General features: G+C 26.2%; 43 protein-coding genes across 92 annotated transcripts; 17 read left to right on the top strand and 26 right to left on the bottom strand.

Moving 5' to 3' along the window:
* The first annotated feature begins 20,273 nt into the window (after nucleotides 1-20,273).
* On the top strand, nucleotides 20,274-20,814 carry LOC122508687. Its single transcript, XM_043622175.1, has 2 exons — nucleotides 20,274-20,520; nucleotides 20,632-20,814. The coding sequence occupies exons 1-2, from the start codon at nucleotides 20,281-20,283 to the stop codon at nucleotides 20,758-20,760; spliced, it is 369 nt and encodes a 122-aa protein (XP_043478110.1). The 5' UTR covers nucleotides 20,274-20,280; the 3' UTR covers nucleotides 20,761-20,814.
* Nucleotides 20,815-33,529: 12,715 nt separating this feature from the next.
* Nucleotides 33,530-35,317, bottom strand: LOC122508598 (insulinoma-associated protein 1a-like). Its single transcript, XM_043622048.1, has one exon. The coding sequence runs from the start codon at nucleotides 35,144-35,146 to the stop codon at nucleotides 33,860-33,862; it is 1,287 nt and encodes a 428-aa protein (XP_043477983.1). The 5' UTR covers nucleotides 35,147-35,317; the 3' UTR covers nucleotides 33,530-33,859.
* Nucleotides 35,318-44,167: 8,850 nt separating this feature from the next.
* On the bottom strand, nucleotides 44,168-54,044 carry LOC122508579 (claspin). The gene is made up of 11 exons (XM_043622009.1): nucleotides 53,769-54,044; nucleotides 52,173-52,950; nucleotides 51,892-52,008; nucleotides 51,662-51,778; nucleotides 50,482-50,610; nucleotides 49,962-50,170; nucleotides 48,601-49,712; nucleotides 47,200-47,360; nucleotides 44,824-46,884; nucleotides 44,540-44,740; nucleotides 44,168-44,354 (listed from the first exon to the last, which is right to left on the bottom strand). Exons 1-11 carry the CDS (start codon nucleotides 53,900-53,902, stop codon nucleotides 44,259-44,261), a joined length of 5,115 nt encoding a protein of 1,704 aa, XP_043477944.1. The 5' UTR covers nucleotides 53,903-54,044; the 3' UTR covers nucleotides 44,168-44,258.
* A 124-nt stretch (nucleotides 54,045-54,168) lies between these two features.
* LOC122508580 (cyclin-dependent kinase 10) lies at nucleotides 54,169-66,388 on the top strand. The gene is made up of 6 exons (XM_043622010.1): nucleotides 54,169-54,356; nucleotides 54,825-54,979; nucleotides 56,953-57,553; nucleotides 64,314-64,610; nucleotides 65,816-65,949; nucleotides 66,234-66,388. The coding sequence occupies exons 1-6, from the start codon at nucleotides 54,347-54,349 to the stop codon at nucleotides 66,267-66,269; spliced, it is 1,233 nt and encodes a 410-aa protein (XP_043477945.1). The 5' UTR covers nucleotides 54,169-54,346; the 3' UTR covers nucleotides 66,270-66,388.
* A 225-nt stretch (nucleotides 66,389-66,613) lies between these two features.
* On the bottom strand, nucleotides 66,614-71,393 carry LOC122508581 (ejaculatory bulb-specific protein 3-like). Its single transcript, XM_043622011.1, has 2 exons — nucleotides 71,028-71,393; nucleotides 66,614-66,927 (listed from the first exon to the last, which is right to left on the bottom strand). The coding sequence occupies exons 1-2, from the start codon at nucleotides 71,206-71,208 to the stop codon at nucleotides 66,740-66,742; spliced, it is 369 nt and encodes a 122-aa protein (XP_043477946.1). The 5' UTR covers nucleotides 71,209-71,393; the 3' UTR covers nucleotides 66,614-66,739.
* A 7,527-nt stretch (nucleotides 71,394-78,920) lies between these two features.
* Nucleotides 78,921-86,822, bottom strand: LOC122508623 (beclin 1-associated autophagy-related key regulator). Of its 3 annotated transcripts, none has more exons than XM_043622083.1 (10): nucleotides 86,591-86,822; nucleotides 86,265-86,489; nucleotides 85,784-85,889; nucleotides 84,413-84,494; nucleotides 83,710-83,947; nucleotides 82,760-82,938; nucleotides 82,490-82,646; nucleotides 82,229-82,405; nucleotides 82,003-82,132; nucleotides 78,921-79,399 (listed from the first exon to the last, which is right to left on the bottom strand). In XM_043622083.1, exons 2-10 carry the CDS (start codon nucleotides 86,462-86,464, stop codon nucleotides 79,235-79,237), a joined length of 1,434 nt encoding a protein of 477 aa, XP_043478018.1. In that variant the 5' UTR covers nucleotides 86,465-86,489; nucleotides 86,591-86,822; the 3' UTR covers nucleotides 78,921-79,234. The 3 variants fall into 3 exon arrangements, with proteins under 3 accessions (XP_043478018.1, XP_043478016.1, XP_043478017.1); XM_043622081.1 differs by having other exon boundaries at nucleotides 78,923-79,399; nucleotides 82,760-82,947; nucleotides 86,591-86,820; XM_043622082.1 differs by having other exon boundaries at nucleotides 78,923-79,399; nucleotides 82,760-82,947; nucleotides 86,265-86,484; nucleotides 86,591-86,820.
* Nucleotides 86,823-88,631: 1,809 nt separating this feature from the next.
* On the bottom strand, nucleotides 88,632-91,594 carry LOC122508611 (jerky protein homolog-like). The gene is made up of 3 exons (XM_043622063.1): nucleotides 90,835-91,594; nucleotides 89,376-90,047; nucleotides 88,632-89,274 (listed from the first exon to the last, which is right to left on the bottom strand). Exons 1-3 carry the CDS (start codon nucleotides 91,433-91,435, stop codon nucleotides 88,847-88,849), a joined length of 1,701 nt encoding a protein of 566 aa, XP_043477998.1. The 5' UTR covers nucleotides 91,436-91,594; the 3' UTR covers nucleotides 88,632-88,846.
* A 389-nt stretch (nucleotides 91,595-91,983) lies between these two features.
* Nucleotides 91,984-95,295, bottom strand: LOC122508610 (jerky protein homolog-like). Of its 2 annotated transcripts, XM_043622062.1 has the most exons (4): nucleotides 94,414-95,295; nucleotides 92,595-93,263; nucleotides 92,399-92,509; nucleotides 92,124-92,313 (listed from the first exon to the last, which is right to left on the bottom strand). In XM_043622062.1, the coding sequence occupies exons 1-4, from the start codon at nucleotides 95,018-95,020 to the stop codon at nucleotides 92,273-92,275; spliced, it is 1,428 nt and encodes a 475-aa protein (XP_043477997.1). In that variant the 5' UTR covers nucleotides 95,021-95,295; the 3' UTR covers nucleotides 92,124-92,272. The 2 variants fall into 2 exon arrangements, with proteins under 2 accessions (XP_043477996.1, XP_043477997.1); XM_043622061.1 differs by having other exon boundaries at nucleotides 91,984-92,509.
* A 91-nt stretch (nucleotides 95,296-95,386) lies between these two features.
* Nucleotides 95,387-96,526, top strand: LOC122508612 (cytochrome c oxidase subunit 5A, mitochondrial). Its single transcript, XM_043622064.1, has 2 exons — nucleotides 95,387-95,723; nucleotides 96,073-96,526. The coding sequence occupies exons 1-2, from the start codon at nucleotides 95,531-95,533 to the stop codon at nucleotides 96,324-96,326; spliced, it is 447 nt and encodes a 148-aa protein (XP_043477999.1). The 5' UTR covers nucleotides 95,387-95,530; the 3' UTR covers nucleotides 96,327-96,526.
* Nucleotides 96,527-102,739: 6,213 nt separating this feature from the next.
* LOC122508583 (DNA-binding protein P3A2) lies at nucleotides 102,740-131,790 on the bottom strand. Of its 10 annotated transcripts, none has more exons than XM_043622021.1 (9): nucleotides 131,668-131,790; nucleotides 125,793-125,904; nucleotides 125,474-125,678; nucleotides 120,420-120,544; nucleotides 119,881-120,306; nucleotides 116,942-117,214; nucleotides 115,246-115,380; nucleotides 107,643-107,787; nucleotides 102,740-103,689 (listed from the first exon to the last, which is right to left on the bottom strand). In XM_043622021.1, the coding sequence occupies exons 3-9, from the start codon at nucleotides 125,664-125,666 to the stop codon at nucleotides 103,358-103,360; spliced, it is 1,629 nt and encodes a 542-aa protein (XP_043477956.1). In that variant the 5' UTR covers nucleotides 125,667-125,678; nucleotides 125,793-125,904; nucleotides 131,668-131,790; the 3' UTR covers nucleotides 102,740-103,357. The 10 variants fall into 10 exon arrangements, with proteins under 10 accessions (XP_043477956.1, XP_043477952.1, XP_043477955.1 ...); XM_043622017.1 differs by having other exon boundaries at nucleotides 125,474-125,673; XM_043622020.1 differs by lacking the exon at nucleotides 131,668-131,790 and adding an exon at nucleotides 130,927-131,661.
* Nucleotides 131,791-131,793: 3 nt separating this feature from the next.
* LOC122508586 (5-demethoxyubiquinone hydroxylase, mitochondrial) lies at nucleotides 131,794-138,566 on the top strand. 2 transcript variants are annotated; one of them, XM_043622033.1, is made up of 3 exons: nucleotides 131,794-131,930; nucleotides 135,072-135,262; nucleotides 137,810-138,566. In XM_043622033.1, the coding sequence occupies exons 2-3, from the start codon at nucleotides 135,091-135,093 to the stop codon at nucleotides 138,241-138,243; spliced, it is 606 nt and encodes a 201-aa protein (XP_043477968.1). In that variant the 5' UTR covers nucleotides 131,794-131,930; nucleotides 135,072-135,090; the 3' UTR covers nucleotides 138,244-138,566. The 2 variants fall into 2 exon arrangements, with proteins under 2 accessions (XP_043477968.1, XP_043477969.1); XM_043622034.1 differs by lacking the exon at nucleotides 131,794-131,930 and adding an exon at nucleotides 132,053-132,190.
* LOC122508584 (protein shifted) lies at nucleotides 134,235-154,679 on the bottom strand. Of its 7 annotated transcripts, none has more exons than XM_043622032.1 (6): nucleotides 154,276-154,679; nucleotides 142,669-142,911; nucleotides 141,557-141,754; nucleotides 139,945-140,097; nucleotides 134,887-134,982; nucleotides 134,235-134,747 (listed from the first exon to the last, which is right to left on the bottom strand). In XM_043622032.1, the coding sequence occupies exons 2-6, from the start codon at nucleotides 142,901-142,903 to the stop codon at nucleotides 134,521-134,523; spliced, it is 909 nt and encodes a 302-aa protein (XP_043477967.1). In that variant the 5' UTR covers nucleotides 142,904-142,911; nucleotides 154,276-154,679; the 3' UTR covers nucleotides 134,235-134,520. The 7 variants fall into 7 exon arrangements, with proteins under 7 accessions (XP_043477967.1, XP_043477965.1, XP_043477964.1 ...); XM_043622030.1 differs by lacking the exon at nucleotides 154,276-154,679 and adding an exon at nucleotides 145,468-145,586; XM_043622029.1 differs by lacking the exon at nucleotides 154,276-154,679 and adding an exon at nucleotides 145,591-146,193 and having other exon boundaries at nucleotides 134,236-134,747.
* A 412-nt stretch (nucleotides 154,680-155,091) lies between these two features.
* LOC122508689 (proteasome activator complex subunit 4A-like) lies at nucleotides 155,092-341,329 on the top strand. 6 transcript variants are annotated; one of them, XM_043622177.1, is made up of 20 exons: nucleotides 155,092-155,360; nucleotides 170,601-170,647; nucleotides 209,573-209,641; nucleotides 219,900-219,964; nucleotides 320,454-320,733; nucleotides 322,396-322,536; nucleotides 322,611-322,782; nucleotides 323,116-323,514; nucleotides 323,602-323,750; nucleotides 323,922-324,247; nucleotides 326,401-326,684; nucleotides 326,828-327,534; nucleotides 330,422-330,692; nucleotides 330,790-331,179; nucleotides 333,391-333,957; nucleotides 334,020-334,760; nucleotides 336,824-337,189; nucleotides 337,304-337,726; nucleotides 340,802-341,032; nucleotides 341,112-341,329. In XM_043622177.1, the coding sequence occupies exons 1-20, from the start codon at nucleotides 155,286-155,288 to the stop codon at nucleotides 341,244-341,246; spliced, it is 5,838 nt and encodes a 1,945-aa protein (XP_043478112.1). In that variant the 5' UTR covers nucleotides 155,092-155,285; the 3' UTR covers nucleotides 341,247-341,329. The 6 variants fall into 6 exon arrangements, with proteins under 6 accessions (XP_043478112.1, XP_043478117.1, XP_043478114.1 ...); XM_043622182.1 differs by lacking the exons at nucleotides 155,092-155,360; nucleotides 170,601-170,647 and adding an exon at nucleotides 209,385-209,399; XM_043622179.1 differs by lacking the exons at nucleotides 155,092-155,360; nucleotides 170,601-170,647; nucleotides 209,573-209,641; nucleotides 219,900-219,964 and adding an exon at nucleotides 319,575-319,687.
* LOC122508692 (neuroglian) lies at nucleotides 167,483-186,488 on the bottom strand. Of its 2 annotated transcripts, none has more exons than XM_043622190.1 (13): nucleotides 186,326-186,488; nucleotides 184,161-184,238; nucleotides 181,186-181,318; nucleotides 174,271-175,143; nucleotides 173,194-174,200; nucleotides 172,159-172,518; nucleotides 171,829-172,087; nucleotides 171,404-171,724; nucleotides 171,068-171,287; nucleotides 170,740-170,896; nucleotides 170,095-170,367; nucleotides 169,014-169,103; nucleotides 167,483-167,884 (listed from the first exon to the last, which is right to left on the bottom strand). In XM_043622190.1, exons 2-12 carry the CDS (start codon nucleotides 184,213-184,215, stop codon nucleotides 169,015-169,017), a joined length of 3,747 nt encoding a protein of 1,248 aa, XP_043478125.1. In that variant the 5' UTR covers nucleotides 184,216-184,238; nucleotides 186,326-186,488; the 3' UTR covers nucleotides 167,483-167,884; nucleotide 169,014. The 2 variants fall into 2 exon arrangements, with proteins under 2 accessions (XP_043478125.1, XP_043478124.1); XM_043622189.1 differs by having other exon boundaries at nucleotides 169,014-169,106; nucleotides 186,326-186,487.
* LOC122508696 (scm-like with four MBT domains protein 1) lies at nucleotides 187,852-194,981 on the bottom strand. The gene is made up of 7 exons (XM_043622196.1): nucleotides 194,757-194,981; nucleotides 192,475-192,552; nucleotides 191,048-191,460; nucleotides 190,803-190,892; nucleotides 189,243-190,608; nucleotides 188,427-189,079; nucleotides 187,852-188,247 (listed from the first exon to the last, which is right to left on the bottom strand). Exons 2-7 carry the CDS (start codon nucleotides 192,518-192,520, stop codon nucleotides 188,098-188,100), a joined length of 2,718 nt encoding a protein of 905 aa, XP_043478131.1. The 5' UTR covers nucleotides 192,521-192,552; nucleotides 194,757-194,981; the 3' UTR covers nucleotides 187,852-188,097.
* On the top strand, nucleotides 195,190-199,580 carry LOC122508708 (peptide chain release factor 1-like, mitochondrial). The gene is made up of 2 exons (XM_043622221.1): nucleotides 195,190-195,662; nucleotides 198,586-199,580. The coding sequence occupies exons 1-2, from the start codon at nucleotides 195,332-195,334 to the stop codon at nucleotides 199,482-199,484; spliced, it is 1,230 nt and encodes a 409-aa protein (XP_043478156.1). The 5' UTR covers nucleotides 195,190-195,331; the 3' UTR covers nucleotides 199,485-199,580.
* LOC122508693 lies at nucleotides 214,957-218,924 on the top strand. Its single transcript, XM_043622191.1, has 2 exons — nucleotides 214,957-215,063; nucleotides 215,227-218,924. The coding sequence occupies exon 2, from the start codon at nucleotides 215,284-215,286 to the stop codon at nucleotides 218,689-218,691; it is 3,408 nt and encodes a 1,135-aa protein (XP_043478126.1). The 5' UTR covers nucleotides 214,957-215,063; nucleotides 215,227-215,283; the 3' UTR covers nucleotides 218,692-218,924.
* Nucleotides 224,485-228,856, top strand: LOC122508694. Of its 2 annotated transcripts, XM_043622194.1 has the most exons (3): nucleotides 224,485-224,635; nucleotides 225,220-228,490; nucleotides 228,573-228,856. In XM_043622194.1, exons 2-3 carry the CDS (start codon nucleotides 225,277-225,279, stop codon nucleotides 228,611-228,613), a joined length of 3,255 nt encoding a protein of 1,084 aa, XP_043478129.1. In that variant the 5' UTR covers nucleotides 224,485-224,635; nucleotides 225,220-225,276; the 3' UTR covers nucleotides 228,614-228,856. The 2 variants fall into 2 exon arrangements, with proteins under 2 accessions (XP_043478129.1, XP_043478128.1); XM_043622193.1 differs by having other exon boundaries at nucleotides 225,220-228,856.
* LOC122508695 lies at nucleotides 229,334-233,276 on the top strand. Its single transcript, XM_043622195.1, has 2 exons — nucleotides 229,334-229,587; nucleotides 229,721-233,276. The coding sequence occupies exon 2, from the start codon at nucleotides 229,778-229,780 to the stop codon at nucleotides 233,135-233,137; it is 3,360 nt and encodes a 1,119-aa protein (XP_043478130.1). The 5' UTR covers nucleotides 229,334-229,587; nucleotides 229,721-229,777; the 3' UTR covers nucleotides 233,138-233,276.
* LOC122508691 (chaoptin) lies at nucleotides 233,932-258,247 on the bottom strand. Of its 5 annotated transcripts, none has more exons than XM_043622184.1 (17): nucleotides 258,044-258,247; nucleotides 256,044-256,332; nucleotides 253,123-253,293; nucleotides 250,752-251,227; nucleotides 249,872-250,091; nucleotides 248,543-248,868; nucleotides 248,027-248,251; nucleotides 247,452-247,673; nucleotides 246,950-247,118; nucleotides 246,257-246,789; nucleotides 245,156-245,350; nucleotides 244,836-244,859; nucleotides 244,420-244,704; nucleotides 235,625-235,750; nucleotides 235,405-235,518; nucleotides 235,071-235,306; nucleotides 233,932-234,952 (listed from the first exon to the last, which is right to left on the bottom strand). In XM_043622184.1, exons 1-17 carry the CDS (start codon nucleotides 258,044-258,046, stop codon nucleotides 234,664-234,666), a joined length of 3,903 nt encoding a protein of 1,300 aa, XP_043478119.1. In that variant the 5' UTR covers nucleotides 258,047-258,247; the 3' UTR covers nucleotides 233,932-234,663. The 5 variants fall into 5 exon arrangements, with proteins under 5 accessions (XP_043478119.1, XP_043478122.1, XP_043478121.1 ...); XM_043622187.1 differs by having other exon boundaries at nucleotides 257,820-258,141; XM_043622185.1 differs by having other exon boundaries at nucleotides 233,933-234,952; nucleotides 248,543-248,850; nucleotides 258,044-258,237.
* LOC122508701 lies at nucleotides 237,342-240,574 on the bottom strand. The gene is made up of 9 exons (XM_043622204.1): nucleotides 240,111-240,574; nucleotides 239,749-239,995; nucleotides 239,283-239,675; nucleotides 239,123-239,206; nucleotides 238,984-239,055; nucleotides 238,563-238,658; nucleotides 238,155-238,471; nucleotides 237,865-238,033; nucleotides 237,342-237,779 (listed from the first exon to the last, which is right to left on the bottom strand). Exons 2-9 carry the CDS (start codon nucleotides 239,990-239,992, stop codon nucleotides 237,610-237,612), a joined length of 1,545 nt encoding a protein of 514 aa, XP_043478139.1. The 5' UTR covers nucleotides 239,993-239,995; nucleotides 240,111-240,574; the 3' UTR covers nucleotides 237,342-237,609.
* On the bottom strand, nucleotides 240,925-244,406 carry LOC122508698. Of its 2 annotated transcripts, XM_043622201.1 has the most exons (3): nucleotides 243,954-244,406; nucleotides 243,237-243,326; nucleotides 240,925-243,087 (listed from the first exon to the last, which is right to left on the bottom strand). In XM_043622201.1, exons 2-3 carry the CDS (start codon nucleotides 243,313-243,315, stop codon nucleotides 240,989-240,991), a joined length of 2,178 nt encoding a protein of 725 aa, XP_043478136.1. In that variant the 5' UTR covers nucleotides 243,316-243,326; nucleotides 243,954-244,406; the 3' UTR covers nucleotides 240,925-240,988. The 2 variants fall into 2 exon arrangements, with proteins under 2 accessions (XP_043478136.1, XP_043478135.1); XM_043622200.1 differs by lacking the exon at nucleotides 243,954-244,406 and having other exon boundaries at nucleotides 243,237-243,539.
* Nucleotides 259,574-264,661, bottom strand: LOC122508704 (lysophospholipid acyltransferase 1-like). 3 transcript variants are annotated; one of them, XM_043622208.1, is made up of 11 exons: nucleotides 264,111-264,661; nucleotides 263,144-263,289; nucleotides 262,934-263,011; nucleotides 262,671-262,765; nucleotides 262,317-262,428; nucleotides 261,953-262,079; nucleotides 261,572-261,701; nucleotides 260,810-261,015; nucleotides 260,417-260,614; nucleotides 260,176-260,330; nucleotides 259,574-260,017 (listed from the first exon to the last, which is right to left on the bottom strand). In XM_043622208.1, exons 1-11 carry the CDS (start codon nucleotides 264,198-264,200, stop codon nucleotides 259,879-259,881), a joined length of 1,476 nt encoding a protein of 491 aa, XP_043478143.1. In that variant the 5' UTR covers nucleotides 264,201-264,661; the 3' UTR covers nucleotides 259,574-259,878. The 3 variants fall into 3 exon arrangements, with proteins under 3 accessions (XP_043478143.1, XP_043478144.1, XP_043478145.1); XM_043622209.1 differs by having other exon boundaries at nucleotides 262,976-263,011; XM_043622210.1 differs by lacking the exon at nucleotides 262,934-263,011.
* LOC122508706 lies at nucleotides 265,053-270,287 on the bottom strand. Of its 7 annotated transcripts, XM_043622215.1 has the most exons (17): nucleotides 270,148-270,286; nucleotides 269,351-269,989; nucleotides 269,185-269,208; nucleotides 268,720-268,746; nucleotides 268,267-268,284; nucleotides 267,980-268,018; nucleotides 267,768-267,788; nucleotides 267,511-267,536; nucleotides 267,365-267,400; nucleotides 266,975-267,173; nucleotides 266,760-266,867; nucleotides 266,440-266,604; nucleotides 266,225-266,332; nucleotides 265,972-265,997; nucleotides 265,829-265,864; nucleotides 265,269-265,467; nucleotides 265,053-265,162 (listed from the first exon to the last, which is right to left on the bottom strand). In XM_043622215.1, the coding sequence occupies exons 2-17, from the start codon at nucleotides 269,418-269,420 to the stop codon at nucleotides 265,071-265,073; spliced, it is 1,194 nt and encodes a 397-aa protein (XP_043478150.1). In that variant the 5' UTR covers nucleotides 269,421-269,989; nucleotides 270,148-270,286; the 3' UTR covers nucleotides 265,053-265,070. The 7 variants fall into 7 exon arrangements, with proteins under 7 accessions (XP_043478150.1, XP_043478155.1, XP_043478148.1 ...); XM_043622220.1 differs by having other exon boundaries at nucleotides 265,053-265,467; nucleotides 267,511-267,533; nucleotides 268,833-269,208; nucleotides 270,148-270,287; XM_043622213.1 differs by having other exon boundaries at nucleotides 265,053-265,467; nucleotides 270,148-270,287.
* On the bottom strand, nucleotides 271,557-287,448 carry LOC122508700 (lysophospholipid acyltransferase 1). 2 transcript variants are annotated; one of them, XM_043622202.1, is made up of 11 exons: nucleotides 287,293-287,448; nucleotides 275,024-275,169; nucleotides 274,602-274,679; nucleotides 274,282-274,373; nucleotides 273,716-273,827; nucleotides 273,185-273,320; nucleotides 272,930-273,071; nucleotides 272,631-272,836; nucleotides 272,232-272,429; nucleotides 271,939-272,090; nucleotides 271,557-271,866 (listed from the first exon to the last, which is right to left on the bottom strand). In XM_043622202.1, exons 1-11 carry the CDS (start codon nucleotides 287,440-287,442, stop codon nucleotides 271,713-271,715), a joined length of 1,566 nt encoding a protein of 521 aa, XP_043478137.1. In that variant the 5' UTR covers nucleotides 287,443-287,448; the 3' UTR covers nucleotides 271,557-271,712. The 2 variants fall into 2 exon arrangements, with proteins under 2 accessions (XP_043478137.1, XP_043478138.1); XM_043622203.1 differs by having other exon boundaries at nucleotides 275,028-275,169.
* LOC122508710 (hymenoptaecin-like) lies at nucleotides 275,805-277,274 on the top strand. The gene is made up of 4 exons (XM_043622224.1): nucleotides 275,805-275,945; nucleotides 276,127-276,330; nucleotides 276,409-276,556; nucleotides 276,691-277,274. The coding sequence occupies exons 2-4, from the start codon at nucleotides 276,148-276,150 to the stop codon at nucleotides 276,921-276,923; spliced, it is 564 nt and encodes a 187-aa protein (XP_043478159.1). The 5' UTR covers nucleotides 275,805-275,945; nucleotides 276,127-276,147; the 3' UTR covers nucleotides 276,924-277,274.
* On the top strand, nucleotides 278,980-280,775 carry LOC122508711 (hymenoptaecin-like). Its single transcript, XM_043622225.1, has 4 exons — nucleotides 278,980-279,112; nucleotides 279,434-279,595; nucleotides 279,727-279,874; nucleotides 280,054-280,775. The coding sequence occupies exons 2-4, from the start codon at nucleotides 279,455-279,457 to the stop codon at nucleotides 280,284-280,286; spliced, it is 522 nt and encodes a 173-aa protein (XP_043478160.1). The 5' UTR covers nucleotides 278,980-279,112; nucleotides 279,434-279,454; the 3' UTR covers nucleotides 280,287-280,775.
* On the bottom strand, nucleotides 289,963-298,862 carry LOC122508697 (protein phtf). 3 transcript variants are annotated; one of them, XM_043622198.1, is made up of 17 exons: nucleotides 298,587-298,860; nucleotides 298,189-298,420; nucleotides 297,667-297,806; nucleotides 297,343-297,554; nucleotides 296,131-296,311; nucleotides 295,888-296,024; nucleotides 295,527-295,632; nucleotides 295,159-295,371; nucleotides 294,868-294,932; nucleotides 294,415-294,587; nucleotides 294,160-294,290; nucleotides 293,758-294,067; nucleotides 293,310-293,538; nucleotides 293,126-293,221; nucleotides 292,854-292,997; nucleotides 292,211-292,306; nucleotides 289,964-292,071 (listed from the first exon to the last, which is right to left on the bottom strand). In XM_043622198.1, exons 2-17 carry the CDS (start codon nucleotides 298,212-298,214, stop codon nucleotides 291,922-291,924), a joined length of 2,409 nt encoding a protein of 802 aa, XP_043478133.1. In that variant the 5' UTR covers nucleotides 298,215-298,420; nucleotides 298,587-298,860; the 3' UTR covers nucleotides 289,964-291,921. The 3 variants fall into 3 exon arrangements, with proteins under 3 accessions (XP_043478134.1, XP_043478133.1, XP_043478132.1); XM_043622199.1 differs by having other exon boundaries at nucleotides 289,963-292,071; nucleotides 294,415-294,584; nucleotides 298,189-298,862; XM_043622197.1 differs by having other exon boundaries at nucleotides 298,189-298,860.
* Nucleotides 299,974-303,032, bottom strand: LOC122508702. Its single transcript, XM_043622206.1, has 2 exons — nucleotides 302,869-303,032; nucleotides 299,974-301,680 (listed from the first exon to the last, which is right to left on the bottom strand). Exon 2 carries the CDS (start codon nucleotides 301,648-301,650, stop codon nucleotides 300,139-300,141), a length of 1,512 nt encoding a protein of 503 aa, XP_043478141.1. The 5' UTR covers nucleotides 301,651-301,680; nucleotides 302,869-303,032; the 3' UTR covers nucleotides 299,974-300,138.
* Nucleotides 310,128-312,469, bottom strand: LOC122508705. Of its 2 annotated transcripts, none has more exons than XM_043622212.1 (2): nucleotides 312,309-312,469; nucleotides 310,128-311,778 (listed from the first exon to the last, which is right to left on the bottom strand). In XM_043622212.1, the coding sequence occupies exon 2, from the start codon at nucleotides 311,746-311,748 to the stop codon at nucleotides 310,411-310,413; it is 1,338 nt and encodes a 445-aa protein (XP_043478147.1). In that variant the 5' UTR covers nucleotides 311,749-311,778; nucleotides 312,309-312,469; the 3' UTR covers nucleotides 310,128-310,410. The 2 variants fall into 2 exon arrangements, with proteins under 2 accessions (XP_043478147.1, XP_043478146.1); XM_043622211.1 differs by lacking the exon at nucleotides 312,309-312,469 and adding an exon at nucleotides 312,012-312,288 and having other exon boundaries at nucleotides 310,129-311,778.
* On the bottom strand, nucleotides 314,683-317,404 carry LOC122508703. Its single transcript, XM_043622207.1, has 2 exons — nucleotides 317,168-317,404; nucleotides 314,683-317,033 (listed from the first exon to the last, which is right to left on the bottom strand). The coding sequence occupies exon 2, from the start codon at nucleotides 316,998-317,000 to the stop codon at nucleotides 315,498-315,500; it is 1,503 nt and encodes a 500-aa protein (XP_043478142.1). The 5' UTR covers nucleotides 317,001-317,033; nucleotides 317,168-317,404; the 3' UTR covers nucleotides 314,683-315,497.
* On the bottom strand, nucleotides 317,581-319,402 carry LOC122508709. 2 transcript variants are annotated; one of them, XM_043622222.1, is made up of 2 exons: nucleotides 319,302-319,402; nucleotides 317,581-319,201 (listed from the first exon to the last, which is right to left on the bottom strand). In XM_043622222.1, the coding sequence occupies exon 2, from the start codon at nucleotides 319,102-319,104 to the stop codon at nucleotides 318,061-318,063; it is 1,044 nt and encodes a 347-aa protein (XP_043478157.1). In that variant the 5' UTR covers nucleotides 319,105-319,201; nucleotides 319,302-319,402; the 3' UTR covers nucleotides 317,581-318,060. The 2 variants fall into 2 exon arrangements, with proteins under 2 accessions (XP_043478157.1, XP_043478158.1); XM_043622223.1 differs by having other exon boundaries at nucleotides 317,581-319,220; nucleotides 319,302-319,395.
* A 375-nt stretch (nucleotides 341,330-341,704) lies between the features above and the next one.
* Nucleotides 341,705-344,975, bottom strand: LOC122508688 (dnaJ homolog subfamily C member 17). The gene is made up of 6 exons (XM_043622176.1): nucleotides 344,767-344,975; nucleotides 344,477-344,605; nucleotides 344,016-344,168; nucleotides 343,734-343,919; nucleotides 342,199-342,276; nucleotides 341,705-342,092 (listed from the first exon to the last, which is right to left on the bottom strand). Exons 1-6 carry the CDS (start codon nucleotides 344,833-344,835, stop codon nucleotides 341,799-341,801), a joined length of 909 nt encoding a protein of 302 aa, XP_043478111.1. The 5' UTR covers nucleotides 344,836-344,975; the 3' UTR covers nucleotides 341,705-341,798.
* A 341-nt stretch (nucleotides 344,976-345,316) lies between these two features.
* Nucleotides 345,317-350,958, top strand: LOC122508606. Its single transcript, XM_043622056.1, has 6 exons — nucleotides 345,317-345,568; nucleotides 348,309-349,041; nucleotides 349,131-349,527; nucleotides 349,596-349,830; nucleotides 349,906-350,056; nucleotides 350,237-350,958. The coding sequence occupies exons 1-6, from the start codon at nucleotides 345,478-345,480 to the stop codon at nucleotides 350,451-350,453; spliced, it is 1,824 nt and encodes a 607-aa protein (XP_043477991.1). The 5' UTR covers nucleotides 345,317-345,477; the 3' UTR covers nucleotides 350,454-350,958.
* Nucleotides 350,959-352,112: 1,154 nt separating this feature from the next.
* On the bottom strand, nucleotides 352,113-354,813 carry LOC122508605 (3'-5' ssDNA/RNA exonuclease TatD). Of its 2 annotated transcripts, none has more exons than XM_043622055.1 (3): nucleotides 354,610-354,813; nucleotides 353,372-353,814; nucleotides 352,113-352,997 (listed from the first exon to the last, which is right to left on the bottom strand). In XM_043622055.1, the coding sequence occupies exons 2-3, from the start codon at nucleotides 353,795-353,797 to the stop codon at nucleotides 352,488-352,490; spliced, it is 936 nt and encodes a 311-aa protein (XP_043477990.1). In that variant the 5' UTR covers nucleotides 353,798-353,814; nucleotides 354,610-354,813; the 3' UTR covers nucleotides 352,113-352,487. The 2 variants fall into 2 exon arrangements, with proteins under 2 accessions (XP_043477990.1, XP_043477989.1); XM_043622054.1 differs by having other exon boundaries at nucleotides 354,605-354,811.
* Nucleotides 354,814-354,930: 117 nt separating this feature from the next.
* On the top strand, nucleotides 354,931-358,281 carry LOC122508603. Of its 2 annotated transcripts, none has more exons than XM_043622053.1 (4): nucleotides 354,931-355,089; nucleotides 356,591-356,990; nucleotides 357,178-357,454; nucleotides 357,529-358,281. In XM_043622053.1, exons 2-4 carry the CDS (start codon nucleotides 356,632-356,634, stop codon nucleotides 358,030-358,032), a joined length of 1,140 nt encoding a protein of 379 aa, XP_043477988.1. In that variant the 5' UTR covers nucleotides 354,931-355,089; nucleotides 356,591-356,631; the 3' UTR covers nucleotides 358,033-358,281. The 2 variants fall into 2 exon arrangements, with proteins under 2 accessions (XP_043477988.1, XP_043477987.1); XM_043622052.1 differs by lacking the exon at nucleotides 354,931-355,089 and adding an exon at nucleotides 356,219-356,533.
* Nucleotides 358,282-358,464: 183 nt separating this feature from the next.
* LOC122508591 (potassium/sodium hyperpolarization-activated cyclic nucleotide-gated channel 1-like) lies at nucleotides 358,465-361,814 on the bottom strand. Its single transcript, XM_043622040.1, has 9 exons — nucleotides 361,761-361,814; nucleotides 361,378-361,616; nucleotides 361,077-361,292; nucleotides 360,721-360,892; nucleotides 360,436-360,575; nucleotides 360,073-360,260; nucleotides 359,570-359,775; nucleotides 359,242-359,451; nucleotides 358,465-359,012 (listed from the first exon to the last, which is right to left on the bottom strand). Exons 1-9 carry the CDS (start codon nucleotides 361,812-361,814, stop codon nucleotides 358,713-358,715), a joined length of 1,725 nt encoding a protein of 574 aa, XP_043477975.1. The 3' UTR covers nucleotides 358,465-358,712.
* Nucleotides 361,815-363,877: 2,063 nt separating this feature from the next.
* LOC122508621 (dnaJ homolog subfamily C member 10-like) lies at nucleotides 363,878-372,044 on the top strand. Of its 3 annotated transcripts, none has more exons than XM_043622079.1 (13): nucleotides 363,878-364,030; nucleotides 364,168-364,301; nucleotides 365,123-365,276; nucleotides 365,581-365,797; nucleotides 365,880-366,091; nucleotides 366,376-366,600; nucleotides 366,707-366,916; nucleotides 367,150-367,276; nucleotides 367,479-367,697; nucleotides 367,851-368,126; nucleotides 368,343-368,619; nucleotides 370,525-370,723; nucleotides 370,952-372,044. In XM_043622079.1, coding segments are annotated over exons 2-13 (2,328 nt in total). In that variant the 5' UTR covers nucleotides 363,878-364,030; nucleotides 364,168-364,299; the 3' UTR covers nucleotides 371,162-372,044. The 3 variants fall into 3 exon arrangements, with proteins under 3 accessions (XP_043478014.1, XP_043478011.1, XP_043478010.1); XM_043622076.1 differs by having other exon boundaries at nucleotides 363,878-364,088; XM_043622075.1 differs by having other exon boundaries at nucleotides 363,878-364,301.
* Nucleotides 372,045-374,573: 2,529 nt separating this feature from the next.
* LOC122508625 (LHFPL tetraspan subfamily member 3 protein) lies at nucleotides 374,574-383,949 on the top strand. The gene is made up of 6 exons (XM_043622085.1): nucleotides 374,574-374,828; nucleotides 376,285-376,537; nucleotides 377,457-377,651; nucleotides 380,388-380,475; nucleotides 382,729-382,883; nucleotides 383,018-383,949. The coding sequence occupies exons 2-6, from the start codon at nucleotides 376,321-376,323 to the stop codon at nucleotides 383,248-383,250; spliced, it is 888 nt and encodes a 295-aa protein (XP_043478020.1). The 5' UTR covers nucleotides 374,574-374,828; nucleotides 376,285-376,320; the 3' UTR covers nucleotides 383,251-383,949.
* A 1,480-nt stretch (nucleotides 383,950-385,429) lies between these two features.
* On the bottom strand, nucleotides 385,430-412,018 carry LOC122508644 (paired box protein Pax-2-A). The gene is made up of 6 exons (XM_043622112.1): nucleotides 411,212-412,018; nucleotides 401,029-401,064; nucleotides 393,046-393,266; nucleotides 388,434-388,683; nucleotides 387,763-387,922; nucleotides 385,430-387,456 (listed from the first exon to the last, which is right to left on the bottom strand). The coding sequence occupies exons 2-6, from the start codon at nucleotides 401,039-401,041 to the stop codon at nucleotides 386,964-386,966; spliced, it is 1,137 nt and encodes a 378-aa protein (XP_043478047.1). The 5' UTR covers nucleotides 401,042-401,064; nucleotides 411,212-412,018; the 3' UTR covers nucleotides 385,430-386,963.
* Nucleotides 412,019-437,163: 25,145 nt separating this feature from the next.
* On the top strand, nucleotides 437,164-441,911 carry LOC122508593 (proline-rich protein 4). The gene is made up of 2 exons (XM_043622042.1): nucleotides 437,164-437,257; nucleotides 440,530-441,911. The coding sequence occupies exons 1-2, from the start codon at nucleotides 437,246-437,248 to the stop codon at nucleotides 441,589-441,591; spliced, it is 1,074 nt and encodes a 357-aa protein (XP_043477977.1). The 5' UTR covers nucleotides 437,164-437,245; the 3' UTR covers nucleotides 441,592-441,911.
* Nucleotides 441,912-451,343: 9,432 nt separating this feature from the next.
* Nucleotides 451,344-454,391, bottom strand: LOC122508716 (proteasome subunit alpha type-5). 2 transcript variants are annotated; one of them, XM_043622229.1, is made up of 4 exons: nucleotides 454,257-454,391; nucleotides 452,450-453,010; nucleotides 452,136-452,282; nucleotides 451,344-451,489 (listed from the first exon to the last, which is right to left on the bottom strand). In XM_043622229.1, the coding sequence occupies exons 2-4, from the start codon at nucleotides 453,008-453,010 to the stop codon at nucleotides 451,388-451,390; spliced, it is 810 nt and encodes a 269-aa protein (XP_043478164.1). In that variant the 5' UTR covers nucleotides 454,257-454,391; the 3' UTR covers nucleotides 451,344-451,387. The 2 variants fall into 2 exon arrangements, with proteins under 2 accessions (XP_043478164.1, XP_043478165.1); XM_043622230.1 differs by lacking the exon at nucleotides 451,344-451,489 and having other exon boundaries at nucleotides 451,903-452,282.
* A 513-nt stretch (nucleotides 454,392-454,904) lies between these two features.
* On the top strand, nucleotides 454,905-457,872 carry LOC122508715 (ataxin-10). The gene is made up of 7 exons (XM_043622228.1): nucleotides 454,905-455,189; nucleotides 455,829-456,281; nucleotides 456,407-456,897; nucleotides 456,980-457,185; nucleotides 457,344-457,407; nucleotides 457,513-457,690; nucleotides 457,851-457,872. Exons 1-7 carry the CDS (start codon nucleotides 455,074-455,076, stop codon nucleotides 457,855-457,857), a joined length of 1,515 nt encoding a protein of 504 aa, XP_043478163.1. The 5' UTR covers nucleotides 454,905-455,073; the 3' UTR covers nucleotides 457,858-457,872.
* Nucleotides 457,873-465,234: the final 7,362 nt, after the last annotated feature.

The following is a 465,234-nucleotide window of genomic DNA, read 5'->3' as shown; positions in this document are numbered from 1 at the left end:
TTAGCAGGTCCACCGAACGCTATCAGACAATCAAAATGAGGGAAAATGGACGTGAAAAATGATTTTCTCTCTTTCAATTAATTTTCTATCATTCGGTAATGACCTAGGTTGTAGCTGGGATGTTGCTGAAAAACATCCTGAAGAATAGAAGCCTTTATTTTAATTTTTAAGTAGTAGCACCTCCACCGGAATGCTATCAGACAATCAAAATTAAGGAAAATGGACGTAATAAATGATTTTCTCTCTTTCAATTAATTTTCTATCATTCGGTAATGACCAAGGGTGTAGCTGGGATGTTGCTGAACAACATCATGAAGAATAGAAACTTTTAATTTAACTTTTAAGTAGTAGCAGGTCCACCCGAACGCTATCAGACAATCAAAATGAGGAAAAATGGACGTGAAAAATGATTTTCTCTCTTTCAATTAATTTTCTATCATTCGGTAATGACCTAGGTTGTAGCTGGGATGTTGCTGAACAACATCCTGAAGAATAGAAGCCTTTATTTTAATTTTTAAGTAGTAGCACCTCCACCCGAATGCTATCAGACAATCAAAATTAAGGAAAATGGACGTAATAAATGATTTTCTCTCTTTCAATTAATTTTCTATCATTCGGTAATGACCTAGGTTGTAGCTGGGATGTTGCTGAACAACATCCTGAAGAATAGAAACTTTTAATTTAACTTTTAAGTAGTAGCACCTCCACCCGAATGCTATCAGACAATCAAAATTAAGGAAAATGGACGTAATAAATGATTTTCTCTCTTTCAATGAATTTTCTATCATTCGGTAATGACCTAGGTTGTAGCTGGGATGTTGCTGAACAACATCCTGAAGAATAGAAACTTTTAATTTAACTTTTAAGTAGTAGCACCTCCACCCGAATGCTATCAGACAATCAAAATTAAGGAAAATGGACGTAATAAATGATTTTCTCTCTTTCAATTAATTTTCTATCATTCGGTAATGACCTAGGTTGTAGCTGGGATGTTGCTGAACAACATCCTGAACAATAGAAGCTTTTATTTTAATTTTTCAGTAGTAGCACCTCCACCCGAACGCTATCAGACAATTAATATGAGGAAAAATGGACGTGAAAAATGATTTTCTCTCTTTAAATTAATTTTCTATCATTCGGTAATGACCTAGGTTGTAGCTGGGATGTTGCTGAACAACATCCTGAACAATAGAAGCCTTTATTTTAATTTTTAAGTAGTAGCACCTCCACCCGAATGCTATCAGACAATCAAAATTAAGGAAAATGGACGTAATAAATGATTTTCTCTCTTTCAATTAATTTTTTATCATTCGGTAATGACCTAGGTTGTAGCTGGGATGTTGCTGAACAACATCCTGAAGAATAGAAGCTTTTATTTTAATTTTTAAGTAGTAGCACCTCCACCCTAATGCTATCAGACAATCAAAATTAAGGAAAATGGACGTAATAAATGATTTTCTCTCTTTCAATTAATTTTCTATCATTCGGTAATGACCTAGGTTGTAGCTGGGATGTTGCTGAACAACATCCTGAAGAATAGAAACTTTTAATCTAACTTTTAAGTAGTAGCACCTCCACCCGAATGCTATCAGACAATCAAAATTAGGGAAAATGGACGTAATAAATGATTTTCTCTCTTTCAATTAATTTTCTATCATTCGGTAATGACCTAGGTTGTAGCTGGGATGTTGCTGAACAACATCCTGAAGAATAGAAACTTTTAATTTAACTTTTAAGTAGTAGCACCTCCACCCGAATGCTATCAGACAATCAAAATTAAGGAAAATGGACGTAATAAATGATTTTCTCTCTTTCAATTAATTTTCTATCATTCGGTAATGACCTAGGTTGTAGCTGGGATGTTGCTGAACAACATCCTGAAGAATAGAAACTTTTAATTTAACTTTTAAGTAGTAGCACCTCCACCCGAATGCTATCAGACAATCAAAATTAAGGAAAATGGACGTGAAAAATGATTTTCTCTCTTTCAATTAATTTTCTATCATTCGGTAATGACCTAGGTTGTAGCTGGGATGTTGCTAAACAATATCCTGAAGAATAGAAGCTTTTATTTTAATTTTTCAGTAGTAGCACCTCCACCCGAACGCTATCAGACAATTAATATGAGGAAAAATGGACGTGAAAAATGATTTTCTCTCTTTCAATTAATTTTCCATCATTCGGTAATGACCAAGGGTGTAGCTGGGATGTTGCTGAACAACATCTTGAAGAATAGAAACTTTTAATTTAACTTTTAAATAGTAGCAGGTCCACCCGAACGCTATCAGACAATCAAAATGAGGGAAAATGGACGTGAAAAATGATTTTCTCTCTTTCAATTAATTTTCTATCATTCGGTAATGACCTAGGTTGTAGCTGGGATGTTGCTGAACAACATCCTGAAGAATAGAAGCCTTTATTTTAATTTTTAAGTAGTAGCACCTCCACCCGAATGCTATCAGACAATCAAAATTAAGGAAAATGGACGTAATAAATGATTTTCTCTCTTTCAATTAATTTTCTATCATTCGGTAATGACCTAGGTTGTAGCTGGGATGTTGCTGAACAACATCCTGAAGAATAGAAACTTTTAATTTAACTTTTAAGTAGTAGCACCTCCACCCGAATGCTATCAGACAATCAAAATTAAGGAAAATGGACGTAATAAATGATTTTCTCTCTTTCAATGAATTTTCTATCATTCGGTAATGACCTAGGTTGTAGCTGGGATGTTGCTGAACAACATCCTGAAGAATAGAAACTTTTAATTTAACTTTTAAGTAGTAGCACCTCCACCCGAATGCTATCAGACAATCAAAATTAAGGAAAATGGACGTAATAAATGATTTTCTCTCTTTCAATTAATTTTCTATCATTCGGTAATGACCTAGGTTGTAGCTGGGATGTTGCTGAACAACATCCTGAACAATAGAAGCTTTTATTTTAATTTTTCAGTAGTAGCACCTCCACCCGAACGCTATCAGACAATCAACATTAGGGAAAAAGGACGTTAAAATTTATTTTCTCTTATTTATACATTTTTTGGACAGCCGGTGTTCACGTGAGTTGTATAGCAAAGAATAATAATAAGAAAAGCAGTTTATTTTCCTATGGTAACTTATATAGTAACAGAAAGAAATACTAAATGTAAATAAATAAAAAAAACCAACATTATAAAAAGAAAGTGAATAAAGCGGATCGCGCACATTTTGTTGAATTTGACTGGAAAAAGGTACAACTTTGAAATAAGTTAATTATATATAATGCACGTATATATAGGTTGGTTAAAAGGCAGGAGGCGAAGCTATCGTCGCTTGGTTAACGATATTAGATGTGTACAGTGCTTATTTGCCGGGTCGAGAGATCCAGCCTCTCTCTCTCTCTCTGTCAACGCTTTCATCTCCCTCTTTCACATAATCCATTGCATTTTCTCTTGGCAACACCTAATGCCAACTTCTCTCCACCTACTGTGGGTCGTCTCTTTCTCATATCCTAGTTCGTCATTCGAGGTGTACAACGTTAATTACAGTATTCATGGATATTGCCAGCAAAAGGGTTATGCCCCGTCGTAGTCTTCTGAATAGCGAAGCTAATACTCCCAACGTAATTCATTTACACCTGGCAAAGTGAGAATAATTCGTCGAAGAAACAGTACGACGAGTTGTGCGATTCATGAAACGCTATGTATGTATATATAAACACACTTTATAATTCTATTATGTCATCTATATATATACGTTCACCTGGACTTTATATTTTCTATATAAGAGTGTTTCACCTAAGTTTGTTAATTAATTTTTGCTGATATTTTTTTTTAATTTTCAGGAGATACTAATTTTTACCGACTTTCTTCTAGAGACTTTTGTGAGAAGGAAATTAGGTAAAATTAGATTTACAGTATATATTAACCTATAGGAAGTTAATATTGTGCCAATTATTGAGTCTTAACGATTTTAAGATACTACCGCAGTGTTTTTTTCCCAACACCGGTCGTAATTTTTCGAAGAAGAAGACTATACTTTTTCCAAAATAACCTATTCACAAAGAGCATTATAGTTTTCGATTTCAAAAAAAAAGTATCTTGATCGTGTAAAAAGGTTTACGAAGGAAACATGAGCATGTTGATGACGAACAACAGTAGGAAATTCATATTAAAAATCGTAGCCGGAGGCAATTACGCTTGGCACGTGTCTGATTTACTGTCTGGCTTTGTGGGGGGGGGGGGTTATAAGGAAAGTGAGAGTATATACCTCTACATAAAAGCCTGCTCCTATATAGGTTTAATACATGTGTATATAAATATACATATAAACACTCATACATATATTTAGTAACATGTACGTATTTGTTCGCAATGAAAGAATCACATGTTAGCACGTAAACTGACTATTTCATCAAATTAGAAGAGACGTTCGAAGGAGAAAATCCTTCTATAACGAATATGTTATTACTTGAGTTAAACATCACGCACATAAGAAGAAGAGATTAAAAGTTAAAAGAAGCATGCGGCCCATGTGTGGAGAGGGCGATAAAAAAAGCGCCAAGGGCTACATATTCGAAATCATGTCAAGTGAAGGCTTTTTAACTGCATCCATTATTCATTTCAATTAATCCAACAGTGAAGAATTGTTGTTTGGCAAACGAAATGAGTATATCCTATCCTATCCTATCCTATCCTATCCTATCCTATCCTATCCTATCCTATCCTATCCTATCCTATCCTATTTGATTTCTTTAAATTTAAATTGATTGAAAGAATTGAGTTTTGTTTATAATTATAGCGTGATAAGATATATTTAAGGCGCAAAATAATTATTTTATTATTACAAATGACTCTTGACGAATTTCCAATTTTGTTTAGAAATCGAACATATGTATACATATACACATATATATGAAGAGGTTTAGAATTTAAGAGGAGAATAGAGAGGCGGATTTTCAGACTCTCTTCTATTACTGTGGCACGCGACCCGTTGATTCACACCATTGTCACACGTCGTGAACGCAGTCGGATGCAAAAGCTTAGTCGCGTGTCGTAATTTACTTCGGTGTGTATATTTTGTTTTCTCCTTTTCATTTTTATTTCTCTCATCTCTCTTATTGTTATATTTATATTCTCTTCACTTCACATTCTGACAGCGATCATTATTTACACAGGAAGGAAACTTTTACAATAAACTATTATATATATACAAATTATTGAATAAGGAAAATTTGAAATAAAAATTGTTTTTTAAGTTTTTTTTCATATAAAAGATTTATTTATTAAAAAGATTTAAACTAAAATAAAATTTTGAGCTGAATAGTTAAAAAAAACTATTTATTTAGATAAAATTTTTAAAAATTTATTTTGTTTTAAGTTAATAATTATAATTTTTTGTTACTAGAACCTTTTAGTATCGTTATTTAATGTACTACAGTTAAATTAATGTCATATGTATTTAAGAAGAAGTAAATTATATAGTACAAAATCGACAAACTGTTTTAAAGGCCTGTGAAACATTTCGTTGAGTAATCAAATAATTCGTGGCACCCTTTTTAATTAACCCTTATGTTGTCAGAGGAGCAGTCAATCTGATCAAACACCGAAGCCCTATAAATAGGTTCTCTCTATAAAGCAGCTGCCGATTAGTTTAACAGTTTCGACAAATTACATATATATCCTTTTTAAATAAAAAAAAAGGCTAAAAAACCCAATCAAACACTTTTTTTAATCAAATTTTTCTTTTTTAATTACAATAAACTTTTAACATTTTGTTTTCCAATAAACCATATATCTAACGGCCAACCTATAACCTCAAATTGCAAAACAGACCTCAAATTTTACTAACTTTAAAAATATGAATAAAAAAAATTTGTAATTTTCTAGTTTTAAATACACTGGGACAAAATAGAGGAAAAATAGTAATAATAGAGAAAAAAATTTATTTATCACAATCAGGAATAAAAATTTATCATGTTACATTAGCAGGTGTTAGTTTGCGCCATGTTAAAAGCCATCAGTTTGATAGGCATGAAATACAAGATCCATGAGTCACTTACACTATATATATGTTTATGTATATGTACGCACATATCTTTTGTCATCATAAGCCAAGTGTATACGCATTATCGTGTACACATAAAAGTGCGGGTGCTTTCACATTATATATAGTCATACGCCTATAAATCTACACGTGCAGCAATGTCATGTATGTATACATATAAGTTTGATGGCTATATGGTACTATTTCCTTTGATATATATTTTTTTTAATTCCCCAACAGTGTCACTGTACACACTTTCTAGAGATAACAAACTTAAAAAAGCCGGCCTCATCATTTAATAAATATTCTATTTTTAGCGGAATAGGTTTGTAATTTTTTAAGGAAAAATAAAATACTTTAATAAATCCATAATTATATGTGTTAGACGGTATCTAGGGTAGTTGATTGTTGATTTTACACCATTGCGCAAAAAATAGATACACTGGAAGCTAGTGCGCATTGGTTACTTTCGTTTTACACTATTGCGCAGATGAATTCCAACAATAAACGCTACTGCGCATTTGGAAAGTGTCCTAAAATACTTCTGCGCATAATTTACTGACGTTCAATTCAACTGCGCAGTGAATAATTGTAATAGAAACTACTGCGCAGGTGAAAAGTGTTCGAAAACACTTCTGCGCATAAATTAACCACATCTATTACAACTGCGCAGCGAATATTTACAAAAGATACTACTGCGCAGCTGAAAAGTGACCCCAAGACACTACTGCGCATAAATTAACCACGTCTATTACAACTGCGCAGCGAATATTTACAACAGCAACCACTGCGCATGAATTAATTTCACCAAACGCAACAAATTATAATTAGAAACTGTTGCACTATCGTGCAACAATTTCATAATTATAATTTATTGCTTTCTAATAAAATTAATTAACTTTATCATTTATAACACATACATCCTCCCCATATGCACTGAAAATTTGACATAGACTTTTAAATATACATCATTGATACTGTATTCATCGCAAAATTTTATTATCGCAATGGTTTTTTTTTCTTCTACCGAAATTAAATTTTCTCTTCAAGTGCTTTGCGAATAATATCTCTCCGGGAGTAGAAAAAAAATTGTTATATGTAGGTATGGGAGATATATACATAAAAAGAGAGTACTCTCCTTTGTACATATATTGTAGAAGTATTGCAGTAGCCCCCAATGCACGTGTCGAAACGGCACGTGACCAATCGGGAATTTTCCGCCTCCGAAAATGTATTGTGTACTTGGTAATCCATCCATCCAGTCGACATTATGGATATGCGGTTCCCATGATATCAAAATACCGTAAAGTTCACAACACGAATAACACATTGAACTCTTGGGAACACGGGGTTGAGTATATTTTTGGGAGTGCGCACTTTACACAAACACACACAAATCCTCATTCGGATAATGAAACGCCAATTCTTTAAATTAAAACTGATGATTATTTCATTTGGGAGGATGATGAAATTTATGTTTCTTTTTGTTATTTGAATTATGGTCGATTTAAAATAGATTATAGTTTATGGGTGCGATCAGGATTTGGTTACTATGTGGAAATTAAGGATCTGGAAGAATGGGAATTATTTATAAGGTGGGAATTTGAATGGCGTGATTTATTGATGCGAAATATTGTATTCATCTTCCTTTTTTATGGTTGTCTATGCTAATTCTAATTTCCTTTCGTCTTAACATTTTTTCCGTAAGAGTTTCGGTTTTCTCTGAAGACATAATAAATCTATGGATAGGAGCTCGGAAATTTCGTGGATCGTGGTGCGTTTTGTTGATGCAATCTTCTATGATTTTCACCTAATTCCCCCATTAATTGTATCATGATTACCATTGGTTAGCGTTCTGAAGAATCTTGATAATTCCCTATGAATTCTCTCAACGATATTTCCTTGTGGATGTCTAATTGACGAAAATACATTTACTTCGGGAATGTCCACATTCCCGAAGTAAATTGCATCTAATTGATGAATATACCGGTTGTATCCCTTCTTCTCTTAATTTTTCAGTTCGCATCCCTGAAGTAAATTTCGTACCATGATCCGCAAAGATTTTTCCGAATTCTTCACGGAAAGGATCCGTCTTGATTAAGAGATTCCTCAATTACAAAGAAGACTGCAAGAACGTTAGTGTTCGTAAAGAAAAAACAAAAACACTTTTCAACTGCTGAGAAATAATTTTACACATGAATATGCTCCTGTAAGCAAGTGTCCCTAAGGATTGTGCACGATTTTCATGCGCAGATGCACTGCCCCGCCGTCGACATGTAAACCAATTTGCACGCCATGAAATCTGATGATGACGACGACGAGAACGATAAGAGGCGAAGATATATTTCCCATAGGATTTAGGGGTATGCATCCACCACCGATTATGTTCCCACAGGACTTTCAACGGAGATATATCTTCCCAACAATCGCTGACAAGAAGCAACAAATGTTGCTTACAAATTAATTGCTTCATCCCTCCAAAAATCTGTATCCAAAAAATTACATCCTCCAAAAACTATATTAACTTTCCCGATTAGTAAATTCTCGAAAAAAAAAATTAGTTTCAAATGCACATTTCGCAGAAACCCTCCTTAGTCACTAATTGACGTCACAAAGGAAAAAAAAACGTGGAAGGATTCCGTGAGATAGAGAATTATCGTGGCACAATCCAAGAAAACGATTAGCAGTTGGGTGCTATTACATATAAATAGAAAAGAAGGCGGTTTTTGTATACACATACAAGCAAGTGGTATACATTTTCTTGCAACTAAGTTCAACCTTTTTTTCTTTTCTTTTTTTAAATCTTGATTATTATTTGAAAATCGCGCGCCAAGGCAATTCTAGGATCCGATAAGAGATCCACACATATAGCGTATCAATTATGGTGATGGCGATTGTAACTTATCCGCGACTAATCGGTGGCCCACATAACACTTAGCCGCCACTTATGTTACACAATCGAAATCGTTATATTCGCGCCTCGCGAAACTCATATAACACTAGACCCCAAAAACTGATATTGTGTAACCCCCCCGCTAATTTGCGACTCTATATGGCGCTTAATGACTAATTATTATGCGATGTAATTGTTTGTCATTATATATACGAAGCCAAAGTACTATAAAGCTGTACATATGTCTAATCTACATGCGAGGGCGGACTAAATTATTCGCGCTTACACTTCTCCAGTTCCGTACGTACGCCTCGAGGCCCATACTTATACACATTATTATAGGACTGTTCGTTTCGTGTACCGTTGCAATATATAGTGTGATAAGATTTTTTCTTAAAATTTTCGAATTTATTTGATGACTCTGAGGGGAATTGGAATTTCAGTTTTAGGAATTGGATGGTATTGCTGTTTGGGGTACCTGATAATTGAAAAGGAAGTCAAGAATTAACGGATGGTTTTGGTGAAGATGATTTGGATTATCATAGTCGGGAGATGGTCAGCTTTTTATGTTTTTAATCTAATAAGGAAGATCGAAAGATAAATTAAGTCTGAATGACATAGTAGTCCAACAGGTGTTGGGAGAAATACTACTAAAACTAAGGAGCAGAAAGGACACTCCTAGGATTTAACTAACAGGGGATTAATTTTGTACAGTCTCTAAACTACCAGAGGCGAATATTGTAGAAAAGTCGAAGAAATAAAAACTGTTTCTGATCAGTAACGGTCACTAGTTATCATTAATGAAGAATTGAAAAATTCTGATAGTTTATTAAAGGATCATAAACGAATTTTCGTGGCTGTAGGGAATTGTGAATGTTACACGTTCCCATGTCACACATCGCTCACTTAAATCAAGTAGGCACTACATTATACGCTTACTTCACCCTCCTTATTCTACATCCCCCAACATTCCCAAGTGCTCCAGTCGCAGTGACTACATTTCATAAACTTATTCACTTAAAAATTCTTTGTTATCATTTCCACCTCCATGGAGTAAATTAAATAAAAATCTCATGCAAATTTAATTACTCCAAGAAATTTACAAATTACAAAATTGGAAGCATAACCTCAATTGTCAATTACCAAATATATTCTACCTTCAACTTCTCCATTTTTTTATCTTTCGATAAAATTTTATTTTATGTTTCGAATTAATTTATTAAACTCAAAAATTCTAATCGTTTTACTATGTAAAATTTTTCCCCTTTTGACATGAAAAATATGGGAATTTTTGTATATATGAATATAGTTTTCCAGTTGAAATGCGAACTCGTAACATTAAAAGAAAAACGGGAGAAAAATAGTTAACATTCAGAATTGCAAAAGGCGAATCAAGTTTTTAGAAAAAGGATTTACGGTACGCGAAGAATGTTACCTTAGAATGTGACAGTAGCACGCATATATGTGAGGTTTCAAGGAAAATAAGTGTGAAGATGTGTAAAAAATTGAAACTGGAACTTAGAATTTATCGATTGGTACATTGTTGAAAATGCCATTTATCACATTTCATTATAAAGGTCAATATTTCAAGAAAGTCTTTTTCCCATAATGTGATAAATAGGCAAATGAGTTGGTAAAAATTCAAAAATTATTTTTAAAGAACTTTTTTAAATTTTAAAATTTTTTAAAAATAATACAGAAAAAATGCAAATTTAATTACTCTAGGAAATTTACAAATTACAAAAATAGGATCATAACCCCAATTGTCAATTACCTCTTCATATTACTAAATAAAGTCTTGAATATATTTATGTCCTTTTTAGGGTATTTTTTATGAACGTCTTATCTTCTTTAATTACTAAAATAATAAATTTATTTGTTGTTGAAAATACTGAAATTTTGATAGTCACGAGTTGATCGTAACAGTATAATCCTTAGAAAATAATTTTCTTTTCTGCTTGAAAGAAATATTCGATAGGTCATTATTTTTGTATATCGATTTGTTTATGTATATGAATTTATTGCATAAGAGTTCGAGGTATCAATATACGTTTCGCTAATACTTATATATATGAACCTAATGCAAAAAATATGAGTTTCTGGAAAAGAGCATTACTCCAACAAGTTTTACTTCTTATCTTGTTTTTCACGATAAAATGGATATGTCACTATATCATTTACTAAATTCATATATGTAAAATAGCAGAGAAATTCCAAAATGGCATTTGATTATGCATTCTATTAAATTTTAAATCTTCTTGCTTTAACAACTATAATACAATACACCAAAAATAATATAATTATTTATAGTAATTTTGTCAATAACATTATTACAGTATTTTTAATTATTGACTGCTACTATTAAGGAAAAAATAAATTAAATTATTTTATGTGGCTATTAATTAACTGTGAGTATAAATTTTCCAAAGGAGGAGGGGTGACAAGGTATACTCACTGGGACTACTATTTACATTTCGTGGCAGTTTATTTACGTTCGGATAATGAACAATGGACTGTATTGAATGAGCAGGTCATAACCGGTGAAACTTAAAAGCCAGAGAATAATTGAGAAAATACGTTTTAAAAGTAGTTGGAATTTATAAATCGTCCTGTTAACAAGAAGACAAATTCTCTAGTTGATAACAGATAGAAGTCATACCAGTGGATTCGGGATCTTTGGTAAGTTTTTTATTATGTTTTAGTACTAAGCAGTTTCCCTAGTCGCCAGTTTCGTTAAAATTTAATAATTACCCCAGACCCCGTTGATATGCGTAATCTAAAAATTTTCATATTGAGACCGGAAGTGAACATTTTGTTCAACATTTTTTTTCTCTCGCCACATATTATTTTAACATCATGTTTCTCCCGATAAAGCACGTTAAAATTGAAAGCCCGTTGAAAAAAAATAATAAAATAAGACGAGAAAATTATGTTTTACGGTCTTATATGCAATAATATAACCTTAAGTTAAAACGCCACACAAGTATTGTTGATTAAAAGTGACCCTGATTTAACCCTAAGTGGCAGAGATCTGTGATTCTTAAATGGCCACTGAAAATTTCCCCTTTCTTGTGTATATACATAACCTATCATACATATACAGAACCTACCATACATATACATACCCTACCATACATATACATACCCTACCATACATATACATAAACCTACCATACATGTACATAATCTATCCTACATATATATAATCTACCGTACATATATAAACATAACCTAATACATATTATAAAAAAAGGCGACACAAAATTACACTTCCAAGTAGTTAAGTACGACAAAGTGTCGCTCGTGTTGGCCTTCCACGTTAAGTGAGATAAGTTTCTAAAAAAGCGAGTTTGCATGGATAGAAGTCCCCCGTCCCCTCTCCTCCCAACACCCCGAACGCTTTAGGTCTCCTTACACGTACACAATTTTTGCACACGATGGATAATTATTTGCCTCGAATATATATGGATGTAGTTTGTGAAACATGAATACATACACGTAAGTATATATTGAGTGAACCGCAGTTTCACATGCGTGATAAAATTATTAACGTAAATACCGGAGTGCATGTTACCTTCTTCGAGATTAAATTCGATTAGTGTACAATCTGGGTTGCATTTAACCGTAGTTATAATACTGTTATATAGTTGCGAAGCAGAAACCTTCCTCCTCCCTCCCAAGCCCTCGTTGCAAGTTCAGCTATCGTCGCACGTAGATTTTTAATTGCCTTTTTCCATGGACTAAAAGGCCCCCTAGACTTATTATCGCTCAACAATACACACTCCAATGTTTTCCAAGTAAATGGAAATTTCTTCTTCTGTTTAATTCCGTAAGAAGGAAAAGTATATATGGGGACACACGTAAGATATATTATGTGCTGGGGTTAGACTTAAATGGAAGTCTGACCCTAATGGGGACTGTATATTATAAATATAAGAGACTTTTTGCTCATTTCTACTTGGGCACGATGTAAAGTCTCAATCTTTATATATTCCAAATTCCTGCAATCTTTTCACTTCTTCTGGGTCGGGGACTATATCCGGAAACTTCATCTCTTGTCGGTTTGGTCCAAGAACCGTCAGCTTCTTCAAGATATTAATTTATTTTATTTTCATGATTGACGGGCTCAAGACCCTTTCGTACAATGTACTTAACAATTTTAATAAACTAATATCTGCTTGAGATGAAATTTTCAACTTACATTGGCCCATAAAACCTCTAGTTTAAAACTGATTCAAACATTTTAACGATTGTTTGACCCTTATGGCATTACTTTAACGTTTAATCAACCTTCGATTGTATATTTCCAACCCTAAAAGAAACCTTATGAACCTCAAAAGAACTTCTTAATTTTATGATTCTGAAATAGTCAACCTTACTAAACCTTCCTTTAACCCTAACATACATTACTTTCTTCCTCACCAACTTCGTCTGAACCTAAAACATCGATTTTCGAATCTCCTTTGTCACATAGCCTAAGACTCATATTGCAGTTAGTTTTTCGTCAACTACGACAAAGTTTGCACTCACTTTTTAAAAGTGTCGAATAAAATTTGATTTAAACAAAATTTATGTAATAAAAATATAAAAAAACAATTTTGTGCTTGTGTTGTGGGTGACAAGTAAGATAAAAACTATCAAGGAGTAGGTGGACTATAATGAACAAAAATCAAAAGGTTAATTAGCAAGGATTGTAATGTTTGGAGGTAAGTGATATTTATTTTGTGTAATAATATTAAATAACTTCAAATATCACGGGTATTAGGCGTAAAAACCCAATATCCATTGTTAACCCTACATTTAAAAAAATTATTTGAATCAAATGTTATATTACTGAGGCAATAATAAAACAATATTATACCTAGCATTTTCGCATAGTATTAAATATTTTGTATTTAGAACAAATATAATAAATTATTTCAACGTTGTCTCCCGATCATCGCACAATAAAAATTACCGCTGTATTAAATGACAATATTACCTGAATATTTCCAAGCATCGACACTACAATGTTACCATGCTTTATTGCTTCAAGTCGAATATAACATTTGCAAAAATATTGGCAATATTTTTATGCAATAATTATCTATTTTATTTATTATGTTTAGAATGGACAAGAAGATTGTTAAATGGACGATGTAAAGCTGACAAGGGCCGATTATATCAACATCATGAATAAAAAGATTCCAACAAAATATATATAAAATACAAAAAGAAAAAAGAGCAATAATATAAAAAAATTCTAATTAAGTGAGAAACTTAATAATAATGTTTGTTGTAACGTTTAAAGTTTATTTTCATTTAAAATGTAAAAACTATTGTAAAAGTAACAAATAAAAAATTCATAAATCTGAAAAACGTCATTTTCTTTTATTTAATCCTGCTTGGCAATAAAATAGGCCATAAATATGAAAACACTCCAGACGCTACCTTAAGGAATCTTAACCCTATACATGTACGTGCTTCATTAACAGGTATAAATCGCACTGTCGAACCTTCTATCAAACTTTTGAGGCTGCAAAATAAACCTTACAACACTATAATCAACCAGAAAATAGGAAAAACTGGACGAAAGTGATAAAATTTAGCCTGATTGTATAGCTTCGTTAGGAGCAAATATCTATTATAAGTCGGTTTCAAATGAATATTATAAGATTTTTAAGGGGTAAAGAATTGTAGATTCAAAGCATGTTGAAAGTAGGCTGAAAATTTTGTCTCGGGTGATCATATCTTAAAAAAAAATTTCTAACATAAATACGATGATCTTATTGTTCAAATCTCTAGTCCTATCAAAAATGGAATATGCCAACCTAGTATGGGACCTAATTTATAAAAAATATGCAGATGGTTTTTAAATTTATTTGGCATGCTGTTTGCGCACACGTCTTAATATGCTATAAAGGAAGATACAATCAGATATTTATGTTGATAAGTGTGCTAAAGATAATGTCCTTTTACGTAATTCTAAAAAGACTTATGCCACGGTATTTGCATCATCAAATAATAATTCTTCTTTTGAATCCTTATAAGGACTAATTTTATCCAATTAGCACCAATTGGCGTAGTAGCTTTTTAACTCGGTATCACCTGAAATAGACGATTTTAGACGATAACAATCACATGACTAGGCAGGGGTTTAATTTTTAAATATAATAATTAAAATTTAAAATTTCAGTTTTTAGAAAAATTTCCACTTTCATTTCTCAAACAAAATTATTTTATATAAATTAAAGGTAATTTTTTTGCGAATCAAGATATTTTTCTTGAGATAGTAAGAAAAGAATGAATTGCTTATTGTTAGACACGTAAATACCTCGTTGAGCTGGATCGATGAATACTTGTCGCAACTTGTGAAAAAGCGGGCTGTTTTGCGTGTTATGTATGTTTCGAGTGCCTTGAAATCCGAGGCAACTACTAATTTCGAGCCATAGGAATGCAACAAGTGACTGCAAACTAGAGAGCGAGAGAGAGGAAGAGAGAAGGCAGCGAGAAACATTTAAATGTAACTTCCTATTTGATGTTTTTTTTGGCTCTACAAAAAATATTTCTACTCCGAAATTAGCTTTTTTTAGTTTACCCTAAGAACTCTTAATTTAGTGGAATTATTGTTGAGTTTATTTTTAGCAAAAAAAAATTAATTCTACTTCAATATTTGTGACATTTTAGTTTACTTCCAGTTTTCTGGCAGTTTATTTATTGAATCTACCTTGTTTCGTGTCTTTAATTAATGTTTTTTGATTAATTCGGTTTAGTTATTAAAAATTTGGACAAATAATTAATTCAGAGGTTTTATGGATTGTTAATTACAAATCTAAAGTCAAATTTAAAAAAATTCATAAAGGCGGATTGAATATGTCGGACAAATTTTAGAAAACTAGTTTGATTTTTATGATAGTTGGTATCTAGGGGTTGTTTGGGTCCGATTTTCAATATTCAAAATGGCGGATTCAATATGGCGACTAATTTTAATAAACTAGTTGGATTCTTATAAAAGTTGGTATCTAGGGGTTGTTAGAGTCGCTGATTATGAATCCATAGTCCGATTTTCAAAATTCAAAATGGCGGATCCAATATGGCGGACAAATTTTTAAAAACTAGTTGAATTTTTATGAAAGTTAGTATCTAGGGGTTGTTAAGGTCGCTGATTACAAATATAATGTCAGATTTTCAAAATTCAAAATGGCGGCTCCAATATGGCGGGCAAATTTTTAAAAACTAGTTGAATTCGTATAAAACTCATCGGTATCCAGAGATTTTCGAAGTCGTTGATTACAAATCTGAAGTCAGATTTTTAAAATACAAAGTAAGTAGATGTTTCAATAAAAATATCAACTTTTGATGATAAATAAAACGCATGTGGATCCCTTATTTATGTAAACAATATATTCCTGAATGTCAGGTAAATATGATCTTTATGTATACATATACATATAGAGTGATAGAGTAATATAATAATCATTAAATTATAAATTTCTAAGTAAGAATTGAATATTCGAAATTCTCAAACGCATTTTGTGCACCTCATCATAATCGAAACAAATTAATAGATCAAGAGACTAATGACGAGCTATGAACGTTCGCGGCTCTAGGCGCATTCAAGGGTCAATCACGCGCAATGGTATTTCTCATCACATAGCAAAGGTAGATAACTGAGACATTTAATAACGATGTACACGAACTTTGTACCAATTAGCAACATGCTAATACAGAATGACCCTTTTTTAATTATTTTTTACTTCTTACTTTCAAAAATCATATAATTTTAATTAAAAATTTTAAATTCATAAAAGATAACTTGAAAATAAATTTTGAGACGAAATCTTTTCTTTAGGAAGAATTTTTCTCGTGTCCTCCATATTGGATCAACCATTTTAAATTTTGGGAAATTTGTAGGTAATAAAGAAAATTTGGCACTTTTTTGAAACAATAAATTATTTATTATTAATTATTTATAATTATTATTTTTATTATTATTATTATTATTATTATTATTATTATTATTATTATTATTATTATTATTATTATTATTATTATTATTATTATTATTAGAATTATTTATTATTAATAATTATTAATTAATAATTTATTAAAAGTTTTTGTCGATAAAATTTTTTGCTAGCTAATAATAGTAAAACATTAAAAAGGAAAATAAAATATTTAAAAAATTCAATAACAATTGATTTGAAAAGCAAATAAAAGTGACGTGAAGTTGCTACCAATGTTATTGTTTTTAAGGAGAATGTATTTCATTAGGTTAAAGGAGAAAGAATAATAACGAGAATATAAATAAAATTACACGTCAGTGGAAAAAAAAAAGAAAAAAAAATTCACTAAACGAAAAAACCATAATTTTTCACCTAATGATTATATATATTTTAAATCGATTTTACATTTATCGCGAGAGACGACGCGTGTTGTGCAACTTTTTCACGCATATGGAGATCTTTAATCATTCATCTTAACCTTCAGGTTTTCCTACACAACAACCTTAACCTTTAAATGCTAATCTTAATATCAATGTCATACAAATAATTCAATAATAATAAATATTTTTTTCCATTCAAAAATAATAAAAAAAAAAATAAATAAAACGAATTATATTTTCTATAATAATTTAAGATAAATGACTTCGAATCAATTGAATCAAATGTCGAGACGAATGAAAATATTTTTAATATTATGGACAATAATAATTTGAGGAGTTTGGATGAGAAAAAATTTATTTCAAGATCAATGATCATTGGATGTCATGATAGTGATTTAATAATTGGAAAAAAATCATCGTTACGCGAATTAAATAATTTATGCTTTGGAATGAGTGAGACAAATTTACTCGAAGATTTTCAATTGGATTTATTGCGAAAGGGGAATTTCAAAAATCGAAATCGGTAGGTAAATTAAGACAAACGAGAATTCGATGGGAATTTTTTTCACTCTAGGGTGTAAAAGGAGAGTTTTTGACACTAGAGAGCAAAATTTTGAATTTCACTAAAGCCTAGGGAGAAAAATCATAATTTTTAACCCCAGTGGAGAAAAGTAGATTTTTACCCTAGGGAGTAAAATTTATTCTTTCTGTCCTTAGAAAGTAAAATAATTATTTTTAACCTCGGGAGTAAAGTATATTTTTTTAACCCTAGTGAGTAAAGTACATTTTCATTCCTAATAAAATAATTTCTAAACCTAGAAAGTAAAATTTTTCTTTTCTACCCTAGAAAGTAAAGTTTATTCTTTCAAACCTTAGAAAATAAAAGAATCTTTCCCCTAGTGAGTAAAGTAACGTTTTTCCCACCCAAAAGTGAAAAAATTCTATTAATTCGAAAATTTCCCAAAAAAAATTTCTAAATTTTTTAAAATATTGAAAAAATTTACAGAAAACGAAAAAATCTGAAACTATCAACAAGTGATGAAATTTTAGGTGAAAAATCAAAATCTCTCAATAACATAAAATCATCAAATCTCTTGAGTCAATTAATAAATCGTTTAAAACAAGATTTTCAAGAACCAGAAAATTTTGTCCCTAGAATTTCAAATTTACCAAATTGGAAACCAATTTTTTTCACCAATCGCTTTAACGACACGGAACAACAATTATTAGTGAAAAATATTCAACGTTTCGGTCCCGATGAGCCGACAATTAATTCAATTGGTTTAAAATATAATCTATCGACAATTGAAAATGAAAAACAAGACAAAAAATCGCAATTTGAAAAAATTTTTAAAAATAAATTTTGGCTCGATTTTTTTAATAGTCGAAAACCAATTAAAACACAATCACTGGATAATATTTTACATTCGGAAAAATCAACGACAATTAATTGCAATTGCATTCAATGTACGCGAAATTCATTGAAATCATTTTCAGAAACAAAAATTCATTTGACAAATTCCTTTCATGAAATTCAACGTAATTCACGAAAAATTCGACGACAACGACGACAACGAAGAAATAAACAAATGCGAATTGATGAAAATTTTCTCAAAAAAAATGAAAACACGGAAAATTCTTCTCTTCAAAAATTAATTGAGGGGAAGATTAAAAATAATGACAATACATCGAGTTCAGATGAAGGGGGAAAAAATTGTGAAAGTGATAAAAATTGGAAATTTTATGAGAGAAAAAATCCTCAAGAATTGGAAAATAATGATGAAAAAAATCGGGGAAATCGTCAAAAATCGCAAAATTTTAAAATGATGGAAAATTGTAGAACTTTCAAAAATGAGAATTCAAAAAATGTCAATAATTTCAAGTGTGGTGAAAGTTCACCGAAGACTTTAAATAGTTCGAAAAAAAGCGAAAATTTATATTTAAAAAATAGGAAAAATTTTCGAAATTCTTTCAAATTTGAAAATAATGAAAAATTTGATATGACGAAAAGTCAAGAAACTTCTACATCTGAAAATTTAAACGCTAATTTGAAAAACTGCAAAAGTTTCAAAAATTTTCCAAAATCGACAAATTTTGAATCGGAAAAATCAAAAAAATTTCAAAAATCGGAAAATTTGAAAGAAAATTTGAGAAATTTGGAAAATTCTAAACATTTGGAAAATAGTGAAAAAGAGAAAACTGCCGGTAATTCAAAGAGTCGAAAAAATGCAAAGATTGAGGAAAATTCGAAATATTCAAAAAAATCGAAAATTCCGAAAAAAACAAAAATTCCGGAAACAATTGCAACAAGTGAATCGATAATATTTTGCGAGGACACATTATCGGAAAAATTGAAACGCAATTCATCGTTAGATGAAATTTTAACTGAAAATCAAATTTTCGATGACGGGGAAATTTTTTGCGAAACAGAATTACGAAAACTAGATAATTTCAAATATGAATCGCTTGTAAATTATATGAAAACAGATTCCGTCGAATCGGAAATTCTCAAAAGTATAAAAACCCGAATAGATGAGGATTTCGCCAAAAATCAACAAATTGAAGAAAATATTAAACTAACATCACCAATTTCTTCAAAATTACCCCAACGAATATTACGAAACGATGAGAAAAATGAAAATAGACAAAAAATTATCGACAATTGCCCGGAAAAGAATATTTTATCGAAAAATAATAAAATTACCAACTATTTGGAGAAAAATAATTTATCACCAGAAACATTTCGTGTGAAGAAAAGTCCAAAAAAATCTCTAATACCAAAAGCTGTGATAAAAATAAAGAAAGGAGAGGAAAATTTTTTAAATTTAGTTGGAGAAGATAATAATAATAATGATTCTGAATGGAGAAATTTTGAATTGAATGAAACGAAAAATTTGATTGAATCTGTTGATTCTGGAATTCATACGGATTTTTCTGTAAATGAACAGAGAACGGAAAAAAATTCCTTTCGATCGACTGACAATGAATCATTGCTAATGAAGAGGGGGAAAAATTACAATTTATTTGATTCGAGAATTGGTTTTCGGTATTTTGATGTGGAGGATGAAATTTTTTGGACTGACGATGAGGCAGTGACGCGAAAACTTGAGGAAGTTGTTGAGAAATTACGAGAGGAATTATATCAATTCGAGAGAAGGATAAGGGAACGAATTAATGATAATGGTAATTTGTCTGCGGAGGAGAATTCAGATTTTGGTTGCAGAACATTTACGAAGGTATTTTTGATTTATTATAAGAAGAAAAAGTTACTTTTATTACAGTAAGATTTTTTTCGTCTGCTTGACTTGTTAATCTAATTTTTTGACTTCTTACCACCCATTTTTTAGTCGGGACGTGAAAGCTCATTCACCAGTTGGTCAGACTCTTCAAAGAACTCTTTTCTGTCCAGTGGAAAGGATTTCGACATGAATATCTCCAGCCCTACTGCACTCTCAATTTTCACAGATTCAGATTAAGAAAAATCCATCCCATGTAAAAAGATATTTAACATAACGAAAGTTTTATTTTTAAGTCACATACTTTTATTTTATTTTTCGCAACAAAAATGAAATACGATAACGTTCTTGTAAAAAAAAGTACTAATTGATTATAATGTTATCTTTGAATTTTAATTCTTTTAATAAAGAATCGTTGACCAAATTGTTTCAAAAATTTTTGGGGCTCCATACTTTAGGAAATATTTTTAAAAAAAAGTAATTTCCTTTTATCTTTAGAACTATGGGAATTATAGTCAAAAGTGGGTAAAGGGTTAATTTATAATCTAAAAGTGATCACTTCTGGTTTATAAATTAAATTTTTTAAATGTTATAGGCTAGCCTTGTGGGTAGCCTATAACATTTAAGAAATTTTAAAATATTCAACCTGTTTGTCTTAGGGTATAAATTTCAAAATTTATATATTCCGGTGGCAAAAAGGGTGCAAAAAGTGGCAAAGGGTTCATTTATAATCTAAAAGTGATCACTTCTAGTTTATAAATTAAATTTTTTAAATGTTATAGGCTAGTCTCGAGGCTAGCCTATAACATTTAAAAAATTTCAACCCGTTTGTCATAGGGTACAAATTCCAGAATTTATATATAGATTTCAGTTGTGATTTATATTTAATTGTTGTAAATTTCTGCCTGGCTAACTTGTGATAATTGTTAAAATGTAGAAATACGTCAATTGTCGCCTAGGTGGGGTTAGGGTTTGTCAACAAGTTCGACCACATCATTAAGTTGACCATATTTCTCTGCGGTTTCCTTTGAAGAGTAAAAGAGACACAATTCTATTCGCCATCCAGAAAGCACTAGTGTCCATAACGTCTCTTCATATTCATTCTGTCCAGCTGAGCGGAAATTTGAAACTGTCTCAGAGAACAGAAGAAAAAATATCCCATGGAAATAAGAAATATATAAAGATAAAAATACAACTTTCAGATCTATTTATTTTATAAAAGAATCTTATCAAAAAAACTTCTTTTATTTCAAAAAGTCCATTTTCATTTCACATTATTGACATTTTCAAATTGAAATTCAATTTATTTTTCTTCACAAACAAATATCATTTTTTAATTTTCTATTTATTCTTTTGACGAAAAAATAAAACTGTTCTACATATTTCTTATTTCCTTGAATAATTTTTATTTATTAAATTTTTCTTCTTTTATTAATAGAAGGAAGATATGACAATTTTTAATGACGATTTTTCAACTTGCGAAAGAGAGCTAGGATTAGAGGACGCGGTTATATTTATTTCATTCTTTGTGAAAGCAACCCCCTTATATATAATATCAAAGAACCGCGAGGAACTGAGCACATGGTTGGTTAAAGACTTACTTAAGATACTTTTTTTTCCAACGGATGATCCTTGCCATGAATACGAATCCTAAAAGATCGAAATACATTTCTCTAATTCATCTTATCCAGAAAAATAATTATCTTTAGACGAGAGGAAAAAAAATCTTTGGATGAAAAATTTCATACAATGATATTAAAAATTGATTTTCATCCTCAAAGTATGAATTTAAAAAAATTTTTGTTTTTTTTTAATAATTTATTTATTTTACGAATTTTATAATAGAACGAGTAAATATGCAAACTTTTTATCTCGAGCTCTTTCTTCAGTGACTAACCGCTAATGTCTTCAGTTTCAAAGAGAGAATTTTCTTACTGGGATGTAGCGAAAAATGTCAATGAAGACTTCCAATAGTAAAAATAATGGCATTTTTCCATTATAAGCGAAGAATTTTTGTTTCGAATTGAGGAATTTTTCGATTATAAGGGAAGAATGTCATTATTGATGTGTAGGCCAATTTTATGGATTTTTTTCTAAACCAGATTACCAAGGACTATATTTTCTGAAAGTAGGCGTAATAAACAGCGATCTTATAAAAAAACAACTTTATTTTCTATTGTGCTTGAATTTTAATTTATAATTTTTTTTTTATATTGACGCTTGTCAGTAAACATAACCTTAAAATGTATTGTATTTTCTTCTATTGAGCCTCGAGGGCCTCGAGTCTGTAATTTTGAATCCTCCTAAAATATTGAAATTAGAGACGTTCCGCTATTAAATTAATTAAAGATTTCTCACCTTCTAACTAATTTAGTAGATTACCATTAGATTTACCATTTTTTTATTAGTACTATTGTGCAACTTGATTGTGGCATACGTGAATTAGGTAAATTCAGGTAAACCCCTAAATGCCCTAATTGTGAAAAGTGACACCGGACAAACGCGTCATTTTACTCAGTTAACTAACTTACAGGGTTGGGTAGTTGAAAAAAATTGAAATTTGACCAGTGGCGCATTTAATTAGTTACCATAATATCCACGGTACAACTGGCGCCACTAATTCTATGGATAAGTTCCGGTATAACCTACAAACTGTTATACATTTGCTCCTTTTTTTTTAGTAAAAATCATAGAGTGTAAAAATAGTATATATTTTGAAGCATAGTACAATTTTTTCCTTATTTAAAAAGATAAATTATTGAAAATAACAAATTAAATAACGTGTATAAAGAAATATAAATCGCTTGAACGTGAGAATTTCCGAAAGCTTTTACAGTTATTAAATATCATTCGAAGGTGTTAGTTGTGGCGATGAGGGATCAGAACGATATTGTGGTCACCATCTTTTGTACTGTCCAGCATATACAATCTTTGAATGCGACCATTGTTTGCCGAGTGATAAAAGCTTGAAAACTGTTTGCTCATCTCTCAAATACTTTTGCCAACAAACCGTTTATCCCCGAGCTTTCATCTCGCAATTCCTAATCGGTTACTATTTTTCCTTATATATATATAGAGAGAGAGAGAGTATACATATTTGAAGCACCGAAACTGTTGTCACATGTTGATCCTTTTCCCAATCTCTCAACACTCAAATACATTTTTCTGTTATAACGATTGAAGTGAATACTGTATACTTTCGTTATTTTCACACTTTACGAACGATTTTATATAGTTTTTAAGAGAATTATATTTTTATAATATTTAAATTTTTAATAAACTTTTTATTTATAAGTACCTTTTTTAGAAAACCGTTCACTATCTATTCTATATTATGTAAAAGTTAAAAAATTTTTTATTGTGCACTTGCCTTAATACTGAAAACCGTAGCATTTCTATTATAATCTTATTAGTTCGTGGCTAACATTATACACTTTGCCATGAACTAATAACATGATAGAAAGGATGTGAAAACCGGAAGGACAGCATATAAGCAGTTACCTGTACACAATAGAATATAAAATTGACTTCGACAATTCGTCGTAAATTTAAGAAATGGAAACAATTTTGATGAACCTCAGAGGGATTTATCGGAGGTTGGTATGTTTTACACTGGGGTATTTCACTTCCTGACAGTCGAGTGCATTAGGGAGAGGCAGCCATGAACCCTTCTTTATGTTGTATACATGTGTGTGTGTGTGTGTGTGTGTGTGTGTGCTCGTAGGGTTGGAAAAAAATGCCACAGCCACATACGATGTCATGTCAGAGGGGTCAGGACAGAGAAACAATTATATAATTTGTACCAGAACGTCTTGATCCACCCTGGATTCGTTTTGGTCTTTTTTTATATAAAGAGAAATCTCCGTAGCGTAGGAGAGACGAGCTGCGTCAAATTAACCTCATTTTTATCGTAATAAACACAGGGAGGGGAAGGGTAAGTGAATTTTTCAATAAAATTAACTAAATTGTCGAAAACTGTATTTAGATACTAAATTCTCTTTGATATTTCTGTCCTTCCGGTTTGCATATACATTTTTTAAAAACCGTGGCATTTCTACCATTATGTTACTAGTTCGTGGCAAATTTGTTTAGTACTTTAGCCACGAACTACAAAATTATAATAGAAATGACGCGGTTTTCAAAAAGGTGTCATGTGTGCGAACCGTAAGGACAGCATATATGCAGTTACCTGTAAACTCTTACCTAATCGATCGCAGCGCCATTTGATGGAACGTGAACAGTAAATGAGTTTCCGTTCTATGTTCGACAATCAATGGCATAACGGGTAATAAATAGGCCAAAACGCAAGCCTCAAGTCATTTAAGAAGAAGAAAGAACTTTACAAACTGAAAAATTAAACTGACAATAAAATTTAGAATTATTCAAAACAAAATTAGTATCTATTTTTTCTTCAAATCGCTGTGAAATATTAGGATTAACGTAGAAAAAATAGTCCTACCCTATTTAGTGATGCTTCCCCTTGCAAAAAAGCAATTTAAATTTTTTTCGAGGTTATGTTACATTTCGAAACTATGGAAACCATTTTAGTATTATTTTTTTCCCTCTTTGTTCTTTTTTCTGTTAAGTATACATATGTATGTACTCGTATATATATATAGTACACATAAAAAGTCCGAACGACTTCACTGCAACCAACAAAGGAACCAGGAATCCACTTAGTTCCATAAGGGTTTTACCATCCAAGGTCCCACAGGAGTATATCTCGAAGAACGGCACTATTTCCTGTCACGGAGGAGAGACGCGCCACAGCTATACTATTGCTTGAAAAAGAGGAAGAAGCAATTTCTCAATTTTCTCCCGACTTTGTCATCTTCGCTTTGCTATTCGGCGAGAAAATAGAATTTTCAACGGCAAGTGCCATCTTCGCCCCTCTCTATATGTACGACGCGATATCATAAAAGGGTGAGTGTGACTTCTTCACACATGAATCGCCTCACGCGCATCAAAATCTCGATAAATTTGTCCATTTTCCTCCCCCCCTTCGCCTCTCACTCCTAAAACCCTTACCCTTTTTTTTGTATGTACATGTTTATAGAACGCCTCGTTTCATTGATAAATTGTCAGTTATAACCTCATATCTTCAAACATATATATATATACAATATATATATATGTTTTTGAAGATTCAATTTTGATATATTTTATGAGAATATATATTTTTTATTTTATTTCCTGATAGGACGTTATTGATACTTTACCTAAAATCTATAGTAATTCACCTAGATCCGGATCCTGGTGGGAAGTGGCTTAACTAAAAAATTCATATTGCTTGCTCAATTAAGGGATTATGTAATATTTTTTTGAAATTTTACCCCCCCCCCTCCCTTTTTCTATTGACCGTAAAAATATTTAACCCCCCCCTCCCCACTTCCTCCTTAAAGTCTTACGTAGTTTATGAATAACCCCTAAGTAAATTATCTTAACTGATATTATTATTATATTATTATTATTATTTTAAATTATTGGCAACAAAAATATTGCAGAAAAAATTTATAAATCACACTGTAATTTATAGTTAAGTATATTGTACTTTTATAAATTGTTTGTTACTCGTAACCTAACCTAAAATTTAATTTTTATACTTTCTAACTCATGCGCAATGCGTTCGTGAACTATTTCCGCGAATCTATTCTTTATTGATACCTTTCTGTATATTTTCTTTGCTACTTTTTTAAAATTGTAATTATAATATAATAATAATTATTATATTTTGAAAATGAATGAGCTAATTAGAAAAAATATATTCAAAGTATCGAAAATGTTATAAAAATAGCAAAAACTTGCCTGAATGATCGCAGCTCCATCTGTAGCAATACAAACTTGAGTTTCCTCTCTATGTTCTTCAAGTAGTTTCAGCTTCAACGCACAGTGAAGAATTTGCGTAAAGCACGCCTAAAGGTAACGTTTTTTTAGAAATTAGAAAAAAGATATTAAAAAGTAATCTCTCTTATTTCAAGGTCCTAAATCTGCTTTTAAATGTATTCATTCGCATCTTAAATTGTATTGTGTCTTTTGAATGTATTGCGATGCCTCTACTTTCGTCGATTAAACGATTTAGTTGACGACGTGACATTCGTCCGTCCACTCGTGCCTTCAAACACGATTCTGATCGGAACGAAAAATTTGTATTATACTTTTTTGAATTATCTATATTACTATTAATTATCCAATGTTCTTTTGATTATATATAAAAAATATATTAACAAATAATTTTTTCTAAATTAATTTTAGTTTCTGATGAGAACGCTTGTTATCGTCGAAACGTTAAAAAAGAAGTTATTTCTCTTTTTATTTGGATCGGAAAGAATGATTTTTTCTCATATATTAAAAAGTGATTCAAATTTTGTTTTTAATATGCAAAGTACTTTGTTTTTACAATCACTTGAATTTATTCTTCCTATTGAAAAAAAAAAACAAAAGCCTATTAAAACTGTATTTAGTGATGGTCATTGGATTTGTACTTATTATGATGGAACAAGATTTTATTTTTTTTTTAATAAAAATATGCAATTTAGGTAGAATTTTTTTTTATTAGACAAAAATTCAATTTGTCACTAAATTAAAATGACAAAGTTCAGATATATAGTTGAAATTAATGTAAAAAAATGTCGTGAATACTTTTAGGGGAAAAAAATATATGTCAGGGATTTTAAAATGTTCGCTTGTGGAAAGAGGAAAAAAAGAGAAGAGGGTGAGATTTATCTTTTTATCCTTTTGGCACAAAGGTCCCGCGAAGATTACAGGGCAAACCAATCCCTTTTCTGTATGGGTTCTATATGAGAGGCATTATGTAAGAAGCTCAAAAGAGTACCTCTAATATTGAACTACATCATCCTTGGACAATAAGAATTCGAATCAGTTTTTATTCACTTGAATCATTTATTTATTAGCTCTAGCTAGACCAATAGTGTATAGAAATTTTTTTTTTTTTAATATTTCTTCTCAAGAGTAAAATCTTTTTTTTCAAATTTTTTTAACAAATTTTTTTTCTTATCAAAAAAATTTTTTTTTGACTATTCATTAAAATTTTTTTTATTTTCTTGTATCAAATCTGTCCTTTTTTTGAAATAATTTTAAAGTTTACTTTTCTTCTATATATAGATAATTTATATTAAAAAAATACGCTTCGAAATCTTCGCAGTCAGTATAACTTCTTTCGTATCTAAATTAAAAATAATTGAAAAAAGAACTAAAATTAAAAAAAGTATTAAAAGAGATAAAAATGACTATAATTGGAAAATGAGAACATTTTTTAAATTAAATATTTGATTTTTTAAAATAAATTATAAATATTTTTTATTAATTTTATAAATTAGAATATAAAAAATAATAATAAAAAGAGGGTAAATATCTATAAATAAACATAATGCGAGAGATTTAATGTAAAGACGTTTGTATTTCGATAAGGAAATTTACACATGTGAACAGCTTACATAGAATATTCGTAGTAGAATTTTTTTTTTCTGAACAATAAAATGTGCTCTACGATTTAGCGATTATTTATTAGAGATTTCTTCTTTTTATTTCTTTTTGATAATTACAGAAAAATTATTTCGTTTCTAAGACTACAAAACCATATCATACATTTTTACAATTCGGTAGTCACATTCATTATATTTACAAAAAAAAAGTTTTTTCGAAAAAAACAAAGATCAGAAGAGCGCAAAAAACGATACAAATTTCGTCGCAATATTAAAATTAAATAAACCATTATTTTTGTATTAATAATTTAATTTTTTTAATTTTATTTGATAGTATAATGAAGGTTGCAGACGTCTGATTTTTATATATGAAATTTCAAATAAAAATTTTTCAAGTTAAAATATTGGAGTTAATTTTTACAAAAAATTTTTTTTATTTTTACAAACAATCGGTTTATGGATAACTTCAAAAGATTTAAAAAAAAATTTTGGATAGATTTTACACTTTTTAATATTTAATTCCATATAAATAATAGTATATATAAAAAAATTAGTGCGCTTATATAATTAAATTTCGAAACAAAGGACAAAAAAATGTGCAACCATTTTATTATACCTAACAATTAACAATATAATTTACGGCGAGAAATATTCTAAATTTACAGTATAATATAATTTTTCGATGAAACGCAATTAATTATATAATATGTATATATTATATTTAATATAAAATCAAAAATGCTTTATATATATACAATATATTTTTTTTCCACTTAATGTATAAAATATAAAAAATAATAATTGCATATTTCCCGAAAAACTATAGACATTAAAAAAATTTGTTTTGTCAATTCAAAAAAGCTCTTTTATTATATATAGATATGAGTAGTATATGCGTACTTAGAACAAAAATTTGCGCAGTCGACATTTTTCTATTTCTCTTAAAACTAAATGTTCGCAAAATTATACAATTTTACATATTTTTGAAAATATTTTACTAAAGAACTATTTTTTTCAAAAAAAGTAATTTAATTTATCAAAAAAATATTTGAAGTTATAAAATAATATTGAAGTTATAAAAATTATTTGAAATGTAATGTCACTAAGATTTTAAATAATTTAAACTTGAAGACTTTGGAAATTTAATATTTCTAAGATTTTAAAAAAATTAAACTTACAAATTTTTTTTTTAATTTAATTTTTCTATTAAAAAATTTAAACTTGAGGGGATGCCGGAATAAATACGATTGTTTTATAGAAACTATGCAAAAATTGCACCTACTTTGACAGGCCATTAAAAATATATAGTTAAAAATTTCATTTTTCTAAAATTTTAAAAAATTAAAAATTTTTTTTTTAAATTATAATTTTTTAAAATTTTGATAAATTAAATTATAAATTTTTTAAAATTTGGATAAATTAAATAACTTTTTTCAAAAATTACAATATATTTGTTGCCTTAAACAATAAACGAATTCGAGTCGTGATTTAAATAACTAGATTCTTTGGACTAGACTTTTACTCTTTCAATTCTAGCGAGTAGAATGAAAAATAGAACGCAAACTAAAAACATAATTGGAACTGAAAATTGCACACACCTTATAATATTAACTATTATATCCATATAAGGAAAGATTTTTTTTCTTTTTAAAGTTTTCAGTTTGTTTTTGAAAAATGAATTCGAATTATTATTTTTCTTTTAACCTTTTTGCATCTTGCTTTTAGCCTTAAATTTTAAAAAATAAAAATTTATTTCATTCAAAGCATTTTTTGTTTTAAAAAATATTTAATTTATTTAAATTTAATTTATTCGAAAAATTGAGAATTTTTTTAAGTTTAAAATTAAAAAATTTTTTAAATTACAAAAAAATTGGGAAAAAAAATATAAATTAATTATATATAAAAGAAAAAAAATGTACAGATTGAAAAATTATTGATCATGTTTGAAAGACTTTTATCTATAGTTAAAAGCAAGATGCAATGGAGGGTCAACGCGACTAGATAATAAAAATCAATACAGTCTCGACTAAAATATTATTATTTGTAATCGGCGCTCAATTCTGTGTATATAGAAAATTCTTCAGTTATGGAAATAGACTAGAAATATAAATATAGGTACATCCATACGAATATATAATCGTCTACATATATTATCATCACGACTATATATATATATATATATATATACATACATATACGAAGCTTTTACTTTATAGTTTCACATAATATATATAGAATCGTCGCACTGATTCTCAAGTTAAGAATCGAATAATATCCCCCCTCGGGAAAAAATCAATGACTAGAAATTTTTTTTATATTAAAAATTTTTTAATTAGTTAATTAATTTAATTAATTTTTTTTGTTTTATAATTAATTAAATTTTATTAACAAATTAATACCACTTAATTATTCTTTGATGCACCAGCTGTATGAATCTGAATTATTTTTTGTATATATGTATATATATATACTTAAATATTCATATTGAAACATGTATATATTAAAACTAAACAATTATTCTAAAAACTACATTATTGTACCATATTACTTACACGAACAATTTTTATTACTACGAATCTTTTTTTGCTTTCTTATCGCGTTTTTAAAAAAAAATATTTTTTTGGAAATCTTTTCGAGAGCAATAAATATAAATATAATAATTCTTTTCGAATAAATTAATAAATAGAATAGTAAAATTTTTTTCTGATAATGTAACAATTTTATAATTATAGGAGAATATATATTTAAAATCCGGGTGGAATAATCGCCTTTACTTAAAAAATGTTCCCTCCCCATTTATTTCATTGGTTGATTTTCAAGGTCGCGACGCAAAGACCAATCGTAGTTGCGTGACCTTGAAAAGTGGCCAATGAAATTAATAAGAAAGCTGGTGTAGGCCGCTCTTAACTCTGCGATGGCAAAAAAAAAATAAAGACGGTTTTTGCATTCGGATTTAAAAATATTCTATTTTTTTTTTAATTTAAAAATTCTATGAATTTTTTTATTTCTCTTTTCTTCTATACTTTCTCTTATTTTTTCTTTTATTTTTCAAAAAAGACATTTTTGTAAATTAAAAGAAAAAATAAATTTTATTTTTATTTTTTCTATTTTATGTTTCTTTTTCATTATTCGTTTGTTCATTTATAAGTAAAAATTATTCAGTAACACATTTTTATGAATCACTTCACTTTTTTTTAATAATAAAAAGAAAAAATATATATTTATATATATGTATATGTATATATTGAAAAATATAGAACTTTTATTGAGATATCTGCTCTTTTTAGAATTATAAATATTATATATTACATGAACAATTATTATATTTAATGCTAAAAGTTTATGAAAATTGTTCGTGTTTTCCTTTTTTTTCTCGTCCCTATTATCTAAGCTATTTACATTGATTTCACAATTTCTAAAACTGTTCATTTTTCTTTTTTTATTATTATTATATATATATATATATATATATTATATTTAATCGAATACTATTTGGTAATAATATTTTCGATCTATATAGAAAAAAGCCAATTTTTATACATTAATTTACAAATTAAATAAGTTGGTACATTTATCAATTAACGATTAAATATCTTTGGCAAAAACGATCATATATAGATTCTAGCTGTAGGGAAATTTTATGCTTCTTTCAATTTTTTTTTTATTATTTAATAATAATTATTAAACAATAATTAATATTTGATGTTAGGATTAAATTAATTTTTAGAATTTTGATTTTCTTCACATTTTTTGTTTTTTTTTATTTATGTAAATATGGTAAATATGAAGAAAGGCAGAATTTTAAGGTTATGTTTGTCTTATTTTCGTTATTTTAACCTAAATTTTTCCTTAAAATAATTAAAAGAACAAAAGTTTCTGTCTTTAATTTAAAATCAGTTTTTATTAATAATTTTGGATATAACGAAGATTTGAAGATCAATCGTTTTTAAAGAGTTTTGATTCTTTTTGTGTATTTTTATTCTGAAAATTACAAATATAACCTAAAATTTGTTACCTTTCTTCAACAGAGCGCAAAATTTTTGAATTTATCTTATTTGCTTGAAGTAATAAAAAATTGAATTCATAAATGTTTTAAGCACTGGGAAAATTCAGATAAGAATAATATATGTTTAAAGCTATCGAAAATATTTTAATCTAAAGACGCTATCGACTAGAAGATACTTTTTTTAATACGACTAGATCGCTGACTAGATTTAATACCACAATCGAGCAATATTTTTAATTTTTTTTTGTTTATTATCATTATATTCTTAATATATTCAGCCAATTTGTTTATTAAATATTAGATTTCTTTAAAAAAAAACCAAAAAAATCTTTAGATTTCTTAAGATTTTTATAAAAAAATGAAATATTTTTTTCGTATAAAATTTTGTCTCTTAAAATTTTTGAAGAAAGTTACCATTTTTTAAAACTAATTTTTTCTTTTCCAAGGAAACAAAATTTAATTGAAAAAAGAGTAGAATTGATGTTATATGTTCAATATGTACAGTCAGTAACGGAATGCAACAAGTTGACTACCTATATATATATAATATATATATATATATATATATATATATATATATATATATATATATATATAACCATGAGTGTTATAATGAATTTTGGTAAAAAATTTTCATAAATTTTTTGTTTCCATTAATTAAAAAATTGTCAGAAAATCCTACATTTTTTAGATCAATTATTAATTTTTGAATTCATTTATACTTCACGAAGAACAAAAGAATTATTGATTAACAATTTTTTTGTTAATTTATTATTATTATTATTATTATTATTAAATAAAAAAATATTCCTTTAAATAATGTTTGTAAATCAAAAATTTGGTTTGCAAAAATTTTGCTAACCACACATTTTGTTAATCAAAAATTTTGATAAAGAGAAAAGTTATAGTTATTCGAAAATTTACTTTGCAAAAATTTTGATTAACAAAATGTGTGGTTAGCAAAATTTGGTTTGCAAAAATTTTGCTAACCACACATTTTGTTAATCAAAAATTTTGATAAAGAAAAAAGTTATATTTAATCGAAAATTTCTTTTGCAAAAATTTTGCTAACCAAACAAATTTTGCTTATATTTGGTTAATTTAAAAAATTTATTAAGAGAAAATGTAAAACTTGGCTTCCAAAAATTTTGTTAACCAAAAATTTGGTTAATACAAACTTTGGATAAACAAAATTTTAATTAAGAGAGAATTTAGTTATAATCAAAAATTTGGTTTGCAAACATTTTTCCTAACCAAACATTTCGTTCATCAAAACGTTATGGATAGCAAAAATGTAATAACGAGAAAATTTATAGTTAATTGAAAATTTGATTTTCAAAAATTTTGCTAATAAACATATTTTTGGTTAATTAAAAATTTACTTAATGGAAAATTTGTTTTGAAAAACTTTTGCTAACCAAACATTTGGTTCATTGAAAATGTGTTGAATCAAAAGTTTGGTAAATAAAAAATTTGGTAATTCTAAAATTTGGTTATTTAAAAATTTGTTTAATCAAAAATTTGTTTAATCAAGAATTTAGATAATCAAAAATTTAGTTGACCAAGATTTTGTTTAGCCAAGAATGAATGAGGTTAATGAAAAATTAGTTTCCAAAAGGCTCCTCTAAAATAAGAAAGAGATTGTAGAAAAGCAGACGAAATTTTGAAGGAAAAGAAACATTTCCCTTTATATAGGGAAAACAATTTGCTTAAACAATTTGGCTGATTAATGATAAAGAATAAAAAGATTTACATATATAATATATGAACAAAGATCACAAGTCTACTCACAATTGTTAGCAAATTTTCACAGAAGATCCATGCCAAATCTCCAATAGAGTCCAGGTCTTCTAGGCAGGGGTCTCGCTGGAAAACGATGATGATGATGATGTCAGGGCATTTCGATGTTAATTGGACTACTTCCAATTTGCACCGTACCGATGTTCTTCATTTCCAATCCATTCTCATTATTATTGTTATTTGTCATATTACTGTTGTTGTTGTTATTATTGTTACTCTGACCGTTACTATTTTGGACCAATTCAGGATGCTGGGTGGCTAAATGTTTTCTTAATGCCGCTTGTCTTGTGAATTTAGCATCGCATCTCGTGCATGTGACTTCAACACCCGATGAAACTGATGATGTTCCATCAGTAGCAGTAGCAGCAGTTGCAGAAGTAGAAGATGTGCCGTTTGATGCTCGTGGTTTATGCCAACGACGATGTGATGCCAAATTAGCAGGACATGAGAAACGTTTATCACACTCTGGACAACGGTATTCAACGTGTGCAATTCTCGAGCAACGATGCTGCGCCAATTGAAATGCATCGTCATGCAATTGTCTGCATAGTTTACACTGATATGGTCCGAGGCGATTTTCGATTTTTGCCAATTCAGCACGTGCCTCGTCGGTGACTTCGACGATGTTGAAAGCCGGATCGATGTCACCGGTGACGACAGCCTCGTCGGGACCTAGGATCACTGTTCCCGAGACGGGACTGCTTGTGTCTTCGTCGAATTTCAAACGACGGGCGTGTTTCTTCTTTCTTGGTAGTGAGACATGTTTGTCGGGATTGTTTGATGAACGGGGAGTTGTTGGGTCGTCTTCGTCGGTGTCGCGATGTCGTCTTCTGGGACACTGGGGAGGCGATGGTGTGCTTGGCGGTGTCATTGGTGAATGAATCGGAGTATTGGGAGTACTGGGGTGATGTTGGGGTGTTAGGAGCAATTGCTGTTGATATGTCTGAAGAGGTGTGAGAATTTTTTGATGATACTTTTGATCCATTAGGACCATGGGGGTTCTGATAGGTGTTGGCGATGACAGATCCTTCTTCTGATCGTAGGTATCGTCGACCACAAGTTCCTCATCGTCATCCACCAGAATTGGATACCTGCCCCTTTGATGTCTTTGCAGACGATCCTCCTCATCGTCCACCTCGATGCATTCCTCGATTTTCGGAATTGGTTTTAGAGAAAGATCCAAGGGACATGGTGTTGATGATCGAGAATTCTCCCAAGGGAGGACGTGTTGATCGGTGGCAATTCGGGTGTATTCCTCGGCACCAATGCTCATGTAGGACGTTGGTCCATAGGGATGATGTAGCTGATCACCATAGTAGCCGGCGAAATAATTGAGTCCCGGTGCTAGGAATGCCCTTGGCAATGTACTGTGCAACATCTTCTCTTCTTCTGGTAAAATATTTTTGCAAATATTTTTGTAAATCTTTTTGTAAATCGAGACAGGAAAATCTTAAGTAGCCATATCAGGTGTGACGGTAACTGATGATGATGATGTTCATCAAAAGCCGTTCTTTATGCGGCGGTGGCTAGACGCCGTTTGAATAAAGACCCCCGCAAGAAATATCGAGGCTCCTGTAGAGGAAATTTTAACTCCGCCTCCATTGGATCCCTAACTGTATTTCATTGGCCTGACTCCTTCCACGATGAAAGTGTGGCGCGTGTCTACAACCCACACAGTGCATACCCGGCCCCCTCGACGCGCACCCGGACAATTTTGCTGGTGGCCGTCAACTATTGTATACGCATCACGCATCCTATACCCGCTGCTTGAAGGGGTTTGCTTGCTGCAGCAGCCTTTCACCTTTTGCTACCACTATTTATACGAGAAAATTGAGCAGAATTTCTTCACTCCCTGGGATCCGTTTTTTTGCAAGCATTGAAATTTAAATTTCAAGTAGCAACAGTACATATTGGCGTTTGACACTTTTATGTTAGGCCCAACACTGCAAGTTTGCAAACGCCAGCAGCAAACTTTCCCTAAAAATTACTGCAAGCTTGCATGCTATAGTCATTAGGACATTTTGCTAATTGCAACAAAAAGTAACTACTGACAAACGTTATAATTATATAAAAATAATTTTATATTAATATTCATCACAGTTTTCTTGAAAGTATAATAAGTTGATACTAAAGTGGATTAAATTGATATTAAAAATTTAGATCAATTTTAGATTGTTGCCACAGGTCAGGGAAAATCAAGGGTTTTTTATTAAAAATATAATGGAAAAAATTAAACTTTTAGAATTCATAAGAAAATTCTATAGATTTTGGTATGACTTTTTTGGTTTGCCTTAAAAAATTTGAAATTAGTTCAAAATAATGGATTTATAGAAGAATTTTAGTTAAAAACCCTAAAAAAAATTGAATTTTGAAGAAGTTACAAACGATCTTCTCCGAAAGTCAATTATTATCAAAAATTTTAATAAAATTCTCGGCAAAATTTCAATTACCTATTTATAAATAATAAAATTCTTCTCCGAAACTCAAATATCTACAAAATTTTTTATAAATTTGTTATGGATTCAATTATATTTTAAAAAATTTTAATAAAATTCTTGTAAGTAGAAATTTTAATAAATTTTAATAAAATTCTTGTAAGTAGAAATTTTAATAAATTTTATAAATAATAAAATTCTTCTCCAAAATTCAATTATTTTCAAAAATTTTAATAAAGTTTTTGGCAAAATATCAATTATTCTCAAAAATTTTTCACAATTCAATTATAATTCTCAATATATATACATATTTTGGTAAATTTTTCCAAAAGAATTTAATTATTAAAAAAAATTTTAACGAAATTCCACTCAAACATTTAATTATTTTCATAAATAATAGAACTCACAGGAATTCAATTATTTACAAATTTTTTATAAACGTCGCAATAATTCAATTACTTTCATAAATAATTTATAACGTAGAGTGTTTTCAGGACCTTAATTTTATTTGATAAATAATTTATGAATTATTTATTAAATTTAAAATTATTTCTTTTGCAGGGATTTATTGATTTTCATAAATAATAAAATTGTTTTCAGGAATTTAATTATTTTCATAAATAAAAAATAAAACCTATCGTGCAGAAATTCAATTGTTTTCTATAAAATTTTAATCAAATTCCTCGAAAAATGTAAGTAATTATTTTTTTAAATTTTATTAATATTCGTCAAAAGAATTCAATTATTTAAATATTCATTGATAAAAAATTCTTTGTGAGAATTCAATTGTAAGGAACATTTTAATGTTTCTTAAAGACGAAAACAAATAATTTAATGAATAATTTATTATTCAATAAATTATTTAAATGATTAAATTATTAATTTGAATTATTAAATTATTATATAAATAATTTCATGAATCAACATTAAATTTTAAATTGAAATACTCAATAGTTTTCTCAGAAAAAATTCTTAAAATATCGACTTTTTTCGGCTGTCTATAACTGAATGTAACCCCTTAAATTTGAAATTTTTGAAAATCTTAATTCCTATGGAAAAATATGTTACTATTTTGAAAAATATATTTTTTGCCCTTTTAATGAAATATTTTAATTAAAAATTTCTTCTTATTATATTAATTAAAATATATTAATATTTTTTAATTATATTAATTAATTAAAAAATTTTTTAAAAATTCTTTAATTTTTATTAAAGATGATTTTAAAAAGTAAGTACCCTTTCGTGAAGCAAAGCAAAGAATGAAGAGAAAGGGGAAGAATCGAGGGTAAGATAGGATAATGCGACGTAGTGGACATTAAAGTACAGTGAAAGTCTTTTCTATTCTTATGAAAAATTAATAAAACGTTTTCCACAGGACATCGGGTCTATTCGTATATGTGTAATAGTGTTAAAAAAACGTTTATATATATACATATATACCACCTTAGGTGATTTATATATATAATTATAAGCACTTATACATACCATATGCAAGTAATCATACAGCGATGAAATTTACTTTCCATTCTCTGTTATACATGAATTTTTTATAAAAAAAAAACCTTTCGATTCTAATGGTTCTCTTCTTATATGTCATACAGCAAAGTTGAGAGACTCAAAAGTCAATATATGCATATCGTATCCCTTTTGTTCGAACATTCACATTATTTATCAAGTCACATCAAGTCTAAAAAAAATCACGTATATTCTACCTTGTAAATTTTTTTAAAAATTATTTTACTGAACTAAAATAAATTTTTTCTGGATTTAAAAAGTAGAACGCATTGTTTTATCGTTAATTTTAATTATAAAACTCGAGGCAAAAAAAATTGCGATAAACCTTGCAAAAAAAACAGGCATTAATATTTCTGCGGTTTTTCGAAATTATTTCATCGTATTGTGGGAGGATTAACATTTACAACGATAAACAATGCATTAGAAGGGGGGATTGGAATCGAATGTGTTCGGTATAAAGCCCTGCGGAGTGGTCACACCGTTATATGTATAATCTCTTGAGCTACTTAGCTAATTAACTGGCGAATACATTCAATAATTCATTGTAAATAATTCCGCTGTTAGGCATCATATAGTGTAATGTTGGTGGTCTACCCCCACCTCTTTCTCTCTCTCTCTCTAAACTATTAACGGTCGAGTTTACCTTTGTGGTTGTGAGCGTGCCTTTAGCCGATTCTCGTGGTTAATCTTTACCCCTCAAGGGAGCATCTGAGGCCGGACAATCACGCCGTAATTGGACGAGAGGCACTCATCAGGTCCTCAAGAACCTTTCTTCAAAGTCTTTTTCCCGATGAACAAAATTCTATACACAATTATTTTCAATCATTGTTATAATCCAGAGCAGAAAGAAAAAGTCGTCATCTTAATTTTTGCTGGAAAAAAACAAGAGATTTTTAGGAGTAAAATATAGAAATAAATAGAAGTAACTGCAAATTTAACTACAGATGGTAAAGGTCAAAGTAATATATTTTAAAAAATACTTTTTTTATTATTGTTAATTTTATTAATACTTTTTTAAAAATTATTTTCAGAATTGAGGAACTTGAATACTTTGGGAAAAGGACGAAACAGAGTCAACGGATTTATTAGAAGTGATTTATCAATCACGGAAGCTATTATAAAAGATCTTCATACTAGATAATGAATAATTTAAAAAAATTTATAACCTATATACATATGGGTGATATTTAAAAAACTGTCATTTTTTAATGAGACGTTTTTCCGCTAAAGTAGTGAACCAAATTTGACATTCATTACATGTTTCAGTACATTTTTGTTATTCAGGATTGCCACAAAAATTTAATTTTGATTTTCCCTGATTTCCGGACAAAATTTTAACTTTTTCCCTAACCCAAAAGAATATTCTGATTTACTCTAAAAATTATTGGATACTCAAAAAAATGTTCTATATTACAATATTTAGATGAATTTCGCTTTTAATATTCGCAAATTATGTAATTTAAAATTTTAAGTAAAATTCATTATTTAATCCATTTTTATTAGAAAATTTTTTGAGAATTCAATTATTAAAATACAAATAAAATAATTTATTAAATAATACATATATGAATATTTCTTAAAAATTGAATTTTTATGAAGAATTGTATCAAAATTTTTAAAAATAATTTAATTCTTTCGGCAAATTTAAAAAAATTTAAGAATAAATGCAATTCTCTATCATTTTATTTAAAATTGTATAAAAAATAATTGAAATTCTGCTATAGCTTTTGTTATTTATGAAAATAATTTAATTCTTGCAACGAATTTCATTAACATTTTTTAAAGATTTGAATCCCTGCGAAGAATTTTATTTATAAAAATAATTTAATTCCGAAGAAAAATATTATTATTTATGAAAATAATTAGTTTCTTGTGAAGAATTTTATTCAATTTTTTAAAAATAATAATTAAATTTCTCAGAATTTTTTTAAGCTTTTTCAAAAAAAGTAAATTCTATCGAGAAATTTCATTAAAAATTAAAAATAATTAAAATCTGACAAAGAAATTTATTAATTTTTTTTAAATGATTGAATTCCTGGGAAAATTTTTATTTTTGAAAAGAATAATTGAATTCTTGGAAAGAATTTTATTAAAATTTCTTAAATAATTGAATTGCTTCGAAGAATTTTCTTTTTTAACGAAAATAATTGAATTGTTTCCAAGATTTTTACAAACAATTTTGACAATAATTATATTCCAAGAAAGAATGTTATATTTTACGAAAATAATTGTATTTTATGATCAATTCTATTACAAATTTTTGAAATTTATGAAGCATTTTATCAATTTTTTTTTTAAATAATTGAATTCTCGAGAAAAATTTTATTATTTATAAAAATAATTGATTTCTTGCGAAGAATTTTATTCAAATTTTTTAAAATAATTTAATTCCCATAAAAAATGTATTATTTGTGAAAATAATTGAATTTTAATGAAGAAAATTTGAAAATTTTATTAACTACAATCTTGTAAAGAATTTTGTCAACATTTTTTTAAATAATAGAATTTTGAAAAGAATTTTATTAAAATTTTTCATAATATTTGAATTTTTTGGAACTATTTTTTTTAATTCTCTGAATATAAGTATGGATTTGAATTTTTTTGAGAAATTTCATTGAAAAATTAGAAATAATTGAATTGGTTCGAAGAAATTTGTAAAAAAAATTGATAACTAATTGAATTTCTATGAAATTTTTATTAAAATTTTGTTTAAATAATTGAATTCTTTTGGAAAATGTTATTAAAATAGTAGATAATAAAAATAATTAAAATAATTTCTAAAAAATAGTTTTATCATAGTTTTTCAAGAATTAAGTTATATTTATGAAGAAATTATTTTCAGAAATAGAAGAATGTGAAGGTTTTTTTATTAGAATTCGTGGTAATTTCATAATTCACGAGGCAAACAAAAAAGACTCTAAAATTCTGAATGTTCTTATAAATTCTAAAAATTTAATTTTTTTCAGAACTTTTAATAAACATCCCTAACTTTCATATGATTTCCTTGGCTAATTCTAATTTCCCTGAATTCTCTGATTTACCTGACCTGTGGCAACCCTGTAATATTGAGAAAAAGTGATGGGATGAAAAAAGATAGTATTTGGCGAAGAGAGAAACAGATACAAAATTTAGGATTTTTAGGTTTTTCCAAATCGGTTTCGTGCAGATGTAATTAATCCGGAAGGCGAAGGTACCATTAAGGTTTATTACGACTGTAGTACAAATTTTTCGATGTATTATACTTTTATTGAAGAAAAGCAACTATTATTTTAAGGAATTAAATAAGTAATTTTTGCTATTTGCAATTTTAGGATCTTAAACTTTTTCATTTGTTACTTTTAAGGTTTGAACGTTTTATGAGTTTATATAGTTCTTCTTTTAACTTGAATTTCAAAAAAGTACAATTCACAAAACATCTTTAGATTTAATTCCTAAAAAGTATGCTGTAAGTCTGAACAACTGGAAGGAAGAAACTTATTGTGACTAGTGCGGATTTCGTTCAGTCATCAATTTAGAAAAGTTTTTTTAGAGATTTTTTTTTTTGAAGATTTATTGGATGATTCAAAAGTGGAATATCGAGGAAACATCAATGCTCGACTAAGGTACATGTATTTCACTTGTAGATAATATGGATATTTGTGCGAGTGTTGAAGCAAGAGCTTCAACTTTTTTTTGCCTATATTCGCGGATATAGCTCGAGGCTGTACTTATGCTTTTGCCAGCATGGCACAGGATTCAAGCTGCCGGTATGGGGTGTACTGGTCGTACATATTTGATGCGATTTTAATGTGTCTCTGACTAGTGCGCCTGCACTTCAACCGCATAGTAGAGTTTCTCTGTTGGCAATGTCTCGGTATATGGAGAGAAAGGGACTTGGACGTAACAACTACCATGATGTTCTAATCGGCTTACCCAACAAACCACCACACCCCTTACGTCAACGCCAAAGCTTTTCATTCTTCCACCTCTCGCAGCCCACCCATCCTTCCGCATCACAGAGAGTGAGTGTCTTAAGGATTCCCCTTCTCGTTTATGTATATGGAGAAAAAGGCCATATTACACATTTAAGGATATCAAAAAAATTTTTCCATCTCTAACCCCCTCTTCGGAAAGAGCCAGTACTTTATTAATATGGATAATGGGTTTGTTTAATATTCAAACGAATAGTCTTACTGCCAAATAGAACCCGTATGTAAATATGCTACTTTTTTTACTTCTAAATTCTACGCTAATATTTGCAAAATTTTCATTTAGGTTAAAAATTGATACTTTTTTATTATTATTGTTAATTTTATTAATACTTTTTTAAAAATTATTTTCAGAATTGAGGAACTGTTGAGGAACTTGAATACTTTGGGAAAAGGCGAAACAGAGACAACGGATCTATGAGAATAAGTGATTTCTCCATCACGGAAGCTATTAAAAGATCTTCATACTAGATGATGAATAATAATTTCAATAATTGATAAAAATATTATTGTAAAAAATGAAGAAATCAATTACTCCGAGTCGAAGACTCGGAGTGATATTTTATCATAATTAAGGATGACCGAGTGATAAAATCATTATTTTATATTATAATATAAGAATATTGTTACTATAACTCCTTCAAAATTATTTTCAATTCAATTATTATTTTCTTAAATTTTTAAATAAAATTCTTTTTTAAATCCATTATTTTTGATAATTTTCGAAAAAGTTCTTTGACAATTTTCAAATCTATTTGTTTACAATTCAATTTTACGAAATTTCAATTTATCCAAAATTCTTCAATTAAATTCAAAGATTTTAATTTGAAACTTTTACAAAATTCAAGTCTTTATATAAATTGAAATTATTAGTAACTTCTCCAAAATTCAGTTATTATCTAAAACTTTTACTGAAATTAATTTTTAAATCAATTTCTATTAGAAAGTTCTACGAGAATTCAATTATTTGAATAAAAACCGATAATTTATTAAATAATTGAATATTTCTTAAAATTGAATACTCATAAAGAATTTTATCAACAGATTTTTAAAAAATTGGATTCTTTCGACGAATTTTAATAAAATTTTTAAGAATAATTACATTTTTCGAGGAATTCGATTAAAATTTTATTAAAAAGTAATTGAAATTCTGTCAAAATTGCTTTTAAATTTCAAAAATTATAATAAAATTGATCATAGAATACAATTATTTTTGTAAAATATAACATTCTTCTTTGTATATAATTATTGGCAAGAATTGCTTGTTTATAAAAATCTTTCAAAATCATTCAATTATTTTCATAAATAAGAAAAGCTTATCGCAGAATTTAAATTATTTTCTATACAATTTTAAATAAAATGATAGAAAATTGCATTTATTCTTAAAATTTTCTTTTAAATTCGCCGAAAGAATTCAATTATTTTTAAAAATTTTGACAAAATTCTTCATAAAAATTCAATTTTAAGAAATATTCAATTATTTAATAAATTATTTATTTTTGTATTTAAATAATTGAATTCTCGAAAAATTTGAAATTATAATTTGAGTATTAAAAGCATTATAGCGTGAATTTTTAGAAACAATTGAAGTTTGAAAAAAGTTTAAAATTAAAATCTTTGAATTTATAGTTAAAATATTTTTATGATATATAATAATGATTTTATGACACGAAAAAAGCGATCACTCCGAGTCGAAGACTCGGTCGGTTTCTTCGTGTTTTATAATAATATTTTCATAAGTTATTGAATTTCAGAATAGGTTTGTTCTATTCGATAATCTTAATTCCTATGTCAAATTTGGTTCATTATTTTAGCGCAAAAACGTATTATTAAAAAAAATGACAGTTATTTGAAAATCACCCATATGTATTATAGGTTATAAATTTTTTTAAATTATTCATCATCTAGTATGAAGATCTTTTAATCTTCCGTGATTGATAAATCACTATTCTAATAAATCCGTTCTGTTTGTTTCGTCCTTTTCCCAAAGTATTCAAGTTCCTCAACAGTTCCTCAATTCTGAAAATAATTTTGAAAAAAGTATTAATAAAATTAACAATAATAAAAAAAAGTATCGTTTAAGCCTAAATGAAAATTTTTGCAAATATTAGCATAGAATTTAGAAGTAAAAAAAATGTTTAATTTATGCAAATATACTTGTGTTTATAATTAAATGACCCACCTTTGTCATGACGCCGCACGTTTATATAGATCACAAAGCAGGAAGAACAATTGCCGTAGGCCAGGATGTGCATTATTGGATAGAATTACATTAAACATAAACCCCTGCCATACGTAGGCAAATGATTTCACTTTTTTTTTATAATAACTCGAGTATCGAGTATTTTCAACCAATAAGCAGTAATATAAACATTAGTTTGTTTATTTTAACATAATTATTATTGATATTATCAATATTTTAATTTAAAAAGAAAAGAATACAATAATATTTTTTGAAAATAATAATATAAACTAAAAATATATAAATCAAATTCGTTATTTATAAAACATATATACAATCTCTTTTATCAATTTAAAACCCGGGAATTAAATAACATTTTTACACTCGATGTTAACTGAATAATTTTTTACCAGTCGATTCTGAGTTAACTTTCATTTTCTTAAGCGATTTTGGTGTTGAATCCGATGTCGATGTCCGTTTTCGGGACTGTAAATTTTAGAAAATTATTATTATTCCCCAATTTGAAATTTTTTGGTTAGTTTTGAATTTTTTTATAAATATTTACTATTTTTTTATTTTAGAAATTTTTATTTTTAAAAATAGAACTTTTTTTCGTTTTTGTAAATTTTACTTTTTCAAGAAAGAAATATAATTTTTTTTATTTTATTTACCATTCTCGTCGACGTTGACGGTGAAGATTCATCTTCGTCTTGAATTTTTTCAGCGTCCTTAACCGAGGGACTTATGTGTTCAAAAACAAATCTCCGCCCGTTTAATGGAGCACGAATCACCTTATCTTTTTCATCGATAATGGATGCTATTCTGGCCAGAGTCGCATCACCGCGAGCGAGGAATGAGCCACGTATTGGAAGCTGAAAAATAAAACAGATCGTAAGTTGAAAATTTGTTTTTTTACAGACCAAAAAAAAAATTACCGATTGCAAATTTTTTTTACCTTCGTCGATGGTGATTTATTAAGTATCGATTTTTCCAAAAGACTGGGAATAATACTCGGTGCCAATGGTTTCTTTGCCTTCGTAACTGCGATACTTTCACTCTCACTGGTGAGACTATCATTCTTGACGATTGTATTAACAACTTTCAATCCATATTTAAAAATTTCGCTATCATTAAAATCATCATTTGTATTATCATCAAGTGAATCGATATTTTGTTTTTGAAGAAATTTCTCCTTTTCATAGCGATGCTTACGCAGCTCCAATTCACTTTGCTCATCGAGAATGTCATCAACTAATTCACCATCGTTTGCCTGCGCTCCAGCAGTTTCACCCCATGTTAAATTGTCAATATTCTTCCAGCGAAATTTACGCTCACGACCCGCTCCATCAGTGTGGAGGTCGCCGTCCTCGAAGAGCATATCCTGCAATAGTCGCACTTCACGCTGATCGTCGTCCTGCACTTGTCGGGCGTGTATTTTACCCAATTGATTGCGAACTTGATCCTCGTCAAATTCATCATCGTCGCCCGCTTCTTTTTCCAATTTGTCCAAGTCCTTCTCGTCCTCATCCTCCGAGCCCCATTCACTTTCGCTCAATTCCGCCTCGGCGTCGAAGAATTTCTTCGCCACGTGTTGTCCGATTTCGCCTTTTGGAATTAGGACTTCGTTCTCTTCGGAGTCGTAGTCGACGATCGCTTCTTCCTCGTTCTCTATGTCGGATTCTTCTTCTTCTTCGTCTTCGTCTTCGCCTTCGCCTTCTTCTTCATCATCAGACAAAACTAATTTGGTGATTTTCTTTTTTTTCGCTTCCTCCTTTTCGTCATCATCATCATCCGAAAAAACGATACGTAGGATTTTTTTTCTCTCCTGTATTTTAGCGTTTTTCTCCGCGCTTTCTAATTTCGGACTTTTCGACGTCTCATCGAGTGTTAGTTTCATGTCCTGGGAATTGTCATCAATTTCAGAGGCGAAACTTCCGGAGCAAAGTTCCAAGAGTTGGGATTCGGTGACTTTTGGATTTGTCAGTGGATTCATTAGTGGTTTGATTAAAGACGATGAAGGTTGATCGTTAGCAGTTGAGGCAAAATTACCAGAGCATAGATCCATAAGTTCGTCATCATTGATGGAATTTGTAAGTGGTGTGGCGAATAATTTCTTTGGGAAATTTTCCTTTTGGGTTGAAGGTGATTCGACATTGCTGAGTAGTTCTGGGGACAATTGCTTTTGGAAAATTGACAATTGAGTTGTTGGTGTGATTAAATTTGAATGCTTTTGTGTTGATTGTGTTTGACTTTCTGAATCGTCGTCTTTCATGGGATTTAATTCAATTGGACTTGAAAAGTCGTCGTTGTCGTCGTCGCCGCCGCTCAAATCGTCAAACATATCGACGTCTGTTTTTGTCCGTTGGAATTTAGAGGTGATTTTTGGGGGATTTTTTGTTTCTTCTGAATCGGATTGATCGGAATCGTCTTGAAACGCGGTGGTGATGCGTCGTAGTTTCTTCGGTTGACTGTCGTTCTCGTTTTCTTCGTCAGAATTTTTTAAATCTTCTGCTTCTTCCTCATCGTCTCCTTTTTCTCCTTCCTCTTCTTCTTCTTTTTCTTTTTCTTCTGCCTCTATTTCTTCTGCTTCTTCTTCCTCCTCTTCTTTTTCCTCTTCGTCTTCTTCTTCATTTTCTTCTTCTTCTTCTTCTTTTTCTTCCTCCTCATCATCATCAAACCGATTCTCCTCGTCACTGACCTCAGCCTCATCGTCAGCAAACTCGAATTTTGACTTTTTCGTCTCCTTCAAGATGACATCATTCTCCTCGGGTTCACTCTCCGCACTCTCCTCGTCGTCAATTTCCCCCTTCTCATTATCTTTATCCTCGGGTTCCATTTCTTCATCGTCAAATTCCCCCTCGAACAATTTTGACGCCTCTTCCTCCTTTTGACGCCATTCCTCGTTTCTCTTGTTGAATATCTGCTGCTGCAATTGCTCACGTAGTTGATATAATTTCGCTCCTGGTTTATTTAACTCCGACTCCTCGGTTGGCTTCGAATTTGTATACGGAAGAATCTAAAAAAATTCAAGTTACTATTTTCATACTTAAGAATAAAATAATTGTCTCGTAGTTAAGTGGTCAACGTGCAGGTCTAGAATAAGTAGGGTCGTGGGTTCGATTCCCGCGATGGGTGTCAAGATATTTTTTATTATTACTACTAGCAAATATAGTTTAAATAATAGTTTAATAATTATATAGTTTAATAAATATTTAAATAGTAGTAATGATAGTAAAAAAATAATAAAAATAGTAAATTTTTAGTAATTTTAGTAAATTTTTCAAAAAATGTTTGCGCTTAAAAAAATAGAAATAAGAGGATTCTACTGTACCTGTTCGGTAATTTTCAAACCCTCGGGTGTTACTTCCGTGTGAATGATTTTAACATCCGAACTTTCCTCAATTTTGTGAGTGTTTGAATGGCGCATAAATCTGTCGACTAAATTTTTAACACCCTTGTGATCTTTCTCCTCAGATAATTCAATTGTCGTTCCTGTAGAAATCGAAAAAATTAATTGATATATATTTATTTCTAATTTAATAATAATCTATAATAATAATCGTTGTATTCCGGTAATTAATGAAATTCTAATTAATGCTTTAAAGTTTAAAAAATACCAAAAATTAATTAATTATTATTTTTTATGTATTTTATTTTATAATTTTGAATTTGAAATAATAATTGAATTTTTAAAATGTTTATCCAAATTTTTGGAAATAATTAAATTTCTTGAGAAAAAAATTAAGTTTCTTTTCTCTTTCATTTAAAATTTTGAATTTGAAATAATAATTGAATTTTTATAAAGAAATTTATCTTTTTTCAAAATAATAAAAATTTTTTGATTTTTTTAAAAATTATTAAAACTTTTTAAATTAAATGCCTGTGAAGAATTTGATTAATTATGAAAATAATTCAATTCTTATAAATAATTTTATCAAAATTTTTTAAAGTAATTAAATTTCTGTGAAAAATTTTATTAAAATTATTAAAAATTAAATTAAATTCTTGAGAAATATTTGATAAATTATGTAAATCATTGAAATCTTGCCAAGAATTTTAATTAAAATTTTCGAAAATATTTAAATTTTTTCGATGAATTTAATTAAAATTGTTTTGAAAATATTTCAATTCTCGTAAAGAATGAAATCAAAATTTTTCAAACTAATCATTAAATATTTGCGAAGAACATTATAATTAACATTTTTTTTAAATAACTGAATTCTTTTGCAAAATGTTATTATAATTATAAAAATAATTGAATCTTGGTAAGAATTTTATCAAAATTTTTGAAAATAATTGGAATTTTGTCAAGAATTTTATTAAAAATGTTTGAAAATAATTGAATTCTGGAGAAGAATTTTAATAATTATAAAGATAATTGAAATTATGACGAGAATTTGTTTTTAATTTTTGAAACATAATAAATTGAATTTTTGCAAAGAATTTTATTACTTTTGAAAATAATTGAATTTTTTCGAGGAATTTAATTAAAATTGTATTGCAAATATTTCAAATTCTCTTAAAGAATTTAATTAAAATTTTTCAAAATAGGAATTGAATTTTTGCGAAGAATTTTATCAAATTTTTTAAAAACAATTGAATTCTTTTGAGAAATTTTTTTTTTTTATAAAAAAATGTTTACAATTATTTTCAAAAACCTTTTGAAAAAGAGAAAGAAAATTCATTTCAACTATAGTTTAGAATTTAAGAAAAAAAAATACTAAATTCCCACCTGGCGATCCTTGTAGTGTTGGTGTAACATTAAGAAATCGGGACAAAAGTTCTTCTTTAATCAAATTTTTTTTAATAATTCTATCCTCCTCGCTTGGCGGCGGTAAACCGAGAACGTGTCCTCTTAAAATTACATCATCAAGTTCTTCATCTTCCGTTTTTTCTTTCTCAGCAATCGAAGAAGGAGAATCTAACAAAATCGAATCATCAACTAAATTGTCCTCAAAACCAGAATTCGAATCATTTAACGAATCATTCAACAAATTCGAATCAATCACAGTTTTTGAATTAGTCTCACAATTTGAATCAATTATTGATTTTGAATTAGTCTCACAATTTGAATCAATCTCCGATTTTGAATTAGTCGAAGTCTTTGAATTAGTTGAACAATTTCCTTGAATTGGGAGATTTTCATCAATTAAAATTGAATTTGAAGGACATGAATTTTCACTTGTTTGGGAATTTTTATTTTCCGAAATTTCATCGTCTTTCATTGAATTTTGTGATTTTAATTCAATCGGAATTTGTTTTCTTGGGAATTCAAGATCTTTGATATTTAATTCGGTGTCAAAGTCATTAACAGAAAATTGTAATTCAAAATCATTTGTATCAATTTCCATTGATTCTGAATTATTATCATTTGTATTTTTTATTTTCTCCTCATCGCCATCAGGTTTTTTAGAATTTTCCCCATTTTCCGTTTCGTTAGCGAATAATTTTCGTGTCACGTGAGAAATATTTTCATTGACATTGGATTTTGGTGAATTTTCTTCATTTTCATCGGAAGGAATTTCATTTTCTTTTTCATTATCATTTTCCATTTCAATAGCATTTATGTTTTCGTTTTCTTTACTTTTTTCGTTAAAATCAAAATTTTTTGTTTCTTCTGTTTTGTTGGTAAGGTTTAAATTTTTGTTGTTTTCGATATTTTCTGTTTCATTGTTTTCGAGTTGATTTTCATTCATTATGATTGAAGGGGGGAAAAGGTCACAATCCATTGGAGTGTTTTCGTTGATTTTCTCTGAATTTTCCATAGTTTCTTCGGTTTCATCCTCTGAATCGGAGGATTTGTAAAATTCCTCGGCTTCTTTTTCTTTTTCCTCGACGGCTTTTCTGATGAAAAAAAAACGAAAATTAATTAAATATTGAAAATTTTTTAATTTTAAATTGAATTAAAATTAAATTTTAATTTTTTAAAGTAAAACGTTAAATTAATTAAAAGTTTTTGATTTACAAAATTTTAAATGAATGTAAATAAAGAAAAAATAGATTTATTAATACAAATAATAAATTAAAATAAAATGAATATAAATAATAAAAAAAAAGGTTTGCAAATTTTTTTTCTGCATATAATTAACTTACATAATAATGTCATCGAACATTTTTACTTTTGCCGCCGTTGTCAATGTTTTTGGTAGAGCTGCAGTGATTTTTTTTCGATTAAGAAATTCTTGAAGGGTTCGTTGTTTCGGTCGATGATAGGGAAGAGAAATTTCCGATTCTCTCACTAGTCTTTGTGATTCGCTGTAAATTTGTTGCATCGCCGCATCTTTCGAGGCTCTCACTGTTCCCTAAAAGAATTACAGAATTACGAAAAAAAATATTTTAAAATTAAAACAGCATGAAATTTTATTTTGGTAAAAAAATAAATAAAACGAAAAATTGGAAAATATTTTCAATATTTGAATATATATTTTTTTTAAATTGAAATATTCAATAAACAAAGGTACAAAGAAATAAAAAAAATTAAATTAAAAGAAATATTTTGAATTTAAGTTATTTGCATTATTCGTTTTCAAAATATTTTTCAATTACCTTTTGATTTATATTAATTATTAAAATTTACACACAAACATTATTGATTAATTTATAGAAAAAATACCTTTCTCTTTTTTTCCTGTACTTTTTCTGCTTTATTTTCATGGTTTTCAGTCGAATATTCTTTGTTACTTGAATTGCCATCGGAGTCAGAATTATCGGAATCGATTAAATCTTTCCTTGCTTTTGAAACCTGCAATTTTTAAACAAATTTGATTATAAAAATACAAAATATTGAATTAATTTGAAAAATTTTGATAAAATTATTTATGAAAATTGAATTATTTTCATTATTAATCGAATTTTTCGCTGGAATTTAATTTAAAGAGTTTTAATGATCTTTTTCGCCAAAATTTACTTATTTTGAAAAATTTCAATAAAATTTCTCTAAAGAATTCAATTATTTTGAAAAATTTGATAAAATTCTTCGCCGAAATTCAATTATTTTAAAAAATTTTAATTAAATTCTTTACGAGAATTGAAATATTTTCAATACAATTTTAATTAAAATCCTGGCAAAAATCCAATTATTTTCAAAAATTTTAATAAAATTCTTCGCAGGAATTGAATTATTATTTGTAATACAATTTCAATCAAATTTTTCAAAAGAATTCAATTATTTTTACAAAATTGGATAAAATTCTTCTCAAAAATTTAATTATGTATTTTGAAAAATTTTGATTAAATTCTTTACGAGAATTGAAATATTTTCAATACAATTCTAATTAAATTCCTCGAAAAAATTCAATTATTTTTGAAAATTTTAATTAAATTCTTTATAAGAACAAAATTTAATTCTTTTCCTAAAGAATAAAATTGTTAACAGAATTTCAATTATTCTGAAAAATTTTGGTAAAATTTCTTAGAAAAATTAATTTATTTTGAATACAATTTGAATAAAATTTTTACCAAGATTTAAATTACTTTTACAACTAATATCAATTATTTTTATAATCAGTAACATTTCGCAAAAAAATTCTTTAAAAAAATATAATTATTATTTCAAATTCAAAATTATAAAACAATTTGATTTAATTAATTTTTGGTATTTTTTAAACTTGAAAGCATTAAATTAGAATTTCATTATTTTAAAAAAGTAATAAACTTTTTTGATTTTTAAGTCCGTTGATACTAGGTAAATAAAATTGAACTAAAAAAATAATAAATAAATTTTAAATAATAATAATTATAAAAAAATGCTAATAATAAAGAATAAATTAAGTAGAAATACCATAAAAAAATACCTTTTTCGAATTTTTGCTCTTCTTACTAAATTTTTCATCATTCTCATCGTCTGACGATTTTTTTGACTCACTTTCAGAATCAGAATCCAATAAAGACTTTTTTTTCTCCTTTATCACCTAGAAAAATAAAATTAAATTGAATTTTCTTAAAAAACAAATTTTTTTAATAAAAAAAAATAATTAAAATAACTATTTGACATAAAATAAAAAAAAGAAACAAATAAAAATACCTTTTTCGAATTTCTTCTCTTCTCACCGAATTTTTCATCATTCTCATCATCTGACGATTTTCTTGACCCACTTTCAGAATCAGAATCCAATAAAGACTTTTTTTTCTCCTTTATCACCTGGAAAAATAAAAAAATTAGATTTTCGTCAATTTTTTAATTAAAAAAAACAATTACAATTACTATTTGTCATAATTATTTAAAAAAAAACAAATAAAAATTATTTTTTTTTGCGCCCGTGAATTTGAATGAATAAATAAAATTCGAAGAAAAAACAAACTTACGGATTTTTTTTTCGCAATACTCTTACTCGAATTACTATCAACATCATCATCGGAATCGGAATCAAAAATTTTTGTTAATCTAGATTTCGATTTTATTTCTGAATTTGAATTTATTGACAATTCAGAGACAGAATTTGTCTCATCATTAGTCGACTTTTTCGAAATGAAAATATCATTATCATCCTCTGAATCGCTATCAATGAGGGTAAATCTTTTTCCACTCGTTTGCGACGATTTTCTATTTGATTTAAAATTTTGAAAATTATCATCATCTTCATCGTCATCGTCGTTGTCGTTATTTTTATTCAATTCAAGATGATTTTTTTCGTTTTCTTCAATTTTCTCATCGTTATTTTCTGTTTCTTGGGAATCCTTTGGATTCTTTTCAGAATCTTGTGAATTTTCTTCATTTTCTCGAATTTTCGACATACTTTCTTTCTCGTGGGATAATTTTGGTGGAGACAGTGAATTTTCTTTGCTTTCTTGAATTTTTCCGTTGTTTTCATTATCGTTGGATAATTTTGTTGTATCCTGTGAATTTTTATGAATATTTTCATTATTTTTATTTTCGTCGTTCAATTTTTGAGATTTCAATGAATTTTCTGGTATTTTTTCGTTAGTTTCATTTTCAGAGACTAAATTTGTTTCATCGTTCGTCGGCTTTTTTGAATTTATTTCTAGGCTTTCGCTAAAATTATCACTTTTAGGTGAATCTAATTTTTCACTGTTTTTCTTGCTGTTATTTTCTTCTTTATTCTTTTTTTCATTGCTTTCCGAACTGTGGGACAAAAAAAGTAATTATAATTATTTATTTTTTAATTCAATTATTTTCTAAAATTTTAATAAATATTCTTTGAAAAAATTCAATTATATTTATAAATAGTAAATTTTTTTTACAAATATTCAATTATTTTTAATACAATTTTAATAAAATTTCCTGAAAGAATTCAATTTTTTTTTAATTTTCAATAATATTTTTAGAAAAAATTCAATTATTTTCTAAAATTTTAATATATTCTTCGAAACAATTCAATTATTTTCCATAAAATTTCACGAAAGAATTCAATTTTTTTTTCTTAATCAATTTTTCAGAAGAATTCAATTAAGTATTTTCTAAAATTTTAATAAAATTCAATAATTACATGTTTTATTTCAATTATTAACAAACACGATTATTCTATAAAAACTTGAAAGAAATTATTCATAAAATTCAATTATTTTCAAAATTTTTAATTAAAATTATTAAAAAAAAAACACAATTATTTTTAAAAAATTCAAAGAAATTCTTTAAAAAGAATTTAATATTAGAATTTTTTTAAAATTTACCAAATTTCTTCTCGAGAATTCAATTATTTTCCTAAATAATAATATTCTTCGCAGGAATTCAATTATTATCGAATATTTTGATAAAATATTTAAATAGAAAAATTATTAAAAAATTTGTCTTCAAGAAACACAAAAAAAATAATAAAATTTTATAAATGATATGAATACAAAAATAAATAAATTCGACAGAAAAACAATTAATTAAATGCATAAATATAAATAAAAGAAAAAAATAATAAATACAGAAACAAATAAATAAAATTTACTGACCTTTCTTCCGATGGCAGTGAAACATCATTATTAGTATCCGAGAAATTCAACGTAATTTCATCAGTTTCGTCCTCAGATAATAACAAATTCTCACTTGTAGTTTCACTTTCAATTGAAGCAGTAACTGACGTCATTATTTTTTCTTTAAATAATAAAATAATTCAGAACTGTACGTTATTTAAAACTATTATTTTTTTGTTAAAACACTCCTAGTGGAATATAAACACGTCGAACACGTCTTTTTGTGACATGTCAAACAAAAAGAGAGGTTATGTTTCATGTTCTCGCGCCAAAAACACAGAAATGTTCAGATTTCGTCCATAACGCGACGCTAGTGTCGCGATCGCAACGCCAACTGCAATCGGTAATTTAAACTAAAATTAAAAAACTGATCCTGCGCCGCATAGTTTCTCGGTTTCTTGAAACGTTTGCTGTTTGCAATTTGTTTTTCTATTTTATCAAAAACGATATTTATTTTATTTTAATACAACGGTTTTTATATCTGAATGTTACAACATCACGTTGAGTGCTATTTTAATTAAAAATCTCATTGGAAGTCTATTTTTTTGTTTAAAATAATGACGAAAGGTAAGTTTTCTTGCGGTGTCAACATAACCTCTTTTCGGGGTTATGTTTCCATAGTTTCCACGAATAAATAAACAATTTTTATTTGTAAAAAACTATTTTTATATTAAATAATAATATTATATTACCCTCTTTCTTTATCTACTTCTTTCTGATAATTTAAGAATTAGCAATACATTTTTAACAAGTTCTTTTCTAAATTCTTTTCTTGATTTTCTTGCTCCGAAATTATTTTTGATATGAAATTTCAATTTTTTCTTTCTAATATTTTCAATTTAAATGAAATAAATTTGAATTCATATATGTTTTTTATAATATTATTTATAAACATATTTTTATTGTATTTAAAAAATTTTATTTACTCTTAATTTTAATATTATATTTTTTGAGTAACGTTTAAAATAAATTCTGTTTTCGAAAATAGTAAAGGACTGGAGGATATTAAATGCTTTTTTATTAAAAATTTTCTAGAAGAAGTTGTGGTTAAAAAATCGCCGGATAATAATGATGTTGAAAATAAAGGAGCAAATGACGCTGGATCTGATCCATCAGCACCGATAACACGAAGAGGAGTTTTAACTTCGTTTCTTTCGGGAAAACCAATGGAAATTCCCGAACAAGATGTTGTAAGTTTTCTTTTCATAGTATTTCATTTTTTTTTACATTTTTTAATCATTTTAAAAATTTAAAGTTCTTTAAATATTTTTTCTCTTTATATAAATATAAATTTTTAAATAATTTCATAATAAAAATTTAAAAATCACTTAATAAGTACAAAATTAATTATAATTATTTATATTTTCAAAAATTTTAATATAATTCTTGTCAAGAATTCAATTATTTTTATAAATAGTAAATTTTTTTGCAAAAATTCTACAATTTTTAACAAAATTTTAATAAAATTTCATGAAAGAATCCAATTATTTTCTAAAATTTTAATAAATCCTTCTAAACAATTCAATTATTTTTTAAAATAGTAAAATATTTTTCATACAATTCGAATAAATTAAATTATTTTCTAAAATCTTAATAAATCCTTCGAAGCAATTCAATTATTTTTATAAATAGTCAAATTCTTCGCAAAAATTCAATTATTTTCAATAGAATTTCACAAAAGAATTGAATTTTTTTCTTAATTCGTTTGTAAAATTTTTCAAAAGAATTCAATTATTTTCTAAAATTTTAATAAATTCTTCAAAAAAATCCAATTACATTTATAAATAGTAAAAATTTTTGCAAAAGTTCAATTATTTTTAATACAATTCGAATAAATTCAATTATTTTCTAAAATCTTAAAAAATCCTTTGAAACAATTCAATTATTTTTATAAATAGTAAAATTCTTCGCCAAAATTCAATTATTTTTATTAATAAAATTCTTTGTTGGAATTCAATTATTTTCAAAATAATTTTAATTAAATTCCTCGGAAAAATACAAAGATTTTCAAATATTTCCATATTCTTCAATTATTTCCTAAAATTTTAATAAATTCTTCGAAACATTTCCAACTATTTTTATAAATATTAAAATTCTTATTTGCAGGAATTAAATTACTTTTAATCCAATTTTAATAAAATTGCACGAAAGAATTCAATTATTTTCAAAAAATAATAAAATTCTTCTGATGAATTCAATTATTTTGAATATACTTCATTTTAAAAAAACTCTTTACAGAAATTCAGTTATTTTCGAAACAATTATTTAGTAATTTTTTTGTTTTTGTTTTTAAAGTTACATATTTTTAATTATTTTTTTTAGTTTTTGAAATAATTTTTCATTTTTTTCGTTATTTTTAGATTTTTAAAAATTACTTTTAGTTATTCTTTAATTTATTTTTCCTTTCTTTTATTATTTTTAAAAATTTTTGGTTTTAAAGTTATTTTTCTCTTCTTTAGTTATTTTATTAATTTATAAAGTTATTTTTATTTTATTAGTTTTTTTTTAGATTTTTTAACGTTATTTTTACTGTTTTTACTATATTTTAATTTTTTGTTTCTTCATTTCTTGTAGAAAATAAAAGATTAAGGTTTTTTAAAGGTTTTCATAAGTTACTTTAGTTTTTTGGATTATTTTTAGTATTTATACATTATTTTTGGTTATTTTTTAAATAAAAATTTTTTTTGTTTCCTTTTTTTCAAAAAAATTAATTAAATTTTATTTCACATATTGATATATTTTGTTAAATTTAATTAATCAAATGCAGAATAAAAAGTTTAAACAGAAAATGGAAGTTTTTATTTTTATAAATTTATATATTTTATTTGTTAATTAAATCTAGTAAAGTTTAAATTTTTTTTTAACAAAAACTGAAAACTTGTATAAAAATACAATTTAAATTTTTTTTTGTTAAAATTTGTGTAAAACTAAAGTTTTTTTATTTAATTAAATTTAGCAAATGAAATTGAGATTAAAAATTGAAATTAATTTCTTCCTTTATTGTTTCCTTAAAAATGAAAAAAACTCTTTTGAAATAAAAATTTCTTGAACGATTTATAAAGTAAGAAATATAAAATAAAAGAAAACTTTGCAATAAAAAATATTTGTTCAACACGTATTTTATTACATTTTATTACATTTATTATTATTTATTTCATTACAGCTGGGAAAATGCAGATTCGTCTCGGAGTTTGAGAAATTAAATCGAATTGGCGAGGGGACATATGGAATTGTTTATCGTGCTCGCGACACAAAAAGCGATAAAGTTGTTGCATTGAAAAAAGTACGAATGGAACATGAAAAAGATGGATTACCAGTTAGTGGCCTACGTGAAATAAGTGTATTATTGTCCTGTCGTCACGAGAATATTGTACATTTAAAGGAAGTTGTCGTTGGCAAAAGTCTCGAGAGTATATTTCTTGCAATGGAATATTGCGAACAGGATCTTGCGAGTCTATTGGATAATATGCAAGCGCCATTTTCCGAGAGTCAAGTTAAATGCATTATGCTACAAGTATTAAAAGGATTGAGATATTTACATCATAATTTTATTGTTCATCGTGATCTTAAGGTGTCAAATTTATTAATGACCGATAAGGGTTGCGTGAAAATTGCCGATTTTGGATTGGCACGTTGGTTTGGACTGCCGCACAAGGCAATGACGCCGCGTGTTGTTACACTTTGGTATCGTGCACCTGAATTATTATTGCAGGCAAAAACTCAGACAACGTCCGTTGATATGTGGGCAGCTGGTTGTATTTTAGGTAATGAATACTCTTCTTTATTTTAATCTTCTTTACTAGCAAATTATTATTTTCTAAATTAAAAAATTTTACATTTTCAATTTTTGAATGATTACTGATTCCAAATTTTAAAAAATCACTTATTAAATATTCTTGATTATTATTCAAGAATTTTTCATTATTCTCAGAAATAATATAATTCTTTAGAGCAATTCAATTATTTTCAATACAATTTTAATCAAATTTCTCGAAAGAATACAATTATTTTTAAGAATATTAATTAAACTAGCCAAACTATCCGCGCGCAAGCGCGCGGGAATGTTGTATGGGGCTGCTTATTTTAAACAATTTAAAAAATTTTAAAGAAATAATTATTATAACCTAACAAAGACATTTAACTAACTAAAATTCAAATAATTTCACTCAATGGTCTCAATTTAAATAGAATTTACATTACTAGACTTAAACTATAACTAGAACAATTACAATTAGTATCTGGGTCATCTTTTGCATTGCTTATTTTATAAAGCCATTTTAAATTAAATACTTTTTAAAGAAATAATAATTATTACACACTGAAAAAAGTTTTACTTGAAATAGCGATAAGTTTCTCTAGAATAACGAAAGTATTAATTGAAGCACTGAAAAATTTCGCTACTAAAGTGAAATCTGTAGTTCATCCAGCTAAATATTTTTTGCCGTGCATAACGAAAAAAGAATTAAATTAACACCAGATTTTCTACATTCAAAAAAAACGAATTCAAATAGAAATTAATCATTTTACAACTTAACCAAATTCACCCCAGAAATCACTGAATTCGATAATTTAGAAGAAAGTCAGACAAAAGCAGGGTTCCTACAGAATCTGGAAATCATGGAAATGGTATGGAATTTTTAAAAGGCTTTTGGAAAACAGGGAAATCATGGAAAAAGCCTGGAATTTTTAAAAGTTTCTAAATTTTTTCAGTTTTCCATTTTTTCTCTTGAATAAAAATTCAAATAATAATAAAGCTAAATGGTATAAAAGAGAAGAAAAAATGTTGAATTTGAAGAAATTCGATTTTTCGGATTTTTGATAATTATTAATAATTTTTGATTTTTTACCAAAGAGTCAAGACAATTTGATAAGTAAAATATTTTCCAAAAGCACAAAAATAATGAAGCTAAATCCCATAAAAGAGAGGAAGAAATGTTGAATTTTAAGAAAATCAGATTTTTGAATTTTTGATAATTTTAGATTTTTTACCAAAGAGTCGAGACAATTAAATAAGTAAAGTATTTTCCAAAAGCACAAAAATAATGAAGCTAAATCCCATAAAAGAAAGGAAGAAATGTTGAATTTTAAGAAAATCGGATTTTTGAATTTTTTCGAATTTTTGATAATTATAGATTTTTTACCAAAGAGTCGAGACAATTTAATGAGTAAAGTATTTTCCAAAAGCACAAAAATAATGAAGCTAAATCCCATAAAAGAGAGGAAGAAATGTTGAATTTTAAGAAAATCGGATTTTTGAATTTTTTCGAATTTTTGATAATTTTAGATTTTTTACCAAAGAGTCGAGACAATTAAATAAGTAAAGTATTTTCCAAAAGCACAAAAATAATGAAGCTAAATCCCATAAAAGAGAGGAAAAAATGTTGAATTTTAAGAAAATCGGATTTTTGAATTTTTTCGAATTTTTGATAATTTTAGATTTTTTACCAAAAAGTCAAGACAATTTAATGAGTAAAGTATTTTCCAAAAGCTCAAAAATAATGAAGCTTAATCCCATAAAAGAGAGGAAAAAATGTTGAATTTTAAGAAAATCGGATTTTTGAATTTTTTCGAATTTTTGATAATTTTAGATTTTTTACCAAAGAGTCGAGACAATTAAATAAGTAAAGTATTTTCCAAAAGCACAAAAATAATGAAGCTAAATCCCATAAAAGAGAGGAAGAAATGTTGAATTTTAAGAAAATCGGATTTTTGAATTTTTTCGAATTTTTGATAATTTTAGATTTTTTACCAAAGAGTCGAGACAATTAAATAAGTAAAGTATTTTCCAAAAGCACAAAAATAATAAAGCTAAATCCCATAAAAGAGAGGAAGAAATGTTGAATTTTAAGAAAATCAGATTTTTGAATTTTTTCGAATTTTTGATAATTATAGATTTTTTACCAAAGAGTCGAGACAATTCAATGAGTAAAGTATTTTCCAAAAGCACAAAAATAATAAAGCTAAATCCCATAAAAGAGAGGAAGAAATGTTGAATTTTAAGAAAATCAGATTTTTGAATTTTTTCGAATTTTTGATAATTATAGATTTTTTACCAAAGAGTCAAGACAATTTAATGAGTAAAGTATCTTCCAAAAGCACAAAAATAATGAAGCTAAATCCCATAAAAGAGAGGAAGAAATGTTGAATTTTAAGAAAATCAGATTTTTGAATTTTTTCGATTTTTTGATAATTATAGATTTTTTACCAAAGAGTCGAGACAATTCAATGAGTAAAGTATTTTCCAAAAGCACAAAAATAATGAAGCTAAATCCCATAAAAGAGAGGAAGAAATGTTGAATTTTAAGAAAATCAGATTTTGGAATTTTTTCGAATTTTTGATAATTATAGATTTTTTACCAAAGAGTCGAGACAATTCAATAAGTAAAGTATTTTCCAAAAGCACAAAAATAATAAAGCTAAATCCCATAAAAGAGAGGAAGAAATGTTGAATTTTAAGAAAATCAGATTTTTGAATTTTTTCGAATTTTTTATAATTATAGATTTTTTACCAAAGAGTCGAGACAATTTAATAAGTAAAGTAATTTTCAAAAGCACAAAAATAATGAAGCTAAATCCCATAAAAGAGAGGAAGAAATGTTGAATTTTAAAAAAATCGGATTTTTGAATTTTTTCGAATTTTTGATAATTTTAGATTTTTTTACCAAAGAGTCGAGACAATTAAATAAGTAAAGTATTTTCCAAAAGCACAAAAATAATAAAGCTAAATCCCATAAAAGAGAGGAAGAAATGTTGAATTTTAAGAAAATCGGATTTTTGAATTTTTTCGAATTTTTGATAATTATAGATTTTTTACCAAAGAGTCGAGACAATTAAATAAGTAAAGTATTTTCCAAAAGCACAAAAATAATGAAGCTATATCCCATTAAAGAGCGGAAGAAATGTTGAATTTTAAGAAAATCGGATTTTTGAATTTTTTCGAATTTTTTGATAATTTTAGATTTTTTACCAAAGAGTCGAGACAATTTAATAAGTAAAGTATTTTCCAAAAGCACAAAAATAATTAAGCTAAATCCCATTAAAGAGCGGAAGAAATGTTGAATTTTAAGAAAATCGGATTTTTGAATTTTTTCGAATTTTTGATAATTTTAGATTTTTTACCAAAGAGTCGAGACAATTCAATAAGTAAAGTATTTTCCAAAAGCACAAAAATAATGAAGCTAAATCCCATAAAAGAGAGGAAGAAATATTGAATTTTAAGAAAATTGGATTTTTGAATTTTTTCGAATTTTTGATAATTATAGATTTTTTACCAAAGAGTCGAGACAATTCAATGAGTAAAGTATTTTCCAAAAGCACAAAAATAATGAAGCTAAATCCCATAAAAGAGAGGAAGAAATGTTGAATTTTAAGAAAATCGGATTTTTGAATTTTTTCGAATTTTTGATAATTATAGATTTTTTACCAAAGAGTCGAGACAATTAAATAAGTAAAGTATTTTCCAAAAGCACAAAAATAATGAAGCTTAATCCCATAAAAGAGAGGAAAATATGTTAAATTTTAAGAAAATCGGATTTTTGAATTTTTTCGAATTTTTGATAATTTTAGATTTTTTACCAAAGAGTCGAGACAAGTAAATAAGTAAAGTATTTTCCAAAAGCACAAAAATAATGAAGCTAAATTCCATTAAAGAGCGGAAGAAATGTTGAAATTTAAGAAAATCGGATTTTTGAATTTTTTCGAATTTTTGATAATTATAGATTTTTTACCAAAGAGTCGAGACAATTCAATGAGTAAATTATTTTCCAAAAGCACAAAAATAATGAAGCTAAATCCCATTAAAGAGCGGAAGAAATGTTGAATTTTAAGAAAATCAGATTTTTGAATTTTTTCGAATTTTTGATAATTATAGATTTTTTACCATAGAGTCGAGACAATTAAATAAGTAAAGTATTTTCCAAAAGCACAAAAATAATGAAGCTAAATCCCATAAAAGAGAGGAAGAAATGTTGAATTTTAAGAAAATCGGATTTTTGAATTTTTTCGAATTTTTGATAATTATAGATTTTTTACCAAAGAGTCGAGACAATTAAATAAGTAAAGTATTTTCCAAAAGCACAAAAATAATGAAGCTATATCCCATTAAAGAGCGGAAGAAATGTTGAATTTTAAGAAAATCGGATTTTTGAATTTTTTCGAATTTTTTGATAATTTTAGATTTTTTACCAAAGAGTCGAGACAATTTAATAAGTAAAGTATTTTCCAAAAGCACAAAAATAATTAAGCTAAATCCCATTAAAGAGCGGAAGAAATGTTGAATTTTAAGAAAATCGGATTTTTGAATTTTTTCGAATTTTTGATAATTTTAGATTTTTTACCAAAGAGTCGAGACAATTTAATAAGTAAAGTATTTTCCAAAAGCACAAAAATAATGAAGCTAAATCCCATTAAAGAGCGGAAGAAATGTTGAATTTTAAGAAAATCGGATTTTTGAATTTTTGATAATTTTAGATTTTTTACCAATGAGTCGAGACAATTTAATAAGTAAAGTATTTTCCACATTAAAAAGTTTGACATTAAAAAGAATATAAAAAATGCCAATACTTAACCCACAAAATTTAATTTTCAAAACAAACAAATGAATGCAGATAATTTGCTAACGGAAAGGAAACTTACGATTATTGTAATGTATTTGATTTTATTCAAGAATTATAAATAAATTCAATTATTTTAACATCAATTTTGACGAAATTCTTTTAAAAGAATCATTATTTCCAAAAGTTTGAATAAAATTCAATTGTATTCTAAAAATTTAAATAAAATTCTTTGAAATAATTCAATTATGTTTATGAAATGTAAAATCGTCTGCAAGAATTCAATTATTTTTGTAAATAAGAAAATTTTTCGCAAGAATTAAAATATTTCCATAAATAATAAAATTCTTCAAAGAAATTCAATTACTTTTAATACAATTTTAATAAAATTTCTCAAAAGATATTTTTAAAAATATTATTTAAATTCAATTATTTTCAAGAGTTTTAATAAAAATTCAATTATTTTCAACAATTCTGATAAAATTCTTCGAAACAATTCAATTATTTTTATGAATTGAAAAATTCTTGGCAAGAATTCAATTATTTTTTGTAAATTATAAAATTCTTCTTAGAAATTCAATTATTTTCAATTTCAATACAATTTTGATAAAATTTTTAGGAAAAAATTCAATTTTATTCAAGATAATTTAAATAAAATGTCTCTAATAGGTTCAATTATTTTTCAAAATTGTAATAAAATTTTTCTAAACAATTCAATCGTCCTTAAAAGTTTTTAATAAAATTCTTCAGAAAATTTTAATTATTTTCAAAAATTTTAATTAAAATTATTTTCCAAAATTACAATATTTTTACGAAATTTAATTAAATTCTTCAAAAAAAAATGTAACTATTTACAAATTCTCTAATACAATTGTTTAAAAGAATTTAATTTTCTTTCAATAATTTTAATATAAATTAATAGGAAAATTGTTAATTACAATTAATAATAAACACGATTATTTTAAAAACTTAAAAAAAAATTTTCATAAAATTCTTGTCAAAATTTCAATTATATTTTCAAAACTTTTGATAACATTCTTTGTAAGAATTCACTTATTTTGAATACAATTTTAAAAAAATGTTTACCAAGATGTTTCTAATTTATTCATTTTTTAAAATAATTAAATAATTATCGTTTAACACTCAGTAAATTTTAGAGTTCTTTTCCAAATTTTTAATAACTGCAGAGCATTTAAAATTTTTTTGAGATCAATTAATTAATTTATAAAATTTTGTAGGTATTATTTAATTTAAAGAAAAGTTTTTTAAAGCATAAATGGAATAAATTTGAGTAAATTATTCCCTTTTATTAAGAATTTTTGTTATACAGTTATATTTATATTTATTTTTTTATTTTATTTAACAGTGGAGTGTTTTTGTTTTTTATGTAAAATATTTACGATATTTACTTTATTGAGTAAAATCATTTTTGATTTTATGATCGATTTTGAGGAATGGAAAGGGAAACCAATCATTATATATTATTTTTTTAATATTTTTGGTGGGTCGAACTAAATCAACCCTTTCGAGAAAAAAGTTACGTTAAGAATATTTTTGTTCATACTTAATGGGTTTTGATCTTGAGAATATATACCCTGATAGTGTCATCTCACTATCGAGAGAATAGAAAATTCGACACCTAGCGGCAACTAAAGGAAATAATTCTTTCCCGGCGGGTTTTTTTTAAACCAAAAATTCTCTTGTAAAATTTTCCTTTTCCTAAATCCCAAATTTTTAAATTTTAAATATTTAAATAAAAAAAAATTTCCTTTCATTGATTCACTTTTCAGAAAATTTTTATTTATTTCATGAAAGAGGCATAAATACTAATAATGTTTTTTTATAATTTTTCACTAAATTTTCTTAAATTCTATTCTCTTTAATTCTATTCCATTTTTAAAGATTTATTTGAAAATTTTAACTTTTGTTTATTAAATTTAATTAATTTTAATTGATTTTTAAAATTTTTCAGGTGAATTATTGGGACATCGGCCATTATTGCCGGGACGTTCGGAAATTGCCCAATTGGAATTGATTGTCGATTTACTTGGTACGCCGAGTGAAGCTATTTGGCCGGAATTCAATTCATTGCCGGCATTGCAAAATTTCACGTTAAAACAACAGCCGTACAATAATTTAAAGCAACGTTTTCCATGGCTAAGTGCCGCTGGTCTTAGGCTTCTTAATTTTCTTTTTATGTACGATCCAAAAAAGCGTGCGACTGCCGAGGAATGCCTACAAAGTAGTTACTTCAAGGAGGCTCCGTTGCGTAAGTTTTTCCTTTAAATTCGCTAATAGTTGTAATAAAAAATTTACCAACTGAATTCAATTAATTAAAAATTTTTTTTATAAAATTCTTTGCAAACATTCAATTATTTTCATAACTAATAAATTTTCACAGGAATTCAATTATTTAAAATACAATTTTTCGAAAAAAATCAATTATTTATAAATAATTTTATTAAATTCTTCGCAAGAATTCAATTATTTTTATAAATAATAAAATTCTTTTCTGAAATTCAATTAATTAAAAAAAATTTTATAAAATTCGTTGCAAAAATTCAATTATTTTCATGAATAATAAAATTCATCGGAAAAATTCAATTATTTCCAATACAATTTGAATTTGAAAATTGTGAAAAACTCTTTAGAAGAATTTAATTATTTGCAATACAATTTTAATTAAATTCCTCGTGCGAACTTAAAATTTCCTCCAAATAATTAAATTTGTAATTTTACAAATTTTTTAAAAAATTTTTATATTTATTATTTTCATCAATAATAAATTTTTACACGAATTAAATTATTTGACGAGCTTAATTTAAATTTAATGTCATTTATTTTTAATACAATTTTTAATGAATTTTTCAAAAAATGGAATTATTCTTGAAAATTTTATTAAAATTCTTCGAGAGAATCCAATTATTTTTGAAAAATTTTGATAAATCTTTTTATAAGATTTGAATTTTAAGAAATATGTATTTAATTATTCAAGAAATTTTTGTGTAAATATAAAAATAAAAATTTTTGTATTTAAATAATTGAAATCTTGTAGAACTTTCTAATAAGAATTGATTTAAAATTGTATTTTAGTTTAGATTTTAGATAATAATTGAATATTAAAAGCATTATAATGCTAATTTTTAGAAATAGTTTAATTTGAATAATTTTATTTAATTGAATTTTGCAAGAATTACAGTTGTAATTTTTAAAAATAGTTAAATTTAAAAAATGCCATTGATATTATTTCAAATATTTTAATTCCCATGGAAAAATTAATAGGTATTTAAATATTTATTTCTTTTTTTATAATTTAACATTTTGAATCAACTTTTTTTCGAAAATTTGAAAAACTAAAAAAATCTTTTTAATTTTTTTGTCTATAAAAATTTTTATTTTTTATTTGGCTTATTTTTTTTACTTGTTGCAATTTAATAAATAAATTTCTGTTTTTTTTTTTGCTCTCCTTTTTAGCTTGTGATCCGAAATTTATGCCAACATTTCCACAACATAGAAATATGAAGAAAACCTCTGCACCAAAGGAAACACGTGAACCAGAAACTGCAGTCAGTGATCAGACTAACAATCTACCAGCAATTTCAGATCTCGTAAGTTGACGATAATTTTTTTAAATTTAAATTTAAACATTTATTTAACAAAATTATTCAAGTTTTTGAATAATTGAATTTAGAAATCAGTGAAAGGACTGGACACACAATAAAATTTTTGGGACAACACTGAATTAAATAAACGACTGTTTTGATTTTTTTTTTTTTTGTATTTTCAATCGACTATCGCAATTGTTTTTTGACAACATATAAAAATACATCATTTTTAAATACATAAGAAAAATAATAAATTTTGGTATTAATGTTCTTCTTTTTCTTTTCAGCTTGGATCACTGGTGAAGAAGAGACGAGTAGAATAATTTAATTGCAGTAAATTTAGAAGTAAGCATTTTTTTTTTAAATAATTAATTTAGCAATTGCTTAAATTTAAGAAAAAAAAATACTATATAACTTGTATATATTCTATATATATATTTATAAAAACAATAATATATAGTCTATATATATTTTATATAAAATTGTAATTTACCTAATTTTTTTATGAGTTTTCTTATAATTATAAGAAATGTATTATTTAAATAATCAAAATTATGATGAAAGAAAAATGAGAAACGACAATTTATTTTTTTTCTTGTTTTTTTTATTATAAATACAAAATAAAACTTTTTATAAAAGTAAATATTCTTTTGTTGGAAAAAAAATATCTGATACATAAGTATTATTATTTCATTTTTAAATCAGGTTTTTGTTTGTTTTTTAAATAAAAAACGAAATTTTTTTGTTGTGAAAAAAAGAGTATTTTTTTGTTGTTTGCAAAATTTCCAAAGTTTTAGGCTTGCGTGGACTTATGTTGTTCGTAATTCTTTCTGTATTGACCCTTGGGATCGTATTTTGCAAGAAGACTGTTCCAATCACTTGGTCTGTGCGTTTTAAGATGTTTAATTACTTTTTCAGCGGTTGTTTTTTGTTTTTCGTTACATTTCAGGCAACTTGTGATCAAAGCGTCCGGTAGTGTTCCTGAAAAAAAGAGGATGGAAGAATAATAATTAGTTTCTTAAAAATTATTCTATTTTTACTAATTTAATATTAAGTGCTTTGAATAAAAAAAATTATAATATTTGATTATAATAATAACAATAATAATAATAACAACTTGTATTTTTGAAAAATTCTTAAAATTCAACTTCTGAAATTAGTTAAATTTTTTAAAATAAATTTAATTAATTATTAAAAATAATGTAAGAAGTTTAGTTAAAAATGCACAAAAAGAATTAAATTTTGGAGAAGTTGCAAATAATCGCAGAAATTTAATTATTTTCAAAAGAAATAAAATTCTTCGCTGAAATTCAATTATTTGTAAAAATTTTAATAAAATTATTGGCACAATTTCAATTATTTTTAAAATTCTTTATAAGAATTTACTTATTTTGAATACAATTTACGAGAATTGAAATATTTTCAATACAATTTTAATTAAATTCCTCGAACAAATTCAATTATTTTCAAAAGTAATAAAATTCTTAGCAGAAATTCAATTATTTTTAAAAATTTTAATATAATTCTTGGCAAAATTTCAATTGTTTTCAAAAATTCTCCTTGTTTGAATGATTTTTAAAATCTACTGTTTTAATAAAATTTTCCAAAAGAATTCAATTATTTGAAAATTATTTTGCTAAAATTCTACACAAACATTTAATTATTTTCGGAATTAATAAAAATTTCACAGGAATTCAATTAACAAATGTTTTTATAAAAATTTTTTCGCAATAATTCAATTCTTTTAATAAATAATAAAATTCTTTCTAGGAATTCAATTATTTTCATAAATAATAGAACTCATCACAGAATATCAATTATTTTCCTTACAATTTTAATCGAATTCCTCGAAAAATGTGATTATTCTTAAAACTTTTTATGAAAATTCTTCGAAAGAATTCAATTATTTAAAATTTTGTGAAAAAAATTCTTTAGGAGAATTCAATTTTAAGAAACATTCAATTATTCAATAAATTATAATTTTTGTATTTAAATAATTAAATTTTCATAGAATTTTCTATTAAAAATCCATTTCAGTTAAAATTTAAGATAATAATTGAATATTAGAAGAATCACAGCGTGAATTTTTAGAAATAATTGAATTTTAAAAAGGTTTCAAAAATCAAAATTTTTGAAAATTTGAATTTTTCATACTTTTAATTAACAATTATGCAGAATTATTTTTTTTTGAAAAAGTGGAATTCATAAATTATAAAAATTTCACAGATATTTAATTATTTACAAATTCTTTTATAAATTTTATCGCAAAAAATTAATTCTTTTTATAAATAAGAAAATTTTTACAAGGATTCAATTATTTTCATAAAAAATAAAACTCTTTTTCGGAATTCAATTATTTTCATAAATATTAAAGCTCATCGCAGAATTTCAATTATTTTTAATTCAATTTTAATGGAATTCCACGAAAAATGTTATTATTCTTAAAAATTTTATTAACATTCATCGAAAGAAATCAATTATTTTAAAAAATTTTGATAAATCTTTTTGAATTTTTAGAAATATTCAATTATTCAAGAAATTTTTTTTTATTGTATTTAAATAATTGAACTCTCGTAGAATTTTCTATGAAAAATTGATTTAAACATGAATTTCAGTTCAAATTTTAAATAATAATTTGAATATTAAAAGCATTATAACACGATTTTTATAAATAATTGAATTTCGAAAAGTTTTCATAATTAAAATCTTTAAAAACACGAGTTTTTCATACTTTTAACTATAATAATTCTGAAGAATTAATTTTTTTGAAAAAGTTTTAATCGTTTTAATCGAATTTTTATAAAATTATTTCAAGTTTTTATTCTCTATTTATTTAATTGGAGAATATATTGGATTAAAATATATTTAATTGGGGAAATTTTCCGAATAATCAAAATTTCGTAAAATTGAATAGTAAACAAATGAATTTAAAAAAATCTCAAAGAACTTTTTCAAAAATTATTAAAAAATAATTCATTTAATGAAGAATTTTATTTGAAAATTCTAGAAAATAATAATTGAATTAAAATGATGAAAATAATTGAATATGAAATTCAATCGTTTTAGTTTTTTTTTTTTTTTTTGGAATGTGTTCTTGTCTTGTAAACAATATAAAAAGACAGATAATTTTACTTAAATATAATAATATAAAATTTTAAAATTCATATTAATGCCTTTTGAGGTTGTTAATTTTCCAGGAAGTGCAATAAAATGAAATGATATTCGTGGCTTCTTGTTTACAACTTGTGGCCATTGTGTTTGACTTTCAAAAAGAGGAACAATATCACGGACTTTGTATACACATTTCTTTTGCACTTTGTTTTAACAGAGGTATGTAAAATTTTTTTTATATTTACACAATATTTATATTCATGCGCGAGGGGTGTTGAAAAATAATGAAAACGGTTAAATATGTTAACATTATTTTTTATTTTATTATTTATTATTAATAAAATAAAGACATTTACATTTAATATATTAAAATTATTAATATTGTTAAATATTTTTTTTTTTCATTAAGGACATTTGAACCATTCTGACGTTACGGTTTTAAAACACATGCTTTTCACACCCTATGACGTCATAACGGTTCAAATGTCTTTAAATTATTTACATAAAAATTAAATGTTTCAATTTTTTTTATAAAATAATTAAATCAAATATAAAAATAATATAACAAAAATATTATAAAAAAAATAATAATATCAATAGTAATAATTTAATTATTAATTTTATTTAATAAGTAATATTAATAATTTATAGACTTTTTTATTTAAATATTAATAATTTATAGTCTTTTTTATCTTTTTATTGATTAATTTAAATTATATTGAAAGTAGGTCGTATAACGAGTATTACATATGTATAAAAAGTAGAAAAAAAAAGGAAAATTTTTTTTTTTTTTTTTTTTTTTTTTAATTAAAATGCACAGTGTCTCTCGAATACTTTCCTAACGCGATTATTTAAATATATATAGACATTGATAATGATATATACACGTAATGCCGTCGTGTCGTTGTCGATGTGTTACAAACGAATTACAACTTGGAAATAAGATTACTCATAGTAAGAGTATGTGTATTCGACACCCAAACGAGAAAGTTCAAAGAAGTTTATTACGCAATCGTGAAAGTGTATTGAACCCCGTGTCCCAAGGAACCAAGCCAGAAAACATCTCTCGTAATCATGGGAACAAAAAAAAAAATTTTTCTTTTAAGAAAGAACTGTACAAGGCCCTTTTTATTTATACAGTTAAGTCCCATTTATTTATTTATTCTCAATGACCGAAAAAGATTTTTATTAACTAATAGTCATTGTTATTTACAGTAAAAAAATTTTATAAAAAATTTTATATTATTTTTTATAATTTTTTTATAAAAAATTCTTTTTCACTTTATTTTTTATTTAAATTTATTTATTTCAAAATGATGCGGTTTTTCATTTTTTTCTTATAAATTCCCTTCGAAATTTTTAGAAAAATGAAAAAAAATGTTTTTTTTTTAAATTTAATCATTATTAATGATTAAATATTATTATTTTTATTATCGCTTTTATTATTTTTGTTATTATTATTAAATAAAAAAATTTTATCCGTTTTCTTTGGAAGATGTGTAAAAAAATGATTATTATTTATGTTATTTTTATCTTCAGTTTTTTTGAATTTCTTTTAATTATTATTATTGTTTTAAATAACAAATTTTTTTTTTTCGGAGCGAAAATCACGCGCGGAAAATTTATTCTTTTATTAATACTACAATTATTATTAATGTTATAAATTATTTATTATTCTTTTATTATTTTACCAAAAAATGTTCTTCTTTCTTCAAAGGAAAAATTTTCTTCAGTTAAAAAATCGCGTGTGGAAAATAAAAAAAAAATTAAATTGTGAAAAAGAATATTTAATATAAAAAAATAGAGAAAAAAAATTGTCAATAAATGAAGTAAAATGAAATAAATTACAAAACAAATAAAAAATTTTTTTTTTAATTTAAAAAAAAAGTTTTTTTTTAAAAAAACTTTTTTAAAAAAATTTTCTTTTTAATTAACATAATTGTAAATAATTGTAAAAAAAAATTGCTTACTTTTGAGTTCACGACCCTCCGGTGTACAAGTTCCAGTTTCTAATATACATTTAATGTAACTCGAGAGAATTCGATTATTTTGAAGAATTCTGTCGACATCCACATTGTCATATTTTGAGCTGTATTTTGTATCGGCAAATACCATCGATACCACCAATAATAACACAATTACTGACTTCATAATTGTCAGGAATGAAAAATCCCTTTTTTTAAAAAAACCAAAAACAAAAAATCGATTTTTTTTTTAATTCTTTTTTTTTAAAGGAAAACCAAATTTTCTTCTTGACTCTATATTTATGAGAGGTTTTATTATTTTGTAATGTTGAGCACACAGCCGAACTTGAGAAACTAACGAGTCAGCAAACTGTAGGCTTTCTTTTATATATATGCCATAGTGGAGCAGGAACTTTAAAAAAAAGAAGAAGAAGAAGAAGAAAAATATTGGTGGGGTTTTTTTTTATTTACAAAGAAGTATAATACGCCGAACTTTGTCTCGCATATATAATTAAGTTTTTTTTCACTAAATATGTATACAAAAATATTTTTCTTCTTTTTCTTTTTTTTTTGTTCAAAGAATCAATTTTTTTTCTTGGTAAAACTCCCAAGGATTTGTTAATATTTGACGTGGAAAAAAAGACGCTTTTTACGCGCTTTCTTCGCGTGCGCGCATTGAAATCATTCTTGTGAAGAAATATATATATATATATATGTTTATGCACTAATGTAGGAATAAAAAATTGTGATTCTTATTATTTTGTCGCGCGAAAATTCTTGTGTAACATTATTATTATTAAACGCAATTTTGAAAATTGATTGTTTTAATATTTTTTTTTTATTAAATTATATTTTTATAAAATAAAGTTTAGAAAAAAAAATAAAAAAATTTTTCTTTTTATTAAATAAATAAATAAATTAGTAAATTACTAAATAAGAAAATAGATAAATAAATAATAAACATCAAATAATAAAATAAAATTTAAAAAAATAATTACGAGTTGAAAATAAATAGTAATTTGTTTATAATAATTTATTTATTTTTATTTGTTTTATTTACATATATTTAAACAAGCTTGTAAATTTAAAAAAAAAATTTAATGTCTTTTCGTACCAAATATATACTAAATAATTAATAATAAAGTAAAAAAATTAACAAAAGAAATTATTTTTGAATTCGATTATTTATAATCTAATATTAATAATTAAATAACTAAATAATTAATAATATAATAATTATTATACTTCATTATGATTAAAAAATTTATTTATAATAATTAAAAAATTAGTAATAATCTATTTGTTTATAATAAATAAACAATTACTAGCAAATTATTTACATTTATTTATTTGCATATTGAAACGAATTAATAAAAAATTAAAAAATTCTCCTTCATACCAATAGAATACTAAATTAATATATTAAATAATTAATAATTAATAATAATAAAAAAAAAATTAAAAAAACAAATAAAATAAACGCATTGAAATCACAAATTGTATCTGAAAAACTAATGAAAAATAAAGAAGAAAAAAAAATTATAAGTCTTACGAAACTTTGAAACCTATTATGTTTATGTCTTTGCGTTTACATATACTTATAGGCCGGTGAGTTATAGTAGCGCATATTTTAAACATAAAAGGACTTGCTTTAAGAATTTTAATGTATATGTATTCTGATCTTCTTTTTTTTTACACAAGTGACCAGTGCGTGTATATTAAAAGTTGAAACGAAAAATATTCTTTGTAGGTATTTGCTTTGGAAAAAAAATTTTTTTTTTTTATTTAAAATTTTTAAAAAATACTTGTTTTTGATATTCATGAAATTGAAAAGAGAGCATGGAATAAAAAAAAAAAGGTTTTTTTAACTCTTTTCAAAAAGAAAAATACTAAAAAAAACTTTCAGCTTTTAATAAAAATGAAATTGAAATTATTCGTCTTTTAAAAATAAATTTAAAAATTTTTTCATAATTTTTTACTAATATTAATTTATTTTTAATAATTTGTCTCGTTTTTACTATAAAATTTTGTTTTTAATTTTTCCCACAAAAAAATAATTAGTTATTATTACTATTATTATTAAGTTCGTGCTTTTTTAATAGTAGGTACAATTATTAGTTATTTTTTAATAATAAATTTTATTTTGCCAAAAATTAGTTAAATATTCTCTTTTTTAGTTTTTAGTAATATTAGTAATTTTTTAATTAGTATTTTTTTTAATGATTAGTATTTTTTTATTAATAATTAGTAATTTTTTTCAAATAAAAATTAGTGATTTTTTAAAAATAAAAATTAGTGATTTTTTAAAAATAAAAATTAGTTAATAAGAATTGAAACATAAATTAAAACTATGAAAAAATGGGGGATGATTGACAATTGTTTCGTGAATAATTTCGGGAAAATTAAAAAATTAGTTTTTTTTTACTAAATAGTAATTTTTAATCAATTGGTTGCTTTTCATTGGAAAATATTTTTCCTACTAATAATTGATTACTTTTTTAATTAATAAAATTAGTCATTTTTTTGCTAATATTATTTTCATTTTTACTAATCATTAGTTAACATTTTTAGATTTTTACTAATAATTCGTTTTTTCTTATAAGTAATTACTTTTGTTTTATTAGTAATAATTGCTAATTTTTTTGCAAATATTAGTTTATTTTCTACCTAATTAGTAATTTTGTTACTAACAAACTCATTCATTTCTCTAAATTATTAGTTATTTTATTTTTACTAAATAATTAGTTATATTTTACTAAATATTAAAACAAAATGTGAACCAAAACATTTTGCAAACAATTATTTATATTTTTAACTAATTCAGATTTAAGGAAATAAATATTAACATAAAGCGCATTAATAAATTAAGTATATTCATTAAATTTATTATCATTATTATTATTATTATTTTTTTTTTTATTGTAGGAAAGGAATTTATCATTTAGTATTTATTTTTGTTTCTTGACTTTTTTAAAATAAAAAAGTATTTTGTGCCTTCTTGTCGTGAAAAAAAATTATGTACCTACGTAAAAATAATGTAATTATTATAATTATAATAATTTTTTTTTGTAATTATTATAATATTATTATTGTAATTATGTTCAATTTGATTATTTTTAAATATTAATAATAATATTATTAAACTTTTTTATTTACGAAAAAGAATAAGTCAAAAATGATAATTAATGGGGAAAAGGATTTGCCTCTGTAAATAAAACTTTTAACAATATTTTTTTAATCTTTTACTGTTTAAACTAAGCGGCTTAAATTTTTTTTTTATTTATTTATTTATTCTGCTCACGCACTCGGAGAAAAATAAAACCATTTCTATATATTATGTAGTTATAAATGATTCAGGCATGAAAGTGTTCTATTATTTTTTTAGTCTGGCAGCAATTATTTTAAGTACTTTTGTACGAAAGGGTTTATTTGAAACCCGTTTATGTTCAAATAAATAAATAAATAAATAAATTTTCTTTTTTTTTAAAATAATAACGTACTGAATGAAATAATTTATTATTTATCTTATTCTCTAGTGAGATAAATAAAAATTAATATATAATAAAATAAAATTGTCCTATTGTTTTTTTATTCTGTCAGCAATTATTATTATTTTTTTTTTTTTTGAAAATAATAAAATAAAATATTAAAGAAATGAAACGAAAATAATAAAATAAAATATTAAAGAAATGAAACGAAAATAATAAAATAAAATATTAATGAAATTACTCAATGAAAATTATAATTAATTTTTAATTAGTAATTTAATTTTCAAAATATTACAACAACAAAAATCCCTTTTTTCTTCCCTGAGATGTAATTTATTCTACCCCCTCCCTTTTTTCAAGTATTCACGTTAGAATAAATTTAAGTTTATGTATAAAATTCAAAATTGGATTTTCCAATGAATCATGTAGATTATCATAACTATATGTATGAACGTATATATAAAACAAATTTGTTTCATTATAATATATATAGGTGGAATATTATGTATTCCGAAACAGAAAACCTATAAGACGTGCACGTAAATGGAGAAAGTGATTTGGGGACAAGAAGAAGCGATTACGGTTCTCCCGGTTTATGAATTTTTTTTTATTTTTTTAATTCAAGTCCTTATGGGACTTGTTCTGTGTATTTTATTGCTTTCGTAACTTTTGGTCGAAGGATAAGGAACCTATATCTATATAGAAAAATCCCCATTTTAAAAGGTGATTACTTATCGTTAGGATAAGGACCTAAAAATCACCTTTTAAAAGTATTATCTTTATTCTTTAAAATAAATCTTTTACTATATAAAACTTTTTTATATACTTGAATATTTTTTTAAATTTTTGTAAATTTACAAAATTTTTTTTTACATTTTTGTAAAAAAATTTTACAAAATTTTTTTCTTACATTTTTGTAAAATTAACTTTTATTTTAACTTTTTGATTTCTTTCTTTTTTTTACATTTTTTATTTTTTCCTTTTTAATAACATTTTTTATTTATTTCTTCTTGTTTTCTTTTTGTTCTTTTTTATTTTAAATTGATTGAATAAATAATTTTAATTGAAAATTTTGAAAGCAATTGAATTTTATAGAAGAATTTTATTAAAAATTGTTTTTAAAAGAATTGAATTTCTGCAAAGAATTTTACTTTTTATAAAAAATAATAATTGAATTATTGCGAAGAATTTTACTATATTCATAAAAATAATTGAAATATTTTGAAAAATTTAGTAAAATTTTCGAAAATAATTGAATTGTTTTGAAGAATGTTATAGAAATATTTGAAAATAATTAAATTCTTTCGAGAAATTTAATTAAAGTTGTATCGAAAATAATTGAATTTTTGAAAAGAATTTTATTGAAATTAAGTATCTACATGTATTCAAAATAATTGAATTCATCAGAAGAATTTTATTAGTTTTTGAAAATAATTGAATTCTTTAGATTTTTTTGACAAATATATTTAAAAATTGCATTGAAACTTTGAAAGTAATTTAATTTTCATATAGAATTTTTTTTAAAATTTTGAGAATAATTGAATTATTTTTAGACAATTTTAAATTCTTGTTTATGGAAATTTTTGAAAATAATTAAATTCTTTCGTGTAATTTTATTTAAATTGCATTAAAAATAATTTAATTCTTGCAAAAAATTTTAGTATTTATAAAAATAGTTGAAGTTATTTCGAAGAATTCATTAAAATTTTAGAAAATAATTGAATTTTATGAAAATATTTTTAAAAATTTGAATTCCTCCGAGAAATTCAATTAAAATTGTTTTGAAAATAATTGAATTCCTGCAAAGAATTTCGCTATTTATAAAAATAATTGAATTGTTTCGAACGATTTATTAAAATTGTAGAAAATAATAATTGAATTCTTTTGAAAAATTTTATAACGAATTAAAAAAAAATTTGAATTTTTTTCGTGGAATTTTATTGAAAATAATTTAATTTTTGCAAAGATTTTACTGTTTAAAAAAATAATTGAATTCTTCAGAAGGATTTATTCAAATTTTATAAAATAATTGAATTCTTTCGTGAAAATTTTATTAATTATTATTAATAATTGAATTCTTGCTAAGAAATTAAGAATTATATTAAAATTTTTATAAATATAAACAATAATAATTAATTTTGTACTTAATAAGTGAATTTTTAAAATTTTTTAAATTTTGAAAAATGTACAAAAAGTTATTAGAAATTTAAAATACAAATTTTTTTTACTAATTTTCAATTTAATGTAAAAATAATAATTTAACACAATAATAATTTAATAAACACATTTTTATTTTCGAGATATGTATATATTTTTATTACAACACGTAATAACTTAATTTTTCTTATTAAAAAAAAAACACACATTGTAATTTTTTTTTCGTAGTTATCACATTGAAACTTTGTTCCGATAAAACATAGCCACCCTTTATCATTACATTCATTTAAAAATTTTTCATTTTTGCTCTCACTCATTTTTCACATACTATGTTTTAAGTAACGAAGAAGAGGGAGATTTTTTACTTAAAAAAAAAAAGAAAAAAAAACATCGATTTACTTATAAACTATTTACAAGATTTTTTTTTTGTTTTCATTTTCTTTTTTGAGCACAAAAACATAATTCTTTTTTTATACAAACTTTGTGCCTTTTTAAAAAATCGTACTCGTTAATTATATTTAAAATCATGGAAAACTATATACAATATCTGACTTGGTAATCATTATTATTTTTTTTTCCTTACGTAAATTGAATTTTAATATTTATCACATTCTTTTTCTTTCAAATCGGTTTAAAAATTAGCTAACTATACAAAAGTTCTATTGAACTTGGTTTTAATTTTCCTTTTTTTTGTTTTTAAACTAATATCAAAATCACTAGAGTTACTATTTGTTTTTTTATAACTACTTTTTTTAGGGAATAAAATCATTGCTGAAATTTTTTCAAAAATTCCTCTCATTTGCGATATTTCCCGATTTTGGAATTTTCTTTTTTAAATTGAATTTTTAGACGTTTTTTAAATATTTTTTAATTACTTTTTTTTTTGTAATTTTTCTACAAAATTTTTATTTCTTGATTTCTGAAAATTCTTCTACATTTTTATTAATTTTTCGAAGAATATAGAAAAATTCTTCTGCGAGTTATTTATTATTTTTCGTCATTTTTTGTCGATTTTCTATAATTTTTTTCGTTAAAATTTCAAAAATGATATTATTTTAATCGGACATGAAGTTTCATTAATAAAAAAAAACAAGACGTCAATATTTTACATTATACAAAGCGCATGAAGACGAAAAAAGATCGCGTGAAATTTTTAATTAAAATCCTATTTAAATATTTAATTTTTGAAAAAAAGTTAAATAATTTTTGTATTTTTTGGTTTTCCAATTTTTTCTTCCAAAAAATCTGTACACAATATCACTGTTTCTCTCTCTCTCTCTCTCTCTCTCTCTCTCTCTCTCTCTCTCTCTCTGTTTGTTTCTTATAAGTTTATTTATAAGTCAGTCCATTCATTTAGAAAAAAACGAAAATTTCCAAACTTCCGGTACTTTCTAGCGTAAAACTTTCACTCGTTTTTTTTTGTGTTTTATTATTAACATACTATTATTATTGTGGTCATTGTTTTCTTAAAGCATCGATATTTGAAAAAAAGAATTAAAAAAACACTTATTAGTAACAGTATAAAATTTTTCCCTTCGTTTTCAAAATGCCAGCGAAAGGGAAAATTTATTATATTTCGCACAAGTTAATAAAAAATGTTAAAATAATTTTTTTCCGAATTTTTATATTTATTTTTTAAAAATTGAGGAAAAGAGCTTTAAAAACTGAATTGAAAAAAAATTAAAATCGAAAAAAATGTAAATCATTGTAATTCAGTTTTTTTGTATAAATAAATTAGAAAATTCTATTTATTTTAATTGTGTGAAATATGACATTGTCTAATTTTTTATATTAAAACAAAAATTCTGCCCAGAGATAAAATTTTTAAATTCCTATGATTTATCGAGTATATCTATAATTTCTAAATTTCACGAGAAAAAAGACGGAAGGAGAGTAGAAAATCTAAATTCTTTTACGAATTTTCGACGATTATTTAAATTATATTTTTAAACCAATAATTAGACATAAGAAAATTAGAATTCGAATATTTTCTTACTTTTTTTAAATATAAATTTCTTGGTCCGTAAAAAAGCTTTTTTTTTAATGTTTCGCTAACAAAAAATTTTAAATATTTTTATCTTCACTTTCATTTTATGAAACGAATTAGAAAAATAGAATTTATCCAAATTTTTTAAATTTATATTTTAAAGCAACAGTAATTTTAGTTTTACTAAAACTTTTCTCAAAAAACAAAAATAAAATTTGTTTTCTAAAATTTTGTTTTAGTATCTACTGAAAACTTTTAACTAAAAATATTTTGGAATTTGTAACATGTCTTTAATTATGCGTATTTATAGTAAACAAATATACGAATATTTAAATAATTAAAAAAAAAAATAAAACAAAAAACGTAAAATATTCTTTACGTTAAACTGATAGTCATTGTCAAATAAGAAGAGAAATTTTTTTTTTTCTAAATATTATGCAGCAAAAAGAGTCTGGTATTATTTAGTATAGTTAAAAAAATGATTCCATTCATTTTATAAAAAAAAAAAAAATGAAAAAAATGAATGGGTGAGAAAAGGATACAATATTATTTATAGATTTATGAAAATTGGAGTGATCAGTCTATTTATTGGTGGTCCATCCTCTCCAGATGGAGGCGATGCTGGCAGCGGCACTCGTCACAAGTCCGCCCGCAACACTTTGATTTACTTGCATACTTGACGATTGTTGGCTGGCCATTGAACCCGGAATAGGTACCACCATCTCGGGACATGCGACATTTGGTACCTTAAAGTGTTTTTCAAATATATTATGAAAAAATAATAATATAAAAATTTTTTTTTTAAATATTTCAATTATTTCGAAGAATTTTAATATAAAATTTTCAAGAATAATATGTGACTGTCCGCGACAAAAGGGACCTTAGCTCCATGTAAATACATGGGAGCTAAGGTCCCTTTTGTCGCGGACAGTCACATATTTCATTTTTCGAAGAATTTATTTAAAATTGAATAAAAAATAATTGAAATTAAATTAATGTCAAATTAAAAAAAAATAATTGAATTCCTGAAAAGAATTTTGTTATTTATAAAAATAATTGAATTCTTACGAAGAATTTTATAAAAATCTTCTTAAATAATTGATTTTTTTCGAAAAATTTTACAAAAATTATATTTTAAATAATTGAATTCCTGTGAAAATTTATTATTTATAAAAATAATAAATAGAAATAAAAAAAAATATAAAATTTGTAAAAAGATATATTCTATTATTTGGAGAAAATTTTAAGTTTGTACAAAGAATTTTTTGAAAATAATTGAATTGTTACGAAGAATTTCAATAAAACTTTTGAAAATATAATTAAATTCTTTCAAGAATTTTATTAAAAATGTCTTGAAAATAATTATTAAATTCTAATAACCAAATTATATCCAAATTTTTTTAAATAATTGAATTCTTTCGACGAATTTAAATAAAATTTTTCAAGAATAATTCCATTTTTCGAGGAATTCGATTAAAATTGCATTAAAAATAGTTGAAATTCTGCGATAAGTATTGATATTTATGATAATAATTGAATTTCTAAAAAGAATTTTATTATTTCTGTAAATAATTAAATATTAAAAGATATTGAAAATAAAAAATTTAAATAATTTTAAAAAAAAATTCAATTCCATTTTTGAAACAAAATTAATTCTCAAGAATTTTTAGTTAAAAGTATAAATAATTCAAATTTTCAAAGATTTTAATTTGAAAACTTCTCGGAATTCAATTATTTCTAAAATTTCACGCTATAATGCTATTAATTTTCAATTATTGTCTAAAATTTTAACTGAAATTCAATTTTTAAATCAATTTTTAATAGAAAATTCCGGGAAAGAATTCCGGGAAAGAATTATTTCCTTTCGTTGGCGCTAGGTGTCGAATTTTCTATTCTCCCGATAGTGAGATGACTCTATAAGGTTATATATTCTCAAGATCAAACTCCTCAAGTATGAACAAAATTATTCTTAACGTAACTTTTTTCTCGAAAGGGTTGATTTAGTTCGACCCACCAAAAATATTCAAAAAATAATATATAATGATTGGTTTCCCTTTCCATTCATTTCCTCAAAATCGATCATAAAAATTTGGAAAAGAACTCTAAAATTTACTGTTATTATTAAAACGATAATTGTTTTGTATATTATTTTAAAAAAATGAATAAATTAGAAAATGAAAACTTGAAATAATTTATAAACAAATTCAATTAAGCTTTTTAAAAAAAAATAAATTCTACAGAATTCTTAGTTAAAAGTATGAAAAATTCAGGTTTTTAAAGTTTTTAATATAAAAAATCTTGAAATTCAATTATTTTTAAAACTTCGTGTTATTATGCTTTTAATATTCAATTATTCTCTAAAATTAGAATTAAAATTCACGTTGAAATCAATTTTTAATCAAAAATTCTATGAGAATTCAATTATTTAAATACAAAAATAAATAATTGAATATTTCTTAAAATTCAAATCTAATAAAAAGATTTATCAAAATTATTATTTTTCAAAAATCTAAGTTCTTTAAAATTTCTAATTAAATTTATTCAAAATTGAAGGAAATAGTAATTTTATTGAATTTCAAATTGAAACCTTTTGAAGTTCATCTATTTATAAAAATTGTAAACGCAACTCTTTTGAAATCCAATTAATTTTGAAATATTTAATAAATATTCATTAAATAATTTTTAAGTAATAATTTTATGATAGTTCTTCAAGAATTAAGTTATTTAAAAAGAAATTATTTTCAGAAATAGAAAAAATTGAAGATTGGTGGTAATTTCATATTTTACGAGACAAACAAAAAAAAACACCAAAATTCAAAATTTTCTTATGAATTTTAAAAAATTTAATATTTTCTAGTACTTTTAATAAAAATTACAACTTCAATTCTTACAGAATTCAATTATTTTTTAGAATTTTTGAATAAAATTATTTAATCGAAATAATCGAAAAAAAATAATTGAATTCTTTCAAAGAATTTTAATAAATATTTCGCTTCAAATATTCAATTATTATTTTCTAAAATTTTCACTGAAATTTAGAATAATTTTTGTAAAATTCAATTATTTTCTAAATTTTTTTGTTACAATTCCTCAAAAATACAGTTATGAATTTATAAATAATTTTTAAAAGAAAAAAATAATGAAATTCCTTAAAATAAAAAATTTATTTCAATAAAATTTGACAAAATTTCCAGAAAATAATTTTAAAATTATTTTCTAGAATTCGATTATCTTCAAAAAATTTTAATTCCAATTTTTAGAAAACCTGATTTTTTTGCTGAATTTCCTCACTTCTCTTATTTTTTTGCCTATGCTAATTAATTTTTATCAATAAAAAATCTTTACTTACAGCCTCCCATTCCCAATTAAAAGCGTCTTCCTCTTCGTCCGAGGCAGAGTCGTCACTTTTCTCCAAATCTGGTATTAATTGATTATTCAATTGCGCCATTTCGATTGAATCAATTTCCACGGGGCCAATTCTATAAAAAAAACAATTCGTAGAAATAAATTTCCCAAGAAAATAAAAATTTCAAGATAGAAATTTCAAATATAAAAAAATAGGAAAAAATACAAACCTGCCGAGATCAGTGATTTCAGTATTGAGCAAGTGCATGAGATTTTGCAGTGTTTGCATTGGATGTAAAACTGTCGTATCTGTATTTTGTGTAAAGCACAAATGTAAAACGTTACTATTTAGTCGAGCTACTTTTCTCGCAAATTTTTGATCCGACATTTCACTTCCGCAAAATTCACTGAAATTTGAAACAGAAAAGGAAAAAAATTAACTTAAATTAATAAACATTTAACGTCAGTCGAATGGAATTTTCTTATCTAACCTGTATGCGAGTTTAAAAGGTAATTTCACATTAATATAGTACGCAATAATATTAACTAATTGCGTGGCATAAGTGAGGGCTGCACTTATATTATAAGCTGGATTATGCATTGAATTTTCTTTATTATTTCCAGGCACTGCGTCCTTATTTTCTGCAACTAAAAAAAATAAATCATCTTTTATTAATAAATAATTATTTTTATTTAAAATTTTATTTTAAAGAAAATATTAATACGCAAGTATTAAAAGTTTTCATTTTTTTCTAACTTACCCCAAAGGGAATACGCGCTATAATCACCAGATCCAGGTAGAGTTGGTGCCACAATGCGATGATGTATTTCTAAACTATTTTCAGTATCGTTAATCCATCGTCCTCGCACATACGATGTTCCTGAAGCATCGGCCAAAGCTGTCGTTACACAATCGGTGCACGAACTTTCCTCTTCACTACTGCACAAACTATCAAATATTATCTTTAAAACAACTATAAAATTATATTTATTTTATCATTTCATATTTTAGGCCAAAAAATTCTAATTTTTTGGTTTTTGGCCTAAACTATGGGACGATAATATAATAATGAGATCCAAAAACTTAACTATTAACAAATTTACTTTTATTTCTATTATGGAAAACTTGTTATTTCAACATTTTTTTCTAATAAATTTTATTATTTTAAAATATTCGCCATTTCCTAAGTCCTAATAATTGAATTCCTTTGAAGAATTTTAATAAAATTTTTTTAAAGAATTGCATTTTTCAAGGAATTTATTAAAAATTTTTTGAAAAATAAATAAAATCTTGCGATAAATTTTATTATTTGTAAAAATAATTAAATTCTTGAGAAGAACTTTATAAAAATCTTTTTAAATAATTGATTTTTTCGCAAAATTTTATAAATATTATGTTTTAAATAATTGAATTCCTGTGAAAATTTTATTATTTATGAAAATACTTGAACGTTTGCAAAGAATTTTGTAAAATTTGTTTTAAAACCATTGAATTCCTTTGAAAAATTTAAAAACAAAATTTTAAGAATAATTGCATTTTTCGAGGAATTCATTTAAAATTGTATAAAAAATAATTGAATTCCTGCGATGAGTTTTTTTAATTGTGAAAATAATTGAATTCTTGCAACGAATTTTATAAATTTTTTTTGAAATAATTGAATTCCCGAGAAGAATATATTATTATTTGGAAAAATAATGATAAACAAATTACCTTCTGCTGGGTTCAACTTGTGTTAATGGAAAAATATATTGTATTAATTGTTTGGCAGCGATTCGAATAACTTTCTTTAATTGTTGCCTTTTTCGTTCAACAGTTTCCTTTTGTTTTTCCTGTTTGCCTTTTAATTGAACTACGTAGCGATTTATTTTCTCGACTCTCTCCTCGTGCCTCGGCAGTCGCAATGCCAACTGTGAATTGACTTCATTCAAAACATGTAGACGTTGATTGTCTGAAATAGATTTTTATAAATTATATTTCCAGACTATTTTATAATTTATTCAGTTACGTAATTTACTTTTTTACTCTATAAATAAGTATATTAATAAAAACAGATAAAAATATTTAATTTAGATAACAAACTTTAAAACTTATTAACTTAAACAAGTATTAGTTAAACAATAAATAAATTAAAACTAAAACTAACATTTTTATTCATTTTTACTTGTGTAAAAGGTCAGAAAAAATTATTCAATACTTTCAAATGAAAAAAAGTCTGCGTGGCAAACTTTTGATTTGGAGAAACTTCCAGTGAAAGAAATGTTCATAGTAGTTCAATAAAGTTTTTCCGAAAACTTTCAAATTGATTCAATTATCAATTTAAAATTTCTTTTTTAAATATTTAAAAAAGTTTCTTTTTGGGTAAAATTCTTGTTTTTATTTTATTATAATATTTTTAGAAAAGAAAACAACATACCCCTGTTAATGCTCTGTTTCGTTTCATTCACCAATAACTGTAGAAGTTTTATTCGTTCCTTACTGGTATTTAAATCACATTGCTAAAAGAAAAATTAAAATATTCTATTAATACAATTTTGTATATTTATTCATTTATTACGAACTAAAATTTATTACTAATAAGTATTCGCTAAAATTTAAATATTTTCAAAATCTACTATTTTAATAAACTTTCTCAAAAGAATTCAATTGTTTTTCCTAAATACTAAAATTCTTCTCAGGATTTCAATTATTTTTAAAAAATGTAATAAAAGTTCGTTGCAAGAATTCAATTATTTTCCTCAATGACAAAATTTATTCTTCTCAGGATTTCAATTATTTTTGATACAATTTTAAGTAAATTCTTCGAAAAATGTAATTAATTAAAATTTTTTTATTAAAATTCTTCGAAAGAAATAAATGAGGAATTATCGATTATTTTTAATTTTTATCTGATATTCATTTTTAAAACAATTTCTTTTAGAAAATTCTACGAGAATTCAATTATTTAAATACAAAAATGAAAAAATGATTGAATAAATGAATTTTTTTCAAAATTGAATTATCATAAAGAATTTTATCAAACAAATTTTTAAATAATCGAATAATAATCGCCGAATTTTATTAAAATTTTCAAGAAGAATTACATTTTTCGAGGAATTCGATTAAAATTGTATTAAAAATAATTGAAATTCTATGATGAGTTTTATTATTCATGAAAATAATTGAATCTTTGTAAAAGTTTTATTTAATCAAAAAGTCAAAAATTTGTAAATAGTTGAATTTTTGTGAAATGTTTATTATTTATAAAAATAATTGAATTTTGGAGAAGAATTTTATTATTTTTAACGATAATTGAAATTTTGACTAGAATATTTTTAAAGTTTTGAACAAAATTGAATTTTTGCAAAAATTTGTAACTTCTCTAAAATACACTTTTTTTTTAGTGTTTCTAACTAAAATTCTTCTATAAATCCATGATTTTTAATAATTAATTAAATAGATATGAAAAAAATAAAATAAAAAAAATTGAAGATGATTTTGGAAAAGAAAAAATTTTATAATTTATATAATTATAATAAATTGAATTGTCAGTCTTTCTAATTATTCATATATATTACTTAAAAAAATTAAAATCGCAAATAAAATTCAATTATCTATATGTTTTTAATTTTTAAATAAAATTATTAGCAAAATTTATCAAATTTAAATTTTCCTCAATAATAATTTTTTGTCTAATTTAATATTTCTTTGTTCAAGTAATTAATTATTTGAATCAAATAAATTTTTTTCATTATCGTTAATTTACTAAAAATTAAATGCAAATTAAATGCGACTTTTACTAACTCACCAATTTATCTTTTTGTTTGTGTCTTTCTAAAGCTTTCACACATTTTTCCTCTAATTGGGCTCGTGCCGCTTTTAATCGCAAATGTCGTATCTGTTTATCCGCAAATCTGCAAAAAGAATTATTTATTCCACTTGACTAAATACAAAAGAATTTTCTCTTGAACAATAGAAAAAAAATTATAATTTCAATTAAGTATCAGATCTACATTTGGGACGATAATTAGATTTTCAGAATCATATAAAGGATTTTTAATTTTCCCGCAATTATTAGTAGAAATAATAATTATTATACAGTAAAAAGTATATAGTAAAAATTACATTAAAAAAAATTTACAATTTTAATTCCTAACAATAATACACACAGAGTTGTAAAAAAGACAAAAATTGTATGAAATTAGAATAAAACAATAACAAACGTAAATTTTCTTCTAAATTCTAATGCGCGTTAGACTAAAAATAAATAAATAAATAAATAAACTCACCGTTCCGAGTAAACAGAAGTAGAATGAACAAAATCCCCATTTTGTATGCATTGTCTACAATAGAAAATTCGTCGACTGTTATGGCATAATGAGCACTTTAATAAATTAACACTAAGACGATCGGAAACATCTTCGAGTTCGGAGGATAATTGAAAATCTGCAGGTGCTGTACAAGAACCATCAGAACTGCTGTTCGCCATAACCCAAAATCTTTGTTCGTCTGCTCTGTGTTGTTGTCATTTTAGATTTTTATAAATAAAATCTTCCTTTATTACTCTATTATGGAAAATAATTTCTAAATAGAAACTATAATATAAAATACGTACCCTGTGAAATTTATTGGTCCAACTTTTTTTCTATACCTTCATTGTCCTTTGTTTCTACATTATTTTCTATTATTTATTTATTTTTTATATTAAAAAAAAAACTTGGTGCGACAATGTCGTCATGTTAAAAATTTTACACACACACGCATACACTCATACACGCGCGCACACAAATATATATAGGACTTTCTCAACAAACCTCCATGTCAGTGCCAAATCCAAAATAAACTTGAATTTCCGCAGAAGCGCATTTGCGCAGTTGTGATCAATTCGAATTACGTATTTTCAACGTAATATGGGGAAAATTACGCGAATTACGTTATTGCATTTGTGTAGAGCGCATGCGTCGCGGGAAAATCAAATTTTGAAAAATTTTTCCATTAGGTGCCGTAAAAATTTTTAAAGAATTTAATAATTTAAAAAATTTTTGATATAATTTGTTTATTAGAGTTTAATAATTATTTCCAATACATTTTAAAGTAACTTTCTTGAAAGAATTAAAGGTGAAAGAATTTCTTGAAAGAATTTAATTATATTTTCAAAAATTTTAATGTAATTCTTTGTAACAATTCAATTATTATCAAAATTTTTGTTCAAATTCTTCGTAACAATCCAATTATTTCCAAAAAAATGTTAATAAAATCAAAAAACATTTTCGAAATTCAATTATTTACAATATCTAATATTTTAATAAAATTTTCCAGAAAAATTCAATTATTTTTGAAAAAAATTTAATTAAAATTCTTCACGAAAATTCAATTATTTACAAATTTTTTATAAATTTTTTTTCGCAAGAATTCAATTATTTTTATAAATGATAAAACTCTTCTTAGAAATTCAATTAATTTTAAAACAATTTATAAAATTCTTTGCAAAAATTCAATTATTTTCAAATCAATTTTAATTGAATTCCTAGGAAGAATTCAAATATTTTTAAATATTTCCATAAAATTCAATTATTTTCTAAAGTTTTAATAAATTCTTCAAAATAATTCAACTATTTTTATAAATACTAAAATTCTATGCTGGAATTAAATTATTTTTAATTCAATATAAATAAAATTACACGAAAGAATTTAATTAATTTAAAAAAATTTCCATAAAATTCAATTTTAACAAGAATTTAAAATTGTATAAAAATAATTCAATTATTCTCAAAATGTAAAAAAAAAAAATTCTATATGAAAATTAAATTACTTTCAATGTAATTTTTAAATATATTCGTTCAAAAAATTGAAAGAATTCAATTATTTACAAAAAATAATAAAATTCTTCTGATGAATACAATTATTTTGAATATGCTCAATTTTAATAAAATTCTTTACACAAATTCAATTATTTTCGAAACAATTTTAATTGAATTTCTCGAAAAAATTTAATTATTTTCAAATATTTCTATAAAATTATTCAAAAAAGTTTAATTATTTCATAAAATTTTAATAAATTCTTCGGAACTATTCAATTGTTTTTAAAAATAGTAAAATTCTTCGAAATAATTCAATTATTTTCATTCTTTTCAAAATAATTTTAATTGAATTCCTAGAAAGAATTTAATTATTTTCAAATATTTAGATTATAAATAGTAAAATTCTCCGCAAGAATTAAATTATTTTTATAAATATTAAAATTCTTCTCAGGAATTCAATTATTTTTAATACAATTTTAATAAAATTCTTCTTCATAAAATTCAATTGCTTTCAAAATTTTCAATTAAAATTTTTAAAAAAAATTCCATTATTTTAAAAAAATTCAAAGAAATTCTTCAAAAGAATTAGAATTTTTTTAAATTTTAATAAAATTCTTGGCGAGAATTCAATTATTTTCATAAAATAAAAAAATTCTTTGAAGGAATTCAATTATTCTCTTCAAATTTTTTGATAAAATTATTAAAAAAAAGTTAAGAAACAAAAAAGTCCGAGTTGACGTAGAATGTCCCATATTTTTTTTTTATATAAAATATCACTTTCTCTAATTTTTGATCATTTTAAATGCCGAATGTCGAAAATTTTACATTGTTCCTAGGAAAAAAATAAAGAAATTCTGATTAATTATAAATACTTTTATGTATACCTACTATACACATTTAAAGGCAACCATGACTATACTTTTAATACTGAACAAAAAATTAAAATAGTAGACAAACACTTGTTCAACTTGTGTTGATCTCAAAAAAATCGTTTTGTAAATCAGTCTTGTGAATTCTTATCTACCTTCACTATATATGTACAAAATTTACAATTTTTAAAAATACAGAAATCAATTTTTCTTCTCAGACGCTTCTTTTGCTAGTAATTCCCATTTGTGCAAAAGTTGACAATCTGTCTCTGAATACTCTTTCCTTTTCTTACACCATTCGTGTAAAAGTCTAATAGTAACTTCAACACTTTTTGAAATATTATTCGTTCTATTCTCACATTCTTCCTTTATTTCCACAGTTTTATTCAATTCATTTAATTTTAATTCGAAATTCTCCTTTTTCTTCTTAGTTTCTTTTGTCGATTTTCGTTTTTTATTAGATATTAAGATTTCATTCTGTTCATTAGAATTCGTTTCATGAACTATTTCATTTGCTTGATTAGTGACGAATTCAATAATTTCGTCATCAATCAAAGATTCCCATCCAAGATCGTATTGATCTACGTTTAGCCAAGTTTTAATCGTCACTGGATAGACCCTCTCGAAACCTAGAAAATATTTTAAAATTTTAGATATTTTAAAAAAAATTTCTTTTTCCATTTTTTTTTAAATTTAAAAAAAAAATTTTTTTTTATAAAAAAGGACTTACCGCTAATTTTCTGCAACATATGATAGAAGACTTTAATTTCCAATGTCTCATCATCGTTATCGATAACCTCGTCTAATTGCGATGTACCATAGAGTTTATTCCAAGCACTTTTTAAATGTAACGTCGTTACCGCTTCAAATGCATTCGAAAGCATAAAACAACAATCCTCCATTGTGTGCTGCTCGATAAATTCATCGACAGTCATATTATCATCATTACTTGCATTCAATAAACATGTGATAAATGCTTTTCGATATGTTCTCTTTGTTTTCTCAATAATTCCCTGTCCCATTGGTTGTACAAGGAATGTAATTTTAGACGGTATATACATTACTTGAAAATTTTCATTAACTGAATTAAGTACATCCATTGATGGATGACACTTTGCAGTGTCAATTAATAGCAAAACTTTGCCATAATTTTTTGTCTTCTCCTGCATTTCCTCTACGGAGGGTATAAAAATATTTGTATACCAATCGAGAAATATTTCCGATGTCATGCTTGACGATGATTCATTCTGATACATGACCGGTAATTGTTGAATATTCTCCGTTGTACTTAAAATTGAACGTGAACTCCATGATTTTCCAATTATTAATAGTGGAAGTGCATGAGAACCGTCTGCATTTGCACAGAATAAAACTGATACTTTTTCTTTATTCTCCTTCCAACCTGTGGAAAACAAAAAAGTTTTTGATAAAATTCATTCAAAATTAATTATTTTCATAAATAATAAAATTTCCACAGGAATTCAATTAATTTAAAATAGCATTTTCACAAAAATTTCGAAAAAATCAATTATTTAGCAAAATTTGTATATACAATTCTTCACAATAATTTTATTACTTTCAAAAACTTTTAAAATTTTTATGAAGAATTCAATTATTTTTGCAAAAGTAACAAAAATTTTCACCGAAATTCAATTCTTTTTAAACATTTTAATAAAATTTTTCACAATAATTCAATTATTTTCATAAATAATAAAATTCTTCTCAGGAATTCAATTATTTTTGAAAATTTTAATAAAATTCTTTGCAACTATTTAATTATTTTCATAAAAAAAATTCATCGTAGAATTTCAATTATTTTTAATACAATTTTAAAAAAATTGCTAAAAAATGTAATTTTTCTTAAAAATTTAATTTCAGTTCCTGGAAAAAATGAATTATTTAAAAAAAATGTTTTTTAAAAAGTCTTTGGAAGAATTCAATTATTTACAAAAATATTAAAAATTTTTACAGGAATTCAATTATTTTCAAATATTTTAATAAAATTGTTCGAAAGAAATCAATTATTTTAAATACAATTTTAATTCCTTTTTTTAAAATAATTAAATTATTCTTTTACATTTTAATAAAATTCTTCACAAGAATTCAATAATTTTTTTTAAATTTTAATAAAATTCTTTACAACTATTCAATTATTTTCAAAAATAATAAAATTCATTTTCTCGCAATACCTGCAGAATTTTCGTCTTTATCATTTGTTGCTTTCGGCAAATTTTTCCATAAAATTCCACACTCATCAGCATTAAATACCAAATTCATATTATCATAATTTTGATCATGAATTAATTGTTGAAATTTTAGGCAAAATTCCCTTGCAGCATCGCCATCAATTGATAATTTGTCCTCTTGTATTATTTTAACGCCGTAACGTCTTTTAAATGCAGTTAACCAGCCGGTGGTTGCTTTAAATTTTTCTGAACCATTTAATCTATTATTGAAAATTAATGCTTTTTCACAAATCGTTGGACCACTCACTGGTTGTCCCATTAAACGTTTTTCATTATACCACATTACAATTGCTTTTTCTAAATTTTCATTGTGAACTTTTTTTATTACCTTCCTTTTATTTAATGCCATTTCATTGAGATTATTAACTTGATTCACATCTTTGAGATTGCCTTTTTTTCTTTTTAAATTACTAATTGCCGCACGTGAAATTCTATATTGTTTTGATAATGATGTTGCTGTTTGACCTGCATTGAGAGCTTCAATGATTTTCAATTTATCACTTAATGAAAGAAAGCGGTGGGATTTTTTATGTTTATTGAACATTTTTTCATTCTTGCACTTTTCAATATTTTAGGATTTGAAATTCGTAGTTAATTCTCTTTTGTTTTTGTATAACTTTCAAAAAGGTATTAACGTCACTTTTCAGTCCTGGATTTTTAATCGTAAAATGTCTGAAATGTGACATTCTAACCAGGGTTGGAAAGGTGAATATTTACGTAATTTACGGTTAAGGCTTTAAAGTACTCAACCCTGGATTTGTACGACAAGGGTGGGAAGTTTATATTATTTGTCCTGATTTCTTTCATATTTTATCAGTCGATAAAATATATAAAATAATAATATATAATTTTTGACAATAAGGTTAAATATAAAAAATTACTCCACTCATATATCGGTCATGGCCGAATATACAGAGAGCGCACTGTCAATTTTCAGTGCCGATGTTCTGACTTCCTGAAAAACAGAAAGAAATTATTAAATGAACTTTAAGTTTTCAAAAAATTTCGATTCACACTTTTCTGCAATCTGAAAAAAACCTAAAAATAGAATTAAAGTAAATGCCAAAGTCATTTAAAAAATAAAATAACAGAGTAAATCTATAATTTATATTTTAATCAGTCTTGAAGTTTCTTACATGTATTATGATCTTCTTTGAAGATAATTACTAATTTTCTATTTATTCCGACGCCTTTCGGGCAATTGTCTCCCACTTATATAAAAGATGATGATCTGATTCAGTATATTCTTTTCTTCTCTTGCACCAATTGTGTAAATTTTGAATGGCTATTTCGACACTATCCACAACACTTGAAATATTTTTAGATTCGAGATTATCATCATCATCATCAGCTTCAGATTCCTGAGAGATTTCTTCAGTTTCTACTTTCTGGGAGTTAGTGAATTGATCACTGCTTTCTTCCTTAAAATTTATTATTTGGTCGAAGTCCTCAGCATTTGATTGGTTGATTGTTTCCTCAGCGACATCATTGGCTTCATGTGACTTACTACTAGTGACAAATTCAATAATTTCCTCATCGGTGAGTAATTCCCAGCCTGGATCGTAAAAATCAGCATTTAACCATATTCTGACACTGGCCGGATGAACATTCTCGTAACCTATTGATTTTAAGGATTATTAGTAACTAGTAGTTTTAAGGATCATTAAGTAGTCTAAAGCCGAATTTTAAAAATAAAAATATACCTTTAATTCTGTGTACCATTTGACAGAAAGTTTTATAATCCAAAATCTTCTCATCAGGATCCAAGTTTTCTTCATCTAATGGCGATACACCACAAAGTTTATTCCAAGCATTCTTTAAATTTAACGTCGTTACCGATTCAAATGCATTCGAAAGCATGAAACAAAAATCCTCCATTGTGTATTGTTTCATAAATTCATCGACAGTTGTATTCTCGTCTGCATTCAATAAATTTGTTATTAATGTCCTACGATACATTCTTTTTGTCTTATCGATCACACCTTGACCCATTGGCTGTACTAAATGTGCAATATTAGCCTTAAGGTATTCAACTTGAAACCTTTCATTCACTGAGTTGAGAATTTCCTTTGACGGATGACATTTAGCGGGATCAATAACTAGCAAAACTTTGCCATAAGTTTTTGTTTTCTCCTGCATCTCTTGTACAGAGGGAATAAAAATGTTTGTATACCAATCGAGAAAAATATCTTCCGTCATGTAGGCTGATGATTGATTTTGATACATTACTGGTAATTGTTGTATATTGTCTGAAGTTGTTGACGTTGAACGTGAACTCCAAGATTTTCCAATTATTAACAATGGTAGGGCGTAGGTACTGTCGGCATTTCCGCAAAATAAACATGTTATTCTGTCCGTAGTTTGATTCTGACCTATGTGAACATGAATATAAAATATATTTATTTTAATTCTTAAAAGTTTTGCATTTTAGATGCTTTAATGGAGCATTTACGCCGTTGGTAAAAAATTGTCCAGAACGGAAAATATACACTGTAAAAAAATCTGCTGTAAATTTACTATGTCCGACGTTGGAAAGTTTGGTCACTATGTCCGACGTGGTATTTTTACACGCCGACTGTAATCTACATAACCTGCAAATATTTTTTGAAATAATATTTTCAGTCGTAGCTTTTTGTATTTATGAAATATAGCCCAAAACTTTTTGTTATATTATTATTTACTTATAAATTAGCATATACTTTCTATAAATGTACATTATATACACTTTTTTAGAGTTATTTATAAAAACTTGAAAATTTTTCGAAAATCTTAAAGGAATAAGAAAATTACATTCGCCATGTAATTGTACAGATCGTGCGACGTAATATTACGTCAAAGTGTAGAAATACACGCAATGTAAAAATACCACGTCGGACATAGTGATCAAATTTTCCTACGTCGGACGTAGTAAATTTACACAAAACTATTAAATTACATAGTCGTATAATGTAAAATTATTAAAAATAGTAAAACTACTTTTGGAACGAAATAAATTTACTACGTACAACCTATAATTTTGATGTGTGAAATTACAAGTTTCGTGTTATTTTACACCAGATTTTTTTACAGTGTACATTGGAGTAAGAGAGATAGATAAGACTGTCTCTCTTACTCCAATATAGATTTTCCATTCTGGACAATTTTTGCCAAACGTGTAGCTCCATTAATTTAAAGAGCAGTCTGAACATAGTGTTTTATGGCAAAAACATTAAACCTTGCACAGAGTAATAAGAGAGTGGACGAAACTTAAGATTTAGAGCTTTTCGATATTCGATTTTTTTTAATTCGAGGAATTCGAAAGATCAATTTTAGGTTATGTTACATTGTTTACTTCTCTAATATTTACTTAATATATATAAAATGATTAAAATTAAAAATAGTTTAAAATATGAAAAATAAATAATACATAATTTTATGAAAAACATTCTTAAAAATTAAAGCTTAAAATATTTAATAAAAATTTAAATTTTATATTAAAGAGACCCCTTTTTTTAGAAGTATATTTTTATCAATTTTGCATACCTTGAAAATTTTGCTTATCATTCACATCAATTTCCGGTAGGCTTTTCCAAAAAATTCCACTCTCATCAGCATTAAATACCAAGCTTAAATTATAATTCTCCTCACTAATTAAATTTTGAAATTGAAAACAATATTCAATGGCAGAATCAACGTTTGCCGTTAATTTTTCACCTTGCAATGTAAATTGTATGGCATTTCGTTTTTTAAATCTATCGAGCCAACCAAAACTTGCTTTAAATTCTTTTGAACCATTTAATTTATCATTAAATATCAATGCCTTTTCACATAAGGCAGGACCACTCACTGGTTGACCATTTAAACATTTTTCATTATACCACATTAATAGGGATTTTTCTAAAAGACTATCGTGCACTTTTCTAAATGTCTTTCGTTTTTTCAACACTTGTTCATCTAATGTACTGCTGTATTTGATTTTTTCATTTTTTTTCTTCACTAATTTTGACACTGCCGTTATTGAAATATTATAACGTTTTGCCACTGATGTCATTTTTTCACCATTATTAACTGCCTCGATAATATTTAATTTCTCACGCAATGAACGATAGACGTGGACCTTTCTATCAAGTTTTGGTTGTTTAACGGACATTTTTACACTTTTCAGGAACTAATTTATTATGAAATGTATTAGTAGTACACAAGTGTTGTTTATCATCGGCACTGAAAACGCGGTGCGCTCTGTATATTCGGCCCCATGACCGATATACGAGTGGAGCAAATTATTTATATTTAACCTTATTGTCAAAAATTATATATTAATTTAATGTTTTACACGTTTCATAAATGGAATGTTGACAAACGTTATTTGATCACAATAACAAACAAGATTATTAGGTTAGGTTAGTTAGGTTAGACAGTCTGAAGTTAGGCCCGAGTGAAATCACCATTAGGGTTGAATCACACGTAGCAAAGCGCAATATGTACTAAAAATCTCCCAGCCCTGCCTTCAACAAAATATTGTGTAACAAACTTTAGTCGACACCTTGAGAAAATCTCTTTTTTTCCCGTTTACGCAATAAGTAGTCTGCAAGGGCTATTTTCGTTTTTCGTACAAAAGTTTTATTGAAATAAAATAAATTGTTATAATCTTAATAGAAAAATGTTACGAATTGTGGCTGGAAGAATTGTTGCTGCTTCGAGGCAGGCAATTCAACCTCGTGTAATGACTGTCAGATCATCATCTCATGGCAAACAGCAAACCGACGAGGAAGTCGATGCAGAATTTATTCAGTATTTCGATCGTAAAGATATTGATCACTGGGAACTTCGAAGTGCCATGAATCGCCTTGCTGGTAAAAATATTTTTTCTCTTATATCCCCTTATTTTACATCCATCAATTTAAAAAAAAATTTTCCCCTTCCCATGTGGAAAATTATATTCGCACCTCCCACTTTTCTTGTGACTCCGAAAAAAAATTTTTTTAAATTCTCATCTTCTAAAAGTTTAGAAATTACCTAATTTTACTAAATTCTTTCACTAAAAACTGAAATTTGAAAGAAAAGATAGAAATTATTGTTGTAAATTGTTTCTAGGAAAAATAAGTATTTTTCTAGTAACTTAATTTACTTATTTAAAATTATTAAAAGCATGATAAAACATTCTATATTTACATTTTTTTAATTTGGAAAATTGAATTTCAGGTTTGGACATGGTTCCCGATCCAGCGATTATTATTGCTGGCTTGAAGGCATGCAGACGATTAAATGATTTTGCTGTTGCTGTGAGATTTTTGGAAATGGTGAAAATGAAGTGTGGCGATAAACTTGATAAAATTTATCCCTACGTTCTTCAAGAAATTCGACCCACTTTAGATGAATTGGGCATTAATACACCCGAAGAATTGGGTTACGATAAACCAGAATTAGCTCTTGAGAATGTTTACGAAATTCATTAAGGAAAATATAAATGAAAATTAGGACTATGTTAAGTTTCACCTAGTCTAAGTCCACTAGATACTAATATATCTTCAAGTCCTGATTTTACATCAAAAAAACTGAAAAATCTAGCTCATTAATTGAAATTACTCTTCTTTCTTTTTTGAAATCGCTGTTAACCTGCGTGTTTCGATAATAAAAATTTATTTACGAGAGAAAAGTTTGTTGTTTTTATTCTCTTTTGTTTTGTGTTTGTTAAAAATGAGAATTTTGTTTATTTTGTACTTATTTTTTTTTTATTATTTTTTTTTATTTAATATTCTCCTTTTTTCTATTTTTCTTTATTTCTAATTTTTATACTTTTCTGTTTTAGGAACAAAACGATGTAGGATCTAATTTTAAAATTAAGACTAAAATTTAATTATAAAGGATAAACTTGGAACAGAAACGAATTAATAAAGATATCTAATACCAAAAAATGAAAAAAATTGTCTTACCTTACTCGGAATATTTGTATAATAAAACTTCGAACCTCTTATAGAAACAATATTTAATAATAAATTAATAATAAAAATTTTCATAAACTTCTTCCCTTCTTCTCAAGAATTCAATTATTTATAAAAAAATTAAACAAAGTTCTTCGTAAGAATTCAATTATTTTTATAAATAATAGAATTCCTCTCAGTGATTCAATTTATTTTTATAAATTATAAAATTGTTTTTAGAAATTCAATTATTTTCATAATAAAACATTTTTTTTTACCGTGATTCAATTATTTTCATCGCATTCCTCGAAAAAAGTAATTGAAAATTATATTAAAATTCATCGAAAAAATGCAATTATTTAAAAATTTGTTGATAAAATTCTTTTTTGAGGATGAAATTTTGATAAACATTCATTTTTTCAATAAATTATAACATTTTCTTCAAATAATTGAATTCATTTAAAAAATTTGATTAAAATAGTAGATTTTCAAAATATTTGAATTTCAGCGAAGAATTTCATTATTTGTAAAATGTAATTGAATTCTTTCAAGAAATTTTTGAAAATAATTACATTTTTCGAGGAATTTGATTAAAATTGTTTTAAAAATAATTGAAATCATATGAAAAATTGAATTATTTTTTTAAATAATTGAATTCATGTGAAAAATTTTATTACTTGTAAAAATAATTGAAAAAACAAAGGATTTTATTAAAATTTTTGTAAATAATTGAATGTTTTTTTTTTAAATTTTATGGAAATTTAAATTGTTATAAAACATGAAGAGATCAATCATTCCGAGTCAAAGACTCGGAGTGATTGATCTCTTCATGTTTTATAATATAATAATAATATTCTTATAAGTTGTTAAATTTGGATATTTTTGAAAATCTTAATTCCTATGGAATAATAATTTTTTTTTTAAGAAAGAACAAAAATACAAAATTAAAAAATGCCATAGTTATTATTATATATATGTATTATATTTAATATTTTTGTTTCCGTTGGTTTCTTAAATTAATTCTAAAATCCATTATGCTATTGAACTCGGTATTTTTTTTTTTTTATTTTTACACCGAAAATAATGCAAAGCTCAAAAATGTGACACACCGACGACGTATTTACAATAAACATTACATGGCATCCGATGATGAGGTCATGTACATTTTTACAACATTCGAAATTCACTCTTATCCCTCTTTTATTTTAAATACATGTTCTTTAAAAAAAAAAATTTAAACAATTCCTTTAGTCATTAATCTGAATTTTATTATTTTCTTTATTCTTCATATTTACAACACAAATTGGAACACATTTGTGATTTCACTCTTAAAATCAATTTTACTTCTTTGAAATGTGTCAATAAAATTAATCTGTTAATCGAGTGAAGATAAATATTCCTTTTAATTTATCACAAAAATTTAAAAAAAAAACGTAATTAATGTAATTAAAAATAAATTAATTGCATTAATAACAATAAATAATTATTAATTATAATAATTGTGGTACAAAAAGTAAGCAAATTGAGAATTTTTTTTACACATCAGGATGAGTGTGAATTTCGAGTATTGTACTTTTGGTGAAAATCTTTGGGAGTTTTTTTTCTTGTTTGTTCTCCGAGACTAAAAACGGAGGACAGTTGACAAGGGAATTTCAGATCTCCTTTCAATGAGATCCTACTTTTTTTTTTTCTTTATATGTAATTTAATTAATAAATATATACTAGGGGCTTGTGTCTTATAGATGATTGTGGTTTTTTTTCACTGACCATTAGATTTTTTATAAAATAATACAACAACATGATCCCTAAGCGTATGATATCGTCTCTAGTGAATAAATGTTATAATAATTAAATTTAATTAACTACGTTACACCGTCGACGCACAAAATTCAATATTTCTCATAAAAATTGTCTTCAATTTGTATTTCGCTTTTCATAAACGAAAAAAAAAAAATTAAGTCCCTCGCCGAATAAACATTCTCGTTTTTCGAACTTCATTCTTCTTCCTCTTTTTTTTTTTATTCTCTTGAAAAATCAATTTTTCCACAAACAGTTTTTTTTATCTATTGCTTTTTTTTCTATTATTTAAATTTCAAAAACAAAAATTTTGATATGTTAATTTGATAAAATTTTTTCTAACTGAATTTTCAAAGAATTTTTAGTAATTTTTTTCTTTTAAAAATTTTTTTTTTTGACTATTTTTGGCTTTAATTATCAAAAATGATGACAAATTATCGATTATTAATTATTATTACAATTTAGTCACAAAGTAACTTGAGACAAAATTTTTTTTTTATTTTTCTGAATAATTTTGTATTTAAATAAATAGTTTAGAGAAATTACAATAAATAATTTATATTTGTATATAGAAAATTGTTTTATTTATTTTTTTTTTAATATTGCGCTAAAGAAGGATAGAACGACGTTCAAAAACGATATCATTATTTTAATTATTATTATAAATGACAAGTAATAATAATACCATGTAAAAAATCGACTTAATATTAAAATGCACATTTCTTTGTTTTTCTCCTTTTTTCCTTTTTTTAAAAGAGAGAAAATGAAAAAATTGTTTATCAATTTTTCCGAAGATTTTTTCTTTCTGTAAATTTTTTTTCTATTAATAAAATCGGTTGATTAATTAATTATTTATGTTAATTATTTAATCACTTTTATAGTATTTTTTTCAAAACATATTTTTCTTAAAAGTGCCATTTTTTTCGAAAAAAGTTTTTTAAAATTTATTTTTTCAAAAAAATATTCAAAATAAAAAATTGCACTTTTCTCTTTTTGAAAAAAAGAAATTTCCCAAAGACAGAAAGAAAAAATCTTGATAAAATTGACAAAGATTGAAAAATAAAAAAAAACAACAACAATTAAAAATGAATTATTTCGAAATGATTTTTCTGTGCATTAGAAATTCGAATTTTATTCGAAAATCTTATTTTCTATTTGTACCCGTCAGAAATTCTTAGCCTCTCTATTATCTGCGTTTTATAATGCGAAAGTGGTGTTACTTCTTTTTTTTTAATCAGTTTAGTCCAAAAAAAAGGTATTTAAAAATTTAAAAAAAACATTTGTCCATTTTTTAAAATTGTTTCTAAACGTAATTTTTTGAAAAATGGTTAAAAATTTTATCAATTTTTCAAAAACAGAAAACATTTTTTTTTTTAAATATTATTTAAGAAACACAATTAAGAGAAAAATATGAAATTTTTTTTTTGGACTCAACTAATTCACATTCATTACCACACATCATCTAGAGAATAAAAAACCGTTGATTTTACTGACAGAAAAAAAAACAAAAATTGTAAAAAAAGCAAATATTATTTAGAAGAAAATAAAAATTCAGAGAAAATGAATTGACTAATTTTTCTACACAACAAATTTACAAACACATTAAAATATTATTCTCATAAATAAAAACAATAACAAAAAAAAGAAACTGATAACCGCATTAGAAAATTTTATTTCCTTTCTTATACAGAAAAAGGAACTTTGAATCCGGAACTTGAAAAGGTACGAAACAAATATTTTATATAAAAAAAATTATTAATATTGCACTTTGGCACATTGACCAATTAAATTAAATATTTGAATAATTTAAAAAGAAACGGAAAGAACAAACAAAAACTACAAATAAGTACCAAATTTTTTAAGTAACGAATTCAAAAAATTTGTCAAAAAGAATTTTTATAGAATAAAAATTGCTTCGTTAAATTTTATATATTAAATAAAGCGAAGCACCTTAAGGTATTAATTAAATTATTCTACCTAATATTTCAGAAAATTAATTAATATTTAACAAATTAATTTAATTATTAATAATTTCAGAAGAAGAAAAAAACTTGAATATGAAAATTCGAGTTTTCGGTTTTTATCTCATACACACGCATCGATTTTTTTCCATTTTTTTTCACAAAGCACACTTATTTATATTTTTTTTTACGTACAAGAAAAAAAAAAGAAAAAACCTAAAACAGCTAAAAAAAAAATTTGAAATAGCAACAGAATTTTTCGCTTTTATTCCTATATTTTTTAGACGAAAAAAACTTGCGATGAAATTTAAATATTTAGCTGTTCAAGGTATCAATTTTTTTCGTTACTTTTTATTTTTCTTTCTTGAAATCCAACGACGATGAATTATTCGGAAATAGCCCGTAAATATTTTTTTTTTTTGTAAAATTTTTTTTTCTGTTCTTTCTTTTGCTTTGTTTTCTTTCTTTCTTTTTTTTTGTTTCATTATTTTAAAAACGCATGATTCTCTTAAAATTAGAATTATACACAGTGAAAAATTACTGTCACGAACTACTGGAAAAAAATTTTTTTTTTCCTTTTCTTTCTGTTTGGTACTTAAAGACATTAACATACAGTGCGTACCCAAAAAACGCAATCGCAACGCTATTTTTGTTCGACAAAAAAAATAAGAAATAAAAGAAAAAAATACAAAAAAAAACTTTTTTTCAAAAAAGAAAATTAAGAAAACAATGTTCTACTTTTAATAGCAAAAAAATTAAAAATACAGGAAATATGAAAATGTTAAATAGTTTTCCCCTTCTTGCAAAATTAATTCCCCTTTTTCAATTTTTGATCAAAACTGAGCAAAAATGTTTTTATACTTTTTTTTGGGAAATAAAAAATAAATTAATGAAAATAGAATACATTTGGAGAAATTTAATAACGCAATTTTTAGCGTTTTACATCTTTTTATCTTTGGATATTTCTCTTTTAAAAAAATGCCTTTAGAAAGACAGTGTTTCAACAAAAAAAATCGCTTACAATACAAAATATTAAAAAAAAATTTTAATTAATTCTATTATGGCACAATTATAAATCAAAATTAGTCAACATAAACAATTTACAAAAGAAGACAACTGTCTACAATTTTCTTAAAATTATACATAAAGAAAAATGAAAATTAAATCAGAAAATTCAAATAAGTGTCAAAAATAGTATCTGTAGTTGAAATTCACAATATTAAATTTTAAATTTATATTAAATTTGTCAATTTACATTCTTTCGATTTTAATTCACAATATTTGGGAATTTTCACATTCAATTTGAATTTTACAATTAATTTTTAAATGAAAACATTTTTTTGTTAACTTTAAACAATTGTTTACATTTAAAAATTAATTTTAAAAAGAAAATAAATTTGTCACTTGAAAAGTAATTTTAAAATTAAAAGAAAAATTTCATTTTAAAATTAATTTCAAAATAGAAAATCATTTTTCATTTTCAAATTAATTTTAAAATTAAAAGAAAAATTTCATTTGAAAATTAATTTTCAAATTAAAAAAATTTTTTTTATTTCAAGATTAATTTTAAGGCTAAAAGAATTTCTTCATTTGAAAATTAATTTTAAAATTAAAGAAATGAATTTTTTTATTTGAAAATTAATTTTAAAATTAAAGAAAACAAAATATTTCAACAAAATTGATTTTAAATTTCACAAATAGAATAAAATTAAATTCAAATTATTTAGAATTATTTTTTATTATAAATAAAAGTTAAGTTAAATTAAATTCGTTTCGAGAAAAGTGTAATATTCAAAAATATTGTGTTTGACAAATTTAAAATAATTATTTAGCACAATAAAAAAGAAAATAGAAAAAGTTTGATATGTGACGCTCTCTGAAGAAAGACTCCTAAGAAGCAAACGAATTATAGGTTATGTTTGTTTCAAATTTATATCTTCAATAAAAATTCCTTTTTAATTCCTTTTTTTCAAATTTGAAACTAGTTTTTATTAAATATTTTGTATATTATGAAGACTTTGACTTTACTTTGTAATAGTAATTTATTTATTTTTATTTTTGTTAAAAAATTTATAAACATAACCTAAAATTTTTTTGATTCGAAGATTGTCTTGGGAGCGCATAACATATGTTAAAATTAAAAAATTTTTATTTCCTTGACATGAAATAATTTATCTCTTTTTTTAAAAAAAATTGTTCTTACTCACAAAAATAAAAAAAAAATTATTTCGAAGAATTTTTATAAATATTTTCGGAAAAAAATTGTTAATATTATTGGTTTCGAATTTTTTTTAAGAATAAAAATATTCCAATCGCATATCGTAATTTTTACACAAGAGAGAAAAGGATAGAAGTATATTTTGTCCTTGTCTAGAAAAAGTACGAACGTTATTTCTATCCTTTTTTCTCTCTCGCATTTAGAAAAAAGCAAATGATATCTATTCTTTTCTCTCCCATATAAAAATTAAAATACGTTTTTCAGAATTTTTATTCTCCTTACAATTAGATCTAGGTTCAAAATTAAAAAATTACAATTTATTATTAAATAATGTCAAGGAATATAAAAACTTTTCTCTTCTTTATTTTGAGGTTATGTCAGTAGAATATATCGAAAATGCGAATTCGTGAATAAAATAAAAAAAAATATTCCAAGAGTGAGGGGGAGAGGGGACGTTAAAAGAAATAAAAAAAAATATTTAACGTTTTAAAAAACGTTGCAAATGCGTTAAAGGGGTTATAAGAGGAGAATTTCTCTTTCTTCATTGTTTCCCTCTCTTTTTTTTTGCGAATTTTTTTTTTTTTCTTTGTTTACTCTGGACTGGAGACAATTTGCTGATGTTGACTGTCCTCGTCTTTGACGATTTCGCTCTGCATTGCCTTGGTAAGGACATTGGCGTCCTTAAGGGAAATTACCTGAAGAACTTGATGTTCTCCGTTGGCATTTATCATTGTCATTGGATGACCTTGTATCGTGACAGCCTCAATACTCGTCTCATTATTTCCGGGTTCAATTTTTGGTACTTGAACCATTGGCGTGACAACTTGCATTGTACCGTCACTTTGAATATTCGCCACCATTGTTTGGTACATACTGGCTGAAACTGGTACAGTGATGACGCCAGAAACCGACACTGGATAGCCTGAAACACCGATAAGGAGTGTCCTCGCTTCTGCCTAATTTTTTTCAAAAATTATTTTTTTCGCCCCTATGACCGTCTTTTTTTCTTTTGTCGGGTCGTTGGGTTGAATTTTGTTTACACGAAAAAAATTAGGTACTTATTTTCTTTTTTAAAACAAAGTTTCTTTTTCTAAGAGCAAATAATACGACACACGTGCTATATAATAAAAAGCGTACAAAAAAAGAATCATTTTATTAGAAAATTTAGAAAACTGTTTTCAATTTTCTTATTTTTCCCACATTTTTTCAGTGTTTTGAAAATATTGTAAAAATTGGAAAAAGATTCTTTGGAATATTGTTAGAAATACAAATAATTTGGAAATTGACCAACTTTGGCCGCAATCGTTAAGGCGTGAAAGTACGTGAAACTTAAAGAGGGCCTTGAGTTCGATTCTTCGCGTAGTTCAATAATTTTTTTATTTTTACACTCTTTTTAAAAAACAATTATTTCAAAATTCGAGTAAAGAAATAAAATAAAAAATAGTATTTAAAAAAAAAGAATAAACTTTTACATTTATTTCTTTCTTTTCTCTACTATTTTTCTGTTCATTTTATTAACTTTTACGAAACTTGATCTTTAATTTCTTTTTTCAAACTGTTCTTTTCATTAAAACTTTTTAAAATTTACATTTGAAATTACTTTCATAGGTAAATTTTTAAAAGTTAATAAAATAAAAAAAAAAATTTTGTAAATAAAATTAATAACAAAAAACATAAAGTAAAAGATTTCCAAAAAAAATATTTTTGTAAGAATATTCCAAATTTTTTTTATCCTTACACGAAATTTTCCAAAAATAACAAAATTGTCAACAATTTAAAATTTTAATAAAATGATTCAGTTTCAAGTGAAAAAATTTCTCTAAATTTCGCATTTTTCAATGTCAAGAAATATGCAAATAGAAAATATTTTGCAGATTTTTTTTTAGAAAAAAATTTAGTATTTAAATTTTGACTATTTTAAAAAAAGTCTTAATTTTAACAACAATAGAGTTAAATATAAAAAAAAAAATGGTAAAATATATCAAATTTTTGTAAATGAGAGTATCGTAAACATTAACATAAAAAGTGGAAATTATAAATAAAAAGTAAAAAAAATTTGATATTTAAATTTTTCATTATTTAAATATTTAAGAACACAAATATTAATACCTATTTAAAAATTTTAAAATAAAAAAAAAATTTAAAGAATAAAATAAAAGTGTGAAAATAAATAAACTTTCGAAAAAAAATTCTTTAAAACTTTATAAGAAACACTTGAAAAATATTTCTTATAAAATTAATTAACGAAATGCCAAGAAAAATCATTAAAGTTACTTCAATTGAAATTGAAACAAAACTGGAAACTTTTTTTGAATTGTTAAAACAATTTTTAAAATAAAAATTACAAAAAAATTGAAAAAGTAAAATTTTCAAATAAAAGTTGAAAAAGTAAAAATGGAAAATTTACAAAAAATTGAAAAAGTAAAATTTTTTTTATTTTTAAATTTAATTTAATTGGAAATAAAATGATAAAATTTCCAAAAAATTGAAAAAGTGAAAGAAAACAAAATTTACAAAAATTTGAAACAGCAAAAGAGTAAAATCTGCAAAAAATTGAAAGAGAAATTTTTTCACCAGAGAAGTCAACAACAATTAGAAAAATTATATTCAAATCTACTAAAAAGATATGAATTACCAAAAAAAAAAACTACAATTACGAGGCGCACTAAAAAATGAAATTCGAAAAACTTTCGAAACTTTCTCACTTCTAACAATAAAAGAAAGTAAAATTTTCTTTTTCTAGAAAAAGAAAATTATAACAAAAAGAGAAAAGTCAGAAAAAAACGAGCTAAATAAAATCATGAATTTCATTAAATTCGAATTTATTAAATTAAATTTCATAAAACGCGTCAATTATATATTTTAACTATACACATAAATATAGTTAATAATTTTATACAAAAAAATCATTCAAAATATTTTGCGCAATTTAAATAATATTGAAAAAGAAAGAGAAAAAACCTAATATTGTGAAATTTTTACATTCAAGATTCTATTCGAATTAAACAAATAAATTGATAATTATTTAAGAAAAAACAAAATAATTACAATTTAATTAATTTAAAAAAAAAATTACAAGTTTTGGCGAAAATCTGTTTTTTTCCCTTTCTTGCGAAATAATAATGATCAAAAAAATAAATCTATGTACAAGTTTGTTTTTTATTTTTTTCTGTGTTCATGTGTGTTTTGTGTTTTTCTTTTCTCCTCAAGATTAATATTATAATCTTCTGGATATTGGCAATAATAATAATAATTATTAATTACTATTATATCCATAATCATAATAATAAAAACATTTTCGTTGTTTACTTATTTATAATGACTCCCCTGGTGAAAAAAATTTCTCTCAATTATTCTTCTGTAAAAAAAAAGAAAACAAAAAAGAAGAGGTTTTCAAAATTTTCAAAATATTAAAAATTTTTCTCTCGTATATTTCTGGACAATGAAAAAAATTTGCCTAGAGAAAATTCTACAAAGCAATTTTTGCTCTCATGCTTTGTTTGATTTTTTCTTTTTTTACTTTTTATTTAGAAGAAAAAAAATTTGTCGAAACCCTGTGAAATACTTTTAGAGAAATCGTTTCACCAGGGTTAGCTTTAAGAATCCACTTGTAATTATATATACATTTATTTATTTTCTAAATTTATTTCTCTTCATCTAATTTTTATTTTCTTATGTAAATTTATTTTTCTTTAACATTTATTAAAGTTTAAAAAAAAATCGACAGAGTTCTTTCTTTTCTTTATTATTCAAGAGAAAGAGTTTGGAATTTTTATTTATTTAAAAATATTTAATTACGCAATTCACGAAAAAACGAAATTCTTTTTTCAACAATTTGCAATTTTCTCTAAAAGTAAAACAACTTATTTTATTTAAGTAAATTTTGCAATTATTTTCTTTGTATTTATCACAATTTTGTAGTTACTTTTCTTTCAATTTCTACGAAAATATTTTATTTTAAAATTGTCAAGTTTTTAATACTTTTAAAATTTTCCCTTTTTGTCATTTTTTTTCTTCTAAAATTATTTTCTTTCTTTACGGTTTTTTTTTCCGAATTTTCGGTTCGTAAAATTTTAATAAAATTGAAAAGAAAATTAAAAAGAATACTTTTAATAAAGTTTTGAGTTTCATTAAATTAACTTAAATATTTAACTTTAATTAAACAAAAATTAATAACAAATTTTCAAAAAAGAACAGTTTTTTAAATATATTTTTTCAAAACATGAATTAATAAAATAAATGAAATTAATGAATTTAAAATTATTTAAATTAAAGAAAAAATTTCGTTTGTTTTTCTGAATTTGAGCAAAAATAAAAATTTCCAATTATTTACTCAACGTGTCAATTATTTCGTCACATTCTCAAAAAAAGACAAAATTCACATGGAACGATATAAAATTACATAATTGAGCGAAAAGAAAAATATTTACAAAATCGTCTCTTTCTTTATTCATTTGACAAACTTTGTCAATAAAATTAAATTACGATTCGATTAATAATTTTTTTGAATTAAAATAAATTCATCTTCTTCGATGAAGAAAAATATAAAAATGGATTCTTAAAGCTTTCTTTTCTTCATTTAAAAAAAAAAAAATACTTAGACACATTCATTCTCTTCACTACTTTTTTCCTCTTTTTCGAAAAACAAAAAAGAAAAAAAAATCAAGACAACATGCAAGAAAAAAAATAATAATAATAGCGTAAGGAATAGAATATTTCTAAGTTTTGCAAAAAAAAAAGGAGAGAAACAGAGAAAGAAAAAAAAATTTAAAAAAAAAGAAAAAGAAGAAGAAATAGGAGGAAAAAAAATCAGGAATCACTCCTCCATGGCTTCGTGGGTGGCGACGGTGCAGAGCCTATAGTAAACAGTTTTACCATGTCCATCTTCGCCGGTGAGAATAATTTGGCCGTCCTGTCCAAGAGTCGCCTCCGTCACACTGTTCAAATCAACGGAAACTGTGCCCTCAGCTCCGCCCGTAACTTCCGCCAATGTTTGAACCTCCCCTTGACTCGTGTGTATCTAAACATATCGATTAGACGCAATCAGTTCATTCCCAAAAAAAAGAAACAAAAATTAAAACACAGTTATTAAAAATAATTATATTTTATAGGGGAGACTGAGGCTGAAAGTCAAATTTTACAAAAATGTTCCTTTTTAGGCACTAAATCCCGTTTAGATGCAAATATATATATATATATATATATATATATATAAATATTTTAAATAATTGTATTGTAAATAATTATATTGTAAATAATTATATATTATAAATAATTATATTATAAATAATTTTAACTATAAATAATTATGTAATGAATAATAAATACAAAAAAAAATAAGTTAATTACCAAATAACCAATTTTTTAACTTACAGAAATTACCTTCCAAGGGTTGGAAATGGGGATAAATTTAAATTTTAAATATAATAATAAAATTTACATGAATAAATTATTAATGTTAATATTTTAATTACTATAAACACACTAAATAAATAATTAAAATAAATTTCTACTTGTGAATTAAAAAAAATCAATCAAAGAAAAATTTTAGGGAAAAATTCAATTAGAATCGAATAAATGAAACATAAAATACAAATTTAATTAATAAATCGAAATAATCTTTTTCTATATTAATAATCGATAATTTGTTTCCAAATTTTGTAATAACTTTTCTTTTTAAATATTTTTCATTTTGATATTAATGCATTGAAAATCATTGAATTCTTGCAAAGAATCTTATGAAAAAATTTGAGAATAATTGAATTCCTTCGAAGAATTTTTTTATTTATGAAAATAATTGAATTCGATGAAATTAAAGATTTAATTTTGAAATTATTGAATTTTTAGAAAAATTTTTTTAAAATTTTAGTTGAAAACAATAATTGAATTTCTGCAAAAAATTTTACTATTTATAAAAATAATTAAATTGTTTTCAAGGATTTATTAAAATTTTAGAAAATAATTGAATTTATTTTGAAACTTTTGCAGCGAATTAAGTAAAAAAATAGAATTCTTTCGTGAAATTTTATTGAAAATAATTGAATTGTTTTGAAGGATTTATAAAAATTTTAGAAAATAATTGAACTCTTTCGAGAAATTTTATTAAATTTTTGTTGAAAACAATAATTGAATTTATTTGGAAACTTTTATAGCGAATTAAGTAAAAAAATTGAATTCTTTCGTGAAATTTTATTGAAAATAATTAATTTTTGCAAAGATTTTAACCATATAAAGAAATAATTTTATTTTTGTTTGATTAATTAAAATTTGAATCGAATTAAATTCTAAATTACTATTGAAATTTGAAAAAATTGCATTTTGAATAAATTAAAAAAATTAAATTGAATTCAAAGTCAAGTTAAATTTAATTTTCGTTCACTTAATTAGAAAAATTAAAATGAATTTAAATTTCGATCGATTACAATTTTAATCAAGAATTACTTTAAGTAAATTAAACTAAATTTATAATAGAAATTTCATCTGAATTTTAAATCAAGATGAACAATTTCGATAAATTGATACCTAGATCAATTGAATTGATTACAACTGTTTTTTATTCCATCGAAAAATTAATCGAATCATGAAAAAAGGTGAAAAAGGTAGAAACAAAAATAATGGGCGAAAAAATTTTAAATAGTTACAAAAATTTATGCAAATAAAAATTAAAACAAAAAAAAAACAGAAGAAAAATTAGGACTAATAAGAATTCTATCTGAGAAGAGGTAAAAATTAATTTTAAAATTCCTTAAAAAAAATTAGTTTAACTAGAAATTAAATAACAAATACAAGGGGAAAATTAATAAAAAATTGATAAAAAAATTTTTAAATTGACGACGCCGAGAAAAAAATGTGAAAATTAAGTCAAAAAGTATTATTATTATTTTACGTCCGTTTGTATGAATAAAATAAATAATAATAAATCTTTTATACTGTAAATTTAGTAAAATAATAAAAATAAATCTTTTATAATATAAATATTTTATAATAAAGTATAAAATAATAAAAATAAAAAATGTAGTAATAAGAATTAAAAAAAAACACTATTCTACAATAAATGTAACAAAAATCATTAATATTTCACTAAAAACTAGCAAAAACTGACGCGCGCGAGCGCGCGTGCATTTTTTTTTCAACGTTTTATTTTAAATAATTAAAACTTTATTTTTTCAGCGAATTTGAACCATTATGATGTCACAATTTTTTAGCAAATGCTGTGAACAAATTGTGACGTCATTATGGTTCAAATGCCATTAAAGAAATTATTTCATCTTCTATTAATTAATATATTTTTGCATTTTCTTTTTTTATATAAATAAATTAAAATTTTTATTTATTAATTGAAAATATCTGTTCGCAGTTTATATTTTTTTTTTGTTTAATATTTTAATAATTTTATGTTTTAATATATATATAAATATATTTTTTCTATTAAAATAGCAATTCTTTAAAATGATTATTATTATTTTTAAGGGTATTTTAATTATTATTATGACGTTATAATGTTTTAAATAAATTTAAAAAATGGAAATGCTGGAAAGAATGAAAAATACATTTTTTTTAGAAATATAAAATTATTCAATTAACATCTTCTATCTTTATATCTTCTCTCTATATTAATATCTTCTTCTTCTATCTTCTTTGATTTAGTTGTAATTTACTTTTTTGTTTCCTATCTTCTTTAATAATTTTATGTTTCAATATTTTTAATTTTAGAGGCATTTCACGTCAGAAATATCACGATTTGCAAAGGGTATGCCGATTTTCGCAAAACTTCGTGGGATTATAGTTCTATATAAGAGACTTCTTTCCCCTAAATTTTTTCAAAAAAAATTCAAAATTGTTGAAGATACGCCATTTTGAATTTTAATATTAATTTTATAAAATTTTGAATATCTCGGAATATTGTTTATGGATTTTTATGAAATTTACACATTTTTCAGGTAAAAGTATGTACTTTAAAATGCAAATAAAGTTAATAAAAAAAAAATTAATTTTTAAATAAAAAATTAAAAAAAATTTTTTAAAACAATTTTTTGTTTATTTACTCCTCTCTGAGAAAAATGTTATTAACATATTTGGATTCCTTATGAATTCACCTTTAATTTCATAAAAAAAAATTGATGGAGACTCAACTGGTTCCGGAGATATTGAATTTTTTGTAAAAAAAAGCGTCGCCGCGCCATAGCACCATACTGCACAAGTCGCGTAGTACGTTACCGCAGTCGTGCATTGCTGCTGTAACTATGACTATTTTTTTACAAAAAATTCAATATCTCTGGAACCAGTTGAGTCTCCATCAATTTTTTTTTATGAAATTAAAGGTGAATTCATAAGGAATCCAAATATGTTAATAACATTTTTCTCAGAGAGGAGTAAATAAACAAAAAATTGTTTTAAAAAATTTTTTTTAATTTTTTATTTAAAAATTAATTTTTTTTTTATTAACTTTATTTGCATTTTAAAGTACATACTTTTACCTGAAAAATGTGTAAATTTCATAAAAATCCATAAACAATATTCCGAGATATTCAAAATTTTATAAAATTAATATTAAAATTCAAAATGGCGTATCTTCAACAATTTTGAATTTTTTTTGAAAAAATTTGGGGGAAAGAAGTCTCTTATATAGAACTATAATCCCACAAACTTTTGCGAAAATCGGCATACCCTTTGCAAATCGTGATATTTCTGACGTGAAATGCCTCTTTAATTAAAATTAATATATTGAATTTCATTTAAATTCTTGCAAAAAATTTGAGAATCATTGAATTTCTTCAAAAAATGTCATTATTTATGAAAATAATTCAATTTTCGCTAAAAATCATTAAATCAATTTTGGAAACCCTAATTAAATTTTTCTGAAGAATTATTTTTTATTTTTTGTTTAATAATTGTGTTTCTTTAATAATTTTAATTGGATATTTTTAAAGTAATTTAAATTTATGAACAATTTTTTTCAAGTTTTTAAAACTAATTTTTAAATTTGTAAATTTAGTTGAAACATCTATTGTTTACATTTATCCCTTGTTTACAATTACCCCAAATGGCCCTAATTGTAAATTGATTGTTTTGTTGATTTTTGAATTTTATTTCGGAATAATTCAATTTTTTATTATGTATTTTTCATGATTTGAAGACTTTATATAGTCTTTAAAAGACTTGATAGTATTTAAATAGTTGAAATGAAAGGCGGTGCCTAAAGTATTTTTTTTAAGTTCATTATTTTTTTTTCTTTTTAGAAAATCTATTTTCTATAATATTGTGTTAAAAAAAACGTTAACATTTTATATTTTATTTGAACAGAAGATAACGATAAGTTTAATTCTTGCAAAAGAAAGCACTTATAAGTTAATTCTACACACAAACACACACAGAAATACGTTTATTTTTTACGTAAGTGCCAATAAATTAATTTCAATTTTTTATTTAAAATGAAATAATTTAATTTTGAATTAATTGTATTTTTGATATTTGAATAATTAATTATTATTTTGAACAATTACATTTTTCAATGATTTCAAAATAATTAAATTTTTATTAAAAACAGAATAATTTATTTTTGAATTAATTAAAATTGTTTGATTTATTATTGAATAATTAATAATTGACTTTTGAATTATTTAAAATTCAAATATTGTAAAAAATTAATAAAATATTTAAAAAAAACAATTTATTTTTAACATAATAAAAAAGTAATTTATTAAAATACTAAATTCAAATAGATTTTGAATTGCAATTATTTTTAAAAATGAATAAATTTTTTGTGTAAAATCATTTTTTTTAAAATTAATTAAAATTTGAAACAATTGAATTTTTTTTTTCATTTTTGAAAAATTAATTATTTCGAACAATTTTTTAAACATAAAAGAACCAGGAGCTATTATCACTCATAATAGCAATCAAAAAAAGCACACACTAAAGGGATCGCTCTTCCCAAAAAATTTAGACTCTAGATCCTGCACTGTATAAGTTAATAATTGAAGATTAATTAAATTTTTGAAAAATTAAATATTAAAAAATTAATTATTTTGAATAATTAATATTATTGAACAGTAATTTACGAAAACGACCAATGTAATAAAATTTAGAACGATATTTTTTATTGATTCAGGAAAATTGAATTTTTTAATTAAAATTAATAATCGTTGAAAATTGAAAATAATACAACTTTTATTGACAATTCGATATTTCAGTTTTTTTAGATTTTAAAAATGCATAAAATTTTCAATAATAATAATAAATCAAAATACAATAAATATTATCAATTATAATTATAAATAAAAAAAAATAATAATAATAATAATAAGATATACGAATAAAATTTGTTTTTAAGTTATTTTGAGATTTTTATTTAACAAAATAAAATGAAATAATATAAATGATTTAATTAAGAAGAAAATTTTAATTAATAATTAGAATTTACCAATCTACAGTTTTTTTTCCACTGAAAACGGTAACCTCTCGCCTGATACCAGATATTTTTCCACGATTTTTCAAACACAATAATTCTTGTCACAATTTAACGTTTTTTAAAAACACCCGCACTACCGCATAACATAACATCGGAAATGTCAAAACATCACGAAAAATATAAACAAACAAAAAAATCATGATAATAATTCGCAAATGATAACTAACAACTAACTTCATACTGCGAACGGACAGAATGAAAAACCACAGACTTTAATAAAGTTAATTCTACAACAATAACAAATTCTATTACATTAGGTATACAAAAATTAAAAAAAAAAACATGCAATTTCGCAATCTAGTGTTAATTAATAATCATTCTCATTATAATTATGCAACTTATTAATTAAATATTAAATTATAAAAGCAAGTGTACGAAGTGAAGTTGTATAATATACATAAATACACACGTAATATTTCTATAATAATTTAAAATAAACTTAATTTAAGCTACTTATAAAACGAAAAAAAAAATATTCAACACCGACATCGAACAGATTCTATCTCCGATAGAAAGAAAAATAGCGACAAAAAATAAAACGTTGAATATTCCAAATTCATCATCAACGTTACAACATTCAATAAATTGTTGTAAATATTATTTTTTGTTATTATTATTATTATCATCATCAATAATAATAAATTATAATAATTTCCTTTTAATTTAAATAATAAATTATTTTATTATTATTAAATTATGAAATTATATTAACAATTTGTCATTTATTATTATTATTATTATTATTATTATTATTATTACTAATTACTGTGTTGAAAAAATATTAAAGCAAACAAAAAATAAATAAATAAACGGAGAATAAATATATTCGACATCCGTGATTTTTCTTTTTTTTTTTTTTTTTGAGCGTATAAATGAAAATAATAAAACAATACTCGACTGAACTTAAAAATCTATATTTGCTGAATACTGTACAGAAAAAGGCAAATTAAATCTAATATAAATGAAACACAAATTATCGGAGGTTATAACCCAATGATGAATTTGGTCGCCACACATCTTTCAAGTTCGTCCTGCAAAAAATATTCAAAAGTGGATGATTCCACAAAAATAGTTTTTTTTTCTTTCAAAACAACGGAAAAATTTTCAAAAAAAAATGACTTTCTCTTTCATTTTTAAATATATAAATTAATACCTAGAATTTAAAACTTTTAAAAATATCAAAATTTATTTATCTTTACTTTGAAGTAAAAGTTATATGTATCTTAAAGTAAATATTAAACTTTATTTTTATTTTAAAGTGAATATTTAAATTTTATTTTTCTTCTCAAGTAAATATTAAATATTTTTATTTCTAAGTAAATAGTAGAATATTCATTTTTATTTTTAAGTAAATATTAAACATTTTTTTTAGTTTAAAAATAGTATATTAATATTTTGTTTTATTAAATATTAAATATCAATTCAAAAATAAAAAGGAAAATATGAATAATGATATTTGTCATTTAACTTAAAATTTAAATAATTAGATGGTTCTTATTTAATTAATTTTTTTTCACGTCTTAGTTGTACGTCGAGAAAAAGAAAAATAATTCTCTCTTCGGAATAAAATTCTTCATCTGCGATTTAAAATCATTAAAAATTTTCCCGATACTTATTTCCTTTTTAAAACAATTTTCGATACGATATTTCTTCTCGTTTAGAAAAAAAACATGCAATCACGACAAATAACTGCTAATAAAAATACAAAAATAAATTTTAAATACATAAACATAACAAATATTAATAAATACAATTTCTTTATCTATGTGCATTATTTGTAAAAACAAAAAAAGGAAATAAAACGAAAAATTCTAATTCATAAAAATGTAAAAAAGCAAAAAGTCTAAAAAATCAAATTTACTTTCAAATCGCATAAACTTTCAAGTACTAAAAACTTTAGAAAAAAAAAATATATTTAAAAAAATGATAATATTCACTTTTGAATGGTGCAGAAAGAAAAATTTCTTTTTTCAAGCACAAGCAAATATTTGACAAATTAAAACTCACCGTTGCAACTCCTTGAACCTGAGCGGTAGTTCCATCAGGTAATGTGATGATTGGATTACTCGGATCGACTTGAATGAGGGATACCGTTCCATCTGGATTTGTTATCGTTTGAAGCACTGTCGTTGGATATTGCAACTATATTTAAAAAAAAATAAACGATTAGTGAAAAAATCGTACAAAAAATAAATCTATTTATATTAATATATTTTGCAATATTAAATTATGAAATTTATGAAAAATTATGAAAGCCCGCGTGATAAAATATTATAATGATGAAAAAATGTATAAAATGTGAGAAAAAAAAAATTGCTAACAAATTCAACATAAGGGAAACCATAAACACCAAACGCAATAACGAAAATAAAACAAGCGCGATTTAAGCGAAATGATCCGACAAATATCCAATAATTTTTTTCTTTAATAATTTTAATAATTGAATATGAAAAAAAAAAATATACAATGTTTCTCATTTAATTTCATTAAATATTCAATTATTAAAATTAGAATTAATTTCATGGTAAAAAAACTGAGTTTTGTTTAAAAAAACTCCGTTTTTTTACCATGAAATTAATTCTAATTTTAATAATTGAATATGAATATAAAAAAAACACAATGTTTTGTCAATTAAAAAAAACTCAGTTTTTTTACCATGAAATTAAATGAGAAACGATTTTTTCCCTTCCTAACAGAAAATTTGATAGTAAAGTTTTTTTTTGAAAATAAAACAAAAAACTTAACTTATATTTTATAAAACGATTTCTATTCAGAAGAATGTCTGATTAATCTAGTTTTTCAATAAAAATTTTTTAAATTAATTTTCAAATAAATAAATAGAAAATTTTAATGGCTTCCTCTAAAATTAATTTTGATTCAGCCGAAAATTGAATAAATTAATAAATAATCGAAATTTCCCTATTCACAGTTTTCCCTAAACTTCTATGTTTACTTTGAATAAATTAGAGTACTTAGAAAAGTTTTTCATTTGCTTGAACATTCTATGTACGGAAAAATGCAATTTTCTAGTTTACTTTGAACAAATTAGAGTATTTAAAGCAGTTTTTCTTTTGCCTGAATATTCCATGTATGGAATAATGTATTTTCCATTTTTACTTTGAACAAATTAGAGTGCTTAAAGCATTCCTTCTTCACTTGTCTGGGATATTCCGTCAATAAAATCGACGTGTAATTATGTTTACTTTGAACAAATTAGAGTACTTAAAGCAGTTTTTCATTTGCCTGAATATTCTCTGCATGGAATAAAGTTGTTTTTACTTTGAACAAATTAGAGTGCTTAAGGCATTCTTTTTCCCCAATCGCCCGAATATTCCATGTATGGAATAATATAATTCCTCAGTTTACTTTGAAAAAAATTAGAGTACTCAAAGCATTTTTTCCCCATGTAACTCAAATAATTTTCCCTTTCCCTTTCTGATTCTACCTTTCCCTAAAAAATAATATTTATATTATTTAAATAACGTATAATAATATTATTATTTTTAAGGAAAACGTGAAATGCAAAAATAAATATATTTAAAAAACATAAATAAAAAATTAAAAATAAAATCTTTTTAAAGAGACAAATATTGGATAAATGTCAGATCCAAATATGAGAGAGAGAAGAGAGCTCGCGGAAGAAAATTAAACAAAAATGAAAAAAAAAGTGTATTTTTTTGTGTTTCACGAATGCCACTCCCACCTGAGTGGCAGTGGCAAGAGATGTGGGTGACGCGGCAATGATTTGCGGTGGCGAGCAGTTTCCCTTAGATGAACCCGTGCTGCTGAGTCGAACAACTCCCACCGTCTGATGTTGCGATTGTCCGCCACCGTGCGACGATGTCTGCGCTACCGTTTGCTGCAACAACACATTTGATTTGTCATCATCCTCGCTAAACGCCGGCAATAGGTCCTCCCTTCCATGGAATTTATAGCAATTTATCACTATCTGTCTAAGAGCGTGTGTCCATGATATCTGAAAATTCAACAAAAAAAATCCATAAATTTTTAAAGAAAAGAGCAATTTTTTTTAAAATTGTAAGTTTGAAAAAAATCATTTTCAACCCTTTTGCAATAACAGACTTCGCACTCGATAATTAATTTTTAAAAAGTATCTTTCAAATTTAAAAAAAGTAGTAAAAATGTAGCTATCGAAAAATTAAACTTGACGATAAAAAAAACACGTTTTAGACACTTTGTAAAACTGACAAGAGATCCATTCCATATTTTTTATTTTCCTAATATTCATTGAAAATATTTACTACTTTCTTATCCTGATAATAAATTAAATTCCTGCAACGAATTTTACTATTCGTGAAAGAATTTAAATATTTATAAAAAATAATTGATTTCTTTCGACTAATTTTATGCCAATTCTTATTTAAATAATTGAATTCCTAAGAAATTTTTATTACTCATGAAAAAAATTGCATTCTTACGAAGATTTTTACAAAAAATTTAAAAATAATTAAATTTTACAATGAATTCTATTAAAAATTTTTTGAGAATAATTAAATATCTGTGTGGAATTTTATTACATTTGTTTGAAATTAATTGAATTCTTGAGAACGATTTTATAAGAATTTTTTAAAATAATCAAATTTCCAAGAAAAAAATTTATTACTTCTAAAAATAATTGAATTCTTGTGGAATATTGTTATTTATTAAAATAATTGAATTCTGCAAAATAATTGAATTATTTCAAAAAAATTTAATCAAAATTGTATAATTAAAATAAATCATTTTTTCGAGGAATTGAAATTATATTTTTAAGAATAATTACAATTTTTGAGCAATTTCTGTAAAATTGTATTAAAAATAATTGAAATCCTGCGATGAATTTTATTATTTATTAAAAAATAATTGAACAGCTACAATAAGAATTTTATTAAAATTTTCAAAAATAATTAAATTTCTAAGAAGAATTTTATTATTTATGAAAATAATTGAATTCTTGTGATGAATTATGAAAATTATTGAATTTTGCAAAGAATTTTATTAAAATACCTCAAAATAATTGAATTTTCGGGAATAATTTTGTTATTTATCTTTAATAATTGAATTCTTTCGAAGAATTTTATTAAAATCTAGAAGAAGAATTGAATTATTTCAAAACAATTTAATTAAAATTGTATTTAAAATAATTGACTTCTTTCGAACAATTTTATTCAATTATTTTCATAAACAATAAAACTCATCGACGAATTTCAATTATTTTAAATACAATTTTAATAACAATTTTTTGAAACAATTGAATTATTTTTTTAGATTTGAATAAAATTCTTCCCAAGAATTCAATTATTTTTGGAAATTTTCATAAAATTCTTTACAATTATTCAATTATTTTCATAAATAATAAAATTCATCGCAGGATTTTAATTATTTTTAATACAATTTTACAGAAATTGATTTAAAAAATGTAATTATTCATAAAAATTTAATTTCACTTCCTCAAAAAAAATAATTTATTTAAAAATGTGTTTTTTTTAAATTCTTTGGAAAAATTCAATTATTTACAGAAATATTAGAATTTTTCACAGGAATTCTATTATTCTCAAATATTTAAATTCTTGCTTAGAATGTTATGAAAATTTTTTTTTAAAAATGTTGAATTTCCATGGAAAATGTTGTTATTAGTGAAAGTAATTGAATTATTGTGAAGAATTGTTTAAAAATTGTGTTAAATAATTGATTTTTTCGAAATTGTATTAAAACGCCTCAAAATAATTAAATTTTCGGGAATAATTTTGTTATTTATCTTTAATAATTGAATTCTTTAGAAGAAATATTTATGTAAATAATTGAATTCTTGGGGAGAATTTTATTAAAATCTAAAAGAATAATTGAATTATTTCAAAAAAAAATTTAATTAAAATTGTAAGTATTTAAAATAATTGATTTCCTTCGAAAAATTTTATTACAATATCTGAAATAATTGAATTCCTAAGAAGAATTTTATTATTTATGAAAAAATTGAATGCGAAAAATTTTATTTAAAAAATGTTTAAAAAGAATTGAATTTCTGAGAATAATTTTGTTATTTTAGCAAAAATAATTGAATTCTTCATAAGAATTTTATAAATATTGTTTGAAATAATTGAATTCTTCTCGAAAACTTTATTTGTGAAAATAGTTGAATTTTTCGATTAAAATTGATTAAAAATATTATTAAAAATAATTGGAATTCTTCGATGAGTTTTATTGTTTATGAAAATAATTGAATTTGTGTTTAGAATTTTATCAAAAGATTTTTTTAAAAATTGAATTTCCATGAAAATAGTTATTGTTAGTGAAAGTAATTAAATTATTGTGAAGAATTGTATAACAATTTTTGTTAAATACTTGATTTTTCGAAATTTTTTTTGAAAATGCTATTTTAAATTAATTGAAAATCCCGTGGAAATTTTATTATTTAATAATTGAATTTTTGATAAATTTTATTAATTTTTTTTTAAATAATTGAATTTTTTTTACGAAATTTCATGAAAATACTAGATATTGAAAATAATTGGATTTCGAATATTTTTTGAAAATAATTGAATCGTTTTAAAGAATTTGTTTATAATTTTTGAGAATAGTTTTTTGATGTCTACTATTAGTGAATAAATTAATATTAAACAAGAGTAAGAAATTTTTTTTAACCTTTTGTTTCTCGTCCTCGGATCTTGCGTCCATTCGAACATTCGCCCAGGGCAATTCCTTTGGCCACCAGGGTGGTCGTGTACTCTCTCGGCCCCAGCCTGGTTTACCTCGTCCCGTGGAATATTTCAACATTAACGGAATGAACGCTCTTAATTGTGCTTGTGTCATTTTTTCAACTGGCGTTGGTATTCCGTCGATAATTAATGGCGGCAATTCATAAAGCGATGGATCGTCTTGAACTGGCGGCGGCGCTTGTTGTGCGAGGGCATTTTCCAATTCCTCCATTATTGCATTGCGTAAATTTTTCACAACATCCTCCAATGGTTTTGCGCCAAATACTTTATAACTGCTATTTGGCTTACCCGGCGTTGCCACCAATACAATTGCCTGTTGTCCAACTCTCGTTGCAAATTCATCTATTGTTTGCTGAATTGTGACAAAAACAAAAAAAATTATTAATATTTAAATTTAAGCAGGGTGACCGATTTTTTCAAAAAAAGTTATTTTGATAATTTAAAAAAAAAATTTAAGATACTCACTCTCAATTTCCTGAGAAGTCTGTTTTGTTGTCTTTTTCGAATACTGGGATTTGTCTCGAAACTGTGAGGTCTTTTTCGTTTTTTGGCGGAAACGATTGCGGCCGCCGCAGCAACTCCAATTGGTCCTGCATTAATCAAGTTTCATTTAAAATAAATCTTGTAAATTGCTCGTTAATGTGCAAGCGACACAAATTTTTTTGTTTTTTTCTTCAAAAGAAGTCACTTTACTGCCAATAGAAATAAAAAAATCGAAAGCAAAAATATATTTAGAAACTTCTACTATAAGAGTAAGAATTTTCATTAATAAAAAAGCACACAATTATAATTAATCCAAACAAAATTTATAATTATCAAATCTTTCTCCTTCGAGTATTTTTTTTTATATTAATAAAATTATTTTAAATTTCATTAATAAAAAGAATACAAATATAATTAATCCAAACAAAATTTACAATTTTCAAATCTTTTTCCTTCGAGTATTTTTTTTTTATTTTAATAAATAAAATTACTTTAATTTAAATTTATTTTAATTTTAAAAATTGTATCAAAATCGTTATTTTTACTGTTTCTTTCACTTAGAAAAATAATTCTTGTTATTTTTCAATTTTTTTTTTTTTTTTGCTTACAAAAATATTTCTCGTTATTTTTACTTTTCGTTTTATTTACAAAAAAAAATTTCTTGCAATTTTTACAATTCTTTCTATTCTTTAAAACTATTTGTTTGTAATTTTTGCTTGACTAAAAATTGGAAATTGTACTTTGGAAAAAATTTTAAAAAAATAAGTTTTTCTATTGGCAAAGTGCATAAAGTGACTAATTTTTTTTTATTGCAAACTTTTTTTCAACTGAAATAAAATGCTCAAGCAACAGTAAAGATGCAGTAAATGTAGCGTGCAGAGAATAAAAAAAAAAATATTTTTCTGTCTATTTAAACAGACATTAACGTTACGAAATAATTAATTAATTAAAACCAATTTAATTTAAAATTTGCAAATAAAATTAAAACTCCAAAGTAAAAATGAGAAAAATAAAAAATTTACATAAAATGCAATATAAATTATTTATAAAATTATTTTAGATAGAATAAAGTAATAATAATAATAATTATTATTATTATTATATATAATATTAATTAACTACATAATAAACAAAAATTATTTTACTATTTAAATATTTAGCGAATTTAACGTTTCAAATATAGATATTGTGAAATAATATTTACAGAAGATAATTAATATCTACAATATTAAATTTAATTAATTAATCAATAGAACATTCAATAAGCGAATAACTAAATTTTTCATAGTTAAAAAAAATGTGTACAATTAAAATATTTTTTATATTTTATATTTATCCATCGATTTGAAAACTAAAAAAAAGCAAATTTTTATTTTTAATTCTATTGATTTTATCTCATTAAATGTCAAACGTTGAGATACTTTCAACATTGAACTGTGAAAAATAATTTTTATTTTTATTTACGTAGAAAATTAATAAAAATAAATAAAAAAAAATTAGAATTACTAAATTATCTAAGTGAAAAATTAAAATTATTTAAATGAATTGTAGAATTATCTAAATAACCATAAATATTATCAAAAGGAAAATTAGAATTATCAAAAGGAAAATTAATTATCGAAATAAAAAATTAGAATATTATTATACATAAAAAAAATAATTTGTAAGATCCTTAGAATTTTTTTTAATAATTGTTAAAGCGATAATAATAAAAAAGAAGAATATATAGTAAATACATATAATATACAATAATAATAATAAATATATTTAAATTAAATCAAACATTATAATATATACATATAAATAAATAAATAAAAAGGGTGATTTCCTCTTTTTGATGAATAAATTACAATAGAAAAATGTAAGAATGAAAAAGTTCATAATTTAATTTAAAGTAAAATTAAATTAATCTTTTTTCATGAAAGCAATGTTTTGTTTTTTTGAATTTTTAGTAAGCCATCTAAATAAAGCAAGCATATGAAAATGATGATGAAGATATATATAAATGTACAAATAATTAAAATGTAAATAGAATAATATTATTGACGAGCTACACACGTTCTACAATATAAAAAAATTATTTTCTTTTTTAAAAAAAAGACTCACGTTTTTCGAGAATTAAAAATTATAATATATTTTCTTGTTGCAACAAAAAATAAAATCTTCACATGCTTTTTGAGAACAATTCATATAGAAAATTTAAATACTTTTCTAATTTTTGAGAGAACTTAAAAAAAAATTCATCTTTTTCCCCATAAAAATTGAAATTAAATTTTAATTCCGTACATCAATTTGTCCACAAATTTTGATTGAAAATTTGAAATGTGCAAAACATTTTTAACATTTAATCATCAGTTTAAAAATAATATTCAGCACCGGTAATAAATAATTTAAAAATTTATTTTTCTTCTTTTTGTTCTATTTAAATAAATATAAATATTCATTTTCAAAATAAAAAATAATTTTTTGTAGTGAATTTTAATTAAATAACTTTTCATTAAAAATAAATAAACAAGAATAAAACAAATTTGAAATATACAAAATTTCAATTCAACGAAAGTGGAAAATGATTTATTGAGAAATTTTTCAACGTAACTTTAAAATTGACATTTAAATATTTATATAATTTATATAGAAAATAGATACAATTTCTTTTATTCCATTTGGAAAAAAGTTACGTTTTTTCTTGTTTTTTTTATAGAAAAGCAATTAGTTCACTCTGATTAAATTAAAAAAAAAACACACGAAAGATTTGGGGCAGAAGAAAAAAAACGAGAAAAAGTTGCGTTAAATAGCAGTGAAATATTTATAAGAGATATTTCGTTTGTTCAATTCTATGTGAGACACATGAATATTCTGTAAAAATAATTTTCATTCGAATTATCCAGTTTTTTTAAGTCTATTAAACCAAAGTAAATAATTTAGTCACCGAATATATAAAATTCTGACCGACATTTTAATAGAATTAACGTCAGAATTTTATGTGTGGTTTCCGGCAGCTGAATTATATAATTTTGTTTCTTTTCCAAAAAATAAAAAAAAAAAAATAGAAAATTCCTAAAACTGCAAATTTAGTTCGTTTTACTGGAAATTCAAACGATTTTTTTTACAAAAAGAAATATTAATGAGTCTCAAAATTAGCTAAAACTAAAAATCATAAAAGTGCATTACGAAATTTAATTATAATAAATAAATTTGAGAGAAAAACACTATCACAAATTTTGCAAAATAAAAATAATGGTAACAATTTAAATTTTACCTTCCTCTTTTTTTTTCTCACAAAAAATATTTTTTTAACACCAAAAATCCCCCCCCCCCCCTCTCGACTCTTTAAAGAAAATATATTTTTTAAGTTCAGGGTGTCTACTATTTTCGTTCAACAAAATTCCCGGTTATTTCCCAGCTTTGTCCAAATTTTTCCCGGTTTTTTTTATCATCAAATTTAAATTTATTCGATTTCGAACATAAATAAATCTACAAATGACTTCAAAATTTTTTATTTATTAATTTTTTTAATTTTAATTAAAAATTTGGAAAATAATTGAATTAAACAAAGAATTTTTTAAAATTTTTTAAAATAATCTTATCTGTTCATGATTATAACTGAAAATTTGATTAATTCAATTTTATTAAAATGTATTGATACTAATTGAATTTCTGCAAAGAATTTTACTATATTTATAAAAGTAATTGAATCCTTCCACATCAATTCAATTATTTGAAAAAAATTAATAAAATTCGTTGTAAGAATTCAATTATTATCATAAATAATAAAATTTTTCCTAGGATTTAAATAATTTTTAATAAAATTTTAAATGAATTCCTCGAAAAATGTAATTATTTTCAAACATTTTTTGCAAGAATTCAATTACATTTCACAAATAATGAAATTCTTCGCTGAACTTCAAATATTTTTAAAATCTACTATTTTAATAAAATTTCTCAAAAGAATTCAATTATTTTTATAAATAATAAAATTCTTCACAGGATTTCAATTATTTAAAAGAAATGTAATAAATATCGTTGCAAGAATTCAATTGTTTTCCTAAATACTAAAATTTTTCACCTGATTTCAATTATTTTTAAAAAATGTAATAAGTAAAAGTTCGTTGCAAGACTTCAATATTATTTTCCTAAAGAATAAAATTCTTTTCAGGATTTCAATTATTTTTAATACAATTTTAAGTAAATTCTTCGAAAAATGTAATTAATTAAAAATTTTTTATTAAAAATCTTCGAAAACAATAAATTTGATTTATCAATTATTATTTTAAATAATCAAATTTTTTCGATGAATTTTAATAAAATTTTTAAAAATAATTATATTTTTCGAGGAATTCAATTAAAATTGTATTAAAAATAATTGAAATTCTACAATGAGTTTTACTATTTATGAAAATAATTGAATATATTGCGCAGAAATTTTTAAAAATAAAATTATAATTACTTTGAAAATTCGATTTGTTGAAAAGTTTTTAATGAAATTCTTTAACAAATTTAATTATTTTCAGTTGAATTTCACAAAATTTCTATGAATTCGATAATTTTTTAAAAAATTTATTTACATACTATATTTGAATCAGTGACTAATTTTTTACTATCAAATTAATTATTTTTAACTAATTCAAATTTGGAGAACAGTATAAATATCTATAAAAATTGAAATAAAAAGCGATTTTTTACACACAAATTAAAATAATAAAACTTTTTTTAATTTGGTGAAAAAATTCCCGGTTTGGCATTAAATTCATGGCTTATTCCCGGCTATTTCCTGGTTAGTAGACACCCTGAAATTCCTCTTCAAAAGGGGAATCTCTGAATACATTTTAAAGTTGATCCTTTTCTTTTCTGTGTAGCAAAAAATCTAAAATAACTTACATCCCTCAATGTGGACACTTTCTTTCGGTTTTTTTTTGTTTTTGTAATTTTTTTTTTAATCATCTTTCTTTATATGCAGAGAAAAGTAACATGATAAATGGATTAGAACGTAAGTAACTCAAAAAAATTGGTGAAAAAAGCAAAAAAATGGAAATCACCATTAGCGTGTTTGATTTGCCAACCTGCAGCGGCGAGTTGGGCCGTAACGTCATCATCCATTGCCGCTGATAATAAATCGCCCTCCTCATATGCCTCCGAGCCGCTTGTTGGTTCGTCATCGTCGTCATCGGTTATTCTCTCTTGTCTTTCGACGTCAGTGTTATGTACAGAAGTCATCTCTTCCATAGACATCGACGTCCTATTCTTAAAATTTTTTCTAATTCTCTTCTAATATATACTATATATATATGTTTATTTTTTTTTTAAAGTATATTTTCAAAATTTAAAAAAAAAATAATAAATAAATAAAATAACCACCGTGTCTTCTTCCTATTTATTTTCTCCCTTCTATCACTCTTCAATCACGAGCCAACTTACAGTGAAGCGAACTTCAATAGTCCCCCGCTTTCTTCACTTACATCACTTTCACCTGAAAAAGAGCAAAACAAAAAAAACAACTGAGGTCAATATTATAACAATCAAGGTATTGTTTTTTATTTAAGCACTTTTTATTATCTCTATTTCTAAGAGCAAAATATATATTTATTGCATATTTCGACCTAAATTGGAAACTTATTGTATTTTTTGACCTGAATTTTATCATAATCATCTATATTAATTTTTAATAATTTTTTGAAAGTTCTTCGAGAATTCAATTTTATTTAAAAGTTCAATTTTTTAAAAATAATTTTCATTAATTTTCATTTTTATTGAATTTACACTTGAAGATTATTCTATAAAATTCATTTTTGAGAGTTTTACTTTCAAAATTTTCAATTAAAATTCTTTAAAAATTAATTTTTGAAAAATTGTAATAAAATATTTGAAAAAATGATTTATTTTCAATTTTAGGTAAAGAAAAGTAATGGATATACAAAAATTAGTTTTAGGATTTAAAAATCCAAATATCTAAAGGAGTAATAGTTTTTTTTTAAAAAAAAGTTTAGGTCAAATTTCAAAATCAAAAAAAGGTCGAAAAACAGCTCACAAATAATTCAAGAACAAAAATTCAAAATTTAAGAGTCGAATACCGTAAGCAAAGAAAAAATAGACTAACATAGGTTGTAAAGGAAATTAAAATAAAACATTAGGTCAAAAATTACAATTAAAAAGTACAATGCAATAAATAAGAGGAATAAAATAAAGAATAAATAAAAATTTAGGTCCAATAGGCGAATTTAATATTTGAATTTAGGTCCAAAGTGGCTAAGTTATAAGGTCAAGTTGACTGACTTTAGGTCAAAAATAAAAAAAATTGACCTAAAAAAATTATCTTCCATTTTTTACCTTTAAAATTTTGACCTAACTTCGGAATTAAAATAGTATAATAGTAATAAAAAAAATAGTGAAAGAATACATCAAAATGAGTAAAAAATTCCGAATTTAGGTCAAAAGTTTAAAGGTAAAAAATCGAACATAATTTTCTTAGGTCAATTTTTTTCTAAATATAAATTTTGCTCCATAAATTGATAATTTATATTCAAAGTTCAATTTAAATTTATTTTTCTTTTTGTTAAATATTTTAAATTCTAATTTTTTATGTAGGTACATTTATAATTTAAAGGTTTCTTATTTTTGTACATTTAAAGTTCTGACACACGCGCACATTTTATACATATATATATATATATATATAATTTTAGTTGAGTCATAATGTTAAAACTCTACATCTGTCCCATACCTTCGATTTTTACCCCCCTCAGATTCAACCCTCCCTCCCTCCCCACCAACACCACAACCACAACTTTTCCACCTATCACGAAAAAAAAATCCCTCTCACCCCTCGTTGGTTTACGTTTCTCTCAGCTGACTCGAACAGATGCGACGCTTTTTCGGACAATGAACTTATCTAATACATTTAAACCCAATTATTATGACACGTTTCATATGAAAAATAATTGCCAGGGGAAAAAAAGGAAAATGGAAAAAAAAATATTTTAAAAATAAAAATTTGGGAGAAAATTTATGTTTCTGACAATTTCTGTATTGAGAATTTTATTATTTTTGTTATCAATTATAATTATTATTATTATTATTATTATTATTATTATTATTAGGTATTTAAATCTTTATTTTTAGGGTAGATAAATTTTTTAAAAATTATTTTTTCTATTTAAAAATACAAATATTAAATAAATAAACTATTGACATTTAACCATTAGGGAATTTTAAATTTCTGACATTAGATTTGAAATCAGCGTCTTTAGAATTTTTAAAAACTAACTTCAGATTCGTAATAAGCGACCCTAAAAACCCCTAGATAACAAATTTTCTAAAAAAGCCAACTTTTTCAAAATTTATCCGTTATATTGAATCCGCCATTTTGAATTTTGAAAAACTGACATCATATTCGTAATCAGCGACCCCGAAAACCCCCAGATAACAAGTTTCAAAAAAATCCAACAATTTTTTGAAAATTTATCAGACATGTTGAATCCGCCATTTTGAATTTTGAAAAACTGACATCAGATTCGTAATCAGCGACCCCAAAAAACCCCAGATAGCAAGTTTCAAAAAAATCCAAGAATTTTTTCAAATTTTATCCGTTACATTAAATCCGCCATTTTGAATTGGCGATTCAAACAGCTAAACTAGCGCCTCCGGTGGCCGAGTTTAAACTAATATATACACGACTCCCTGCATGGTGTTCAATGTAAATATCAACGTTTTTATAGTTTTTCAGTTTTATTTTCACTATTAAATCAAGTTTTTTTTTAATTGTTCTACTTGTTTAAATATTTATTAAATATATTATAATAATTTTGAAAGAGCATCGTTACTCGCGGACAGAAAGAAAAGAAAAAATGGGAACGAAACAAATGTTATTCGCTCTGAATTGAAAAAAAACAGAAAATCTTTATCAGCTTCCAAAAAATGTTGTAAGACGTAAACAGTAGGCTATTGCATTTAAAACAGGAAAAAAATTAACCGACAAAATGAAAGTTTGCAGTACAAATTTTAAATCTAAAGATTACATATCAACTAGAAAGAACATTTTTTGGTTATGTTTTTATATGTTTGACAAAAATTCTAATTTTATATTACTTCTAATTATATATTATTAATTTAATCTCTATAGACATTAAATTAATAATATAAAATTAGAATTTTAGATTATTAGAAATATAATATTATTAATATTAGAATTATTTAATTATTAGAATTAGAGCGGAACATAATAATTGTTTCGATCCCGTTTTTTCTTTTCTTCTGTTCATGAGTAACGATGCTCTTATCCATATTTATAATAATTTATTTAATAAATATTTAAATAAGGTTAACAATTTAGAAAAAAAATTGATTTAATATAATGAAAATAAAACTGAAAAACTTTAAAAATGTTGATATTTACCCAGTAAAAAAAAACTAATTCAAATGAATTGAAACGAATTAACATTTTTGGTAGGCTCCAATTCGTATTTGTCACAAAGCGGGATTCACGAAAGCTCTTTGTGAATTCTTTTTAATTCATTTCAATTAGTTTTCGTTTACTGGGTACATTGAACACCATGCAGGGAGTCGTGTATATATTAGTTTAAACTCGGCCACCAGATGCGCTAGTTTAGCTGTTTGAATCGCCAATTTTTAAAAACTGACCAAACTAACCGCAGATTAGTCTTAATCAGGACACGAAATAATAAAAAATATTATTCTTTTTTTATAAAGAAAAATGCTGCATTTTAGTACCATATATAGTAATAATTGAATTTATTAGAAATATTCGCCATTTAAAAAATAATTTCGTATTGTAATATAATTTAGAATTATAATGGAATTTTTTAGAATTATTATTCGTGTTTAAAAAATAACATTTGGTATTTTAATATAATTTAGAGCTACAAATTGAATTAACTAGATATATATTCTTCGCCTTGTAACATTATCTGTTTGGTTATCTGCTGATATTAATGCAGGACAAAATATTTGAATTGAGGTTAGGTTTTCAATCTTTTTTTTTTAACTCACTCGCTCGAAACTGTTAAACAAACGAAACTTGACATACATTATTATTCAATGAAACTATTTTTCTTTCGCATTCGACATGGAATTTTGTCCTTCATTTTCTCTCAATTCTTCATCACAATGATATAAAAATCGTAAAAAAATGTTTAGCCCCCATTCAAGTGATAATATTTTTCAAAAATTTTTACCGGTATACAAAAATGTAACTTTTAAAAAATTATTTTTCAAACTGAATTTTTAAAAAATTGGGTTTTTAATTATTTTTTAAACGAAATAAATATTTTCTTTAATTAAAAATAAATGTCAATTAAAAATAAATTTATCGGTTATTACCATAATATTAATTAACTTCGAATTCCCAAAAAAACCATTTTTTAAATATACAATTTTGAGGTTATGTGGGTCATACTTTATAGCACGAAAGAAATATTTTTCACTAAGGGTAATGTAAGAATTACTAGACACTATGATTAATTCTGAGAAACATTTCTCTTTTTAAAAAAGTGAGGTTATGTCATTTCGCGTGAAGAAAAAAGGAATTGTAAAAACCGTAAAAAGTAAAAACTTTCTCATTTCACTTTTTTTCACAATTTACTCTTTTTCATCTTCTCTTTCGTCACACACAATTGATAAACTTTTCTAACCTCAAAAATGTGAAAGTTAAAATTGAAATAAAGGAAAACAAAAGTTTTTTTTTCTATAAAGAGAGAAAAAAGAAAAAAAACTACTGTCAAAAAGCACGTGGACTCCCGACTGCAACTTGGCGAACTCTACCGGTAAAATCGAAAGGAAAGAAAAGGGAACTAACGAAGAGGGGTTAACGGGGAAGGGAGGGTGAGACAGACCAAGGGGAAAGAGAGAGAGAATTCCCTCTCTCTTTCAGCAGGGGGAGAGGAAATCGAAACCTTTTTACCTTCCTCCTCACATTCTCTCTCTCTCACTCTCTCTGCCACTTTACTATCTTTCTCTCTCACTCTCTATTTTTGTCTCTCTCTCTCTATCGCCCTCTCTCTCCCTCTCATGGAAACCAACGCTCAACAAACGAGAAATGTCGTCAATTTTGCTGAAAATAAATGGAAAAAAATGGAAAAATCGAGAATAAAAAAATATTATTTCCTGTCAAAATAAAGAGTACGAAGGGCGAAGTGTGTCTACTATTTTTTTTTTGTCAGCCTCTCCTTATTTCTTTAGTGCACACACTCTCACACACAAGAGCAAAATGGGCCCCGAAATATTGAAAACCCAATCTCGTGGAGGGTCGTCGTCGTTGTCGTCGACGATGATGATAATGTTAAAAATTAAATGAAAGAAAGACGCGTTTTGTTTTTCGTCTAGAAGGTGGGGGATTTGTGATAGGAAAAGTTGACAACAACGTGCTCTCAAGAGCGAAAATGCGCAGGGCAACTCGCAAAAGTCGTGAGATCCGCAAGGCTCATGACCGCGGGCGGCGTTGAGCAGGCCCAGTGAAAATCGCGAGTTGCGTACGCACCTTTGGTTGTGTTCTCTGTCTCGTCGTCGTCGTCGTCTTGTGTGCAGCTGACTTTGGCGCGAACACGGGCTTTTTTTTGCCCCCTTTATTTATATTATAAAATAATAAAAAGTAATTTTTTTTTCCCACATTACAAGAAAAACTGTATTGAAAATTTACTACCACGCCCTTGTTGTCACACCAGAGCACAAGTTTCACATATACACTAAGTTTCTTTTTTATACATATAGAGAAAATACAAGTGAAGTTTCTCACCAGGTGCGCGCTTTAAAGAATATATAATTTTTTGAGACAGAAAAAAACAGAAGTGATTGTTAAGAATTTAATTTGACGTTCTTGATGCAAATTAGAATAGAGACAAGGTTTCGTAATTGTCCGTGAATTTATAAACAACAACACGATGGTGACGAGGTGAACGAACAAGAGGACGCACGACTGCAAGCGGCCATGTCACCCCGCGCGCGATTCCCCGTATCGATCGGCGGTGCGGACCTCCATCATCATCATCATGGATGATCGCCACGAGTACCACCACAACGAAAGGCGCGAACCAAAAAGCAATATACAAGTAGGGTCGCCATTTTAATGGAGCCTGCGCGTATGAACGGCGGCGGAGCAGACGATACACAAGGGGGGATTTCATTCCAATTTCAATCGAATAAACATCGCGAGAAACATTAATTGCAATGGGGAATTGAAAAAATATTGTTTAATAAATTTTAAAGAACTGATAAAACTCACCAAATTTCAACATGTAGACACGTTCACGATGCCACTTGACGAACGCCACAGAGATGAAGAACAGTGTGGAAGAGAGTGGAATAACGTGATTCGTCGATAGTATGACATGGCGCTTGATTGTCACGTATTTTCATTGGCCGATGAAACACGTGATCGTGTTTAAAGTCATTTTCCATTGGTTCACATCAAGTTTGTAACCTAACTTCTATTTGAGCATTGCATCATGGGGAGTTTTGATTGTTGTCGACAGTTTTCATTTTAAGGTAAATATCTTTTTATTATCTCTTGAGTCTGTTTTGTAGGTTTATAACATTCTTTTCTTTTTGTTATAGAAAAAATTCTTTCCTTTTCTAAAACTAAATTTCTTCTCTTTAAAACAAATAATTTATTTCAAAAAATAAAATTTTACATCGACTATTTCTTGACAGTTTGTCTTGAAGGGGGGTTTATTGATTTATTTTCGTGGTTTAGGGTTGGTGCTTATACTATATTGATTGATTGATGCTTGTCTCTAACGCTACTGGTATTGTACATGAATTGTAAATTACTTTTTTTTTCCCTGTTCTATATTACATAATTGATTTTAATATTCTTGTGGGTCAATATTGACGTGTTTCGATTGTTTTTTTGATTTTGAGGTTATCTCTTGTTGACACTTGCGCAATTTTACAAAAAAGTATTTTTTTCCGGGTATTTAATTATTAAATGTCGAGTATTTTTGTTTTCTTCTGGAACAATTTTTAAAAAAATATTGTTTTCAATTTTTTTTAAATAGAAAAATATTGACGCAATCTGACGTAATTTCCAAATAAAGATTTAATTGACTATGTACTATTATTAGGTATTTATTTATTATTATTGTTTAATAAATAATATTAAATAAATAACAATTAAGTAAATAAAACAATAACATTCGTCAATCATTATAAAATATAAGTAACAGAATATAAAAATATACAATAAAAATATAAAAAATAATAAAATCAAAGATAAAATATAATTTAAATTTATAAATATGGGTAATTCCACGTGAAATGTTCCTATGACATTTTAAAATCTGTTAAACATTTTTTTCTCATTCTTTATAGAAAAAAATGAGAATTGAAATTAGGTATAAATAAATAATTATAGAATGAAAAAAATTAATTATTAAAATTAAATATTTCAAATTTTAGGTATAAATAATTAAAATAAATAAAATATTCAATATGAGTTTTACACTCGATTTTATAGAAACAAAATACAGAAAAGGAATAATCAATAAATAATAATAAACATAGAGAAAAATAATTTAAAAAAATTATCTATTTTTCTATGAATATCGAGTTTTTTTGAAATAAAGTCAAATAAACAATAAGGAGAGTTTTCAGAAAAGCAATGAAAAAATATTTTGTTTTTTTTGTTTATTACAAGAAAAATACTTGTATTCATTTTATACAATTATTAAAATAAAACTAACAATATAAAAGAATATCAAATAATAATAATTCTAGTAAAAAATGGTGTAAAGCAACTTTACATATCACATCTGGAGTAGGATTTTCTTTTACTTAAAAGTAAAAAGAAAATTACTAACACGTTCGCATTTTGTTCCGCGATACCGACCGATTGGACTACGAATTTTTTTTTTTATTTATTTATAACAATTTTTTATTTTTTAATTTCAATTTTTTTTACTTTTAATTAATTTAATCTTTTAATGATATTTTTAAAAAAACATCCATATAGTTTTGAAAAAATGGATTTCTTTTCATTTTTCAAAAGATTTTTTAAAATGAATTTTAGAAATTTATTATAAATTAATTTTGAAAGTTATAAAATTTAATAATTATAAAATTGTTTTTAAATAAACCTCTATAAAGCAAAAATAAAAAAAAAACAATTTGAAATTCGTAGTCGAGAAAAAATATATTTAAAAAAAATTTACCTAAATATCAACAACACGAGCCAAAATTCATGAAAGACCAAAAACTTAATAAGTAACAAGATACTTATACATAGACATCAATTTTCTAGATTTACATTAATTTCACTTTTTTTCGAGTCTCTTTTCGTTTCTAAATAATATAATAAAATTAAAAACATAATTCGTGATTTATCTTAATATTAATTTTTTTTTTGCATTTCAACTGTAAAATAAAAATTTCCAAGGTATTTTTTAGTCTCCTAAAAGGTTGAATTTTAAAAACGAAACATTTAAATTAAAATCATTTTTAACAATTAAAAATAACTCTTATTTCCTTAAATTCAAAAGTTAAGGTTATAAAAAAACATTTTTCTATTAAATCCCCCCCTTAACAGCCGTGGCAAAAATTTGTATCACGTGTTAAGGGGTTAAAATGAGGAAAAAAGCATTTATGAAAAAAATAATAAATAAATAAAAACGCACATAACAAATTATAATTAAAAATATAAAAATAAAACAATTACCTAAATATAAAAATAAAAGAACATAAATCAAATTCTATAAATATTGAAAATTTAAAAAAAAATCGCGAAAATTTAACATTTTCAGAAATATTAATATTTATTTGAATAAGAATTTTTTAATAATAAAAATTTTTTCTATAAATAATAATTTTAAATACAAAAATTAGACATAAAAATAATTTTGTTAACTTTTTGCGAAATCTTTGGGAATTCTTATTAAACAGCCAAAATTGAAAAAGTAATTTTTTTGATTCAAAAATACGGGATTGTCCCATTTTTCTTCTAAGTTGATTTCATTATCTCTGTTTCATTTTCTTTTTTTTTTTTCTAAAGACAAGATTCTGTAATAATTTTTACAGAAACTGCCCAGTCGGTCGAAACCATTGTCATAATTCAAATCGTTTTTTTTTGTCTGTTTTATTTTCAGGCCCAAGGTTTATTCTTGTTGCATAATTTACCAAACCAGCCTGGCTCACATAAGCAGGTGTTGTCAGGTTGGCACGTTCCGTTTCTGCATGCTCTCGTGCAAGCGGAACGTTGAGGTGAACGTCTTCCAATTTCACAATGATCACCTTTAAAACCCGCGGGACATCGACACAAATTGTTGCCTTTGCATTTTCCTCCATTTAAACATGGAATTACACATTTAGCTGTAAAAAAAATAAATATTTAAATATTTTTTTTAATTAAAGTATTTTTTTTAATTAAAATATTCTTTTTTAATTAAAATATTTCGATATATTTATTTATTTTTAGGTAATTTATATTTTTTTTCTTCGTTTTACTTACAAAATTCACAATGAAGACCATAATATCCTTTGGGACATTCACAATTGTCTTTCTGAACGCATTTCCCTCCGTTTAGACATTTATCGGAGCAAATTCCTGAAAGAAAGAATGTATTAATTAAATTAATTAATTAAGTTAATGTTAATTTTTAGTAATTGATAATTAATTTTGTTTCTCTTTTTCAGGTGACGAGTGAAAAAGAAAATGTTGCGATTAGGAGAAAAATTATTTGTTCGTTTAATGAGCAGTGAAGCGCAACAAACTGCATCGGCAACAAATATAAGAGCGAGTAATCTCGTTGATTCAATTGTTCGAGTTGATCATGCCGGTGAATTGGGAGCTGATCGAATTTACGCCGGACAAATGGCAATATTAGGTACAGATCGAAAGAAATGTTGTTCTTTGATTTGATGAAGTTGCTGCTGTAAAAATGTTGCTTGACTCTTGATCGTCGGTTCAAAAAAAAGAATGACGATAAAACATTTTATACAAAAAAATATTTAAAAAAGAAAACATTCATTAATTTACAAAACAATAGATAAAAAGCAAACAGTTATCTAATATTTAGAAAAAAATATAATTTACTGTCTATTCCTATTGTGGAAAAAAGCCTAAGCTCTATAATTAAATTGAGAAAGGACTTGATGAGAAAGTGGGACAGGACTAATATTGTTTATAAATTTAATTGTAATAGTTGGTCAGCCATGTATATTGGTGAATCGAAACGATCGAAACGTACCTTGAAAAAAAGAATAAGTGAACATAAAAACAAAAAACCTCGATTCTGTTGTGAACAAACATCAAAGCGAATATAATCATTCGTTTAATTTTGACGATGCAAAAATTTTAGATTATGAAACTTCTTATAAAAAACGATTAATTTCTGAAATGATTTATATTAAATGCAATAATTTTACTATTAACAAGAAGGAAGATGTACAGGCTTCGCACTCATTTACTAAAACCTACAATTTTTCACAATAATTCAAATACTTTCACTAATAATATTTTTCATGGAAATTCTATTTTTTAAAAAATTGATAAAATTCTAAGCAAGAATTTAATTATTTTCATAAATAATAAAACTCGTCGAAGAATTTCAATTTTTTTTAATAGTACTATTTTAAATTAATTTATCGAAAAATTCAAATATTTTCACAAATAACGTTTTTCACAAGAATTCAATTGTTTAAAACAATGTTTATAAAATTCTTATAAAGAATTCAATTATATTAAAAAATAACATTTTTCACAGAAATTCAATTCTTTTTTTTTAAACATTTTAATACAATTTTTAGCAATAATTCAATTATTTTTATAAATAATAAAATTCTTCTCAGGAATTCAATTATTTTTGAAGATTTTAATAAAATTCTTTACAACTATTCAATTATTTTCATAAATCATAAACTTCGTCGTAGGATTTCAATTATTTTTAGTACAATTTTACAGGAATTGCTCAAAAAAATGTTATTATTCTTAAAAATTTAATTTCAATTCCTCGAAAAAATCAATTATTTAAAAGAATGTTTTTATTTTAATTCTTTGGAAGAATACAATTATTTACAAAAATATTAGAAATTTTGACAGGAATTCAATTATTTTTAGATATTTTAATAAAATTGTTTCAAAAGAAATCTATTATTTAATTTTAATTAAATTTTTTTGAAATAATCCAATTATTCTTCTAGATTTTAATAAAATTCTTCCCAAGAATTCAATTATTTACATAAATAAATAAATAATTCTTCGAAAGAAATAAATTATTTTGATAAATAATAAAATTATTCCCGAGAATTAAATTATTTTGAGGCAACTAAATTCTTTACAAAATTCAATTATTTTCATAAATAACAATATTCATGACAAGAATTCAATTATTTTTAAAAGTAAGAAATTCTTCTTGGAAGTTCAATTATTTTAAGACAATTTTAATAAAATCGTTCGCAAGAATTCAATTACTGGTAAAAATTTTTAATAGAATTCATTGTAAAATTTAATTATTTTTAACAACTTTTCTCAATTCAATGATTTTCAATATCTACTATTTTTATAAAATTTACAAACAGAATTCAGTTATTTAAAAAAATTTTTGTAAAAATATCTTCGTAAAAATTCAATTCTTTTTATGAATAATAAAAATTTCTCAGGAATTCAATTATTTAAATTAGAATTTGCATAAAATTAGTCGAAAGAAATCGATTATTTTTAAAAGTAATACATTTTTTCTTGGAAATTCAATTATTTTAAAAAATTCTAATAAAATCGTTCGCAAGAATTCAATTATTTTCATAAATAATAAAATGTTTTTTAGGAATTCAATTATTAAAAAAAAAAAATTAATGAAATCGTTCGTAAGAATTGAATTATTGTCAAAAATTTTAATATAATTCTTTGTAAAATTTAATTTTATTAAAAAAATTTTCCCAATTCAATGATTTTCAAATATCTACTGTTTATATAAAATTTACAAACAGAATTCAATTATTTAAAAAAATTTTTGTAAAAATTCAATTCTTTTCATGAATAATAAAAATTTCTCGGGAATTCAATTACTTAAATAAGAATTTGTATAAAATTAGTCGAAAGAAATCGATTATTTAAAAACTTTTATTTAACATTCTTTGCAAGAATTAAATTATTTTATTACAAATATTTAAATTCTTTCATGAATTATAAAATTCGTTGCATGAATTCAATTTATTGGCAGGATAAGAAAGAAGTAAATATTTTTGATGAAAATTAGGAAACAGTCAGGAAAAAAAATATAGAATGGAATTTTTGTCAATTTTGTAAAGTGTCTAAAACGAGTTTTTTTTTGGTCGTCAAGTTTACTTATTCGTTAGCTACATTTTTACTACTTTTTTTAGTTTGAAAGTATATAGACAAAAAAAATTTACTCTATTCTTTTTGTGTCCAAAAGGAAGATCAAAAATGGGACCAACGATCCAACACATGTGGGATCAGGAAAAGCAGCACAGAGCAAAATTTGAGGAATTAATAGTGAAACATCGTGTTCGGCCAACGGCTCTACTACCAATTTGGAATGTCGCCGGTTTTGTCCTCGGCGCTGGGACAGCACTCATGGGAGAGAAGGCAGCAATGGCGTGCACTGTGGCAGTCGAGGACGTGATTGTCGAACATTACAATGAACAATTACGATCTCTAATGGAAAACAATAAGGAAACAATTGACAAAGAATTATTGGAAACAATACAAAAATTCCGTGACGAGGAACTTGAACATCATGACATTGGATTGGAAAATGGCGCCAAACAGGCACCATTCTATCAACTTCTCACCAATATTATTAAGACCGGTTGCAAAACTGCAATCGCCATTACCAAAGTTGTTTGAAAAATTTTATTTATTTTTACAAGAATGTTTATCGATTTTTATAACTCGGAAAAGAGTTTTTCTCCAAATGCAAATATCGACTTATTTCTTTAAACTATTTTACCGACTGTACATAAGATTGGAAAGAGAAAAGGGGAAAAGAGAGGGAAATGTTTCGATTGGAGAAAAAAATTTTTCGAGTGTAGTCGGAAATAAAAATCAGATAACTTAAGATCAACTATGGCTGTTAATTAATGAAATTAGGTAATTAGCTAAAAAATATAAAATAGCTATTGATGAATTTTTGAATACGAAGTTTGATAATAAATATCATTAAATGGTAATTTGTGAGTTTTTACTAAATAGCCTTTTTTTAACAGGGACATCTTCAGAATCGCAAGAATAAAATAAATAATAAAATTCCTTCAAAAAATTCAATTATTTTCAAAAATAAAAAAATAATGTTTCGGAAGAATTCAATTATTTTCACCTACAATTTTAATAACATTTCTTGAAATTTATTATACTATTTATTGATATTTATTGATATTAATGAATTCTTCCGTAGAATTTTAAAAAAATGTTTAAAAATAAAAATAATTTCATTTTCCCTGGAATTCAATTAAAATTGTACTTAAAATAATTGAATTCCAGCGAGAATTTCATTATTTTTAAAAATAATTTAATTCTTGAATTGAATATTATTAAAAGTTTTTTTAAATAATTGAACCCCTGTAAAAAATTCAATTATTCTTTAAAATAATTGAATGTTCTCAGAGCATAATTGAATTTTTGCAAAATTTTAAAAAATAAATGAATTTTTGAGAAGAATTTTCTCAAAATTGTATTTAAAATAATTCAATTCCTGTGAAAAATATGTGACGCGATCTGAAGAAAGGGACCTTAGAAGCAAATCATTTTAAGGTTGGGTTAGAGTTACTTTTTTCTTGTTTAAAAGTTTCTTTTTACTTATTTTGAATTAAAATCAGTGTTTATTAAATATTTTAGTTTTAATGAAGACTTAAACTTTAATGATTTATATTGACAGTTGATCCTTTTTTTGTATTTTCATTTAAAAAATTGCAAACATAACCTATAATTTTTTGCTTCTAAGGTCCCTTTCTTCAGATCGCGTCACATATACTATTTATTGATATTAATGAATTCTTTCGTAGAATTAAAAAAAAAATGTTTAAAAATAATTTAATTTTCCCTGGAATTCAATTAAAATTGTACTTAAAATAATTGAATTTCAGCGAAAATTTCATTATTTTTAAAAATAATTGAGTTCTGGAATTGGATTTTATTAAAAGTTTTTCAAATAATTGAATCCCTGTGAAAAATTCAATTATTTTTTTAAATAATTGAACCTCTGTAAAAAATTCAATTATTTTTTTAAATAATTGAACCCCTGTAAAAAATTCAATTATCTTTTTTAAATAATTGAATTTTTGCAAGATAAAAATAATTGAAATTTTTCGAAGAAATTAATTAAAATTGTATTGAAAATAAGTGAAATTCTGTTAACAATTTTATTATTTATATAAAAATAATTGAATTTTTTACGAAGATTTTTATTATTTATAAATTGACTAAAGAATTTTATTACAATATTATTGAAAATAATTGAATTCTTCATAAAATTCAATTACTTTCAAATTTGTTTATAAATATTTTACAAGAATTTTAATTTTTGAATTTTCTGAAATTTTAAGAACTTACCTCCTTCGCAGTAAGGTCCCTGAAATCCCGGGGGACAGGAACAAACTCCCGGTGCCGTGCAATTTCCCCCATTCATACAATTTGGGTAACAAAGAGCTTTTTTACAATGTGGCGGACCTAAATAACCATCTGGACAAGGTCCCGGATATTGTTCTGTAAAAAAATAATCTTCCTTATTAAAAAAACAACAGAAAGAAAAATTAATTTCTTTCGAGAATTCACGTCGTATATGTGACGCGCTCCGAGGAAAGGTACCTAAGAAGCAAATCATTTAAGGTTATGTTTGTATTATTTTTACATTAATTACAATGTTTCTGGTGTTTAATTTCAAACTAAAATCAGTTTTTATTAATTATTTTAGATGTAATAACGACTTAAACATAAATGATTTACATTTAGATTTGATATCCTCTTCGTATTTTCATTCTAGAAATTACTAACATAACCTAAAATAAATTGTTTGCTTCTTAGGTATCTATTCTTTCTTCAAAGCGCGTCACACCCTCTTTACTTGTGTTCATTTTGAATTTTTGGAAATAAATTAAAATTTTTTTGGAAATTATAATGAAACTATGAATTTTTTCTTTCGAAATCCAAAAAATGGCTAATTTTCAAATTAAAATCTTTGAAAATCTGAATTTTTCATACTTTTAACTAGAGTTGTGGAATTAATTTTTTTGAAAAAGTTTAACGGTTTTCTTTTGAAATTAAACGAGACTTTTATTTTCTAATTTATATTTAATTGAAGAATTTGAGAATAATTCTTATAATAGAAAATATTAATTTTATCACTTGGTCATATTTAATTATTATAAAATATGAAGAAAGCGTTCTTGTTGTCTTCATGTTTTATAATAAATATTCTTTTAATTTTATATAGCTTCCAAAAATATTGAATTAATATATTATTTTAAGTTATTAAATTTTAAAAGGTTTGAATGTTAAATTATTGAAAATTTAACGTCATTTTTTAATTTAAAATTTATTTAAAATTTATAAATAGAAGCGACTTTGAAAATATTTTACAAATTAAATATCTTTGAACAGTTGAATTCCAGTTGGCGTAGAAAGAATGAAAAATTCCAGGCAACAAAAGTCACCTAATTAAAATAACTTGAGTCGCGAAAAAGCTTCATTAGTGAAATCAACTCACACGAGGAATTCACATTTTTACTTTTTCGTTCGCGTTCCATGGGCAAACAATTGTTTGTAATCCGCTGACAAAGATGGTTAAAAGAGTATAAAAGGGTAATTTGGCAATTAAATTGATTAAACCATTTTTTGCGCCTCGCAGCAATAAATTTCTAGCTGTCCCGGTTAATTTATTTCTTTCGGCGTGTAATTAATTGAACTAAATAAAAGAGATGAAGAAAATAAAAAAAAATCTCTCAAGAGAGAGAGAAAGATAGAAGAAGAGAGAGGGGGGAAAAAAAGGAGAAAACAAGGGAGAAAAGTGACTTGAAACTGAAACCGATTCGTCTTGTCGTGGCCTCTCATCGTGAAAAGAGCAGGAAGGAAGCGGCGACTGAGACTCTATACTTTTAATTAAAATTCCGATTGTTTTAGATCGAAGCATGCAGCAAATTAGTGGCGATTACTGATGATACAGAACTGTATGTGTGAGTGGAGAAGATGTGGTGATCGTGGGCGCGACTGACGCACTCACCGCGCACGGTGCATTCTTTTCTCAGGCTGAGACAAAGGGGTGTACCGTTCAGGGCTTTCCTCTTGCGTGTCTCTATCATCAGACCAATTCCAAATTGTGCTATTCCCGATGCATTGCCGGAACAAGGTAACATTACGCTGAATTCTGAAATTTAGAAAAAAACAAATATTTTTAAATCTTAATTTTTAGAATTTTAATTTTAAAAACTTTAATTTCAACCAAATCTATAATAATGCGACTCTTTCGTAATTGAACCCCTTGATGTAAGAACAGTGACGCTCTATGAAGAAAGGGACCTAAGAAGCAAAAAAATTTGAGGTTATGTTTGTAATTTTTAAAATAAAAAAGAAAACAAGAAGTATCTTTTAATATAAACCACCAAAGTCTTTATTGAATATTAAATAATTAATAAAAACTGATTTTAGTTTTACACAATTAAACAGAAACTTTTAATTAATGTGAAGAAAGTACAAAAATAACCTTAAAATGATTTGCGTATTAGGTACCTTTCTTCAGTATCTAAGAATAAGAATCTTTCTTCCCTTTGATTCAAATGGCCAGCGGACTATTTTAGTGAACATTAAAATGATTTTCTTTTTCGGTACCTTTCTTCAGTATCTATCTTTCTTCTATTCAAATTTTATATAATTAAACAGAAACTTTTACTTATTGTGAAGATAGTACAAACATAACCTTAAAATGATTTGCTTCTTAGGTACCTTTCTTCAGTATCTTTCTGCTATTCAAATTTTATATAATTAAACAGAAACTTTTAATTATTATGAAGATAGTACAAACATAACCTTAAAATGATTTACTTTTTAAGTACCTTTCTTCAATATCTAAGAATAAGAATCTTTCTTCATTTTAATTCAAATGGCCAGCGAACTATAGTTTAGTGAACCTTAAAATGATTTTGATCGTTTGCCCCCTTATATATATATATATATATCTACTCCACCGACAGAACATAAACTAGAAACTCATATTATAAAAAAAGGCAATTAAACTTCTAATTTTTGTTTTGAAATTTGAATACGAAAATGTTTCATATTTACCTTTTGGTTTTTTTGGCACTCGGCCTGTTGTTTTTATCGTTATTGACGGTGTCTTTAGTATCATTTCATTGTCGGACGTTAATTTAAAAAAATTATAAAAATACTTCTTCATTCCCGATTTCCACGTAAAATTAACATAATTAACCTCATTCGGTATCACTGGCAATTTGCTCTCGAATTCCGGTTCCAGAAGATACGATAATACTATTCCTTCCGTTATTGCGTATATTTCCATTTCTAAACCTGCAAAAGAAGAATATTATATAAATAATTTTCATTTTATCCATATGATAAATTTCAATACAACAAAAATATATATCTTTTAATATAAATTCTTTTTATATTTCCTTTTTTTATACAAATGCGTATAATTATTATTAAATCAGATTATTCATTTATTCACTTCTATCCTAATCTTACATTACTATCTTTTAGATTGGACGTTTACTTCACTCTTAAATCGCATTTATTTAACTCTTACTATTTCTTCACTGTCATTTCTAATACAAAGAAGCTTAACTGACCCTAAAAGTAAATCAGATGAGTATTAAAGTCACATAATAGCACCTCAGAATTTCTAAAATGTGAGTACTTTACGCTTTTATATTTTCCACACTTTTACCCCATGTAACTCGAAAAATATTCTTTCTGGGGCAATTTGCCCCATACATAATTTGTTCAGAACATCTCAAAGAATATCTTTCTGAAGTTTCAGTCAATTTGGCCGAAAGCTAATTTCTGTACATTTTGTGCGTTGTCCTTATAATAAATTAATTATTATATTAATTATTTGAGATACTTCGCGAAGAAATAAGGGATCTGAAAAACGCATACTTGGAAGACAGGTTGCCTATTAAGAGGCGCCCTTTACTTTTTATAATATAAAAATTTATTTCTACAAATAACATTATTATGATTGATATTTAACATATTATTATCGTTAAAAGTTGTTTATAAAATACCTAGGTCCGATTTTTTGGAAATTTTACTTCCCCCCAAAAAGGTTAGTTACGTAGTTTATGAACGAACCCTTATAGTTAATATTAATATAATAGTACAATAATATTAATATTATTATTTATTATATACTTGAAATTATTATTTATTATTATTTCTACTCATTATTTTATTAATATATAGTAAAAGTCAAAATTATGCATATAATGAAATTTTTTTAATTGTAATGAGGAGAATAAAATTCGTTTAGCATAAGAAAAAAAAGGAGGAAACTACTATTATTACTAAACGGAGGACGTATTATAGTAGTTTACAAAGATATGTGCATTTATTAGAGGCACAAGGCGAGCCAATCTGCGATATTTATTAGTTCAGTGGCAGCTGTTTACTGCTTATGGGTTTGTGGCTTTGAATCATCAATACGAGTAAATTATGTTTTATTATTTTGATAAAAGGAAAACTATTTAAATTTACATAAATCTCACAGTAAGAGAAATATTTTATTTGAACCAAATATATATGATTTATTTGAGTCAAATAAAAGTATATATTTGACTCATAAGCCTACTATAAACTAATTTAGTTATTATTATTTGTCTTAAACACACAATTTTTTAAAAGGGTCAAATTGATACTAAAGTGGATCAAATTGATGCCAAAGATTCGGATCAATTTTTTATTTCATCCACATTTTTGGTATCAATTCGCTGAAATTTGATACTTTTAAGTTAACTTTTTACTTTTTTTAAGTAAAAATTTTATTCAACACAAATAAAATTATTTGAATTTTCCCAGAATTTTTCACGAAACTTGTCAACTCATCAGTAAGTCCAACAAAACCCTTATATATGAAAATCTAAAATAATGTTTATTTGATTATCTTAATATTGTATAAAAATTTTAGTTAAATAAAAATTACGTCGTCTTAATAAGTAAAGAGCATTTTTATCTTCAAGCGATCTTAATACATTTTGCATTCTTGAACCATAGAGAGTTCAAATTTTAGAATATCTGAAAATTTTCGATATCTTTATCATACCGATTCGATGTTAAATTTAAATTTTTCATTTTTGGTATTTCCGAGGACCTTAATTTTTGTCAAATACTGTTTATCAATTGTGGCCTTAAGGTCCAAACAAATAATTAGAAAAAGTTGTTTTTAAATAACAACTTTTTGTTGTTTGGCGATTGTTTCATTGAAATAAAATTTAGAGATCTACATATCTAGTTATAATCATTCTTTAATTCAGTTTGTTTACTTCAGAACTACATATTTATATAAAATATATGTAAATAGCAATTCAAATATTTACAATTCACACTCACTAAAATTTTCTTACTAAATCAAAAGAAAGAATTCAAGAGTCGATATACACTATATATCAAGATGAATTATTTTAATTTATTGAGATTTTAATTAGCGACCACCACCTAAGATGATCATTGTCGGATTATAACCAGGGGTCGGTTTAGCGCGACCGACCTGTAAAATCATATATTTAAATAATAATTTAATGGTAAAAAATTTTCCTGATTAAATAGAATAATAAATATGTTAAAAAAAAATTTTTCTGTAAGTAGAGCACTAAAAACATGTGCTCACTATTGAAATAGGTAATAATAACAGTTCGCCATACTCTAAAACTTTTTTTTATTAACGAGCAAAATAATTCATAGAGAAAAGAGGAAAAATTATTTCTTTTTTCTTAATTATTCTATTACTCAATCCTATTTAAAGAATAATGCAAAAATATTTGCAATTTAAAAAATTTCTTGTATACAATATTCAAACTATATAAATATACATCCTTGAACTGAGATATAATACTTGGCACAATTTACGTTAGGGAAGAACATAATTCCAATACACTCTTCTTCATGAAACCGCTGCAACATGTTCACTTTTTCACTAACCATTGCCACAGAGGAGGAAGAAAAACGATATATAAATGTATGTATACGCACTCTCTGCGAGCCGGCGCGGCGCGGCACATGCTGCTTGCTATCCATTCGGAGATTTGTTTGCAGACGATTATACATGCCACTATACACTATATATATATGTATATTGGAATTCCACGAGACCATCAGGCACAAGTACAGAATGAGAAAGAGAGAGAGAGAGAGAGGAGCAAAAATCTTCTATTGGGTATGGAACACACTCTCTTTGGTCTCTTGTATTTGCAAATAAAATTTCATCCATTGTAAACATTACTCATTCTTTAAGTCACTGTCAATATAACGTTAAAAGTGTTGTTTTTTCGTTTCAATAAACATTTAGTGTCTATTTTCAAGGAAATCCATTAAATTTGCCAATATAAGTTTTAATGGATTTTTTTTCAACATTTTCCGTTAAGTCTTGAGAATTTATTATAACTGCTTTGTTTTAGGAAAAACTTGATTATTTCTGTTATTGCGTTTGATGTATTTTAGTTATTTTTGCTAATAACGTTGTGCAACGTCCTTTTCTTCAAAAAACGTATAATAATAAAAGTGTTGTTGTGGTCAAAAATCATCAGTGCGCATTTGGCTGTCACGTTAATTACTACTGCGCATGCTTCAAAGTCGCAGAACGCTAGTGCGCAGGTGCTGATGGTATGTGATAATACTGCGCATGCGCTTGTGTCAAAAAAAGCACTAGTAGGCAGGTATGAGAAATATATATTAGAATATACCTCAAAATTACGATTTAACCACTTTTTAAAACTTGATAAGTAGAATTTGTTATTATTTGCATAAATATTGATGTTTTCGAATAATTTTACAATTAAAAAATTTCTTAAATGTAATAGAAAAGTGTTTTTTAGTTCTAAGCATTTTTAGAGTGAATCATGTGCTTTACTATTAGAACACGCGTGACCATAACATGCCATTAAAATTGTAGAGAAATGAGAATAAGTATGTTATTATTTTATTAAAATAATAAAAAATAATTCATTTCTCATTAAAATATTTTAGGGGAAGATTTACATTGAACCCCATGATTCAAGAACCAGACGCAGTCCATTTAATTCTAATAATCTATGTTTGGTTCTTGCATCAATAAAGAGTTCAATTAAGTGGATTGAGAAAGGTGAAAGAAATAATCTCCAAGTTAATAAAATCCAAAAAAGAAAAATGCAATGAGCGGAATGTAGGAGTAAAGTTATGCATATAATCGATCCCCATCGCAAAAAATACATCTCTAAAAATTATAATTCAAAATCCATAAAATTAATTAGATACTATTTTTATCCCCATAACCACGGAAGTAAATTCCAATTCTATTTTCGTATACTACATAAAAATATTTCATACTTTCTCTCTACAATGTTAATTTCAAATTATTTAAATTCATATTATCTGTTAATAGCCTCGCTCTTAATTTTAGCAATTGCAAACTGGAGAATCAGTGGCAATTATCCGCATTAACATATATTGTAATAATGAGGCATATAATTATATAATTACAGGATCTAAGACATTAGAATTATTGCTTCTTTAAATAAGCGCAAGTATTCATAAGAAATTAACCGCGCGCTTTATATATTATTATTAAGAAAAATTTGATAATGCACTAATAGTTATTGCAATCGAGATAATTCTTATCTTTATAACATATATATACATTCCCAATCCAAAGGAATATTCTCGAATAGACACATCATCTCATTAATAAAATCAGTGCATTGATTTTATATTTATGTTTGTTTTATTCATAAAAAATATTTAGAATGAAAGGAAAATAGAACTGGAAGAAAAGATGCACTGACAGTATTAATTAGTCTTCGATTTTAAATTTATCTTTTAATTTTACTGCAGATTTTATTTAAGAAAATCAATCTGTAACTTTCAACCCACTTTCGACACTATTAACTTAAAAGTATCAAATTGCAACAAGAATTGATACCAAATATGTGGATCAAATCAAAAATCGATCCGAATTTTTGCCATCAATTCTCATTAGATTGATCTACTTTAGTATCAATTTGATACTTTCAAGAAAACTGTAACTAAAACCATTTTTGACTAAATTTCAGCCTTTTGCTATGATTTTATGATTTTAAATATCTTAAAATTAACTTTGTAGTTGTAAGCTCATAGGCTTCAATCATTTTGTTTTTAAGATGCAAATTTTGTTTTTCTGCTTATATTTTATTTAGAAATGAATTCTTCCGGCATTTTTCATTACTGTATGTATTATTTCCGACAGGATTGCTATCATGCTGCACTAAAAATTGATATCAAGGGGTTAATTTTGGGTAAATTTTTAACTTACATTAGTGCCTTGAAATTTATTTACATTTAGTAGATTTCTTTAGTAGTACTTTCCATAATTTCGTACCAACTTTTTATTTTGATTGACGGTACAGCCAAATCATAATATGTTGATTGCACTTTGCATAATTTCTTAACAAGCATAACAATGGGATCTACTTTTTTAATTCACAATTATACCAAAGAAATTCTTTCTTGCACTTTGTAAAATTTTTGCCAAAAGAAACACTTTTGGTTCCACTTTGCAAATTTCTTTCCACTTTTTCAACTATTTGATTTCTGTTGCACTTTGTGAATGTGGTACCAAAATGAAATTGATTATTCCTCGCACACGATTTAATTTCACTGCACTTGATAAATGTTGTACCGAAGGATTTTAAGAACACTCGATTAATCTACTGCCCAGAGGATCTCAAAAGGACTCGCTATATTTACCGAAGAATATTAACAGCACTTTTTTAATTTTTACTTTTTTTTAATACACTTCGACTAATTCATAGATCTGTGAATTTGTAGTAAAAAATTTTTTTTTAATTTTAAGAAAGATTCGGTACTAATTGTATCCAAACTAATTATAATCCGAACACAATTTTTTCCTTCCACTATATTAACTTAAAAGTATCAAATTGCAACGAACTGATACCAAAAATGTGGATCAAATAAAAAATTGATCCAAATTTTTGACATCAATTTGATACTTTCAAGAAAACTGTGTCAAGAAAAAGTAACAAAAATATAAAATGTATTTGTTTAATTAATTAAACTGAATTTACAGTTCTGTATTATTTCGACGTTTAATGTTTAAAATCCATCTCTTTGCCTAATTTTTAAAGTACATCAAAAATCAACATACATTGTATGTATTATAATTAAAACTGAAAAGTTACAATTGACACAAAGATTAAGTTTTGTCAATTTGAATCGGGATTGTACAGATGATAAAAATTCATAGTGTTCAGAGGTCAATTAATTCTTATTCTACACAATCAAATTTTTCGACTCGACTTTTAGACAAATGATATTATAAATTCAAACTAAATTTGTGACTTTGAAAAAATTGTCTCCACCTTTTTTTATCGTGATTTTTGATGCGTCTTTAATTTGCTATTTTTGGAAAAATTCGAAAAATCGATGTAATTTTTGAAATTACATAAATTTTAAGAAAATTGATTTGTCGTTTAATTTTAAAAAAATTACAACGATTTTTCAAATTTTTACCATCATCATCCCCCTTCACTATTCATCTAACCAATCGCGACAAACTTGACAACCAATTTCCATAAAATTTAATTTGAAAAATCGATGTATTTTTAGAATGTGGTGATGGTGGTAAAAATTTGAAATTAAATTTTATGTCAAGTTTGTCGCGATTTGTTAGATGGATAGTGAAGGGTAAAAAGTGGTAAAAATTTGAAAAATTAATGTACTTTTTTAGAATTAAATTTTAAGAAAATTGTTTGTCAAATTTGTCGCGATTGGTTAGATGGATAGTGGAGGGGGTGACGGTGGTAAAAATTTGAAAAATCGAAGTAATTTTTCAAATTAAATTTTAAGAAAACTGGTTTGTCGCGATTGGTTGGATGAATAGTGGAGGTGGGATGACATTGGTAAAAATTTGAAAAATCGATGTAATTTTTTAAAAATAAATTTTATAAAAGATTGGTTTGTCAAGTTTGTCGCGATTGGTTACATGGATAGTGGAGGGGGGTAACGGTGGTAAAAATTTGAAAAATCGAAATGTTTAAAATTAAATTTTATGAAAATTGGTTTGTCGCGATTGGTTAGATGGATAGTGGAGGGGGGTGATGGTGGTAAAAGGGTGGGTGTGAAAAAGCACCTGGAGGGACAAACACACTCACCGGAGAACATTTTAATTTGTTGCCGATCGATCCAGAGTGAGATGTCACCGGAGGGCTTGTGATCGTTTCCCGTGCGACGGTGCCTCGCCCTGGTTGAATCGGCCGCGAGGAGCAAAAAGATCGCCGCCGAGGCCAGGGCCGTCGCAGCCCACCGCATATTACGAATATACACCCGGGCCGCCGGCAGGTGTCGGTTACCCTTTGCGTGGCCCTCGTTTCGATTCGCGCCGTGAAATTCGAGATTTAATGGCCGGTTAAGCAAGTAAAAAAAGGAGGGGGGATTTGGTGGGGGTGGTGATGGCTCTCTAGTTAACGAGGCGCGCGACGTACCGGCGGAACTTTTTGAAAAAAGAAAAAAAAAACCACAAGGGCTCGGTCGGTAAGGTAGGTAATGTGTCTGTATATATGATGTTCCCAGTTCGAGGTCGGTAGTTTTGCGCGAAAAATTCGACTAGCCGTAAATGTGAAGATTTTTTTTTTTTGATTTATTTTGGAAGCACGCGAATGCACGTGTGTATGTGTGTGTATGACGATATTACACACGATGGGTTGGCTTGACGTGCAACCCGCCTCGCTGGCTGTGGCGAACTAACTGACTGACTGACTGACTGACTCAATGAGAAAAGGCCCTCCGGCCTCTTGTTTTTTGCTCCGCTGTGTGTTCGCCGTTCTCCAGCGTTGCTCGCTCCGAGGAGGAGTGAGAGATCCCTATCTCCCGGTCCCAATACCGGGATAAGGGTGAGTACACAACGGTCCAGAGGGGGTAACCCCCACCAAAAAGCAAATCCCCCTACGGCCGATTGGAGGCATAACAGGGATGGGAATGCCCGGTGCGAATAAAATTTCGCTCCCTACTTGGGAAGCGCGTTCGTTTGCTTATATGTATTATGGACCGCGAAACGATCTCAACAAGGATTTACGAAGGGGTTACCTGTTTCTCGTCTCTTCGCTTTTACTTTTATACTTTTTTTTTGTATCTCTTCTCCTTTTTTCTTTTCCCTCTTGTTGTCTTCTATTCCGCGCGCGCGTTGTGTGTATGGAATTAGATTATGGGGGATAAACGAATTTGCAGAGATGGAGAAAACTAGATTCTGTGTGCGCGCCTATATTATCTGGAACTGAAATCTAGGATGTGTAAATGTCTCCACTGAGAAAAAGATTTATTTAGTTCGATGTGTATATAATGCCTCGAAGATTTAGTGGGTTTAAAGGGTTCCCCTTTTTTTCCCATTTCATCCCACAAACGCGAGGTTAATAAATTACGGTTAATCGTTTCACGTCGGACTTTCGCTATAGAATTTAATTTTGTCATTGGTTCCTCCTTAATTAAACCCAACTATAGTTTTTTTTGTTACGAATAATTCTAAAGAGACGGAAAAATTTTCCATTCTCTAAATGACCATAATTTTGTGGTTTTCATAAAGTTTTTTGTAAATTTTCTTCTACATAAAGTAAACAAACTTTTTTTTAATTTTCTACGTTGATCAGTTCTACGCACATTTAATACGTAATTTCGCTCCATCTGAAAACAAAAAAATTTATTAGTAAAAAATTTTTGAAAATTTAGTGTGTAATTATTAATTTTGCTTTGTAATTTAAAAAAAAGATTCTTTAAAGATAGAAAATAATTGGAATAAGAAAGAAAGTGCAACTTTGTTTAACTGATTGGTCGTTAGTTTTCTGACTCTTTTAAAAGTCATTATTATTTTTTTTTGTTTTTTTTTCCAAAATCCCATGTCGATCACTTTTTCTATGTGTAGATGTTTATGTATATGTATGTATGGCTACCACCGTAGATCATTGGACCCTTGAGCGTGACAGGCAGGTTTTACCTGCCCTAGTAGAAAAACGATTTATGTCAGTGGGTGTGTAAACTCTCAGATCCTCATCTCCTCCCTTTGTGCACGTCTAATTATAGAATTATATACACTCTCAACCTCTACGGTTCTATTACTCTTTATTATTTTCGTATTTATCACTCAAATCATCACGCGCGCATTACGGTTATGTTTAGCGTATCCTCCTTTATTTTTCATGTTCATTCGTAAATATTTTTTTTTACTACTTTATAAAATTTTAAGACAAAATTAAAACAAATTTTTAAAGTTAAATAAAGTTAAAATTTAACAATTTTGGTTTAACTTAATATAAATATAAAAAATATAAATCGATCGAAAAGTATGGCAAAAAAACTTGGAGTATTTCAGGAATATAATTAATGTAATATGACATAGTACAACCTTATTAGATGCAAGTGGAGAACAATGTGGGCAGAATCTTTAGGGACGAACTCTGTGCACTTGTTTAATGCGCAATGGTAAAATTACGGTCCCTCTACAATGCACAAAACAAATTGAAACTTGAATCGGTATAGACTACGTAGGAAATGAATCAATTTAAAAATACGGAATACGAATGGACAATCCAACATTATCACATGTGGTCTTTTCAAATGCACGTGGTTTTACTGTATATCTTGGGGTAATATCGGTATTATACGACTGCCGGCACGGATTCTTGGTGCTTTCAACAAGTTTATATATATATAATATATAAATGTGTGTGTTATAAGGAACCAGTTTTTTAACGTCAACCTTTTGGTCCCGGTCTTCCTTTGGTCTTTGCATTCGACCGCAAAGACTCAGAGGAGAGTATATAGAGAAATCTTCCCCTGGTGTAGTCTCTGCTCTGTCAGCAATACAAGAGCTGAACAGCAGCAACCAGTAAAATGTATACTGGATAAAATATGTATATATATATATATATATATAAACAGGTATACATATAACACACACGGGAGCAGGCAATGCCTTGTTTCTCACGGCACGAGTCTTCTCCTCAGCGTTATTAGGACATACCTTTTTTTAAGGCCTATACGACTTCTATTTTTGAAAGCAAATCATTATCGACACGGTGATTTCATTTCTCACACCCTCATACATAAACACCCGCCCTTATTTCTTACTTTCTTTTATATCATACAGGGAAGAATTGGTTTTTGAATATAAATATAAAGGGAGAAAAGATGTTTTCTTACATATCATTCCTTTGGTTAAATTAAATTATCATATTAATTAATATCATCATACATTAAAAAAAACACTGTTTTCATGTATTTGTACTGTTCACCCCGAGGTAAGGGGTAAAAAGAAAGAAAACAATAGGGGAGAATTACCTAAACAAGGCGGAGTCTCTATGTCTGATGTGAGAGTCAGAAGAAGAAAAAGAAGAAGTAGAAATTAACGGATCAAACTGATGAGAAATGAGGGAACAAAAGGTGATGAATTTAGTTTTTTTGATCTTTTAATTTTAAACCTCTTCGAAAATCAATTTTTAGTTTTTTTTTTAAATTTTTACTCAGTTTGTTGAACCACAAAATTGTACTATTATTTATTATTATTTTATTGCTTTTGTCAAGAAAAATATTTTTATTTCTTGCAATTCGTTGATAATAAATACGTTATGAACTTCACCGACGTAAAAAATTACAATTTTAACCCTTCCTGAATTCAATTATTTTCTATAATTTTCAACTGAACTTTATCCTTAAATCAATTATTAATTATTAATTAAAAATAAGGATAACCCAAAAATAATTACTTTTATATTATTAATTTTAGTGTTAAAATATTATTGATAATTAAAATTAAAAAAGCGGAAAATTAAGAATAAGTATTTTCTACTATTAGGAAAAAAAATATTAACTAACGTTTATTAACGTTTTACTTTTTGTTTAATTTCCAATATAACTGACTCTTTGTATATATATATGCAAGAATAGAACGTAATAGTGAGAAAATGCATATACCTTGTAGAATTCCAAGAATATTCATTTTGGAGAGTTTATTGATAATAGAATTATACATATACACGACTATATGTTAATTATATACGAATTTATCAAAGTCAAATATTCTAGAAACAATAATATAATTTCGCTAGAAAAATGTATTTATATACCAGGGAAAAAATTAGTTTTTCCTGTAATTTTTTTCTTGGAAAGAAACGAAAATTCTGTTTTGTTTAAATATTATAGATATTTAGACGGGATTTAAATTTTTTTGTCAATATTGATAATATTATCGTAATAATTAGAATATTCTGACTAAAATTGTGACGCAAATACTATTTGGAATACAATAGCAACATTGAGGTTATGTTCTTAAATTTACTGACAATTATTTTGCATTGTAAAAAAAAATTTCTTTTTTTCAGTTTCGTTATGGAATTTTATGAAAACGTATGAATTACGTCTTTAAAAATAGTAAAATTAAGTTCGCTCATGTAAACGTAATTAAATGTTCTAATTTCTTAACTTCAAGTAAAAAGTAAATCTGCTACTATACTTTCAAAATAGGTAAAATAATTGAGTCTATTTATTATACCGCTTTGTCTAGAAAGTGGTAAAATTACTTGAATATTGTTAAAATTGTAGAATAAGCAGCAATTAGTTTAATTAGTAAAATTAAGTTATTAATTATATTAATTAAATTAGTGAGCTGTTAAAATTATTTATAAAGTAAAAATACTTAACTATAAATCCGTCCATGAGAGCGATAATTAAACCCCTTTGCGTTTTACACTTTATACACTAAATAGCAGTAATATATGGCAACAGTGCGTCAATATTCAAATATTTCAACAATATTGTATCAAAATTGCCCAAACATTGAGAATATTGAAGTTATGTTGCCAACGTTGCCAATATTGCTGAAATTTTAGGCACCGCAGTTAGGTTATGTCAGAACTAATAAATTCAGTGTGAATAGTACAATAACTTTCTTCCCCTTCATGTTTAATTTTACCCACGAAGTGCAAGCGTCGAACTATGTTTAGAATAATTACTAATTTGATTGGTTATTATCTTAAATTTGGTTCAACTCTTGAATTTCGTTGCGGTGAAATTAGCACGTGAAAAACAAAATTGAACTGAATTTATCCATTTAACTAGAGAAACTAGAAAGAAAATACTTATCACCAGGGTTCGGAAGAAAATTTTTACAAATTTCTAGTATAACATCCGAAATGTGACACATAGCCGAACCTGCTATAGCAGAAGTTTTTCTCTGTCAGAGATGGGTAATTAACAAGAAAACCCTGATTTTTTATTAATTACTGAATAATGTTGTCAACCGTTTACAAATAAGATTTAAACAGCATTGCAAGACTTCTAGTGGTAAAAAACAATCAACAACATTGTGTTTCGTGTTAATAAACAACTATTTTCCATCCGTGAAATTGTAAATGTACCCTTATTACCACCCCCATGCGCTAAAAGTAATGCTACACGCGACCCAACTCTGGTCATCATCACTTGCCATCGAAAAGTGGTTGTTGACAGTGGTTCCTGCAAGTTTACATTTTTCTCTATCATTTATTAATTTAAACAAAAGTATTTCTTTCAAAAAGTTGTTACTAAATTCTGATAATATATATTCTTTTACATTCCATTAAATAAAGTACTTATCTGTGAAATTTAAGGAAGGAAAAATCAATCAAAATTTATTCAGTTGATTTGTCTAAAAAGTTGTCGTTACATTTCCGATGAAAACGCGCGCGGGCCGTACAGTCGAGGCAATAATTGGAAAACCAGCGGAAAAGGAATTCAATTTGATACAAGTAAGTTGATTATAGTACTATACTAAATAATTGTCATTAATCTCGTTGAAAATGTTTATACAATATGTTTTATCTTTGCCATGAAATAAAAGTGAAAAAAATGAACTGAAAATAGCAAAGCGGGGGGAGGGGGGATTTTTGTCTCGAAATTTCTATTATTAGTTTAATTATTTACAAAGGCAGTGTATAATTTACGCGACTTTTTTCCCCACCTTTGTCATTGAACATAACCTACAAAATTAGAAGTTTGCGATTTACCATTTTTGTGTGCGTGATTTAAAAATGATACATAACTTGTAAAATTAAAAACGGTCGCATTTCAATAAGAAAATATAATCTGTAAAATTAAAATTATTTTAATACGAACATAACCTATAAAAATAATATTTCAATTTATTTTATAGGTTATGTTTCGATTAAAATAATTGTGATAATTGTAATTCTTTAATTTATCGTCCAATTAAAGTATGTTTTAAATTTTATAGGTTATGTACTTATAAAATAAATAAAATAAATAAAATAAATAAAATAAATAAAATAAATAAAATAAATAAAATAAATAAAATAAATAAAATAAATAAAATAAATAAAATAAATAAAATAAATAAAATTAAATTAAATTAAATAAAATTAAATAAAATAAAATTAAATAAAATAAAATTAAATAAAATAAAATTAAATAAAATAAAATTAAATAAATAAAAAATAATTATAAAATAATATATTACAAAATTAGAAATACTTCAATAGGAACATAACCTATAAAATTAAAGACACTTCAATAGGAACATAACCTATAAAATTTAAAACACTTTAATAGAAACATAACCTATTAAATTTAATTTTATCCTATAAAACGACCAATAAATGATAGATGAAAATATGTTAAGTGATCAATAAATAAAATCAGTAATAAAAAAAGGGTGATTATCACTTTAGTATTTAACGATAAATCGCGACTGTAATTAGTACTTTTATATATTAAAAAGAATATATTAAAAGAAAACAATGTATTTTACATCGATTGGATTCTCTCTCGCCCTCTCTTCTGTTATATAGTAAATTGTCCCTTTTTTCTGTTTTTATTTATTATTATTTATCATTTTTTTTTTTTTTTTAATATAATTCGCGAACCAAAATGCTCATAAAGTAGAGACTTTCATGCATCCACGTATCAATTTTCTTGTCCTTCTCTCCTGATTTCTTTTTTATGGGAGTCTGCCCCTCCCCCTAACTGAGCGAGTGGATACGTTACTGCGGGAACCCCGCTGCTCGGGCAGACAACTTTGTCGACAGATTGAATATATTATCTGATCATCGTTTCGCATCGCTGCACAAAAAAGAGAGGAAGCGAAATTTCTTATCTTCCTTTCTTCTCAGTTCGCTTATAGAGTAACACCTGAATAAAAAACCTCTCTTCCCGATTAAAGAAACAAAAAAATAATTAAATACGTAAAAATCTAACACACAATTTATAAAAATTTTTAGAAATATAATAAAAATTTATTTAAAATATTTAAAAAAAGTCTTTTAAAAATTTATTTTTTTAAACAAAAATAATTCAATCTCGAATTTGAATTATTTTTGTTTATTTTTATTTACACGTTAGTTTTGAAATTATTCATTATAATTATAAAATTTTGTAAAGGCAAGAACTTAGAGATCGTCGAGGTTAAGCAACGTAATGCAGTACAATTCGGATGGGTGTCCCTTTGGATTTTTTTTCTTCTAATTTCAAAAGTTTTGTTAAAAAGTCATTTAGATAGAGACGTGATAATTAATAAATTTTAAATAATTATCTTTAGAGTAGAAATAAATTGAAAATTTCGGTAATAATTGTTTTATAAGTAAATTTTTGGGGTGAAAAGAATCTCGAGAATGAGAAAAAGAATTCTCTTCACATTGGAATGTGTAAATGTAGACAAATTCGAAAATTTCTTTTTTTCGTATTTTCGCGTGTCAGACGATACATGTTCTCATAATTTCCATATGTAACGCTTGCGGTTAGAACTCCTCTTCTGGCCACAAACATTTTTGCACGAATGGATATATATTTTTTTCGACTCTTTTTTTTTGACTGTATATATACAAAGTTATAAACAATTATTTTAAAATTCGAAAATAACTTTTTCAAAAATATACTCTATATAAAACAATTTCTTTCGCTTAAAAAATAACAAACGAGGTTTTTCTATTCTTTAAAATTTACCCGAAAATAAAATTTTTACATATTGCTTATTTAAGCCATTTTTCATGAATTCTATGTGTAAATATACAGAAATTAAGGAAGTCGCAAAAAACGGAGAAATATTTTTTTTTAATTCAATTTTAGAGAAAAAATAAATTTTTTTTTTTTTTGAAATTTTACGCTCAAAGGGAATTGAAAGTGACGAAATGGACCATTATTATACTGGGACATAGCAAACGGAGAGCCCCGCGACTTTTCCCACCCGGCAATTTAATCGGCGATTACTTAAGGCCCATTACTTTTAAGTGCACGATAGCCACTAAGTATAGTTGTCAGTGCGATCGTAAGGGTCGTAAACTTCAATAGGCGCCTATCACACAATAATTTTCAGTGCCAAAAATCTCTTTATACATGCGAAAACTTGTGTTTAAAAAAGTAGAAAAAAAACATTTTTTTTTTAATTCAAAACAAATTAATAATTGAAAAAAATTCTAGGGGGAATTTCATTTGTTTATTATTTCTATACATTATTTCTATATTTATTATTAAAATTTAAAAGGAGAGAATTAAAAATTATATCATAGACAAAGGTATAATTATTTATAATTATAATTAATAAAATTTTAAATTATAATATATTGTAAATGTTATTTAAAATGTTTTACATATAAAAAAGGTTTTGTTTTAAATTAATGATGAATAATTAGCATATTATAATAATTGTCGTATATATATAGAGAAAGATGTTTTTTTTTACCCCCCCCCCTCCTAAAAATAAAGTTTCTTTTATTTTATTATACCGCTAGTCGGTGGACATACTTATTTGAGGTGAAAAAAAGATTCTAGTATCTTTAGAGAGTTTAACAGGTCTCAATGAATAGTTGATAATAGCGTCCATTGTACCCCAAGTGTCAAGGGATGGGTCACCTAACAAATGGTTCATTGTTGTCCCTCTCGGCCTTCCTCCCCCCCCCTCCTCTCTCTCTACTTATGTCTTCTCCTGGTTTAATTCCCTATTTTTCGTTTATATAATTTTAAATCTTATTATTTAAATTCTTGAGATAAATATAAAGTTGATTATAACTATTAAATATATAAGTATAATATTGTACCTCTGAAAATTCCATGTAATATCCGTAGACTTTCCATGGAAATTCTGCAAGTTTTTTATTTTTTAAATATTTTATAACATTTCCAGGGTTGTCATAGGTCAGGGAAAAATCAGGAATTTTTATTAAAGTTGGAAAAAATTGAATTTAGAAGAAGTTACAAATTAATGCACAGAAATTCAATTTATTTTCAAAAATTTTAATAAAATTCTTGTCAAAATTTCAATTATTTTTCAAAAATTTTCCTCAATTCAATCATTTTTAATATCTATTATTTTATAATAAAATTTTTCAAAGATTTCAATTATTTAAAAAAAAGTGTTGATAAAATTAAAAGCAAACATTAAATTATTATCGTAAATAATAAAATTTTTCACCGAGATTCAATTATTTTCATGAATAATAAAACTCATTTATGAGGATTCAATTTTGAAAAACATTCATTTTTTCAATAAATTATTTATTTTTGTATTTAAGTAATTGAATTCTCGTATAAAATTTTCTAATAAAAATTGATTTCAAAATGAATTTCAGTTAAAATTTTATATAATAATTATGAATATTAAAAGCATTATAGCGGGAATTTTCAAAAAATAATTGAATTTTGAATATTTTTGAAAATAATTATATACATTTTTTGAAGAATTTACTTAAAATAAATTGTATTAAAAATAAGTGAAATCCTAGTAAAGAATTTTATTAATTATGAGAATAATTGAATTCTTGTAAAGAATTTTTTTTACATTTTTTAAAAATTTTTACATTTTATTATTTATGAAAATAGTTGAATTTTTTCAACGAATTTTTATTAATAAGAGTAGAGATGATGAATTTTTATTAAATTTTTATTTAAATAATTGAAATCCTGTAAAGAATTGTATTATTTATGAAAATAATTGAATTCTCTTAACGCATTTTATTACATTTTTTTTAAATAATTGAATTCATTTAAGAAATTTTATTAAAACAGTAGATTTAGAAAATATTTGAATTTCAGCAAAGAATTTCATTATCTGTGAAATATAATTAAATTCTTGCAAAAAATTTTTGAAAATAATTACATTTTTCGAGAAATTTATTTAAAATTGTATTAATAATAATTGCGAAATCCTGTGAAAAATTTTATTATTTATGGAAATAATTGAATTCATGTGAAAAATTTTATTACTTGTAAAAATAATTGAATTCTTGGGAAGGATTGTATTAAAATTTTTGTAAATAATTAAATTTTTTTTTTGAAAAATTTTATGGAAAGTTAAATTATTATAAAACATGAAGATATCAATCATTCCGAGTCGAACACTCGAAGTGATTGATATCTTCATGTTTTATACCTGATAATATTCTTTAAAGTTATGTTGAATTTCATAAAGATTTGAATTTGAAATTTTTTGAAAATCTTAATTCTTTATGGAAATTATTCCATAAAGAATAAGGATTTTTAAAAAATTTCAAATGATTAAATGACTAAATATTTATTTAAAAAAGAATTTATTGATGTTTTGGAATAATTTTACAAGTATAGGAATGAATTTTTGCGCATTTTTGACAACTTTTACTATATTTTTGGAGTAAATTTTGCTACGTTCGAAGTAAATTTTACTAATTTTTTTATATACAAAAATTTTATTTCGAACGTAGGAGAATTTACTCCGAAAATATAGTAAAAAGAAGTATCTTAAAATACAATGTAGTCACTTTTAAAATATTTAAATATCTGTAATTTTAGATCATCCCTCTTAAAGATTAATACATTTTAAGATGTTTTTGATAACTTTTTCGAAACTTAAAATTGACTACACAAGTATCTTAAAATATAAGATACCTTCTTTTTACAGTATAGTAAAAGTTATTCTGCATTTTTTCGCATTATTTTTTTTTATAAAATCATTTATTAATATTATTGATAATATTATCATTATTTCACTATATTATCATTACTATTACTAATATTATTCCTTTTATGTAACAACCCTGAAGTATATGGTAAAAATACAAATCTCATGAGCTATATAATGTACAATTGATCTGGACATGTATATATGTATATATATATGTGTGTATTCGAACGGGGAAGCAACTGCGAGGGCCTTCTGAGAGGGCAACCGGTGCCGGTTATTCCTGATCAAATGTTTTTGCTTGCCCGTTGCAAAGCTAATTGGATGCCGCTATATAAACGTGCGAGTCGCGCTGAGAATTGTTATAATACAATCTCGTGCGAGAGTTACGCAAAAACCCTCCTTTTATTATCTCGCAAATTACCAAATGCTGTTTTATATACAAGTCAAAAATTTATTTAATTTTTTTCCCCTAATTGATAATTTTCTTATATATGTATATATACAAAAAACAAAAAATTATTTCTTCTTTTCATTTTATTTTTTATTTTTTAATTAGTATAACAATACTTCAAATATTAAATTCTAAAATAAATTTTTTTTTCATTAATATTATTATTTCTTCTTTTCATTTTTTTTCTTTTACTTTTTAATCAGTAACCATACCTATACCTCAAATATTAAATTTTAAAATAAATTTTTTTTCCATTAATATTATTAATTTTTTTTTTTTTTATATAAATTTAAGAGAGCGACAATCGTGAGATACGAAAGATGCTCTGTAGACCGAAAAAGAAAGAAAAAAATCTTGTCCTGTAAAATTAGATTATCGTCAATTCGCAACTTGAGACATCCTCTGATGATAGTAAACGATGTCCTTAATAGCTTTCTCCTACACTTTCTTTTCAACATTCTGATTTAATTAAAAATTATTTTTTCAAATTTTCTTCTTTGATTTTCTACTTTATCGACGTGACATGATAAACTACTTTATCGATAAGAAATTTTACCCGCTTTCCAATCATTCTTTCTCCTCTTTATCGATCAGAGTTTATCAGTACACTTACTTATCGACAGTCATTTCCTTTCTTATCGACAGAACTATTTTCAATGTCGATAATAAATATTTCTTTATCGACAGTATAAACAATCGTTTTTAACTGATTTTGAAATCCATTTTAATTTGAAATGAACATAATAATAATAATAATAAAATTAATAAAAATAATAAAAATTAATAAAACTAATAAAATTTAAGTAAATTTTATAAATTTAAAGTGGAAAATTAAAGATTTAATTTGAGATCTTAGATCTTAAAATTCACCAATGAAAATTGAGGGAAAGGGAGAGAGATAGGTATTTAGTTAAATAAAAAACAATCATTTCATAAATTATACGCATCACGTATTTGTATATTTTTCTCTTTTTTATTGACGTGGTTGGATGGTACACGGGCGTATTTTGGAATGCGCGACGTATAAAAAAGACTCGTCGATAAACGACAGTATATAACTTAAAAATACAAAGGAGAAAAAAATATGTATATATATATATAGAATTTTTTTTGTTTCTTTAACTTATAAACCAACACATCGTAATTAAAGTATATACTATAAAGTACAAATAAAACGCAGTGTGTGAGATTCTTCTTTTTTTTAGACGTTAATCGACATGCAGCTTTTCTTTTCTTTTTATTATTATTATTATTATTAAAAAAAATACTTTCATAGGACGGAAGAAAAATCAAAAATACTCCAAAAAAAAAGAAAAATACTGTTTGGAAAAAAATAACCAAAAGTATAAAAAATAACAAAAAAAATAAAAAAAATTCTCAAATATAAAGAAAAAATAATCAAAAATATAAACTATAAATTAAAATATTTTATAATATAAATTCAAAAATGTAGAAGATAAAAAAATATGTTGAAAATAAAATAAAAATTAATAAGATCGAAATTAAATTAATACTTCTAATACTTTTTTTTTAATAAAAATTATATTAGTTTACTTCACGTTGTATTATAATTAAATTATGAATTTGTATTTCAATTATAAAATTAAAAAAAAAAAAAAAAAAAAAAAAAAAAATTATTTGACTTTTGCAATTTATGTAATAAATGTCTTATTCTGAAATATTTTCGAATCGAAAAAAATTTACATCACACAATCATACCACTTTTCTTTTTTTTTACTTAATTAAAAAATAAAAGGGAAAAAAAATACTAAAGCTGCTTCTCGATAACGTCTCATTTTTAAATATATAAAAAATGTACTTTCAGTTACTATTTATAATAAATCCCTTAATTGGATTCGCTATTAGCTGAAATCTACATCGTAGAAAAAAATTATCGTCTCCGAACGAAAAAGATTTAGGATTTCTTTTTTTTTTTAAAGTATAAGAGAATCTTTGAAAGAAATAAAATATCAATTCCTATTTTCTTTTTCGTTCAACGAGGCGCGTCGACGATTTCTTAAAAACTAATTCATTTTAAAAATTAAAAAAATAAAGAAACAGGATATTTTACAATGAGAAATGTTTTATGCACGCAGTGCAAAAAGTACGAAATAGTTTTTTTTTTTTTAAATCCAGAATTAAAAGCAAAATAGTTCGCAATTCCTATAGAAATTAAATTATTTCGCAAAAGAAAGTACGCAGTAATTCTCTACTAAAAGAAATTTTATGAAATCGCAACAAAAAAAAAAATAGTGCGCAGTAATTATCAAAAAAATATGAATTAATAAAAATTTTTTTTTTAAAAATGTTTTATAAAAGACATTTAAAAAAAAAATTTGTTAATGTTTTTTAAAAAGCTTTTTTAAAAACGATTTTTTAAAAAAGCTTTTTTTAAAAAATAGTTTTTAAAAAAAACTTTTTACAAAACATTAAAAAAAATTTTTTAAATATAGACATGTTTTCTCTATTAAAAAAAAATATAAATAATCCAAAGAATTGAAAAGAGTAAAGTAAAAGAAAAGAAATAACGCGCGTGTGTGTATGTGAGTGTGAAAGAGCGAAAAATGAAAGAATCACTCGTACAAAAATACTGGAAGTTTACGCGAGGGAAAGAGTTTTTTTTTTCTTTTTAGGCATTAGATACCAACTTCCGCTCTTGTAGGTACATTTTTTTTTCCTTTTTCTTTTATCATTACGGAAACTCGCTCGACAATTATTATTATTATTTAATAATATATTCACAAGCAAGAAAAAATTTTCTTATTTTAATGTCATTCATTTTTTTTTTTGAGATTCATTTTAATATCTATTCGTTGATAGGAAAACGTGTTCGATATGTCGAACGAGTTCCGTTCTCGATCTGCGGCGAAAATTCAATATTCTAATCTTCTTTTTTTTGAATCGTCATCATTCCTAAATTAATTAATTTATTATTAATTAATTTAATTTCTCGAATTAATTAATTAAAATTATTAATTAATTATCGTAACTCCCTACAGTGAACAATAATCATTACATATATCAATAGTAATAGCAATAATAATAATAATAATAATATTGATAATAATATTAATAATAATCAGCGTAAAATTTCCAAATTATACGGAAAAACTTTTTTGAAACGCGGAAATATTTCTTAAATTTTTCATTTTTTGATTTGTTTTGGAAATTTTTTTTCTCCTGTTTGTAAAAAAAATTTTCTCTCCTATTACTTATAATTTAACATTAATAATTATTAATTGTAATATAGTAAAATATTTAATTGTTTAAATTTTAAAATAAATAAAATAGTAATTAAAGTATTTAATGGAAAATATAATATTAAATTATTTAATAAATAAATGATTTTTAATTATTTTCTATTTTTAATTAATAATTTTTTTTTATTTAATAAATAATTTTATCAGTAAAAAATTTAATTTTCAAATTTTTCTTATTTCTAAAAAATTTGGTTTTAGAATCTATTTTATCTATAGAATTAAATATCTATAGATATAATAAAAAATATTCGTTATTTTTTTTTTAAAGTAAAACAATTTCCCATCTAGAAAAAATGTAAGAAATATTTTCGTGTCTCAGAAAAAAAAATTATTAATTTTCAAGGCAAATCGAGAGCCGCAGCCCAATCGCAAATCAAGTAACACCTTAAAATTAATAGTTGCCTAATGATTCGTGATTTGTTTTGTATTTTTTTTCATCTTTTTTAATATATATATATAATATATATCTTTATATATATTCAATGCTCAATATATTAAATAATTATATATATATCGTAATTACATCGCGTCAATGCGACGAGACGTTTTTCGTTAAAAATTGAAAAGTGAAAATCGTCTCGCGCACCGAAAAAACACTACATCGATCGTGCGATAATGCAAACAAAAGAAAAAAGACCGAAGAACGAGAAACAAAAAAATTAAGTAAAATAAGAAAAGAAAAAAGGACATTTTTAAAAATTTTTGTCTCTTTTTTTATTTTCTCGTAACGAGAACGAGAAAAAAAGTAAAAGAAAGAAAAGAAAGAGACAAAAATAAAAAAAAAAATTTTCTTTGTCTCTTTTTTTTTCTTTACATATTTTACTCTATTTTTTTTCTTGTAACGAGAACGAGTAAAATAAAGAAAAAAAAACAAAAGACAAAGAAAAAATTTTTTTTTCTTGTATTTTAATCCGAACAAAATAAAAAAAAGAACGAAAAATAATTTTCTTTTTCCCAAAAGCGCATTTCACGTACAAAAAGCAACGATTAGAGGCCTTGTGTTCTCACTTTTTTTTTTAACTACTAATAGTGCATTTACAATAATCTTTCTCAATATCATATCAATAGATAATATTCTCTTTATCTCGCGTCTCTAGTCTCGCTAATATACAAAGAAACATTTAAAAAAAAAAGATGCTGATGATTTTTTTTTTGTTTCTTTAATTATTATTATTATTATTTGTTCTTTAAAAGTTTCAGTCGTGAGGATCAGACAACGTCGCTACTCTTTTTTTTTCAAAATTCAACTTTTGAGGCTTTAAAAAATTTTCTTTTTTTTAAATTTCATAGTAATTTTTATTTAATTTTAGTTTTTCTTTTCTTTTTGACATTCTCATCAAAAATGAGGTCTTTTTTTTTTTTTTTTTTGAAAGCCTCGAAAGTGATTTTTTTGCATACATATTTAAAACGACACAAACATAACGAGGTTACCCTGTAAAGAAGCAGGCGCAATCGTTGTCTGATCGGGAGAGAAAGAGGAGAGATAGAGGAGAGAAAAAAATTTTTTTTTCTTATGAAAATTGATAGAAATTCTTTTTTTCTTTTTTTGGAAAAAAGATGCGCTCGAATTTTTATTTTTGGGATTACTCATTTTGCTTTTTTTATTATTTTGATCATCGCTCGAGTTTTCTTTTGTGTAATTTCTAACATTTTTTTTGTATTTCCTTTTTTCTTTTTGATAAGTTTGAGAATTTTCCGCGTTTATTTCGATTTTTTCTAGAGATTCTGGTTTTTCAGTTTAGATTTTTTGTTTTTGTTTCAATTTATTTAGATTATTTATTAATCTAAATATAAATTTTAATAGAATTTAGATTATTTGATTTTAGATTTGTTTCCAATATTTAATTATTTTATAATTTTTTCAATTTATTAATTATTAGTATTCGATATCAATACTTCATTTCTTTAATATTAACATTAACATTTACTTTATAATATTAAAATTTAATTTGTAAATTGTTAATATTAACATTCAATTTGTTAATATTAATATTCAATTTATATAATATTAATAATATTTAATATTATTGTTTATTATTATTATTTTTAAGTCTTGTTCAATATTTATTCTAATTATTAATTGATTAATAATTAATTAAGAATTAAATATTAAATAATTAATTAATTAATTAACACAAATCATTTCTTTTAGGTCTTTTTCAATATTTTCTTTAGATTCTTTTCTAAATTTTATATTTTCAATATAAATTATTTAATAATTTTAGAATTTTATTGTAATTTTAAATTATCTTTTTTTAACATATTTGAATTATTTTCAATATTCAAACTTTTTTCTCTAAATTTTGAAACTTTGAAAGTTTTTTTTTTCTTTTATTAATTATCTGAGTCAAAATTTTTAAATATACTGTCAATTTGATTCAATTCATTTTTTGAAACAATTTTTATATTTCCCTTTTTGTCGAAAGTACCCTAAATTTTTTTTTGAAATTCTCAAAGAATTTTGTTTTAATTTAAAAACTGTATTTTTTTCTTGAAATTTTTAATGAATTTTTCCAAGTCCTTATTTTTGTCTTTCGATTCTTTTAGAAATTTTATCTCGATTTATTTTTACGATTCTTAAACATTTTGTATTTTACGAAATTTTACAAAATTTTTAAAATCGTTTCTTCTTATTTTCGTCAAAAAAAATCTTTTAACATTTTTGAAAAATCTTAATATTTTTGAAATTTTTTAAACATTTTTTTTCATTCCAAAAATTCTTTTAACATTTCTTTTTTATTCCGAAAAATTTTTAAACATTTTTTTTTGAATTTTTCTTAAAAGATTTTTGAAATCTTTCTCATTCAATATGTATATTTAATTAAATTTTTTTCTTTAAGGAGTTATTTATGATAAAATTCTCAAAATTATTTGTTTCTTCTTTTCTCAAGAGTCAAATAATGTGTTCAATGAATTTGTCAAAAAGAAAAAAAGAATTTTCGAGCGCTTCTTTTTCTTTTCTTCTTCTTTTTTTTCTCATTTTACTTCATCACGAGATCCTTCTTTTTTCATTTAGTTTCATGGATTAATTAATAGCTAGCGCGCTAAATTGTGTGAAACATCTATTTAAAAAGAAAACAATTTGGATTTCTTAGAAGACTCGAGAGTTTTCGAAAAAAGAAAAAAAATTTAATAACGAAAAAAAGGACATTTTTTTAAATAAATAACTTTTTGAAAATAAATTTATTCTTAGATTCTTAGAATATTTTTCAATGGACAAATTTTTTGTTTAAGAAACAAATTTTTCTTTATGAATTTTAAAAATAGAAAAAAATTGAGATTCATTTGTTCCAAGTAATTGGAATTTTTAAATTGGATTTTTTCCATTTAATTCAATGAAAATATTTCTTTGATTTCTCGAGTCAACTAATGAAAAAAAAATCCAAAAAGTGATTTCTAATTGGCAGTATAGAGTGTGGACGTTGCGCCCAGCGCAAGACGCTTACATTTTTGTTGCTTCTCTTCTTTTTTTTCATTCTTAGCAGCTGCAGGCGAATTGTGCTGAATTCTCAATATAGTTTTTTTAAAAAAATGGGATAGAGAATTCGAAAATTTCTGGCAGAGATGAAGGTTAAACGTAAGTTGCTATTGTCCCAGTTGGAATTGATGGCGTTTCTTCTGGTCTGCCTTTCGGGCCGTATTGCCCAATGAAAGAACCGTCTTCGGTAAAGCGACCTAGAAAAAACGAAAAACAAATTATCAAAATGATAAAAACAAAATGAAAAAAATAGTAATAAATTAATTGATAATACAATTATTAATTAATAATACAATAAATAAGACGCTTTTCGAAGAAAAATAGTAGGGAAATTTTGAGGTTATGTTCGCAATTTTCGGAATGAAAATAAACAAAGGGGATCAACTCTCAACAAAAAACACCGACATTTAATTCTTCATTACATATTATGAAAAGTAGTACAACTTTTAAAATCTGGTGTTTTTGGGCTCAGAAGTATAAAAATTACTTTTTGTTTAATTTGTAATCATTTGTAAACATCCATCTATTCCTAAAATGTATTTTTTGTTATTGTTTACAAATTCTTGTTGCAGAAGAAAAACATCAGCTCCGTCCAATGAAGATTGGATGAACAATTTTGTTTTGGAGAACAAAAATGGTATTAATATTTAATGATGAATAATTTTACAAACTGCTGAACAAAAATGATATTAATATTTAATGATGAATAATTTTACAAACTGCTGAACAAAAATGGTATTAATATTTAATGATGAATAATTTTACAAACTGCTGAACAAAAATGGTATTAATATTTAATGATGAATAATTTTACAAACTGCTGAACAAAAGACATGGAAAGAAATGAAAGAAGGAAAAATTCTTTCTAAGCGAAACTCGCGAAGTAAAAGTCCTATGCTGTGTAATTAAGTTTTTGAAATTATAAAAAAATTGAGTCAAGTTTAATTTTTCGGTAGTTACCTTTTTACTACTTTCTTCAGTCTTAAAGCTACTTTTTGATACATTATTTTTAAAATTAAAGAAGAGGTAAAGAGTACGAAGCCTTTAATTCTCAAAAATTATTAAAAATAATTGATTTAGAAAGAAACTTTAGTTAAAAATTATTGAAAATTAAATCGATATCTTCAGGGACATTATTTGTGTATCTAATAATTTTTGGAGTGAATTATAATATTCTTTAAGATCAGGGAAAATAAAATCAAATTCTTGTAACAATTCTGGTTAACTTAGTATTTGTTGATCTATATTATTCTGAATTTGTATTCGTAGATTTTTATTATTCAAAATTAGTATTTGTGGATTTGTATTATTCCAAATTCCACCTACCTTAAACTAAAGTTGCGAATGCTTGCGAATTCGGTCCCTGCTTCCTTTGTCGACCATATTGACCAATAAATGAACCGTCTTCGTTCATACCTTCTATTTCCAATGGCAAACAGATAAAAGCAAACGAAAAAAATAACATCAAGTGCACAAAATAATAATAATTGCCTCTAAAGAGTAAATAAAAATTACGACAAAATTCATTTTTAAATTAATATAATTATTAACCCTAAAAGCGCACCCTGGGTTCTAATTTAAATAAAAACCAAATTTTTAATTAAAATTTTTTAAAAAATTAGTTTATTTTTAATAGATTTAAAGAATTTAGTCAAAAAAATTTAATTATTTTCAAAAAATCTGATAAAACTCTTCAAAAGAATTCAATTTATTTAACAATATTTTAATAAACTTTAATAATAAAATTATTATTTGTAAATTTTTAACAAAAATCGATTATTTAAAAAAAAAATTCAAAGAAATTTTTCAAAACAATTCAAATATTTTCAAAAGTTGTAAGGAAATGTTTGGGAATTCAATTACTTTTAAAAATGTTGATAAAATTCTTATTCAATTATTTGGTTCTTTAAGGCGGTGTCAAAGTCGATTGGATTTTTGCATTCAGCTTCAATGCAAAAATCGCATCGACTTTGACACCGCCTTAAGAAGTGTGCGCTTTAAGGGTTAATAATAAACGAGAATTTGCTAATAATAGTTAAAGTGCTCTACAAGTGCAATTTTTTTCTCTTTAGAAATAAAAAACAATTTTTTAAAAATGAAAAAGTTATGAAAAATTTTTAAAAAATGAAAAAGTTAAGAACAATTAAAAAAATTAATAAAACAACAGATAGATTTTAAAATAGACAAAAAGTGGATTTAAAATATAAAAAATACAAAACAGCAAAAAATAAAAATTTTTAAATAAGAAACTTTCGAAAAGAATACTCTAAATTATAAACTCACAAGAGAAAAAATAACTAATTGCAAGCGACAATTCTTAATTATGTAAGAATACAAAAATCTAATTTAGTGTCAAGTGTTTTTAATAATAAACTACAGAAAAATAGAAAAAAAATAAATCTCTAACCTGTATCGCCTTCGCCGTATTCGGCCATTGAATCCGTGTCGGATTCGGGATGTTTGCCATCTTGTGGAGCCGATGAGGCGAGGGAAGCTCGTCCCCGTTCGGATTTATTGTCCAGCGGTTGGGAATATTCATGGAAGCCACCCTCCTCGGGATAATCGCCGCGGCCAGCGGCCAATTCTCTCTCGTGAACGGCATATTTGCCGCCGCGATTTCTCTTAATCACGCAAACAATTATCAAAACGAATAGTAAAAATGCAATCGCCAGCATCATACCTTTAAGAAACAGAGGAAAAATAAAATAATTATATAATATTTTATGAATAAATAAATAAATATTTATTAATTTAGAAAAATCGCAGTTAAAATTTTTGAAAATTACGATTTTAATTCGAAAAAGAAGTTTTAATTTTTTAAATGTAATGTTCCTATTTAAAAAAAACTAGTTTCTGTAAATTTACTTTCTATGTGAATATTAATAATTAATTCCTTTTTTTGTGTTAAAATAGGTTCGAGGATTGAAAAAATCAACGAGGGAAGAAGGTGAAAACCCCATGTGAGTAACTATTAAATTATTCTATATAAAATTTTTTTAAAATTATTCTTAGAAAGATTTAGAAAGTAGGAAGGAAAAAGAAAATTATTTACCAATAAACCATCCGGCAGTAGCGACATTTTCCTTCGCCTGTATCATTGGTCCCTCATTGGTCGTCTCAATATCTTGTGAATCACTTTCTGTTATATAATTTCCATCTACAGCTACAATTGACATTGTGTATGTTTCTCCGCTCATTAGACCGACAACCTATTTTATTCATTAAACAAAAAAAACAATTATTCTCCCATTTCTTTCATTTTGAGATGAGTTTTAATTAAAAATTTTTAATTTAAAGAAAAGAAACAGTAAAATTTACTAGTAAAGGAATAAATCATAAAAAGCATAAAATTAAATTATTTATATTTTAATTTTTCTCACGTGTATTTCGTGGGAGAAATATTCAGGATCAGTTTGCATTGAAATTGTTTCATCCCGTATTTTATATTTGGCAAAGAAATGACTTCCAGGATGTCCATTATAATTTGGTTGCCAAATTAATTTAACCGTCGAATATCCATTATCCTGTGGAATCGTTTGCCAAGTGAAGTAAGGTACATCTGGTTTTTGTGATCTTTGTGTCGTCTGCTCAATGAAATAACTAAAACACCCAAAAATATTTTCATGAATTAAATATTTTAATGCCGCAAAATTCAAAATTTAAATAGGAAACTAATTTAAAATAAATAAAAAAAAATTAAGAGAAATAAAACTCACTTGTTCCCTTCTCCTGCATTGGTTGTTGCACGAATATGAATTCTGTATTTAGTTTCCGGTTTCAAACTAGCAAGTTTTGCACTCACTGCCAATGGATCCGTGACTTTTGGTCTTCTCTCCAATTCGGGTTCAAGTTTAGTTCCATTCACAACTTGATAGTAAATTCGATAACCGGTTAAAATGCCATTTGGTTCAGCTGGTTTTGTCCATTTCAAAAAGAATGCACTCGAACCCATTGGGAATGCCTCGAGACTTAAAACAGTTCCCGGAACGCCCTCGGGTGTATTAAAGGTCAATGTCTCCGAAGGTGGACCATTGAATCTTGTTTTGAAAATAGAAAAGCGTTTAAAGAACAGAAGATAAAGAAAACCCGCAGGAAGTACCTTAGTACAAAGGATTTTGAACTGAAAGTTCTTTCTACTTACATTCCATTGTAGACCAAAATTCGAACGAAATTTTTACTGTAGGGCACGAATTTCGTGACTAGTGTACGTGTCGTATTTGCACCGCGAACATTAATTTCCCTCATGCGATCCTCTCCGTCCTTATCAGTCCACGTTTGAATTTTGTACCCAATTAATTCACCGCGCACCGTTTCCGGTGGCACTGGACTCCATGAAAGTATCGCCTGTGTACTCGAATTCACTTGTTCCAATGTGAAATTTCCTGGCGCTTGCGTTGGAACTAGAAAAAAAATTAGAAAAATTAGCATCAATCTTATTTCATTTCTAGAAAAGCGAATAAGAAATACGAACCATCCTCTCCGGAGAAGCCAATAATTTCCTTCGGTTGCGTTCGACATTCGCCTTTCTCATTGATAGCGCCAACTTTGATTCGATAACGTTGATAGGTCTGTTGATGATCGACCTGTAGTCGATTAATTTTCCAATCATTAATATTTTCGATATTCCATTTCTCGCCGGGAATGTCACGTCGATAGTGCACTTGATACATAAATCGCGGTGCATTGTGCTCTATTTGTGGCATCACTGTCCAAGTGATAACGAGATTCGTCGATGTTGTTCCTTTACCAACAACATTGTCTGGATTTTTGTCCGGTATGTCGGGTTGTGTTGTGCAAATTTCAGTGCTATGCTGCGAAGGATCCGATTTACCTAAGGAAACAAAGGTGCTATTCTAAGAAAAGTGGATTTTTGTCTATGATAAATTGGGGAACAGGAAAAATTTAAGAGTCTTTAATACTATGTCTGCAAATGCTATCAAATTTTTCTAACAAATCTAATAAATCATTTATTTTTTTAATCCCCCTTATTATTGCAGTTTGAATATCATCATTGAAATGTCTTGCAATTTTCAAAACAATTTCGCTTTCTAAAGCTGATGGAATTAAGTCTTTGGCTTTGTTTATTACTTTAATCGCATATGCCGACCTAGACAACTGTCTGTTTGGTTTGTAAGAAACAGATTCTTTTTTACTAATTTTAAAGCGGATATCTTCATTCCAAAATCGATTAATAAATTTTTCTTTAAAGCGACCAAAGTGATCATCTTCTTCTTTAACTAAATTCCACCATTCTTTAGCTACTCCATCTAAACATGCTTGAATAACGCATTTAATTTCTGAATTTAAAATATCTTAAATGTCATATAATCTTGTAATTCTCTCAAAAATACCATTGGACGTTCTTGGATACTTCAGGAATACTTTGGTAATGGATACTCTCTAGTCAACGAATTTTTATTTGTGCATCACATCAGAGCACGATTTATGATCCCTTAGAACTGAGGGATGATGTTTATGAATAAATAAATAAGAAAAGATATCTTACCAACTTTATTCCAGGCAATAACGCGGAATGTGTAATTAGCCCAGGGACTCATTGGAACACTAATGGTGCGATCAGCCGCCGATAGGAAATCCACCGAACTCTTCCAAACATCAGGCGTAAATGTTGTATTATGCTGAACAATATATCCCAAAATTGGTGCACGATTATCACCCAATGGTTTCCATGATATTTCCGCACTGCGAGGCTGACAACGTACATACTCTAATTTCGGTGGATTTGGCGCATCTTGAACAATCAATGTTGCCTTTGCATGAACCTCATCGTATTCAGTTCGCGCAACACATGTGTACTCCCCTGTATCCAATTCCGATGTCTTCAAAATCGACAACGAGAGATCGGAACTTTGTACAAAACGTGGTTCACTCTCAAAATCTAATGGCTGTCCATTTCTCAACCAATCAATCTGCAGCGTTAAACTTGAATCAGTAACGGCATTACAGCGGAAAGTTGCCGTTGCACCGGCATTCACTTCATAGTCAATTGGCACGTCAGTGATACGCGTATGTTCCTTAACAGTCAATATTCCCGATGCTTGAACTTTATCGAATTTATTTTGCGCGTGACATGTATATTCACCAGCGTCGTTAAATGCTACATTATCAATTACTAAATCGCCGGTTGATTCGATCTTGTATTTTCCACCCGTGAGCTCCTGACCATTGCGAATCCATTTAATTTCCGGTTTCGGTGCGCCAAATACTTGACATGTCATTTTTGCCGTTTTACCATCGACAACAACCTCGTCGGTTGGTGGCATTCGAATTTCTGGCGCCAATGCGAGAACATTTACGTAAACATCTTTATAGACGTAACCAAGAGAATTTGTCGCGTTACAACCATAATTTCCCGTGTCTTTCTTTGTTAACCGTTCGATGACAATTTTGTTTGGATAAAGATGTCGACGCGGATTTGAATCAGCTTCAACGATTGGTTTTCCATTGTAGATCCAATTTATCTGCGGTTCTGGCACACCACTCGCTTCGCATCTGTAAAATTATGAATTATTTAGTTCCTTTTGGAAATAGAGGGAAAAATAAAATTGGGGTGAAATATTACCTGAACTCAACAGTCTCCTCTTCGGCAGCACTTTGGATTTCTGGCTCAACGGTGAAATACGGCACAGATTGCACTTCGAGTTTCATTGAGTGCGAAAGAACACTACCAACACCATTGGAAGCCTCACAAGTATAAGTACCCTCATCATCAAAAATCACAGTCTTTATCACTAACGTCTTTCCGTAATTTTTATGAGTCACACGTTCACTTAATCCAATTCGACGACCGTTTTTACTCCAAACAATTTCCGGCAATGGCGTACCACCGAAAATACAATAGAGCTCAAGTTTACCACCGCGAAATGCGACCTCATTCTTTCTACTCAAATATTGACTAACTGGCGCGTGTTTATTTTGCGTAGCCGACGCTGACGTACTTTTCACATGTAGAAGAACTTTATTACCGAGTTTATATTCGTTACGTACCTCGGAATAAATCGCGCACGTATAATAAGAATTTTCACTGGCATCGAATTTTGTGACATTACTGAACCAAAGATTTCCCTCGGGATCGATGGTCATTCGGGTATTATTAATTGTATTGACAGTGGCACCGGTCGCGTGTTGGATTAGCCAGAAGACACTTGGCTTCGGCCAACCATCTGGTGGCTGACAAGTCAACTGGAATGGCTTTCCTTCCTCGGCTTCTTTTGTTTGTCTACCCTGATCTTTGAATGCATTCAACTCGGTTTTACGAACGAACACCGAATTGGACGTTGCACGACCCCATTCATTCTCGGCGAAACACTGATACTGTCCCATATCTTCTTCGCGTGGCCTCGATATCACGAGGGTACCACGTCCCGTTTGCTGGGAAATTCGATCGTCGTAGGCCGGCCACTCGAACATCTTTCCGTTTTTGATCCATTTGTATCTGCGAACAGAATTTTAAGGGGAATGTTAGTGTGAATTGGCTTCTTTTCTTTTGGGGAATTTGAATAATTTCTGAAATTATTCACGAAGGGTTAGCATGGGAATCCTTATGAGTATCAGAAACTGAATATGGGGTTTCTGTAGAACTCAACTACTTAAACAGGTGGTCATACAGGAATGGTTTTTAATAAATACATGGCTCGACATCCAGTTAAAAAAATGCATGGTTTAACCCTAATGTTAGGGTTAGGTTAGGTTCGGTTCTTCTTCACGAATCTACTGTTTGAAGATATGGCGAATTTACATTACTTCACAAGAAGTGCAAATGAAAATAGTACAACTTTTGAAAATGATCTAGAAATCGATAGTGACTCAGATATTTTTTTGATATTGAATACGATAACAATAACTCAGAGCTAAGTGCTTCCGATACGCAAAGTGATAGTGAATACGAAAAAACTGTAACTTCTTCTCTTGACTCAATGTTTATTTCAAAAAACCAAAATTAATTTCACAGAATTGTTAGTTAAAATTTTAATTTTTAAAGATTTTAATTTGAAACCTTTTCAGAATTCAATTATTTCTAAAAATTTTATGCTAGTAATCAGGGTGTATAACAAGGATTGAGAAAATAATTCCCTAACTTTTTACTAATTTTATTTTTGCTTTCTTGGGACAAAAATATGATAACTGACATATTTAACAATAAATTAATATCTAATGATATAGAAGCAAACGATAATAAAAATCTTCTAAGTTCTGTTAGATTAAAAAAATTTTTTAATCACAAAAATTTTAATTTTTGTATAAATTTTTAGAAATTTCCCTGACTTTCAATGAAATTTTCTGACATTCCCTGACTTCCCCGACCGTTAAACAACCCTGTTAATAGTCTCCACCCTTTGGTAAAAAATCTAAAATTATCAAAAATTCGAAAAACCGAATTTCTTAAAATTTAACATTTTTTCTTCTCTTTTATGGCATTTAGCTTCATTATTTTTGTGCTCATCAAAAACAATTTACTTATTTAATTTCCTCCACCCTTTGGTAAAAAATCTAAAATTTTCAAAAATTATCAAAAATTCGAAAATGCGAAATTCACAAAATTCAACATTTTTTCTTCTCTTTTATGGCATCTAGCGTCATTATTTTTGTGCTTTTTGAAAACACTTTACTTATTTAATTTCCTCCACCCTTTGGTAAAAAATCTAAAATTTTCAAAAATTTTCAAAAATTCGAAAATACGAAATTTACAAAATTCAACATTTTTTCTTCTCTTTTATGGCATCTAGCGTCATTATTTTTGTGCTTTTTGAAAACACTTTACTTATTTAATTTCCTCCACCCTTTGGTGAAAAATCTAAAATTTTCAAAAATTATCAAAAATTCGAAAAAGCTTAATTATTTTTGGGCTCTTTAAAAACACTTTACTTATTTAATAGTCTTCACCCTTTGGTAAAAATTTAAAATTATAAAAAATTTCGAAAATCCGAATTTTTTAAAATTCAACATTTTTTCTTCTCTTTTATGGCATTTAGCTTTACTATTTTTGGGCTCTTAAAAAACACTTTACTTATTTAATAGTCTTCACCCTTTGGTGAAAAATTTGAAATTATTAAAAATTATCAAAAATTCGAAAAACCGAATTTCTTAAAATGTTTTAAGAATGTTTTGTATTAGAATTCGCGGTAGTTTCATATAGTTTATGAGGCAAACAAAAAAGACACAAAAAACTTCAGAATATTCTTATGAATTGTAAAAATCCTGTTGCATTAGTCGTAATGCTCATTAGGGTTTGTTAGTAACGTATCAGGCGAAATATCTCAGAAATAAAAATTATTTTCATTAAACACAAACAGAGCCTACAATTTTCTCACCGCATTAGGGTCTTTTTTCTTTAGAACGCGTCACAATTCTATTGGTATTTTAACAAATTTGTTGCTTGAGACAATTTTGACAATCAATGTCAAAATTGTTTCAAGCAATCATATATCAGGCAATTGAATAATCGTGAAAGTTTTGGATAATAAGGAACATAACGATTATGAAGAACGTAATAATGATTTTTTAAATTTGAAACTAAAATAATTTTAAAAGGAGAAGCTCATTTAAATTAATTGAAAAAAAATTGCCGAGTGAAATAACTTCATTAACATTCAAATGAATCGAGAATTTGAAATGAAAGCTTAAACTTCATTAAAGTGAGATGACTTCGGCTGAGGACTTAAAATTGAAAAATAACTTCCTGGGCTAAAGATAGATGTTACAATTGAAACATATTAAGTGAAGTATCTTAAGAATTAAGTCGATTCAATTGAAAGCAAATATTTTTTGTTTTTCCATAAACATTTATTATTTTAAGAAAATCATAAGAATCGATTAGATTATTTTAAGAAAATCATAAGAATTGATTAGTTTTTACTATTTTTAGGGAACTGATACATTATTTTATTATTATTAATACTAATTTAGAAAGGGAGTATAAATCTTTTTAAAAAAATTAATTTATCAAAAGAGGGTAAATAATGGGAGATTTGTGGTCAATAATCGACAAATTAGATAAAAAAAAAAAAAATGAAATAATTGAATGAATGAAAGAAAAATGAAATGGATATTAATTTTAATTAGAGTGAATGCATCTCGTGAGTGCAGAGTCTAAAAGGCGGAATTGGAAGGAAGAGGGGAAATGATAATGAATTCTTTTCGTTATCTTTTATTCAGTCTTTTTTAACTTTCGTGTTTCCCTTTTTTCCTTCTTTTTCATTTGTATAGTGCGGGTTGTAAAGACGTGATAATCACAAGAGAGACCACTCCCCATTCAATACGTTGACTGCTCACACTTTCTACACGTATATATATATTTATATTGTGCGTGTAAAATGTGTGTATTATACATATATTGTGTGTAAGTGGTAACTCAATACTGTCTAAGGTTTCTATGAGGTCATCCAAGTAATTAAGATCAGTTACTCTGACTTCCCCTTCCATCATACTAGAGCTTGACCCAAACTACACTCTCGACAAGTGAGTAAGACGACACTTTATGAATGGAACTTAAATTTTAACTGCTCGCGCTCATGGAATTTCCACTATTTGACAAATAATCATTTTTTCCCCGCAGTTATAAAACTTTTCTCAATACAAGAAGTAGTCACAAAAAAAAAGAACAAGAGGAGTGAAAAATTAATCAAAAATGATATATTTTCCCTTTTTTCTCTTAAAAGTCATATTTAAATATTTCCAAGTTGAAAATGAAGAATTTAATAAAAACCGAAAAAAGGAAATGAAATTCGAGTAAATGCGCTAAATTCTTTAAGAATTCGAATTTAAATGCTTTCGAAGTTAATTAAATTCATTCCTAGGCAAATTGGGGATTATGAAATTGAAGAGGAAAGGTGAATAAAATTATAATTAATAATAGAATAACCAGGTACTATTTTATTCGTAATTATAAAAGTAATTAAAAAGCATAGGGAATAAAGAGATAAATTCAATTTTGGAGATTGGAGAATAATTTATATAAATAAATGTAATAAAATGTAATAAAATGTAAATTTAATATAATTTAATACAATTGGAATTAAATGCGACATTAAAATAAATTGAAAGTAAGATAAATTGAAGCAGAATAAATTGGAATTAAGTGATATTAAAACAAAATAAATTAGAATTATAGGTAAATGCGTGAAGGAAAAAGGTGTTTATAAAAACATGAAAAAGACAAATTATTGGATTGATTGGAATAAGGAAGGGATTTGAATAAAAAATTCAAGTCTCTTTAAAATAATTATATCCAATTAGGTGTAAAAGTGACTGAATTAAATTCTTATCAGTTCTAAAAGATTTTTAAGGAATATCCAATATAAATATAAAATATTTTTAAATTTTCTTAAAATATCTCCTCCATCTTTAATGGATCTTAAGTTGTTGCAAAAAAATTATCAAAAATATCTTAAAATATTTCAAAATTTTCTAATAATATCTCCTTCATCTTTAATTATTTCAAAACTACCATAAAATTATTACTTACACGGAAAAAAAAGTACAACTGAAATGGAGAAATTTTTCGCCATAACAGCTAAACATTTCGTCAAAAACGAGCGAGCGATATTGGCATTATCGCTAGAATCGCGATATTGAATTTTACTTGAAAGACAACCTAACTCTAAAATGATATTTAATTTTTTTCAATTGTATGTTTCAAATTATAACCATATGAAAGTAAATTATTGAAATTAATACTGTTTTAAAACTAAAAAAACACAAAACTGATATTTATGCTGTCAAAAAAATTTCTTGGTAGGAGCCGTAGGAGCGGCAGGTTTCCATATACTTCCAATATGGCTGACGAATTGCACTCAACCAAAGCTCACTATCACTGAATTGGCTAAACTTTCGGCTAATGTAGTTAAGCTTAATTCCAAACGTGGGTTATGTTGTTCTTCATTTTAATTATATTCCCAATATTGCTCGTTCGCGTCATGAAATTTTTTTCCGTGTATAAATTATTTAATGAATAATTTTACTTAAAAATTTTTACTTAAAAATTTCAATAGAGTTTCGGTTAAAATTTTCATAAATAGATGAACTTCAAAGGTTTCAATTTGAAATTTTAGAAAATTTCAATTTTTAATGAATTTAAATAAAAAATTTTAAAAACAACTGATTACAGAAATTCAATTATTTTCAAAAGTGATAAATTTCTTCGCATAAATTCAATTATGTTACAAAAATTTTCAAAAATTCTCTCCTAAATTTTAATTATTTTATAAATAACTAAAAATTCTTCTCTAAAATTCAATTATTTTCAAAAATTTTAATAAAATTATTGGCAAAATAACAAATTTTTTTTTAAATTGTCGTCAAAATTTAAATTATCTTTAGACATAATAAAATTCTGCTCCAAAATTCAATTATTTTTTTAAATTACAAACTTCTTCTCCGAAATTCAATTATTTTTATAAATAATAAAATTCTTCTTCAAAATTCAATTATTTTCAAAAATTTTAATAAAATTCTTGGCAAAATATCAAAAAATTTTTTTAAATTCTCGTCAAAATTTCAATATCTTTACAAATAATAAAATTTTGCTCTGAAATTCAATTATTTTCAAAAATTTTAATTAAATTCTTGGCAAAATATCAAATTTTTTTCAAATTCTCGGCAAAATTTCAATTATCTTTACAAATAATTAAATTCTGCTCCGATATTCAATTATTTTTATAATTTACAAACTTCTTCTCCGAAATTTAATTATTTTTATAAATAATAAAATTCTTATCAAAATTCAATTATTTTCAAAAATTTTAATAAAATTCTTTGCAAAATTTTAAAAACTTTTTTTAAATTCTCGTCAAAATTTAAATTATTTTTATAAATAATAAAATTCTTCTCCGCGAAATTCAGTTACTTTGAAAAATTTTAATAAAATTCTAGGCAAAATATCAAAAATTTTATTAAATTCTCGTCAAAATTTAAATTATTGCTTTACAAATAATAAAATTCTGCTCCGAAATTCAATTATTTTTATAAATAATAAACTTCTTCTCCGAAATTCAATTATTTTTTCAAATAATACATTTTTTTATGGGAATTCAATTATATTTAAAAAACTTTGAATAAAATTCTTCAGAAGAAATTAATTATTTTTATAAATAATACATTGTTTCTCGAGAATTCAATTATTTTCACAAATAAAATTCTTCACAGGAATTCAATTCTTTAAAAAAATTTTTAATAAAGTTCGTGTTGCAAGAATTCAATTATTTTCGCAAAAAAAACAAAACTTATCGCAAAATTTCAATTTTTTTCAAAAATTTTGATAAAATTCTACATAAAAATTCGATTTTAAGAAATATTTAATTATTTAATTAATTATTTATTTTTTGTATTTAAAGAATTGAATTATCGAAAATTTTTCTAATAAAAATTGATTAAAAAATTAATTTTACTTAAAATTTTTAATTTTTAATATATTTAACTAAATTTTTTCTCCATCTTTCATTACTGTAAAAATTATTGATTAGTAAATTTGTCAAATTACCTTGGTGCAGGTTCACCCTCGGCCTCACACTCGATTAAAAATGGCTTTTCATTTTCGTTTTTGTTAACTTGAGCGACTTGGAAGAGTAATTCGCCCGTGGGTGGTTGTTTCGTTATAAGTGGAGGTGATTGTACTGAAAAATAAAGTGCATCACTGACAAGATTTTCAAGACTAGTTTCTAAAAAAAGAAAAGAAAATTCTAAGAAACATTGTGTTATATTTTTTTTTGTTTCGTCTTGTTCTGTTGTTCTGTATATACAATAAATTTCTAATATGCAACATTCGCTAAAGAAAAAAAAAAGAGAAAAAATTCGCAAACAATTTCTCGATAATTATTTATTTATAAAGCGGGCGGAGGGGGGGGATTAAACAAAAAGCAAAATTAGTGAGGAAAATAAGAAATAAGCGAAAATAAATAAAATAATTTATATTTAGTTATAAATATAATTATATATTAGATAATATCGAGGATAATATATAATATATTAATAATATAATTAGATAATATATAATAATTATATATTAGATCATAAATAAATTATTTATGAAAACAACAAGTACTGGATCACTGAAAATAAAAAAAAATTTGGCTTAAAAAATTCCATCGATTTTAAAGATAATTAAAAAGAACAATTATAAAAATAATTTTATAAATTTGTTTACAATAAGTTTTTTTTTTATTATTACAAAAAAAGAAGACGATTACTTAAACTTAAATTACAAGAATCGAAGAATTGTTTACGTATACAGCAGATTTTTGCGCTAAAAAAAGAAAAAGAGGTATTTTAGTGTAAACAAAAAGTTTCATTTGATAGATTGAGTTTACCACGATTTGAAAGGAGTTTGTTTTTAGAGTGTCTGGCTTAGTGTGTGAGGAGAATAAAATATGAGACACTGAAGATACTAAAAATTATGTATCTCTAATTCTCTATTAAAATAAAAAAAAAAAACACACACACACACATTCAATGTTAGTGTATTTACAAAAATATGTAAGGAAAAATATCTCGCTATACATTTATATATGTAACGATTTTTATGAAAACTATACACATATAGATATGGTCATTATGATTTAAAATCCAAGTTTGAATATAGTAGTAACTTAGTAAGAAGAAGTAATAATAAATGTCGACAATGAAAAATGGGGCGGGGACGAGAAAAATCTGAAGAGAACGAAATGGAGTGAACAGCATGATTCAATCCAAAGCAGGGAGCATTAAAAAAAAAGAAGAATGTGACGATCTGAAAAGTTTATTTCTTCTGCAGAATATTTTCGAAATTTTAATTTTTTTTCAACTTTCGAATTTTCTTTTTTTTACATTTTTATCGTTTTAATTCTTTTATATTTACTTTTTCAGTTTTTGATTTTTTTATATTTACTTTTTCAGTTTTTGATTTTTTTATATTTACTTTTATCGTTTTGATTCTTTTACATTTACTATTATCGTTTTGATTCTTTTATCATTTTCTTTTTACTTTTTAATTTCTTTTATATTTTTTATCGTTTTGAAAATTCCTTTATATTCACTGGTATATTGAGATGAATCGAATATTGAATCTTTCTTTATTGCTCGTCACAATAAAAGAATCGTACAGAAATGGAATTCATATGAATTGAAAATTTTCCAATACTTTTTCTTTTTTAAATTCGATCCCTAAAATTAGCAATTTGAATAGAAATCGGACCTAATTGACATTTACATCAACTCTCTTCTCATCTAAAATAACTCACCTAGATTCACTCCCACCTTCTATTATTATATTTTCCTCCTTTTATTTGAATACTCCTATGAGTTTTTCATTTTTCATTTATATTATTTATATTATTTATAAAAAATGAAAAACTCATAGGTTGGTTGGTGTTGTAACCAACACCAACCAACCTATGAGTTTTTCATTTTTTATTTTTCATAATCTTTCAATATCATTGTCAGTAAAATTTTTTTTTTTTTTTGTCAGAAATTTACTTTTTTCATAAGACTTCATTTCTTAACATTCTCATTTTAATTAATATTAATATTATTTTTTTAATGACGCATATCGATAAAAGGGTCCTAAAAAGAAAAATCTTATAGGTTATGTTTGTTAACTTTTTACCTTGAATAAAGGATTCTTTTTCAATTTTTAAAAACAGAAAATAATTTTTAACAAATATTTTTAATATAATAAAGGGTTGAACATAATTAGTTTGAATTAAAATTTAACCCACTTTATGCATTTTTACTTAAAACATTTAAACATAACCTATAAGATTTTGCTTCTTAGGTACCTTTCTTCGCGACGCGTCATATTATCATTAGGTATTATTATTAATAATTAATTTTATTATTATCATTATTGTAATTATCATTATTATTAAAATTAAGTTTTCATTAGAAAAAATTTGAAAAATATTCTGCAAGAAATCGATGAACGTAATGAAAGAGACACTAATTTTTGATGATTTGTGAATTGTAAACACGAAAATGCTCTTTGCATATGAAATTAACAATTTTTAGGGAATTCTTTTTTCACGTACGATACTTAGAGTAACTTTCACCTTCCACGCTATCCACGATTTCAACTATAAATTTAAAATTCTTCAATTATTAACAACAACAGTAACAAAAGTAACAATAAAAGAAGATCTAGGTCAATAATAACTCGAGAACGTTATATAATGCAATATAGTAAAATATAATATACTATATATAAAAATATATTAATATACTATATATTTAAAATACTTATTTCGTACTTAGGCCTTTTTTATAATAAATTAATTAAAAAATGGTTTCAATAAAAGGCAAATATTCATATAATATAACATAATATAATATATAAATTTGACCTAAACATTATATAATATTTCCAAATTATTAAAATAGTTTTCTATATTCTGTAAGTTGAAGTTAAAAAGAATGAAATAATAATTTTACTGCAATTAAATCAGCATTAAAATTATGATTAGTAATTAATTAATTAATACTTACTCAGAGCTCTGGCATGTAATGTGACCGCTAAGAGGACACACGCCGTTAACCACATGTTCTCTATTTTTTTTCAACTATCTGCAAACAAAAAGTTGATTAATTAATTTTTAAATCTCATTTACTAATATGAAATTAGACCTTTTGACTTTTTACATTCTCGCATATTATAAATAATGATTCTAAGATATTTTAATTATTAATAAATTTAATTGTAAAGTCTATAACAATTGAGTTAAAATATTTAAAGTTTCGCATCTATTTTGCATATATTAATTACGTTTACTCTTCTTTACGATCTATCACTCTTTTCATAAATAAATAAATTCCTCTACTATTTATATTTTATAAATAGTATATTTTAAATTTTAGTAAAATTTTAAAATAAATAAATATAAAATAATATTTAAAAATTTTAGTAGAAATTTTAGTATATTTATATTCTTCGCATCTGTTTTGCATATAATTACGTTTACTCTTCTTTACGATCTATCACTATTTTCATAAACAAATAAATTCTTCTACTACCGTCGTTTACATCAGATTTACCAAGTAAATTTATCCACTCAATTCTAATTGCATCGATATCATCATTTTCTGTTATATAGATTTTTCTTTCCATATTTATGAAAATAAGGTTCAACCTTCATATGAAACTCATTCTCAGAAATTACTAGTCCACACTTTTCACATCTTTTAAGCATTGTGAAATTTTATAGTTTTACCATCAATAGACATTTTGTGCTGCTATTTATAGTTAAAACGACAAATCATCAAACTTTTCTTATTTATCTTCAGAAATCTTAAGACTATAGTCAAAAAAAAAAAATTTTAATTAATTTTAAATATTTAAACATTTAATAAAAATATTAATTTTAAATATTTAAACATTTAATGAAAATAGTAATTTTAAATATTTAAACATTAAATATAAATATTAAATACAAATATTATATAAATAAATATTTAATGTTATAAAAAATAATAAAAATATAAACTAGAGTAAAAAATTTTCAGTACATTTCGATGAATTGCTTTGTAAATATTACCTGCAGTTAAAATTTTGATATTTCGGTAAAAGTTCTTAAAAATAAAAAGTAAAATCTTTTAAATAAAAACAATTTTCCAATTGTTGGTATTCCATAATAATTAGTAAATTCGTAAAAAATTATCGTTTATTAAGAAATGAAAAAAAAGTGAAACAGGTAAATTTTCATATTGTCGCAGTAATTTAAAAATATTCACTTCAAAGCAATCACTTTCGTAAATAAACAATTTAAAACAATGTAAAAATTCAAATGTCACTATTGTTAAATATTTAAATATTCAACAAACTAAAAATAATAATAAAACACTCTTGGGAACCATTTGGATGAATCACTCGGCAAATTCATTCATACAGAAAATCGATAGCGAACTCCTTTCACGTATATATATGTACACATAAAACAACCCCTCAAGTTTTCACATAAGGATTTCCTTGTTTTTCTCCCATTGATTTTTGGGCCCGAACTTTCCAAAATTCTGTCATGCGCCGTTCTTTATTCTATATTTTTTTTTTTTAAAAACGCGAAACCATTTCTTTCTAAAAAAGTGGAAGAAAAAAAAACTCCCACTATTTATAAGAATAAAATCCCGAAGGTGAGAAAAAACCCCGAATTACACAATCGAAATTTTTTACCACAAAGTCCTAACCTAAAAATAGAAAACCACTTTTTTATCCCTCTCGCGAAATGGATGATCTCATTTTTTTCAAAAATGACAACATAGCGTAAAAATAGTTTCTACCTGTATTATATTTCAATTCTTTTAATTCTTTAGTGTTTCTTTCTCCATCCCCTTTTTTTCAAAAAAGATAATTTAAACTCTAACCTCAAAAAATTGTAACATTTCGCCAATTTGGGAAAAAAAAATGAAATTACCGTTTTTTTGAGTGAAAAAAAAATTTTTTAATCATTAAGAAAGGAATGTTTTTTTTCTTAATTACGGAACAGACAGAAACGTGTCGCATTGGGTTAGGTAGCGGTCACACCCGAAGCAACATTCATCACTGACGCTATGTGTGTTTTTAAAATAAAGAAAGAAAATTTCCACTGAAAATTTTTAAGATTTCTATTTGATTGAAAAAATTCACCTCCACTATCACTCACTATTTAACGAAAACTCACCTATATATTGCGATTATTTTGGCTGGTCCTTGTCACAACACTTGACACTTTTCATCACCAAGGTGTCATTCGTATATATGTATATATATATACGTGTATATAAAACACTATACACGCCAACCACTGACTGACTGACTGCGACAGTGCGACTCCGAAACACAGCAACGACTGCTACCAACCAAACAATCAATGTTGCCATCCGACAAACTGACAATTTGTAAAAATCACTAAAACAGGTAATTTTTGTTTTGACAAATTTTGTTTTTTGTAAATATCTAAATAAGGAGACAATTTATAGGAGGGGGGAAGATTTTTCAATTGGCGATTTTTTGTATTTGTTATTTAAATTTGTAAAAATTGGAGAAATGTAAAAAAAAATGTTAGCTACTATAGATTTTAGGCGATGAGATTGTTTCATGTTGGTAGCATTGCTTAAAGTACGGTACTGTTTATATGAGTGAGTGAGAGGCAAAATAACTTTGGTGAATAATTTCGTAGTTACTTAACAAAGCAGTTATTGTAGGTTTACGACACTATTTCTTTGTAATTTTACAACGTTGAAAAGTAGTAAAAGTAGGAACTATTGAAGGCAATGATGCGACATCTAACGTATCCAGTGGGCATTCAGTGTCGAAGAGACATTAAAATCATAAAAATCTTAAAATTATTAAAATCAAGAAAATAGTATCTTAGGAAGGTTAACGGTAATTTAGCACCTACTAGCCCTACTGGCGTCTATGCTTGTCCAAAAATCAACGTACAGGGGCAGTACTTGTTTACAACCGATTTTCGTAACAATTTATCGAATGCCTTTAGTAATTTTTTGTGTTGAATTAAATTTTTTTTGGCTGAACGATGGAAAACAGTTTTTTTTTTTGCTAATTGGAAAGCCAAAAGCCAATTTTCAAGCAAATTTTCCTAAATTTTATCATTTTTTGTCCGCCATATTGGATCCGCCATTTTGGATTTTGAAAAACAGACATCGAATTCATAATCAGCGTCCCCAAACCCCCCTTGAGTAACAATTTCAAGAAAATTTGATTAAATTCTAATTTTTAAAAAATTTAACCGCCATTTTGTTTCCTGTGAATTATGGAAACAAATTTAAAGGGCAATAAGCATCTTTTATTTTAATTCCAAGTGACACACAGGAAAATGTTCCTTTTGGTAAAAACCAAAAAAATGTTAAAATAAAAAAAACAAGAAAGGGAAGAATAAAAATTTCAAATTTACTTTTATTTTTTTGTATTTATTTCGTGTATATATATATCATCTATATATATAATACAATTTCATGAATTTTTTCGAAACAATATTTTCTTAAATTCATGAATAAAAAAAAAATTTATAAGGAAAAATTCATTTTCCCTAAAAATGTTAGGACGTAATTGCCACGCACTCGATGACATCAATTTTTTTTTTCTACGATTAAAATTTTTAAAATAAAAATAAAAAATTGCCTATCTATATTTATACAGGATTTCGTTTTTCAATCTTGATCTACATTTGGAAAATTTGAAACGACATTCAATAAACTAAAATTTATTCGCGTTTCTATTAAAAAAAAAATCTATTTTACATTATATTCGATTCGAAAATTTACGAATCTGGAAGAGCAAGACTCTTAAAATTTTTCTCAGTTCATTTCTGTTTTTACATTAAATACTGTTTTTTGTCTCCAATTTATAACCGTTAAGTTTCCAGCAAGCCTTGCGAATGGATTTCGCTATCTGCAGGGTTGCAAGCACAGTTAATTGGAACATTGAAAGAAATTAATCGGCTTCGTTTACGTAACGAAGAAAAAATGTCACCTTCACTTGTTCGACGTGACGACAAAGTTTCATTGCTGCACTCGTTCGTAGATTCATGTGTTGTGTTAAGGATGGTAGATTCAAAAGCAGAAAAGCCAGTCCGTCAATTTCCTGGGGGGTGGAAAAAATTAGGTTAGAGCCTCAAAGTTTTATAGACGATAGGTTTACAAAAACCTAAAACAGTTAGTGGAAATCACTATCAATTGTTTTAGGAAACATATCAATTCAGAGTGAACTCCTTTTTGAAAATCAAGTTTAAATTTTGTAGAAATAAAAAAAACGTAACCCACCTCTTGCTTTACCCTGTAGGCAATATCCTTGCAATCGTTCGTTTTCCTCAAATATCGAAAGACATCGTCTACACTCCAAAACAATGGATTCGAATCCAATGTTCCATTCTTTGGCTTCTTGGTTGTCTTCTTCTGTCCCCTTGTGTAAGTAACGTCGATTTCAGATACATCATCAGACTCGACACTTGTGTCATCTCTCTCACGTTTAATACCACGTGTTCTCGTTGCTCCATTATGATTCGATAATTTTGTTTGTGATTTACCACCCGAACTACCTGGACTATCAAAATTACTGTCCTTACTCTTGCGATCGTTGAACGAACTCCGTGAATCCTCTGACCCATTACTCGATTGTGCCTCCAATTTAAAGTCATCAAACTTCTCCAATTGATTGCATTTCGAAAAGTCGTTTTCAATTGAAGATGGTACACGACCATCGCAAGATTCATCGAAACTATTGGAAATGTGCTTTGTTAGGTCCATCGATAAATAAGGCATGTCCTCGTCACGTTCGTCGTCGTCATTCTCCTTGTCCCGATTCGCCCAGCGACCACGTCTTCGTTTTCGACGACCTCCCCATGGTTTTGGCTTTTGGACCATTATACTCGTGTAGCCCTTTGGCTTTCCTCGTTTTCCATTGCCCACTGGAGCGGCTAAGGGAGAAAATTTCAAGATTAAAAGTCTGATTACTTTTTAAATTTCGAAACTCATTAGAGACATAAGACGTAATACTTAAGTCTCTAATGAGACATAAAACATAATATTTATGTTTCTAATGAGTTTGGAAGTTTAAAAAGTAGGATAGAGGAAACTTACTGAATTTCGTCTTCTGAGTTTTGTGACATCGATCCGGACATTCCTCCTGCAAAACCCGTACCGGACCAAAAAGATTAGGGCAGACCATCAATTTTTTGCAGATCATGCGACAAAAATCAGAGACCATATCGCCGGAAGTAACCACCGCGACACTCGCCCGATATGTATTATTTTTGTGCTTCGCCTTCAGGACCTCGAGATGATAACCATTTTTCGGTTTAGCATCGCATTGTAAAACTTTTAGTATTCTTGCACTTCGATAGCCAACCGATACAATCATTGAGAGGACTTCGCGCATCACCAATATTACCGGTCCGGGTCCCACGGCTTTTGGTAATGTCGCCAATTTCCCCTTCGATATCATAGGCCCCGTGAAGCATCGATAATTGAAATAAATCTTCGGACACCATAGCGAAGATCTTGGTTCATTTGGCGTTTCCACCTGAGCCTTCTTCAAATCCGTTGGTTGAATCTTACCACAAATTTCCACATAGTCCTTAGGAGGTTTTAATGGATAATGATTCGATTCACACCAACCGACCGGAAAGATATGCAATGAATTCATATGCACCACATGCTCTGGTCGACAATCCTCATAATTATCCAATTTTAACCATAATAAATTATCAATGATTTTCGTCACGTGCGCCGCACAAATGACATTCTCATTCTCTGGATCAACCGCCTCGAGACGCATTCCAATTTCAAAACCAATTTCCTGCGCGTTCTCTTTATGAGAAAAAAACGAATCCTCCGCAGCTATTGATTCGGTTGCCTTTAAATACTCCGACCAATTGAAGTCCAACGATTTTGAGATCCAACCTTGTGGATGTGTTAATTGTATTTCGTGTTTTTCGGCCCAACCCACGGGAAATATGTATGGATGATCGGCAGTACAGAGCCAAGTGTCCTTCTCGGCACTATCGTAAACAAATGAATCGTTTAGATCCTTTATTGGATCTTCCTCATCGTAAATATCAACTTTAACGAGAAAATAAATATCATCGAATACTTTAACAACAGATGCGGGACATATTTTTGTTCGATCGGCCGGCGATATTGTTTCTAATTTCATGTTACGTTGAAATTTATGTTTCTCGTGTTCTTTAATATTATCGAAATGACTTTCATTGTGATCGTAGTCCTTGGAACCGTTTTCCGTTAATTCCTTCCATTCCTCATAGGCGTGGGTATCAATTATCGATGTTGGGGGTTCTAGAAACCATTTTGATTTTGTACTCGAACTCGCTGAGAAACCATGACGATGTAAATGCTCCGATGTGCAGAATATCCAAAAATCTTTCATTGGCGATGATCCTGGGGTATCGTAACGAAGCAAAAGACGACCGCCAACGTTCTCGATTATCTGGAAATTGAAAATTTTTTCGTTCTTAAAGATTGGAGAACAATTGCAGAACCTTGCATGACTTTCTTTATTGTTTGCTTTCTCGAAGTGTAAGATAACCTCTAAAATCAACTTCTACTTACTCAAAATGTTTGTTAAAGAATAATTGAACCTCTTGATTTTTAAAATTTTAAATAAAAATAAACGAAACTTACAGTTGCAAGCCATAATTTGTACGGATGTCGAATATCGCTCACTTCAACTTTCATTCCCTGCTTTATTCTATCAACCATACTGAGTCCTTCCTGCGAAAAAATCAACAGTTTAAAATTAATTTTACCCTAAATTTATAATTTTTGTTTAACATTTTTTCAAAATTACTAAAATAAGATCCTAATAAAGTATTAATGAAAGAAAAAATTAAAATTTTAAATTCGAATTTAAAAATAGGAGAACTAACCCCCGAGAGCATTTCCTGGGGAACAGTTTTAGTATTCGATAAAAATTCATCAAGTTTCTCGCAACAATCGGGCGAACGTTTTTCAATTTCTTCCGGTGGTTGTAATTGTTTGCCATTTTTTTCACACCAACCAAGTTCATGGGCCGCTTCTTTCGTTAAATTAAACCAAAATTCGAGTGATCTATCGTCCCCGCCGAAATAACGTAATCTTAGCAGTGGTCCACACGCCATTACAATTGAACCAATCCAATAGGAAATATCCTCATTATTTGTCGATTTTCCATTTGGCACTTCAAGCGACATTCCAATTTCAATTCCACTTTGTAATGTTAATTCCACGTGGGGAAATAAAATTTGTGGCACTTCTGTACTTTCTGTCGCGTCCAAATAGTCCTGCCAAACAAATACGAGTTCTGCAACAAGATAAAGAAAAAAAAATTTAGACTAAAAATTTAAAATTAATTAAATTAATTAAATTAATTAAATTAATTAATTTAGACCATATTTAATCAAATTAGACAATTTGTATAACAAAAATATATTTTTTAGCTTGCAGAGGAACTTTCAGCTTTTACTATATAGTCTTCCAATAAATTTTTAGGCGCGAAATTCAAATTTCCCGCACGATTTTCTGCTTTACTGACAGTACACAAATTGGAAAATTAAAGGGTGTTGAAACTATTTGTAGAAGTTCCGAAAGTAATTTTAGATTGTAATTAAAAGTTCTGATCGTTCGGATAAGAAGAGAAAAAAATCTGATGCTATTTAAAAATCGAAATTTTTCTAGGTTAGGCTGAAAATTTTATGAAACCATCAAAAATGATTCGAGTAAATTTATCTTTAAAATGATTTTTTTTTTAAATTCGATTTTGTTTTCTAAGGGAAAATTTTAATGATAAATTCGGCTAAAATATAAGTTAAATACCATTTTTATTTAATGAATATACATTTCGATGAAAATTCGGCTCAAAATCCAAAATTTTTTCTTAATTCTTTACTAAATGATGAAAAAAAAAACGGTTTAATAGAGTAAAGTTGAAAGAAAATTAAACTATCATTAAATTCTTGGATATAAAAACAGCTTAAAAATTTAAATAAATAAGTAAAAATTTAAAAAAAAGGAGACGAAAATTTCTCAAAAACAAATTTTTTTTGTTAAAAATAAAAAGATACCTATTTAAATTTTATATACTACAATAACTGTAATTAAAATTCAATTCACATGTATATAAATAAAAAAGCATTAAAAATTTTTAACAGCACATAAAAATAAAAATTTTTTAATTTAAAAATTTTTCAATATTTTTGAATACAAAATTTTTAAATTAAAATTTTTTTTAAATTACAAAGAACAAAATACAAAAGTTAGAATATAAAAAAAAAACCATTTTTGAAAATTTTGAAAAAATGCAAATATATAAAATTACCTTCATCTGGATTTTTTTCCACTGCTTCACTTCCGCTTGATTCCATTTTTCTTTTTTTTTTTGTTCTCTATACACAATCTGAATAATATAAAAACATCAATATAATATACATATATATTCGTTTTTTTTTAAATAAAACTTTTACATTTATAGTCAACATATATATGTATATAAAAACTAATATTCAGGGTAATTTTCTTCAAAATTTAAAAATTTGAATTGAAAATTTCTTTAATTTCATGTTTTTTTCAATTACTTGTGATAAATTTTTAATTTTTATTAATCAATGAAATTATGAAAATTGAGAATAATATAAAAGGAAAAGTATAATAAGCAAAATACTCGCTATAACCACACAACTAACTCTACAACCCGTCACGAGAGCGTATATAGGGCTTTCAGGGCTGTATCTATTAAAATTAATTTATTTCAATATTTCTCACCTTTATCGAATGAAAAAAAAAATTTTATGAGAATTATGTAATATATTGGAAGTTATAATTATTTTTATTATAATAATAATTCGTAGAGAGTAACATTAAAGCAATTATTAATAATTATAATTTTTTTTTTAATATTTTTAAATCTTGAAAAAATATAAATACAAAAAATAATAATTATAGTAATTATTATTATTATTATATTAATAGTATTTATAATGTTTACAATATTTATAATAATTTATGATAATATTAATAATAACAATAATATATTGTACATTTGGTATACATATTAATAAAATTATGATTATTATAAAAAAACAAATTTTAATAGTTCTTTTGATAATTAACTATTATGTATATTTTTATATTATTTATTGATTATTATTATTATTATTATTATTATTATTATTATTATTATTATTGATATTGATATTATTATTGTTATTATTATTATTATTATTATTGTTAGAATTTTAATAATTATAATTAATATAAATAATAGGTTATTATTATAGTTCTTATTGTTTGCTTTTCTATTTGCTTTTTGTTAAAAAATTTTTCTTATTATTTTGTAACAAAAATTAATATTATTATTATTGTTTTTATTACATTTGTTGTGAAAGTTTTTATTTATTAGCACAAAAAACAGGTTTAAAAGTATTAAAAAATGCTTCCTTTGAAATTTTATCTGCCCGAATTATTTAAATATTAATCAATAATATTAACGCTATCTAGAAAATAAAATATTTTTTAGATAGAAATTATTTTTACTATAATTATTATTATTTATTTTATTATTATTTATTATTATAATATATAAAATCTATATTATAATAAGTAAAAATTTTATATAATTTGACGTCAAGAAAAAAATTTTTATATTTTCTACACTTTTAACCCCGGGTTCCAAAAAAAATACCTCGTCCCTGAACTCATTCGTTCTCTTTCTATCACACTGTGATCTCTATATAAAATTTGAAAATTAAATAAATAAAATAAAATTATTGCCTATAAAAAAATTGTTAATTTTTAATATTTGTTAAGAATATTTTTTCAAACAGTATATATTTTCAATTTCAATCGTTAAAATTATTGGCAAAGAGAAATTTTTCAATTTTTCTCCTTTAAGAATTGAAACAGGTAGAAAAGAAAAAAAATTATAAATCACTAACATTGTTGTCTTTCTCTATTTTCTATAGAGAAGCTTATTGAACACTTGACACAAACTAATTAAGAAATCATTAATGCAACTTTTACGGAAAATGCAACAAAGAAATGAATTTCCTGCAACATTTCGTAATCTTATACCTATAAACGTTTTAAAATGAAAAATAACCTAAAAATAATAAATATCAATTAAAAAAAAACTTTGCAATTTTAAAATAATTAAAATAATCTAAAAAGAAGTAAAGGAAACATTTTTTTCAATACTTCGAGAAAAATATTTGTTGATAAAAATTACAATATTGTGAAAATAATTTTAAAAAAACAATTTTTTTTATTTCCTGGTATAAAAAATTGGAAATATTTTTATCTTTGAAAATAAAATTTTTACGAAGAGAAAAAAATGAAATTTTTTTTACTGTTATGGAAAATTAAAAAAATACTTGTATTTTGATAAAAAAAATTAAAATTAATTTCGATAAGATTAAAATTCAAAAATAAAAAAAAGTTTAAAATAATTAATTATAAAAAAAATGCAATAATTGTTGTGAAAAGGGAAGGTCTTGTAACTTTTGAATATATATATGTTTATGTATAGATATATGTTATTCTGCGGTGTGTGATTTTATAAAAGTGTTTCTCTCTCGACAAAAAAGTGAAATGAATATACTTTACCTTTAAAAAAATAATAGAGAATTGAATGCAAAAGTTTTCTATTCTTTTAAACACTTATTAAAGAAATAATAATTTTTCACTTCGTCCATTAAATAATATTAATTTATTTATAAAATTAATTGTTTTTTTGCTTCACAGTAACACTTTACATTTGCTTTTTCTCTCGCGTCGAACAAAACGATCGCTTTGCACCCAAGAAAAGTTCACAGTGCTGCCAATTTTATAGAATTTGGTTCCTTTCAAATTTTACAACCATTCCATCAATTTCTTGATAGATAACAAAATATTTATTGCATTTTTGGAATTTATTTCCTTAAAAATTGCCCCGTTAATTAAAAAAACAATTTTATGTATTATGTATTTTGTTTCAACAATGAGACAACAATCTTAATTTTTTTTCACTGCACCAAAACAATTTTAAAATGTTGGCGACACTGTTTTTATTTAGCAGACGACACAATGGACGATGTTTGTATATATTTTTTTTTTTTTGAATAAAAAAACACGTGAGTTATTTTGTTGGAAAAAATTTTGAAAATAAAATTTTTTACAAAGCATGACAGTTGTTAATAATAATGAAGTTGATTTATGATGTTTGTCGTAAATATTGTGGGTTTAATTCAATTTCGAGACGATATTGTCATTTATCGAGAAATTTGGGTTTAAATGGCAATTCTAACCTTAAAAGTTGTGAAAAACAATATTTACGTTGTTTCGCCACGATTGTCGATGATAATTTATCGGAAAAGTTGGTGAAAAATTTTTTAAATCATGCGACAAATGTTTATGAGGGCAGAGAAAAGGATAAATCGGAAATTGGTGATATTCTCAAAAATCAGGATGTGAAACAACTTATGGATGAGAGAATTAATATTCTTGAGAATATTAATTCTTTGGAAGAATTAGGTAAGTGTTTTTTTACATTATTGTTTATTTATTTTTGTTAATAAAAATTCTAATAAAAAAATGACGAAAAGTTGGGTTTTCTTTCTGCTAGAAAAGTGTTTAGTACCCCCTCTATTTTGCCAATGTTTTCCTGGTCCGGCAACCAGTAATCGGCCATCTTGTTTATTAGAGACATGGGAATCGAAATTAAAAAATCGATTAATCGATCGATTATATTGAAATAACAAAATTCAATTATTTTTAGAAATTTAAAAAAAAATTTTTATAAATTCAATTATTTTTATAAATAACAATATTCATCGAAAAAATTCAATTATTTTCAAAAGTAATTAAATTCTTCGAAGAAATTCAATTATTTTTATAAATAGCAAAATTTTTCACTAAAAATTCAATTATTTTCAAAAAATTTAAATAAAATTATGTGCAAAATTTCAATTATTTTCAAAAGTTATTCGCAATTCAATGTATTTCAATATTAACTATTTTCATAAAATTTATCAAATAATTTAATTATTGAAAAAAATTTTTGATACTATTCTGCGAAATCATTCAACTATTTTCATAAATAATAAAATTTTATTTAGGAATTCAATTATTTTCATCGCAGAATTTCAAATATTTTTTATACAATTATAAATAAATTTCTCGAAAAATGCAATTATGCTTAAAAATTTTATTAAAACTTGACGCGAAAGAATTCAATTTTAAGAAACATTCAATTATTCAAAGAAATAATAAAATTCGTCGCAATAATTCAATTATTTTCATATAAATAACTTTTAATTCGTCGCAGGAAATTAATTATTTTCAAAATTTTTGAAGTAATTCTGCAAAAGAATTTAATTATTTTGATAAACAACGAAATTCTCTCGATGAAATCAATTATTTTAAAGGAATTTTAATGAAATTCTTTTCCAAAATTCAATTATTTTGATAAATATTAAAATTCTTCTCAAGAATTCAATTATTGTCAAAAATTTTAATAAAAAATTCTTGACAAAATTTCAATATTGTTTAAACAAAATTTAATAAAATACTTCGCATGAATTCAATTATATTCAAGAAAATTTCACGAAAGAATTCAATTATTTTCTAAAATTATAATAAATCCTTTAAAACAATTCAATTATTTTTACAGATTTTTATAAATAGTAAAATTTTTTGCAAAAATTCAATTGTTATCAATAAAAATTTGATAAAATTTCTCGAAAGAATTCAATTATTCTCAAAAAATTTCAAAAACTTTTAAATTCTTGTCAAAATTTAAATTATTTTTATAAATAATAAAATTCTTCTTCGAAATTCAATTATTTGCAAAAATTTTTTTTAAAATTCTTGGCAAAATATCAAAAATTTTTTAAAATTCTCGTCAAAATTTCAATTATTTTTACAAATAATAAAATTTTGCTGTGAAATTCAATTATTTTTATAAATTACAAACTTTTTCTCCGAAATTCAATTATTTTTATAAATAATAATATTCTTATCCGAAATTCAATTATTTTTAAAAATTTTGATAAAATTCCAGGCAGAATTTCAAAAACTTTTTTAAATTCTCGTCAAAATTTAAATTATTTTTATAAATAATAAAATTCTTCTCAAAAATTCAATTATTTTCAAAAATTTTAATAAAATTCTTGGCAAAATATCAACAATATTTTTAAATTCTCGTCGAAATTATAATTATTTTTACAAATAATAAAATTCTGCTCTGAAATTCAATTATTTTTATAAATTACAAACTTCTTCTCCGAAATTCAATTATTTTTATAATTAATAAAATTCTTCTCCGAAATTCAATTATTTTCACAAATTTTAAATAAAATTCTTGTCAAAATTTCAATTATATTTTTAATACAATTTTCATCAAATTTCTCGAAAAATGCAATTATTCTTGAAAATTTGATGAAAATTTGTCAAGAGAATTGAATTATTTAAAAATTTGTTGATAAAATTCTTTATGAAAATTCAATTTTAAGAAACAATCAATTGTTTAATAAAATATTTATTTTTATAGTTAAATAATTGAATTCTCCTAGAATTTTCTAGTAAATATTGATTTAAAAATGAATTTCAAATTAAAATTCTTTGAATATTGGAACTTTTTATACTTTTAATTAAGGATTCTATAGAATTCATTATTTTTTAATAACTTTAATAGAATTTTTTTTTAAATTTTATTTAAAGGTTTTAATTTCTAATATATTTAATTGAAGAATGTTACAATAATCGAATAAATTTCGTAAAATTAAATTTATTTCATTGTAAACAAAAAAATTTGAAAATTCACAAAGAATTTTTTCAAAAATTATTTTAAAAAATAGATTTAAAGAAGAATTTTAGTTGAAAATTCTAGAATGAAATAATCGTAATGATGAAAATAATTTTTTAAGAAGTTACAGTAACAAAGTAGCAAGTTTTAATTATTAAAAAACATGAAGAAAAGATCACTCCGAGTCTTCGACTCGGAGTGATCTTTTCTTCATGTTTTTTAACAATATTCTTATAAGTTGTTGAATTTGAATGGTTTGAAAAAATTTTAAATTCTATGGAAAATATTAATTAAATATTTATTTAAAAATGATGTTATTGATGTTTTGGAATAATTTTTGAAGAGTAAATCGACTATTTTATTTTATTAATTATTAATAATAATTTATTATTATTAATTAATTATTAATTTATTCATTAATTTATCGACCGAGTAATAACATCATTACTATATATAATTTTTAAAAAAAAATTCTTAAATGTATTAGAACATTCTTTAGGGTCAGGAAAAAAGTAAAAATTCTGTCTGGAAATTAGGGAAAAAGAAAGTTAAATTTTTGTGTCAACCAGTGGCAACCCTGATTGTTTTTTTTTTTGTTTTTTTGGCACTGCGGTAATTGGAGGAATTTAAAAATTCCTTTTTCTGTTACAGCAAAAGAAGACAAGGAAATGAAACAATTAGCCAATGAGGAATTCACGACATACAAAAAATCATTGACAATCATAAATGATCGCATCATTGAGTCACTATCAACTGTTCTTGCTCGTGATTTTTGTGATAGTGTAATTTTAGAAATAACCGCCGGCGTTGGTGGTCAGGAATCAATGCTCTTCGCCTACGATCTCCTCCAAATGTACCATCTTCACATAAACTATTTAAATTATACTTTTGACTATATCGAGCATGAAGTGACTCCAATTGGTGGTATTCGTCGTGCGAGCCTCACAATTAATGGTCCTGGTGTGTATGAGAAATTTCGTCACGAAGCTGGTATTCATCGGGTTCAACGAATTCCATTGACGGAAACATCGGGACGTATTCACACGAGTGTTGTGTCGGTGGTCATTTATCCACAACCAAATGAAATTGAGGTGAAAATTGAGAATAAAGATTTGCGAATTGATACATTTCGTTCGACGGGCGCCGGTGGGCAGAGTGTTAATAAAACCGATTCGGCGGTGAGAATTGTTCACATACCAACTGGCACAACAGTCGAATGTCAAAGTGAGAGGTCACAAATAAGAAATAAAAATATTGCGATGATTAAATTGAGGACAAAAATTTATGAGGCACGACTCGAGGAACAAATGGCCACTAGTCGTAATATTCGACGAAAACAAATGGGTTTTAAAAATCGTAATGAGAGAATTCGTACTTATAATTATTTACAGGATCGTGTGACTGATCATCGAATTTCGAATGGAACTTTGCATGGATTGAGTGATTTTATGAAAGGGGGTGTGGGGCTTGATGAATTGCAGGAAAAATTGCAGAGGGACTATGAGAGGAAGTTGTTAATGGACACAATTAATGACTGCGGAAAAAAATAATAAAAAAATAATAAAAAAATAATAAAAAAATAATAAATAATAATAAATAATAAAAAAAAAAAAAAAATTACTTTTTGAATATGAATTAGTAAAAATATTTACTAATTTAAATTAGTGACTGTTTTTTTGCTTTTGAATTAGTAAATTTTACTAATAAATTAGTAGAAATTATCATTTATTAGTAAAGTTTACTAATAAGTTAGTAGAAATTACCATTTATTAGTAAACTTTACTAATTCAAAAGCAAAAATTCAGTCACTTTGTCAAATTAGTAAACTTTTTTACTAATTCGAATTTAGCGAGCACTTCTTCATATATATTTCAGACTTGTGGAATTTTTTTAATTTCTAATTTCCAATTTTTATTTTTAAAGAAGAAAAGAAAAATATATTTAATAAACAATTTTTCCTATTACGAAAAAATTTTAGTTATGTTTCAAATTAGTCTAATTTATTGTACATATTATACCAAAGGAAACAAATAGTAAAAATAAAAAGGTTAAAAAATATTCTCCAGCCTCTATCATTTAAAAAATCGATATTCTTTTCTTTTTTTTGACAGTTTAAATTTTTCACATCCTTTCAAACTCAATTTTCTTCAACAGAAACTTTTTCGCCTTTCTATTAATTATTTTTTTTTTCGAAATTACTTTCAGTGAACAATGGAAACTCAACACGAGGTAATGTTACATTTGTTGCATTAACAGGCTTCGCACTTAATAATTAATTTTAAAAAAGTATTTTTTGAGACTGAAAAAAATAGTAAAAAAAAAGTGGTTAACGAAAAATTAAAATTTGATGACTAAAAAACTGGTTTTAGTCAATTCAGGAAAAATTACAAAAATTGAATAATGATTTTTGAAAGTAAAAAAATTAATTTTTTTCAAATTAATAAAAATGGTAAAATTTATAAAATTTATAAAATTTATTTCAATTAAACTTTGACAAAATTTCCAATTAATTTAAAAATGGAAATAAACATTTTTAATTTTTATGAGAATTTCCCTATATTCAACAAAATTTTATTAAAATTTTTCAAAAGATGAATTTTTTTTTATAACTTTTGAATTAAATTGTTTCTTACTGAAAAAGATTTTAAATAATTCTAATTTAAAAGCTTTTTGAAATTTATCTATTTCTAATTTCTAAAAATTAAAATTTATAACGCATTTTTAATATTTAATTTTAATCTCGATTTTAATCTAAAATTGTAACTGGAAATTCATTTTCAAATCAATTTTTATTAGAAAGTTCCACAAGAATTCATTAATTTAAAATACAAAAATAAATAATTAATAGAATAATTAATTATTTCTTCAAATTGAATAATAATTTTTTTTCACATTTTTAAAAAAAAAATTAAATTCCCAAACATTTCTTTAAAACTTTTGAAAATATTTGAATTGCTTTAAAGAATTGACATAAATTTTTTTTAAATAATCGATTTTGTTCAAAAAATTGTAATTTATAATTTTATTATTAAAGTTTATTAAAAATATTGTTAAAAAAATTGAATTATTTTCAAGAGTTTTATTAAATTTTTCGAAAATAATTAAATTTGTTTGACCAAATTCTTAAAGTCTATTAAAAATAACCTAATTTTTTTTTAAATGTTAATTGGAAATTTAATTTTTATTTAAATTTTGAAATTAATTAAATTTTTTTTTAAATTTCTCTGAAGTTTCTAAAAGAATGGTTTTTGTTAATAATTGAAAATAAAAAATTATATTTAAATTTTTAAGAAATAATTGAATTCCTTATAAGAGTTTTTTTTATTAATAAAGATAATAAAATATTCTTGTGAAGAATTTTATTAAAATTATTTTAAAATAATTAAATTTTTTTGACTAATTTCTTTAAACCTTTTGAAAATAATGTCTTTTTTTATAAAAAATAATAGATTAATTAATAGAATAATTGATTATTTCTTAAAATTGAATAAGAATTTTATCAACATTTAAAAAAAAATTAAATTCCCAAACATTTCCTTAAAACTTTTGAAAATATTTGAATTGTTTTGAAGAATTAAAAAAATTTTTTTTTTAAATAATCGATTTTGTTAAAAATTTGTATAGTTAATAATTTTATTATTAAAGTTTTGAAGGATTTTATCAGATTTTACGAAAATAATTAAATTTGACTAAATTCTTTAAATCTATTAAATTTTGTTGGAAATAATTGAATTCTTTTGAAGAATTTTATTAAAATTTAAAAAAAAAAGAATAAAGTAGCTTTTAGTGTCACAAATTTAAAAAAAAAGTATTCAAATATGTAGGTTTTAGTAGATGAGTGCGAAGCCTGAAATTAGATTCATTTTTGGAATTTGGTAAATTAATAAATTTCATTGCAAACAAATTTTTTTCTCAAGACAATTGATAATAACCTAAAGGAACAAATTCAAGAAGTTAAATGTTTACTGCAAGAAGTGGAGGTTAAGAATTTAAATTTTTCAAATCAAGAATCGTCCGGCGATTGGAACAATGCAACAAAGTGGAATGAAAAATCTTATTTTAACGAAAATGATGAATTGAGGGCAACATTGAGAAGTCGAAATCTTTACAGTGTTCCTAATGGGAAATTTAGAGCTTATTGGCAAGATAGAGTTACGGATTCAATAAGTATGAGGGAATTTTTTATCTTCTTTATTTTACAATCACTTTCGATATATTTTGCATTTAATTAGATATTTTTATTTGTCAAATAATACAATTTTTATGGTTGCTTTTTTAATATCCTTTTTTTTATAAGAATCGACACTCCAAGTATTTTTCTATATTCAAAATTTACAACCACACATACAAAGATTTACTTTATTTTTGAATAAAACTTTGGGTATACATTCTCGGATATATTATGCAGAAATAAAACAAATCGATTTTTTTAAAAGTTCGGAGTAACATTTCTCTATTTACGAATTGAAAAACAAAGGCTCTGAAAAAGAGCTTGAGAAATAACACAACACCATCGGTTTAATTTACAAATCGAAATTTTGGTTTGTGGAAAAATTTTCTCTTTATCTTTGCTGTAATTACTTCGAGTATAAAAGCCATAATAGCGAGGGAGTATCCAATTGTTCCTACATAAAACAGGGCAATAAAAATTTGTTCCTTCGAAATCATTTGCAATTCCGGCTTATTTGCTTGGCGTAAATTGAAATTAGTTCTGTAAAACTCTTTCGATAATCCAAATTCTAAAACGTATAAGATTCTTTTTATGAAATCATCAATATAGAGTGTAAAGCTATCTGGAATAAGTAGCCTGACACTATCAAAAATAGTTTCTTCCAATATTTTAACATCTGTTCTCCCATTTTTAGCTATATAATTATTAACATGATACGGAGCATTTCTTAAAATACAGGTAACATTCCGATAATCAATATAGTCCATTAAACAACGGTCTTCAATATTGTACTCCAAAATCCAATTTGTTTTTTCTGCTAATTTATATGCAATAGCAAACTTCTTATCTGCTCGAACATTTTCAATTGGTTGATGTAATGTAATAAATCGCAAGGAGTAATCCATTATTGGTGTTAGATTCGAATTAACAAGCTCTGCGAGAGTTGAAATTTCAGGAGACGGTCGAAAACCGATGTCGAGAATTATCGAGTAGAAATAACCAGTAAAGACAATGCATGTAATAATCAATGATCCAAAAACTGTTCTCTCTGCTAAATTCCGAGGTTCTTGATTCGTAGGCATTCCCATTATAATCTGACTGATGTTTAAAGTTTGCCACGTACTGTTGTTGAATTTCATCAAAAATACTACTAATCGTATAATAGAAATCATACAAACTGCGTTACAATGATCATGTACCAAAATTCCGTTGAAACATTAACGTCTTTTAAAAGTTTTGACGTTTTTGGAATCACTGCATTAACACTCATCAATTTGAGAATTACTAAATTAATCATACCCCTACTCGTATCATGATAATGTAATATCATATGGTAATCATCAGAACGATGCACTATTCCAGTTTCGAAAACGAAATCTCTTGCGAAAGACAAATTTGGTTTTCCGTATTCGAAGAGTATTTTACTCTGTAGCAATACGAATGGCAGCGTTTCAGTATCAAAGTACTTCTCATACATCAAAGTTTCTAAAAAATATACAGCTCTCATGTATTTCATCTCATATGAATCATTAATATATGAAATCTTCTCTGAAAACCACTGACAATCGGCGGTTGGTTCTTTTAAATACAAGTCGGGGAAATATAAAATATCTCTAGAAAAAAGTTGTAATTTCATGAAATTTTCTTCAAGTATTACAGTCTGGTCATTAATAGCTGTCAGAATACTAATGTCCAAATAATTATTTTCCCATACAGAAATGAATATTTTATCCATCTTTTCATCAAGTAAAGAAAGGGACGTTACTACTAAACATTTTGGATTTGATGGTCCTTTTAACAAATCAGAGTCATTAGTAAAAAATTCATTAAATTCTTTTATTGTTGTGTTTTCTGTCCACTGCAAAACGAACAATCCAGTAATTTTAGGTCGCAATAGTATCTGTAAACGTTTTTTTGTTAGATTTGAATTTATATCACTGTAGTTGACGGTCAACGATGGAAAATGTGAATTCACTGCTGACATAAGAGAATCCATTATTGGGTCCGGACGGTCCAATTTATCGTCAAGTAGGTACACTATCTGACGCAATCTGGAATGAGTTTTCAGATACTTTATCAATCCATCATAGTGATTACTCGCAGAAGACACTACCAGAATTTCTTTCCATAAAATTAAGCCGACAAAAAATATGTCTTTAAATTTCATTGTTGCACAACCACCGCTTTTGGTCGATGGAAATCGAATGACATTGACGAAAAGTTAAACTAAAATTATTAATTCTTTTATTTATTTAAGGAAAGAATTTGCCTTTGACCTACTACTGAAAGTAGGAAGTACTTCATTCTTTTGATGGAATATAAGAGTTCTTGATAAGTACTCCAGTAAACCATTTTAAGTGGAAAAGCTTAAAAAACTGTTTACGATTATCAATGTTTATGAAATTGTTACTATGGTTACAAAAACTAATATTTATTAAAAACTACTCCAAAAATTTTATAAATGCTCTTATTTGGTGTGGTACTTCTGAATACTTATAATTATAGGAGGAAATTGGAAAAGAAAAAGTTTAATGTTTATGAAATTGTAACCATGGTTATTAAAACTAATATTTATTAAAAACAAGGTACTCAAAGAAAATCCATAAACGTTCTTCTCTAATGTGGTACTTACGAATACCTTATTATTAAACTGAAAGAGGAAATTTGGAATAAGAAAGTTTATTATAATTAAAATAAAAAGTTATACTCTGCATTGTCACCCTTAGCCTACCAATTTTCAAAATTATAAAAGCCTCATAGGGGGATTCTGCTAAGAAGGGATCTTCAACCTTTTAACAAAATCTATGATCGAATAGCTTAGATTTACAAAGAATTGCTGTTAGATAACAAACACTTAAACTTTTATTGAGAGCCCTTCATTTTACCCTCGCAACTACGAATAATATAAATAATAAAGCCTGGGATGTAAAATTTTAAAAAGACAACACATTATTTAAGGACTAAATATGAAAATAAAACTGTAAAATGGCTTTTTTTTTACCAAATAAGCACAAAACTTTGGATGATCTCTATAATCAGCTTTCCCAAAAATTCTAAATCACAAAAAACTAAAATAATTTAAATTATGGAACTATAATTGTCACTCTGACTTAATTTTTTGAAAATTAAATTTTAACATTAAATATTCTTGCGTGAAACTAAAACTTGCACTTAATTAATTCTTCATAATTTAATGTCCATTTTTAACTGTAAAATTCAGTTTCCAAATTTAAGTAGATTAAGTAGGGTGCCAGTTTTAGCTTCATTTTTAAAATTAATGTTTTCAGATTCAAATTTTGATATCACACTAACGAAAACTGGGGAATCAAATTTTCTGTCAAGTTTTCGAGATTTTCTTGCAACTTATCAAGAATCGAATGGTACACCACCAACTGAATATTCATTTATATCATTAATTAAAGTTTTGGGTGAAGCGACTGGAAAATCTCTACTTGCTCTGGTTTACATTATTGTCAATACGGCCCCAGTTGTCGAGGTAATTAAAAAAAAAGAAATATTTGTCCTTTAATTTATAATTGGTATGTTTTTAGTTTTTTTTTATCAAATTTTACATAAAAGCCAAAAAGAGTTATTAAAATCATAAAAGATTTCTGATTAGTAATAAACATAAAACCACACTAATGATGACTTAAATATTAATTCAAAATTAAAAATTATTTTTCTCTTCTATTTAGAAAATTTTTTTCAATTTCTAGATTTTTCTCTACATTCTGAGATTCATATTGGATAAATTAATCAGCATTCGAGCGGCTGAAGATTATCGTCAAATAATAATTAAATCAATCATTCTTCTTGTACAATTTCTCAGTATTTACGTTTGTTTAGCATTTATTTTTGGTTTTATTTTAATTCCAATAGTACAAATTGTCTTTAATATAATGACAAAAGTTATGCTATTTGATCGATAATTTGAAAAAAAAAATTACAGAAATAAAATATAAAATTTTCGTTATTATATGTCAATCGTGAAAGGAATAAACTTGTAAATATTGAACGATATTAAATTCAAAATATATTTCTAATTTCTACAATTTTCTTTTATTTTCTATTTCTATCGATTTGCTCCAATTTCTTCGAACTCATTTGAATGTTATCCATAAATATTTTTCCTTTTAGAAAAGTTTTATGTAAATTAAATATTTAAAAAAGAAAATCACCAAAAAATGAAAAACAGTTTTTTATTTTTAAACTAATTATATACATAAATAGATATTTGTATCTTTGTTTCAACCTTGTACTTTTCATACTTTCTCTATTGAAGGAACATAGCAGAACAGAATCTTTTTCTTGCCTAACTGATTTTATATAATGATTATCTAAAAATTATTGTACTCCACTTTATCAGGAACAAAAAAGAATTTGTACACAGTTATAGAAGTATTTAACTGAAACTGTAATACCTGATTAGCTTTAAAACTGAACTCGAAATCTCTAAGAGAATTTATCATGACAAGTCGAAGTCATACTACATTTAATTTCATACAACACCATTGCATCGGGTTAATTTACAAATCGAAATTTTGGTTTGTGAAAAAATTTGTTCTTTATCTTTGCAGAAATTACTTCAAGTATAAAAGCCATGATGGCCAAGGAGTATCCAATTGTTCCTACATAAAACAGGGCAATAAAAATTTGTTCCTTCGAAATCATTTGCAATTCCGACTTATTTGTTTGGCGTAAATTGACATTAGTTCTGTAAAACTCCCTCGATAATCCAAATTCTAAAACGTTTAAGATTCTTTTTATAAAATCGTCAAGATTTGGTGTAAAAGATTCTATGACAAGTTCATCGATATTATACACAATCGTCTCATCCAGTATTTTGACATCAGTTCTACCGTTTTGAGCCATATAATTTCTAACATGATGTGGAGCATTATTTAAAATACAGGTAGCATTACGATAATCAATATAGTCAATCAAACAACGTTCTTCAATATTTTCCTGTACATTCCAATATCCCTTTTCTGCTAGTTGTCGTACAAGAATTAACGTCTTATATGTTTGATTCATATCAATTTCAGCATCTAATATATCATTTCTTATTTTGTAATCCATTATTGGTGTTAGATTCGAATTAACAAGCTCTGCGAGAGTTGAAATTTCAGGAGACGGTCGAAAACCGATGTCGAGAATTATCGAGTAGAAATAACCAGTAAAGACAATGCATGTAATAATCAATGATCCAAAAACTGTTCTCTCTGCTAAATTCCGAGGTTCTTGATTCGTAGGCATTCCCATTATAATTTGACTGATGTTTAAAGTTTGCCACGTACTCTTGTTGAATTTTAACAAGAATGCTACTAATCGTATAAGAGAAATCGTACAAATTGTTACAATGCTCATGTACCAAAATTCTGACGAAACTTTAACTTCATTTGAACTCACTGACATTTTTGGAATAACAGCCTTAATATGGCTATATTTTAGAACTAGTATGTTAATATGTCCCATATACTTAGAATTATAATAAGGCATGACAATTATCGGCATTTCAAGATCTATTTGACTACATCTGAGACCAAAATCAATTATGTGAGACAATATTTCTACTGCATTTACATTTAATACCATTTTACTATTGAGTAAAAAAAGCGGCAGTGTTTCAGATTCGAAGTACATCTCTTGTTTCAATATTTTTAGAAACCTAATAGCTTTCGTGTATTCTGCAACATATGAATCATCAGCAAGTGAAATATATTTTGGAAACCACTGACTTTCGGTTGCAACTTCTTGAAAGTTGAATTCTGGGATATATAAGTATTTTTCAAATGAAAGAAATAATTTGTTGAGCTTTTCTTCAGTGACTTCAGACCATTTATAAGTATTTGTCAAAATACTAAAATCCTGATAGCCATTCTTCACTACATTGTCTTTCACTAGAAATTCTAAGATTTTGTCGACGTTTTCATCAGGTACAGAAAAGTTTGTCACAAATAAGCATTTTGGTTTTGACGGTCCCTTTAAAAAATCATTGTCATCAGTGAAAAATTCCTCAAATTTATCGAATATTATATTATTTGTCAACTGGAAAACAAACAATGCAGTAATTTTGGGTCGTAATAGTAACTTTAAACGTTGTTTAGTTAGATTTGAATTTATATCACTGTAGTTGACGGTCAACGATGGAAAATGCGAATTCACTGCTAACATAAGAGAATCCATCAATGGGTCCGGATAGTCCAATTTATCGTCAAGAAGGTACACTATCTGACGCAATCTGGAATCTTCTTTGAGATACTTTATCAATCCATCATAGTAATTACTCGCAGAAGACACTACCAAAATTTCTTTCCATAAAATTAAGCCGACAAAAAATATGTCTTTAAATTTCATTCTTGCACAACTACCACTTTTGGTCGATGGAAATCGAATGACAATGACGAAAAATTAAACTAAAATTATTAATTCTTTTATTTATTTAAGGAAAGAGTTTGTCTTTGACCTACTACTGAAATGACTTCCTTCGTTTGATGGACGTTTATAAAGTACAAGGGTTCTTGATAAGTACTTCAATAAACCATTTTAAGTGGAAAAGCTTAAAAAACTGTTTACGATTTTCAATGTTTATGAAATTGTTGCTATGGTTACAAAAACTAATATTTATTAAAAACTACTCCAAAAATTCTATAAACGTTCATTATTTGATGTGGTACTTCTGAATACTTCACAGAGAAAAGCGAGTGTTGTTTTTGATGCGGGTAAATTTTGGTAGGGTAATTTTAGTGAGGATAAATTTTCTATAATAGAAAATTTACCTTATTTTCGGTGTTAAAATAACACTTCCGAGCTAAAGTTTGATGCAGACACTTTTAACACCGAATTCAGTGTTAAAATGACACTCACTTTTTTCTGTGTTATAATTATAGGAGGAAATTGGAAAAATAAAAGTTTAATGTTGATGAAATTGTTACCATGGTTATTAAATCGAATATTTATTAAAAACTACTTATAACCACTTAACTACTTCAAAATTATAAAAATCTCGTCGGGGTATTAATTAGTATGAATTGAATTGTATAAATAATAAATAATGAAATAGAAATTAATAATAATAAAAAAAGTAGTAAAAATCAAAAAATTAAAGGAGAATAGAATAAATAAATTTAATAATATAGATACATAAAAATTAAGTATTTCAAAAACACGAAAATTTAAAGCAATTAACTTTATCAGAGAAAATTATGGATTTTTGTTCTGCCTTTATATTATAAAATTATTATTCAGCTTTTGTATTTACGATTTCGAATACATTTATCTACGTCAGATATAGGTAGAGAATATTTTAAAATTTTTCACATGCATCACACAAAAATCAAGAAAAATTATTATGTACTAAAAAAAAGTTGCACACGTGTTTATTGATAAACATTTGAAGCGACTTCAATATTAACAAAAATTTAATTTCCCTTACATGAAAAAGTAATATTTTGTTTAAATTTTCAGATACCAAAATCGCAGTAGCAAGTTACGGTTCTTTCGAATCAGGCAGAAGGGAGCATTTTCAGCATCCAGGTAAGAAGTTATTTTTTTAATTTTATTAAATTATTGTAATATATGTGATGTAGTACATCTACGAAATCATAGTATTTTTATCATTGGTTTTTATCAAGTCATTTTAAGGAAGTTCGTATCTTAATTTTAAATTAAAAAGAGAAAAAGGTTTTTTATGAAAACCTTTATAAATATAATAAACTATTGAGGTGACGCCTTTTAGAAAAACATAAAGTTAGGTGACTATAGCATTCTGCAAGTATAGTTTATCTGAAAAGCAAAAATGTAATTGATTTATATTTATTATAAGATAGCATATGGCTCGCAATCGTAGTATTCAAACGAATATACCTGGCGCTTCTCGATATTGAGCTTAACTCTGTTATGTTTCACCGAATTAAGTTAAAAATTTACAGATGCACTTCTAAAAGAATAGATCATGCTTTAGCTAGTAAATCCTCAATACCAAAAACCCTAAATTAACTATATGACTAGAGTCAAATATCTCTCGATTATGACACTCGTCAAAACCGCGTCACGACTTCTTGGAAACCCGCAAAAACAAGTGTCGAACCATCTGATTGTCTCCAGTAGGCTACCTTATTATTCTTCTCATTTTGGCACTATATCTCTGTACCAAATACGATTTTCTTCAATCCTTGTGGATAACGCGAATTGTGATCTATGCTAATGACCTTTAATTTGTTCAATTTGATTTTTTCTGTTGTATAAATTAAAGAAGGTCTAAATAAGAATATAGATAGTAAATATAAAAAATAACTTTTCAGTCAAATTACATTCAATTCAACTGAAATCTGTGGAAGCAAAAAGGGAAGTTTTCAAAAATGGATGCCCTACATTTAAGTAATTCACTATCAACCGTACAGGTTATACCAATTTTCCAGTACTTGAGCATAATTAGCGATTTTCTATTCCTCGAGAATTATCTGCCAGAAGTAGATCAGTACAAACCTATTCCAGTGGTTAACGAACTTTATCGTTATTTCGAGGAGAATCGTGCTAATCAAAACAAGACGTTACTATTAATTCGAAATTTACTAAAAGGCAGTGATCTATACGGCGAGCAAGAAAATGAAACACCTGACGAAATATTCATTACTACATTGTTTGACTACATCATCAGTTCTCTAGTGTTTGCCAAATATGGGAATATTTACGGTTTTCTAGCTGAAAGTGTTCGTCAGGTAGATAATTTAAAGTTTGACTCAATTCTAGAGAGAATAGAAGAAAATCTTCAGAATGCAATATTCGAAAACGAATATGGCGATGGTTCGATGCTCACTCAATTATCGGGGTCCAGAATATTTAGGGAAATAATTTTACCACTATTTCCTCAACCTCTATTTAGTATGAATATACTGTCATTTGATTATTTTTACGCACTAGCTGGATCAACATATCTTCGACTTGGTAATTTAAATGAAACCTACTATTCAAATCTTAATTCAGAGAAAACAATTAATCGAATTTCGTTTGACGAATACGTGTCAATAGGATACGTAATAGAAGAACTTTACAACCAAGAAATTGATCTCGTAGCTTTAAAAGCATTTGCTCTTCCAGCATTGTTCTACTATGTTTCCATTAAAAGGGAAAATTATGACGACAAAATAACAAACGTGATATTCAATCCTCAACACTGGGAGAAGGCGTACAGTGTTTTTTTCGAATACCTCAAAAGTACTTCCAAGGAAATTGAAACTCAATTAGAGAATGATTACACCTACAAAATTCATCGAGCCTTTTCAAATTTTGTAAGTCGGGCAAAATATGCGAAATTAGTATTGGATTATCAGTGCAGACATTTAAATGATTTTCAACGAGAGTCAAAAATCGATATTTATATCGAGAATGCCGAATATTATAAATGCAGAGGTGGTGATTTTCTGCCAAACATAAACGATTGGTTCATGGAGCAAATTGATGCCTTTGGTGAACTATACAAAAAATACGATTACGGCATGATGCAGGAAATATTTAACGAATCATCAATAGATCTTAGGGACATTGCAGTAAATTTGATAGTAACTAATGACAAAGTGGAAAATGAGGATTTTAGCACATCGCAACATTTATCGTACGATTTACTTGAATTTCAGAACATGATTGCCAATACCATGGAGTATTATGCTATTGTGCGGGAAAATTACACCGTAAAGCTAGTTAAAGAATCCGATGATCAAGAATATTTCCAACAATTAATCGGTCCTTCCAAAAATAGTTTTATACACTCATCGGAACGTATTCTCCTGAAAGATACCTACCAAAGTCCGGAAACATTATGCCAAGTAATAACTGATTACAAAAAAAAACGTTTTCTATCCTACTTGACTTATTCTGACAATAGTCCTGAAAAAAGTAAATGGTGGAGAGAATTCGGTTTCTCCTTCGTGCCCCTCTATCCATGTGTATCGGACATCAACCATTATGGCGAATTATCAATAAAATTGTGCGAGCAGGAAAATATTGATTTTCTGAATAAACATCCCGAAATAATGTCAACAGATCTCATAAGCAATTCTACACAAATTATGCTATCTTCATTTGGTACAAGTATTGAATCTGTATTCTTGAAAAGTTACCTACACTCCAGTGTTGAGTCCCTAAAAAAATCAAGACCTAAAACAATAAAATTTCAAAAACCAACCGACGAATTTTATAAAAAACTATCATTGCAATTAGGAGAACCGAAATACGAGATTATGTGGTTTACCGACAATCAAATAAGATTTATAATGGAAATTTTGGATGACTCGAGTGGGAAAATTAAGAAAACATTTAAGTACGCCAAGAATGCTCTCTATAAATTATTCCTTTTAAAAGGCACATTCATTATCGATATTAACAGTCATGCATCTAATGATGAATTACATAAGTCCGTGTTTATCAGAAGTTTAAATGGTGTCACTGGTCATGGATACAAATTTACACTTGCTGACAATATCGACGATCAGACTCCATCAGCGTCGTTAATAACTGGTTACAAATTTAATGAGCTTGAAAATTATGATTTATCTCTTTTAGATACTTTATCAAAAACAATCCCCATTATTTTCAAAAATAAGCAGATTAAGTGTAACGCTGATAAAGTGATATGCAAAACCACCAACGCATCAACAAATGCTATTGAAATTTCATTTCAAGGTATTTGGAGTGACTACCGCAACGACGATGGCTGTGTGATTGTTAAGTATCTACAAGGAAAGATTAATTCTAGCATTTGCTTGAGACAAAAGAATTACCTTCAAAAGTTGATGAATGATGCTACAATATTTAAAGCTATATTAAAAAATACGGCAAATAAAGGCCCTGAACTTGAAGAGCAAGTACGTTCAATATTGAAATGGTATGTATTTCCAAACCAAAACGCATCGATATATTTTATCACAAATTGGATAAAAGATAAACAGTTTGAAAATTCAGATTGGAGTCAAGACAATGTTATTGACACAACGGGTGTGTTAAATCTTCTACTTTATAATAAAACTTTAGATAACAGATTTATGACGAAATCGGAAGCTGAATCTAAAATCAATGCCACTTACACTTATAGAGAACGATCCAAAATTGAGGAGGAAAAATCCATAGAAAATATACTGGAAAATTATCAACTTCAAAGAGAAGACTTCTTTGTAACATTTGATGATTATTACGCGATAAGAAATTTCATCACAACCGGATACGAGAGAATAATGAGCGATACCCAGGAGGCAAAATTAATGAAACTTGCTTTATACAGATTAGCACTAAGACAATCGATTGATTTTGATGACAAGAATGAAATGAAATTGTACATATTTGAATCAGTGCGTGAAGATATTTTTCGGAAGAAATTCATGAAGGATAATTCAGAGATTGCGGATTTGGGTAAAGATATTACGTTGCAAAAGTTTTTACTTACAATAGAAAGTGAAAAGAATGCACTGAGATTTACTAAAAGCCCATCAGTTGGATTTAGAAACATTTTGTATGAAATAAATTTTTCCAGTTTTTATTTGAGAGGAATAGTCGATGTTGAAGTTAGAAAGAACACCAGAGAGAAGAGAATTATTATTTTACCTGGTAATAAATTCCATCTTGAGAATATGTTTCCAGTGCAGACTGCAAGACTAGGTACATATTTTAAAGTTGTGTTAACTTCTAAATCCAAGGATATTAGTAAGTATGAGCAGTTTAAAAATGTAATGAAACAAATGGAAGAAATCGACCTATTAAAAATTTAGACTTTTTAATCCTCTTTATTTTTGAAATTTTAAGACTTAGGGTAAATAAAAAGATGTATCTATTATTTTATATATTTAACCCTCTTACATAAAATTAACAATTTCCTTAAATGAATGAAATAATGGAGATTACTTTGGGAGGTTTAAGAATATCGCTTTTTAAGAAAGGAAAAAAGTAATTTATACCATCAGGCTTTTTGTGATATTTGTGTATTTATGTAAAGTCTTCGTAAGAGATTTTTTCACAAAAAATAGTAAAATGAATTCGAGTTAAAAGAAATGATTGACAGATGGTAAGATGTATGTCTTTAATTAATCAAGAAGGTTTTATTTTTTATCTCTCGATACAGGGTCGAACTTTAATTTTTCTATTTTCCATAAAAGGTGGAGGTTTATGTTTTATCACCTAACATAATTGTGGATTTGAATAATTAAAGTTATTAAATAAGGGGTCGTTGGCTTATCGACTGTGATTTCCAGTCAGATGAGTTATAAGTTCTTTTATTGTTCAATTTACTTTTAAAAACTAAATAATTTAAAATAATACTTAAATAAAATTTGATATATTTAAATTGAGTGTATAAGATGTGTCTTTCTTCTTACCCTCCACTCTCCGTTGACTTTTGGAAATTCTCCTAATAGTATTCTATATTAACTATTCAATTATTTCAAATTCCATTGAATAAATCTTTTGAGTATATATTATGGGTAATATATTCTGTCTCGAAATAAAAATAATTCGTATTCTAAAATAAAAAACATCAATTTACAGAGTAGATAATGTTTTAGTTTAACCTTAAGTAAAACTATAGCTAATAACCTTACATAAATAATTAAAAAATACAAAAATGGAAAACAATATATCTTATAAGAGATAATTATGAGTTTTTTTTATTTGTTCTGTCTTTAAAAAAATTATTATTCAGCTTTTGCGTTTAGAATTTCGCTGCTTCAGATTGAAATGAAAGATATGTAATAATTTTTTACTTAATATCACGAAAAAAGCATGAAAAATTATTATTTAATAAAAAAAGTTGTACACGTGTGCATTGATAACCAATTGCAGCGAATGCAATAGTTAAAAAAATTTAATTATCGTCACACGAAAAAGTAATATTTCAATTTAATTTTCAAAAACTAAAATCGTAGTAGCAAGTTACGGTTTTCTTAAAACAAAGGCAAGCAGTAGCGGCATACAGGTAAGAAGCTATTTTTTAATTTAAATATCAATTATTCGAATATATGTGACGTACTATGCATACAAAATCATATACTTTGTTCAATTAGATTTTTTATGTTGCATCAATTAAAGAAAGACTAAATAAAAATATGGATAGTAATTATAAAAGAAAATTTTTTCAGACAAATTATATCCAATTCAACTGACAGCTGTGAAAGCAAAAAGGGAAGTTCCCAAAAATGGATGCCCTACATTTAAGTAATTCACTATCATCCGTACAGGTTATACCAATTTTCAATTACTTGAGCATAATTAGCGATTTTCTATTCCTCGAGAATTATCTACCAGAAGTAGATCAGTACAAACCAATTCCAGTCGTTAACGAACTCTATCGTTATTTCGAGGAGAATCGTGCTAATCAAAACAAGACATTACTATTAATTCGAAATATGCTAAATGGTACTGATTTATATGGTGAGCAAGAAAATGAAACACCTGACGAAACATTCATTACAATAATGTTTGACTACATCATCAGTTCACTTGTGTTTGCCAAATACGGGAATATTTACGGTTTTCTAGCTTACAGTGTTCGTCAGGTAGATAATTTAAAAATTGATTCTGTCCTAGAGAGAATAGAAGAAAATCTTAAGATTGAAATATACGAAAATGAATATGGCGACAGTTCGATGCTCACTCCGTTATCGGTTTCTCGAATATTTAGGGAAATAATTTTACCTCTATTGCCTCAACCGCTATTTAATATGAATGTACTGTCGTTTGATTATTTTTACGCACTAGCTGGATCAACATATCTTCGACTTGGTAAATTAAATGAAACCTACTATTCAAATTTTAATCAGTTTAATTCACAGAAAACAATTTATCGAATCTCTTTTAGCGACTACGTGTTAATAGGATTCATAATAGAAAGTTTTTACTCAGAAAATGTTGATCATGTTGCTTTAAAAGCATTTGCTCTTCCAGCATTGTTCTACTATGTTTCCATTGCAAGCGAACTTTATGACGAAGCAATAACAAACGTGATATTTAATCCTCAACATTGGAAGAAGGCGTACAGTGTTTTTTTCGATTATCTCAAAAGTACTTCCAACGAAATTAAAACTCAATTACAAAATGATTACACCTACAAGATTCATCGAGCCTTTTCGAATTTTTTAAGTCGGGCAAAATATGCGAAATTAGTTTTGGATTATCAATGCAGACATTCAAACGATTATCAACGAGAGTCAAAAATCGATATTTATATCGATAATGCCGATCATTATAAATGTAGAGGTGGTGATTTTCTGCCAAACATAAACGATTGGTTCATGGATCAAATTGATGCCTTTGGTGAACTATACAAAAAATACGATTACGGAATGATGCAGGAAATATTTAACGAATCATCAATAGATCTTAGGGACATTGCAGTAAATTTGATAGTAACTAATGACAAAGTGGAAAATGAGGATTTTAGCACATCGCAACATTTATCGTACGATTTACTTGAATTTCATAACATGATTGCCAATACTATCGAGTATTATGCTATTGTGCGGGAAAATTACACCGTAAAGCTAGTTAAAGAATCCGATGATCAGGAATATTTCCAACAATTAATCGGTCCTTCCAAAAATAGTTTTATACACTCATCGGAACGTATTCTCCTAAAAGATACCTACGAAAGTCCGGAAACATTATGCCAAGTAATAACAAATTACAAAAAACAACGTTTTCTATCCTACTTGAATTATTCTGACAATAGTCCTGAAAAAAGTAAATGGTGGAGAGAATTCGGTTTCTCCTTTGTGCCCCTCTATCCATGTGTTTCGGACATCAATCACTATGGCGAATTGTCAACAAAATTATGCGAAAAGGAAAATATCAAATTTCTGAATAAATATCCCGAAGTAATGTCAACAGATCTCATAAGCAATTCTACACAAATTATGCTATCTTCATTTGGTACAAGTATTAAATCTGTATTTTTAAAGGAATACCTACACAACAGTGTTATATCACAAAAAGCATTAAAATATAAACCAGGTTTAAAATTTCAAGAACCAACCGATGAATTTTATGAAAACTTATCATTGCAACTAGAAGAACCAAAGTACGAGATTTTGTGGTTTACCGAAGATAAAATAAGATTTATGATAGAAATTTTGAATTACTCGAGTGTGGAAATTAAGAAAACTTTTAAGTACGCCAAGAATGCTCTCTATAAATTATTACTAATAAAAGGCACGTTTATTATCAATTTAAATAATCGTGATTCTAATTATAAATTAAATGAATCCGTGTTTATCAAAAGCTGGAATGGTGTCACCGGTTATGGATACAAATTTACACTTGCAGATGATTTCGACAATCAGACTTCATTAGCGTCGTTAATAACTGGTTACGAATTCAATAAGACAACCATTTATGATTTAATTCTTCATAAATCGTTATTTATTAAAATTAACCTTAAATTCAAAAATAGGAGGATTAAATGTAGCGCTACTGAAATAATATGTAAAAACACTGAGCAATCATCAAATTCGATTCAAATTTCATTTAAAGATATCTTGAGTTACTACCACAATGACGATAAATGTATCACTGTTGAGTATTTGCAAAAATCGATAAATTCTAGTGTTTGCTTAAGACACAAAAATTACATTCAAAAGTTGCACGATGAAGATACAATATTAAAAGATGTATTAAAAAATACAAATAAAGATCCTTTACTTGAAGATGAAGTACGTTCAAGATTGCAATGGTACACATTTCCAAATAAAACGGCATCAGTATATTTTCTCACCAATTGGATAAAAGATAGACAGTTTGCAAATTCAGTATGGAGTCAAGACAATATTATTGATACATCGGGTGTTTTGTATGTTCTACTTTATAATATAACTTTGGATAACAGATTTATGACGAAATCGGTAGCGAAATCCAAAATCCATTCCCGTTACACTTATAGAGAACGATCCAAAATTGAAGAAGAAAAGTCAGTAGAAAGTTTACTTAGAGAATATGAAGTTCGAAGAGGTTACTACTCTGCTTCATTTGAAGATTACTATGCTATTAGAAATTTCATCACAACCGGATACGAGAGAATAATGAGCGATACCCATGAGGCAAAATTAATGAAACTTGCTTTATACAGATTAGCACTAAGACAATCAATTGATTTTGATGAAAAGTACGATTTGAAATTGTACATTTTTCAATCAGTAAGTGAAGATATTTTTCGGAAGAAATTCATGAAGGGCAATTCTGAGATCGCGGATTTGCGTAAAAATTTTACATTGCAAAAGTTTTTACTTACAGTAGAAAGTGAAGAAATTGCACTGAGATTTACTAAAAGCCCATCAGTTGGATTTAGAAACGTTTTGTATGAGATAAATTTTTCCAGTTTCTATTTGAGAGGAGTAGTCAATGTTGATGTTAAAATGAACTTCAGAGAGAAGAGAATTATTATTTTACCTGGTAATAAATTTCATCTTGAGAATATTTTGCCAGTACCGACTGTAAAAATAGGTACATATTTTAAAGTTGTGTTAACTTCTACATCCGAAGGTATTAGTAAGTATAAACAGTTTAAAAATGTTTTGAGAGAAATGTCAGAAATCGTCCCTTTGACATTGTGAATAATCGTTAAATTAAAATTAAAACTCTGAAGCGGGATTTTGTCACGCACAACATTTTATTATTTTATTCTGTAAATTGTAAATTTTCGGGAATTATTCAATAAAGCTGGAATCCTGTTTAGATTTCTAAAATTGTCAAATATTGAAATCTTGAGTTAATTATTAAATAATAATAAACGTAAATAAATTGTAATTTATGTAAAGTAAATTATTTAATTGTCTTCTTAAAACTAAATTAATCTAAATAAAATTTAAATTTGTTGATTGTGTATAAAGTGTGTTTTTTTCTCATTCCCCATTCTCCGCAGACTATTAGTAATTTCCCTAACAGTAATCTTTATTACTGCAGAATATAAGATAGCTGTAAGCATTTGTCCCAGAAGTTCATATACACTGAAGGATTGCCAAAGGAATCTAATAAGAATCAAATAATTATAAAATAATAGAATAAATAAATTATATAATTTTTACAAATAAGAAATAAGCAATTTAAAAAACAAAAAATAATAAATTGCTGCTGTTCCCGTCCAAGGAACTTAAATTACACAAATAGTATTATTATTGAAGAATTAAATTAGTGTATTAAGTAAATAGCTTTTCCCACTTCCTCCTGGCCCATCAATAAGAAACCATTTATCTTTATTTCCATTATTATGTACTGTATTAATGGCATTGTTAAATATATATTTTTGTGATGCGGTTAAGGTTTGAATTTTGTTTATAAATATGTCAATTTCTATTTTACTTTTATTAAACTTTTTTAATAAAAAGTTAAATAAATTGGCTAACAAATTTGAAATTGAGAATACATTTAAGTAATACAGGTTATACCAATTTTCAATTAAATATTAAAGGAGAATAGAATAAATAAATTATATAATATTCATACATAAAAATGATGTATATCAAAAACACGAAAATGTATAGCAACTAACCTTATCAGAGAAAATTATGAGTTATTTTATGTTTGTTCTGCCTTTATTATAAAATTATTATTCAGTTTTTGCATTTACAATATCGAAAATATTTATCTACTCTAGATACAGGTAAAGGATATGTAAAACTTTTTCACATACACCACACAAAAATCAAGAAAAATTATTATGTTCTGTAAAAGCTGCACACGTGTGTATTGATAAAGCAACTGCAATATTAAAAAAATTGAATTACCCTTACATGAAATAATAAAATTTTGTTTAAATTTTCAGATACCAAAATCGCAGTAGCAAGTTACGGTTCTTTCGAATCAAAAGCGAGAATTTTCAGCATCCAGGTAAGAAGTTATTTTTTAATTTAAATATCAATTATTTGCATATATGTGACGTACTACACCTACAAAATCAGAATAATGCTATCTTACGGAAACATTGTTTTATCGTAAACTTTCAATTTTGATTTTTTCGCATATTTTTTTTTTTCATCTGAAATGCAAAAATGTAATTGTTTGATTGCAGACACATTTGATACCGTATTGCAAAATTTCGGCGGGTTAATATTAAAAACAAAGAAATTAACAAATGAAATATTATATAAGCAATTTAGACAGTTTTCTTGAAAGTAGCAAATTGATATCAAAGTGTATCTAATTGATACTTATAAGTTATGTCGGGCTACGAATATTCTCGATCCACTTTAACCCATAACCCTTCTTTAGAGCCCTTTTATCCACCCTGGTATGTGCAATAAGAATTTTCAAGAATAGCACTCAATCTCTGTCGCGAATAGGTCTTTTCTTAATCACTGCGGATAACGCAAATCCTAATCTATGCTAGTGACCTTTAATTTGTTCAATTTGATTTTTGCTGTTGCATCAATTAAAGAAAGTCTAAATAGAAACATGGATAGTAAATATAAAAAATAATTTTTTCAGTCAATTTACATTCAATTCAACTGATATCTGTGAAAGCAAACAGGGAAGTTCCCAAAAATGGATGCCCTACATTTCAGTAATTCATTGTCAACCGTACAGGTTTTACCGATTTTCCATTACTTGGGCGTAATTAGCGATTTCTTATTCCTCGAGAATTATGTACCAGAACTAGATCTGTATACACCTATTCCAGTTATTAACGGACTATATCGTTATTTCGAAGAGAATCGTGCTAATCAAAACAAGACGTTACTATTAATTCGAAATTTACTAAAAGGCAGTGATCTTTATGGTGAGCAAGAAAATGAAACCCCTGACGAAATATTCATTACAACATTGTTTGACTACATCATCAGTTCTCTAGTGTTTGCCAAATACGGGAATATTTACGGTTTTCTAGCTGACAGTGTTCGTCAGGTAGATGGTTTAAAATTTGATTCAATTCTAGAGAGAATAGAAGAAAATCTTAAGAATGCAATATTCGAAAATGAATGTGGCGATAGTTGGATGCTCACCCCGTTATCGGTGTCCCGAATATTTAGGGATATAATTTTACCACTATTTCCTCAACCTCTATTTAATATGAATATACTGTCGTTTGATTATTTTTACGCACTAGCAGGATCAACATATCTTCGACTTGGTAATTTAAATGAAACCTATTATTCAAATTTTAAACAGTTTAGTTCAGAAAAAACAACTAACCGAATTTCGTTTGACGAGTACGTTTTAATAGGATACATAATAGAAGATTTTTATTTAGAAAATATTGATCATGTAGCATTAAAAGCTTTTGCTCTTCCAGCATTGTTCTACTATGTTTCCATTAGAAGCGAAATTTATGACGAAAAAATAACAAACGTGATATTTAATCCTCAACACTGAAAGAAGGCGTACAGTGTCTTTTTCGAATACCTTAAAAGTTCTTCCAAGGAAATTAAAACTCAATTAGAAAATGATAACACCTACAAGATTCATCGAGCCTTTTCGAATTTTGTAAGTCGGGCAAAATATGCGAAATTAGTATTGGATTATCAGTGTAGACATTTAAATGATTATCAACGAGAGTCAAAAATCGATATTTATATCGATAATGCCGATCATTATAAATGTAGAGGTGGTGATTTTCTGCCAAACATAAACGATTGGTTCCTGGAGCAAATTGATGCCTTTGGTGATCTGTACGAAAAATACGATTACGGAATGATGCAGGAAATATTTAACGAATCATCAATAGATCTTAGGGGCATTGCAATAAATTTGATAGTAACTAATGACAAAGTGGAAAATGAGGATTTTAGCACATCGCAACATTTATCGTACGATTTACTTGAATTTCATAACATGATTGCCAATAACATTGAGTATTACGCTATAGTGCGGCAAAATTACACCGTAAAGCTAGTTAAAGAATCCGATGATCAGGAATATTTCCAAAATTTAACCGGTCCCTCCAAAGATAATTTTATTCACTCATCAAAGCGTATTCTTCTGAAAGATACCAACGAAAGTGCAGAAACATTTTGCCAAGAATTAACATATTACAAAAAAGAACGTTTTCTATCCTACTTGAATTATTCTGACAATAGTCCTGAAAAAAGCAAATGGTGGAGAGAATTCGGTTTCTCCTTCGTGCCCCTCTATCCATGTGTATCGGACATCAACCATTATGGACAATTATTAACAAAATTATGCGAGCAGGAAAATATTAAATTTCTGGCTAAATATCCCGAAGTAGTCTCAACAGATCTCATAAGCAAATCTACACAAATTATGCTATCTTCATTGGGGACAAACATTGAATCTATATTCTTAAAAAATTATCTACACTCCAGTGTTTTGTCCCAAAAAGAATTAAAACCCAAAACAACAATAGAATTTCAAGAACCAACTGATGAATTTTATGAAAACTTATCATTGCAACTAGAAGAACCGAAATACGAGATTATGTGGTTTACCGAAAATCAAATAAGATTTATAATGGAAATTTTGGATGACTCGAGTGTGAAAATTAAGAAAACATTTAAGTACGCCAAGAATGCTCTGTATAGATTATTCCTTCTGAAAGGTACATTCATTATCAATATTAATGGTCATGGATCTAATGATAAATTACATGAGTCTGTATTCATCAAAAGTTGGAATGGTGTCACGGGTTATGGATACAAATTTATACTTGCTGACGATTTGGACCAACAGTCTCCATCAAGGTCGTTGATAAGTGCTTACGAATTTAAAAAACTTGGCAATTATGTTTTATCTCTTCCAAATATGCTATCAAAAAAAATTCCCATTACTTTCAAAAATAAGCAGATTAAGTGTAACGCTGATGAACTAATATGCAAAACCACAGACGCAACTACAATTGCTATTCAATTTTCATTTCAAGGTGTTTGGAGTAATCACAATGACGATAACTGTATAATTGTTGAGTATTTACAAAGAAAGATGAATTCTCGCGTGTGCTTAAGACACAAGAATTATATTCGAAAGTTGAAGGATGATGCTGCAATATTAAAAGATGTATTAAAACATACAAATAAAGATCCTATACTTGAAGATGAAGTGCGTTTAATATTGAAATGGTACGCATTTCCAAATAAAAAAGCAACGATATATTTTCTCACCAATTGGGCAAAAGATAAACAATTTGCAAATTCAGTTTGGAGTAGTGACAATATTCTTGACACAACGGGTGTGTTGAATATTCTATTTTATAATGTAACTTTGGATAACAGATTTATGACGAAATCGGAAGCGGAGTCCAAAATTAATTCCACTTACACTTATAGAGAACGATCCACAATTGAAGATGAAAAATCCATAGAAAATATGCTTGAAGATTATCAATTTCGAAAAGAAGACTACTTTGTAACATTTGAAGATTACTATGCTATTAGAAATTTCATCACAACCGGATACGAGAGAATAATGAGCGATACCCATGAGGCAAAATTAATGAAACTTGCTTTATACAGATTAGCACTAAGACAATCAATTGATTTTGATGAAAAGTACGATTTGAAATTGTACATTTTTCAATCAGTAAGTGAAGATATTTTTCGGAAGAAATTCATGAAGGGCAATTCTGAGATCGCGGATTTGCGTAAAAATTTTACATTGCAAAAGTTTTTACTTACAGTAGAAAGTGAAGAAGTTGCACTGAGATTTACTAAAAGCCCATCAGTTGGATTTAGAAACGTTTTGTATGAGATAAATTTTTCCAGTTTCTATTTGAGAGGAATAGTCGATGTTGAAGTTGAAAGGAACTTCAGAGAGAAGAGAATTATTATTTTACCTGGTAATAAATTTCATCTCGAGAATATTTTGCCACTACCGACTGTAAAAATAGGTACATATTTTAAAGTTGTATTAACTTCTATATCCAAGGGTAATAGTAAGTATGAACAGTTTAAAAATGTAATGAAACACATGTCAGAAATCGACCTATTAAAAATTTAGACTCTGTAAAAATCCTCAAAAAAAAATCCTCTATATTTTTGAAATTTTGAAACTTGGGGAATTAAAAATAAGTATTCTTTATTTCATACATTTATTATTTTAATAAAATATCCTTTAGTATTCTATATGCCATCTTATATTTAATGTATAATAATCGAAGTGCTTAATCTAAAGTAACTGAAAGCAGATTTTGAAAGTCCCTAAACACAAGAAGGATTGCTAAAGAAATTTTATAAAAATTAATTAAAGTGTAATAAGAATGAATAAATTATATAATATATATTAAGTGAGTCATAAATAATTAAAAAATACGACGCAAAAATTGAAAAAAATAAATCTTATCAAAGAAAATTATGAGTTTCCTTCAAAGTTATTCTGTCTTTAATAAAAAATTATTATTCAGCATCACGAAAAAGAAATGAAAAATTATTATTTAATAAAAATGTTAGACACGTGTGCATTGATAACCATTTGCAGCGAATGCAACATGTAACAAAAGTTTAATTTTCATCATATGAAAAAGTAATATTTCGATTTAATTTTTAAAAACTAAAATCGCAGTAACAAGTTACGGTTTTTTTAAAGTCAAAGGCGAGCATCTACAGCAACCAGGTAAGAAGTTTTTTTTTAATTTAAAAAGGAAATTATTTGAATATATGCGACATACTACACCTACAAAATCATAGTAATGCTTCCTTATGAAAATATTATTTTACTGGAAATTTGCAATTTCGAATTTATGGCATATATTTGTTTATTGAACTCAGAAATTTATTAAAACTTAATTTTTGCACTCACTATTAGTATTGTTTCATTCCTTTAACTTCTATTTTTTCCACTGCCACTAATTCATTACTCCTGCCATATCCTGATTCGAAATTTAAACCCTACTTTCATGGGGTTTATAAATAACTTTAAAAAATTTGGATTAAACTATCATTTTGAAAGAATCAACAAAGTCTCGGTAGATGATTGCTTTCCAGACCGTCTACTCAGTTGGGCAGCACCAAAAGACCGTAACCCTTATCTAGGAGCCCTTCTGATGGCTCCTAGATAAGGTTATTCCTGCAAATAACGTTAATCCTAATCTCTGCTATTGACTCTTACTTTGTTTAACTTGATTATTTTCTGTTGTATCGATTCAAGAAAGACTAAATACAAATATAGATAGTAAATATAAAAAATAATTTTTACAGTGCAAATATTTCCAATTCAACTGACATCTGTGGAAGCAAAAAGGGAAGTTCCCAAAAATGGATGCCCTACATTTGAGTAATTCTCTATCAACCGTTCAGGTTATACCAATTTTTCATTACTTGAGCATAGTTAGCGATTTTCTATTCCTCGAGAATTATCTACCAGAAGTAGATCAGTACAAACCTATTCCAGTGGTTAACGAACTTTATCGTTATTTCGAGGAGAATCGTGCTAATCAAAACAAGACGTTACTATTAATTCGAAATTTACTAAAAGGCAGTGATCTATATGGCGAGAAAGAAAATGAAACACCTGACGAAATATTCATTACAACATTGTTTGACTACATCATCAGTTCTCTAGTGTTTGACAAATACGGAAATATTTACGGTTTTCTAGCTGACAGTGTAAGTCAGGTAGATAATTTAAAAATTAATTCAGTTCTAGAGAGAATAGAAAACAATCTTAAGATTGCAATATTCGAAAGTGAATTTGGCGATATTTCGATGCTCACCCCATTATCAGTGTCCCGAATATTTAGGGAAATAATTTTACCACTATTTCCTCAACCTCGAATTAATATGAATGTACTGTCGTTTGATTATTTTTACGCACTAGCTGGATCAACATATCTTCGACTTGGTAATTTAAATGAAACCTATTATTTAAATTTTAAACAGTTTGATTCGCAGACAACAACTAATCGAATTTCGTTTGACGAATACGCGTCAATAGGATACATAATAGAAGAACTTTATAACCAAAAAGTTGATCTCGTAGCTTTAAAAACATTTGCTCTTCCAGCATTGTTCTACTATGTTTCCATAGAAAATAAAATTTATAACGAAAAAATAACAAACGTGATATTTAGTCCTCAACATTGGGAGAAGGCGTACAGTGTTTTTTTCCAATACCTCAAAAGTTCTTCCGAGGAAATTGAAAGTCAAGTAGAAAATGATTACACCTATAAAATACATCGATCATTTTCGAATTTTATTAGTCGGGCCAAATATGCGCAATTAATTTTGGATTATCGATGCAGACATTTAAATGATTATCAACGAGAGTCAAAAATCGATATTTATATCCACAATGCGGAATATTATAAATGTAGAGGTGATGATTTTCTGCCAAACATAAACGATTGGTTCATGGAGCAAATTGATGCCTTTGGTGATCTGTACGAAAAATACGATTACGGAATGATGCAGGAAATATTTAACGAATCATCAATAGATCTTAGGGGCATTGCAATAAATTTGATAGTAACTAATGACAAAGTGGAAAATGAGGATTTTAGCACATCGCAACATTTATCGTACGATTTACTTGAATTTCATAACATTACTGCGAATACCATCGAGTATTATGCTATTGTGCGGGAAAATTACACAGTGACGCTAGTTAAAGAATCCAATGATCCGGAATATTTCCAAAAATTAATAGGTCCCTCCAAAGATAGGTTTACACACTCATCGGAACGTATTATCCTAAAAAATACCAAAGACAGTGCAGAAAAATTTTGTCAAGAAATAACAAAATACAAAAAAGAGCGTTTTATATCCTACTTGAATTATTCTGACAATAGTCCTAAAAAAAGTAAATGGTGGAGAGAATTCGGTTTCTCCTTCGTGCCCCTCTATCCATGTGTATCGGACATCAACGATTATGGCGAATTGTCAACAAAATTATGCGAACAGGAAAATATTAAATTTCTGACTAAATATCCCGAAGTCATGTCAACAGATCTCATAAGCAATTCTACAAAAATTATGCTTTCTTCGTTTGGTACAAGTATTGAATCCATATTCTTAAAGAATTACCTAGCCTCCACTGTTAGATCGCAAAAAGAATTAAAACCCATAACAACAATAAAATTTGAAAAACCAACTGATGAATTTTATGAAAACTTATCATTGCAACTAGAAGAACCAAAGTACGAGATTATGTGGTTTTCCGAAGATAAAATAAGATTTATGATAGAAATTATCGATTACTTGACGTTGAGAATTCAAAAATCTTTTAAGTACGCCAAGAATGCTCTTTATAAATTATTACTGCTAAAAGGCACATTTGTTATCAATATTAATGATAATGCAACTACTGGTAAATTAAGTGAGCCTATATTTATCAGAAGTTGGAATGGTGTCACTGGTTATGGATACAAATTTGCCCTTGTTGACGATTACCACCAGCAGACATCATCAGCGTCATTAATAAGTGCTTACGGATTTAATGAAGTTCCCAATTCTATCATACTTCTTCCAAATTCATTATCAAGGAAAATTGAGATTAAATTTATAAATAAGCAGATTAAATGTAACGCTGATAAGCTAATATGTTCTAACCCGTCAACAAATGCGATTCAAATTACATTTCAAGGGATTTGGAGTTCACACAATGACGATAACTGTACTACTGATATAGATTTACAAGAAAAATTGAATTCTAGCATTTGCTTAAGACAGAAGAATTACATTCAAAAGTTGAACGATGATGAGACAGTATTAAAAGATGTATTAAATAATACAAATGAAGATCCGATGCTTGAAGCTGAAATACGGTCAATATTGAAATGGTACGCATTTCCAAATAAAACAGCATCAATATTTTTATTTAATTGGATAAAAGATAAACAGTTTGCAAAATCAGTTTGGAGTCAGATCTATATTCTTGACAAAACGGGTGTATTGAATCTCTTACTTTATAATAAAACCTTAGATAACAGATTTATGACGAAATTGGAAGCGGAATCCAAAATCAATGCCACTTACACTTTTAGAGAACGATCCAAAATTGAAGAGGGAGAAAGCTTAGAAAATATACTGAAAAATTATCAACTTCGAAAAGAAGACTACTTTGTAACATTTGATGATTATTATGCGATAAGAAATTTCATCACAATCGGATACGAGAGAATAATGAGCGATACCCATGAGGCAAAATTAATGAAACTTGCTTTATACAGATTAGCACTAAGGCAGTCGAATGATTTTGATGAGAAGAATGAAATGAAATTGTACATTTTTGAATCAGTACGTGAAGATGTTTTTCGAAAGAAATTCAGGAATTGGGGTAAAAATTTTACATCGCAAAAGTTTTTAATTACAATGGATAGTGAAGAGGTTGCACTGAGATTTGCTAAAATTCCATCAATTGGATTTATCAACGTTTTGTATGAAATAAATTTTCCCAGTTTTTATTTGAGAGGAATAGTTGATGTTGAAGTTAAAAGGAACTTTAGAGAGAAGAGAATTATTATTTTACCTGGTAATAAATTTCGTCTGAATATAATTTTTTCAGTGTCCACTGTAAAAATAGGTACATATTTTAAAGCTGTTTTAACTTCTAGATCCAAGGGTGTTAGTAAGTACGGACTATTTAAAAATGTAATGAGTCGAATGGAAGAAATCGGCCCAGTTGAAATTTAGACTTTTTAAATCTCTTTATTTTTCAAATTCTAAGACTTAGGGGATATAAATAGAAGTCTTCATTATTATAGCGTAACTAATTAATTATTTGATTATAATCTTGTTTTTTTCTGTTTCTTTAATATAAGTGCTTTGTGCGAAAGGGCGATTTTCTTTTTGTAAGCCCCCGTTGATTCTTAAATAAAATAAATAAAATTTAAATTTAGTGATTGTGTTTAAAATGCATTTTTTTCCTCACCCCCCCCCCCCATTCTCCGCGGACTATATTAGTAATTTCCTTAAAAGTAATCTCTATTACCACATGAAAAATTACCCGAAAAATTCCCAGAATTCTGTTATGATTCTGTTTCTCCATAACAAGACATATTAAATGAATAAAACATGTCAAACAAGACAAAAGTCCCTAACTTGAAGGATCACCAAAGAAATATATATTGAAAATCAAATAATTAAAAATTAATAGATGTTATACATTAGTAATTATATATTATATACAAATAAGAAATAAATAATTCAAAGAACAAAAATAGTTTAAAAATTAAGTTGTTTCTTTTATCATTAAGTTCATCATCTTTTATAATTAAGTTTCTTTATCAGAGACAATTGTCAGTTATCTTTATATTTGTTCTGTTTTTATTTAAAAAAATGTATTATTCAGCTTTTTCATTTACAATTTCAAATACATTTTATCTGCTTCATATAAATGTATTGAATATTTTAAAACTGTTTTCATACATCGCGAAAAAAGCAAATAAAATTATTGTGAAATTAAAAAATTGCACACGTGTACATTGATAACCAAGTAAAGCGACTGCAATATTAAAAAAATTTTATTTTTATCACATAAAACAATACTATTTGGTTTAGGTTTCAAGAACTAAAATTATACTAGCAAGTTGATTTTCTAAATCAAAAGCGAACATTAGCAGCATTTACGTAAGAAGTTTTTTTTTAACTTTCAAAAATTTTACTCTGTTCAAATTATTTTTTTCTCTTGTCTTATTTAAAGATCTATCTTTAAAGATCGCATAGAAATATAGAAGATAAATGTAAAAAATAATTTTTACAGTGGATATATTTCCAATTCAACTGATATCTCTGAAAATAAAAAGAAAATTTCCCAAAGATGGATGCCCTACATTTGAGTAATTCTCTATCAACCGTTCAGGTTATACCAATTTTCCAGTACTTGAGCATAATTAGCGATTTTCTATTCCTCGAGAATTATCTACCAGAAGTAGATCAGTACAAACCTATTCCTGTCGTTAATGAACTTTATCGTTATTTCGTGGAGAATCGTGCTTATCAAAACAAGACGTTACTATTAATTCGAAATTTACTAAAAGGCAGTGATCTATACGGCGAGCAAGAAAATGAAACACCTGACGAAATATTCATCACTACATTGTTTGACTACATCATCAGTTCTCTAGTGTTTGCCAAATACGGAAATATTTACGGTTTTTTGGCCGAAAGTATTAGTCGGGTAGATGATTTAAAGTTTGATTCAGTTATAAAAAAGTTAGACGACAGTCTTGAGAAAGCAAAATTCCAAAATGAATGTGGCGATAGTTCGACACTCACTCCATTATCGGTGTTCCGAATATTTAAGGATATAATATTACCACTATTTCCTCAACCTCTATTTAACATCAATTTACTGTCTCTTGATTATATTTACGCAATGGCTGCTTCAGCGTACCTTCGATTTGGTAGATTAAATGAAACCTACTATTCAAATTACAAACAATTAAATTCAAGGAAAAGAACTCATCGAATCATGTTTGACGAATACGTGTCAATAGGTTACATAATAGAAGAACTTTATTATCAAAATATTGATCCTGTAGCTTTAAAAACATTTGCTTTTCCAGCATTGTTACACTATATTACCACAAAAGAAAAAATTAATGCAAAAAATATAACAACGGTAATATTTAACCCTAAACATTTGAAGAAGGTGTACAGTGTTTTTTTCGAACATCTCAAAAGTGTTTCCAAAGAAATTGAAAGTCAGTTGGAAAATGATTACACCTATAAAATTCATCGAGCCTTTTCAAATTTTGTAAGTCGGGCAAAATATGCAAAATTAGTATTGGATTATCAGTGCAGACATTTAAATGATTATCAACGAAAAGCAAAAATTGATATTTATATCGACAATGCTGAACGGTATAAATGCAGAGCTGGTGATTATCTACCAAACATAAACGATTGGTTCATGGATCAAATTGATGCCTTTGGTGAACTGTACGAAAAATACGATTACGGAATAATGCAGAAAATATTTAACGAATCATCAATAGATCTTGATAACATTGCAATAAAATTGATAGTAACTAATGACGAAGTAGAAAATAAGAATTTTAACACATCGCAACATTTATCATACGATTTACTTGAATTTCATAACACTATTGCCAGTACCGTCGAGTATTATGCTTTAGTGCGGCAAAATTACACTGTAACACTCGTTAAAGAATCCAAAGATCCGGAATATTTCAAAAAACTAATCGGACCCTCAAAATATACTAATGAACGTATTGTCCTTAAAAATACCAAAGACAGTGCAGAACAATTTTGTCAAAAAATAACAAAATACAAAAAAGAACGTTTTGTATCCTACTTGACTTATTCTGACAATAGTCCTGAAAAAAGTAAATGGTGGAGAGAATTTGGTTTCTCCTTTGTACCCCTCTATCCATGTGTATCGGACATCAATCACTATGGCGAATTATCAATAAAATTGTGCGAACAGGAAAATATTAAATTTCTGACTAAATATCCCGAAGTAATGTCAACAAATCTTGTGAACCAAAATACAAAAGATATTCTATTCACACTTGGAACAAATATCGAATATGTATTCTTAAAGGAATCTCTACGCTCCACTGTTATATCCCTAAAAGCATCAAGATCCAAATCAACATCTGAATTCCAAAAACTAGCCAATGAATTTTATGAAAAATTATCATTGCACCTAGAAGAACCAAAATACGAAATTATGTGGTTTTCCGAAGATGGAGTACGATTTATGATAGAAATTATAAACTACTCGGATGTGAATGTGAAGAAAATGTTTAAGCACTCGAAGAATGTTTTGTATAAATTGTTACTTTTGAAAGGCTCATTTATTATCGATATTACTGATCATGAAGTTGATAAATTAAGTGAGTCCATATTCATCAAAAGTTGGAATGGTGTCACTGGTTATGGATACAAATTTTCATATGCTGGCGAAGATGCTCCATCAGCTTCCTTATTAATTGGTTACGAATTCAAAGACGTTGGCAATTCAATTTTACTTCTTCCAAATTCGCTATCAAATAAAATTCACATTGAATTTAAAAGCAAGATTAAATGTAACGCAGATGAACTAATTTGTAAAAATAATGCTACACCGACGATTGACACTTCGTTCATTGGCATCTGGACTCACGAAAACAATGAGGATAAATGTTCCTATATTAAAGGAAAGAGAGAATCTGACTTTTGCCTAAGACACAAGAGTTACATTCAAAAATTTAATGATGATGCTGCAATATTAAGTGATATATCAAAAAATGCTGCCCTTGATCCTTTAGTTAAAAATGAAATACGTGAAATATTAAAATGGTTCACATTTCCAAGTAAGAAAATAGCGATAGAATTTTTAACTAATTGGATGAAAGATATACTGTTCGTAAATTCAGTTTGGAGTCGTGACAATATTCTCGACACAACGGGTGTGTTGAATGTTCTATTTTATAATACATCTTTGGATAATATATTCATGTCGAAATCAGAAGCGGAATCGAAAATCAATTCCAGTTACACATATAGAGAACGATCCAAAATTGAAAAGAAAATGTCGGTAGAACATTTACTTAAAGAATATGAGGTTCGAAGAGGTGACTATTCTGCAACATTTGAAGATTACTATGCGTTAAGAAATTTCATCACAACCGGATATCAGAGAATAATGAGCGATACCCATGAGGCAAACCTAATGAAACTTGCTTTATACAGATTAGCACTAAGACAATCAGTTGATTTTGACGAGGAGAATGAAATGAAATTGTACATTTTTGAATCGGTAAGTGAAGATATTTTTCGGAAGAAATTCATGAAGGGTAATTCAGAAATCGCGAATTTAGGTAAAAATATTACATTGCAAAAGTTTTTACCAACAATATTAAGTGAAGAGGCTGCATTGAAATTTGCCGAAAGTCCAGCAAGTGGTTTTCGAAACGTTTTGTATGAAATAAAATTTTTCAGTTCTTATTTAAGAGTAATAGTCGATGTTGAAGTTAAAATGAACTTGAGAGAGAAGAGAATTATTATTTTACCTGGTAATAAATTTTATCTAGAGAAAATTCTTCCAGTGCCGACTGTAAAAATAGGTACGTATTTTAAAGTTCATTTAACTTCTGCATCGCAAAATGATAATAAGTTTGAATTGTGTAAAAATGTACTGAGGCAAATGGCAAAACTCGACCAAGCATAAATTTTCAATCTAACCTTAAAATTTTAAGACAAAATTATTTTACGCATGCGCAGTAGTGTTCTGACGCAATTACACATGCGCAGTAGTGTTGCGAATTAAATATTTTACCTTTAAGTAAATTTCCATGTAAAATTGAATGTTAAAGAATAATTGTCTGCAAATAAAAAGCAATTTTACAATTAAAACGTTTATTACATATTTTACAAATAGATATTTAATTTTTATCTAACTTTGAACTATTTTTTTTATCTTTGTTTTTTTTATTATTTTATAATAGTAATTGGAAAAAAGATGCGTTTTTAAAAATTTTTTGTTTCGATTTCTTAATTCTAACATATTTTAATTATAATTATAAGTACTCAGTAAAATTTTTTTTTAACAAAATGATATATTTTCTTTTGAATTATGTATATATATAAATACTCTGAGAAAAGACAGACTTTTTAAATAATTAGTTTTGCAATTATTATTATTTTCAATATTTTTTTTTTAATTATAGATGTAAATATTTCAATTCTTTGGAAATATGACGAGAAACAAAAAATTTGCATCTCGTCTATTTACATAAAAACATTAGATATAGATATACGTATAAAATCTACAACGTTATCGACAATCTAAGTTTAATTTTCTTCCGCATAACGTAAAAAAAATTAAATTTTTTCATAAATTAATAACTTGAAAAAAATAAAAAATGAATTTTTATAACTAAAGAAATTGTATTAAATAAATAAATTTTTCTATTCTGACCCTTTTTCTAAAGTTATTAAAATTTACGAGAACTAGAATATTATAAGTTCTTTTAAATTTATTTCATTATGTATTAGAATATTTTTTTTTACATTTAGCGTAAAAAAGGGGAAATGTAATTTACTGCTCTCTTTTAAAATTATTTATAAGTCACAATAAATTAAAATATTAAATTTTTTCTGAACTTATGTAAATCACTTTTTTTTAAATTAGTTTGCGATGTTAAAAAGAAATGATGAAGATGATGTTTTGAATTTGTACAAAAAAGCTTTTGTTTGCAAAGAAAAAGAATATTTTCTTATATTAATAACAACAAATAGAGTACATTTTATAAAGAAATTGATGATTTCGTTTTGGAAAAGTGAAATTAATATTTTTTTTTATTTAAATTTCACGATGCGTATTTAAAGAAGACAAATCTACATTACCGACCGAACATAGATTAGAAAAACAAGTGGAAAAAAATTTTTCACTTTCGATATTATTTTATAATTCCAATTAAAGTTTTTAAATATTAATTCTGCTAAATAGTGAATATATAAATTAACTGAAAGTTAAGTAAGTTAACTAAGTTTTTTAATTACTTTTCATTAAATTAAAATAAAATAAAAAATTTTTAATCACTTTTAAATTAAATTAGATAATTGAACAAAAATTAAAAGTTGTTTGAAAATTTTTTTCAAATAAACTATTAATTTCCTCCTCTTCGAAATAATTACATCTAGTGAATGATTATAAAAATATTAACCTGTAAATTAAAAAAAAAAGAATTTAATTTAGTAAGCAAAAATTAGAGGAATGATGGAAAGTAAAAGAAGTGAGAAATTTGGTAAATGAAATATTGGAGCTGAACTCCATCCACATTCGAGATCTTTTTTCAGAGCATCGGAAACTGTCATATTATTTTTGTTCATGCAAAATGTTTCACGTAAATCGTCGTCCCAACCATTGTCCCAACAATTAAATTCACTGTCCTCCTCACGTTCGTAATTTGTTAATTCATAATGTGAATTGCATCGATCTTCCTGATACTGTCTGTGCTTACGTTGCCACATTTCAATCCATCTGAAAAAAAATTTTTTTTTTTAAATTTCGACTTAAATTTAAATTTAGAAATTTAGAATTTAGAATTTTTTAACAAAATTCTTAATTTAAAATTTTTTTTTATTGTTGTCGATTTTACCCAATATCGCAGTCGCAATTCAAATGACTTCCAGCCATTCTGAGTCTCATTAGAAATCTTTTTCCTGGGACACTTGGTTTATGAGCTGACGAAGGATTCATTAATGTTCTCACATCATTATTATAAAGATCAATTGTTATATTTCTCACGGATATTGCATTTGTGAATAGATCCCGATGAATTGTACTGATACTTGTATTATGAAGACCAAAATGTAAATGTGGACTTTTCATTCCCTGCGGTTTAAAAAATGAATCATAAAAATTGATAAACAAATTGTCAGGGTTTACAGGAGAAAATTAAAATTAAAATTTAAAAAAAAAATTTTAATTACCATTAAAATGTCGTTGTGCAAATGTTTGAAATTTCGACCACTGAAGGTAAAATTGTAGAGTTTCACTGGAAACTTTCCCTTCATCTCTTTCTCGAGACTTGTCTCGTTATGCACCTGAAGAAAAGATAAAAAATAATAAAATGAATTTATATATTAATAAATAAATAAATTTAAAAAAATAAAATACATTAATAAATTAAAATAATTTTTCTATTCTTACATGAATAAACAAATTCTTGAGTCCATGATTGTATTCTAAAAGATTTGGAAAATTGAAATGTTTTATTTCCGTGTATGCAGTTAGCAGCAGACTTCGAAGTTTCGATGCCTTACAAAGAGCTCCTGCCTAGAAATTGAAAACAATTTTTTACAAATTAACTAAAATTGCTTTAAAATCAAGTATTCTGAAACAAAATTTAAAATAAAATCAATAAAATATTTTTAAAAATATTAAAAAGTTGTCTTTTAAATGATCCCTAGTAGAAATTTGTCGTAGTATTTGTAATGGCACTGGACAGTTTCGCTGGAAAATTTCGAGGCACTTTACAGTTAAACTGGCTAAAAACTATAAAGTGATGTCACGCTAATTTCTTCAAGTTATTGTCCAGTCAAATTTTACAGTTTTTGATCATCAGTCCTGTAGAAAAACTATACAAAATATTTCTTTTAAAAATTAAAATTTTTTTTTTATATTGACTTTAAGTATAAAACACATAAAAATTTTGAAATAAAACGATATATTTCGAAATCAAGAAAGTAAATAAATTAAAATTATACAACAAATTTTTTTTAATGTTGCTGTGTTTATTTTTTGGTATAATAAATGATATATAATAAATAAAATGTAATATTATTTTCAAATAACTATGTACGTAATTTATAAAAAATTATTGTAAATATTATTGATTCCTATCATATAATTTTTTTTAATAATATTTATTAAATTTAAATGAATTTATTAAAAAAAAAAATTTACTCATATATAAGAAGAATTTATTTTACCAAATATGTGTTTTAATATTTTATTACACACCTTTCACCTTTTCTTTGAATGAAGAACATCACACTGAAATATAAATTAATTAATCACACTATAAATTAATAGAAAACCTAAAGAATTAAATTAATTAAAACGAAAAATATCGAGGGGGGGCGGGGAGCGAACACGGGTCCGCTTGGACGATATAACGCACGCTTACGCATCACGGCCGTTCTAGTCGGTTGATGAAAAGGCATGTTCTTCACGGGTATAATCGTACAGTGGCTGACACTCTGACAGTGAACGACACTGGCTTCTAAAAACGATAATAAATATAGCAAAACGTTATTAAAATGTGTTAATTAATATTCTAATATATAATATTTGTGGAAGCTATTAAAGTATTAACAATGTTTTAGTTGTTTACATTTTCGATGGCTTTTTGGAAAAATAACCTCTAAAATGTGACAGTTTAGCAAAGAAATTTTAAACAAGCAATTTTTAATTAATAAATAGTTTTAAGCAGATACAATTTATAATTTTACACGTGTAATTTAAAATTGAAAAATATAATTTTTAAGTTCATTTATATTTATTTCAAATACAAATTTTTATTAAATACATTGTAATGAGAATTATTTCATCTGAAATAGTAAACATATAATAGATATCAAATAAAATTTATATAAATATATGGAATCTAAAATATAAAATAAATAAATTTCAATATCTTAACATTTTTATATTTAGCAGAGAGAAAAGAGAACAAAGTTCTTACAAAATTGTGTTTTCCTAACCTAAAAAATGATTAGTATGAAATTTAGTTATTTTTATCTATTTTGTGAAATTCGTTCAAATCAAATTATAAATGTATTTTGAATTTTCAGGAAATAAAAAATTTTATTCACCAAACTAAACATAAGTTTTTAGTATCAAAATGTATACATTTTTCACGAGTTCTATTCAAAATACATATATTTGGTAATGAAACAAAATGTTGAAAGAAATATTTTTTCTAATTATGATTTCAAGAAAGTTACACACTTGAGAATTTCTAAATAAAATACAATAATAATTTGAGTGCAAACAGTAAAAAAAAGGTTAAAGTAAAGATTGAAAATATAAAAATACATATTACACATTTAGAAATAATATTGCAATTGTATCCGAAATTTTCTAACCTTAATTAATATTAAAAATTATCATTTAACAACGAAAAAAGTATATTATTCTGCAATTTCCTGTTCTGCCTGATCAGGTTCCGCTACAGTTTTTTTTCGTTGTTGACGGAATCCATCCCAGTCTTTTGAATTCGATAAAACTAATCCTAGTTTTTGATAGAATACTTTTTCTGAAAACTCCACTGATTTAGTTTTGCAATGACTAGTCAGAACGTCTGAAACATATAATTTATTTAAATTTTATTAAACGTTTTCCACAATAAATATACATTCGATTAGAACAGTGATAAATTAAATTACCAAGTAAACATTTGCAAATAGGCGTCCCTCTAAAAATCTTTTTTCCTTCAGTTAGTTTACTTGCAGTAAAAGACATTGCAATATCTCTGCTCAGAATTTTTTTTAAAACATTCGTTATTGAACGAGAGAGAACGTTTTCTTTATCTAAATGAAAGTACAGGGATTGCTCCTGTAAAATAAATATTAATATAGATTTATCTTAAAATATGAAAGAATTATTAGAAATTAAGTAATTTTTAAATTTATAAATCCAAATGAGAAAAATTATAATTTTATGAATTTATACTCACGAAATGATTTTTAAACGTGTCATTGGTTATTAATAATTTCTCGACCTTTTGCAAGCTTTCTTCATCTTTTACAGGTAATTCAATTTTGAACTCATCACTTAGGCTTCTAGTCTCTAATTTTTGAGACCTCAAAAATGCTTCAAATAAATTTCTCATATTTGCAATCTCCAGTTTTAGTTCTTTTATTTCATGGGTTTGAGCTTGGAGTAAATTCAAAATTTTCTGATCAGAATTTTCTAATCGGTTATTGGTTTGTGCAAATGAGTTTAAAAGAATCAACTCGCTTGAATTATTAGTGTGTACCAAATTTCCTAAATCTGTAAATTAAAAATAATTTTTTATTGAAAACAATAGATTTTCTACAAAAATAAGTAGAATTTTATACTTTTTAATAAATTTGATAATCACCTAGTATTTCGGCATTTTGGAAAGGTTGAGGTGTCTCCATATTATAAGTTCTCGAAGTATCAGGCTGCTCAATAGGTTTTGAAAGATGGCTTTGCTCTGAAATATCAAAAATGGTAAATAAAATTTTTAACTTAAAATTAATTTTTCAATCACAAATTTTGTATAATATAAAAATATATTTTTTAACCTGAAACTTCGAACATTTGTTTAAATATTTAAATATATCATACGAAATAAAAATATAGATACGAAAGTTATCTTTTTTAATAATTTAAACTTGAATAATTAAAATTATTAAAGCATAATTAAAATTATAATTGAAAATGAATACATAAATTTTATTTAAATTGAATAAATAATAAATTGATTAATTAAATTTTAATTTATGAGTAAAAATAAATAATTTTAAATTGTTTTGCACCTGGAATATTTGCTGCTATTGAAGTTTTTGATAGAGAAATGTTTGAAGGACCTGCCAAATCCAATGAATTGTCTGTAGAAATATGAAAGCTATAATTCGAAAATTTATTTAAACTTGAATAAATTGAAATAATTTTTACCTTTAATCTCAGCTGTCATCTCAGTTGGCACTAAGTGTTTAGTTTTAGAGGACTCTAAAGAGGTTGGCAAATTTAATTGATCCACTGTAAAATATGAAAGATATAAATTGAATTCACAATTTAAAAATATTTTAGAAAACTGCATAAAAAATGGTTTTACCTTTGGTTGTAGATTTTGACTTTGCATGTGCAGAACTCTTGAACTTTCTTTTATCCGAATGTTTATAAATATTGGTCCTCTTCTTAATTTTCTTCGAATCCTTTTTTTTTTGTTCTGAAATACTTTCTGATGATGAGACAATTTCATCTGGAGATGATTCCAATTCTTCTGAATAAGAATCCGAATTATCATTTTTTTCAAATTCTTTATTGAAATCCGTCACTTTCAAAATCTCATTTATTTCTTTTTTAGTTAAATTTTTTTCTTTTGCCAATCGATACGAATCAGTTAATTGTTTTGCCTTTTCAATGTGATTTTCGGTAGTATCTGTTGTGAATCCATATTCTTTTTCTCTTAAATTAACTAAACGCTTTTCAGCAACTTCGTATGTGTCTAAAATAGAAATTAGTGTAAGAAATAAAATGTATGTACATGCTTTTAAAAATTTTTTAGACATATATTATACCTGCTTCTCCTTTTAAGGAAATTTCAAAAACGGGCCAATCTGCAAGTGGGTCTTTACAATTTTTCACTAATGAGTGAATTACTTTAGATTTTTTTGCTGTATATGGTCCATTCGGAAAATGTGTCACAAGACTACCAGATACTGGATCATATTCAATCCATTTGGCAGGAACTATATCACAATCCGCAATGCCTTCTTCTTCGCAGAGAAATTTTATTATTTTGAATTTTCGACTATTGGCCATAACCTAAAAAAATTAGATGAAATATGCACATAAGACGAAAGGGTTATGATATATAAGACATATATGCTTATATTTCAAATATTATGTCACTAGATAATTACTAAAAACTAATACTTACTAAAATGCGTTTCACTTTTGTCTATAATAATATATAATGTAAAATACGTTTAATTGTCAAAACAAGTTCAATCTCATCACATTATTTTTCACTGTTGCCAGATGATTTTTAAGAGAAAAAGTAAAACAGATACCACTTTCCTTTAAACTAACGGAAAATGCAAAACACGAAATGGAACTCCAATCAGAATACTCCGTAGAGAAGAATTCATGAAGATTTCGACACTCAGCTAAATTTCGATTGGTTTTCTATATTCCAAAAGCGATGAAAGCGCCATGAATTATGAGTGTTGGTAAAACTGAATATACATTTTTTTGCGCTAAATTTAAAATTTCTTTGCAATATACATTTTTGTACAATAGTATGAAAGTCACAATATTTTGTATAAATGATCTGGTTTTATAGTTTACAGTTACTAAATAAACATTCTTTTAAATAAAAATTTATGTTTAAAAAAATTCTTTTCAAAATTTTCAAAATAATTAATTAAATTATTAATTACATTAAAATGTCATATTTAAAAAAATTGTTATTTAAAGCGCAAAATTTCAAAGAAATTTTTTAATTTTCTTTAATTAATTAATTAATTAAAATAAAATGGCAATTTTTTCGGATTTAGATAAAATAAAATTCAACTGAAATTAATTACAATTAAAATTAATTATTTCTTCCAGTTGAAATTTATAAAAATTATTAATTTTAAAAATTTTATCAATTTTTTAATTATAATAATTATTTTAAAATTTATTCAAAAATGTTTGTCACATTTTATGGGAATATTTATTAAATAAGTAAGTAAATAAACATTTTAGAATAATTTTTTAAAAATATTTATTAATCAAATATTTTTTTTATTGTATTATGTTAAAGCGCATATTTCAATGTAACAATGGCATAACATAGTGTCTATAATTGTCATTTTCTTTATAATTTACACTTATCTTAACCAATTTACTGTCAATTAACTCTAAAGGAAATGTGTATTTATTACTCATTAATCCACTTTCAACTTCCCACATTTTCAGGTGTTTCGAATCAACCGGATATTCAAACAAGGATTTTTTCTTTTCGTACTCTAGCCCTGAAATTTTGTATTCATTATTTACTTTAAAAATTTTCTCAATATTTAATACAACATCATTAGTTAAAAGAACAATATTATTTGGTGACTTGGTGGAAATCTCATACTTTTGATAATTTATTTTTAGAATTTCGTCATTTTTGGTTTCTAAAATTTCGAAATTTTTTAAAGCAATGGGCTTTTTCGATATTTGTTGCATGTCCTCTTCGTGCAATCTTCTACATACCTGAGCTAAAGGTCGAACGGAAGTGCGTAATAAACGGCGTTTAATTTTTCCCAGTAAATTTTCAAACGGAAATGCAGTTACATGATTAAGAGAACAATTCATATTATGAACATCATCTGACAAATGTATTAAATTGTGGAAGTTAAGAATTTGAGACTTAGAACCGTAAAAAATTGGTAAACTTTCAAAAAATCGAATTAAAAATTCTTTAGCATAATTTGTAAAACGTGTACATAATTTTACGCAACATAAGATTCTACACGATACATGTAATAATAAAAAGTGTTTATACATAGCCGTACTTAAAATTTTTTTTAAAACAATAGGCCCACAATATAATAAAAAAAATCTGTACTCTGTGGCCTTCCATTTTGCATAAAATTTTGTAGATCTTGGCTTACGTTTAAATTCGGACGGCACTTGATACTTTAAAAGCTCCATCCTTCTTCCTAACTCATTCCGAAAATTTCCTGACAGTTTTGTTGCCTTATTAATGAGCCACCATTCCAACATTCTTTTCATTACACCTAGACAGCATAAATGCATAAAATCTAGTAGAAATGAAAAAATCATATCTACTGGTGGTGAAATGCGAGTGATTGGAGAGGTTTTGTGATGGTGTTCTTTTTGTTCCATTTTTCTGAACGAATCGTCAGTCCTTTCAGCACATTTTGTTTCAGGATAAACTGTTCTTTGAAGGTGAACTTTTTTTATTACTCCATCTTCTTCGATCATTTTAAATCTATCTCCCTTCACAGTACATCGTTCACAGCAATAATACCCTCCGTGACCTATGGTTGCCTTGATGTAGTTCCTGGCTGGTGTGTCGCAAATAAAGCATTTAATACAAATGTTTATTTTTCTTCCTTCAGAAATTTCAATACCTTCTTTTAGAAGTTGATTAATTTCGGTGATGAAATCATCTAAAAATTCATCCAAATTTGGCTTTGCATTTCCATGAAAAATTGCGACTGGAAACGGTTCATGAACTTCATCCTTAGAAAAAATCTGAACCAAAATAGGCCAAAACTGATTTACACCAGATTTATTAAGCGGCATTCCATCCATGTTTATTACCAACTCAATCGTGTCCTTAACCAAGTCCTCATTGATTCTTGCTTTTAGACCTTTCTCTATTCCAAGGTAGACAAAATCAGCATCGTTACCCAATGAATCCTTTATATTTTTTATATCGTAACTGGAACTGGAAGTTCTTAAAAAAGTTTTGGAGCTTTTAGGCAAATCTGGTAACAGGCGTCGTCTTAGTATAGATAATAATTTATCTAAATGACTTTGACTAATACTGCAATCAATTGCCCAATCTCTCAATGCGTCAACTTCAGAGGCAAAAGTAAATTCTTCACTAGAACTTTCATCTTCATTAGTGTCACTAATATCAAAAACAGATTCGTTCTCGCTGTCATTAAAATTTGAGCTGTTGTCATTTTCGCTTTTATTTGTAGAATCGCTATTTTCATTTTTGCTTTCAACATCAATACTTGGAATGTTCTGAGTCTCAGGAATATCTGATTGGATGTTTTGAGGTGCTGTTTTTAAGTTTTTAAAATCATTTCCTGACAGAGGATGAACAGATTCGTCAGAAGATCCTTCAGATGTAATATTTTCATCTTCCTCGCGAGCTCGTTGCAATTCGGCATTTTCTCTCCACACTGAAAAAAAGTAATTCAATATTGACAACAATAGATCTCACTTTACAAATAATTATATAATTAATTATTTAATAGAATAATATTACTTTATCATAAATAAAAACAATTTTTCAAATATTTTTAATTTACTACTAAAAAATAATACCAACATTTTTGACGTGCTCGCCTTTTTCTCTGTCTGGAATTAGCTTTTTGTCGCTTCCTTTTTTGCCTCTCGTCTTCATCCATTTTTTGTTCACCTGTCATTAAAATTCAATATTTTACTAATAAAATACATACAAAATTTACTATAAAAGAAAAAAACTCATTGTAATAGAAATTATACGTGAAATAATCCAATCTAACCTATGCACAAAAATTTGTAAAAAAAAATGGAAAATGACATGTAGGTTATATTTTTCACTATTATTGTATGCTACTTTTCAATTACTTTTTTTTTAATTTTTACATTGTTAAATAATTAATAAAAAAAATAATAAATTAAAACACATAATTTTGTATAGTACTTGTATAATTAGAGAATCAAATTTATAGGTTAGGTTGTTGAACTTCCAGTTATTTTTCATATAAACAAAATTTATAAACTTTTAACCTAAAATGCACGTTATATGTATGTACATAATGCTAAATAAAGAAACATCATTAGGTGAAATTTAATCATTATTCAGAAAAAATAATAATAAATATTTGAAATAAACTTTCTTAGTGTCATAAATTTGCAAATAATTGACCGTTCGTAAAACGGATTCATAGTTTCGAAAGCTTCATAGAATCTGTGAAATTATACTTTATTTAATTATAACAAGTATTATTCATTAAATTAATTTCATACAATAAAAATTAATAATAAAAGTGCTGGTACTTACTCAATAGAAAGTGTCAATACACAACTGTTTAGTTACTGAAACTGGCGGTAGCGCTAACGCCACGACAAACTTTGGAACATAATTTCTCGGAACGCCTCGACAGTGCCATGAAAATAACTGTACAGGACTTTTATACAGTAATAATCAAGTTCAACTTTATATTTTCTTTAACAGTGTTATGCAGTAGCTGTCTAGTAATTCGACAGTTAAGCTAGAATAAACTGCCATGACTAAAACTGTACAGTAACTTGAGTAAATCTAGTCATGCCACGACAAATTTCTACTAGGGATATTTATCAAAATTCATGGATTACTCATAGTAGCGCCATCTACACCTGAATTACCGACCGAACATAGAGTGGAAACTCGAAAATTATTTTTCAAAACCAATCAGTTCGAAACTTTTTAAAAATTTTTTTATTTTAAAATTTTAAATTTTAAACTTACATTAAATGTAAATATTTACCTCAAAAGTCGATAAAGTCAAACCTCGAATATCTAATTCTTCGAGACTATCGGCAACGCCCAGAAAACTTGTATTAGTTATAATTGTAATTGGATTGTAGGCTAAATTAAATGACTTTAATTCCGGAAGTGCATGAGTTATGAGAGGAACCACCGTTAAATCATTATAACTTAAATCTAAATATCTTAAACTCGTTAAATTTGCCGCCATTTCAGCTGGCACGGAAGCCAATTCATTGTAGGCCAAATGAAGTGTTTGTAGACGATGAAAGGGAAGATCGGGAACCTGAAAGAAAAATTAACACTTTTAATTAATGAAAAAATAAACAAGTATTTTAATAAATTAAAAGACAAGCGATTTCAAAATTTGGCGCGGGTAATTTTCATTTTAAGCAACAAAGACGCCATCTCCATTACCGAATGATCAAAGATTGAAAAATCCTGTGAAAAAATATAAATATAACATTTTTTTGCTTATAGATTTTGGTGAAAATAGGGGAACATAGTCAGGGTTGGACCCCCTTTGAATTTGAATTTAAAATTTAGTTTTATAAACAAACAAATAATTTTGATTCGATTTTCAAAAATGGTCCAACCCTGACTACGTTCCCCTAATATTTTAAATATTAAAAAATTTATTAAAAAAAAAGTATTAAATATATTTTAAATTTCTTAAATTTATAAATAAACTAAACATTTTCAAAGAATATTTTTTGTTTGTTATTATAAAAACTTACACTAAGTAGCGAAATATTGCTGAGTCCCAAAAATAGAAGTGAATCCTCCAAACCATGAAAAGTTCTTCCACGTTGTTCTAAAATTAATTGCTTATTGTGACTTAGATCTAAATAATCCATATTATGCAAATCTGAAAATATTCCGTCGTCCAATCTCACTAGACGATTGTAAGAAAGATCCAACCAAGTCAATCCCTGAAAATGTTTCAAATAAAAAAAATTTTATTACAAAAATGATTTCAAAAATAAAAACTCATTTTTTGTTGTCTACTTAATCATTTTTTAAATATTTTATATTAGTTTCGATTAAAATTTATTACTTTTGAGTATTCTCAACTGAGTATTTTCATTGAGAAAAATAAGTAAAATTTGAAAATGAAAAGAAATTGAGAATAAAAGAATGAAAATAAATAATAAAAATAAAATATTCAGAGGTCAAAAAAAATTTTCTGAAAGAAAATAAAAACGGAAATTATATTTCATATAAAGCACTTAGAATTCAAAAACCTAATGGGATTAGCGAGTTGCCTACATATGAAAATCTATAAGATGAATTAGTTAATTGCCTTAAAAAAGAATCGAATCCAATCATGGAATTCGCTCATTCTTAAGGCTTAGTCTAATTAAAATCTAATTTAATTATTCCACAGTTTGCTCACTATACCGACTAGCTTGAAAAAAATATGATATTATAAAGAACTTTAAAATTCTATTTTCAAGAAGTTGAAAAACAATTTTTTTTTGAAAAAAATTATCTTAAATTATCTTAAAAAGTGAATTATTTACTTATAAAAATGAATAAAAAATTACTTTATGATATTTTTTTTCTATGTTCACTCGAGTATTGCCGAATAATACAAAAAACAGCGAAAAATATTAAGAACAAAAAGTTTTATTCACTTGTAAAATTGCGAGGTGGAGAAAAATTTTTCTCCACCTCGCAATTTTTAGTCTTTGTAAAATTTTTTCTTGTTGACGAAACTTTCTCTTATTTTCGTGCCATAATTTACAAAAGTGAAGAATTGTGAAGAATTTTCCATTTTTTAATTTTTTTAATTTTTGAAATTTTTTTTTAATAGAAATTTTTTTTTGTGGACTCACCCTTAACCTAAAAATAGCGTCCGTACTGTGAACTCCCGATAATAAATTCCAGGAGAGATCCAATGACGAGAGACTGGCGGCAGCAGTCATCGACATAACCTTAATAGGCAATCTCATAAATTGATTGTGCGAGAGATCCAAACTCTCGATGTAAGCCTCATTAAAGAGATTATCGGGCAGTGTACGCAATCGATTATGAGAGAGATCGACAATTCTTAATTTTTTCAATTGTCTAAATGTTTCAGCTGGAATGTCCATTATATTATTCCATGCTAATAATAGTACTTGAATATTTTTTGTATTTCTAAAGCAATCGAAATCAATTTCAATTAATTCATTGTAACTCAAGTCGAGCCATTGTAGATGTGGCATATTTCCAAAAACTCCTTGCGTTACATTATTTAGTTCATTGTGCGATAGATAGAGGTGCGTTAGTGAAAATTCCACGGGCCTAAAGTACATTTTCACAATGTCCGTTATATTATTGAAACTCAAATCTAGAACTTTGATATTTGAATTTAATATACTGCCCACTGGAAAAAGAAATTAATTTTTTGAAATCTTGCCATCGAGTAGAAGGTATTTGTGAAAAAAGAATTGAAAAATTGCCACGATTTTGGATTTTATTTACAATTAAAATCGTGAGGTGAGGGAAAAAAAGAGCGAGCGCAGCGCCTCTAGCGGATTACTTACTGTTTACTGTCGTCGAATACATCGAGGCATTCATTGACAAACGGAAAATTTCATTATGACTGACATTCACTTTAAATGACGAAAGCGTTCCCACTTGATCGAAATAATTGAAATCGAATTCATTCAAGTCGTTGTAGGCCAAATCCAAAAATTCCAAATCCGGAAGATTCTGAAATAGAAAAGAATTCTAGTTATTATTCTTCATTATTTTTTTTCGACTTCGTAAATATTTACCAACAGTGGGATAAATCTACATTACCGACTGTTGGTATTACTTTACCGACTGTCTATTGAATCATTATCTGTCTATTGAAAAAAAAATTCGGACAGTAATAAAAAGAATGTGTTAAAAAATGTAAGAACGTTAAGAAGTGTTTAAAAATATTAAAAACTGACCGTCGGCTAAGTAATGAACATCTTTATCGACAACCAGTAAAAAATTAATTTCTTCGATAATAAAAATTTTTTCTGAAAGAATAAATTCGTAAAACAGATTATTTACCTGAAATGCCTCGTCAGCAATGCTTCTTATTTTATTTCCCCTCAAGTTAATGTACTTAAGTCGATTCATATTCATAAATGCTCGACGCTCTATTCTCTCGATAATATTATCTTGTAAATTGATAGTCGTCAGCATTATCAAATCGACAAATGTGTGTGTTGTCAATGCCTGTATCTGATTATATTCAAAATAGACTTCTTCCAAACTCGAGTGAATGTCACCCTGAAAAAGAAAAAAAAAATTGAAAATATTTTTTTATTAATATTGAAAAAAGGAAACAAACAGGAATTATTTGTTCAGCATGAAAAAAAAGAATAAGAGAAAAAATATTAAAAAATATAAATTAGCAGTGGAGTTAAAAAGGACAAAAGTCGTGAGGTGCGGACACCACCTCAAGATTTTATTTGTGAATAACTAGTTAAATATTTGAAGAAAATTTCTCAAATTTTGGAGAATTCTTTATTTCGATGGCAAAAATTTGAAGGATGTGAAAATGAGGGGAAATTTTTATTTTAATAGAATCTACGTGGGTGGAAAGGTTTTTTTAACCTCTAAATGTGTTCATGGTGTCTTACCTGGAATGTTCCCTTGCGAATACTGTCAATCTCATTGTCCTGCATTTCGATTCGTTTAATTCTTTTCAAAAAATGAAAGGACGTATCGGGCATCGATCGAATTCGATTATTACTAAAATCGAGATGTTGCAAATTTGTCAAAAATTTGAACGGTTTACTTGGCAATTCACTCATTGATGTCGAAAGTCCATGGGCTACTTTTAATGTCAACAGCGAATGTCCAACCTTTTAATATTAATTTGAATTTTTATTTTCCTTTTTTCAAATTTTTCAATAAAAACAATTATAAAATATTTTTAAAAAATGTTTTTTTTAATATAAATCTTTTAAAATTTTTCGTCTTTTCTTTCAATTTAAATTTTGGAGTAATTTTAGAACTAAATAAAAAAAAATCTTTTTAAATATTTATTTTTTAATTAAATTTTTTTAAAATTGAAAAAAAAAAATTTTTTCATTTAAATTTTTTTTTACAATTTTCAATTTTTAATTTGAAAAAAAAAATGTCAAAGTAAATACCTCGGAAAATGCATCTTCCTCAATAGACGAAATGGAATTTTCCGAAAAATCCAAATATTTAATTCCACGAATATGCATAAATGCATGACTCTTTATTGTATTCATATTACTTTGAATAATATGCAATTCTTTAACGTCCATTCCAAATTCAGAGAAATCATCTGGCGACAATGATGTCATTGGCATCATTGATATCGATAGAAAACGTAAATTTCTCATTTGTCGTAAATTTTGTAAAGCGACCATTGAATTTTTCTTTCCACTCAAATCCAAATTGTAAAGTGAATATTGAAAGCCATTGAAAACTTCTGAAACATTATTTGTAGCTACAGAAAATAATTTAATTTATTAAAATTGTCCAAAATAACGTCTCTAAAAATAAACCCTCAAAAAATTATAATATTAATTTTTCAGAGAGAAAAAAAATTTTTTTTTTCTTTCTTATTTATATTATTACGACAAAGAAAAGAAAAAATCTTGTTGTGTTAAAATTGTCTCAAAGCAACTGTATTCTATTTTTGTTATTTTGTATTTTGTGTTGCACTTTTTTTAATAAAAAAAAATTTTAAATTAGCATAACAAAAATTATGATAATTTATTAAAAATTAAAGTTTACTTTAAAAAAATTTGAATTCACATAGAAATTATAAAATAAAAAATTAGAGTAAAACAATAAAAATAAAAAAATTGAACGAAAAATTGTAATGTAAAATTAGAATGAAAAATTAAAATATGAATTAAAAAAAAAAAAAAAAAAATTCTAAAAAATGACAATAAATAATTTATAAATTTAAAAATAAAATTTTAAATGCAACGAAAAAAATAATAAAACAAAATTTGGAAATTTATAACAAAAATATAAAGTGTGAATGCAAATTACAAATTTTACTTACTTTATTAATATTATCTTTTTAAATAATATAATAATAATTAATATATATTATAAATTAATATCAATTTATAGCAATTAAAATTAATTATAAACTTCAAATGTAAAGAAAGGAAAAATTTTCAAAGTATTTTTTTTAATTTAAATATTTTTAATTCTAAAACAGTTATTAAAAATTTGTTTTTAAATTTTAACAAATTTTTATTAAACTCTTTCTTTGTTTCAAAATTAAAACATTAATTTTTGACAAAAAGTTAAAAAAAATATTATATTATTTATTATTATAATTATAATAATAATAATTATTATAATTATTATTACTATTGTTATTATTATTATTATTATTTATTATTATTACCATTGTTGTTGTTATTATTATTATGATTAGTTTATTAGTATAAATTATTATTATTTAAATTAAAGATAAAATAATTTCTCACCTGGGGCAAAAGAATCAATGTTATTCTCTCGAAAGATGAGCGTTCGTAGAAAGTCAAATTCTTGAAAGAGATGTGGAGGCAATTCGGTAATATTATTGCCGGACAAATCCAATAGTTCTAATGATGATTCGAGTCCAGAAAAAATATCTGAATTCACTTCTAATAAATCGCAGTCTGTGAAGTAAAGTTCGTGAATTCGTGAATCACGAAATGTACCTTCCTGGAAAATAATTTTTTATTATAATTTCTAAAATACAGTAGAACTCTTAAAAGTGAGACACTAAAAATATAACTAAACCTCTATGGTTCAATAACTAAACTTATAAGTCATTTAAGTGTTTTGAAATTTAAAGAAACTTGTCGTAATTTTTAGTAATAATTGAAATTTTAGAAATACAGTGTCACCTCTCTTAGTGAGACACTTCGAAAATATTAAGACTTAAGACTTAAGACTTAAGAATATTATTCTTAAGAATTGTAATTTCAGTTGTACAGTAAAACCTCTAAAAGTGAGACATTTTGAAAATTTTAGAACCATTAGAACTAAACCTTAAAACAATTTAACTAAAATATAGAATCCATGTATTTTAAAATTTTATAAAATATCTGCAATTTTTAATACATAATTGTAATTTCTTAAATACTGTAAAACCTCTAAAAGTGAGAAACACTTTTCGCGCAATAGAACCTCTCTATAAAAATTCGTAAGAAAAATACTAAAGAAGATAAAATATTTATAAAGAAATACAGAAATACCATAAAAAATGAGTTTTAGTAAAAAAAAATACAGTAAAACCTCTAAAAGTGAGACACTAGCATTTTTAACCTAAACTTAAATTAAATTATCATTTAATAGTTTGCAAATTCACATAAAAATTACCTCAACAACAGTAATTGGATTTCCATTTAAATATGTTTTATTGACTTTAAAGAAATGTTGAAAAGATCCCATTTCAAGACGTTGCATTTGATTGTAATCCATTCTCAATACATCGAGTGACAATTGTATACCACGTATTTCCAATTCCATTTGTGGTTGAACCATTTTTGTTATTCGATTGTAACTTAAATCGAGGACTTTCATTTTTTTTAATGACGACATTTGTGAATATGGAATATTTGTCAATTGATTGTCATTTAAATATAAATGCGTTAAATGTGCCATTCCATCGCGAAATACTGATGGATCAATGTCCTTTAAATTATTTTCTCTAATATCCAATACCTCTAAATATGCAAGACCAGCAAATGCGTCGGCTGGCAATTTGTTGATTGCATTACGACCAAGACGCAATGTTTGCAATGAATTTTCAAGGCCACGCCAATTGTCAGGTGCAATGTGCGAGATCTGATTCCCTAGAATGTGTATTATAATATAAAATATCATTTTTTTTACCTTGACACACTCTCTTTTGTTTTCAATTTGAGATTTTATAATTGTAGTGCAGATTTCTCCTCTTTATTTTATACTACAATTTATTATTAAAACTTAATGTATGATTAATGTAGTTTAACAGTATTTAGTACGAGAAATACAAAAAAAAAATTTCCTACACTACTACCTCGATATAGTGGAATTTGCCAATTTATGCTATGAATAAAATTATAATCTTTTAAAAATATCAAAAACTGAGTTTATTTAAAAGTATTTAATATAAAAAATAAAAAAAACTTTTCCCTACACTACAACCTCGATTTAGTAGAATTTCCCAATTTATGCTATTGATAAAATTAGAAATTTTTTAAAATATCAAAAAGTTAGTTTCTTTACTAAATATTTTATTTTTATTAGTACTACAATAAAATTTTACTATTTGAATAAAAAAATTAAATTCCTTACAGTGTAACCTCGTTGTAACAAAATTTTACCATTTTTATTACAAATAGAAAAAGTCCTCTAGAAGTAAATGAATTTGCCTTCTATTCTGAAGTATTCCAATTTATATTTTTTATACCAATCTTCTAATTTATAATGAACAATTAATATTTATACAGTAGAACCCCTATATAATGGAACTTGACCATTTTGTGAAAAACTAAAAGAAGTTACTTCAAAAATGTATAAAAATTGTTTTATTTTTTAAAAATATTTTATTCTTAATAGTGATACAATTATTGAACATTTTGCTATTCGAGTTAAAAAAGAAACACCTTAAAGTACCTTTACAGTACAACCCCGATATAATGAAATTTGGCTTTTTTAATCAAAACTACAGACAGTACGTTAGAAATGTTTATTTTTAATATTATTACAATTTCTACAAATTAGAATTAAAAATAAAAACCCTTACAGTACTCTATTTTTTTACTAATCTTACAATTTACTATTAAAATAATCTGCTTACAGTACAACCCTTGTATCATATAATTTGGTCATTTGGTCGAAAAATAAATGAAGTTACTTCAGAAATTTATAAAAAATATTTTATTCCTAAGATTGATACAATAATGGAAAAATTTCTGTTAGAATTAAAAAATCAATACCTTACAGTACTCTTACACTACAACCCCGACCTAATGGAATTTGTACCGTTTTAACGGAAGTTCACCATTTTAATTACAAATAATAAATGGTTCTTTAGAATAGCATGAATTTTCTCCCAATTATTCGATTGTTCATTTTTTATTTTTTACTAAATTTTCAGTGTTAGAATTAAAAACTAATTTCCAAACAGTAAAACACCCATAAAGTGGAAACTATTCATTTAGGAAAATATTAATTACTTTAATTCTTTCTTTATGTAAATATTTCATCATTTTTACTATAAAAGTATTTAAAATAATTCTATTAGAATTGAGAAAAATGCACTACAGTACAACCTCGATATAACGGAACTTGCCTATTTTAATAAAAAGAACATAGTTTCTTCATAAATTTAATTAAAGAAATTTAATATGATTTTAATCTACAATATTTATGCAGGTATTAAAAATTAATACTTAAAAATTACCTACCAACTCCGTTATAATGAAATTCGACCATTTTGAATACAAAAAAAGAAAATTTAGCAAAATATTCAATAATTATTTTTATTATTTGTCAGTATGAAAATGATTTTTATTGGAAATAATAAAAAATTTTCTACAGTAAAACCTTGATAAGATGTAATTTTTGGCCATTTAGATTGAAAATATAAAAATATCCTTAAGAGGTATAATAGATGTACAATAGAACCTCGAAAAAGTGGTATTTTTGTCTAAACTGATTTTCATTATGGAGAGAAAAGTGTATAATTTTTTTTTGACATTACCTGTCAAATCAAGCAGTCGAAGTTTCTGTAGATGTCTAAACGATTTGCTTGGTACTCTTGCGAGACGGTTGTAGGGTAATTCAAGCTCCCACAACGATCTTTCAAGCCCTAGGAACGCCTCGTCCGGTACATCTGATATGGGATTATACTTGATCTGCAGCTTGTAGAGACCTACAAGACATTCTTTCTTTATTGTAAATTTTGGATATACAATTACCCCCCCACGTGTTACCAGAAAATTCATGAACAAACGAGAATTAAAACAATATTTTTCTACACAAATTATTTTAAATTACAACTTAAGACAAAAATAGTTATGTAAAATTTAAAAATATTAATTTTTTCAAATTTTTACTATTATTATAAAAAAAAAATTATCAAAAATTTTGTTATTTTTTAATTTCTTTTCGTTATTGTTGTTGTTGCTATTTTTATTGTTACTGTCGTTATCATTGTTCTAATTCTCGTTAGTTTGGTTATTTTTGTTGTTACTGTCATTCTCATTGTTTTAATTGTTACTAGTTTAGTTATTTTTGTTATTGTTATTTCTGTTACTGTAATTCATATTGTTTTTATTGTTAATTTTTGTTATTTTTGTTATTGTTATTTTTGTTATTGATATTCATATTGCTTTTATTGTTAGTTTTGTTATTTTTGTTGTTACTGTCATTCATATTGTTTTTATTGTTGTTAGTTTTGTTATTTCTGTTATTATTATTTTTGTCGTTAAATGTTGGTTGGTTGGTGTTGGTTAGTGGCCTGTTGTCCCCTTAATAGTTGTTAGTTTAGTTAATTTTGTTATTATTTTTATTGTTACTGTCATTCTTATTGTTTTAATTGTTGTGAGTTTGGTTATTTTTTATGTTGTTATTTTTGTTGTTCTATCATTCATATTTTTGTATCGTTGCTGGTTTTGTTATTTTTGTTGTTACTGTATTTCACATTGTTTTGGTTGTTGTTAGTTTGGTTATTTTTGATTTTGTTATTTTTGTCGTTACTGTTTCCCATTGTTTTAATTGTTGTTAATTTGGTTATTTTTGTTGTTACTGACATTCTTATTGTTTTAATTGTTATTAGTTTGGCTATTTTTGATATTGTTATTTTTGTTGTTACTTTCATTCATATTGTTTTTATTGTTGTTATTGTTGTTATTCTGAGTTTTGTTGTTATTATTATTCTTATTTTTATTATTTGGAATCTCTATTGTTACTCTTTTTTAATGTTGTTATTATTTAAAATTGTTGTTGAATTTTTTAAAAATTAGAAATTGTTTATTGTCTGTTTTTTTGTTTTTTTATTGTCATTGACTGATCTTTATTATTATTATTGTTGCTATGTTTGTTACAATTTTTTTTACAATTGTTTTTGACTTTATTGTTTTAATTTTTTCTTTTTTTATTGTGATATTTGTTATTATCGTCATTATTATTCGTTATTATTATTATTATTATTATTATTATTATTATTTTTCTTGTTACTGTTTTTAATTGTTGTTATTATTTTCTATTGTCAGTGTTATTCATTGTTATTTCTGTAATTTTTATTAATATTGTTAATAGTTAATGTTTATTGTTGCTGTTACTCATTGTTATTGTTTTTAGTGTTTCAGTAATTGCTATTATTTTTATTTATTTTCTTTGGCTATTTTTTATTGTTACTTTTATTTAATTAATGCTCTTCTTGATTCTATTATATTGTTCGTTCTTTGTTAATGTTATAATTTAATTTGTTTATTGTTGTTTTTGTGTTTTTATGTTTATGAAATATTTTTTTAATTATTGCTAATAATTCAATTTTTTTATTTTATTATTGTTAATTTTTCTATTGTTTGTATTTATTTTTATCAACATTTTTTTGTTTTAATTGATTATTGTCCATATTTTTATTGTTTTATTGATTATTGTCAATATTTTTATTGTTTTCATTTTCTTGTTTCAATTTTTCCACGATTTTTGTTTATTATTTTTTTTATTTAATTATTTATAAGAAACAGTAAAAAAATATCTCTCTTATTTTTATTGATTATTTACTATTAATGTTATAATATTCTTATTATTTATTATTGCATTATCATTTTTTTCATAATTTGTTATGATTTGTTATAAACTATTTTTATGTTTTTGCTTTGTAAGACGTTTAAAATTGTTAAAAATTATGACGCACATCGTCAGTCGTTTCTTTTGAATTTAAATTATTTAATTATTATTAGCATAATTTCTCATTGCTCTGTTAATGATCAATTTTTTCTAATTAATTTATTTACCCTCCGGAGACTGTTCTCCACCTACACACATATATATATATATATGTGCATCAGTAATTTGTCGACTTCATCAAGTCAAGAGAGAATTGATGAATCTTATCCAATAATGAAGTAAATCTAAATATTCAAATTTAAAGAAATTAAACGAATAAGAAAACTGAAAAAAATTATTTTTCAACAAATTAATTAAATTAAAAAAAATTATTTTTCACCAAATTAATTAAATTAGATTAAGAATTATTTTTTTTTAAAATAAAATAATTAAATAAAGTGTAAAATATAAACTTTAAGAAAAAATTAATTAAATTAAAAATAAAAGTTGTTAATAAATTAATCAAATTGAACAAGAAATAAGATTTTTATTGTTGTAAAAAATTGTACGTTGATAACATAAAAGGGGTACAAAAGGGCTTGGTCCCGTTTATTAATAAATAATAAATAATAATAATAAAAAGTAGAAGTATAATTTTTTCAAAGTACAGTTAAACCCCACTTTAAGGAAAAAATGCAATTTTTAAAAATAGAATAAAGAATTTGCTTTTTCTTTTTTTAAAGAAATTATTAATTAGTTATATGTTTTAACAAATAGGAGAAAGTAAAAAAATTAATAATTAAAAGTAATGAATTAAGTTCATTAAGAAAAAAAAAGGTTTCTCACCGGTATTGAGAAGGAATTGCGGTTGAAGGGAACGAAGCCCGTTGTTCTCCAGCTGTAGCATGAAGACCTTTGAGGCATTAATGGGGTGAGGAATTCTTCGCATCGGCACATTATAACACGACACAATTCCTAAATCTGGAATTGCTTTTGAGCACGTGCACAATGGATTAAAAAAGCATGGTGGATATTGTACCGGAAGTTCGTGCATTCTCACCATTGACGCCCAAAACATTAACAATATCACCACGATCACCATCGTGTAGCCTAATTTCACAAGAACTAGCACGTTCTGCAATTTTTTTTAACAAATTAAACGAAAAAAAATTTCACACCTTATCACTTTTTTGTTTTACTCATTTTTAAATTATTTCCAAGAAAAAAGAATTTTTAAATTTCAAAATAAAATTCTCCAAAAATCATTGACACTATTTTGAAAATTTAATTTAGAAATATTTACTAAATAGAGTATGGGAAAACTTACTAGAAAAACGGTGACAAATTTTAATAGACTAAAGTATACGAAAAACTACCAAAGCAGTATGGGAAAATTTACTAAAAAAATATTTAATTTTACTACAAAAAGTGAAGAAAGTTTCCCCAAAGTAGTATGGCAAAATTTACTATAGAAAAAGAAAAAAAAGTTACCAAAAATTATGGGGAAATTTACTAAAATATTGCGTTAAATTTTGCTTGAAAAAAATAGAGAAAAAGTCACTAAACGATTGTGAAAGAATTTACTAAACAAATGTGTAAATTTTATCCGAAAACGTAAAAAAATGACTAGAAAAAGTATGGGAAAATTTACTAGAAAACTGAGTCATATTTCAGTAAAAAAAAACTAGAGAAAAATTTATTAGAAAACTGTAGAAATTTACAACAAAATTTCGAGAAAATTTTACCAAAAGAGTATGGGAAAATTTACTAGAAAGATTAAAATAAAATTTTCCAAAGGAGTACAAGAAAATTTACCAGGAAGATTAAAATAAAATTTACTAAAAGAGTATAGGAAAATTTACTAGAATGATTAAAATAAAATTTTCTAAAAGTGTATAGGAAAATTTATTAGAAAAATATTTCAAATTTTACTAAAGGGAGTAAAAAAAAAGTAGAAAAAAAAAAAAAAAAAATTGAAAAAAAAATTGATCAAAAAGGTATGAAAATATTTTTTAGAAAAATATATGAAAATTTACCAGAAACGCTTTTAATATAAATTTCAGTTAGTAATAAAATTTTAATTATTCAAAAAATGAAAAATTATTTTAAAACATTTTATGTTTTTTGAAAAATTACTTTATTCCAATTTTTTTTACACTAATCGAATTATTAATGCGCGCAATAATATCTGTGTCTTTTTTTCAACCCCTCCACCACTTTTGACCCAATTCAAATTCAATTAAATTAATTTGAAAAGCGTTTTAAGAGAAAAAATTATACGAAGAAATAAAAGATTCTTTTTTATGAAAATAATAAAAAAATAATTACTTTATTATTAATATTAAATAACAATAACTATTGTAGTTTATTACATTTAGAATTCAAAAAAAAATTTTGAAGAATTTTTGAAATTAATAAATTAAATAAAAATATAAAAACTTTGGAGAACAATAATAGATTATTATTGACTATTAAATTTGAATTTAACAATATTATTATTATTATAATTAAAAAAGAGTAAAACGTGGAAAAAAATTAGGAATAAATATTTTATAAAGAAATAGAAAAAAAAGTATTATAAAAATTATAAAATTTGTAGAAATTTTAATTATAAAAATGTACCAGTAATTTTTCGCAAAAAAAATTTTTGTATCACAATTATTATTCTCAGGTATAGTAATAATTATTATCCATTTTTTTGGAGGCACTTTTTCACAATATATATTAAATTCACAAGATCACAAATTTAAAAAAAGCCGTTTCACTTTTATCACCACGTTTTGTTGTGTTGTGATTTACTTTTTTTTTGTCACACTGAGAAATGAAAATAGAAAAAAAAAATTTACCATTTAATACGATCATCAGCAGAAGAGACGAAATGAGTGATTAAGAGACGAGTATGGCTAAGCGACTGAGCACAAGATTCATTCTAAAGGGCCAACGTGTATTCACAAATGGGAGGGACAAGTCCTATATAATAGGGCTTCCAGAGTGCGCAGACAGTTTGGGTGCTTCTCTTTACCCGATTATACAGGTGATATTCTATTAGGTTTCAAATATAGTTGTGAAAAAAAATTTATATTTGTGCCACTGGACGGCATGGGATGTTTACCGGTTTAAGAGACTATAACTACAAGTGGCAGTATGCGGTCATTTTTTTCTATTTGTTCGCAATAATTTTTAACCCTCCCCTCACCCCCGAAAGATGAATTGGAATAACAGTTTTAATATTTATTTGATTTATAAAATTTTGAATTTGAATTATTTTCTTTGGATTTTTTTTCGAATACTGTTCTTTTGTCTACTATCAGATACCAGGAAGCTTGAATTTTACAAAAAATACTAATTCAGATATTATTTTGCAGAATTCAATTAAAAAGAAATTTCTTTAAAAATGTTAAAATTATAGTTAAGTATGTAGGTTCTTCAGAAAAAAATACGAAGGAGGAAGACAAGCAGCGTCACGGTGAGAAGAAGAAGCTGCCAGTCTCAACGTGGAACCAGAAAGGAAGACGCAGAGTGGGACCAACCATCGAATAGCCAACATCATCTGTCACTGATTCTCCTGGTAAAGTATTAATTAAAAAAAGTTTTTAAATATGGTGTTTTTCCTAAAACCATTTTCTCTTCGTGATTCTATAATTATCAACTAAATTACCAACAATTACAACAATTATTTTGTAATCAACACTGATTACAAAAATATTTATTATAGGTGATTTTTACAAATTTAGTTTCTCTCCGTGATTCTATAATTATCAACTAAATTACCAAAAACCACTTAGTCACTTATAACGCAATATAAAAATATTTATTATTGGCTTTTTGTAAAAATTAACATTTTATATAAAAACATAAAGGTATATTTATCGTAAAAGAACTAACCTAACCTATAAAAATATATAATTTATAATACTGTTCTTATTATTATTATTTTAGAATCTGAAAAGGACTGGAAAATTCAGTCGAAACGTTATGTAAATAAATATAATGTGGAATAAAAGACCAAAACAAAATGAAACTAAACAAATTTTTTATATAAAATAACAATTTTGGTCAAAACACAAAAAAATAACATCGAACTAAATTTATATTTTCTTCGTGGTTCCATAATTATCAACTAAATTACCAAGAATCTCTTAGTTATTGAATAAAATGTAAAAATATATATTTTACGATGTTTTATTTTTTATTTTTTTTCTATTATTATTTACTATTTATTTATTTTACTTTTTTATAATTTATATAATATAAAATAAATAATTAATTTTTATTATAGAAACAAAAGACAGTAACGGTTTAGAACGGTCCCTTTTGTAATAATTAAAAAAAAGTTCGTTTGCTGCTAAGAGAAAGATAGACAAGTCTGTTTTCAAATTGTTTTTTATTTGCAATCAGAATTTAATTTTCCTTTTAATAATTTAATTAAATTTATAAATGTTTTTTTTATTTTTACTGTTTTCGTTATGACAAGTAATTCTCTTCTAAAAAGGATTTTTTATTTATATAAATAGTTAACTTATTATTGTTAAATAATAATTATAAATTTGCGGTAATTAACAATATTCTATTTAAAAATAACTTAGTAATTTAAAAGTAGTAAGTAGTAATTGCAATATATTTAAATTATCATTGAGGGTAACAATATTTTCCCAACGCTGAGTACAATATTTCATAATTATCATTCAACTTTATTTTTATCGTTTTCATTCTCGCTCTCCTTGACATTATTTAATCGAGGTTCCTTTCTGATCGGAAGTAAAATTGGTGGCAAAATTATACACGAAATTGTCAAAATCAGTTGCATTAAATACAATTCTCTGAAAATTAATTTCCAATTTAGCTAAAATTTGATAAAGGGGGAAAATTAAATTAATTACTTAAGCAAAAAAAATTAACTTTTAAAGTTCAAAATTTTGATTTTTAAATATTAAATTCTAAGAAATATTAATACATTTAATAACACATTTTGAAATACCTGAGAAAATATATCCCTACAGTATTCGCCTCCGAAAGAACATAGAAGGTTCCAGTAAATGCAATTGCAAATCTCGTCGTAAATGTCGTTAGGATATCATAAAAAAATTTAAAAACACCTGAACTTACTATAAATGGTCGTACATGTTTATGAACCTAAAAGAGAAATACATTTTTATGTAAAAAGTTGAAAGAAAAAATTCTATTTTAAATAATAAAGGAAAAAATTTTAAATTACTTACAGAACGTTCGGCATAAACGTATAAAGCCGCATGAAATGCTGAAATGTAATAACCAATTTGAAAACCATGCCAAACTGTTGATGTAAGATAGGTCCATTCCCTTTTATAATTTGGCATCCTATCGTAAATGACAAAACGTAGCCATCTTATTGTTGCTGAATTCCAGTATTTCGAATATTCATACATATTAATTGCCGTCTGTTATAAAATTAAAATTAGTTTGTTTGCACTTTTTTTTAACCCTCTGCCTTTATTAACTTATCTCTAGTACTTTGAAATTTAATTTCCATAGTCCAAATAAATTTTAGATCGTTTGAGTAGGCAGAGGATTTAATAATTATTTTTATTCTGTGTTTAAAAAAAAAATTCTCAATTATAAAAATTTTTTATTACTTCAAGTTTCCAGATATTAATGTTCGTCAAGAGATCCATTCGGGGTTTATTGTTTTCATCGAGACCATTTAAACCAAAACCTGCGTTATTACATATTGCTTCGGCAATAATCCACGCGTAATAATATTGAAAACGTTTAACGCTCACCAGCATATTCATATACCAAAGCTGATATGTATACGATGATGTTTCCATAAACTTGGTATCTACAAATTTTCGTTTTAAACATCGGTGAAATTTTTGATAATTAATAAAATAGAATAATAATTTTGAATTTTAATTTAGATGATAAACATCTTAATATTTTAAAATATTATATACATTAAAAGAAATGAAATATTTCAATGTCAAAGTTTTTGATAACTGATAAGTGACTAGTTGCGCCACGGCGAACACTTGAGACATCAAGTCTCGCAGTGGATACAGAAAGGAAGTTGCATATAGTGGATACGAACTTCCAGTCAACATCATCTTGTCAATCAATGAGTATCTTGGTGACAGATTAAATATAAAGATTTCTAATTATGTTCTGATAGTTTGTTATACAAGAAGTCACACAGAGGGAAGAAGAAAAATAAAAATTTCTAAATATGGTGTTTTTCCTAAAACTATCATTTTTTCGTGATTCTATAATTATCAACTAAATTACCAAATACCTCTTTTTCACCGATTAGAAAATAAAAATATATCAAAATTATTATTCTTCAATTTTAGAAAAGAATGTTTTTTTCCTTGACTAAATATTTTTTTTCCAATACAAACCTAATAAATTTTCTATTTTGTAAACATTAAGAATTGGATAGACTGCAATAACGGGAAGATAACCGTAAATTGCCTTTTTTAATGCTACAAAAGTTATTGTAGAATTTAATTTTTTAGCACTTATTTTTTTCTACAAAAACAGATACATATGTTGTTTATAAATTAGCATTCAATATATTTATCATCTTATCTAAGTGCAATATAAACAGTTGCAATATTCTAAACTTTATTTTTAAAATAATACTAAGTTTTGTAATAATATATTATTATTTGGAAAATATATATTATCACAATACAATGTATTATTATAATTATAAGTGAAAATTGAGCAACATTATTTATACTCTATTTCAAAAAAGATATTAAAATAATAGATATTACCTGTGCCTCTTGCATTTGACGATTAGAAATAAAATCTTGATATTCATCATAAAATGTCACAGGGCCTGCTAGAAGAGTTAAAAAAGAGAGCATAAAACTATAATAATCCAGCAGTCTTGGTTTTTCTCTAAAAGAAAAAATAATAGTTTTATTAAATAACATATGAGGGACATTTTAATGAAGTGGTAAAAAATTTATTCGAATTTTTTATGTAAGAATATATACTTTTATAAAGAATTATAATATACTTTGCTATTACTATTTATTAATTTATTTATTATTATTAATTAATTATTTTTGATTTATTTTTTTTAATAGTAAATTTTAAATTTCTAGAAATTCTTTTTTAATAAATCAATTTTACTTTACGAGTCGCTTTTTTTGCATAGGCGTTAAGTCTTCATGTCGGCGTGATAATCCATCATGTAAACTACAAGCTAAAGTTGACACTTTTGCGGTCATTATCATTAGGGGACCTATTAAAAAAGTATTTAAAATTTTAAGTGTTCACACTTTTATTTTTTATATTACTTTTTTATATTTAATTGTAATTTCTTAAAACACAAAAAAAAAAAAGAAATTAATAGATCCGATAAATAAATTATTATTTGTTTATAAATGTTTATAAATTGTTTTAAAAATACGTAAGTTTAAACTTTGAGTGTTTATACTGTTATGAACCTAAAAATTTTTTTTTTAATGAAAAGTATATATTTACCAGAAATGTCAAGTGTATTTGAACCATACTTAACACCAAATTGAATGTAAAGATGAATACAAGAAAGATAAACCATAGATGCAATAAAAACCTGTCTAGAAAAAATTAATTCCTCTTAGTAAAAAATGAAGACTTTCTTATGAAAAGAATTATTGTTACATTAATGTTTTTTTTAATGCAATAATGAAAACTAAATTAATTATCAATAAATAAAATGTTAATATAAATAATACACTAAAATAAAAAATAAATGAATATTTTACATGTGTACGAATTTTGGATTTTGAGTCAATATTACAGCATACATTAATGTTGAAAATCCTGCGAGATGTAAAGCATGTCTGCAAAAAATATTCAAATAAAGATGAATTTCTCAAAAGATATAATAATTAATGAAATAATGAATTTTATTTTAAGGAATGTCTTTGGGAAGAAAAATATATTTGTAACAGAATTTATTTAGAGGACCTTACCTGCCAAAACAAAAGTAACCGACAATTACTCCAACAACAATATTAAAAATATGACGTACTGCTGTTGAAGTTTTTTCAATGCTTAATGATGATCTCAAGAAGCCAGCTAGTACGAATGCTAATGAATAACTAATCATAAAATTTATCTGAAATTGAAAAAAGAATTTATGCATTCACATTAAAAGGTGGACTTTTTGAAAATATTTCTTAGACAGTAATTATATCAAAATTATAAAATGATAATTAAAGAAATTAAAATAATAAATAATATTGAAATAAAGATTAAAAAATGATAATAATGTGAATTAATAAAAATACTAAAAATAAAAATAATAAAAGAAATATTAAAATATTGTAAAAGTAGAAAACAATTAAAACAGAATAGAAAATGTTTTAATTTAAAATCTCAAGCATTTTAAACTATTAAATTTTTTAAAGATTGCATTATAGCGCCAGGTTTTTTTTAAATAAAATTTTTAAAATTTTAAAGTTTTAAAAAAAAATTTTTTTATTTAAAATTTTAAAAATTTTTTAAAAATGATTTGAGTTTAAATACTCTTGAAATTACTCAAGTATACTCTCTAATAATGACTTGCTGTCTTGACAATTAATGACAGGACAAGCACATCTTAAATTTTGCCGACAGATGACCAATGACCTAGGGTCTGGACAATTTTTTTTTTTAATGGCTTAACCATGACAAAAGAGATTTACTTTTTTTATAACTTAAGATTTCTTTGTATTTGACAAAAAATTTCCCCCTACCCTTGTAAAAAAAGTTTACAATCCAAATACAATTTATAAATATTTATTGCAGTACTCCCATTGGGAAGAATCTATTGTTTAAAACATAATAAAACTGTAAACGAGAGAGTGTAAATTAGAATGATAAGGGTTCTTTTTAAACACAGTAGAAATACTTTATTCTAACCACTGGAGCCATCAGGAGAATTTTTGCAACAATTACCTTATCTAGATTAATTCCAGTATAATTTGATAGTCCAATAAAAAGTTTCGATCCCTCAAAATCATTTTGATTTTTTATTTCCAACAACATATTTGCAAATACAATTTAATGTTTGTCACACAACTGACTAAACTGGTTTCATAGAAAAAAAAGGTAAATTCCCTTCTTTTTTTTTGTCTACATTTACGTTATCAATTGTTGCTTACTGCAGATAACAAAAGTGGGAATTGACATGTGCGAAAAAAATTTAAACATATTATTTTTAAAAACATTTTAAACATTTAGTAATAAAAAGGAAATAATAAAAAAGTCAAAAGAATTTTTTTTTTTTAAATGAAGAATTATTAAAACGGAGATAATCGAAAATTTTTAATTTTAAAAACATTAAGGAAACTGTCATGAATTAAAGGATATTTGGAGAAGAAGAGAATTTAAGTTTGAAATAACATTTTTTTAGTATCGTTTAATAATTATTTTATATTTTGCACACAAATTTATGGGAATTAATACATGTGTTTGCTGAAGTTGATGAGTCACATTACTTGAATGTTTTTCTGAAATTATAACATAGTTTATAATTTTTCAATAAATTTCACTTTAAACTTTACAATTTGTTTTACTTCAAACTTAAGCTAAATTAAAGATAAATTAATGTCACTTTCTTCTTAGCCGTTTACATATTCTTGAAATTTTTTTTTTGCTTACAATATTACCTTTTTGTAAAAAATTTTTTTTCTTTATAATTTATGTTTTCAGTGGACTTACATAATGATAAATATGTAAAATCAAAGCGTTTGTAAAAAATTTAAATAAATAATAACTGAAATAACAAATTCCAAAAATTATGTAAATAGCACTGCATTTATTCAAAGAAAATTTATAAAAAAAATGGAATTGGAATATTATGGTTTAAAATATTTTGCTGGATTTTATCCTATTTACCTGTATGTAATCATTTCACTATACTGTTTGTAGAATGTGATATAAGGCCTGTTCTACAGACCTACCACTTAAATCAATCTTCTTAGTTTCAAAATAATTCTTTATAAAATCTAAAGACATAAATTTTTATCATTAGACATTTCACACTTAGTAATAGAAATTGTTGCTTTATTGATTTAAGTAGAGCAAAGAAGTTTATATTTTTTAAGAACTCACGAAAGATAGCTTCTCTAACATTTGCAGGAAGTTTCTTTGGATATTCTAATTTACTTGAAAACAAGTGCAATTCATTTTTACCAATTAAATTTTCCAAAACATTTCTCATTAATATTCCTGCTTTCTTATAATCAAATTTCATCATTTCATCTAGCTTATGTTTATCTATCCAAACATTAGATTCAGGCCATAACTCAACCTGCATAAACAAATGGACATACAAATTCAAACTTATTTTTTATATATTAAAAAAAATTATGTTTACATATTGTTGTCGCCGTAAGAAATAACTAATATTATTTTTTATGAGTTGTTTACTCAACTGAGAGCCAACAAATTTTTTTTATTAGTTACTTAGAAGGAATATTTTTTATAATGGTGCGTACAGTTTAGGAGAGTATCAATTATAAGATTTTATGTAAAAGAATTTGTTTGTTAAAACTTTTTCATTAAAATAAAATTGAAAATATTAATATATTTTTTTTTTAGTTTTTTAATTTAAGGGGACAAATATTTAGAATATTTTACTTATTTATTAAATTATATTGAAAGTTTGTTACCTTCCCCTCTTTTTCTTCATATGGAAACTGTTCTCCCTTAAAAAGAAAGGATCACAAAATTTTTACTCATTACAAATTTTATTTTTTAAAAATAAGTCAGAAAATATTAGGAAACTTCAAGAATGATTTAATGTAAAATATACCTGTATTGGCTTGTCGTATTTTTTTTCTAACAGAAATATAAAATTAAAATTGTAAAAATCTTTGAATACATGTAAAAAATTTTGCAAATGTTTTCGAACTCATATATAAAAAATTTAAATAAATAGGTAATAACTAAAATATCAAATTCCAAAAATTATGTAAATTGCATTGAATTTATTTTAAAAATATTTATAAAAAAATGTAATTAGAATATTATTTTTTAAAATATTTTGCTGGATTTTATTCTATCACCTATTGATAAACGATTCAATCCTCTTCGTAGAAAGTCACTTAACGTTTTTCTTAAAGAACTATCTTTTAAATCAATATTCTTAGTTTTAAAATGATTCTTCACAAATTCTAAAGACATAAATTTTTATCATTAGACATTACACACTTAGTAATAGAAATTGTTACATTATTGATTTAATCAGAGCAAATGAAGTTTATATTTTTAAAGAACTCACGAAAGATAGCTTCTCTAACATTTGCAGGAAGTTTCTTTGGATATTGTAATCTACTTGAAAACAAGTGTAATTCATTTATACCAATTAAATTTTCTAAAATATTTTTTATTAATGTTCCTGGATGCTTAAAATGCAATTTCATCATTTCATCTCGCTTATGTTTATCTATCCAAACATTAGACATTTAATTTACAATGTACCTGTGTAGATATGTTCTTTTCATCAACTGACAGAAATAAAAAATTAAAATTTTAAATCTTTGAAAAAATGTAATTGGAATAAGATTGTTTAAAATATTTTTCTTGATTTTATTCTATTACCTGTATATAAGCATTTTATTCCTCTTCGTAGAAAGTAACTTAACGTTTGGCTTAAAGAACTATCTTTTAAATCAATATTCTTAGTTTTAAAATAATTCTTTATAAATTCTAAAGACATAAATTTTTATTATTAGGCTTTACACACTGAGTAATAGAAATTGTTACTATATTGTTTTAATTAGAGCAAATGGAGTTTAAAATTCAAAAGAACTCACGAAAGGTAGCATTTTTTACATGTATAGGAAGTTTCTTTGGATCTTCTAATTTACTTGAAAACAAGTGTAATTTATTTTCACCAATTAAATTTTCCAAAACATCTTTCATTATTATTCCTGGTTTCTTATAATTGAATTCCATAATTTCATCTCGCTTATGTTTATCTATCCAAACATTAGACTCAGGCCATAACTCAACCTATAATATAATAATTAATATTTCATTAAACTAACGAGATTATTTATATCGAAAATAAAAAGTTATCTTCTTTGCAAATAATGGCGAAAATTAATATATTTTTACCAATTTCTTAATTTTTAAAACATTTTTATTACAAATATTGTTAGAATATTTTATATATTTACTAAATTGTATTCGAAGTTTCTTACCTTCCCCTCTTTTTCTTTATATGGAAAATGTTTTCCCTTAAAAAAAATGGTTATAAAAATTTTTACTCATGTCAAATATTTTATTTTTTTAAAAATAAATCAGAAACTATTTCGAAACTTCAAGAATGATTTAATGTACAATGTACCTGTGTATGCTTGTTGTCTTCATCTACTGACAGAAATAGAAAATTAAAATTGTAAATCTTTGAAAAAATGTAAAAATTCTTGTAAATGCTTTTGGACTCGTATCATATAAAAAATTTGAATAATAACTAAAATAACAAATTTATTTTTATTTTATTATTTGCAGTATAGTGAATGTATAAGATAAATAATCTACAATATTTAAAATTCTTGTATCGATATACTTAAAAAAAATTTTTTTTTAATTTTTGTAACGTACCTGGTAAACCCAACTGTGAAACTGCAAACAGAATTTAATAAAAGAAAATCAAAGTGACTCGTATAAATAAATGACTTGTTAGCCTGTACATAATACTAATTTAAGAGTTTTATATTGAAGTTAGTAACAATTAAAATAAAAATTTTCTACTTTTTATCTAAATAGGTATAAATTAACACTTTCATAATGTAAGAAAGTAAAAAAAAACTTACCTATTTGTCGGCATGGAACTTCTTCAGTTAAAAATGATTCTACAATGAAGGTTACATTTAATGAATCTCTGAATAATAACAATGTTTTTTAATTCAGGGTGTCTAACAAGGATTGATAAAAAGATTCTCTAATTTTATAATTAAACTAATTTTATTTCTGCTTTCTTTGGGACCAAAATATGGTATAACTGACATATTTAATAATAAATTAATAGTAAATGATGGAAGCAAACGGTAATAAAAGTCTTTTAAGTTTTGTTAGATTAAAAAATTAGTAAGTGACATACCTAAAATCCTCAATTTTTCTATAAATAAATAGAAGTCATAATATGCAGAGGATAATTACAAATTATTAAATATATAAAATGCTTTTTTTTAATAAAAAAATTTAATTTGCAAATAAATTAAGGTATTTGTAACTATTATTATTAATACCCAAATAGCACAGTATTTTCCAAGAAGTTTACAAAGTAAAATTTTAAAGTTTTCTTTGTTGTCGTCAACGGTGGGTTAAAGTAATTAATCCCTTACAATTTTATCATATTGACGAAATGATTTTAATAAGTTGTATCAATAATTAAGAGTAAAAAAAATTAATCCACTTTTAAATTTCAGAAATTTTGCTTTGAAAGTATCCTGAATGTAACCTAAAAAATACTCTGCTTTGTGGGTAATGTTGAATAGATAATTAAATTATGTGTTTAAACTTAAACAATATATAATTTCTATATAGTATATACCTGGAGAAAATGAACTGCATAAAAGCTCTGCAAGAAGAGTTAATAGAATGCATTAAAGAAAATATTTCTAAATTAATAGAAAGAGTGATTTAATTTAAAGACATTTTATGTACCTATACCTGACACATTCATGGTCAATATCACCATCAACGATTAAAAGTTAATCAAAATCAAAATTAAACGGACTAATCGTGAGCGGTTAAACAGGCTTTAATAATTAATTAACTTTTAATCGTGCTTGGTGAAATTGGCCCTTATTGTGTTTTCAAATTCTGTAACAAAATTAAAATCATAGTTAATGTAAATGTATCTTTGTTCTAGTAGAAATTGTTATCAAATAAAGATCTTCAAAAATAGGCAAACGTAAACCTTCGGAATTTTTACAATTATTTGACTACAATTATTATTGTACATTGGCTCTAGAAAAAGATTACATTTATAAAAAAAAAATTTAATTTAACATACCTGGGCAGTCATTTTTAATTAAATCTGTAACATGTTAATGCCAATATTAAAATTTTTTAATAAAACAGATTGTTAGGGTTTGAAAAAATATCAAGTTTAGAACGAATATAAGTATTAATTAATATGACGTTAGACTTTCAAGAATTGAATAATTTACATGACATACCAAGCAAAATTGAATCATCTATGTTTTCTGTAATAATATTTAATGGACAAATATTTAATATTATAAACATTGAATTAATAGAAAAATTGTGTACATACAATTGTTTAACAATAGTAAATAATTTTACTAAAACAGTTAAAATTTTTGTGTATAGAATGACTGACAATCTTCAGCACAGTTATTTAAATATTCTATAGCATACTTTGAATATTCGGTAACTTTGTTCATTTACAATTATAAGGAGGGAAAACAATGAACCTTTGCTAATATAAGAAAACTATATCTGTTACTATTTACAGATATGTACGAGATTTATATTCACATTTCAATCCTAGAGTTTCACTTAGGTAGCTATTTACATCAGAGTTTAAAAAGTTTCTATAAGGAACAATGATAATAATCATTAGAATTTCCAGTAAAACTTTGTAATACAGGTTTTTAAGTTCAGAGGTCAATATTTTTCATATCAATTTTTTTCTGTACTGATTAATATCAATAAAACGAATCAATAAATTTTGAAGAAAAGTTAAAATGTCGAACAGTATTAAAATGACAATATCACTTTTGTATAATGTTTACGTGACATCACACATCACGCAATACGTGGCAATCAAATGAATCATGTTAGACATGGCAAATCTACAACAAATGCGTGAAATTAATGCAACTTAAGAATAAAGTTATTGGAAATAAAATTTATTAAATTTTGAAACAAGGAATACTTTAAAAAGAAATAAATTTAAAAAATATTCCCAATATTAAAATAAATGAAATAAGATAAAAATAAGTTTTCTTACCAAAATTATGATGTGTTGCAGTCTATGTCGCTGTTAGTGGTCGATTGAAAGAAATTTTTATCGCTCTTTGTATGCTTTCAAATGTTCCTTGAAACTATCTCCTAGTTCTGTAATAAAAAAACAGATAAATTATTTTATATTTTTTCTAAGGTTATACCTAATAATTGTATTTTCTTGGTAACTAAAGTTTTTAAAAGTTAAACAAAAAAATTTTTAATTTCTGTAATGTAATACTATAAATTTAATACAATAAAGAAAATAAATTAATGAATACTTCAAGAGTCTAAATTTCATTTCCTTTAAAAAAATTTTTATTTAAAAAAAGCCTGGCGCAATAAGGCAATACATAGAATGTATTTTAAATAATATTATAAATATAAAAAATAGTACTAATAATTATTTATAATATTATTGTTATACCAACAAACAATGTGTTTTCATTTAGGAGCTTTTGTGTAAAAATTATTGTTTGAAGTTGTAATATACTACATGCAGCAAAATAAAATTTATACTACACACATTGAAAAAACACAATAAATTTTTATAGAATTCTTTCATTTATTTTACTATATTACGCAACGTTTTCGGGTACAAAAAATTGTTCTTGAATAACAGACAAAAAACTAATTTCTGACCTGTCAGAAAGATTGATTATTTTACAAATATCAGAATATTTCGCCCTCGTCTGCATTGAAAATAACGAATCGAAAAAATGGTTTACAGTTTTTTTTTACAAAATTATATAAAATCATTAAAAATGGAAAATTTCTTTCTTTACTGATTATTAATTTAACTTTAAGCAAATGTTTATTAATTATAGAACAATATTTTTCAATTCTCATGACTATTTTTTAGTGCAAAATTCTTTATAGAGAAAAAATATCTAAATTAATACTGCATGATGTTGAATTGACCTTATTTTTTAAAGACATTTCTTTTAAAATTTATTTTTCTCGAAGAATAAAAGTTTCATTGTTTAAAAAAAATTATTTAAACTTTTTTATAAAAATTTTTAAAAATTTTATTAACATAAGTTTAAAAGTTGAAGGCGAATTAAAATTTTATTAAAATCAGTAAATAGTATAAAAATTTGATTTCTTCCGGAAGATTTATAGTTGGGGTTTTAAAAAAAAGAGAGTTGAGGTACAAAAGTTGTGCGATTTAACAGACAAAATACTATTTGCCATTTTTTTTTTTTTTTTTTTTTGAAAAAATCTCACTCGTATTTTTCTTTTTGCAAAATATTTTATCCGATGAATTGGAATTATAAATAATTAGAATTTATAAGATGAAATATTTTGCGAAATAAAAAGAAAATTAATCTACACGTATGTCCTTATTTTTCTCCCACAATAATCTGTACCATTTGACGGTATAACATTCATATCGTGATTTGCATTATGAAAAAATATTTCTTAAAAAATATCTTAACTTTCGTACTTTATAATAAATAAAAAATCCTCGCAATCGAGATTGGAAAATCTCTCGGTACACACATACAAACAATTAATCTCCTAATTTCTGATTATTATTATTTTTTTTTTTTTTTTTTTGCTTTATATCAATCATTCGATTTTGTGCGCGTGTCCATTTGTCGTTACGTGTCCATTACTCAATTCAGTCTTGGAAGTTTGTGATTTTTGCTTCGTAAGAGGCAGAATTACAGGCAGAAAGAGAATTCCTGTCAATCCCAAAATATTCGGGAATAGGTACAAATGCCTGAAAGAAAGTAAAATTATTAATAATAGTATTATTTTGGGAAATATTTTTTTCTTGTAAAATAATACGTACAGGTACATTGTGATACTTGGTTTTAATTCCAGAAGAACGAAAGTAAACGTCGTGTAGGTTAAAATGACTTTCGTTGTCAAGAATGTTATTATATCGTAAAATAATTTGGTCTTCTTCGAAATTAGGAAGTGAGGTCGAACATGGCGTCTAACCTGAATTAATATAAATTGTTTATTATTTGAAAAAAAAATATTACCATTTTTAAAGTTAAATTTATAAATAAAATTTATTTATCAACAGTTATAGTGAAAGAGCCTCTCATTTAAAAATGGGAAAATAATTTTCATTCTTACGATTCGTGAAGCGTATGTGAAAAATGCTCCATTGGCGAATGTGAGGTAGTAACCAGGATGAAATCCATGCCATAAGGCAGACAAGGCATATGTGTAAGCTGTTTTATTGCGAAGCATTCTTTCATAAACTAACGATCGTAGCCATCGATTTGTCCCCTTGTTCCAAGCTTCGATACTATCCCTAAGACTAAGAGCAGTCTGAAAATAGAAAATTAAAAATTGTTTCATTTTTCTTGTATTATTGTTATCAAAAATAATTATTTAAATTTAATACAATAAAGAAAATAAATTAATAAATACTTTAAGAGTCTTAATTTCATTCCCTTTCAAAAAAAAAAATTTATTTAAAAAAAGCCTGGCGCAATAAGGCAATATAAATCTATAAATTAATAATCAAACCTCAAATTTAAAGGCATCAACATTAGAAACTTTGTCCCAACGTGACTGTTGATTTTCATCAAATCCATTAAAGCCAAGACCCGAATTATTGCAAATTGCGTCAGCCATAATCCAGGCATGATAATACTTAAAGCGAACCAACATTGTGGCTATTGTCAGGTACCAAAATTTGTAGATAATCGAAGTTTTTTCCAAGAACTCATCATCTGGAAAATTTTTTATTTTTTTATTACAATTATGATCATAGATAGCATCCAATAGATAGCAAACGAATTAAGAAACAAAAAAGGGTAGTTTACCTTTGACTTTAACGATCGAATACGAGGGAATGAATGTGACAAATACAAGGGCAAAGAAAAGACTTGTGAGAACTTTTTTAACAACAATTGTAGCTGGCGATGGTTCAAGAACAATTTCATTCGATGTTTTCTCGCTGTAACCCTAAAAGAAGAAGAGAAAAAAGTAGCATATCAATATGATTAATTATAAATTTTTTTTTTATTTTTTAATAAAGTTTAAATTTATGAAATAAAGGAAAAAGTAAATTTATTTACGTTAAGTGATTTCACTTCCAAGATCCGTTGACCGTGAATAAAATCGATGTAGTCGTGATATAAAATTATGGGTCCTGCCATTATTGATTGAAAATGAAATATGTAGCTAAAGTACTCCAGCATTGTTGGCATTTTTCTGAAATGAAAAATTTTTATTGTTTTTTTTTTTTTTTTTTTTGTTTTGCTATAAACATTAACTAATTCCCGAACTTTTGAAACATTCCCAAAAGTATTAATTTTAATTAGAAGTCTCAATAAAGAATGTTAAAATAATAATTAACAAAAATTTTTTCTATATAGAAAAAGTAATTATTTTTCTACAGAATTATTTCACATAAAAATGTTTGTTAATTTAAATTAAAAAAAAAGTTAATTATCATTTTAAAGAAAGGTAGAACATAATTATTATGATCGAGCACGTATTAAGATTAAATTTTTTATTTTTCTTTCTCGATAAAAAAAATGAAGAATAATTTGAAAAAATTCCAATTGTCATTCATTTTTCTTTTTAATTAATTAAAATTAATTTACCGAACTGCTTGATGACGTTGTGAGGGTGTCAAATCCTCATCCATTTGGCACAATCCATCGTGAATACTATAAGCCAGACTCGTCACCTTTTGAGTGATTACCATAAGAGGACCTGTGAATATCGAGGTAGATTTAATTAAAATCTCAAATGACGCGATTAATCCTCTCAAATTAGAATCCATTATTATCTAGACTTCACTTTCATTTCATTTTTTTAAAAGTATTTTTTAAAATCACTGAATTTATTTTAATAATAATTTTTAATTTCCCTAATTATATTGTTAAATTTTCTTAATATTAATTTTAAATTTTCTAATTAGGAATTTTGATAATTTTCTAAAGAGTAATTTTGATAATTTTTTTTAAATTGTTAATATAGCAAAAAAAAAAAAAAATAGTAATTTAGTTTTCTTAATAATTGTAATAATTTTTTTAATATTAATTATACAGTTAAATTAGATGAATTTCAATTTAATTGAAAATTTTTTTAAAAAACAATTAAAACGATGCGAAATTTTTACTCTTTTATTTCGATAATTGGCAATTAATGAAAATTATCAAATTACCAGTGATGTCGAGTGTATAACTTCCGCCATTATAAAATTGTCGATGTAAATGAATACATGAAAGATAACTCAATGCAATGACGAGAACGAATCTGGAAAATTGCAAAAATTATTTTTCGCTATCGATCCAAAAAAAAAAAAAATGAAAACTTTTTTTTAAATTAATTTACTTTTGATTAAAAGGCATTTCAGGTAATTATTCCTTTTGAGGTAAAAATGTACCTTTCGATGTAAAAATGTACCTTTTGAGGTATAAATGTACCTCAAAAGGAATAATTATTGTTAAATGCCAAGAACGTAAATTAAAAAATTATTTCAACCTTTGCATCACTTTTGGATCCTGAGTTCTCATCACTATGTAACATATTGTCGGTAGTCCTGCCAAATGGATCGCGTGCCTGTAAAAGGAAAATTGTTTCTAAAATTAAAGATTATATTAAAAATTCTAAAATACATTTTTTAACTAACAAATAATCAGAATTAGACAAAAAATACACTGGAACTCCCGAAGGAGTCATAGGTAAAGTTCTATGTGACTCCTTCGGGAGTTCCAATATATAGATAAAAATTTCAAAAAACTGTAGATAAATATAATTTATCAAGGTAATAATAAATAATTTATCTAATTTGTCCTCTATTTAGAATATTGTTAAAAAATATTTTTAATATCAAGAAATATAAGATTTAAAAATTTATAAAATTATAACTATTGCAATGAATTTTAGAAACATAAGAAGCTTACTTGCCGAAATTGAAGTATCCAAGGGCAAGTCCAAAAATAAGAACGAATGCATGTCTTGTGGCTGGTGATGTTACATTTGGATTTAGTGATGACCTTAAAATTCCAGCCAATCCCAATGCAGTGAATTGTGTTATCAAAAAATTCACCTGCGAAAAGCCAAGTTGAAATAAAGGGCCAATTTCTCAAGGACATTCAATTTGCAAAATTTTTTGAAAATTAGAAAAGAATTTTAAATAAATTTTTAAAAGGATATCTGACCTGTAAGTACTCTAATTATTTTAAGAATAATTCTGGTGATATTTTAATCGAAACATATGTCTATTTTTCAAGTTTTTGAAAATTAGAAAAGTATAATAAATTTTATAAAGTTAAATTTAAAAGTATGTGACATGGACATTAAAAGAGATTCTAATTATTTTAAGAATATAGTTATAATGAAAATTTTTTTTATTTCAAAATTTTAAAAAATTCAAATTTGACGTGCATTTTTAAATTTCTATTTAATTTACGATGTGAGTGTAATTATAATCATAGATAATTTAATTGCTTTGATGATTTGAATGAATCATTCATGCGTGCATTCATGTTTAGAAATCAATGAAAAAATTGCAATAAGTCGTGAACCTCTGAGAAAAAAGAAATTATAATATGAAAAGAGATTAAAGTGAGCGAAACTTGTAATTGAAAATCATTGAATATGATAGTTATTATTTTCCTCCCGCCGGGTATGTCCCGCAAGTTTATTCATATAAAGTCTGTTAAAGAGAAGAAAAAAATTTATAAATACAGATATTATAGTTCTTCCCCGATTGAAAGTGACGTGTTCCAATGAGGGGAAATTCTCAACATTTACGGCGATATATAAAAGATGCTCAGCATCCCAACAATCATCATTCAGCTCTCAATCGTCTTACAGTATTAGGTAAGTGAATAAAAATTATTAAATTATTTCATTATTTCAAAAATTTAATTATTCTATTATTTTTTTATTTTCAAAATTTTTTACCAGAATATTATCGAATAATAATACAATAGTTACTATTTTCCTTACTTTCTGTTTGGATTATTCATAAATTTAATTATATTTGTATTCATTATTTTAGACTATTAAACAAAAAATCAAAATGAAAGGACCACTCGCCATTGCTATTGCAATTTGCTTCTTTGCATTTGCATATGGATTTAGAATTCCTCAAGGTTCGACAATAGGTGGATTTCCTCCAAGCGGTGGATTTCCACCAAGAGGTGGATCATTTCCTCCAACTTCAACTGGTCCCTACAATCCCCAAATGCCACAAGGGCCAGTGGTAAGAAAATTTAATTTTAAATTACAGAAAAAGGAATGAAAATCAAAATAGAAAACAAAATTAAAATAAATATTTCAGATGCGATTCAGACGGTACGCTGATCCTCAAGGATCAATCACTCTTGAGGGAATGAAACCACTTAGTGGACCCGATCAACGTCCATCTGTTAATTTAGACTACAATCATAGATTTTTAAATAACGATCGTACCCACGGTGATGCTTATGGTAAGAGTTACTTTAAAGTTCAAAACAAAATTCAAAAACTTTGTTTTTATAAATTTTAATTTAATTTCACTAATTACGATGTTTTCATGAAAGGTCTTTTAGTAAATGATTTATTTTTAATTATGAAAAAACAGGAGGAGCCACTTGGCATCAAGGTGGTCCAGTAGTACCCCACGGAGGAGTCAGATTCGATCATCATTTCGGACGTGATGGAAATGGATTTGTCGGAGGATTCGGACAAGTTCAACCTGGACATCATGGCGGAGTACAACCTTCATTTGGAGTTCAAGGAGGTTTCAGATTCAGACGAGACCTTGAAGCCGAAGACGAGGAATCTTTAGAAGACGTTGACAGTTTAGAAGAATAAAGAATCCGCATATAATCCAAAATCATCAAATATTTATCAATCATATCATAAGGCATCGGAAAAATAGATTTTTAAATACTTCTCAAGAAGTTGCATTTAATAATTTAATTTTTATAAAATATGTAAATAATTTAGGTTTAGAAACGAAATTATAATTTTTAAATAGAAAAAGAACTGCGTCAGCAAATAATTTGTAAGCAACGAGTATTAGTTACAGGAATAAGTAGTCAAATGATAACATCAGTAACTTCGATAACATCCTTAAAATGTTTCGTATTAGGAGACAAAATATTGTATATAATCTAAATTCAGTTTTTCAATAAAGTGCCATTTATAAGATGGTAAAAAGAATTTATTTTTGTCATTCAATATTATTTTAGCCATTAGAGAGCAAAAGGAATCTTTTGATCAATCTTTTGATCATGACTGCTCTAGCAGGTGCGCTCCAGTGATTCTAATCATATTCACACTTCATCGAATTATCTCAGAAGCCTTTAAGAATATTTTGGGGGAAAAAAAGGTTTATTGAGTTCACAATTTAATTCTAAAGAATGTCCCCAAATGTGTCTTTAATCTGATACTAAAATTTTTATTATCTCCTTCTCATTTAGGTTCTTCTCCTTAATATAATTCCAAGGATAATAATAGGATAGTCGGATGCTAATAAAATTTCTAAGATAATTTTTTGGTATTTCTGAAATTAGTACCCAACCTCAATGCTAACAGTTTCTTAAAACAACGGAGGTACTTGAACCAATTTTTAACCCATAAATAAACTCGCGAGTTACGTTGCATTCCCTCGTCCATTGGGAACTAATATCTTCAAATTCTAATGGAGCATTTTGTCAACAGAAATATTTACAACACCGATTAACAGATGTATTTCTGATGACGGTATGACATCTAAAATTTTCAGGATATGCCAAATTTCAAATGATGTGCTTGCAAATTTATTTTTCTTGTCACATGTTCTATAAACTTTACAGCGTCACTGCAAAAAGCGATGCTTCCGAAAGTTTTTCTCTTCTTTGTTTATTGTCTTTTACAACATCATATTTTTTAACATCAAAATAGAAATCTAGAGAATGATATTCTTGAGTTTTTGATCCACATTCGATTCAAAAATTTCTGTTATTTGTAGCAACTCTTAAGGCTGATGTCATCATACACACCTCGCTATAAAGTACCCTTTATATGTGCATTAATTTTTAAATTGAAATACTCAATAGTTTTCTTAGAAAAAATTCCTAAAATATCGATTTTTTAAGCGGCTACATCCAGTTATAACTGGATGTAGCCGCTTAAGTTAACCCCAAATATTTTTTTATTGATTGTATGTGAAACGACAAGTTTACAAATAAATCAAATTATTTTAAATCGAGTTGATTACCTATTAAAGAGTAAATTGTAGCTTGCATTGAAACCATTAAATTGTGCAATACATGGGATTGAAGAAAGTCGTAGTTGCGACAAAAATGGAGAGCTACCCTAGAATGCAAAAGTCTTACGACATCTCCACTGGTATGGCGATCAAATTTTTTAAAAGTTAACGTACTTATACAAAAATAATGTTTAATTATTATTATCAGACATTAGACATCAAAAATTGATGTCAGAATTATAAAATTAGAAAATGTTTCAACATTTTTTAATTTTTTAATTTTGCCATCAATTTTGGATTTGGTGATCCAAAATTCTCTTTCTCCAAAATATATTCATTAAATTAAATCATAAATTTAAATTATCACAAAATATCGTTTATTCACATCGATTATATAAGATTGTATAATAACGAGAATAAAGATTACATTTGAATTAATTACTTTTGCAAATACTATAAATAAATCGATGTATGTTTAGAAATCAATAAAAGAGGTGACACTTATCAGTTATGAACTTATAAAGAGAAAATTAATATAAAAAGGCAAAGCATACAATTGCCATTCATTAATTGACCGTTACTTTTTTTTCCTCATGCGGGAATATCCCGTAATATTATTCATAACATTTTTGTTAAGAAGAATAAAAAGAAAATTAAATAAAGATAAAACTGCGAGAAATTGTAGTTCTTCCCCGTTCTCAAGAATGACGTGCTCCAAAGGGGAATATTCTCAATATTTCTGACGATATATAAAAGATGCTGAGCATCTCGAAAATATTCATTCAGTTCTGAGTCTTCTAACAAGTCGGTAAGTAAATTTAAATTATTATTTAAACAAAAATTTAAACGATTTTCAATTTGGGAAAATTAAATATGAAAATAAATAATTGTAAAGTTAGACTGAAAATTAGTAGTAATTGGAATATTTATTACCGGTCAAAATTTAATTATGTCGCAAAATTTTTTGATAAATTTAACATTTATCGGAACCCCATTTGGCTCGGTTGGTAAACTACCGGATTTCTACATAGGCGATTAGGGTTCGAGTCTTGCCGTCTCAATTTTTCGTTTATTTAATTATTTATACTAAACTATCATCCTTATTCTATATAAAATAATTTTATTTCAGACTACTAAAAAAAAAAAAAAAATGAAAGGTCAACTCGCCGTAGCTATTGCAATTTGCATCTTTGCATTTGCCTCAGGATTAAAAAGGCCACGAGACTGGACCAAAGAAGAATTCCCTCCACGATCCACAGGTCCTTATGCTCCCGAAAGGCCAAAAGAATGGGTAAGAAAATTTAAAAAATTAAAAAGAGACTTATTTATTTTTTAAATATTTGTTTGGTTAGTCAACTTAGTAATTTTAAAAAATAGAATAATTTTTGTTCGAATTGTGCTAAATTACAAAAAATATTTTAGCTTCGATTGAGAAGACACGCGGATCCTCAAGGAGGAATCACTCTCTCAGGACAGAAACCCCTAAGTGGACCCGATCGTCGACCATCTCTTAATTTAGATTATAACCATCAGATTCTTAATAATGGACGAACCAACCTCAATGCTTATGGTAAGAAATATTTTTTATTTTCAAAATTAATTTTATTATCTTTCTCTTCTTCTATTGTATTTTTTTAATTCAATATTAATATATTAACAGTCAATTATTTTAATTCTAATTTTAATTATCTAAACTTTAAATTATCTTATTTGTTAATGGGACAAACTTTTTTTACCCAAAAAAAATAGGAGGAGCCAACTGGACACCAGGTAGTCGAATTGTCCCCCACGCTGGTGCGGAATTCGGTCATAATTTCGGTCGTAATGGAAATGGATTTATTGGAGGATTCGGACAGGTTCAACCTGGTCATCATGGTGGACTAAATCCATCCGTCGGTATTGGTGGGCGTTACAGATTCAGACGCGACATTGAAGCCGAGGACGAAGAAACTTTAGAATCTCTCGACGATTTGCAAGAGTAAGAAATTTAGCAATCTCTTTAAAAAAAATTAAATTCTATTTTTATATGTTAATATCAAAAAAAAGACTCGAAGACTACCTAGAAATGCATTTACTTTAATTTATCTATGAAATACTTAAACTTAAAAAATATAAAATAAAATACTTCAACTTAAAAACGAATATTACTAACAAAATGCTATTAGAAATATTTATGAAAAACGAGTATTATTATCAAGAATAAGTAATCTAATTTCAACCTAATTAATGATAAAGAATTTTTTAAAAAATTGTTTAATATTTTAAAGATAGCGAAAAGTTTGTAATTTTTTTTTTCTACAAAGTTAAATATCACTTATTTAATTATTAAAAGTTCAGAAAAGTTTACTATCACAAAATATTTGAAATTCTACATTAAAAAAATATTAATGGAAAATAAAAATTAATCGATAAACATTGTATGTAATTTAAATTGCTAAGTATTAAAATAAAGTGCTACCTCATCATGAGAATGTTGAAAAGAATTTATTTCCTTCAAATATCATTAACCTTAAGAAAAGAAAAAATTTTTTAGCATTTAAAAATTGAATTTGTAAATTTAATTTTAAGTAAATATTTTATTGTTTACTGATAATTTGGAAAAGGTATTTTTTTAAAGAAAAGGTAAATAAAAAACCGCTATTTATCATATTTATAGATTCTGCGTTTTCTTTCGAACTATTATTATTATTATTATTAGTGAAACGAAACGAACGTTGCTAATTTTGGAAAGTTGTGCAGTAAAACTGGATTGTACAAATAAAGTAAAATGCATATTACTCAAGAGGATATTTTTAACTTTTTTTATGAAAACTAAATGAAAATAATAATATTTTTGTATATAGAATATGAAAACAAAAAAAAAAATAAACAAAAGACTATAAAAAATGGAATTTTGTCGTCTCTGCCTTATTGCGCCAGGCTTTTTTTAAATAACTTTTTGCTGTCCAATTTTGACTCTTGAAGATAACTCAAATTCGCTCTCTCAGCAAAGCGAAAAAATAGTGATACGATAAATATAAATTTTTGTTTTTCTCCGCTTTACTTTGGACACTCGCGTTGACATTTAATGATCACAGTATCGTCTGCTCCCTAGTTCGAAAAGTCCGCCCTCTAGTGTCTGAAATTCGAAACACTTTCAAAAAGGCGCGAATTATAATTTTGTAACCTGAACCATGATTTTTAACACTTACAGAATTTTAAAGAATTCTAAATTTAGAAATATATTTTTAATTTTAAAAGAATTTAAAATTTAAAAATATATTTTTAATGCAAAACATTTTTAATTTTAAAAGAATTATAAATTTAAAAGTAAAATAATTTTTGTAAATAATTTTTGAAAATAATTTTTTTTAATTCTAAGTTTTGTCGTTTAACTTTTTTTTTTCTCCCCTTAGGGCTATTAAAGATTGACTTACGCTACTGTCAATAATGTATAATCGCGTGAGTCAGAAAAGGGAAGAAGAAATAATCTGATTCTATATTACCCGCGCGCCTCTCTCTCTCTCTCTCTCTCTCTCTCTCTCTATACAGTTTCCGTTCGGTTGGGGGAATCACTATACATAGAAAAACTAGTTCAGTTGTTCCTGTCGAATTTATTTTCAATCAAAAATGAGGGAGAAATTATTTTTCTTTACAAATGCAGGAAAATGATTTTTATTTCGATAAAATAAATAACAATAAAAATAAAATCTATTAATAATAATTTTTTTTGTTTATATACACGTGGTAGAGATTATTCAGAGGAAAAATGATGATTCAATATTTAAAAGAGACAAAGTAATACTGAATCGCTTTGTTTGTCAGTATAAGTTAATCCACATTTAATGCGTATTTGCAACAAGTTTTATAGGCAGATTGCATTATCTCAGGTCTTTGATAATTTTTTGTTTTTTTGTTATTAATATTAACATTTTAACAAATTTTATTCAATAGATATAGATCACTTTACAATATTTTTTTTAATTATTAAAATCGAAGCAAAAAAATTATATTCTATATTTAAAACCATTTTTATGATACATTGTTAAAAATTGTTATTTAAAAAAAGCCTGGCGCAATAAAGGCAAAGATAACAAAATTGTATTCTTGTTTATAATTTTTTTTCTACATTTACGTTTTTTATACAATATTATTGTTTATATTTTTATAATTATTAGTGATTATTTAGCATTACTTTTCTTTTTTTTTTATTTTCAGTATATAATGTATATCATCTAGTAATAATAATAATGTTATATTTTATATAAATTTATAATTTTGAAAAGAACGTTGAAATATTTATTTAAATATAAAATGGACATAATGTTAATTCGACTTTTTTTTTACATTAATCATAACAATACTTTATATACTAATATAATTATTATAATTAAATTAATATAACTTACAAAAGAATTAAATATAAAAAAAATAAATATTTAAAAAATATAAAAAATAATTTGAAAATTATAAAAAAAATTTATATATAAACATGAGTTTATAAGAAATAAAATAAAATAATTAAAAACTTTTTTCATGGTACTATTTAAAGATATATATTTTTTTAATATTAAGTTATTCTAAATTTTGATGAGTTTTATAAATTCTAATTTTTTAAAAATTAAATAAAAATATTTCATCATAATTTTAAAATGAAAAAAAATTGAAAATTTTATGTTTCGTTTTAATGCCCCGCATAAAATAAGATCAACAACTATAAACAGACGTGTGTATACAATATCCAGATACATTCACGTGTTACAATATTAATCAGAATTAAGAAAATGAGACACACCCATTATTTTTAGTATAATTGTAAGAAAAAAAAATTTTATAAATATAATTATTACTATCTTTTTTAATATAATAATTTTTTTCACTTTTAATTTTAAATATATTTTTGAAAGTAAAATGCAATGATACAAAACATTTCGCAAGAGAAATAAATATAAAAGTGACAATAATACGTGTGTATGTAGGTGCTTATGTCAATCATATCAATGAAAGTGTAATCTCACACATATGAAAATTGATGTGTCACTAAAGACCTGCTATATTGTAACAGATATGCATTCAAGAATAAGACTAAAAGTTTTTCTTTCATAAACATACAAATTTATTTTTTTTAGAAACAAAAACAATAATAATAATAAAAATAAGAAAAAATTGAAAATAATATTAATAAAAGTACTAATTTATAAAAATAAGAAAATAATTAAAATAATTAAAAGAGCAATAAATATGATAGTAATCTTTTTATATTTTTGTGTTTAAATATTTTTCTGTTTTTTTAATTTTAAAAATTGTTTTATTTCTTACTGTTATTTTATTTATTGTTATTTTTTACTTTATGTAAAATACAATCTTATTTCTTGAATTTTATTTCAGTTAATACAGTGACTTAATTTTCTTTATTTCAATTTGTTTCCACTTATACTTATGGCTATTATACTAGAAAAAAATCGAAAGGGTTGAGTTTTTCAGAAACTAAACATAATTTTTTTTAAATTTATAATAATTAATGAAAATGTTTTTTCTTCTTCTCCTTCTTCTTAAACTGTGAAACATATTAAAAACAACCAGAGTAATCTCATTTTAAAAACATTAGGTACATCAATTTTCAACTTTAAATATTTTCAAAAATATTTTAAAATTTTCAAAATTGTCTTCACTTTATTATTTTTTACAATTATAGCTACAAGGAAAAATAGTTTTAAGAAAATTGCTAATAACATAAAAAAATCGTCGATCCACATGGCATTAATGAAATTTTTAAATTAAGTAAACAATTAATATTGTTTTATTTTTTTCCCCAATCAAAATGTTGAATTAAAAAATTTTTATAGTTTTGAAATTGTTGAAAAATTAGAAAAATTCTGCCATAAATTTTCAAAAAAAAAATTTATTTTTTTATAATTTCTGTATATATTTTTTTTTTGGGAAAATATTTTTTAACGTAATAAAGAAATAGTATTCTACCTCTCGGTTGATGAAACTTTAAATATAGAAAACCATGAATATATTTCTAAATGAAAGTATTGCGTCGATTAACAAAAACGACGCACGTGTTACATTGATATAAGATTACATAATATATTATTAAACTAAAGTCTCTCAATAATTTTACATTGCGGTGGGTCACTTTGGAACATTAAAAAAACGTGATATTATTCTTTCCAAAATAAATGAATCAACTGCGTTTATAAATTTTTGTTATGTGCAGGAAAAAAAAATTTATTTTTATATTTCTTTACTTTTTTAATTTTTATAAATTTTTATTTATTTATAATTTTTAAATTTATTTTTTAATTCTAATTTATTATTGTAAAATTATATGCGTCAGTTTTTTTTTAATTCATTGTAAAAAATTAAAATTGCGACTTTTCGATGACACGCGTTATTTATTTTCGTATTTTTACATTATTTGTGTACAAACTTTTAATAAATTTTTAAATTATTCTTTTAAAAATGAAACTATTTCAAAATAGAGTAAAATTAAATATTGTCAATGTTTATACATTTTTTAAAAACTTTTACATTTTTTTTTATTTTTCTGCTTTATTTTATTCTTTTTATTTATTTTTATATATTTATTTTTTATTTTCCTCGTTTTATAATGTATAGTATTGAGATATATAGAAATATTAAATAAATTTTTAAGTTCTAAACCCTAAAGGAATTTCGAATATAATAAAATATTCTATTAATTAAATATTATTATTTTTTTCAATTCTCCATAAATTTTTGTTTTAATAATTTCTTTCTCGCATTTATGATAAAAGTTTCTCAACGACAGGTACGACGAGTTACTGAAAGATCAATAACGCGATATATAAAAGAAAAATGAGCAAAAAAAAAAGAACGTTTAAAAATAAAATGAACTGTTCAAAATAAAACAACAATGTACATTATATCCAACAAAATGTATTTTGCAGATAAAAATAGAACAAAAGACCTTATTATTACAATATATCTTACAGGTGACAATAAAAATTGTCAATATAGAACAAAATTGCGAAACTTCAATTAAAAAAATAATAATTCTATCCTTCGAGTATACCGTTCCAAAATAATTTTTATGCAACCATTAAAAAAAGGATGTTAGGATGTTATTTTGCCTTAAATTACGATGCAAAATTATGCATAGAGTAATTTAAAATAACGGTTTGAAAAAAAATTTTTTGTTTTGAAATTTAAATTGAGTAATAAAAGATAATAAACAATAATATACAAAGTTCCATCAGTTTTTAAAATGATTTTAAATATGAGAATTAAAAAAAAAAATTTTACCATTTTTAAAGAACGAAAAATACTATTTTCCTTGGTCAAGTGTTAAAATACTTGAAAAATTATTTCAAATTAAAGTGAATTTAGTAATAATAATAATGATAATTAACAATATAATGACTTGCAATGAAAATTGAATTATTGAAGCGAAAGAAATTTTCGAGAAAATTGATGTTATCAAGATAATTATATAGATATGTAATTGTCATATAATGGAGCAAAATCATGAAACTTAAAACAAGAACAAAATTCAAAAACGTAACGGAATTTTTCAATAAAAACATCCTGCTTTTTGAAAAAAAAGTTAAATTTAAGATTTCCCCCTTCCATCATTAAAAAAAAAAAAATTGATATAATTTAAATTTTAGAAAATTATTTTAATATTTCTAATTTAAATGTTAGATAAAGTTTAATGTTTTAGGTAATTATGCATAATTACCATGTTTTAAATCTAAGTTTTCAATTCAATACTTTTAGTTAAAATCAAAAAATAATTAATTTTAAAATTAAATTAAATTTAATATAAATATATTATATAAAAAATAAATAAATATATTATATTATATATTTTATATTTAATATTTAATTTAATTTAATTTAATTAATTTAAATTTTTTTTTTTTTTTAATTTTTAATTCATTTTCAAATTAAATTTTAAATCTGCTAAATTTTTTAAATAATCAAACTGTATCGTAAATTTATCTGTTATACTTATAAAAAAGCTTTTCAATAAATGTTATTAACTATTTAAAGTTAATTCGTTTTTATATATCGTTAAAGTTATTACATGTAAAATTTGGTATTTATATAGAAATTTTTATTTATAAAATTAAAAAAAAAAAAAACTAATTTAAATTTTTAAACAATTTTAAACGATAAAAATATTTATTTTCATCATTTAAAATTTTTTGAATTAGTTTTTATTTTTTTTAAATTTTATAAATAAGAATTTCTATAAATAACAAATTTTACAAGTAATATGTATAACGATATTTAAAAACAAATTAACTTTAAAAAGTAATTTTTGTAATTATTATTATTATTATTAATAAACACAAAAATAATAATTTTTTCACTTACAATTATGATAGAATTTGAATTTTGCTTATTTTATTTATAATAAATGCAAAAAAAGTTTTTTATTTTTCTTTTATATAAATAAATAAATAAGTAAATGAAACAGAAAGGAAATTAATTTAAAAAGATTACTTTTTAATTTAATGTCTAAAACTAAAGTTTTCAAAAATAAAACTTCTTTTTTTCTAAACTACTTTTCGAGGGCTTGAATAATAATTTTAATTTACAAAGTTTTATATACACAAAAGAAAAAAGTTTAATTTCATAACAAAAGAGAATAAAAAAACTTTTTATCTCTTCCCTTAAAAAAAGAAAAATAAATAAATATTTTTGTTTAACAACAAAAAAATTAATTAACAATCGAAAATTATTTTTCCCCCCTTCCTTTGTGTCTAGTTTAGTCTAGCAGAATAAATCGTTTCCTGAGGGAGAAGTAGTGTAGATAATGTATACATATATATATATGTATATACTATATACATATATATATTGTTACCTCCGAAGGATATAATTCAATAGATTTTCAGCCAGAAAAGGAATGAGAAAAAAAATCACATACACCACAACAGAAAAAAAATTATTCCGGAAGGAATGATGCAAAAAAAAAAAAATAAATACTACAATAGTAAAATAATTATAACTTACTTGATCAATGGGAAGATTAACATAATCCGCGAGCCAAGCAAATGTTTGAAAACCAAAATAAGTTTCATCCTGAATCGCCGTCATTATAACGACCATCCAGCTTCGAGCAGACTCAACTGACAACTGACACACAAAATATTTTCCTTTCATCTGCACACCGGGCGCCGGCCGGTTCAAGGTTCAGGTTCGTCCCTGCCTTCAAATGTACCCCACTCTTTCGTTTAAAAAATTCATTCCTACCCCCCTCCACCCTCCAAAAAAAGAAGTTATAAAATTTTCAAGTACGGAAATAATTTATAACTTTTAACCAAAGTTTCATTTTTATAAAAAAAAAAAAATGAATGTCAACAAAAAATTGCATTTTTAAAAGTAAAATTATTTTTGTTTTTTTTAAAATAAATAATAAAAAGTTTAAATATTATGTTAGAAAGACTAAGACCATAAATTTTTACTTTATACTATTTATTTTAATTTTATTTATTTGTAACGTATTCAATTAATAAAAAAATATTAATTGTTTTTCGTTTTAAATATAAGTTCAAAATTTTGTTCAACTTCAGTGTCTTCAGTATCAAAGATGGCACCGTACTTGGCTATTAGAGAAAGAGAGATAGGAATTATTTCTCTCCTTCTTACTCTTGTGCGTTACCATAGTAACGGCCCTCTACCTCACCTGGGGGTTGGATTTGAAACTATTAATTTACTCAATGTTTCTCGCTCACTCGACTTATTTTTTTTAATTTACTATAATTAGATATAAAATCTGAAAGGAGCGAAAAATTAAAAAAAAAAAAAATTTTCTGCAGCTATAGCAAATAAAATTATAAAAGAAAATCTTTATAATAGAAATTAGGTAGAAAAAATATATTTGTAATTTTTTTTTTTGTAAATTTGGTATTAGTAAGCATTTTTCAGTCGAATTACTAAAAAGATAAAACTTTTTATAATTGTTGTCATATAAGGAAAAAGTTAAATTAGAAGAACGATTCTCCTTTGTTAGTTCTGCAGTAATTGAAGAACTGATAATGGAAAATTCAATAAGTAAACATTTTAAACAATGTATGAGACGTTACAACAATTTATTATAACGTTTGCAAGCTTTTTTTTTTTTTTTTTTGCTGATTTGTGACAAATTTTTTAAATTGTATTTTTCTCGTCCGCCATATTGGATCCGCCATTTTGAATTTAAAAAAAGTAACGTCGGATTTGTAATCAGTGATCCTAAGAACCCCCCGAGTTTTAAGACAATTCAATTGATTTTTAATTTTCCATCCACCATATTGGATCCGCCATTTTGAATTTTTGAAAACTAACATCGGATTTATAATCAGAGACCCCGAAACCCCGGAGTAAAAAAATTCGATTTTTATAACTATTATTAATTTATTAATAATTCACAATTTTAAATTTTTCTGTCCGCCATATTGGATCCGCCATTTTGAATTTTTAAAAACTAACATCGGATTTGTAATCAGGGACTTCGAAAATTCCCTGAGAAAGAAAATTAAATTTTAATATAATTAATTAAAATTATTAATTATCATTATTTGATTAATAATTCATAATTTAAAATTTCCCCTCCCCCATATTAGATCCGTCATTTTTAATTTTGAAAAACAGATGTGTAATCGGATGTGTAATCATTGACCCCTAAAAACCCCCGAGTTTTAAGACAATTCAATTGATTTTTAATTTCTCGTCCGCCATATTGGATCCGCCATCTTGAATTTGTAAAAAATGGTAAAGGATTTATAATCATTATAAATTATTATTAAATTATTCTTTTGAGATTTGAAATTTAAATAGAAAAGTTTTTTCTAACGTTTGCCCTCAAATAAGGAAATTTTCTTTTTCCTATTTTAAAATCAAAATAAATGAAACTTATTTTATCAAATGTCAACTTTCACTTTTCCTCAATTTAATAGTTTTATTTGCAGATCAAATATTTGCGCTCAATGACTCTAAAAGATAATAATAATTGCTACTAAGGTTAATGATACTTCTTGGCAATAATACATTCATACTAATACTATAATGAATAAAAAAATAAACAGAATAAAACACCTTGTTTCGATAGATACAAATTTGGAAATTTTATATGTCCAATAAAGAATATTTTAGATAAAAAAAAATTTACTAAAAAGTAAAAAATTGTATGAAAGTGTACCTTAATCTGGAAAAATAAAAAATTGGTAAATTTAAGATGACTGCAATGCACTTCAATAATAATTATGAGAATTATACTTATAATCATAATGTTCCATAAAAGCAACAAGTACAATGGAAGGCATTGAAATTCTTTTTACGAGAATTTAATTAACATTATCTCGACATAGTTTCTAACAATCATCATAAATATATATGTACATATATGTACATATTATTCATATATATATATATGAATAATTGAAATCATTGATATTTTTATGCCATTTATATTACCGTTCATATCTAATGAAAACTAAAGTTGATTATATATTTCAAGTTCAGTGTCATATTCGTAAAAGAAAAACAGTAAAAAAATTATATAATCTCTTACAAGTGACTAATATTTCTTTTTCATAACCGACATAATTAAACTTCTTCTCATGATCAATGGTGTGTGTGTGTGTGAATTATTTTTGTCAAATAATAACAATACTCTTAACATGCAACAATTATACATTTATTTTTTTAAAAATAACGTATTTTCTCTCTCTATATTATATAAGTGTGTATATAAAGGAAAAAATGTCTACATATTAAATATAGTCCAGAAGACAGTTCTGGAAAAAATATAATATTCTTAATAATTGAGACTCAAGTGCGGAAAGTAGTTTTGAATATTCATTAAATATATATGGTAATTGTGAATATTCTTAATTTTTTTATATCTGGTTTGTAAATTTTTCAATATAGTCTTAATATTATTCTATACAGTTCGTATATGTACATATATAGGTGAATTATTCCATTGTATTTCATCAAAGATCTTTGGGTTTTTATGATATTTATGAGTGTAGAGATTTTTATTGTTGTAATGCTGTCGAACATGGAAGAGTTGGAAAATGGTTTTTTGTTAGGTTTTTCCAATCCATAGAGTTCTTAGAACCTTTCATATCCTCCACATAACGTCTTAAGAACGTCCAATGTTCTAAAAACGTTTTCCGAACATAAAACTTTAGAACCAATGTTCTGGAAACGTTTTTAGAACATTGGACATTCTTAAGACTTTATGTGGAGGACATGAAATGTTCTAAAAACGTTGTAGGAACGTTTCTAGAACAAAAACTTTTTTGTGCCCACAGGGTACTGTTAACTGTAGGAGGATAATTATTTGATGACGTTGAAAAGCATTCTTGAACGGAGCAAGAAGTGAATTCGAAAAGAAACCGAAATTTAGATATCGTCTGATAATTTTTTGATGACACTAATGACTAAAACTTGTAAGAATGCCAAGAAGCTAGATGATGTCTTGAACGTACGATCCTGGAACCTGCTGATCTAGCTAATAGTTCAAAAATCCGTTTGGTTCCAAAAATTTAGTCTGCTCCAATTATGAAAAACTATGATGGTGACGGTAATGATACCTCTACATGACTTTGGAACAATTAGGCAAATTGGAAATCAGTTAATGATGATGCTAAATACAAAAACTCGTCAGACGTCACCTAATAAGTTCAGTAGTGCCTGGAATCCCTTTCTAATCCTCTAAATATTTACAAAAATGTTTCGTACCTGGAGATAGTGGTATTCACCACCTATGATACTGTTTATAACCTTTAGAACAATTAGGCGGAATGTGAATTACTTAAAAATACTAAATTATTATACTGCCTATCGGTATCATCCTCAACATCATCCATAAAGTTTTCTACAACTAGAATTCATTTACGTTGAGATTAAGGATGTAACAAACGTCTTCCAAAAGTAAGTCCCAAAGATTATCAATGAAATATCGTGGAATCATCCAAGTACATAAAATACAACATTTACAATCTCTATCACTGATGAGAAATATTTTCTCCTCTATTCAATTTTCTTTTGTAACCTATTTGCAAAATTTTTATTTACATTTTACGACGCAAATCGCAAAATCACAAAATCACATAGAAGCATATCTTCCTTTTTTCTTCTTGTTTCTCTTCATCATCTTTTATCTACAGACTTAGAAAACATGAGATTCGACCCAAGAGAATATTTTCTTTCCCCCAAGGTTTCAAACTCCTTTAATATCACAAAAATTGTTAAATATTTAATAAGCTCGACACTATAAAAAATGCAGGAATGGTCCTATTTTCCTTTCTTTTTTAACTAATTCTTAAATCTACTCTTCAAAATTCTTCCTAATCCTACAAGAGATTTTTTGGGTAGGGTCTTTTATTTACAAAATATTTTATATAAAAGGTAAATTTTGAAAAAAACATTTTTTTTTCTTTACTAAAATTCTTTACCTTATCTGCTGAAAAATATTCTATTTTCATAATTTGGAAAAAATTTTTTGGTAATTTCATGCAATAAAAAGCTGTTTTCGTTATTACTTGATACATATCGAAGTCTAGAGGAATATTTGCAAAAAAACCTATTTTGAGGTAGTAGGTATTTTTTTTACATAATATTGTGTATAACATTTTTTTTTTTGGAAAAATGTTACTTTATCTTGATTTTATGTAATTTTAGTTTAAAACCTAAAAGTTCTGAGAGTATTCCCGATAAGGCCGAGAGTAAAACAACTTTTGTGATTGTATACAAATAGGGATTAGCTGAAAGTCCTGAAATTTTGAAAGGACTCTCCAGTTCCTGTAAAAAAGAGATTTTTTTAAATTAATGTCTCCATGTAAGACGTAATATTAATTTTGAAAAAAAGAAATCTTTACATTAATTTTTAAATCGAGGAAGATAGACAATGGGGTTTCAGATCTAAAAGAGGAAATTTTACCTTTATTAAATCCGCCGCTAATTTTAAAACACTATTAGCAACCATGAGTTCGTCTTTTTTATGTGGTTTTTGCTCTATCTGCAGGTACAGATTTATCTGAAAATAAAATTTTTCTTTGGTAGTTGCAAAAGGTTTTGTTTAGATGAGCTTAGATTAATAGTTATTATCGTATCAAGGATGCAAAATAGGTGATTGCGACGATGGCGAGATGAAGGGACCGAGGGGACATTTTCGCGCCCGAGGCGAAGCCGAGGGTGCGAAAGTGTACCCGAGGTCCCGAAATCTCGCCAAAGTCGTAATCACCTTTGCGCCCATGTTGCGAACATAATTTTTTGTCCTAACTGCATGAAAAGTATGGCATTGAGGGCACGAGCGAAGCGGGCGCAAAAAACAGCAAGCGGGCGTAAAAGTACTTTTGCGCCCGCTCGGGCTAGATGAAGCGGGCGCAAAAGTACTTTTGCGCCCGCTTGTGTGACGTCAGCGGGCGTAAAATAACTTTTGCGCCCGCTTCCCTGGCCCCGGGCGAGAATCAGTTACTTTGCGCCCACTTTAAGTGCCCGAAATGACATACTTTTCGTGCAGGTAGGACAAAAAAATATTTACTGGAAAGTAAACTGAAAGTGGTGTAAATGATCTACTTTACCTGCTCGGTTATGAGAACAGAAAGATTTCTATATTTTTTATTAATCTTTGTGCCGAGGGTCATGAACCGTAGTACAAAAATTCCGAGAGCAAAACTCCAGAACAAAGCTTCTGCGCTATAGGGCGAATGTAAGCTTTCCAAATCCTGAAAAATTTTAACTTTTACTTAAAATCGAACTCCTGAGAATCGAACTCATTAGAAAGTAAAATTTCAAGAAGTGGAATTTTTAAAAAATCATTCAGAACATTTTTTTTGTTAGGGTAGGAAATTACCTTAATCAATTCTAAACTAATGAAGGATAGTAAAAGTAGTGTGAGGATAAAGATAGAGGAGACGATCACGTCCACTGACCGTTGGGGTCCTCTTCTCTGGAAACAAAAATATATTCATCAGAAGGGGACGATAATTTTTCTAATGAAGGATTAATTGCTATTAAGGGTATCCGCTTTCAATTACCTTTAAGTACGATCTGATGCTGAGCCAGGTTTTAATGTTGCGCACTTTATTCAGTCGAAAGTGTGGCAAATCAGATTTCCTCGCTCGCCTCGATGATGTCAGGTGGGAAAATAATTTTGCATAGAGCAAACGTTGCTTGTAAGTTCTCTCTGCCACAGCCAGTAAAAAGAATAAAAGAGATGAGAGAACGAGTCTTTCGAAGCCTGATATCAAAATCACAATTCGTTCCCTGTAATTGAAGAATAAAATTATAAGTCACTGTTGAACGTTTATTTTATTGAGGAATTCTTCCTTTGAAGCAACGGAACTAAGGGAAATATTTTGACTTTTCCTAAACTTGAGATGTTCTGTAAAAGTGATCTCCTAATGCTGAGCAAACCACCGCTATTCATTTGCTATTAAAATTCAAAGTTTTAAGAATTCCCAATTTATTTTCATTGATACGAACCAAAAAGAAGATCCGAATGCGACATCAAGCATTTTGCAAAACATGTCCACGTAAATTCCCATATTAACGAAAGATAATTCATAAGGTAATTCCAGAATTGTGGAATTATTAACAGATTCAGTGTTTATTTGATCAGTCAATCTTCTTATTGATGGCATTAATGAGATCAATAATGCGAGAATCAATCCTCCATAAAAATAATCCATACTCTCCGTCGTTGATTCTGCTCTTTCAATTATTGCCGAACTTATGTCCAATACTGAAAGTTCAGCTTTCTTTATATCGCGTCGAGTCCAAATTGTGCAGGACACTGAAATTTAGAGACATATTTAATTTTAAATATTATTAATTCTGCTAACTGAATCAAATTAATTATTAAATACTTAAGAATTAGAAAAATACCTCTATCGGATGTTGTGCAACTTGACAAAATAGACGGAGGTAATTCAAATTCCCATGAGAAGGGATGCTCCACAAATTCGTTGCAATTAAAATTTGATTCACTGTGAAGATCTGATTCTTCAAATTCCGAGCTGAAGGAATAATTACTCTGAGTGTATTTTACAATAATTAAAATATAAACTTAATTGATTTGGCAAATCTCTTTAATACCATTACTCTGGAGGGGAATAAATCTTAATCCAAAGAATTACAAACCTATAACTACACTCGTCGCTATTTGTCGTGACTCCCATCCATTCGGTAGCCGATGTTGTTGCCTCGGTGAAATGAATATTAGCCGTTTCCTCACACTCGCCCTCTTCTTCGCTCTCACACTCCAGAACATTTTTCCTCGAACCCGCAGAATCAGACATTATTTCTCTTCCCTTCTATAAAAAATTACAATGCCAAAATGATAAAATTTACCATCTCTATTAATTATGATTAAAAATTACCCTCTCGTAGTCTTTAGTTAATAAACCGTTCTCTTATGGACTTGAAAAAATTTATTTTTCTGCAGAAGCTACTAAAAATTATCCAACACATTGTAGGTTTATTAAATGTTCTAAAAAGAGTTCCAAATGCAAACTATTTTGTGTTTATAGCATTCAGCAAACAATGAGATGAGCACAGGTAAGAAAAAGCGATTATGAGATGTGATGAACGTACCAAACTATTGCAGCCATCTCCATCACTATCGGAATAATTTCCCCCCTTTTTTGAAGTATCGGGTGCTGCATGTAAAGTGGGAAATTTGTATTCTTTAGTTATTTTTGCTACTTTTGCCAGAGATTGAAAAAGCGATTCTAATTATCAGAAGGCATTGATCATGTTTTCTTATTGGGATACAAGAAACAATTCACAATTGTGATAGAAATACTTTCTCATGTAATGACAATGTAATATCCAGGATCAATGTCTTCTTTAGTTACAAATCTAAAAAGTAAAATTTTTGTTTACTTGTTCTACCGGAAAAACGTCGTGCTAGTGAATATTCCTGTTCGGTAAGTTCTACGACGTTTCCTTTCCCCTCGAGATTTTCCTTTTTATTCTCTATCACAGGTGCTATCACTTCTCTTTCATTGTCACTGGAGACGTTTCCATTTAGACTCTCGAAACCATCGTCGTCTTGATGAACAACGATTCCATTTTCCACAACTTCTTCAACAGGTTCTATTAGATAATTTTTCGAAACTGTTAGACGCAAAATTCGCTAAAGATTTTTAGGAGTCTTCCATTAGGGGGACTCCAGTTTTCTTGGTGCCAAAAGATCATGTCAGGGGAGGGTTCTAATCTTTTTGGTAGAAACTAAAATTATTGATAATTACCTGGTTGATCTTCAACTAAAGGTGACTGAGCATCGACAAGAGACGGTGAATTCGATCTTTCTACTTTCATTTCAGCTACTTCGTTTTCCACATCTTCGAGAAGTTTCTGAAATTAATAATTCCATCAAAGAATTAAAGCAGTTGCAGTGGCAATAGCAAATCATCAATTGTCTATTCAGAGGTTGATGATTTGCATAATCGAAGGTTTGCTTTCCAATAAAATCGCGATCGTAATTTAAATAAGATTAACACCTTTCACCTAATTGAAAGCTCGGATCAAAGAACCGACGCTTCTAAACGCACAGAACACATTGCGAAGCGTCGGTTCTTCGATCCGAGCCCTCAATTATATAAAACTTACTGGTTTTGGACTAGAAGTAATGGCACTCTCTATTGTAACTTTTTTAGCGAATCGAACTGACGACGACACTTCCACACTAATCGTACTTTCCTTATCGGACGTATTGTCGACTGTCGATTTAAAATCATTATTACCACCTGTATAAAAAAAATTTCCATTATCAGATAGAAACATAATTTAAAAACCGTTCTTCCTGATCTACTCCAATCAAAATACAAGAAACAAAAAGAAATTAATTCTCACGTAAATTTCTTCTAACTCGTGATTTATTAAAACGTCCCCGTCCATTCCTGGAACGTCGAGATCTATGATTATCACTTTTCGATAATGACGGTCCCGAATGGGTGGAAACAATTTGAGAGTGGACGATGCATAATGTCAACATCATCGCAAATGGAATTAACACTTCTGCAGTGGAAATAATCTATAAAAAAATTAAGAATTTTTCATACTACTTTTATTGCAATAATATACTCTTGAAAGATTAATGTAAAGTTTTCAAAAATTCAAAATGGCGGATGAAATTTTTGAAAATTTATCACATTTGCGTGAAACTAGCTACTTGGGGGTTTTTTGGGTCGCTAAATACGAATTTGATATCAGTTTCTAAAAATTCAAAATGGCGGATGAAATTTATAAAAATTTATCGGATTTGCCTGAAACTAGGAACTCTAGCGTTTTTGGGGTCGTTAAACACGAATTTGAAATCAGTTTTTAAAAATTCAAAATGGCGAATCCAATATGGCGGATGAAATTTATAGAAATTTATTGGATTTGCTTGAAACTAGCAACTCTAGGGTTTTTGGGGTCGTTAAATACGAATTTGAAATCAGTTTTCAAAAATTCACTCAGGGGTACTTTGGGTCGCTAAATACAAATTTAAAATCAGTTTTTAAAAATTCAAAATGGCGGATCCAATATGGCGGATGAATATAAAAAAAATTTATCGGATTTTTCTGAAACTAGCTACTCAGGGGTTTCTGGGGTCGCTAAATACGAATTTAAAATCAGTTTTCAAAAATTCAAAATGGTGGATCCAATATGGCGGACAAAATTTATAAAAATTTATCCGATTTTCCTGAAATTAGCTACTCGGGGGTTTTTGGGGTCGCTAAATACGAATTTGAAATCAGTTTTCAAAAATTCAAAATGGCGGATCCAATATGGCTGACGAAATTTTAAAAAATTTAACGGATTTGCCTGAAACTAGTTACTCGGGGGTTTTTGGGGTCACTAAATACGAATTTGAAATCAATTTCCAAAAATCAAAAATGGCGGATCCAATATGGCTGACGAAATTTAAAAAAATTTATCCGATTTGCCTGAAACTAGGTACTCGGGGGTTTTTGGGGTCGCTAAATACGAATTTAAAATCAGTTTCCAAAAATTCAAAATGGCGAATCCAATATGGCTGAAAATTCTCATTTTTTCCCTAGTTTACCATAAAAAACTCACGTCTGATTCGGAATCCTTGTTGAGAAGATGAAAAAATATGACAATATTGAAAAATTGAAGACTATAGAGAAGTAAAAAGAATGCAAATGTATATCGACTCGTTTGCTGTATCCACCAGCGACCATTGAGAGGAAGAAATAAAAGTCTTTTTAATGCCAACCACGTGACTGTTCGTAATCCATGCTTCGGTTTTGCTTTTGTAAACGAGGAACCTTAAAAAATTGAAAATAATCTAAATTAATCATTTAAAATTAATAATTTTAAATAATTAATTTTTAAAAAATATTTTTAAATATTAATTAATATTTTTTGATATTATTTTACCTCTCACAAGATCCACGTCAATATATTCGGTTTTCAATTTTGCCGTTCTCATCGGAACGTGAGTGAAACCACCAAAAATTCTCTGTTCCACGGTTTTCTCCCATTGTTGCTTATCGTAGGTGCCAATTTTTTTCTGATACCTTAAAAAATTGAATGGAGAGAATAAAAATTATCTTAACTTTAAATGGGAAATTTTTGCTAAGGTTTTAAAATGAAATTAACTAAAAAAACTAAAATATTTTTTATTTAATAAATAATATAAAAATGGTTCTTGATTTCCAAATCAAGTGACTAACACATTTTTATACACAAATACAAATTAAAAATAAAAAAAATAAATTCTAAACTAAAATAAAATTTTTGTTTATGTTTACATTTTTTAATTCTCTTTTCAAACAACACAATGTTATCTTGTGAGTAAAACAACAAAGGAAATAGTGAAAAATATGTCATAATATAGAAACAAAATAAGAATAACAAAAGAAAGTTAAAAAGTATTTTAAAAACAGTAGTAAAATTTACCAATGAATAAGATGATTAATTGCCATAATAATTTGCTTTTTTAAATCACAAAAGAAGAATGTACGTTATCGTTCTGGATTTCCGTAAAGATAACAAAATTTCTCTCTCCGATCCAGCCAAAAATCTGTGACCCCTTTCCTCAAGATTAACCTCACGACGAATCACCTTGACGTTAAATGTTTATCGAAAATACTTGTTCCCATAATATTCCAATAAAATTTGAATCTCTCCTCTTGAGTTTCAAAAAAAAAAAATTAATTAATTAACAATCTCTCGATAAACAACCGGAAACAACTCGATTGTTTATACTAAACAATTGTGTCGAATGACGGAGTCCGTCATTCTTTTTATTTTCTATTTTCTTTCTTATTTCTACTTGCATCACATACAATACGCACCGCCACCAGAAATTAACTATCGACCTCGAAATCCCTTTTCTGCGCACTCGCCATATCTATAACCATTTGTGTATACAAAAATGTATGCGTGCATACACTTGGAAAGTGATATTGTATGAATTAACATACTTTTTTTTTGAGAAGAATTTATTTTAATTTTTTCACGTACTGGACAAAGAAATTAAAATTTAATCATTTTAAAGACGTAGAGAAGTTACCAAACTCATTTAATTTTTTTGTATTCTCAATATTATTTTTAGTATAAATATTTTACGTCAACTTTTATTATTTCTCAATCTGTCAATTTAATACACACGTGACTTGCGACACGTGGCAATTGAATATGAATCTACTTTCTTAATTTCTACTCTTTTAATTTACATACTTTACAATTTGATTTAGAATGAAAAAGAATTCATAAAATTTTATTTTAGTATAAAAATTTTTTTTTTCTTGTTTTACATAGAATTAATAATTGTTTTTATTAATTTAATTAAGTATGGGCATAAGAAGATAATTAAATTAGTCTATATTACTATTTTTATATTTAAAAATAATTAAAATAATTTTGTACGTTTGAATAAAATATTTAATTTATAAATTTTTAAATAAGATAAGTTAAAATTATCTTATTTTTTAATGGAATAATTTTTATTGTTAAGATCATTATCAATATTTTAGAAAATTTCTTTCACTGTTCAATTTTTAATTTTGCCTCTAAACGGAAAAGTGATAACTTCGGGTCGTACTGTGGTTAGTCGATAATATAGAAGGGCAACTACATTGAAAATTATACCAAACAGTTTACCGAAAGCGAGTGCTGTTTCTTTCCTTCTTCTTTTTACGTCATGTTTTTAAGAACACTTCGCAAATAAATAGATTATGCTCATGACATGCTCATGATTAATTAAAATCTTTATAAAGTATGGTTATTTATTTGTTATAAAATATTAACTATCTTTTAATGCTTTTCTTTTTACTTGAAATTTAAATTATTATTTAATAGATTAATAATAATAATAATGATAATAGTTATAAATTAATAGATATATACTTTAAATGTTATACTTTCGCTAGAAGAAGGTTAACGCTTTTATTCTATGTTTGTCAGTCGAGAAATAGTCTTTGGAGGCAAAATAATTAAGTCACATTAAAAGTATTTTATGAATATATAAAAATGGCTGAGATTTTAATCACCAAACGAGATTAGATTACTCATTTGCGTCAGTAATTTATTGAAGACAAAGTTTCTGATTCTTTTCTTCGAAAGACAATCTTGGAAATATTTCTAATTAAGATAGAAGAGGTCAATGATTTTCAAACATTTTATTAAATTAATGGTATATAGAAATGGTATAATAAGAAATAAATCATATTATTACACATATTATTATTGAACAAAAAAACACTTTTTAACAATATATTTAGATTATTTTTTAGGAAAATAAAAACAAACTGAATATTTAATAAATGAAATATGTTAACAGAAATTAATAAAATTGATCAGAACAATATTTAATCATCTTAATCATCTTAATTAAGATTTATTAAATTATCCTATCATACCTAAAACCCCAGCAACGAGATAGGGTGCAAGATCTAATAATTTGTCCCAGCCGCTTTTTTTCTCGTGATTCTTTTCATGCAGCCCTTTAATTTTACTATTTATGTTAAGCAGTTGCTTATTATATTCATTTTGTTCTTTTCTTATTGACTCTTCACGTTCTTGATGCGTTATTTCACCTAATTTTTCGCGAATAGAAGAAATTGCTGACCTTACTTTTAAACGTGAAGACGATAGAACTTTTTCTAATTTTTTAGACAATATTTTGCCCTCTTGAAGATCTAGTAATTTATCAACAAATTCGATTAATGTTACAGTTTCTAATAAATGATTTTCATTGATGGTATTTGCAATGCTATTATCAATCATTTTAAGAATTTCTATTCGTTTAGAGAAATCATGATCTGAAGATGTAGCATTAATTAAGTCATTATCTATATTTTTTAAAGTTTTTTGCATTAATTTTAATTGATGTTTAACATGCTTATCATCGTCATAATTTAAATTATCTGCATTTATCACCTTCTTATCAACCAGAGAATCTATACCATTTTGTAAATCTTCAAATGCTGTTTTTGAATACAATCTATTACGGATACCATATAGACAAAGTTGTGATGTTTCAGAAATACTTGGACGCAATTGTTGGAGATTATTTTTTGGTATGCTTTTGGTACTGGTGATCGCTGAAAAAATATTAACATCTGCTGTACTGCTTAAAATACCTATAGTTTCCGGTCTTTTCAAGAAACCCATTTGCTCTTTATGTTTTATGAAGTGCTTTACAAATTCTTTGGAATTATCAGACAAATCCATCCCATTGTTTAATAAAAATTGACTTGCTAATTTTTCATTTATGATTTCCCTGTCGGCTGGAACGCCTTCAATGGTGTTTGGTACTTTTGTGAATATTACTGTTATACTTGAGAAGAAGTCACTCATTTTTTGTCCTAATAGATTTTCTACAGCTTTTAAGACCGAAGTAAATGGTTTAATGTTGTCATTAAGAATGTCATTGACGTCAATAACTAGAATAATTTTTAGTGAATTAACATTTTTCACCAATTGATAGAGATAATAGGCATTTGTGATATCTTGCACTGTTCCTCTATTGTCATCAAATCCAGGAGAATCCCAAATAATCATTTTTGAATGTACGTTTGACTCCCACTTTGTAGGGATTGTAGTTTTTGACGTTGCACCTTGACCTATTGCAGGGCCTTTGGATTGATTGTCAACTTTTTCTATAGTAATAGGAGCGATTCTGGAATGTCTTACAAATTTTAATTTGGTGCCAATTAAGTAATTAATCAGTGTACTTTTCCCAGCTCTTGTGGCACCAATGCAAATTGATACATCTTCATTTTTAACTTCTTTTCTCATATAATTCGTAGATTGATGAAGAGCTATTTGTAGTTGTCGTAGGTCATTTTCAGTGAATTGTTTTTGTTGGCAGTTCACTGCGACAAATATAGTAAATATTACTATTATTCCCCTCATATCAATAACCACTGGATACTACTATATATTCTGAAAAAATAAAGATCGGATGAAAATTATTTTTTTAGTTGAATAATATATGTTACGCATTATAAGTAAATGTAAAACAAGTCATAGTATATGGGCAATTCCACGCAAGATTTACCTAGGTTAAACATATTTTTTCTTAACCTGTATAGAAAAAAAAAAGAAATACGTGTTTTTTTTATTTTTGTTTAATCGCCCAAATTTTCGAGTTATGAATTTTCGAAATTTTGGATTTGTAACTGTAGACATATTTTCAGTAGCTTATAAGTCTGAAAATATTGAGTTTAGAAAAAACTTGTCGAAGAGTGAAAGTTTTAGTTTTCTTTTAACTTTTAAGAAATGTAAAAAAAAATTTTTTTTCAATTTTTTATTAAAAAAAAATTTTTTTTTTTCTAACCAAATTAATTTTTTTTAACTTTGGACCCGATTTTTTTTCAATTTATTTATACCTTATAATATACGCGTTCAACGAGACGCCTCACAATGGGATTTTTTTACAATTTACTTCTCAAAAAATGTCTACAGACTAAAATTTTTAATCGATTTGAGTGTTTTTTGTTTTAAATAAAAGGAGAATAATTTCTGAAGATAACCCTCCATGCAAACCAAAGTATATTAAATTGTTTATAATTTTTTTTTTAAACAAAAAATTAACAAATTAATTATGTACTTTCCTTTAAAAATGAAAGATTATTTTCTTATTTTGTTACTACACATGTCCTAAATCAGTTTCAATTGATGTAATATATGACCTCCAGATAATCGTAAAATAATCGTAAAATAATTTATCTAAACTGTTATAAACAATATTATAGTTAGCAAATAGTTAAATTTGGTTCCTCTCCATAAAAAACTTTGTTCTTTCATATTTATATTGTACTTTAGGTTTATTTAATGAATACATCTCCCTTTTGTTACAAAACAATTTTTAATTGTTATAAACAATAATAGTTAACAAACAATGAACTTTGGTTCCTCTGCACCAAAAAGAATTTTTTCCATAGTTTTCATTGAAGTTTATGGCAAAAAATGTTTATGTCAAAATAAAACAATAAACATTTTAATATAAATATATATTAATTGCATATATTTTATTTTAATTAATAAAGGAATTGCCCATATGTTATAAATATATATATATATATATATATATATAACTTTTGTTTATACAAGTATTTGCTTTGGACTTACGTTATGATTGTAGTCAATGGCCTATTAATCACAAAACTATTATGTTTGCTTTTAATACTATGTAATCAATTTTTTTTTGCTCTGTTAAAAATTTTTATTTACAAAATATTTTTTTAGTTAAGATATAAGAGGTTGCAGATCGATTGTTTAATATTAAAAGCACTCTTTCTTTTATATTCAAAAACTGTAAGTATGCAATTAAAACATTAAAAGGGAGATAATGTAATCTAATTGAGTACCCTCTTAATTTCTATATTGATAGTATGGAAATTAATCTGTGCTGTGTTTATTTATCTATGTATTTGTACAAAACACGCAAAATAATATTAAAACATTTTTGTGATTTTTTTCCGCATCAAGTTTTCTTTTTCGATTCTGAGCACCAACAGTTTTTTAAATAAAAACAAATAACGATAAACGTATACACGTAATAAATAACAATGTGATAATGACAAATGATTAATACTAATACTTTCCTTTGAAACATTTAACATTTAGGAAAGATTAAAATTACTTTTTTCAAAAAAGCTTTACATAATTGAAGTATAGCCCCTAAATTATTATAGTAACAAAGTTTCTGATTCTTTTATCCGAAAGACAATGTTGCACTGTAAAAAGAAAGATACTAATTTAGTTCCAAAATTGGTATTAAATCGTAAAGCTCTACTGTGTTAAAAAAATTTTATTGATTTTCTAAAATTCTAAAACTTTTATAAAAATCTGTAGTTTACAATAAAACAAAAGAACACTTTTCACTGTTTTTTAAATTTTTATTATTTTTTGCATTATAACAGAATTTTAAAATATTTTTAAAAATAATTAAAAGCGCAAAAGCCATTTACAATAAATTAATAAAACTTACAATAATTACACAAAATTGTACAGTTTTTCAAATGAAAATATTTGCATGATTGTAAATTTAAAAATTTCATATTTTTAATAACAATTTTATAGTGGCATTCCAGGAGAAATTTACTACTTTTCGGAGTACCCTCACCGATTTCTTTAAAACTTGGTAGTATTACATTTGTTGGTCTAAAGTTTCAGAAAATCAATTTTTTAAGTAAAATCAATTGTTTATTTAAAAGTTACAACAATTGCTCAAAAACTTAAAAAAGATTGAAATGCGTTGTTTTGATTAAACCTAGGCGGCACACAGTGAACTAAAAGGTATCAATATGTTGACATTGAAATGTTGACTGTTAACATTTTGAGTTTCCAAAAAGTTAACTTTTTGTAAATGATGTTGTATACCTAAAACTTATCAAATGTCCGACCAAAAATGTCACGTTTATGGGAAAAAAAAAGTTAACGTTTTTAATAACTTTTCGAATTCCCAAAAAGATATCAAATAGATGACTTGCTTAAGTTATAAAATTGACAACTATTTTGATTCAAAATATAATACTAAAAAGTTAACATATGTTTTACAACTTTCGAATAATAAATTTAATGTTAACTTAAAGACAACTAATAGTTGATTTTGAAAATAAGAAATAGTTATCGCTTTATTAACAAATAGAGTCCGAAAAGTTCGCAAATTGATTACTTTTATTTATCGTATTAGTTGGTGTTTTCGGTACTTTTTGGAAAGGATAAAAAGGCAAAAATATAGGCGACGACGCTAAGCAATTAACTCTTTCTTTCAATCAAATCAGATATAACCTATAATAAATAAAGACATATTTTATTGCAATACACATTATGCATTTTGTATTCAATAATCATCTTTATGTTATTATAGATTATCACTGACATGATTAAAAAAAGAGCTAATTGCTTAGCATCGTCGCCTACTTATTAAAACCCTAAAACTGAAAATATTTAATAAATTTCATTTTTTATATATTTTATTAATAATTTATACTTAATAGGTAGATTTTATACATGTATAAATATTAATATCGTGCAAACTTCTCTCATTTCCACGTGGCTGAGTTGCTGATGCTTCGGCAGATCAAAAAATGTTTTTTTGCCTACAAGTAATACAGAAATAATTAAAACAAAAATAAAAACCGATTTAAGTACAATTAGTGATCTGAAAATACATAATTACCTTTTTTTCCAATGGTGAAACAAAACGTAACCTCTATAAATATATTTCACCAGCGAGCTGATATGAGCTGACGATGTACGTACCCTGTTTAAAAAAATTATTAAAATGGATAGGATTTGATAGAATTTTCTTCCTTCACTCCTTGAAATTCGAATCCAATTTAATCAAATATTGAAAATCCAATCCACTTCTATCCAAAGTAGAAAATTAAATCCATTCCTATCATAAGTTTTGATGTATTATCTATCAAAGTTAATAATATACTAAAATTCAATATTTTACTATCAAGAGTTTGGATACGAATTCTATCAAATTCTATGAGTCGAAAAATCTTATAATTTTCTATCCATGAGTTTTGATTGAATATGTATCAAATTCTTTCCAAATGAAAATCTAATATTTCTCTATCCAAGATTTTGATACGAATTCTATCAAATTCTATGAGTCGGAAATTCTTATAGTTTGCTATCCATGAGTTTTGATTGAATATCTATCAAATTCTTTCCAAATGAAAATCTAATATTTCTCTATCCAAGATTTGGATACAAATTCTATCAAATTCTATGAGTCGGAAATTCTTATAGTTTGCTATCCATGAGTTTTGATTGAATATCTATCAAATTCTTTCCACATGAAAATCCATTATTTCTCTATCAAAAGGTTTGGATACAAATTCTATCAAATTTTATGATTATTCCCCAAATGTCATTTTACCGAACTGCACTTTTGCGAATAGTCATTTTTGCGAAAAGTCATTTTTACGAATTGCCATTTTTGCGAATTGTCACTTTTGCGAATCGCCATTTTTACGAATCGCCAATATTATGAATTGTCATTTTTGCGAATAGTCATTTTTGCGAAAAGTCATTTTTACGAATTGTCATTTTTGCAAATTGTCATTTTTGCGAAAAGCTATTTTTGCGAATTGTCATTTTTGCGAATCGCCATTTTTACGAATTGTCAATTTTCCGAAAAGTCATTTTTGCGAATTGTCATTTTTGCGAAAATTCCTATAGTAAATCTGCTTGTATGCATATATAGATTCACTATAGGAATTTTCGCAAAAATGACTTTTCGGAAATTTGACAATTCGTAAAAATGGCGATTCGCAAAAGTGACAATTCGCAAAAATGATTTTTCTCGAAAATGTCTTTTCGTAAAAATGACAATTGGCAAAAATGACTTTTCGGAAAATTGACAAATCGTAAAAATGGCGATTCGCAAAAATGACTTTTCGGAAAATTGACAATTCGTAAAAATAACGATTCGCAAAAATGACAATTCGCAAAAATAGCTTTTCGAAAAAATGACAATTCGCAAAAGTGATATTTCGCAAAATTGGCTTTTCGCAAAAATAAGTACTTATTCGCAAAAGTGCAGTTCGATAAAATGACATTTCGGAAAAATGACATTTGGGGAATAATCATGCGCCCCTTTATTGTTTTGTTGTGAACTACAGATTTTCATAAAAGTTTTAACATTTTAGAAAATCAACGAAATTTTTTTAACACAGTTGAGCTGTGTTTTTTATTTTTTTATTTCGTTTGATGTTATTTTTTGCAAATATTTACAAAAAATTACAAAGCGGTCAAATGACATTTAAGCAAAAATTTATTAAATATTTAATTAATATTTTTAACATAATAGCATATATTGCAAATCTCTATAAATATTTTAATTTCTGCTTGTATTTTTATGGGTACTTACAAAAATTATAATATTTTACATAAACTTACGTTTTTCAAATTTGCAGTTTATATAGACACGTCGAAAAATATTTCTCACGTCGATTCGGTAGCCGCGGTCGTTAAGCGTTTAGATAGATAGGTCATAGGTGCGGGGTTCGATTCCCATAGGGTACAAATTTTAATTTAATTCTTCCAGTTTAATTAAAATGTTTGTATGTTTGGAGTGTGCTAAGAATATAATGTTATTAATGGTCATAAGAATCTTTTATTATTTTTTCCACAAATATTTTTTTTCAAAGCGTATGTTTTCAATTGTAACCACCTTGGATACAATAGGAAAGAACTTTCTGTCATTTTTCGATATAGGATTTGATAGAATTTAAATCAAAAAATCTTATTGGATTGGAAACAATTTTTAATAATCAATTTTGATAGAATTTGATAGGACTTTCTTTGAAATCAGTGGGACAACATGGGACAATTTTCGGATAGACAAAGTATTGATTTGGATAGACTTTCTATTAAAAGTATGTGATAGAAACTGATTGTAATTTTTGAAAATTTTGGATTCAGAAACAGGATTGAAATGGAAAGAAATTTTTTTCTTTCCATTTCTATCAAATTTTTTAAACAGGGTACCCACGCTGCACGATTTTTAGGTTATAACGCTCTGGGGAAGTGCGTCTGATCGGAAAGGCAATATATAAACCGTTTTTTGACTCGCTGTTATATATTTATTTTGTTAACTTTTTACATATAACATTAAGTTAACTTTAAAAAGTTAACAAAATATTATCTAAAGATCGTTGATCTAATGATAATTTTAAATAGTTAACAAAATGTTATCTGAAGATCGTTGATAACTAATGATGATTTTAAATAGTTATCGTTTTTTTTAATTACTATTATACTACACAAAAATGTCAACTTAAAAATATTATCTACTAGATAACTTACAATTGTTGTCAAATTTACATACACATTTTCAATAACTTTTTGTTACCTTTTTCGACTTTGCAAATAGTTAACAAGATTTCGGTAAATATATGTTAACTTTTAAAAGTCAACAATTTGATGGTTACATTTCGTTAACTTTTTGTTGACAATTTCCATTACAAAAAAAAGTGACTTGAAAACGGTAACTTTAAGTTATTAAAACGTGAAGAGTGCCGCCTGGGAACGTAACCTCAATTTTTCCACGCTTGTCAAATATATTATAATTATTATGACAGACGGACGCGCGCAGGAGAGAACAGATGATGATTTAGTTGCAAAATAATTGTAAACAAGCGAATAATTGTTTAAATTATAAGTGATTGAAAAACTCGATCAAATTTTTTTCTTCGGAATATAAAAGTGTGAAAAACAAGGAATTTTTTTGTTCATAAGGCATTTAATTTTGAATTCTTGCTCAAAAGTTAATTTTATTTATTTAAATAACTTTTTTAATTAACAAAATAAGAAAAAATGTTAAAAACATTTTTTAAGCGTCTCGTCTTTATGAATGTTTAGCAAAAAAGGAAACTCAATTATATCTTGTACCGTTTAAAAGATATGGGCATTTAAACAATTTTGAGCAATTGTTGTAACTTTTAAATAAACAATTGATTTTACTTAAAAAATTGATTTTCTGAAACTTTAGACCAACAAATGTAATACTACCAAGTTTGAAAGAAATCGGTGAGGGTGCTCCGAAAAGTAGTAAATTTCTCCTGGAATGCCACTATAAACAATTTGAATTATTTATATGTCTCACCCCTCCAATTGCAATGAAACTTATAGAAAATGTACTCAGTATTTTTTTCTTGAAGGCCCCAAAAAAATGTTTAGTGTTTTTTTAATCACCTTTAGGTTTCTTGAAATATGTTAATTTAAGATATTTAAATTACTTTTAGATTTTAGAACAATAAATTACGTGTTCTATTATAGCTGATTTTATTATTTTTTTTATTATTCTTCATGTATACCCTTTCCGGGTATTTATCTGTTTTTAATAAATAATATTAATAAAAAAATAAATACTTGTTTATTCAATTAGCTTCTTATGTAAAGCACCTAAAAAATAGGGTTATTTTTAAATTTTGCAAATAATTAAGTTGGGCAAAGAATATGAAGATATTTTATGTTTTGATCAATTTCAGCATAAAAAAATAATTGTTATTTAAAAATAATGGGGCCATTCAAGTATTACGTAAGCATATTTTTCAGGTTTTTAGACCCCCCCCCCTCCACCATGTAAGATTTTTTATATGCATTAGCGCCATTTTTTCTAATGTAAATAAGCAATAGCTAGACCCCACCCCCTTAAATGCTTACGTAATACTTGAATGGTCCCAATCACGTACACAAAAATCTGTTACTTGTATTTTTAAAATATTTTAGCTTTTTCAGCAAACCATGCTTCTGCGAAGATAATTAGTAATTGAAAATAATTTCACATTTTCCAATTTTTTTTGTATTCCTTTAGACAATATTTTGCTCTCTTTAAGATTTAGCAATTTATCAATAAGTTCAATTAATTTTACAGTTTCTAATAATTAAAGAATTGTTGAACGATTAAAAAATAATACATCGACTGCATGGGTAATATTACCTACAATATCCGGTCTTTTAAAGAAACCGATTTGTTGATTATGTTTTATTAAGTGCTGTACAAATTCTTTGGAAATATAAGACAATTCCATGTCAGTGCTTGATAAAAATTGATTTGTTAATTTTTCATTTATGAATTCCATGTTGACTGGAACGCCTTCAATAGTGTTTGGAACTTTTGTGAATATTACTGAATGAATGTTTTTCATATAAATCACAGACTTATTTAGAGCTTTTTGCAATAATTTTAAATCATTTTCAGTGAAAGTATTATATTATCGTAACCGCATAGACTGTAACCATCCCAACAACTATACTATTAATATTTTCATCATGCTCATGATTAATTAAAATCTTTATAAAGTATGGTTATTTATTTGTTATAAAATATTAACTATCTTTTAATGCTTTTCTTTTTACTTGAAATTTAAATTATTAATTAATAGATTAATAATAATAATAATAATGATAATAGTTATAAATTAATAGATATACTTTAAATTTTGTACTTATGCTAGAAGAAGGTTAACGCTTCTATTCTATGTTTGTCAGGCGAAAAATAATCTTTGGAGGCAAAATAATTTAGTTACATTAGAAGTATTTTATGAATATAATGTAATCACAAAGTTTATTAAAAGTAATTCGCTCTCATATTTATAAAAATGGCAGGGATTTTAATCACTAAACGAAAATAGATTACTCATTTGTCAGTAATTTATTGAAGACAAAGTTTCTGATTCTTTTCCTCGAAAGACAATCTTGGAAATATTTCTAATTAAGATAGAAAAGATCAATAATTTTCAAACATTTTATCAAATTAATGGTATAAAGAAATGGTATAATAAGAAATAAAACATATTATTATACATATTATTATTGAACAAAAAAACACTTTTTAACAATATATTTAGATTATTTTTTAGGAAAATAAAAGCAAACGGAATATTTAATAAATAAAATATGTTAACAGAAATTAATAAAATTAATCAGAACAATATTTAATCATCTTAATTAAAATTTATTAAATTATCCTTATCCTTTTACTCTAGTTAACATCCTAATAACAAAGGGTGCAAGTTGTAATGCTTTGCCCAAGATGCCTGTTTTAATGTCATTCTTTTCATGCATCACTTTTAGTTGACAATTTATGTTAAGTAGTTGCTGCTTATTTAAATTTTGTTCTTTTCTTATTGACTCTTCACGTTCTTAATGCGTTATTTCACCTAATTGTTCGCGAATAGAAGAAATTGCTGACCTTACTTTTAAACGTGAAGACGATAGAACTTTTTCTAATTTTTTAGACAATATTTTGCCCTCTTGAAGATCTAGTAATTTATCAACAAATTCGATTAATGTTACAGTTTCTAATAAATGATTTTCATTAATGGTTTTTGCAATGCTATTATCCATCATTTTAAGAATTTCTATTCGTTTAAAGAAATCATGATCTGAAGATGTAGCATTAATTAAGTCATTATCTATATTTTTTAAAGTTTTTTGCATTAATTTTAATTGATGTTTAACATGCTTATCATCATCATAATTTAAATTATCTGCATTTATCACCTTCTTATCAACCAGAGAATCTATACCATTTTGTAATTCTTCAAATGCTGCTTTTGAATACAATGTATTGCGGATACCATATAGATAAAGTTGTGATGTTTCAGAAATACTTGGACGCAATTGTTGGAGATTATTTTTTGGTATGCTTTTGGTACTGGTGATCGCTGGAAAAATATTAACATCTACTGCAGTGGTTATATTACCTATAATTTCCGGTCTTTTCATGTAACCCATTTGTTCATTATGTTTTATGAAGTGCTCTACAAATGCTTTGGAATTATTAGACAAATCTATGTCAAAGTTTGATAAAAATTGATCTGCTAATTTTTCATTTATGAATTCCATGTCGACTGGAACGCCTTCAAGGGTGTTTGGTACTTTTGTGAGTATTACTGATATGCTTGAGTAGAAGTTTCTCATTTTCTCTCCTAATAGATTTTCAACAGCTGATAAAACTGATATAAAGGGTTTGATATTATCGTGGAGAATATCATTAATGTCAATAGTTAGAATAATTTTTAGAGAATTAACACTTTGCAATAATTGATAGAGATAATAGGCATTTGTGATATCTTGCACTGTTCCTCTATTGTCATCAAATCCAGGAGAATCCCAAATACTCATATTTGAATGTACGTCTGACACCCACCTTGTAGGGATTTTAGTTTTTGTCGTTGCACCTCGACCTATTGCAGGGCCTTTGGATTGATTGTCAACTTTTTCTATAGTAATAGGAGCGTTTCTGGAATGTCTTACAAATTTTAATTTGGTGCCAATTAAGTAATTAATTAGTGTACTTTTACCAGCTCTTATGGCACCAATGCAAATTGATGCATCTTCATTTTTAACTTCTTTTCTCATATAATTCGTAGATTGATGAAGAGCTTTTTGTAGTTGTCGTATGTCATTTTCAGTAAATTGTGTTTGTTGGCAGTTCACTGCGACAAGTATAGTAAATATTACTATTATTCCCCTCATAACAATAACCACTGGATACTACTATATATTCTGAAAAAATAAAAATCGGATATAAAATAAAACTGCTCTTAAAATTGACCTAAATTTTGAGAGCAAGGGTGGTCAGAAAGAGTTGTTTCGTCTAATCTTTACATGTAGGTCAAAACTGCTATTTAAAGTAACCTAAATTTTTAGATTAGAGCCCCTAATATATATATATATATATATATATATATATGTATATATAAAACTTTCGTTTATACAAGTATTTGCTTTGGACTTACGTTATGATTGTAGTCAATGGCCTATTAATTACAAAACTATTATGTTTGCTTTTAATACTATGTAATCAATTTTTTTTTGCTCTGTTAAAAATTTTTATTTACAAAATATTTTTTTAGTTAAGATATAAGAGGTTGCAGATCGATTGTTTAATATTAAAAGAACTCTTTCTTTTATAATCAAAATTTAAGTATGAAATTAAAACATTAATGTAAGAAGATGCACATGACACTCAATTAAGTTTATTAAAATGTGGCAAGCAAGTTGTGAAGGGAGATAACGTAATCTAATTTGAGTACCCTCTTAATATCTATATTGGCCGTTTTCGGTACTTTCCCCGGGTTAACTCCCGGTTAAAGGTGATTGGTTAGATCCAACAGAATGTTGTTGATGATTAGATAATTGTTAACTTGGGGTTTACCCTGAGTGAATGCTTAGAGATGCACGTCGATCCGAGATGTTGTTGAATTATTAAATCTCGTAAACAATCAACTTAGATACCGAGAAAATTATATTTTCATTTGTTATTATCGAGTTTTTTTATATCGACAAATTCAGTTTGCTCGCTAAAGTCAAAGGTTAAAATAATTGTTTCTTTTTTTAAAGGAAAAAGTTTATTTGGAGAAAAAATCAATTTTAGGAAAATGGAAATAGATCAAAATGAAGATAACAAAATAGACGAAATTGTTCAAAGTATTTAAAATTTTTTTATAAAATTATAAATACGTTTTAAATTTACAAATAATTTTTCTATATTTTTTTCAATTATATGAGTGAATATTAGATAGCTTTTATTTATTATTATTTCTTCAGTATGTGTATTATTAATTTAATATTTTCATGACATAGAAATGGATCAGAAGCAAAATGTAAAAAAATACTTTTTTTCTATTTAATAGATTAAACGATTTCCTTTTTTGTAAACATACACTTTGAAGAATGATAAAGTTTATTATTTTAAGCCAATCTTTTTATATACAGTTTTTCCAGTAATCTTGAATTAAAACAATAAAGTATCAACAATGTTGCACTGCAACGTTTTAATCCTATTATTCGTCTCAAATTGAGATTTTAAATAACTGGTGATATTGAATATTCTCATATAATTTTATAAACACATTTTAATTCAATTATTACTAGGGGAGAGTGGGGCAAACCGGCCATACCTACGGTTTTTTTACTCTTGTGACTAAACGAATCAACCGATTTCATTTTTCGATAGCTTGTTTGAAAGATCATTTAATTGCGCAACTTTTTCCCAGAGGCACCTATACTTTATCTTTTATTATTTAGTTGCTGTGTTAACTTTAAAAAATTTTTCAAACGGGCCGGTTTGCCCCACCCCATGGGGCAAACCGGTCAGTTGGGTTTTTTATCTACAATATTGCATTTGTATAATCTACAATAACAACAAACATAAAGAATCATGTGAACAATGGTTGTAATAATGTAAATAATAATACAGGATTGAATTTTAATTAAATAAATAATTTTTTTAAATAACAAAAAAAAAATGTTTGAAATTATCAGAGAAACAATATTAAAGGGTCTAATTATCATTGGAAGATAATTATTTTTCATTGAAAGTAAATATTTTAATGAAAAAAACATTCTAATTAATAATAATTTTTTTGAAACTCTGATACAATGGAAATATTCTATGGCCGGTTTGCCCCACAGGCTCATTTCGAGAATAAATATTTTTTTAAAAGAAACGCTTTGCAAATTCATCAAAGTTTTTGGTGGTAAATATTCCTGAAGTGTGTACCTTCAAAACCCAAGACCTAATATTTGGAAATATTACACGATTTCCTAAAAAAAATTCGTAAAAGTGTAGAAAAAAACTAAAAAAAAAACTTTTGCTCCCAGCGTTGCACAAACAAATGTAAAAATTGTTAAATTGAAAAAATAAGGTATACTACACATATGGTTGTTTCAAATTTCTAAATAGCACTTTTTACAATTTCGCCATTTCTGAGATATTGACCCCTGGCCGGTTTACCCACCGGGCCGGTTTGCCCCACTCTCCCCTATATTTCTAGAAAAAAAATTATAATAATGTATATTGATATTCTCTGATATATTTTTAATTGTATGTAGGAAATTGTAAACCAAGTTCAAAACGTGGAATACTTGTCGGAAGATGAAAACGAAGAAATTAGTTTGGGGGAAGGGGGGGGGGGGTCTTATTAAACGTGACACAATGTATTTTTCTCATATGAAATTGCAAAAATTGTGTGACAGGGGGAGGGGGGGGGGGTTGAAAATCTCAAAAAATTACGTGACATCATTTGTGAACGCTCCCTAAGATTAAAATTACTTTTTTCAAAAAAGCTTTACATAATTGAAGTATAGCCCCTAAATTATTGGTAACAAAGTTTCTGATTCTTTTATCCGAAAGAGATTTATATGAATTTCTGTCTGTTATTTATTACAAATTATTATTATAATGGAAAAAATACTTTTAAACAATGTATATTTAGATTCTTTTGTTAGTTATTTTTTTGTGTACAAATATGCAAATAGAATAATTTATAAAAGAAATGTATTGACAGAAATCCCAATGATTGAAAGCTCCATTAAAAAAAAACCCTACGCACAGACAGCACTATACATATAAGGCTGAGAGTTCAAATTGTGGCAGATAGATAAATAAATACTTCCGTAAAAATGTTAATAATAATTTTTTTTTAATTAATTTACATTTATTTTAATATATCAGAATATAATATAAACAGTTTTGATTTTTTACATAAATATTCAAATGATTTAAGTAGAATTTCCGAATAAATATGTAGTAGGAAATATTTCCTAAATTCATAGAAGAGATAATTTCTTTTATTTATTCGGAAAAATTTCCACCGTTTGGGGTTCCGTGCTGTCCGTATTTTTTCGGAAAAAATGCCAAAAAATTTTTTACAGTGTATACTTTTTTAATTATCAAATAAAATGTGCAATTACAACAGTAAAGGATGCTAACTTTAAATCAGTGTTCCAGTAGGTTTTTTTTACGTTTATTCTCTTTTTCCAGAAATTTTATTTGATTATTTAAGTCAAATAGTTGTTGCATATAATCCCTTTGTTCTTTTCTCATTGTTCTTTTTTCCTGTGGCACCAATGCAAATGGATACGTCTTCATGCTTAACTTCGTTTTTCATATAAATCACAGACTCATTTAGAGCTTTTTGCAATAATTTTAAATCATTTTCAGTGAAAGTATTATATTATCGTAACCGCATAGACTGTAACCATCCCAACAACTATACTATTAATATTTTCATTATGCTCATGATTAATTAAAATCTTTATAAAGTATGGTTATACATATTATTATTGAGCAAAAAACACTTTTTAACAATAATTAGATTATATTTTTTGAAAATAAAAGGAAATGGAATATTTAATAAATGAAATTTGTTAACAGTATAATTAATAAAATTGATAAGAATATTTAATCATATTAATCATCTTACTTAAGACTTATTACATTATCCTAATAAACCTGCAAGCCCAATAGCAAAGGGTGCAAATTGTAATGCCTTGTCCCAGAAGTTTTTTTTATCTTCATTCGCTTGATTCAGCAATCTTATTTGATTATTTAAGTCAAGTAGTTGCTGCTTATATTCATCTTGTTCTTTTCTCATTGACTCTTCCCGTTCTTGATGCGTTACTTCACCTAATTGTTCGCGAATAGAAGAAATGGCTGCCTTTACTTTTAAAAGTGAAGTCGATAGAACTTTTTGTAATTTTTTAGACAATATTTTGCTTTCTTCAAGATTTAGTAATTTATCAACAAATTCGATTAAATTTGCAGTTTCTAATAAATGATTTTCATTAATGGTTTTTTCAATGCCAACATCAAGCATTTCAAAAATTTCTATTTGTTTGAAGAAATCATTTGAATCAAATGTAGCTTTAAATAATGCATTTTCTATTTTACCTAAATCTTTAAGCACTAATTTTAGTTGAGCTTTCACATTACCATCATAATTTAATGTCTCTGCATCCATCACCTTCTTATCAACCAGAAGATCAATACCATTTTGTAATTCTTCAAATGCTGATTTTGAATACAATTTGTCACGAATGCCATAAAGACAAAGTGTTGATGTTTCAGAAATACTTGGACTTAATTGTTGAAGATTATATTTTGGTATACTTGTAGAATTGTTGATCGCTTCAAAAATATTAACATCGACTGCATGGGTAATATTACCTACAATTTCCGGTCTTTTAAAGAAACCCATTTGTTGATTATATTTTATTAAGTGCTGTACAAATTCTTTGGAAAAATAAGACAAATCCATGTCAAAGCTTGATAAAAATTGATCTGCTAATTTTTCATTTATGAATTCCATGTCGACTGGAACGCCTTCAAGGGTGTTTGGTACTTTTGTGAGTATTACTGTTATACTTGAGAAGAAGTCTCTCATTTTCTCTCCTAATAGATTTTCAACAGCTTTTAAAACTGATATAAAGGGTTTGATATTATCGTGAAGAATGTCATTGATGTCAATAGCTAGAATAATTTTTAGAGATTTAACATTTTGCACCAATTGATAGAGATAAAAGGCATTAGTGATATCTTGTACTGTTCCTCTATTGTCATCAAAACCAGGAGCATCCCAAATAATAATATTTGAATGTACGTTTGACACCCATTTTGTAGGGATTGTTGTTTTTGACGCTGCTCCTCGACCTATTTCAGGGCCTACGGATTGATTGTCTACTTTTTCTATTGAAATAGGAGTGAATCTGGAATGTCTTACAGATTTTAATTTGTTGCCAATTAAGTAATTAATTAGTGTACTTTTACCAGCTCTTGTGGCACCAATGCAAATTGATACATCCTCGTTTTTAACTTCATTTCTCATGTAAATCGCAGATTCATGAAGAGATTTTTGTAGTTGTTGTAGGTCATTTTCATTAAATGTTATTTGACGACAGTTAACTGCGACAAGTATAGTAAATATTACTATTATTCCCCTCATGACAATAACCACTGGATACTACTTCTATATTTTCTGAAAAAATAATGAGAGGATGAAAATTATTTTATTAGTTGCATAGTGTTACGCATTGTAAGTAAATGTAAAACAAGGCATAGTAAATTAATAAAATTTTCGTTTATACAAGAATATATTTGCTTTGAACTTACGTTATAATTGAAGTCAATGTCCTGTTAATCACAAAACTGTTGTTTGCTTTTAATACTATATTAATCACTTTTTTGCTCTGTTAAAAATTTTAATTTTCAAAATATTTTTTTTAGTTAAGATATATGAGATTGTAGATGAATTGTTTAGTATTAAAAGAACTCTTTCTTTTACATTCAAAATTTGAGTATGATATTAAAGCATTTATGTATGAAGATTCACATGAGACTGAAGTAAGTTCATTAAAAAGTTGTAAGCAAGTTGCGAAGGGAGATAATGTAATCTAATTTGATTACCCACTTAATTTCTATATTAATAGTATGGAAATTAATCAGTGTTGTTTATAAACAAATATAATACTGTATGATAAAGACAATGAATTATTCTAGTTTTATTTCTTTTCTTTTTTTATCAGAAGAAATTGTCAGACATTTATATAAATTTCTTTCTTTTATTTATTACATATTATTATTATAATGGAAAAAATAAATAAATAATAAATAGATAAATTTGATCAGAAGAATATTAAGATGATTATCAAATCACCTTAATTAAGATTTTTTAAATTATCCTATAAAACGTGCAATTACAACAGCAAAGGATGATAACTCTAATGCAGTGGTCCAGTCGGATTTTTTACGTTTATTCTCTTCTTCCAGCAATTTTATTTGATTATTTAAGTCAAATAGTTGCTGCAAATATGCCCTTTGTTCTTTTCTCATTGACTCTTCTCGTTCTTGATGTGTTATTTCACCAAATTGTTCGCGAATAGAAGAAATTGCTGCTTTTACTTTTAAATGTGAATTCGATAGAACTTTTTGTAATCCTTTAGACAATATTTTGCTCTCCTTAAGATTTAGCAATTTATCAATGAATTCAATTAATTTTACAGTTTCTAATAAATAATTCTTATTATAATGATTTTTTTAATGCCAACATTAGTCATTGCAAGAGTTTCTATTTGTGTAAAGAAATCATATGCAAAAAATGAAACATTAAATAATAAATTTTCTATTTTACTTAAATCTTCATGTACTAATTTCAGTTCATTTTTCACATTATTATATTTTAAATTCTCTGCATCCATCACCTTTTTATCAATCAGAATATCTATGCCATTATGTAATTCTTCAAATCCTGATTTTGAATACAATTTTTCGCGAATGCCAAATAGACAAAGTGTTGAAGTTTCAGAAATACTTGGACGTAATTGTTGGAAATTATTTTTAGGTATGCTTAAAGAATTGTTGAACGATTGAAAAATATTAACATCGACTGTATGGGTAATATTACCTACAATTTCTGGTCTTTTAAAGAAACCGATTTGTTGATTATGTTTTATTAAGTGCTGTACAAATTCTTTGGAAATATAAGACAATTCCATGTCAGTACTTGATAAAAATTGATTTGTTAATATTACTGTTATACTTGAGAAGAAGTCTCTCATTTTCTCTCCTAATAGATTTTCAACAGCTTTTAAAACTGATATAAAGGGTTTGATATTATCGTGAAGAATGTCATTGATGTCAATAGCTAGAATAATTTTTAGAGATTTAACATTTTGCACCAATTGATAGAGATAAAAGGCATTAGTGATATCTTGTACTGTTCCTCTATTGTCATCAAAACCAGGAGCATCCCAAATAATAATATTTGAATGTACGTTTGACACCCATTTTGTAGGGATTGTTGTTTTTGACGCTGCTCCTCGACCTATTTCAGGGCCTACGGATTGATTGTCTACTTTTTCTATTGAAATAGGAGTGAATCTGGAATGTCTTACAGATTTTAATTTGTTGTCAATTAAGTAATTAATTAGTGTACTTTTCCCAGCTCTTGTGGCACCAATGCAAATTGATACATCTTCATTTTTAACTTCGTTTCTCATATAAATCGCAGATTCATGGAAGAGCTTTTTGTAGTTGTAGGTCATTTTCATTAAATGTGATTTGACGTCAGTTCACTATGATAATTCCAATAAATATTACTATTATTTTCTTCATGACACTATTCACTGAATTTTGCTTCTATATTTTCTGAAAAAATGAAAATCGACTGAAATTTATTTTATTAGCTGCAAAGTGTTATGTATTATAATTAAATGTAAAACAAATTATAGTAAATTAATAAAACTACCATTTCCACTTTTCTCGAACGAAATCAGAATCTACGAACTTTATTTTAAATAAAATAATAAAATATAATTATAGAGTTAGTGTTTAAACCAAACGGTAACGCGATTGCAAATGAAAGGTTAAGTAAGAGAAGGGTCTATATATAAAGTAAAAAAGCAGGGTTGTGTAGTAACATACAATTTAACACAAACGCCGCCTTGCCTTCATTAACGGAACTAAAAACATTCAAAGAACAAGTCATTCCCTCTTGAACTTCGAGTTTCCAATCATATTACTTGTAAACAATTATATGATTTAAATACTTGATTTTGACATTAGGAGAGTAATATACGACAATTTTCAATCTATTAATTATAGATAAATACCATAAATATTCATCACTTCAAGGTATGTAAAAACTTTATAATTTCCAACTAAATAATACACAACAAATATGAATTCAATTTTATAAACTATATCTCCCTTTCTCTCCACTTTCTTTCTTTCATTTCAAAATTTTGAGGTTATGTCTCAAGGGTATTCAAGAAAAATTACACTTTAATCATAAATAAATCCTCTTAAAACAAAAATTTCATCAAATCAAGTTTTTCCAAACATAAATATTCCACATTGGGATTTTTAATAAAAAATAGAAGGTTTAATTCAAAAGAAAAATAATATTAAATGTATTAAATGAAAAATTTTAAAATTACATTTACAAAAGAATTTTAAAGCAGCGCCTCTGGCGGTATTTTTGAAAAATGTTTACCTTTCACAAATTGTCAGAATATTGTCAAATCGGAATATATTAGAAAAAATTAAAAAACAACCGAAAGAAAGAAAGAAACAGGAATAGTTTAAAACACTGCATTCAGGTTTTGTATAAAATGCGACGTTAGAAAAGAAAAGTATAGCTACGTGTGAATATTTTTTTTTTTTAAAAACATGACTCACTAAAAATTGAGTTCCTTCAATTGTGCTGATTGTACATTTTTTGTTTGTGTGTGCGTTTTGAATAAAAACCTCAGAACGATGATTTGTTACATCAAAGTGTATCTCATCATCATTCAGAGTGCAACTTAACCTTATTAATAAAGGATTATTATAAATATTTATCAAAAAAATAATAAGGAACATTTATGAACAATGAATACATTAATACGTGAACTTTCAGGACTATCAAATTTTCAAAATTATGCCGCATTTATGGATGCTTTTTCTTCAAATAATGCAATGAAGAATATTACGGATATTATGGAAATGAATATTAATTTGAATAATGACGAGAGACCGTTTAAGAGGAAGAATCCTTACAATAAATTATTGTCATACGCCGAGGATATTGATGACGAGGCACAAAAAATATTTACAATTATCAAGGCCAATCTTGCCAGGAGTGTTATGCTAAGGGAAATATATCCAGGATGTCTCGAAGCAACAAACAGTTTATATGTGTAATTATAAATTTTACTATTTTTAAAAAATATTCATATACTAATATTTTACTTAGCGAATATAATTTTTTTTCTGATTAAATTCAATTTATTTCAAGAAAAAGAAAAAAATTTTATTTCTAGGTGTATAAATATTTCAGTAGATTCTTGTCTTTTAATAAAATAAAAACTGAATATCTTGCCAAAAAAATTAACTCTTTTTTACGTCGAAAATTTTAAAGAAATATCTGTATTTCTCTAAAATTGCAATTTCCGACGTAAAAAAGAGTTAATTCTTTTGGCAAGATATTCAGTTTTATTTTTGTATTCGACTCTCTTGTTTTTTTTCAGAGTATTTTCTTTTATAATTTTTTCATAAAATAATTTATTTCAATTTTAATTTCGAGTCGATTGTATTTTTCAGGTTTTCGACAAGTCATGGAAAATCTGGAAATCATGGAATTGTCATGAAGTTTCCATTTTCCAGTATTTCCAAATCCAAATTGAATTTTTAGAATATTTGATTTCATATTTAAGAGAATTCGTGATTTATCGAAAGTTACATTATTTAGAAAATCGTTTAGAAAATTATCAATGTCATCAATATACTAAAATACTTTCCTTCCAAGAGGAAGTAAAATATATACAAAAATTCAAACTACATAAAAAAAAAACTAAAAGCAGACTCAAAAAGCAAAATTGTGCAATAAGGACAATAATTGTCGTTAAACAATTAAAATCGTTTTTATTTTTTAACTCATTTGAAATTTTTGACTCCAGATTTATTTTTATATAATAATTATTCAAAATTAATTATTCATTAAAAAGTATGAAATTATATTACGAACGAATTAATATTTTCTAGTTAATAATTTATTTTTTGTTATTATTTGCTTATAATTTATATCATTTTTTATTTACATTTTATAATTATCTTAATTTTTTTTTCTCCGTTTTATTTCATTAATAATCGTTTCGAGAAAAAGTTATTAAAATATTGTAGAATCGAAAAGAATTTAATTTTTAAATAGATTTTTATTAAAATTCTTTAAAATAATTGAATTGATTTGAAGAACTTTATTTTCAATTTTCTTGAAAATAATGGAGTTTTTTTAAATAATTTTTACTAAAAATTTTGAAAGTCATTGAATTTTATGAAGAATTTCTTTTAAGTTTTGAAAATAATCGTCTTTATTATTAATTGTAATTAATAATTTTCCTATTAAATTAAATTAAAATTATTCATAGAAAATTAAATTCTTTTAAACAATTTTATTAGAGTTTTTGTAAATAATTACATTTTTTTATAAGAATTTCATTAAATTTCGTAAAAATAATGTAATTTTTGAAAATAATTTTAATTGAAAATTTTGAAAATAATTGAAAATAATTGTATTCATTCGAGAAATTTTATTTAAATTGTATTGAAAATAATTGAATTTACTCCGAAACATTTTATTATTTATGAAAATAATTTAATTGCTTTGAAGAATTTTATTAAAATTTTTAAATAATAAAGTTTAAATTAAAATTTTCTTTCAATTGAATTTAGGAGCAAATTTTCAAAAGCTGATAAATCTATTTTTAAAAAAATTGAGATAAACGCAAATTTAATATTTTACAATCCTTATAAATTGACCTCTGACTATTGAATTTAAGAAACAAAATTTATTAAATTTTCAGATATATAAACATGTATGGAAAGGACTTCAGTAAAGAGGATCATATTTTGTTGATAAAATTATACTACGAATTGGCAATAATTCCCGATTTGGAACCAAATGCTCTTCTATCGTTTTTTCGAGCTTTAGAATTATTATTAAAGTAAGTTTTTAATTTTTTCGTCTATTGGAGGGTAAATTTCTATTTAAAAATTCTCATTTTTCTTTTTCTTTTAGAAAAATTGAATTAATACCTCAAGATGATTTGGAACTTGATTGGCGACCTCTTTACGAGCAATGGGAGAGAACTGTGGAAAATAAAATCTCACGATACGGAATGTATCGTCAAAGTGTCAAAATGATGGTAGTGATGGAAAAAGCGATTCGTGTGTTGAAAAACTATTTTCCGGTAAGAGAACACTTTAATTTTTAAAACAATTTATAAGTTTAAGAAAACAAATAAGACAATTCTTAATAATAATAATAATAATAATAATAATAATAATAATAATAATAATAATAATAATAATAATAATAATAATAATAATAATAATAATAATAATAATAATAATAATAATAATAATAATAATAATAATAATAATAATAAAAGTTTAAGAAAACAAATATGACAATTTTTAATAATATTAATAATAATAATAATAATAATAATAATAATAATAATAATAATAGTAATAGTAATAATTTTTGTATTTTCTAAAAATTAATTCTCATTTTATTCCAGTTGAATGCAACGAAAGAAATTCTCGATGAATTAAGACCAAAATTATATGTATTCGACAGTAAAATAATAAATACAACATTAAAGAAAGCAATGGTATTTTTACCAGAATTATTACCGCGTAATTCAATTGATCTTGGACATGAATTATGGTTTACTGAATTTATGAATTTTTGGGAAAATTTTCACGACGCAAATACATGGGAAATTGATATGATGGAATTAATATCGAGAATTGGTGCAAAAAATATTGGCTATATCGATTGGGAACCATATTTACCATTAATGTTCAATCGAATATTGGAAAGTTTCAATTTACCCGTTTATTATAAAAAGTATGGTCACAGTTATAAATATAAATTGGGTACAATAAGTATGGCTCGTTGGATTGTTTCGACACTTGTAAATATATTTCGATTCTTTTTTTCGAAAAATTAGAAAATAGAATTCAGAGAATGAAAAAAAAATAATTGTATTTCTTCCTTTCAGGGAAATGGTTCCAAGGCACAAGGCTATCTTGACAAATTTCTAAAGACAGTGGAAACATATCTTCATCCAACTAATAATGGATCTTGGGCTTTGAATTTAATGAAATTGGTTAAGGACATAAGTCAGTGTTTCATCGCTCGATTACATCAGTAAATAATTGTTTTCTTTCAAAAAAGAATTTTCAAAAAATGATTTTTTAAAAAATTTTATTAATATAAATAAAATAATTATAAAATTAAATAATATTTTAAAAAATTAATAGTTGAAATTATTTTTTTATATAATTCATAAATAATAAAATTTTGATTTGTTTTCATTAGGGAGCGATTTAGGAAAAAATCGTGGATTCCAGAAACGCCGGAATCACATAAATTGACGGATGGTGAAATTGACGATTTTGTAAAAAGTATTCTGCCCTTGGCGTTAAATTCAATGTTCAGTAAATGCATATTCGTTGGTGTGAGTGCTTGTTTTACATTGAAAAATTTAGCGACTATTCGTCCAAATTCGGTGATTCCAATTCTCCTGACGAAATTCGACGAGACTTACGATTCACTCACTGAACCCAATCGATTTACGAGTTTGATTTTTGGACTAAACGCAGTGTCACGACAAATGTGCCAAGGCTCGAGGAATGTCAATGCAGGTAAATTGAAAATTATATTTAAATAAATTTTTTTTAATTTAAATTATATTTAAATCAAATTCTTTAAAACGATTCAATTATTTGCAAAAAATATTCAAAATTCAATTATTTTCAAAAAATATTCGAAATTCAATTATTTTCAATATCCACAGTATTTTTATAAAATTTCGCAAACGAATTCAATTACTTAAAAAAAAATTGATAAAATTCATCCAAAATTCAATTATTTTCATAAATAATAAAATTTCCACTTGAATTCAATTAATTTAGAATAGCATTTTCAAAAAAATGTCGAAAAAATAAATTATTTAACAAAATTTTTATACAATTCTTCACAATAATTCAATTACTTTCACTAATAATAACATTATTCATGGAAATTCAATTTTTTAAAAAAATTTTAAGAAAAAATTCAATTATTTTCATAAATAATAAAACTCATTGAGGAATTTCAATTATTTTTAATACTATTTTAAAATAAATTAATCAAAAAATTCAATTATTTTCACAAATAAAGTTTTCTACCAGAATTCAATTATTTAAAACAAAATTTTCATAATATTCATTATATTTCTAAAAAATTAATTATTTAAAATAATGTTTATAAAATTGTTATGAAGAATTCAATTATTTTCAAAAATAACAAATTTTTTCACAGAAATTCAATTCTTTTTAAAAAATTTAATAAAGTTTCTCGCAATAATTCAATTATTTACATAAATAATAAGATTCATCGCATGATTTCAATTATTTTTAATACAATTTTACATGAATTGCTCGAAAGATGTAATTATTCTTAAAAATTTCGAAAGAAATCAATTACATAAATAATTCTTCGAAAGAATTCAATTATGTCGATAAATAACAAAATTATTCCCGAAATTAAATTATTTTTTTTACACATTTTAATAAAATTCTTTGGAAAATTCAATTATTTTCATGAATAACAATATTCATTACAAGAATTTAATTATTTTTAAAAGCAATAAATTTCACCTCGAAAACTCAATTATTTTAAAAAGTTCTAAAAAAATCGTTTGCAAGAATTCAACTATTTTCATAAAAAATAAAATTATTTAAAAAAAAAAAAATTCTTATCAAAAATTCAATTATCTATTCAATATTATACAATTTAATTATCTAAAAACTGAATTTTAACAAAAATTCAATTATTTTCAAAAATTTTAACAAAATTCTTTGAAATATTTCAATTATCTTTATAAATACCAAAATTGTTTGCTAAAATTCAATTATTTTTAGAAATTTTTAATGAAATTCTTTACAAAAATTCAATTTTTATTTTGAAAAATTAAAAAAAAAATTCTTGTCAAAATTTCAATTATCTTTATAACTAATAAAATTCTTTTTCGAAATTCAAATATTTTCCGAAATTTCAATGAAATTCTTTGCAAAATTAAATTATTTTCAAATGTAATAAAATTCTTGTCAGGAATTCAATTATTTTTTGAAGATTTTAATAAAATTCTTTACAAAATTTTTATTATCTTTATAAATAATAAAATTCTTTTTCCAAAATTCAATTATTTTCAAAAATTTTAACAAAACCTTTTAAAATATTTCAATTATCTTTATAAATAGCAAAATTCAATTATTGCCAAAAATTTTAATAAAATTCTTTGTAAAATTGAATTATTTTAAAAAACTTTTCGCATTTCAATGATTTTCAATATCTACTATTTTCTTAAAAATTTCCAAACAGAATTCAATTATTTAAAAAATTTTTTTTTTTGAAATCTTCGTAAGAATTCAATTTTTTTTATGAATAATAAAAATTTCTCAGAAATTTAATTCTTTAAATTAGAATTTTCATAAAATTAGTCGAAAGAAATGAATTATTTAAAATTTTTTATAAAATTCTCCGTGAGAATTAAATTATTTTTATAAATATTTAAATTCTTTCATGAATAATAAAAAATCGTTATAGGAAAATAAAAATAATATAAAATGGAATTTTTGTCAGTTTTTTGCGAAGTTTCTAAAAACGAGTTTTTTTGGTCGTCAAGTTTAATTTTTCCATAGCTACATTTTTACTACTTTTTTTTTAGTTTGAAAGATACTTTTTGCTATTTTTTTTTAAATTATTTATCGAGTGCGAAGTTTGTAAACGATAAATAATTAATTTATATTTTTAGATTACGCATACGCCGAGGGACCATTACAAATACTGCCACTATTATCGGTCGTATTGCCAGGAATTGATCGCAATGATACTTTCAAATGTTTAAAAGTGATGGATTTCATTGGTAAAATTGCGACTCATTGTCCATTTAAAGACTCGTCGAATACACAGGCAAAACTTAGTGATGAGGATCGACTTATTGCCGAAGTCACATCGAAATTTGAGGATTTTATATTACAACTACTTGACAGTATTTTCACTCTAGTGGAATCGGGTTCCGTCGATTTTGTCAGACAGGTAAAAAACTAAAATTTTAAATTTCAAATTTCAAATTTCAAATTTCAAATTTACTACCGCAAATTCAATTTCTAAGTTTTTAATTTCGCGCTTCTGTACTTTACCGGCAGTTCATAGATAAAAAAAACAAAATTTTTTTCCAGGAGAATGACACAGCAGTAATAAACGAAGAATTAGCGATTGAATCGTCAATATGTGATCTTTTATTTTCAATATTCTGTCAATCGAGTGACACACTCTTTGAATTGGCAGTTCATAAGGTTCGTGATTTTGTGATAAATAAAACGCACGATTCAAAAAGTGGAGGACGCCTCGTATTTCATTTATGTCGAATGTTTGTAAAAGCAAATTCACAAATTGCCTTACCAATATTATTACCGACATTTCTCGAGACAATTCTCAATTTAATTGATGAAATTGACGATATCACAGAGGAATATCTCGATAATCGTCTATTAACAATGTTAATGGTATTGGGTGGAATTGTCAATACATCAGGTAATTATTTATTGCCTTACATTGATAATTTAACACGAATACTGGATAAATGTCTCTTGATGAAATCACGTGATGGATTAAAATTCACATGGTCAATTATGAGAAATATATTTAATTCATTGACAAATTTAACGATGAATCGTGTATTGAGAATTGATCGTGATTACACGAGTGATGAATGCGCTGAAATTTTGGATTGGGGTCAACCGATATCAATGAAAAATATGCGTGCCGAATGGTATGTTCCTAGTGAGAAGGAAATTCAAGTTGCTCAACAATTATTCAATAAATATATAATGCCTGAAATTATGGTCATTGAGGAATTTATCGAGAATCCAAAATCAGTTGAAAGGTATTTTATTCGATTATTTTTATTTACCTCATCATTCAGGGCTCGAATCAGTGAAAGTATTTTAAAAATAAATATAATATACTGACTTTACGGACCAAAAAAATGAAAAATTGCTGATCATTTACGGACCAATTACAAACTGACAAAAATGTAACCAGTTCGAGTCAAATAAGAGAACATTTTAAAAAATAAATAAAAATAAAATAAAAATAATAAGTAAAAATTTTCAATTTTTTTCAATTTTTTAATTTTAATAAAATTTTTTTTTTTATAAATACTATAAATTAAATATTTTATAATTCTATAAAACATGAAGATATGGATAACTCCGAGTCTTCGACTCGGATTCATCGATTTCTTTATGTTTTATAATAAAATTACGGAGTTATAAAATCATTTACAATTCAATTCTTATTTACAAGAATTTTTAACTAAAATTCTTCTTTAAATCGATTATTTTTAATAATTTTCTAAAAAGTTCCTTGACAATTTTCAAATTCATTTCTTTACCATATTGAATTTTACGAAATTTCAATTATTCGTAAATTCTTCAATTAAATAAATATTAGAAAATAAAAATTTAAAATAATATTAAAAAAATTCAATTATACTTTTTCAAAGAAATTAATTTTAAAATACAATTATTTTTAAAAATTCACGCTACATTGCTTTTAATATTCAATTATTATCTAAAATTTTACCTGAAATTCATTTTTATTAAATGAAAATCAATTTTTATTAGAAAATTCTACGAGAATTCAATTATTTAAATACAAATAAAATGCAAATAAATAATTGAATGTCTCTTAAAATTCAATTCCCATAGAGAATCGTTATCAACTCAAATTTTCAAATAATTGGATTCTATCAACGAATTTTAATAAAATTTTAAAGAATAATTACATTTTTTTGAGAAATTCGATTAAAATTGTATTAAAAATACGTAAAATAATTGAAATTCTGCGATTAGTTTTATTTTTTTGTGAAAATAATTGAATCGCTAAGAATTTTATAATTTTTTGGAAGAATTTTTTTTCGTGTTTTTTAATAAAGATCATTCTATAAATCTATTATTTATAATAATTATTGAAAAAGTTGTTTAAGAATTTTCAAATTTATTTGTTTATGATTCAATTTTACGTAAAATTTCAATTATTCGTAAATTCTTCAATTAAATAAATAGCAAAAAATAAAAACTAAATAATTTTAAAAAAGCTAAAATTCTTCGCAGAAATTCAATTCTTTTCAAAAATTGAAAAAAAATTCTTGTCGAAATTTCAATTATCTTTATAACTGATAAAATTCTTTTTCAAAATTCAAATATTTTCTGAAATTTTAAAAAAATTCTTTGCAAAATTCAATTATTTTCAAATGTATTAAAATTCTTGTCAGGAATTCAATTATTTTGCAGGAATTTAAATAAAATTCTTTGAAATAATTCAAATATTTTTAAAAATTGAAAAAAATTCTTGTCAAAATTTCAATTATCTTCATAACTATAATAAAATTCTTTTTCAAAATTCAAATATTTTCCGAAATTCCAATAAAATTCTTTGCAAAATTCAATTATTTTCAAATGTAATAAAATTCTTGTCAGGAATTCAAATATTTTCCAAAATTATAATAAAATTCTTTGCAAAATTTAATTATTTTCAATAAAAAAAAAATTCTTCTCAAAAATTCAATTATTTTCATAAATTTTAATAAAATTCTTTTCAAAAATTGAAAAAAATTCTTCTCAAAATTTCAATTATCTTTATAATTAATAAAATTCTTTTTCGAAATTTAAATATTTTCCGAAATTTGAATAAAATTCTTTGCAAAATTCAATTATTTTCAAAAATTTCAACAAAATGTTTTTAAATATTTCAATTATCTTTATAAATAGCAAAATTCAATTATTTTCAAAAATTTTAATAAAAAATTCTTTGCAAAAATTCAATTATTTTCAAAAATTTCTCTCAATTTAATGATTTTCAATATCTACTATTTTAATAAAATGTTCCAAAAGAATTCAATATTATTCAATAAATTATTTATTTTTCTATTTAAATAATTGAATTCTCGTAAAATTTTTTAATAAAAATTGATTAAAAATTGAATTTTCGTTAAAATTTTAGATAATAATTGAATATTAAAAGTATTATTGCTTGAATTTTTGAGAAATAATTGAATTTTGAAAAGGTTTCAAATTAAAATCTTTGAAAATCTGAATTTTTCAAACTTCCAACTAACAATTTTGTAGAATTAAATTTTTTTGTAAAAGTTTAATTGAATTTCTTTTCAAGTTTTTTGACGTTTTTATTTTCGTTTATATATTTAAATTGTAATTAATTATTTTAATTAATTAAGTTTTCAAAAATTTCAAATTTAAATTTTTTTGAAATTCAACAACTTATATATAATTTTACTTTCGAAGAAATTTGTAAATAATCAGAATTCTTTATAGGGTCATGGAAAAAATCAAAATTTTTTCTGCAAATCAGGGAAAAGTCAGGAAAATATCAAATTAAATTTTCTAGCAACCCTGAAATTGTTTCCCAAAAAAAAAAAAATATAAATTAACTTCAGAATTCTTTATGGAATTTCTCTTACTTTTATAATTGAAAAAAATCTAGTTTGATAAAATATTCTTCAATTATTCTTTTCTTTGTATGAACAAGTTTCATTTCAAGAACATTTGTTCTTTCCTTTGTATGAAAAAGTTTGATTTAGAGTTTTTGAGGTAAAATGTTCTTTTATTGTACTCGGATAGATTCGTTTGTAAAATCCGTATTCATACTTTGAGTTTATGTCAGAGAATTGATAAAATATTCTAGATAGCCAGATAGGAAACTAAAAACAAAAAAAAGTTAATAATACAAAAAATGTTTTTATTATTTTTCAGACAGATTTTACACAATAAATTACAATCGATTCACGAAATAATAAAAGGCTGTGAAATATTGCTGCCCGTTTGGAATGAAGCGCCATTAGTTTTGATGAAATCAGTGAATGAATTGTCTAATTACAATTCGAAAATTGGTGTCAATGGTGAGATAACAATGCCCGATGGTGGTAATGTGAGATTATTTTTTGTCAAGCTTCTCACACGTTTCCAGCAAGTAATTTTAAAATCAGCTGAAGATGATACGAAAACAATCGGCACTCTCGTCTGGGTAAGAAAAGAAAAATTTCGAAATTCGAAGCAACTTTTTTTTATTGGTTTACCTATCTGTGTTCAATCGGTAAAGTAGATTTTTCTTTTTCTTTTAGTTGTGGCAGTGCATTCTCTTGGGTCCAATTCGAGTGTACAGTCAATACTTCAAAAAACTGTCGTCCCTCGAAGTGAAACGTAAACTTTCCAATGAACGATTAACCCGCAAAGATTGGAATATCGACATGGTTTGGGAGAGAACTGTTCTCCAACAGGAATACAGGGTTATTATGCAAAACTCCACTTTCACTGAGACACACAAACATGTTGTTGTTCAATTATTGGAATTATCGACAAGTAGATATGCGAAAATTCGCATTACGGCGCAATCAGTTTTAGCTGATATTACAAACGTTCTGCCATTAAATTCAGGAATTGATAAAATCCTCTTGTCCTATATTCTCGATATTTTGGCGAAGGATACAACGGAATGTCATGACGCTTACAAGGTTTGAAATAAACAGTTTTTTCAATTCAATTATTTTCAAAAAATTTTAATAAAATTCTTGTCAAAATTTCAATTATTTTCAAAAATTTCCCTCAATTCCATGATTTTTAATATCTACTATTTTTTAATAAAATTTTTCCAAAAGAATTCAATTATTTAAAAAAAAAAATTCTACGCAAACCTTAAATTATTTTCATAAAATTATAAAAATTTCAGAGGAATTCAATTATTTACAAATTTTTTCTAAATTTCTTTCACAATAATTCAATTATTTTCATAAATAATAAAAATTTTTTACAGATAATAAAAAATAATAAAATTCTTTTTAGTAATTCAATTATTTTTAATAATAATACAACTCATAGGAGAAGTTCAATTATATTTTTAAAGCAATGTTAATCAACTTCCTCGAAAAATGTAATTATTCTTAAAAATTTTATTAAAATTCGTCAAAAGAATTCAATTATTTTTAACATTAATAAAATTCTCAGCAGAAATTCAATTATTTTCAAAAATTTTTATAAAATTCATTGCAAAATTTCAATTATTTTCAAAAGTAATAAAATTAAAAATTTTTAATAAAATTCATTGCAAAATTTCAAAAATTTTCTGAATTCAATAATTTTTATATATTTATTATTTTAATAACATTTTCCAAAAAAATTAAATTATTTAAAAACGATTTTGACAAAGTTCTACACGAATATTCAACTTATTTTGAATAATTCCAGATTAAAAATTAAAAAAATTGAATTATTCACTAATTTACTTATTAATTATTCTTGTTTATTAATTTCAAAATTTATAATAAAATTATTCCCAATAGTTTAATTATTTCCATAAATAATAACATTCTTCGTTAAGAATTAAATTATTTTTACAAATAGTTAAATTGTTTGCAAAAATTTTATTGTTTTTAAACAAAATTAAAAAAAAATATCACGAACGAATACGAATTTTCTAAAATTTTAATAAATCCTTCGAAACAATTGAATTATTTTTTTTTAATAGCAAAATCTTTGCAAAAATTCATTTATTTTAATAAAAATTTCACGAAGTTCAAAAGTTCAATTATTTAAAAAAAAATTCACTACAGAATTCAATTTTTTTATTAATTCGTTATAAAATTTTTGCAGAAATTAATTTCATCTAAAATTTAATTATTTAAAAAAAAAAAAAAATTATCCAAAATTTAATTATTTTCAAAATTGAATTTTTGCAAAGAATTTTGCTATTTATAAAGATAATTGAAATATTTAAAAGAATTTTGTTAAAATTTGTAAAAATAATAAAATTTTTGATAAGAATTTTTTTTTCTTTGGAAAATAATTGAATTTTGCAACGAATTTTAATAAAATTTTAGAAAATAATTGAATTTCGGAGAATTTAATTAGTTATAAAGATAATTGAAATTTTGACAAGAATTTTTTTCAATTTTTCAAAATAATTGAATTTTTACAAAGAATTTCATTAAAATTTCTGAAAATAATTGAATTTTAGCAAAGAATTTTGCTATTTATAAAGATAATTGAAATATTTCAAAGAATTTTGTTAAAATTTTTGAAAATAATTGAATTCCTGACAAGAATATTATTACATTTGAAAATAATTGAATTTTGCAAAGAATTTTATTGAAATTTCGAAAAATATTTGAATTTCGAAAAAGAATTTTATTAGTTATAAAGATAATTGAAATTTTGACAAGAATTTTTTTCAATTTTTGAAAATAATTGAATTTTTGAAAAGAATTTCATTAAAATTTCTGAAAATAATTGAATTTTATCAAAGAATTTTGTTAAAATTTTTTAAAATAATTGAATTTTTGATAAGAATTTTTTTTCTTTTAAAAATAATTGAATTTTTCAAAGAATTTTATTAAACTTTTCGAAAATAATTGAATTTTGGAGAAGAATTTTATTAGTTATAAAGATAATTGAAATTTAGACAAGAATTTTTAAAAATTTTTTAACAAAATTGAATTTCTGCGAAGAATTTTATTTTTTTAAAAAATTATTTAGTTTTTATTTTCTAATATTTATTTAATTGAAGAATGTACGAATAATTGAAATTTCGGTAAATTGAATATTTTAAAGAAATGTATTTGAAAATTGTCAAAGAACTTTTTCGAAAATCATTAAAAATAATCGATTTAAAGAAGTTAGATTCTCGATTAATTTTTCGATTTTTTACCATACCGTTTATTTTTTTTCAGGGCGTTCTCTACATTCTCTTGAATAAAGAGCACATAACACTGTTAATGAATCACGGCTGGGAAATTCTGAGAAAATTATGGCCAGCAATTATTCTCACTAGGCCATCGGAGAAATTGTCTGTCATCAATTTAGAAGATACTCTCTTCAATTATCTAATGAATGGTCTATTGACGAAACAAATTCAACTTGAAATACCAAAAAGTTGTAGCGATGCAGCAACGAATTTGTGGGATTTATCAAAGATTAAAATTGAAAATAGACCAACTAAGGAGGAAATTGAGAATGGACGGGAAATATTTGAGAGGATTGGTAAAGAAAAATTGGAGTCCTACAATTCATTGCAGGAGAATTTAATCGAGATTATAGTCGAGAAAAATCTTCATTGGCGACGACGATTTGAAGCGATGCAACTTATCGTCGCCCTGGGTCATCCACAGGGTAAATTTTCCCCTCGTGTTGTAAAATATTTTCTACAAGCAATGATTCATGATATTATTTCCGAAAGGGAGGTTGCCATCAAAGTGATTGTGAATAGTCTTCTTCAGCAACGTTTAGAATACGTGAAGGTATTTTTTCTTGTTTTTGATCTTCTCTTAGATTTCTCTTTTTAATCAAAATTGTTTTGCAGATTGATCTCGATTTATCCAAAGTAATCGCATCCGATCAAAAAGTGACATTTGGCGAAAGAGCAGACAACGCATGGCTTCAATATAATTCAAAGACCCACCAAAAAAATGCTGAAGAATGGAACAAAACACGTTTTGTCGATTCAGTTCACATTGGTTATTATGCGTGGCCAAAGAAAATTGAAATCACCGCACCTTCCAATGAACAACCAACATTGGACATTAATCAACGAAAACTAAATCAAGTCGAACTGGAGATTTACAATTTTTTCATCAATCCCCAAAATATCGAAAAACTCATTAGATATTTGAGTCTCGAGAAGAAGAAGGGAAAGGAACATTTCACCAACATCAATTATTATTTATTTAAGAATTTGTTTAAAAATTATGGTGATGTTTTCTTGGATAATTTTCTACCACATTTAAAACGACTTGTCGCTGATAAACAGGAAAGTTCACAACGTTGTGCATCGGAAATTATTGCTGGCATAATACGTGGATCAAAATATTGGCCCTATGAAATGGTGATGAGAATAGCCAAGGAATTGACGCCTATTGTTAGGATTTCAATGAATAATTTAACGAATGAATCGATAATAATGTGGAGTATTGCCTATGCACAAGCACAACATAATATTGATCCAAATAGAAATTGTTGGCTTATGGAATGTCTTATGGATGAATTATCATCGATACAAACAGACACGTCATTAGTGCAGGCTGGAAAAATTAATATTGTGCAGGTAAATATTTACTGCTTGTTTTTTTTATAAACAGATGGCAGAAAAAGGGCAGTAAGAAAAGAACAAAAAGTTGTTTTTATCCACAAAATGGAAGGGAGTTTTTTCTTCATATCGCTGTATAAAAAGAAATTAATTACAATTTCTCTTAAAAATGGAGAAAATAATTATTCAATGGTCTACTTATTTATTCTCATAAATAATAAAATTCTTTTAGAGCAATTTAATCATTTTCAATACAATTTTAATTAAATTTCTTGAATGAATACAATTATTTTTTAAAATATTAATTAAACTCGATTATTTTCAATAATTTTAATATAATTTCAATTATTTTCAACAATTTTGATGAAATTCTTTTAAAAAAATTATTATTTTCAACATTTTTAATAAAATTTTTTCAAAAAATTCAATTATTTTCAAAAATTCAAATAACATTCTTAAAAACAATTCAATTATTTTTTTGAATTGTAAAATCCTCCACAAGAATTCAATTATTTTTATCAATAAGAATATTCTTCGCAAGAATTAAAATATTTTCATAAATAATAAAATTCTTCAAAGGAATTCAATTATTTTCAAGAGTTTTCATAAAAATTCAATTATTTTTAACAATTTTGATAAAAAATTCTTCGAAACAATTAAATTCTTTTTATAAATTGTAAAATTCTTGTCAAGAATTCAATTATTTTCATAAATAATAAAATGTTTCGGAGGAATTCAATTATTTTCAATACAATTTTAATAAAATTTCTCGAAAGAATACAATTATTTTTAAAAATATTATTTAAATTCAATTATTTTCAAGAGTTTTAATAAAAATTCAATTATTCTCAACAATTTTCATAAATAATAAAATGTTTCGGAGGAATTCAATTATTTTCAATACAATTATTTAAATTTAATTAATTTCAAGAGTTTTCATAAAAATTCATTTATTTTTAACAATTTTAATAAATAATTCTTCGAAACAATTCAATTCTTGTTATAAATTGTAAAATTCTTGTCAAAAATTCAATTATTTTCAAGAGTTTTCATAAAAATTCATTTATTTTCAACAATTTTGATTAAAAATTCTTCGAAACAATTCAATTCTTTTTATAAATTGTAAAATTTTTGTCAAGAATTTAATTATTTTCATAAATAATAAAACTTATCTCAGAATTTCAATTATTTTTAAAAATTTTAATAACATTTCTAGAAAAAAATTCAATTATATAATTAAAAATTGTCAGTAAAAATTTTTTTAAAAAAAACTCCCTTTATTTCCAAGAAAATAAATGAATTCTTGAATAGAATACATGCGAAAAAAATTTTTTGTTTCTACAAATAATTGAATTTTTGCAAAATTTAAAAAATAAATGAATTTTTCAGAAGAATTTTATTAAAATTGTATTTAAAATAATTGAATTTCTGTGAGAAATTTACTATGTAGGTATTGATATTATTGAATTCTGTCGATGAATTTAAAAAGAAATGTTTAAAAATAATTTAATTTTCCCTGGAATTCAATTAAAATTGAATTTAAAATAATTCAATTCCAGCGAAAATTTAATTATTTTTAAAAATAATGAAATTCTTGAATTGAATTTTATTAACAGTTTTTTAAATAATTGAACTCTTGTAAAAAATTCAATTATTTTTTAAAATAATTGAATTTTCTCTGAGAATTTTTACATGATTTTTAAAAATAATTGAAATTATCGAAAAAATTAATTAAAATTGTATTGAAAATAAGTGAAATCGTGATAAGATTTTTATTATTTATATACATAAAAAGTAATTAAATTTGTTACTACAAATTTTATTACTTATTGAATTCTTGTCATGAATAAATTCTTCATTTAGTTAACTAATTAATTAATTAATTTTCATATAAATTCTCGATTTATTTAATTTTTACACTTTCTTCATTAAAATTTCTTTTATATTTAGTTTTAAAATTCGTTCTTTTTAATTTCTTTTTTTAAATTTTGCAATGAGTCTTTTTTATATTGTAAAATTATTAAGTATTTTTGTTAATTAAAAACTAGTTTATTAAAAGTAATTCTTCTTTAATTTTTCAGTCAGTAATTCGACAAGTCTATTGGCGATATTCGGAGATATTTCATCGTCTATTAAATTTCGCCGACGATTGCATCTTTCACAATCCATTCCAAATGTTAAGAAAATGTTTAGGACAATTATTGGCAACAATTTATGCCACTGATTTACAAATAGAAGACATTCCGTCCCAAACTCGTCCACGAGCGCAAACATTAATCGACAAATTAGCACCAAAATTACAAATGCTCGCCGAAAATTCCAATTTAATTGAAGGGAAAAAATCTCTCACATCGGGTGTGGCGAACGTTCGTCTAGACGAGGAGACCGAAGAGGATAAAGAGCGTACGGCTGCTATTAAAATATTCAAAATAATCTGTGATTGGATGGTAATTATTAATTTTTATAAATTTTTATTTTACTTTTAAAATTTTTTTCTTTTTTTTTCTTTTTCTTTTTTTCTTTTATAAATTGAACAATATTTTTATTTATTTTTTTTTCAGAGAAATAATGCAATTTCAAATCGACTCAATATGCATCCGAGTTTCTATGAATTTTTTCTCACACTTTGTCAATTGGAAAACTGTGATACGGACGATGAATTGGCATCATTGTGCTCGGGAACATTGTCGGCACTTGGTAGAATTACAATAAAAATGAATAACGTTCCGAAAATGTTGAAAGAAATATTGAAAGCCTCACGTAATACTTCCTGGTGGGTGAAAGCTTCGACACTCGATTTTCTAGAAGTCTTTGTATTTCATAATATGAGTATTTTATTAAGTCAAAATGAATGGATTTTAACAATACAAGAAACTGTACTTCGACTACTCGAGGACGAGAGGCTCGAGGTTAGGGAAAAATCGTCACAAGTCTTGGGTGGATTACTTCATTGCGCCTTTATTCCAGATCGAGAAACATTACTGGTAATAACAAAAAATTCCCTTTTTTAGATTTTACTTAAAACTAAAAATTAAATTTTTCATAACTATATGAATCATTACAAGAATTTTTAACTAAAATTCAAAACTTAAAATAATATTTTAAAAATTCAATTAAACTTTTTCAAAAAAATTAATTTCAAAATTCAATTATTCGCAAATTATTCAATTAAATATATATTTGAAAATAAAAAATTGCCAAAAATATCTGCAATTAAAGATTCTCAAAAAAAATTAATTCTACAGAATTGTTAGTTACAAATATGAAAAATTCAAATTTCCAAAAATTCAATTATTTGCTGAAATTTTAATAAAATTCTTTGCATAAATTCAATTATTTTCAAAAATTTTAATAAAATTCATTGCAAACATTCAATTATTCTCAAAAATTTTTACAAAATTCTTTTAAATATTTCAATTATCTTTATAAATATTAAAATTATTTTCATAAAATTTAATTATTTGCAAAAATAATTAAATCCCTAAGAAGAATTTGATTGTTTTTGAACAATATTTAATTTTTACGAAGAATGTTTTACTCTTGAAAATAATTGAATTTCTGCAATAATTTGAAACCTTTACAACATTAAATTTTTTTTCGTGTTTTTAACTAAAAATTCTTCTATAAATCCATTGTTTATAATACATTTTTCTACTTTTTTATGGCATTTAGCTTTAATATTTTTGGGCTCTTGAAAAATACTTTACTTACTTAATAGTCTCGACTCTTTGGTAAAAAATCTAAAATTATCGAAAATTATCAAAAATTCAAAAATCCGAATTTCTAAAAATTCAACATTTTTCCTTCTTTTTTATGGCATTTAGCTTCATTATTTTTGTGCTCTTGAAAAATACTTTACTTACTTAATAGTCTCAACTCTTTGGTAAAAAATCTAAAATTATCGAAAATTATCAAAAATTCAAAAATCCGAATTTCTAAAAATTCAACATTTTTCCTTCTTTTTTATGGCATTTAGCTTCATTATTTTTGTGCTCTTGAAAAATACTTTACTTATTTAATAGTCTCGACTCTTTGGTAAAAAATCTAAAATTATCGAAAATTATCAAAAATTCAAAAATCCGAATTTCTAAAAATTCAACATTTTTCCTTCTTTTTTATGGCATTTAGCTTCATTATTTTTGTGCTCTTGAAAAATACTTTACTTATTTAATAGTCTCGACTCTTTGGTAAAAAATCTAAAATTATCGAAAATTATCAAAAATTCAAAAATCCGAATTTCTAAAAATTCAACATTTTTCCTTCTTTTTTATGGCATTTAGCTTCATTATTTTTGTGCTCTTGAAAAATACTTTACTTATTTAATAGTCTCGACTCTTTGGTAAAAAATCTAAAATTATCGAAAATTATCAAAAATTCAAAAATCCGAATTTCTAAAAATTCAACATTTTTCCTTCTTTTTTATGGAATTTAGCTTCATTATTTTTGTGCTCTTAAAAAATACTTTACTTATTTAATAGTCTCGACTCTTTGGTAAAAAATCTAAAATTATCGAAAATTATCAAAAATTCAAAAATCCGAATTTCTAAAAATTCAACATTTTTCCTTCTTTTTTATGGCATTTAGCTTCATTATTTTTGTGCTCTTGAAAAATACTTTACTTATTTAATAGTCTCGACTCTTTGGTAAAAAATCTAAAATTATCGAAAATTATCAAAAATTCAAAAATCCGAATTTCTAAAAATTCAACATTTTTCCTTCTTTTTTATGGCATTTAGCTTCATTATTTTTGTGCTCTTGAAAAATACTTTACTTATTTAATAGTCTCGACTCTTTGGTAAAAAATCTAAAATTATCGAAAATTATCAAAAATTCAAAAATCCGAATTTCTAAAAATTCAACATTTTTCCTTCTTTTTTATGGCATTTAGCTTCATTATTTTTGTGCTCTTGAAAAATACTTTACTTATTTAATAGTCTCGACTCTTTGGTAAAAAATCTAAAATTATCGAAAATTATCAAAAATTCAAAAATCCGAATTTCTAAAAAATTCAACATTTTTCCTTCTTTTTTATGGCATTTAGCTTCATTATTTTTGTGCTCTTGAAAAATACTTTACTTATTTAATAGTCTCGACTCTTTGGTAAAAAATCTAAAATTATCGAAAATTATCAAAAATTCAAAAATCCGAATTTCTAAAAATTCAACATTTTTCCTTCTTTTTTATGGCATTTAGCTTCATTATTTTTGTGCTCTTGAAAAATACTTTACTTATTTAATAGTCTCGACTCTTTGGTAAAAAATCTAAAATTATCGAAAATTATCAAAAATTCAAAAATCCGAATTTCTTAAAATTCAACATTTTTTCTTTCTTTTTATGGCATTCATCTTCATTATTTTTGGGCTCTTCAAAAACACTTTACTTATTTTATAGTGTTCACCCTTTGGTAAAAAATTTAAAATTATTAAAAATTATCAAAAATTCAAAAAACCGAATGTCTTAAAATACAACATTCAGGGTTCCTACAGAAATCCGAACTTAAAATTCTATACCTTTTCCATGATTTCCAAGTCAAATTTTTAGGAAATTCCAGTGAAATTTTAAATTTAATTTCCACTTCGTATAATATTTATATATTTTATCTTAAAATTTCTCATTGAATTTCTATTGAAGAGAAAAAATGGAAAAAAAAGAATAATTTAGAAACTTAGAAATTCCAGGCCATTTCCATGATTTTCCTGATTTCCAGAAGCCTTTTAAAAATCCCATACTATTTCCTTGATTTCCATGATTTCCAGATTTTGTAGGAACCCAGTTTATTATTTACGAAAATAATTGAATCCACGTTAAAAATTTTATTATTTATGAAAATAATTGACTGATTGCGAAGAAATTTATAAAAAAAATTTGTAAATAAGGAAATTCCTATGAAATTTTTATCATTTTTTTAAAATAATTAAAAGTTTGTGTAGAATTTTATTAAAAATTTTTTTAAATAATTGAATTCTTTTGGAAAATTTTATCAAATTACCTTTTTTTTAATCTTACACCTCAAAGTAAAAAAAAATATTTCCCTTTCTTTATGTTTAATAAAATTACAGGAAGAATTTAAAGTGAAATCGAGAACGAGAATACGAAAGAGAATGAATAAAATTGCGCAGGGCGCAGCTGAGAGGGCAAATACAGAAGAAATAAATGCTGTTGTTAAAAGGCACGCGGGAATTTTGGGATTGTGCGCTTTTATTCAAGCTCATCCCTACGATATTCCCAATTACGTGCCCTCAATTTTCGAACACCTGGGATCTCATCTTCACGATCCTGAACCAATTCCTGTAAGTTGATAATTTTAATAATTAATTTTACTTTACATAGTAAAAAAAAATTACAATTTTTATTTTTTTTTTAAAAAAGGCCACAATTAAGAAAACAATGGGTAATTTTAAACGAACACATTATGACGGTTGGAGTGAACACGCTCAACAATTCACCGAAAAACAATTGGAGGTACTTCAAGATTTAATAGTTCCGCCTCCACATTACACGTAATTAAAGTTAGTGTCTTTTTTTATTATTTTAAATGACATGACTAATTGTAACTATTTTTTTGAGTATTAAGAGGAACAGAAAAAGAGAAAACAAAAATTATAATTACTTTTATTTCTTTAAAAGTCGTGTAAAAAAATATTATTATATAGTTGACTTTTATGAATTTATAATATTATGTAGAGAACTGTGCAAAATGTAATTGTCTTTTTTTAAAAAAGAAAATGTAGTAAAATATTTTCAAAACAAAAATTTTAATTTATTTCTATTCGATTAACCCTTATATATTAGAATAATATTAGAAATCTTTTTAATAATTTTAATTTAAAATTAGAAATTTTTTTACTTAAAAGAAAGTTAGAAAACATTTTTTTTTTGTTTTTTTCGTATTTTGTCGAAGGTTTGAAATCTTACAACTTGAAATCATTGTAATAATTTGAAAGAAAAGAAATGCTTTAATATTTAAATTATTTACTTACATATATATTTACTTTTAATATTTTATACAATAATTATTTACAAGAAAAACTTAATAATAATGGAAATAATTACTGGTCAGTCAATTTTCGTTTCCTGCTTGGTATCGAATTCATTTTTAGGCGATAAATTCGTTTGTCGTTTGCGTTCCTCGGCTTTTCGTAAATTAGCGAGAACCATTTCTTCGAAGTCAATTTTTGTTGTTTTTTCTTCGCCATTTGTAAATGATGATGATGTTGATGATGATTTTGAAGGAATTTTATTTGTTTCTTGAGATCCACTACTCGATTGCGTTGAATCACTTGAATCCCAGAGGCCTTTTAAAATTAACGGACTTCCCGCGAGGCCGGTTTCAGCTTCTGTTGCCAATTTCTTTACAAAATGATAATTTTAATTAGATACATTTTTCAATAATTATTATAAGAATAATATTAATAATAAAAAAATATTTTGTCAAAATTTAAAAAAAATGACTTACTGCACTTTCCGAGTCAAGATATTGTACCATCGCTCTTCCCTTCTTCCCTGATAGAACAAGTGCTGATATTTCTCCGTACTGAAAATTTAAAAAAAAATTTTTGTTCTCTTCTTTTTTATTAAATTCTTAAATTATATAGTTACATTTTCTTTTGCTTAGTTATAAAATTGTATTTAGTTTTAATAAATTATAAGCCCCAATATTCAAATATTTAAATAAATAAACAAGAAGCCATTGTTAAATCAAGAATAGAAGCTGATTCCCCCCTTCAATTCTTAAGGTTCCAATAGAAACCTTTTTGCAGGCTTCACACTCAATAATTAATTTTAAAGAAGTTATATTAAAATTTTTAAGAAATAATTGAATTTCTGATAAGAATTGTTTTATTAATAAAAATAAATAAAATTCTTAGAAGAATTTTATTAAAATATTTGAAAATAATTACATTTTTTTTGAGTAATTTCTTTAAATCTTTTAAAAATAATGTAGTTTTTTCTAATAATTTGAAATAAAAATTTTTAAACGTACTTATATTTCACTAAGAATTTCTCTCAATTTCTTAAAATAATATAGTGTTTGTTAGCTATTGCAATTGAAAATTTTATTATTGAATTTTATTAAAATTTTTTTGGAAGTAATTGAATTCTTTTAAAGAATTTAATTAAAATTTTAAAAAATTGATTTTTGAAGTAGAAGAAGAAAGAAAGTTATTAAAATTGTATTAAAAATGATTGAATTCCTGAGAACAATTTTATTATTTATGAAAATAATTGTTTCAAAGAATTTTATTTGAATTCTTTAGAATAATTCTTTTATTTCAACTATTAGCAGAATTTAATGTGTGCAAATTTTCAAACGAAAAAAAAAATAGAATAAAGTAGCTTTTAGTAGCTTGGAATCCTTGCTTCCAAGATAGAAAGCCATTGTTAAATCAAGAATAAATGCTGATTCCCCCCTTCTGTTCTTAAGGTTCCAATAGTAGCCCTTGCTTCCAAGATAGGAAGCTATTGTTAAATCAAGAATAGAGACTGATTCCTCTCTTTTATTGCTGGAGATTCCAATAGGAACCCTTGCTTCCAAGATAAGAAGCTATTGTTAAATCAAGAATAGAGACTGATTCTCCCGTCCTTTTATTTTGCAAATGATACCTTTCAATATACCAAAGTATACAATGCGTTTCTGTGCTCCATTTTACTTTAATCATCGCTCTCCTCTTTATCGTATGTGCTCATATATGACTGATTTATTTCTTCAAAATGAAGATGAAAATTTAGATTTATTTTGTACATCTTTGAATGAGTTTGTAATTGCTGCACATAAGTATTTAAAACAATCGTCGTGATTTGTTGACGATTCGCTATTGAGTTGTAATTTTTAAGTTTACATTTTGTAGTCCTGTTATTGCGGTTTTTACCGTTGGGCTTGGTCTTCTTCAAATAAATAAAATAAATAAACACTTCCCCTTCCGACTTAAATCTGAAAAAAATCTTAAAAATTCTGTAAATGAAATTTCAAAAAAGTTTGATAATAATTACCTTTGACAATATTTCATAAAGTGTCGAATAGTCATAATTTCCTTCCTTCCATCTTATTTTTATTCTACAATTATTCTCATTGTATTTTGCACTTTTACTTAATTCGTCAATAACTTGTTGTCTCATTTTTTTCAATTCCTCTTGCATTTGCTCCAAATTTTCTTGTTCCACTCGTTCAACTGACGCCTTAAAATGTAAAATTATTAATTTATTTCCAAAGATTAAAAATTTATTTACCTTTATATTTTAAACTTTAAATTATTCCTCTTCGTTTTTTTCTACCTTAAACCTTTGCTCTTCATTTACTGGTGATCCTCTTCGTGCCGCTGCCTCACGATATTCCAAATCATTGATAAGTTTCTGTCGTTTTGCATCGCCCTGTTTAGCTCGAAGTTTTGCTTGAAGTTTTGCATTAACTATTTTATCGTACCTTGCCTTTTTGTTAACGAAATAAAAAATTAGAAATTTTCATTTAAAAAATTACAGTAATTTGTGATAATCTACTTAATTAATAATTAAGAAATTACTAAAACTGCAACAATTAAAGAATCTATAAATAATCAGTATGAAATTAACTTTTTAATTATTTAGAAACAAAAACAAATTTTATTAGTTAAAATAAACGAAATTATACAAAAAAATGTTTAAATACGTCCAAAGAACGTTAAATAACATAACCTCAAAATTGGATTTTTAATGAAAAACCCTATAAATTTGAAAGGTAAAAAATTTTAATAACTTACCCTCGATGCGGGGTCGGTTAAAAATAATAATGCAGCTTTTAATTCGATAAATAATGCCGCAGCATTCGGATTATTTGGATTTTTATCCGGATGGCAAATAAGCGATTTTTTACGAAACGCTTTTTGAATCTGTAATTAAGACAAAAAAATTGAATTAAAGCAAGAGAAATGACAATGAAGTGATAAAATATCATAGAAAATATAAAATAAAGTATTTTATAAACTATTTTTTTTAAACTATCAATATATAAATCTGAAAAAAGAAACAATAACAATTAAAAACAAATTACCTCCTTTTCTGTCGCTGTTGGTTCAACACCAATTATTTTATATAAATCCATATCTATTAGATTATCCATTTTTTTGTGAGAATTAACTATTAAACTTTAAACTATACAAAGGACAAACGTTTTAAATAATTTTTTCTTTTTTCACTAAAAACTAAATCCCACTAAAAAACAGAAAAAACGCGACGTAAACATTGAGTATCACATTGAAGTTATCTGCGAATACTGATTCAGAATTACCAATCGTTTTCGATTTATTTACAAAATATCCCTAGCAGCTTGTAATGCCAACTTTTTAAATTGAAATATTAAAAATAAAAAATGTAGTTTTACCAGGTTTTACAATTTTTACCTTCTCATTTTAATCAACTTTGTCTAAAATCTTCTTCAAAAACAAGTTTTTTTTAATTATTATATTCTACTCCTTTCCCATATAATATGGAAAATTCAGCAAACTAAATTAGTTAGGGAATTTAACAATTCTATATTTAAGGTTTGTCACATTTGTGTCACTATTTTATGTCCTGAACACGATGCGCACGATGCTAAAAAATCGTGGCGACTTAACCTAAAATGATTAAGTTATTGAGGTTATTGAGTTCATTATAAGATATATATATATGTGTGTGTAGAAAAATTTATCATTTTCTTCTGTAAATATAGTAACAAAAAAAAGAGCCGAGATAATTCAAATTTTTTTTAGTGTATAGAAAAATGACTCTTGCTCTTCATAATTTTCGCAATATTTGTAGATGTTCGTTAGTTAATTTTATACAAAAGTCACAATGTCACACGCTTAATACAGGTATTTATAAATTTTTCTTCTATATATGATGTAAAATTTGATCGGAAAAATTATTATTTAGAGTATATTGTTATTTATCAATAATTGAAAATTAACCTAAAAATTAAATCACCGCCATATTAAATGCGATGATATTGTAGCAAATTTGCAACTTTGTGCCTTTTTGTTTCATTGTCTTTTTTTCAATGATTAAATGAATTAAATTAAACAATTAAATTTTCTATTATCAATATTTATGATTTTGGATTTATTTTTAAAATATATTTGATGTATATTTAAAATTTCTTTAACGAAGTATAAATATTTGTTTATTGAAAAAAAAGTATTAAACAAATTTTTTGCAGTGCAGAACAATTTTTTTTGTTTTATTGAAAAAAATTTCCATAATGCATTATTGAAAGAAAAACAAAATTGGTTGAGAAGAATAAATAATATAAAGTTATTTGGGATAATAGTGAATTTACAATTTAGTTGATTACTTATTTAAACTTATGTAATAAATTATTTTATAAAGATAGAGTTGAGAATGAGGTTACAAGATTATATTTTCTTAAAATAAATTTTTATTTTCTTATCATTTTTTTAATTTTATTTTCATTCTGCAGAAAATTGTTTCGAATTTGTTTAAAAACTCTGACGTTGCTAACATAACCTTGTTAAAAGGTCATTAAACGTAAAATCTTATTAGTCTGCAGCAGGAGTCGAATCCAACCATCAAAACCTGAGATAATTTATCTAGATTTGGCAAGGGTCCTTGTAGCATATGAACTAACTAAAAAAATGCCTTTAGTTAGAAAAGGATAGACATATCTTCGTCCTTTTCTTACTAATGAGAATTTTTAGTTGGTCCACATGCCACCAGGATCATTGCCGGCAGAGTAAATTGTGAGATATTAAAAAACGTTGCAGATTAAATTGCCACCAAAAAGGATTAAAATAATCCATTTTTGGGTTATTTTTTACTATGACTTAAATTTTACTTCAAATCAAAACCAAGTCAACGATTACTAACTAACTAAGTAACAAACTAACTAATTAACAAACTAACTAATTAACAAACTAACTAATTAACTTACTAACTACCTTACTAACTAACTGACTAACTTACTAAGTAACTTACTAACTAATTTACTAACTAACTAGCTAACTAACATATAAACCTTATTACTAATTAACTTACTAATGGGGTCATTCACAAACTACGTCACGCTTTTTCGGACTGATTTTTACCCCCTGCCCCATCGTCACATTTTTTCTACACTTCGTCACACACAGCTTGACACCCCCCTCCCACCTTTAGGAGTGTGACGACCTTTATGAACGACCCCTACCTAACTTACTAACTAACTTACTTAACTTAGTTTCTTACTAACTAACTTACTTAACTTAGCTTCTAACTTACTTACTTACTTAACTTAGCTTCTAACTAACTTACTAACTTACTTAACTTAGTTTCTAACTAACTAAGTAACAAGTTTACTTAGTTACAAACTAATTTACAAACTAACTAGCTAACTAACTTGCAAACCTTATTACTAATTAACTTACTAACTTACTTACTTAACTTAGTTTCTAACTAAGTAACTAGTTAACTTAGTTACAAACTAATTTACTAACTAACTAGCTAACTAACTTACAAACCTTATTACTATTTAACTTACTAACTAACTTACTAACTTACTTAGTTAACTTAGTTTCTAACTAAGTGACTAGTTAACTTAGTTACAAACTAACTCACTAAACTATCACTGAAAAAAGTTCTGGTTGGAATTACCAGAAAACCTGTTTCTATTTAGAATTGCGTGTTAAAGTTAGTTAGTTAGTTAGTTAATATCTCTCATAAGTGTGGAATGTTTGTTTTTTATTATAATTTGACGAAAACTTTTTAATTTTTGACGCGTTAGTATGTTTACGATGTTCTAACCAAACCTAGGTATATTATTATTGTTTATTAATGAAAATAGTGCTTTTTTAGTCCTTGATAAAAAATACTGATGTGTAACTTAATTATTTAATAAAATCTTTTTAGCCTGATGAGGTTGGCAAACCCTAGCCAACGAAACGTCGCATTAACGACACACTTTTGAATTTTTTATTCAAATCTTACCTTTCCAAGATCATATATAATTTCAACATTAAAAAAGTTTGTTAGTTAGTAAGTTAGTTAGTATGTTAATCAGTAATTAAGTTTGTAAGTTAGTTAGAAAGTTAGTTAGTTAGTTAGTTAGTAATTTAGTAAGTTAATTAGTTAGAAAGTTAGTAAGTTACTTAGTAAGAAAGAAAGTTAGTCAGTATGTTAATTGGTAATTAAGTTTGTAAGTTAGTTAGTTAGATCCTTAGTTATAAAGTTTGTTAGTTAGTATGTTAATTAGTAATTAAGTTTGTAAGTTAGTTAGAAAGTTAGTTAGTATGTTAGAAACTTAGTTAACTCGTTAGTTAGTAAATTTGTTAGTTAGTAAGTTAGTTACTAACTATTGTCCCTGGTGAAGCTAAATTCGTAGAATTTTGACAAATCATTGACTTGGTGTTTGATTTAAAGTACAATTTCATTCATAGTAAAAAATAATACCAAAATTATAGAGTATTTCAATCCTTTCTGGTGTTAATTTAATCCAACAGGGATTAAACTGTTGCAGATTATTTTTAATCCATTCTGATGTAATTTTAACACCTCACAATAGGGTTTAATTTAATCTTCAATGAAAAATTCATATTTAATTTTTAAAAAAAACTGTTTCAGACGTACTGCCAAAATCAGTTTACAAACAATTGGGCGAGCAGCCCGGAGAAATATTTTCATTCATAAAAAATAATCATGGTTATCTCAGTGGTCAGCATTATGTGCAAGCTCTTAAAAAATTACAAAAAATGTCATTCAAGTCAAAAGATTTAAAAAATAACAATGACTTCGTCGAGCTTTGCAATGAATTGAAAAAACAAATAACAACACTCGACGTCTCTGAGGCTGTTCTTGCAATAAATGCATTAACAAAACTGAATGTTGAAAAAAATACGGTTATTTATGAATCACTATTGCAAATAATTCGTTCAAACATTAATTCATTGGTACTGGAGGATGTGATAACTCTTCAATTAGATTTACAAAATGCTCCTAAAACACATTTAATCAATGCCATTTTAACTGCCCTGCCGACAATATTTGAAATACAATTGCCACGCATTGAGAGGGATAATATTCACTTACTAGCATCTTGTCTTCTTTTTGTCACCAAACAACAATCGAAAAATTACAATACAATACAATTTTTGCTCGATACAATTTCTGATTATCGTAATGAGATACCATTAATATCGGCGAAATTTATTTTAAAATCTATAAGATTTCTTCCAAATTCGGAGAATACGCATAAACGACTATTGAAACGGATACAGAATGTTATTATCGGTCAAATTGATTCGGTTTCATTTAATGACGCAATGGTTATATTGAAGTCGATACAATTTCATACCAAGTGAGTATTTTCTTCTGTTTTACCGACAGAACATTTAGTCTAATTACATCTATATAGTTCTTCTCCTTCAAAAATTTTTTCTCTTCCAGAAATGTAAAGGCATTCTACAATGAACAAATGGTAGACACTCTGGTGAACGATGTGATAATTAAAAGAGACGTTGGCCTAGAGAAGGGAATTGAGGCACTCGAAAAATTAGTGATAATCGGACACGAGCAATTTGCTCTTCTCGATTACATAGCAATGAAATTTTTGGAATTATCAATGTCCACAAATTATCAATCTCTCAATATGTTGGCTTCATTTGTTTCCGCAATGGCAATGAGTGACTATAAACCAGTATTTTGGGACAAAATTCAAGAATTAATATTAGAAAACACAGCCATTGTGTCGTATGAAAATTTATTGCAAATAGTCTTCAATTTGGCAGTTCTAGATTGTTATTCCGATAAATTACTACAAAAAATTTTCGAATGCAATAAAAACGTAAGTGAGAAGAAAAAAATAAAAAAAAAAAAAAAAATTTATAACTAATAATGAAAATTACTTTTTAGATCGAATTGATGACTAGTGATCGTAAGGAGAAAATTTTAAGGTTGTATCAATTTACAAAGACACTCTATAAAAATTACGATGGTCCACGTCCATTGGAAGATAAATTTGATCTATTGGCCGATTGGGATCAATATGGTGGTCGATATCCTCACTTATATAAAGCACTGGAAATTGCCATCGGCGGTTCACAATTTATCGAGACCCGAGTGGGAACAAAGTTCGGTCATTTTATTGGTAAATGAATTTTTCAATTTTTTAAAAAAATTACTTTAGACTACCATGTTTTTCTAAATTAAATTTTTCTTTAAGATTACGTAATACTTTTGAATAAGGAAACTGCCAAACCAATGCCCATTAGTTACAAAAGTAGTCAAAAAATTGAAAAACCAACGATGGATATTATTAATCTAAAGCCAATTACATATTTAGAGGATATCTCCATTCCCGAGGATAGTCAAGTGTAAGTAATTTCTTAATTTTTAATTCTATTTTAAGAGTTTAAAAATTTGTTTTTTCAAATTTAAAGTTTAAAATTACTTAAAAGACAAATTAATTCTGTAGTTTCCAATCTATGTTCTGTCGGTAAAACAGAAGAATATTTAAGCGCCAAATTTTAAATAAATTTTTTGCAATCTTTTAGCCTCCTATTTGTGGATATTCCAATAGATGGTTTTACAATAAATACAATGCAATTGAAAGGCAGTTGGAATTCGTATATGAAAACTTTAGAGGCCATGAATTATTTAGTAATTCCAATATGTTCACACAGATGGTTACAATTGAGCGATAAGGAAAAAATCCCATACTTATTGCACGCAATGCGATTAAAGTGTGCCGTTAATCAACATCAATTGTAAAGTGAGAAAAAAAAATTAGAAACGAAAGAAAGAAAAATCAAGGTAACTTAGGTACAAAGTTAAATTTTCTGTTTTTGTTATTACTCTATAAATTGTTCTATTTTTTTCAAATATGCTCATTAACAGATTCTCAGAGTTTTATATTCATATTCATTATTCATATTGATATACAAACATATAAATATGTAAATGTTTCATTTTCGTACTTACAGTTGAATCATTTATAAATTTATAAATTTATTGATAAATTTATAAATTTAAAAGTGCCTCCTTACTTATACAATAGGTCTGCGATTTTATTTCGAAATTTTTAACATTGGACTTTCTTTTTTATTGGAAATAATTTTTATAATCGAACAGCCATCTATGTTATGTCGGTAAAGTAGAAATAAAGTGATTTCTATAAACTTTCTTTCCGCAAAAAGAAAAAAAATCTGCTAAATTTTAATTTTAAGTTCTACTTTTTTGAAAATAGTATAAAAATTAAAATTTCTTCAATTTAGAACTAATTTGTATTAATTTGCCTCTATAATCTATATAGGAAATAATTTTTGTCGAAAATAAAATTAAACTAAATAAAAAAACTTCAAAATTGAAAAAAAATTACTTTGGAAACGTTCATAAACTACGTAGCACGTCTAGGGGGAGGGGGGGGGGTCAAGCAATTGTCTACCATAAGAGGAAGAAATGGCGCTAATACATGTAATTGCGTCCACGTGGGGGGAGGTGGGGGGGTTAAAATTTCCAAAAAATTGGTCTACGTAGTTTATGGACGTTCCCTTTCGAAAGAAGGGTTTAAGTGACAAGGATGCAAGAAAAAAATTTTTTTTTTAATCTTGTATACAATTTATTTGATAGAAAAATATTTTATAACAATAACGTACATTTGATTAAAATTGTACTATATATATATAACTATATAAGCTCCATAAGTGCTTTCTGCACTGTTCAGAAAGGAAACAAGAGAGATTTTATTTTTTAAAAAAAAATATTTACCGCTTACAAAAAATATATATATTGTAAATATACAAATTAAAAAGAAAAATTGACTAAAAATAAAAATAAAGTGAAATATAACTTCATTTTTAATAAATTGATTTTAAAATACTCCTTTTCTGATCGTAAACTATTTTTTAAATGAATCACATTTTAAAGTGTTTTTAGTTTTTCTTTGAAAAAATAAAGAAAAAAATAATTAGCGATTGTGATTTTTTTTTTCATAGTGATAATCTCGTTTGTGCTTGTGAAAAAAAGTCATTTTTTTCTTGTGTGAAATCAAGATGATATGATTTCTAGTTACATTTGTTTAACTATATTTCTAAAAAATATAAATTATGCAATATGCACCAATTTTGTTTTTTTTTCACAAATTTTTTCCCTCATTGTGAGATGAATATATATTTATGATTTTGGCAAGAGCGGAAAAAATAAGTGAAAATCGAAACAAATGAGACGCGCGCTGAAGAAAGGTACCTAAGAAGTAAGGGATTTTAAGGTTATGTTTGTTATTTTTTACCTCTGAGGTTCTATTTAATTTAAAATCGGTTTCTATCGAATATTTTGCTATCAGTGAAGACCAGTGGTTTAATTTTTAAAAAAATGAACATAACCTAAAATTGATACCTTTCTTCAAGGCGCGTCACGTATTTTAAAAATAAAAAAATATGATTGTTCCACAATTACGCCTAACCTAGAAACGTTTTTTTATAGTTACAATTACCATAGCAACTGCTGTCAACAATTCCTATGGTAACGCACTTTCTCTACTTATATTCATTTTTAAATTATATTTTGAATATCAATTTCTTACGGAGGAGGAGAATTTCGCAGTTTAATAATTTTTTTCTCTAGTAACTAAACGCCCCCCCCCTTCTCCTTAACATGGAACATATAGTCTTATTAGCATAAAGCAAATCTTAGCTGCAAAAATTCATTCCGGATGAATTTACAATTTGTTCCTAAAAAAAAATTATATTTGCAAATTGATATATATAAAAGAAGCACCATTTTTTTTTTTGCGAAAGAAAACATTTATCATTGATCTAAACCGAAGAGTTTTAAGGCATTGAAGGCGGTGGCCAATGCGACCTCTTCGGGTGTTATTCGCATGAATGCGGCAACCATTTCGACCACGGCTGGCAATGCGCATGGCTCATTTCGTTGAAATGTACAATATCTTTGTAGAAATGTTAATGAACGTTCGGTGAGTGCATCCTTCACGTGTGGTGGTAATTTACTTGCTCTTGTATTTGGATACATGAACGGTGCATCAGTCTCAACGAGAAGTCTATCGAGGGGTGCTTGACCGCCTTCTAATAATTGTCGTACGCCACTGTCGGATTTATCTTTACATAAATAGCCCGTGATGCCGAGATAATAACCCTGATCGAGATAAATTTGCGCCTCCTCAGCTGTGCCAATGAATGAATGCACTAAAATCGGTGGTAATCGATCTTTATATTGATTTAATACCTCAATCACGTCCGTTTGTGCGCCACGCTCATGAATTATTAACGGTTTATTTAAACGGCACGCCAGCTCCACCTGGTGAAATAATTTTTATATATTTAATAGGACCCCTAAGAGCATATAATTTTTAAATATTTAATAAACTAAATGTTTCACAAATTGCAAATTGATTGCTATGGCAACTAACGCAATTTGTGAAATATGCTCTTAGGGGTCCTATTGAAGAAAGACCTTAAAGACCAAGAAAGAATAGATTTGCGAACGCAAAGAGGACACAAACACATCACTATCCTTTTCTATCCCACGCTTTGCGTTCCTAAACTCATTCCACATTGGTCTCTTTATAAAAATCTAAGCTTACTCTTTAGACTAACTCAAAAGTATTAAGTTTAAAAGTATTTAAAGTATTCTTGTAGTTTTATAGAATTTATCGAAAAGAAAGCGGTCACCTGTTTGTGAAAAACGGAACGTTGTGCCTCGGGTTCGGAAAAATCGCGATTATAATCCAAGCCACATTCACCAATTGCGACACACTCGGGATTAGCGGCAATTGCCTCCAATTCCTCGAGTGTATCGGGATCCTCCCATGATTTTGCATCGTGTGGATGAACACCGGCTGTCGAGTACAATGTACCTGGATAAATTCTCGTCAAACGAAGTGCCTCCTTACTTGAACGAATACCAGCACCGGTGACCATTATTTTTTGAACTCCCGCGTCCTTTGCCCTTTGGACAACACTGTCCAAATCGCGAATATATTTTTTATTGGTCAAATTTGCACCAACATCGACGAGCACATAATTCTCATAGCACTGTGACATTTTTGATGTTTCCTTTAATTCACCCGTATTCGAGGCGCTTGCGTTTTCATCCATTTTTATGTATCTTCAATCTGGAATTTGTAATATATTACATTAAATATTTATATATTAATTAATAAATAAATATTTTCTTCTACTTAAGAAGCATAATAATTTGTAGGTTATGTTCGTTACCGTTTTAGTTTGAATATTCTTTTTTAAACGCATCTAAAATGAAAAATAGTTCCTATCGAATATTTTACAGACTTAAATTAGTTTGAATTGAGACTTGACTTAAAATTTTATGAGACGATTGGCTATACTCAAAAAAGTAATTTCTAGTTCCGCCCCTGATCGTAAATGTTCGAAAAATAAAATTTATAAGTATTTCAAAACAAACCTCTGAACTTGTTCTAAATTCATCTTTTTAAGAGACTTAAATCTCTTAAAATCTTTCTTAAATCTCTTTTAAGTAAATAAAAAAAGTAAATTTAGGTAAATTTTTACAAAATTTACTTAAAAACAATTTTTTGAAAATTTAGAACTTTTTTAAATAGTGCCCCACTTATAATTAACATAAATTGTAAGTGGGTACTTCGAAATTTTTTTAAAAAGAACAAAAACTCAATAACTTAAAATTTTAAGAAAAACTATAATTAACTTTCTGGGAATACGGAAAACCTTTGGTAATTTCCACTTGTCAGTGTGTTTATATGATAGATAAGAATTTTTACAAAATTATTCAAATCTTAATTCTTAAATACAAAATTGTGCATTATATACTCAATAACCTCAATTATTTAACGAGTACAGGACCTATTGTATAACAAATTAACATTAATTATATTTCATATGAAAAAAAATTATAAGAATATTACTTACCTAACCTTAAAATACTATATATATGCACTATATAGATGGAAAACCAAGAATTTTTAAATATTGCACAAAGAAAATTTTTATAACACTAAATACACCTCATATTTAGATCATTGTATCACACAAGATTATGTCGGGGAAAAAAATTTTTATTGAAAACACCAGACGCAAAGGTCGCGGGAGAGGTTGTGAATCTTGTGAATAGCACCACTTCAGTAGCAGACACACATATACACACAGGAGTCCTAACCTTATAACCGTGAAGATTAATCTGCGCGCGGCCGCATGAGTCACGTCACGAAATAAAATATCAGGAATATCTTTTGCTCTTCCAAGACCCGGAGGCGTAATATATAGTATTGTGTATATACCTATATAACAATAACATTGAGGGGAAAAAATCTCCTTTTTCGGAGAAAACGACGATATTTTGCAATTTTAGGATTTAGTACAGTTACAGTGATAAAATTGCAACTTTCTCGCGAAAAGTATATGAATTTTATTTCGCGATGTCCCAGTAGCCGACCATTTACGATTTAAAATAATGTAAATTAATTTTTTAAAATAGTTTAATATTTCTGTCTTCGGAAGTAATATTATCAGTTTTATAATTTATATTAATAATAATCTTTTTTTATAATTGTTCTAAAATAATTATAAAATAATAGTGGACGGAAACTGGGACTTGATAGCAAATACAAAATAGATACGCGTTAATTCCAGGATTTACATTTATAGTTATTTTTAAGTTTAGTTATGTATTTGTTTTGTACAAAATGACAATTTTCATTTTACTATAAAAATAATATTATTAAATTAAAGGAAATTAATTTATCATTCGGCAGTTAAATATTAAAGGTGAAAGAAGCTATCAATTATCCGAATCAATTTTACAAATAAATTAAATATCTTAAATAAATCTCTTGATAAGCTCATGGGCTTCATATGTATCGAATTGATAGCTTCTTTCACCTTATTTAATAAAATATTATTAATATAATATTATACATTTATAATATATAAACACAAAAAATAGAATGCGTTAAATTATTATACTTGGGGCATGTCTTCAAATAGATTAACGGAAAAGGGATGTTTAAAGTAAAAAGTTTTTTATAGAAATAGCCGAGATAACTATGAGACAAAAGACAATTAATTAAAAGGGGTCAGAGATGGGTTGCAATATATGTCATCCTGGAAGATTCCGATCAGGGTTGGGGAACGCAAAATAACATCCTATAATTTTATCGTTTTATATAAACAAATCCTAATTAAAAAACTACTTGATGTATTTCATAAATTATATAGTAGAAATAAATTATTGTAAAATACAGATAATATAAATTAATATTGCATGCAGTAGGTTTGATTTCTAATTTTAAAAATAAAAACTATCTTCAAAATCGTGACTGAGGGTTGTAAATAAAATGTCACTTTCAAGGTTAAAAATACAATTATAATTGATGTTTTTTTAAACGAAAATTAATAAATAATCCCGGAAGGTCATTGGGTCATGAAATTGTTATTTTTGTCAAATGATTCCAAAACATGCGATCGCGAGGAGGAAGAATTAATTTTTTTTACCATGCGCGAAACGATAGTAGGTTTCAATTTACAAAAAGAAGGGTAAAAATTGAAAAGTTTCTGTTCTACTTTTCAAATGCGAATTTCTCTCTTATTCCTCTTCCGCAGGTATTGAACTATTCCGTCGTCAAGTAAACAATACCAATATATATATATTTTACCATTAGAATTTCGCGAAACCGGAAGGTGCATTCCTGCACTACCAGTCTTTCACTTCAAATACCAAAAGAATCATTTCGTTAGAGAATTTTAAATATTTTTTTCAAATTTTTTTCAAATTGTTTTTTTCCTAAAAATATGTTTTTACTAATTCTTCGTTCAACTCACTATCTCTATTTTAATCATCAGGTAAAATAAAATAAAAAGGATCTTTTTTGCAAAAATTATATGAAACTTATATTTCAGTTTTGGAAGATTCGGTATCGGTTGACAAAAACAAAAATAATATGAAGCAACGTCAAAAATGTTGTTCCCATTGTCCGGGCAAAATAGCAGCGTCCTTCGATCTCGAGGATCATTCTTGTCCATTGCCAACGTACATAAGTGGAAATTTAAGATTATCGTCGTTGAAAAATTATGTGCCTGGTGAAGAGGAACGCGCTGAGAGATTATCGGGAAAAACAGTGAAATCAACGGCTGAAAGATTGGACTCGTGCATGAATAGATTTGCAATTGCAAAAAAATTTCACGCCGAAAATCTTCAACATCAACCGTTACCTGATAAAGTTGATGACTCAATATTTACAAACGTCCGACCAACGAAACTAATGGAGAATTTGTGTTCAAAGTGTAAAGCCATCGAGAGGTAAGAGACGATTTTTCTTCTTCTTATCCCTTTATTCTCCTCGATGATTTTAGGAAAGAAACAATTAATAATCATTTTTATAATTTCACTCGCGAGATGTTGGGTTCACTGTATAGTTGGAGTATGCGCATTTTTCGATAGTTGTGATTCTTTTCCCAGACTCTTGATTTTTTTTGAAATATTCCAGATGCCAAAGAATAATTCCCCAGTTTAAGCGAGATGAAGCAAAACGTTTGGGGAAAAAATTCGGTCCCGTGTTGGGGTGCAAAAAGCCAGAGACCCATATGGACCTGGCGATTTGTTGGGAAACTCCAGTGAATCCGGAATACGAACCCCGACGAGCGTTGCACATTGATGGTACAGATGGGGGTCCAGCGCCTGCTGTTTTTACTCTAGTTCAACATTCGCTCACGTCCTCCGAGAAAATTGGACAACAATGTCAAGGTTGCAATCGGGAATTGAAGGTGTGGAACTTTTAGTTTTTTATAAAAATTATGGATCTTCTACGACAGACAATTTTATAATAATTTCTTTCTAGAAAGGCGAGCGCTATGCGGTAGATGAATTATTTCCCTCGGAACCGGTGGATCGTAGTTCGCCAAATGAGTTGGGAAATAATTGCGATTTGTGCACGAATTTCGATTCGATTCACATATCCGGTGGCGATGAGAAAAATATTTATTCCAAAAATACTGGATTTCGGCCAAGAGTAAAGCATGCGACTCAATTGCGGCATTGTTTGGCTTGTGATGCACTGGGAAAACCGTCGGGGAATACATATCAATCGCGATATATTCAATCGGCAAAGCATCATCGAAATTCACGGCGTAATGGAATGTCGAATAAATATCCAGTACCAAGGCCAAGAACACCATTTGCCCGTCGTTCTTTTTGTATTGACACACTGGCGCCGCCATTCAGTATTGTTCAGGGTTGTCGGGACGCCGATTATCCGGAGCACTGGCGATTGACTTCAGTTTATCAGCAGTCTTATCGTAATCCGAAAAAACAACGGGGTACGATTTTGAATTACGATCACTAGTATAGTTAAAGGGAACTACCATAAAGTAAGTGGAATTTGATTTGACAGACATTTCCCCATTTTCTTCTCCCACAAAGTAATCTTTAGCATTTATTCTTTCTTCAGTGCTGAAGAAAGCATTTATTCTTTCTTCAGTACTGAAGAAAGCGCATTTGGCATTTATTCTTTCTCCAGGACTGAAGAAAGTATTTAGCATTTGTTCTTTCTTCAGTACTGAAGAAAGCGCATTTAGCATTTATTCTTTCTTCAGTACTGATGAAAGCGCATTTAGCATCTATTCTTTCTTCAGGATTGAAGAAAGTATTTAGCATTTGTTCTTTCTTCAGGACTGAAAAAAGTATTTAGCATTTATTCTTTCTTCAGGACTGAAGAAAGCGCATTTAGCATTTATTCTTTCTTCAGTACTGAAGAAAGCGCATTAGCATTTATTTTTTCTTCAGGACTGAAGAAAACGCATTTAGCATTTATTCTTTCTTCAGTATTGAAGAAAGAAAGAAAGAATAAATGCTAAAGATTACTTCAGTCCCCGAAGGCCCGAATCATCAAATTTAGATTTGCTGATACATTGTTATGTAAAATTAAATTAGAAAAGAAGTATATAGTAGAAATAAATTAAATATTAGAAATTTTATACTGCAGAGGTAACAATTTAACAAAGCTGTATATGATTATACTTTCGTCTAACTGAATAATCCTCGAGAACCTCTAATATTACTGATGTTAACACTCTTCATTGGAAATGAAGTTTGTTCTGTATTAGTTGATTCTTCGGGCAAATTCATAAATTCCAATGTTTGTAGTGCAACTTTTTGCAAACGGTTCAAAAGACCTGGATAATTATTTATTGCTTGGAGAAAATTGTCACGAGATAATACAAACATTTCGCAAATTTCTATTGCATAAACACTTGCAATGCGCGTCTCGTTCTTCATTACCAATGAAATATCACCGAAATAACAACCGTCGTCTAAATGACATATCTAAAATATAAAATAGTTGTTGTATACAATTGTTAATTCTATGCGAATATCTAATTATTGTATAATGTAGTTAAATACTTTGTAGTGATTTTTAAAAAATTGTTAAATATGTTGTTTTCTTTGGAAATTGTAGAGAGAATTTGAATTTAAAATAAACTGAATTGACTTTATTGTTAGGAATTAATTGAAGGATCTCAATACCTGTTAGACGCCATTTCATAAATTTTACCTCTTTTCCTTTACTCGAATAAACGGCGACAGTTCCGGAAACAATATAAAAGAATAGTTCGCCAGGAGTATTTGCTTTAACAATTTCATCATCAGGCAAATAAATTTTCGGTTCAATGGATTCTGCAACTTTGATTTTAATTTCCTGCGGTAGATGTTGAAAGAGAACAACAGTGTCGAACAGTTTTTTACACCTATGCAGAATCAGTTCCTATAAGTATCGAAATATTAAATAATAAGTTAAATCAAACAAGTTTAGATATAGAAAATTTATGTCGCAAACTATAATTATAATTGAATCCCACAAGCAAAAATTTTGTTTTCAACACCTGACGAAGATGTGGAGTGACTTGGGAGAAGATAATTTTTTCTCTATCAAAATTTCGTTTATTATAATAATCATAATAGGCGAGGAGACGATTTTGCGTGTTTTCTGGTAATTCTTTCATTTTCATGAATTCACGTAATTGTCGAAGATGTTTGCTTCTTTTTTTAGTGGATGAATAATAGAGATTCGATATTTCAACGAACTTAACTAAAATTATCAATAAGAGATATATAGTATTTTACTTTTAAAATGAAATTACTCACTTTTTAACCCTCTGTCTACTCATGAGACCGTTATTGACTGAAATCGTCTATTTTGGATAACATATGGGGATTATGAAATTTTCATTTAATTTTTATTTTATTTATTTAGAATAGGTTCCTAGGGCTACATAGCTCTTCGAGCTAAATAGTTAGGATAAGTTAGCGTAGGTAGAGGGTTAAGAAATTTAGTTATATATTAATTTTTTTTTAGAAAATATTGAGAAGAAGATAATTTGCGTACATAATAAATATATAAATCCAAGTCTCCCAAACATTGATAATACCAAATTTAAAATCATGTCCTCTAGGGTAAAGACTGGTAAAATGTGCGAGGAGGAAACTAAAGCCGTTGTTGCTCGTTGTAAGGAAAATATATATTTTTGTATTCTACTTGTTTTACTTAACATCACCTCACTTAATATCCAGGAGCTGAAAATTAAATTTAATAATTATTTCTAAGCTACTGACCGCATGAAAAAAAGGCATTCGGAAAGAAATATTTTTTGAAAAAACTATTGGGGGTTGAAACTTTCAAATTTTTAAAAAAATTAAATTACATATATTCAGCTTTAAATATATATATTATATTTAAAAAATAAATTACTTTTTGCGTCCTGGGAGATTTGCAGATTTGTGAATGGCTTGTGGCACGTAATACTCCAAACAAGCGGACCAATGAATTGTTATTGAAACAATAAGCGTCAGTTTAATTATTTCGTAGTTTTTTATAGAGACTCGAAATGTCTGCAAATAATAAATTTTTGGATAAACAAGATTATGTTATTAGATAAATAAAATTCATCATATTTTATTTACATCTAAGAAACTCTGTCCCAACCCTATGAAACAATGTCATTTATATCTTCTCATTTGATTGATAATTATTTACCTTCTTCAAATATTCCGTACCTTTCATAATATTACGAAGTGTAATAATTTTCATAAAATTAAAAATTGGAATGTACCATTTAGTGTTTTCCATACCACATACAAGATAGTCTATGAGTTCTTCTGGAAATATTGTCAACAAATCAAGAAAAAAGTAGCTTCCAAAATATTTTCTGTTGCAGGGATTTTGAATTAAAAATTTATTTATTATATAATTATCATATTATATTATTATATTATATTATATAATTATATTATATTATACAATTATATTATATTATATTATATTATATTATATAATTATATTATGTTATATTATATAAATAAAAATTTAGATTAATGAATTTCAAGACTTACTGAGCGACAATTTTCATGTCAAAAATAACATTTCTCGTCTGTATATCATAATAACCGGTGAGAAAATTGAGTATTATATCAAGAAGAAAAATAATATCGATAAAAATTGTTATTGGATACCAATCTTTTTGCATTTCGAAATAAAATGCATTTAGAACTGGAATTACAAATAGGGCAAGAATAGTAAACGTAACAAGAAACATAACCCAACATACTCTGAAAGAAAAATAAAATTAAAATTAATTTTTTAATTTTTATTAAATATTTTTTGAAAATTTTTACAATCCCACAATTTGTATACCTAAATCTAGAAAAAGGATGTATCATGTAAGGATAGAATTTAATTTGTCGATTAATTTCGTAATTAACAGCAGCAGTGCTTTTTAGAATATTCCTTGCGAATGGAAGTTTTCTTGACATAATAAATAAATTTCTAATCCATTGTCGCATATCAGTAAACAATCCATTTGTTAAGAAAATATTTCTCTTTTCATTTTGATTTATAAAATTGCACTTGTGATCAATAATCGATGGCTTATTCTAAATAATAAGATTATTAATAATAATATTAATAAATATTATTATTATTATTTTTATTAATTACGAATTTTATAAAAAAGTTACTATTATTTTGAAAAATGGATTTTTTGTTATAAAAAAAAAAGAATTTTGTAGAAACATTACCTGATTATCGTTAGGAGGATTGACTACTTCAGGAATGAATGCTAATAACTCCATTTTTTAATTTTGTAAATTATTCAAAAATTAGTTGGTAAAATTCAGCGTCTCATCTATGGAAAAACAATAAATAAAATGTTTCTCTGAAGCAGCTTGAAGTTTTCCCAGTAAACGAAAACTAATTGAAATGAATTAAAAAGAATTCACAAAGAGCTTTCGTGAATCCCGCTTTGTGACAAATACAAATTGGAGCCATGATGCAATTTTCCTGAATTCGTGAAACTGTATTGAACTTCCGAACCTTCTATCCGTACCAATTCACTGGACAAGTTTTGAGCCTTTAATTTTTTTTCAATTCGTTAGCACGAATTCAATGCATTCCTTGGCCATTTCTTTCGAATGCGAATTCGTTTGGACAAATTGGTACATATTGAAATAAATTCAATTGAATATACAAAGAGCTTGAGTGAATCCCGCTTTGTGACAAATACGAATTGGAGCCTACCAAAAATGTTAATTCGTTTCAATTCATTTGAATTAGTTTTTTTTTACTGGGTTCTTTGAACTGTTATTATTATTTTAATTGTTATTTATTAATAAATGGAAATTTCAAAGTTTTCTATTTTTTGTAATTTGAAATTCGCGGGTGATCTATGGCACATGCGCAACGAGGAAAGTAGTAATAATACAGATTCAGGCCGCAGAAGTGTGGTACGAAATTTCAGGATGTGAAAGAAAATAGAAGGTATAATAAAGTTAATGCTAATTAATTATTTAATAAATTAAGTGGTTATTTTACAAAGTGAAGATTAATAATTGTTTTTCTTTTATAATTATCAAACGACAATGATGCTGAGAATAAAATTGTACTCTGCAGTTTAAAGTTTACTTCCTATTTTTCTTTTTTTAACCAAGAATATATAGTTTAATGTTTTTTTAAATTTTAAGAGGAAAAAATTATGTTTTCTATTTATAATAAAAAAAATTGTTTAGTTTTAGTAATTAGTCAATAACTAACATTTGTGGTAAAAAAAATACGAAAATAAAAAGTAATCGTTACGCTCTCAGCGGTCGATTTCTGAAGTTGTATTTTACTCGAATAGAAGGCAAGAACTTTCAATGCCCCCACCACTACAGTTTCATTCCATCCAAAACTATGGAGCAAAAAGACTATAGAGACTATGGAGATCTGATGGAGATGAAAACGGTTTTTTAAACACCACGAACACCACAGAAACAGTAGAAACATTTTGTTCTAAACGATGAGAAAAAATTCGATTTATACGTGAGACGTATATTTAAACCTTCATTACATTCAAACAATGCAATATTTTTCATTTTACAAAATTAAAAAAAATCCCTTATTTTCATGGTAAGAAGGGGAAAAAGGGACAATAAACATAACCTATAAAATTTTGCTTCTTAGATCCCTTTCTTTGTGACGCATGACATTATTTTTTTTTTATTTTTGTAATGAGCAGGAGAGTATAAAATATAGGAAGGATCCTTTATACACGATAGAAACATTTTGTTCTAAACGATGAGAAAAAATTCCATTCATTAAAAATAATGCAATATGAAATTTCCTGAAGAGGAAATCCGTCGACTTCGAAACGTTGCGGAGTAACATTATTCGTATAAATAAAAATTCTTTTGTATAAAATATTTTTTAAAATCAATTTCGAACCATTGAAATTCGGTAAATTAAATTCGAGAATAAATTCTAAAATAATTTGACAAATATATACTAATGAGTACTAAATAAATATCCAAAACCTGAAGTTTAAAAATAAAAAATTAACTATATAACAAATTTTTCTAAAATAAAACACTTGTTTAAGTTAATAAATTTTTCCGAATAATTCCGGTAAATTAAAGAATATAATTAAACATAAATTTCGTTAAATTTTGTTGAAATGAAAATTTTGTATTAAATAAATTCGGTAAATGAAAAACAAATAAAATATTGTCAAAATATTTCTTTTGCAGATAATTATCTTTTTTGTTGAATAAATATAATTCTCTTGCAAAACCAAACGTGTTGAGACGAGTCTTAAATTTTTTTTTCAACGCCTGTGTTGGTAATGTAGCGAATTTCTTTAAGGCCACGTTGCGGCAAGTGTATTAAAGTGTGCGTCCTGTCGTTTAAGTGCGGCATCGAGATAATTTTTATTCTTTTTGTAAATAAACTAGATTTATCGAAAATAATAAATCATTCTATCAATAACTACATAGGGAATTTATTTTTCTATATCTGAATTTAATCTCGTTTTTAGGTAATTTTTCATATTTTTCGGATTAAAAGAGAGAAAAGAAAAAACCGTAATTTTTAAGGTTGGCTTGAATGATATTATAATATTTCCAAATAGGGTAGTAGACGTTAGATTATATTCTATCTGTATTTTTTTTCAAGCGTGGGTGTTAAAATTACGCCAGTGAAAGTTATAACTGTGGTATTTTTAAAATAAAAATTCAATGAAGTTACAATTTTAGGAGAATTTTTTTTATTAAGAAACTTCATGTGTTAGAACCTACCTCTGGAAAAATGTAAGTATATATTTTTTTTCCTTTTAAGGATATTTTTCTATTTCTTTTTGGTTTGAGTGCATTTTTTTGTTCGAATTTTAGAATTTCCTGAAATTTATAAATTCTTTGAAGATTTTTTTTCTTAGGCCTCAAAATTATTCACAGAATGTAAATTTTTTTTTAATGCAATATTAGTGAATTTTTTCCTTATAAATAAAATTCAATATTTATTTTGTATTTATCAATATTTATAAAATAAACAATAAATAATCGTTCTTAACACCTGAAGTTTGTTTTTGTTCGTTTACACTTGAAGTGAGCCTTACTTGCATAAGCTTCTTGATTTTTTACAATTTTAAAAAAAATTTAAGATTTAAAAAGTTAATAAGATTAAATAAGATTGAAAGTTTTAATTTAGTTCAATTTTTATAAATTAATTTAATATTTAATATAATAAATAATTTATTTATTTTTATTATTAAAGCTTTTAAATTTTTAAATAATATTTTTTTAAAATAAAATAAAATTTTATAACCCTGATACTATTAATAATTTTTTTTTTTTAATTGAAATTTTATACTTAATTAATTGTTAAAGTGTTCAATAATAAAATACATAAAATTAAATTTAAAATATTTATTATCAAACCTTAAATTAACTAGTTTTTTAAATTATTTTTTTTATTTAAGAAATTCGTTTCCTAAGGTTTGAAAATTTGTTTTATAATATAAAAGTTATTTAATCCCTTAATTTTCATTTACGTTTAAAAAATTTATTTTTTTTTGCTGTTTTTTATAATTTTCTATTTCAATTTTAAACGTATTGTCTTCTTTTTTTTACAGGCAAACGACAATTTTTCTTTTTTTACTGACTAATTGTCTTGTATGGGGCGATGATTTTTACGAGCTTTTGGGCTTACAAAGGACAGCCGATCAACGAGAGATTAGACAAGCATTCAAAAAACTCGCCGTTACTCAACATCCGGATAAAAATACAGTAAATAAAAATAATAAAAAAAAAAGTTAATAAAAATAAATAAAATAAAAGTTAACTTCTGTTAACTTTTTTTTATTTATTTTAAATTATTTTAAATAAAAAAAGTAAACTAAAGTTAACATTTTTAAATTTATTTTCATTAACTTTTTTTTTATTTTTATGTTTCTTTTTATTTACTTATTTTTTTTATTTATTTATATATGTTTACTTAATTTTGTTTTTTAATTTTTTTTACTTCTATATTTTTATTTATTGTTCATTTAATTTTTATTTTTAAACAAAAAAAAATTTCTGTTTTTTAAAGGACGATCCAAAGGCACATGATAATTTCGTGAAACTCACTAGAGCCTATGAAGTATTAAAGGATCCGGATTTAAGGAAAAAATACGATATTCACGGCGAAGATGGACTCGACAATAATCATAACCGAAATCAATATCATTCATGGAATTATTATCAGAATAATTTTGGAATTTATGATGATGATCCACAAATTATGACTCTGAACAGAAACGATTATTGTACGTTTTTAAAATTTAAAATTTTACCTTTAAGCTTTTTTTTTTTTTTTTAAATAATAATAGTAATTTGCGTATTTTTCAGTCGAAAGTGTAATGGACTCGGAAAAAATGTGGTTGGTGAATTTTTATTCGCCAATGTGTAGTCATTGTCATCATTTGGCGCCAGTTTGGCGTCGAGTAGCCAAAGAACTCGAGGGTGTGATTCGCGTTGGCGCCGTGAATTGCGAGGACGATTGGCAACTATGCAATCAAATTGGAATTCAATCGTATCCAACGATAATGCACTATCCAAAGGTTTAACAAAAAAAAAATTTTTAATTCAACAAAAATGTTCTCTTTCAATTTTTTTTTACAAAAAGAAAGTCTCTTTTGTTTATAATTAATTTTCATTATATTTAATTTCAAGAAAAAAAAACTTTGAATCTTAACTAAATTCAAGTAAAAAAAATTTTTGTAGTTTTCAAAAAGGTTAAATTGGCATTAATTTAGTTAATTTAATTAATCCAATCAATTTAATTCTTAATTAATTATTTAAGAAAAATATTAAGAATATATTCATAATTTATGATTTTTTTCAGAATTCAAATCATGGCGTTCGTTACACGAGTGAAAAATCGCACGAGGAAATTTTACAATTTGTCTTGGATCGTCTCGATGCAAAAATTGAGAAAATAACGAAAAAAATATGGAATCATTTATTAAAAGGACTTGAAACATCAGAAAAGCCGACATTAGTTTTTGTCTGCAATAATAATCGTAATTGTTTTACGTCCGACGAAAGACTTAAAGTTGCCGCAATATTTGTGAGTAACAGTATTTATTTTATATTTATTATTAAAATTGTTATTATTATTATTAACATAATTAATTTTTACCTTCTTTTCTTAAAATTTTTTTTTTTAATTTCAGGATAAAATGATAAATGTAAGAATTTTTCAATGCGAAAATGATTGCGATGGTAAATTTTCCGAAGATAGTGGCGTTATTTATTTCCCGCCAAAAAATGAAGATAATTGGAAACCAATTTCTTTGGAAGACGCAGCCGATGTTGATGAATTAGTGAAAAATATTCTCGATCAATTGCCCGAGCCGCAAGATATCAGCGATTTGGATTTTGAGGTGGGAATTTATGATTTTCCATTTTATTTGTAATTTATAATTCATAATTTATAAAATTGAAAATAAAATGAAAAATTTTGGAAAAAAAATTTAATTTCCAATTTAAATATTTTAGTTAATATTTTATAATTATGGCATTTATTAAATTTACTTAATATTTTAATTAATTTTTGTATTATTAAATTTTGAATTTATTTTTTTTACAAATTTATATTTTCTCTCTTTTTTTGCAGAAAGTGCAAAAAAATTTTGAATCTCAGAATGAAGACGGTTGGTTAATTTGTTTCTACATGGGACACGCGACCGAATTGGATGTTCAATTGAAAAAATTACCAAGCATCATTCAAGGAATGAATTTAGGTGAATTTTCATCAATTTACCATTTTTTTTTGTTGAAATTATTGTTTTTTTATTATTTTCTTTTTTTCTTTTTAAATTAACAAATTTTTTTTTTCAATTTGATTCTTATCTATTTTTTTAAATTTGATTCTTTATCTATTTTATTCTCTTCATTTGATTTTGTTTATGAAATTTTTTAAAAAACTTTTGCATTATTTTTCAGGTAAAATAAATTGCGTGAAATATGGAAATTTGTGTAGGGATTTGAACGTGAATCACTATCCTTCGTGGGGTGTTTTAAAACCGGGCGGCGCTTTTGAATTGAATCATGGTAAAAATACAATTAACGATATTTCCCGATTCGCAAAAAATAGTGTTAAAGCAAAAAATGTCTGGGCACTATCGGCGGAAAAAATACTCTCAATTCTTAAGAGAGAAAACGGTGAGTTTTTTTTATTGAAATTAAATTTTTTAATGCGTAATTTTATTTTTTAATTAAATTACATTTCTTAATATTTAATTTTATTTTCTACTTTAATTTAGTTCTGTATTTAATGTTATTTTCTAATTAAATTTAATTTTAAATTTTTAACAGGAAATGAAGCCTGGTTTGTCGATTGGTACGCGCCCTGGTGTCCACCGTGTTTAGAATTCTTGCCGGAAGTAAGAAAAGCCTCTTTGGAATTTGATTCATCGTCTGTGCATTTTGGGACAGTCGATTGTACAGTTCATTCAAATATTTGTAGACAATATAACATTCGATCGTATCCAACTGCAATGTTAATTAATGGCACAGAAACGATTCAATTTACGGTGCAAAAAACCGCCTCGAATATCGTTCAATTCATTCACGAGGCTATGAATCCCTCAGGTGAGAGTGAAATGAAAATTATTTTTCTTTTCTTTCTTCACTAGATGTAATTTTTCTTTTCTTTCTTCACTAAATGTAATTTTTTCTTTCTTTCTTCATTAGATGTAATTTTTCCTTTCTTTCTTCACTAGATGTAATTTTACCTTTCTTTCTTCACTAGATGTAATTGTTCCTTTCTTTCTTCATTAGATGTAATTTTTCCCTTTTTTTCCCCAGTCATAGAAATTACGTCGAAAAATTTCAATCAGAGATTAGTGAAGAAGAAAAGTAAACTTCTATGGGTAGTGGACTATTTTGCCCCATGGTGTGGTCCTTGTCAACAATTGGCATCCGAATGGACTTCAGTTGCAAAGGCATTGAGACCATTGAATTTTGTGAAGATAGCAAAAATTAATTGTGACGCCGAATCGAGTCTCTGTAGAACGCAGGGAATTCAAAGTTATCCAACAATTAGACTTTATCCCGAGGGAAGTGAAGGACTCAATACAGTTGCGTAAGTAATTAAAAACGAGTTTTTATAATTTTTTCCACCTTTCTTCAACTTTCAATTACTAATCATTTTTTAATTTTCTATAAACAATTATGTTAAAAATTAAGAAAACCCCCGAGTAACAAGTTTTAAGCAAATAGGACAAAATTTTTTAAAAGCCTTCCATTCTTCCATATTGTCCTCCATATTGAATCCGCCATTTTGAATTTTTAAAAATTCGACCATAGATTCGTATTCAGCGACCCTGAAAACCCCCGAGTAACAAATTTTAAGCAAATATATCAAAATTTTTAAAGTCTTCCATTTTGAATTTTTTAAATTTGACTACAAATTTATATTCAGCGGTTCCAACATTTAAAAATTACTCTATCTTTATTCCTTAGTTTTAGAAAATTTTGTTTATATTGTTTGGTTCGTGAAAGTTTATTATCGTTTGTTATTATTATTATTATTATTATTATTATTATTATTATTATTATTATTATTAGTAAAAAATGATATTTTGCATTTCTAAAAGCGTCGCCATATTAAATTTCGCTTTTGCCACTATTTTTCTTTTATTAAATAGAATCAATAAAGTAATTAGATTAATTTAATTCATTAATTAAATAAAGTCAATTAAGTACTTATAATTTAATTACATAAAAGAATTTTTCAATTCGAAAAAGGTTTAATAGTTTATTTTTATACTTTTATGTTATTAGAATTAGTTTTGTAACTTTTAGTAATTCTAATATTTTTGAATTTTACCGGCACTCTAGTAAAAACTGCTGGAGTCATAAAACGATTATTTGAATTTGAAGGAATAGTTTCTTTGTGACTCCAGTAGTATTACCTCCCCTCCACCCTGCGTCCCGTTCCCTTGTCCACCTTCCACCATTCTTTATTCATTCCTGGTAGACGCCGGTCACACAAAGCACGCTTCAACACGTTCAATCAAACAGTTTTATTTTAACATCCAACAAAATCGTTGTAATCATTCAATAAAAATGTGTTTTCCCGGTGAAATAATGAAGGGATTGTGCGATACTTTTGATCATTCGTGTAAGTTTTTGATTATTTTTATTTTCTTTCAATTTTTTCTATTAGGAAAACTTTCCTTCCCGTGGCTTCTTTTTTTTTCTGGATAAATTTTCATTTGTGATGTTTAGTTCCATTGTTTACTATGATATTTATTTAAAATATTTAAAATTTATACTATTTGAAACGATTAATTAGTAGATTTGAAGAATTAAATAACAATTCTAGATATTTAATTTCTAAAATCCGGCGAAATTGTATAAAACTAATATGGCCGTTAGAAGTACGCATCTTTTGTTGCCAAGGGTGGCAAATTTATTTCTTTTTTCCCTCTTAAAAGTTGTTCTATTAACTAACTCTTAACATAATTCTCAATTCCTAATTATTTCAATTTTTAACTCGGCAAAAAAATTAATTATAATAAATTTATCACTCGGTCGAATTATTATAATTTCAATAAATAAACTTTTTAGTTTTCCATAACCAAACATAATAATAAACATATTTAGTTTAATAGTTTTGGGAGACTTAACAGAATTTTTTAACTACAAGATAAATTTTTTGGTATTTAAAATTTGTACTATAAACTATATGAGAATGTGAAGGTAGATAAACTTACGTAGATTAACATATTTTTAGAAAATACCAACTCGAAGGAATATAAATAAAAAATTATTATATTAATAATAAACCAAGTTGAAGTAATAATTTTCTGCAAGAAATATATAAAAATGTTGTTGATTTGAGCTTTTCGTAATAATAAAAATTCGAGTTAAAAATACATGAGGTTGGCATTTTTAGAAGAATCACCCAATTAATAACAAATTAATTTCTTTTAACTTCAATCTTTAATATTTGAGGTGAAATAATTTTTCTTTTTGAATATAGATTATACAATGGACAAAGAGATTCCTCATCGATGTTACTCTGGATTACTGGATTTTTCCCAGTCAAAGTCAAAGAGCTGACCTCCAATTCATTTCAAAAGGAAGTTCTAAAAGGAAATGAACTCTACTTGGTAGATTTTTACGCACCATGGTGCGGACATTGCCAAAGACTGGAGCCTCACTATAATATTGCTGCCCAGGTTCGTAAAGTATTCTTTTTTTAGTTTTAATAAATTATTCTCAAATAAAAAATTGATTCATTTAAAAAAATAAATTTTATAAAATATCTAATTTTTTAAACAAAATCTAATTTTTTAAAAATTAATTTTTTGAATTGCTTTTCTTAGAGTTTTACATTTTTTTGCTATTGTTAAAAAGAATACTAAAATTATACCCAAATAATTTATAATTCTTAATTATTATTATAGCTTCTTGAGGGAAAAATTCGAGTAGCGCGACTCAATTGTGAAATGTATAGATCACAATGCTCGCAATCTGGAATTCAAGCTTATCCAACTCTAATGCTTTATGGACGAAAATCAAGTTACAGAATAGATGGTTTCAAAGCTGAGGAAATACAGAGTAATGTTTTGAAAATGTTAAAACTCAAAACAGAAGAAAAACACGATGAACTGTAATTATCGTTGAATCAAGTAGGTGCCTTGTGATCTATTTTATAAAAACGGAAAATTAACAATTTTATGATATTCAATTGATAAAATTGTTATTTTAAATTGACCGACTGTTGTTAATGGTCAATTGAATACAAAGAGAATTAATTTGTAATCTTTGTAGCAAAATTTAGTCAATTTAATTTATTAGTTAAAAGAAATTGTCAAACGGAATCTTTGTGTAAAATCAAAGAGAATTTTTACCAATGTTACTGATTCTAATCTAGGTTAGAATTTTCTATTTATTAGTTAATTTTTTTGCAATTTAATAATTAAATTTAGTACAAGAATGTAAGGAATTATGGTGCTTAGTAAGTCGGGTATCGATATTTTTTTAAATATAAAATAATTTAGAACGAAAGCAATACTTTAAAAATCATTCCTTTAAGTATCAAATATCTGAACTAGATTTGAACTAAAGAATATCGATATCCGAATAATTTTTTATAATTTTCATAAACTAATTAAGTAAGTTACGATCTGCGATGTGATAAAATTCGAATTCGTATTTTTTTTATCAAATTTTAAATTTACTTACATTTGTATGTACTTTAAATAATATTTCACAGATGATTTTTTAATATTTATTATTAGAATTATTATAGAGTAAAAAAATTGAATTTTTAATGTATCGATGTGGAAAGGTGTACAATTAGACAGAAACTATTTTTAAAAAAATTTCGATAATTTTCTTAATGTGGCAAATTTTATAAACTGATTCATTGCAGGTAGAATTTACGTCTACTTAATAAAAATTCATTTTTAATTTTAATTAAAATTAATATATAGTAGAAACTTTACCTATATTAACTCGATCATTTAATTTCTTTGTAAAGTAACTTTTAAAACATTTTCCATTTTTATCCAAACACTAATCACCACTGCACATGTGGTAATCCACGTTTTTGATATTCAACAACATAAACATAAGGTTGAACTTTATCAAAAAGTTTCATTTCTAATTTGAAAAAATGCGAAGGATAGGTTTCCTGTGTCAAATCACAACTATTGACAATTACTGTCAAATAACTTTATTAACTAACAACTTTGGAAACACATAATTTATAATATTCGACTTAGTTTATCCGCAAAGTTTATTATAAAAATTTTGTTAACAAAGAATTTCCGATAAAATTTTGTCAAAATAATGTTTCGACAATTTTTTAAAAATTTGTGGGTCAAAAGAACCTTATATGTAAAATATACTATTGTATATTTTGATAACATTAAATTTCCGATACAAGCGTAATTCTGATACAATTTGTGCGTAAAGAAAACCTGCACAACTGTTTAGACAAAAAATATCATTGCATTTCCAATACAAGCGTAATTCTCCTACAATTTGTGCTAAAAAAAGAACCTAGTGTAATAGGTTTTTATAAACTTAATATCATTGAATTTCCGATATAAGCGTAATTCTCCTACAATTTGTGCGAAAAAACCTACTGTAATATAGGTTTTAGTAAATGTAATATCATTGAATTTCCGATAGCGTAATTCTTCTACAATTTGTGCGAAAAACGAATTTTCTGCATAAATGCATTAATTCGAAACTAAATTTATAAACTTATAAAAAACTAAAAATGATTGACCATTAAATTTAATTCTACTTTACACAATTAATATTCTCATATTTCGATACTATTAAATCTTTAATAGTAGCGTAATGAATTGTTAAATATTCAAATTTTAAAAATGGTTGGTTATTAAGAATTTGTGAACATTACTTCAATTACACACTGTGTGAGAAGTAAAATAATTTGTATACTATATACTTGGGAATAGTGAGATGAGTTAGGAAAAACACCATATTTAAAAATTTTTTCAATTAATTATCTTCATCATTTTTCATAAAAAAAATTCATCGTTATTTTAAATAAAAAATAACTAACAACTTCATTTAACATTCATTTTCTAGGCTCTAAATTCTAATTGTATTGCAAATTAGATGGGAAACTAGTAATAACTTAGGAAAAAACACCAAGAAAATAAAATTTTTAAAAATTTATAATTATGTTTCATCATTTTTAATAGAAAATTCATCATTAATTAAATAGAAATAACTGAAAGTTTTTCTATTTGTTAAATTTCATTTTTTCATACTAAGCGATGAGTTTACTGTTACTTTGTCACTGACAAATAAAGAGGGGGAATGAATTAGGAAAAACACCAATGAAATAAAATTTTTTTGGTAAACTTAGAATTTCCTTAAAAATCATTAACTTTCATCATTTTTAAACAAATTATTCAATTCAAACATTTATTTCATATATTATATCACTACTTTCATATTCGAAATTATTTATAAAATAATTTTCTGTCAAATATTGCACACCTTTCGTAAAATGAAATAAAAATCATGTTCTTTACAGATTTTAAAATATTTATATTTGAATATGTACTTCGATATTCATGGATTGAAATGTTTTGTAATAAATATTATTTTCGATGTTTAAGACTTTGTTCTATTATCCGTAGAATCTGAGAAAAATATCATCTTAAATATGATTTTTTCTTTTATTTGTAAAATATATTTTAAATATTAAGTATTGTTGATAATTTATTTAAGCGTATAGTTTAAATTTATTAATATTGCTGCAATATTGTTTACGAAACTATATACAGATATTTTTTATATTTGTAAAACATGTTTTAAATTGCAGATACAACTTTTGAAAATGTAAATTAAATAATGACTTCGAAATAATAGGTTACAACACTTTTGTAGATAAATATTATATGAATTTGATAAAAATAAGTTTTTTGAAATAAATGTTTCTATTTATTTGAGAGTAATTACATATATTATACCATATATTTATGCTATTTTAAAAACCAATAATTTATAAGATTCTTCCAAGTAAAAGCTATCAATTTTTTTTAATAAAGAATTTTCTGTATAAGCGTAATTCTTCTATAATTTGTGTTTAAGAGAAACCTTCTGTACTATTGTAAATTTTAATAACATTGAACTGGTTACTAACATTAATTTCTACATAAATAAAAAAATTAATGAAGATAAAAATAGGTAAGTAATAAATAAAAATAATAAAAGTAAAATTGAAAAAAGAAGTAATATAAAAAAATATAAATAAAAATAAGAAAGTATGTAATATGAATTCAAGTGAAGTAAGACAAGTGCACTTGATGGACGGACACGTTAAAGTTGAACAAACTAAGGAAAAAAAAATTTTCTCGACCTTTCGGTACCCCAAGAAGTTCAATGGGACCCAAGTCCCCGTTCTCTCTTTTATGTGTATGTGTTTGTATCAGTGCTTTCATCCTCCCACCTCGCTGCTCTTTGTCCACCTTCTCCTTTTACCTGCGGGATTGCACTTCAATTCCCCTTCTCTTTTTCTCGATTCCTTCAATTCCAGTTCGTGGCAAGTCTTTCCTTTTTCTCAATAAGCCAGTTTGCTACACGAGAGCGGCCATTTTACCAGGTTCTCGTGTGTGTCCCCCTTTTTTTCTTATTATTCTTCATCCTTTTTATGTATATCAAGAAAATTATTATTTTCAAAGTGTTTAAAAAAATTCACTCCTTTTTGTTCTGCCACTAAAAGACGAGGAATTTAAAAATAGAAAATTGTGCCAAAGAAATATACAACTCTGAAAGAATGTGAAGAAAATTTCAGTGAGTGTAAAATTATTTTTGTATTTTTAATCATCTAAAGTAACACTATGGTTACTAAATGTGGTAAAATGGAAGTAGAGAAATAAAGAATGTTGATAAATTGAAAAAAAGGATTAGTTATCGGTTAGTGACTCTCATTAATAAGGGAAATGAGAAAGAAATATTGCAGATTATTAAAGAAATGTTATAATCATTTCCGGATGAATGTGAAAAAAGTGATGATGTAAACGAAAACGCAACTTGTTTAATAATCTGATTTCTGATGTGTGGGAAAATGTTTAATAGTCGTGAAAAGAAATGAATCGCGAATTTTAATTATTGCAACTGTTTCTTTATCTTTATCGTTCTTTTCTTCATTCTTTTCCAACTCTTTTTTTTCTTGTGTAAATAATAATAATTACTTTAAATAGTAATATTTTTTTTATTTATACATTGTTATATCAATGTTTATTATTACTTTTTACATATAAACAAATTAAAATGTAATATTTAATTTTCTTCAAATCTTAGGCTTACAAATTTTTTAAATTATCAAATTTTGTGTTATCGAAATACGATATTTATCGAAAATCGCATTGAATGTAAATTTATTTTTATTGAAGATATCTTTTGCAATCGGAATGTCTGAGTAATGTAATTTTTGAAATGAAACACTAAGTGACGTGTATTATTAAAAGAAAACATTTTTTTTTAATTATACATTTAAAGACTTGTCGGAATCACTTTATTTTCAACTTTCTTTCAAATTCTAAAATAAAAGTAGTAAAACTCGTTAATATATCTAAACATTAGGTTTCTGAACCGTTGTTAAACTATGATTTTAAAATATAATTAATTTTTTCTATTATTAAATAATGACAAATTATTACAGTAATGACAATTGTTATTTTTATTTAATATTTAATTTTCTCCTTTTTTCAAAATATAATATATTTTATAATTTTAATTTTCTTAAGTTTGATTTATCAAACTCTATATTAAATTTTCACCTGCATAATTTTTTTCTTTTTAATACAGTTTAAATGAATATTTAAACGAATATTTTATAATTTATATAGGAACAATTAAGTCGAAAAAGAAATAGTTGTAAATTCTGCAAATATCTTATCAATATTTCGAGGACAAGTAACCCAAGTAATTTTTTATTTCCTATATTGTAAATTATTGCAACTTTGTCCTGGAGTAATTGTAAATTATTCCACGTGCGCTTATAGTTTATAGAAATTATCTAAAACAGTAAAAAATTTAATGACAAATAAATTTACTTATAATTAGAAATTAAATAATAATTTACAGCTCTGACAATTCTTATTTCAAAACTAATTAATAATTATTAAAAAATTAAACATTAATTATTCATTAATTAAAGAAATATGAAAAATATTTAAGAATTAATTTAAAAACAAATGTAATGTAAAATTTGTTAGAATAATAAAAATAATTCTAAATGTTTTAGATTGGATTTGGTGGAAGCGAAAAATAAAAGGAAGAAATGGGTTCGAAGGTCGAGTACGTTGAGTCGTCGCATATGTATGCGACAAATTATATTCGTAATTCAAAAGCAATTGGTGTTTTGTGGGGAATTTTTACAATATGTTACGCGATAATTGGTACAGTGGCATTTATCACTCCCGAATGGTTAGGTGATTTGGAACACGAGAATCCAGGAAAATTTGGCCTCTGGTCGCGATGCAGTTTTGGCGGAAATGGTAAAAAAAATATTATAATTTAATATAATGTACCTCTTAATTTTAAAATTAAATTACCCAAGTAGAACAACATTGCAAAAATATTCATAAATAAACGAGTGTTTTAAGAATTTAGAAGTACTTGTACTTTTAAATAATTTTAAAGTGCTATCTTAAACTCGCCGCACGTTCACCGTAAAAACTCAATAGACCGTTAAAGGAAAAATAAAAAAATTATTGATAACCATGACATGAAAAAAGTTTTAGAAAATAAAAAACGTAATACAATATTTTTATGAGTAACTAAAAGATTGAAAAGATTCTTGAAAATTTAGTTGATAATTATTGAATCAAGAAAAGAAAATAAATTTGGGAAATAGACTACAATAATAAATATTTGTATATTGTAATCAGTGAGTAAGAAATTCTTGGTAATTTAGTTGATAATTATAAAATCACGAAGAGAAAATTGTCTTAGGAAAAACAACAATTATTGTGAATACTTTTATTATAACCTGTCACCAAGTGATTCACTGGATGACAGATGTTTACTCAGTGACCGCGTCCACTCTAAACTTTGTTGCTGTGCCCGCGGCGAGACTGGTTGTTTCCACTTTTCGCCGTGGCGCTGATCACTTGAATAATTTTTGGTAATTTAGTTGATAATTATAGAAACACGAAGAGAAAAATGTATTAGAAGAAAATACTGTAATATTTTTGTATTTTAATCAGTGACTAAGAGATTCTTGGTAATTTAGTTAATATCGAAAATATTTCGAAAAAAAAAGTTTTCATTTTTCCTCATTTTCGCCAAACAAGATTTTTCTTCAAATAAAATTAAGCCACCTTTACAATAATGCAAGTTAATTTCTGTCCATTCGATTCCGTGGTATTTTTTAAAGTTGACCCAACGTTTTGATAAGTATTTTTTCCATTTCAGGAGAATTGGTGGAGGGATGCATTGGACGTTTGGACGATTTTTCGACAATTGCCAATGTTCCATTTAAAGCGAGTACAATACTCATTGGTTTGGCAGTAATAATTGCAATTTTGTCAATTTGTGCCATGCTTCTATTCTTCTTTTGTCACAGCACGACTGTTTATTACCTTTGTGCTTGGATGCAAGTTATATCAGGTAAGATACAACATTTTCAAACAAATTTTCTCAGTATTAAAACAAATTTATTCACAAAGTAGTTTTGAATTTTCAATTCAAGTCTTATAATGAAATGCGATTTCGTTATAAACGGCGAAAGGTTTTACAAGTGATTTGCCCTATGAAAGTGAAAGTAAAACGAATTGCTAATTACAAAATTAGAACATGAACTGTCCAACGTTACCGTATTACGTTGCGAACCTAAAACTAAAATTTTCCACTTTGAAGAGTAAAAATTATTTACAAATTAACATTTTTTAATTAACATTAAAATGCTAACTAAAAAATTTTACAAACATTAAGAAAGGAAAATTCAGTGTCAAAATTTTCCAACCTCTTGGAAATTAAATAAAAAAAATTTAAGAAAACGAGATAAGAATAAATTTATTATATCATTTAATAATTATGTAAACGTATTTTTCTCAATGTAATCGTCAGGGAAATAAAATAGTAATGCAATCATTATAGCTATTCAAAGCGTGAAGAAGTGAGTTATCGTTGTTCCTCTTTCTAGAAAGTGAGCAGAACAAATTCTCATTAATAAAAATTCCGTATAATAAATTACAGCGATTTATTAAATAGTAATATATTTAATTAATCGATGCACTAACAAAGCATGACAATAAACCGCAATCTCATTATTTTTTTCACACATAATTCCTTTTATTTTAATTACAAATTTATCATTTTTATACTTTTAATGACTGTTTACGGTTTTTAACCATTTTTTAAAAAATACAATATCCTGCAAGTAAAATAATATTTTCCGAATATTTTATAAATATTAAAATGCAATTCAATTTAAGAATTATATTTCAATTAGAGACTGAAAGATTCTTGGCAATTTAGTTGATAATTATAGAATTACGAAGAGAAAACAGTTTTACGAAAAACTGTGTAATAAAGTTTTTTTTTTTAAATTTAATCCCTGACTTGAACATTCTTGGTAATTTAGTTGATAATTATAGAATTACGAAGAGAAAATAGTTTTAGGAAAAACACCATATTATGAAAACTTTTATTATAATATGTCACGTATGTCACCAAGTTGTTCATCAGGTGTCGAATGATTACTTTGTTCGTGTTCACTATACTTTTTGTGTATTGTGTCTGGCCCCGCGGCGAGACACAATAAAAAATGGTTGCTTCGTTAGTTTGCCGCGGCGCTACTTGTCTTCTTCTTTTTAAAATTTTTTTTTAAAACTGCACACTTGACTCTAATTTACATATTTCTAATTAATTTATGCTCCATAGAAATAAGTCACAAAATATAAATTAAATAAAAAATACAATTTTTAAAAAATTTCTTTAAATATTTACAAATTTATTATTATAGTAATTATCCTACTTTTCGAAAAAATTTCAGAGTAATATTCAGTCAATTTTTGTTTCAATATTCTCCAACCTAAATATTTTTTAACTATCGAAACATTGAATTCAAATTATTTACAAATAATTATAATTTTTCCCATAAAAATAAAAGTAGAAAAAATTATTATCTATTTAGAAACATAATTTTTTTTTATAAATTAAAAAGTTTTAAGGAGTTGCGTTTAACAGGATTTAATGAAAAACCGTTATAAATATACTTAATGGCGGAAACCGCTTACGAAATAAGTTGTACCACAAGTTTTATGAGATTTTTTAAAAATAAAAATGGCGAAAATGATTTATGAATGTTAGCGATCAAAACCTGCTTAATGGAAAATCAAGTAAATCAATTTAAAAAATTTTAAATTTTAAAATAATTTGAATTTTCGTTTATTTTTTGCTGTTTTTTTTACTTTTTAAACTACTTTTTATCAACCAGTGGAAAATGTATTCTGAAATACAAATTAATGCTTTGATCGGAGGAAATCGAATACACAATTGAGATATACTAGATTTCCTTCTGAGATTTCTGTTTTCTGCGGCTTTCACTCTCGATGTAAAGTTGTAGAATGTAGAGAAAGACAGCAAATTGGTCATAAATTTCCGGTAATGACCACAAATCTGTGAAAATTCACATTTTTAAAACAATTACAATTTGATTTATTTCTTTTATTTTCTTTTTCAATTACTGTCAAATTTTCTCTAATGATTTTAAAAAAATTATAATTTGGTGCAGGAATGTAAAAAAAATTATTTTTGCAAAGGAGAAGAAAATTTATGACAAAAATTCAATAAGTATTAAAAAATATTTTTTCAAGTCTCATAAACTATAGAAATTTGCAATAATTCGAGCGTAACTGATTTGGTTTTTTTATCAATATATATAGTTTTCAACAGTTGAATGAAAATATTTAGCAAATATTTATATAGGAATTGAGTTATTTATACTCTTGGCATTTGGTGTGTCTACAATATCAGTGTACCGTAAATTTACAGTTAGAAAAGCAATGTTTCAGATTCCTTTCACTGAGCGGCCTCGCCTCTAACCTTGCATAATGTGGGGGGAATTGACGTTTTTCTATAATAAAAAATCTAATTTTAGAATTTAAATTTTAATCGAACAATTTAGATTTAAATAATCGAATTAGGAACTAAAAAATTATTTTAGTACTAGTAAAAAAAGATTTAACAAAATAATTAATTAACTGTAAGACAATTTTTAGAAAGTTTATGAATAAAAAGAACATTAAAATAGTAATTAAAAAAATTAAAAAAAATTTTTTTTTTTTTAAATTAATATAATTTAATTTAAAATAATTAAAAATTGTAACTATTATTTTACAGCAATTTGCATGGCAGTTGGCGTTTGTGTTTATCCTCTCGGCTGGGATTCACCTTTAATTCGAGCAGTTTGCGGCGCATCAGCCTCAAGGTAGAACAGTAACGTTATTTTTAATATATTTTATAAATAAGGAGAAAACAAGAAACAAACAATATTTGTTTTTTAATTAAATTGTGGCATAGAAAATATTTTTTATTTTGAATTCAAGAACCTTTTTTCTCTACTTTTTATAATACACGGAGAGACCGAGATTACTAATTTTTGTATAAAATCACACTAGAATTTACTATTTTCACATTGCAACCACCGGAAATAAGGGGACTTTTTGTATTTTTTACTATTTTCTACACTAAGTCACTAATCCCGACAAATGTTCACCAAATTAGCAAAGTTTCTTACTATTTCGTCCAATAGTTCCAAACAACTGTAGTAAACTCAGAAGTATTGTGTACGTAAAATTACTACAGTCGTTTGTAAATGCAGAAAGAAAGAGTGAAAGAAAAAATACGGATTTTTGTCGCCGGTTTCCCGTCAATTCTTGACTAATGGAGACAAACTGGAAGGATTTTTACATACACAGACACACACACACTTATATATTTGAAGACACACACATGTTTATTTCACTTATATATATATAGACGCGGTTAATTAATACACTAATACACAACTGCACGCACGACAACGAATTTCACTGAAAGTATACATCTTTGTTTCCTTATATATTGAATGATGAAAATTTACAGCACTTACGAGAAAGCAGTTTACTTTTAACAACTTATTATAAGACATAGTTCTTGGGACAGGAATAAATGCAAAGTTTATTAATTTATAATGGTCAATTTCTGAGATACCGAACGACCTACGTTTCACTTTATATTTAATTATTGTAGATAATATCCAAATTTATTTTACATACGCGAAACATAGTCACTGTCAATGATCGGATGGCATCGGCTCATTTACGGAGATTGACGAAGTTAGCAACCAATAGAAATGCAGGCGCCATATGACTGCACTCGCTAGCCACACTTGCTCACCAAAAATTACTACAGTGGATAGAAGGTTTTAGTGGAAAATGTTTTCATTTGTCAGATTTTGTCTAATTAAATTAGAGAAAACTATAATCAATTTTTGCTACATTTACAACTCTTACAAAAAATATTAAAACTTGCTATTTCAATGTAGCAAATTTATCTATTTCTTTTGTAAATTTATCTAATTCTGTAGCACATTATGCTAAAAGTCCCCTTATTTCCGGTCATTGCAACCATTTTTAGTAATTTTTACGAATGTGGGTCTCTCCGTGTATTTATACAATTTTTAGAAATATTTATATATATTGTCAAAATCATTTCAGATTTTATAAAAAATAAAAATTCTGTATTGTTAGTAATTTTGTTACTATTTAAAAAAAATTTCTTTGTTTATTTATACGTATAGAAGAGTACCGAACTTTCCCATTAGTTCATTCGTACTGAACTAGTAATTAAAGATAAGATAAAGAAAAGTTAAATAAATAATTAAAAGTAAAATCGTCCTCAGTCTTTAGTTTTGGATTTTGTAAAAACTTTTTGGACTAAATAAGATAATTCTTTAAAAATAAATTTAAAAAAGAATTTTTTTAAACTTTGTCTTTAAAAAAAACGTTTATGACAAAACAAATTTGATAATTCTAATTTAGATGAGAATTATAATACTACGAAAAGAAAAGAAATTTCGAAAAGACACTATAATAAATATTTTTATATTGCAATTAGATTTTTGGTAATTTAGTTGATAATTATGGAATCACGAAAAGAAAATAAATTTGGGATAGTCACTACAATAATGTTTACATATTGTAATAAGTGACTAAGATTCTTGGTAATTTAGTTGATAATTATAGAATCACGAAAAGAAAATAAATTTGGAATAGTCACTACAATAATAAATATTTTTCTTCTCGATATTGTAATAAGTGACTAATTCTTGGTAATTTAGTTGATAATTATAGAATCACGAAGAGAAAATAGTTTTTAGAAAAACACCATTGAAAACTTATTATAATCTGTCACCAAGTGATTAGTTGCGTGACATATGTTTACTCGGTGCCGGTGATCGACTCCACTCTGCAACTTTGTCTTTGGGTCGGCGGCGCGACTGATTGTTTTGATATTCCGCCGTGGCGCTGCTTATCTGAATGGACTGCAAAGCATCAGCTAAAGAAAGACAAACATTTTGTTTTCCTTTTCTGTCTCTTGCTTTGCATTCGTTACTATGTATTTTGTAAATAATAATAAATTAAATTAATAAATTCACATTTTCTTTTAATTTTATTTAATTTACTTACCATTTTTACAGATACAATCCAGGAGCTTGTGCAATCAGATGGGCCATTCCTTTGGCGGGAATTGCGGCATTGGACGCAATAACATTAGCAGCTCTCGCTTTTATTTTAGCGTCGCGGCATGTAAGATTACAAGCCGAACCATTCAATAATGGTTCTTTATATAAAGGTAAGATTTTTATTATTAAATTTTATTTTTAATTTAAAAAATTTGTATTAATATTAAATTTTATTAAAATTTTTTAAATCTTTTTATTTAAAAAATTGTTATTTTCATCTAAAAAAATTATTTTTTTTTCTTAGGGGAAGTGAATCCAGCTTATGTGAATGAAGCCCAAAGTGTTGCTGGCTCAAGAAAGTCCCTATCATTAAGGCCAGTACTTTTGGTGGCGCCACCAGAACAGGATAGATATTCAGAAATTTCTCGTGCAAAATCACATTCACATCATAGTCTTTACGCAGCGTCACCTGGACATCCGGTTCATACATTATCCACAAACACTCTAAATCGTTCTCAACATAATTTTCAATTTTAAAAAGGGAAAAAAAGAGAGAGAGAAAAGGAAACATGAAAATTCTAAGGCCATAATTTTTTCAAATAGGAGATCAAATCAAATTATTTTTCATGTTCTTTTTCTCTAGTATGTATGTGTGCGCAAATTTGTTGCCATCGCCTTAAAACGTATCTAATTGTCCCTTATTTTTTCTAAATATAATAAGAAATTTTTTCATAATTAAATTATAATTCTACGACTAAGATCTGATAGAAAAAAAGACTCGTTATTTTAAAAATGTAATTAATATACTGCAATTTTTTTAATGGAAAAACAATCTTAAAAAATGTCAGTAAATTAATTATATTAGAAATAAAATCAAATTATCGTTTTTTTAAAATTCATGATTTGATTTTCTTTCGTTTTATATCAATGAGAATTATAATTTACAAGGGAGTCTATTAATATTAAATTAATTTTTTTTTAAATCATGTTTGTGATTTTTATAACAAAAATAAGAGATTATCATTTTTTAAATTATAATATTTTTAATTAAGGATCTTTAACTAGCCATAATTTTTTCAAAATAAAATTTTAGTCTATTTTGTATTTTATAACTAATTTTTTATAAAACCTGAAAAATCAAAAGGTTGAATTGTGTTATTTTATTGTTCTATGTGTTACATATGTTATTGTAACATTGTCGACAGACTGAAAAAATAAAGAGATTGTTGAAATAAATATTTTTCCTATTATTACAAATTTAATTTTAGTTAAAGAATTTATTCTGTTTTTACTTTATTAAACTCAAGTAGCATGCGATTTTTCTATCCTCGCTTTTTTCTATGAAAACTAGTAAGAATAATAATAAAAATAATTCATTATTGGGATCTCTTGTACCGTGAGACGCTCTCTGTTAAAAATTTTTGTAACCTTTGACAGTAAGTCGTTTTGTCTAAACTGAGAGTAGGTCAAATTATTAGGCCACGCCCCCAAAAGAGATCCCAATAGAATCTCGAATAAAAAATAGTAAATTGTCTAAAATAACCGAACTATATTTTTTCCTAACACCATTATGTATTATTTTTAACGCCTTTATGTTTAAAATATTTGCAATGAAATAATCATTTGAATACTTTATCAATATTTGCTGTTTAAAAATTGTAAATGATGGACTTTAAATAAAAAATGTATAAAACAAAATGTGACAAGGTTAGGTTAAAAGCACAGTTCGGTTATTTTAAAAAGATTCTTGGAAATTTAGTTGATAATTATAGAATCATGAAGAAAAAATATATTAAGGGATTATTTTAATAATAATTTTATATTCTAGTCAGTGGATAAGAGATTCTTGGTAATTTAGTTGATAATTATTGAATCACGAAGAGAAAATTTTTTTTGAAAAGTCTCTACAATATAATAAATATTTACATAAAATTGTAATTAGAAACTAAGATTCTTGGTAATTTAGTTGATAATTATAGAATCACGAAGAAAAAATAGGTTTAGGAAAAACACCATATTTAGAAATTTTTATTATAATCTGTCACCAAGTGATTAACTGCGTGACAGATATTTACTCGGTGATCGACTCCACTCTGCAATTTTAATTCTGGGCCCGCAGTGAGTGTGGTTGTTTCGACTTTCCGCCGTGGCGCTGATCACCTAAATGATTCTTGGTAATTTAGTTAATAATTACAGAATGACGAATTATAATAATTAATTAGGAATATGAATTATGCATTTAATTAAAAAAGACGAATGATCTATTTTGACTAGTATATTTAAGGTTATATGATACAGGACAATTTTTTTTTACCTAATAATTATGTTTATTCGACAACTAAATTTACTTTTGTTGCTGTTTGAATTTAAATCTGCTTGAATTAAAATCTGAATTTTTGATTAAAAAATACATCAATCTGTGTGAGATTTGTTTCAAGACAGAAATTGTGTTTTTAACACTCAAAACAAAAATAACTTTTTTTACAATGCTTATTTTTTTAATAACAAAGATCATTTTTCCCTTATTAACTATACATAATCAACGAAACAGAAAAATTATTAACAAAATAATTTAAAATTTATTCTGTTGATGAATTTTAGAAAAAAATAATAATTTACAGAAAAATGAAGATAATTTTTGTAAAATATTTGTAAACAAAGTAGTAATATGAAAAATATTTCTTAAGTTAAAAATAATTTCATAAATGTTCCGTTACTTTTACACTAGTGAAAATTTTAAATTAATATCAATAATTCTTTTTTGCAAAAATTTTCTTTTAACGTAATACTCTCGCACAATTATATCACAATGTCATTATTAAATTATCATCGTTTTATATTTTCTAGGTGTTTTAAAATTTCACAACGATGGACTTTCTAATCTAATTATTTTTCTTTTTGCTATAATTTATATTTTTACATTAAGCAAGACTTTTCTTTTACTCTTTTCTTTGAAGTAATGACAATATTTATTAAATTAAAAGAAATGTTTGAAATTTAATTTTAATATTCCCTCCTTTATCTACATTACCGACGGAGCATAGATTGGAATCATGAACATTTTTTTTGTAGTTTGAGAAAAATGTAACTGTCACAGAAAATCTCTAAAATATTTCATAAAATATTATCGTATTTTTTCTTATAATTTTTGATAATAAAGAAAATAGTCTTACTAGACTAAATTAAGAGCTAAATTTAAGTTACAATTATTTATACATTATGCTTATGACATTTTTAGTGGGATTTAATTTTTTATTATGAAAAATTCTTAGAAAATTGTTTTTTGGTTTAGGTATAGGCTTTTTGGAATTTAATTTTTCTTATAGTTATGAAAGTTTATACTACGAATTCCACTTTGGACAATTTTTATGTACGTCTAAAAAGGTTAGCCTAGTCTTATAGGTTGGACGCCTTATGAGAATTGAATCAAAATTTTTTAATTTGCAGTAGTTATAATATGTCTCGTTAGATTCAAATTATTTAGATTCACCAACAGTAAAGTGGATAAAAGAAGAAGGAAAAATATTTTTGCCACATGTTCACAGAAATAAATTTACCGTACCTACTTTACCGACAGAACACAGATTGGAAACTAAATCTCCTTACCATATATTCAAAGAAATATTTTTTTTAACATTAAGGTAACCCTCAAGAAAGTAAATATTCTGAGATTTTTTGGACAGCGACAGAGAAAAAAATGCAAATTGTGGAAAATTAGTTTTCATGTTTTAACGACCCACCTTTGCCTACATAGTATTAGAATAAAATTTAATTGTAGAAACACCTTAATGAGAGTAAGAAGACTAGAAAGGAGGTTCTTTTCTATCTCATATACTTTGTATTCTCCCACCACTTTACTTATTACTCGGAAACACTAGTCTTATTAAAGGTGGTTCTACAATGGACTGACGCTACACTTTCGAATGCAATGCGTTTGCAAAATCTGTGTTTAAAGAGGGACCGAAAGTGGAAGCAATATTAATAATAAAAATAAAAAATGGCGGAATAAATAAATGGCAGATGTCCTTATACAAACGAGGACAATAAAACTTGTTCTATCACAAATTCTCCCCTACCCCGAAATTTGCCTTACATAACCTCCAAATAGAAGCATTTTGCATACGAAACGCATTAGGCATTGAGGGGATTATCTAAAAAAATAAGAGACTCCAGGATTTATTTTAACCATCTTTCTTCACACCTCCAGCGATTTTGCGAACTTAATAACAAACAACTTTGAGTTCTCCCGTTCAGACATCCTTACCAACGACAATACCACAGGGCTGGACAACTCCAGTGTTTAGTAGTCTGGGCCTTTTGTAAATGTCCTTGCTCTCGTCTTTCTTCAACAATTCCTCTATCGAATAGGGATTCTTCTTCTTTCTTGGTGGCAATTGATTTTCCTCGCTACGACTCACATTTGGATTTTGCTCCATCTCAGGAAGATTTCTCAAATTATTCTCCATTGGCGACGAGGGATTTCGGGAGGTGGAATTTTCATTTTTTTGTATCATTCCATGACGTACAAATGCGCTTCGCTCGCTACCGACCTTTTGACCCAATTCGAGAATAATTGGCGATCTTTGGTAAGTTTTGTAATGATCCTGAGATTCGGCAGTGTCGTCCAAGTCACTTTTATCGAGGGAATCGTCACTTCCGGCCATTGAACTCGAACTTGATTTCAACTCGACTTGAGATTGACTCTCCTGTCTGTCTGCCAGTCGATCCGAATCCAGGGACGACCTAAAGTAAAAGTTTTTCAAATTAAGTCAGAACTTTTATATAGAAAAAAATTCATAAACATATTTCTTCAGTTCTATAACAATTGTTATGGTTCAGATTTTCAGAAATTGTAAACGGGCCTTAAGGGGAACCCCCATGCCTCTAGAGGCCAGGGATAGAAAAAGACAAAGATATGCGCATGTTCTTTTTCCTCTCATACTTTGCGCATTCTTTATTAAAACTATAATAAACATAACCTATAATTTTTGTCTTTCAGAAATATTTTAAAACTATATTCAAATGATGGACAATGATAATTCGACTTACTGTGAATTGTGATGCAAGTGCAAAGTCGTAGCTTGATAAAGAGATGAATAAAAATTTGGATTCCATGTTGGTGTTCCGGAACTTCCGGAAGTTGTGGTAACATGTAACGGTCCCAAAGCACCAGGATAGAAAAATTGATAGTCTCCACGAAGAAGAGGTTCTGAAATAAAACAAAATTGTAAAAAATATAATATAATATTACAATTAATATCGTATAAAATATGTAAATATTTCAAAAAAGGGTTAAAACTAAAAATTTTATTGCGAATGAAGATAAAGGTAATTAAAATAAAAACCTTTTCGAGTCTTTGCTATTGGACTTAGAGAAAAATTTCTTGTTTTGTGAATTTAGGGGGAAAAAAAATTATAGATGGCAAAGGAGCGAAATGAGATCCAAGAAATCAGCAAAATTGACTCGTCAGGCTGGATTTCGTTTCGACACGCAACCTAGAGAAAAATTTAAAAATTTCGAAACATCTCAGTCCCCCCTGCAATTTGTGACTACTTTACGAATTCCTAGGGACCTAGGGAGTACATTTTAAAAATTTTCTCCTATAAAATAAAAAGTTGAAAATTTCCCTAAAGTTACAAATTTTTAACTCTAAGAAAAAGAGGAAGGAGGATTATTTATTTCTTTTTTTGAAAAAAAATAGTAGGATCATATATTTTACCTCTGACGCCTCCTATGTTGGATGGCATTTGCGGTTGGTAAGCGGTAGAAGATCCACCCTCAATCCCCGGATGTTCAGTTTGTAAACCGCCACCACGGAGAATTCGGTTCACCGAAGACACGGAAGGTAAGCTCTGAGGATCGCAAGCCCCCTGTCGAGCCAATTCCTCCCTTATCTCCCAGGCAAACATGGTTGGATGTTCCTGCTTCATCCGCAGGATTTTCTTCACAACACTCGGCGTTGCTACTTGCTGAAAGAAAAAATTCAAACCATTTTATTTATTTAAAAGAAAAAAGAAAAATAACATAAACATCTAAAATCCAGTTTTAAACAGAAGCTTATACTGCAAGTTTCCTGCAAGCTAGCAGAAAGTTAATTGAGTAGTTTTTTTTGTTGGTTACATGGCTTGTTGCATAGTAATTGAGTAGTTCGAAATTAATAGAAATAGAGAACAATCAATTAAACCGAGTGTAAAGACAATGATAGAGAGGATTATGAATTTTAGGGGAGGGGTGAGGATGAGAATGAGCCTAACCGTTGGACTTGCTTATCAGCCCTCTAACCGACATGTCAAAGCGACCCTTTGCAGCCCTTCCGATAATTATTATTAGCCGCACTGTAAGGTCAACCTGTTCAACAGTTCGGGTTATCTAACGTTTATAGAACCAGATGACGGAACTCCGATTCACCCCTCTTCCCCCCTTATTCCCCTTACACCCTAAAATGGGAAACCAACAATTTCCTCGTGTTCAATGGTCAACTATAACATGACTCGACGATACTCCCAAGTGTTGTGACATTAGTAGATATCCAACACCCCTGGTAATAATTGCCCCGACGACGGAAGTGTCAGATTAGAATCTGAGATGCTCCCTTTGAATGCACGCGATGCCCCCTAACCCTCAACGAAAACTATTAGCCAGTAACGTTCACAGGACACTTATTTGTATATATATATAAATTTCTCAGGGTTGAAATAGTTCAGTGGTGCATTCTTTCTATGATGTGCTCTACAAGTTGAAAGAGTAATTAATTATCATATATGGTTTCTGCTAGAGTTTCTTACTAAACTTGTTTTTTATAATATTTCATACAGCAATTATTAGGACTCATTGTTCGACTCATTTTCTACTATGATTTCGATTGCCTTTCAGTTCAAGAATCCAGATTTTTCCTAATTCAATTATCTTTCAATTTTAAGGTTAATCTTTCAATTTTAAGATTATGTTACTTTAGCAAAAGTTAAATTTAGAGTCAAAACAATTAGAAATTCCTATAATCGAAGAAAGGAAAAGAATATAGCCGTAGACCTCCATGAAAAGAAAATCAAAGTCTCAAGTTTGTTCACGTGCCAAGATAAAATGGGGGGATCACTCGATCTTGAAATCTGTCGGTTTGAATAACATTTCCATCGTGTTAGCATAAAATTATCGGTGCGAAGTTTTAAAAACTTCATTAGCAATTCAAATTGGATTTTTTTCCAAGAGAAAAAGAGAGAGAGAGAAAGATTGAGAACCACTGAGTGTTATGAGGAATAAGGGAGTTAAAATAACGCAAAAGGGAGGCGCGCAGATGACGTTGATCCCTATAACCAGGTTAAACTGAAATAAAGTGTATATGCGCTGCCTACCCACCTGAGCAGCACTATCTTATTGCCCATCTCTTCACCTGTGGATAGAATGCATGTGCAAGTTTAGAGGTGTGCGAATTTTCGTCAACTGTCGTGTAAAATAACTTCCTCTTTCTTTTTTTTCGCAGTACCATATATTCCCAAAAAACGGAACTTTGCACCTTTCTAACCTCTAAACCTAACGTTATTTTTTTCTAACACGATCAGTTTATATTTCTACTGAATTATCAATGTATTTTAATTCGGAACTTTCGGTTTTTATTTTATTTTTTTTTCATCGATGTGAAAAACGATCCATTTTATTTCACCCATTTTTTAAATCCTATTGTTTCTTGATCAATCTAGATCCTTTCTTTACCTCCCTAGGGATCATCTTTCTTCACCCCAGGGAATAATGTTAGAATCTGAGGTTATTCCAATTACACGGTTGGGTAGGTTAGAATTTATATCTAAAAAAAAACTTTCTACAATAAAAAATTCCAAAACATTTTAATTTCATTAGAATTCAATAAATAAAATTCCTGGTAGAATAAAAAATTGAAAGAAGAAATATTATTTTAAAGGTTATTCAGAGAAATATTGACATATTTCTTTCTCTGTAATTTCATTTAACTGATGACACGGCATAAGGTTCGATAAATAAATAATGGCACAAGTCGATCGAAAATGAATGGGATGGTAAGAGGGGGGAAAGGGGTGGATCAAGTGCTAGTTTGCCGTTCCGTCACATTTCCACCGCAATGACGTATATACGAACCATCGCATCGCTAAATCATGCATCGAAAAACAAACCCGCAACAATTCAGGTATTCCTCACCGAGATCTTAATTGCACGATAACGAGTCTGGGAATCGTGACTGTATTTACACGCTAAACAAAAAGAAAAAAAAGAAACGATAAAAAAGCGTAGAAAGAATTATGAAGCAATTGCTATGATGTCGTCATTTTTAAACCAATCAAAATTCCAGTAAGCATCGCTCATTGGTTCGTTGAGAATGAGACATTTTAAAGAGCCAATCAGATGGTAAGAAAACCATAAAAGTGCAGAGATAGTGAGTCAATGAAATAGTGTCATGACGCCATCGATAGAGGGCCACAAGGCGGGAAATTCAAACAAAAACTAATAATTAGCCAAAAAGTACAAGAAAAAAAAGCAAATGACAAAATAAAAGAAGAGAAAATATAAAAAAGGAACAAAATAAAAAACAAAGTAAATTTACAATAAAAAAATGAAAAAAAAAATAATTAATATCAAGAAATTGATGCAATTTGCCTGGGGAAATGAGTCACAAGTAATTACAAAATTTCCTTCTTGCCGCTCGGGGTAAACATTTCAACTGAAATTAACGAGCGTAAAGGATATCAATTGTGTGGATCGTAAATTATAAATATAAACGGAGAAACCGCGCGCGTTGTGCTAGAGTGAAGCTTTTAATATTTAAAAAAAAAAAATAAATGTACATCGAAACAATTTCACTTGTCGTGACAACTGTTCATTATATCAGTGATGATTATACAAAAGAAATGCAAATATACATACATCAGTTTGAAAAATTTTTTAATACACAAGCACCGTGCGGTGTATACATGCGCAACAAAGAGTAAACAATACGACAATTTATAGGTCATTTATAATTAGACGTTTGTTTTTAATAATTAATCAATTACTCAACCTAGAGCGTCATACTTCACTCCTTTCAATGTCCCTTTTAATTACTATTTTAAATTATTTTTCCGTCTCCTTCGAGTCAGTATATGTATAGAGAAAACTTCGAAAAAAGGATTAAAAAAAAAAAAATTGCGAGAAGATTTGAACCCGGGTCAACAAATTAAAAATCCGGTATTGTAACCACTAGACCGTTGCAAATTTTTTTTTTCACACTTTTTTATATATGAAAAATATGAAATTATGTTTTATATTTAGTTGCGCGTTAATAGCCTGTAAATGATGGCAATCTGATGTTTTATTGTGAGGGAATCCGTGAAATAGTAAAAGCAATGACGACAAGGACGGACACACGCGTTTTTTACCATTTAGTTAAGAGAGAGAAAGAGAGAGAGGGAATTTATTGCCGGTAATAATGGCGCGTTAAAGATATTTTAAAAGGATTCGTCAAGTCGTAAGTTGCGCATGGCTTTGGAATTTCTCGTGTAATTTTAAGGGTTTTCAGTATATTATAAGAAACCGCCCAAGATGCAATTATTCGAAACACCTTTTCGTGTGGTAATGAAATTTTTTTTTTGCAACTTAATGAAAATTTTGTTTCAACAAGAGATCTAAATTGTAGTGAATTATTAATTTATAGCATTTTTCTAAAAAACTATCTTTGAACTGCTTTTAAATTTTAAACTATTTAAACTAAAAAAAATTTTATATATAATTAAAATGTGATCTTATGTATTATAGGAACTTATAGGATCCCATACAGGAAATTAGATGGGCCACCATATAAATTCTAATTTGGGTTTCTATAGGTTCTTATAGGAACCCATTAGTTAATCTAATATAGGTTTTTATAGGTTCTTATAGGAACCCATATGTAAATCTAACATGAGTTTCTATAGATTCTTACAGAAACCCATATAAATTATAATACGGGTTTCTATAGGTTCTTACAGGAATCTATACAAATTCTAACATGGGTTTCTATAGGTTCTTATAGGAACCCATATAAATTCTAATGTGGGTTTCTATAACTTCTTATAGGAACCCATATCAATTCTAATGTGGGTTTCTATAACTTCTTATAGGAACCCATAAGTGAATCTAATATATGCTCTTACAGGAACCCATATAACTTTTAATGTGGGTTTCAATAGGTTCTTATAGGGACCCATAAGTGAATATAATAGTTTTTTATATAGGTTCTTATAGGAACCCATATGTGAATCTTACGTGGGTTTCTATAAGATTCTTACAGGAACCCATATGTTAATCTATATAATATGAGGGTTATTTTTTAAGTAAATTTTCGTTATTACCTTTGTTTTGCTGCCGCCAATGCTTCCAGGACGAATGCTTCCTGTTTCGTAGAATCTAGTTAAAATTTTCGAGACGCAACCGTGAGATACCAATAATTGTCGGGAAATGTCGCAAGGTCTCACACCAACGAGTGCAAGTTGAACAATTCTTTGCCTCACACAGTCAGGAAGTGGTCTGCCATTCACGAAAACACCCCCCAATTGATTAACTCCAGCTTGACCTGAAAAATTAATTTGAAAATTTGGTGAAAAATTTCATAAAAATTTTAATTTAACTTATAGGATCCTGTGTTCTGTTAACGAAAGTGCATGAACCCACATGGGTGCTAATTTTTAATTTTTTTAATAATACACCAAATATAATCATCCATATATGGGAACTCCTATGACCCAGGTGCGAATTTAGGTTGGCCGCCACAGTTTGAAGGTTGGCCCAAGGTTGGCCTAACTTTGGCAAGCAAAGTTTTGGTTGCCAGAGTTTGCCCAACTTTAGCAAGTACTTGTGCCCACAGTTGGCCCGACTTTGCAAGCCAACCATTAAATGCAGAGTTTAACCAACCGTCGGGCCAACTTTGGCGACAAAGGTTGGCACAACTTATCCAAACGTAGTTTAAAAGACTTTCAGTTTCGGTTGGCCGAACTCTGGGGCACGGTTGGCCCAACAGTTGGCAAAACTATGTGAAACGCAGTTTAATTGACTTAAACTTTCTTGGTTGGCCGAACTCTGGGCCACGGTTGGCCCAACGGTTTGCAAAACTCTGTGAAACGCAGTTTAATTGACTTGATTTATCTTGGTTGGCCGAACTCTGGGCAACGGTTGGCCCAACGGTTGGCAAAACTCTAGAAACGCAGTTTAAATGACTTAAACTTTCTTGGTTGGCCGAACTCTGGGCCACGGTTGGCCCAACGGTTGGCAAAACTATGTGAAACACAGTTTAATTGACTTAAACTTTCTTGGTTGGCCGAACTTTGGGCCACGGTTGGCCCGACGGTGGGCAAAACTTTGTGAAACGCAGTTTAATTGACTTGATTTTTCTTGGTTGGCCGAACTCTGGGCCACGGTTGGCCCAACGGTTGGCAAAACTCTGTGAAACGCAGTTTAATTGACTTAAACTTTCTTGGTCGGCCGAACTTTTGCCACGGTTGGCCCGACGGTGGGCAAAACTTTGTGAAACGCAGTTTAATTGACTTGATTTTTCTTGGTTGGCCGAACTCTGGGCCACGGTTGGCCCAACGGTTGGCAAAACTTTGTCAAATGCGGTTTAAATGACTTAAACTTTCTTGGTTGGCCGAACTCTGGGCCACGGTTGGCCCAACGGTTGACAAAACTCTAGAAACGCAGTTTCATTGACTTAAACTTTCTTGGTCGGCCGAACTTTGGGCCACGGTTGGCCCGACGGTGGGCAAAACTTTGTGAAACACAGTTTAATTGACTTAAACTTTCTTGGTTGGAAGAACTCTGGGCCACGGTTGGCCCAACGGTTGGCAAAACTCTGTGAAACGCAGTTTAATTGACTTGATTTTTCTTGGTTGGCCGAACTCTGGGCAACGGTTGGCCCAACGGATGGCAAAACTCTAGAAACGCAGTTTAAATGACTTAAACTTTCTTGGTTGGCCGAACTCTGGGCCACGGTTGGCCCAACGGTTGGCAAAACTATGTGAAACGCAGTTTAATTGACTTGATTTTTCTTGGTTGGCCGAACTCTGGGCAACGGTTGGCCCAACGGTTGGCAAAACTCTAGAAACGCAGTTTAATTGACTTACATTATTTTGGTTGGCCGAACTCTGGGCCACGGTTGGCCCGACGGTTGGCAAAACTTTGTCAAATGCGGTTTAAATGACTTAAACTTTCTTGGTTGGCCGAACTCTGGGCCACGGTTGGCCCGACTGTTGCAGCTTAAATATACATTTTGCGTTATGCACTCCCATGTGAGCGTAGCGTAGTGGTCTGTGTATAAGTCTTCGGTGCGTTAGGTTAGGGGTTCGATCCCAGCGAGCGATAGATATTTTCGAAAATGTATGTATGAGATTGTGTTTAATAATAATAGGTAAAGGTTATATCTGATGTTCCCGCTAATAATAACGTGTTAATTGTTTAAATAATGTAGTTTTTTAATAATTTTTTACCTTTGGCTGTTGAAGTTGGCCAAACTTTGAAAATTGTGGTTGGCCCAACTTACGCATCTAAAGTTGTGCCAACTTTGGCGTCAGTCTTTGGACCAACCATTGAAATGTATAGTTGGCACAACATATGCATTGTAAGTTGGGCCAACTTCCTTATGTGTTGTCGGGCCAACCATCGTCGCCATTAGACGGTCGCCGTTATCATCTGTATGGTTGGCCCAACCTCTGGCACGAGAAGTTGGACCGACTTTGTAAAAGTTGGCCCAACTATGGGCCGACCAAAAAATCGCACCTGGGGAGAGCTTGTATATGGGATCACACATCTTATTTAAATATATATAATAATCGATTTTGCTTTTCATTTAAATTATATAATTGAAATATGAAAAACTACACTGTTAGAAAATTCTGTTGTGATTTTACAGCAAAAGTACAAGAAACAATTATCCATCAAAATAATATTGTAATTTTACTTCACTAAAGTGCTGTAAATTTACAGTATACCATGTATTTCAAAAATATTCCCTACTATTAATTCGGAAATTCTATCATTTGAATATTTACATAAAAAATCAAAACTGTTTATATTGTTTTCTGATAAGTTATAATAAAAGTAAATTAACTAAAAAAAAAGTTTTATTAGCATTTTATTATCATTATTACGGAAATGCGACGCCACGATTTGAACCCTTAGTCGTATATAGTGTTGTCTATCTTGTATGGAGCCATCAACCTTGGGAGCTGCGCCTAGACGCGCTCGACCAAGGGAGGCTATGAAAGTCTCTTGCAAAGTATTATGTATATATTGTCCCGACGCGAAATAGTCATTATAATAATCAAATTATTTATTATATGAATGTTGAATGACTTTTCTTCGATCGACAGTTAAAAATGAATTAATTTAATGTAATAATCGCAAATTAATAAGGAATAAAATATTATCTTTTTGTCAAATTATAAAAATTAATGTTATATTTATTAAAATTATACATCTCCGAACTAAAGTAAAGTTAAATTAAAATTTTGCATAAGACAAAAAATAAAAATAAACTAAATTTGTTACAGTATCAAATATAAGAAACATGTGTACCATACTCTATTCTTCTTTTCAGTCCAAAATTATTCACTAATACTAAAATGCAATATAATTAAAAAATAGTTTTTATTGAAACTATTTTTAAGCTTAAAAAATGATTCAGCTATACTTTTAGGACTTAAAATCATATTCTTAAGGTTAAAATTCAGTCAATGCTATAGTTATAATGTAAAAAACCTCAGCTAAAATCACAAAATGAATATCTGTAAAATTCTTTGAGTTTTATACTGTGATTTCGCAAACAATTTACTGTAAATAAAAAGTACAATTTTTTTTTGCTGTGAATTATTCAAATACAATGAAATTTTGCTGTATTTGTAAGGTTTTACTGTAAAAATTACAACATTTTTGTGAATTTACTACATTTATGTGTTATTACAGCAAAAACTGTAAATTCACAGTATGTTTGTACTGTAAAGTTGCTGTAAAATTACAGAAATTTCTAACAGTGTATATAAAGTCCTATATGGGTTTCCATATGTGTTCCTATTAGGAAATTTTAAAGCTAATACGGGGACACATATAGGTTCCTATTTGCAAATATAAGAAAACCATATAAGAACCTATACATATGGGTTTTGTATTTCAAGTGTATAATTTAAATGGGAACCCATATAGGATCCCATGTGGGTTTATTATATTTGCAAAAGGGAACCTATGTGTGTTCCCATATTAGATTTGAAACTTCATAATTGTGAACACATATATATAAGAACCTATGTAGGCTTTTATATTTTAAATTATATTGGCCACCATATAAATTCTAATATGGGTTTCTATAGGTTCTTATGTAGGAACCCATAAGTGAATATAATATGGGTTTATATAGGTTCTTACATAGGAACCCATAAGTGAATCTAATATCTAATATCTTATTTAAGTTAATCTAATATGGGTTTCTATAGGTTTTTATATGGGAATCTATAAGTGAATCTAATATGTGTTTCTATATAGGCTTTTACAGGAACATATATTAATCTAAAATATAGGTTTCTATAGGTTCTTATAGTGAATCTAGTATGGGTTCCTATAGATTCTCATAGGAACCCATATGTGAATCTAGTATGGGTTCTTATATAGGGACCCATATGTGAATCTAGTATGGGTTCCTATAGATTCTTATAGGAACTCATATGCGAATTTTTAATAGAGTATAGCTGAAAATTTATTAAAAATTGATCGAGTTTACTTGAAAACTGATTGTCGTCAGGTATAAATATAAACCAAACACAGCTGTCAACAAAGAAGTATAGATGATAAATTGTTTTATAGTAAAATGTGGGGTAACTGTGAAAATTCTGAGGTGAATGGTTCATTCATCACTAAAGGGATAATAGTCATAATTTCCCAACTAAAAGATGAAAATAATGGGTCAATATGTGTCTCATAGTAGGACAGGTGCTTTCGAAGTGGTTTGACATCCTAATGACAACACTTGCCATCAATGAGCTTCTTCAGATGATCTCGAGTTCACGTGCCACCCAAGACGACAAGAAATGTATAATTATTGCCAATTTGACAAAGTGAGATCACATAATTCGTATAGTTTCAGTTACTCTATTATTATTATTATTATTACTATATAGTTAATATTATTACTGTAGTTAATATTATAATAATTATTATTATATATTATTATTATTATTATTATTATTATTATTATTATTATATTATTAAATTATTATTATTATTATTATTAATTTATTATTGTATGTTTTAGATTTGCCATAAAAAATGGACTTTATAACCTAAACAAACAAAAATTAATGAAATAAAAAATCGATTTTCATTTTCACATTTTTTTTGTATAAACTTTCTAAATGCATGTTTGCTTGTAATTTCTCCAAGTTGTATTATTTTTAACATAATCGAAAGATATATATGTGTTATTATAACTGTGGAGAAATTTCTAAATGTTTTTTTATTATTGTTAATTCATGATTATTTTCAAGTGACTCGAATAATTAAGTTAATGACGTAATTAACCACGAGGAGTCATGAATGGTAATTTGCACTTTACTTGCCATTATTCTCTCATCCGCTGAAGAGATTCGTATATACGTGAAGACGCGTGGCTGCAATTTATAAAGAAGGGAGAGTAAGTAGAAGGTATGTTAAATTTTTTATTTTTATATTATTTATTAAAATCTTCTCTCCCTACATTGTAACGTATTATTATTATTATTATTATTATTTTATTTTCATTAATTATTATTTATTATTTCTTTGAAAAATAACGTATTCCAATGTTTACGCATGCGCAATCTTTTAGCCTCGTATATTTGCGCATGAGCAACGTAGCACGCATGCGCAATAATTTATTTGCTAGTTTTTAGACATGCGCAGTAACATTAATGTAATCATTGCGCATGCCTGTATTTTTTCAGTTGCGCAATCGATTATTCGTTTTATTATTGAAACTAAAATATTTTTCGAATAAAATATTTTTTAAAAAAACAAAATTTTCTATTTCTATTATGTTTTTTTTTTAAATTCTGATTTATATTTTTCGTTTTTTTTTTGCAATCATATATTATTATTTAATGTCATTGTGCACCTTGTAAGAGTGGCACCAGTGGCACGTGCTTTAAAACTCAAGGAAATGATTCTTGCAAAGAGAGAAGGAGAGGGGAAAAAAGAGATTAGTCCCAAATTGACTTCTGCAAAATGCAGAAAGATGCCCTCCAGGGTCACTCCCACCCCGAAAATTGTACAACATTTACGAGTAAATTTTCCCTCTCTTTAAAGTCTTTGACCGTTTGGTTAAAAGTGCTTGCAGACATTTATATATATATATAGATGAGAGACACACCTACAACAACTGGACAACACTCTCCTTCTCTCTTTCTCGTTCACCTGCCGTACACTCCACTATTATATAGAGAGAGAATGGGCCACCAATGTCAAGGGCCCGCCCGCGGGGTGAAAAAGACAATTAGCATCGGATTGCAACTTGTAAATGGCACGAGGCAAATGGACATCGATTATTATCTCTAATGGTAGCGAGAGAGAGAGAGAGAGAGAAAAAAAAAAGAAATTCGACACGACGACAAATAATTAAATGACCAAAATTTCCACCTTCATATTTTTTTTCCCCTTTTTTAATGACCTCCTGAAAAATTACCTTAATTAGGTGAAAATATCTATATTTAAGTATATGGGAAATTGACATATTATTTTTTAACTAACTTGACATCTGTGTAAAGTAGTCTTGTCTTAAGATCATTGGTCGAGGAAAAAGAATTTTTTTCGTCAAAGTTAAAAATCAAAAGTTTTCAAATTTTTAACTTTTAAATAATATAATAAATAATATATATATAATATATAATATAAATAGTAAATAATTTCGCACTTTTGCGAAATATATATATATATATATATATATATATATAAATTTTTAATTTTTCAAAATATAATATTTTTTTGAGTCAAAGAATGAAAAATTAAAGAAAAAAAATTCGTTCATTCCGTTAATTTTAGGCACACATATTTTTGTGAGGAATTTAAGATTTAACGGACAAGGCTAAATTATTATTACAGCAAAAACAGACGAATGATGCACTTTTATCTCCCGTGCGAATCAAGTGTTAATATGAACACAAAACATTAAGGTGTATCTTAAAAATGTTTCACTTCCCCTTCAAAAAAAGGACGATTTTTTAAAAATATGTTTATACTTAGTTGCTATATTATTATTAATTAATTACTTATTAATTATTATTAAATAAAAAAAAATCTTTTCTCTAATATTAAATAATAGTTATTAATAAAAAGTAATTAATAATTTAATTAATTTAATGTAATTTTATTATTATTATTATTATTATTATTAATATATTATTATTTTTATTATATTAGTGTTTTTATTATTTGGTTTGATTCATATTATTATTTTTTACAATAATTATTAACTTATTTCATATTTATTTTTATTAAAATTTACGATACATACTTATAATATAGATATCGTAAATTTTAATAAAAAGATTTCTTCAAAGATTATTAAGCATTGTTCATTTTTTTTAATAATAAGAAAAAAAATAATATAAGAAAAAAATTAGGGGTCAGAATATGTGTTATGTTTGGGGTGATAATAGTTGGTTTAGAATTAGCCATCTAAATGGGATGCGTAGATAGGTATCGAGTTGGCTATTTGAAAAAAAAGTGGTACACCTGCTTTTATACCTGCAACCAAGGGCCTATATAAATGCTTTTTACACAGATTCGTTAGTTTTTTTGTTCATTTTTTTTTTGTAGTGTGTATATATAATGTATAATCCACCTCGTTTCAATGCATGGCACGCGACAAAAAATTTTTTTTCTGCTTTATTTTTCAAAGTGTGAAAATTTTTATATTTACAAAGAATAAGTTTTTATTAGTTTTATTTATAATTATAAAAACTTATAAATTATAAATTTTTTTAATTATAACTTTTTTTTATAATTATAATGTTTTTTTATGATTATAGATATTTATAAATTATCAATTTTTATAGTTATAAATTATAAATTTTTATAATTATAAGTTATAAATTATGAATTTTTATAACTAATATAATATATTAATAAAATAAATAAAAACAAAAGTTATGTTATTCATATTATTTTATTATTTAAGGGGGTTTGAACCAATATGACGTTACAGTTTAAAAACAAATGCTTTGCATCAATTGTGACGTCATAATCGTTCAAATCCTGTTAAGTAAAAAAAACTTTTTTATTTTTTTACAAAATTATAAATAAAATAAAAAATATCCACTTACCCGTGTGAGGCATTTCGTTTGACACAGCGAGTCTTTCTGTAAAAATAATTAATTTTTTGTTAATTAACAATGCAATAAAAACAATGTTTCTTTATTTAATTATTAATTATTATTTAATAATAATAATAATAATAATAATAAATTAATATTTAATTAATCAATTTATAACTAATTTTCTAATTTCTAATTTGTTTATAATAAATTTATGAATTTATAATTACAATTATAAAATATAATATTAAACACTAGATTTTAGTGAATAAACATTTAATTTATTTCAAAAAAAATTAAAATTTGAACATATTGCTCACTGCTGCGCTGGTAAAGTATAAATTTAGGTTTGTAACGCTTAAATCCGAGTGTAATTAATTTAAATTTATTCAAAGGGCAAGTTGTTAGTGACTGACGACCCTTAAATATGCGACTACCCTGATAAGCGCAAAGGTTAATCAAAGGTAATACGACATACAACCGTGACTTTTTATTTTAAAAATAACTAATTACCATCATCAAAGTTATATAGTTTGGGAATTCTTCATCTTTATTATTATTATTTTCTTTATTAATAATTAATAAATAATTAATGTATATCTCTATCCTTTTCTATCTCATGCATTTCGTTCGCAAGTCAGTTGCGCTTAGGCGACTTTATTGTAACATGACCTTAATTTTTAGGTTATGTTCTGTCTCTTGAATGGCCTAATTAGACAGTTAGACATTTTTTTTGCAAAATAGAAAAATTCCTTAACGCAGAGGAGTTTAATTTTTCTTTCCTTTTTTTTAATGTTCATAAAATAGACGCTAATAATTTCTGAAAAGTTTTTAATAAAAATGTCAAATGCATTACAAGAGAGTGGTTGAGGGATTGTAATATATGAAAGCAATAAAGTACAATATAAAGAAAGGCGACAAATAGTGAGAAATTGGTGTAGTTAGAAAAGTTAGAGCGGAAAAAAAGTGTTATACGAGAATAAGGAGTGCGTATAGCGTGGAGGGCGATAGCGTAGCGTGTACTTTGTGATGCAAATTAATGCACGATTACCAAAGTTCCTTCTACCCCCGCGTGACCCACACTTGCTCATTCTGATTTTCTCTCCTTCTCTCTCTCTCTCTCTCTCTCTCTCTCGTGCCTTATTTTCATTCGCCCTTTTTTTTTAATATACACATATATATTTTGCTCCTTCTTTCTCAAAATACTTGACCGCAACAACGATACAGGTCTATAAGTAGCCGTCGCGCATTTACGGACATATTTCCTTTACGTGTGTTCCGTATATTACAATAATATCAAGCATGAAACAGGAGAAAAGATATGTTAAAAAAAATAATGTATAGAGGGTATACATAACTTTAACACGATGGCTTTTTATACCCTTACATTAGTCCCTCTCTCTCTCTCTCTCTTTTTCTCTTTGCGCTTACACGCTCAAGACACGAGGGGGCGCGCGTTCTTAATCTTGATTTAATTATTACGCATTATGAACTTTTCAGTCAAAACACTATTTTGCATATATGCGTTTCGTTGAAATTCATTCATATTCTTTGCCCCTTCTCCTTTCACCCTACCACTTCTCTTTCTCTCTCTTTCTTGTGTATTATTTTAACAACATTGTGAACATAACTAGTCACGTGATTATACGTATATGTCTAATTAATTTAATTAATGGTTCAATTCGTGTATTTTCTACTGTCTAGAGTAAAGAAGAAGGAAAAATAAATGATTATCGTGGAGTAACATATGTATCAACCACTTAAAAACACTTCAACAATTGTTAATGATAACAACAATGAAGAAATGAGAAAAGTAAGATAACAAATTTTTTTAAAATGAAAATGTATTTTTGGCCAAAAAGGAAACTATTCATATTTACTTGAATTCTCTTATGAAGATTTTAAAAAATAAAATTATTTATTTCTAATAAATAATTAAATAATAATTAAAAATTTAAATTTAAATTATTATTTATAAATAATAATTTAAGATATACAAATATAAAAAATTAATTTCAATATCAAAATTTGATTTATATATTAAAATGTGACATATTTTTTAATATCGTAAAAAAAATTCATTATTCATCGCGGTTTCTATATTTATTAATTTATTCACAATTCAATTCCAAATTCATTGCTCGCATCGCTTCTGTGCTATAATTTACAATATGACAGAAAAGATTTTACGCGATCACAGCGAATCGAAATTTTCGATTCCGTCGTAATATTAAAAAAAAAAATTCAACTCTCGCAGTTCTAAGATGAAAATGAAAAAATTAACTATTAATAAGCTTAAATTCGCGGAATTCGATTTTTAAAAAAGGCCAAGCTCCCATAAAAAGTAGTATAATAATAATATTTTTAAATTATAAGTATAGGTAGTAAATTCAATAACATAAAAAATTTGGATTATTCAAAAGTTGTTAAATTCATATCTTTGTTATTGTTATTACTGCCATTATTATTATTTCAAACTTTTTCAAAAATTATTTTTTTGGGATTCATCCATAGTTACATTATAATTTATAATTAAACTCAAGATTTCCTGGATTATTCTTATTTCAATTAAAATAATCCAAGAAATCTTGACTTTTATTATAAATTAGTATTATTATTTTATAATTATTATAACTATTTTTGTTATTATTGATATTATTTATAGATAAATAAAGTGCATAAAAATTAAATTACTAATTATTGAAAGTTGGAAAAAACGTTAAAGGGACATTTTTGCCCCGGATCAGTCACATTTACCCCGTTTCTATATATAAATATTTCTATATATATAAACTTTTTCGTGCGTATACACACGATTCATGGGAAAATGTGAAAATATTTATTGTATCGTCGCACCCCCCTTCCTCACCTACCCCCCACACCCACCACTTTCGTTTCAATTTCAAGTTGATCGTCATCTCACGTCGCACGAAAATTACTAAATTACACAGAATTTTAAAAGTAGTCACTCGAATGTATTTCGCAATGTCATTCCGTGACTCCTTTTTGAAGCTGTATAAACTTTTTCCGAACCGTTGCAAGAGAGGAGAGAGAGAGATCTTCCGATCAAAAAGAGAGAAACGATACATATATATATATGTAATGATGTGAGGATTGAGCGATTATTATAAATCAAACGACTTTGTCATTTTAAACGACTGCGAGAGCGATCACCACATTGTTTGCGTGCCATTGGTTTTGCTAAAGTTACTCTTGTCGACACACACACACACACACACACACACACTTAGTATACTTTCATATAAATGCTCACGTTAAGTTGTATACTGCATTCAAGGGATCTGTACATATCGGTTGCAATTTTAGGAATTGGGTCGACAATATTGACACTTTTCTATATATATATATAACAAAAAAAAATTCAGTATTCAGCGACCTTAAACATTTCCGAGGAACAAATTTTCACTCGCATTCTATATAAGTTAAAAAAAATTCTCTTTTTTTTAATTTTGACTTGAAATTCGTAATCAGCATCCTCAAAAACCCCCGAGTGACAAGTTTCAAGCGAATTTAAGAAATTTACCAAAAAATTTGTCCGCCATATTGGAACCGCCATTTTGAATTTTCAAAATCCGATGCGAAATTCGTATTCAGCGATCCCAAAAACCCCCGAGTGACAAGTTTCAAGCGAATTTAAGAAGTTTACCAAAAATATGTCCGCCATATTGGAACTGCCATTTTGAATTTTTAAAATCCGATGCGAAATTCGTATTCAGCGAACCCAAAAACCCCCGAGTGACAAGTTTCAAGCGAATTTAAGAAGTTTACCAAAAATATGTCCGCCATATTGGAACCGCCATTTTGAATTTTTAAAATTAACTTGTCATAACTCTTCTTTGACCTGCAATTATAATATTTATGTTGAATAACTTAAACTTTAAGTTTATGGCTATATTTCATCTTTAATTTGACTATAAGTTATTATAATTAAACTTTTAGGTCAATGTGTAACTTTTGACCTATAAAGTTGACCTAAAATTTTAAGTTTGCCACACATTTTTGTGATCTCTTATATCTAATTTTAGAAGGCTATGTTCGACTTAGTTATTGACCTAGACGTTCAAAAAATTATTCTAATTTCAGTATTAAACCTCAAATAAAAAGGGAAGCGCATTTTATTCGAATATAATCTTTCCGGTGATTTCGATGCCAAGAATCTTGCGTCGCGCCGGGTACGCCATATTCTTCGCGCAACACGAATAAAACGCGTGTTTCTAAGAAAATTTTCAAATTATTTCCCTTCAAGAAAATTCTTCCAAATTTTCAATTTTCTTTTTTTAAAGATCAAAAAAGGACAAAATAAAAAAATATTTGAATATATTTATTTTGTTTTTTTTTATATTATTTTAAATTTTAAATATTTTTATATTCTTGAGATTTTCAATATAATCAAAGGACAAAAAAAGTATAAAAATATTAACTGCTACTACAGTAAATTTTCTTTTCTTTTTGATTGAATTTTTTTATTTAAATTCTTGAAATAACTTCTGCGAGGGTAAATTCTGCGCGAGTTAATTGTAAAGTGTACGCGCGGGTGGATATATGTATATATTATGTATATATATAATATAAAAGGTCACGCTTTCACGTACGTGTAAAAGACGGTAAGGGAAATTTAGTTTTTGTTTATTCATTAGGCTACTGCGCTTTAAGTGGCACGTACAGAGACCCTAAGGTAAAGGGTAGGCCCCATATCTCCGATACGCCGACAGCTATAAAAATCTGAATACATTAGACCTACATGCGAGCAAAGTCTCGCGCCGATCGTGTACACACTTTACTCCGATAATCTTCACCTCCTTAGGGAAAAAAAGCAAAATGGAAAAAAATGAGCAAAAGAAGCTTCAATTTTTAAAATAAATACGTTTTATGTATATATTATATATTATAATCTTTAATTGATTCAACTCAATTAATCGTCATTTTGGAAAGGGTTCAATCTAAGTATTAAAGGGTTTATAAAGGGTTCAAACCCCTATACTTTTAAATAAATAAAATTTTAAATAAATAAAGTTATAAATATAAATAAATACAATTTTAAATAAATAAACTTCTAAATATAAATGAGTAAACTTTTAAATAAATAAACTTCTAAATATAAATAAATAAAAATTTAAATTAAATAAACTTCTAAATATAAATGAGTAAACTTTTAAATAAATAAACTTCTAAATATAAATAAATAAAATTTTAAATAAATAAATTTCTAAATATAAATAAGTAAACTTTTAAATAAATAAATAAATATCTGAATAAATACGAAAATTACGAAAACTGTCGGTATAAAAAAAAGACCAAAAAAAAAAAGACCTGATATCAAAACTGTCGATAATAAATCCATTCTGAGTCAAAATTTAAAGTTCTGTTATACTTATTACCCAACTGTTACTATAATTATTGTCCCATTATAATTTTTTCATAAGAATTAAGATTTTCAAAAAATTTTAAATTCTAACCTTTTTGAAATTAAACAACTTATAAAAAATTATGTTAAAAAACATGAAATTTAACTAAAATTCTTCTTTAAATTAATTTTTTTAAAATATAATTTTTGAAAAAGTTATTCTTTGAGAATTTTCATATTTATTTGTTTACAATTAAATTTTACGTAAAAATTTCGATTATTCGAAAATTTTTCAATCAAAAATATAATAGAAAATAAAAACTTCAAATAACTTAAAAAAAAAATTAAACAGCACAGTTTTCAGTTAAAAGTATAAAAAATTCAAACATTCAAAAATTATAATTTGAAACCTTTTCCAAATTCAATTATTTCGAAAAATTCACGCTATAATATTTTCTCCCTAAATTTGAATTAGTAAAAATGTTTATTTATTGGAATTAGTGATCGACTTTTTGCTTTTGAATTATTATATATATATATATATATATATATATATATATATATATATATATATATATATATATATATATATATTAGAAAATTCTACGAGAATTCAATTATTTAAATACAAAAATAAATAATTCATTGAAGAATTGAATGTTATTTAAAATTCAACTCTCATAAAGAATTTTTTAAACAAATTTTTAAATAGATAATTAAAATTCTTTTAACGAATTTTAATAACATTTTTAAGTATAATTTCATTTTTCCAGAAATTAGATTAAAATTGTATTAAAAATAATTGAATCTCTGTAAAAAATTTGATTGAATTGAGTAAAGTTTTTGAAAATAATTGAAATTTTGCCAATAATTTTATTAAAATTTTTGAAAATAATTGAATTTTGGAGAAAAAGTTTATTATTTATAAAGAAAATAGAAATAATTGAATTCTTGAGACGAATTTTAATAATATTTCTTTTTAAATAATTCAATTCTTTTGTGAAATTTTATTGAAATAGTATAGATATTGAAAATAATTGAATTTTGATAAATTATTGAAATTAATTAAATTTCTACTGAAGAATTTTATTAAAATTATTTTGAAAAAAAATTGATTTGTTGAAAAGAATGTCATTAAAATTTTTGAAAATAATTTAATTCTTTCTAATTCTAATAAATAAATTATAGGAAGGCTTTTTAAAATAATTGAATTTCTTTGATGAATTTTAATAAAATTTTTAACAAATCAAATTTTTTTTTAATAATTAAATTCTTTTGGAAAATTAAATTATTGCGAAGAAAAATTGTAAACAAAAGTCTTTTAAATTTGAATTAATTTTGAAATATTTAAGAAAAATTAGAATACAAGAAAAAGCACAATAACTTTAGAAAACAATAATTTTTCAGGATTCCGATCAAAATTCTCTACTTTTCCAGGTTTTCTCAAGGTTTATAAAAACTCCCTGGCATTTACAGATTTTCCAGGTTGCGTGCGGCAAACCCTGAATTATTTTCAATATAATTTTTGAATAGTAATTTTTTTTTCGAAATTGTAATATTTTTTTATTTTGAAATCGTACAATATAACCTGGTTGTATAAAACTTTTGACTAATTTACAAAAACAAAACAACGTATATTAAATTTTTTCAAACGCAGTCTATTACTTCAGAACCTAAACTATGTGCCTCAACCATTTTTTTTTCGAATTTGACCCCAAAAAACATATCTAACCTTATAATCTATTACTGACTGTCGGTATAGTAGAAATTTTCCATTCTCTACTCTCCAAAACATTTTTCCTACTTTGGGATCCCTTTAAGGATAATTAAATTGTACATTTTACATTTTTTTTTACATTTTTTTTACATTTTACATTTTTTGTACATTTTCCGCTATAAAATACTTATTATTTTCCGCACTGTTTTTGATATATTAAAAAGAAAGGAGAAAAAAAAATTTGGGCCACTAATCGCACGATAACGACCGTGACTATGCATGAAAGTGAACGAAAATATACTTATTTTTGTATATGTATTAAAAAAAAAAAATAAACCTCGTCGTGCACCCGCGCCAGCGATCGTTCCTAAGAAAAAGGCGTGGATACTTTTCAGTTGAGAAAGGATACGCGATAAATATTAAAGTTCTTATAAAACGCCAAAGTTGTGACCACGCGCGGGCACGCTATCGCTTCATTTAAAATGCAAATTTTCCCAGGCTATATGGCGTGAACCACGGTGGCCCGAATTATTCCAATTACCTTATGAAAGCTTAGCCGCTAGTTCGACGATATAGAAAGAGAGAGAGAGGGGGGGGGAGATAAAAAACTATGCGTGTAGGTACCTTTCGTGCGTAGCCCTCTTTCCTTTTTTTCAAAGAAAAATAATAAAATCCTCCTCCCCCCTCCCTCCCATCACTATACGGTTCCCCCGTCACCTTTTTTTACTCCACACGCCAAATTTGAAACGGGAAGCTGTTAAAAAAATTTTTTTATTACCGATTAACTTATACCTATTTTCAATATATACATATAGGTACATTTAGATACGCCTACGTGATTTATTTTTAAAAATTATGCTAAAATATTGGCTACCATATACTAATCGTTTAGGCGTTAATCGCGGTTGTTGCATCGTTATTAACGCATAAAAAGATATTACTCATCCTTGAAATGATGTTATACAAGTAATTTAAAATATTCAGTTAATGTAACTTAAAATATATTCAATAATATAATATATTTAATATTATATAGTAATTATAATTATGTAGGTATAATATATAAACTAAATAAGATTTAACGAATTCGACCTTCATATTGGGTCCGCCATTTTGAATTTTGAATATCCGTTGGCAGATCCTGAATGTTTGGAAATTTTTAGAAACGAACTGAAATTTTCCTAAATTCTATTGGGAAAAACATTTTTCCTATTTCAAGTATATAAAAGCATTTTTCTAAATATTTCACGGGATTTTACTAAATTTTTGGCATTTTTTTTTTATAATATTATAAGGAAATTTTTCTAAACATTAATGGAGATATTTAAAAATTTTTGGCCATTTTTTTTTATAATATTATAAGGAAATTTTTCTAAACATTAATGGAGATATTTAAAAATTTTTGGCAATTTTTCTAATATTATACTTTAAGGGAAGTTTCCTGAATATTCATAAATAGGGAATTTTCCAAAGTTTTAGGAATTTTTCTATTTTATTACATGGGAATTTTTCAAAATATTTATGAAATTTAAAATTATTACCTCTTTGGAATTTTTTTTTTAATTTTGTCCGGAAAATTATCTATATAAATAATTCATGGAAATTACTTCCTATAAACTTTTTTTTAGAAAATTCCTGAAATGTTTTCTATATACAGTGAAATATTTTCAAGTGAATCTTAAACTGTTTTAATACAAAAATTCGTCATGTTCGATTCCTCATTTTTAATTTTGAAAATCTAATGTCAAATTAGCATTTAACAACCCAAAAAAACTCCAACTAACAAATTAAAAGCGGTTCTAATTAATTACACGCATTTTTTTCCTCAAATTTATGTATAGAAATATTTTCAATAATATTACAATATATTAATAATTAAAAATATCACCCCTAAAATTTATACGTCTAATAAAATTAAAAGTATCATCCGAAAAATTTAGAATTAATAGCATTAAAGTATTGTCATTACTAAAAATTTAATCCGTTACATTTAGAACTAAAAACATTGAAGTTGTCATTATTAAGAATATAATCTATACTGTAACATAATTAGAAGTAATAAGATCATTAAGGATGTTAGGCTATAATAGAATTAAGAAAATCATTTATAACATTTAGAACTGATATGAACATTAAAATGTTAGGCTATTAATAGAATTAGGAAATACAATCCATATAACATTTATAACTTTTAAGAACATTAAAGTTGTCATTATTAAGAAAATAATTCGTAACATTTAGAACTAATAAGAACATTAAACGGTTATAGGCTGATAGAATTAGCAAATAGAATCCGTAACATTTATATAACTTTAAAAACATTGAAGTTGTTATTATTAAGAACATAATCTGTAACATTTAGAACTAATAAGAGCATTAAAGATGTCAGGTTAATATAGAATTAAGAATATAATTCCTAATATTTATATAGATCTACTAAAATTAAGAGTAAGATTTAGAACTAATAGAATCAAAGTTGTCATTATTAAGAATACAATCCGCAACAATTTACAATAAGTTACAAAGACTTAATTCTATTAGCCTAACATCTTAATGTTCTTATTGTAAATTTTGCGGATTGTATTCTTAATAATAACAACTTTGATGCTATTAATTCTAAATTTTACGGATGATGTCCTTAATATTATTAGCATAACATCCTTATAATGTTCTTAGTTCTAAATTTTACGGATGATACTCACAATTTTATTATAGAATCTTTAAATCTTTACTTATGCTATATGCAACAGGGCCATGTAACCAATCAGAAAAAATATCTTTAAATGTTATACGGATTATATTCTTAATTGTATTAGCCTAACATCTTAATGTTCTTATTGTAAATGTTATGCGGATTGTATTCTTAATAATGACAACTTTGTAACATTTAAACATCTAATCAAATTAAAAGCATCATCCGTAAAATTTAGAAAAGAGCATGGATCTAACCTTATTCTTAATTAATGAAGAACACCATCCGTAATATTTAGAACAAAGAATATTAAAGATTTTAAGCATAATAGTTCAAACTAATTAGCATTAAAATTTTCATCCAAGCACAAGAAATATTTTTAAAAAATAAGGATCAGAATGGATTAAACAAAACTCACCTCACTACTGCTTCCAATCCAATCTGCTCAGCACAAAAAAAAGCCTCCTTATCAAAGTCCTCAGAAACATATGAAACTTTCTTCAATTCCTCTAAAACTTTTCCAATCCTCTCGACATTTGAAGAAACCTCCAAAAAGTGGATTATTATCAACAATTAACTTCTTTTTAAACTTTCAAAAGAAACTTGAAATTTAATTAAATTTTCGTTTAAACACTAAATTGTCAACACACCAATGTTCATCAATAGATGTTAATAAATTCACTTGAAGAAAACCGAGAAATGTCCCCACGTGGAAAAGAGCGGCCCACGTGAAGGGATCCGTGACCCGAAAGGATGCGTTTAGTCGAACGACTGTGAAGTGATCTCTCAGGGATCTCCGATGTATCTCCTCCTCATCATTATCGTTGTCGTCATCATCATCATCAACATCGTCATCATCCACCGAAGAGCAATGTGGAGGGGTTGATAGAAAGAGAAAGAGGGGAGAGAGGGATAAGGACGCGAAACTTAGGAAGGCGTGTCTCTCGTTTCAGGAGCAAAAGTTCTTGTTGTTGTTGTTGATGTTGTCGAATAGAGTGGGGAGAGGACGAAACTGTTTTTGGGAAGCGGTCCACGCAAAGGACACGGCTCGTCTGCGGAGTGGTCGTCGGCAGTTGAGGCAGCGGTAGCAAAAAGGGGGTTACGGATTTTGCGTTTCGATTTGGGTACCCCGCCGCCACTACCGTCACCCGTGTGTATAGGATCCCCGAGAGCGTGGTCCGTGAACCGTGAGGAATGAGGCGACGCTGTGCGGTCGCGTGCTGGATAGATTATCGGGGTGTTCGCCTGCCACTTGTATATGTATGGTGAGACTAAAACCCAAAGTCACCGCCTAGCTCCCTCAATAGTTATATACACACACAAGGTTACCACCACTTTTCCGAGCAGGCGTGCTAGCTTCCTCGGCTATATAAAACACAAACCCAAGAAGGGGGTTTCTAATTCTCAACCCTATTTCAATTTTTTTTATAGTATATAAGTAACGTCCTCTTCTTTCTTCAGAATTCCTCAAAAGAAGAAGTTTTTGATCTAACCTTAAAATATTCTTAAGAAATTCTACGTGAAAATGACTCTCAAGATATTCATGACCAATTTCCGAGAATTTTAAGGAAACTTTTTGGGCATAATTTTTAAAAATTTAAAGGCAATTCCTTGGAAGTTATTTCGCAAGATTTCCCGGGTAATTTCCTGCAATAATTCCCAAAATTTTCCAGAGAAATAACTCCAAAAAGATTTAGGAATAATTTCCGAGAATTTCAAGGAAACTTCTTGGAAAATATTTTTTAGAAGTTTCCCCAGAATTTCTAGAAAATCCAAAAGATTTCCCAAAAAATTACCTGCAATAATTCCCGAGAATTACCAAAGAAATGACTCCAAGAAGATTCACGAATAATTTCCGAGAATTACATGGGAGTTTCTTGGAAATAATTTTTCAAAATTTCCAGGGAATTTCTAGAAAGTTATTTTGCAAGATTTGCAGAGAACTTGTGGAGAAATTTCATGTAATATTTCCTAAAATTTTTCCGTGAATCCCTCTGAAGTTATTTCACAAAATTTCTCAAGAAATTCCCTTGTAAAAATTCCCGAAAATTTTTTGAAACTTGTTTTACAAAATTTTTCGAGAATTCCCTTAAAATAATATCCAAAAAATTTCCTATTACTATAATTCGTGAAAATCTTCCAGTATTTTTTTGGAAGAGAACGTAAAAATTTTCTTTGGAAATTTTATGTGAAAATGACTCAAGATGTTCATGACAAATTTCCAAGTATTTTAAGGGAACTTCTTGGGAATATAATTTTTGAAAATTTCCAGAGAATTTCTAGAAAGTTATTTCGCAAGTTTTCCCAAAAAATTACTTGCAATAATTCCCGAGAATTTCCAGAGAAATGACTCCAAAAAGATTCATGAAAATTTCCAAGAATTTCAAGGGAACTTCTTGGGTTAAATTTTTGAAAATTGAAAGGGAATTTTTAGGAAGTCATTTCACAAGATTTCCCCTGAAATTTCCATTAATAATTCCCAAAAGTTCCCAGAAAAAAGACTCCAAAAAAATTCAGGAAAATTTCAAGGGAATTTCTTGGGAATAATTTTGTGAAAATTTCCAGGCAATTTCTCGAAAGTACTTTCGCAAAATTTCATAAGATATTACCTGCTATAATTTCCAAGAATTTTCAGAGAAATGACTCCAAAAAGATTCTTGAATAATTTCCTAAAATTTTAAGGGAAATTCTTGGGAATAATTTTTGAAAATTTAAAGGGAATTTCTAGGAAGTCATTCCACAAGATTTCCCGTGAAATTTTTTGCAATAATTCTCGAAAATTTTCTTGAAAGCTGTTAGAAAAAACTTTTTTGAAAATTCCCTTAAAATAATTTCAAAATATTTTCTACAATAATTTGTAAAAATCTCCCGATAATTTCTTGGGAGACATAGTAGAAAATTCTTGATAATTTCTCGATAATATTTCTACAGTAAATAATATTTCACGGAAATATTTAGGAAGTAATTTCACGAAGATCCCCAATCAATAAACCTAAAAAATTTCATCAGTTTAAAGAAAAAATTCTCTATTTTGATTGAAAAATTTTTCTCCACAATTTTTATATTCCGAACGTTTTGTATTTTCGTCACATACACCTAATGAATTAATTTTGCTGTTATGCCTTAATTATTATAATATTTCGCAAATTTTACAAGTAAGGTATAATTGATAACTTTTAATGATGACATTAAGAACATTTGGATAATTAATTCTGGAAACTGGTTTTTTTCCCTGATTCGACATTTCTTGCATGGTTGAGGCATGTAATTCCACCTCTGTTTTTGGGGAGTTAACGACTTGATAGAGAGAGAGAAAGAGCGAAGAGAGGGAGAGTACATGTGAAATTCGACATGCTGATGAGATGAGGGGGACACAGCAAAAGGTGCATCGGAACGAATTGCGGAAGAAGGCGTGCGTACAGACTTGTTCCATCCCTTCAACAACAAAAAAAAACCGCCTCTGGCAATGTCTACTTTCCTCAAAAATATGTTTTCGTTTTTTCAATTTTTGTACAAAATTGTAAAATTTTCAATGGAATAGATTTCCTAAAGGGACAACATTTTCTAATGACACAATTTCATGAAAAATTAGTTAGGTTACAAAAAATCCCAAAGAGAAATTAAAAATCCAGGTAAAAAGTTTTGCTAACTGCTGTTGATAACCAAAGATCTTCATCAGCAGAAGACTCAAAATGATCGTGGTTGTAATTGATACGTTCCATTCGGTCGATTAAACTATCACGCATATCGCATAAATTGTTATGCATCACGATTTTCTAACGCCGCGCTGTTATTTGATTACAGAAATTAACTCTACGGATACATTCCTCAAGATAAAATTATTTACCAATCGTAAATATTGGCTAAATGATCTGCACATAATGATAAATTGAAAAATGTCACAATCCACATCATAGAGGAATATACGAAAAATAAAATTCTCCGCGTACTCTTATAATAGATTGGTTTCAACAAATGATATAACGATTCTGAAAAATTTCACGAATCTCGAAAATGAACCACTAATTTGACCCATGGCAAAATGCTCCTTTCCGTTACGTGGAATTGTAAGGGTTCAAAAAAAAATTTTTACTTCTAAGAAGTCGCGAGCCGAGAGAGTTGCTTGATTTGGGTTTAGAATAACATAGTCCTTGCGGGTGTTTTGTGTTTTTTTTTCATTTTAGGTAGATACGGTCACGCAGGTCTTGTGCGCCTCGAAAGAAAGCGATTAGATGACTCTTGGTATATAGTAACCAAAAAGGCGCACCATCCCATCGTGCAAAGGGCATTTTAGCAATTTACCAGCACACAAGACAATGTGGCAGTTCCAAGATTTGAAGCGTGCCATTACACCTGCGTTCCTTTCCATAGTACCAACTCCTCCTCATCATCATCATCATTATGATTGTAATATTTTTTTCTACGGATTATTCACCGCGAAGATCAGATATACCTCTGATTAGTTAAAGTTTTCTACGGTATCACTTATTGCTAATACTATTTTTAAATTCAGAAAAGTTACTTCTTTCCAAGTAATCTCGATAAAAAAGCAAAAAATTGATGATTATCATCATTTGAATAATCGTAAAATGACATTGACTTATTTGCATGAAATCTGATTCTTTACTTATTCATAATTATTGTTGTCGAAAATTTGTGTAACAGTTCCTGGTCATTTTCTGTTGTATTGTAATTTTGTTCTGCTTTATTTAATACTCTTGAAATATAGCAACAAGGATGTTCATCTTGAGAAAGTATACAGCTCCTATTCTTACATTACTGGCATGCGTTGTCAAAACAAATCTTTTACTATAAAAATCTGGATATTGCAAAACTGGTGATTTACAAAGAAAATCTTTTAATAATTCGAAGTTTTTACTACATTTTTTAGACCAATCAAAAATAGTTCCTTTCGCTATTAATCTTTATAATAGTTTAGCTACTATATGCGCAAAATATTTAATAAACTTTCTGTAATATCCAACTGGTCCTAAAAATGATTGTATATCTGTCACGTTTTTTGGTTCTTTAACATTTTGAATTGCTTGTACTTTTAAAGAATTTGGTGATAACATGTCCCAAATATTCTAATTCTGGTCGAAGGTATTTACACTTATCCGGTTGTTATTTAAATCCGAATATTTTTACTCTTTTTCAAAATCCTGGAGTAGCATAACCCCTTAAGATAAACGCGACAATTACAAAACAATTCTCAACAAGAGACGTGAATGGAAAAGTAGATTAGAAATTAAATCGCAGCAGCACTTACCGACCTTTGAAAGAAACGCAATTGAAATAATTATAAAACCTTTATTGACGAGAAAAGATTATAGAAAAGGAGATTAGGAATTGAAACAGATTCCAATGAGAGATGAAGTATCTTATCAAGTGGAAAATTATCCCTGAAAAATGTGGTTTGGTCATTTTCTCTCTCTGACTCTTGGATGGATATAAAAGGAAACCGAAGGACGATGTTAGACTGACAGTTGGCACACCGCAAAATACGAATGTGTATATGTAGTCGAGAAGCGATGATCCGTAAACGAGTGCAACCTGTCTTTGAAACAAGCTACAGAGTTGTTGGCACACAATTACTCCACAGGGGGCAGTTAGGAAGTTTGGGGTCCTCGTGTTTATTTGTCATTGGACACCCAATACATTAAAAGGCGCCACCGACGAGAGGGACTCTCAATTCCCATTAGGGGACTACTGCTCTATTATTTTCATTCTGATGTGGTTCTGTAAACGATCTACTAGAGCTCGACGAAAGAGTTCTAGAGTCCCGGGAATCGAAGGTCTTTTTATCGTCATCTTTCTTAGAAATGCACTAGGAATACTTCTAAGGAAAATGATGATAAAAAGAACTAAGCAAGACGTTTGTTCTGAAGAAGCAATTTTGTTCTAAGATATATGACTTAACTTCTCTAATTTTTACCTCTTTTCTAAAATCGACCCTTTTGTATTGTAAAAAACGAAAATTAAAATACGAATCATAATATTCAACTCAAGAAAGAATATTTTGAAAAATTATTCATCATATAATATGAAAATTTTTTCGATTGACAATTTTTATACAAAATGTTCCACAATCAATAGCAAACATATTTTCTCTCATTAATCCCATAATTGTCATTCGATTTTTCCATTTGTTGGACAATAAAATAAATGTCAATTCCCAGAGATGTAGATATGGTACAGGCCTTAACCTTTAAAATTTGTTTATATATATAAAATCCCTTTGACATGATGCGTTTATTTAAAACACGTGTGTGTCAAGGTTAGAAGGACCGGATTGAAAAAAATGAATATTAACAATAGGTGAAACGGAGCTGTATCGATTCCGAGGAGGTCCATTCTTGACGCATTCAATGATAATATCGTCGTTACTCGAGTGGCCGTTGACGTTCGAGTAGATAAAGCATCGTCTTTTGGTTGGTCGATTGGTTACAGTGCAATATTAGAGTAGAGCTCCGATTGGTGGAGCTATGTAACGCCCAGGAAGGATGTGCACTGTCGTCATCACCACCACCACCACCCCTAATCTACCCCGACACCTCTCTACTGAAAACGTTTGGTAAATCAACCCCCGGAGGCGGGCTTTTTCCCCTACAATGTCGACTCTATAGCGCTTAGAGATGTATTCGACTACTGACTCATGATAGTTTATACGCACATATAAATTTATTCAGAATTCACTATATTGTGGCTATAATCAAAATTTCAATATGGGTCATGGATTATTTGATATCAACTCTTGTAGCAGCATTTAAATAAAATAGATCCTAACGATGATGTTCCATTTGTATATATCGAGACTTTTGTTATATTATCTAAAACAACAAATTTTTTCATTTCTCTAAGAATTCCAACCACAGTGGGATGAAATATATGATCAGTTGATCTGAGATGTATGCCATGTAGACACGCTAAGGAATAATAAGCATGCCGAGTAATTAGAAGTCGTTAACAAGCAGCCCTCTATCTGTTTGTTCAAGGTAGTCGACGGATTATCGAAATTTAAAACACGGCGACTCGCGGGACACAATGTTTGCTGAGTAAAAAAATATTAACATAGAAGTTGGTATTTTTTAATGATCCGATAGAACGGAAAGATAGGACCTTTAAATAAATATAAGAAAATGACACTAATTAGTTTAAAAAAATTGGTTCCTAAGAGAAGAAAATTTACAAGAGGTTTATTAATACCCCTGGGGGGTTTTTTTTGATCGAGATAAACTTTCCTAGTAATATTCAATTTTTCATGTAGATACATTTATAAGTAGATTTCTAGGTAAATTATAGATAAACTGAACAAATAGTGTCAGGAAAGTGAAGTTGGGGAAGTACATTTTATTTCTCCCGGCCGTTTTTCGTTTTATTTCAGAGGCCGTGTGTCTCGTTTTATGGTCTGCCTCTTTACTTTGACTAAAGAACCTTTTTGCGACGATCGTTTGCTTCGTTACGTCCGCTATATGAGTATGAGTTATGCTAATTGAATGTATGATAAGCAGCAACTTTAATTGGAATACGGTGGACAAGTTGTGCCTAAAGGCCAATTCCAAGAGACGTTTATTATGCGAAAAAATTGCGCCCCCTCGTGTCCCTGGGTGCGAAACTTTAACCAACCACTCCCACTTCCGGATTACAGTTGCATTTTTCTTTTTTAATAATTATTCATCATCTAGTATGAAGATCTTTTTATTTTGTGTTAAGAAAAATTAACAAATGAGAAATAGTCTTCAAGTGGGGAATTAACTGTTATATTTGAGAGTAATATAAGGGAATTCACTGGCATTTCGGGAACTATTTGTTAACTCTTGAATACGTCGTAAAAATTCTGAAATGATCTAGAACATTCAATAGTAATCAATGAATGTATTAAAAAGAAAGGTATGGTCATTAAAAGAGAATGCTGTCGATGGGAAACATACCGGAGTGTTCTAAATGTCATGGTGGGGGGAAAATTAAAAGACTTGTTAAGTGTATTGAGATGGGTATGCATGAGTAATGCAATATAATTGAGGAAGGCAGCGAGTGAGTCGTCTCGTTTCGGTCGCGAGTTCGACTATAAAACTGAGCGCGAGCCGACGTAATTACTAAAGAAGAATAAGTCCGTTTACCGCTCGTTTGCCCCTGGGTCTCTTTCGAGACGAGATCATCGTTTGGCACCTTCTTCGGACCCGAGTGTAAATCGACTGGTTATTACCGACCTCACAAAAATCTAATGAGATATTGCTCCACGTATCGTAACTCTTTCTTTACAATAACCCCTGTCTCTGATTTACCACAATTATAGGTTTAGTTAAAAATTATATCCTTTTTATTTATCAAAATTATTCATGATCTAGTATGAAGAACTTTTGGACACTGTTCCTTGTTTGTCCTCCCACCAGTGTCTAATTTCTCCAACCGTTTCTCCAAGTGCGTTAAGAACTTATGCACAAGTAACAAGAAAATTTGCTCCAACTTCCTGAAACATAAAAATAATTTAGAATTAACGTTGCATAAGTATACTCATAAAGAATGTGTGTATAATTTTTATAATGATAGTTATGCGATAGTGGATATATTGAACGGAAGGAATTTCCTTTTTTCATCATCTATTTTTAATTACCTTTTAATTAGAGAATTATTGTTCAACCCAAAGATAGTAATGTTTGTGTTTGAAAAAAAATTCCATGTAATTTTGTAATACCAAGGAAAGAAGTGCATAAAGGAAAAGAAGAAACTAATTAAACTCATCCTGAAATACGTTATTAACACCAATCGCAAAGAAAGTTAATAATTGCAAAAAGGCATTTGATTCATTTGGCCGTAAAAGGAGAAGTAAAGTTCAAAATTCAATAACGCGAGTTATCTACCTCGAGGGGGCACTTTTTTGCCAACCACTTTTAATAATGTCTGCGGTTCGCGAAGCATCCATTTATGGCGATTCGATACTTTGCACCCTCTCTATATACCTGGCTTTCTAGGAACTTACATTTAAACATCAACTCCTTCTTTTCTTACCCTAAAAATGGATTTTTTTAAAAACACTTTCCAATTTTTGTTTCTTATACCTATCGTCGTTCCCCTTCCCTATTTCCCCTCTCTAATCACTTATTACCGCAGTGGTAATTTTAAAATTACTTTATTATTTTTCTTTCACAAAGGCAGGTGTCGAGACAAAATAATAATTGGTTTAGGATAGGCCTAAAACTACTCCATTTTCATACAAATATTTGTGCAAGTATCTTTTTTTCACTGTAAAATGCTCACCGATTATAATGGACAAAATATATTGCAATGCGTATCGACCATGGTCAAAATAAATATGGTATGTAATCATCAAAGAAAAAAAAATTCTCTGCCCTTCAATTACTGCGGGTGCCAAAACTTTGGTGTAAAAACAATCCTTGCCTCTAGCGAATTGCATTAAAAATTTCGAGAATCAGTTATAACCGTCAATCAAAAATGCCCAGAGAAATCATTTGCTAGTGATTATATTTCAACCTATTTCTTTAATTCCATCTTTATATTTTGTACTTCACCGACATACTCAGTATACGGAGAAAAAAATTAAGTTTAAAAGAAGCTCTAAGTGAAAAAACCAAAGGTGATAAAAAAAATAACTAATTTGGATAAAAAAGGGTATAAATAAAATTTTGTTTAGCCAATTTGGATTTTTGATATTTTTGACGACTTCATGGATGATCGAGTGAAATTGTATAATTTCTTAGAGGGATATTAAATTAAATTAGTAATAAATGGTTCTTTAGTTACGTTTGTCAGCGCCTGGCTATATGGTCGTAGAGAGAAAAAAAGGAGAGAGAAAGGGAATAAAACGAGCACCTTGACTTCCACCTTCAATCGTCACTAACACTATAAACCCATCGGCTAAAGACCGTCTTAATTGCCGGTAATTGCATTTTAGTCACTCGCCGCAATCGGCGGCTTCCCTTTAACTTGCCACTGCGACCTTGAGGTAGGACGTGTATTCACGTAAAATATTTCGAACATTAAAAATTGAAAAGAAAACCACTCCACAACTGCTATTAAAAATCCCCTCGCGAAATTATATTCTTTTAAGATCTCTTAATATCGAAACAAAACTTGACATTTTTTACCAATCAAATTCCATACTCTTTAGAAATATTCCAAAGCATAACTCAACTCACATTATAGATATAAGCAAACTTTCAAACTTCATATTATCTCAAATTTGACCTAAAATTATTTCTAAACTTTAAAATATTCGTTTTCTACAAGTTAGTCTCTAAAGAAAAATAAGTTTCAGTAAACAAACTTTTAGTCATCGTATGATATTTAATCCCAAAAAATTGAAAAAAAAACCATTGCCATGCGCCCTACAAAATCAAGTACATATCTCACTGAAACGAGAGAGTAATGCACTTGACTTTCAGTAAAAGAAATAAAAATGTCATGCGGAATGTATTGTATTGAAAAAAAGGAGACGAAATGAAGAAGAGATTCGACGAAAGACTTATGAGGACCGTCGTCATCCCTATGGTTTGGAATCCTTCGACCTTCTTTTCCACGGAATGTGTCCAAGATGGTTGTTTGCTATATGTACACGCCGGCAGAATGAGAGAGAAAGAGAAAGAACAATTTTAATTCCATGATCGTTTCATTTCACCGATAAAAGTAAACAACCGTGCAAAACTACTTCTCAAAAAATAATTACACATATCTTACCGCAGCTAAAAACAAAAACAGCTTGAATTTCCACTCTTTATGTATTTGCATACAATTTTTAATTCCAATTTCTATATATATAAATTTTTTACTCTCTAGATCATATTATTTGCAATTTCAATTTCCATATATTCAATCAATTTTTACCCGATATCTAATTTCCATGTTCCAAATATGTATATTCTTTTAATTTTTGCCCATTAAATTTGTATTTTCCATATATTTATTCAATTTTAAGTAATCATTACAACTCTTACAATTTTTTTAAACATGCAACAATTATTTTAATTAAATTCGCATTTTTCACTTAATTACCAAGTTCAATGTGATATGAAATTTTTCGACATTACAGAAATTAATATATTCATTATGAAAAGTTTTTTATAGTAGATGATGAATAATTTTAAAAAATACTAATTAATACTATAAAAAATACTATATATATATAATACAGCTAAAAAGTTTTTATTTCTACCTCCCTATGCAAATTTTTTTTAATTATCAAAAACGATCAAACTTATACCCCGGTTAAATAAAAGACAACTTAGAAAAAAAATTTCCAGACCAGGAAATTAATTATTGTATAATGATAAAAACAATTTTATGTTAAAGATGCAAACAAGTCCAAATGATGAGCAAGAAATACTGGACAGAATTTTTTTTCATCTTTGTGTACATATATATGTATGTTGGAAACAAAAGGATAATAATGTAAATATACAAATCGAATATGGTAGTCGAGTCCCGCACACATATATTTAATTGATTTTTAAATTGCTAATAAATTTCGAGTATGCGCGACGAGATTTATGAAGTTAAGTCCCCCGAACCCTTTTATCTGCGACTCCTCACTCGTTGTCCATCTTTTTGGCTCGCAATTGGATGAGCCAAAAGTTTTATGGTCAACTGTCAGCCAACGGTCGATTTACGAAGTCTTCTGTCACGGTTGAATTCCTCTTATAAATCTATGCCCCATCAATATTCAGCCCCCCACTGTTACCAACAATATGGGACCTTATAAACCTTTCTCTTTCTCTCCATATACATTAAATTGTAAATAATTTTAAACAATTATAACGATTAAAAATAGAAACTAATGGAATTATAATTTGATAAGAAAATTATAATTATGATAGCATAATTAATAATTATTGCCGGATAATTATTATACAATAGTAATATATACGTAAATGTTAATGGTATCGAAACCATTTTTTTTATTCTTTAAGATTAGTGTAATTTTTTGAATCTTAAAATTATTCATCATCTAGTATGAAAATCTTTATTTTTGTCATAACATAAATTAATTTATTTTGAAAACATTTTAACATTTAATTAAATTTAGAATTACGAGTATTGCTATAAAAAATAAAATGGTCCAAACTATGAATCTAGCAATATCCCGATTAAAGTCACAATTAAATTTTAAATTGAAGCTTCTATTTTAGATTTCGAATCTAATTCAATATTGATGGAAGAAATTTTTTTTAGTGAAAAGCATACTGTTCAGGAGCATGTATATTGACACGCTTGATACTATCGTGTGATAAATGGCAGAAAGAGTAGAAAAAACAAGACAACATGTCGAGAATTAATGTTAACTTCTGACTGGAATGATGGCACCCCTGAGGTTCAACATAGGACATGATGCGTGACATTAGCGCATCTGGCAAATTTGCTCGTTGAACGCAATTCTACATACCTATCACCTCTATATAATCCATTAAATTTACAAAAAACGGTCAACGCTATGACGTCTCTTTCCCTCAAAAAAATATGTTTACTCTTCAAAATTATGAAATATTTTTTTTCCACGAAAAAATTAGTTTTTAATTTTCTGAATATTAAATAACGTAACAACACTCTGGAATAGTTTAAAGACCAAAAAAAGAGAATTGGCTAATTTTTCCAAAATTTATGGACAATACTTTTCTATATATCGCCATATAGAAATGGTAGCGAAGTGATAATTTAGCATTAATGCCACACACAGCATGTATTCGGAAATGCTTGTGGTTTTCTAATTATGGTCTTCTGAGACGAAAACTCCACCTCTAAAATGTTCTATATACTCTACAGCACCTGTATAGAGAAAAAAAACTTTAAAAAAAGACCAAGATACACACTAAACTACGAGCATTCTTTTCACACGTGTTTGCACAAAATAAATATATAACCCATCCTATCGTTCGTTGTCAGCTTACCAGTAATAATAGGGTATAAAAATTTCGATTAGAATATTAAAAAAAAATTTGTGGTCAAAGAAAATCGGACCACCGATATCGCATATTCGTCTAATCATGTCATTGAACAAATTTTTTTTATGCAAAACTATAAAATTAAGGAATGAACAATTATTTTCAATATTTCTTTTAAAAAAAATATGTGAAATTTTTTAATTTATTCATTTTTGAATGTATTACATCAGTTTCATTCGTTGTCTGATTGAAATATGCAAGCATATTTCTGATTGAAATATGCAAAGCAGTTTGAAATATGAAGCGAAAAATAAAGAATACTTGGTTAAAAAATTAGAAGGTGATTAATTTAAATAAATTAAAAGTGTTAAACCTATTGAAAACCACTAAAAAATAGTTAAAAAGCATATTGTGTTATAAATTTTATGACAGATTGAAGTTAACAACTAAATAAAAATTGTGATTAGAAATAAAAAAGCTTCGATTTTAAGAAAAACTTGTCATAAAATATTATAGCTTTCGAAAAATATAGCCAAATCGCTTTTTAAAATAATCATGCGTTTCAATTAATTAACGGCATAAAAGTGCTTCCTGATACACAATTCGTATTATCCTTTGCAAAATGTTCTAACATTGAATCAATAAATATATAAATAATAAGCAATATTGCAAACAAATATTAAAAAATTGTACAATTTCTAACAAACATTGTTTTCTAATTAGTATTTTTTTAAATTATTCATGATCTAGTATGAAAATCTTTTCATAATGAATGTTTTTCTGTAATTTTTGAAAAATTTTCTAACATTGAATCAATAAATATATAAATAATAAGCAATATTGCAAAGAAATAATAAAAAATTCTACAATCTTTATTAACGAACATAGTTTCCTAATTAGTATTTGTTAAAATTATTCATCATCTAGTATGAAAATCTTTTCATAATGAATATGTAATTTCTGTGATGTCGAAAAATTTTCTATCAAGTATCATATAGAGTACAAAAGCTAAATAATAATTATCTAAATTTTGGATAAAGTTGATAATGCAATTTTCCATAAATCGCGAGAGGAAGTATTAATGAAAATTTTCCCATTAAGATAAACGCTATTGATAATATGATGCTGACAAAAAGTGGCTTTTGCGTTTATATCAAGTGGATTGTAACGATATATTAACGAGATTAAATATATCGGGGTTTGTATTTTGATATATTTTTCGTAGGTCATCAAATGTTTGATAATGCGACACATACGCATGTATACACATGATTTTATCATTAGAATTCTTTAGCTTGTGGCCATTTCCCATGAAAATCAGATTCAATTAGAATTCATATCAGACATCAAGCATATAGTGCGAGAATAGTATAGAAAGTCAAGAGATGTGTTCAATTATTGTGAGCGCGGTGAAGGGATGTATGTAAAAGAGACAGAGAGAGAGAGAGAAAGAGGGAGGTGTTAAGAGGGTCGGTTGACGCGTTTCGAAAAGGGTGTGAACGCTTGACAACTTACACTGTGTTATCTGGTAGTAGCAGAATGCCATTCGTAATCCTCAGGTAATCTCCCCGTTAAGCAGGGATCACATGTCACGTGACATACGATCACATCTCCGGCTCAAGATGGAGATTTTAATAGTAATTTTAACTAACCAACATTTTTGGAGATTTGCTTCTTTCACGTTTACATATATTTTCTGGTCACTGAGCTACTATTTTTGTAATTTAGGCAAAAAACTTCTTCCCCCACATAGCATATAATATCTCCTGAATATTTCAGAAATATTAGAAACAATAGACGCTTTAAAACTTAAGGTTACTTTTTAAATTTATTTTTAGTATAATTATTCCAAAATTATAATTTTTTTAGTAAATGAAAAGGAATGTTTTTTCAACTACATCCCGTCTCTAAATCTGCGAGTTCCTAATCCCTAATTTTTATTCTGAATAGTTGCTGTATTGCTTTTCCTAATTTAAGTCCAGTTAAGCTAGTTGAAAACTTTGATGAAAATTAAGCCCCGAACATTTCATTGGAAGTCCGATGATAATTTTCCTACTGAAGGGGACTCCGAATTTTGATTGAAATTTATATTAAATTGTATTTAAACAAACAGAAAAATTATAAAAGAAGTTATTTAATTTTCAACTCAACAAAATGATCCTGGATACAGTTTTCTTAATTTTGGGCAGACTATCAGAGACTTAAAGTTAAATTCGATTGTGTAAATTATAAATACCTTTTAATGAAGAGTATAATTAGTTGTCTTATAAGAATTCTGTGACAACTTGAATGGTAAATAGAAATTAATGTCAGGACTTAGGGAATGGTATAAAAATTTCTTTAGTAAGTATTATTCCGCTCAATGTTTGTCAAAAAAAATTATTACCAGTAGCTGATGCACTTTTCTGTTTTGCAGTTTGATTGGTACTGCTTTCACAGGTGTGCATTTAATTCAAAGTTCAAAATAATTCGATTGTATAAATTACAAATACCTTTTAAAAAAAGAGGGACTTATGTACTGTAACCCATTAAAGGTTTGGCAGTAACAGACTTACGGAAATTTCAACTGGGCTCCTCAGGGTATGTCTCACTTGAACTCCTGAAAAAATTAGAAGAGAATTAATTAAAGTAATTAGTAAAAATTATATTAGATATTATATTATTAATTACATGTTACAAACCGAAATCTTTTGTTCTGTTATAAAAATTTTTTTTTCAAACGTCTTACGTATAATCGTCTCACGAATTAGATTTTTTATTTTTGAGATTTTTGGAGACAAAAAACATATTCAACGAAAATTAGACGGTCCTTCTGAATTACAGCCGTGTAATTTTCCCCTACTCGCAGATGTCATTTGCGGTGTGCAATAGATACCTTTCGGATATGCTGCTCAATTTCTCGAGGGGGTTTGGTATCATTTTTGCAGCATCTAGAAATATTCGGTCCATCACGAAGTGCTGGATTTTCTAAAATGCATTCGGGTGGACTGATGATCCATGAGAGGTGCCATGAGGAGGCACTCGTAATAATACATTATGTCGCGAAGGCAATTTCTTTTTCAGAATTTTAGATAACGACACGACGATTGCGTGCAGAACTCAAAACTTTTTTTTGGAGTAATTATATCATGTATAGTAAGGTTTCTAGTAATTAGTTTTATATCAGTAACTTTATTTTTTGTTTGTCTATTTTCGATTTTTAAATAAAATTTCGCTCTATGTAGAAATTGTCCTTTTGGGTTTATACAAGATTGAATCTAGTTTGAAAACCGCAGGTTTCTATTTTTATTGGGGTTTTGTGGGTTTTTTTTTCATAATAGAGGTTATAATGGTTCTTCTAAACATCAGGATGTGTAGACTTTTATAGGTCCATTATGCGTGACGTGCCGAACCATCAAATACGACTACTAAAAATCACAGCAGAAAATCATCTATTCTTTCGTCTATAATTATTTTTTTACACACATAGCATCGGTGCCGGTTATTTAACTCAAATGAGCGTGAATCGATCCACTATATTATAAATGAAATATCACGCACACATTTTTTTCACTCTTTTTCTTGTACGGGAAAAAACAGATTTTGTTTATTCTAAATATCGTCATTAATTTAAGTTCTTTGAAAATATTTTTATAATATCAATATATGAATTAGAGTAAATGAAAAAGAGCATTCGGTGAGAAGAGAGTCGGTAGAAATATACGCAGTGTTAAGTTCCGATGATTTGACGCGAAATGTGAGAATTTAAGGCAATTACGATGAGGCTCCGAAACACATTAGTGGTACGAAATGATTGCAAAACCCGTGATTTTCAACGATTTAATGTGTGCTATTTCCGATCATTCACGAATATTCACCAAACGACCAGTTTGATTGCAACTTGTGGGGAGTTAATAGGGTTGGGGGGAAAAGGGGTTCAAACATGGACACATACATATATACACCGATCGACGAAGGACAATCTCATTTCTATATACTATACCATTCAGGGTGATTCTGAATCGATAATGCATTCCCTAACCCAGTTAAAGAAACCCTTCAAGAACGATATAATATGTGTCGCGTGTCTAACACACGACTTTATAATTGACCCCTTAAAACGCTAATACACTTCAATTTTTGTCGCATCTGTCTCTAAATATTAGAGGTAAGGTATCATTAACGCGGTCATCGAAATTTTTCATTCCGACAAAAATTTACCCTTCATTTCAAATCAATTTTACATGATCTGCATATATATTTAATTATTATATTATATATATTATAGTATATATAAAATATTTATATATATTTATAGTATAAGTGTTTGTAATAAAAATAAATCATAACGCTATAAGAATGGAACTTAATTAAGACCCTAGAGAAAAAATTTTCAAAATGTGGAACGAAGCTATAAGATAGTTATTTTAAGCCAAGAAATAAGGATAATTTTTCTTAAGTCGTTAAATATGTTAGTATTTAAATATCGTACTAAAGATGAATGATCTTTTTTAATCTTATTACAATTTGGAATTTGCGTCCCCTGCGCCTAAAAGGATAATTTCGATATTCTTCCCGAATGCTTACAAAGAAACTATGCATCGATAGGAAATCGTTTGTAAATTAACTTGCTTGTCGAGGAAATTAACAACGATGTATTAAATCGAAAATTATAGGGCATCTAAGGCTGTTCATAATATTGTGCAAATATTAAAGAACCTTGCGGACTTTATCCGTCAGGGAATCTAGAAAGCTTCTAGAGGAAATTTTCCTTTTTTGTAATATACACACTAAAATACAAAATGATCTCTAATTTTATTACGCAGCTGTAGTCTGCAATTTGTCAACAGCTATAAGTATTACCTATTTCACTTTTTTTTTGCTTTTTGAATTTATCTTAATAAAAAAATAGTAATATCTCACCTGGTAAGCAGCGATTTCCAGTTTTGTACATTTTTCGCAGCTGCAGTTTAGTAATTCATTTAGAATTTCAAAAAGATTCGATTGTATAAATTACAAATACTTTTTTTTTAATTGGAACATGACTTACGCAGACGGTGCACCACCTTTGAAGATTTCAAACCATACTGAACAAGGAAACTCTTAATTCCAACAGAATTTTTTGTAGCAACTGTTCCTGATTAGATGAATGTTTCACTTCGATTAGTACATTTGTCGCAGTGGTAAAAATTAATCCACTAATTTTATCTGAAAAAGAAAAAGAACAATATTAATATCATATAAACAAAAATTGATATAAGTAGACATTGGAAATCTCGAACTGATTCTAAAAGAATAGTGTTGCATGAAATTAAGAAATTTTTATCAGTTTAGGGTGTTTCCTGTGCTCCTCCTTTTTTTCGAAGTAATAAAATTATCGCTGGTGGAGGGAAAATGGGTTGTCGTTTATAAATTCGTACGAGATCCCTTATTTGTTCAAGATATAATTATCGACTTGTGACTGGATGTAATTTGAGGAGTAGTACGTGCACGTCAACAACGTGTCGCGATTATGTCGAATTGGGACGCACTGAATGCAGCACGCCTTGATCGAGCATCCGATCCGATAACCAATTACGGACTACATGACGTCCACCATGTCGTACCTCCATCAAGGACGACGTGCCTTGTCGAGAAGACACACACTGTTCTTCTTCTTCTTACTACCCTCCTTTTATCTTTACACAGGTTACCGACATTCTATCAATATAGCTTCATTCCCCTTTCAGTCCGCTTTACTCTCTCGACACAAATATATATATCTCTCATCCTCTCATTAGATGTGTACTCTGAAACTTCCAACGACACTTTCGGGTCAAGTTAATTATTATCGATTTTTAGGTTCTTTCAATTTTTTTACACTCGTTTTTGCATTGAATCATTCCTAAAAAAGTAAAAACAGTTTTTCAGTTTTGTATGTAGGTAATTAGAATTTTAGTCCTTCAAGTATTTTGAAAAATGGAATATTTAAAATTTCCCGCTTTTTGTATTTAGCGTACGGAATTCTACCTTACCGACAGCACGTAGATTGGAAACTCGAATAAAATTTCAAATATTTCATTATGTAAAACATTCATTAATTGTTATTAAAACACTATAAAATTGACCTAGGTGTATCTTATTTGATAAATAGAATTTTTATTTTTATTTTAAAAAAAGAATGCTAGCAGAGACACACCTGAGATAAATATATTCTATAACGTTTTCGCTTAACGATCAAGTGGCATGCGTTATCTCATCGGCGAAAGTCTACAAACTATGTATAAAGTCGAGAGGGTCTTCCAACAAAACAAAAAAGTAATATTGTATTGCGCTGTTCGTATAAAATATATCGCCGTCTAGAAATGCCATACCATAAAACTAGAAATGTGACCGGAAATACTTCTAAAAGTGTATTACACTTATTTTTAATAAGATTTTGAATATTATTTTTATTCTACACATGAATTCATTTTTAAATTTAAAAAAATCAAAATGTCGGATCCAATATGGCGGAAAAAAGATGAAAAACAGCAAAAATTAATAAATTCCTAAATCTACAATCTTACATTACTTTAAAATTACATAAAACTTTACTTCAATGTAATATTATTCCATACTATTTATTATTACTCAATTATCTTATTAGAATGTTAGTAAAAAAAAATTGGAGAACCAGTTCAAACTAATTGCATATTTTGTATATTTTATTATACAATGTATAACAAATAATTTCAGAAAAATAAACACATTTCAAACGGTAAAAGTTGCTTTAAAATTTATTGTATAATAGAATGAAAGGAGAAAAAAAATAATAATAATAGACAATAAATCTCGAGTTTCGAGTATATAATAACAGTTCTCGTAATCAGTTAGACACTGTCTGACCAAACAACGTTTATTCTACTGCTCAAAATTATATATCGGTTACTTTAAAGCCTGTTACGAGCCAGTGAAAGTTAATAATTTCAAGTTTATGAGGTCTAATGTCAAGTTTGTATTTATCTAAGTTCAACTATTTTTTTAAAATTAATTCCCGTTTTAGGCTAAATTGTCTCATATGACTATAGAAATTTGTTAAAAATTCGTTAATTCTGAAATTTAAAATCTTTACTGATGATTTTTGCTTTTTATTTGGATTCGGCATTTTGTTTCGAAATTAATAAAAAATGTTTCTACTTTCTGATCTAAATATTAGAAGGCTGGTTCAGATGTTGAGTTATTGTATGAATTAGAATAATTTTCGATTGTGTAAATTACAAATACTTTTTACTTTTTTTTAAAGTTGACATTCGGGGGAATGGTCGGGTACCATTTTTACTAGATAGTGATTTTCATAAACAGTGTCACCTGCTAAAGGTGAATTGATAAAAAAGGTTTTTACTTTCTTGTCTAAATATTAGAAAGCTGGTTCAGATGTTGTATTACTGTATGAAGTAATTAGAATGATTTTCGATTGTATAAATTACAAATACTTTTTTTAAAGATGTTCGGGGGAATGAAGCTGGTTCAGATGTCGCATTACTCTATGAAGTAATTAGAATATTTTTCGATTGTATAAATTACAAATACTTTTTACTTAGACGGTGATTTCCAATAACAGTGTCAACTGCTAAAGGGATAAAGAGCCGGATCATCTGAAACAGAAAAAATTCAAATTAGAAAAGAAGAATCATTTTTCTAGGCGCGCAAAGTATAACTCCCCGTCTTTGGCGACTGCGCAAAAAGGGTAATAAAAAAGGTTTTTACTTTTTTGTCTAAATATTAGGAAGCTGGTTCAGATGTTGTATTAGGGGCCGTTCAAAAAATACGTAACGGTATTTTTCGGAAATTTGGACCCCCCCCCTCCCCCCATGTAACGCAATGTTGTATACATTAGCGACATTTTTTCTACTGACCGTAACAAATAGCTTGAGCCCCCCTCCCCCCAAAAAGCGTTACGTATTTTTTGAACGGCCCCTTAATATTGTATGAAGTAATTAGAATAATTTTCGATTGTATAAATTACAAATACTTTTTTTTAAAGATGTTCAGGGGAATGAAGCTGGTTCAGATGTCGCATTACTTTATGAAGTAATTAGAATATTTTTCGATTGTATAAATTACAAATACTTTTTTTTAAAGATGTTCGGGGGAATGGTCGGGTTCAGATGTTGCATTATTGTATGAAGTAATTAGAATAATTTTCGATTGTATAAATTACAAATACTTTTTTTTTAAAGATGTTCGGGGGAATGAAGCTGGTTCAGATGTCGCATTACTGTATGAAGTAATTAGAATAATTTTCGATTGTATAAATTACAAATACTTTTTACTTAGACGGTGATTTCCATAAACAGTGTCAACTGCTAAAGGTATAAAGAGCCAGATCATCTGAAACAGAAAATTCAAATTAGAAAAGAAGAATAATTTGTCTAGGCGCGCAAAGTATAACTCCCCGTCTTTGGCGACTGCGCAAAAAGGGTAAATTTGTACATTACTGATTTTATAAACACTAACAATGAACTATTTAATTTACTCTATTCTACTGATAAACAAAGAATAATTCTCGGCATTGAGTGCGAGTTTATATTACGTGTCTGCGTGCATAATTGCCATTTCAAGTGCAAGCATTATTAGCATTATATTAAAAGAGAACCGTGCTCGTGCCCCTTGTCCTATAAGTTCGCATGCGGAATACCTAATGCGATCGAGCATGTTAATATCGTCGCATGCACAAGTCCCATTTTGATACCGACTCAAGATACATGGTAACGTTTTTTATCGACTAATCGCTTTGCCCCGAGCATCATCTCCAGAAGGAGTGTATAGTCGTATAATAATCAGTGCCGGAACCAGCATTATGTCGTTCGCCAATCGTACGGATTATTTATGGCATCGACGATCGTAGAATGTCATAATTTAAGAGATAATGCCAAACCAACGAAAGAAATCGTCCCATCGCACAAAGAAAATTCACTAATATCCTACCCAATCTTCGACCACAGATAGAGAGAATTCGTCAACTGCAAAATTTATGCGAATCGCGAAACATGAAAGAAGAGTACATCAGATCAGCTCAACATCATTTTTCTCTAATGACTACTTTGCATTCCATTAGCAGTATTTTTTAAAACTACATACATAATTTACTTTCCAGGATGGATAAAGTATTTATTCATTTTTATGTCAACTTTACAATTTTTTTTTCTTTTAAATTTATTATTAATAATTTTAAAAATAATCCGCAATTAAAGTTTCTGAAAAAAAATTAATTCCACAGAATTGTTAGTTAAAAATATGAAAAATTCATATTTTTAAAGATTATAATTATTGAAGCCTTTTCAAAATTCAAATATTTCTAAAAATTTACGCTCTAATGCTTTTAAAATTCAATTATAATCTAAAATTTTAACTGAAATACATTTTTAAATCAATGTTTATGAGAAAATTCTACGAAAATATCAATTATTTAAATATAAAAATAAATAATTCATTTAATAACTGAACGTTTCTCAAAATTTAATTCTTATAAAGAATTTTATCAACAAATTTTGAAATAATTGAATTCTTTCGACGAATTTTAATAAAATTTTTAAGAATAATTACATTTTTCGAGGAATTCAATTAAAATTCCCAGAAATTTAATTGTTTTTAAAAATTTTAATACAATTCTTAGCATAAATTAAAAATCAAAATCTTTGCAGGAATTCAAATATTTTTGAAAATCTTAATAAAATTCTTCGCCGGAATTCAATTATTTTCAAAAATATCAAAATTTTACTAGAAATTCAAATATTTTCAAAACTTTTAATAAAACTTTTTGATACAAATTCAATTATTTTTAATACAATTTTTAAAAAAATATTTCTATAAAATTTAATTATTTTTAAAATTTTAATAAAATTTTTCGAAAGAATTCAATTATTATTCTTAAGAATTTTGATACAATTCTTTATAAGAAAAGAATTATTAAAAATAATTGAAATTCTGCAATGAGTTTGATTATTTATGAAAATTATTCAATTCCTAAAAAGAATTTCATTTATGAAAATAATTGTATCTCCGTAAAACTTTTATTATTTATGAAAATAATTGAATGATTGCGAAGAAATTTATTTAAAAAATTTGTAAATAACGAAGCTCTTGTGAAATTTTTATTATTTTTTGAAAATAATTAAAAGTTTGTGTAGAACGTTATTAAATTTTTTTTTTTTAAATAATTGAATTATTTTGGAAAATTTTATAAAAATCGTAGATATTGAAAATAATTGAATTTCGGAGAAGAATTTAATTATTTCTAAAGATAATTGAAATTTTGATGAGAATTTTTAAAAATTTGAATTTTTGTTATCCGCATTGAGAATTAGAAAATGTTTATGAACAGGTACCTGAGTTTGGGAAAAATTTATTAATTTTTAAATGTTCACTTGTTTTTGAATGTCTCAGATGAAAAGTATTTTGAAATAATTAAGTACAAAATTGCGAACAAAAATAAAAATCTAATCTCCCAATCTTTACTCGCAGAATACTTATAATACTGAGGGAAAGTATACGGTTCTAATCTTGTATTATTATACTGAATTTGACTGGATAAATTTCGATTGTGTAAATTACTAATAATATTTAATTGGTGAGTGCCTTCAGTAAAAAAAAGTTCTCCTCTGACGGTTTCTTGAATACTGAATAAGAAAAATTATAATTCCAAAGGAAAGTGAAACCAGTAACTGATGCTCTGTTTACAGTCTTCCACAGATTAGTATATTTTTTGAATTGGTGCAAATTATTCAATTTTTAATTCGATTGTATAAATTACAAAAACATTTTAATTGACTGACTTGAGTGCCTTTCTGTACCTTTTTGACAGTTTGGCACTAATAAAATTGACAAAATCTCACCTGGGTTCCTTGAAGTGACAAGAAATTATTAGATTGTTAAGAATTTCTAAAATTCTGCATATACATTCTTTGTGTTTAAAATAAAATTCGATTGTATAAATTACAAATACTTTTTAAATGAAGAGCCTCTGAAGTAATCAGTGTTACTCCGATGAAGGTTTGTCACTTACTGAACGTCTCTCTCAATGTCCCCTCTGTCGCCTTCTGCGTCACATGGTAATTTACGAATGGCCCATTCTGTTCCTGAAAAAATTTGTTTTATATTTTTAATGTTTCGTGACATAATAAAATAAATAGTAAACCTTTTTCGACTCCAAAAGGATAATTGCAAAATATTCCGCATCAATAAATATTTGTTAAAAGCAATGCAGCCTATGTCCCCAAGTTTATTTTTAAGTAATAACGTTAGTTACATCTTCATAAGTACTTTCGTACAAATAAAACATTTTATTGCCCGTATATTAAATAATTTAATAATAACCAATTCATTAATACATAATAATTAAACTATACTCGAGACTAAAGTAAGTTCTTTTTTCAAAGACATTAATTTCAAAATATCACATACAGCTTGAATTTATAATCCACGAATCATGAGGAGTGTAATTTTCTTTAAAAAAGTAATAATAGACTTTTTCAATGTAAATTACCTGTTGTCCACGTTCATTAGACATTTGTTATGGAAAGAACAACACTATCATTTTCACACATCAAGAGACAATTTTTTTTTATTTCAAAAACGTTTCCTTTAATATTCCATCATGAAAGTAATATATATATATATATCCACAGCATATCACATTAAATGTACAATTGAAAAAGAAAGTATATAACTCTATTTTGTCTCATTTTTTTGCGGTGAAGGTGTGAAAGTGTCATTGAGAAAATGAATAATCACATTGTGATATGTGATTATATTATTTTCCTAAATAACCACGTCTTTATTCATTGAAAATACACTCACACATATTTGATGAAAGTTTTCGATAAAAGACCTCTCCAACGGAATCTATTATTTCAATTCAATGATCTTTATCGTGAGAGGTATATATATATATATACTATATCCTACTTACGTATATACGATTCTTTTTTGACAACTGGAGCATTCATAAACAGTCTGTTCTTAGTATATAGTTATGTAATATAATGAAATATAATAATATAATATAATAATGATATATAATGCATCCCATTAACGCCTGACACCAAATTTATTTTATTCATTATCAAGCTACATTATTACAAACAAACGGAATATAATTCCCATCATTTTAATTCAATTATTATTTTCAAGAATTTAACTAAAATTCTTCTTTAAAGCAATTAATTTTCGAAAAAGTTCTTTGACAATTTTCAAATCCATTTCTTTACAATATTCAATTTTACGAAATTTCCATTATTTGTAAATTCTTCAATTAAAAAAATATTAGAAAATAAAAACTTCAAAAAATATAAAAAAAATCCAATTGAACTTTTTCAAAAATATGGATAAAATATTTTTTAAAAGTGACTAATTTCGCCTCAACACCTGACTCAGGGGCTTTTAAGATTGCTGATAACGAATTTGATGGTAGTTTTTAGAAATTCAAAATGGCGAATCCAATATGGCGGACATAGCTTTCGAAAGTGACTAATTTCGCTTGAAACTTGTTACTCGGGGGTTGTTGAGGATGCTAATTACGTATTTAATGTAAGTTTCTTGAAATTCAAAATGGCGGATCAAATATGGAGGACATATTTTTTAAAAGTGACTAATTTCGCCTGATACATGTTACTCGGGGGTTTTTGGGGTCGCTAATAACGAATTTGAAAATAGTTTGTAAAAATAAAAAATGGCGAATCCAATATGGCGGATGAATATTCAACAAAATTAATAAAAATGCTTGAAACTTGTTACTCGGGGGTTTTTGGGGTCGCCAATTACGAATTTGATAGTTTTTTCAAAATACAAAATGGCGGATCTTATTTTGAAGAAAAGTTTTCTTAAATCACAAAAATTGGCTGAAAAATTATTAGTCGAAGATTTTTATGATCTATTCTTGTTTTCTAAGCCAACAACTAAATTAGTATAATAAATATTTAATAAATAAATGAAAAAGAATTCAACACACGCGCAATGAAACTAGAAATGACATTGAGTTATCGGGAAATTGAAAACTTCATATAATAAAAATGAAAGATAAAAAAAAACTTGCCCTGTATCGAAATAGGTCTGATCGACTTCCTTAACCGAAACTTTCGCCCGTTCACAATCCGGAAGTGCTTTGATATAATACTCTGGAGTCGCGCGCTTTACTTCGAATAGAAACAGGAATAATTTTGAATATTACCTCCATGTGTTTTGTCATTGCTATATATATATATATATATATATATAAAATAATAAAAATATATATAAATAACTATATTTTTCTTAAAATTAAAAATTTAAGAACAGTTTAGAATAATTATGAAAGAAAAGAGTAATCTATGTAGGAATTTTATATTTTTACATATTATTATTATTATTATCATTATCATTATATTATTAGTATCATTTCTTTCTCTATCTTTTTTTTTTGTCCAAATGCAAAGGAAACGCACATTCGACCATAATATGAGCGACGAGGTGCAGGGAAAGTGTCGGGTTATTATACCCTGGAGTATATAAAGCTGTAACTAGAAAAGGTAGCGGTTCAGTTTGTGGTTGAATGCCACGCTAAAACACGTGCGAGCTGTACAATGTATTTTAAGGTAAGTCCAGTGTTATTTTGTTATGTGATCGCAACTACTACGCAAGTTGACAAGAAAAAAAAAGATTCACTTCCGCAAAAAATATATATATATATATCTATATGTATCGTGCGCGCCCACTATGAGAGGTGTCCACAGTGCGCGGAGAAAATTACTTTCGCGATTCCATTTCCGCTTTTACAATATTTCAATTTTTTTTTATTTCATTATTTTATCATTACTTCCTTTACCGAATAACAAACATACATAAAGTGACAAAATCAAATCTTTTTACTACAAATAAATTAATCTATATTTTAATCTATAATTTTTAAAATATTATATTAATTAATCTTCAAAATATTAAATGATTATAAATAAAATTTATAATTTATAATTTTGACTCATGGACCTAATGGACTGCGAGACATTAAATAAATAAACAAAACTATTAAATAATAATATTAAAATATTATTTTAAAATAACTAATTTTCATAAGTGATTTTTGAATCAGTCGAAAAATTGTAAACTAATTTTTAAATCAAATATTGAAAATTATGTACTTTTTCAACTTTTAATTGGAAAAACAATTTTTAAATATTACAATTGTTATTAATAGATATTGTTATTTTTTAAATAAAAAGGATTATACTATAAATAATACTTAAAGTTAATAATACGTTTCTTCAAAAATTATATAAAACAATATAATAATTTATTACTTGACCATTTATTTTTAAATTAAATTGAAATAATGAATTTTTAAATAAATGACCACAGATAATAAATTGTAAATAGAAATATTATTTTGTTTATAAATTTGTTACGTCATCGTAACCAATAATAATAATAATATGTAAAATAATAATTAATAATAATAATGGTTTATATAATAATAATAATAAATTTAATAATAATTATTATTTACATATTATTACCTCTAATAAAATTGTAATAACTAGTTAATAATAAATTGTAACAAATTCATAAAAATTATAAAAAGATTTATTTTCTTTTTATAAGTCCGTTGACAATAAATAAATTAATAAGTAATAAATAATAATAATAAATAACTAAACACCTTTTATTAAAATATTTATTGCTTTCAAAAATATTTAAATAATAAACAGAATAATAATAATAATAATAATAATAATAATAATAATAATAATAATAATAATAATAATAATAATAATAATAATAATAATATTAATAAAAAATAATAATGACAATATCTATATAATAAAAATATTAAATTTTTCACCAGATCTCGAAAACTAAGAAAATTGAATAACTGAACTGAAAACATTATAATATAATCAAAAAATTTCATAACAAATTTGTTTCACACGATTTATTCTTGTGTTCCAATAAATTAAAAAAAAAAAATTTTTTTCATAAAATATAAAACTACATTTCAGGAACTATTGACTTTTTATTTCTCAAATAATTACTTTAATTAATGATTAACTTTCACTAGATGGGAAAGTTTTCCATTAATTACTAATTGTATATGCAGATCAAATTTTCCATTATTATCTTAATTATCCTTATTATTGTCATTATTTATTACCATATCATTTTTTTGTCTGTTACAAAATGATTATTATTATTTCTAATTTAAAAAAAAAATTCTCAAAAATCTGATTCAAATATTTTTCAATTTAGATTGTAAAGTAGATAATTATTTAACTAATTGATTGTTTTATTATTTATCAAATTAATTATTTTCCTTATTTACATTCACTGCCGACTTTTTAATTATTAATCAATAATTATGATTTTTGTTATTATTATTATTATTATTATTATTATTATTATTATTATTATTTTATTATTATTATTATCTATTATTATTTTTTTTTTTTTTTTTTTTTTTGCTTAGGGACTTTTGGGAAATCTGCCTACAGATACCTTGGATTCCGCACTCCAAGGTTATGTGGGGTTGGTATGATAAAAAAAAACAAAAAGAAATATAAAAAAAAGAAAAATAAATAAATGTTATAATAAATTTAACAAACTGGCGACCTACTACCAGCCCGACCCACTAAAACCCGTAACCCTTCTTTTGGAGCCTGTACTTATTTATTTATAATTATTAAGTAATAATTAATTAATCATGAATTTAAAATTCGTAATCACAAATTATTAATGTATTTCTAATTACTAATTTCTATTTGATTACAAATTAATTGAAAATAATGAATAACTATTAACTAATAAAAAGTGAAAGAATAATTACTTAACTAATTAATTCATTGAAAGATAATTAGCAAAACACTACATATGTATAGCAAACGAAAATTCAAATCCACTCACAATTTTAACAAATGCATCAGATATAGACTTGACTTCCGTGTTAAACATTTCCTGATTTTAACTCTTTAATTACAATTGCGAGTAATTAAAATTTATTTACATAAGAAGAGAGTGATAAAATTGATTCACAATCTTACGTCACACATTAAATTTCTTTTTTTCAAAAATAATGACTTTTATTACTTCGTGTAAGATTTCATAATAAATAACAACTTTAATTTGAAATATGTAGAAATTAAATTAAATGTGTGTGACACATTAAAAAGAGGAGGACTTTTTAAAACTATTTTTATTTTTAGCGTGTATTTTTAAATTATGAATTACTTACCAGTTATTAATATTAATCTTATTAATAATAAAAACATCTCGATGTGTAAATAAAAAAAAATAATAATAATAATTTATATTATTTTTTTTGGCCTAAACTATGGAACAATAATAATAATAATAATTGTAATAATGATAATGATAATAATATTAATTGTAATAATGATAATAATGTTGTATAGCAACCGTTGACTAAATAAAATTGAGAAATGCGCGCGCAGCGTCAAGGTCACGTTAAAGCCAATCATAGACCTCTACCCCCACTCCTTGCACAGGAGCCTCACTTTAGAAACTACACAAACTAGTTACTATTGCGATAATTTTCTTAATATAAACAAAAAGTTAGTTTTATTATTTGTTATAAATAAATAATTCTACTTCACGAAAATAAAATAAATTTATTTCGAATAACTGAAAGGACTTTTATTTATTAAATAATATGCAATAGAATATTTATTTAATAATATTTCATATTTACTACTTTAATTAGTTAAAATAGTTTAATTTAATTAGATTAACTAATTTAATCAGTTTACTAATAAAAATGAATAAAAAATCAGCACAAAACAGAGAATTAGAGAAACATTAACAATACCTTTTAATAATAATTTAATAACAATACCTTTTTAATTTTTTTCCTCCACAGATTCACATCGTCCTCCTGGCCCTGGTCAGTCTGGTCAGTTCCTCGGAGGATCAAAAAAAATTGTCCGAATCAAATGTCGAACGAAAAACAGATAAACGTGGCTTGAGTCATTCCTATGGTGATTTCGGTGGTGGCGGCGGCGGCTTCAGCGACGGTGGTGGGGGTGACGATGCGCACGCATCATACGATCATCATGAACACGTGAAGACCGTCACCGTAGAAAAAAAAGTTCCAGTGCCCTATGAAGTAACCAAGCACGTGCCCTACATTGTCGAGAAGCATGTGCCCTACGAGGTCAAGGTCAAAGTCCCCCAACCCTACACCGTCGAGAAGCATGTGCCCTATCCAGTCAAGGTATTCGTCAAGGTTCCAGTTCACGTGCCCCAGCCCTACACTGTCGAGAAGAAAGTGCCCTACGAGGTCAAGGTCCCCGTCGACAAACCCTACGAGGTCAAAGTCCTCGTACCCCAACCCTACACCGTCGAGAAACACGTTCCAATTCCCGTGAAGGTCCCCGTACCCCAACCCTACACTGTCGAGAAACACGTGCCCTATCCAGTGAAGGTGAAAATTCCCGTCCCCCAGCCCTACACTGTCGAGAAACACGTGCCCTACGAGGTGAAGGTTCCTGTTGATAAACCTTATCCGGTTCATGTACCCAAACCCTATCCAGTGACTGTCGAGAAGCCCTATCCGGTGACGGTGGAAAAACCCGTGCCCTATGAGGTCAAGGTCCCAGTGGAGAAACCCTATCCAGTTCCTGTTGAGAAACCATATCCAGTTCATGTCAAGGTGCCCGTTCCAAAGCCCTACACTGTCTACAAACAAGTTCCTTATCATGTGGAAAAACCCGTTCCCTATCCAGTTAAGGTTCACGTCGACAAGCCCTATATTGTCGAGAAAGAGGTTCCCGTCCCTGTTGAGAAACCAGTTCCCTATCCAGTCAAGGTTCATGTTCCCGTACACGTTCATCACGAATACGGCCATGGTGGTGGACATGGCGGCGACTCTGGTGGTTTCGAGCCCAGCAGTGGTTACGGTGAATACTCCCATCACGGTTAATAAAATTTAGAAATTCAATTCTAGAAGAAATTCTAATTTTAATCGAAATTAAATTGAGTTCGTGCGAAATTTATTTCAAGTAATATTCTATTTTGCCCTCTAAATATAGTTAAATTAATATGAATTTTATCAATATTTAGAGGGCAAAAATTTCAAATCAAAATCATACATAAAAGTCAAAAATAAAGAACAATCATAAATAATTTTCACTACCATTAGAAAAGTTCACTTCCACAGAAGTGATAATTATCGAAAAAAATCAATTTCAGTGATAAATAAAATCGCACGACTCTATTAAATTCGTCAAGTGGAGCGTCGGACCGCCATTTTGTTCCGACAGTTGACGCATGCGCCAAATATTCATTGCTTACATGAGATGACCAATGATACACAATCAGATATTTAGATACTTTAATTTAACTTTAGAAAACAATTTTTCTATTGTTTACGAAAAAAAAAATTATGATAGAAGTGAGATGAAACACCTTTGTGATATGTGTTTCTATTCGCGGATGTAAATTATTTTCAGTCCTGACGAAAGGGGATAGAATATCCGCTTGAACTATTTAACATCCAAATTTTTCGATTCTATTGACAAAAAAAGAAACTAAAAATAGTAATAAACTAAATTTTTTGCCACTTTCAAAAAAATTAACTCAATTATCAAGAACAAACAAATTTTTTTTTTTCAACATAAATTTCTATTCAAGTTTTATTTTATATTGATCCTGTTATTTAATGTTTTGTTGAATAATGAAAAAAAAAACTCATGTGTGATAAAATAAAATGTTATAACAAAAATTTGTGAGAAATTCGTAGAAAAAAAAATTTTTTATTGAAAAAATATATGAGAAATTTGTACTGAAAAAATTTTGTACTATTTGTATACTAAAAAAATCTGTACTTTAAAAAAAAAATTAGTATTAGAAACAAAAATTCGTGTTGAAATAAATTTGTACCAGAAATCATTTAAAAAAAATTTTAATAAAAAATAAAAAATGAGAATGTTTTAAGTTTCTATAAAAACTAGAAAAAATGTATTATATATAGGAAAATTATGTCTCAAAAAGAATATTTATAAAATTGTAAAAATTTACGTATTCGACGATTTCACTTTGCTTCGCATTAGGTTAAAGGAAATTCAAGACATCTATGTATTATATGCATAAAATGGTGAGATTTAATATCAAATTACGCTCGGTGAAACTTGCTTCAAAGAATTTTCTAATTTTCGGCAGGTCATTTTTGTAATTTTTCTTTTCTTTTTTAGCTTTTTTTGTAATTTGCATCCAGGAAGCACAAAAAAAACAGCTACGTTAATAAAAAATAAAAAAAATAAAAAACAAAAAAAAATGAAAACATGTCACTTTTATAAAATATTGTAATGTAGGTAAATAAAAATAAAAAATATATATTTTATAAGAAAATAAGAAAATCTGGTTTTTACTTATACCTGCTCTAAATAATTTTTAAAAAATTGTGATTAAGGTTTAAAAAAAATTATAGACTTCCTAAAAAAATAAACTTTACTTTTTGATACCTATTAATTTTTAAAAATTCATGAAAAATTCAAAAATATTATTATTATTATTATTATTATTATTATTATTATTATTATTATTATTATTATTACTATTATTAATTAATATTATTTATATGCAATTATTTTTTACTAATTACTATTATGTAAAATACTTTACAATTAGTTAAAATAATATTATTTGCATTTCTTTTTTTTTATATACAGTAATTTACATTATTATCTGTTTTTAAGACTTTAAAATAAACTATTCATTTTTTTTACGAGCCGACAAATTGCATGTAATATTTAAATATGAAATTAAAATATAAAATTTAAAAAGTAAACAGAAAACATTTTAAACTAAAGTAAAGATTAGATAATATTTATAATATTTAATAATATATAATTGTAAAATAAAAAAATTAATCATAATTTTTAATATTAATGAAAAGAATTTTTAATATAATAGAAAAATTTACAATTATTTGTCGTTTTATCTTCTTTAATTTAATAGAAGAAGAATATTTCATTTTAAAAATATTTTCGTCCTTCAAAATTTAAAGATTCAAAAGAAAAAAATTTTCAACTCGAAGAGGATCGAACCCCAAACGTGTAACGTTACTCATGTACTTGACTATTAGGGCATCTTAACGACTGCGACTATTCTGGACTTAGGAAATATTTTTTCACTTTTCTGTAAAAATTGATAGGAATTCCAGCAAGTAAGGTGGAATTAATTAATTTTTCTTCTTCATTTTGTTGAAAATATAATAAATATTTAAAATAAACATATAAATTTAAAATAAATTTAAAATAAATTCAAAATAAATATTTAAAAAATAATATTAGAATTCCAATACAGTATTGATTTTTGTTGAAAATAGTTATTATTACTATCAAGTAATAAAAAAATTAATAATAATAAAATTTTTTATATTTTATATTATGAATAATAATAAAGAACAATAAAAATAACAATAATATATTATTGTTATATAATATATTAATAATAATAATAATAATAAAAATAATACTAATAATATTACAAATAATAAAATAAAACGTAATGTAATAATATTTAAAGTAAAATAGTAAAACGCATTCGATCAAAAAAAAAAAAAAGAAATTGATCATCCATCGATGGTAATCACGATGTTTCCGGGGAAACACTTTCATTCGAAGTGAATCTTAATCGTAGCAGGTTGCAATTAAGAATCGTTTGATACAAGCTGACTTTTCTCAAGAAAGTATTACTTTCTCTGAAGTTTTATGTACACGCGAGCAAGCTGCCTTTTAAAGTATATATACATGTATAAGTCGTTCTATTCATTTTCATTTTATTTAATTTCATTTTAATATTACGCGAATAAAGTGCACGTGACCACGAAATCGACGGACGTTGTTTATTATAAAATTTTCTAAATAAAGAAAAAATCATAAATGATTTATTACATTTCGTGTTAAATAAAAAAAAAATTTTTTAAACAAAATTGAACCACTTTTTGTAAAAACAATAAAATTCTAACTGAATATTAATAAATAAATTATTAATAATTAATCATTAATAATTATTAATATTATTTTAATTAATATTTTTTTTATAAAAAGTGATTTCTGTAGAAAAAAAAATAAAGTAGTTTTTAAAAAAAATAATGTTCGAAGAAAGCAATTTAAAAAAAAGTTTAAAAAACAATAGTTTTTGCAAAATTATAAAACAAAACCATTTTTTTTAAATTCATTCCTTATATAAATAAATTATTAATTCAATTATTTTTTAAAGCAAAATTCATTATTTAACTTCCTATATATTTGTATAATATATATACTATATATTTATTGAAAATTCTTTTCCTCTATTTGAGAGAATCATTTTGTATTTAAAAACCACCTTTCTCCGCACTTATTGCAAAAATAATTTGCGAAACTTTCATAAAAGTGAACCTCACGTAATTTTTAATTAAAAAAAAAAGTAATAATAAATATATATGTAAAATCCGGAAAAAAGATTGTGTAACCAATGTGTCATCCTTTCGTAAAGTCCATAAGAGTTACACAATAAGTTATACTCATTTTTTCTTGAAAGAAAAAAACGCACTTAATAGTTTTTAATTTTTAATTTACAAAAATCAAAAAGTAAAATAAATAATTTTTTATGCCTCTCGGTAAATTAATTAAACACGATATCGTAAAAAAAGAAGTTTTACATAAAAAAATGTGTCATTCCAAAACAAAAAATAAAAAAATTTCATCTCATCAAAAGTCGAAGAATTATTAAATAGAAAAAATTTGTGCCACACTTTACATTTAGAATATTTTTTATTTTCTAAATTATCGTACCAGGAATGAATAAATATAATTTATAAAAAAAATTACCTCATTAATATGAGAATTTTCATATTTTTTCATATTTTTAATTTTTTTTTTTATGTAACACAGAAAAACCAAAACATAACCTATAAATTCAATGCGTGGAACGAGAACAACGAAAATGAGGTAAAATTAAGAAGATAATTTTACCAATTTTTCACTTGTTTCCGCATCGATATTATATTACTAAGTTTATTGTGTGTTTACCGTTACAAAAAGCGCAGATATATTTCAACTCAAGACATAACCTGGTTATGATAAAGACCACCTGACGATTTAATTTCCCAATAAAATTCATAAATTTGCAAAATGAATCTCTCAACATGGGCGTAAGTGTTGTTCTCGATGGCAAGAAAGTCCCTGACACACTTTCAATATAATAATTTTAAAATTACACCTAGAAGATTCTAAAACAATTTCACACACAATTGGTCTATATACACAACAGTGGGTCAAAAATTAATAATTTTCATAAATTTCTTTTTTACAATTACCAGGGCTCGAACCAGTGAAAGTATTTAAAAATACGGACTTTCCGGACAAAAAATAAAAAATTATTGTTACTGTAACATTTTCAAAATTATTTTACTCATTTTCAATTCAATTCTTATTTCTTACAAATTTTTAACTAAAACTCTTCTTTATCAATTATTTTTAATAATTTTCGAAAAATTTCATTTTGAAAATTTATTAATCCATTTATTTACAATTCAATTTCATGTAAAATTTCGATTATTTCGGTTAAAAAAATAAAAATTTTAAAAAAATTTAAATTTACATTATAGTTAAGTAAATAATAATTTTTTTGTATTTACACTTGTTTTTTATAGGGAGAAAATAATTTTTGTTCATCTTATTTAATTTTCAGAATTGTTTAAAGAAAAAAAACGATTGAAAATTGTGAATTTTTAAATCTGACCTTTTTTGACCTAATTTTTTTTCTAGAAGAAAAAATTAACATAAAATGAAAAATTACTTTACCTCGAGGAAACATGAAAACGTAATACATAATAAAGAGAACGTTCGCTCTTCCTTATTACACACTACATAGTCTAGACTAGAAAACCGGAAATGGATCTTTATAATAAAGAAGTCAAAAGAACATTTGATACATAAGCTTCAATATATATATATATATATATATATATATATATATATATATATATATATATATATACATTCAATCCTATAATTCACGCATTGCAAAAATCTTCATGATTTTTATTTTTATACTTTCACAAAAGTAGCAGTCTTCATTAATAAAAAATGATAACCGGAATATTCTGTAATACGTTACGTAAGTATTTATTGTTTTTTTATTAGCCATAATAGCTGATGTTACAAAAAAAAAAAAAATTCAAAATAGCAAACAATTTAAAAAAAAATTTCTTTTTAACCTATTGAATTCATTAAGTAAGAAAAAATTTTGTCTCCCAGTCTCCCTATTGAATTCATTAGGAAGTAAAAAGAAAATTAAAATTAGAATTATAAAAAATAAACTTTATAAAAAATTTATCGACAAAAATAGAAATTGTAAACTTTACTCAGTTTCTAAAGTGGTTTAGTGTCATTGCTGTGTGAGTATTGGCGCGACAAGTAAAGGGAAGGCAATTATCGTAGCGAAACTTGAACGTGGCTGAGGGAGCGAGTGTTAACGTCTGATACGACGGGTCAGATCCCCGGGGATTCTCAGGGACTCCAAAACGGGAGTATTTCCCACCTCTCATCGTTCAGTTAATTACTGACTCTCCTTCTTCCAGCTGTATGTACCTATATATATATATATATATATATATATATATATGCCTTCAACACCACCTTCATCTTCATCACTAACACCATCTTTCTCTATCGTACCAAAAAAAAGAAAAAGTTCCTTCAAGTACTCATCCGTTTCTCACTTCAAAAAATTTGGCTTTCCAGTAAGTTTTTCTAAATGCATAGAAGGAGAATAGAGTGACAAATTTTTTCTCTAATTAAGAATTAAGTGAATCAACATATTTCTTAAGGGGTTAGACCACCCTGACCGCGTGAAAATAAGGGCATTTGGAAAGTAATATTTTTTGAAAAATCTGTTGAGTTTAAATAAGTAGCTATTCCTTTGAGAAAACTTCAAAATTTGTGAATACCAACATGCTTTCGAAACATCTTCTCTTTAGAATGTTATTAACAGTCCACGAAAGACATTAAAATTGAAAAGAAATTAATTTAAACTTCTTTTTATGACTATTTTGATCTTCTGCTAGTTTCCGGCTGTGGTTACTTTTGTTAAAAAAATTTTAAAAGTTACAATAAAATTTTTTATCCTTGAGGGTGTTGTTAAGCAACATCCTAGCAACAATCTAGAATGTTAACAGTCCATAAAAATTATTAAAATTGAAAAGAATTTAATTTAAACTTCTTTTTATGACAATTGTGATCTTCTGCTAGTTTCCGGCTGTGGTTACTTTTATTAAAAAGTTTTTAAAAGTTACAATAAAATATTTTATTTTTTAGGGTATTGTTTAGCAACATCCTAGCAAGAATCTAGAATGTTAACAGTCCATAAAAATTATTAAAATTGAAAAGAATTTAATTTAAACTTCTTTTTATGACAATTTTGATCTTCTGCTAGTTTCCGGCTGTGGTTACTTTTATTAAAAAGTTTTTAAAAGTTACAATAAAATATTTTATTTTTTAGGGTGTTGTTCATCAACATCCTAACAACAGTCTAGATTGTTAACACACCATAAAAATTATTAAAATAGAAATGAATTTAATTTAAACATCCTTTTATGAAAAAATTTGATCTTCTGCTACTTTTGGGCCGTGGTTACTAATATTTAAAAATTAGAATAAAATTTTTTTATCCTTCAGGATATTGTTTTGCAACATTCCAGCAAAAATCAAAGTTGTTAGCAGTCCATTATAAATAATAGAATTGAAAAGAATTTAATTTAAATGTTTTGTTTTTCTTCATGCTTTTTCGTTCTTATTCTTGATCATTTTAAAAATTATACAATAATAGTGTTTTGTATAATGTTCATTTTATCATTTTAGAATCTTTTTAAGAAAACTAATAATTGTAATTGTCAAATTATAATTGTTAATTAAAATTGTTCCAGGCCTTTAATTGTAAAGTTATAATTTGTAATTAAAATTGTAAAATTATAACTGTTATTTAAAATTATAAAATTATAATTGTTAATTAAAAGTGTAGAATTATAATTTAATCTTAAAATTGTAAAATATTCAATTCTGAATCTGCATTCTACACATTCCAGATTTGAAAATTGTTTAATATAATGTATTTTTTAATTGAAATACATTTATTATAAAAAACAAAAATATTAATTAAATTTTGGAGATTGTTTCCAATATTTTAAATATTTAATAAATAAGGACGTTATCAAGATCAATTCAAAAATCTATGTTATAAATTTTAACTTCATACTAGTTTTAAAAATTTTTATAATTTGAATCTCAGGTGAGTTTTTAAAAATTCAAAATGGCGAATTCAATATATGGCGAACGACATTTTGTAAACATAAATTCGTTTGAAAATTGATAATCGGGAATTTTTTGTCTCACTAATTACGAATTTGATATTGGATTTGCAAAATTCATAATGTCGGAAGACTTTTTAAAAATTTAATGCAATTCTCTTAAAATTTATTAATCGTAAGTATTAGGAGTCACTGATTACGAATTTTGTGTTAGTTTTTCAAAATCCAAAATGGCAGACTTTCATTAATGTACAAAATTTATTTTTGTAAAATAATTTTTTTTTTGGTTGTTAATGAATTATTTCTAATATTTTGTAACGTTTTTAAAAATTTCGTTTTCATGTTTTTTTTTTTTTTTGCAAATAAAATTATTTCAAAATGATTTCTATGAAACATTTATATATAAAGCCATTCTATAAATTGGGTGGTAACGAAATTCAGAGAGCTTAAAGTGTGCAATGAGAGAAAGAGAAGGTTGGGGGGGGGGGGTGAGAGAGATGGGTGGGGGGTAGTGAGTTTATCCCATGGGAATCCAGAGCGAGCGAATCGTTGCGGGATTGAACGCTTGGAAATGGAATAATATCCAATAATCTCTCAGCTCTGAAGCGCAGAATGAAAATAAAAAAAAAAAATATGAAGGAGACGTTTTATCGGCACATCGCAGCGGCGCAGCCATTTCATCACTCTCGTCCCGGGCGCTTTTCCAGCGAAATTAATTATTGATTTTGGATAGGTGTCGAGACGTCGGCATTTAATCGAAAAGCGAACCAACCGTCACCTCCGAGGGCATTTACGAATTCAATGCTTGAATCCTTCGAGAGTAACTCTACTCTTTTTTTTTTATTTTGTTACTGAACAACAAAATAAATATTATATCTTTTCTCAGTTTTACATTCATGCTGTTCACTTTATATATTTATAGTTCAAAAATGTTTCAATACTTCTTCAAAAAAAATTGTATAGAAAGAAATGTAAGCTTTCGAATGATTAGTGACAAAAATCATTTCAATATTATTATCATTCAAATTAAAAGTTTAATATTGCAAATAATTTTCTATTATTTACAAGTGAAAATTAATTTTCTTTTCTCCAAATTGTTGAAAATTTTATTTTAAAAATAAAGTATGAATTTTTTTCTCAAATAAAAAATTTAAAAAAAAACATTGATTTCTAAATTTAATTATTCAAAACTTGTTAAAATCTTTTTAAAATAATTTTGAATTTTGGTAAAATCTTTTAAAAACTATTGAAATTTAGAAAAGTTTTTTTAAAATAAATAAAATTTTAAAAATATAAAAAAATAATGAAATTTTTTAATAATTTTAATTAAAAACATCATCATGATTTCTCCGAAATTTTAATAAGTCTAAAAAAGTACATTTTTAAGAATTTTAAATTATTTTATTCAAAAGTAATAAATTCTTTAAAAAATTACAATAGAACAATTCTATTGTAAGAATTAAGTTTTTTAAAAATATTTTAATGTAACTTTTTGAAAGCAATTGAATTTTTTAAAAGAATTTTTATATAATTTAAAAAAAGGTAATTAACTTTATGAAGAATTTTAATTAAAAATTTTGAAAACAAAAAAGTTATTGATTTTCTCCAAAATTCTAAAAAATTTTAGGGTTTTTTTTTCTATGTAATTGAATTTTCGGTAATATATCATTGAAAATATTGAAAATAATTGAATTTTGAAAAATTGGAAGGAAAAATTCCAAGAATTACTTTTTAAAAAATATTTTAATACAATTTTTAGAAGTTAAGTTTCATTTTTAAGACTGAAGATATTTCATTGAAATTTTTGGAGAATTCATTCATTTTCAAAATTTGCAATTAAAATTCTTCAAAAGTTGATATTCAAAAATTTTAATAAAATACAAAAAAAAAACAATAATTTTCAATTATATTTTACAAAATTTCAATTATTCAAAACGTTTTTAACTATAGATATAATTTATTAAATTTAATTAATTTTAAATAATTATTCATTAATAATATTTCGAAAGATTTGTCTATAATTATTTTTTGATTTCCAGAAGAAGAAAATTAATTTTTTCCTGTCAAACTTAAAAAAAAAAATTTATGTTTTAAAAATTAAAATATGAAGAATTTAAGATAAAAAATAATTTTTCTCTGCAAAAATTAGAAAAGAAAAGTTTCTTAAAAGTCCATGAAAAATGGTTTTCAAGATTCTTTCTAATATAAAAAAACATTCTTTTCATCGTAAATTATATACGATTCAATAATTTATAGAAAAATCATAAATGCGATTTATTTGAAAATTAATCTCGACTTATGAATTAATTTATTCGAAATTAATCTCGAATAAAATAATGAAGAAAAAAGAATAAATGAAAATTTAAATTAATGAAGAAAAATAAAAATGAGTGAGTGAAAAGAATAAATGGCACCTCGTTCATCAATGATTTTCAATGGATGTGGAAGGTTTTTGGGCGGATGCAGAACTACTTTGTCGTGATCTCGTTTCATCTTCTCTTACCGTCGACACACATTCAATTATCTAGATGACAAAAAATTCAAAAACTATTAGTATCTTGAAAACGAATATTTTTTAAGGATATATTTCTTCTACTGATTATTTTAACCAATTCAATGCTTTCTAAGCATCCCTGAAATTTTTTAAAAATATTTTTGCTTTAAAATAAGATAAAACTTTTTTTTTTAAATTGAAAGTGAAATAAGTAACGAAAATCAAAATAGTAAGCAGTAAATGAAAATAGTAATAAATTTAAAAATTTTAATTTTTATCATTAGTCTTAGTTAAAAATAAACTTTTTTGTTTTTATTTCCAATTTGATTGGAAGTAATCGTTAATCTCAAAGTTTTATCTGCAATCTATAATGAAAAATAATAAATGGAATTGGAATAAAGGATTAAAGATAAAAAAAAGGTACAAGGAATTAATTTCAACTATTTCCTTTTTCCTTTTTTTGTATTTCTTTTCTGTGTGGTTTTTTCTTGGGAAAATCTAATTGTAAGAAAGAATTTATAAATCGTTATAGTGAAACGCGGAAATTTATGAAAATTCTTTTCTCCCGTCTCATTTGAGAAGAATAAGAAAATAATTCACAATTAATTAACGACGCACAATTTTTTTCTGTAAAATTATTGTATTTTAAATTATTTTATGCAATGTCTTTAATCACCTCTTGCAATTCATCCCTCGTGTACATGTGAAACAATTTTTCCGGCGTCATTGACATCACTTCAATATTTGTGTCATTCAATTTTTCCTCCATCACTTGTTTTAATATCGTTAGTGCCGCTTTTGCCGCCTCCTTCAAAGTCATCGACTGAAATTCAATAAGAAAGCAAAATTATTTACAAACTAAAAATTCAAAATCGACCAAAAACTAACGGGTTTTGTTTTTGATAAAAAATTAAAATATTTAAATAATTTTTTACAACTTTTTTGACAAAATTTTTAAGAAGAAGAAGAATGCAAAATTTTTTCTCGAACCTTATGATAGACTTCTTGTAATGATTGTTGTGCGCCCTCACTACCCGAGCCAATAGCTTTAGCGTCAAATTGAACAAATGTGCCCGATGGATCCATGTGAAATAATTGCGGTCCCTTTTCATCGATGCCAGCAAAAAGAATTGCAACGCCAAATGGCCGTGACATTGCGCTGCCATCATCGTCGCTATCGCCAAATTGAATAGCCAAATTTGATACTGCTTGCGCTGCCGATTCAACGGTCATTTTTTCATCGTAAATAAACCAATGATTTTGACATTCAACGCGTGCACGATCAATCATTGTTCTTGAATCGGCCATTAATCCAGAAACAGCGCAGCCAATGTGCTTATCGACTTCGACAATTTTTTCAACAGTCGTTGGCTCCATTAAAATTGATGACGTACGTTTTTCAACAGCCAAAATTACGCCTTCGGACGTTGATATTCCAATTGCCGTTGAGCCAAGTTTTATCGCTTCAATTGCATATTCAACTTGAAAGAGTCGTCCCTCTGGGGAAAATGTATTTACCCCACGATCGTACTCGGAGCGTGTCAGAAACATCTAAAAAAATAAAATTCTTTAGGAAAACAATTCAAAAATTGATTCTATTTTTTTCAACATTTACCTCAATATTCAATTAAATTTAAATTTACGATATTTTTATTTAATGTAGAAGAATCTTTAACCAAAATTAATAATTTTTTTAAAACTAACATTTATTTACAAAAAGCGGCATTAATTTCATAATTTATTTTAAATTAAAATTAAATTATTAATTTTATTTAAAACTAACATTTGTTTACAAAAAACGACCTTAATTTCATAATTTATTTCAAATTTAAATTAAATTATGTATTAATTTTTTTTAACTAAAATTATTAAATTAATAATTTATTTATTTAAAAAATAAACGGACTCAGAAAAAAACGGCCTAAGTTTCATAATTTATTTTAAATTAAAATTAAATTATTAATTTTTAATTAAAACTAAAATTTATTTACAAAAAACGGCCTTAATTTCATTATTTATTTTAAATTAAAATTATCAATTCAATAATTTATATTGAAATAAAATTATTTTCACAATTTGTGGTAAACTGAAATTATTAATCTAATAATTTATTTTAAACTAACATTTATACATTTACAAAATAAAAGGATTTACCAAAAAACGGCCTTAATATCATAATTTATTTCAAAATAAAATAAAATTATTAATTTTTTTTTAAACTAAAATTATTAAATGAATAATTAAAGAAATAAATTATATTTTGATGTTACTTTTCTTAAAACTAAATAAATAATAACAAAAAATAATGAAAAATTCCTTTTTTTGTTAGAAATTTAACCTAAAAATAAAAGTTAGTATTTAATTTAACTCGAGTGTCAAAATTTTCAACAGAAAAAAGAATAAATAAATAAATATAAATAAACGTAAAAATACAGAACAAATAAAGGTAAAAAAATGAAAATTTATTCCATTTTTTACGTCTCGTATATTTATAGGTTATGATCGTCTATTTCTAAAACTCGATTTCAATGAATATAAAAATTTATTCAAACTGCAAAATAACAATTTTTTACTAACAATTCCGAATTTTATAGAATTCTCTTGAAATCGATGATAAATTTATGAATTATTTTTGAAATAAAACCAACGAAACAAAAAGAAAATAGATATCAATATGAGAATGACAAGGCAAAATGTTTTTGAAAAATTCTTTTAACATGACAAAAACGTACATAATAATTACACATTTTTATAAAAAACATATATTTTTCTAATTTTCGAAAAAAAGAATACTCACCCTGATAGTTCTTCTCGTTTAAAAATGTTTATTTTCTAAATAACCAAAATGAAATGAAGCCGACTTGTCATAAACGCTAGTCACGACTTGCACACAACAAAAAGAGAAGAACGAAATAATCGATTTTCCCTCGATTTCGATATATATCGTTCTCCCTCGATATATTTAAATGTGAATTAAAAATTAACACAAATTGAAAACTACAATTTTTAATGAAAATTAATTATAAGAATCACAAGAATTAACATGATTTTCAATAGCGGATAAATATATTTAGTGAAAAGTAAACTAAAATTAAAATTCATATAAATCAGAATATAAATATTATATCATACTGTATGAAATTGCCAACGGATAAATCAATACCAACAGCGCGGGAAAATATCGAAACTGTGCAAAGTATTTTGAAATAAATTTAATTAAAACACAACAGGAAAATAAATTCGACAGTAATAATGAACTTGAATTTTTTTAATTATTTTCTAAATAATAGATAATTGTGTTAAATTATGACAATTGTGATAATAAATAATAGTAAATAAAAAATTTAGAGAACAAAAACCGGTTTTATAACAAAGGCTCACTTCAGACGATTACCAAACGTTGAAAAGAAAATATGCCAGGGGTGACAGGGTTACCAACTGTTGCAAGTTTTCTAATGTTTGTGTTTAATTTTTCGAATTTTTCATACTTGATTTAAAATGATTGACTTTTTTAATTAAAGGAAAAAAAACGATTTTCAATAAATAAGGGAAATAAAGTAACGAGTATTTAAATATTTTTTTTTTTTGCTGAATTGTAATTAGAGACAATAAAAATGTCAGTTTCAATTATCAACGTCTATGAGAGGTTATGTTCGTGTGAAAAAACAAACAATTGGGACTCAATACCAGAGTTTTTACAGCCAAAGTATTTCCATTCGGACGAAAATATGTAATTATGAATTATTATTTTTATTATTATGTAAATATTATGGTAATTGTTAGTTGGAGTTGACCGAGTTGACAAATTACCCAGATGGACACCTTATCAACATGACTATTTTGAATAAAAAAAGTAGATCGTTATATAAAAATTTGATTTCTGGTTTTGGTATTTTAAGTATTTCTCGTATATTATCGTAATCATGTAAATAATAATCAAATGGAATGTTTAATTGTTTGGCTGCAAAACAAAAACGGTTCTGAACCTTCTGAATATTTCATTAATATTATGAAGAGGAAGACAGGTTCAAGAGTAAACCAATATTTTGAAATATTGTCAGAATTTTACTGTTGAATATGTGTTTCTGAAAGTCACCACATACGGGAGGCGCTGATAGTCTAAAGAAACTCGGTACTCGAAAGAGGAGCATGAGATAGAAAAGGACAAAGTTATATTTTCTTCCTTTTCTATCTCATGCTTCGTGAACTTCTTATTAGCCCTAAGCAAATTAATTTTTGGTTATTTATTACTTTATTATTTATAATTAAAAATGAACAATTCACAATTTTAGAATAAAAAATCATTTATTTTATATTATATTCATTAAAAAATAATTTTAAATATTGAATCTTTATTTTACAATTATAGCGATATAAGGCTACTGGCAAAAGTGGCGAAAATTTTGACAAATGCAAATTTTAAAATTCCAAGAAAAATACAAATTCTCCTCTTAAAATGTCTCGTGAATTGTTGTGTTAAAAATTTTAAATATAAACCCTACTATTTGAATGATGGAACAATTTCCAAGTATGAGACAGAAATTTACGATTTATTATCCGATGGTAATAATATGGAGAAAATTGATAAAACTTATCCAATTGAGACACATTTTCCACTCGATGGAGTTAGTCAGTGGGCAGTTGATTACCTGCTTGGATTAATTGATAAGGAAAGTTTAACGAACGAAGAATTAGAAATACTCACGCAATGTATGCAATTTCTTTCGAATTTCGTTTCATTTGCGTGTAAAACTAGTAATGCTCCTGATTTAGAAGAGGCGCCATCACATCTCAACAGTGAGAAACTTAAAAATGCTATTGTGTAAGTAGTAAAATTTTTTCCATAAGAAAAATTTATATTATTGTTTATATATAAATATATCATAAAAATATAAATTTTTGTTATGGAAAAAAATTTATATAATAAAATATATTGTTTTTTTAAAGGTTTCTCATCGGTCACGAGCACATGCCAGTAGCAAGAGCAGCTTGTTGTTTTGTTTTTAACACAAATCATCATAATGATATTTCCGATACAAAAGAATGCGAATTCCTAAAGAATTTAATACACGCTTCAAGATTAGAAATAAATGCAGCTTTGGAAATTATTAATTATTTTATAGTGAATACAAAAAATTTTGAGCAAATTTATGAAAATTTATCAATTGATGATAAATTATACATATTGCAAGTAATTCATGAGAATTTATTGAATGAAACGTATCAAAGTATTTCCACTGAGATGACGAAATTTATCATTGAAAAATTTAAGAGAAAAAGTGATTTAATTCTTAAAACTGTCGATACATATTTAGATGGAATGCAACCAATGGAGGTAATGATTCTTCTAGATATTTTAGGTGTTTTATCGTCGAGAATCGATGATTCAATTTCTAGTTTCTTAAGACAGGACAGAAGTCTTCTAATAAATGGTCTATGTTAGTATTTATTTTCTATTCTTTAAATTTATTTGAAAAATGAAAAATTACAAGATACTAGTCCTGTATTTTTATTTTAAAGATTTACTCAAATCTATTCACATGGTGGGAAGAGAGACGGATAATTATTTTACACCTCTGCAAAAATTGAGTGATGTCGCTCCAAATGCTCAGGGATCAAGTACATCCAAAAATGACTTTGAGGCACATCCTGCTTATGGTTTTAAAGCCGGACTTGTCAGATTAATCGGAAACTTGGCTTTTGAAAATGAAGATAATCAAAATTTTGTAAGATTTGCGGACCTAGTTCGAGCTCTGAAGATATACCTACTTTTTAATATAAAGTTTTTTGTTTTTAAATTTTCTTTTCAATTTTCATTTAAGTTTGAATTATTTTCTAACTTTATTTATAGATTTTGAGTAAATTGAAATAATTTTTCTTTTAGATTAGAGAAGAAGAAGGAATTCCTCTACTCTTAGATTGTTGCAACATAGACGCCAGAAATCCTTGTATCCTTAATAAATATTTTATTTTGCCCACATGTTTTCTAATCGCTTCTTATATTAAATATATTTCAAAAAATGGTTTTTCCTTAACTTGATTCATTTAATTAGTAATCATTCAATGGGTTATTTTGGCAATAAAAAATTTATGCAGCAAAAATGAGAGAAATCAAGAAGTGATACAGGAATGTACAAAAATTGGTGTCGTAGATAGCAGCACTCTCAAAGAAATGGGACTTACTCTTCACGAAGAAGAAGACGGAAAAGCAATTGGCATCGTTCCTATATTGTAATTTTATATTATCAAAATAAAATATTTTTAAATACACTTTTACAATCTTATTTATTAAAAAAAAATAACTAGCTTAGGTCCCGCTTTATATGCGCTCGATGTCATATCTAAAAATTATAGTAAATATTTTAATCACAAAAATATTAAACTTTTACAGATTATAAATTATTAACGGATTTTTATGATGCCGAGAGTGCTGCCAGCATTGTCAATTAATGGAGACTTCTTATTGCTGTAAACTTGCCTTACCTCGCGTGGTAAAGCAGAGTTTACATAAAACAATTATTTTAATTTTAATATTCAATGTAAGTAACTCAGCTATATTAAGAAAATAATACACAATAATATTCTGATCACAATATTAAATATTATTTTTAAAATTAATTCCATAATGCAGAAAATCTTCCGTACCAACTACAGTAACCCAAATGGTGGCGCCATACATTCGTTTCATACTATAATAACACTGTTTCTCTGTAAATTTCAACTGATAATTAGAATTTGCAAAAATTATAAATAATTATTTTTATAGCAAATTTCTAATAAAAGATTTATATTTTGTCATTTGGAGAAATAAATAAATTACAAATTCCGTTAAATTAAAAATTTGAAAAATCGATTAAAATTTCAAAAAGGATAAAAAATTAGAGGTCATTATAGATAAACATAACCTTTTAATTTAGGTGAAAAATTTAAAAAAAAGGGTCCTTATACATAATTCGAAAAAAATCAACAGAGAGTATAATTTGTATACATATTGTATTTAATGATTTTCTTTGTACACTTGTGGGAACGTAAATATATATATATAACAAGTATAAGAATTTCTATATCTATATGTACAATAACGGTTTGTAAAAGAAAAGAGAAGCTTCGATTTATGGATCATTAAATTGGACATAAGGTACCTTGATTGCGCGCGGTCAAGAGTAATACCGCCACAGAACAATAAAAATAAAAATTATCGAAGTATAATAACGACCTCCGGTGACGTTCAATGTCTCAATAATGACAGAAATTGCATATTTTTCTCTGTAATATTTTATATGTGCTTTTGCTTCCACTTCTCCATTCAACATTGTTTTATCTTTATTTTTAATATAATTTATTTAAATGTACTTAAATTGTAATTTACTTTCTAAATTCTTGACTTTTTACTTGACTGCGATTTCGATTTACACTTATTTATACTATAATTTATATATAAATATATATTAATTCGTTTCGTATGTCGTCTTGTTAACAACGTATGACTCGATTATAGTTGAATTTATGGCATTGTGATATTTCCATACCAACATTTTGACTGGACACTTTAGTATATATGTGGTAAAAAATTGAAAATTCTAAGTTCGTGATTAGTATAGTGGTCAGCGTTCCGGATTTAGAATTTATATGCTTTAAGGTGTTAGTAGGTTTCGCATCCCCCCAGCGTCAAATATTTTATTTCATAAGTTATAATAATTCTATTTTTATGTGAATTCACATCTATAAGATTATGTTTTCCACGTTTTAATTAATGTTATATTAATTATATTATTTTTATACAAATAATCATTTTATATGTTTGTAAGTGTACATATATATAGTAGAGTTAAAGGAAGTGAGTTTCAGAAAAGAAAAGAGCAACCGACGAAATGGAGTCCCAAGATGGTCTTGGGAACTCTTAAAGTGTCGCGGTCTTTCGATAATTAGAGGGCGGCCATTGTTATATACTCGGCGCATTGGACAAAGGGAATGAGGGGAATAAAAGAGGAACTTAAAAGCGAAATGAGAAGTAAGAGGCAAAAGCGTTCTCAAATATGCGGATCTCAGAATTCTTGGTTTAAAAATTAAACAATTTTTCCCCCTATCCATATAATATATATACATTCCTTCAAGCATTTTTGACAACTTAAATCAACAAATTTCAAAACAATATTTTTTGTTTTTTCTTCACCTGATTTAAGGTTAGAAACTAGAAATAATTATTCCCACTATAATAAATAAATTATTTATCGTTCATTAAAAAAAAGAGAAAATTTCCAATGAGTCAACTAGAATTCCAAAAAAAAAAACCATAAATTCATCTTATAAAGGCGATAAAATCGACCACCCGAGTTTATATATATGTAGATCGTTTCGTTCACAGGCGTAATTTCATAAATCACCGATACCAATGAATAAAAAATGCGCCCAAAATTTTTTTGGATCAAGTTCTTTATGTCTAACGAGGTATATATATATATATACATATGTATAAAAAAAGAGAGGGGGTAATTGATTGCGGCATAAATTTTCACATATCTAAAGTGGGCGTGGCTACCACTTAATTAGAATAATTACTTGTCGATGTCAGAGATTAGAAAATATATACTTGTATAAAAACTTCATTATTATAATTTAAAACAATATTTTTAATTTTAAAAATTAGAGAATATTTTCCCCAAATTTAAAGAAAAGTTCAATATGGAATTAATTTTTTTATAAAAAATAACATTACTAAGAAGAAGAAGAAATTGATGTTTTTATAACTTTTGATCTGACCAGGACATATTTTATGTTTTTTTGGGTCGCAGTCGCCGAATCTGAAGTTTATTTAACCCTATCATGACATTTGACATAATTGCGACCCCAAAATTTTGAAATTAAGAAAAATTCACATCTCTAAGTCTGAGATGATTTCAAAATGATGATTTTTGATGATTTCAAAATTTTAAGGTCAAATTTTAGGTCTTTTAAGGTTATCCCAAAACTCTGACGTGATGGGGTTAAATATATAGACTTCAAATTCTGTTTTAATTATTTTAAAAATTATAAAATAAACTAAATTTTCGAAATCTATATTGACTTGTTTTGTATTGGTCAAAGAAAATCAATATAGTATTAAGGGAATGTATATAGGCAATTTTGGTTCTTAAAAGAAAAGATAATATAAAGAATTGTATTTGAATGGATACATACTGAGTATAATCTTTATATTATACCTATAGATAAACATTTTTTCATGAAAAGAAATTTTGTAAAACTATGAAGAGGGATGGATATATAATAATGTATATAATAACACCACCATTAGATGGTGTTATTTTTCTTAAAGAAAAGAAAAGTGTGTCAAATTTTGGGGATACCGTCTCGAAAAATTTTTCAAACAGGATGCACAAATTTCACACGTCAGGAGACTCTCTTTTCTCACCCTCTCTCTCTCTCTCTCTAAAATAAGAATGAAAGCGAAGAAAACAGAGAAAAAGGTCAAAAAAAATTCCTGTAGACAATAATTTTAAGTCTAAAACACAATTTTCCTTTTTTTTCTTTATTTAATTGAAAATATAGGTGGAGCTTCAAAATTATAGGTTAGTGAGTTTAGTTAGTGATTTATACTGTATTTTTCCTCTTAATTGAAACAATGTATCAAGTCAACAATTTATGGTATTGTTAACGATTTATATCTTAAATTTAAGGTATTTTTAAAATTAATTTTCTATATTTTAAATTTTACTAGGTTATTAATTACAATTCTATTCTTATAAATAAAATACAGACTTCTTTCTGTACATTTGTTATATTAAAACTTGAAAATTCTCTCATTATTATATGGGTGATTCTCCTGAAAGGGACCCTTTTTCGGTTGAATTTCCAAAAAATCAAATTATTCTTTTTTTGTTACTTTTCTTTCATAAATAAGTTTAGAAAATGTTTAAAGATAAAAATATAAGTTGCGCAAAATTAATTTTCAGAAATAAGACCTCCAGGAACATTTTACTATCATGTGTTCTAGAGGTTAAGTATAATTAATTATAACTTTTAAATTAATTATTTTGTAAAAAAAACTCGGTAGGAATATTTTTTTTAAATAATAAATTGTTATGTTTTAATTTATTGCACTTTTTGCTTGTATATTTTATTTTTATTAAATTAATAATTTAATTTGAGGGTTAAATATTTCAAAACAATAATTAAAAAATTAAAAACAAAAGAAAACGCCTAAATATAAAAAAGGTTTCGGAGATGAATTGATAATTTAATGAAAAAATTCTCATTTTTTCTAATTTTAAAAATATTACAATTTTTTAAACAATATTTTTAGTTTTAATCATCAAATATTTTCACATCGATTACATATTATGTTTAAAACGTTAAAAAATATGATGTTATTATATAGAAAATGAGGCTTCGGAGATGAATTTAATTTTTACTCTCATTGATAATACTATTTTAATTAATAATTTAAATAACTTTTTTTACCTTATTTTAAACAAATGTAAGTAAAAAATAATCCTTATATTCTAAACTTTAATTTGATATATATCATAAATATGTTGAAATTGGTTAAATACGTTAAAATATAATTATAAAATATACATTCTGTTTAACCAAAATTCGATGACAAAATTAAATATGTTTTTTAAATAGGAAGAAATTTAAATATAAGCAATAGAAGATTATATAAAGATAGATAAATCTTCGTAGATTATAAATAAATTTTTCAAAAAATTTAAACTTGATAAAATATTAATGAAAAATTAATTTAAATAATGAACCTCATGTTGGAGACACGTGAAGTGGTCCCTTTCAGGAGAATCACCCATATACAGTTGACAATATAAAAAAAAATGTTATTTATTTATATTTTTGTGTGTACGTTTATGATGGTCGATAATTATGACTATTCGGAAAAATCCGGATTTGCGGTCATTATAGAAAAGGTGCACATTTCTCTCTCTCTCTCTCTCTCTCTCTCTCTCTCTCTCTCTCTCTCTCTCTCTCTCTCTCTCTCTCTCTCTCTCTCTCTCTCTCTCTCTCTCTCTCTCTCTCAAGGATTTCATTTTGAAGAGTATAAACAGCTTAAGGGGAAAAAGATGTTGCTTTAAAAGTTGGCAATCCACTTGTGAAATAAGCTCATCTATATAAATATATGTGTGTGTTCACAAGAACCTATCGTTCATCTTTATCCCCACTATCTCTATATCTACATTTCCTGAAATATCTCCATTCTATAATCCTGTTATAACACACCCAAGAGTTCATCCCCCAAAATTCTCCCATTCATTTTGAGGGGCCTGACACCTACACTAAGTAGTCCGGATACCTATAGCTTCTTCCTTTCACAACTTCCTTCTACCCCCCCCCACCCTTCTCTCACTCCCTGAACCTTTATTTCTCCTGAATTTTTCTTCTTCTTCTTCTTCTTCTTCTTTTCTCTTTCTTCATTTCCTTTTTTTATCTTCTTTCTTTTTTTCATCTACTTTTTCTTCATCTTCATTCTTTTCTTCATCTACTTTTTCTTTTTCTTCATCCTTTTCTTCATTTACTTTTTTATTATCTTCATCTACTTTTTCTTTATCCTTTTCTTCATCTACTGTTTCTTCATCCTTTTCTTCATTTACTTTTTCTTCATCTACTTTCTCTTTATCTTCATCCTTTTCTTTATCTTCATCTTCATCCTTTTCTTTATTTAATTTTTCCTAATCTTTATCCTTTTCTTCATCTACTTTTTCTTTATCCTTTTCTTCGTCTACTTTTTCTTTATCTACTGTTTCTTCATCCTTTTCTTCATCTACTTTTTCTTCATCTTCATCCTTTTCTTCGTCTTCTTCATTGGAGTTGTATGTTTTTATTAGCGGTTTGTATTTCGAGCAGATGTTTGACCCTCACAATGCCCTTTTACATGAGGAGAGCCAGTGTTAGCCTTTTTACAGCCTTGTAAGGTATTGTTGTGCTAGATATATATATATATTTTTTTTTTCGAGATTCGAGTAGGTAGGCATATCTACTACTTAGGAGGTCTTGAGGGGAAAAAGAATTAAGTCATATCTCTCAGCGAGTGGTCTAAACTTTTATAAACTGGTTTACGTAAATCCATTCCTTCTATATACTCTGTAATGTTTTGAAAAAAAGTTAGAATTAATACCTTTTAATTTTTTTATGTAGGTATTACTATTGACCTTTATAATGCGGTAATTTTCTTTTTATATATTGCCATAAACATATTACCGTCCCCTTTTGTTCTCTTATTTCAATTTTACCACCTTTTTTTTGTCGATTTGTCACCTTTTTTCCCCCTTTTTGGTAATTTGTCCCCCTTTTTACCTTTTTCTAATCAAAACATAATTTCTTTTTTGAAATCTTTTTCAATGTGTAATCATAAAATTTACAAGCTTCGCACTCCTCTACTAAAATGTATACTGTTTACTATACTTTTTTTTAACATTATTGTTTGGATACTTTTTTTTAAATTTGTGACACTAAAAGATACTTTTTTCTTTAACTTTACACTACTTCAAATCCGCGCTAATAGTTAAAATAAAAACATTATTCTCAACAATTTTAATAAAATTATTCTTCTTATGGACAAATCAAAATTTTTTTTACAAAATTTATTGAAAGAATTCAATTATTTTCGAAAATTTAATTATTTAAAGAAAATTAAAGAAAATTCTTCTCAAAAATTGAATTGATATCGTGAATAATAAAATATTTTCCAAATTAAATTACAATTTTTAATTTAAAAAATAATTTTTCATAATTCTTATTTGATTATAGTTTTTAACCTATACTTCAAAGCATTATAGATTATTTATTCTGAAAAAGTAAAGAAGAAACAAAATTCCATTCCTCGACAGAAAGAAAAGTTTCATATTATAAACGTATATACATTGTGAATCCATTGTAAATTACTTTATAGTCACCTTTGTCATGTACCGAGACTTTTAATATCCTTAAGGACAAACAGTAAAAAGCGTTTACAGCCTACCGTGAATTTCATTCAAGATCGTATAATTCAACGAGACATTATTAACTTTACGATTGTATTATTTACAAGCAGAAACGATCAGAGAACGCTTTTGTTAATCCACGCTATTTATTATACCGATGGCATTAAATTACTCATTTCCCCTTATTCTGGATCTTTTTTTTATTCTTTACTTTCTTCCCTTTATTTTCTCTTAATAACTAAAAGCAGAACAATCTGTTTTTCTGTTTTAAGCTTGTATTTTTTTTAAAAAGTTTACATTATCTTCACTTTTCTACTCTTTGTCATATTCAATTCAAGATGAAGAAATTTTTTCTTCTTTCTTTTATCCTCAAATTTCTACTTTTGCTTGTCAATATTTATGATCAAGAAACTTTGTTAAATAAATCAAATTCTTTAAAACGATTCAATTATTTTCATAAATAATAAAACTCATCGAAGAATAATTTCAATTATTTTTGATACTATTTTAAATTAAATAATCGAAAAATTCAATTATTTCCACAAATAAAAAATTCCATAAGAATTCAATTAATTAAAATCAAATTTTCATAATTCATATATTTCAAAAAAATTAATTAGGTATTTAAAACAATGTTTATAAAATTCTTATAAAGAATTTAATTATTTTCAAAAATTTTAATAAAATTCATTGCAAAATTTCAATAATTTTCAAAAATAATAGTATTCATCACAAGAATTCAATTATTTTCAGGAATTTTAATAAAATTCAATGCAAAATTCAATTTTTTCGTAAAGAAATAGTATTCATCACAAGAATTCAATTATTTTCAAAAATTTTAATAAA

Source organism: Leptopilina heterotoma, unplaced genomic scaffold (assembly GCF_015476425.1).
Source record: "Leptopilina heterotoma isolate Lh14 unplaced genomic scaffold, ASM1547642v1 Lhet_55, whole genome shotgun sequence".
NCBI lineage: Eukaryota > Metazoa > Arthropoda > Insecta > Hymenoptera > Figitidae > Leptopilina > Leptopilina heterotoma.
Note: the sequence above shows the minus strand (reverse complement) of the source record. Positions and strands in the feature narration are given on the sequence as shown.

Excerpts from the sequence above, each read along its gene's own strand:
- LOC122508687 (XM_043622175.1), top strand. The coding sequence starts at position 20,281 with ATGAAGAGGGGGAAAAATTACAATTTATTTGATTCGAGAATTGGTTTT. Across the intron at positions 20,521-20,631 it reads GTTGCAGAACATTTACGAAG|TCGGGACGTGAAAGCTCATT; the intron begins GTATTTTTGATT and ends CCCATTTTTTAG.
- LOC122508598 (XM_043622048.1), bottom strand. The coding sequence starts at position 35,146 with ATGTTGCACAGTACATTGCCAAGGGCATTCCTAGCACCGGGACTCAAT.
- LOC122508579 (XM_043622009.1), bottom strand. The coding sequence starts at position 53,902 with ATGACGTCAGTTACTGCTTCAATTGAAAGTGAAACTACAAGTGAGAAT. Across the intron at positions 52,009-52,172 it reads GTATTGCGAAAAAAAAATCC|GTGATAAAGGAGAAAAAAAA; the intron begins GTAAGTTTGTTT and ends TTATTTTTCCAG. Across the intron at positions 47,361-48,600 it reads AACACTACAAGGATCGCCAG|GAACGACAATTGAATTATCT; the intron begins GTGGGAATTTAG and ends CGATTTCTACAG.
- LOC122508580 (XM_043622010.1), top strand. Across the intron at positions 54,980-56,952 it reads AAATTCCCGAACAAGATGTT|CTGGGAAAATGCAGATTCGT; the intron begins GTAAGTTTTCTT and ends ATTTCATTACAG. Across the intron at positions 65,950-66,233 it reads TACCAGCAATTTCAGATCTC|CTTGGATCACTGGTGAAGAA; the intron begins GTAAGTTGACGA and ends TTTTCTTTTCAG.
- LOC122508581 (XM_043622011.1), bottom strand. The coding sequence starts at position 71,208 with ATGAAGTCAGTAATTGTGTTATTATTGGTGGTATCGATGGTATTTGCC. Across the intron at positions 66,928-71,027 it reads GGAGGGTCGTGAACTCAAAA|GAACACTACCGGACGCTTTG; the intron begins GTAAGCAATTTT and ends TCTTTTTTTCAG.
- LOC122508623 (XM_043622081.1), bottom strand. The coding sequence starts at position 86,464 with ATGGCGAACAGCAGTTCTGATGGTTCTTGTACAGCACCTGCAGATTTT. Across the intron at positions 84,495-85,783 it reads ACAAACAAAAAGATAAATTG|CAATGTGATTTAAATACCAG; the intron begins GTGAGTTAGTAA and ends TTTTTCTTTTAG. Across the intron at positions 82,133-82,228 it reads GAAATCACTGATCTCGGCAG|AATTGGCCCCGTGGAAATTG; the intron begins GTTTGTATTTTT and ends TTTTTTTTATAG.
- LOC122508611 (XM_043622063.1), bottom strand. The coding sequence starts at position 91,435 with ATGTTCAATAAACATAAAAAATCCCACCGCTTTCTTTCATTAAGTGAT. Across the intron at positions 90,048-90,834 it reads TAAAGACGAAAATTCTGCAG|GTTGGAAGGAGAATAAAGAA; the intron begins GTATTGCGAGAA and ends TGTTTTCCACAG. Across the intron at positions 89,275-89,375 it reads TATGTTGCAGAAAATTAGCG|GTTTCGAGAGGGTCTATCCA; the intron begins GTAAGTCCTTTT and ends AATATTTTCTAG.
- LOC122508610 (XM_043622061.1), bottom strand. The coding sequence starts at position 95,020 with ATGTCCGTTAAACAACCAAAACTTGATAGAAAGGTCCACGTCTATCGT. Across the intron at positions 93,264-94,413 it reads TGATAAGCAAAATTTTCAAG|GTCAGAATCAAACTACGGAC; the intron begins GTATGCAAAATT and ends ATGTTCACATAG. Across the intron at positions 92,510-92,594 it reads AATGGTACACAGAATTAAAG|GTTACGAGAATGTTCATCCG; the intron begins GTATATTTTTAT and ends TAAAATCAATAG.
- LOC122508612 (XM_043622064.1), top strand. The coding sequence starts at position 95,531 with ATGTTACGAATTGTGGCTGGAAGAATTGTTGCTGCTTCGAGGCAGGCA. Across the intron at positions 95,724-96,072 it reads TGCCATGAATCGCCTTGCTG|GTTTGGACATGGTTCCCGAT; the intron begins GTAAAAATATTT and ends ATTGAATTTCAG.
- LOC122508583 (XM_043622021.1), bottom strand. The coding sequence starts at position 125,666 with ATGTCTATGGAAGAGATGACTTCTGTACATAACACTGACGTCGAAAGA. Across the intron at positions 117,215-119,880 it reads CCGAGGACGAGAAACAAAAG|ATATCATGGACACACGCTCT; the intron begins GTTAAAAAAAAT and ends TTGAATTTTCAG. Across the intron at positions 115,381-116,941 it reads CTCTTGCCACTGCCACTCAG|TTGCAATATCCAACGACAGT; the intron begins GTGGGAGTGGCA and ends TTTTAAATATAG.
- LOC122508586 (XM_043622033.1), top strand. The coding sequence starts at position 135,091 with ATGTTGCGATTAGGAGAAAAATTATTTGTTCGTTTAATGAGCAGTGAA. Across the intron at positions 135,263-137,809 it reads CGGACAAATGGCAATATTAG|GAAGATCAAAAATGGGACCA; the intron begins GTACAGATCGAA and ends TGTGTCCAAAAG.
- LOC122508584 (XM_043622025.1), bottom strand. The coding sequence starts at position 149,898 with ATGCGGTGGGCTGCGACGGCCCTGGCCTCGGCGGCGATCTTTTTGCTC. Across the intron at positions 140,098-141,556 it reads CTTCTCCACTCACACATACA|AACAATATCCGGGACCTTGT; the intron begins GTTCTGTATCAT and ends ATTTTTTTACAG. Across the intron at positions 134,748-134,886 it reads TGGTCTTCATTGTGAATTTT|CTAAATGTGTAATTCCATGT; the intron begins GTAAGTAAAACG and ends TTTTTTTTACAG.
- LOC122508689 (XM_043622177.1), top strand. The coding sequence starts at position 155,286 with ATGAAAACGCGCGCGGGCCGTACAGTCGAGGCAATAATTGGAAAACCA. Across the intron at positions 322,783-323,115 it reads TGTTGAAAAACTATTTTCCG|TTGAATGCAACGAAAGAAAT; the intron begins GTAAGAGAACAC and ends ATTTTATTCCAG. Across the intron at positions 334,761-336,823 it reads GAAAAATTAATATTGTGCAG|TCAGTAATTCGACAAGTCTA; the intron begins GTAAATATTTAC and ends TTAATTTTTCAG.
- LOC122508692 (XM_043622189.1), bottom strand. The coding sequence starts at position 184,215 with ATGTGGTTAACGGCGTGTGTCCTCTTAGCGGTCACATTACATGCCAGA. Across the intron at positions 172,519-173,193 it reads TATTGCCTGGAATAAAGTTG|GTAAATCGGATCCTTCGCAG; the intron begins GTAAGATATCTT and ends TTGTTTCCTTAG. Across the intron at positions 171,288-171,403 it reads AATGCAGGAGAAGGGAACAA|TTATTTCATTGAGCAGACGA; the intron begins GTGAGTTTTATT and ends TGGGTGTTTTAG.
- LOC122508696 (XM_043622196.1), bottom strand. The coding sequence starts at position 192,520 with ATGGAATCAAGCGGAAGTGAAGCAGTGGAAAAAAATCCAGATGAAG. Across the intron at positions 191,461-192,474 it reads GGAAAAAAATCCAGATGAAG|AACTCGTATTTGTTTGGCAG; the intron begins GTAATTTTATAT and ends ATCTTGTTGCAG. Across the intron at positions 188,248-188,426 it reads CCTACAGGGTAAAGCAAGAG|GAAATTGACGGACTGGCTTT; the intron begins GTGGGTTACGTT and ends TCCACCCCCCAG.
- LOC122508708 (XM_043622221.1), top strand. The coding sequence starts at position 195,332 with ATGAAGTTGATTTATGATGTTTGTCGTAAATATTGTGGGTTTAATTCA. Across the intron at positions 195,663-198,585 it reads TAATTCTTTGGAAGAATTAG|CAAAAGAAGACAAGGAAATG; the intron begins GTAAGTGTTTTT and ends TTTCTGTTACAG.
- LOC122508693 (XM_043622191.1), top strand. The coding sequence starts at position 215,284 with ATGGATGCCCTACATTTAAGTAATTCACTATCATCCGTACAGGTTATA.
- LOC122508694 (XM_043622193.1), top strand. The coding sequence starts at position 225,277 with ATGGATGCCCTACATTTGAGTAATTCTCTATCAACCGTTCAGGTTATA.
- LOC122508695 (XM_043622195.1), top strand. The coding sequence starts at position 229,778 with ATGGATGCCCTACATTTGAGTAATTCTCTATCAACCGTTCAGGTTATA.
- LOC122508701 (XM_043622204.1), bottom strand. The coding sequence starts at position 239,992 with ATGGCCAATAGTCGAAAATTCAAAATAATAAAATTTCTCTGCGAAGAA. Across the intron at positions 239,676-239,748 it reads TTCCTTAAAAGGAGAAGCAG|ACACATACGAAGTTGCTGAA; the intron begins GTATAATATATG and ends TTTCTATTTTAG. Across the intron at positions 239,056-239,122 it reads GATGACAGCTGAGATTAAAG|ACAATTCATTGGATTTGGCA; the intron begins GTAAAAATTATT and ends ATATTTCTACAG.
- LOC122508698 (XM_043622200.1), bottom strand. The coding sequence starts at position 243,333 with ATGACAGGTGAACAAAAAATGGATGAAGACGAGAGGCAAAAAAGGAAG. Across the intron at positions 243,088-243,236 it reads AAGGCGAGCACGTCAAAAAT|TGTGGAGAGAAAATGCCGAA; the intron begins GTTGGTATTATT and ends ACTTTTTTTCAG.
- LOC122508691 (XM_043622184.1), bottom strand. Across the intron at positions 235,519-235,624 it reads TCAAGAATTTGTTTATTCAT|GTGCATAACGAGACAAGTCT; the intron begins GTAAGAATAGAA and ends TCTTTTCTTCAG. Across the intron at positions 234,953-235,070 it reads AATTGCGACTGCGATATTGG|ATGGATTGAAATGTGGCAAC; the intron begins GTAAAATCGACA and ends ATTTTTTTTCAG.
- LOC122508704 (XM_043622208.1), bottom strand. The coding sequence starts at position 264,200 with ATGTTGTTGGAAATAAAAAATCAAAATGATTTTGAGGGATCGAAACTT. Across the intron at positions 263,290-264,110 it reads CTGGAATTAATCTAGATAAG|ATAAATTTTATGATTAGTTA; the intron begins GTAATTGTTGCA and ends TTTCAATTTCAG. Across the intron at positions 262,429-262,670 it reads AAATACACTTGACATTTCTG|GTCCCCTAATGATAATGACC; the intron begins GTAAATATATAC and ends CTTTTTTAATAG.
- LOC122508706 (XM_043622213.1), bottom strand. The coding sequence starts at position 269,420 with ATGTTTATAATATTAAATATTTGTCCATTAAATATTATTACAGAAAAC. Across the intron at positions 269,209-269,350 it reads AGATGATTCAATTTTGCTTG|ATTTAATTAAAAATGACTGC; the intron begins GTATGTCATGTA and ends AACATGTTACAG. Across the intron at positions 267,401-267,510 it reads AAGACAACAAGCATACACAG|GGAAAACATTTTCCATATAA; the intron begins GTACATTGTACA and ends ATTTTTTTTAAG.
- LOC122508710 (XM_043622224.1), top strand. The coding sequence starts at position 276,148 with ATGAAAGGACCACTCGCCATTGCTATTGCAATTTGCTTCTTTGCATTT. Across the intron at positions 276,331-276,408 it reads AAATGCCACAAGGGCCAGTG|ATGCGATTCAGACGGTACGC; the intron begins GTAAGAAAATTT and ends TAAATATTTCAG. Across the intron at positions 276,557-276,690 it reads TACCCACGGTGATGCTTATG|GAGGAGCCACTTGGCATCAA; the intron begins GTAAGAGTTACT and ends ATGAAAAAACAG.
- LOC122508711 (XM_043622225.1), top strand. The coding sequence starts at position 279,455 with ATGAAAGGTCAACTCGCCGTAGCTATTGCAATTTGCATCTTTGCATTT. Across the intron at positions 279,596-279,726 it reads CCGAAAGGCCAAAAGAATGG|CTTCGATTGAGAAGACACGC; the intron begins GTAAGAAAATTT and ends AAAATATTTTAG. Across the intron at positions 279,875-280,053 it reads AACCAACCTCAATGCTTATG|GAGGAGCCAACTGGACACCA; the intron begins GTAAGAAATATT and ends CAAAAAAAATAG.
- LOC122508700 (XM_043622202.1), bottom strand. The coding sequence starts at position 287,442 with ATGAAAGGAAAATATTTTGTGTGTCAGTTGTCAGTTGAGTCTGCTCGA. Across the intron at positions 272,837-272,929 it reads TTCGATCGTTAAAGTCAAAG|ATGATGAGTTCTTGGAAAAA; the intron begins GTAAACTACCCT and ends AAAATTTTCCAG. Across the intron at positions 271,867-271,938 it reads CCAAGTATCACAATGTACCT|GCATTTGTACCTATTCCCGA; the intron begins GTACGTATTATT and ends ACTTTCTTTCAG.
- LOC122508697 (XM_043622197.1), bottom strand. The coding sequence starts at position 298,214 with ATGGCAATTAATCATCTTATTCATTG. Across the intron at positions 297,807-298,188 it reads ATTAATCATCTTATTCATTG|GTATCAGAAAAAAATTGGCA; the intron begins GTAAATTTTACT and ends CAATTTTTTAAG. Across the intron at positions 292,998-293,125 it reads TTAGTTTAGAATTGATTAAG|GATTTGGAAAGCTTACATTC; the intron begins GTAATTTCCTAC and ends AAAATTTTTCAG.
- LOC122508702 (XM_043622206.1), bottom strand. The coding sequence starts at position 301,650 with ATGAGGGGAATAATAGTAATATTTACTATATTTGTCGCAGTGAACTGC.
- LOC122508705 (XM_043622212.1), bottom strand. The coding sequence starts at position 311,748 with ATGAGGGGAATAATAGTAATATTTACTATACTTGTCGCAGTGAACTGC.
- LOC122508703 (XM_043622207.1), bottom strand. The coding sequence starts at position 317,000 with ATGAGGGGAATAATAGTAATATTTACTATACTTGTCGCAGTTAACTGT.
- LOC122508709 (XM_043622222.1), bottom strand. The coding sequence starts at position 319,104 with ATGAAAATGACCTACAACTACAAAAAGCTCTTCCATGAATCTGCGATT.
- LOC122508688 (XM_043622176.1), bottom strand. The coding sequence starts at position 344,835 with ATGGATAATCTAATAGATATGGATTTATATAAAATAATTGGTGTTGAA. Across the intron at positions 343,920-344,015 it reads ATGAAGAGCAAAGGTTTAAG|GCGTCAGTTGAACGAGTGGA; the intron begins GTAGAAAAAAAC and ends TTACATTTTAAG. Across the intron at positions 342,277-343,733 it reads TTTATGAAATATTGTCAAAG|TACGGAGAAATATCAGCACT; the intron begins GTAATTATTATC and ends TTAAATTTTCAG.
- LOC122508606 (XM_043622056.1), top strand. The coding sequence starts at position 345,478 with ATGACTCTTGCTCTTCATAATTTTCGCAATATTTGTAGATGTTCGTTA. Across the intron at positions 349,042-349,130 it reads TCGATACAATTTCATACCAA|AAATGTAAAGGCATTCTACA; the intron begins GTGAGTATTTTC and ends TTTCTCTTCCAG. Across the intron at positions 349,528-349,595 it reads TTTTCGAATGCAATAAAAAC|ATCGAATTGATGACTAGTGA; the intron begins GTAAGTGAGAAG and ends ATTACTTTTTAG.
- LOC122508605 (XM_043622055.1), bottom strand. The coding sequence starts at position 353,797 with ATGGATGAAAACGCAAGCGCCTCGAATACGGGTGAATTAAAGGAAACA. Across the intron at positions 352,998-353,371 it reads GTTCCGTTTTTCACAAACAG|GTGGAGCTGGCGTGCCGTTT; the intron begins GTGACCGCTTTC and ends TTATTTCACCAG.
- LOC122508603 (XM_043622053.1), top strand. The coding sequence starts at position 356,632 with ATGAAGCAACGTCAAAAATGTTGTTCCCATTGTCCGGGCAAAATAGCA. Across the intron at positions 356,991-357,177 it reads AAGTGTAAAGCCATCGAGAG|ATGCCAAAGAATAATTCCCC; the intron begins GTAAGAGACGAT and ends GAAATATTCCAG. Across the intron at positions 357,455-357,528 it reads GTTGCAATCGGGAATTGAAG|AAAGGCGAGCGCTATGCGGT; the intron begins GTGTGGAACTTT and ends ATTTCTTTCTAG.
- LOC122508591 (XM_043622040.1), bottom strand. The coding sequence starts at position 361,814 with ATGGAGTTATTAGCATTCATTCCTGAAGTAGTCAATCCTCCTAACGAT. Across the intron at positions 361,617-361,760 it reads ATCCTCCTAACGATAATCAG|AATAAGCCATCGATTATTGA; the intron begins GTAATGTTTCTA and ends CTTATTATTTAG. Across the intron at positions 361,293-361,377 it reads CATCCTTTTTCTAGATTTAG|AGTATGTTGGGTTATGTTTC; the intron begins GTATACAAATTG and ends TTTTTCTTTCAG.
- LOC122508621 (XM_043622079.1), top strand. Across the intron at positions 365,277-365,580 it reads AACATCCGGATAAAAATACA|GACGATCCAAAGGCACATGA; the intron begins GTAAATAAAAAT and ends TGTTTTTTAAAG. Across the intron at positions 366,917-367,149 it reads TCAGCGATTTGGATTTTGAG|AAAGTGCAAAAAAATTTTGA; the intron begins GTGGGAATTTAT and ends CTTTTTTTGCAG.
- LOC122508625 (XM_043622085.1), top strand. The coding sequence starts at position 376,321 with ATGGGTTCGAAGGTCGAGTACGTTGAGTCGTCGCATATGTATGCGACA. Across the intron at positions 376,538-377,456 it reads ATGCAGTTTTGGCGGAAATG|GAGAATTGGTGGAGGGATGC; the intron begins GTAAAAAAAATA and ends TTTCCATTTCAG. Across the intron at positions 380,476-382,728 it reads TGCGGCGCATCAGCCTCAAG|ATACAATCCAGGAGCTTGTG; the intron begins GTAGAACAGTAA and ends CCATTTTTACAG.
- LOC122508644 (XM_043622112.1), bottom strand. Across the intron at positions 388,684-393,045 it reads TTGGCGGCAGCAAAACAAAG|CAAGTAGCAACGCCGAGTGT; the intron begins GTAATAACGAAA and ends TTTTTCTTTCAG. Across the intron at positions 387,923-388,433 it reads CAACATAGGAGGCGTCAGAG|AACCTCTTCTTCGTGGAGAC; the intron begins GTAAAATATATG and ends GTTTTATTTCAG.
- LOC122508716 (XM_043622229.1), bottom strand. The coding sequence starts at position 453,010 with ATGTTTCTGACACGCTCCGAGTACGATCGTGGGGTAAATACATTTTCC. Across the intron at positions 452,283-452,449 it reads TACAAGAAGTCTATCATAAG|TCGATGACTTTGAAGGAGGC; the intron begins GTTCGAGAAAAA and ends ATTGAATTTCAG. Across the intron at positions 451,490-452,135 it reads CGAGGGATGAATTGCAAGAG|ATAATTGAATGTGTGTCGAC; the intron begins GTGATTAAAGAC and ends TTTGTCATCTAG.
- LOC122508715 (XM_043622228.1), top strand. The coding sequence starts at position 455,074 with ATGTCAGTTTCAATTATCAACGTCTATGAGAGGTTATGTTCGTGTGAA. Across the intron at positions 456,282-456,406 it reads AAACTTAAAAATGCTATTGT|GTTTCTCATCGGTCACGAGC; the intron begins GTAAGTAGTAAA and ends GTTTTTTTAAAG. Across the intron at positions 456,898-456,979 it reads TCTTCTAATAAATGGTCTAT|ATTTACTCAAATCTATTCAC; the intron begins GTTAGTATTTAT and ends TTTATTTTAAAG.